Source organism: Schistocerca gregaria, chromosome 4 (genome assembly GCF_023897955.1).
Source record: "Schistocerca gregaria isolate iqSchGreg1 chromosome 4, iqSchGreg1.2, whole genome shotgun sequence".
Taxonomy (NCBI): domain Eukaryota; kingdom Metazoa; phylum Arthropoda; class Insecta; order Orthoptera; family Acrididae; genus Schistocerca; species Schistocerca gregaria.
In genome coordinates, this window is record NC_064923.1 from 532563932 (window position 1) to 533140647 (window position 576716).

General features: G+C 42.3%; 1 protein-coding gene across 3 annotated transcripts; it reads right to left on the reverse strand.

Moving 5' to 3' along the window:
* Window positions 1-11206: 11206 nt before the first annotated feature.
* Window positions 11207-480179, reverse strand: LOC126267676 (nephrin-like). 3 transcript variants are annotated; one of them, XM_049972976.1, is made up of 14 exons: window positions 479453-480179; window positions 213552-213684; window positions 190798-191006; window positions 180410-180523; window positions 176596-176799; window positions 158046-158197; window positions 141072-141216; window positions 104993-105123; window positions 95041-95200; window positions 73353-73649; window positions 66172-66468; window positions 49445-49759; window positions 25066-25211; window positions 11207-11770 (listed from the first exon to the last, which is right to left on the reverse strand). In XM_049972976.1, the coding sequence occupies exons 1-14, from the start codon at window positions 479574-479576 to the stop codon at window positions 11696-11698; spliced, it is 2502 nt and encodes an 833-aa protein (XP_049828933.1). In that variant the 5' UTR covers window positions 479577-480179; the 3' UTR covers window positions 11207-11695. The 3 variants fall into 3 exon arrangements, with proteins under 3 accessions (XP_049828933.1, XP_049828934.1, XP_049828935.1); XM_049972977.1 differs by having other exon boundaries at window positions 11358-11770; window positions 49445-49756; window positions 479453-480177; XM_049972978.1 differs by lacking the exon at window positions 25066-25211 and having other exon boundaries at window positions 11358-11770; window positions 479453-480175.
* Between the last annotated feature and the right edge of the window lie 96537 nt (window positions 480180-576716).

A 576716-nucleotide genomic window follows, 5' to 3' on the forward strand; every position in this document is an offset into this window, starting at 1 on the left:
CCTTGGTTGTGGACGACTTTGCTGTTTTCTGTTCCTCCTTCAGTGTTGCAAGCGCGAGCCGTCAATTGCAGCTAACAGTGCGGCGGTTAGAGGAGTGGGCTGCAAAGAAAGGTTTTCGGTTTTCTGCCGATAAGTGTGTTTGTGTTCATTTTAATCGGTCTCGTCGTCTTTTTACTGTGCCTGCCTTGCATGTTGGGGATACTGTCCTACATTTTGGAGACACAGTGCGGTTTCTGGGCCTAGTTTTTTACTCCAGGTTGTCATGGCTGCCACACCTGCGAGACTTGAAAGCCAGAACACTGAAGGCACTGAACATCCTCAAGTGCCTCAGCCACAGGTCTTGGGAGCGGACAGGGCGCGTCTCCTACAGTTTTATCGAGCTTTTGTGCGTTCACGGCTGGACTATGGGTGCACAGTATACGGGTCAGCGAGGCCATCTTATTTGCGGATCATTGACGCGGTTCACCATGCTGAGATTCGACTGGCTACGGGTGCTTATCGGACCAGTCCCGTACCCAACCTCTGTGCTGAGGCTGGCGAACCGCCACTTACCATCCGGCGGCAGCTCCTGCTGGTGCGCCAGGCTTGTAAGTTTCCTTCAGCTCTCAGCTCGCCTGCTCACCGTTTTGTTGCCCATCCACCTCTGGACCGCCTTTTTTCCCGCCGCCCCCGGACTACGTTGTCGTTTGGGATCCGTGTGCAACGTGTGCTAGAGTCACTTGGTGTGGAGTCTGTACAACCCCAAACCCAGGTTTTTAACCTCCTGCCACCCTGGTTACTGAAGAGGCCAGGAGTGATTTTAGATTTATTGCAGTACAAGAGAGATTGCACTCCTGCCACCGTTTCTAATGCAACATTTTCTGCCATTTTATCTGAGCACCACGACTATGTAGCTGTTTTTACGGATGGGTCGAAACAAGGGGATTCCGTTGGCTGCTCAGTTGTTTTTCCGGATCGTGTCCACAAGGTCCGATTGCCTCAGACTTTTACTGTCTTTGATGCAGAATTGTCTGCGAACTTGCTGGCACTGGAGCAGATGAGACTTTCTTCCTGTCCTAAATTTCTTGTCTGTTCCTATTCACTCAGTGCCCTTCACACATTGCAACGTTTGTATCCGGCAGACAAAACAGTCCAGACCATCCAGGATGCCCTCCTCCGATTACAGTGGCTGGTGAAGGTTGTAGCTTTCTGCTGGGTTCCGGGGCATGTCGGCATTGCTGGGAATGAAAAGGCTGATCTCGCCGCCAAGGAGGCGTTTCTCGATCCACATGTATCTCAGTGTGCTATCCCCCTGCACGCACTCACCTCGCTGTTGAGCTCACAAGTCATGCGTCGGTGGGAGGATGAGTGGCTGGAAGTGACTGACAATAAGCTCCGCATAGCCAAGCCCACAACGCGTGTGTGGTGTACTTCCTTTCAGCCCCATCGACGGGACGAGATACTCCTCACTCGGCTTCGAATAGTCCACAGCCCTATGATGCATGGCTTCCTGCTCCGGCGGGAGGACCCTCCAATTTCTGGTGCTTGTGGTGTTCAGGTCACTGTGCGCCACGTTTTATTGGATTGTGTTTTCTTTTCTGATCAGCGGGCCGCGGCTGACTTTCCAGCGGACCTGCCATCTCTTTTAGGCAACACTCGGACGAATGTGGTTACAGTTTTAAGGTTCTGTGCCATGTCAAATGTTTTTACAAAGATTTTAGGGAGAGGATTTTAATTTGCTCACTGTGTGACAAGCTCGCCCATATTTTATGTAAGTGGCCAGCCAATGACAATTTCCTGTGGCATTTTTTTTGCTTTGTTATCCCTTTCCTTCGGTTTTACTTTCTAATGTAGTATTTTCCTTCTTATCCTGCTTTCTTTGAGTGTGTTTTTCAGTTTTATTAGGTCTGTCCACATTCGTTCCTTTTAATGTGTGTCAATGCGCTGATAACCTCGATGTTGAGAGCCCCTAAGCCCCAACACACTCACACACACACACACACACACACACACACACACACACACACACACACACACTCCAATTTAAAATTCCATCAAAGTGGACCCCTAAAATATTAAAAATTTTAAATTTTTTTATTTTTTTATTTTTTCTTCACCATGTGTTACACTTATTAGTAATGTGGCACCTCTAAACGTGTGCAACTGAATATATTAGGTATTTTTAAAAGTGAGGTTGACATCACTCGCAGAAAACCAGTCAGTCTAAGGGCTTTGTTTATCATTTCTTTTGTTTTTGTATGTATGCTTGGCTTGATTACGATACTAGTGTAGTCAGCAAAAGAACTGATTCTGCTTGTTGTATATTTGACAGAAGGTCATTTATATATGTGATTTTTCCCTAGAGAGAATTATGACCCTGGTTATTACTTGAATTATTAAGTAGACCTATCTGCCATCTTTTTGTTAGCTATGACATTATCCACTGATTGGCTATACCATCACACTTATAAAATGTTAATTTATCTGGAAAATACTGTGAGACACTCTGTCAAAAGCATTATAGGGGTCGCAGAGAATACAAACCGCTTCTCTTTTGTTACATAATGCTTGTTAAATCTGGTAAGTGAACGTGTAAATGGCATTCTCAGTAAAGCAACAATTCTTAAATGTAAACTGTGATTTTAAGAGGGCTCAGGTAAGATACTACTTTAGAACACATCACCTTCTCCAAAATTTTCGAGAATGTCAGCTTTGAAACAGGTTGGTAATTATTGACATCTCTGTTATCACCTTTTTTAAAGACGGGTTCAACAACTGCACATTTGAGTCTCTCAGGAAAACCACTTTGAATCAGTGAAGCATTTCATATTTCAGATAAGACTGGGCTTATTACATTTTATGAATGTTACATTTTCAACATACTGCTGCGATTTTGCTCTTGAACTGTTTGTCCGTATCCTTCCTACTATATTTAAGAAATGATCATAAAATCCATTTGCCAATTGACTCATCATTTATAGCCTTCCATTCAGTTCAACAGGGCTGTTGTGCTGTTCTGTGGCTGGCTGTCCTGTCTCTCGCTTCAGTACATTTCACATTTCCTTACACCTGTTGTCGGAAGTGCTGATTTCTGACATTGTGTATATTCTTTTATAACCTCTCCTACAATTTTCAGTATTATTTGTAGTGTGCAACGTCTGCAGAACACCTACTTGTTCTTGCCATAACATACAATTTCATTTTACCTTTCTCAATGCACTTTAATCCCATTAGTGATGGATGGTTTTTTTACCTGGCTGTTTACGTTTTTTTCTGTCTAGCTTATGCGGAAAGCTATATCCAAATAACGATATGAATTTATCGTGGAGCAAATTCAATTTTTTGTTAGCATTTGGTTCATTATAAATTACATACCATGACATCACCGCTGAACTATTCTTAAAAAATATTTGCCCTTGACTCATTAACTATTGTAACTGATTTCTACTGCGGAGTATCCATACTGTGAAGATCTATGTTATTTATCCTACATGGTCACGCAGAGATTCTGGAACCAGATGTTGGTTCGTAAAGGGTATCCAGGGTCAGGTAAAGACTAAGATCACGCTTCGGTTATGATAAAAAAATAGGCTGAAGATCAAGAGATAATTGAGGAAGCATCAATGTCCAACGAAGTGGGATATGGAATACTAAGGAATGAAGACAAACGATAGAAGTTCTCGGAGCTTATAGATACTACGATAGTAAATAGCTCATCAGGGGCTTCAGTTGAAGACGAATGGATATCTCTAAAAAGTGCTATCACGGAAGCTGGAGAGAAAAGCGTAGGTACAAAGAAAGTAAATGCGAAGAAACCATGGGTAACTTTAGTTGATCGACGAAAGAAAGAAGTACAAAAATGTTCAAAGAAATTCAAGAATTCGTCATTTAGGACTGAAGTACGTAGGAAGTTAAGGAAAGCAAAGGCGAAGTGACTGCATGAAACATATGAAGGAATGAACTGAGAAATGATTGTCGGTAGGCGGATTCACAGTACAGAAAACTCAAAACAGCCTACAGTGGAGTTTAAATCAGGGGCATTAACATACAGAGAGCAAATGAAACTCTGCTATAGCCAGTTGAGGAAAAAGGAGTGAGAGGAGTAACACCTCTTTAAATAACCTTGGTTCACCTTGCGCAGATGATAGTACCTTAATGAGGGCCCCTTGCCAGGGATACAGTGAAGACCTCAATGACAGCGAACGTGGAGAAGACGTAATTGGGTCCAGTGGAGCTGTTAAAAGAGGCAGCCTCTTGTCCAAGGCCAAAATGGACATAGGGTACGACAGTTCCACATGTTAGTGGCAGCACCAGACAGCGTCTGTTACACATGTAAGTAGAGGTTCAGGCTAACTTCCTGGTCTTACTCTGGGAATTCAGGGATGACTTTGGCTTCCCTGCTCTATACACTTTACAGCTTCAAATTGCAAAACGGAAAGTTCGCACGAAGGATGCTCTACCCAAGGTGGTAACTATGATGGTGTATCAACCATTACAGCATGGGGTTAAGAGGAGATGCAATATATTTAAATGCCTTCCAAGTTTCAGTTCAAGTAGAGGTTATACAGTACTTGGGAATATTAAATGTAAATTCTCTTCTGAACATTGGGATACATAAAGGATTAGAATTATTTCTGCGGAAAACGATATACAAAATATAGCACTCCAGGAAACATATTTCTTTGCTGAGAATGTAGTTGATACACACAATTATAGAATTTATAAGGGAAAACCAGCAGTGAGTCTAATGAAAAACATGCCGATGTTTGGAACAGTATTGCATGTTAACATGAAATCGTAGACAGTGTTACAGAATTTAGATCGAATTCAGAAAGAACATCCATGTTACCAATAAAGTACAAGAATGAAAGTTACGCCTTCACAAACGTCATTCACCTATATGTGCTGGCAACAGGAGAATTCAGAAGGAAGTAAATCAATTCTGGGATCTTTTAGAATCTGAAATTTCTATCACACCTAAAAAAGAACGTTAAAAGACATCTTGGTGACTTCAATGCGCTCATCGGGAGGGAAAAGGAATTTAGGACTATTGTAGATGAATATCCAGCACACTGAAGAACAAACAGAAGTGGTGAAAGACTGATCAACATATGTAAAATGTTCCAGTTAAAACTCATGTCCCCACATTTTTGCAAACTACCAAGAAAAGCCAAAACTTGGAGTCATCAACATCCAAAGCTAGGAGAATTTCACTTGGATCACGTAGCCATATCTAAAACGTATAGCACGGAATAATGAATGTTAAAATACTCTAAATGAGGAATTCGATTCAGATCATTATCTCTCTCACATTAAAATAAAATTTCTACCATCTAAAACAAAAAAAGGTGACCGAGAAGGTGATCAGATACAACACCACTACAGCAAGTTTCACAAAAGAAAATATAGAAAAAAATTAGAGAAGAAAGTGAAACAAGTAAGGGATTGGCGTGATCTCCAGATGCAAATAGCTCGAACAGCAGGGAAAACTTCAGGACTGGCCAAGAATAAAAAGAAGACAAGGTGGAATGAGGAGTGTGAAGAAGCAATAATACTAAGTGCTCAAAAATGGAGAAAATAGAGATTTTCAAAAAAGAGGAAGACCTTGAACAATTCAGACAACATAGAAAAGAAACACCAAAATTAATCCAGAAAATCAAAAGAAACTTAGAAAATTCTCAGCTTATTGAAATAGAAAAAAATTTCACCAAAATTAATTCTAGAAATTATTACCAAACTTTTAAACAGATACTTAAAGGATACAGGCACCAAGTATTTGTTTCATAGATAAAAACGGCAAAATGGGACTAAATAACCAAGAACGTTGTCAAATGCTAGGAAAATTTTGTGAAAAAGTGTTAAACTGTCTAGTACAACAGATAAATTAAAAATTCCAGTGACATCTCAAAATCTAGAGGAAGATTTCCAACTAACAGAGTTAAAAATTCGGAAGCTATCAAAACACCCAAAAATGATAAAGCAAGAGGTGAAAACTCTATTACAGCCGAATTATTGAAGTTATCAGAATCAAAAATCACAAAGAATCTACAGCTGCTTTAAGATAATTCTTGGAAAACTGAAAAGATTCCAGCTGAATGGAAAACAGCATTAATCCACCCACTACATAAAAAGGGGGACAAACAAAATGTCAATAATTACAAAGGTGTGTCACCTCTGCCAGTGGCGTACAAAATATTATCGAAAATTCTCCTGAACAGAGTGGTAGACACCTTAGCCGAACCATTAGAAGAATATCAGGATGGTTTTCTAAAGCGAAGAATCTTTGCAGGACCAATTTTTAACTTAAAGTTAATAATTCTCCTTAGAATATTAAGCATGCAAACCAATAATAGTGTTATTTATTGATTTCAAAAAAGGATTTGATTGTATAGATAGAGAAAGACATAGATAAGGTCATCAGAAAATTTGGTGTTAAATCAAAATTAGCAAATATGATTTGTGAAACACTAACAGGCAGAATATCTAAAGTCTGATTTATGGAAGAAGTACCTCAGTCATTTGAAATAAAAACTGTTGTTACACAAGGTGATGGTTTATTACCTTTACTGTTTAATTGGGTTCTAAGAAAAACTGAAATAATCCGGAATTCATAGCTAGAAAGTCACAAAATTAAACCAATATCTCTGGGAAGGAAAACAATTGGCATTAAGGTAGACTGCTTGGCTTAAGTAGAAGATTTTGCAACACTTTCAGAAACCCTGACCGAAGCGTTATTCAAATAAGCCCTCTGGAAAAAAAAAAATACCAAAAGGAACTGGTCTCCAAATTACGGCCAAAAACAAAATTCATTACAAATATAAGAAAAGTGCCGAAATTCATAGAAACACAAATAGGTAAAGTAGAATGAATAAATAAATTTAAATATCTTGGAGAAAATAAACAACACAATGGACTAGAAAAATCTGCAGTAGATGTAAGAGTTCGCAAAATGGAAAGACCGTATGGTTAATCCAAAAATATTCACAACAAGAAATGTATATCTATAAAACAAAACTAAAACACTACACACCAGTGGTATGACCAGAATATTTATAGGGATATGAATGCCTAACGATGGACTATAAAATGGACAAACTAGAGGTACTGGAAAGAAGGATTATTAGAAAAATTATATGTGCAATAGAAACTACAGATGGTTCGAAAATTAGGAGTGATGAGATCTACAGAAATATAAAAAAAAGTATCTGAAACAATGGCAAAACGAAGATTAACCTTTTTTGCACATCTGTACGGAATGGATCGAAATAGACTGACATAGCAAATACTTCTATATTTCGGGAAGAAGAAATGGACAATTGAATGAATTACAGAAATAAGGAAAGATCTACAGAGAAACAGCACCAAAGGATCAGAAATAGCAGGAAGAAACTGTTTTAAAAATAAAATATAAAATTTGGAAGGCTTTAAAAGCATAAGAAATAAAAAAAATCAGGACGAACAGGTACAGAAGAAAGGAAGAGACTTTATGGGGAGAAAATGATGGCATACTGGAAAAATTGGAAACAACAACAAAGGAAAAAGAGGAACTGAAGTCGTTCAGTGATTCTAATTGGTCAATACGATTGGAAAAAAAATAGAGAGAGAAAGAGAGAGAGAGAGAGAGAGAGAGAGAGAGAGAGAGAGAGAGAGAAGAGAACAATGGGAGTGCCGCTGTTAGAGAGGAGACAGTAGCCGGACGACCTCAGAAGATATCTCAGGCAGATGGAGACGAAACGGTAGGTGGAAATCTTACACACCGACCACGGCCTCTCAGCCCCGATATTTCATCTGAAGACAGCGGGTATGTTGGAAGACTACACTGACGGCCTCTGGAAGGCGAGCACTTATCTGAAGAGGTGATAGAAGAAGAAACAGGAATCTATAGGGAAGAGATACTGAAGAAAGTATTACAATCACAATTTAAAGGAGCTTTCGAAGATTTAAAATTAAATAGGGCAGTAGGTTTAAATAATATTACAACAATATTCCAAAGTCATTGATCGAAGTGGCAACAAAACGATTATTCACGTTGACGTGTAGAATGTATGAGACTGGTGATACACCATGACTTTCGTAAAAAACATGACCCTCACGATTCCCAAGATTCCAAGAACCAACAAGAGCGAGAATTATCGCACAAACTGCTAAACAGCACATGCATCCCAGTTGTTGCCAAGAATAATATACGGAAGAATTGTAAAGAAACCCCAGAGTGTGTTAGATGAAGATGAAATTGGAAAGGTAAACGTACCAGATAGGCCGTTCTGACTTCACGGTTGATAATGAAAGCGAGACAGAAAACATAATCAAGACTCGTTCATACTATATGTCGACCTGGAAAAAGCGTTCGACATTGTTAAAGAACTCCAAATCCTGAGGAATGTAGCAGTAACCTAAAGGGAAAGACGGGTAATATAAAGTTTATTAAATAATGAAGAGGAAACAATAAGACTGGAAAACCAAGAACGAAGTGCTCGTATTAATTAGAAAGACTGTAAGACAAGGATGTAGTCTTTCGCCTCTACTCTTCAATCTATACATGGAAGAAGCAATTACGGAAATAAAAGTAGAAAGTTTCAGGAAATGAATTAAAATTCAAGATGAACGGATATCAATAAGATTCACAAATTTTTTGCCATCCTCAGTAAAACTACGGAAAAAGCACGGGTCAAAAGAGCACAGAATATGAATTGAGACTAACTCGAAGAAAGACGAAAGTAACTAGAGGTAGCAGAAATGAGAACAGTGAGTTCCTTAACATCCTTAACATGATAAATGGTGGTTACGATGCAAATGACGTTAACGATTTCTGCTACCTAAGCAGCAAAGTAATCCATGACGGACGGAGCAAGGAGGACGTAAAGAGCAGACTAGGATTTGCAAACAGGGCATTCCTGACTAACAGAAATCTACTATCATCAACTATAGGACTTACTTCGAGGAATAAATTTCTGAGAATGTAAGTTTGGAGCACAGTTTTGTGTGGTAGTGAAACGTGGACTTTGCGAAACTAGAACCGAAGAGAATCGAAACATTTGAGATGTGGTGGTATAGAAGAATGTTGAAAATTAGGTGAACTGATAAGGTAAGGAATGAGGAGGTTCTGTGCAGAAACGGAGAGGAAAGGAATATGTGGAAAACACTGATAAGGGAAGGGACAGAACGACAGGACATCTGTTAAGAGTTGAGGAAATGACTCCCATGGTACTAGAGGGAGCTGTAGAAGGCAAAAACTGTAAAGGAATACAGAGATTGGGATTTACCCAGCAGATCAGTAAGGACTTATGTTACAACAGTTTCTGCTCAGAGATGGAAAGTACAGCACAGGAATTAGCGGCAGGATGTGTCAAACCAGCCCGAAGATTGATGACTCATGAAGGTATAAAAATGAAAAAGAACTGACGAACCAGAAAGAAGGCTTCCGGAAAACATGGAGGGGAATAATGTTTATTAGTTATCAGTTGTCGTCAACCTCATCTATGAAGCTCGTTCACTTCTGTCACGTGTATCCTTCGTGATGCTATATTTCAAACAACTAATCTACTTTAAGGCTTAAATAATTCTACTGTCTGACTTACAGTTCCCGTTTCAAATATCCTGCTCCTTATATAATTATAAACGACTGATATCATTTTCCCGGAGTTAAATGCATTAATGCTAAAGGAAGCCATGTATAGTGCCCAAATAGAGTTTACAGATAACTGTTCCAGGTAACACTAAAATATGAAAAACCTTTCCCCTCACAATGAAATAGAAGATGGACGAAATCCACCCACTAGGACACCACGGCGGGATTACTTTGCATAGTAACAGGACATTAATGAAAATTTCGCCAATTGGTTATTTTAAGGGGAAAATTGACGTCAAAGAAAGGCAGTTTGGCAACTCTGTAAGCATATGTATGGTAAGTATCTTCGTTCAACACTACAGAGTTGCACTTACCATTTAGATCGTGTTTCGGTGTCTCGTCCCTTAAACGTTGTACAGCAATTACAGCAAGTCTTGTACAAAACACTTTCCGTTCTGTAATACTAAAGCAGAAACGAAACAACAATAGTTTTTATTGTTCCACTGCTAAAAACGATTTTAGCCTTTAAATGTTTGCTCCGTTCTCATAACACGATTCATATATTCCAGTCCGTGCTCACTATTTCTTCCTTTGCTTCATTTATACCCCTCACCCAAATCAGGAGAAAACCAACTGCTTCATTCATTCTTGGTGGTTCCCTTGCAAGCACGCAAACCACGTAGTCACAGTGTCTAAGTGTATGCATACCCACGTGTCATGTAATTTATTCCTGTTGCTTCGTGAATATACGTTATATGTCAGACCTAGAACTACTACATAGAACATTCAAATCAACTATGGCTATAAAATATCTTCCATTTAAGGAAGAGAGTGTCTTAAAGCTCTCATGGATACAACAAAATAAGAAAATAAAACTTAAACCTAGACCCTCATATCGAACTCTCGTCTTTTGTAATCGAAAGCAAAGCTCTGCCCTGTGCTATAACTAGGCAGTGCGAATTCACAGTAGAAATAAAGTTACTTACCGCATATAGTGTTCACAAACTGTCTTCCTACGACGGCGATTCTCTAAATTTCTTTGATTGTTTCGCAAATAATGCAGGACGTATGACAAGAATATGTAATATGTAAGGAATTTCCTCAGTATGGTAGACGTCTGGGTAAGTGCTAAATTTTTGTCTCAGTTTGACCTCGAAAGAACGTAATCGGGTAGAGAGATTTGCCGAGATATGGACATGAGATTTAGGTCACGCATCAACTTGGTACATAGCATATACGTACAAAACTAATTTTTGTTGCACACATTTCAGTGCTTTTAATACCCAAGAAAACCAGATATTCTCATTTGTGTAGTAAATACTACAAATTTGGAAAAACTCATATAATTGGAGTGATATTCAATGGTAAATGTATTCCAAGTTAAATCCTCTAGAGATTGATCAGACATGTCAATGACGCTTTAAAGGAAACCAGGTAACACAACTTGATTTTAAATTGTAATACAACTTTCAGCATTCTATTTGATGCTCGACTTGAAACTAAGGCTTCAAAATGATAAATATATTTCAAGCCAACAGAGAGTGACACATATTAGGGGAGAATCTCGAATCAGATTAATTAAATGTAAGACAATAACAAAATGATTTCGAGTTGTATGGCTTCAATGTATACGCGAATGTCGAATAAAATCTTAAGAACTGTGCTTTTTATTTTATTTCATCACTTAGAGCTTTAAAACCTATTATACGTAACGAGCAGAAGTTGTTGACGAAAGGTAAATTGTAGGATCAGAAGTATATCATTACAGACTAAATTAGTTACTTTCAGGGAACAGGATAAAGACAGCCAATAAAACAGTCGTAAATTTATTTAGATTTCACTCTTCGTAACAAAACTTTTTGAAATTTAGGCTTTTACCTGAGATTTTACGCAGCAGGACAATATAAACCATGGTTCTTATATTATACAAATTACTGCTTTCACAGAACACACTTTTTTCAGTACGGCACATCATAGCTACGTGCACTGAGAAATAACGCTTTCGATCACAGTCACTGATTTAGAAGGAGAAATTTAATCGTCCAAGTTTTCTCTGCTGCTAACGAGACGAATTCCATGTCGAACAAAGAAGTTCTTCAAACGCTGCTCTGGAAATTGTTTCCCAGCTGCTTCCCAAATTACATTTCTTCAAAATCTGGTGACAGAAACCCGTGGCGGGTTCGAAGTGTTGTCCTCACTGCAGCTTACGGAAATTATTGGTACCTAGCAGGAGAAACAGGTCATTAATTAATTTCGTTGATTATAACATTAACTAGACTCAGTTGATAGTAAATTGAAAAATTTAGATAACGTTATTTATTACAAGATTAAAAACATCAAAGACATTACCGCATACAGTCATTCAGCATTAAATATACAGAAACGGTAAAAGTAAGCAAATGTGAGCAAGAGTGTATTTCAGCCGTCTCAGCATTAGCTGTTGTTAGTATTTTCTGCTTCTGCCAATACAGTAGGTGTCAGACATGAGAATACAGCCTTTAATATGTCTTCTATCTCTGCTCCTTTAATGAATTTTCTTTCTTATACAGTCTAATTTCTTTCACCTTGTCAGAAGCAATGTATCATGTATGACAAAGACGTGTAATATTTCAGCAGCTTTCTAAGTACTCCCAAGTTAAGCCACGTTCTTAATTTTTGTCTTCACTGGAGCTCAAAAGAATGTAATCTACGTCTACATTCCTAATGTACACAGAAAACAACAACAGGACGCTGTCTATTCCAGCCAAAGCATCTGCAGTTCAGCCACGTAAAGAGTGGAAAATGTATAAGTACTACAACTCATGCATTCGACGAGAAACAGCGGAGAAGTAAAGTAATATTTAAAACAACGACACCTGTAAGATGTACAAATGCATAGAGACTAGTATACGCCTATCGTATATTAGAGAAACAAACATTTACCTAGTACATACCATGTTGTTTCATATATCGGAAGCTATGTTCATCTTACTCATTGTACAGCCTCGTAACTTAGGTAACGTACTCGTTAGATGTCACCAGAATACAGCAGTTGTCGATTTCTAACAAGAGATCACAGACGTTGCGGAAATATACGGTAATATACTTTTGCTGATCGCCTCCTGATCGTATTTGAATGTTTTAACTCATAAAAGCCACATGTAGAAACACTAGAATACTAAAAATTATTTATGTACATTACGCTTTGGTTGTGATCTAATCACGAAAGTTTTGCGAGGAGTTAGGAAGCAGTTGTTAGATGATTTCCGCAACAGAGACGGAGTATCCGTTCAATCAGTGTCGATGGAAAGAGGAACATAGACGGTGCCCAGTCTACCACAAATGCCACTGCTACTGTTTCTGCCAGCGATCAGTTTAGAAATGCCTTCGATATGAGTCTTGCCCCCCCCCCCCCCCATGAACCATGGACCTTGCCGTTGGTGGGGAGGCTTGCATGCCTCAGCGATACAGATAGCCGTACCGTAGGTGCAACCATAACGGAGGGGTATCTGTTGAGAGGCCAAACAAACGTGTGGTTCCTGAAGAGGGGCAGCAGACTTTTCAGTAGTTGCAGGGGCAACAGTCTGGATGATTCACTGATCTGACCTTGTAACAATAACCAAAACAGCCTTGCTTTTCTGGTACTGCGAACAGCTGAAAGCAAGGGGAAACTACACCGTAATTTCTCCCGAGGGCATGCAGCTTTACTGTATGGTTAAATGATGATGGCGTCCTCTTGGGTAAAATATTCCGGAGGTAAAATAGTGCCCCATTCGCATCTCCGGGCGGGGACTACTCAAGAGAATGTCATTATCAGGAGAAAGAAAACTGGCATTCCACGGATCGGAGCATGGAATGTCAGATCCCTTAATCGGGCACGTAGGTTAGAAAATTTAAAAAGGGAAATGGATAGGTGAAAGTTAGGTATAGTGGGAATTAGTGAATTTCGGTGGCAGGAGGAACAAGACTTCTGGTCAGGTGACTACAGGGTTATAAACACAAAATCAAATAGGGGTAACGCAGGAGTAGGTTTAATAATGAATAGGAAAATAGGAATGCGGGTAAGCTACTACAAACTGCATAGTGAACGCATTATTGTGGCCAAGATAGATACGAAGCCCACACCTACTACAGTAGTACAAGTTTATATGCCAACTAGCTCCGCAGATGACGAAGAAATTTAAGAAATGTATGATGAAATAAAAGAAATTATTCAGATAGTGAATGGTGACGAAAATTCAATAGTCGCGGGTGACTGGAATTCGGTAGTAGGAAAAGGGAAAGAAGGAAACGTAGTAGGTGAATATGGACTGGGGCAAAGAAATGATAGAGGAAGCCGCCTGGTAGAATTTTGCACAGAGAAAAACTTAATGATAGCTAACACTTGGTTCAAGAATCATAAAAGAAAGCTATATACATGGAAGAAGCCTGGAGATACTGACAGGTTTCAGATAGATTATATAATGATACGACAGAGATTTAGGAACCAGGTTTTAAATTGTAAGACATTTCCATGGAGAGATGTGTACTCTGGCCACAATCTATTAGTTGTAACCTATAGATTAAAACTGAAGAAACTGCCAAAAGGTGGGAATTTAAGGAGATGGGACCTGGCTAAACTAAAACAACCAGAGGTTGTACGGAGTTTCAAGGAGAGCATAAGGGAGCAATTGACAGGATTGGGCGAAAGAAATACAATAGAAGAAGAATGGGTAGCTTTGAGGGATGAAGTAGTGAAGGCAGCATAGAATCAAGTAGGTAAAATGACGAGGGCTAGTAGAAATCCTTGGGTAACAGAAGAAATATTGAATTTAATTGATGATAGGGAAAAATATAAAAATACAGTAAGTGAAGGAGGCAAAAAGGAATACACACGTCTCAAAAATGAGATCGACAGGAAGTGATAAATGGCTAAGCAGGGATGGCTAGAGGACAAATGTAAGGATGTTGAGGCTTATCTCACTACGGGTAAGATAGATACTGCCCACAGGAAAATTAAAGAGATCTTTGGAGAAAAGAGGACCACTTGTATGAATTTCAAGTGCTCAGATGGAAACCTAGTCCTAAGCAAAGAAGGGAAAGCAGAAAGGTGGAAGAAGTATATAGAGGCTCTATACAAGGACGATGTACTTGAGCACAATATTATGGAAATGGAACAGGATGTAGATGAAGATGAAATAGGAGATACGATACTGCGTGAAGAGTTTGAAAGAGCACTGAAAGACCTGAGTCGAAATAAGGCCCATGGAGTAGACAACATTCCATTGGAACTACTGATAGCCTTGATGAGCCAGTCCTGACAAAACTCTACCACCTGGTGAGCAAGATGTATGAGACAAGCGAAATACCCTCAGACTTCAAGAAGAATATAATAATTGCATTCTCAAAGAAAGCAGGTGCTGATAGATGTGAAAATTACCGAACTAACAGTTTAATAAGTCACAGCTGCAAAATACTAACGCGAATTCTTTACAGACGCATGGAAAAACTAGTAGAAGACGACCTCGGGGAAGATCAATTTGGATTCCGTAGAAATGTTGGAACACGTGAGGCAATACTGACCCTAAGACTAATCTTAGAAGCTAGATTAAGGAAAGGCAAACCTACGTTTCTAGCATTTGTAGACTTAGAGAAAGCTTTTGAGAATATTGACTGGAATACTCTCATTCAAATTCTGAAGGCGGCAGGGGTAAAATACAGGGAGCGAAAGGCTATTTACAATTTGTACAGCAACCAGATGGCAGTTACAAGAGTCGAGGGACATGAAAGGGAAGCAGTGGTTGGGAAGGGAGGGAGACAGGGCTGTAGTCTCTCCTCGATGTTATTCAATCTGTATATTGAGCAAGTCGTGTAGGAAACAAAAGAAAAATTCGGAGTAGATATTAAAGTCCATGGAGAAGAAATAAAAACTTTGAGGTTCGCCGATGACATTGTAATTCTGTCAGAGACAGCAAAGGACTTGGAAGAGCAGTTGAACGGAATGGATAGTGTCTTGAAAGGAAGATATAAGATGATCGTCAACAAAAGCAAAACGAGGGTAATGTAATGTAGTCGAATTAAGTCGGGTGATGCTGAAGGAATTAGATCAGGAAGTGAGACACTTAAAGTAGTAAGGGAGTTTTGCTATTTGGGGAGCAAAATAACTGATGATAGTCGAAGTAGAGAGGATATAAAATGTAGACTGGCAATGGGAAGGAAAGCGTTTCTGAAGAAGAGAAATTTGTTAACATCGAATATAGATTTAAGTGTCAGGAAGTCATTTCTGAAAGTATTTCTATGGGGTGTAGCCATATATAGAAGTGATTGATGGACGATAAATAGTTTGGACAAGAATAGAATAGAAGCTTTCGAAATGTGGTGCTACCGAAGAATGCTGAAGATTAGATGGGTACATCACATAACTAATGAGGAAGTATTGAATCGGATTGGGGAGAAGAGAAGTTTGTGGCACAACTTGACCAGAAGAGGGGATCGGTTGGTAGGACATGTTCTGAGGCATCAAGGGATCACCAATATCGTATTGGAGGGCAGCGTGGAGGGTAAAAATCGTAGAGGGAGAGCTAGAGGTCATTACACTAAGCAGATTCAGAAGGATGTAGGTTGCAGTGGGTACTGGGAGATGAAGAAGCTTGCACAGGATAAAATAGCATGGAGAGCTGCATCAAACCAGTCTCAGGACTGAAGACCACAACAACAACAACAACAACAACAACCACAACGTGAGTCTTGCGCAAAATATGGTGAAGAGAATTTCGAGACTGTGGGCGTGTTTGACACACATAATCGAAGAGGGACATCTATTGTCTAATGGAGTCTCTACGAACATTGTTATGGTAAAGGGTAGATTGATCATAGGCCTCAGTTAGTTACTGAGTTACTTCAAGGAACGCAGAGGAAAACGATGAAGATTTGATATTTTTCCAATTTGAGAGCTATATGGAGCACAATTAAATGAATTTATCAGAAATGTCAAGTACAGAATGAGTAGAACGTAAAGCTATTAACGCTAACGGAAAGGACAAAATGAACCCACTGTAATGCAAGAAGGCGAAATAATGGCAACACAAGTGGCGTCTCCTGAAACTCGATGTTTGTGGTCAACGCCACAGGCTGCTGTCGGAGAAACTCATGGTACCCATGGTTGTGATTACTCTCCAATACTGTAACGGTTCATTGATGAAAAAGTGGGGAGATTTCGTGGTCTCTCTTCTCAGCAAGCTTCTGACGGAGGAAGCGCAAAGATACTACCTGCATTCGTATTCGGAAGGCCATGCGGCGCAAATCCTAATCCAGCCATCTACGAATATATTTAGATTTTCTCTGGTCTCCCAGAATCACTGAAGGTGAATGTTGGGATGATCCTTTTGAGAGGGCACAGTTGATTTCCTCTCCTTTATTATCTGCTCTGAGCTGGTTTTTCGTCTCTAATGACCCCTCAGGCGATAGATATTGAAATTTTTGACACATATCTCATGGATAATGCTGTTGATGAGGTTAGGAAAGACGATGTGTAATTACGGGGCACTTTCGCCTAACGATAGTAAGACATCAGCTGAGATTACCGATTTGCGTTCACTCTGAGTGGATTGTGATACGTTATTTTACCCATAGACAAGAGAGAAGTGCGGTCGTGGGCAAGCGCGATTACATTCGAAACATATAGTACTTACTGTCTTATCCAGCGTAACACAGGCACAGTGCTGAAGCGCCAAAAAGCGTTGAGAAAAAGACTAACGGAGTACTGAAGAGTTATCACTTCTCGTATGAGGCTATTGGGATTTGTCGTTATAACCCCATGCTACCTTGCACAGATTAAACGGTCTTCCAAAGACCCACACGGAAGGGGTTCTTCTTAAGCCTATTTTATCTAACTTTGGTTCTCCGATATATTGAGTAGCAAAACTGTTTCTCTGTTGAGCGTATTAGCAAAACGGTGTATACATCACTTTAAGAACTCGGCGGACTTGTTATGCAGATTGGGAAAATTGCGTTTTAGTTACTCCGATATTTTAGTAAGTTTTCTAATTGTCTCTCACGTTCCTCTGTCTAATTCGTCTCAGTTACATAAGGTTTAGTTTAGAATCAGCAAACATTTGACAAAGGGTGACTTCTGATTAATTTTTATTCAATTAGCAGTTCTGTAAGTACACGGATTTACTATGAGGAGCCCTTTGCCACCTTTTATGGTCAATCTATGAAAGATTGTGAGGAACATGCTGTGGAGTCGGTGGTAATGATAATTGTGTGCTTTTTCAGTTATGTAGGCGGCAAACAGATGGGGTTATGATGGGCCACCCTTTGTCATTTTAACTCCATATCTGTTTACAGAATATTTCGAGGAACGTGCCCTGTTTGAGCGGTACTGAGATCTGCGTTTTTGTTCAGATATTTAGATGATACATTTGTTGCTTGCATTGATGAAACTGCGAATGTCAGGACTCAATCCATCTGAATATTCGTTTCATGATGGAGATGGAGAACGATAGCTGTTTTCTGTTTCTATAGGCATTAGACACGAGGAACAATGATGGATCATTGGGACACGACTTTTGTACCACCCAGCTCTCACTAACTTGTATATCGTGACTGATGGTTGCACCTATTCTGCTTAGCTTGAAGTTGTACTTCATGTCTTGGTTCATAAGGCCCACTTAATGTCCACCCTTGATAGATTGTCAGTTTAGTTCGACCTTGCTAAAGTCTCTTTTCACCAGAATTGTTGTAGTGAAAGGCCGACCAGTGAAAAATAAGTCGGTGGCAACTATGCTTGCAGCCTTTTTTCCTTAAGCATGTTGAATCGCCAAAAGAATTAGCTGTATTCTGGAGATGCAGGATGTGAGGTGTGTTTTTCGACCAATTAGGGCCCTTTTAGCGTCTACAAACGATAATCTAAATTTTCCTAAGACGGGTGGCTACTGAATATCTCTTGGAGCTGTTACTTGGTATATACTGGTCAGACGACGAGGATCGTGGAGGACCACCAAACTGAGCACAAGCTTACAACAGACGAGAGCAAATATGCGATTGCAGAACATTTCATTGGCACTAATCATCCTATGGCACAGAACGACACACAGTTTCTGGTTGCACTTCCTGATACAGGGACAGAATTTTTATGGACTGAGTTTAGATTAAACGAGCCACTTGCATTACAAACAGAGATGGACGTTTGTGCTTAGATTCTGCCTCAGATCATTCTCTCTCCTTTGTCATACAACAGAGGGACAGAGTTCACGCTACTTTCTCACGTTTAGATAGTTATTATTCGCTGCCGATCACTTCTGACGTTAATCTTCTGTAGCTGTGTGGTGGCGCTAGTTATTTACCGTGTATATATTTTATTTCGATATGCCCTCGTACTCAGGTTTTAAATTTCCTTGCACAGAGATCCCTCGCTGTATTAGTGCTTTGAAAATGACGGATTGTGCGAAAGTAAAAACATCGGAGGTTGTGGAAGGCGTTATATCGCTGCAATCCCGTGAGTCATCTGCTCCTTCACCCCTCTACCTTCCTCCACAAGCCTCTCCCTAATGACACCACGAAAGAGGACAAATGAGAGTACTGGCGACTCAAGCAGAGTGAGATGGCAGAGTATAATGACTATTCCCCCTTTTCTGTCAATTGGCGTGGAAAAGGTCATACCGAATGTTGGTAAACTTAAAAGCTAGAAGGCACCAGGTCAGGCTGACGTTTGCCCCAACGTTTTACAAATTGTAGCCCGCACTTCTTAACATTCATAAACAATGTGCCGTTACAATTCGGAAGGTTGCCGGTGGCCTCGAAAGAAGTTACGTCAGTAATCTTTAAGAAGGGATAAAGCTACATTCACGATAACCACACATACAGATCAATTGCTTTGATTTGGGCTTTGTGCCCAACAGCAAACACACAGTGAACTAATGGGTTCTAGTCAATGCGAATACCGGTTTCAGAAATGTAAATGAGTTGACGACAGTAATAACTTTGCTTTATGAACTATAGACGAAATGACTCGAGAATGACAGTGATATAGAGATCGCAGACGCCTTCAGTGATCTAAGCAGTCTGCGACGCTCACACTTCTGTAGGATTTACAGGTGCATAAATGATTACATGATAACTTTGAAGACAATTCCAAAGGGTGAACAGCTCAATGGTGAGCTGGGCTTTGTAAGGTAGGTAAGAAAAATACCAGGTTCTGTCCTGTGGTGTCAATACGCTGCACGTAATCTGAAGCATAACATTGTAACTAATAGTGAAATTATTAGACGGGAAGAATGCAGCAAAGAGAGCAGTTGGGTATATAGATGATATACTCGTTATGGTGCCTCCTGACCTTTACCTCAAGGATAAGTCCCCGTAATCAGGTGGCCCACTGATGGCTTGCATGACATTTCGGTAAAATAATTTTATGCGAGTGTCGTGGTATGCCTACTGATAAAGAAAATAATTTTCGTCATTCATATCAACAGTTTCGCAAAAAGAAGTTAAGTACGACAGCACGTTCGCTCCGTGCAATCGTATCATAATGTCATTGTCAATGGAATAGCTTTGTGACCCGTGGATAGGGATATCGACTGTGAATGAAGAGCTACTGTACCATGCTGATGGCATCTCCAGAGCTTTCGAGATTACACAGACAAAAGCCTAGTTTGTATTTCTCGGAGTGTGCTCAGGCGATGGAACTGTGAGATACACGGTTGCGTCGTAAATGTTACGGCAGCGAGACCTAAACATGAACTACGTACTTACAGGTACCGGAATCACTGTAAAGGGCTTACTAATACTCTCCAAAATAGAAGAGCGCCAGCGGAGTTAATCCCAGAACGATTGAAAACTGTCAAACGAGAAATTCGCGAGCTACCTCTTACTAACGGAATTACAATTCCCTAAGATTCCAGCAATTAATTCGGGAAGACGACGGTTCAATCCCGTGTCCGACCATCCTGATTTAGGTTTTCCGTGATTTCCCTAAATCGCTCCAGGCACATGCCGGCATGATCTCTTTGAAAGGGCACGGCCGACTTCCTTCCCCGTCCTTCCGTAATCCGATGAGACCGATGCCCTCGCTGTCTGGTCTCCTTCGACAAAACAACCCCAAGCCAACAATTAATTTTACCCCACCACCCTCTTTCACCTCCATTCCAAGAAAAAGTTCTACTTTTCTGCTGAAAACTCTGTCGATGGAATATTACTACATAACGTGCCTTCCTTTGTCGGAACAACATGTATCTCTTCGACAGCACAAATGTCCAGTTCGAAAATGTTTCCATACTTTTCGAAACTTGGCCGCGCCTCTATGGTGTGAAGAAGTTAGATGTTAAATACAAATCTTTGGTATACAAGTTGTGTCCATTGCATTATGTTACAAGAACCATATCCCATAGTTTCCACTGAATGAAGACTCTAGGACATACAGAAATCAAAGACCTTTATATTAAGAGCGGTACGCCATACTTTTGAATGGTTTGCCACTATAAAGTAGTGCAACACTAAAATGATGATATTAAATGTATGTTAATAAAAAATATTAATTTCCTGATCCACTCTCCTGTGTAATGAAAGGGAATGATTACCAAGGAGTTAATTATTTCATGTCTAAAATCACATCGTTCCTAGAGGACATCTGCCAGGTGCTGAGTACATGCTGCATATGTGACACCTCTCTGAAATATCGTCCGTCACAGTAGCTGAAAAAGAGGACAGCGCGCCGGCTTGTGATGCCACGGGTCCCGCGTTCAATTCCCGGATGGGTTGGAATTATCTCCGCTCAGGGGTCTGGGTTTTTGGCGACGTCGTCATCATCGTCATTTCATCCTCATCGACGCGCAACTATCCGAAGTGGCGCCACTGCAAAAGACTTGCACCAGGTGATCAGTTCTAGTCACCGGCAGGCCATCGCTACTCGACACGTTGTACTATTGTTAAATCATTAACGAATGTTGAGATCATACTTCAACCTAGCTCATCAGCGACTCTTCGCGCTATTTTTCAAAACAGTAGAAGTTGTTGAAGCACAAATGACATTAATAGGTACACAGTGTGCTACAGATCGATATTTTAAAAAAGATATGGAAGATTCCAAAGGATGAAATTCTGAACATTGTGCTAATAACTAAAATGACGTTTACAAAAACAGGAGATCTGCAGACGACGAAATTTGGAACATTTTGCTAATAAGTAACTGTAGCTAGAATATGAAATTATTTTCGTATCAACAGGAGAACCTGCCATTTCGATAGCTACAGTGTGAGATTCTCGGTAAACATTAGGGTTGGAATGGTTATAGATCTCCTTGTTGGAAAACGTATCATACTCCATGTTTGGATAATGCATGTTATTTGAACTTTCTGGAGAATGTCTTGCTTGAACGCATGGAGGATATGATCTTTCAATTGTGAGTTTGTTTGCGGTTTCCGCATGATGGTATTAAGGAGGTATGATAGCCAGGCCACGGCATAGTTCGAAGACAATTTCAAGCACAGAGTAATTGGAAGGATGAACCCAGTCCCTAGGTCAGGGCGCTTCTCTGACCTCTCCTGTACTGATATTTTCCTCTGCGGTTATGTAAAGTCCCTTGTGTGCTCAGACCAATTAGGAACAGTACCAGAATATTATGTGCGTATTTTTACAGCGTTTGATTCGACAAGAGAGCAGCGTATAATCTCACAGAACGTGAGAAAAAACACGATTCGTCGTTGCACGTCATGTAACGTAGTTGGCCGTCATCGCGTTGAATATTTACTCTAATAGTGTAAAGCTACAGATTCGGTTTATAGTATTCGAATGTAAGCTGATTATTTTTGGCAATAGCAGTTCTCCAGATTGCAGTATTCTGGTGTTTCATTTTGCCTACTGAATGCATAAGAATTACTTAGTGCTGCAGAAACTTTAACACCGGCTGTTTCGTTGTTGAAAATATTCCGAATTTCATGGTCCACAATCTCCTACATTCTTAAAACGTCATTCATCAACATCCTGTTTTTAAGATGAAACATTGACCAGAATGCCAGTCATTTTAAACAGGTGAATGGACGATGATCGTCAAGTAAATAGATAACATAATTTTTTTATCGCAAAATGTTATTTCTTTAGTCCGAAGTATCTCTGAATAAATGTGTTCCATAAGTGATTTGTGAACGAATACGCTTTCTTTCTTCATATTGATATCACCAGTAGCTGTAATGATACTGACAGCGATTGTAGTTGAACTGTTAATTTTGTGTAGAGCGTGGGTTCCAAATTGGGTTATGACGTATTTGATGCTCCCATACCTGAAAGATATCTCTTTTTGATTTCATTCCTTGAAAAGATTGCATTACAAGGTCTGCTGGTACTCGTACATGAGAAGAAATAGACTGCTATACGACTGAATCAATTCGAAATCCATCAGAGAATGAAGAATGTTTGTGGGACAACATGTCTGTTGAAAACCACTGTCGTGGAATTGTTCGCGAAGTTCTGTGCAGGACGCTATTTGACACAAGACGCCGGTCGATTTGCGAGCCCAGCCTCATCCATGGAGGGCAAGATCTAATCCCTCCCAATGCGGTTATCACACCTTCGGTCACCTAAAAAAGTCCTCGGAAGGTCGACGATTCCTATTTGGGAAGGATGTGCAGTAGGCAGTTACGATCTTTTTCACGCAGCATGAAACGGTGTTTTACCAAACTGCTTTCTCCAACCTGGTGCTACTGTGGCATGATTGCCGCAATGCTCACGAATTGGCACAAAGATTATGAGTATTATGGCCTTCGGAAGGAATCCTTCTGGTCACCACTGATACATACATTTAGTCTACATGCAGTTAACTATAGATATTTTCAAAAACACTTTTGATATCAGTGCTCTTGCTGCTTAGGGATACCAGCTGTGACTAAACAGTGGTGTGTACACGGTACTAATGCTTGTCCGTCTTTCACAGGAACACGACAAATATTATGCATCAAGATAGTTCAAAGTTTCCGCAGCTTCTGATACTGAACGACTAATTCTTCAAACACTCACTGTCAAGAGCTGTCGCAATGTCGAAAGCACACTCTCTCTGTTAAAACGCATCCACACACTCTTATGTAATGCGGGAGGCGGACCCACCAGTATAAAAGAAGGCATGGAGTGTTGTTTTGCTAGTAGAGAAGCAGTGACAGCACAATCGTTCGGCAGTAGAACTCATTGGTTTCGAGAATGGACTAACCAATGGATGTCATCCGAGTAACAAATCCATCAGATATATTTCAAAACTCCTAAAGCTGTTCAAGTCGACTGTTGGCGGTGTGATTTTGAGTCAGGAAGGTTAAGAAAAAATCACTGCAGAACCAAGACCAGGCGTATCTCATGTACTGACGGACAGAAACCGACGAGCATTACGTAGGTTGGTTGTAAAAATTTCAGCCGGTGGGATCACTTGTCAGACCCAAACTTCTGCCAGCAGTCCAGCTGGTACAATGCGTACAGAGTTAAAAGGAAACTGGTACAGTGGTCGAGCCACACATTTCTGAGGTCAGCGATCCTGAACTGGTAGACAGTGCATGAATAGAAACGAGAGAACTGGAGTGACGTATCACACTACACCCAATGGCAGTTCGATGGAAGATATGGGTTGGTGAATGCCTGGAGGAGTTTATCTGTCATCATGCGTAGTGCCAATAGCGTAGTACGTACGATCTGAGGTTACGGTATCAGGACGTTTTTTGGTTAGAGTGTTGTCTCCTTAGAGTACTTAACAATAAAGCACCATCTGTTAGGCAATGGTTTGTGGAAAATAAGATTCCTGAAATGAACGGGCCTACTCAGAGTCCCGTGCTGAACCACATGGAGCACCTTTTGGATGAGACATAATGAAGACTTTGCCCCTTATTCCATCGTCGAACATCACTACCTCCTATGGATTCGGATCTTGAGGATGAATTCCTCCACATACATTCAGACACCTCACTGATGGTGTGCCCAAGAGGCCTAAAGCTCTCAAAAAGGCGAAAGGTGGACACACCACATGTTGATATCACCAATCAGGTATCTGGATGCTTTTATCAGGGTACATTATCACACATTAGATCTGTTTCCATCTCGCATTAACTGCCTGATGATTCAGTATTCCTGGGACAGAGATAGGTGCTGGCTTCAAATATTGTAATACTCCATGAATGACCCACAACTGTGTTCTGGTTAGTTTGTTAAATATATATTTGATTATAGAGCCGGAAATTTTTATTTCTCATTTATTTGCATTCTACATTCCATATTCTTCTTTTCCCAATTTTTCCTTTTTTTAGGTATCCGCTGACCAGTACCTAGTTTCTATCATGTCATAAAACTGTGTTATGTACATACTCAGAATCACTACAGTAGAACGTTTGCGAATTTAGAAATATCTGTGTCTGCAGAAAATAGTAGGATCGCATCAGCATTACGTAGTATGTGGGAAATAAGTGACTGAAAATCCTCATACATCTGCTGCAATGGGCATTGTTATTCAGCGAAACCGAAGTACATTCGTTTTCTTTTGAGTGAGTGAGACCACTGGTAAAATCATCAACTGTAAATGGGAGAAGATACTTCACCTGTTTTCCTGAAATTACGTTACTCCTCTTTTCAAATGCTTCATTGCTTTGTGTGTGGCAGTCTGTCGTTTCATTCATGTATAAAGCTCGTGAAAGACTTTCTTTCTCCATGATCTTGTCTCTTTCGATCCGCCTGTAGTCGTTTTCTGTAAAGAAAAGATACGATATTTTATTTTTATCTGCAGTTTTGACCATTTCTATACACTTTTATTTTTGTTATAAGGCATATCATTCGCCTTAAATGTGACGGTGATAATAACACAACCAAATTGATTCTTGTTACATATTAGCGACCAAAAGTATGACAACAGCGTGCTCAGTTGTTAATACAATGTCTCAAGTCATTTGCGGGACTTTTTGTAGCGTATTAAAATTTTGTATGGTTTCAGTACAAAATATAATTCAAAGGGACTGTAAATTTCAAATTATATCAGTGTATTACATTTATCAATGTCATATGACGTCCAAAGGCTGTGCGCTGGGCAACATTGTTACTTTATCCAACATGAAAACAGTATTTTATGTAATAACCGGCACATCAGCGTATTGCTCTCCTAATCTATAGCTAGGCTACTGGGAAACAACTATGTTTGCAAGTTTTGTTGAGAAACAAAGACATCTACATCTACACCTACATGATGACTCTGCTGTTCACAATAAAGTGCCTGGCAAGGGGTTCAATGAACCACCTTCAAGCTGTCTCTCTACCGTTCCACTCTCGAACGGCGCTCGGGAAAAACGAGAACTTACACTTTTCTGTGCGAGCCCTGAGTTCTCATATTTTATCGTGATGATCATTTCTCCACATGTAGGTGGGTGCCAACAGAATGTTTTCGCAATAGAAAACTGGTGATTGAAATTTCATGAGAAGATCCCGTCGCAACAAAAAACGCCTTGGGTTAAATGATTGCCACTCCAATTCACGTATCACGTCTGTGGCACTATCTCCCCTATTTCGCTACAATACAAAACGAGCCCCCTTATTTGTACCTTTTCGATGTTCGTCAGTCCCACCTAACTAGGATCCCACACCGCACAGCAATAATCCAGAATATGTCGTACAAGCGTGGTGTAAGCAGTCTCTTTAGCGGACCTGTTGCACCTTCTAAGTGTTCTGCCAATGAAAAGAAGTCTTTGGTTTGCTGTACCCACAACATTATCTGTGTGATCGTTCCAATTTTGGTTATTTGTGTAGATGAACTTACAGCCTTCAGATTTTTGTAACTTATCGCGTAATCGAAAGTTAGTGTATTTCTTTTAGTAGCCATGTGAAAAACTTCACAATTTTCTTTATTCGGGGTCAATTGCCACTTTTCGCACCATATAGATATCTTATCTAAATTATTTTTCAACTTCTTTGGTCATCTGATGACTTTACAGAATGGTAAATGGCAGCATCATCTGCAGACAATCTAAGACCTTTACTAAGATTATTTCCTGTGTCGTTAATATCGATCAGGAACAATAGAGGGCCTGTAATACATCCATGGGAACGCCGGATATTGCTTCTGTTTTATCCGATGACTTTCTGTCTATTACTACGAACTGTGACCTTTCTGACTGGAAATCACGAATCCAGTTGCACAACTGAGACGACATTCCATAGGCACGCAGTTTGGTTAAAAGACGCCTGTGAGGAAGGGTGTCCAGAGCCGTATGGAAATGTAGAAAAATGGAATCAGTTTGACATCCCCTGTCTATAGCACTCGTTACTTCATGAGTATAAAGAGCTAGCTGTGTTTCGCAAGAACGCTGTTTTCTGAATCCTTGCTGATTATGTGTCAGTAAATAGTTTTCTTCGAGGTACTTCATAATGTTCGAATACAGTATATGTTCCGAAACCCTACTGCAAATCGACGTTTGTGATATGAGTCTGTAATTCAACGGACTACTCCTACTTGTCTGTTTGGGTATTGGTGTGACTGGAGCAAATTTACAGTCTCTATGTACCCATCTCTCTGTGAGCTAGTGGCTGTATATAGTTGCTAAATATGGAGCTACTGTATCAGCATACTCAGATAGGAACCTGACTGGTATACAATCTGGACCAGAAGCCTTGCCTTTATTAAGTGATTTAAGCTGTTTCGTGACACCCTGGATGAAAACTTATGTTCTCACTATAATTATTGGACACATATCTCGAAGTACCAATCTATGTTGTGCGTAGGTTAAGTTAAAGAGAATCGAATTCAAGAGGAGCTGTTCTGATTTCCTTGAGGTCATGGATATCCAGATTTTCTTCGTTTCTACCGTTCGGAACAAGAACAAAGTCGTTGGAATGCCGAGATTCAAACTACTTGATGAAGAGAAATAAAATTCACTTACTATAAATTCTTGGTGTGTTACCGGGATTTACTATTATTGTAAGTCGTTGTTAACGTCGATGTAAGAATGTATTGAATGAATGCGGGGTTATAAACTAAGCTGCACTCCAGTACTTCCTCTGCAAACAGCGATATGTACTCGTCTCTGGTTTACAAAAAATTCCTCTAGCGCTGACGCAATCGACTTTCTGATGCTCTAGGCTTAATAGGTATTATTTACTTCTTATCCCTAAAAAGAGGATGGGACAAAACTAATTTTAGACTGCTGAAATATTTGTACATAACTGACTGACAGGTGTTAAAACTGATGAAATATAAAACTCAGTGGAAAGTCCAATAGCCAGCAGTAGCTGTTTTTATTTAAGTCGATTAGAGACTCGAATCACAGTTTCCACAACTTTTAATTTGCATTTTCTGGTGCATATCTGTACAGAAGTTTTATCAATTAGTACTTTGATAAAGAGGAAGCGAAGTTTCCTCATATATTTCTTAAAATACTGCGTTAAAAGACATAAACAAGGAAAAAGCGGTTAGGTTTCTAGATAGGAAACTATGAGTCGATCACATACACCCCACAAAGATAGAGGCTACTCGTATGTAATAAATAAGATTGGCAATCTCATGACAAAAGATAGTTACTACAGTACTACGCCAATCGGCACACAGAGCTATTGCCGAATGCCGCAGAGTAGTAGTTGGTGAGGATAGACAAAGTTTTCAGCCCTCAGTTGGTAAAATCAGCATCAGAGATGAATGCCTATTGCATTTAGTTAACTCTCTTGTTACCCAGACGACAGCCACCACACTATCTCCAGTAACACACCGTGGACACCTCCTAGCTTGTGTTGTCAGCCGCTACAATTATTATTATGCTGGTGACAAAAACACGTAAGCATGCTGACTTACAGTAAGTTTGAATTTCAGAAGAGTCTTCTTCCTTTCGATCGTTCGTGGCTTCCAAAACTTGTTAAAGCAATTTTTAGGTATATTTCTGTACACTAGTTTTATTAATTTTCATCATTAATTTTTTTAATTCTTCAATCACTCCAGGTCCCACAATTTTCCTAGCATCGTCTGTTGCTTGAGATAAACAAACACGAACACATTTTAATGGCTAAAGTGATGACAGTTTGCCATTTTAAGACAGGGCACTCCCGTTTTCGGCAGTTGTTCCGCGTTACATGGGGACCGTCAACATCTCTTTTTGAATTTAATTACTGCTTTACTGTTTCTTTTTTTCAATTTTTTAACTCAAGGACCAGTTCCTGGTTCCTAATTCCATTCCATCTCTTTTACGGAGTGGACATTCATCATTGATGATGGTTTTACTCATTGAACGCTGAGATCTTTTCCTAGCCAACAAAACTATTACTCTGTGGCATTCTGACATAACGCACTATGTGAATTTTCATTCAGTTTTATATGTCAACGGTTTTAACACCTGTATATATACACCTGATATAGGAACTCACGAATTACTGATGTATAATGATTATGACATTATAGAGTTTTTGATTAAAATATTCATGATCGATAGCATCAGTGTACCATCTGCGCAGAATATTCTAGTCATAGTAACGTGAACCATAAAAGACAGATAACAGACAATTATCAACAACTCACGAAAACGGTTTCTCTGCCAAATCGCTGGTTGTCGTTTCGGGATGGAGAAAACCATGCTCTAATTCAGAACAGATGAGCGGCTTATATGCAATACTTGTCTGTCAGCCGGCCGCGGTGGTCTCGCGGTTCTAGGCGTGCAGTCCGGAGCCGTTCGACTGCTACGGTCGCAGGTTCGAATCCTGCATCGGGCATGGATGTGTGTGATGTCCTTAGTTAGTTAGGTTTAAGTAGTTCTAAGTTCTAGGGGACTAATGACCACAGCAGTTGAGTCCCATAGTGCCCAGAGCCATTTTTTGAACTTGTCTGTCGTTGTTTGTCAGCGGTGAAGGACGGCACAAAAAGCCCATTTTTCTTCTACCGGTGTTATATCTAATATTTTTATTCTGTGTGCTGATTAGGGAAGCACTCTGAAATCTCTGTAAACAAACAGTGGATAAATTTGTTCCAGCATTGGGTGCAGAACATACGCGTTTTCAACTGAATAAAAATTTGTAGGATTAAAGATATGTCCAAAGAAAGAAGGAAAATCTAGAGTTGATCGTATTGTCGATTGTGGTCTTATGGGTAGACCGTTAGATCTGATAGATATGCTTAAGAATATGATTCGCTCATGACCTAATTCGCTAATGCTTATCATGAAATTACAGAATTCGTTTCTGTAAACCACAAATTATGCTAGTGAAGGCCAAACAAGAAAACGATTTAGCAAGCAGAAGAAGACTGAGTTGAGCATTTTTCAATACAGTGAACAATTTAACATAAAGTTACCTTAATTTTTCTCTCTGTATAAGAACCTGCTGTCCAAAAACATTGTCAACCACATAGGCGAAAGCTCATAAATTACTGCGTTCGCCAAGAGCAACGAAAGGCGGACAGAAACTTACATCCCTATTCAAAAAGCTGTTTGTGGACCAAACAGTGAGGACATGCTATTGCAGATGGCTCTGTAAGCTGGATGACGGAAGTGTCTATGGCAACGGATGGGACAGAATATGTCAAAAATGAGAATGTGGAAAGCCTTCATTCACAAGTTTGTTGATAGTTGTAGTACTAGTAACTGTAGAAAAAGGAGAAAGTGAGTGTAAATATAGTGATAAGATCCAGCTTTGTAACGGCAGGCTTTTACAGTATAGAGACAGATCTTCAACCGATCTCTGCGATGTGGAAGTTTAAGCAATGGAGAAGAAAAACCTTTCCCACAGAAATATCTCTTTTTAAATTTTACCTATTTTTAGAGGTTCCCAACAAATGCAGTGTATTACATTTTGTTCGTAGTAAGTTCAATCATAATGCAAACAAACGGCCGCTCCGCACGTTCAGCGATAGCTCATTGGGAGCAGTTCACCTACTCCACATGCTATACGGCTACATACGTATCAGGTGTATCATTGTTAATCTATCGTGAGTGACACAATGAGGCACGCTAAAGAATTTAAAGTTTTGATTGGTTTTAGCTTATCACGTGTTCTAGACCTGGTTTCACATCTCATTGGACAGTCATTATCCTGTGATGAATTCGTCTCGCGTAATGAGCCGAGTGGTGGCGTCGTCTTATCGCAACGTTTCGATGGGTTTCGTACCCATCATCTTCTGGCGAAGTGTCGGAATGCTCACTCACTCTCATCTTATACTTTCCCCTCTTTGGGGAAGTGTGTGGGGGAGTTTGTAGGGTATCGGGTTTTACTCCTCTGTGTACTTGTGTGTGTCATTTTGTCTGTGATTTATTTGGTGTCTGTGAAATGTTATGAATGTCTTGTATGTGCCTTGTACTTGCCTGAGGTTAGTGGCATGATTGGTAGTATGTGGATGGGAGCTGGATTATGGACTGGGTACTAGGATTTTCTCTTCGACTTAGTCGTGGAAGATCTTCATTGAGCGTTTTTGCTTATCGCAGGACATGTCATAACGACCTCGGGAGTGGATGAGAACGTTACCTCATATGGAAGAGCCCTTAAAGAAGGCCCTTGCCAGATCTTGGAAAGGCTCTTTCAGCAGTGCAATTCCAGCTGCGGCATGCAGATTATCAATAGGAAATCCGAGTTGTAGATGCAGATCCCTCCTGAGGGCGCGGTTCTGCAGCCTCTGGAGTTTGTCCACGTGCTTCTTTGCCGCATATCCCCAGACAGGGCATGCACACTCCATTACTGGCCGGATCAGGGCCTGATGTACATTCACTCCTACAGAGCAGGGAACGGAGCTAGTTGAGGATTGGGTACAGGATGGACATTCTGGCACAGACTTTCCTGTGGACTAAGTTTCCACGTAAGACGAGAGTCCAAGGTTATGCCAAGGTACATGGCAGTTCTGCTTAGTGCGCCACGGGATTTGGGTTCCGTTTAGGTAAAGGTAAGGATGTGGGGAGGGGTGGGGGGGAGGGTAGCGTTGAGGAGGTTCGCACCTTCCGAGCCTCCGGATAATCAGCATAGCCTGCATCTTTTCAGTTGATGGTGATGCTCCAGCGACGAGCCCAAGTTCGTGTATCATCTAAAACCATTTGTAGCCTAGGGATGACCAGGTACTTGTCCGCATTTCGTGTGTAGAAGGCTGTGTCATCTGCGTACTGTGCGGTGTGCACCACAGAGGCCGTTGGTGTGTCCGCAGTTTACAGACTGTACAAAACGGGCCACAGGACATATCCCTGTGGCATCCCCGCACAAATTCGTCTTTTGGTGGGGCTGGCACTTTCTACTTTGACAGAGAAAGTTCTTTTCGTGAGATAGCTTTTGATCAGCGTAACTGTGCTCCCGGAGAAACCTTGTGTGTGTAACTTGTAGAGTTGACCCCTATGCCATCTGAGTCGAAAGCTTTGGCTACGTCTAGTAGCGCTATCCCGCAGCAGCCTCTGTGATTAAAGCCCTCTGTGGCTCCTTCAAACACTGTCATGATCTGTTGTGGGGCAGAGTGGTTCTGACGGAATCCGAATTGGAAATGCAGCAGAAGTTGTTCTCTGGTAAGATATTCCTGTATGAGTTTTAGCAGGAGGCGCACATAGATCGTTCTTGGAGCTGGCCAGAGGCTAAATCGGCCTGTAGTGCTGCGGGAATAGAGAGCTTTTCCCTGGTTTGTGTATCGCGACCGCTTCCGCGAGTTTCCAGCAAGCTCGTAACCCGCGGGAGCGAGTAATCTCGATGAGGACGTTCGTGAGATGAGTGGTAGCCGAGGGTGGGCCGTTTTACACTGAGTGATTGTTGACTCTATCATGTCCTGGCGCCATTTTTGCGCGGAGGGACCTAATTTCTTATGCCACGTCTTCAGGGGCAAAATGTGTGGGTTCGTCTTCTTAACAGCCAGTTGACGACAGACTACTACTTCATGCTCTTCATCCTGGGTTTCTACCACTTGAAACTGCTTTTCGAAGGAGTCGGCCAGTGCGTTGGCATTTTCAGCTTGGCTGTAGGTCAGTCCTCGCTCACCATGAAGTGGCGGCATCCTAGCGAGTCTTTTTGTGAGTTGTTTCGTTGCTTGCTATAGTGTGTGAACGTCTGCTTTGAGAGCTCTGAGGCGATTTTGCCATTGCTGGTTTCTGTGCTCATTTAGCGCTACCTACAGCTCTCTCTGTAGACAATAGAACAGCCTCCTGGTGAGCTGGTTTCTGGTGAACTTCCACTCTTTTGCCACCCTGTTCTTATGACTAATTTGGGCAAGCAGGTGTTCCGGGAGCTGTATTAGCGGCGGCGGGTCATCCCATTGTGGAGGGATGGCCTCTTCTGCTGCCTGCAAGATGGTACCTGTTAGGTCTTGTAGCGCTTGTTCTACTGTTTTGGCAGTAAGTGGCGGAGCGTGAGTGATATCAGAGGCGACAATTTTTTGGTATCGCTCTTACTCTGTACGTTTGTAAGACGTCTGGTACAGTGGCAGTGCTACCCATTCTCCCACATCGACCTCTGGAATCACTGGGTTAACGTTGGAGGACATTCTGTCTTTGCGGCACTGATCGTACGATCCTCTTAGTGAGAGCTATGTCTAACACCTGGGGCCTGCCTCCATTTTTTGGAAAATGTGTGGGCTCGACCGGACACCATGTTTCGAAGTGGAGGATGCGCGCTAGTTGTTGCAATTTGGCGCCTGGTCTGGAGGTTACTCTAGAATTGCAGTCAGGTTGTTTGGCACTTAAGTCGCCCCCTATTATGAGTTTGCATTCAATTTGCCCTATAGCAGCTATATCTACATCATCTATTTGGTCTTGTAGGGGTCGGTAAATTGCAATAACTGTTAGGGGTCCGATGGCAGTGGTTACTTCTACCGCCACTGCAAAGATTTTGTTGGTAGCTGGTACGAATAGCTGGTCGTGTGGGATCCCTCTTTTTATGTATGTGGCCACTCCTCCGCCTTGGGTTGGCCTGTCCTTACGGTAATTTACGTAATTGGGAACTGTCTCTTTAAATTCCGGTTTTAGTTGGGTTTCCCCCATCACGCATATTTCGATGGAGAGCTCCTTCATGAGTCCTCTGAACTCGACCTCTTGATTAACAATGCCGTCTGCGTTAAAGACGCACATTGTCAGGCGTTGGATATTTGGTCGTCTATCCATGCTGGGGTTTTGAAACTACTGAGGAAGTCGCAGGGGGGAGCGACTGCTAGACTGCTGCCTGAAGGGCAACGAGGATCTGAGTGTTTTGTGTCTCTAGGCCTCCCTGAATTCCTTCATCATTTCCATGACATGGTTCATAGTGTGCATCATAATGCCTAAGGCGATGTGTTCTGCATATTTATATAGCTGATTGGCCGTCATCCGCATCTTTAGGCCGGCCAATTACGTTCCTGCGAAACGGGGTACCGCGTCGGTTTTGGTGGGTGTCGAGATCCAACGGATATCCAATCTGTCTACGTACGACGCTGCCTTCAGATCGGAGCGTTCCAGACGTATTATGTCAATTGCGGGTTTACACGCTTCACTGAGCGGAAAACTGCTATGCCTGTTTACTAAAATGTTGTGCTGGGAGATACATAGTTGTGTCTGCCCGATATATTCCATCCGCCATTCACGGCATCTGCAACCGCAGCCTGTCTTTGGTTGAGCCAAGTATATCTTTAACTTGTTGCGGTACACGAAAGATGGTCGTTATATCATGCTACTTTAATATTCTTGCGATATTGGCTGTCGGCGGTCCAGCAAACGGCAGATATGCCCACGTTTTGCTTCTTCTTACGGTTTCTCTTCCCGCCTCTTGTCTGCATGCAAGGCGCGTCTTATTTGTGTCTCGGTGTAGCCCTTCTTTCAGAATGTTTCCGGCAGAACTGTAACTGACGCGGCAGACTCTCGCTCCCACAAATTGACCTGACTCTTTGTACTTAGGTGTTTAGCACTGAGTTACGTTGTGCTGGATGGTGGCAGCTCCAAGCATTGAGATAAATGTCAGTGTGCGTCTTCATTTTGTAGACCGTGTGTCCCAACGTACCGTCCGTATTTTTCTTGATCAAAATATGCAAGAAGGGAAGGCAGCCATTCTCTTCTACCTCCATGGTGAATCTGAAGCTGTCATGTATGCCACTGAGATGGCGTAGCAACTCGTGTAGTTTTTCCGCGGCATGGGGCCAAACTACAAAAGGGTCGTCTACGAATATGTAGACCACCTTTGGTCTATGGCGGGCGTTATTTAGTGCCACATCTTCAAAGTGCTCCATGTAGAAGTTGAAAATACCTGGAGCCAGGGGGGAACCCATGACATCAGCATCTGTTTGCTCATAGAAATTACCACCACATTTGAAACACGAGACGAAAGAGTCTTAGTGTGTCCTCACCGAAGAGGCCTGCAGTGGAGCTAAGGAATCAACCAGCGGCAGCCGGGTGAAAAGACAAGTGACATCAAAGCTGACCAGTAGATCTTTCTCGTCGAGGCGTAACCTTTTGGTACCTTAACAAATTCTGTCGAGTTCTTGACATGGTGAGGGCAGTGAACTACGAGTGGTTTTAACAGCTGTGCTAGGTGCTTGGCTACACCATACGTCGGAGAATTTGTGCTGTTCAATATGGGACATAGTGGGACATTCTTAGGATCTTCGGGAGGCCATACAGTCGCGGTATAGCCGGTGCCCGAGGTAAAGCTTCCTTATGGTGTTTCTGTCAAGTCCTGAGCTGTTTAGAGGATCGATAGTGTTGCGCGTGACAAAGCAGTCCCGTCTTTCCCCACTTATTTGTATGCTGGATCTTGTAGTAAGGTGTCGATCCTCTGCCAGTAATCTTCTGACTTCAGTAGGACTGTCGCCTACCCTTTGTCTTCTGCTAATACCACTATATCCTTGTAATCGCGAAGGTTCAACAGTGTCTTGTGCTCTTCTGCTGTAATATTGTTCTTCGGCATTCTTGCTTTTTCGAATACCCTGCTGGTCTCCCTTCTCACTTGCTCGACTTCTCCCGGCGGGAGTCCAAGTATACCTTGCCGGCGTTGCTGATGATGTCACGTTTTGATAGGGTTCTTAAAATCGGAGCAGAGTTCAGACCTTTCGACAGCACAGAGGTTGTTGTTTCATCCAGTGCTCTCGCTGTCAGTTTGATGACGGTCTTAATATTGTTGGCTTTTTCCTCCTGTTGACGTCCGCCCGGAATTCTGAGTAACTTCTCCCACTATTTGTAGGTGGCTTTCTTCTTGTAGAGCTCACTGCTGGCGTACGTGTTGTCGTCCAGCCACTCCCAGGTGTGTGTTGAGAGAGTGGAAGCTAGGTACAGATGGTGAGTGAGCAAAGTCTTGCCGTTCTTATCGAGTTCTATTCTGGTAAAGGGTATGTATTCCTGTACCAAGGCTGAACCAGCCCGTCGTCATATACGTTTTGTCCTCGCCTTGTTGACAGGATACCGCAAGTTTTAAAACTGTGGCATCACTTCCTTATCTCGACACCCTACCAAGAAGGCTAATTATCTCAGCAGCTATCCCTTCTTGATTCGTGGATTCTGCAGCATCTGGTTGCTGCTCTGGACATCCTCCACGTAGAGCTGTGATGTATGCGATTGCAGTCTTTCTCGGCGATGATGAATTCTTCTCGGGTTATCAGCCGAGTGGTGGCATTGCCTTGTCGCCACGGAGGTAGTGGGGATACGTCTGCGCAAAAATTTAGTGAACAGGGATAGTGGTTTTCAGTTCAGTGCAGCGTAGAATCCCGCAATCGACAAAATACGTCAAGAACGCTCCGATCTGAAGGTATCGCAGTCAGAAGGCAGAATGCATAGCCACCGGGTTTCGACGCAGGTACGCGCCGCGGCTCCCAACCCACGGAGAACTCATTTCCGTAGGAACGTGATTGGCCGGCCTACAGAAGCCGACGACGGCCATGCACCTATATACACTCCTGGAAATTGAAATAAGAACACCGTGAATTCATTGTCCCAGGAAGGGGAAACTTTATTGACACATTCCTGGGGTCAGATACATCACATGATCACACTGTCAGAACCACAGGCACATAGACACAGGCAACATAGCATGCACAATGTCGGCGCTAGTACAGTGTATATCCACCTTTCGCAGCAATGCAGGCTGCTATTCTCCCATGGAGACGATCGTAGAGATGCTGGATGTAGTCCTGTGGAACGGCTTGCCATGCCATTTCCACCTGGCGCCTCAGTTGGACCAGCGTTAGTGCTGGACGTGCAGACCGCGTGAGATGACGCTTCATCCAGTCCCAAACATGCTCAATGGGGGACAGATCCGGAGATCTTGTTGGCCAGGGTAGTTGACTTACACGTTCTAGAGCACGTTGGGTGGCACGGAATACATGCGGACGTGCATTGTCCTGTTGGAACAGCAAGTTCCCTTGCCGGTCTAGGAATGGTAGAACGATGGGTTCGATGACGGTTTGGATGTACCGTGCACTATTCAGTGTCCCCTCGACGATCACCAGAAGTGTACGGCCAGTGTAGGAGATCGCTCCCCACACCATGATGCCGGGTGTTGGCACTGTGTGCCTCGGTCGTATGCAGTCCTGATTGTGGCGCTCACCTGCACGGCGCCAAACACGCATACGACCATCATTGGCAACCAAGGCAGAAGCGACTCTCATCTCTGAAGACGACACGTCTCCATTCGTCCCTCCATTCACGCCTGTCGCGACACCACTGGAGGTGGGCTGCACGATGTTGGGGCGTGAGCGGAAGACGGCCTAACTGTGTGCGGGACCGTAGCCCAGCTTTATGGAGACGGTTGCGAATGGTCCTCGCCGATACCCCAGGAGCAACAGTGTCCCTAATTTGTTGGGAAGTGGCGGTGCGGTCCCCTACGGCACTGCGTAGGATCCTACGGTCTTGGCGTGCATCCGTGCGTCGCTGCGGTCCTGTCCCAGGTCGACGGGCACGTGCACCTTCCGCCGACCACTGGCGACAACATCGATGTACTGTGGAGACCTCACGCGCCACGTGTTGAGCAATTCGGCGGTACGTCCACCCGGCCTCCCGCATGCCCACTATACGCCCTCGCTCAAAGTCCGTCAACTGCACATACGGTTCACGTCCACGCTGTCGCGGCATGCTACCAGTGTTAAAGACTGCGATGGAGCTCCGTATGCCACGGCAAACTGGCTGACACTGACGGCGGCGGTGCACAAATGCTGCGCAGCTAGCGCCATTCGCCGGCCATCACCGCGGTTCCTGGTGTGTCCGCTGTGCCGTGTGTGATCATTGCTTGTACAGCCCTCTCGCAGTGTCCGGAGCAAGTATGGTGGGTCTGACACACCGGTGTCAATGTGTTCTTTTTTCCATTTCCAGGAGTGTAGGTATGCCGAACACAGCATGCCGACATGAACAAAAGACCCAAATCAATCCTCTCATAAACAGAGTGTAGGAAGGAAAACAAAAGAATAAAAAGTTAGGCCCTCAACAAAAGGTAGGAGCATGACACGCAAACGAACTTAATTGAAACGCACTCCTTCTGAAGGAAATGTCCATAGACAATCCCCTTCACAACAGACATAGTAAGGGATGGTTATAATATGCGACAAGCAAGCGAGCATCCCGACACTCGCTGAGTGGCAGTCAAGTGTCGAACATGTGTTCCGCTAACTCGCACACCTTTCAGCCGTAGGCCTCCCCCCTTCCCCCTTTTGTACGGGTGACAAATCAGGAGACTCATCCGGCTTTGCTTTTGTTAAAGAGTCGGCAGTAAGCAGTTATGGCGGGCAGGATACATTTCCTGGGCACCGCCCGACAGCAGAATTGTTGTGTTTCTTGTCATTGTGTCTGGATGTCGAGCTCATGTGGTGCCTTGGGGTTGCAGTGGTCTACCGCTGTTAACAGATGCTGCATCTTGTTGTTGCCGCGGGCCGCGTCACCGGCCGTTTCGAGTATCCCAGCTGCCCAGCTGGTCCCCCCATGGTTAGGGAAATTGTGGGCCAGGACCTGGAAGCCGGCAACGGAACTGACGAGAGGGTTTCCTCTGCCGCCGTCCAGACCTCCAGGTCCACCAGCGCAAAAGGGAAAGCAATGCAGCCAGGTAACCTAACTGTGAAAACGATGGCTGTAACTGGCACTTCCCTGGCAGCAGCCCCCTTTTCTGCTCCGGACATTGCGACAAACAAAACGCTGTAATACACAGAACAACATCAGTAGTCGGAGCTTGCGATTCCACCCCTCTTCCCCTTGTCCTACTTCCGCACCTGCTTGCCAATGCCACCAATAACCTCCCAAACCACATAGCTCCCCTGAATAAAGGCAAGCAGTCCCGTTAGCCGACCGAATCCTCCCCAAACCCACTGTCTCAACTCAGACATCCACCCGATCAAAATATCTAAAATCCCCACCACACAAGTCCACTTCATCCAAACAGCGGCCTACAAAGAAGGACCGCAAGGCCAAACACCCCAAGAGCAAGAAAAGCTCCAAAACCACTACCTCAACCACTCCCTCACACTCTGAGGAGAATGCGCCCCAGACAGAACCTGTAGTGGCCCTGGGAGGGAGGCAGGGCAGGATTCGGATGGTTTCGTTTTGGCGAAGAAAACCTTTCGTCAGCCGAGGCTTCCGGCGGCTTGTGTAGTAGAACCCACCCTGAATAGGATTCAGGCGGTGGATGATGAGCCAGAGACAATACAAAACAACAAAATACAAACACAAACACAAAAACACGTCACAAACCATCTCCCTCCGACTGTCGCTGAGTTTCCTCGGAATTACGAGGATCTCTTCGAGATGTTAAAATCAGAAATCGTGGGAGAATGTTTTAAGGCAAAACCTGCTGATGGTGACAAGATAAAAATAACACTTCACACATTGTAAGACTACAATACAGTCAAAACACTTTCTCAAACAAAAACATACCCCGCTACACGTTCCCTACAACAAAATCACGGATCAAAAACATAGTGATCAGGGACCTATCGAGATTACTGCCCTCCAGGCAATCAAAACAGACCTGACTGCCCAGGGGTACGCCGTCAAGGCTGTCGAGCAGATGGGCAAACTTGAAAGCAAGTGGCCCCTATTCCAGGTCACACTACCAGTTATCCCCCAAAACAAAGGGAGATAAACATGGTCCTGGCTGTTCCTTTCACCAGCAAGCCACTGAGCCGCAAAAACAAGACGGTGCAGTGCTTCAGGTGTGAGGGCCTAAACCAAATCGCCGCGCACTGCACCATGGCGCTAAGATGCAGGAAGTGCGCCGAGACCCATGACATGAGGTCTTGTACACTAATACATCTACATCTACATCTACATCTACATGACTACTCTGCAATTCACATTTAAGTGCTTGGCAGAGGGTTCATCGAACCACAATCATACTATCTCTCTACTATTCCACTCCCGAACAGCGAGCGGGAAAAACGAACACCTAAACCTTTCTGTTCGAGCTCTGATTTCTCTTATTTTATTTTGATGATCATTCCTACCTATGTAGGTTGGGCTCAACAAAATATTTTCGCATTCGGAAGAGAAAGTTGGTGACTGAAATTTCGTAAAAAGGTCTCGACGCGACGAAAAACGTCTATGCTGTAATGACTTCCATCCCAACTCGTGTATCATATCTGCCACACTCTCTCCCCTATAACGTGATATTACAAAACGAGCTGCCCTTTTTTGCACCCTTTCGATGTCCTCCGTCAATCCCACCTGGTAAGGATCCCACACCGCGCAGCAATATTCTAACAGAGGAAGAACGAGTGTAGTGTAAGCTGTCTCTTTAGTGGATTTGTTGCATCTTTTAAGTGTCCTGCCAATGAAACGCAACCTTTGGCTCGCCTTCCCGACAATATTATCTATGTGGTCCTTCCAACTGAAGTTGTTCGTAATTTTAACACCCAGGTACTTAGTTGAATTGACAGCCTTGAGAATTGTACTATTTATCGAGTGATCGAATTCCAACGGACCCATGGACCCGCAAATAAGGAGCACGCTGTGTCGCAAAAACCATACAGTGGGTTACCAGGGTTGTGAGGTCCACAAAAGATACTCATACTGGCAAAGGGCATAAACGCCCCCCCTCCCCCCCCCGCACATACACACAAACAAGGCAACAAGACACCACCACCTTATCCAGTCACACAAAGAAACATAACATGTCAACACAGACCACAGACGGATAAGACTTGGGTAGCCGGTAGCGGTGGTCTAGCGGTTCTAGGCGCTCAGTCCGGAGCCGCGCGACTGCTACGTTCGCAGGTTCGAATCCTGCTTCGGGCGTGGATGTGTGTGATGTCCTTAGGTTAGTTACATTTAAGTAGTTCTAAGTTGTAGGGGACTTATGACCTCAGCAGTTGAGTCCCATATTGCTCAGAGCCATTTTTGACTTGGGTAAAACCAAGACCGAACACATCAAGGGCAACATATGCACAAATGGTTTCTCCTTCGGGAAACCATGAAAACGTAGTCCTAGAATCACCGCAACAACAAACACAGTCACAAGAACAACACCGTGAAAGATACAACAGCAACGACCAGGTCCACCAAGACAGAGGAAGCTCTAGGGAACCTCACACTCAGTCCGCCACTCGGACCCTCTGCAACTTCCTCAGTAGTTCAAAATCCAGTCATGGATAGACGACCGAAGCTCTGACAAAGAGCGTCTTTAAAGCAGGTGGCACTGTTAACCAAGAGGGTGAGTTGAGAGAACTCATGAAGGAGTTCTCCATCGACATATGCATGTTGGGTGAAACCCACCTCGAACTGGGATAAAAGCGACAGTTCCCAACTACGTTAGCTACCATAAAAACAGGCCAACCCAGGGCGGAGGAATGGCCTTATACATAAAAAAGGGATCCCCACCACCAGATACTCTTGTTGTGGTTGTTGTGGTATTCAGTCCTGAGACTGGTTTGATGAAGCTCTCCATGATACCATATCCTGTGCAAGTTTCTTCATCTCCCCAGTACATACTGCAACCTACATACTTCTGAACCTGCTTAATGTATTCGTCTCTTGGTATCCCTCTACGATTTTTACCCTCCATGCTAACCTCCAATGCTAAATTTGTGATCCCTTGATGCCTCAGAACATGTCCTACCAACCGATCAATTCGTCTCGTCAAATTGTGCCACAAACTCCCCTTCTCCCCAATTCTATTCAATAACTCCTCATTGGTTATGTGATCTACCCATCTAAACTTCAGCATTCTTCTGTAGCACCACATTTCGAAAGCTTCTATTCTCTTCCTGTCCAAACTACACTCCTGGAAATTGAAATAAGAATACCGTGAATTCATTGACCCAAGAAGGGGAAACTTTATTGACACATTCCTGGGGTCAGATACGTCACATGATCACACTGACGGAACCACAGGCACATAGACACAGGCAACAGAGCATGCACAATGTCGGCACTAGTACAGTGTATATCCACTTTTCGCAGCAATGCAGGCTGCTATTCTCCCATGGAGACGATCGTAGAGATGCTGGATGTAGTCCAATGGAACGGCTTGCCATGCCATTTCCACCTGACACCTCAGTTGGACCAGCGTTCGTGCTGGACGTGCAGACGCGTGAGACGACGCTTCATCCAGTCCCAAACATGCTCAATGGGGGACAGATCCGGAGATCTTGCTGACCAGGGTAGTTGACTTACACCTTCTAGAGCACGTTGGGTGGCACGGGATACATGCGGACGTGCATTGGCCTGTTGGAACAGCAAGTTCCCTTGCCGGTCTAGGAATGGTAGAACGATGGGTTCGATGACGGTTTGGATGTACCGTGCACTATTCAGTGTCCCCTCGACGATCACCAGAAGTGTACGGCCAGTGTAGGAGATCGCTCCCCACACCATGATGCCGGGTGTTGGCACTGTGTGCCTCGGTCGTATGCAGTCCTGATTGTGGCGCTCACCTGCACGGCGCCAAACACGCATACGACCATCATTGGCACCAAGGCAGAAGCGACTCTCATCGCTGAAGACGACACGTCTCCATTCGTCCCTCCATTCACGCCTGTCGCGACACCACTGGAGGCGGGCTGCACGATGTTGGGGCGTGAGCGGAAGACGGCCTAACTGTGTGTGGGACCGTAGCCCAGCTTCATTGAGACGGTTGCGAATAGTCCTCGCCGATACCCCAGGGGCAACAGGGTCCCTAATTTGCTGGGAAGTGGCGGTGTGGTCCCCTACGGCACTGCGTAGGATCCTACGGTCTTGGCGTGCATCCGTGCGTCGCTGCGGTCCAGTCCCAGGTCGACGGGCACGTTCACCTTCCGCCGACCACTGGCGATAACATCGATGTACTGTGGAGACCTCATGCCCCACGTGTTGAGCAATTCGGCGGTACGTCCACCCGGCCTCCCGCATGCCCACTATACGCCCTCGCTCAAAGTCCGTCAACTGCACATACGGTTCACGTCCACGCTGTCGCGGCATGCTACCAGTGTTAAAGACTGCGATGGAGCTCCGTATGCCACGGCAAACTGGCTGACACTGACGGCGGCGGTGCACAAATGCTGCGCAGCTAGCGCCATTCGCCGGCCAACACCGCGGTTCCTGGTGTGTCCGCTGTGCCGTGCGTGTGATCATTGCTTGTACAGCCCTCTCTTCTTCAGAAACGCTTTACGTGCCATCGCCAGTCTACATTTTATATCATCGCTACTTCGACCATCATCAGTTATTTTTCTCCCCAAAATAGCAAAACTCCTTTACTACTTTGTCTCATTTCTTAATCAAATTCCCTGAGCATTGGCCGAATTAATTCGACTTTACTACATTATCCTCGTTTTGCTATTGTTGATGTTCATCTTATATCCTCCTTTCAAGACACTGTCCATTCCGTTCAACTGCTCTTCCAAGTCCTTTGCTGTCTCTGACAGAATTACAATGTCATCGGTGAATCTCAAAGTTTTTATTCCTTTTCCATGGACTTTAATACCTACTCCGAATTTTTCTTTTGTTTCCTTTATTGCTTGCTCAATATACAGATTGAATAACATTCGGGAGAGGCTACAAACCTGTCTCACTCCATTCCCAACCACTGCTTCATGCCCCTCGACTCTTATAACTGCTATTTGGTTTCTGTAGAAATTGTAAATGGTCTTTCGCTACCTGTATTTTACCCTTATCACCTTTAGAATTTGAAAGAGAGTAGTTCAGTCAACATTGTCAAAAGCTTTCTCTAAGTGTACAAATTCTAGAAACGTAGGTTTTCCTTTCCTTAATCTTTCTTCTAAGATAAGTCGTAAGGTCAGTATTGCCTCACGTGTTCCAACATTTCCACGGAATCCAAACTGATCCTACCTGAGGTCGGCTTCTACCAGTTTTTCCATTGGTCTGTAAAGAATTCGTGTTCGACATAGCACTCACTAGGAGGATCACGGGGTTTGTGGCCGCAAGGACAATTAACAGAATGACCTCCGACCACAACCCAGTGATCCTAGATGTGCGCTCCGCCACCTACTGCCGAAACTGTAGAACAAGCGCTACAAGACCTATCAGGTACCAACTTGCAGGCAGCGAACTTGGCTACCCCCCCCCACCCCCCCACCCCCCAAAAGGTCAGTCAGTTCCCGGAAATACAGTATGGCATAGAGAGCTACTTAGAAGTTGTACACACAAGAGTTCCCCTGGAGCATAGTTAAGCAAATCAAAAGCTATCTCATGGATAGGACTTTCTCTGTCAAAGCAGAAACCGCCACCTCCACCAAAAGGCGTATTCGTGGTGGGGTGCCACAGGGATCGGTCTTGGGTTCCGTTTTGTACAGTCTGTACACTGCGGACACACCAACTGCCCCCTTGGTGCACAACGCACAGTACGTAGATGACACAGCATTCTGCACAAGAAATGCGAACAAGGACCTGGTCATCCCTTGGCTACAAAGGGTTTCAGATGACACAGACACCTGGGCCCGTCGCTGGCGCATTACCATCAACTCTGAAAAGACACAGGCTACGCTGATCACCCGGAAGCTCAGAATGCGCAGACCTCCTCAACGCTTCCGCCGCTCCTTCTCCACCTTCACCTTAACGGAACCCAACTCCACTGGCACAGAACCGCCAAGTACCTTGGCGTAACTTTGGACTCTCGTCTTACGTGGAAACCCCACATAGACGAGGTCCACAGGAAGGTCTGTGCCATAATGTCCATCCTATACTCAGTCCTCATCTTTACCACCTCCCTTCCCTGTTCTGTGGGTGTGAATGTACATCAGGCCCTGATACGGCCAGTAATGGAATATGCATGCCCTATGTGGGGATACGCGGCGAAGCAGCACCTGGAGAGTCTCCAGAGGCTGCAGAACCGCGCCCTCAGGAGGGCACTGCTTCTACCCCTCAGATTCCCTACCGATGATCTGCACGCCACAGACGAAATCCCACTCCTGAAAGAGCGTTTCGAAGATCTGGCAAGGGCCTTCTACGAAGGCTCTTTCAGATCTGTTAGCGTCCTCATTCACTCCCTAGGGTGGTATGACATGTCCCGCGACAAACATAAACGCCCAATGACGATATTCGACGACTAAGTCGAAGAGAAACACCCTATGCCCAATCCCTAATCCTTAATCAACCTTCGTTTCCCATAATATCAGTCATCCCACCAACCTCAGGCAAGTACCAGACACACACAGAACATTCACCACATTAAGCAGACACCCAAAAATTACAGAAATAACCACACACGCAGGTAAACACGTGGAGTAAATGCCGAAAGGCTGCAAACCCCGGCACAAACTTCCCCAAAGAAGGGTAAGTATTAGATGAGAGTAAGCAGCATCCCGACACTTCATCAGAAGATGATGGGTACGAAACTCATCGAAACGTTGCGACAAGAAGGCGCCACCATTTCGCTGATAACACGAGAAGAATTCATAATTGGAATACGCCGAGAAAGACTGCAGTCCCATTATCCTGTCTCAGCAGTTCTGCTTTTGTGGTCTTGTCGGACGCAAGCGTTGTTAAAATGTGTGAAGTTGATTCGCTTGCTCCGCAGTGAAACACAGGTGAGAAGACCATTAACGCAGAGAGAACCATAGTGTGCTTAATATCTCTCAGCAATTTTCATAACTGAATTTCTTCGCAACCGGTACGACAGATTATTGATGAAAGTAACGACAGGTACCGCTGACTGTCTACTGGCGGACGACTTGCCTGCAGTAAAGGTAAAAAACTACACATAAGTATCTTCCTCGTGAATGAGTGCTGCTATTAGTTCAAACCTATGTAACTGCTAACTGTAGATCCTGAGACTAGCTTTCACATACAGACAGAAAATTGTGGCAGGGGACTTTAATTTAGAAAGTATTGTTTCTGAGCAACTCTACTGCTGTCTTAAGTTCACTTTTTTCCCAACAGACACCAACTTCTCTGTAGCTGACCCAACCTTAAATCCCATTATTGTCGCGAGGCGTCACGCCAAACGCGAATTACGTACAGAACGGGTTACGATATGTGTTTCACGAATTTATCACGACTTTGCTGAAAAGTAATATATTCAAACCTTCCTCATGAATCTATCTAATAGTGAAAAGTCACAAAATCTCTGCAGTAGTTCTTGAGTTTAGTTTCTATATATACCCAGAAAAATATTACATGGAGCTATGGTAATATGTATAGATTACCGTAGTTTGTATGAAAAGTGACCCAGGCGCGAAAACTGGATGCCTTCTGCTGACTACTGTTGACCATCTCCTGATCAGTGTAGGAGATGACGACTCCAGTTCTGAAGTGGACTTCTCTACTCAGGTACGGGATGAGTTGAGAAGGTACAATATGACTGACTGTAGTTATTACCTTCTGTGTGTTCGATATTTGCTTCGACTGTGAGATCTTGATAATAGCTTTTTTACGTGAAAATTAAAATTTTCCCTGCGAATTAAATGTTCGAAGAGATTTCGAGATTGCAGCCGCTCATCGTAAACTTCATCCCACGATATTTCAACTGGGCACCTGCCAGTCATCTTCAGATGAGCCATCGAAAACTGATGGCTCACCTGAAGATGACTGGCAGGTATCCAGGTGAAATATCGTGGAACGATGTTAACCACGACCGGCTGCATTCCCGAACGTTTTTTTTTACATTTCGCATACCTCAAGAAGATGAAAGATCCCATGGTTACGACAGGTTTTTCTGCAGCAATTTCTCTCTCGTAACTTTCGTCATCCACCTTGCTTATTGTTCATTATATCTACTAATCGCACATACAAGTAATCTGTCGTTTTGTCGGTTGAATGTTAACATACGTTAAGCGACAACCATACAGCTGTAGACTAACATGGGATCATTCATCTTTTGAGTTTGTAATATAGTCTTAATAGGGTAGACGTATTCCATTTTTATGTAAAGCACGTTCAGTGGCCGCTGTAACAATTGCAGTTTTGCTTACAACTTGGTTGGACGACACCATAAACGATTGCCATATTTGAAATCACATTTTCTACTCACCATTTTGGGCACTTACGCTGTTTTCAAGCGTTATTCTACACACAGGCGTACGATTATTACTATGTGGTAGTGTCTGCCATTCCTCTGTGTGTTCTATGTATCTACCACGCGTGTGTGTGTGTGTGTGTGTGTGTGTGTGAGTGTGTGTGTGTGTGTGTGTGGGTAGGGATGGGATAGGCGTTTGAAAGTGTTTGGGTGGTAGGGCTATGTATTGTAACTTCTTTGGGCTAGTTAGTGAGTGTAGAGAGCACATGGAAATAATGTGATAGTCTAAAACATGAATAACAAAACTAATGTCAAATGTTGGGACTCTTTACGATCTCGATAAACATATTACGGCGACCCCTAAATATGCTTTAATAAAAGTGAAACGCATCTAATCAAAATTGGACTTTATTACAGTCGCAAAAGACGAATTACTCCCATATTACTCTTTAAACTGCGACCGCACGAAGGAGGCCTCTATAGTAGGAACCGAAAGTACCGTACGCACGAGAATGACCTCGAGAGGGTTTGATTTAAATTCCACGAAAAGCAGAATCAAATAAGATCTCTGAGGAATACGAGAACTATTTTTTCCCAGGTCTAATCTGTCGCGAAGTGGAAACCATAGTAAAGATTAAAAATGTTTTTTGCAAAGCTTAACAATACCTTCTAGCTATTCTCTACACAGTCGCCGTTCAGTCTTAGACATTCGTCGTAGCATTGCACCAAATTTCAAATACGTTCTTCTTAGAAAGCAGCCACCTGTTAATTCCTGCAAATCTCGTTGTCTATGTCAAAATACTGTCCTCACAGATAGCGGTTCATATGAGCTAAACGATGAAAATGAGAAAGTACCTTGTTCGAACTGTATGGTGAGTGAGTAAACACTTCGTATCGAAATCGCTGCACAAGCATATTTGTTGCAACTGCAGTGTTTGGCGGAGCATTTTCATGGAGACGGTAACGACTAAATATAACATTCCTCTTCGCTTGCTGTGAATTGTCCTTCGCAGACGATATTTTCACATCGCCTGATCCACTTGCTGCACAAGATAATCAGTTGACACTCGCCTCCATGAATGATCGCCTGAATCACGACCGTCTATACGACTTGTAACAAAATTCCTGTACCATTGCCGCATCCTACTGTAAAGCATGACAGTTACACTATATGAGCTGCATGAAATCAGGCGGAACCATTTGGCGTGAAGACATCGAATGCCAGCGTCTACTTCATACTTGGCGGGAGACAGTATTGTTCAAGGCATCTTTTGGAGCTGACTGTGCACTCACATCTCGAAACTACGAATGGGCGCGATTGAGGGCATACTAGAGACCCTGTGCAACACAAATACGTGAAGCTTCATCGGGTTGAATTTGGCGTTCTATTGGACCTTCAAAACAAAATAGCTATAGTACATAGCACAATTTTTACTTGTGTGTGGTCCGGATTCGATTCCCGGCCAGAGCGAAGAATTCATCCTCTCAGGGACTGGTTTTGTATGTTTCTCATCATAATTTCATCATCATCGCCATGCAGGTCACAGAAGTGACGTCAAAGAAAAAGATTTGCTCTAGGTGGCCGGACAACAACCATATGGGGTCCAACAACCCAAAAATGCCATACGTTCATTCCAATAAAGTCACTATGAACAGTGTATAAATTTACGGACTTGTGAATAGAAATAATGTCTCATGTCATCTTGAATAACTAGCGCTTGACTGCTCTTGTAAATAATTTATTTAACTACCAGTTTCGTAGTCCGGGAGCCACATAATGGAATTAAGTATGGAAAATCAGAACATTAAATTTGCAACATGAATAGGACCGACATTCCTTGTCCGTGAATAAATGACGCAGTTCGTTTTTTTGTGTGACTAGAGCCTACCGTCGGGTAGTCCTTTCGCATGGTGCAAGTCTTTCGATTTGAAGCCACGTCAGCGACGTGGGGATGAAATTATGATGATTAGGACAACACAACACCCAGTCCCGAAGCGGAGAAAATCTCCGACCCAGCCGGGAATCGAACCCGGGCCCCTAGGATTGACAATCTGTCGCGCTGACCACGTTTCTTTTTTCTTTTAATCTCATTTTGTTTGTCTTCGCTCTTTGTACCGGTGCGAACGTCGCATGGTACCCGTTTCAGTTCGTCGTTGATCCATTAACTCTGTTTTTTTGTTACAGAGGATAGTTAACCCTCTGACTGAACACGCTGAGTTACCGTGCAGGCATTACTCAGCTACCACGGGCGGACATGACGCAGGTAGTGGATCGTGAAGTACGTGGAAAGCATTGATCCGCAATTCCTCAAGGGGTGCCATTAATCTCAACTGACGAGTTATCAAGCTATCCAAAAGCCATAAATACAGCAGACCACAATGCGTGGACGTGTAGGCGGGAAAGTGACCCGCTGTGGATTTGCTAATTTCCGCTTACTAGACGATCGCCTAATTGAGTCATTTATTCATAGACAGGGAAAGTTCGGTCCCATCCATTTTGCAACTTAAATGTCCTGATTCACTACATTTAACCTTCTAGGTTACGAAATCTGTTGTTAAATAAATTATTTGCAAGAGCAGCCAAGCAGTTCCTATTCAAGACGTTTACTTATGGCTGCGGTTGTCCTTCATGCAACATAGTGTGTACTGTGTGAAGTGTAGAGAAAGCCGTTCAGCGCTCACCACAGATGTGGGGAACGACGTCGGGGTTGTTCTCGTCGTGCGGCGCGGCGTCCGCCTTGGCCCGCTGCTTGTCCAGCGCACAGACGGCGACGGCGGTGACGGGCCCGTTGGCGGAGCCGCCGCCCCAGCCGCCCTCGTCGCTGTCCTTGGAGAGCGGCGTGGCCGGCGGCTGCTGCTGCTGCGCCGACGGCCTCTTGCGCCGGGCGCGGACCACCGCAACAGCCGCCCCCGCCCCCAGCAGCAGCGCCCCCAGCGCGCCGCCACCCGCCACCGCCCCCACCACCGGTGTCACACCCGGCAGAAGCGGCGTCTCTGCTAGAAGAACGAGCCTTCAGTCTTACACACTGAGGTGAAAGAAGTCATGGGACAGCGATATGCACAATTACAGATGGCGGTGGTGTCATGTCGACGACGTAAGAGACGTGTGCATTGGCGGAGATGTCATCGGTACTCAGTTGATTCACATAAAAACCTTTCCTACTTGATTATTGCGGCACAGACTTTGTACGAGTGGTGGTATATTGTAGTTGGAGCTGGACGCATGAGATAATCCATTTCGGAAATCGGTTTTCCGAGATCCACAGTGCCAAGAGTGTGACGAGAAACGCAAGTTTCTGGCATTGCCTCCAATACGAACAACGCGTTGGCTGAAGGCGTTATCGTAACGACCTAGAGCTGCGGAGTTTGCGTACAGTTTTCAATGCTAACAGATAAGCAACACGAGCGAATTAACCGCAGATATCATTGTGGGGGGTATGAAGAACATTCCTGTTAGGATAGTGCGGTGACATTAGGCGTTAATGGGCAATGTAAACGGAAAACCGACGCGCATGCCTCTGCCAATAGCACTACATCTCCTTCAGCGCCTCTCTCGGTCAGCGATCATATCAGTGGGATCGTAGACGACTTGGTAGCCGTCGCCTGATCAGATGACTCCATTTCAGATGACAAGAGCGGATGGTAGGCTTCGAGTGTGGCGCAGGCTCCACTCAGCCGTGAACTCTAGTTGTCAACAAGGCAATGTGATAACTGGCCATGGCTTCTTTATGATACATGCAACGGACAGGGTCCTCTAGACAACTGAACCGACTACTGACGGTAAATGGTTATGTTTGTCAACTTGTTCTCGAACAACGATTTTTTTTGGACGGGGGGATGACAGTTACCACAATCGTTCTCGATTGGTTTGAGTAACATTGTGGACAGTTCGATTAATAATGTGGTCACCCAAATCGCTCCTCGACATAAATGAATTTAACATTTATGATGAATGTTAGTCAGTTCGTGCACAAAATGCTGCGCAGGCAACACTTTCGCAGTTATGGACGGCTGTATAGGCAGCAATTTCAATATATCTGCAGGGGACTTCATAAGACTTTTTGAGTCAATGTCACGTCAGGCTGCTGCATTTCGCCGTGGAAAAGGAGGTCCGACATGGTATTAGAAGGTATCCCATGACTTTTGTCACGTCAGTGTGCAACTGCAGCTACAAGATGTGGTGAATAAACTTCCTTGCTTGAGTGGGCTGCCGTGAAGTGGACGTGGTGTAAAAACGGTGGGCATAGTCTTATTCGAAACGCTGGCCTCACTAGTGACAATGCCATTGGCTAACGGAGTAGAGAGCGTTTTCGTCGACACCTGACTTTCTAACGGCCAATCAACCGTTATCCCGCAGCGTGCATTTCGTGCACGACTAACCATTCCCGCAAAAGGGAAAGCGGAAATGGAAATTTTCATGATGATCTGTAACTGCATGAATGATATTACATAAACTATAATTTTTAAGGAACAAAATGCATCTAGAACAGAGTGTTCATGAACAGACAGTGTGTTTTTAATTAAGAATATTACAGAGCAATGCAAACAATTTAATATAGAAATCGGTACGATCTTTATTGACTTTGAGAAGGCTTTTGACCGTGTGAATCGTGACAGCCTATGCAAGATCATAAAACTAAACTAAATCTGCCCGAAAGTCCATGAATGTCCAACAGAAGCGACTGGTCGCCGTGTCATCCTCAGCCCACATTCGCCACTGGATGCTGGTATGGAGGGGCATGTGGTCAGCACACATCTCTCTCAGCTGTATGTCAATTTACGAGACCGGAGCCGCTACTTGTCAATCAAGTAGCTCCTCAATTTTCCTCATAAGGGATAAGTGCACCCCGTTTGCCAACAGCGATTGGCAGACCCGATGGTCACCCATGCAAGCGCTAACCCAGCCCGACAGCTGTTAACTTCGCTGATCTGACGGAAACCGGTACTACCACAGATACAAGGCAGTTGTCTCTATGGAAGATTACGAATGCGGATATCCTCATCACCTAAAAGGGATAGTGATAGTTACAGAACAAGACATATCGTAATAAACACAGTTATGAATCAATTAGAAGAAATAACTAACTATCCAGGTATAAGAAAAGGGTATGGACTATCACCTATGCTCTTTAGTATTTATATTGATTTCATTCTGTTAAACGGAGATGTAAAGTAACCAAAGGAATTACCATAATAGAACGAATGTGGGACACCTAAATATGGCACTGTTTACAGATGATAAAGTTATTAGTCAAAAGAATGAAGATACCTCCGCGGAGGTCAGAATGCCGGATAAACGAAATACACAAGAAACACGGCTTCTACATTTTTAGTAGTAAAACGAAAGTAAACGTATTCTGAGGAAAATACTCCTGTCAGGCCAAAAATTGTTTCGGATAATTCAGTTTTAGAACAAGTCTCATAAATTTCTTTTTTAAGCTGTGCGATAATGTTTGATTTGGGTGATAATGAAAGTAAAATAAAAAAAATTCGAAGTTGCAGAAACAGGAGCAGAATATTGGACTGTAAAGTAGAAAAAGAGACCATCATGAAATTGTATAGAGTGATGGCGCATCCTATTTAGTTATGCTATGGAAGCGACAGCGGAGGGTAACCATAAAAAGAAAATAATTTCTAAGGAAGACCAGGGGCTGAGCATAAAAGAGAGATGGTTAGAAATGAAGATATCAGAAGAGAATTCAATATATTCAGCATGAATAACTAAATTAGAAAGTATCGTGACGACGGGAGACAACACCTCATGAGAGAGTCACAGAAATCCCCTGAAGATCCTGAACTACCAATTTCAAGGGAAAGGAGATATTAGAAAACTTCAAAGAAGATAGAGATTATATTGTTTGAGAGTTCGGAAAATATAACGGCCTAATCTTTGAATGGATTATGAAATGATAATGATGATGATGATGACTACTACCTCGCAGAACATTGTTTCTGGTAGACAATCAACTGTTACGTTGGTTGATGCTTTTGGGGCAACTAGAATGTGCGAGGAAGAGGAAAGAGGTTGCCACCGCCCCTGAGATCACCATAAATCGCATTAGCAATATGACACTCCCTTTTGGGGTCTCCACGGCCCTCTGTACGCAATCATGTAGCAGCCCCACAATTTTCTGATGACCCAAGTTTCCATAATGGGCCTTTGTTGTATGATCACACGATTATAGAACTATAACTGAAAGCAGTTACTTCGAAAATATATCTAGGAGTGTGTGTACGAAGTGATTTGAAGTGGGATGACTTCCTAAAATTAACTTCGGGTAAGGCAGGTGCCAGACTGAGATTCGTTGGATGACTCTTTATGAAATGTAGTCCCTTAACAAAGGATGCAGATTATAAAACACACGTTCCACCAACACCGGTAATTGAAATTTGCTAATTACTCTGGGATCAATACCAAGTGGGATAGACAGACGAAACAGAGAGAAGCACTTTTCGTTACAGGTTCATTTATTAGGCGCGAAGGTATCACGAAAATGCTCAGCCAACTACAGCGGCAGGCGCAAGAGGCGAGGTGATATGCGTGACGCTGTGGTCTACTGTTAAAGCTCGGCTAGAGTATGTTCCTAGAAAAGCTAACCAGTATATTGGTTCTTCCTATGTACATCTCGTAAAGAGCCCACGAACATAAGATTAGTCAGATACGAGCCAGCAAGCAATCATTCAGCCCTCGAACCATAAACTGGAACAGAAGAAGGATGAAGGGATACTCGTACATACAAAGTACGCTCCGCCACACTCCAAAACGCGATTGCGGAGTAGAGGTGTAGATGCAGATGGCCTTTTGTACAAGAACTCGGTGAACGCGCATTTGCTGCTTCCCAGTGAATAATTGCTTCAAGTGTTGCTTCACGACGCCTTGGCGTTCCTTAGTAACATGTCGCAGTCTCATCAGAGTAAAACATGAATAAAACATGAGGTACTTGGGTAATAAAAATGCCGGAGAAGTACAAGAGAGGTTCCTTCATTTACAACAGTTACATGTCTTGTGTTCCGTCCTCAAGAGTAGACAACAAGATGAATATTTTTTAAGGAAACCACCGTATAATAACTGTGGATATTGAGCTGTTTCACAATATTATAATGACGTTTCTTTTCACACTCTTGAAGAAAGTTGTATTAAAGATATGTGGTTTCAGGAAGGCGTCATGAAGGAGAACAAAGCATGTAGTCCCTTTTTTAATGGAGAACTTCGGTTCCCTTGAGTGGTGACTTTCTGTGCCAGGGTCACTCGTCCAGCTGAATCCACGGCGTCCTCTTTATGGACATATCTGAGGTCTATTGTTTGCAGTACACATCCAAGGATAAGGATCGTTGCACATTTGCCAGAGAACATTCGCAACTATAGTCCGTATGCGCTGGGATATTGTCAGAATCTCAGCTGAAACTAGACAGTTCTTGTGGATTGACACTATGGATGTCTGGTACTAGCCATAATTTTTTTTGAAAATGTAATTTTAAATTTAAAATAAAGCACAAACCAAATTGTACTTCTAAATTACCACACTTCGACGTCGCGACCTTAATGTAAGGAAAAGCACTTAATGATAAATAGTCCATTGTGTACGACTACAATTTCCATCCTCGGCCAGATGCTCTTCTACTCCATTCACTAATAGTTCGTTGGCTGAATGAACGAATAAAATTCTGTGTAAGAGTGTCACCTCACACTTCCGAGTTGAATTATTTGTAATATCCACAGAAAATCATTACCTTAAGGCGACATTGTGCAGACTAAACTAACGCAATGCAACATGGAATCATGTGTTAATGTCATGGAGAAGACCGGAGGAAGAGTGAAACTTTCAACGACGATAACATATTACAAACTAGTACCACAGTTGTAATTTATAATCCTTTCGAGCGATTCTTGGTATGCACCGTTACCGATGAGATGCTTTTCCATGCGTATCATGCATTAACATGTTTCCTGACTGATGTTATGTTTTGCTCGTAGTTGGTACTTCAAGGAAAGGAGGAATACAAGTCTTTTCAGGAATGAATTATATCCTCCTTTCAAGACACTGTCCATTCCGTTCAACTGCTGTTACAGGTCTTTTGCTGTCACTGACAGAATAACAATGTCATCGGCGAACATCAAAGTTTTTATTTCTTATCCATGGATTTTAATTCCTACTCCCAATTTTTCTTCTGTTTCCTTTACTGCTTGCTCAATATACAGATTGAATAACATTGGGGAGACGCTACAAACCTGTCTCACTCCATTCCCAACCACTGCATCCCTTTCATGCCCCTCGACTCTTATAACTGCCATCTGGTTTCTGTACGAATTGTAAACAGCCTTTTGCTTCGTGTATTTTACCCCTGCCACCATCAGAATTTGAGAGAGAGTATTCCAGTCAACATTATCAAAAGCTTTCTCTAAGTCTACAAATGCTAGAAACGTAGGTTATCCTTTCGTTAACCTTTCTTCTAAGATAAGTCGTAGGGTCAGTATTGCCTCACGTGTTCGAATATGTCTACGGAATCCAAACTGATCTTCCCTGAGGTCGGCTTTGACCAGTTTTTCCATTGGTCTGTAAGGAATTCGTGTTAGTATTTTGCAGTTGTGACTTATTAAACAGATAGTTCGGTAATTTTCACATCTGTCAACACCTGCTTTCTTTGGGATTGGAATTATTATATTCTTCTTGAGATCTGAAGGTATTTATCTTGTCTTATACATCTTGCTCACTAGAAGGTAAAGTTTTGTTAGGCCTGGCTATCTCAAGGCTATCTGTAGTTCTAATAGAATGTTGTCTACTCGCGGGTCATTGTTTCGACTTAGGTCTTTTAGTGCTTTGTCAAGCTCTTCACGCAGTATCATATCTCCTATTTCCTCTTCATCTATATATTGTACTCAATAACATCGCCCTTGCATAGACCCAGCCATCCGTAATTGAAAAAGTGTTTTCGGTGCAGGAGGTCGTGCACCAACTGAGCTCTCGCTTATCTCCCATAAACGTTCGATGGGATTCATGTCGGGCTATCTTGGAGGTCAAACATTCGGTCCAATAGTTCAGAATATTCACCAAATCAATCGCCAATTTTTGAGACACGGTTACATGATGTTTTTCTTTAGGGGCATGAAATCCATGAATTCTACAAATGGCCTCCTAATAGCCAAACATAACCATTTCCAGTCAATGATCAGTTCAGTTGGACCAAAGGAACCAGTCCATTACATGTAAACACAGGACGCGCTGTTATTAAGCCACGACCAGTTTGCACAGTGTCTTGTTGACAACTTGTGTCAATGGCTTCGTGGAGCCTACACCACACTCGAACCCTACCATTCTCTCTTACTAACTGAAATCGGGACTCGTGTGATCAGGCCACGGTTTTGCAGTACCTATTGTTCAGCTGATATGGTCACGAGTCCAGCAGAGGCGCCGCAGGCGGTAATATGCTGTTAGCGACGATACTCGCACTGCTGCCGTAGCCCATTAATGCAACATTGCATTGCACTGTCCTAAAAGGTACGTTTGTCATACGTCCCATACTGATTTCTGGGGTATTTCAGTCATAGTTGCTTGTCTGTTAGCACTGACAAATCTACGTAATTGCCGCTGCTCTCGGTCGTTAAGAAAAGCCGTCGGTCGCTTCGTTGTCTTTAGTAAGAGGTAATAATGCCTGAGATGTACTGTTCTCGGCACACTGTTGATAATGTGAATCTCGGAATACTGAATTCCCTGACGATTTCCGAAACGGAATATCCCTTGCGTCTAGCTCCAACTACCACTCCGCGTTCAAAGTGTGTTAATTCCCGTAGTGTGGCCGTAACCATGTCGAAAACCTTTTCACGTGGATCACCTGATACAAACGACGTCTGCGCTTATGCACTACTGTTTTCGACTTTGTGCACACGCTGCTACCGCCATCTGTCAATGGGTATATTGCTGTCCCTTGACCTTGTCACTTTAAGGTATATCAACCTACTCGTTTTAGTATTTCTTTATTCTGTAATTCACCTGTCGTCTTACCAAGTTTCAAATGCTTGCAGTTCCTTCTTCATTCTATTTTCGATGAACTACGTTTCATATTCATCTAATGGTGTGCTTAAGACGCACATTTCCAGGAAGTGATTCTGCACTTCATTTCAGTATCTAATATAATGAGTGCTGTTACTGAAAGAAACAGGTCTCTCTTTTACAGATCTATTTCTTAATTATTCCTTAACTTAGCTGAAGGGAAAGGAGAATTCCTTCTCTCTTCTACAACTGTGCTATTTCCATTTTTTTAGCAGCAGCGCGGTTCACAGCCAAAACAAATGTTGTATTTGACAAGGGTGCCCATTACCGGTTGTCTTTAGCGGGAGTAAAATATCCTTTTATTTAGGATCCTACACTGTTGCACGATTTCGCTTGTGTAGCCATTTTATAGTGAGTCTGAGTACATACCACATGTAACATAGTTATGGAACAAATATAAAACTGCTATTGGTTGCTCAGGGAGAAGAGCGAGAAATTAAAAATTAATCGAGAGCTTGCATTCCGGAAGTCTCACAATCGACATATTTTGGTTATAGTCAAAGTGTTCGTCTGGCCATACAACGTTGTGAGTTGGTTTATTATGAAATAAAATTATAGGTATGTGTGATAAATTATTGATAAGAATACAGGAAAGGAGAATGTCAGATAATAAAGCGTGTTATCGCGTCAGTGGACTTAAAACGTGTAGACATAACATATTTCCTGGACGTCAGTGTCGGAAGTGGTGTATTGTGTCACGTATTTGTAATGCCAGCGTCTTGTGTCACGTTGTTGATTTTAACGTGTAGGGCGAATATGAATAAAAGTAATAGAGAATCGTTTTTCTCAAAGCAGCGCGTCCAAAGTATTTCGTAATGTTTTAGTAGTGCTAAAAAACAACTGTGTTTCGATACGACTCGGTTAATATTCGCAAATATATCAAATCATGTTGTTTTCCAGAAGTTTGACGACTAATGATCCAGTTAAAATCTGCCCAAAGCAACGTTATCACTGTAATATGAAGTAATGGATTAGCAGACTCTCCGACAGCTACACTATGCACTATGATTTCTCTGCCTCTATGTCGTACTCTGGGACGCTCTTTTGCCTACCAAGCTCGGTATCCCGGGCATATTGGTAACGGCAGGCGGTACGTTTCCGCGGAAACAACAATATACGAGATGGCTGTGGCAGCGCGTTATGCAAACCTCGCCCACCAAGTGGAGAGTAGTGGAACCTCAAGCGTTACGAGGCCGTTATGCCAGTGCGACCTATAACGCCTTCGCAGCTCCGCCCACAAACTGCAGACACTTTGGAAGCAAATGGCCCTGCTGACGGCTTTTCTGCGGTAGTCGAGGTGAGGGACGTCACCGAGAGCAGAGGTAAGGAAGGGAAAAAAAAGAGAGAGAAACGGGCTGTCGCTAGGTCGCATCCTGGAAACTGCGATTATCTTCCTGCCTCCTGGGAACATCTTGAAAGGTTTAGGGCTCATCTTGCCAACCGGAGCGCTCCAGAAAGAAAAGAAAGAGCGGAAGCGCTCCGACGTTTTTGCCGTTTGGTCTGTAGACAAAGGGCATCATTAAGCTTGAAATCACTTTCCGTTACCACTTTAGAGGTCAAGGATCTATTTTCCTAATTTCTTCCTATTATTATTGATTGAACTGAAATAGAACTGCTATTATTCCTAAGATTTACAGAATGGTCTATTTGAAAGTGTGAATGAAGTTTGAGAAAATGTGTTCCAAACGAGAAAGCGCTTAAACAAAATAAAAATTGCAATAATTAGTATGCTTAGGCTCCTCTGGAGGCGTTGAAGGGGCCCTGATGGGTTTCTTATGTAGATGGTGTCCAATGACCAGCCCACGTTCGAAGTTACTGAGCTCTTCTGACCATTGTGCTGTTGCTGCTCCTTTACTGACAACACTATACTTCCCTCCTTCTTCTACACTGGCGGTCGACCTCCTGTGTCTTGTAGTGGTCAACACTGCAATACATACGTGTGCCCCGATACTTTTCATCAGATGGTGTATATATTTTCTATATTCCAGTCAGCGTCTTCTTCTATGGTTCTGTCCCATGAGACCCCCTAAGGATAACACAGAAACTATTCCTGATGCCTCAACACATGTCTTATGAAGCTGTCATTTCTTCTACTTAGTGCATTCCGCATATTCATTTTCTCGCCGATTTTGTGGAGAATTTCCGAGTGTATTATTTTATAAGTGCACTTAAGTTTTTATATTTCTGACATACGTCTCAAACGCTTCTAATATCATCATCTTCGGTTTTCCATCAATTTTTAGAATTACTGGCGAGGTATGCTCTCCTTACTTAGAACAGTGTGCTTCTTATGACCTCTTTGCTTCGACCAGCAATTGCTATTTTGCTCCCAAGCTAGAAGAACTTGTCATTTTGTCTACTACGTTGCGCCCAAATTTTGTAACACTTTCCTATTACTCCTTATAACTTTAGTCTCTTGTTAGTGTAATCTCTGTGGTCAACAGACTGTACGATCCATCCATCAGGCCCTGCTGTTCTCCCTCGCATTTGCAGAGGGTAGCAACGCCATCAACAAATTTAATCATTTGTTTACTTCCACCCCCATCCATCCTACTTCACTATGTCTCCTTCATTGATTCACCCCGTTGATACATAATCGACCTGACAAACTAACTCTGTGTTAGGTATATCTTACAACCATGTATTTCGGAACTATTCTGAACACTATAGACCAGTTTTTCAGGTGTCACGAGAGATTAAGATCTTCTCCGAAGCACGTTATGGACTATATTCTTGCTTAGAATAATATTCAAGTCCTGATTAAGTACATTTGTAAGCCTACATTACTATTAAAACATGAGACTGCTCAGTGCCAACTTTATCTTGAAGTAACTTCATAGATTACTTATAGATTCGTGCATTCTGTACTTAAATTCGAAATATTCATTGTCTCGTATAATTTTCATGTCTCCTTAAGGGAATGCATCTAGTAGAGTGAGCCTGATCCTTGCTTGCTACGGGTACCACGTGCACAGATTCTGGAGACTGCCATATAATTGTTAAAGGCTACCGCCGAGATATGATCTGATTGGATTGGAACGGACGGACGGGATGTATGATATCACTTCATTCACCCTCGGACCAATGTCATACCAACAACAGCAGTAGTGCTTACTATTTAGTCATCACTTCAGCTTGTTGCAAAATAGTAATGGGGTCATTAAAATTATTGTCCACAGAGGACCTCGTAAATATACACTTGAATTACTTAATCTCCGTAGAACTTAACATTTCTGCTATAGTATGAGTCTACAAGGCAATAGACCAAATAACGCTGATATTCGTTTAATTAACGGATAACTACTGCTTCGTTTTGTAAACGACCTTTGGCACCCTGTGATGGCTTCGTCTCACCGAAGAAGGTTCCACATCTGGCTCCGATACGCCATTTAAAAATCTTTAAAATTCCTACGAGAGATGATCAGCATCGCATATTGATAACAAACTTACTTCCTTTGCTGTAGCATGTGAAAATGGAACTTTAACAAAGCTGACTGAGAAGCTTATACAGCGTCGAAAAAGACGGAATGGTCAATGTCCTATCCTACCCCGCTGGACGTGTAGCATTTGTCTCTTTTATGGACGTGTTGGGAGAAGCGGAACTGCCCTTACTCCATGGAAAACACCAACGTACAGTTTGGTAGAACCATGAACGTACTCGAGCTACGTTTTAAGAAGAAAAGCATTACTAGAGTTTCTATAAGTAATTCATGAAGTAATGCGAAAGTTTCGCTTGAAAGTCGTTCTGTGTATCGAGAAGGCAATGTACAAATTTGATGCAAATACTAATAGTAGCGAAAAATCAAGAGGTGTAGAATGAAAAAAATACAGCATGTCCTTTCATGCTGGGTAGAATACTTTACAGACAAAATTTCAGTTTTAATTGATTTAATTTAATCTCATTTCAAATGCATTCCCATTACAATGCGAGAGCCTTAAACTTCAACTGCTTATCAAGCAGAACTATAACAATGTCCCTGAAACCGTCAATGTTGTTACCTGTAGATGCCATCAAAGGCCTTACAACTTGAGCTACGTATTTTCCTTGAAATGCGTCGTACACTATCGTTTTGAGTGACGTGTCACACAATGTTCAATCAAGAAAAAAGAATCAGACCTTGCGAGATGCTATATCCCAATTGCGCTATGCTTAGTGCGTCACCGAATCTGTCAAATGGACACCTAAAACGCGGCTGATATGGTGGCCGGTACACAATTACTGCAAAGAACTAAAACTAACTTCAGAATAGGAACAGAAATATAAAAGATGCAAACAATATTACTGAGTGGCATTTTGGCCGCTTTCTTCCAGCGCAACTTCCTCACTGTCATCTTCCTCGATATCTCATCTGCATACGACACTGAAAAGCCACTACACGAACAAAGACTCGTGCGATTTTCGAATTCCATTCGTCTGTAGTGCAGGGCTTAACATTAGTTCCGAATGCAATAATAAGATAGTACTTCCAAGCATAACATCGCAGGGCCAACTCAGAACGATCGTTTCACTTTGGCCTTTTACGTTCACTTTACAAGACGGCAACTTTCAGCTAGTGAATATTTGCTACGTGGAACAGTTCTGCGAATGGAATGACCATCTTCGTCTCCTGATTGAAACCCCGAAATTTTTTGGACCTGCTTCCGGAAGGTGTGTATTGGTTCGACGTCCTCACCCAAAAGCCCTCACCAAACCAAAGGTAGTTTCAACAGAAAAATTACATTAAATTTCTGAACACTTCCTACATATCATGATTTTTATAAAAATTAGTACGATTAAAAATTCTCAGTATTCAAGCCACTACCGCTTTCCCAACTCAATAATTACTTTTTGTACATTTTAAATCTGTTGTTAGCTACAAAGTATATTTCTTTTTCTCATTTGAACTATATTTTCATGTTTCATTTGTGGCCTGTACCTCTGTTTGCACCTTCGCTAAGTAAAATCTCTAGCTGCTTTACTCTAATGTAATTGTTTTTTTCTCGAAAATTTTCTTTACTTTCAGTAGATACTGTGCGGGGTACATATTTGTGAAAAGTGCGTTCACAGTTGACAGATGAAGAGAGACGTATTACGCATCCCAGGTAATCCTGAGTAAACGTTTACCACACAATAAAACATCCACTAATCTTATTTTGGAAGCGAGATACATCGATGCACATAGCTTTCATAGTACACCAAGCGATACGTATATCTTGGTGTGTTTTACAGGACAAGAACTTAAATGCAAATACACTTCTCGGATTTTGCCACCACGTAACATAGTATCGGTATGTGTCCCAGAATATTTCATACAAGGAACTTATCTTCATCTTCAGTCGGTTGTTATTATGGCGCTTGTTGCTGTAAGGCGGGACAAGTGCACGTGTTAACTACCATAACCACTAGGAGAATCGAACAGTTACTGTGATGAAATACTGTAAGGCTCACACAAAGTTATCCAGGGACAAAACGAAGAAGTGTTTTGCAACTGATCCTGCGGGAAAAATTGAGAGAGCACAAAACTTATAATTCTTCGTGAATGGCAGGGTAGCGTCTTTAAACCCATGCTATACTCTATGCTCTTTGACTCAAGTGCATAGAGGTTAACTGGGTCATTGCTTTGGTGCTATTTAATATTACTAAACTGGCTGATGAACTGCTGTATTTCAGGGGGAATAACCACCGTACAGTTGGTGATGCCATCAAAAAGTTGATGCTTACAGCAGTTAACTGTAGTGTCGGTAGAAGCTTCCTTCTAAACAAGATACTCACAATAAATCTTTAACGTGATGACACTAAAAAGATTGAAACATATTTATTTACATTCATTTAATATAACAAGAATTGGAAAATGTAGAATCGTCTACCCACAGATATGAATTATAAGTAAACTATTAAAGGTAGAAACTATGTTCGTAATGAAAAGCTAAGAAATTTTATGTGTAAATCCATGTATAATATGTGTATCAAATATTGAAATTGAGATTATTGTATTTAAACTACATTAACTGTCTTACTTAACACAGTTAATAGGACACGACGTGCTTAAACTGACGACAGCCATCACTGATCAGGGCAGTGTGAACTCAGGTCTAGTTGAGGTAAGATATGTGTCGGATTGCGGCTCGGATATCGTAGTGCGCGTATGACTAAATTTTTCTACAATACTGCGTTTCGGGCTTACAGCTTAGTGCTCTCGATTTAGAATAGTTTTCGTGTCGTCCAGCGTCCGTTGACTTGGAATTTCTCGGCGACAGACGCTGCCAGTACGCTGGACTTGTAGAAATTTGCCGAGTTTGCTCCAAGACTTAGCATATTTCAGAGGCCGTTAGGACGTGGAACATTTTGTGTCGTTCTGCATGTGGATTTTACTGTTTCTATGGATATATTCAGACAGTGAGTTGAACAAGTGAAAATTGTGCTGAGTTTCGTCAGCTGAATCTTGAATAGTTTCCTGGTGAGAAGAAGTTGAACTAGTTTCCAGTTGAACCACACTCGCGGACTTTAATTTTAGTTCGTGGTGCTGGACCTACTAAGTCAACTAAATTTGTGATTTATTTGTGAGTGATGCAGTGGGGAGTTGTGTTTCGCTCGCATCCAAAGTTTCATAACGTCGCCCTACCGTCATTGATCTATTGGGAACATTAACTGAGCATTCACGATCACCACTGCGAAAGACAAGCACTTGGTTTCAAAATCTGATTTTGTTGGTACATGCCATTTCGTGTAAAAGATAAAAGCCAGCCGGAGTGGCCGAGCGGTTCTAGCGCTACAGTTTAGAACCGCGCTACCACTACGGTCGCAGGTTCGAATCCTGCCTCGAGCGTGGATGTGTTTGGTGTCCTTAGGTTAGTTAGGTTTAAGTAGTTCTAAGTTCTATGGGACTGATGACCACAGAAGTCCCATAGTGCTCAGAGCCATTTACCCCATTTGAAAGATAAAAATTAATTTATTTATTCAAGGAAACATTTTGTGTGAGTGTGTTGGTGTTTTATTAAGCAACCCCTGCCTGCACTTTATATAAATGCAACTCATATTTATTCACTACAAGCAGTGGGTTTACGCCAGAGCGTCGTGCTGGCCCCCACAGACGATGGCGAAGCCAGAATTACTAAGTCCCGCCATAGAGAGGTGAAGCACTCTCTTTAATGTGCTGGGTATAACAGTTATTTCATATCTTAATTTATTGTCTTGTATACCAAACATTCTTCATGCGGTACGCACGTGGAGGCCAGAGCTAAGTTACATCTTTCACAGACTGAATATGAAGTGAAAAAGAGAGAATTCGAGAAATCTAATGCTTTCTGTTTCTTTATCTGTACTGGTTTTAAGACTGTAATTTAGCACCGTTATGCACTGACCAGTCGCAGTTCCGAGGAAAAATACAGCCAACTTGTCCATTTTAGGGCCTTGGATCGTTTCTATACAGGCCCCGGTAGACAGATGCAGCAGTTGACGATCCTGCATATTTTCTTCGTCATTGCACAACAGCAAGTATGAGAACACCCTACGCCTCGAAACAGTGTCATCTGTTTCACTTACTTAATACATGGTCATCATAGGTAACGACACAATTTTTGGACTGTTCAAAGTCATCCCCAAAAGTCGAATACACTGAACATAACAGCAATGTTAAACAATACAACAAAATAAGCTATGTTAAAGTTAGAAACGGCCGTGAAGGCTATATAAGATACAGTAGACGAGACAGATGGAAAACGCATCACAGGGCCGACGAAAGAAGTTACCCATATCATCTCTTCGCAATTGTCATTCCACGCGTTCCACATACTTATGGAGCGACCACAACGAAGAGATGGAGACAGCTACAGATTTCACATCTAAATGGTGAAACCTGCTTTGTGTTCTATGCAGCTTCCTGATAGGTGATAGCAACCGACAGTTGCATGTGGAAATTGTCATACTGACATTGCATTTTTTACAATTATTTTCCGATGAAATCTGCTAAACCAGCGTGCAAAAAATGAATAAGAGGGATTCTCTTCTTCTCTAACCTCTAAGCCTTGAGCTCACGTTACAGTAATTTTATTACATTTAATGGACAGCACACAACCTACTGGGGTGCCATACTACACTGCGCAATAATCTTCATAAAAATACATACAAAGCTGGCAGGATATATGTATGTATGTTTATATGCATCCATCTTCTCTCAAACTCCCCAATGATTTCAAGCAAACCTGGAGCACAAGAATCAGCACTGTGATGTTTATAATCTCCTACCTCCTACTGCGCAGAGAGAGGGCAAAAACGTGTTTTACCTGTCTTTGTCATATGCTGCCGCGCATGACAAACATTTTGTGAGGAAATAGTAGAGACCTGCATTAGTGATCTCCTTTGCTGTGCAGCGTACACCCCTGCGGCGGGCAGGGCAGATTAAATCTTGGTGGCAAGAAACAATTTTTCAGCGTCAAACCTGTAGACAGGCAAGTCTGCTGCAATGGTATCAGACTACTTTATCGACCTTCTTTGGTTGGTGCCCTAAGCATCAGCGGTAAAGCTAGTTTTCAAGCAAATCGATAAAAAAAAGGCAGAGACTTTATAATAGTTTTGTAGTGTATCGCCTGTCTTTTTTCTGATCTACATGGCAACGTGAATGTCAAGGGCAAAAAGTGGTTTCCGAGCTAATACGTAGGTTGCAATGGACGAAAAGGATCATTATAAGAGTACTATCGGCCTGGAGTATCTATTTGTTTAGCAGGTGCTACACTTGCAGATGGAAGTATCTTGTGGAAAGTTGAACTAGGAGAGAATGGGCAAAGGGAGTGGGCAGAATGGGATGTATACGGAGAAGAGGGGCAGGAGGGAATGGAAAGAGAATGGGGAGGAGGAGATGGGTAGGAAGAGGGGGAAGGATGAGACTGGAAATGATGGGGTGAAAGGGAGGGAGGGGAGAAGCAGATGGAAAGATTGAGGGGGGAGAGAAGAAATGAATAAGAGAGAGGGGAGGAGAAAATTGACAGCGAGAGGTGAGGATGTAAATGGAGAAACAGGATATGGATAGGAAGAGGATGCAGGAGGAAATGGGAAAAGAAATGTGGAAGGTAGAAATGGAGAAAGGAGGATGAGGACGTCGACAGAGAGAAGGGGGAGGAAGAGATGGGCATTTCGATGGAGGAAGGATGTGTGTGTTGAACAAGTAGACGAGGAAAACGCTAGCATCAAACAAACGAAAGTTGTCAGAAATTGATTAATTCCCTCAGTGATCACTTTTGGTTTAGCTAAGACCAACGGCAGTATGCGCTATAATCAACATGGCATTCTTTCCAGGTTTTCACTGACGCTGCACCAGTCTTATAGGCTACTCAGTGGACAACAGGAGGCCAACTTCGTCACAAGCGGAAGCATAGCAAACGCACCTGCTCGCCGCTCTGCGGGCTGCAGCGTGTAGGCGTGCAGGGTGATGATGCGGCTGCGGCCTTTTGCGTTGGCAGCAAAGAGAACGACGTCGAAGCCGAGCCCCGGCTGCAGGCCGCTGACGGTGAAGGCGGGCGCGCGCGAGCTCACGTTGCCGACGAGCGCCTGCGACGCCGCGTCGTACACCTCCATCACGAACTCCTGCGGCAGCCCGCCGTCGAAGCCCTCCGTGCATTCCACGTGCAGCGAGTCCGCCGTCTGGTTCACGATGCTGCAGTTCCGCAGGTCGTCTGGTTTCCCTGCGAAGGACGTGATCGTGATGGAGAGACGTAAACACAGTGAAACACATGAGGTACGAGGCATAAAGTAATTTTAATCATCGCCTCGAGGCGGTGGTTCTGAGCTCTATAGGACTTTTAAGGTCATCAGTCCCCTAGAACTGAGAACTACTTAAACCTAACTAACCTAAGGACATCACACACATCCATGCCCGAGGCAGGTTCCAGACTGTAGCGCCTAGAACCGGTCGGCCACACTGGCCGGCAATGTAATTAATATTTTGTTTGATTTTAGTCTATGTTCTAATAATTATCGAAATCGGAGTGTCGACATACCATAACACTTCACGAGACGGGCCAAAACGAAATGGTTTAGTCCATTCGCTAAGCGGAATATTGAGTGGTAATTAGTTTTCTGTATTTGAAAGGAAACAGTGCTACAACCGTTCATGTGGGGTTGATCGAAGAGTGCGGCAAGAGTACACCATCATAAGAAAAATGGATAATTGGTGCAGATGCTTCCAGTGTGGTCAGACTAATGTCAATGACTAGCAACGAAGTGGTAGGCCATATCTCTGCTAAGACCTGGGAATAGGAACAGAAGATGTAATTCTTGTGCTCGACGATTAGCGTATGATGGATAAAGTGGAAAGCAGTCATGGATCAGTCGGAAACCAAAATTTATACTTAACTAAAGTCCCTCGTCGCAGGTTTCCATCCTACGATAGCGCTGAAACTCATTCTGTATCGGAAGATGCATAGCATGAAGTTTCTTGGAGACATTAAATCTAGCCCCCCAGCGTTCTTCTCACAGGGAGATGAGTGTCTTGTTCATCTTTCCTCAGATGATAATGGCACTGTGCATCAAAAATTAACATGAACAGCAAAAATGTAGACTTTCTACAATCGAGATCATTGTCATATAATACGTTTTTGGATAAACACATGATGGGTCTGAAAAGTTCAGTGAATGGTCTCAGAAAAGAAGAAAGCAACAATTATAAACAAGGTCTTGAACTGGCTTTGAAAATAATCGAACCATTAGCTACAACACATCTCTGACATAGGTTGTAAAGCTGATGAAAACTGTGAGAAAATTTTATGGGGGACCCACTCGCAGCATGGTGGTTACGCGTTGCTAGATATCCGCATCGCGACAGGAGATGACACCATATACTAACAGCACGGTCCGGAGACAAGCGACAGTGACTGACTTGGTGTTCATCGTTTGTCCCGCCTCCCAAAATAAAAAGCTGGCTGACAAAATCCAAGAGTAAGATGATGTTGATCGCCTTTCTCAACACCAACATCATGAATTTCTACAAGATGGAAGCAAGAAAGACGATGAACGCTATAGCACTTTCTGGTCTCGGGATCGTGTGGGTAGCACTTGGTCCCATCTCCTGTAATGACGCGGGTATCCAAGAATGAGTGACAACGGTGATTGAAGTAATTCTACAAGAAGCGTTTGCTGACGATTTCACAGTTTGTAACCGACGTCAGAAGTATGTTGTAGCTAATGGCGATTAGTTTCAGAGGCCAGTAAAGGTATGTTATTTGTCACTCTAGTTCCCTCTATTTTCTCAGACATTCACTGAAAGTTTCAGGCGCGCCTTGTATCTCGCACTGAAGGGCGATTATGCAGAGAAGGACAATACCGTTGTAACTTTCTTGATCGTAGCATAGTGTTTCTCACGTCGTCATCGAAACCTTACGACTACCGGTCATAGTGATCGAAGAGAGGCTCATCTGGAACACCGTCAATGACGTCTGCGAAATGAACTAAAAACCCGAATACTGAATGTTCCTATGAATAGGGTGAGCGGACAGGTTAGATTGACTCACCGATATCAATGATATGTAGTCTGCCTGCTGTAGTATAAAAAACCAGAGTTACTGCTTACTACGAAATTAGCATTTACTGCTCGACATATCGAGTGGAGAATTGGTTGAATGAGAACTTTCTTTATTACGCGAATCATCATTTCGTTGGGCGTTTGTCCACCATTGGCGCAAATTCGGCGCAGTCATTAAAGTTATGGCTAATCTGAGGGGAGACTGGATGTCATTCCTCTTGCCATCCTTTCCCTCCCCCCCCCCCCCCCCTCCACCTCTCTCCTCGCCACCAACCCCTGCAACAGAACATGTGTACCCCAACCGTCTGCGCGTTGTATTAGTAAAGTCAAACTGAACGAAAAATTTCTAAATGTTTGCAGTTCGTGTAACTGAGGCAGGAGTTGGGTACCACTGGGATATTCACCAAGTGAGAAGAGCAGAACCATCTAAAAACCTAATGGATACTGGATGGAACACAGTCCCTACTCATTAAGCCGCCCGATGGATTTGCTCCGGGGCAGGGGCACCATACAGTGTAGGAAGCAAAGATTCAACAAGCACTGCAACAAGGTGGTTCTAGGTGTGTGGTGAATATCGATTAGTATTTCCTCAGTGCAAGCTTGAAAGCGATCGCCCGAAATGGCTTGACTCCGAAGAGTGGCGGTTTATTATTTAAATCTTAAGATTTACTGACGGTGAGAAGCAGAAAAGGTCAAAAACACGTAGCATCAGCCGACGTTGAATAAATTTCTAGAAAAGGGTCACCTACTGATGGGTGTGTGATCGTTGCATGAACGTCAAGTTGTAGTGGCAGCTTCCCAACCCATCTGTCATTGACACTATTCATGTTTCCGTTTGAGAGAGTTGCTGAAGGGTACATGCTACTTGGCGCAACTTTGAAGTGGCTGTGTAACAACCAATGTGTAATGTGTAGATAAGGGACTCTTGTGTCTTTCGTGTATTAACGAAGTGCGTGCGCTAAATTTACCATATACTTCCAAACATGGAAAGCATGCTGTGATTCTGTTCTCGACTACTGAAGGACAAACACCCATAGAAATCCACAGGAGAATGAAGGATGTAAATTGTAAGTAGGCTGTTTAGGTTTTCATATTGGTAGCGCCGCCGTCTCGTAGCGCTCTGTATGAAAATCACTGGCTGTGCTGTGTGCAGTCTGTGGCTGGTTGGCATTGTTGCAATACTCGCCATTGTAGCGTTGGGCAGCGGCAGCTGGATGTGAACAGAGCGTAGCGTTGCGTAGTTGGAGGCGAGCCGCCAGCAGTGGTGGATGTGAGGAGAGAAATGGCGGAGTTTTAAAATTTGTTAGAATGGATGTCATGAACTGCTATATACATTATGACTTTTGAACACTGTTGAGGTAAATACATTGTTTGTTCTCTATCAAAATCTTTCAGTTACTTACTATGCCTATCAGTAGTTAGTGCCTTTCGTAGTTTGAATCTTTTAGTTAGCTAGGTATTGCAGTAGTTCGAGTAACGAAGATTTTTGTTAGGTAAGTGATCTGTGAAACGTATAGGTTAATGTTAGTCAGGGCCATTCTCTTGTAGGGATTACTGAAAGTCAGATTGCGTTGCGCTAAAAAAATATTGTGTGTCAGTTTAAGCACAGTCTTGTATAATTTTTCTAAGGGGACATTTCAAAGTAGGAGGCAGCATGTCTGTCGGAAACCACCGTTGTTGAATAGTGCGACAAGGGATACTGCTGCCTCGCGATATCGCAAATGCCGTAACCCAGAGATTACGCGAACTCAATTAGAAGATACTTGAGCATCCTCCCCCTCTGCCTCTGCCCTCTCCTAGTCATGATATAACCCTCGCGATTATAAGGGTGGACAATTCCTGTCGGACAAGTATTTGCAGTGGAGTTCTTCACGCAGTAGGACACAGTGTTTCACCAAACGGATATCATCAGCCCGGTGCGTCGGTAGTATCATTGCCTCAATGCTTACGGCGATTTTGCCTGATAGCCATTCCGGATCAGGGCGGCATTGCCTTCGAACGGAAATATATACAAATACAGCATGTAACAGGAACTAGTGAGTGATGTTGTAGGAACATTATTAATAGATTTTAATACACCTATGTTTGCCTAAAATTGAAGCAAGAGATTAGAAAGAGGCAAATATTTATTTAGATGAGTCGTAGGATCACAGACTGTAATTAGTAAATAACTTGTTTCATGGATTAGATGTACGAATAATATTATCGAATAAGGACAATAATATGGCTTTAGTTGTCGTTACATGTGAAAGAGCTCAATTTTAAATGGATCCAGACCTATCGCCGTTGTCGATTAAGACTCTCTTTGTCTCCAGAACGTAAAAACGACTATTCTTAAACATTGGCTGAGATTTTATTTCGGCTTTTCAGTAAGACCAATTAATTAGAAAGAACTCATAACTCTTAAATAAGACACTGATGTCAACTATATACATATAAGCAGAGAATTAATTATTGCTCAAAATCAAGTGTATTTGCTGTACCTCTAACAGCATGGATCGTGCTGTAACTACCTTAGACGTCCTGACTGTTCAGTCACAAGTGCAAGATTAGGTAAACAAAAATGCGGTCTGGAGGAGTACCGAACATATACGTTGTTGTGCTCAGTAATGTAATGCAAACGTAGAATTTCTTTCCTGCCTCGAGATGCCAGTGTTACGTGATGGTGTTTCAAAGGAAGTCCACACAACCAAATAGCAATTTGAAGGTAACATGCAAAATCCCTTGTGAGATCAAGGGGTGCTTCATTATTGTGCCACTGACTCCTAATGACGCACATTGTTACTGCAGCTCACCTGGAAACAACGTTGCTACACGCAAACGTATCGACTGGTAGAGGGGATGTCACAAAACAGGTACAATGATGCGTGCAAAACATTATGGCCATTGGCTTAGTAGAATACTGGTCGACATTTGGAGTGGAACACAGACACTATTCTGAATTACATGTATTCGGCAAGTCTTTCGTGACTTTCTACAGGCATGTAGTATCAAATATGTACGCGCAGCACCTACATTTGACGTAAATTAAGGGCAACCGGTTTGTTGGCGAGGAGCTAGCGTCAGATAGCGTCCCATAATTGCTCCATTTAGTCCATAATAGGCGAATGTTTTGGCTCAGAAATCAACCTGAGTTCACTATCGAAACCCTCAAAGCACACTAGTACGATTTGCCTTCTCACGCAGTTTTACTGCCGGAAGACACCATCGCTGTCGTGGAAAACATTAAGCTTGTAGGATGCCGATATTTTACAGCTGTCTTGGTATCTCGTATACAATTACTACAGGTCCCATTGAAACCCAGGTAAATGTCTCCTATAGATAATACATCCACCGGCTTACATTCGTGTCTCGGTTTTTGTTTCGGCAGCAGTTCGCATGGATGACGCTGTATACAAACACGAACGTCGACCTTGGCGTAACAAGAAAAAGTATTAATTAGATCACTTGGTACGTGTCCAGTCATTCACTGTCCAAGTTCGATCGTAACTTACGGTGTCGTTGGGTCAATATACGAACGCTTAGGCGTCGTCTTCATCAGTGTATGTATGTATGTATGTATGTATGTATGTATGTGTGCATGAATGTGTACAGCTAGTCACTCACGTATAGCACAACTTCGTTGATTAACTCTTACAGTCTCCTTCAGTTTATATACTACAAGGATGTTTGACTGTTGCGGTGTTTCCAGTAGTCGCCAGATCCATGTCAGATTTCTCTGTGAGCTTGTTGGTTGGAACTGTACAGCAACTAGTGGAATGTTATTTGTTGCCATTCACTTTGTATTGTGCCCATTACATGGTATAAGGAAGAAATGTACTATACAGTTGTTAGAGACCGCTCCAGTTGTTCGCGAGAGGATGGTTCTTTCTTTAAAAAGCGTCATACTGTTCTGATGCTATGACAAATTTATTTTAATTTTATTTTTATACCTGGATGCAATTTTACTAACCACAGTCCTTAATTAACCGAAGGAAAATTGGTGCACCATTTATGTGGCACATTTTCTGTTCGTGAAATATCTTATTCAACTGTCTGTTGGGTACCATACCAACTTTTGCTTAAAGGAGACTTTAAAATGAATAAAAACTACTCTGAGGCTGGAGAGAACTGTAGACGAACACTCGCTGATTTGATACGAATTTGCGTCACCTCCCACTCTCCCAAAATAGCGTGATACACTTTAAACGACAAGAGCAGGTGCAGGGGCGTACAATCCAGCTTCAATACAAATGTCCGTGACCATCTGACCAACCAGTACTCTTATAGTTGCACTGGAAGGCGACGGTCTATTATGTGATCAGTATCTGACAGCTTTAGTTGTTGAACTAAATTACAAGTTTGGTAAGATGTTTATAACAGTTCAAAATTAAATTTTCGCGCCCGTTCATTAATTTCTTACACCAATATACTAAGCTGAGGATACTCGACCATTTGTAAAAATTTCTGGTATGGATTTAGAATTCCTTTTATAAGGTCTGTTCTCTGTCACCTCCTCCCCTTAAACCAGCAACAACCCGCAGACGAACTGCTTGCTTTCAACATACTAATATCTATACCGTACGTGGAACTCGATCTTAGCGTTATTTGAAATACCTGAGATGAGGCCAGCTCCTGAAGAGCGTTTTCCGCAGTTGCAAGGATCTGGAAAGTTGAATGATCTAGTCTTGTAATGCTAGGCAATATACCCCTTCTCCGTTGTTAGTGCAAACGAAGTGATAGAGAAATTACTGCCATCATTTTACCCGAGGATGTGCTACCCTACTGAACAGAATTTATATAGCATGTATTGTCATCAAGCAACCGTCAGTTTGTTAATGGGTCAAGCGCGACGTGGAAGAAGACCAGGGCTTGACGAGCGCAAGCAGGTTCAATTTGATGTAGGTTACAGTGGCAATGCAGCGATGAAGAGGCTTACATAGCGTAGACCAGCGTGGAGAGTTCCATCAGACGAGTCCTCGGATTGAAGACACAAAACACAATGACTTTATTTGTTTGCGAAGGCTGTCGAAGCCCACATAGCGCTCGCAGGGAAGGCGAGAGACTGACCTGCGGGCACGATGTGGAAGACGCAGGGCACCTGCTGGTCGCCGACGTCGTTCTTGGCCCAGCAGAGCAGCGAGCCGTAGTCCAGCTCGCTGTGCGGCGTGTAGAGGGCGGCGCTGCGCACTCGCTCCACCGCCACCAGCGACGCCGGGATGTCCGCCGCCTCCACCGAGTTGTTGAAGCGCCAGCTGAAGCTCAGCCCGTCGCCGGGGTTCGACTCCACCTCGCAGGACACGCGCGCCGTCTCCTGGCGCGCCACGCCGTACGTCTGCGTCTGGCCGGGAGTGCACACGGGACGGACTGCGGACACACGCACACACGCACCGGTGCAGGACTAACTGCGAGGATGTGCCACGCACCAATAACAGTAGTCGGCCTTGCCAGGCCCGAGCGTCTGTGCCCGCCATGCTGCGGCGAGAGGGGACGCGCGACTGTGTTACAGCTACGCCACCTAGACTACAGGCCTGCACGCACACTTGTGACGTCACATATTGATGGCCGGGTATGTATCGGAACGCTCCTGTTCAGCACTCTGCAGCTATACGAACTTAACGATTTTTAGAGCTGAGACGGCATAGGTGTTCCCGTGCTTTCCTCTTGTGCATGGCCTTGCAATGAAAGTAAGGAAATTTATATCATTGCGTAAAGTAACTGAATAAAACTGCCGTATGTTATTTCGGATGTAAAATTATTTTGACGATTTGCCTTAAATACGTGTTTCTTGGCTTGAATACAAACTGTAATTTTAAATTCTTTCTTTTTACCTCAGGAGCTACGATTTCTTGTAGTAAAAAATCGTCAATATGAAACAACAAGCAGACGTTTTCGGTTTGAAATAAAGCAGCTGGAGCTCCTACAGAACTTAATAATTAGTTTCCCGGTTATTTTCGTAAATTTTCCTCTCCACTTCAAACTTTGCTGACCTCACACGAAACTCAGATCATTCGACGAAATGGAGCACCTCCTGAGATTATGTTTAATAAATCAAAAAACCCGATAAATTATTTTATTTCCCTGTTCCTCTATAACTTTAGAACCTTAAACATGAAAAGATTGTTTTTCCTATATCATTGACTGAAATTGGTGTCACAGAGTGCTGTTAATTTAATCAAAATGCACTTACCTCGAAATTCTGCTTTATATACTGCCTAATCTGCCGAACACTGAATTCATTAAAACAATTTTCTAAGGTAGTTTACTCAAATTGAAATTATTTCCGAATAGGTGTATATGTAAAACTGAACAAAATCATTCTGTAGCTCTTCCAAATAAAAATACTGGAAACTCAATAATCTGGTAGGAATGATAAGGAATAGTAATCATTTTCGAGCCACACTAATATAACTATTCTGTGTGACAATAGCTGCACATATGACAGAAATTTCACAGACAGCCTCGTATAAACCTCGCAGAAATGGTCCAGAATTAAGAAACAAATTATACTGGTACGTGATACGTAATTGCTTTTAAAAACAATTGGCAAATCTGGTGCAATGGAAACAAATAACACGCTATAAATTTTTACTTACCCTTGAATGATACATAGACACTACTTCCTGTCTGGGAATGGCTGCAATCTAGCGATTTCTCAACTTCACACATTTGGGATATCGAAACATGTGCACTTTTATGCCTTTTTGGGATTTATAATTCCCCTGGCAAAAGGGAACGCAGCACTTGTGTCCCATAATTCGAAGAACTGTATGCGAATACTGTATGAAATCTATATCACTTTCACGTGGCACACACTTTCAACACAACATACACGTCAACAGAAGTACCGAATATAGATAAGATGGCCAACAGTTTGTGACGTCACGTGCCAATATGGAAGCTGTGCATGCGCCTTGTACATAGAGGGCTTTGGTTAGAGCCGTGAGACCACGAGGCCTACGTAAAAGATAGGCCGTGAAAGTACGTCACAGCACGTGAGGACATGACTATTTCAGACGAGTTTAATAACTGTTGATTGCTCTTTTCAATACACGCAAGTTCCTAATACCACACGACAAAATTTAAGTCATTCAGTGCGAACCTTTACAATTAAATATTGATTTCCCGTGGGCCCTGTACACAGCCGGGCGTTCCCGAAGTGCGGTGGACAAGACAAGCCATGCGACGTGGACGCACGGTTAGAGGCGCCATGACAAGGGTTGCGCCGCCATTCCCGCCGGAGGCACGAGTCCTCCCTCGGGCACCGGTGTGTGTGCTTGTTGTTATTAACCTAAATTAGTTTAAGTAGTGTGTAAGTCTAGGGACAGATGACGTCAGCAGTTTGGTCCCTTAGTAATTCACACACATTTGAACATTTGACAAGACTACTAGAGTGACGTCACATGTTCGTTACAGGGCCGTCGTTGGCGCCGTTGCGACTATTAATGGCTTCACAGCGCGAACGTAGCTCAGTGTCACAGGCGCGACCTCTCTAGCAGATCAAGGCACCGTTTCCAGAATAAAATTTGGTAGGCACATGTAAACCGCCATGGACTGTGCATTTCATTTAGATTAAATTACACTGTAGAGCCAAAGCAAGGGAGAATAAACATTTTTTTCATTTTCGACTTCTGTGAAACGTACGCCCATGAACTTAATTTAGTGTCCAAAATGTAGCTTTTATGTCGCATACCGAGAGAGACAAAGGAGTGGAAAATACACTACTGCCCGTTAAAATTGCTACACTACGAAGATGACGTCCTACAGACGCGAAAATTAACCTATGCTGTGACATGCAAGTGATTAGCTTTTCAGAGCATTCACACAAGGTTGGCGCCGGTGGCGAAATCTACAACGTGCAGACGTGAGGAAAGTTTCCAACCGATTTCTCATACACAAACAGCAGTTGATCGGCATTGTCTCGTGAAACGTAGTTCTGATGCCTCGTGTAAGGACAAATGCGTATTATCACGTTTCTGACTTTGATTAAGGTCGGATTGTAGCCTACCGCGATTGCGGTTTATCGTGTCGCGACATTGCTAATCACGTTGGTCGAGATCCGAAGACTGTTAGCAGAATATGGAATCGGTGGACTCAGGAGGGTGTTACGGAACGCCGTGCTGGATCCCAACGGCCTCGTATCACTAGCACTCGAGATGATAGGCATCTTATCCGCATGGCTGTAACGGATCCCTGAGTCAATAGATGGGGACGTTTGCAAGACAACAGCCATCTGCACGTAAAGTTCGACGACGTTTGCAGCGGCATGGACTATCACCTCCGAGACTAGGGCTGCGGTAATCCTTGACGCTGCATCACAGACAGGAGCGCCTCCGATGGTGTACTCAACGACGATCCTGGGTGCACGAATGGCAAAACGTCATTTTTTCGGATGAATCCAGGTTCTGTTTACAGCATCATGATCGTCGCATTGGAAGCGTGTATTCGTCATCGCCATACTGGCGTATCACCCGGCGTAATGTAATGGGGTGCCGTTGGTTACACCTCTCGTTGACGGCACTTTGAACAGTGAACGTTACATTTCAGATGGGTTACGACCAGTGGCTCTACCCTTCATTCGATCCCTGCGAAACTCTACATTTCATCAGCATAATGCACGGCCGCATATTGCAGGTCCTGTACGGGGCTTTCTGGATACAGGAAATGTTTGACTGTTGCCCTGTCCAGCACAATCTCCAGATCTCTCACCAACTGAAAACGTATGGCCAATGGTGGCCGAGCAACTGGCACGTCACAATACGCCAAGCGCTACTCATGATGAACTGTGGTATCGTGTTGAAGCTGCATCGTCAGGTGTACCTGTACACGCCATCCAAGCTCTGTTTGACTCAATGCCCAGGCGTCTCAAGGCCGTTATTATGGCCAGAGGTGGTTGTTCTGGGTGCTCATTTCTCAGGATCTATGCACTCAAATTGCATGAAAATGTAATCGCATATCAGTCCTAGTATAATACATTTGTGCAATGAACACCCGTTTATGATCTGCATTTTTCGTGGTGTAGCAATTTTAATGGTCAGTGGTATAGTAACCCAAGAGCTGATTTTCTCAGAAGTTATACTCTAAATGCAATTTATTTCTGTACTTTTCTACAAGACAATTGTTTCTCACGTTCTCAACTGTGGAGAGATCCGGCGATATTCCTAACCGGCGCACATTTTGGCAGGCAGGAAGATAAGCAGACTTGACTTCGACCTGAAATCTCATTGCCTGGAATAGGTTTGTCTTGGAAGCGACCCTCTATGGCCAGAGACGACGTGTCAGGAGACGTCTCGGATACAGGTGGGACACCAGCCGGACTGTCGCCTGCCAGATGCCCTCATAACCATGAGTGATGGTCTGTATCAATAGCAGGTCCACTTTGCCAGTCGTCCGCGGTACTCTTACACCGAAGCGGTACGGCGACGATATTCTATGCCCAGTTTTGTTGCTCTTCATGGCAAGCAATCCAGAGCTTAAATTTCAGCAACACCAAGCCCGCAAGCCCTTGGTGGGAGTTTCTACTGCTGTCTTCGTGGTTGGCAAACACTATCCTGGAAAGGAAGGTCACCGGATCTTTCCCAAACTGATGACGATTATAATATTGTGGGCATAGCTCTCAAACCAGCTTGGGATTTTGATGACTAACACTCCAGCTGGGTAGAACTTGGCGCGGTAATCCTCAGGAGGACATCCAGAAACTCTGTCAATCAATGGCAAGCCGAATAACTGCCTTCATAAGGCGAGAGATGGACCAATGCATTACCGGCTTGCTCAGTGTGTGAAGTTGTTTCTCTTAATTGTTACATTTTTCCTGAAATTCTAATCATTTCTTTGTCATATCCACCGACATCAGTTCCATTCGGACAATTCCTTATTGGTGTGTCGTCTCTTTTTGTCTTAAAGCGTACGTGCGTCACAAATGGAAGTTTAGTCAACATTCAACTCCTAAAGCAATTCAAGTACTTCTCAAGGGTAAGCTATATTTCGGAACACTACTGGGAGTAAGTTTGTGAAAAATGTTAATCGTTTTTGCTCTTTTCTTCGGTGATTGCCTTTGCGTATAAAAACGCAGAGACAAAGAAGATAGTTATCTAGGAAACGAAGAAGATAGGCCACGTGTTACTTTCGAAACTATGGTATGAACTGCTAATACAGAACCATATATTCTCATTTTATTCAGTAACAATATACTTTTCGGAGAAATGGGTAGTTAAAACTGCACTGTGATTTCCAGGTGCGACATCTGCGTGATGAATTGGCTCGTAAACATTTGTTGTGAATGTTTTCATGTTTTCATAATGAAAACATTGAAACTTTTCTTTCCTTTTTCGTCCTGTATTTTACTCTAAAACCTGGTACACAACCGATACGCCCTATTTCAAATACCAAAAAATAAAAAAAAGACAGACCAATAAATCATTTCTGAAAGCAAGAAAGACCTGCTGCAGGTTATTAAACAAGGACTTCTTTATTTCAGAGAAAAAAAGGTTGTAAGTACCGGATGTTTCAGGGAGCTTGGACAGTTTTGTTACACGATGACTCACAAATCTAGAAACAAAGTGATCCTACAACAATCAAATGCGGCCAATGGTCTCTGCATAAATTGCTCACGGAGGGTTCTTCCTATCGTGGGACCGACTTCGTGACAACAAGCAGACTACTTGTAAGTTGTATCTCGTAGGTTATGGCTTGGGGCAATACGGTGCAGCGAGCTGCAGCTCGCGCTGCACTGAGCTCTTATCATAGCAAGTTCTTAATATGTATTTATTTCACAAAAAACTTTTCTAACAGAGTACAGTTCAGATGTTTTCTATCGTTATTATCTGTGGAAGAAGATAATGGCTGAGCGAGAGCTTCGAAATATTGCACAAAACATTAAATATAATTAGAAACATTCCCGAGTGTTGCACAATATATTACCATATTTGCGTTGGCGTTTGCACTTTCCAAGGTTAAACAGCTGTAATTTTCTGTTTACATCTTATTTGTACATTTTCTACTTTTCTCTGTTAGCGAAAGCGTAGAAGTGTTGGTTGAGATGACTGTGGCGATACTATTTCTTTCTTCTCTTTTCTGTCATTAGTCCTCTGGTTTGAGTCGGCCACCCTAGAGCTCTTAATCTCAGAGTAGCACTTGCAGCCTGCGTCCTCAGTTATCTGCAGGACACGCAAGTCGCCTAATGTGGTGTCACCTGAAATAAGTTGTGCACCAGGTGGCCGAACTTCCCCGTATTGAGCCTTCCGGCCAACAATGACATACGACAGTTTTTTTTTTTTTTACCATCTAGATCTTCTTCTAGTATCATGGAAGTTAATCCCTGATGATGTCATAACACATGTCTTATCGTTTTCCACATATTACTTCCTTTGTCGATTCTTTAGAGGACCTGCCTACCTCATCAGTCCACCTAGTTTTTAACTGCTTAGACATGACCGCGCGTACTCGGCAGACAAGCTGTGCTACAATGAGATGAGTGAGAATTGATCGTTTCTCTGCTATGATATCCAAGAGATTTAAGTGTTGATCTCGAGGACAGGAGAGGAGACATGACAGTTGAGCTTATATGTCACCTGTGAGGAGTCGAGTCTTGGTTTAAAAGCAGTATGCAGCAAACAACGGAAATTTTTCAGAACTATTTTATGGATTAATGGGAAGTTTATAACGGAGGGGAAAAGAATTGATTCCTACAAGGCTACTGTTATACTATTTATGAAGAGTAGATTACGGGAATGTTCAAGTTTATTTCATTTGTGGCAGCGGTTTGGTAAAGCGCCATTCTTGATTCGTCAAACTTTAAGATCAGGAATCTTCTTGCTTTTCAATTCTCTTGTTAGGATTTATCGAGCTCTGTGTAAGAAATGGATTTAAGAACTAGACTTTGAAATTTTTTTTGGCGATAGATGATAGATGTGAAGTTTAATTTTTGTAATTCTTAGATTATATTTACGTGACCTCAGGGAAAGATTAGCTGTTACTGAAGTTTCAGTAAATATTGTTAATTCAAGCGATATGAGGCTGCTATTGAGTTCATTTAATTCAGCGTCATTGTCCACGTCACAAGAGTCAATTAATTTTCAATTTAAAATTCTAAAAAATTCTAAAATTCCTAAAATTCAAAAAATTATGAACCAAATACGAACGAATCGCACCTTTGTGTATCTCAGTAATAGGATTTTACAGTTTTGTTATCGAGGCGCCCTGTAGGTAAGAGAGCAGATTGCACGGCGCTAGCCAGCGCGATCATCTAAGATAAATAGTGTATTACATTATTCTGTCTTTAATCAAATTTCACAGCGACGTGCTTTAGTTTCAGAACATTCAGGCAGAGCATGAGTTTCTTAGAATTATCGCTGTTGGATTCCTCTGTGCATTCTTGCAGATGAATTTTGTCACCAACTGTTGGCGTAAGTAAGCTATCAGCTGTAGGGTATGGTATGTGCACCATTCGAATCAGAAAACCCAAAGTTTAGCATCAAGCAGACAACGTAACATTAGAAACACAACTAATATTACAGATCCACGTTCACTAAATTAATTTAAACACATGACTTTCAAGGTACCACTATCACTGAATTTTACAGCCATGTCAGTAGGCCAAGGAAAACTGAAAGCCTATTATAAACAGATCAACATAGTCGATGAAGCACTGCGAATATGTAATGAAGGAGACCATTTTTATCAACCACCAGTCATTAGTATGTACTAATTTAACAAAGAGGAGGACACTCTCAGGAAGAAAACGACGGAAAAATGAGGAAGATGGCCCTTCGGTAAATGAGTCTTCGTTCATAATTTTGCAACATTTTTTAAAAGTAATTCTTGTAATTCAATAAAATTGTCAGTTGTATGACAATCCTCCGGTGTCAACTATGACTTCAAAAATACCCTGAAATATCTGTATGTATGGTACATGGCTAACTGATTTGTATCCCTAAGATAAAGATGTGTACACATAATAGAAAATGGGATATATCCGTAAACAGCTGTCTCTTGATACATCCTAATTTTGTATCGGGAAGTAAATGTGCCTGAGATAAGTGTATGATTTGTATTATCTTTATTGATCTAAAATATTTCAGGTTCATTTTCATAATTGTAAAATTACAGTGTCATGTGGAACGTTAAATAAAAAATAAATAATGCATCACCTTAGGAAGCTCATTACGAGAAGTGTTTTCTGTGCGATACAAAATGTATACACGATTTCCACCTAGAAAATTGCGTAGGTCGTTCAAGTATATTTTCTGTTCACGTTTGATTTCTCATCTCCATTTATCTTTCTTTGTATCTGCATTGCATTACATTTTCTGAATAACATGGAAAATGTCGATGGTGTGCAATGTGTGATACGTGCTACTGACAAAGGTAATGCCCACTTTATTTTTAGTCCTCAGGCTAGAATTCGGAACTTTCTGGTTCTATCTGTGGTTTGTTTTGCAAGCTATGTTAGTTGTTCGTTACAAATGACACACAGCAGCATGGACAAACTTACTGATGAAGAGCTGTCTGATATCTGCTCACGTGTGGGGTCATTAGACGCAATGAAATAGCTGTGTGAACATGCTATTCTGTGTTGTTGTATGAGGGATAGCAACCACATCTCGGTACGTAAGTATTTGAGGATGTATGTATGTATGTATCAAGCCGGGGAACTAGAAACGACGAATAGGCTTCGTCCCGACGTAGCCCTCTTTGGTTCACCATCCCATAGCAGTTCATCCACCCCAACGCCGCCCCACCCGAATCCAGGGTTATTGTGCGGTTAGGCCACCCGTGGATCGCCCCGGGAACGTCTCATATCGGATGAGTGTAACCGCAAATGTTTGCGTGGTAGAATAATTATGGTGTACGCGTACGAGGAAATGGTGTTTGCGCAGCAATCGCCGACACAGTGTAACTGAGGCGGAATAAGGGGAACCAGCCCGTATTCGCCGAGGTACATGGAAAACCGCCTTAAAAAACCATCGACAGGCTGGCTGGGGACCGTCGTGCCTTCCCCCGCAGGAAGCAGCGTGTTAGACCGCGCGGCTAACCGGGCGGCGTTATTTGAGGATTGTTGCTTTACTCTGCGTTTTGTACGCTCTGGCGTTTGTACACTGTGTCCTCTTTTGCGTGGCGTAGTGCAGGAACTATACGTGGCATGGACTCAACATTTCGTTGGGAGTTCGCTGCACAAATATTGAGTCGTGCTGCCTCTACAGCAGGCCTTAATGGCTGAAATTGGGCAATGCAGAATTTTGTGCAAAAACCGAACTCCGGATTATGTCCCATAAATGTTCGATGGGGTTCATGTCGGATGATTTGGGGGCTAAATCATTCGCTCGATCTATCCAGAAAGTTCTTCAAAACGTATAGCGAACAATTGTGGCCTGGTGAAACGTCATCTTTGTTTCGGAACATGAAGTCCCTGAATAGCTGCAGGTGGCCTCCAAGTTGCCGAACGTAACAATTTACTGCCAATGATCGGCTCAGTTGGGTTAGAGGACCCATTTCATTCCATGTAAATAAGCCCTCACGATACGGAGCCACACTCGAACCCTACCATCAATTCTTACGAACTGAATACGCGACTGATATGATTAGGCCAGTCGCCTAGGCTCCAACCGGTATGGTCACGAGCCCAGGAGAAGTTCCACATTGATGTTTGCGGTTATTTCATCCACTGTTGCTTCTGTGTTAACACTGATAACTCTAAGCAAACGCCGCTGCTCTCAGTCGTTTAGTGAAGGCCACTGGCCTCCGTGTGTTTCTTGATGACAGGTACTGTCTGGAATTTGGTATCTCGGCACACTCCGACGCTATGGGTTTCTGGAGACTGAAGTCTCTAACGATTTCGGTAGTGCAATGTCTTACACATCTATCATTTCGCATTGAAAGTCACTCGAATCAAGTGAGTGCAAATGACAGCTCCATTGCATTGTCATTTTACATTCATTTTATATTTCGTGTACCCGATCCTACTGCCATCAGTTTATGTGCATTTCGCTATTACACGACTTTTGGCACCTCAGTGTGATGTTAAAGTCTTTCCTATTCTGAAAATATTTTCGCAGAAACAAAGGTAACTGCGGCAACAAACCGCATGGTAATAATTACATTAGTACTTTCTAACGAGCTACTGGAGACCCCAGTATCCTTATACCAAACTACTCAGAAACTACGCCTGAACAGTCACCCAAATTTTGTCGTTGAAGTTCAGATTCACTCTGTATTTCGGAACAAGGAACGACACAAAGCCAATCATCATATGTCCTACAGCATTAACGCTACTCCATGCACCTTTATTGTTGCTTGTTGCAGGCCGTCTTTATTTTATTGAATATCAAAGAGCACCTGAAATCGCTTTTATCTAAATTTAAATATATTTTCTTTGACTGATCGCTGAGCTCCTGATGTTGCCTTTCTTGGTGATACAATATCGCAGGAATAAGGCTGAGATTAAATTTGAAGGCTGAAGCACTGTTTCCGTTACGAAAATAAGTAGCATTCGTTCACACGTCTAACGTAGCCAATGTGTAGTATTTGTTCACTACACCCACTGGCTCGTTGTAATCCTTCATTCATTTCTGTTTAAATTTTTTCCAAATTAGTTTCATCGAATATTTTCAAAGATGGTTAATTTCGGGTGTATGCCACGTAAAATACACACATAGACCTCTTTCGTCATGCCACATCAAGATCATCATAATGTCTGTTACTTCACTGTAGCTTTCTCTGACATTTTAGCATGTTTTTGATATTTGTGTTAACTGTACCTACTGTATTTGGTCTTGCAGTGCAACGTAAAAGGACTTGTATGCTATCTGTCATCATATAGAGTCTTTTTTGTTCACACGTATGATTCCAAAAATTACGAGCTAGTATTTTCTGTTTTTACCAAATGCTTTTTAGTTAACAGTAGTACGAACTCCGGAAAGTTTTTTATCTTGACAAACGAAGAACAGCAACAGCCGTTATATGATAAGTTACTGAAACGATAGATTTCGCAGTTTACGGCTCCGTCCTCAGGTATGCACCTCAGCAGAAACGTCGAAGATACAATAAACAATATTGTCTGTGCTCCAAGTTAGAAAGGGATACAGTACATAACCGATAGGAGTATTCACAATTATTTCACATAAAAACCAGAGTAAGGTAATCCGGAACAGATTCAATTGGCAGTAGTGTACTGTGGCATGGAGGCAGAAAAACAGCCCACATATAAAGCACGCTATTACAGGATGCCTAAAATAAAAATGGAACATTAATGGCCAATAATGACAAGTTTGGTGGAAAATAGATGCAGCGAAACAGACTAATCAAAAGACGTTGAAAAATATAATTAGGGCGATACTGAGTAATATACCAGAATGAGAAACTCAGTAGTCACGTAGCCGAAAGAAACACAGGCAGAGCCTGTGGAGCGCTGAGAGCAAGAGAGCAAGTAATCGACCGGAAATTCAAGTGTGCACAGGCTAATTAATAAGTGACACCACGCGACAGGAGCAATCAATGCTACGAATGAACGGGACAGAGAAAGTTGAGTGGCATGCTTACGTAGCTGGTTCCTACAAAGGGTGGCAAAATATAATCAATCTTGGAGCACGAAATAATTTTGACAGAAAATAAAAGTACTCTAATGCAGCAAATAGTCATTGGCTTAGAATAACAATGAAAAATTACTTTAGTTTTGGGTGTTTGAAAAAACACTCTCTTGTTTTAATGTGCCCCAGAATCTGTACAAAGTGACGTGCGCTATTATAGTTTGTGGTGTTTGATTCATCAACTCACCAAGTTTGGCACCCCTGCAATTGCCAGGTCCGCTTGACCTTGAGACGGAGCCAGTGGTGTTTTTCTCCTCTGTTCCCTCATTTTATTCCAGGAGTGAGTGAAGTGTGCATTGCTGAGCAACACAGAAACAATGTGTACTACACGACGCCCAGACTTAACGCCATTGGACTTTTTCTTTTGGTGCCACATAAAAAAATGTTGTGTGTATTGAGAACGTTATAGGTATAAGTCGTTTATGGGATAGAATCGTCGCGGCGGTTGGGACAGTTACACCTGAAATGTTGGCGAATACGTGGCGAGAAGTGGAATATCGTCTCGACGTGTGGAGGGCAACAAATGGATCTCACGTTGACGTCTATTAATATTAATCAAAACTTGAAGGAATTCTCTTTCACGATGTGTACTCATTGATGTAACTTTTCATTAATTTCCCAATTTCCCCATCAGATAACTATCTTGCCCACTCAAAATATCTCTGGGACAATAACAGCTATTGGAAAATGACTGTCACCGGTATCAATATATGGCTCCTATATTTTTTCTTCAGCAATCCATAGCATGACAAAGCACATACACAATGGCGTTGATTGCATCGCAATATTCCCATTACATCCCGAGATATTAAGGCGCGAAGTTGACGCTTGAAACACCCGACATGCGCTGCTAGAGCACGTCCTGAGGCTAAGGCGTGAACGCCATGCTGCCCGTAATCGCGATGTGATTGACATGCGTAATCACACTTCCATACTTATCAAGAGGTCCGAAACGAATAATACGGTCTGCTGCCATCCTGCATTAACGTCGTACATTCCAGCAGGTATTTATCCTATAGGATAGGGGTGATGCGGTTCTGTAACATATCTGTGTACCGCAACGTTAGTCACGAAGTTAACTTCGCTTATCGTTAATCCGTTACTAAAAAGGTAATGCCGTTCAACGTTGATACTTTACTTTACTGTAGATCTAGCGCAAGTGACAGTTAATCATTCACTAGTAATAGTAAAATTCATGTTGATGGCTTTAGTGAAACGAGCAAGTGGTCTAAAAGTTTTACCGTTGTTTAGGTAAAAATATTTTGATTTGGGAAGTTCAGATGAATGTAAACATGTTTAACCAATTAGTTTTATTATCACATAATTATCAATGTTATGTTTATCTAATGCGTTAAATGACAAAAATTGTTACAAACAAATGTTTCTTAACATCACTGGGTAAAATGGCCCTTTGTAGAAACTTCCACTGTGATACCAGCACTACATACTAAACATAGCGTTCACATCTCATGCTCAAAGAGATGCCCATTGGCTTGCATACATAGGATCACTCTGCGGGTGAAGGATGCCCTACTTCGTTCTACTGTTTCCTCTTTGATGGCTGTACAAGCACCAATAATGCGTTGCTCAATGTCCTCTGGTGTTGTTGGTTCATGTTGGTAAACAGCATCCTTCACTGCTCCCCAAAGAAAATAATCCAGCGGTGTAAGGTCCGGAGATCGGGCAGGCCACCTAACTGGGCCACGTCGTCCAGCCCACCTACAAGGGAACTTACGGTTCAGAAGTCGTTGTGCTCGTAAGGCGTTATGTGCAGGGCATCCGTCCTGCTGATACCACATCACCATTCTCCGGTTCAGAGGTACGGTGTCCAAGAGAACAGGAAGATTGTGTCGTATATATCTGGAGTATTGTCTGCCATTTTGGATGCCATTTATAAAGAAAGGTCCGATAATAGTATCTCCAATAGTCCCACAATAACATTAACTTTCCACGGACATTGATGCTCTACCTGACGGAAGCATTTTGGATTGTGTGCGGACCAATAATGCATATTCCTCATATTGACAATTCCTTTGTTGGAGAATGATGCCTCGTCGGTAAAGAGCTTCCCGTTTCACGTATACGAGATGTGAGACAAACAAATATCCGGCCCGAAGGCGACGGCTTGTCTGGGAATCGTCTTCTGTACAGTCGTTCTGCCTGAACAGCATTTCGTCCACCTACAACAGGGTACAGTACAGGTATGTAGAGAAGGGTAGAAAACAGACATATTAACTTAATAATCATAATGTTCGCTAACAGTACTATCAAAAAACAAGCAATCTCGTAACGTATTTCCCATCAACGTACATTCTCCCTAGATCAGCAGCATTTCTACCATATCTTCATGTGTGTACATTACACTGTACAGTGTAAGTTCCACAACACGAGGGAAACCGTTATGTGCTTATGAGAGTTGATGGCACCAGACCGTATTATTCGTTTCGGACCTCTTGAAAAGTATGGAGGTGTGATTACACATGTCAATCACATAGCGATTACGGGCAGTATGGTGTTCACGCCTGAGCCTCAGGGCGTGCACTAGCAGCGCATGTCGGGTGTTTGAAGCGTCAACTTCGCGTCTCAATATCTCGGGATGTAATGGAGATATTGCGATGCAATCAACGCGATTGTGTATGTGCTTTGTCATGCTATGGATTGCTGAAGAAAAAATATAGGAGGTCCATTTAAAAAACTTAAGTTTGTGTTAAAAAATACATATGCTTTCGTTTTAGAATGTTTCCAAATTATGTACATTCATGGGCCGCAGCCCTACATTGATACCGGTGAAAGTAGTTTTCCAATAGCTGTTATTGTTCCAGAGATATTTTGGGTGGACAAGATAGCTGGGACACCCTGTATATAGCTGTGGAGGCACATAAATTGTGATATGTAAGTTACTAATAATTAAGAGTTGATATGAATCCACTTTCCTGAGCTATTATGCGGCTGTTAAAATTATTATTCAATCTGGCAGGGACGAACGAAGATTAAAGTGTATTTATAAGACACTACGCAGAAATTTTTCTACTTTACGGAAAATAAAGGCCGACCTCATTCATGAGATTCCTCCTCCTTAGAGGGCCAAGATCATGCTCAGTTTTTGTAAAGAAATTTCCGCGATTTGATTATAAATTAGTATTCATTTACTTCCTACAGTCATGATTTCGGCTTATACCCGCACTCAACTGCAAGTGCGATATGAAACTTCACAAAAATTTATGACTACTGGTTTCTGAGCGGAATGTGCGATATATCGACGATAACATATCATTTATTCAGGTCGGACATTTTTGTGACATTTAGTCTTGCACTTGAGAATGGCTGTAAAGCCTGAATCGTCACTGTATTAAATAAATAACAATTTACAGTCAAAATGCGGAAATAACTGTTAAAATATTATACATGATATCTTTTTGGAAAAAGTGTCCTACGTCTTACCAGAAGTAACACTGATCAAAACAAGAAATAAATCTTATGTTCTACTAATTTGTAGCATGAGACCCGCTACTTCCCGCCATAGTTTCATTCCACGATTTCTCTGTTATTTTCAGGTGCCCCTCCCGTCGATGGAGGGGGTGGTGTGGGGAGGGGAAGAGGAAGAGTGACAGCCGTCCTTTAAAACATACATCGTAACTGGTAAGTGGCTTTCTCTGGCTGGGCATCATATTGTCCATTCTTCCTGCCCCCCCCCCCCCCTCCCCGCATTCAGTGCACCAGGCACAGCTACAGGCTTCATCCACTCGAAGAACAGCCCGAGACAGCAGTTTTCCATCAAACTGTTACAATATAGTTACCTTCCAGTTGTTTGTAGATCGTTGCCATCTCGTTATCTTGCTATGTCACTGGTACAATGTGCTTCAGAGATCAGTGTAGAAGCTATTAAGCATTTGGAACATAAGTCCTGAATCACCTCTACAACAAGACATCTTTCAGTACTCCTTTGTCCACTATTCAGCATGAACAAAGTAAACTCAGTAACATTGTGAAACTCAGTAACAATGTGGTGACACCAAGTTTCTGTAAACCAGACATTTATGTGCTCATCTTTTAAAACATATTTCCTACTTCACCAAAGTAAACGTATTTTCTTCATCCTTTCACAAACAAATATTTAATAACATACTGGTGTCAGTTACACTTCGTCTACAGTTACTTTTGTTTGATTTTTTTCCAGCCTCTGAAGTGAATATATGTAAGTCTGCAGGCTTTCGTGGCCGTTGTCACTGAAGTTAAAATCTTGTGGGTTATTCGGCCACGTCATGTTCCTTACAAAAAGATCGAAGTTTCGACCCCTCTGCTAGAACACTGCCAGGGACGAGTTTTCAGGCGTTAGTGCTGGAGAAGTCATAGTATTAGTTAAATCTATCACTTCTCCTGCACGGACTCCTGAAAACTCCACCTTTATGAGGACGCGACACTCGTCTCTGACAGTGTTCTAGGAGTAGTGGATACCAGAAGATCCTGAGGAAGATCCCAGAAGAGGGGTCGAAACGTCGATCATTTTAGAAGAAATATGATGCGGCCTGATAACCTAGAAGACTTTAATTTCACATTTTTTCTAATTCCCATTGACATGTGATTGTCTTTTGTGCATTAGGTGGGGAACATTGGATGATTCAATATATTTGCAAAGGAATTACGTAGATTTTCATCATTTACTGTGAGATTTTCTTTTAGCACTTATAGAAAGTGAAAAATGATTTTTTCTCAGCTCAAAAGGATCCTTCACATCTCTATAGTCTTTTTTAAAAGAAGTTGCTTGAACTTTTATAATTATCATATTCCCAGCGTAATCTAAAAGATAACATCACAAACATGTGTGGAAATGTCGCGTTCGTTTCGATCAATGGATCCCTGACTGGACATTTGTGGTCGCCAAATCACTGTCTTAGTGCTCTAAAATCAAAATCCTCGTCATCATCATTTTCATCAGTTGTCATTCTTAGAAAGACCACAGCTATACTCTGGACGGAATTGTACGCCCACTCTGAAATTTTCGTCGAGCTGTGCCGACAAAAGCATTTCCTCGGCGCGATGAAACACCAGTTGGGAACGGGAAAACAGCAAAATAAATCCTCCAGGTATTGAAGTGTTTCGCTTATTTAACAAAGAAACGATTTTCTGGACGTAAATTACAGTTGAAGTTCGGCTACAAACAGCATTGGATAGGAATGAGAGGTCAGCGACGCCCCTGGTTGTTTGCCGACGGTTGTTCAACCGTGTTTATTTTCAACGGGGCTCTCCGCTCCATTAGGGCGCCCTCGTTGCTTGCGTGCCGAACCTCTTTTTAGGGCTTAATGTTTGAAGGGTCTGACCACTTCGTGAAATAGTCACTGTGGCCGAGGACAGGCTGGCCACCGCAGCGTAATTTTAGATTCGTCGATAACAGGGAAAAATTAATGAGTCCTGCACTCAATACGCTTCCCGCAGATAGCTACAACAGAAAAGCTGTAGGAATATTAGTAAGTAGAAGGTATTTAATTTCATTTTTACAAAAAGTATGGAATACGTTGTGGGCAGACTTGTAAACGGAGTCGGTATTCTGATCCAGTACACTGAATGCGTTGTACGTGGTAATATACCGCATGTTGTAAGAATTGAATGTGACACCGAGGACAGAGGACATCATACGAAATGCGGTAGTATTTTACGTACCAATCAGAGATAACCGGTACCATAACTCAGAAATGGAAGTTTACAGAGACGGCATGCTAAGCAAATACAAATATTACTTTTAATTATGTCTTGTGTAATGGCACTCTGGTTCGTAAGGTAGTCATATTTGCATGTCGTGAGTAAAAGTGAAGATAATTCATCAACTAAGTTTAGAATACATATATTTCACGTGATGCTTGATACGATTTAGGGGTATCGAACCTACATTCAATGGTTTTCGCTCTCATTCCAGTTCCTCTGTTTTGTGTGTCTCACAAAACAAGAGACGAGATATGGTAGATGCCTTGATTCAATACCACATCATTTTATTTTCAATCGATTGAACTCGTTTGCAAGGCTCGACGTTTGCTACCCTTACCCAGAAACAACGTGATTTTCGTTTTGTAATAACTTTTCTTTGCGTGTATTAAATATTTGTCTACCACATTTCCACAGTTTAATTATCGACGTTTCGTTGAATGTCACTCTCAGTCATTTCTGGCATAATCACCTAGTCTACACTCGCTTCCGGCATGAATCCAAACAATGCTAATGTTTCGATTATTTGGGATATACATCGAGATCATTCTAATGTATCTTGAATATAGAAGTACATTATTGACTATAAATCACAGGAAAATGAAGCCCAATCAACCGTTCAATGTAATTCTTTTCCTGCTCAACTGCAAAACACATTAGATAAAAATAAATTCTCTTGCGTATATAGTTGTCTACAGAAATTCACTTCACTCACTTCATCCTCCTCCATGTCACATCTTTTACCTCGATTCTGAGAAATTCACAGACTCCAATGTGCAATACAATTGGCGGCAAAGTCTTCATTATAGACACATTTTACTATGGTGTGAAGCTCCTCTTGATGCTTTTACATTTTTGCAATTTAAAATTCAGTTGTTTTGAAAATTAACCTTATGCAAACACAATTAATTAATTATGTTTTTATATTTTTATATTTACCCAGACATGTTTCGACACCTGTGCGTCATCTTCCGTGGGAAACAGTTTTATTTCTGTAAAGTACAATATCAAATTTATAATACTTTAACTATTGTGAGCCTAGGAATTACAATATGTGCGTTTCGCTTTGTTTTGTTTATACGCTGACCTTAAGATTACATCGAGAAATGAACTGCATTATTACACGTAGGATTTTACGCCCTTCTTCATCGTGACATGTTGTCAAAAAAAAAAAAAAAAGATATAAAAAGCTATGTAATTTTAAGGTGACCGTCTAACCAAAACAAAGCGAAATGCACATATTGTAATTCTTTGGCCTACAATAGATATATTATTATAAATTTGATATTGTACTTCACAGAAATAAAAATTTCACCCACAGAAGATGACACATAGGTGTCTAAACATGTATGGATAAATATAACAATAAAAAAATTATTAATTGTGTGTGCATAACGCTGATTTTCAAAACAACCCAGTTCTTACTTACAGTGTTTGCAGCCGAATATCACAAATAGTAACTACAGACAGACGAATCAGTTTTAAAAAAATAGCTCGACTTTAAATGGTAGTGAACAGCCTGTAGCCATAGCACCGTAATCGACAGTACGAGGGCAAACCGAAGTGACGCCGATGGCAAGGTATGAGTACCTCGGAGACACGTTGAGGTGAAGCAACCTGCATGAAAACACGGCTCCACGTTCGTGGTGGAGGGAGACCTGTTCTTTTAGTAAGGCAACGCACAATCTAATCGCTCACTGATGGTAACAGAATGGTTAGAGTAACGCATCACCGTAATAGTATCAAAAACATTTCGGGCGCCATTTAGCATAATAGGCGAGCTTACTATACAGCAGCAGTCCATGACATGAGTGTCGGTTTCTTGCAGAGCTCATACAACGACACGCTATTCCATCCTCGGGATGCTATACGGTTATCCGTTTTTTTTTTTTTTTTTTTTTTTTTTTTTTTTCCATCCGTCTTCTCACTGGTTTGATGCGGTCCGCTTCGAATCCCTCTCCTTCTCTCTTCATGTCAGAGTAGCACTTGGAACCTACGTCCTCAATTATTTGCTGGATGTATTCAAATCTCTGTCTTCCTCTACAGTTTTTGCCCTCTACAGCTCCCTATAGTACCATTGAAGCCAATATCCCCATATCTAAACAGATGTCCTATCATCCTGTCCTTTCTCCCTATCAGTGTTTTCCACATGTTCCTTTCCTCTCCGATTCTGCGCTGGACCTCCTCGTCCCTTACCTTGTCAGTCCACCTAATTTTTAACATTCGTCTATAGCGCCACATCGCAAATACTTCGATTCTCTTCTGTTCAGGTGTTCCCAAAGTCCATGTTTCACTACAATAGAATGTTGTACTACAGCCGTATTGTTATCTCATCAGTTACCACGTCTAACTGTCAATGAAGAGGTTGCGTAAATCATGTAATTCACGAAACTTAAAGGTTAAACAGCCTTTTATTTATCGATTAATTAGACACTAGCGGTAACAGCTATTTACTATAAATAATTGGGAAGAGAAATAGATAGAAATATAAAGTTGTGTAAGCTCACCTACAGGTACAGCAAATGAAAAGGTTCGATTAATTATCAGGATATTGAGGAAAACCAGTGTTTGTAGTTGTTTGTGTACGATGAAAAACGAAATTGCGTATACCTGCAATCCACATTAAATAGGGTGAACCGGAATGTGGAGCTACAAAAACAAGTAATTGGCTTGTGGTAAAAGATGTTTACTATATTTTACTTGCAAAATATCACAGAGAATATGAAAAGATTTATCTTCAGAAATTACCCCTCAAAGATTGAGTTTCGTGGGTAGAAGCAAGGACGATCTTCAGCTTATGTTGTCTCATCTTTTCGATAGCACTGAAGGTGTGATTCCACCAATGACATCTTATAAAACTGTCAGTAATCATTATTCTGTCTTTGTAAATAAATAAATCTCAAAGAACGACACTGAAATAAAGTTCTTCGCAACTAATACAATTATTATTTGATTATGAAAGGTAATGTACAGTTAACGATTTTAATAAAAAATGTTTTTCGATGTTCGAATTATCATGTCACAGTAGTAAACGTTCACTCATGACTTGCAGTACTGGTAACAGAACTTCTAGATTGTTTGAGGAAATTTTAGTCCGCCCTCTGTAGTTGAGTGGTCAGCGCGACAGAATGCCAATTGTAAGGGCCCGGGTTCGATTCCAGGCTGGTTCGGAGATTTTCTCCGGTCACGGAACGGGTGTTGCGTTATCCTAATCATCATCATTTGATCCCCATTGCCGATCAAGCCGGCGTAGCGGCGTCAAATAGAAATACTTGTAACCGGGGAACTGTCTACCCGACTGGAGGCCCTAGTCACACACATTTAACGTAATTTAATGTTAACAGAGTAGCTATGTACAGATGTAAGCTGAGAGGACAAAATATTATCGACCACCTTAAATTAGCAGTTTGGCCGCTTAGGAGCACTTTAGATAGTGTAACATTGGTACAAGGGTTCGTCCTGCCACTGATGTGAGTCATGCCAGTGAAATAAGCGGTATGTGTAGGACGATTACATGCATTTGGCGCTGGGTAATGACTGACAAACAGGCCTTACGGAAAGACATGAACATGCCCAGGATGCAAAAATTGTGGTCGTAACTAAATTCCTTCCAACAGAGACCAGAAGAAGAAGGTCACAATTTGTCAATGATAGTCCGTTTCAAACACGACAAGGTATGCCCCTGTCAGTAAATGAAGTTCGTTCTCAGCCAGTTTCCGAGTGCGTACTTGGAATGTCATAGCGTTTAATGTAAATTTTAAGTCAGGTACCTTACAAAAATCCATTTGTCATAATGGTGCGTAAAGCTGCCCGTTTTCAATGGACGGGACAGCTTAAAAATTGAACAGAAGCAGAATGGATGCGGTCAGCGTCGTCTGATGAGTCACCATAACAGCTCTTAACCTCAAGTAGTGGAGGACGATTTCGTGCCAGAAGTTGTTCTGCGAAGTTTGGGGGTGTTGTTCGTGTCATTCAAGTTACCGTTACCATGAACCTGGATATTTATCACAACATTCTCGGTGACAAAGTATTTGCCTTTCTTCTGCATTTCCACTATGAATATGACGTAGACAACAGAAGAGTTCACATGGCCGCAGAGATAATTACCAGATTTTATGAACACTCAGCCACGCAGTCACACTTTATCGCTGTCGCTAAATTGCCCTCTCTTAATATCACTTTCCATCAGAAGCAGCGCACCAAACGCCGACACCAACATACCCGGAACATGGTAGCTGTACGAGACCTAAGCGCCAATGACTAACTTCGAATGGATTTAGCGTACCTGGAGAAACATGGGAACTTTCTTCATCGACGAACCGGAATCATCCTGAAGGTTAGAAATGGTATTACAGAGTAGCACTGTGATGTCCCAAGGCGGTGACTATCTTCTTTATGGGCTAATGATTATATCTATAACTTGAAGAACGGCAGGTACGTGGCGTCCTAGTACTCCCAGGTGACATAGAGGTACATACATTTGACGTCCAGGTAGACGGGGTTGCTCTCGCCGTCGCCCTCCTGGTTGCTAGCGACACACGTGTAGAAGCCGGTGCGCTCCCTCGTGACGGCCTGCAGCACCAGGCTCTGGTTGCTGACCAAGGTCCCGCCGCTAGCGTTGTTATACAGTAGCTGGCCCTGTGACAAGAAACAGCAGCACGGCGTTCAAATACGCTGTTAAAAGCATACATGTTATGCGCTCTACTGTTACATTATACAGATGGATAAGAACAAAGTCGAAATACACATATTAATTTCTTCAGGTGATTATCTAGAGCCGATAAATATTTGGAAAAAAAAATCTTTTTTATGCCAACAGCTGCAGAATTTTGTTATCATCTACCGGTTTCGGTACTGACTACCATCTTCATGGAAGAGAATAACTTACATCAGATGGTCAAAAGTACATCTGTGACAAATATGGCAAAATCTAGTATATACATGATAAATTATCACAATGTTTCTTTCATTGAAATTTCACTGTGGCAGATGCAGACAATCGAATTGTGGTAACACGAACGCATATTATCTTAAAATCAAACAGCTACCACAAACACTGTCGCAACGGGACCTATATTGTGTGCTACAGGTTTCACGCTCCGGGCTACATTCGATGTTTCACAATGCCAGAGGTGAAAGAAGGTGGGGCATTCTGTTCAAAAATGTCCACAGCCGCTTAGGCGATGGAATCAAAAAAATGCTCTGAGCGCAATGTGACTTAACTTTTGAGGTCATCAGTCGCCTAGAACTCAGAACTAATTAAACCTAACTAACCTAAGGACATCACACACATTCATGCCCGAGGCAGGATTCGAACCTGCGACCGTAGCGGTCGCTCGGCTCCAGACTGTAGCGCCTAGAACCGCATGGCCACTCCGGCCAGCACGATAGAATCAGCGTAGAACTCGCGCCCCCACGCTAAAAGGTACAGGGGGGGGGGGGGGGGGGTGACCAGTCTACAACGCTCCCAACAAGCTCAAGTAACGGACGTCCAAGGCGTTCACAACAAGGTTTCAAGTGAGTACCAGCACCAGGTGTTTATTTTGGACCAGTCTGCCGTGTTTGTCATTTCGTTTCTATTTTGAGTGTACTAAACGATTGTGGGGGTAGTTCTTGGCACAATGGCTGTCCCTGAACAAGCAACTATCCAGGAAACACGTCAGAATCTACTAAAGGACCTAACTAATGTTGGAGCTATACCCCACCCGAGAAGCCGCGCGGTCTAACGTGCTGCTTCCCGAGGGGGAGGGGCGGGCCGTTCCTCGTCACGAATCCGCCTGGTGGATTAGTGTCGAGGTGTGGAGTGCCGGCCAGCCTGTGGATGGTTTTTAAGGCGGTTTTCCATCTACCTCGGCGAATGCGGGCTAGTTCCCCTTATTTCGCTTCGGCGATTACTGCACATACACTGTCTCCACGTACGCTTACACCATAATAACTTTACCTCGCAACCATTTGGGGTTACACTCGGCTGGTATGAGGCGTTCCCGGAAGGGGAGGAGTGGGGGGGGGGGGGGGGGGGGTTCTGAACCGCATAACAACTATGGGTTCGGTGTGGCGCTGCGGTGAGGTGGGTGGACTGTTGTGACCTGTAATGTGTTTGTGAACCACTGAGAGCTACGGCGGGACGAAGCCTCTCCGTCGTTTCTAGGTCCCGGTTTAATATACAATACACAAGGTTGGAGCTGAAAACTGAGTTTCGTGTGGAGAAGTGAATCGTTTGAAGGGTAAAGGAAGGTAAAAGACGTTTTTGGGTAGGTCTTTGCTTATCCCTGATGCTGCTGTGTCCTCATTGGTTCCATCGTTCTCCAGAAAATCCGGGGAAGTTATTTTTGGAATCACGAATAATTCGCACACGACCGCGACATTGATAGGTCGTTTTCTGACTGAGCTTGGTGTAGTTATCTTTTGTTGAGATTATGTGTATATATGTTATGAAATTTCGAGTTTGTAAGTGTAGTACAAAGGAAATTCACTGAAACAACTATTGTCGCTATCCGTGACATTTTATAAGTGTCCTTGCCGTATTTAGTAGAGTTGTACTTTTGTCTAGTTGATGTATAATGTTATCTACTGTGAAGATGATAGCCAGTACTGAAACCGGCAGAGTCAAAAAAATTGTACAGATATCGGCACAAAAGATGATTTTTTTTTAAAGAGAAAGTAACGTAACGTAAGACATCGTCATCATAAAGCCGTGACCGGGAACTACGTTGTCAAGAATATGAAGACGAAGATTTATAGCATATTACACTCATTCAGACTGACTCATTCCCCTCCCACCTACACCTGGACAACATCTGGTCTGTTGGCTCCCTGATTCCACTTAATCAGCTTCAGCTAATCATGCGACTTACATCAGTTTGCTTACTCGAGCGGTATTTCTCTATGGAGGGCACATCCCTCCATCATCAATTCTCTACGCAATTTTGAGGACGCTTCCGCTGTACTATGTGTACTTCCATACGTATTCGTCATGAAAACACAGCTCTGTGCGCTGGATAAATAAACAAAACCTGAAACTTTTTGTCAGCAGTAAGCTCTGGGAACAGCAGCCCTCCTGGCCTGCTGGCATTGCTAGATTTACTCGCGCAGTAGTGGCAAAACTTGGTCGACCGCTCACCTACAATGAACGTTTTTTTGGCCTCGGGGGGGTCACCATTGTCTGAAAATAGTATCTCTCTTTTTGCGGGAACTGCGACCTGTGTTCAAATTGCCAAAGCATTTCGAAGATTCTACCGACACTAATGGCCATTAAAATTGTTACACCAAGAAGAAATGCAGATGATAAACGGGTATGCATGGACAAATATATTATACTAGAACTGACATGTGATTACATTTTCACGAATTTTGCGTGCATAGATCCTGAGAAATCAGTACCCAGAACAACCACCTCTGGCCATAATAACGGACTTGATGCGCCTGTTCATTGCGTCAAACACAGCTTGGATGGCGTGTACAGGTACAGCTGCCCATGCAGCTTCTACACGATACCACAGTTCTTCAAGAGTAGTGGCTGGCGTAGTGTAACGAGCCAGTTGCTCAGCCACCATTGACCAGACGTTTTCAGTTGGTGAGATATCTGAAGAATGTGCTGGCCAGCGCAGCAGCCGAACATTTCCTCTATCCAGAAAGGCTCGTACAGGACCTGTAACATGCGGTCGTTGATTATCCTGCTGAAATGTAGGGTATCACGGCATCGAATGAAGGGTAGAGCCACGGCTCGTAACCCATCTGAAAAGTAACGTCCACTGTTCAAAGTGCCGTCAATGTGAACAAAAGGTGAACTAGACGTGTAACCAATGGCACCCCATACCATCACGCCGGGTGATACGCCAGTATAGCAATGACGAATATACGCTTCGAATGTGACTTCACCGAGATGTCGCCAAACACGGATGCGACCATCATGATGCTGTAAACAGAACCTGGATTCATCCGAAAAAATGACGATTTGCCATTGCTGCCCCTAGGTTCGTCGTTGAGTACACCACCGCTGGCGCTCTTGTCTATGATAAAGCGTCAACGCAGCCATGGTCTCCGAGCTGATAGTTCATGCTGCTGCAAACGTCGTCGAACTGTTCGTGCAGATGGTTGTTGTCTTGTAGACGTCCCCATCTGTTGACTAAGGGATCGAAGCGTGGTTGCACGATCCGTTATAGCTACGCGGATAAGATGCCTGTCATTTTGACTGCTAGTGAAACGAGGCCGTTGGGAACCAGCAAGGCGTTCCCTATTACCCTCCTGAGCCCACCGATTCCATATTCTGCTAACAGTCTTTGGATATCGACCAACGTGATCAGCAATGTCGCGATACGATAAATCGCAATCGCGATAGGCTACAATCCGACCTTGATCAAAGTCGGAAACGTGATAGTACGCATTTGTCCTTACAGGAGGCATCACAACTACGTTTTACCAGGCAATGCTGGTTTGTGTATGAGAAATCGGTTGGAAACTTTCCTCATGTCAGCACGTTGTAGGTGTCGCCACCGGCACCAAACTTGTGTGAATGCTCTGAAAAGCTAATCATTTGCATATCACATCATCTTCTTCCTATAGATTAAATTTTGCATCTGTAGCACATCTTTGTTGTGTAGCAATTTTAATAGCCAGTAGTGTACTAAAAAGAACTCAAGTGACTTCCTTGTGGCATTTGAATGGAACCTGTGCTAAGATACATTCTGATCATAACGTAAGTGTGAACCCCGTGATTCTTGTGTCTGTTTGAAGAATTAGGAACTTCGCAGGTGTAATACGTAACTACGACTTACTTTATTAACTTAGCCCGAATATTAAGTCAAAGTTAACTACTGACATTAGACGCCTGACTGTGCCCATAGGACGAGGATGTACCCCTATCTTCTGCAGTGTACCGGAGTTAAGTGTAGAGTATTTGTTAGCTGCTGGCGTTTTGTCAATTGGTCGGCGACCTCCATGTAAGAACATTAAATCCCCAATGCCTTTGTGGAAGATCAAATACACCAAGCTGACGACAGTTAGAACATCTGTCTACTCTTCCGCTAGCGCTCGTACCAGAAATTGGGCGTTCTTCTGGCCGTGGTAGGTGGATCTGCGCAAGTACTACCAATGGCGTGAATGCCGTTGTCACTAGCACCTTATGCGAATTTTACTTTCTGCGGATGGCTTATTTTCTTTGATCCTTATTAGTCATCCCTCCTCTATCTCCTTTCATCAAGAAATAAAGCATATGCAATACGTTCGAAACGAAGACCGATATGTTTACAGGAAGGGGTACGAGCTGAACCCATGACAGCTGTGAAACGTAGTCACCAACTGAACCTCACATTTTAAGGAGAAAAAAGCACAAAAGCACAATCCCGCGCGAAATTTGGGCCATAAGTCGAACAGTGGGCAATTGTGACATTCTAAGAGCCCTCCTTCTACAGTATCTCGTGTAGCTGGTGCCTGTCTCTCCGTCCACCTCACTGCAGCCTCCTAATTTCCCGAGCGCCCAGTACTCACACTGAAGTGAGTGAGAGGTTTGTGAGCTATGATTTGTGACCTACTCTATCCACATTATTAACTTGCTTTGTTCATTGTGTCAATGTGCGCGATTTCTAAACTATGGCAAGTGCCAAAGATCTCTTGGCTTTGAACATTTTTTGTTGCGATCCACAAATGAGGTGTGAATAAATGAAAGATCTTAGTATGTCTTTGAAGAAGCTGTGTAGAGCTATTTAACTATTGACATCGTTGATTTTGATTATTTTCTTGGGTTTTTGAAGCTAGCACTGTTAAAAGTAAAATAAATTTGAAGGTGACGCGCTTTTCTTAAATGTGGTTGGCATAGTTAAATTCTAAATCGAAATTCATTAATTTTATTTAATAATAGTTTTCAGTATATTAGTTTTATATGTTTTCATTTTTAATCTTTTGTATAGCTGTAGAATATCAGTACGAGAATACTGCTAAAATAATACTGAACGTATATGTGTGCGAGGTTGGCGTATTACATCCATATAGTATTTACTATGTTTCACGTAGTGTATTTAGTTATCGAACAAAATTTCAAAATACATTGCGCAGATACACCCACCTCCTCTTCTCTACTCTTCAACATCCCGCGAATAAGATGGCCCTAGTTGTCACAACACTGCACAGTACTTCGCGCTGGGGCATTAGGTGGCTGTAATGCAGCGGAGCAAGTGACAAACTACTCTTAGAAGAACATAACTGTATACTATCACAACAATGGCCCTAGTTTTCGCGATCGATCGGTCACTGTGGCTGTTATCTTTGATGTATGTTTCGTGCTTTCTTCTCCTTGAAATATGACCCAAGTTGGTGACGTTTTCTCGTCGCGGTAAGCAGCCAGGTCATTTCATTCCGTACTCTGAGTGCTTGGATGTAGTTTGTTGGGCCTGTGGACGAAGAGGGCATTATGCCAGACATTGCCGGGAAAGTGCTTCGTTGAACTATGAAAGGTTATACAGACCGAAAAACTGTAAGTCAATGTAAATAACGTGGTTTTTATATTTTAAAGTGCATCTACGTAAAGAAGTGCAGTGTGGGTCACAATTATTGTATGGCAGCGGAACTTGGTAGATTTGCTAGTGCGTTTATGCGGAACCGATATACGCTGAAAAGAAAAAGTTAGATTCTGGCCAGCAGGTGCACATTCTAGTACTGTACACAATCTTATCGACGTTTCGTGTGATCATAATGAGCAAGTATAATAATAATGATAATAATAATAATAATAAATTATAATATTATATAATTAATAAATTAGTATTTTTTTATGTGTAATCAATTGATTCGTCAGGAGAAAAGCTAATCAATGGAAAGTAAAATGAATTTAAATATCTCATTCGCATACACAAACCACTTTCTTAATCTTTTTTACTTTTTTTGCTGTTTGAAGTTAAGATCAGTAGGCTCCTAACGTGCTGGAAAGACGTTTAGTTTGCGATCTGAAAATCTCAGGGGAATGGAGAATTGTCTTGTCACCTCGCGAGAAAATTCAGATCATTTCTAAATTAATTTCGTGGTTATCGCGTTGACAACGCAAGAAAAAATGTACTAAAGGAAAATCTGTAACAATTTATAAATTGGGGAATGAAATGAAAGCGGAAATGTCAAATTAAGCAATTACTATTTCACAAAATAATATTTTATACAGATATCTGACATCCCGAACACTAATCTCATAGTTTTTGAAAAAAATAAAGAATTGTGCCGTAATTCGTCGAAACGCGTAAGAAATTACAGTAATCTCGATTCTGGAATGAAAGAAAAATATTCATAGTAAAGTCGATTCGGTAATCGCAACTGCCGATAATAATGACACAAACTAAAGAAATTCCTAACAGGAATAATATTTCAGTTCATTTGAAACAAAATATAGGAGTCTGATAGGGTAAGATGCTGTCGAAAGGGCGCTCGACTAAAGAGAGAGAGAAGAAAGACGAGCGCGCATTATTATACAGGACAAAATACGGATGATAATGCTACACCATTCTCGTTATCCTGGTCGTACACATTCGCTGACTTGCAGCGCAGTTAATTGGCCCAAAGATTACATGATATCTATAACTTTTGATATTTCGATAGGAAGGGAAAGTAGTTCATCATTACGTCGCAGGCAGGACACAATATTAGACAAGATGTGCAAGCAGCGATTAATAATATAGCCAACATTAAGCCTTTCTCACTGTTGACCATTCTTGCCCACATCACATTCCCAATCCATTACGTATGAGAACCTTTCTATACGTCTTGTCACACTTGACGTTTTATGCCCACGTCCCATTCCATTACCTGTGGAAATGTTTCTCTTTCAGATTTGCAACTGGTGGCCAAATTGGAAGTAATTGTTTTCCAGCGTAAATCGACTCCGCAGTAACGCATTAGGATATCTACCAAGTTTCGCTACCACACGATAATTACATCTCACCCTGGACCTCTGTGACTAGCTCCACTTAAATTACAAGCATCCGCTAGTAAACGGGTGTGTATAGAGTAGTGGAGTGTACGTGTAATTTGGTTGAAGAGATGTTGTTATGAACGTTATAATTTTGAGACTCCTCCAGGAATATAAGATCGTAGATAGGTGGACTGACATCGAGAAAATGCGTGAGCCGTACGTAGAGGAATTGTCCTCTTTTTCCTTTGGTGCTGCACTCCTTCTGTAAATGTGTGTGTGATTCTTTCCTATAGTTAAGCAGGTGAAATCAGTGATACAACTCTAGTTGAGTCAAAATCAGAGCGGTATCGCAAAAGGTAACGTACAGTTGCAACGTGTCTTACGCTAAGATGTGTTTTCTATTCCTTAGACAACGTCTTAGGCGCTGCAATCATCGACTGTGCGGCTGATCCCGGCGGAGGTTCGAGTTCTCCGTCAGGCATGGGTGTGTGTGTTTGTCCTTGGGATAATTTAGGTTAGGTAGTGTGTAAGCTTAGGGACTGATGACCTTAGCAGTTAAGTCCCATAAGATTTCATACACAGACAACGTCTGACAAAAACGATGCGATATAGCGCTCAGAGAGAGCACAGATGCGAGATGAGTCCATAGTCAATGAGGCCATCGCTAAATCGCTCTCGGTACCGGAAACGCCAGCTTGCGTGACAGCAATGAATCTGCTGAGATAAGTGATGGAACCAGTACAGAGGACTATTGATAAAAGTTTAGTGTCTCATTATGGAAGAACTTAGAACGTTTTAAGAGATAAAACGTGACGATGAGAATATGATAATTGCGTAGTACAAGTTGAAATGAAGTACCACTGATTAGAGGTGGTACAGCGCCTACGGCTAATAATATACATCAGTGATTTCACAGAGCCCATGATGCACCATAAGTTTTACTCGCTGGGAGGAGAGGTCAAGCTGCAAGATTTTAGCGATAGTTTTCCATAAATTATGATCGGTAATACTGAACTTATGTTACCCTATGACGGATTCCTCGTTTAAATAGTTTACATTTATACCTTTTACCAGAATTCTTGTCTTTGTACTGCTAGTATTAGATTTTACGACATTACGGCTAATAGGATGATGTAATATTTGGGAATGTGCTAAATGTGTTAATGATGAGTCATAATGATCATGAAGGTGAATAGGCATAATTTTAAAGGGAACATTTCGCAGATATGAGGGAGTGTGTGTACAGCCGGGTAATTGTAGATAGGTAAAATACGAGTATTCCTGCGTAAATATTATATAACTGTACAAATGATCCTGAGTTCCAAAACTCCATTTGTTTAAGCTGTTGCAAAACAGAAGAAGAAAATTTGTAGACTTCAGCGTTGTATGTACTATCTTCATCTGGAGACTTTATGGGGCAGCTTGGGTAAGTATTGGGTTAAGCAACGGGTATGCTACGTAAAAACGTGGACATGAATGTGAAAAATGTGACAATGGGAATAGTGAATGTAATCCTGCAAAAACTGAGAAGGACATCGACAAAGACACACTGCTGCTACATTTTGCAGATGCGATAGTGGACATTGAAACCTCATGAACAGAGTTATAGCAATATTGTGTGCAGATATTTCTGTTCACAGTTCTAATGGAAATTCGGTAAATAAATTTTTCGAAAAAATGAGGATTCTTTCGGCGGAAAACTACTACAGTGACTACCGCACGTGTGGCTTCATAGCTGACGAAGTCAAAAGAGGAGCTCGACGTCAACGACACGATGACCTTGCAGCAGTTACACATGCACTCAAGTAGTCAACTTCGTCATGTGACACTACCACCAGTGGTAGCCAAGTAAACCGACAACGAGGCATTACGTATACGCTCCCATTAAGTCACCAAGCACGTTCGTGCCGGCGGTCGCAACCAGAGAACCGGCGTGCTGCTAGGTCCGCGAACATTTACCTGGAGCGCACTCAGTTCCTGGCTGTGTCTGCATCAACAAACAAGTAAACGGCCTCCCAAACGACACGCCTTAGTCCTGTCTCGCCTCGCGTGAACCAAAGTTATATGGGGCAGCATTTTGTGAGCGGCAGTGTATTTGGGGATTCTATGTTAAATAAAGAACATTCCACAACGGTAGGCGTCTTGATGGCTAGTTCCCGATCTCTGTAACACATTCCACAACGGTAGGCGTCTTGATAGATAGTTCCCGATCTCTATAACACATAAGACACACATATCTCGATTTGGAGACTAGTTACTACATCTTAACTATTGGAATGATGACTCACCACCCATCTGATAGCAGTTGTACCCGAACACGACAATAATAATGACAAAATTAAGCCTGAAAGCAAATAAATAACGCCAACATACGTTCACAGAATCGCGTGAAGTTGTAGAATAACACGAGATGTTACTTTCAGGATAACTGTGATCAGTTATTTTCGTGTAATTGGAATTGTTCAACAACAACGGCGTGTAAAGTGACTGTGTGGGTACTACCGGTAAAGTCATACTGTTGGCAAGCTCAGGACACTTACATTGTGCCTCCAGGTAACCCTGTAGATCCATGGATTGGATTTGATGTTGCACTCGAAGTAGACATCCGAGCCCTCTCGGACGTAGCTCGCGTTGACAGCTCCTCCCAGCTCCAGTGTTACTATAGGCACATCTGTAAAGATGACGGCACTATAAGCACTTGGAAACAACACACAAAGAACAGCGGAATAGTGAATATGATATTAACTCTTACACAGTTATATAGACAAAACTTAATCGTCTCTCTGAAAAGACTTGTGGATTACACATTACTTCCTTTATTAAATGCCGTGAAAGCACTTTAAAGGTTATCTCTGGTCACAGTCACCAGAGCAAGTGAACCTTAGGCTTTCGGTAATAGAACTCGAGGTACAGCTCGGAAAGACTGTATGTTTGTAGTCATTTAAAATTAAATCTGCTGATCATTTAAGAGTATTAAATGTTTCTGTCCAACATTTAGATGTATGTGTAAAGACCTTCGAAATTTCATTGATGTAACCTTAGTACAATCCCTTAGTTTGAGAAATCATACATAGCATCATTTTATTAGCAGGTTTATGGTTGCTACTTTAGGTCACTAGATTTCTGTCCCAGATCTACTTAGGTGAATTAAACAAGTGTTGAATAGAAAGTCAGGCGTACTCAGGAGGAGACATAGACTGATATTACAATTTAGTAATGAATTGGCAGTCAGGAAAAATCAGTGCACTAAGAAGTGGGATAATAAATTACAGGAAATTCTAAAATCACTGAGGGAAGTGGCAACAAAACGGCTATTCACGTTGATGTGTAGAATATATGAGACTGGTACCACTCATGAGACATTCTGGAGAACATCATCCACACAATTCTGAAGACTTCAAGAACCGGCAAGTGCGAGAATTATAACATAATCAGCTTAACAACCCTTGCTTCCAATCTACTGACAAGACAAATATGCAAAAGAATGGAAAAGAAAATTGTGGGTGTGTTATATGACAATCAGTTTGGGCTTAGGAAACGTAAAGGCACCAGAGTGGCAGTTAAGACTTTGGGATTCATAATGGAAGCAAGACTGAAGGTAAATCATGACTCTTTCTTAGAATTCGTCAACCTGGAGAAAGCGTTCAACAATGTAAAATGTTGCAAGATGTTAGAAATCTTGAGAAAAATAAAGGTAAACTCTAGAGAAATACGGGCAATGTACAATATGTGCAAGAGACGAGAGGTAACAAGAAGATTGGGAACCAACGAGAAAGTTCCCGAAATAAAAATGTTGTGAAACTGGGGTGTAGTGTTTCGCCCCTACTGTTCAATTTATACATCAAAGCAACAGTGACTGAAATGAAAGAAGAGTTCACGAGTGGGATTACAATTAAGGATAAAATGACATGAGCGATAAGATTCGCTGATGACATTGCCATCCTCCGTAAGAGAGAAGAAGAATTATAGGATGTGTTGTGTGGAGTGTACATTCTATGGAGTGCAGAATATGAGTTTAGAGCAAATGGAATAAACACGAAAATAATTAGAATTATCAGAAACGAGAAGAATAAGAAGATCAGGACTGGTGATAATGAAGTAAATGGGTGACAATGCGCGACCGCATCGAAGAGCGTTAAGTGAAGACGCTCTTGGGACGAGAGGATATTGGGCGTATGAACTTGCGTGTCCATTCCCTCGATTTAAAATCCAGCGAGCACGTGTGGGATGTTTTAGAAAAACGTATTGCAACAGCGACCGTCCAAGCAATTGACAGTCGCTCTGGTAGAGAAACAGAACGCCCTTACGAACCTTGTGGCCATCATCGGAGCCGTCCTTCTTGAACATAAATCCTATAAAGATTCTGGTCCAACGTTTTGCAATACCCAGACGACTCGAGGTATGTGCAGCAAACGATACAGGCCATTCTGATGGTAAAGCGCTATCGGTTACATCACGAAGCGGACAGCGGTGGCGCAGACTTCAGATCCCGCATACTGCGCGCGATCTTCTCGTTATTTACGCTCATACATGTAAAACTCGACCCGAAAAACACCAGTTATTTTTCTTATTATGTCTTAAACCTTATTTTTTTAATAACAAAGGTGTATTAAGTAATAGTAGGCAAACTGAAAATGCATGGCTTTACACTGTGTTTCGCTTGTTAATTACGAATGTTGTATGCTCGAGGAAACTATGTTTCCAAAATTACAGTTCGCAACTGCAAACTATATTCCATTACATAGACATTAGAAAACAAAAGGTAATGATGATATAACCCTTAGCTTACAACAGTCTTATCGCAAAAGTAATCTGTAATTGCTGATCGTGCTGCAGTCCTAAGCTGGTGCCTCTTCGCTATATTTTGTTTGCATTGTCTCTCGTTCAGATAGACTTTCCAGATATCTTATTTGTGTAAATGTCTTTGTGCTCACATACAACACGATAATTTTTCCGTCTATATTGGGAAACTTGGATTGTATTGTGGATACAACGTCTCAATTACCCTGCCCCCATACCTGAACAGATTTCAAAAAATGGTTTGAGCGTCTCTATCTCTACTTTCCAGACAGGGTCGATAAGCACTTCTCAGAAGTGTCTATTCTTCCTTCAAGAATCTCTAGTTTGTCACATCGAAAATATCAATTACTAATTTTATAAAATCCACTTCCAAATATTTCTTGAGGACAATCCTCACAGTTTGTGCAGTACGCCTTGAAAATGACAAACCGTCCATTGTGACATTTCGGCGAATGCGTCCAGTAACATGCACATCCACTTTCGATAATTTATGTGCAATTGCAAGATCACAAGCATCACGTTTCTAAAGATTTAGTATTAAATATTTATTAATAATTGTTACATCAGGCAGCGAAAATCCTTCGTCGAAAATTCGTTTAGAAGGAGCTTCAACAAGTATAGTACTTCATAGATCACCCACGTCTTTTGATGACTATCCACGGGACTTGAGAACACATGTTTTGTTTATTTTTATGTTTAGTTGTTAACATACGGTCAAATTATTGTCTTCCGTGTCGGAAGTACTGCCAACAATGTCCAGTCTATCTTCTGGAAGGTATTTGATTATTGCTATCAACTGCTCCTTTGCCATTGTGACGTGAAAATAGTAATATATAAATTGCTTCCATGTCGATACTAACGTAAGAACCATCACTGCCTGAACATTCTTGTAACAACCGAACATCACATCATCAGATGGTGCCTAAATACACTCCTGGAAATGGAAAAAAAAACACATTGACACCGGTGTGTCAGACCCACCATACTTGCTCCGGACACTGCGAGAGGGCTGTACAAGCAATGATCACACGCATGGCACAGCGGACACACCAGGAACCGCGGTGTTGGCCGTCGAATGGCGCTAGCTGCGCAGCATTTGTGCACCGCCGCCGTCAGTGTCAGCCAGTTTGCCGTGGCATACGGAGCTCCATTGCAGTCTTTAACACTGGTAGCATGCCGCGACAGCGTGGACGTGAACCGTATGTGCAGTTGACGGACTTTGAGCGAGGGCGTATAGTGGGCATGCGGGAGGCCGGGTGGACGTACCGCCGAATTGCTCAACACGTGGGGCGTGAGGTCTCCACAGTACATCGATGTTGTCGCCAGTGGTCGGCGGAAGGTGCACGTGCCCGTCGACCTGGTACCGGACCGCAGCGACGCACGGTTGCACGCCAAGACCGTAATATCCTACACAGTGCCGTACGGGACGGCACCGCCACTTCCCAGCAAATTAGGGACACTGTTGCTCCTGGGGTATCGGCGAGGACCATTCGCAACCGTCTCCATGAAGCTGGCCTACGGTCCCGCACACCGTTAGGCCGTCTTCCGCTCACGCCCCAACATCTTGCAGCCCGCCTCCAGTGGTGGCGTGACAGGCGTGAATGGAGGGACGAATGGAGACGTGTCGTCTTTAGCGATGAGAGTCGCTTCTGCCTTGGTGCCAATGATGGTCGTATGCGCGTTTGGCGCCGTGCAGGTGAGCGCCACAATCAGGACTGCACACGACCGAGGCACACAGGGCCAACACCCGGCATCATTGTGTGGGGAGCGATCTCCTACACTGGCCGTACACCTCTGGTGATCGTCGAGGGGACACTGAATATTGCACGGTACATCCAAACCGTCATCGAACCCATCGTTCTACCATTCCTAGACCGGCAAGGGAACTTGCTGTTCCAACAGGACAATGCACGTCCGCATGTATCCCGTGCCACCCAACGTGCTATAGAAGGTGTAAGTCAACTACCCTGGCCAGCAAGATCTCCGGATCTGTCCCCCATTGAGCATGTTTGGGACTGGATGAAGCGTCGTCTCACGCGGTCTGCACGTCCAGCACGAACGCTGGTCCAACTGAGGCGCCAGGTGGAAATGGCATGGCAAGCCGTTCCACATGACTACATCCAGCATCTCTACGATCGTCTCCATGGGAGAATAGCAGCCTGCATTGCTGCGAAAGGTGGATATACACTGTACTAGTGCCGACATTGTGCATGCTCTGTTGCCTGTGTCTATGTGCCTGTGGTTCTGTCAGTGTGATCATGTGATGTATCTGACCCCAGGAATGTGTCAATAAAGTTTCCCCTTCCTGGGACAATGAATTCACGGTGTTCTTATTTCAATTTCCAGGAGCGTAATTCGTCCACGAAAGCTCATTTGGTCGAAACTGAGAACAGTCATTGCTTGAGATGTTTTAAGCGTGAATGTTCTAGCTGTAATTAAATTTATTGCGTCATTTACTGTTCCTGGGTACACCTAACTGGTTTTTCGGTCTCTGCGTTGTTGAACGGTAAAATTAAGGGTATCCCCAAACTTTTCAAACAATGATACGATTTCCGAGAAACGATCTTAGCTCTATGTAGCACGCTTTCCTTGTCTTACCAAAAATGGAATTTATCGTGGAGTGAAATACTGTGACAAAATTTAAACCACTTCTCTTTTGACAAACACACGGCTGCTTGTCTTCATATTCGCATTTCCTTTTTCCAAGAGAGAATCCACTGCTATCAGAAAACAATTCGGTCTTCAGCTCGTTAATTTCATAATCTTTCCGTAATATATCTGGATGGACACTGGCTCTGTTTAGCGGGCCAGTCCTGTTTTCTCTTTTCCGGAGTAATCGAGTGTAATTACCTGCTTGGTGCTGTGTCAGCCGCGTGACTTCACTATGGCAGACATATACTACCAAGCAGCCAGAAAACTCTCTCCTCCAGAAAGCCATCACGAATCGGCGTGACTTCAATGTAATTATTGTCTTTGAATAAATGAGTCCTTTCTGTTCATCTCATTGCGTATTATTCCATTTACCTTCTGAAATATACTACAACAGTTCTTTCTGTGGTACAAGTTTCGTTGAACTCCGATGGCAATGATACATGAGCGAAAGTTACTTTCGTTCTTGCACAACAGTGGATATATCAGTCAGCAGAATTACCATTTTTCAATCGTCTGCTGCGTATAACAATAACGTAATTCGATCAAATTCTAATGATTTTAAAAATATATGGAATGAAAGCATATAAGCTCGATGAGGTAAGTACAGAATACAAAATTATGCAATTCTGTAAAATGCGGAACATAGGCATTGTAATCTGATACGACACGAATTGCATGTACTAAATGTTAGTAAATCATGATCTATTCGGTGAATAGGAAGGTACACAAATCCTTATAAAGGTAAACCGTTTGACTTGCAATGACAACCCATCATTTGGGAAAGAATTCTTTACTAAGGTAGGTAAAAAACTTCAGAATCTCATTTGAAATGGGAAAGAACTAACTGCACTAATTCTGTGATGAGAAAAGCACAGGTCAAGAAGTCCTAAAGGACATGAAACAAATATATCCAATTAGGGTATCAGCAAATGAGTGACTCAGTCTAGGAAAATAAGAGAAGACTGTCTGAGGGTAATGCCATACCTTATAATCAGCCTACTCGAAAACTCAGAATCGCAACATTTCGTTGACATTCCTACGAGTAACCTAAAAGCAGAGCAAAATGACAAGAAGTAATCGATGCCGGAGATGTCAGTTTAATTTTGCTCGTGGAAAGAATTGTTACACATCTATACCAAGTGGTAAGACAGTGAAACTAATAACGCTCATCAGATTATCTGTTTCGCCTCAGTAATGGAGGTTGGGTTTCAGATTCCATTGTGCCAAATGTATAGGCAGGTCAAAAAGGAAACTTACATTTGCTTCACTGACTGACGAAAGATATTCAGCAGCTTTTTATCAAAAATGGGTTAGAGGTCTGTAAAAGGGGTACTGTATTCAGATGTGTGAGTCAGTTGTGTGACAAGGTTGCAGACTTCTGTCCATTACGTTCGGTTTGTAATGAAAATAGTTTGCAATAAATGATTTACAAAATTATTGCTCCACGTTTTACAGTTGCTTGGGTTACTAACGATTCTTGACACTTAACGCTGCTCGAGACGAAAGAATTTAAAATATGTAACATTATCACACTTATGTTTTCAAGATTCGGTTCCTCACAGCTCGTAAATATTTGGAAAAGATATCATGTTACCGTCTTAGGCTGCTAATAAATTTCCTTGTTATTTAAACAACCACTTTTGGGCTATTGACCATCATTATGTTCATAAAAGAAATTACAGCATCATGTTACAGTCAAATCAAATGGTGACCCCTAGAGAAAAGTTTGGTAGCAGTTTTTTTGAAATGCTTTATGTACGTTTTAGAGGGTGGTGAAACCGAATTTTCATGGTAATATCAAACGTTCTACTCGGAAAAAATGGAAATAGAAATCATGAAGAAGGGGTATTTTTTGCATATAACTCGGAAACGGCGCATTTTTCGAAATGCTGACTATTTGTGAATATGAAGAAGATAAAACTTCCCACAAAAAAATCTGAATGGCCTTTCCGTCAGACGAGCGCTACGGCGCGTAGCGCATGTCGAATTTAGCGTAAATCGTGCGCCACCAGCAAAATCCTACTGCTCATTTCTTATTCTTTATTCAGACGGTAAAATTAAAGCTTTCATCACACCTGCTATCAAGAGGTGTTCAAATATATTATGTTAATTCCGTAATAATTATCTTTTGATTTACTTTTGTCGTCAATAATAATAATTGTCTTAATATATTATTATCAGTACAACATTGTTAAAGAAACTTGAGAGAAGTTCCCCCCTCTTCGAACTTGGTGTACCACTGCCTTCGTCTTTAATTATTTCACCTGCAATATGAGAATATATATGGATTTGATACAGCTAAGTAAAATATTATATTTTTCATTTGAGATGGTATCAGGTAGTAGGTAAATAATTACAGTTGAACCCAGTGTACAGTGTTTGTTATCATGATGAAATCATAAGATCTGACTGCGAGAAATTACATGGAAAGTGTTGCTCCGTCAAGAGTTTCGATGTCGCACTCTGTATTGTCGAAAAGAAATTAAAATGACGCGGATGGACCTAATTCCAAACCCTCTGCCACCATTGGTGGTACCTCAGAACGTAATGATTTTATGCAGAAGGTACTGAATCCTGAAGCAGAAAGTACATCCACCAATTTCTGAGAGCCTCACTTCTTATAGATGAATGCGGCCAGGCCTACTTGTCATGGTGACGAAGAAGAGTTGGGTCTGACAGATGTCAACATGGTGTGTCCTATGGCCATACATCGTGTCTTCCGTTTATTCAAGCTTCCTCGCTTCTGCTTCATCACTAGTCGATGTACGAAATTTTTCTGTAAGAAAATGGTCTTAGGGGGGAATATTTATTGATGCTGTAAACCTGCGATCCAGTATCTTCTACTGCTGTTTCAATCAGTCGTCGACGCTCTTCCTCTGGTGTTGACTTTCGACATATGTTAGCTTTATGTAAGAATTTTTTACCCAGTGTCTTTGAAGTAGACAACAGTTGATTTCTTCACAGATGAGGCAATCTTTATATCAGTTCCACACTTCGTCAACAGTTGAGCTTTCACAGTCTTAACATCAGGATGGTAGTCAGTGTGGGTCTGGTCTATTAAATGCCAAGGGGAAAACTGAAACTCCTCATTATTTTTACTGAAGTAATTCCAAATTTGCTCCACGGCATCATGAGTTTTAGTAGCATACAGTTCTCGCAGTTTGAGTGGTTTTCTTTTTCTACCTGCTTTGGAAAGCCCTGCAGAACCTTCATGCTTTTCATGTGGTACTTGGGATCTGCTCCAACTTTGTCAACATCTGGTCCAATCTGACGCATTACTGAGCGCCGTAGTTCATTGCTTTGTCTCTCAGCGCTGATGAGGTCTCTTGCAGTCCCAGCTTACGCAAGTAACTCAATAGATTTCATCGACTGCCAGGGAGCTTGTTTTCTTGAGCCGTAAATTCTGGCTCAATACACAAGTAACACAGAAAATATTGGTTTTGAAATCAAAATCTGCTTGAGTAGACCAAATTTCTTTTCGGCTGCAACCAACTGCAAACCTCTTGCTTCCAAAGCAGTTAATTTTGCGTTAGTGCACTTTGCTCGCCATGGTTCACGAACCTTAACCACAATTTGGCTCTTCAAGAGGGAAGCTATGCCGTCCTTCCTCTCCTCACTTGCTCCAAAGACACTCCTCAAGCGCACTTTTGCCCTATGTGATAACGCTTCTCACCCGTCATGCAGTACACCGTCATATGGAACACATCTCTCACTTAAATTTATTACGTGTGACTATTTTATTAAACTGAAAGCAACGGCTCATGCGTTCTAAGCAACCATTCGAGGGTGAACTCTTAATATACCGTACCTCTAGAGACCACGGCTAAGGACCGACTTTCTCCCTTGTCAGGAGTAGGCAGGTAACTGACGTCTCACAAGCAACGCAGACCTCCACCGCGACAAGTGTCAAGTACTAATCATTCCGACAGCACAGTGACACTACTGGTAGAAGGATTTCGGCAACGGTTGTGCAACAAAGTAAGGTTGGAGTGCGGCAGATGGGTCATGAAGTTGCGTCAGCTATGAAATCGCGCTGTATTCAACACGCAAAGCACGTCATAGGATTGGTCTGACGGAAAAGATCCCATATATCTGTTTTGTGGAAAATTTTACCCTATTTATTTTCATAAATTGGTAACTTTCCCAAAAATGGCACCTTCACGAGCTATAAGCCAAAAACTCAAAAAAAGTACAATTACTTTCTTGTTTTTATTTCGGTTTTCAACCAATTTCGGGCCATAAATTTTGTTGGAACTTAGAAAATTTGGATTCAGCAACCTCAAAAACATAAAGCAAGCTTGTCAAAAAACTTCTACTAAACTCTCCGATATTCTTCGTTTTGGAGCATCATTTGTCTGGGCTATTAGGCGAAATATAGAGTCATGGATGTCATATGAGGAAACCTAGAATTAGACACTGTTATCATATCGTAATATAAACTTCTTCTTCAGTCTGTAACAACTGTACTAGACAGTGAACAGTTTCTATGGACTGACGACGTAGTTTGTTCACACATCAAAAAATATTTTCCATCACTTCGTATTCGAGAGATCGGGAACCTGTACAGAAAATTGAAAAAGAAATCAACATAAATATCCGCCCTTATTATTTCTCATGAAAACCACACATTCCATGTTGTACAACCATACAGCGAGATTTTCAGAGGTGGTGGTCGAAGATTGCTGTGCACACCGGTACCTCTAATACCTAGTAGGACGTCCTCTTGCATTGATGCACGCCTGTATTCGTAATGGTATACTGTCCACAAGTTCATCAAGGCTCTTTTTGTCAAGATTGTGCCACTCCTCAACGGCGTTTCGGGGTAGATACCTCAGACTGGTTGGTGGGTCACATTGTCCATAAACAGCCCTTTCCAATCCATCCCACGCACATTGGATAGGCTTCATATCTGGAGAACATGATGGCCACTGTAGTCGAGCGATGCCGTTACCCTGAAGGAAGTCATTCAGAAGATGTGCACGATGGGGGAGCGAATTGACGTCAATGAAAACGAATGCCTTACCAATATGCTGACGATATGGTTGCACTATCGATCAGAGGCTGGCATTCATGTATCGTACAGCCGTTACGTCGCCTTCCATGACCACCAGCGGCATACGTCAGCCCCACATAATGCCACCTCAAAACAGCAGGAAACTTCCACCTTGCTGTACTCACTGGACAGTGTGTCTAAGGCGTTCAGCTTGACCGGATTGCATGCAAAGACGTCTCCCACGATTGTGTGGTTCAAGGCATATGCGACACTCATCGGTGAAAAGAATGTGATACCATGCCAGAGCGGTCTATTCGGCATGTTGTTGGGCCCATCTGTACTGCACTGCATGGTGTCGTGGTTGCAAAGATGGACCTGGCCATGGACGTCGCGAGTGAAATTGCACATCACGCAGCCTATTGTGGACAGTTTGAGTCGTAACACGAGGTGCTGTGGCTGTACGAAAATCATTATTCAATATGGTGGCGTTGCTTTCAGGGGTCCTCCGAGCCATAATCCGTAGGTAGCGGTCATCCACTGCAATAGTAGCCCTTGGGAGGGCTGAGCTAGGCATGTCGTCGACAGTTCCTGTCTCTCAGTATCTCCTGCATGTCCGTACAACATCGCTTTGGTTCACTCTGAGACTCGTGGACATTTCCCTTGTTGAGAGCCCTTCCTGACACAAAGTAACAATGCGGACGCTATCTAATTTCGGTATTGACCGTGTAGGAATGGCTGAACTGTAAACAAGACGAGCGTGTACCTCCTTCCTGGTGGAATGACTGGAACAGATCGGCTGTCGGACCACGTCCTCTAATAGGCGCTGCTCATGCAATGTTGTTTACATCTTTGGTCGGGTTTGGAGACACCTCTGAACAGTCAAAGGGGCTGTGTCTGCGATACAATATTCACAGTCAACGAATGTCTTCAGGAGTTCTGGGAAACGGGATGATGCAAGACGTTTTGTTGATGTGTATTTCTATACACTATTCGCATCTAATTCATAGTTTTATATGCTGACGTTAATATTTTTAAATTTCGCACGTGTTGTTGTGAATACTTTTATGAACCAGTCGACCAATACTGATTGAGTAAATAATGAATTTTAGCAACAGGTCAAGACGGTAACATGACATTTCTCAAATTGTCTCACGTCCTTTACGTCATATGGAAGAGAGTATATCGGTGTGTTCCTGATACATATTGATGGGGGAGATATGCATTATAGTTGTATAACTAGAGAGCTGTAGGTGATGTGAAAAATTTAGGTCTTTCCATACACTAGCATGGATCCGTAGAAGTATTTGCACTAAATGATCAAAGGTATCCGAACACCCCTACATAATACGAAAACAAGCACTAGATGATACGAGAGGAGTCGGAGGGGATTGTATTCTCAGTAAAATATTGACAACAGAATGCTGTGGTCAGAACACCTCAGTGATTTCTAAAATGAGGCAGGCTTCGGCTGTCAGTTGGGTACCAGATCCATTAGGTAAACTTGAACCCTTTTAAAGCTGCTGATGTCGACTGTCGTTGAAGTGACTGTGAAGTGGAGAACTGAAGGAACAACCACACTTAAACCAAGACGAGACAAACTCTTGTACCGTCGGACAGGGACCGTCGAATAACGTGGAGCTTGGTTGTAAAAGACCCTACGAAATCAGAGGAAGGAATCTCTCTTGAGTTCGGAACTGATACCAACAGTCGCTCTACCTCTTTGACTGTTTGTATAGGGTTACAAAGAATGGGGCACAGTTAATGAGCTACTCCTCTTGAGCCACACATCTGAGTAGTCAGTCACAGTTGACGGTTGAGGTGGTGTTAAGAGCGACGCCAGTGGACCGTGGAAGACTGGAAACGTGTGATTCGAAGAGATGAATCAGCCTACAACTTATGGGAATCATATAGAAAGGTTTTGGTTTGGCAAATGTCTGCAAAATGCCACCTACCCTCAAGCGTGATACCAACAGTGATCTACGAAGAAAGCAGTGTTACGGTACGTGGAAGATTTTCGTGACTGGGTGTTGTCCCCTTACTGCACCTAAGAAAATGCTAAATGCGTGAGGATGTTAAGATGTTTTTTAGATCATAGTGTACTACGTGTTGTAGAGTAAATGCCTTGAGACAATGCTTGTTTGTATCAGCTTCACTCATCTTCAAAATGCTCATAAAGCAGTAACTGTGGAACAGAGGCTTATGGACAGTAACAATCTTGAAATGCACTGTGCAGAGGCCGGCCCTGAACCGACCGGAACACGTTTTCGATAAATTAGAATGTCATCTTCGCTCCAAATTCCAGCGTCTAACATTATTAACTCCTGTATTTCGGCTCTTGAGGAAGGGCTGCCTTCCGCCACAGTCCTTCAGACACGTCATTGAAAGTGTACCCAGCAGAGTTCAAAGCGTCATAAGGACACAACACATATTAGTGTCCAGTCTCATTCTATATTTACGGACGTAACATTTGTAGAATTTACTTTACACACAAAAAAGAAATAAAAATAAATCAAATAGTCCTGAATATGAGCAGCGTACAGCGAAGATTTGATAGCGTAAGCTGTGTTCATTTGCCGCCGAATAAAGAAGCAAGAAGTGTTACAGACGTTCCGATGCCTTCAATTTATATACATATGATCTGAACAAATATAGTTTATTACCGTTGTTAACACAATGTTCTGACATGGCTGTTATCAACAGAGTTTTACAGATATAGTCGAGCATAAAATTGTGATCAGGAACAGTAACTGTACCATACTACTATTGGCTTTAATGATGGGGAACAGTCCTTTATACTTACCATCTTTTATAAAGACTGTTAGATGAACTAATTTGTTTAAAATGATACGGAACTGGTATCACATTCCTTTATTTTTTCCGAGAGGGGATTCCCCTTCTCCCACTGCCGTAGAACTAATTTAACTCAAGTCGAAGTCTATACGCAGAGTATGCCAAGCATAAGCAAGAAGTAAGTACATTTTACGGGCCTCGGTTGACGAAGTTCCGCGCTGCGTAAATTCCAAGTGATGCTTATGCGCGTCGAGGGCAGACTGAAGCAGCTGTGGGCGCTAACAAGAGAGGAAGTCATCAATAAGTTATGAAGACTGACGAGAATATCTGAGAAGTTCAGAATTTTCGTGAAAGAATGGAATGAAGAATAAAGATAGGCACAGGAGGAAAAGTGTACTGGGGTGAGAGAAGGAGATAAGGCCAGATATAAAATTGGCGCAGTGCTGCGGGCGCGTCGCAGTCTGCGATACTGAAGGGGTGGAAGAGAGCGCAAACTTTCGGCACCCACTTCCTGCTCGTCGCTCGCCAAAAACTCGAGCGGAAATACTGCGACGAAAGGAGAGGGCAAAAAAAAAGGTGATGTCTGGGGCGGGACGGTGCGAACGGGTTGGAACAAGAGCTCCGCTGGGAAGCAGCCGTTGGGGAAGCTGTGGGAAGGGTCGGGTTAGTAACAGTGAAAGCACTGCAAAGGGAAAAAAGGGGGGGGGGGGAGAAGAGGGGAAGGAATCCGGAGGGGGAGGCTGCGGGAGTGTCACGAACGGAAGAGGGGCGGAAAGGTGAAATTTATAGCGAAACTGCGACGCGGCCACACAAACCGTCACACCGTCTGAGGAGTGAAACAATGCCGGGTAGGAGACCGTTCCCTGAAGATATATCGCGAAATCTGTCGGCGAAATATCTCCGTAGATGTGGCAGCTAAAGAATTTATTGCGCAGTGCGCTACAGTTCTCAGTCTGGGAAGCCTGTCGGCAAGTTGCTGGCGACGCCGATTGTGTGTCGGTGCGGTACGAGAGGGGGGTGGGGGGTGGGTGGATGGGGGAGAGGGTGGTTACACGTGGGGAGGGGTCAGAAACGGTTGGGGAAAAAGGCGGCAGCTGTCAGTTCGGTAGGCTGGCAAGCTCATTTCACCCGATTCATAGAGCTTCGCCTGCAATAGTATTTCTGTCCGTAGTGATAAGTATCGAACAGGGCAAGACACTACAGACGATTCTTTTCGTAATTACATATGCGTTTAATAAATATGTTGGCTACATATGTATCTTATTCGTTTCTTATTCCTTTTTATTGGATCGAATATTGCCTTATACAAAATTTGCAGCAAACTGTAAATATGGTATTTCTGTAAATTGTTTTGATCCTTAGAGATTTCAGTTATGATTGTATGTTGCGTGTGATATAAAGAGATGTCATCTGTTTTTAATCTTGCTTGATGACCCAGTTATCAAAGGTCTAGTTATACAAATTACTGACGTCTGTAGGATTACTCTGAAGCGGGATATAAATTTGTTGAAACCAGAGACTGTGGATGGCCTAGGTGGTGCGTAAACTCGGAGTGAAATGACGAGCGCTAATTTCGGGAAGTTTAATCCCACTGCGCGGGAATTTGAAGTGACATTCAGAGCTGTGCTATAAAACAAAGGAATACACAAATGACTGATGATTACGATTACGGCTGCCGCAGACTGGCATCACAAATGAAATTCTAATGGTCCTTTGCACCATTTGTTCATAACGAATGACTGAATAAACGTGCCTGTAGCGAAAGAAATAAGCTGCGAGCATTCGTGTACACACTGTGTGGAGATAAACAGTGTTTCACTTGTATTTCAACCTTAAAACTCTCATTTGGATACATTCTGTATCTCAAAAAAACAGAGTCGTGACTGGAAGAATAAAATTAACGTTTTTACTCTATCTAAGGTGAAAGCTTGTAATTCATGCGTTATGAATTATAATATACGGAGAGTAAATACGCCATTATGGTCGACCGTCATATGTCGTGGACCAGCACAAGACGCAGAGCTTACAGCAGCATCTTGGCGCTGATTCCCAACTCAGATGTTGCATGAAGGTATCTATCTGCAGTTTCATTCCATCTGTGCAGAGGGTAATAACAACGGTCACACTGCATCTCACTAAGTAACAAACTTACGAAGTTTTCTCAGGTTTGAAACCGAGAAGATTTGCGCTAGAATAGTAAAAGGGACTTTGATCCATGTAGGAAACGAAATATTTATGTACGGGTAGGGATTTTCAATTGATTGCGTGGTAATGTGTTCTTTTTAACGCTGGCTATTTATTCACCACGTTATAACATGTTACAGCACTAAAAACGTATTATAACTGTTTGAACATTAGATGAAACTCTCCGATAAGACGTTTATTAATTGAGTAAATAGGTTGTTCACAGCAATTCAATTTCTTATGATACCATATGATCAACAGGGTGAGGGTGATAGAATTTTGTAAGACAGCAAAATTATCTGAAAACTGCATGGCTACTTTCGTTGGATATAGACGGATAATTATTCTGGCTGAAAACAAAACTATTCCATTACATGATCTTTGGTATTGATAACCACTTCTACTGTATTTGGTCTTTTATTAGCCTCTGTTGACCGGTTTCGTGGAGCTAAAAGACACACATTCTGGTGAACATATGTTTAAAACACTAATGCAGAAAATCTGTATAACAGAGCACGAGGTTGCGTCCCCAATACACCACTCCATGTAGATCAGAGAAGAATCACTATGATACGATTTGTTTTGGAGCCGTCCACTGTACTGGAATCTGGTAGTTTAACCCATGGCATACAGTCTTTTAATAGTGTTGTGTTTTGACGGTCAACGATTGTTGGGAAAAAAGATTCCGAGCTTTTCCGCTCTAATGTTTTAATCGTATGTTCACCAGAAGACTGGCTTTTAGCGGCACGAAACCGGTTGTGATACACTAATAAAGGACTAAATGCAGCTGAATACCCAAAGCCTTGGTTGCCCCATTTTCAGGGTTATGTATTATATGAATGTCTAGCTGGACAATGGATCCACCTTCTTCAGTGCGGATGCACAAATACGTAAGAGGTCCGGTGGGAATCTTAGAGAGGGTATGCGGAGGAAATGGACAGGGGGATTGCTGATAGGTGATGCTCGATGAGAATGTGGTTCGGCCACGAGGCGTCCCAAGATACTCCGTGCAGCTACGATAACTCTGTGTCCCGGATGGCGCAGTGGTTGCCGCATCGGCCTAGTAAGCAGAAGATCCCTGACTTGAACCCTGGTCAGGAAACACTTTTTCACTCGTCGCCGTAATGCCCCAGTCCAGCTGACAGCAGTGATCTCCTTCCTTTCGTTTTTTGCTCCTCTCCACTTTCAATTTACATACAAAACAATTATGTTCTGTAGCCGGCGCCTGACGGGCGACATCTCTCCGCACGCCACAATTCCACTACCTCCCTAACTCTCAGGCGTCGCCAAGCAAGGCAGAAACCGTTGGCAGCATCCAGTGGATACTCCAGACGGAGGAAGCCATCTTTCCACACCCTCCTCAGACACCAATCAAACGTCGAATGACATCAACGTGATCGTCGAACCAACTAGCGAACTACACTTCATCGCGACGGAGCCAATCAGCGAGATGAGGGGATCACTCCGCGTGGAACACTCCGAGCTGCTGCTTGCATATGCAAGTTTGTATAACCTACAGCACAGGCTATAGAGTTCTTCCTTCAGCTTTCTTTCAGCCTTTATCTGCATTATTATCGTACCATATGTTGTTCACACGTTATGTAATCCAGTTTCTGATACCACAGTATTCAAAAGTTTCTACTGGTCCTATATGATAGTCTTCAGTGGACCTACAGCCGCAGATATCATAAGCGTCACCGAAAGGATCTTCAGGACTTCTGCTCGGAAGTCTGTGCGGTAGCTACAGAATGGGACTATGTAACATTCCAGCCTGATAGAACTGAACTTAAAAGGGAACCCCGGAATGCGAGATCCCAAGTTCAGTCTTTAGTAAGCTTATTTGAAAGTGTTGTGTTAATGTCTGTCTACCTGAAATTGCCGGTAGAGGTATGCGACCATTATTGTTAATATAACTGACTGGAGTTTAGAAAAGCTGAGTTGTCGGAAACAAACAAACAATAATTATTTTTTGTGCATTTATTCGAAATGACATGTTTCGGATCCTAAACATCATCTGATTTCCATTTCATAACAAAAATGATTTTGACAGCTTGGTCGTTACTCATAGATTCACGAAACCAAATATATTACATATAATGTAAACTTGGAGAATGAAAATGTTGATTGTGAGAAGGTATTTCTTTTTTTTCTGGGTGGGAGGGAGCATTGGATTTGTGGTCCCCTATTCAACGAGGTTGATGAACTACGCGGCTCAACACCTGTTTCAATATCACTTTAACTTGCTAAGCACGTATCATCATCACTGCACTCCTCATCTGCACCGTCCAAACAGTTGAGCGTATACGACACCACACATTCCACCGGCTGATCATGCAGAAACTCTAATATTTCATCTCCCTCTTCTTTCTCATTCTGCATAATTTCCAGGATTCCTTTATGAAGAAGTGTCAACTTCGCCAACTTTGCTTCGTTTATTGTTGCCATTGCTCTGCTATACATCAACACGATTAGCACAGCCAGTCGACTAAGCATTTTCACTACGCTCCGTAGTCTCATGTTGTGCTCACCATTGGAGAGCTACAGACCCCCCCACCCTTCCCCCCCCCCCCCCCCCCTGTGGCCTCTACCAGCCAATATTGTGGATGCCTGGCAAAAAACTATGTGGGGTGTCGAATGCCGTAAACATCATTGGCCTTTTGGGACCTTGAACTCAAGGGATTCCCTGTTTGATGCAGGAAGCGTTCATTGTATTCTTTCTTACGAGAGTGTTGAGTGTTTGAATAAATACTTCTCGAAGTTGAAATACTTCTTTGTGAAGTTGCTCCTGACGCCATACTCGTGCGGTTATGTTGAGATGACATTCTACTAGATACATACTGATACGTAACAACAAATTCATATCGACAGTATTTAATATACTATTTTATGATACGTCATTTTATCGTTGTTATTGTCTTTCTGGTTTTAGTCGTCTAAGAAAAAGAGCGTGTCACTGATGATGGAGTATGTGTACGAGCCATGTTGTCTTTCAATAATGGTCTCAATGTAGTCTCAATGTATCAAAAGTAATTGGAGAATAGAATGAAAATTTTGTGTAGTTCATGTGTTTGATTTGTGGAATAAAATCATGTGAGAGGTTACTGGTGCACCATATCACACGCCCTTTATTGGAACTATCCCGCTTTAACGATAGAATAACGAACTATCTCATGCCGCTGTAGCCTTTTCTGTTCATGGTGAAATGAATCACTGTTTATATCACGATTAAAAGTGTTGATCCGTTTTTATCACAACGTATTTCTTCCTTTGCAAAACGCATGTGTGTAACTGAACAATCGGATACCCATATACGATTAACGTTTTAACTAAATAACTTTACTATAAAGGAACAGGAGAAGAAGGTATATTTTCTGAACAAAAAGTCGGAAGATTTATATTACAACGTAAGCCTCAATAACGAGACGTCTATGTTCAACAGAGTTCAACAAATATGTTTTGAAGACTACTCGGACCCAAGGTACATTGACACAGCATCTAGTAAAAGCGATGAAGGGCGAGTCTTCGCAACGAAACGTCATACATCTTCCACTGTTACTGAAGAGTTACTGAAGAACTCTACAGGTGGGACATTACAGTCATGTGTGCTGCTCAGATATGCCTAACTAGATTAAGTTTCACTGACGTCGATGGTCGGTTCACTCGATATTTTCATATGACAGGAATTCATCAGCCAGAGTAGTTATACGTGGACGGAAATCAAAGATCGTGAATATGAAGTCGGGTTGCGCTGCCACAAAGAACATTAGCTGTCGTTACAGTGTCTAATCACCGTAAAACTAGGCATTAATAAAATACATTCAGCGACCTTCGAAGGTTTGAAGTTGTATACACATACAGAATCATGCCATCTCATAACCAACGTCACACTGATATATTTACATTACATTCTTCTGAACATAACAGCAAAGATGACTATGTAAAAAAGAACGTAAACAAATTTAATCTAGATTCATCTCTGAAGACCACATTCCTCTAATCACTGAACGCCCAAAGTCGATTTTCCTGACTCCAGAATAAATTGCGACCCCATTGGCTGGATTAAGACTCACAAACCAAGCGCTCTGTACCTCCGATTAACAGCAACTCCACTGGCGGCTATCAGTCATTTTCTTAGTGCAATTAAAGCCAGATATGGTCAAGTTGAGAAATGCTTGTTTTGGCTCACACAGAATTGGCCTATCGTAAAAATCAACGCTAAAGTTGTGGAACGATATTTTATGGTACATTCAAGGCTGCAAAGAGATATATCTTTTTAATGAATGTCCCTGATGCAAGTACATTCTGCATAACGCAAGGTGCCAATGATTTTCGTGCACTGGATTATAAATTTACCGGGGAAATAATAACTCACGTCGAAAACACTACCTCACCTAAGACTTAGTATATGTAATACACTGCTTATAATTGTCTTCAAATCACATACATTGTACAAATAGTACGCAGTCTTTTACTACCCAGACAGTACAACCGCATTTTGTGGGAAGATTCTGACAAGTCAGTGGCAGTTGCTACTGACCTTCCGCCTTCCAGTGTATTTCTTATCGCGATGACATGTGATGCTTTAACATTAGTGTACTTCAGAGATGAATTTTAACTTTCCCGTCCATACGTTTTCGCGTAGGGCAGTCACTGATATTTTTTAGTGTTAATTTCGTCTGTAAATTATGTTTCCGAGCGTATTAATGAATTTAGCGTTCAGAAAATGGTTATCTGGCAGCCTGACCACAGAAATAGAATGAACTGTGCAAATGTCATCTGAAAAGAATCATATGTGCCAGTTGTTTAACAAAGACGATGGCCTAACTATAGACTGTGGTATCTCTCGTCGCGCCATTCAACAACGGTGGTTTCCGACAGACATGCTGCCTCTTACTTACATTCTTCATTCTCCTGTAGATTTCTACGGGTTTTTGTCTTTCACTACCGAGAAAAGAATCACAGCATGTTTCCCATGGCTCTAATGGCTCTAAGCACTATGGTACTTAACATATGAGGTCATCAGTCACCTAGACTTAGAACTACTTAAACCTAACTAACAAAAGGACATCACACACATCCATGCCCGAGGCAGGATGCGAACCTGCGACCGTAGCGGTCACGCGGTTCCAGACCTTAGCGCCTAGAACCACACGGCCACTCCGGCCGGCATATAGATGTAGCAGGATGTATAGAGTAACAACGGAAGTGAGAAGAAACCGTTGAGAACTAAGAGCCATTTGAAAATGATGTAATGCTGCTAAGCGCGAAATAATATAGCTTCTCTGGGTTGCAGGTATGTTTACAATTTACTTCATTTAAAAATATGTTCTTATAGTAACAGGTTTTTGGAAATACACCATAATTGACACTTGTAACTACCTATAGTTTATAACTTTCTGTAGTTTACACTGTTCGCGACATATCTTCTACAACGACTCTAGCGACATTGATCCTATCGTAAATTTGACGCTAAACAAGGCACTACACACTGCCAAGAAACAAGGCACTCTTCAAATCTAGAATGGGCTACGAACGGCAGAAATAATCATTAATTTTTCCTTGAACACCAACACTGAAACAGAAAATTCCTCAAATTACATAATACTACCTTCAGAATCTGCAAATGATTTGAAACATACGGTCATTCCATGATGATGATGATGATGATAATGATGATGATGGTGATAATGATAGAAGTGGTAGTGAAACACTCCAAGAAGGTTACTAAAACCAGAAACAAACAACTAGCACTTTTCGCAAATGTATGTTTTCCTGAAGGTTCTATAAGACAGTTTTGAGTAACGGGATACACATGGAATATAGCAAGTGCATTGGTGAAGGATGTAACGAATACTTCATGAGATTTTTGCAAATAATATATAAACTAAATGTTATCACTGCTTTTGCCGAGTCCGAAACGCTTTGGAAATGCATGCACAATTAATTTACATAATTTTAAAGGAATTTAAACATATGGGATAATGTTCCATATTTTTATCTATATTCCGTTGCCATAGATTATAAACGCGAGGGAAATGTTTCCTGTCTCTTCTGCCATTATTTGATGAGTTTGCATGGTATTTTGAAATTATCTTTTATTTGTATCACCCTTTCAGTAATGGACAGTCCGTTTCTCTTTACATAAAATAAAATCCAAAGTTTGGCATACCAATAAAATAACAAGTTCTAGACAAATTTTCGTAAAATACGACTTTCATATTGTGCCATTGGCGCCACGACGTTTGTTTTGGGAAAGTGGCTGTCACCTCTCTGTTACGTTTGGACTCTGTGCTGAAATGATATTTGCTCTCTCTGACAGAAACGGTGACGTAGTTCCGAGCGGTGACACGGGACTTCGCCGTGGGCCGTGCCGAGTATTGCTGACTGCGGATTGGGAACGGCAACCGACGTCAGTAGCGGAGGCGGCCCCTGTCCTAAATGTCGGGGTACAGACTTGTCGTTTGGAGACGTGTGGCTGGCTGCTGTTGTGCGGGCAGTTCTGGCTGTGGACTCTGACATGTGGGACAAGGCAACTTATTGAGATACCCGCCAGTAAATGTGATCAGCATGCGCCTAGAGAGGAGTGCATCGATCAGCTACTGTTAGCTGGTGTGCTGCTGAATCTGGTTCCATGACAACTGGTGTAGCTTATTTTTTGGTATACTGGGCAGGTTACACACAGCAGGCTGCCTTGCGTGTAAATAAGTGCAACACATCAGGCCGGCCGGATTGGCCGAGCGGTTCTAGGCGCTACAGTCTGGAACCGAGCGACCGCTACGGTCGCAGTTTCGAATCCTGCTTCGGGCATGGATGTGTGTGATGTCCTTAGGTTAGTTAGGTTTACGTAGTTCTAAGTTCTAGGGGACTGACGACCTCAGAAGATAAGTCCCATAGTGCTCAGAGCGATTTGAACCATTTTACAATACGTCAGAATCAATTACCATTTAAATCTATGTCAACTGTCGTTGTAATGTGTTCTTGTGTCTTTCGACTGATACTCAGTTGCTTAAGGCCAACTTTTTGTGGATTATTATGATGTTAGGTACACGTGTACATGACGAATGATTGTTAACCTCTCCGCATGTGTAAAGATCCAGGTTAATAAATCACAGCAGGCAGTTTTTGAGCAACATTTTCCAGCATCCAAACTCAGAACTACCAAACTTCATTACATAAGGGAAGCTTTTAAACGTATCATTTTTTAAATCGTGAAGTTCTCTAAAATGTTGGCTTTACTGCCATTAAGCTGTTCTTTTCTTTAACGATCTGTTAAACATAGTGTTCAGACGTAACTGTCGCTGCATACTTGAGATCGAGTGAATGGTGTTTATTATGATGATCTATCGAGTGATCTAAAGTGATCTTCGTGTATTTTTTCTTCCTGACTTAAAAAATGAAGAACATTCTTCACTGACAACTCTACTCAGTCGACCTTTCCCTACTCCCACTACCACCGCAACATGTTTCTTCAGTATTTGCTAGCTGTAGATCTGAAAACGTAATTGGCAGCAAATATCTGGAGTTTCTCGCCAAACGAAATGGTAATATTACACCTACAGTGATGTAAAAACAAAATTACATGCGGAACATAATACACTCAGGTGCCAAAAGTAATGGGATACCTCGTAATTTCATGCCGGACCTCCCTTTTCCCGGCGGAGTATAACAACTCGACCTAGCGCGGACTCAACAAGTCGCTGGAAGTGGAGCCCTTCTGTCTCTGTAGTCGCCCATAATTGCGAAGATGTCGCCAGTGCAAGATTTTGTGCACGAAATGAAGTCCATAGTTGTTTTGTTGTTGCAGTCTTCAGTTGCGTGAAATACAGAGAAAGGATGGTGTTTTCTGCAAATCATTTTTAAAAACTGTGCATCTAATGACATGCTTTTATTTAATATGAGCAAATTTGTAACATTAACAACTACACTTATTGGCTGTAGAAAGTGAAAAGCAGTTGGGCGTGAGGGGATCACAAAAGAAAATAAATCAAGACTTTGTCCAGAACCTGACGACACGGTGGCTGGATACAGCTTGTCACTCAGTTTGCCTTTTTGGGAGGGGACACAGCATCTCCGAGATAGTTACCATGTGGGGATTTTCCCGTATGACCATTTGACAAGTGTACCGTAAGTGTCACAAACCTGGTGAAACATCAAATCTCTGACATCGCTGCTGCCAGGTAAAGATCCTGCCACAACGGGGCAGACGACGACTGAAGAGAATTGTTCAACGTTACCGAAGAGTAATACCATCGCAAACTGCTGCATATGTCAATACCGGACCATCATCAAGTGACAGCGTGCGAACCATTCGACGAAACATCATCGATATGGGATTCAGGAGCCGAAGGTCCACTCGTGTACCCTTGGTGATTACACGACACAAAGCTTTATGCCCGTGAATACCGACATTGGACTGTTGATGACTGGAAACATTTTGCCTCGTCGGACGAGTCTCGTTTCAAATTGTATCGAGCGGATGATGTGTACGGGTATGGAGGCAACATCATGAACCCATGCACCCTGCATGTCAGCCGGGGACTTTTCAGGCTGGCGGAGGCTCTATAATGCAGTTATATGGAGTAATATGGGACTGCTGATACGTCTAGATACGAATCTGACAGGTCACACGTATGCAAACATTTTGTCCGATCACCTGCATCCATTCATGTCCTTTGTGCATTCCGACGGACTTGATCAATTCCAGTACAGGGCAATGCGACGCAGCACACGTTCAGAATTGCTACAGAGTTGTTCCAGGAACACTCTTTTGAGCTTAAACACTTCCACTGGCCACAAAACTCCCCAGACATGAACATTAATGAGCATACCTGGGATGCCTTGACACGTGCTATTCAGAAGAGTTCTCCACCCCACGATATTAGACAAGAGTACGAGTTTCGTGGGCTCTTTTGTTCTAAGCGAGGCTTTGTTCCCTGTTTCCACTTCCCCTGTCACAAGAATGCTGCAAAATCAGCTCACCTCGGTCGCACGACCTTCCTTCCGCTCATTCCTATCTGTTCCGATCTGTCCTACCGCATCCCATGCCCTTCCAGTACCTCCCTCGAGCCTTTTATTACCGTGGGAGGGGGTAGGGCGATTCACTCACACCTACAGCTGCATCCACATGTCGCATCTGTAAGCGATACCCTCGCTCCTTGTGCAATTAACAGACAATACTCCAACTCGCTCATGCAAATGTTCAGTCACTTTTAGATCATTTCGATGACCTCCGTCATATACATAAAAATATCGACATCCATACATTACTTCTAACGAAAATGGACACCTACTTCATGAAACGCACGCTCTCCAGTCCCGTAAACATAGACTTCATTGTCCTAAGAAACCACAGAAGCAACGGATGAGGAGGTACAGTAACGGTATACAAACACTTTTACTTATTACCGACAGTTCTACTCATATTGAACAGCAAGGTAGAGAAACAAGTGGATAATATGTTTGTAAATATCAAATCCCTTAACAAATATTGCCTAATTTGCTCTATAGACCTTCGAAGTAGGCGGGCTAGCCATTTTCAAAAGTGAGCTTTCAAAATTCGTTCGACACAGGAGCGTAATACACTCCTGGAAATTGAAATAAGAACACCGTGATTTCATTGTCCCAGGAAGGGGAAACTTTATTGACATATTCCTGGGGTCAGATACATCACATTATCACGCTGACAGAACCACAGGCAACAGAGCATACACAATGTCGGCACTAGTACAGTGTATATCCACCTTTCGCAGCAATGCAGGCTGCTCTTCTCCCATGGAGACGATCGTAGAGATGCTGCATGTAGTCCTGTGGAACGGCTTGCCATGCCATTTCCACCTGGCGCCTCAGTTGGACCAGCGTTCGTGCTGGACGTGCAGACCACGTGAGACGACGCTTCATCCAGTCCCAAACATGCTCAATGGGGGACAGATCCGGAGATCTTGCTGGCCAGGGTAGTTGACTTACATCTTCTACAGCACGTTGGGTGGCACGGGATACATGCGGACGTGCATTGTCCTGTTGGAACAGCAAGTTCCCTTGCCGGTCTAGGAATGGTAGAACGATGGGTTCGATCACGGTTTGGATGTACCGTGCACCATTCATTGTCCTCTCGACGATCACCAGAGGTGCACGGCCAGTGTAGGAGATCGGTCCCCACACCTTTATGCCGGGTGTTGGCCCTGTGTGCCTCGGTCGTATGCAGTCCTGCTTGTGGCGCTCACCTGCACGACGCCAAACACGCATACGACCATCATTGGCACCAAGGCAGAAGCGACTCTCATCGCTGAAGACGACACGTCTCCATTCGTCCCTCCATTCACGCCTGTCACGCCACCACTGGAGGCGGGCTGCAAGATGTTGGGGCGTGAGCGGAAGACGGCCTAACGGTGTGCGGGACCCTAGCCCAGCTTCATGGAGACGGTTGCGAATGGTCCTCGCCGATACCCCAGGAGCAATAGTGTCCCTAATTTGCTGGGAAGTGGCGGTGCGGTCCCCTACGGCACTGCGTAGGATCCTACGGTCTTGGCGTCGTGCGTCGCTGCGGTCCGGTCCCAGGTCGACGGGCACGTGCACCTTCCGCAGACCACTGGCGACAACATCGATGTACTGTGGAGACCTCACGCCCCACGTGTTGAGCAATTCGGCGGTACGTCCACCCGGCCTCCCGCATGCCCACTATACGCCCTCGCTCAAAGTCCGTCAGCTGCACATACGGTTCACGTCCACGCTGTCGCGGCATGCTACCAGTGTTAAAGACTGCGATGGAGCTCCGTATGCCACGGCAAACTGTCTGACACTGACGGCGGCGGTGCACAAAGTCTGCGCAGCTAGCGCCATTCGACGGCCAACACTGCGTTTCCTGGTGTGTCCGCTGTGCCGTGCGTGTGGTCATTGCTTGTACAGCCCTTTCGCAGTGTCCGGAGCAAGTATGGTGGGTCTGACACACCGGTGTCAATGTGTTCTTTTTTCCATTTCCAGGAGTGGAATAATGCTGGTAACACTAATATAAATATCCTGCGTCCTCACTGTCAAATTCAAGCGCGTACTTTCTTCTTCAAATGTCAAACTAATCTAGTTGTGCATTGGCTAGAATTGCGAATTAATAAAATGCTCGGAGATAGAAAGTAAATGTTAAATGAATAATTTAATAACAAGGGTCCTATTGTAAATTCTGTAATAAATGTAAAAGGCAAATAATTATGTTGGATGATGTTAATTCAAGAAATGAGGTCTCAAATAACCGGAAGGTGATCCTACAATATTCAGTTAAATTACAGATTGAAAGTACCTGCATCAAATGCAGCAAAGTTAAGTTGAGGGCATTACGAGAATCGTAGCGAATTCCCCAGACTAAATAGTCATCAACGATACGGGAAAAATTATTCCATTTCGCAATCACAATACACGAAATATTTATCAACTGAAGAAAATCAAACTTCAACAGTTTATTCACAGATTACCAAACGCGATAAAGAGAACAGTAATTCATGCTATGCCTCTCCTCAATTCCTTCATAAAAGCAGGAAAATTCGATTAACCCGAGGACCGAGTTAAATCCCTTAAAAATCGCATTGCTGAATTCTTTCGTCATTCTTAACAAGTACCATACACTGAGGTGACAAAAGTCACGAGAAAGCGATATGCAGATATACACGAGGTATAACAAAACACTGCTCTGGCGGAGTTGACATTTGCACTCAGGTGATTCATATGAAAAGGTTTCCGATGTGATTATGGCCGCATTAGGTTTTGAACGCAGAATGGTAGTTGGAGCTCCAAGCATTCCAAATCGGAAACAGCTAGGTGATTGATTATTCCGAGATCCACAGTGTCAAGAGTGCGCCGAGAATACCAAATTTCAGGAATTATCTCTCACCACGGATAACGGAGTAGCTGACGACCTTTACTTAAAGACGGGGAGCAGCGGTGCTTGGTTGGGTTTGTCAGTGCTACCTGACAAGCAACACTGAATCAGATAACCGCAGGAATCAATGTGGGACGTACGACGAATGTATACGTTAGGACAGTGCTAAGAAATTTGGCGTTAATGGGCTCGGACAGCAGACGACTGGCGCGAACGCCTTCGCTAACAGTACGAGATCGCTTGCAGCGGCTCACCTGGGGTCGTGATCATCTCGGTTGGACCGTAGACGGCTTGAAAACCATAGCCAGGTAATATGAGTTCCGTTTTCAGTTGGTAAAAGCTGATGGTAGGCTTGGAAATGTCACAGACACCACGAAGTCACGTACCCAAGTTGTCCACAAAGCACTGTGCAAGCCGGTGGTGTTATTGGCTGTGTTTACATGGAATTCTTCTAGATAATTCAGGCAAATGGTCTGGCCACTCAGATCGCCTGACATAAGTGACATCGAACATGTATGGGACACGAGTCATAGACGTACCCGTAGGTGGGGAGGCTTGCGTGCCTCAGCTATACAGATAGCCGTATCGTGGGTGCAACCACACCGGAGGGGTGTCTGTTGAGAGGCCCGACAAACGTGAGGTTCCTAAAGAAAGGCAGCAGCCTTTTCAATAGTTGCAGAGGTCACGGTCCGGATGACTGACTGATCTGGCAATGAAACATCAACCAAAACGACCTTGCTGTGCTGGTACTGCGAACGGCTGAAAGCAAGGGGAAACAACAGCGGTAATTTTTCCCCAGGACATGCAGCTTTAATGTAGAGTTAAACGATGATGGCATCCTCTTGTGTCAAATATTCAGGAGGTAATATAGTCCCCATTCGGATTTCCGGTTGGGGACTACCAGGAGGTAGGCGTTATCAGGAGAAACAAAACTGGCGTTCCTCAGATCGGAGCGTGGAATGTCAGATCCCTCAATCGAGCAGACAGGTTGCAAAATTTTAAAAAGAAAATGGACAGGTTAAAGTTAGATGTAGAGGGAGTAAGTGAAGTTCAGTCTCACGAGGAACAAGGCTTCTGGTCAGGTGAATGCAGGGTTATAAATACAAAATCAAATGTCTGTATTGCAGAAGTAGCTTTAGTAATGAATAAAAAAGAACGCAGATAAGCTACTACGAACAGCATAGTGAACTCATTACTGTAGCCTAGATATACACGAAGTCCAAGCCTTCCACAGTAGTACAACTTCATACTCCAACTAGCTCCGCAGGTGATTAAGAGATTGAAGAAATGTATGATGCGATAAAAGAAATTATTCAGATAGTTGAGAGACACGAAGATTTAATAGCCATCGGGACTTGAATTCGATTGTAGGAAAGGGAACTTAAGGAAGAGTAGCAGGTGAATATGGACTGGGGATAAGGAACGAAAGCGGAAGCCGCCTGGAGGAATTTTCCACCGAGCTTAACTTAATCACAGCTAAAACTTGGTTTAAGAATCATGAAAGAGGGTTGTATATGTGGAAAAGTCCCGGAAGGTTTCAGATACATTATATAACGGTAAGACAGAGAATTAGGAACCAGGTTTTAAATTGTGAGACGTTTCTAGGGGCTGATGTGCACTCTGACCACAATTCACTAAAGATTAAAACTAAAGAAACTGCCTAAATGTAGGAATGTAAGCAGATATGACCTGGATAAAGCGAAGGAACCAGAGGTTTTAGGAAGTTTCAGAGAAGAGATTAGGGAACGGTTGACAAGAGCAGGGGAAAGAAATACAGTAGTTAAAGAATGGGTAGGTTTTAGGGATGAAATAGAGAAGGCAGCAGAGAATCAAGTAGGTAAACAGACGAGGGCTATTAGAAATCCTTCGGTAACAGAAGAGGTATTGAATTTAATTGGTGGAAGAGAAAAATATATAAAAGTGCAATAAATAAAGCAGACGAAAAGAAATACAAACGTCTCAGAAATGAAGTCGACTGAAAGTGCAAATGGCTAAGCAAAGACGGCTAGAGGACAATTATAAAGATGGAAAAGCATAAATCACTAGTGGTAATTTTGATAATGCCTACAGGAAAATTAAAGAGACCTTTGGAAAGAGGGAACCACGTATATGAATATCAAGAGCTGACATTGAAAATCAGTCCTAAGCAAAGAAGGGAAAGCAGAAAAGTGGAAGGAGGATATTGAGGGTCTATGTAACGACAACGTACTTAAGGGCAATATTATGGAAATGGTAAAGGACTTAGATGAAGATCAAATGGGAGTTACGTGAAGAATTTGACAGAGTACTGAAAGACCTAAGTCGAAACAAGGCACCGGAAGTAGACATCATTAAAGTAGAACTACTGATAGCCTTGGAAGAGCCAGCCTTAACAAAACTCCTCCATCCAGTGAGCAAGATGCTTTAGACAGATGAAATGCCTTCAGACTTCATGGAGACTGTAATTAATCCAATTCCGAAGAAAACAGGTTTTGACAGGTGACAAAATTACCGACTATCAGTTTCATAAGTCATGGTTCCAAAATACTACCACTAATCCTTTACAAACGAATGGAAAAATTGGTAGAAGCCGACCTCGGGGAAGATTGCACATAAAAGTTGGAACACGCAAGACAACATTGACCCTACGACTTATCTTAGGAGATTGGTTAAGGAAAGGCAAACCTACGTTTCTAGCATTTGTAGCTTAGAAAAGCTTTTCATAATGTTGGCTGGAATACTCTCTTTCTAATTTGAGTGTGGCATGTGTAAAATACAGGTAACAGAAGGCTATTTATAATTTGTACATAAACCAGATGGCAGTTATGAGTCGAGGTGCATGGAAGGGAAGTAGCGATTGAGAAGGGAGTGAGACGGGGTTGTAGCCTATCCCCGATGTTATTCAGTCTGTATATTGAGCAAGCAGTAGAGGAAACCAAACAAAATTTAGAGCAGAAATTAAAATCTTTAGAGAAGAAGTAAAAATTTAGAGGTTTGCCGACAGCATTATGTCATTGTTTCAAAGACAGCACAGGACCTGAAAGGGAATCTGAACGAAATGGACAGTGACTTGAAATGAGAATGTAAGATGAACGCCAACTAAAGCAAAACAAGGATAACGAAATGTAGTCGTATTAAATCAGGTGATGATGAGTGAATTAGATTAGGAAATGAGACACTTGAAGTAGTAAATGAGTTTTGCTGTTTGGAGAGGAAATTAGCTGTAATGCTTATGAAATTTCGAAATATCCCATTTATTACTTATTTTTTTAAAGCTCGCTGTGGTCCCGCAATTCAGAAGTCCGTACAGAAAACCGTTTACGAGGCCAAAAGAGTCATCACAGTTTTTTAAAAAGTTACGTCTATCGAGAGGCCGGTCGAGATGGTCCTCACCGTTACGATAAACACTGCGTCGGATTGGAGCAGTGGTTAACGCAACTGTCTAGTAAGCAAGCAATATCGGCGTCTAATCCCTGTCCGACACTCATTTTCGCTTGTCGCTGCTGATTCCACGCAAAACCCCGATGCAGCTGATACCATTAGTCCCTTCAATTTCCTTCAATTTCGTTTCTCCCCCATCCACTTTCAATTTACATACTTGTGCAGTAATTGCAGTGTGAACGACCATCGAGGGGCAAGAAGCGTAGACTGTAGGCTATGGCTGTGCAGTGTACGAACAGCAGAAATCTTTTTAATAATTGTACGGGACGAGCAGATTCGGTGTTGAGAGCGTTATAAGAGAGTTTGGTCCGCATCAAAGCTATAACTGCGATTTAATGTCTATGAATTCATTGCAACGATTCGTACCAACAACAAGGTACAAAAGGAGAGTTGTCGTCAGGACACAGTTCGCTAGGATTCCCCACGTTACAGCATCAGTGTTTAATAGCAAGTATTTCTCTTCAAACTCCATACCCGGCACGGTGAAATATCAGTAGGAAGTATTTAAATAGCAGGAAATACCAATGTTACGGCCACTGCATCCAAACGCTAACGGGAGTTTGGTTAGCATCACACTGTCTAGTATCGGACAATATGGGCTCTATGCGTCTTCCATTGCCTTGTCACAGAGACTTTGAAGATAGATCATAGCCACCGGCCTTAACACGTCGACAATGTAGTCCCCCTTTTCCAGTTTACTAGCGATATGAAGCAGAGGTGATGGTGTGTATTCAGTGGGACGCCACACTAGCACAACAGGTGTTAATCTGAATGCAATACCACATTCGTTCTCCCGGAATCCTCTACATATGTGATGTGCTCATCGTCATGTTCGCGAAGCTGGCTCTCGCCTGAGAAGACGACGTAGCTCTAATTCTGTGCCTTGTGTTGCCGTTTGTGAAAATGTCGCAATGTTCATGTGATTATTTGTCTTTAATGTGCCTAGCTCTGACAAATAAGGGCAGGTTTCTTGGCAGACAATGGTGGAATATTTGATACGAATGAAGTGCTTGTTGGTAATGAAAAGCTACAAGTGTCCTTGGATGAACAGAAGAAAGAGACCAAGAGGTTTCCGAGAGTACAGATATCCTTACTACTTTCATTTATTTTTGCCATATTCATCTTATATTACATTTTCGTGGACAGGTTCTTAAACCGCTGGTTGTCAACCTACATCTTGTAGCCATGCAATCCGCCTTAACGTGAAACTGATTGAATGAATAGACTGTTCCGTCAGTTCTTGATAGAATGCTTTGTGTACAACGAATGAGAAAACACAGGACACTGGTGTAGTATTACACACTATAGATTATTTTGGCAAAACATCTAGCGTCTAGCAAATATCCTGCCTTTCATCCAGTGATACGTAGCCTAATACACATCCTCATGAATAAATGAATACAGTTACATGAATAGCATGTAGGAATGACTGTTCTCCTGCCTTGGTTGACTCTATGCTGCACAAAAAAAAGAACGTGTATCCCCCTTCTTACGCCTGTGCTCAACCCACCTCCTTAAGACCTTAAAAATGGTGGACGGTTATGTATCGTGTGATCAAAAACTCAGTATAAATTTGAAAAGTGAATTAATCACGGAATAATGTAGATAAAGAGGTACAAATTGACACACATGCTTGGAATGACATCGGGTTTTATTAGAACAAAAAAAAAAAAAAATACAAAACTTCAAAAAATGTCCGACAGATGGCGCTTCATCTGGTCAGAATAGCAATATTAGCATAAAAAAGTAAGACAAAGCAAACGTGATGTTCTTTACAGGAAATGCTCAATATTTCCACCACCATACCGCAACAATAGCTGTATTCGAGGAATAATGTTGTGAACAGTACTGTAAAGCATGTCCCTAGTGATGGTGAGGCACTGGCTTCGGATTTTGTCTTTAAGCATCCCTAGAATACATGGAAGAATCCTGGAGATACTAAAAGGTATCACATAGATTATATAATGGTAAGACAGAGATTTACGAATCAGGTTTTAAACTGTAGGACATTTCCAGGGGCAGATGTGGACTCTGCCCACAATCTGTTGGTTATGAATTGTAGATTAAAACTGAAGAAATTGCAAAAAGGTGGGAATTTAAGAAGATGGGACCTAGATAAACTGACTAAACCTGAGGTTTTACAGAGATTCAGGGACAACATAAGGGAACAATTGACAGGAATGGGGGAAAGAAGTACAGTAGAAGACGAATGGGTAGCTCTAAGGGATGAAGTAGTGAAGGCAGCAGAGGATCAAGTGGGTAAAAAGACGAGGACTAGTAGAAATCCTTGGGTAACAGAAGAAATATTGAATTTAATTGATGAAAGGAGAAAATATAAAAATGCAGTAAATAAAGCAGGCAAAACGGAATACAAACGTTTTAAACATGAGATCTACAGGAAGTGCAAAGTGGCTATGCAGGCATGGCTAGAGGACAAATGTAAGGATGTAGAGGCTTATCTCGCTAGGGGTAAAATAGATACAGGAAAAATAAAGAGGCCTTTGGAGAAAAGAGAGCCACTTCTATGAATATCAAGAGCTCAGATGGAAACCCAGTTCTAAGCAAAGAGGGGAAAGCAGAAAGGTGGAAGAAGGATATAGAGGGTCTATACAAGTACGATGTACTTGAGGACAATATTATGGAAATGGAAGAGGATGTAGATGAAGATGAAATGGGAGATACGATACTGCGTGAAGAGTTTGGTAGAGCACTGAAAGACCTGAGTCGAAACAAGGCCCCGGGAGTAGACAACATTCCCTTAGAACTACTAACAGCCTTGGGAGAACCAATCCTGACAAAACTCTTCCATCTGGCGAGCAAGATGTACGAGACAGACGAAATACCTTCAGACTTCAAGAAGAATATAATAATTCCTATCCCTAAGAATGCAGGTGTTGACAGATGTGAAAATTACCGAACTATTAGTTTAATAAGTCACAGATGCAAAATAATAACTCGAATTATTTACAGACGACTGGAAAAACTGGCAGAAGCCGACCTCGGGGAAGATCAGTTTGGATTCCGTAGAAACATTGCAACACGTGAGGCAATACTGACCTTACGACTTATCTTAGAAGAAAGATTAAGGAATGGCAAACCTACGTTTCTAGCATTTGTAGACTTAGAGAAAGCTTTTGACAATGTTGACTGGAATACTCTCTTTCAAATTCTAAAGGTGGCAGGGGTAAAACACAGAGAGCGAAAGGCTATTTACAGTTTGTACAGAAACCAGATGGCAGTTATAAGAGTCGAGAGTCATGAAAGGGAAGCAATGGTTGGGAAGGGGGTGACACAGGGTTGTGGCCTCTCGTTGATGTTATTCAATCTGTATATTGAGCAAGCAGTAAAGGAAACAAAAGAAAAATTTTGAGTAGGTATTAAAATCCATGGAGAAGAAATAAAAACTTTGAGGTTCGCCGATGACATTGTAATTCTGTCAGAATCAGCAAAGGACTTGGAAGAACAGTTGAACGGAATGGACAGTGTCTTGAAAGGAGGATATACGATGAACATCAAAAAAAGCAAAACGAGGTTAATGGAATGTAGTCGAATTAAGTTGGGTGAGGCTTAGGGAATTAGATTAGGAAATAAGACTCTTAAAGTAGTAAAGGAGTTTTGCTATTTGGGGAGCAAAATAACTTATGTTTTTTGAAGCAGAGAGGATATTAAATGTAGACTGGCAATGGGAAGGATAGCGTTTCTGAAGAAGAGAAATTTTTTAACATCGAGTATAGATTTAAGTGTCATGAAGTCGTTTCTGAATGTATTTGTATGGAGTGTAGCCATGTATGGAAGTGAAACATGGACAATATATAGTTTGGACAAGAAGAGAATAGAAGCTTTCGAAATGTGGTGCTACAGAAGAATGTTGAAGATTAGCTGGATAGATCACGTAACTAATGAGGAGGTATTGAATAGGATTGGGGAGAAGAGAAGTTTGTGGCACAACTTGACTAGAAGAAGGGATCGGTTGTTAGGACATGTCCTGTGGTATCAAGGGATCACAAATTTAGCATTGGAGTGCAATGTGGAGGGAAAAATCGTAGAGGAAGACCAAGAGATGAGTACACTAAGCAGATTCAGAAGGATGTAGGTTGCAGTAGGTACTTTGAGATGAAGGAGCTTGCACAGGATAGATAAGCATGGAGAGCTGGATCAAACCAGTCTGAGGACTGAAGACCACAACAACAACAACATCCCTAGAGATGTCGGTCGATCACGATACACTTGCGACTTCAGGTAACCCCAAAGCCAATAATAGCACGGACCTGGGGACCTGGGGACCTGGGAGGCCAAGCATGACGAAAGTGGCGGCTAAGCACACGATCATCACCAAACGACGCGCGCAAGAGATCTTTCACGCGTCTAGCAATATTGCGTAGAACGCCATCCTGCATAAACATCGTACGTTCCAGCAGGTGTTTATCAGCCAGGCTGGGGATGATGCAATTCTGTAACACATCGGCGTACCTCTCACCCGTCACTGACGTTTTGCTGTCCAGCGCCACCTGTCGAACATTTTGTGATTTTTTTTGTTCTAATAAAACCCAGCGCCACCTGTCGAACATTTTGTGATTTTTTTTGTTCTAATAAAACCCCATGTCATTCCAAGCATGTGTGTGAATTTTTACCTCTCTGTGTACATTACTCCGTGATTTATTAAGTTTTCAAATTTATACTGACTTTTTGATCACCTGGTATTTAGGAAACGTCTCGCTGAAGGTGGTCGAAAAGCTGAAATGCAGAAATTTTAAAAATTCATTATATGTGCACAATACCACTGAGCAAATTTTGTCCGATGATAAAGACAGCAGTTCAGCTCTAGAAAGTAGTAGAATATACAAAATCACTTGTAGTTGTTGCAAGTTCTGTATAGGCAAGTATGGCACGCACTATCCACCCATCTGATGGAACGTCATAGATGTTGGAGACTTTGAAAAGAAGACTGCTTTTTCGCAGACAGTCTGCTTAAAGGAGGCTACAGTTATAAGCTGCAATATGAAGTCTTACTTAACATCCAAGAAGGAAGGAAGTGTATTAACCTTGAAATAATGAGAATTTATAAGCATATGCCCACTTCCCAAACTTACTACTTAGCGATCAGACATAGTTCCCTTACTCGCCACCACTAACTGTAGATACGGGTGATAATCCAACCCAGACCATTTTGTAAATTACTCCTCCTGCTTACATGCCCCATTTTTCCGTCTATTTCAGTTACTATAAAAGTTTCGCTTGCCTTGCTAAAATTTTACTTCAGATAATTGTTTAATTTACTTGTTTAATCTCACTTGTTACACTGAACTTGACGGTAATAATGGATGTTTCAAGTCCAAGATAGTTTGTTCAGTCACGCCCATGGGACATGTCACCGAATTTTACTATGCACTGTTCAACTTATTTTATCTGTCAGAACTACCGTTGTAAATTGTCATGTAGTTAATTATATAACGGTAATATATTTTATGTAAAATCTCACTCTTACTAGAATAAGACTTCGCGCTTTAATTTTAAACATTAACATTTAACATCTTTGGAAATCAGCTGAGGTGCTCTATAGTTATCATATTTTGAATTCTTCGACCCCACATAAATTTCACAGTCTCACATATTTATCTTGATATCTGACGATGGCATAACTATCGAAAATCGGTTTGTAAAAATAAGAGGTGCTGGAGTATATTACAGCAGCATCATGCTTTTTTTCATTCATAATGAAACTAATTCTTCACAAATTTACTTCTTATCAGTCACATCTCTTGCAGATTTTCTGCAAGACTTTATACCATCTTCCACATGCCACTCGTTCATGGTTCTTGTAACACTCAGTGACTACCACTTACTGATATGAATATAGATCATTAAACACGGCGCTGTAGCACACACACTGAAAATTCAGTACAGCGTGCTTACTTACGGAAGATGTCGAGCTTCCAGGAGTCCTCCAGCGTGCTGTCCGGAATGAGCGGCGTCCCAGCGCGGCACGTGACCTTCTTGCCACTGTCTTCTACGATAGGAACGAAAGTCAACGTGCTGGTAGTGGTGTTCCCGTCTGCACTCGTCTGGAACAAACAACAAGCTGCAGGTACTTGGTGGAGACGTAAACCAAAAGATATTGTGGACTAATTTTGGTATCGTGTTTATTAACAATAGTGCAAAGACATAGCTCAAATGTAAGTGATCTAATTCTGGAAGAAAATACCTGAAGTGATTGATAACTGAATAGGGACAAAGTACTTAAAAATCACGGCATAATCCGAAGAGCAAGTCCATAAAACTTGCATTGAAACTTGTTAACGCATAAGGTCTGAGATAACGTTACGAGGGAAAGTCAAAACAATGACTCCTTGGAGTTGAGTCAGCGTAAGGTGATCCCCGCAGCTTCGCGAGCCGACCTCAATCACTCTTGCATCGTAATTTCGTGAACCTGCCTATGACAACAGCTCAGCGCCGCTATAGCTTAGAAGACGGGTACTGTTTTCTCTTGCAGCCGTTATCGCTTCGCAGTTGAAAGGCGGCAACAGCGACGCGATCCGTCTGGCACCTTCTTATGCCGGCCGTTTCGATTATGTTACCCTACAACATTTTCAGCCACTGTCCTCATTCAGAGTACAGAATGATCGAGCTGTCTCTCCCATCATCTTAGTCGTGTTCACCATTCAAAGTGGTTCATGAAACGGTTTATCTATATCTTCGATAACAGGCTAGAACATCAGACTAGTATGTGGTTCCACCAGTGAAATCAAGTCGCTCTTTAAACATCACTGGATGCACGAGATTCGTCCAAACATTCTCAGCCTGACATTCGCTATTCCTACATGTAATTTGTGCAATTATTGAGCTTTAAGAGGGTTAGTTAAGAAATAATAACTACCACTTCAAAAATAAATATATAAATAAATAAATAAACCTGTTCCAGTTTAGAGCTAATACCCGGTGGGCTGAGGCGTGGATGGGAATTTGGACTGAGAAGGGAATCCTGCTAGGCTAGCTCGTGAAATAGCTTACAGCAACTGTGCAAGGGTGGTGTAGTGGTTAGCGCGTCTGTATAGAGCGCAGGAGTCCCAGGTTTGAATCCCAGCCATAGTGCAAATTTTTAATCGTCGCTTAAGTCTGCACATAAACAACAAAAACATCTAGTTACGACCTTTGTACATAGTCATGGTGTTACTCTTTCTCTACACTTTAACCCAAGTAAGCGACACAATTTTCCCAGTGGTGGATGGCTTGTCGGGATGTAGACGTCCCGGACACTTATCACCTCGTGGTCATTCTGCCCGAAATTCCTGACGGAGTAGATGACTGGTAACTCGTCAGGAGAATACTCAGGGTTTGTTAAAGCCGTCTAACCCAGAGAGGCAGCAAGTGTGACCGTCCTATGCAGAAGGAGCTGCGTTGTTAATGTGTAACAAGATTACCCTCGCGACATTTCCCCAGCACAGCCTCCCGCAACATCGTCAAAAATTTCGATATTTGTCCTGCGACGGTCTATACGAAAACATGATCCGTTGCCACTGTACTCAGGCGGTCCCAAAAAGCACCAAATATCAACTTACCTGATTACATTGTGACATTCACGTTTTTAGGACGTGGTGAATTAACTACTTTACTCCATGTCCCCTGGTTAAGCGGTGTATCCATCATTCGGCCGTGGCAGTGAAGTCATCTTGATCGGCCTGATACAAATGCTGCATGTGCGCTGCTGTCTCCGTTCGGTGTGCTTTGCAACCCGGTGTGAACAGTCGCGGAACCAAACTGGTTCCGACCTTGGTCATGTTCAAAATGTTGTGAAAGAGCATGCAGCGTAATCCTCAATTACTTTCCATATTAGGATTTGCGTTTCTAATTTCATGTACCAAATTTTCAGCATCAGGGTCTGCACTTCTCTGACGGTTTCGAATTCGATTCAGAGAGATGATCTGCCATTGTGTTCAACGACAGACTTTTCCGATCATTCAGGAAGCATTCGCACCAGCTACCCACTGAGTCAAATGTTGGTGCATTTTTACTATCGACTCAGCATGGACTGTAGGTGCAAGGCCTTTCTCATCGAGTTACTAAACGATGGTTCACATCATTAACGGTGTAAGGGATATTTGCTCCTTGTGGTGACCGTTATTTAAATGCCTATGATGATTGCAAACATGTAACTGACAAAATAACCAAAATTATGTGCTTAATTTCTTTTTTTCTATGAAACAATACTTAACCCCCGGTAAATAGCTCCGAATTGTCGCTCCTAAGTATTTAAGCGTTTTTTCTGGTATCAAAGACGTATCGCTGGTAGTGTAAAGAACCATTAACAGATCTCTTCGCCTACTTACACGCTAGTTGTTACATTCATTTTTATGTTCGGGTACAAACGTCATTTCCTGTAGCAGTTTTGAAGCCTCTGAAGGGCTTCTTGGATTTCGCTACGGTTTCGGTGTTGCAGTCTTCCAATAGACAGGAGCACCGTCCTTCGTCCTTGAACAGCCTCTCCCTTTCCAACGTTGCTCAATGAATCGTTTATGTTTACAATAAACAGTAATTGCTCTATAACGTTTTCTTTCGGTGCTCCAGAAATTGCCTTCACATCTCTCTGCTTCGTTCTTCCACTAATAACGACATTTATTAAGTCCTGATTACACTCACATATCGAGTGCACTCGAATTTTTTCACTTAAAGGCTCTGGCACAGAGTCGAAAGTCTTACGCGAGATAAAGAACGTGACCGAAACCAATGTGCCGTTTTCTGCTGCGTTTTGGAGTTCATTAACGAACAAATAGAGCTAATTCGAGAATGAACATTGATATTGCAGCAGAGCTTGCTCTGATATGAAATATCCTGGAAGAAAATAAACTTTGTGCAGGACCGGAACTCGATCAAGGCACGTTAGCCTTTCCCTGTCGGGTGCTGTAAAGAATGTGCCGAGTTTATTTTGTTGAAACGTACATCCACCAACGACACAGCAGCCTTTTCATCAGTGTCGATGGGTACTATTGTCGACGTGGCTTTAGGGAGATAAAATCAAACTAATCTTCTGTTCCAACGGTACGAGATAACACTTATTTGACTTAATAAGCTCAATCCCTCCATATTATAAAATGGGTGCATGTATGTTCCACAATTCTTCCGAAAGGACTGCATCGACTTCAACTAAACTTTTTACACATATCGCTTGCTGTTTTGAAATCACGCTGTAGTTGTAAGAACGACCTTTCTATGAAAGGGTTTCAGGTGGCAGAGGAAAAGCAGTGTAGCCCACAATACGTGAATTCCCATATTTCAGTTATACAATATTTGAGAACGTGAGTTCTTAGACACTTGCAACAAACCATACACGTAATTTCAAATTACTACAAAACTTCTTCTCGTATAACACCCGACAAAATAGTGAAAGGAAAGAAAGGAAAAAAGCTTATCACTTACTACATTGTCACTGTTCACGCAGTAAAACTGTCGAATTATGAGTGACGTCTTAATTTATTACGTATTTGCTACTATCTATATTCGACACAGTTCTGAGATGGTATTCACATATACCGCTAAAGATACCTGCCGAATTATATCACTGTTGACCCATAGTTTAAGATATATGGTGTCACAAACAACGAGGTGCGTAAAAACTGCCACATGGTTTAAAGTTTTTATTTGTAACACTTTCGCAAACAGTATCATCATTTCCCGCTGACTGTATCTACAAAATACACTCCTGGAAATTGAAATAAGAACACCGTGAATTCATTGTCCCAGGAAGGGGAAACTTTATTGACACATTCCTGGGGTCAGATACATCACATGATCACACTGACAGAACTACAGGCACATAGACACAGGCAACAGAGCATGCACAATGTCGGCACTAGTACAGTGTATATCCACCTTTCGCAGCAATGCAGGCTGCTATTCTCCCATGGAGACGATCGTACAGATGCTGGATGTAGTCATGTGGAACGGCTTGCCATGCCATTTCCACCTGGCGCCTCAGTTGGACCAGCGTTCGTGCTGGACGTGCAGACCGCGTGAGACGACGCTTCATCCAGTCCCAAACATGCTCAATGGGGGACAGATCCGGAGATCTTGCTGGCCAGGGTAGTTGACTTACACCTTCTAGAGCACGTTGGGTGGCAGGGGATACATGCGGACATGCATTGTCCTGTTGGAACAGCAAGTTCCCTAGCCGGTCTAGGAATTGTAGAACGATGGGTTCAATGAGGGTTTGGATGTACCGTGCACTATTCAGTGTCCCCTCGACGATCACCAGAGGTGTACGGCCAGTGTAGGAGATCGCTCCCCACACCATGATGCCGGGTGTTGGCCCTGTGTGCCTCGGTCGTATGCAGTCCTGATTGTGGCACTCACCTGCACGGCGCCAAACACGCATACGACCATCATTGGCACCAAGGCAGAAGCGACTCTCATCGCTGAAGACAACACGTCTCCATTCGTCCCTCCATTCACGCCTGTCGCGACACCATTGCAGGCGGGCTGCACGATGTTGGGGCGTGAGCGGAAGACGGCCTAACGGTGTGCGGGACCGTAGCCCAGCTTCATGGAGACGGTTGCGAATGGTCCTCGCCGATACCCCAGGAGCAACCGTGTACCTAATTTGCTGGGAAGTGGCGGTGCGGTCCCCTACGGCACTGCGTAGGATCCTACGGTCTTGGCGTGCATCCGTGCGTCGTTGCGGTCCGGTCCCAGGTCGACGGGCACGTGCACCTTCCGGCGACCACTGGCGACAAACATCGATGTACTGTGGAGACCTCACGCCCCACGTGTTGAGCAATTCGGCGGTACGTCCACCCGGCCTCCCGCATGCCCACTATACGCCCTCGCTCAAAGTCCATCTACTGCACATACGGTTCACGTCCACGCTGTCGCGGCATGCTACCAGTGTTAAAGACTGCGATGGAGATCCGTATGCCACGGCAAACTGGCTGACACTGACGGTGGCGGTGCACAAATGCTGCGCAGCTAGCGCCATTCGACGGCCAACACCGCGGTTCCTGGTGTGTCCGCTGTGCCGTGCGTGTGATCATTGTTTGTACAGCCCTCTCGCAGTGTCCGGAGCAAGTATGGTGGGTCTGACCCACCGGTGTCAATGTGTTCTTTTTTCCATTTCCAGGAGTGTATTTCATTTGCGACACATTGTTTAAGGAATACGACGTCAAATATTGAGATGAGTGAAAAACTGTCACATCATGAATGCGCTTTATTTTATAATTTTTTTAAAAATATAGTCTCTATTCACAACCCATTTAACAGACAGTATCCACATTACCACTGGATGTACCTGCAAAATGTCATTGCACATCACGTAGTTCAGGAGATATGACAGCATAAATAATGAGCTGTGTTAAAATATATTTTATACACATCGAGGGAAGGAGAGAGGGAATGCGTAAATGGACACAGAGATAGGTGAGGAGGAGATGGAAAAAGAAAGCAAAGAGGAGATGGACAAACGCACGAGGAGGAAGAGATATCCAGAGAAACGTCGAAAAAGAAATGAACAGGTGGAGGAGGAGGACTATACTGACAGAGAGAGGAAGTGGAGGAGCTGGACTGATAGGGAGTGATGGACGAGGTGGACAGAGAAAGGGGGAGGAGGCGATGGACACAGAGAGGAGGACGGAGGAGCTGGACTAATAGACGATTGGGATAAATACAAACCAGCCAATATCTGGTACTCAGCTACTTTCTGAATCTGTGCAGTACTCCTATTGCTGTTTGAGTCACTGGTCTCACATACCAAATGCATAATGTAAGGGAACTAATAAAACACAAAATGTTAAGCCGTTAATTCTTCTCTGTAATAATGGTGGTAGGAGACTGTTTGTAGTGAATGGGATGGAGACGGAATTTGATTTGTCGTTGATTATAATGTGGATACTATAATGATTATTAATTTAACCAAGATAGATTTATATACCAAAGAATTGGACAGAAAATGAGAATGATGTAAAGTTCCAGACAGCCTGTTCTGTCGTCGCACTCGGTAGCAGAATCAAAGCTTGTGAAAAATCAAACATGTTCACAGACGTTTTAGATCTGTAAAAGGGTTTGACGATGTAAAATCCTGTAAGATGTCCCAAATTCTTGGAAGAAATAGGACTAAGCCCTGGGGAACGACGAGAAATGTAGATCATGTGCAATTAAATAGGAAAGGGAGAAGCTAAGATAGAAGACCAAGAACGAAGTGCTCGGACTACGTAGGGTGCGCTTAGACCCCTAATGTTGTACCTCTCCATGACAAAAGCAATGACGAAAACAAAGTTTTCAACAGTAGGATTAATATTCGGGGTTAAAGTCTCGGTGAGAGCACAGTGCTGTCGTCGTAGAAAGAGGAGAAGAATTGCAGGACGAGTTTACTAGACTTAACAGTCTAGTGAATACAGGTTATGGATCGAGTGTAAACAGAAGAAAGTAATGAGGAAAAGCTTAAATGATATTACCGGCAAAATTAAAATAAAAACGGGTGACACGGAGGTTGACGAAGTAATTCTGTTACCATTGAAGCGCAATAATAGATCACCGACAAAGCAAGACAGGCATAAAACGCAAATTGGTATAAGCAAGGAGGACACTGCTGCCCATGAAACATTTGCTAGCAATAAACATGATAGCGAATCATGGCAGTGAAGGAACTCGAAAAGGAGGTAATAGAAGCGTTTGAGATGTGTTGCTATAGAAGTATGTTGAAAATAATGTGGCTTAATAAGATAAAAAATCAGAACACTATTCGCTGATTTCGTTGAGAAAGAAACATATCGAATGACCGTAAAAAGGGGTAGAGTGGTAGCACATATGGAAAGGCAGCAGGGACTATTGGCCTTGGTACTGGAGGTAGGTTATAAGATATAAACTGTACGGGAGGACAGGGACTGGGATACATCCAACCAGTAAATGAAGACGTCGTGTGGAAGTGCTCCTCTGAGACGAAGAGGTTGTCACAAAACATGATGTCGTGGCCGCTGCATCAGGCCAGCCACAAAAAAGAGATTCATTACGTATGAATCATAAGGTGGAGCCTTAAGTCTTGTAAATCTGGACATGTATTCGGTAAGGCACAGTACACAACAGTGTCCTTCAAACCAAAGAATGCTGTAATGTTTGGCGGACGGGAAGAATTCACTGTCGGAGGGTAACAAATATGATGAGGTGACTGTGTGACAAGCCATCCTAGTAACGACAGCAATTTCCTTCATACCAGTTCGACATCTCTGTCTGGCCCCGACAGAAAAATTGCTGTTGGATGGTATCGGGAATTCGACACTGTTTGCAGACAATATACAGTGCAAGGTTGGCCCGGTTCAACTTTTTACCTGTGTTGGTGATCACTTCATATCTGGGTGTCAACCAAGGTAAGACGTTGCTCCATGCCCTGGCTAAGTGAGCTGTGTGAACTTGATTGCTATGTGTGCAGTGGAAGAGGACAAAGCATTTGTTGTGTGTGAATAATATGAAATTCTGAAGTACTCCCTCGCCCCTTTGTTTCAGAACTTTGCTGCAGACGCTACATAGTGTGATGCAAACATTAGTAAAAACATCTGAAGTCGCGATAGATCCACTTTATGCTAGAAAGATACGCAGAAGTTCTTAATTATGATGATGTTAGTATAACTGATGAGTTTGCGCTCTTCTTTGAGAAGAATTACGGCGCAGTCGATTTCTGGATTTTTAAGTCGTAGTCCCCCGTAACTATGAGGAGGGGTGGTGCTTCTGAAAGGTACTTTGAATGTACTGTGTTGAAAGACGTACCGGTTTTTGAGGCCAGGACTTGCTCTGCCAACACACTGGGCTGCAGCTGCGTTAGAATGTATTGATTAACGAAGAAGAATTTATGAAGGTCATCGAGGTACCGAATCATTACCGACCCGCGCGCGGTGGCCGGGTTGTCTAGGCGCTTTGGCACGGTCCGTGCGGCTCTCCCCGTCGGTGGTTCGAGTTCTCCCTCGGGAATGGGTGTGTCTTGTCCATAGCGTAAATTAGTTTAAGTTAGATTAAGTAGTGTGTAGGGTTAGAGACCGATGACCTCAGCAGTTTGGTCCCATAAGATCATACCACAAACGAAAATCAATACCGACATAAGACAGCTTAATGAGCCAGTTGATTAATGTCATATCGTTTGTGCAGGCAGTATAGATCATCTGCAGATATTTAGGGATTGTGCCGTACGATTGAGTGCAACTCTTCTGTTGTGCATCATGTTCAAAAAGGCTCTGAGCACTATGGGACTTAACTTCTGAGATCATCAGTCCCCTAGAACTTAGCACTACTTAAACCTAACTAACCTAACGACCTCACACATCCATGCCCGAGGCAGGATTCGAACTTGCGACCGTAGCGGTCGCGCGGTTCCAGACTGTAACGCCTAGAACCGCTCGGCTACCCTGGCCGGTGTGCATCTTGTGATTAGGGCACAAAGCACCGGTGGAAACTATGGCAGTGAGAATTTGAACTCGAATATTAGTTTTACGATGGAAGCAGAAAATGATGGCTGCCTTCCCTTGCTTGATGTGTTGGACTGGAGGAAGCTAAATGGTACGTTATGACATACCGTTTACAGAAAGTCTGCTCATACTGATTTGTATCAGCATTTGGCTCAATGTGAACGGTTACTTCATACCTTGGTTCACATGGCCCATATCGTATCGGACCGTGAGCGTTTTTCAGGTGAGTTTGCCTGTCTCGAAGTCACTTCTCTTGAGAATAGTTAAGGTGAAAGACAGATTAGACGTACGTTGCGCTATCGACCAACTGTGCATCGGGTGAGTGATGATAATACCGAGGTCGCCACTTTTGCCTTACGGACTGAGCATTTCGAACAGGATTGGTCATATTTTGAGGATATATCATGTGGAGTGTGTTTTTCGACCACCATCTAGGATCAGGATATTTTTAGGTTAGATGGTTTGTGTAAGACGGGTGACTATCGTGTTCCTTGAAGTTTTGGCATATTGGTCAGACTAACAGGACTGTGAAGGACCGGTGCACGGAACACTACGCTTACAACAGCCGAGCCAGTCGGCCATTGTAAATCATTGTCTTGTCACCGATCATCCTAGGAATATAAAAAACCAAAATTCTGACATGCAATTCCAGCTATTGTGATAGAGTTATTAAGGAAACTGTTGAAAATAATTGGGGAGTAACCACATAAAGTCTGGGTGGAATTTTTCTCTGGCACTTGTCAAAAACCACAGGGCTACAGTTTATGCGACGTGATCCATTGATCATTAATTTCACTATCGATAACTTCTGACGTCGATGATCTATGGTATGTGATAGCACTAGTGCTTACAGTGCGTGTGCACGAGCGTACACGTGAGAGAGAGAGAGAGAGAGAGAGAGAGAGAGAGAGAGAGTTATGTTTATAGAATTTCTCTGAGAACTGAAGTTTTAAATCCGCTTTCACAGCCATTACTTGCTGCAGTTATGTTTAGAGAATGGTAGGGCGTGCTCCCGTCGAAACGTCGGTGGCTGTCGGTGACTTCACCCGACTTCTTTCTCGTAAGTTATTTGTGCACTCAGTAGCAATAGAGATATAGTGGCATTGTTGTGTATAGTTTGAAAACCACTTTCGTGCGCTACTCGTTCTTGTATTGAAGGCTTCAAACCAATAATAAGCTTTTAATTATAAAGCATCAAAAATACGAGGGTAATCCCAAAAGTAAGGTCTCCTATTTTTTTGTAAGTACTGGACTCTGTTTGTGTGGCAGTTGGTCACACTGCTATGAAGAGTGCTTCAGGCGCTGAGTGTAAACATGCGCACGCTGGGCTGAGGCGCTCAGTCTTGGTTTGGCAGCCGTTGAGATTGGAGCTCTCGTTGAATGTTACTGCCAAGTGCGAATTGCGCGCAGTTATTAGGTTCTTGAACGCAACGGGCACTGCACCGATTGAAATCCATCGCCAATTGATGGAAATGTAAGGTAAGTCGTGCATGGATGTTAAAAATGTTCGTAAGTGTAGAGAGTTTGCAGCTGGTCGGACCGAAATTCACGACGAACAAAGGAGCGGGAGTTCGTTAATTTCGAAGAAGACAGTGCTAAAGGTTGATCAAAGCATGCGTGAAGATTACTGGATGACTCTGGATAATCTCTGCACGTTGGTTCCTGAGGTTTCCCGAAGCACCGCTCACAGAATTTTAACGGAAACATTGAACTACAGGAATGTGTGCGCAAGATGGGTGCCACTCATACTGACTGAGGACCACATGCCGCAACGAGTTGATGCTCCCCGCGCATTTCTTCACTGCCTTGCAGCAAAACAGGACAACTCCTGGACTCAGTTGTCACTGATGACGGAACCTGAGCATACCATATTGCATCTGAGACCAAGCAACAATAACGCCAGTAGCGGCATCTTTCTTCGCCAAAGCCGTGGAAATTCAAAGAAACACAGTCTGCCGGTAAAGTCATGACAACCATTATTTTGGGATCGGAAAACGTTACTGTTGGTCGACTTTATGCCCACTGGGGCGACAATTAACGCTGACAGGTACTGTGAGGCTCTGAAAATACTGAAACAGGCAATTCAGAACCGGAGAAGATGCATGTTCAGCAAAGGCGTACTATTCTCCATGACAACGCTCGTCCACACATAGCTCGGCAAACCGTTGATCTCCTGCAACAGTTTCAGTGTGACATAATCACCCACCAACCCTACAGTTCTGACTAAGCGCCCAGTGAGTATCACCTATTCCCTAGGTTAAAAGAACATTTGGGCCGAAAGTGATTCAGCTCCGATGAAGAGGTGCAAGAAGGGGTTCATAACTTTCTGAACAGCATGGCGGCGAGTTGGTATGACATGGGCATACAAAAATTGCCACAGTTTATACAAAAATTATCGACAGAAATGGTGACTATGACGAAAAATAGCTAAATGTTCAAGCTGTAAACTGATGTAAACCATTGTAGACATAAACATGTCTATGTAATTATGAAGGAATAGGAGACCTTACTTTTAGGATTACCCTCGTATAATCCATTTAAATGAAAATTTACTGATCGCTAGGTGTTGGCATAGGTACAGAGGCATTAGTGTTCTAGACTTAAAGACGTGTACAAGTTAAATAAAGTAGTGCAAGTAATCACTGAACTTTTTCCCTCTATCGTCGTATTTCTTATCGCTGCCAACAGTAGTCACCAACCTTTCGTTCAACGACACAACCTGAAAGCTACAGCTTTATTACATCAAACACAAATTTGATTGACGCTTACAGTGTCGAAGGGAATAAAACAACCAAATCGTGAGGCCCTGGCGGGAGAGACTGGCTGGACTCGCAGCAGCTAGCACCAACCGATACAGCCACCCCGCCGGTCTGCTGCTTCGTACTACGGACGCGAGGTGGGCGGAAAGCCAGCCACAGGTCCTAACGAGATAAAGGCTCTGCTATGCCGCCGGCCAGCCGCTGGTAATTGAACCATAAAAGCTAACGAGCTGATTAGACGCCGCTTGGATCGCCTCAGTATGCCGTCCAAGCGTTTACCCACTAGGACGCAAAAAGTGCGTCGCTGGAGCCAGATGCTGCAGGATTAGTGCCGTATGACCCGTCGCCAGAACAGTTGTCCTGACTGCAGCCTAACGTGGCGGATAATCACTGCAGAATTGTCGCCTACCAACACGAGCAACTTCCTGTGGCTTCCTTGCTCCGCAAGTCGCTCGGAGAGGATTTCTGAGATAAGCCCCATAGAATTTAAAATTACCCGTAGCTAATGAATTTGTTTCCAGTGAATTCACTGTAGCATTAACTTAGATCCGTTTCATAACTTAGTTACGTATAATTATCAAAGGTTATTTGTTGTTCTTAGCGTATATGTTGCAGGTATTCAATATACACTACTTAGCTAGACACCACTTTCTTTTCCTGACATTGGCATCCGTCCACAAATACACAGCTGGCCAGTGAAACAGCATCACCAAGAAGCATAGCAAATGAAATTTTGCTTACCTAAGTGTGTGTGCACAGCATAATAATAAGAACCAGAGTGACGAATATAGTCCTTATTAAAAGACTGACTGAAAAGTGGGGTAGCTGCTCGTTGATTCTGGCTTTCTCAGCAGTTTAAAATTTTTCCAAAAATTTTGGCATGCGAACTTATTCGACATCGCTTTTTAACATATAACTCACCTCTCAATCCCACAAGCTCCCCTAACTGTAACTCAGTCGCACCACTAGGTCCATCACTGTAAGTCGGTCATACCCATGCACACCCACTTGCCCATTTCCATTCACTCACTCAGCTACTTAGCTAGACACCACTTTCTTTTCCTGACATTGGCATCCGTCCACAAATACACAGCTGGCCAGTGAAACAGCATCACCAAGAAGCATAGCAAATGAAATTTTGCTTACCTAAGTGTGTGTGCACAGCATAATAATAAGAACCAGAGGGACGAATATAGTCCTTATTAAAAGACTGACTGAAAAGTGGGGTAGCTGCTCGTTGATTCTGGCTTTCTCAGCAGTTTAAAATTTTTCCAAAAATTTTGGCATGCGAACTTATTCGACATCGCTTTTTAACATATAACTCACCTCTCAATCCCACAAGCTCCCCTAACTGTAACTCAGTCGCACCACTAGGTCCATCACTGTAAGTCGGTCATACCCATGCACACCCACTTGCCCATTTCCATTCACTCACTCAGCTCAACTAATTTTCGTTATCTCTATGTGACTCAGTCATTGTGTCGTCCCACAGCCACAGTCGCCCTCGTTCTACTCTACTATTACTGTCTCTTCTCACTCTAACTGTCTTCCTTTTGCTCTCTCTTACTGCTGTTATCTATTCCTTCCCGCCGCTGCTGTATCTCCTCACTGTCACTGTCCTTATATTCCTCGTTTTCATAGACTCTGTCTCTCATTGTCAATGGCTCCTACTAAATACCACTTTCTAAATCTCTCTATTCCACTCCTACTGACAATATCTCATTCACTCTTTTCATAGCACTGTTCTGTCATTATCAACTAAGTTACACTGTCACTGTCCCTTTTTCCCTTTCACTGCCATAGATTGCGTTGCACTGTCTACATCATAGCCCCTGTCTACTGTCTTCTTTCATTTATTAATTTTCTGTCTCTTTCTCACTGCCACTCTCTCCTCCTCTATCTGCATAAAAGAGAGCAAATATGATCACATACCAGAATTTTCGGGATACATTTTGAAGGTGCTGAGGGAGGTGGAACGAGGCAGGTGGTACCCAACTTCCTAGTCAGAGTCTCTTAAACAGGACATTCTTCGCCGTATTGTGCTCTGATAGCGGAGTTTCTCCGCTGGTTCTTTTCTTTTACCTGCTGCAACGTCCATTCATACGAAAAGCATTTTAGGGACAGTAAAATATTGTTACTTTACTTACAAGAGATTGAAGTAACACAAAACCAATTTTTCTTCTGAGAAATTATTTTAAGATTACAAAAATTGTGATGTGAGTACTGCAATATGAAGTTCTCAGAACCCTTATGATGACAACGGAGACACTTTGCAGACGCTTTTACCTCACACCACATTTTAAGAGCGTAATCTACGTTTTCAACTAGGGTAGCTTTGAAACTCTTTATCACTCAAAGTAATAAATATTACAACACAATTTTCTGAGCTATTCGAGATCGGGATCTTACATATATGGTAAAATTTTCAGCCTTTTTTTGTGCAAAAATGTCTTGGAATTGGCGGTTCGGCTTTGGTATGAATGTATTCGTACATTGATTCTGTAATGTAGGTTAGTGACATTAGGATGACCCTTCTTTTCAGTACATAAGCGGTTCCTAACCCAAGGGCTATAAAAAACACTCGACTCTACCCTTTCAGCACCAATAGTTCAGGTGGTATGAATCCCGAGATAGTACCGTTTTAGGCGCGGTGAGAGCTATACCATTAGGTGACAAAAGTCATAGGACACCACTCAGTACTGTGTCCTACCTCCTTTTTGGCCTGCGTAATACTGCAGCTCGATGTGACATGGACTCAAAATCTCGTTGGAATTCCTCCGCAGAAATGTCGAGTCATTCTGCCGCTGTAGATCTCCATAATAGCGAAAGTGTTATCGGTTCAGGCATTATTTGACGAAATGACCTCTCGATTATGTCCCGTAAATGGTTTTGATGTAGGGTGATTTCGGTGACGAAATCGTACTCCCGAATTGTCAAGAATGTTCTTCAAACCACTCGTGTACAATTGTGGCCCGGTGACATGTTTCGTAACAGGAAGTTCACGAATGGCTGCAAATGGTCAACATTTAGCAGAACATTTCTGTTCACAGTGAATTATCGGGTCATTTGGACGAGAGAACCCAGTCCATTCCACGTCAACACAGCCCACAACATTCTAAAGCCAGCACCAGCTTGCCCAGTCCTTGCTGACATCTCACGGCTTCGTGAGGTCTGCGCCAAACTCATAGACTCTTACTAACTGAAATCAGGACTCAACTGGTGAAGCTACGGTTTCCAGTCGTATAGCCTCCAATCGGCATGGTGAGGAGTCCAGGAGAGACGCTGTTCGCAATGTCGTGCTTTTAGCAAAGACATTCGCCTCCGTCCTCTACTGCCATAGCCGATTAACGCCACACTGTCCTAACGGATACGACCGTCGTATTTCTGGGGGGTTTTCATGCAGTGTCACTTGTCGGTTAGCACTGAAAATCCTACGCCCTCGGTTGTTAAGTGAAGTCCGTCGGCCATTGCGTTGTCACCATGAGAAGTAATGCCTGTGGTTTGGTACTCTCGGTTCTCACTTTACACTGTGGATGTCTGACTACTGAATTCCCTAACGATTTCCGAAATAGAATGTATCATGTGTCTAGCTCCAACTACTGTCCTGGGATGGCCGGCCGTGTGGCCGAGCGATTCTAGGAGCTTCAGTATGGAACCGCGCGACCGCTACCATCGCAGGTTCGAGTCCTGCCTCGGGCACGGATGTGTGTGATGTCCTTAGGTTAGTTAGGTTTAAGTTCTAGGGGACTGATGTCCTCCGATGTTAAGTCCCATAGTGCTCAGAATCATTTGAACCATTTTGTTTGGCGTTCTAAGTGTGTTAGTTCCCATCGTGCGGCCATAATAGGTCTTGAACCTCCTCACATAGATCATCCGAGTATAAATGACAGCCTCACGAATGCACTACCCTTTTCTATAATATGTACGTGTTACTACCGCTATCTGTAAATTTGCGTACCGCTATTACATGTACAGGTACTGTGTACTAAATTTAGTATGTAGAGCTGCCACCTCTAGCGGCAATGGCTCATACTTGGCTGGATATGAATTCAAACTGAGCTTCTGAGCGAGATATGTGCAGGCATTGTATGCTGTGGGCAACAGTTGCACATCCTCTGAATCGAGGTAGAACAGAAGAGCACGAGTCCGTATGGTTTTGCGTTATACTGTTAAACATAACGTCGCGGAAACTTCAGAAATAGGCCACAGCCTCCGGATCTGAAATGTCCAAAATGTAAAGGTTACTGTTCGCTAAACGTAGGGAACGAGGTCCTATCGTGCTCTGAAAGACACCCAGTATCATCACGCCTGAATTCGTTTGCATCGAGCTACGCCACTATGGCGCAGGGATTTCAACGTGTCGCAGCAACGCACTTGTATACCAACTGTTTTACGTGATACAATCTTTATGAGTTCTCCTCGTAGATGCTGAGAAGCACGCAATATTGTATCGTGTTTGTTGTCGCGCTACACGTGTATAAACAGATAAATTGTGGATTCAGGGAGGAAAAGTGTATTTCTGCTCTTGAGGAACAATACAGGCTTTCCTCTCAGGTGGTTCAAGATAGCTGAAACTGGAATCTCCATTGGTTCATGGTACGAGTAAAGGCTTCTCTGTAGAGGTCAACTGCTCATTTTGGAAGGGTGGTGTTGCGTTAATGACACAGGTGGAATAGAGTTACCTACAATTTCGTTGAACGAACAGTTTAGGTGGAAATGTAAATCCGTGGGATTGTTTCTCGATAGTAAAATTAGACAGATAACAATATTAGACTTTTTTTTAAAATTATGTATATGTTTTGACAGGATGTAGTCTGTCGCTCTCCTGTTCAATCTATGCATCGAAGAATCAATAATAAAAATAAAAGGAAGGTTAAAAATATGGATTGAAAATCAAGGTGAAAGGATTCAATGATAAGATTTGCTGATAGCATTGCTGTCGTCAGTTAAAGTAAACATGTTTTACGGGATAGGTTCAATGAAATTAAGAGCCTAATCAATCCAGAATATGGATGGAGAGTAAACCGAAGAAAGACGAAAGTAACGAGAAGTAGCAGAAATGAGATGAGCGGGAAAGTTAACATCGAGATTGGTGATCACAAAGTAACTGAAGTTACGAAATACTCCAATCTAGGTAGCAAAATATCCGACGATGGGCGGAACATGAAACACATAGAAAGCACATTATTGCTGGCAAAAAGGGCATTACTGCAAAAGAGAATACTACTAATATCAAAAATATGTGTTCATTTGATGAAGAAATTTCTGGAAATGTATATTTGGAACAGATCATTGTTTCGTAGTGAGGTATGGACTTTGGGAAAACTGGAACGGAATAGAATCGAAGCATTTGAGACGTGGTACTAAAGAAGAATGCTGGAAATTAGATGGTCTGATAAGGTAAGGAATGATGAGGTTCTGTAAAGTCTTATCGAGAAAAGGAGGATGTGGAAAACTGTGACAAGAAGTAGGGACAGGATGACAGGACACGATTGAGACATAAGGTATTAACTTTCGTGCTAGCAGAGGGAGGTGTAAATGGTAAAAGTTGTAGAGGAAGACATCAAGCAAAAAATTTATGTAGGTTGACGGGCCGCACCACACTACAAAAAAGTATGTTAAGGAGATTTGAAAACTAAAATATATAATTAATATGTCCAGTAAAATCGAATCGCAGCTTGAGGAGAGGCGACTCACCGTCTCGCGCGAGTTGCGCAACTGGACGCCGGCCTTCCACCAGGAGAAGACTGGCTGCGGCCGCGTGCCCACCGCTTCGCACGACAGCTGGTACGTGTTGTCCGCAGACAGCGGCCGGTTCTCCCCCACCAGGCGCACCCAAAGAGGCCGCACTGTAACACACACCAAGCGCTGTTGCATCGTCTCTGAAGGCGTCTCCACAGGGTGAAGTCACGCGACTGGCTGGGGATTTCACAGTTAAGCAATCCTCCTTTAAAGCTGCATCATCTGATCACAAGTATCCAGAGACCAGTATCTAATGAGGAAATGACTTTTACGTGCCACGAGAGACGGACTCGCCAGTAAAACTGCAGACGGGGTGTATTATTGTATCCGTAGGGAAGCAGCAGGATCAGAATGGGTCTGTCAGAAGAACTCAGTGACTTTGAACGTGGGCTAGTCTTTGGGTATTACGAGAGTAATAGTGAAGTACAATACAGGAAACGGGAGCAATGACCACTGCTACATTACACCCGGCCGCTGTGGCCGAGCGGTTCTAGGCGCTTTACTCTGGAACCGAGCGACTGCTACGGTCACAGGTTCGAATCCTGCTTCTGGAATGGATGCGTGTGATGTCCTTATGTTAGTTAGGTTTAAGTAGTTTTAAGTCCTAGGCGACTGATGACCTCGAATGTTAAGTCCCGTAGCAATTTCAACCTTTTTTTTTTTTTTTTTTTTTTTTTTTTGAGCTACGCTGCATCTCATACTATGGTCTCGGAATCTGTCTGTACCTGTTATGACAACAGATTAGAAAAATAAAACTTGAACCTAATATTTGTCAGCTACAGAACTATTAAGTATTAGATCAGATTTTTAGTCTCACTTGTTATTGGCAGTAAGGCACACGTAATATTTTATTAGTTAAATTGACAGAAATCAGAAATAAATATAGGCAAATTTTTTTAATTCATACCGGAAATATAAACTGAAGAAAAACTAGAGTACTTTTATGTCATGAACGCCGTAATATCTAAGAGAAAAATACACAGAGGTGTCCGCCCCGAAAGTCGAATGGACAACGTGACGGAGTGCTGCCCTAAGGGGCCCGGCTTCGATTCCCGGCGAGGTCGGGAATTTTCTCCACTCAGGGACCGGGTGTTGTGTTATCTTCATTACCATTTCATCCCCATCCGGAGCGCAGGTCTCCCAATATGGCGACGAATGTAATAAGACCTACACCAAGGCGACTGGACCTGCCCTGGAAGCCTTCAAATAGCTTTCAATATAATCACATGTGTCCGAAATCAGTGTATCGTACAAGCCAAAACCGTGACTGACCAATGTTTCTACTGAATCCGTTGGAATTCTTGCTTGAGAAGTTCACCGCCACTTGGCAGGCACAAAACTCTTCCATTGTTGTTATGGTCATCAGTCCGAAGGCTGGTTTGATGTAAGAGGCAGCTCTCCATGCTACTGGATCCTGTGCAAGCCTCTTCATTTCCGAATAACTACTGCCAAATACGTCCGTATGAATCTGCTTACTGTATTCTTCTCTTGACCTCCGCCTACAACTTTTACCCCACACTTCCCACTAAAACTAGATTGGTGATCCCATGATGTCTCAGCATATGCCGATTAGCCGATCCCCTTCTTCTTGTCATGCTTTGTCACAAATTTCTTTTCTGTCCAGTCCTATTAGTACATCCCTATTAGTTATTTGCTCTACTCGCCTAATCTTCAGCATTCTTCTGTATCATCACATTTGAAAGGTTTCTATTCTCTTCATATGTAAACTGTTTCTCGTCCATGTTTCACTTCCATTCATGTCTACATTCCGTACAAATACTTTCATAAAAGACCCTCCTAAAACTTCAATCTTTATTCTACGTTAACAAATTTCTTTTCTTCAGAAACGCTTTTCTTCACATCGCAATCCTACATTTTATACACTCTCTACTTTGGCCATCATAAGTTTCTCTGGTGTCCAAATAACAAAAGTAATTTACTGCTTCAAGTGCACGTTTTCCTAATGTGATTCCTTCAGCATCAACTAATTTAATTCGACTACGTTCCATTATCCTTGCTTTGCATTTGTTGATGTTCATTTTATATTCTCCTTTCAAGGCACAGTCCATTACGTTCAAATACTCATCCAAACCTTTTCTTGTCTCAGAAAGAATTACATTGTCATCAGCTAACGTCAGTTTTTATTTCTCCTCCCTCAACTTTAATTCGTATTCCAAACTTTTCTTTTGATTCCTTTACTTCTAACCCAATGTACAGACTGAATAACACGGGCGACAGGTTACAAGCCTGCCTCACTACCTCCTCAACTACTGCTTCCCCCTCATGACGCTCGACACTTATAAGCGCAATGTGCTTTCTGTACAAGTTATAAATACCCTCCACTCCGAATATTATACCCCTGTTTCATTCAGAATTTCAAAAATAATATTCCAGCCAATATTCTCAAAACCTTTCTCTAAGTGTTCAAATGCTATGAACGTAGGTTTGTCTTCCCTTAACTTCTAAGATAAGACGTACGGCCAGTGTTGCCTAGCGTGTTCTACATTTCTCCATAATCCACGCTGATCTTCCGTGAGGTCGGCTTCTACCAGTTTTTCGATTCTTCTGTAAGGAATTTGTGGTATTTTGTAACCATGACTTATTAATCTGATAGTTCGGTAACAAAAACCGTCTGACAAATTCCGTCGTGAAGAGTAGCCAAATTAATTCCGTGGAGTCGGTTGCTAAATGTCCGCAATGACACACTCCTCGCACTGACCTCCAAAATGGCAGGTGCTGTTGTATTCTCTTCGAGGAACCAACGAGCCAAATTCTGTATACGCCCGTCATCTACATATGTAGTCGTCTGCGCCTAAAAGCGAGGCAGAAGTTCGATGATTTCTGTCACAAGACAGCGGCTGAATCTTTGGATAACGTCAGTGTGATGAACCATTCTATGCTGGTTATAGTACTTCCCATAAAATGCAGACTGAACAGTGTACTCAAAACGAATTGTTCCATTCGAGATGAGAAACAACGCTGTCTTCGTAACAGCACTGCGAATGCGTGTTTACTTCCAGTTCATTAAAAACGTCAACGTATAACAGGTTCCTGGAGATGGAAAGTTGCTCACTGCATTCGTTTGATCTAACAAACTTTGTTTACAATTATTCGTAAAGATCACGTGACGAAGAAGAGTATTAAGCTAAAACCATTCTAATTTGCAGTTGCTTGAATGGTAACCAGCAAAGCTTCGATCATAAAGCCTAATGACTTTTCTCTAAAGTTTTGTTTGGTCGAAGAAAACTAATATTTTCTGTTGCCCGTGGAATGAGGAATAGATGTCGAGTCCTTGATGGACAGCTTCAGCTTTCAATAATCATTAGTGTCAACTACAATTTGTGTTTCAAAATCAAGCACAAAACAAAAAAGCATATCGATGTGCGAATCTCTTGAATAACTGTGAAACTTTCCCCATACACAGTTTTTGGCATCGAGAAGTAAAACTGCAACTCACAAAGGAAGACAATTGTAGGAGGGGGAAGTTCTATATGCGATTTAGAGGACAATATATGCTCGTGGCTTATGGATTCTGTGTGTTTTCTGATAACAGGACATCCCAGTGGTTTGTGTGTTCATTGTTCCAGCAGAAAAATGCTGCTCGGTTTTTAAAGTGTATTGCTGCATTATAGACATATAATGGATGAGGAACGTTTCAGTGAAATTTGCTCTGAGTGACTCCCGCAACGAACGCTCCTACTCGAAACGCATTTCAAAGTTTTGGCAAGACTCCACGATACGGCCGCACACAATGCGGCAGTTTCGCAAATTGTTCCTCTGCAAACAATTCTTCGAATCTTTGTGTTTACTTGAAAAGCTGTTCCACAAAAATTCATATGCAGCACTCCAGGGACAACAGCTGCGTTTCATTTTAATGATAACCGGCCAGCAGACGTTTCAGGAAGTTCTAAGAGCGGACTACTGTTTGTGGCAGGGCTTTGTCCATATGGTTATTTGTTACAAAAAACAGTACAGTTTGTCGATTAATCCAGGCGCATATGCAAGCTGTATTTTCATACGCATTAGAGAAACATGACTTTTCTACGCAAATCATATCTTAGCTCTCCGCAAACGATAGTAATAACTAACAGTAGAGAATACCGTGGGCATAAGACTCGTGTGACTCTGGAATACATTCGTTTTCGGGTTTTGGAAAGAGTTTGTTCACGGAAAAACAGTGAAAAATAGAGGATGTGCGCACACGCACGCACGCACGCATGCACACACACACACACACACACACACACACACACACACACACACACACACATTCACAAACACAAACATGTGCGCGCATTGCTTCAGCAGACTACTTCAGGAATAGTACTGCAATAATGATGTGTACCAATAAAAAGCAACGTCTATGCGTCCTCTTCGCAAATATTCCCCTTCGTCTCTATCTTCGCCCTCTACTATCCTTTACTAAACGGTTTTGCGGGATGCTGAAGTTACAGCTTAGAGTATCAAAATTCTGACATAAGTTGAAAGTAGACTTCAAAATAGAATGATTCTTTGAACTCAATAAGTCATGAAGAAATATTTTAATGTGCTTGAACAAAGAGTAGACGAAGAAAGCACCCATGACTATAGCAAAATCGTAATATAGAATGAGTTTGAGGTGCAAGGTGCAATGAAATCAGTATGGATTGAACAGCCCTGATGTGTCACACTGCCGTTTATAATTATAGTGAAATGTGCTGTGTTTAAATCTGTTTTTAGTCTTTTCTAAAAACCAATCTATAATCAGTTATTAATCAACGAAGTTCACGCATCTGTCATATCATTCTGAACGTTATGGAACGTAGAGTGACATCGCAAACAACAGTGATATGTGAAAATATCTAGCCCAAGACTAGGGAGACCGATTGGCGAGTCTAGCACGGCTAACAGTGCGAAGGTATTAAAGCTGAGAAGTATCATAACCACAAATCCAGTCTGATTTCTAAACGTGCATCAAGAGTGTCAAAGTAATTCCACTGTTAAACATAGTTGATGTAGTGGATTGAAGACAAGGGAACATGGGGAACACGGACGACCTGTACGAGATGGCTGAAATCCTTCCTAATATGACAGAGGTGTATGAAGATATCAAAAAGACGGAATATCCGATGATAGTTTGACAAAGATTTGGGGGACAATCAAACAAAGCAGAAAAGCAGATACCATCCCCAGATAATTTTTGATATCATTGCGGGAAGAGGATGATTCCAGTTTATTTGTAGAATCTATGAGTCTCGTAATACCCACAGGCCTTATCTAATAATGTTAACCACACAATCACTTAGAAAAAAAGACAGAAAAAACAAAAACTAACGGACAATCAACTTGACAGAAAATGCATTCAGTTTCTGGAAAGAGTACAGACGAATAGAGTAGACAATCGAGAATTTGAGAGATGACAGACAGTTTGAATTTAGAAAAGGTAAGAGCACTTAGACTTCCGGCATAGGAAGTCAGCCTCATTCTGCCAACGGCCTAGTAAAAGAGGGCGGAGGAGCGGCTAGAGGTTCAGGGCACTCTCTTGTCCTAGGGTGCGAAATTGCCCCTAAAGGCGGAAGAATCAGCAATGATCAGCGACATGAGGATGCAGAAGGCAATGGAAACCACTTCATTAAAGACACGTAACGTGTATCCACAGGACATGCGGCCTGTAGTTGAAAAAGTGTCATGATCTCTCCATTGGCAAAAGATTCCGGAATAGTCCCCCATTCGGATCTCCGGGAGGGGACTGCCAAGGGTGAGGTTACCATGAGAAAAAGATTAAATAATCAACGAAAGGATAATGTTCTACGAGTCGGGGCGTGGAATGTCAGAAGCTTGAATGTGGTAGGGAAAATAGAAAATCTGAAAAGGGAAATGCAAAGGCTCAATCTAGATATAGTAGAGGTCAGTGAAGTGAAGTGGAAGGAAGACAAGGATTTCTGGTCAGATGAGTATCGGGTAATATCAACTGCAGCAGAAAATGGTATAACAGGTGTAGGATTCGTTATGAATAGGAAGGTAGGGCAGAGGTTGTGTTGCTGTGAACAGTTCAGTGACCGTGTTATTCTAATCAGAATCGACAGCAGACCAACACCGACAACGATAGTTTAGGTATACATGCCGACGTCACAAGCTGAAGATGAACAGATAGAGAAAGTGTTTGAGGATGTTGAAAGGGTAACGCAGTATGTAAAGGGGGACAAAAATCTAATAGTCATGGGCGACTGGAATGCAGTTGTAGGGGAGGGAGTAGAAGAAAAGGTTACAGAAGAATATGGGCTTGGAACAAGGAATGAAAGAGGAGAAAGACTAATTGAGTTCCGTAACAAGTTTCAGCTAATAATAGCGAATACCCTGTTCAAGAATCACAAGAGGAGGAGGTATACTTCGAAAAGGCCGGGAGGTGCGGGAAGATTTCAATTAGCTTATATCATTGTCAGACAGAGATTCCGAAATCAGATACTGGATTGTAAGGCGTACCCAGGAGCAGATATAGACTCAGATCACAATATAGTAGTGATGAAGAGTAGGCTGAAGTTCAATACATTACTCAGGAAGAATCAATACGCAAAGAAGTGGGATACGGAAGTTCTAAGGAATTACGAGATACGTTTGAAGTTCTCTAACGCTATAGATACAGCAATAAGGAATAGCGCAGTAGGCAACACAGTTGAAGAGGAATGGACATCTCTAAAAAGGGCCATAACAGAAGTGGGGAAGGAAAACATAGGTACAAAGAAGGTAGCTGCAAAGAAACCATGGGTAACAGAAGAAATACTTCAGTTGATTGGTGAAAAGAGGAAGTACAAACATGTTCCAGGAAAATCAGGAATACAGAAATACAAGTCGCTGAGGAATGAAATAAATAGGAAGTGCATGGAAGCTAAGACGAAATGGCTGCAGGAAAAATGTGAAGACATCGAAAAAGATATGATTGTCGGAAGGACAGACTCAGCATAGAGGAAAGTCAAAACAACCTTTGGTGACATTAAAAGCAATTGTGGTAACATTAAGAGTGCAACGGGAATTCCGCTGTTAAATGCAGATGAGAGAGTAGATAGGTGGAAAGAATACATTGAAAGCCTCTATGAGGGTGAAGATTTGTCTGATGTGATAGAAGAAGAAATAGGAGTCGATTTAGAAGAGATAGGGGATCCAGTATTAGAATCGGAATTTAAAAGAGCTTTGGAGGACTTGCGGTCAAATAAGGCAGAAGGGATAGATAACATTCCATCAGAATTTCTAAAATCATTAGGGGAAGTGGCAACAAAACGACTATTCAGGTTGGTGTGTAGAATATATGAGTCTGGCGACATACCATCTGACTTTCGGAAAAGCATCATCCACACAATTCCGAAGACGGCAAGAGCTGACAAGTGCGAGAATCATCGCACAATCAGCTTAACAGCTCATGCACCGAAGCTGCTTCCAAGAATAATATACAGAAGAATGGAAAAGAAAATTGATAATGCGCTAGGTGACGATCAGTTTGGCTTTAGGAAAAGTAAAGGCACGAGAGAGGCAATTCTGACGTTACGGCTAATAATGGAAGCAAGGCTAAAGAAAAATCAAGGCACGTTCATAGGATTTGTCTACCTGGAAAAAGCGTTCGACAATATAAAATGGTGCAAGCTGTTCGAGATATTGAAAAATGTAGGGGTAAGCTATAGGGAGAGCCGGGTTATATACGTACAATATGTACAACAACCAAGAGGGAATAATAAGAGTGGACGAACAAGAACGAAGTGCTCGTATTAAGAAGGGTGTAAGACAAGGCTGTAGCCTTTCGTCCCTACTCTTCAATCTGTACATCGGTGAAGCAATGACGGAAATAAAAGAAATGTTCAGGAGTGGAATTATAATACAAGGTGAAAGGATATCAATGATACGATTCACTGATGACATTGCTATCCTGAGTGAAAGTGAAGAAGAATTAAATGATCTGCTGAACGGAATGAACAGTCTAATGAGTACGCAGTATGGTTTGAGAGTAAATCGGAGAAAGACGAAGGTAATGATAAGTAGTAGAAATGAGAACAGCGAGAAACTTAACATCAGGATTGATGGTCACGAAGTCAATGAAGTTAAGGAATTCTGCTACCTAGGCAGTAAAATAACCAATGACGGACGGAGCAAGGAGGACATCAAAAGCAGACTCGCTATGGCAAAAAAGGCGTTTCTGGCCAAGAGAAGTCTACTAATATCAAATACCGGCCTTAATTTGAGGAAGAAATTTCTGAAGATGTACGTCTGGAGTAGAGCATTGTATGGTAGTGAAACATGGACTGTGGGAAAACCGGAACAGAAGAGAATGTAAACATTTGAGATGTGGTGTTATAGACGAATGTTGAAAATTAGGTGGAACGATAAGGTAAGGAATGAGGAGGTTCTACGCAGAATCGGAGAGGAAAGGAATATGTGGAAAACACTGATAAGGAGAAGGGACAGGATGATAGGAAATCTGCTAAGACATGAGGGAATGACTTCCATGGTACTAGAGGGAGCTGTAGAGGGGAAAAAGCTGTAGAGGAAGACAGTGATTAGAATACGTGAAGCAAATAATTGAGGACTCAGGTTGCAAATGCTACTCTGAGATGAAGAGGTTAGCACAGGAAAGGAATTCGTGGCGGGCCGCATCAAACCAATCAGTAGACTGATGACAAAAAAAAAGGCACCAAAGAGCTTTATACCGGAACCAACCCTTAAGAAAAATCATGAGTGTTTCGTAGGATTCGTCTACCAAGGATAATCATTCGACAGTATAATGTGAAAAGTATTTGAAACCTTACGAAAAATAAGTATATTCTATAAATAAAGACGATTAACAGACAATGTGTAGAAGAACCAAGAGCGAATAGTACGAATATAAGAATAAGGAAGAAGCGTTTGGAATTAAAAGGGAGCAAAGCAGACTTGTAGCCTTTGTCCTCCGTCCAACTTGTGTATCGAAAAAGCAACGAAGAAAAGATAAAAAGTTTAGACAGTGTGATTAGAAATTGAGAGTGAGGAAAAATTAGAGGAACTGCTCCATAAAATTAACAGTCTAGAGGGCTGCGTATGGTTCGAAAGTAAACTATAGAAAGGTGACTGCATGAGAAACAGTAGAAAGAAGAGTCGATAGAAGGAAATAGGAAAACTGAGAATAAGTATGAGACGTGGGACCTTTGAAGCAAAATTCATGAATAAGGATGAGACTCTTTGCTTCTCATATCTGACAGCAAGGCGGTTGTCAACGACGATGTCAATCAAATTTTTTGGTTTTACTGACTATTATCACCCTTAGGCCTGGCTACAAATTTTTCCTTTTGAAAAATTTTGGTTGAAATAACAGGGCACGTTTCAGAAATCTTGGCGATTTTAATGTCTCCTACATCAGAACCAAAAGACATGTTTTACACTGCAGCACATTTGTAGGTTTAACCTAAATACCTAAGGCTACGCCTGCTAAAATCTTAGGATGCCGGAAGTAAAAATGTTTTTGTACTAACTTAATTCAGTCACCATTGTGCTTCCAATTTCTGCTTAGTCACCTCACTGCAACTGTATATGTGCTCTTTGTCAGGCGCACTTATTTTTTCATTAATTAGCGTTTCGTACTCTTTGTAGACATTGGGGAACCGCCACAGCAAAGAACGCACGGATTCTAGCCGCAGCTGTGAGAGAAATTACAGAGGATGAGGCCAGGGAAACTTTAAAGTTATGTCCCTTAGAGGTCTGCTGCCAAAATATCGTATTTTGTGCTGTCACATCAAAACATGTGTGTTGGCCGTTTAATGGAAGTTTTCATACTTTCTTTCATAATCACATGGCAACGAAGTCTAATGACCCGCCGCAGATGAGACGGAGGTGTCTCTCATCGAGGGAATGCTGAGAAAAGACATTGATTGTGTCCTTTTCAAAGGAACTGTTGCGGCAGATTCTTCAGGCGATTTACTGGCATCTGGTCAACCTAAATTTGTACAGCCATCCTCCCGATTGCGAGTCCAATATTCTAACCACAGCGCAATCTCGCTTGGTTCTGCCACCATCAGCCCAGCTTTGTGGCGGAAGGAAAGCATACCCAAATTTTTCTATTCTCGTCTGTTCTACGTTCAGTGTAGATGATCAATTTTTTTTTTTGCTGGTTTTTCAGATTAAATGGCTCTCTGTGCAGTCCAGATAGCGATATCTATGGGAAGTGCAAAAGGATCAGTGGAGGATTCAAAGATACGCCACCACTCTCTCCCACATGTAAGAACATTAAAATCCCAGTTAACCAGGCTAAAACCTGAAGCTGTCAGCAGTGAGATTTTTGGAGAAAATTTAAGTGTATGGCTCTGAGCACTATGGGACTTAACATCTGTGGTCATCAGTCCCCTACAACTTAGAACTACTTAAACCTAACTAACCTAAGGACATCACACACATCCATACCCGAGGCAGGATTCGACCCTGTGACCGTAGCAGTCGCGCGGTTCCGGACTGAGCGCCTAGAACCGCTAGACCACCGCGGCCGGCATTTAAGTATATACCGAAAGAATAGGCTATGGGGCAATGGAGGTGTTGTAAACAGGAAACACAATCACGCCGACATAATTGGAACTGAACGTGACATTGTGGGAGCAAGACTTAAAATCGGGGACGGGAAGAAAATTACAATTGGAACCATCTAACAACCTCCAGAGTCAGCTCCTGAAGTAAACGAAAACTCATTTCGCTACTTCGTAAGTTCGCTGATCATCGAGAGTGTTCAGAAAGTAACTATGTAGTGCCATGTTGTGGTGTGCAAAGTAATGACTGATATGATTGTCAATTATTAATACAACATCTTCCATTGTATACTATATTTGAACCATATTTGCCCAGTGTGCTCAGGTATTTGTATTTCTTCGCAGGTCCGGTTTGAATGAAGACCAACTTTTTGTGTGACATCACTGTGATCCAGGTCATCACGCTGACTGCTGAACAAAGAGTGTTTCGTGGGGCATGTGTTCCGTAATGGAGACAAGTGTACCTCAGCAGTAGAAGCTGCATTTGCACCAAAGTTCCCATGAGTGAAGGTGCTGTACGGAACCAAATCACCAAGTTTCTAAAGACCGCAAGCGTTTATAACGCTCCAAAATCAGGCAGACCACCCACATTCATATCGGAGGAGAAGCTGCAAGACATGATGCTGCCAAGTCCAAAGAAATCGGTTGGACGACTAGCTCAGTAGCCGACGTGTCCTTGGGTTCCACCCGAAATGTTCTCCGGATGTCACTATGCATGAATCCGTACAAAATGTCCGTCGCTCATGAACTGAGAGACACCGATCGCCCGGTGCGTGTGAACTTTGGCTACTGGTTTCTGTCCTCCTTGCAGGACAATGGTGAGGCGATTCTTGACACAACGTTTATCTCGGATGACGCATGTTTCCACCCCTCCGGTTACGTGAATAGCCAGAATAGTCGTATGTGCACTACCGAGAACCCGCATGAATTTAAGGTGTCCCCAATGCATGATCAAAAGGTTGGTGGTTGGTGCCCCGTGACTCGTAAACGCATCATTGGGCCGAACTTCTTTCAGGACACCATAAAAGTAGAAAGGTGCTGCACATGCATTCTGGAGCCCTTCCTAGGTGAATTGAATGAGGATGAAAATTGAGAACTCCTGGTTCCAACAGAATGGGGCGACTGCACGTACTGCCCACAATGTTATGGACGTTTTAAAGGACATCTTCGATGACCACTTCATCTCTCGAGGACTCTGACCTCCACGTTCACCCGATTGGCTCCACCGGAGTACTTTCTGTGGGATACGTTGAAGGGAAAGTCCTATGAAGACAATCCGCACATCATACAAGAACTCCAAACTGCAGTGACACGTCGCATTCGGAACATCACTCCCGATGTTTAGCAGAACGTCTTCGAGAACATGCAGGTATCTGCATCTACATCTACATACATGCTCCACAATCCATCATACGGTGCGTGGCGGAGGGTACCTCGTACCACAACTAGCATCTTCTCTCCCTGTTCCACTCCCAAACAGAACGAGGGAACAATGGGTGCCTATATGCCTCTGTACGAGCCTTAACCTCTCTTATCTTACCTTTGTGGTCTTTCCGCGAAATGTAAGTTGGCGGCAATAAAATTGTACTGGAGTCAGCCTCAAATGATGCTTCTCTAAATTTCCTCAGTAGCGATTCACGAAAAGAACGTCTCCATTCCTCTAGAGACTCCCACCAGAGTTCCTGAAGCATTTCCGTAACACTACCGCAATGATCAAACCTACCAGATACGTGCGCAACTGTGTCTTCAAGTTCAAGGGGATCACTTCCAGCATCTCTCGATTTACGGCTGAGTTAGTCCTCCTGTAATCTGTCGTAGAGACCTTGAACAAAAATCAGTGCCCAGCAGTTAGGAGAAAGCACTGGTCACATCCGGTTACGAGAAGAGTCGCATAAGTGATCCACAAAACTACCATCAAATATCCTTGAGAAACATTGGTTGTAGAATCTTTGCACCATTTCCGATCTCAATGAGGTATCTCGAACGGAATGACCTCCTTCATGCCAACCAGCACCTGTTCTCAATACATCGCTAGTGCAAAACCCAACTTACACTTTTCTCGCGTGTCGTATTGAAAGCCACGGATCAAGGCACGCAGGTCGTGGGAGTATCTCTCACTTTCAGATAAGCATTTGATTAGTATTACAGAAAGGCACAGTATAAAAAGTACGATCGCATGGGGAATTAAGCAATGTTTTTGACTGTATTGAGGATCTTTTCGTGGAAGGACATAATAAGTTATTTTGGCTGGTGAGTTAACGACAGTAGTAGAAGTAAGTCCGGGTGTTCCCGTTAGTTTTCTTGATGTTAAGGTCGTATATTAATAATGTTGCAGACAATATTGGAAGTAAGCTCATGCTCGCCGCAGATGATGTGCTCTATATTAAAGTATTAGCTGAAATAATGGGTCAGCTCTTGATAAGATTTCAATATTGTCCAAATATTGACAACGTGCATTTCGTGTTCAGAAATGTAGAAGTATGGACGTCACAAAACGAAAAAGTTGCATCCTATATTTGTAACGTCAATAAGTCACAATTGGAACCTGTAAACTCATACAAATAAGTGTGTGCAACTCTTAGTATGTACATGTAATGGAACGATCACATTGGCTCAGTCGTGGTTGAAGCAGGTAGCAGCCCTGGTTTATTGGTTAAACAGTAGGGAAATGCAATCAGTGTACAAAGGTGACTGCTTAAAAGTCATTCTAGCGAACTGTCCTACAATATTGGCCAGGTGTTTGGAACAAAACTAAGGGACTAACAATGGATATTGAACGTAATCAGAGAAGGCCAGCAGGAATGGTCACAGTTTGTTTGACTCGCGGACCAGTTCCACGATCTTGAAACAACTGTATTGGAAGATTAAGGTGACGTAAACTATCTTCAGGAAGCCCACTTACAAAGCTTCAAGAGCCAACTTTGAATGATGACTCTATGAATGCACTATAACATACTGACTCTCGTGGGGATCATGAGGAGAAGATTATTTCAATTATAGCACGCGCAGAGGCATTCAAACGGCATTCTTCCCGCACTCCGTCCGTGAATGAAAGCGGAAGAAGTCCAGTAACTGGGACAATGGAAGACACTCTGTGTCATGAACTTCACAATGTTTTGCAGAGTATAGATTTGGATGTAGATGTAGGTGGGTAACAGAGTTAGAGAACGTCCCAACGAAGATAAAATCGAACACCCTCTGTTTCGAGGTGGGTCCTATGTTACGTTGTTGTAATATCACGAAGAATTCAAAGTTAGGGAACAGACAAAAGGCCCTATGCACTTCATAAATGTATGTGCTGCTGTCGAAACTACTGGTTATGTAAATCACAGGTGATCATGTTGTGCATCCAAGTCACCCCTCAGCATTAAACCAACTGCTGCACCTGTATGCCGATTTTAATTCTATGTTGCAACGTTCGTTCACGTCGGAACCTATGCACACTATTATGTCCATCGTTATTACGCAGAGCTGGGACTCTCCTGAGATGACGATCTGGGGCCCTTCCTGTGTCTAGTGTTATCGTTAGGAGAACCAGTTGTGTGGATACTCATTCTGTTGCAAACAAATGTGTTCCTCGCTCTAGGTATGTGGTATGGCTTTCCGATCCCGACTGTCCGAACAAACATGTCTGTCGTTTACAGCAATCGTCTCAGACTTTTTACGCCACGTTCCCCTTTTGAAACGTGAACTATTCCCCAACCCCAAACCCCAACTGCTATTTTTGTTTTCTTCGTCAGTATTTGTTCCACACAGCATAAAACATGCTCACGGTATCTATTCAACTCTGTCTATTTACTGCAACTATCAGTTACAACAATATCAGTAATAATAACTATTCGAACACATGACAATTAAGAAAATTTTAAATTATCACACATTTGCATTATTCAAAGGTGATGAAATTACACAATCACACCAACTTTATAAATAACCACGGCTGCGTATGCAGTTATTGGAACTCATCTAGTATGTGTATTTCACTACCTACGTAGTTCAGCAATTAGTTAAAGTTTAACTGTTTGCATCTATATTGCTTATAATTCATTCAGACGGCTTTAATATTCACAAGATCACGACATACCTACGACGACTGAACTAATTTAAACATTAATTTCAAAAATGTTATTTCCAATCCAATCGTCCAAGTGCTAAAAGGGTCATTTGTAAAGCAGGAAATTAAAGTTGGAGGAGCTTCCTTGGTTCATGGAAATGAGGAGTTTACGCTAGCGATATTTGTTCACACCAGTATTTCAATAAAAGCTGGCGGCCCCTCTATTATTCTCTGCTCCCACTCACATCTCACCCCCACCCCCACCCCCGCCCCACCCTCAAGAGGGCCACGCCCCCCCACTTTGAGGAAGTCTGCTGTAGAGTACTGATAGCGCAGAGCTACTGAGAAGCTGCATGGTGTTGGTTATGGCATTTCTGAACCCATAGATTCTTTATTCGCATGACAGTCATGGGTCTCAACCAATGAAGGCAACAATATTACCGAAAGATAAGCCGCAGTCTCAATAAGCCACAATGCAGACGCTATAGGATTCCGTCTGCTGTTGGTAGAGAACTCACCTTTTCAGATAACGCGCACAAGGAAGTTCATCCAACAATGAAATGCGACTTTGAATGAGAAACTCGCTCGGTAATCCTTACTTATAAGCGGAATTTACCCCTCATTACACCTACAGCCTGTATGGGGAAGTTTTGAAAAGCTAATGACTTGCAATGCTTAGGATATTTGATTATGTATGCTGCGTTCACTGTATTGTAATTTTAATGGTAAATAATGGTGAACATTCTACACCAAAAATGCCGCCTACGACTTTCATATGTCAGTAACGTAATAAACATATAATTTCAGACGTATCCAGATAACAAATCTCCTCCTCTTCTCTTTTTGTTCTTTCCCCCCCCCCCCCCCTGCCCCGACTCCCTCTCTCTCTCTCTCTCTCTCTCTCTCTCTCTCTCTCTCTCTCTCTCTCTCTGTCTCCGTCTCTTATCATGCTTTTCTCGTACAGTTTCTGTTGACGATTACCTGCACTATTACGAAATCAATGCAACTTGTCAGTAAGTGTCCAGCAGGACTACTAATACTTAAGCCATATGTGATACAAATTTAATCATAGGTCATTTGTCTACAGTTGGATAGTAATAAACGGTTTATTAAATTTGTTCCCGTTCACTTGGAAAGACGACATAGATAATATTGTAGGGAAAGCGAGCCAAAGGTTGCGTTTCATTGTCAGGACACACAGAAGATGCAACAAGTCCACTAAAGAGACAGCTTACACTACACTCATTCGTCCTCTGTTAGAATATTGCTGCGCGGTGTGGGATCCTTACCAGGTGGGATTGACGGAGGACATCGAAAGGGTGCAAAAGAGGACAGCTCGTTTTGTATTATCTAGTAGTAGGGGAGAGAGTATTGCAGGTGTGATACGCGAATTGGGATGGAAGTCATTACAGCAATGACGTTTTTCGTCGCGGCGAGATCTTTTTACGAAATTTCCGTCACCAACTTTCTCTTCCGAATGCGAAAATATTTTATTGAGCCCAACCTACATAGGTAGGAATGATCATGAAAATAAAATAAGAGAAATCAGTGCTCGAACAGAAAGGTTTTTCCCGCGCGCTGATAGGGAGTGGAATGGTAGAGAGATAGTGTGATTGTGGTTCGATGAACCCGCTGCCAAGCACTTAAATGTGAATTGCAGAGTAGGCATGTAGATGTAGATGTAAAAACGCATCTGATTCGCTTGAATGAGTTGTAAGAACTTGTCTTTGTGTTGACACAACTTAGAGAGCGATTGTATAGGCTATTCACATTAATGTGACTCTCTTGTCAAAAGCCTGGATGTGCAGGAGGACAGTCTTTGAGGTTCTGTAAGGTACCGACAGTGACGGATGTACCAACTCCGGTGCAGTGGCCAGCTCCACTAAGTTTTCGTTGTTGACGTCCGACAGATTCTCCGTTTGTTTTTAATCCTGGGGTGGTGGTGGGGGGAGGGAGGGGAGGTGTCGGTGGCCATGGGAATACGGTTAAGTCATTTTAGTGCTCTTCGAATCACGAGCGTACACTACGAGTGGTGTGACACTTTTTATTGTCCTGCTTATAGACGCCACCGTGCTAGGGAAAGGCAAACGACGTATGTGGGTGGACATTCTCCAGAAGGATAAATGCGCATTTATGTTGATCCATTATGGCTTCCAGAATTACGTCACCTAGCACATGGCCGACTACGTTGCCAAGATCATAATGCTCCGTCCTCCGCCCTTGACCCTTCCGATGTTTCTTTCCGGACCAACACACCAGTGGCCATATGTGCGATTGAAAATAAAACATGATTGTTCTGAAAAGGCTACCTGCTGACACACAGTTGATGTACGACCAGCAGCGTTACTGGCGTACAAATTCCGTTTTCATAGTCGGTATCAGCAGATTCGTGAACCTACAGCTGCTGCGGAGTCCCATTTGCTGTAACGCTTGGTGAAGGAGACCCTGTAGGTACCCACTCGGTTCAATTGGGAGATAAGTTGTTCGTCAGTTGCATGCCTATTCGCACGTACACATCTCCGTACCCGTCTTTCAGTCCCGTCACTTACGACACTTGGTGTTCCACAGCTCCCTCGAGGCCGGTTTTGGATAATGCCTTTTTGCCATGAACGTTGTACTTTAATTTCGAAAATGCTTCCACCTTCGGCCCAAAAACCAATATTCATGCCCTTTTGAATGTCAGATAAATCTCCTCGTTTCTGCATTCAGACAACTTATGCGTTGTGTCCTCCCCTCTTCTTCCTGACAAACTTTATACATCCTCATTGGTTATGTTGCTACCTGTGAGTGGTTACTGCACGTTGACGTGGAACATAGTCGGTTACATTAATGTGATTGGACGCAATGCAGCACAGTCAGTATCTATGAGAAGTGTCGCTGTTGTCTAGCTTATCACTATGACACGAAGAGTAATTTTTACTTCTAGGTTTAATCGCACTTCCTTCGGATTAGTGGCTGCACATTCTGATTAGTACTACTGGACAAAGTGTTGTGGAACATTAGTGGAGCACTATACTTGCGTCTTGGAGGTCGGCAGTTCAGAAACTATCCAGGTTAACGTTATGAGTGGTCTCCCAAAATCACTAAATTCCGGGATGATTCCATTGAAAATGGCACATCCCTTTCCCTTCCCTGACTTGCGCAAACCAGAACACGTAATCGACATGACACGGTCACAACGTCCTACCTTGATTTCTTATGAAAAAGCAACATTACATTCTACAGGAAAGCATGCGCTGTCTTGAAATTTCCTGGAAGATTACACGCTGTTTATCGGTCGGATCCTCGAACTCGGTAATTGCCTTCAGCATTCCTGCCGCCAAATTTTCGTGCTCATACTGGAAACAATCTTCTGGGTTGCGTCAGAGTCATTCCTCTGCAACATTCGTATTTCCAGGAGTGTCAGTCCAGCGGGAGGGCTTCATTGAAGTTTTGAAAATACGAGAATGCTTCTGGTCAATGTAGAGCTGTGTTGTTAGGTTGTGAGTCGTGCCAGTATAGCTCAGTTGGTAAGAACATTACTCCCGTAACGCAAGGCTCAGAAATCGAGTCTCGGCCAGGCACACAGTCCAAATAATGCTATCTAGTGTTTTATCTGCTAGTATTTGAGGTCCCTATAACTGTCGCAGTAGATATCAGGTCTGCTACTGTAATTATTTTTCGATTTATTTGCAAGCTCACTTGAGGATTGAAAACACCTGGGGCTAGTAGGTGGTTTGTCGTTAACACTACCTGCTGTCTCTCATTAGGCAGAAACTATCTACTGACAGTATCATTCGGAAAAAAAACATCTAAAGTTGAATATAAAGCTCTTACATTGGAAATAGATGACAGAGGAATGATATACCTGTTACTGGCACTGTTTTAGACGAAGTCTGTAACTAGGACGCGCAGTCATATCTCTTTACGCACACAGAAATGGTGCTCCTGAAGTACTCACGGTTGAGGTCGAGGGTGACCGCGCCGGAGAGCGGAGCGGCCAGCGGGCTGGAGGAGGCCTGGCAGGTGAGCACGGCGTGCAGCTGACGCCGCGACAGCTTCTCCAGGTGCAGCGTGTTGCGCACGCGCCGCCCGCCCAGGGACTCCCACGAGTCGTCCAGCAGCGCGTTGTCCTGCCACCACGTGACGCGCGGCGACGGGCGCCCTGCAACACACGGCGGCCTGCAGGTAGGTGCGGGTGCTCGGAGAAGTAGGGGTTAAAGTAGACCCTCAAAGTAAAGAAATTAAACGTATACGAACAGTAACTACTGTACGACTACACTGTTATAGAACAGTCCCTAGCAACAATAAAATCCGTTAAATATCAAGAAGTAGGTGTACCTAACGATTAAAATGGAATGATCGCATAAAACTAATCAAAGGGGTCAGATATCCGACTGAGGTTCAATGGAGTAGGTTGCTGCTGTTGTTGCTTTAAATCAGATGTAGTGAACCTGGTCCAGCTTTCATAGTGTATGGCAAAAAGTAGGATTATTTAAAACATCTTTAGGTTTTCATACAATTTTGACATAAAATCTTTCGAAAGTAGCTATTTTTGCATGGTTCAACTTGTTCTAACTCCGCTTTATAAATTTTATAAACTTACTTCTCAACTTTATATGTTACCATCACTGTGGAAATGGTGAGTAGTTAAAATTTTACCACTAACAGAGATAAAAAAAAGTTGGCGGCAGGCATATAAGGTTGACTACCCCTGCTTTAAATCATCAGGAGAACGATAAAATGTCAGATAACTAAGTTATTGACCACAGGATAAAAGACTAAGTTGAATCGTTCAACATGGTGAGGACCATCTAAACTAATCGAATACCTACGACATTCTACACAGTATGAGAAAGAACTCGGCCCTGTACGAACAGAAATATACCGTACGTCCCTGGACGACCAGAGGCATCATAGCGATTGCGAAAGAGTGCAGGTTTCCAAGAACGGTCATATTGGAGAAGCACCAGACTATAAGGCTATATCGCTGACGTAAAAATGTTTCTGTATTCTCAACAAATTTGATGCTCACCTATTACAATATTTCTGAATCCGGTCAATCTTCCTGTAGGACTCAACATAGGATAAGCAATAACGACGCTGTGTAATGTAGCTCGTCCTGTTCGTCCACGAACGCCAGCAAGTGGTAGATGTCGGCGCAATGATTAATGCCGTATCCATTGACTTGCGGCAGGTTTTCGACACGGTTCCGTACTACCGCCAAGTGAACAAAATACGTATCGTAATACCAGGCCAGTTGTGTGAGTGTACTGAAGAGCACCAAGAAAACTGAACACATCATGTCATTCCTAAAGGAGACCGACCTTCACACGTACAAGCAAGTTCCGGAGTACTCTACGGGATAGTTACAGTCGGTATATGAGTACATAAATGACCTACTAGATAACGTCGGAAGCTCCGTAAGTTCTTCCACTGATGATTCTGAGAAGCCACAGTGTTAGAAAATTTTAACGAAATCCAGGATGACAAACAGAGGACCGACGCTTGTTGGAGGGGTTGTTGGTTCATACACGCCGTAAATAAATGCTGCTGATTCACTATAACTATGCGAGAATACCCAGAATTGCATGATTACTCGATTGCCCCAACTATCACTCGGAGCAGTCAAATTTACTATCTGGAAGAAGGCAATTAGTAACAAAAGACTGCCGTTAATCTTCGACCGGGAACTTTTATGCAGAGGAGTTGAAGATAAACTAGAGCAGCGTAACTGGAAGTGCATAGATGGGCTGAGATTCCTACGAAACTGAAGTCATTTTGCAGGAAACTAAAACTACAATTAAAACATTTTGTCTCGAGTTCTTTTATGACTGACTGTCCATAGATTTCCAATTTGCATCACATCACTATTTGAACTTACGTTGGGTTTTCTGTCATACAACACAATATTATACAAATGCCTGTTTTCTAAAGTCACGTGAAGGGCACCTCCAATTAGCCAGATTTATAGAAACTTGTAATGCAACCACACTAGACAATCCAAAGAGGGCTCAACTGGTTTTGCTCTAATGGTGACACACTACACTGTAGCGGAAGACTGCGCATTTATTTTGTTACGTAAGACCCAAGCAATCATTATACGGGTTTGTAGCAAAGGAACGGCCAGCGAGCTTCAACGCACAGTTACATTATGCAAAAGTTAACTCTTCTCTTTAGAAATCAGCTTTGCTGCTGAAGCATCTTCAGATGAAGTGGTTGATTCCTTCTCCCTCCAAATTCGTGATACTTTTTGACAATACATTAGGTAGCACTGCTCGATATTCGCTATTGGCTCTGTGCACTCAACAGACGGTTTGTTGTGGATATGTAACTGATGCGTTGCTGTTGCAACCAGTTTATCTAATACAGCACAGAGGCTCAAGTTAAAGAGTACAGTGGGTTACCGAGCATTGTCACTGACGACATTTTATTTCAGTCTGCTCTCTGACGTCCTCTACAGTAGTGGAAGGGTGATCGCTGAGAGACAATGTGGGGCTCTGCGGAAACTATATCAGGCCATTGAGATGAAGGGCAATGAGAGGACCTATGAACTCGTATGATTCTCAACAATGCATTTTCACTTAGTAGAGGACTCATTACAATTGCAGGCAGTATACTGTGAATTTTTATGCTTACCCATCTGCTAGTATAACTGACCTTGTATCCATCGTTTACCAAATATTCATAAAGCTAAAGCGATTTCTGCAAGGCCTTTTAGCGAAGAAGAATTGTAGATGACATGGCTTGGTTGTAGACATTGATAAATACATGACACAGCAACAAGTTGGTCCATAGATATTACAACTGTTCTTCTTACTGCGCTGAAAATTTAGAGAACTATCTCATCTGCTATTGTATCTATTTCTATAAGTAGGCTATTTAGGTTTTTATATTGGTAACGTCATGTAGCACTCTGTATGAAAATGACTGACTGTGCTGTGGGCAGTCTGAGGCTGGTCGGCACTGTTGCAATATTCGCCATTGTAGTGTTTGGCAGTTGGCTGTTAACAGCGCGTAGCGTTGCGCAGTTGGAGGTGAGCCGCCAGCATTGGTGGATGTGGGGAAGTGAGATGGCGGATTTTTGAGAGCGGATGATCTGAACGTGTGTCCATCAGAGACAGTACATTTGTGAGAATGGATGTCATGAACTGGTATACATATTATAACTTTTGAACACTGTTAAGGTAAATACATTGTTTGTTCTCTATCAAAATCTTTCATTTGATAACTATGCCTATCAGTAGTTGGTGCCTTCAGTAGTTTGAATCTTTTATTTATCTGGCAGTAGTGGCGTTCGCTGTATTGCTGTAGTTCGAGTAACGAAGGTTTTTGTGAGGTAAGTGATTTGTGAAAGGTATAGGTCAGTGTTAGTCAGGGCCATTCTTTTGTAGGGATTGTTAAAAGTCAGATTGCGTTGCGCTAAAAATATTGTGTGTCAGTTTAAGCACAGTCATGTATAATTTTTTAAGGGGTCGTTTCATAAGGTTGCCAGCTAACTAGAAGTACATTTTAGATTTTCTTAACGTGAAGATAAGTTATTTTTTTTCACTGTAACCAGATTGTTAGCGTTACGTGTGTCATTTGTCGAACAGCGGTTACACTTTATTTGCTGAGTTAACCCCATTTATTAAATGTTTAAATATGCTAAGAGATGAGGCTGCCGCGCGCCTGCAAACCTATTAGAGGAGAGAGAGAAAAGTAAAAATAGAGGAGCTGCAATGTAAATGGAAATATTTCAGTGTATTTGCAGTGCTTGTATAAGATTAACGTACCTCCAGTGGCAATACAGGTGATGTCGACATCGGAGCCCTCGTTGTACGGACCAAGGATATAGTGCGGTATGTTTGATCCCTTGTCGTCCAGGATCATGAGCTGCTCTGGAGGGACTGCAAGGAGAAAAGCGAAGTACATAAAGAGATAATGTAGAACCACTTGAGATTCTAGTAGCTGCTGTTTATTTAACATCGATCGTGCGAAATAAATTGAATGAATTTAGGTTGTACAGTTTCATTTCAGTTTCTATACAGAACTTAACGTGCTAAGTTATATTAATAGCTAGTACTTTATTTGTGGAACAGTAATAAATAGAGGGGTTTGAATCTTATAATTTATTGTCGGAGTATAAATATCCGAAAAATATACGGGTTATCACTCAGATCGCTAACTCGCCTTTCTGTTTCAAACAGGGTGCAATTAATTTCGTGGAACTTGTAAGGGATCCGTGATCTCACGAACATAGATGCTAGTATCCGACGCCCAGGTCGATTGTAGACAGGAGTCGACTGTCAAGCGCTGCAGGAGGCAGTGAGACTAGTGTCGCGTGCGGAGTAGCACTGAAGTGTGTCGAGTGACGAGTGATGCGGGAAGACAGGCAAAGAATGGTGGTCGAGTGAGTTGTAAACGGAACATTCACCGGAGTATGACGAGTGAACACGTCCCTCTGATCGTCGTGGGGTTGACCCTCACTAATACCGATTCGCGAGTGATATTAAACAGAAAGTGGCAAGTGCCGAATTACGTGTTTCGCGTCAACCAGCAACAATCATGGATTGCAGTGAGGATTATTGTGAATGTTAACCATCAGCATTGCGTGTGACGAAGTACTGAAAATCAGAACTCAATAAAAAGATATAATCGTAATTAGACGTGTAAGGCGAAGATAGCAACTGCCTCAGACATTGTGTGTTAGTAGGAAATATATATCAGTTTGTACATCACAACGTTTATGATCGTTAATAATGGACAAACTTTGAATCATTCCACTATTCAGTCTCAGAACAGTCGCACTCGGTTGAAATACAACCGAAATCACAGCAGAAAAGCCGATAGCCTTTCATCCATTAAGCACACGGTCATATATCACAATTATTAACAGTTTGGCAGCTTCAGTAAATTACATAAAATCCAGTAAAGGAACTTAATCGGGGGTGTTTCAAACTATAGAAGGTTTTGAGTTTAAATTTAACTAGTTCTGTGAAAAAGTTTATGAGATACACAAACAAAACTGTTGTTGTAGCCTTCAGTCTGAAGGCTTGTTTCTCCAGCGAGAATCTCTGAATATCTATTCCAACGAACATGCGTTCTGCAATGCTTACTATAATCAGCCTCAATCTCCCTCTACTACTGACGACAAACTGACGATTCAGTGATGCCTTGATGCCTACGAAACGATACCTTCTTTAAGTCAAAGTACGCAATAAATTTCTTTTTTATAAATTCATTTCAGTACTCATTAGTTACTCGACCTAGTCGCCATACCTTTCTCATTCTTCTGTAGCGCGACTTTTCAAAAGAAGAAGAAAACTTTTCTGGAGACTAGAAATCTACTCTGTAGGAATCAGCATGGGTTTCGAAAAAGACGGTCGTGTGAAACCCAACTCGCGCTATTCGTCCACGAGACTCAGAGGGCCTTAGACACGGGTTCACAGGTAGATGTCGTGTTTCTTGACTTCCGCAAGGCGTTTGACACAGTTCCCCACAGTCGTTTAATGAACAAAGTAAGGTAATACGGACTATCAGATCAATTGTGTGATTGGATTGAGGAGTTCCTAGATAACAGAACGCAGCATGTCATTCTCAATGGAGAGAAGTCTTCCGAAGTAAGAGTGATTTCAGGTGTGCCGCAGGGGAGTGTCATGGGACCGTTGCTATTCACAATATACATAAATGACCTGGTGGATGATATCGGAAGTTCACTGAGGCTTTTTGCAGATGATGCTGTGGTGTATCGAGAGGTTGCAACAATGGAAAACTGTACTGAAATGCAGGAGGATCTGCAGCGAATTGACGCATGGTGCACGGAATGGCAATTGAATCTCAATGTAGACAAGTGTAATGTGATGCGAATACATAGAAAGATAGGTCCCTTATTATTTAGCTACAAAATAGCAGGTCAGCAACTGGAAGCAGTTAATTCCATAAATTATCTGGGAGTACGCATTAGGAGTGATTTAAAATGGAATGATCATATAAAGTTGATCGTCGGTAAAGCAGATGCCACACTGAGATTCATTGGAAGAATCCTAAGAAATTGCAATCCGACAACAAAGGAAGTAGGTTACAGTACGCTTGTTCGCCCATTGCTTGAACACTGTTCAGCAGTGTGGGATCCGCACCAGATAGGGTTGATAGAAGAGATAGAGAACATCCAACGGAGAGCAGCGCGCTTCGTTACAGGATCATTTAGTAATCGCGAAAGCGTTCCGGAGATGATAGATAAACTCCAGTGGAAGACTCTGCAGGAGAGACGCTCAGTAACACGGTACGGGCTTTTGTTAAAGTTTCGAGAACATACCTTCACCAAAGAGTCAAGCAGTATATTGCTCCCTTCTAGGTATATCTCGCGAAGAGACCATGAGGATAAATTCAGAGAGATTAGAGCTAACACAGAAGCATACCGACAATCCTTCTTTCCACGTACAATACGAGACTGGAATAGAAGGGAGAACCGATAGAGGTACTCAGGGTACCCTCCGCCACACACCGTCAGGTGGCTTGCGGAGTATGGATGTAGATGTAGATGTAGATGAAGTATCTTACTGACCGCAGACTGCTGTGTACGTGCTGCTTGCACACTAGGCATCTGGTTGACAGCCTGCTCTAACCCGGAAAACAGCTCCTTAACATCGATTAGTTGTGTACCTACGAAGAATCTGAAGATGGGACTGGAATTTCGAAATCCACAACAAAATAAAACAAATTATCAAAACAATCTTACAGCCTTAGATCATTTTGTTTATAACTGTAAATTAGTGAAGTCTTTTTCAAGTCAAAAGAGAGTGGTTCACCCAACCTGAATTTTAATAGCAATACACACAAACAAGAGATAATATTCTTGAGCGCTTAAGCGTCTTAACTTTTCGAGTTTCACATGTAACCCTCTTGCGTCAATCATTGGGTGAAGATCCCTCTCCTACGTTTTGTGTTGTTACCTCAGAATTTCACAAACTTCATGAGTTAGTTTCTTTTAGAGTACCTAAGCCTCGACATCGTATTTCAATGAATAAATTGCATCCTTCAACGGCGAGTCTGGAATTTCTGGATATTACACATGAACGACTCAACTAATTTCATCACTGAGCTGAGCCGTTGGGAACAGGCATCCAGCAAGCATACCACATCTAATCAAAGAGTAGTGCAGAAGTGACTTATAGATGTAACGAAAGACAACCCTACGTAGTCAGTGGAGGAGGATCTGTAGTGCCAAGCATTAACACAATAACTACGTAGTGTGTTTTATAAATGTTAGACTAACGTTAATGTGACCACAATATATGTTCGAGGTCAACGTGTAATAACCACTCACACGCGGCAGCACTAACAGTGGAGGGTATTTAAAAAGTGTCTCGTGAACTCAGGAAAAGCGCGGTCGTTGTCGTAATGCAAAAGCTGAGGGATTTATCTGACGTCCGGAAGGGCATGATCCTTGGCATTGGCTCCAGAGATGGAAGCATTTCCGAAACGGCTGATTTTGTAAACTTCCCGCGTACCGCCTGTGCAAATGTACCATGTGCGTGACAAAATGCCGCTATTCTAAACCGACGCCGAGGCGACTGTGGTGCATTATGGGCCACAGACGACACGCTGCGAACGAGGGCTGCGGAGCTAAAGGTGAACAGATCTGCAGCCACTGAGCAACTGACCGCCCAGACGAACCAAGTGACTGCGAACAGCGTCGCCTCAACGACAGTTCAATGAACGTTGCTGGGTATCGTTCTCAGCAGTTGGCACCTTGTTCCTGTACCCATAACGACTGCTGTTCATCGACGGTGAAAGTAGGAATCTGCACAGCAGCTTTGCAGCTGGGCATCCACTGAATGGCGACACTTGTCGTTTAGCCGGCCGGTGTGGCCGAGCGGTTTTAGCCGCTTCAGTCTAGAACCGCGCAACCACTACGGTCGCAGGTACGAATCCTGCCTCGGCCATGGATGTGTGTGATGTTCTTAGGTTAGTTAGGTTTAAGTAGTTCTAAGCTCTAGAGGACTGATGACCTCAGATGTTAAGCCTCATAGTGCTCAGAGCCATTTGAACTTGTCCTTCACATACTCCATCGGATAGATGGTAGACATACTAGAAGAACCAAGGGATGAGTCCAAGCCGGTTTGGGTTCAAAATGGCTCTGAGCACTACGGGACTTAATATCTGCGGTCATCAGTCCCCTAGAACGTAGATCTACTTAAACCTACCTAGCCGAAGGACATCACACACATCCATGCCCGAGGCAGGATTCGAACCGGCAACCATAACAGTCGCGCGGTTCCAGACTGAAGCGCCTAGAATCACTCGTCCACAGCGGCCGGCCGCCGGTTTGGCCAGGGTCTTAATCTCGGTAATGTTTCCGTGGCGTTCGCTGGTTGATATTGTCCCTTTTTGAATGAACAATGGATCAACAAGGTACGCATCTACCCTTTCGGAAAATGTCCATCCCTTCATGCAGGATGTTTCTTCTCAGCACGCAAACATCCATGCAACGTTTCACACAGTCCACAGTGTACGTGCGTGGTGACCGAACTAACCAGATTGAATTGATTGTCTGTGGGACAATGTCGATCGGGCTTCTCGAGTCATGAATTATCAAGCGACAAACACAGCGCAGCTATCCACGGTACTGGAGCCGGCGTCGTTACTCGTCCCTAGTGGTACCTTTCAGAACCTTACAAACTCTCTTCCTACACGTCTAACGATGGTCCGCGCTGCAAAACATGGTTACGTGGCTGTTCCGTAGTTTGACAGGCAATCATATTATTGTGAACCGACAGTGGAGACACTGGTTTTCTAAAAATGTTGAGGTTCAAATGTTTCAGTTTTAAGTCATTTGTGAATACATTAACCTCTGTAGTAAATACTAAATCACTTAATGATATAACTGAATTACATTTTGAATTTTATGTGATCTCCTAATCATTTCGGTCGCAGATCTGGCCTGTGTTTAAAATAAAATGTTTCATAATCTTGCATCAGATATTTCTGGTCCAAACTGGAAAAACGATTGCAAACCTACGTGTGGAAACAAATGCTTGATCAAATATGCGCTGCTTTTTATGAGGCAAGAACAGTCAGCTCCAAATAATGTAGGCTGCCTGCCCGTCATATCTCATTTCGCAATGGTTGTGTTTGTCTCTGCACTTTTGCCTGTGTCTACGATACCTTTAGCAGACACTGCAGTTACGTGCCACTCGGCCGGCGTCTGTCGTTTAGAGGATACACTGACTTTCGAAGAAAACAAAAACAAAAAGAAAAACAGCAATTCCGCGGAGTAAGAATGATGTAAACAGTGATATGATGTCCCACTGTCTAGAAATGGGGAACATTGAAGTTTTGCTATGACTTAACCAACGGCATTAGTCGGTAATCTCATGTCATGCATGTCAGCTTTCACCCACGATCGAATATTTTCATTAAAAAGTTCAGCAGCTTGCAGGGACAGATGTGGGAACATTCACAACAAGGATAAGAGATCGCAATATGCCACGAACACCTCACGTGTAGGAAAGTTTCTGACGAGTACGGGGGGAAAAAAGCAAAGAACTAAAGGCTACTCCTAAAGGCATAAACCAATGGATTGCGCTGTCATTTCAGCGAGAGCTGTTACATCATCGGTATCACTTACAGCCTGTGCAGGCTCTCATCCCACAAGATTCTAAGACTGAACTCTGAAGATTCGCAGCACAAAGATTGCTCTTTATTTATGGATGAGATGGTATTTACAGAGTGCGTAATAATAAACATGCGCTATACTAGCTTGTGGGTGGATGTAAATCCTCAAGACATAAAGGAAGTAGGGCATTAGTATTGTTTTAACAAAAATGCGTGAGCGTAAAATGTGGGAGACAAATTCAAAAGGCTATACACTTCATACGAGAAATTGACAGACGCTGTTTTTAACCAGAGTCTGCGCGACCGATTAACACTCTTATAGGACTACTCCAACGTCGCACTAAGGTAACAGACGTGGTTTATTCACGGCGAAGGAATACCAAGATACTTGGCTATGGCGATATTTACAGCCACTGCCATTTTTCTGTCGACATCGTGCACAGGATATGGAGCGTGTGGTAGATGAACGTGATCAAACCTGATGCTAGCCATGTGTTTGCACCAGGTTTCGTGATTCTCTGGGAAGAAACGAAGACCTATTTTAGCACACCAGACAAGAAATTACTCATTATGGGAGAAATCATTCCAGAAACTTGCAAAGGTGCCTCGAGCCTTGTTAAGAGCCCCTATTCGGTGGAGTAGAAAATCCATAAGTTTCTTTAGTGATGCTAGCTCCCACTGAAATAGATATATGAGTGGGTCCCAGAGCTTTATAAAAGCGGATACGTTTATGGTGACGTTTTATTTGCTGTTATACATAGCATCATACGTTTTCTACGTGACTAAGACCAGGAGATTTAGCCACCAATCAATGTGCGACAGAGCGTCCGCGTGCTCGTCTAACCAAGAACGTATGTGAACACGTTTTATGTCTACCTGTAAGACGGTTATGTCCACAGCATTCTCATTACGAAAATTCAGGAGAACGGGCAAGACTTGGTCACCGAGAATATTTAAATAAATATGAGGATCGTACTCAAATGGATGAGCGATGACCTATAAAGTTACCTAAGACCTCTATTCAACCTATCACATTTCCTTGTGTACCAGGAAGACAATCGTCGTTGAACAGTAACACATCAAGAAAATTCATTATGGGTGTGTCCACTGGCGCCTCTAAACACGATATCTCCTTTCCATCAACCTGTCACGTCTGCATGAAGATTCATCTCACAGCGTTGACTCCATAGAACCGATTCGTACACAACCACCATTTCACTGCTAGACTTTGCAGGGAGACTCATATGACCACCTTACATCAGCTCTTAGATGAATACTCCATAAAAATCAGTATTCTCTTAAGGTTGTGACCGTTATTCTTTTAGGCTAGCTTATGAGAACGAATGGTAGGCACATCGACCACTTCTTCTACGGTTAGGAAACAGATGAATCTTGTAGGACAGATTGGCACATGTCTCGAGGAACTGTTTCCGGACGTAGATAATAGGTTGTTTTTCGCTTTATGATCAGTACAGTCTACTGTAGAATGTGGGACTGCCTTTCTTCACACCTACTGAGAAGCCCCATATCCTCTGCAACAAACGAATTCTTTGCAAATATGGGTATCGGATTAGGACTTAAATTTTTTGATTAACGCCCTTGGGCAAGTACACCATGCAGCCTGAGTTGGTTTTTGGGTTGTTTCCTATGGTCTTGTAAACAAATAATGATCTAGACCCCAAACTCAGATTCAGAGAATACGATACACAAGCAGTTGAAATACTAGAACACACACAACTTTCAACGCTTAGACTACCTTGAAGACTACAGCATCAGGAAGCACATCAAGCCACAGATTACATCTAATATATGAAAATTATTACTTACTTACAGATTGTGACATAGCGATCCAGTAAATATTTTCTGTATTTTATGTCCATTCTTGGATTGGTCGGTAATGAGCAGCTTCAGACCTGAGTAGAAGCGTGTTGCATTACACAATTCACTCTATTACAAGTGATGGCGTAGTGAAAACCATTAACCATTTCGGCTTCACGGAACAAATAAAATTATAGTATATAAAGAGCATCCCTGAAGCGTACACAATACACATGAAGACAAACTCACTTACACTGATAACCTGATAAAAATAAACACTGAAATTATAATAAAGCTATTATTTGTTTGCCCGTCTTGCATGCATTCCTGTATCATTGGGTGGACACCGGCGAAGGTTTGTGAGGGTGGGGTGGGGGATGTGGGTAGGAACCTACCAGCTATTAAGGTGAGAGGTGAAAAAGGGGGAAGTGGAGATTAACTCAAGAGCTCAGGAGCAATTTAAATCAAATGTTGTCTATGCGTGACTCGGAGCAATTTAAATCAAATGTTGTCTATGCGTGACTCATTATCTGTACAAAAATATTAAGGGAATAATATATCCCAAGTACCTGTACGGGTTGGGGTGGGGTGAGATGAGTGACATTTAAAATTATTCGACAACGACTGATATTAGAGCGAATTTCTTAATTATCTTGATCCATGCATCTACTGTTGAGAGTCAGGATGACGCTTCACCTCTAGAGTTTGGGTATGGAGTGGACGGGGCAGGGTGCAAAGACAGTGAAATATCAGCATATCTGCCTAACGCCTGAAGTAATTCCCACTATAACAGGCACATACAGTATTTTCTGTCTGGTAAAATTCACACTTCTAGCACAGCTACTGTTGAGAGTTTGGGATGAAGAAGCCTACACAGAAGCGTAGCTCAGGAACAACTGGAGCGGTTTCAAATCAACGTCGAATATCCGTGACTCGTTATTTGTATACATGACTCATTGTTTGACATTAAAGACTGACATGTAGAAATAAGACCTGTTGCTACTCCGTACCTCTAATTAAGTGTTTTGGAATACTTGAAAAATATTAAGTATTCTTCAACGCATCGAACACATCGTGAATACTCACACTGCACTCAGTGAATAACTTTTCAAGCCTGTTTCGGAACCAAAGACCATGCCATACAGGTGAATACCACAGAGACATTTTGTGCCCTATCTAGAGTCGAATGACGGGAAACCTCGTATAAGTAGACACTTGACTGCGACAGCTCATTCTCGAAACGACAAACACCTTACTGGCAATTTCCTCGCAGTGCAGATGAAATTGCAGGACAAAACTCCTCGATACACGAAGAAATACGAAGGTTTCTCTTAAATCCGGTAAATTTCCATGAAATAATGGAACATTTGTTGACCCTTCGTAGTTGGTAAGCCCTTAGTATTCCAAGGATGGTTTACAGAATCTAAAAACGTGTAGCGTCCAGTTCATGACTGAAAGCCGTCTGAAGTGGTCAGTATTTTGTCTGCGATTGAGAATACAGAAAACCGACTCTTTTGTGGCTATTAAACATTTACATTTGAAGCGTTCGACTGACGCAGAAATCAAAACAGGATTGGTTGAAATTGACGCTGACTCTGAGCTTTAAGTGAAGACTATTACGTTTTGGATTAATGAATTTAAATGTGGCCAGACAAGTACCAAAGACGAAGTGCACTCCGGCCGTCGAAGTGAGGTCACCACAAAGGAAACCACTGCCAGAATTGATGGTGCGGTAATGCAAGACTGCTGAATAATAATTAGTGAGATTTGTGAGAGTGTAGGCATCTCAGCTGAGTGAATGCATAATATCCAGGACGGAGAACTGGCTATGAAGAAGCTGTGTACGACGTTGGTGCCGCGATTGCTTACAGTCGACTAAACGCGCATCCCTCTCAGATTTTCAGCGCAATGGCTGCCGATGTTTCATCGAATCTGCAAGATTTTTTCGCCAATCTGGGACGGTTTAGGAAATTATCATTATACACCAAAGTCGAAACGAAAGCTAAAACAATGGACGAAGACTGCTGGTAACGTGATAACTCTCGTTTCTTTAGGATTACCAAGGAGTATTCCTCATAAATCACATGGAAAGAGGCACAGTCGTAACTGGACCTGTTATACTTATTGGTGCATCGTCTGAATCTTACGTTGGCTGAAAGAAGGTCGAGGTTGGTAGGTAAAATGTGCTCTTTCACCACGATACTGCACCATCCCACACATCAGCGACAACTATAGCGAAAATACATGATTTAGGCTTTGATTTGGTTCCTTATCCACCCTTTTCACTAGACTTAGCCCCAGGTTGAACTTTTTTTTTACAAAACTTATCAGACAACTATCGTATGTCTGCAAATACGTGTGAAATATGTTATACGTATGTGTGTTATAGCTACATGTGACATTTGTGTAACATACGTGCACGTGAGTGTAGCTGCTGGCAGCGACCTTTATTTTTTGCAGAAGATATAGAGAGCAAAATATTGTATACTAAAGCACTTAAATTAACTTTCTGAAATTTAATTAATTGCACAAAAAGTCGTAGTCTTTGATTTATTTTGTCCATGTAAATGTGTCTAGTTATTATATGTGTAGCTAATTACATAGAAAATCGGTTCTGCAACGCATGCACTGCACAGCTTGTAGTAAAATAAAATTCGGAAAAGCAGCGAAAAGAAAGCTAGTTGGTATAACACGGTCAGGAAGTGAGTAGTAAATGATGCGGGCAGGTGCGGCAAGCGGTACGTACTGATGACGCTGAGGTTGACCTTGGAGTTGCGGGTGGGCGAGCGCCGGAAGTCGACGCGGCAGCGGTAGGCGCCGGAGTCGGCGTCGCGCACGCTCTCCAGCGTGAGGCGCGCCGGCCGCTCCTGGAAGCGGAAGTAGGCGCGCCCCGCCAGCGTCGCCTCCTCAGACCAGTGCTTCGCCTGCTCCACCGGCTTACCGCGCGCGTCCACGCTGCACATAAACAACCAGTCTCTAACAGCTATCTCTGCTCACTATTAATTGACTACTTTCATACTAAATCATTAGCTACACTGATTAGCCGAAAAATTACCAGCGGACAAATGTCCCTATCATAGCAGAAAAAAAGCCAATATATTTCTGTATCTTTAAAAGACTCTCACTGAAAAGTCGGGTACCAGCTACCTCATTCCACATTCCTCAGCACCTTTAAAAAGTTTCCAAAAATTTTGGCTTGCGAACATATCTATCCTTTTCTTAACCCAAAACTCACTTAAAACTCCCACGAGATCTTCCTAACTGTAACTCATTCACATCCGCTACTCCATCGCTGTAAGTCGCCCATACTCATCCATTCGAAGGTACCCTTTCTCACTCACTCATTCAGCCCAACTCACTGTAATTATCTGCTTGTGATTCACTGACATTGTCTCCTGCGTCGCAACCATCTCTCACTTCCACTGTTTCCCTTTTGCTTTGCAATAACATCTCATTCCTTCCTTCCTACTGCTGCTGTCTCTTCTCTCTGTCACGATCTCTCTGTCATCTGTTGTCAGTGCCATACAGTCTATCTCCCCTTATCACCATTTCTCGCCGAGCGTATCTTTAATCCTCAAACCTGGCAATGTCTCCTTCACAATTTTCCTAGCACTGTTGTAGCACTGTCAACTACATTCCATTGCCACGGTGTCCCTCTCTCTCTCTCTCACTGCCATTGACTTCTTTACTCTTTCAGTAATACAACTGCTGCCTAATTCCAGTATTGATCACTTTTCTGTCTCTTTCTTTGCCACTGAAACTGTCTTTTTCTCTCTGAACACAATAAAGTATGATTATATTCGATTACCATAATTTTACGAAAAAAATTTTAAGTTGCTGAGGAACGGCTAGCCGGCGGTTAGTGGCCGTGCGGTTCTAGGCGCTACAGTCTGGAGGCGAGCGACCGCTACGGTCGCAGGTTCGAATCCTGCTTCTGGCATGGATGTGTGTGATGTCCTTAGGTTGCTTAGGTTTAATTACTTCTAAGTTCTAGGCGGCTGATAACCTCAGAAGTTAAGTCACATAGTGCTCAGAGGCATTTTGACAACGGCTATCCCATTTTTTAGTCAGAGTGTTTTAAACAAGAGCATATTTCCCTTTCTTGGGCTCCGATAAGAACATTTTTTCGCTGGTTTCCTTATATTCCCTACTGCAACAGGGCATGTAACTCATATGAACCGAAATGTATTGGACACCCAAATTATGTCAGTTTAATTGTGTGAAACAGAAATAAAGCAAAATCTATTTTACACATCATACCGGATTTTACGTGCAAAAGAAAATTGCATGTGTTTCGATACTACAACAAGGAGTTCCTAGGTGATAAAGGTGAGACTTTACAGCATATTTCTGCAGGCTACGTCATTTTATAAACTAAGTTTTAGCCTCAGACCATATTTTAGTGTACAAGTAGGATAGATTTTAACCTCTATACCTCGGAAACGGATAAAGTTTTCAAGGTTATTCGAGGTCAGGATTTTAAGGCCATATCATACCAATTTCAACCTCTTCCTGTGCATAGCCGTCTTGGAATTCTCGGCTGGGTTTTGGTTCACTGGTGACGGAGAAAATATAGTAAAAACCTTTCTTGGGATATACTGCCAAACCACTAATGAACTAATGATGTCTCTTAGTCCCACCAAGTTCGCTGTAGTCCACATAAATTGTAAAAACAACCAACCGCTTTCCTCCATTTGTGTAAGCAGGAGGAACTGTACAATATACTAATGAGATGCTTCTGTTGCGTTTACAAATGGTCCGTAGCTCAAGGGCTATCCAAAACATTTCACCATACCTTATTATCAGCAATAGAACCCGAGATATGCCCACAGGATTATGACGCTTTTATGCGCGACGTTTTGTAACTTACTAGGTACGCATGCTGTCGCATGCATACCGATTACCAACTGATTAACAACGCATTGGTCTAAATTTGAAAAGCAACACAGCAGCAATTCTGCATGAGATACATTCGAAAACTCCTTGCAAAATTCCCGACGTACTACATGCGCAAACTAGTTGACACTTAACGCAATAGGTGGTGGGAGCGAATTTAATGGCATCCCCATTTACAGTCACTCACATCAGCCACCACGTAGTGTGTCAACTTAGTCTGGGCATACAGTATATGGCACTAGGTATCTACTAAGAGGTTACGCAGTTCCAGTATTTTTCAGGTCAGAGGCTTGTGAGTGCGGAGATGGCGCTCGATAGCGTCCCAGATACGCTCCAGTACGTTCAGATCAGGTGAATTTGGTGGTTAAAATATAAACGTGAGTTGATAGTCATGCTTTTCAAAGCATTGCAAAACTATTTTAACCTTCTTAAAATAGCTGTTCGTATCTTGCTGGAAGATTCCAACGTGATGAAGTAGGTACAGAGTTTCAATTATTCAACTATATGAAACAAAAGTAAATTAGTTACAAACTACGGCCTGCACAAACTTTATCACTATATAAACGTCACTACAGATATTCGGATTTAGGTTACAGCGCGTTCGATCATTGGCGATGATGTGGCGCTGTCGAATAGACAAATTCTACACGACCCGCTGAAGTGTCGGAACATCTATGCTGGCGATAACCTCCTTAACGGCTGGTTTGCGTTCGTCAATGGTTTAGGGTTTGTTGCTGTACACGTTGTCTTTAACATATCCCCACAAGAAGGAGTTGAGTATATTCAGATCCGGAGATTATGCGGCTCATCGAGACCCGTGCCAGTGCCTCTGGGTAGTCCAGGGCCAGAATGCGGTCCTCAAAGTGCCCCTCCAGGACATCAAACACTCGCCTGCTTCGAGAGGGTCGAGCTCCGTCTCGCATATTGCCGAAATCAGAGTCACTTTGGATATTGGACAAGTAGCGATTACTAGTCACCGTGCCATCAAGGAATATCGCACCGATTACTCCATGATTGGACAGTGCACACCACGTAGTCACCCGTCACTTCTCGAGGGCGAAATGCGGATTCACAGTCCTCCAAATGCACCATTTTTGCTTACTGAAGAACCCAACCGAATGAAAGTCGCAATCAAATCTTCATGCGGCTGTTGATTACATCATGCCACGCGCCCAACAGTGCAGATTGAAAGTCTTAAAGCAAACCGCCAGGAAGATATGACGAATTAATTCATATAGTTCAATAATTGTCACCCTGTATCGAACAAGAATGTATGGTCGTGGGTGGCAGTAAGGCTAGGGTAAATGGTAGGTGTCATGGTTCCCTTGACTACTACCACAGGTCTTACGGAAGCCAGGTCAACGTCCGCCAAAAGTACAATATAGCCGCTAACGGCCTGCCTCCATGCCGAGGTACAATTTTCGAGCAGCCGTTCGTGTATGATAACGCATGCTGACACGACCATGTTTCTCGTGTAACAAGAAACGTGGTTTATCACACGTGGCAACACAAATCTTGATGATCCTTTGCGCGTAGCAGTCGTAATTTAGGAGGTCTTTTGGTCACCATGAGAATATTAAGAGGTTGCCTGCTGCGGTACCACTTGCGTCCGCACCCGCTTTGTGCTTGATCTGCAGATCTGCGACAGATCGCCAGCTATGCTGCTATACAGAGCGGGAATGCCTCAGACCTCCACGTTCGTTAATGCGGCATGGCGGTCCAATAACGTCTCGCTTATTTTCAAATTTTACAATTTTTCAACCACTTTCCATATATGATCCCTACAGAACCACTCGAACAGTGGAGGAGTTTCACTACTTCCCAGATGACCGTTGCCAGATGCCGGTCACAACACTACACCCTTTCTCAAAGTAGTCGTTATTTGTGACTTCTCTATTTGTTGCCCTTGTTGTCACACAAAGACAGCCCCATTAGGCTCTGCTCCGATTGAAATGTTTTATTATAGCATAATAAGCCCTCATTCACGGCACTGATCGTTACGTTTTGCGTTTTGGCTCATTAGTGTATAAAATTGGATCTGTGACAGTGTGTAACTTTAGTAGCAAGTTAGACGAAAGAGGACAATATTTGAGTCTGTTAATATTATGAGATGCTAAGTCCGTCTACACTCTTACGGTTTCCCGGATTCAACTTATCACTTTGAAACTCTGTCTTCTACTTTCACACAATCTTTTTCTGTCTGTACATCAGATTACGATAACTACCACTGTGACTCTACTTGGTATGGGTATTTATAGCACAAAAATTATTCCAAAGTCATTTATGCGGCCACAAAAACTTTGTTCCACAATTTTTATATTCGTATAATGAATGGACGTAGGACAGCAGAACCACATTCAGAAGAATTTAACCTTGAAGTGGTTAGAGGAGTTCAGTCAGTATACATCTCACTGAACATTAGTAACACATCCATTGTTATGAAGAAACAAGCAGCCTTGGTTGCAATGTTAAGTATTTATTTTTGTTATATTCCAATGACGTATTTCATCTTTCTTTAGGTATCTTCGTAAACGTCTACAGAACAAATATAGAATTTCATAAAAGTGCCGTGATCCCATTTTTTGAAATTGGATTATCAAACATCAGTAGGTTCTTTTATATTGTCTTAGTAATCCAATCTCATTAAATGGGGTCAGGCCACTGTTATGAAATTTTGTATTTCTCTGTAGGCAAATCGGAAGATGCCTAAATAAAGATGAAACGCTTCTTTGGGAAATTTTAACGCTGCTACCAAGGCTGAGTGTTTCTTCATATCACACATACTGGTTGCTGTACCAACCCCAGAAAGAACAGGATAAGTGTTACATCCATTTGAGAGGAAGAAATGCCTCAGAACAAGCTGTTCACAGAACTCTCTAGAAGGGGATCTGTCTTGAGCTTATGGCGTGGAGCTATGCGAGTGCTAAGAGCGTGGAGTACGCGTTGGTGTTGAGTATAATGACGTCTCGGACGGAGATGTGGACCACATGCCGTTGTAGTTGTTGCGCAGTTCCTGACTGGATTATGTTGTGTCCCTGAGATCCCAAAGAGAGAAGCTCAGATACTGACGAATGTGAATGTGGCTGACTGAATACATACCGCCGACAGCCGGCACTTAACTGGGCAAGCGCATATAACTAATATACCCGACGGAGAGAGAACAAATGCTGGTAGGCCTCGGTTCAAATCCTGCTGTGGACTTGCTCTCCCACAACATGAGATCGATGACTGACCTACCTGAGTAAGTAAGACACCGCAACATCTTGCAAGAGACTGTGCAATTGACAGAGGTGGCACGGTCCTGACACCATTCAGGCGGAAAAAGTGGTGTAAACGCAAATCCTAAATATCGAGAGTACTCATTCTTTTGTTTTTTAAAACTCTTATTTCTTCTAATACAACGACATTGGCAACAGCTTTGCAACCACTGCTAACGCAACATTTGATGTGAAGAGTGCTGAAGTATATGCTGTACTATTTTGGAAAAAAAGGTTACGTAAGAAATTCAGGTTGGTGGATAAATTCTTAGAAATTTTGTTCGGCGTGTTGTCACGCAGGAAGTTTTCAGTACCTTTAATTATCGTCATTTGTATTTGAGATCGTCTAGTTGTTCTTGCAATGACGTAATGATTGTAGCATACTTGACTGATATGAGGAATACTCTTGAAGCGTGACATAGTAGCATGAAACGGAAAAGTTCAACAATGATGACCTTTTACTTTTTATGGATTTGATAGAGGAATGCAGGACGCGGATAGAGCTGGAAACATATGTGCAGTATATGGAGTGTGTGCATCGAAGAAATTATCTCTGAAAATACTATCCTTGTTTCATATAAGACGTACAAGTATTATTCGCCATAATCAAGAAGATCAGCAGGTTTAGGTGAACAACGTTTTATCTGTATAGCGCTATGGTCCGCGTACGTGATTGTTGGCAAATGTGATGAAATGTGACCGTTTAACCATAGTGAGGCAGGTACATTGAGTTGATAATATTGTGGAATAAAAGAATGGAAGCTAGATTATAATTAAAAATTCCATTGATGATGAGATTATTATAGACGAAAAACAATTGGTAAGGATGAAGAAGGAAATCAGCCGTGCTTTTCGAAAGGAAAGATTATGGAAATTTCTTTAATCAGTTTAAGAAGGTCACAGGAAATTTGAATCAAGATGTCATGACGGGGATTTGAAAAAAACTAAATGCTAAATTTATAAAATAATGATTGAGTCCTAATAAAACGCTCTGAAACAGAAGTCAGTGTGTAATGTTATGCATCGAGTAGCTCAAAGATGGTGTTTCGTGTTACTAACTCCATCCCACATGTGTGTCCACAGCAGCTGTCATCTGTTGCCAGAACTAAGAGCCCTTGCTTCCTTCTCTAGATTGTCGCACAGTTGACAAAATGGTAGATATCGAAGTAGACGACAGAGGGATAGAGAAACAATTAAAATCGCTCAAAAGAGGAAAGGCCGCTGGTCCTGATGGGATACCAGTTCGATTTTACACAGAGTACGCGAAGGAACTTGCCCCCCTTCTTGCAGCGGTGTACCGTAGGTCTCTAGAAGAGCGAAGCGTTCCAAAGGATTGGAAAAGGGCACAGGTCATCCCCGTTCTCAAGAAGGGACGTCGAACAGATGTGCAGAACTATAGACCTATATCTCTAACGTCGATCAGTTGTAGAATTTTGGAACACGTATTATGTTCGAGTATAATGTCTTTTCTGGAGACTAGAAATCTACTCTGTAGGAATCAGCATGGGTTTCGAAAAAGACGATCGTGTGAAAGCCAGCTCGCGCTATTCGTCCACGAGACTCAGAGGGCCTTAGACACGGGTTCACAGGTAGATGCCGTGTTTCTTGACTTCCGCAAGGCGTTTGACACAGTTCCCCACAGTCGTTTAATGAACAAAGTAAGAGCATACGGACTATCAGATCAATTGTGTGATTGGATTGAGGAGTTCCTAGATAACAGAACGCAGCACGTCATTCTCAATGGAGAGAAGTCTTCCGAAGTAAGAGTGATTTCAGGTGTGCCGCAGGGGAGTGTCATAGGACCGTTGCTATTCACAATATACATAAATGACCTGGTGGATGACATCGGAAGTTCACTGAGGCTTTTTGCAGATGATGCTGTGGTGTATCGAAAGGTTGCAACAATGGAAAATTGTACTGAAATGCAGGAGGATCTGCAGCGAATTGACGCATGGTGCACGGAATGGCAATTGAATCTCAATGTAGCGAAGTGTAATGTGATGCGAATACATAGAAAGATAGGTCCCTTATCATTTAGCTACAAAATAGCAGGTCAGCAACTGGAAGCAGTTAATTCCATAAATTATCTGGGAGTACGCATTAGGAGTGATTTAAAATGGAATGATCATATGAAGTTGATCGTCGGTAAAGCAGATGCCAGACTGAGATTCATTGGAAGAATCCTAAGGAAATGCAATCCGACAACAAAGGAAGTAGGTTACAGTACGCTTGTTCGCCCAATGCTTGAATACTGCTCAGCAGTGTGGGATCCGCACCAGGTAGGGTTGATAGAAGAGATAGAGAAGATCCAACGGACAGCAGCGCGCTTCGTTACAGGATCATTTAGTAATTGCGAAAGCGTTACGGAGATGATAGATAAACTCCAGTGGAAGACTCTGCAGGAGAGACGCTCAGTAGCTCGGTACGGGCTTTTGTTAAAGTTTCGACAACATACCTTCACCGAAGAGTCAAGCAGTATATTGCTCCCTCCTACGTATATCTCGCGAAGAGACCATGAGGATAAAATCAGAGAGATTAGAGCCCACACAGAAGCATACCGACAATCCTTCTTTCCACGTACAATACGAGACTGGAATAGAAGGGAGAACCGATAGAGGTACTCAGGGTACCCTCCGCCACACACCGTCAGGTGGCTTGCGGAGTACGGATGTAGATGTAGATGTAGAAAAGCAAACAAGAAATCTGAGCCAAGTAATCCTGCTATACGAGAACGCGCGCCGGCATTCTAATGACTTCCCAAAATAACTCCAGGCAAATGCTAGGATGGTTTCCTTGCAAGGGCAAGGCAGATTTCCTTCCCCATCCTTGAAATAAACCGACCCTGGACTCCGTCTCTGATCACCTCGTTTTCGATGGGACGGTAAACCCTAAACTTCCTTCTTTCTTCCTTTATGAGCCTCTCTGGGAATCCATCCCAACCGAACGTTTCCACTTTGTCGGTCTTTACAGATCAGCTACCACTATAATTTCTTTGTGGAAGAATATAAACATTAAACTTATATTGAAGACCGAATCAGTAGCTTTCGTCAGGCATGGAATTCAAAAACTACCGGAGCACGGTGTGACTGCTATAGATAATATGAGAGTATATATTGTTGATTAGTAATAACTTTGTTATCTTCATCTACTTTGTTCAGTTAACTAACTAAAAAATGAATTATCTTCAGATTAGTAGACCTACCAAAGGATCTTCTCTGAACTCGAAGTACACACCTTCTCTGGGCCAATAGCAAATTAACACTGGGATCACGAGTGTATTGTGAACAATACCGATGCTAAGTTATTTAAATTCTACAAATTTTGTGAATGAAGTTTTGAGGAAGCATTTTCTTAAGTAGCTCCTTCTGCAGCAGCAGCTAAGAACTATAACTGACCTGTTGGTCTTTGAAACACCTCCAAGGCGTACCTCTAATTTTTTTACAAAATCGGTACACTTATGCACTAAGCAGATTGCAAGCTCAGGAGTAATATAATGTACAGTAGACTGCTGCTTGTTGCCAAAAATCGCTGAATCGCAATATTATATACAGTATAGAAAACAAAAGCAAAGTACTGTTGGATGTTACATACACTATGTGATCAAAAGTATCTGGACACCTGGCTGAAAATGACACAAACTTGTGGCGTCCTCCATCGATAACACCGGATTTCAATTGGTCTTGCCCAACTCATAGTCTTGATGACAGCTTCCACTGTCGCAGGCACGCGTTCAGTCGAGTGCTGGGTGGTTCCTTGGGGAATGGCAGCCCATTGTCCACGTAGTGATGCACACCACCCCCTTCGAATTTTAATGTTGGCACTACACACGCTGGCAGATGGCATTCACCGTGAATTCGCCATTCCCACATCTTGCCGTAGAATCGCCACATTGTGTACCGCGATTCGGCACTACGCACAACGTTTTTCTACTGTTTAATCGTCCAATATTCACGCTCCTTACACTAAGCTGGGTGTCGTTCGGCATTTACTGGCGTGATGTGTGATTTATTAGCACCCACTCGACCATGAAATCCAAATTTTCTCACCTCCCGCCTAACTGTCATAGTAGTGTTAGCGGATCCTAATGCAGCATGTAATTCCTGTATGATGGTCTGGATAGATTTCTGCCTATTTTCAAGTGGTTCAAGTGGCTCTGAGCACTATGGGACTTAACGTTTGAAGTCATCAGTCCCCTAGATCTTACAACGACTTAAACATAACTAACCTAAGGATATCACACACATCCATGCCCGAGGGAGGATTCGAACCTGCGACCGTAGCGGTCGCGTGGTTCCAGACTGTAGCGCCTAGATCCGCTCGGCCAACCCGGCCGGCCCCCTGCCTATCACACATTACGACGCTCTTCAACTATCGGCGGTCTCTGACAGTCAACAGACGAGATTTGCCTATACGCTTTTGTGCTGTACGTGTCTCTTCACGTTTCAACTTCACTATCACATCGGAAACAGTGGTCCTAGGGATGTTTTCGAGTGTCGAAATCTTGCATACAGACGTTTGACCCTAGTGACACCCTATCTCCTGACCACGTTCGAAGTCCGTGAGCTCCGCGGTGCTCCCCATTCTGCCCTCTCATAATGTTTAATCACTACGGATGTCGCGTATTTGGAGTACCTGGTAGTTGGTGGCAGCACATTACACCTAATATGATGAAGGTACGGTTTTGGGTTGGTCCGGATACTTTTGATCACGTAGTGTAAGAAGAAACTAAAGTTGGGTACACTGAAAAATAACAGTCAATTTAAGGATGAGGGTAGAATGATAGAAAGTTCTCAGGGACTGTGGAGATTTGTAAATGGCTGTGTAGAAAAGAAGCTGTTACAAAATATTCTTAGAAAACCTGTGTCACCCTCACTGACTTACGGAGCGAGCACAGAGACGTTGCTCCCCGTGGAAGAGTTTGAAGTGAGAGAGACAAAAAGGAATCAAGTGAATAAGACGTCTGCAGGTATAAATTCTAGCCCATATTCTGAAGGCATACACAGAAAACATAGCAACGCCATTAACTAATAGAATAAATGTGTGCTTTAGATGAGGTGTTTTCCTAGAATGCCTAAAGCGCTTTCTACTTTCCAACTAAAGAAAAGTAGTGTGAGGTGCACTGTAGTCTACAGGCCACTTTTACCACTGTCAGCGTTCTGAAAGATAAGAATGAATGCAACCTTTTTAACGAAGTCCAGTTTGATTCATATTGTGGGAGAAGTGTAGTATGGACCGTTAGAGAGTTCACAACGTTGTACTTGAGGCTCTTAACGAAGATGACTATCTCAAAGACGTATTCTTTCATTTATGCATGGCTTTTTGACACTGCTGACCAAAAAATATTACCAAAGAGTATAAAAGCACTTGGTATAAGGGGTGTCGCAGACGAACGGTTTCAATCTTATGTAGAAGGAAGATGATACATTTTTAGTACACAATCGTCACACAAGATACATATAGTCCTTCAAATTGAAATAAGAACACCGTGAATTCATTGTTCCAGGAAGGGGAAACTTTATTGACACATTCCTGGGGTCAGATACATCACATGATCACACTGACAGAACCACAGGCACATAGACACAGGCAACCGAGCATGCACAATGTCGCCACTAGTACAGTGTATATCCACCTTTCGCAGCAATGCAGGCTGCTATTCTCCCATGGAGACGATCGTAGAGATGCTGGATGTAGTCCTGTGGAACGGCTTGCCATGCCATTTCCGCCTGGCGACTCAGTTGGACCAGCGTTCGTGCTGGACGTGCTGACCGCGTGAGACGACGCTTCATCCAGTCCCAAACATGCTCAATGGGGGACAGAACCGGAGATCTGGCTGGCCAGGTTAGTTGACTTACACCCTCTAGAGCACGTTGGGTGGCACGGGATACATGCGGACGTGCATTGTTCTGTTGGAACAGCAAGTTCCCTTGCCGGTCTAGGAATGGTAGAACGATGGGTTCGATGGCGGTTTGGATGTACCGTGCACTATTCAGTGTCCCCTCGACGATCACCAGAGGTGTACGACCAGTGTAGGAGATCGCTCCCCACACCATGATGCCGGGTGTTGGCCCTGTGTGCCTCGGTCGTATGCAGTCCTGATTGTGGCGCTCACCTGCACGGCGCCAAACACGCATACGACCATCATTGGCACCAAGGCAGAAGCGACTCTCATCGCTGAAGACGACACGTCTCCATTCGTCCCTCCATTCACGCCTGTCGCGACACCACTGGAGGCGGGCTGCACGATGTTGGGGCGTGAGCGGAAGACGGCCTAACGGTGTGCGGGACCGTAGCCCAGCTTCATGGAGACGGTTGCGAATGGTCCTCGCCGATACCCCAGGAGCAACAGTGTCCCTAATTTGCTGGGAAGTGGCGGTGCGGTCCCCTACGGCACTGCGTAGGATCCTACGGTCTTGGCGTGCATCTGTGCGTCGCTGCGGTCCGTATGCCACGGCAAACTGGCTGACACTGACGGCGGCGGTGCACAAATGCTGCGCAGCTAGAGCCATTCGACGGCCAACACCGCGGTTCCTGGTGTGTCCGCTGTGCCGTGCGTGTGATCATTGCATGTAAAGCCCTCTCGCAGTGTCCGTAGCAAGTATGGTGGGTCTGACACACCGGTGTCAATGTGTTCTTTTTTCCATTTCCAGGAGTGTATAAACACATGTTTCTAAGGTGAGAGTAAGGGTCTACTTCTGATCTTAAAAGTATGAATAACTGACCAGACAGTATGAGACGTGGAGGAGAAGTTCTCTTTTGCTAATGGAAGCAACATAATAGTAGCTGATAAAACAGAACTCTTATTAAAAAAAGGAAATGAAACTTTGAAGGATGTTTACGGTTGGGCAGTATGTAATAAATTTAATACTGAACATAAGAAAACAATCAGTATGCACTTCAGCATAATGGGAGAACACGACTCTGTCACGTTAAGCATAAGTGATTAATTCATAGACAGTGGAACAAGCACATGATTCTTAAGGACCGTTGTTGAATGTCAGTTAACTTGGAATGAACACACAAAGATGCTAGCAAAAAGAATGTCTCCTGCATGTTTTGCTCTTAGGGTTCTATCATTTGTATGTAACAGGCAATGTCTTCTGGTGACAGAGTAATCTTACATACATTTTATTCATAGTAATAGGATTTTTTCTATAATGCAAAACTTGAACAGAATTATTAAACTACAAAAAAGGCCACAAGAACGATAACTAGAAGTATAGTTAGCCTTACTGTAAAGAAACATTTAAGAAACTGGTGTCCTTACTGCGCCAACGGCGTATATCTACCAGTTTGTTGTGTATCGCAGGGAAAATATTACGAAGTATTTCACTAATAGTTCTACACGCAATCAGTTTGGACTTACATTAAAAACAGAGAAACAAATCAAAGCTGAGAAGAACATTTTCTATCACGGAAAATACTGAACAATAAATTGCCGAGAGAGATGAACATTATTTCTAAAATACGTCTGTCTAAAAAGGCCTCATATGCTCTTTATAAAAAATGCTACTAAACATCAAAGATTATATAGATGATTCATGTTAGTGATAATAATGAAAAGGGGATAACTACATAACCTTGCCACATTTCAATACAGTAATGCTTTTCTAAGAAAGTCATGTGCCAAGAACCCACAATACATGATATGTCCTGAGAAAAACATCTCATTCATGATGGGGAGCTCCTAAATCAGTGGTTCAGGTGCGCTGAACGGAGGACATGAAGAAGGGCATGGGAATAGTGACACGTTTACTGGCCGGGAGCCAGTTTTCCTAATGGAAAGGAGCTACGGCAAAAAATAAAAATGTACAACGGCAAGTTTACGCTTCCCGAATCATCCGTGGGGGCCTTTGATGTGTAGGTTGATGAAGAGTGAAACCGAGTCTATCAAAGGACATTGTAGTCTAGGGACCAACCGTATCGGGCTCTACAGTTATTAAGACTACGAAGTTAGCTTTTTTCAAGCCATCCTGTTTTGGGTTTTCAGTGAGTTTGCTAAGAGAATTCAGCAAATGGCAGGATGGTTCCTTCATTTAGGCCATGGCCAACTACCTTTGGTACCCTCTTAAAGCATACTCATGTATTTTCTGTATATATATACTTCTGTCCCACTTACTTTCAGTGCGCTATGGTGACAAATCATATATGACTGAAAGAAGATCCCTGGACGAATGAACAAATAAATTAAATACAGCGTATCATGATAACTTAAAGACGAGGCATAATGTATGTATAACACGAGCAAGTCCTAAACCTCACTTAGCTCTTGAGAACGTACACTTGTGTCCAGATAACAGTGCTAAACAACGTTTGTCTAACTGAAAAATATGGGGTGGAACAACTAAAGCAAAACGTGAACGACGAAGGTGATCTCACAGCTGACATCAGCATTAACGAACTTGAAGAAGCCACAAATACTTTGAAAGATGTTAAGGAAATAATCTCATATGACGTGGCAAAGAAACAAATGAAGTACTTCGCAGACAAATTGGAATTCATTGCCTTCACAATTTTATCTATTATTTTAGGGTTCCGTGCCTCAATCTGCAAAAACGGAACCGTTATAGTACTGCTTTGTGGTCCGTATTATGTCTGTCCGTCCCATTGTTAAGAATCACTTGTCTTAGGAACGTGCTCATCAATTCCGTTCAAATTCATGCCACATATTAAGGTCTAATGCACTGCAACCAAGCCTGCTTGTGTTTTCATATCATATATCCTGGTTGTTGTATCAACTGCAATATTTATACAAATTTATGCTACATAATAAGGTAAGAAGATATCGCTATTTGTGCCAAATATTTTTGATAGTCGAAATTTCACTTGTTAAAAACGATTGGGTACTTCTCTTTGAGCTTGAAACATGAAAATTGGAGAAGGGAAAATTTCTGAAAAATATTAATTTATAATTACGTAACACTAAGATATATTTTTTTCTGTTTGTCATGCGCCTCTCTGTTCGTTCGTCTTTCACGACCTCCTTCTCACTGGAAAAATATATATAATATGTGAAGGTACCTGTATGTTGTCCCTTGGAGGTATAAAGTTTTTAAGCTTCTAAGTCAATACAATCAAGAGGTACGGCCATTAATGTGACATGTATTGATATTCGGAAACGCACTCATCAAACCCTAAGGGGTACTTCCTAATGACCTACATTCAAGAAATTTGTCAAGACACAGTTTTACACTACAAAAAGGGAAATGAAAATCATTAATTTTTAGTTATATCACACGAAATGGACATTTTATTATCACTTTTAATCGATCAGTCTGTCTGTTTGTACGTCAGTTAAGAGCCCGTTTTCTCTGGAACAGGTGGCGTATCGAGTCAAAATTTGTGATACATAATAAAGTATATTATCCATTCGTATATTATCCATTCGTGGTATAAGACATTTAACCTTCAAATTCAGTTCAATCAAGTAATTCTGCCAATTATGACATATATTTTGAATCTTGGAAACTCAATCTTCAGAACCTCGCAGTACATCCCGTTAACCTGGAATCACAAAATTCGCCATGATAAAAGATTTCACTGAACATGTAAAGGAAAAAATTCGAAATTCGTTAATTTGCAATCATATAACACGAACAAATATTTTTTTGTAATTTTTTATCCGTCTGTCTGTTTAACTGTCCGTCTGCTGAGACGCCTTTATCTCGTGAACAGGTTGGCGTATCAAAGTCAAATGTATGTCACTTACTAAGGTCTACGATCCTCCAGCAGTGTAAAAACCTTAAGTTTGTAAGTCGATGCGATAAAAAGATTAGGAGATTTATGTGAGGTATTTTGATACTAGCAAACTCACTCATCAAAAGTCATAGCATATTTCCCCTTGATGTTAAATCATGAAATCTGGCAGGAAGCAAGATGTAATTAGAGCAAAAAATCGGAAAATTTTTAAATTTTAAGTACACAAGTGGCACATAATAAAAACTTTTGCTGTTACAACATACACTGCATCTATCATCCGTCGAAAGTATGAAAGACGACATTACCGGATGCAAACGCAAAATGAAAGTTGTCCCGGGACCAGTATCTTGCCAGAATCTATATCGAGAAAGGGAAAAACCGCTGCGATTCTCGATTTTCTGGGTGCATGAAATATATGTGAATATATGCTTAATTAACTTCGGTGAAATCTTCACTGTGCAAGTCCTATTCGCGCTAGACAATTCTGGTAATTGACAAACATAAAAATGATATAGCTGAATGACAGCCACTTACAAACTTTTTGGAGAGCTGCTTTGACAGATGGAAGTCACTCTCGTGAGCGTCGACGAAGGCCAAATGAGTTGGATTATATAGCCTCACTACAGCATTGTGTGGGGAGTATACAGGCGCAGCCTGTCCACGTTGTAAAACATCCACGATCTTTTGACAGTGCAGCATACTGATAGATCTCGGCAGCAGTTAGCTTTGAAATTGCGCTAGTATCGCAGCCTGCAATAACATAACCTATATCTGAAGAGCATGAATTTTGCATGCAAATAACGATTCTTTTATGGACCTTGCGTCTTGATTAATAAATTTGCATGACTAATGACACAGCCGAATATTGTCTGCACTGAGATTTTGATGTTGCTCCACTAACAGCAAAATACCACACAAGTTGAATTTTTAATCAACTACTCTTGAAGTTAGCATCGGACTGCGTGAGCTTATTTGACAAACGTACGTCTCAAGTTTTGGTCTGTAAATAAGACAAAAATAATCACAAAAAGTTTATTGATACAGCAGATAAGCTAAATCTGTTGATGTTTACAAAACATGTCGGATAGTCTTCTGTCAACAGATATGAAAGCCACTTTTCGGGTTCTATATGTCACTATTAGTGTACAGGTCAGCCCACTGCAGTCACTCTTCAGCTCTTCCGAGTTTTTCTGAGCAGTGGTTGTTCGAATGAACAGGCGTTGCAATCTGATTCATGTTCATTTTACATGGCTATGCGCTGTCATAAAACACTGACTCAGGACATGATGGTGTCGAATTCCTATTATACACATTTCATAAATAATATTGGCAAATCACTTACACTGTATCAAAGAAGAAATATTGGAGCTTGTTGGTGCACTACGGTTCCATCTCTCATTACTAAAATGAGGCGACATACCTCGGATGACTGTAACCAACTAACGAATAAACTGTACCAATAGATGGATTAAGATTATATCTCTTTTACTAAGGCTTGGCTACTACCATCTGCCATAATAACCTGTCAATGAATATGGTGTCCCATAATTTTTTAGTACCAACGTGTCTACAGCAACTGATACGTTTGTAGTTTAATTTAATCTTAGCTCATATATTGAAAGCTTTCCCAATGGTATAACGCAAATTTTCAGAGTCCTTTCCGTCTGTCCCTCTTATCAAAAAACTGTCGAAAGCCGCGATGCTGGCAGCCAAATGTCTGTTGGTAGCATACGAATGAGTCGCTCCTAAAACTTAAAGTAAGAGATTTCATCTTCACATGTTCTCGTAACGTAATTATATTTTAATTACAATATTACGCAAATAAAAATTTAATAAAAAACTTAATTTAATTAATGGTTATTTTACATATAGTTACATTGTTTCTATATTGTTATAGATATACAGATAGAAATAGTTACCAGTAAAAATTAATGTAAAGCTAAGTGGCAAGTACTATACGAGGATAGAATTAAGTCTATCATCAAAGATGATGTCCGGTAGCCCACAGGGGTAGCAAGCCGAAGGTAGCAGTAATCAGGTCTCGACAGACCTATAAATATATCTTTCTGCTACTGGAATGGAGGAGACTTGTAAACCTGCTTACATCAGTTATTCTTCTGACCTAATCAGATATTTCCTTCTAATTTTGGCTAAATATTCTGTACTGTTCTTGTAATGAGTTATAAAATTATATTTAAGCACACCAAGAACATAATTTTACTCTTAAATTTCTCACTTCGTGAGCATTTTATCATTATTTCTGCCTTAGCTGCTGCTACAATATTGAGAAAATATTTACAGCATCGGCGCCTCTCTGTCTGTATGATATTACTCTCGTTTGTAACGCGAATTCAACTTAATCCATAGAGGGGAAGATAGATGGAAAAAAAAATGTTTTTCCCCCTTCTCTAATGCGTCTGAAAACGACCAGAACGAGTTTCAGTAAGAGAGTTTTCAGAAAACGTTATTCGGTATTGCAGTTTTTGAAGAGAATCAACAAGTACCTTTTGATAATCGTCAAATGGTTTACGGAATGCACCTGACTGCATTAATTATTACTCAATCATTAATATTGCTATTGTTATTTATTCGCTGTTATTAGCTTTTTCGTCTTTTACTTTCACTATTTTACGAATGGTAGTATTGGAATGATAGAAGTATTGGAAATGCTTCACATTGGCTTAACTGTTCATTTTATTTTAAGAGTAATATGAGAACACCCAGTCATATAAGCTGATAGCTTTAAACCAGTAATGTACGATGAATCTTCAATTCTGGTTGATAATGTGTCATTGTGACAACAAAGCAGTTCACACAGAAACATTTACCAAACAACTAAGTGAGTAATATGTGCTACTACCGCCACGAAGAACGCTCGAGATGAGTGATGCGGACCACGAACCGTGGTGCCCTCAAAATTATCATATGTCAATCTGTCCGGTGACCATAGGGTTTGAAATCGTGGTCAGAGCCAATAACGGAAACTTTAAGAGCTCTACAGTGTTAAGATTTCACGACACTTACACAAGGGCACGTAGTCCGAGAAATCAATAAAATTACGGCTCCAGAGGCTTTGCCAATTGTTTGCGAACTACTCGTCGCTTAAAATGAAGTCTTGAATCACTCCAACTCGAGGCCTAGGAGAACTTATCGTCTGCAAAAGTTACATCTGGCAGGGATACCAAATACCTCTAACAGGCACATAGGGCTGAAAATACCCAGGCTTACACGAGAGTCTCCTTAACAAGTGTCGAGGAGTGACAGATGGTGGTGGTTAGTGTTTAACGTCCCGTCGACAACGAGGTCATCAGAGACGGAGCGCAAGCTCGGGTTAGGGAAGGATTGGGAAGGAAATCGGCCGTGCCCTTGCAAAGGAACCATCCGGGCATTTGCCTGAAACGATTTAGGGAAATCACGGAAAAACTAAATCAGGACGACCGGAGACGGGATTGAACCGTCGTCCTCCCGAATGCCAGTCCAGTGTAGGAGTGACAGAGATCCCTTCGAGCGGTTCGCCTGTGGGGCTCTGCAGTGGGATGTCATGGTCTTGGTCGACTATTGGGGAGGCTATATATAGCTCATGCTCCGTCATATACCGGTAGTCGTCACCCGATGAAGAATGCGGGGGGGGGGGGGGGGGGGGGGGAGGGGGGGCTGTGCTGGCTATGGTCATCAGAATCACTTGGTGGAGGGATTCTGTAGGTGAAGGCATACATTATTTAGCGACTGACGAACAGAAGTAGGGAACGTTTGCGGATGTCACTGGTACCTGGGAGCGATGGGTCGTTGGTCCCTCACGTATGTGTTCTTGTCTCCTGGTTGTAATGTGTAAGACCCACTGCTTAGTTTGTGTACTGGTTTATATCGTGTATCAGACATTGCTGACCTGTTGCCACTACACGGTGATTATAATCAAACTTTCAAACTGCAGTAGAGATAACACCAGTGGTCAGAGTGACGTCAAGTTGCAACGGAATATTATCGGAGAATGGGGGAAACGTATCGTAGACGAAAAATGAATAGTTACAAAGTGTAGCAATAGATGGCACTGTAAGCATAATAATTTAATAGTGGTCGACTACAAATGACAAATGAATCATAAAAAGATACCTAAGCTGTACTCTCCAGTGTGCGTGGCTATACAGGTGTCATACTGTTAGTTACGTAAGCCCATCCACCACGGGAACGTCATGTCACATTGGATGGGAAAAAACGGTTTTTTATTGTCCTAAGGCACATAAACCGTATAAAAAGCGTTAATCAAAATCAAATCAGATTATTAATTTCGGCGTGACTGGCGCTAAACATGTTCAATATGCTGTCCACCGTTTTCTGCAACAAGTTGATATCGAGAAACAGCATATTTCACAACTAATCGAAGTTTTTCCGGGGTCAAGTTCAGAATGTGTTGTGTAATGCGTGCCTTCAATGCACCTAAGTTTGCAGTCGGAAAGCTAAACACATATTTTAGAAAGCCCCACAGCCAGAAGTCACGAGGATTTAAATCAGGTGATCGGGAGGACCAAGCAGTAGCGAAATGGCGGCTGATAATTCTAGCATTTCCGAAATGGTGCTTCAGCAGCTGCTTATCTTAATTTGCAATGTGTGGCGGTGCGCTATGTTGCATAAAAATGAGCCCGTCCACACACCCACGCTGCTGTAGAGCTGGAATGACGTGTTTGTCTCTTCGAAAAAATATGGCCCTATGATAAATAATGCCGTAAAACTGCACACACAGTTACCTTTTCAGGATGAAGTGGTACTGGTTAATTTGTGCGTTTATTTTCCGTTGCCCGTATTCGACAATTCTGTGCATTGACATATTCTGTCAGATGGATGTGTGCGTCATCTGTCCACAAAATCTTCTACGGTCAATCATTTTTCACTTCAATGCAAGCATTAAATTCTGACGCAAAGTTTTCTCTTGCTGACAGATCAATGGGAAGAAAATCGAGCTCATGGGTAATTTTGAATGGATAGCAAAGGAGGAAGTTTCGTAGGATTTTACGTAGCGTGCTGACGGATATGTCCTGTGTTCGAGCAATTCTCCGTGCACTACACGTTTGCACACCATCACTCGTCTCCTTCTGCACTGCTGTGGCCACTGCCACTGACGTCTAATTAATTATTTTCCTTCCGATATCAGGTTACACACCAAAAGAACCACTCTTTTCGAATATGCGAATCATTTTCTCCAGACCCAAGGCAGTCATCGGACCAACTCCTTTTTTCAAACCCTTCAGTGACCAGAACTTCTGCTGAGCGCACAGTCATAATTCTTGTAATACAGCTTTACAAGCAGAACGCGATCCGCCATTTAAACAGTCATGGCCAACGTTGCAGACGCGAAAGGAGAAAAGACCATGTAACCGGCGTGTTTATATCAACTTCAATGGGTTGTGCGCATGACAGGTCTTTTCATTTACTTATTCTGACGCATACAGTGCCACATATTGATCGATTTTCACACTATTTTTTTCTTCTGCCGTACATTTTCTCCCTTCTCCGATAGTATTCCGTTGCAATTTGACCTCTTTCTGACAGTGATTTTGTTTCTACAGCGTTTTGAATGTTTAACTTTAATTATAATCACCCCGTATACGAATTTGATGCCCCTTGTAAGGGTTGCGTGCGTCATGGTGTCCGTTCGAACGTGAATGCCGAAACGGAGGATATTTTCTAATCCCATGGAATGACACACGTGACGGGGGAGCCGACACTAAGGCGAAGAGACAACATCGCTAATGGCCATGAAGCACCTAAGCCGGTGAACGTTCTCTCGTTCGAATTGCTAGGCAAGACGACAAAAATTAGACATGCAATCCTCTCTAGGAACTGGCGAGGCTTATGTAGGAGCATATGAATGTCCTGATCAACAGTTCACCACTGCGTTTGACGCAGAATGGAATGGTGTGGTGACCAGGTGATGAATTCAGATCCCTCTGACACAAACTGGCGACCTTTGTCTGGCACCTAAATGAGCGATAATCCCTCAGTAGCAAAAATGGCTAAGATCCTATTTCTAGAATGCAACATGAAGGAAGATAACCCTACCAATATATGGAAAATGAGACAAGGGATCTGTCACCATAGACACTCGACAAGAATGGACTGGCAAAGTGCGCCTGCGGCTAGTCTCAAGGCAACTCTGTCAAGACCGTGGAGAACTCGCCGAAGGTCAACACATGGCGGTTAATGCTGATGGTGGATGACGCTGGAGTTGTCGTCCAATGATATCTCATATGTGCTTGATTAGAGACAGATCTGTGATCAAGTAGGCCAGGGATGTCGACACTCTGTACAGAGTATTGTGTTACTGCAACGGTATGAAGGCGAACGGTATACCACTGGAAAACACCTCCTGGAGTGCTGTTCACGTATGGGAGCACGAAAGGTTGAATCACTGGATTGACTTACAAATTTGCAGTCAAGTGCGGGAGTCCTCTTGCTATAATACGAAACCGCATCCTAGATCATAACTTAAGGTGAAGATCCATCCAGCTTTCATTACCGAACACAACAGACCAACACCCTGTCATCTATTGGGCTCTTGCTTATACCAAAGTCGCAAATAGAATATTTGGGGTGCGTTTGGCTCGGAACTGTTACCCTCTGGGTAGAGCTACGTGGAAGACCGGGGCTCGGACTTCTCGCAACCGTACATTGTCGTGACCATCGCTACCAGCAATCATGTACAGTGGATACATCCCTGCCAAGTCTCTCCGCAGTATTGCACAAAGAGTATACAGATTCTCGTTACGCTGTTACACGACCTCGTCCAAAGTCAGTGAGGTGTTTATGATGGCGTCTTTGTTCCTTGAAAGGCATTGCTGACTAACATTAACCCACCACGTCCAGTCTCAAAGGCTACTAACGCTCACCACAGTCACAACATGCATTTACAGCAAACCTGATTTGCATTCTCATAGTGGCGGTATTAGCGCGAAATGTGAAATACACCATGATGCAGAAACACCCCTACCAACCTTTGTTTATGTCACACAACTCGTTCTTGCTGTTGTGATTTTTTTTAGTGTCAGTGTAGTTGGCGCGGCAGAGAATGTCTTTATAATTTGCCCAAGACTGCGTTTCTACTTTTCAAATTCTTTACTTTCATAGAGATATGAATCAACGCCTTTGTGTGCTTACTGTATCACTATTCAACGATGTATTGAAATTCTCCGGTATTTATATTTGTACCTGCAGTGTTTTGTTTTGTGCATTAATGTTTCTGCGGGTCCCCATATTAATTTCCATCGTGATCAGTCACATGACGTCCTCCCTAATGAACAGATCTCTGCTACAGTCTATTCTAATGCACTTGAAACTGAATTGCAGGTCTACACAGATTTACGAAATCCTTAGATTATGTTTCTGACATTCAGAATATATATTAAAGTTATGATAGTAGCGTTGAAGGCCATCCTTTCTGTGTTGCACATAACAGTTAATGAGCAGACACGTTTCGCTACATTCGCACGTTCGTCTTTTGCGGGTAAACAACTTTCGAACAGTACAGAAATACATGAACATCCTTTCGACGTTACGGATGCTTATGCTTATTTGTAGGGGTGTCCCCCATTCGCCGCATAATACATAACACGTTATGAAGAAAAACGGCAATTTGTATATGATACACGTCACTAACCTGTAAATGGGCGACGTGACACCCTCCTTGTACCATATGACGAGGTGCACCCTGTCCCCTGCGAGCGGCGGCACGACGTCACAGGGTAGTTTGGCAACACCGCCCTCCACAGCTTGGACATCCGAGGCCATCACTGTAGAGGAATACCACATCAACAATCAAGAAGACGACTTTCCTCGTCTGCCTTACTACTTTATGTGTACCATTAAAAATTGTGTTAATGTGCACCGAATGTGTTTCTCAATAAAATTATATGAATGAAGGTTAGGTAACATAGTCCAACAAATATATCACGAATAAATTCAGTGCATTATTAGTTTGATGATCTCTAGTGCACACACGAAGCACAGTCTCAATTTCGCTTTTCGATCATAGAGATCCTGCTAGACACGCCATAGAATAACAGCTGCATATATTTGTTTCACTAGTGTACGAACAAATGATTTCAGAGAAATTAAATCAGAATATAAAGTGTTTCAACTGATGCAGTGCAAAGTAAATTTTGCTTCTACAACGCATTCACCACTCATGCAAATTGTATGTTACAGCAACCACATACAGGAAAAAAATAACGGACCAAGTGTTGCTATTGAATTCATAAGTTGTCAAATCGCTTGTTGAAAAAAGTGTCAGCAGTCATAAAGTGATATATCTCTACATGAAATGTGTCCATTTTTAGTTGTTCGATCTGACGGAAGTATTACTTGAAACAACCATTTAATATAGGTTTGTGTGAGAGCAAATGAATTAGCTAAATACCTTATATTGTGACGTACATAGCTTGTGAAGTATATAGAGTGAAGACAAAGATGGAAGCGCCGAATGCGCTTATTCCAAGTTCATTACATTAAAGTTGCCGCTATCGTGTAAACACACATATCTCAACTATGATCGAGTTTATCAATTAAATATTCCTAGTGTTTTTCAAAACATATGTTAGTTCCTTTTATATTTTTTATTTAACATTAAATAGCATATAGAAACGAAGCCAATATAACTTCATAAACCGACATTTATTTGGAGAATATCAGATATGAATTTTAGTGGAGATACTTCGCTAGAGAGTGGTGAGGGTTCTACTAGCATTCATTACTTTAAAAATAGTGAAAACGCCTGCAAGATTCCTTCATTCGTTGCAACATGACCTCGGCAAAGTTACCAAGGGAATGTCAGATACAAGTTTTACAAGATTCTGTTACCATTTCAGGTAACGAGGTACACTTTGTAACCAGTACGTACGTACCTTTTTCTCTTCCCCAAAGTAGCCGAAATACATGTTCCACAATTTGAATCAAGAACAGCTGCCAATATCAGTAACTTAAAAGTATATATTTTCGGATCAGTGAAGCAAATCACTTAACTAAAGCAGATTGTATACCAGCTATGTTTCTTCACAGTATGCTGATGCAATAGCTTCATACTTAACATTCATATAAAGCCGTTCTCTCGATGAAAAATCATTACCCAAAGACTGGAAAGTTGCAAAGGTCACACCAGTATTCAAGAAAAGCAGCTGGAATAATCCAGTAAATTGGAGGCCCTTAGCATTAACGCCTGTAAATAGAAGTTTTTTGGAACACATCCTGAGCTCGAACATTATGAATTACCTCGAAGAGAACTGTTTATTGGGACACGGTCAACAGGGATGTAGAAAACATCGTTCTTGTGAAACACAAACAGCTCTTTACTCACACAAAGTACTGGGTGACACCGACAACAGATTTCAAATTGATTCCGTCTTTCTAAATTTTCAGAAGACTACTTCTAGATTTCCAGAAGTCCTTAGGCTTGTAATCAAATTGTGTAATTGTAGTATACCGGCTCAATTAGGCAACTGGATTGGTGGTTTCCTGTCAGAGAGGTCACTGTTCGTAGTAACTGACGGAAGACGGCGAACAGAACACAAGTCATTACTGGCCTTCCCGACAAGTCCTATCCTATATGGTGTCTTTATGTTAGCATCAGGAAAAGAAACGAATGGTTGAACCCAAACAAAACAGCAACTCCCCGTACAATGACCTGCGCTTGTCAGCAAAAGATCTACATCTTCACCTGGTTCAACAGTGATGATAGGGTGTTCTATGAATAGCTTCGGCGAGGTGTAACCATCACTGCTGACATTTGTTGCCAACAACTCAGAGTCTTGCAGAAGCAACCCAAGAACAAAGACCAGGAAGACTGCGTGAATTCATGACACTGCATGATGATGCCCGCCCACTTCCTGCTAGACTGACAAAAGTGCTGTATAGGAGCTGGTTTGGGAAGTTACACTCCCGGAAATTGAAATAAGAACACCCTGAATTCACTGTCCCAGGAAGGGGAAACTTTATTGACACATTCCAGGGGTCAGATACATCACATGATCACACTGACAAAACCACAGGCACATAGACACAGGCAACAGAGCATGCACAATATCGGCACTAGTACAGTGTATATCCACCTTTCGCAGCAATGCGGGCTGATATTCTCCCATGGAGATGATCGTAGAGATGCTGGATGTAGTCCTGTGGAACGGCTTGCCATGCCATTTCCACCTGGCGGCTCAGTTGGACCAGCGTTCGTGCTGGACGTGCAGACCGCGTGAGACGACGCTTCTTCCAGTCCCAAACATGCTCAATGGGGGACAGATCCGGAGATCTTGCTGGCCAGGGTAGTTGACTTACACCTTCTAGAGCACGTTGAGTGGCACGGGATACACGCGGACGTGCATTGTCCTGTTGGAACAGCAAGTTCCCTTGCCGGTCTAGGAATGGTAGAACGATGGGTTCGATGACGGTTTGGATGTACCGTGCACTATTCAGTGTCCCCTCGACGATCACCAGAGGTGTACAGCCAGTGTAGGAGATCGCTCCCCACACCATGATGCCGGGTGTTGGCCCTGTGTGCTTCGGTCGTATGCAGTCCTGATTGTGGCGCTCACCTGCACGGCGCCAAACACGCATACGACCATCATTGGCACCAGGCAGAAGCGACTCTCATCGCTGAAGACGACACGTCTCCATTCGTCCCTCCATTCACGCCTGTCGCGACACCACTGGAGGCGGGCTGCACGATGTTGGGGCGTGAGCGGAAGACGGCCTAACGGTGTGCGGGACCGTAGCCCAGCTTCATGGAGACGGTTGCGAATGGTCCTCGCCGATACCCCAGGAGCAACAGTGTCCCTAATTTGCTAGGAAGTGGCGGTGCGGTCCCCTACGGCACTGTGTAGGATCCTACGGTCTTGGCGTGCATCCGTGCGTCGCTGCGGTCCGGTCCCAGGTCGACGGGCACGTGCACCTACCGCCGACCACTGGCGACAACATCGATGTACTGTGGAGACCTCACGCCCCACGTGTTGAGCAATTCGGCGGTACGTCCACCCGCCCTCCCGCATGCCCACTATACGCCCTCGCTCAAAGTCCGTCAACTGCACATACGGTTCACGTCCACACTGTCGCGGCATGCTACCAGTGTTAAAGACTGCGATGGAGCTCCGTATGCCACGGCAAACTGTCTGACACTGACGGCGGCGGTGCACAAATGCTGCGCAGCTAGCGCCATTCGACGGCCAACACCGCGGTTCCTGGTGTGTCCGCTGTGCCGTGCGTGTGATCATTGCTTGTACAGCCCTCTCGCAGTGTCCGGAGCAAGTATGGTGGGTCTGACACACCAGTGTCAAAGTGTTCTTTTTTCCATTTCCAGGAGTGTATTTTGAATCCGCTTTATTCACCTCATCTTGCACCATCAGATTCCCAGCTTTTCCAATCCGTATCGGAGAACCTTCAAGGAATGTCATTACCGAATGCGGCTGGTTCCGGCGGAGGTTCGAGTCGTCCCTCGGGCATGGGTGTGTGTGTTTGTCCTTAGGATAATTTAGGTTAAATAGTGTGTAAGCTTAGGGACTGATGACCTTAGCAGTTAAGTCCCATAAGATTTCACACACATTTGAACCTTTTTTTTTCTTAACCGCATGAAAATTTGCTCAGAATAGGGCTCTGAAGTGCTTCACCTCAAAACCAAGTGATTTCAGCAGTCACGGAATCGAAAAGTTACCCCAGTGTTGTCAGACTGCTGTAAATATTGAAGGATGATATATTATTGATGACTTAAGTCTTTATTATATATGTCTGTTGTGTTTACTAATTTATGAAAAACGCTACGCGCAAATAAATATATGATTTGTGGACTGACTAATAAATGATAAATGCGGAAATAGTGGCCATAACTACAAGTTTTATCTGCGCTAAATAGCTGTAAATAGCGGTCGACGTCCTCCCACTCTTTCCCGCAGAATTATCGGATGTATGTGACTTTTACTGTTTAAAGCCAAGCCAAATACTGCAGCACGCCACAATGGACGATTGTCGTTACACAAGGTCTTTACAGCGTAAAGAAGGCGGAGTGCTTTACGCTTTATCACTAGAACAATGGACTACTATTCCTGTGTGTTCACTAAACAGGCTAGCGCGTAATATTCTGGCGCAGCCATTATCCTGAATTTAGTAGGGGTGCGCAGTTTGCGAAGCCTAAAAGCGGTGAGAAAGCGTTAGCTGCATATTTCCTTGCGGTTGTCGAATAAATCTCGCTCTCAGGTTAAGGTTCCATAAATCAGCGAAGAGTCTGACGCCAGGCTTAAGTGGCTGCTGCAGTATATATCTCCAGAGAGGATTTTGCGAAGCGAAAGGGCCAGACAGCACTCCCCATATTGAGGACACGGAAGCTGCGTTGTTACTCTGCGCTTGTAAGAGTGATAGGCGCTTACACATATCTGAATGTGTGGAGGCTGTAAACACACCAGCTACTCCCCAGGCCGCCTTTCAGAAGCCTTTTAAATTATCGTTTTTTATGTTTCATCGAGCCCTCGGGTGATTCTATGTGTATTCGTTGTAAATCCTCAATCAGAATATAGATATTATACATCTTTGTCACCGATATATTACAGAAAGTCTGCAACATATGTCATCCAAACAATACCCAGAAAAAATTAGTGATAACTCATGAAGGGATACCTCTACCTACATCCCAAGTTTGCGGTATACGTTAAGTTACTTCAGCAGTCAACCAGAATTAGATACGGTTACGTCTCTTCCCACAATGTGACTCTAATAGAAACACAACACTATTAGTAGCAACTGCCCACGCACAATTCTAGTCCAAAGTCTTTTGAACTCTAAGTGGAAGTAGTAGCGGAAATCTGTACAGGTAAATTAATGGAAGATTAAAAAGGATAAACTGGTTTACATCTCAAGCAATCGTAATAAAGAGAATATTGTGTACCCTTCACGCACCTTATAGCACGCTTTCATTCATATAAATATCCATCAAGAGGCGGAGAAAAATTCCTACACAAAGGTTCTACTCTAATACTCTATAGCATACACACCTGTATGTTTGCCTTTTGTTGGACAACTAGAAATTTTCATTTGTTGATTGTCACTCACTAATAGTTGTTAAAGGACCGAAGGTGTTTTTGTTTCATGCTTTAAGAGACTGAAACATTACATTTTCTAAACGAGAATTTGAGGTTGATTTGTGCAAAGTCATAGATATTTCGCACACTATCAAAAGATATGAGGAAAACAATAATAATGTTTACATTCTATAGGTATCTATTAAAAACGAATGAAATAATTTGCAGGAAAATTGAGATCAATTGAACACATATCGTAACAGGTATTCATCTGGAAATAAACTAATAGTTCGGTTATCAATCAACAGAACTGTATAATCAACAATAAGAAGCCACAGAACATCTTATTTAAGTACAGTTACAGATAAAATCCCGTTTCATTTATAGATTGCTTTGAGACGGTTTGGTATATAACTCAGAATTATGATACAGCTTCAATTTTGAAAAACCCAGTGCAAGAGAAAGAAGCAGAGTAGTAGCAGAGGAGTGTAGGTTAACATTTTTTTCCTGGCGTGTGGTAAGATTCCTCTCTAGAACACTGCTGACAGAAACTAAAGAGCTAAATTTCGAGACCCACACGTGGACATGACTCTACAGAGAAGATGCAGTAAGATTTGCTGCTTATGTGGGTAATGGGTAACATCCACAGAATTTGCGAGTACCTTGTGGTACATAAGTGTTTTATTTTGTGTAGCTCTACGTTATTGTGTTTGTGATATAAGTGTCCGGAAATGTATGAAGGGCACAAATGGGATGATGATGAGAATATACAGCCGCACTCTGCGTACCCTTAAGGTCAGACGAAGCTCTGACTGCTCAGTATTGGCAGTATAGCCATAACATAAAGTATGGAGGCAATACCGCAACACACTCACCCAGGTGAACTACGATCTGTGGCTGGTGAAGCTCAGAGATGACAGTCTCACCACCAGCATTACCTGTAGTTGCAAAGTGTCCAATTTAGGGACTCTTAAAATGTACTTGCAGAACTCAATGCAGCCATGGACACATGACAGATAATCGGTATACTACACACACAAGAAGTAGAAACAAACGAAAATGGTTTAACGAACTTTGTAATGTTGCAGTCTGGAGTGTTTCTGAAAACTGACCTTAAGGAAGTCGAATTATCCGAACATTTAAAAGAAAAGGAAACAGATTTAGCGGCAATTACAGAAACAAAGAAGAAAATATTTGGAACCAAATATGTAGTGAATTATGATCCACAGCGAAGTAAAGGTCTCGCCCTCTATACTCCCAGAATAATGGGAGATTAAAGACTGGACTATGAATATGTAAATGAACGCGTTGTTGTAATTGGGGGTCCAAGGGGGATGCAAAGTATAGCAGCAACTTACGGCCCAGAAGAAAGAAAAATTCTTGAGTTCAACCATAGGTAGAATAGATTTTCATCTTACTTAACATTCTGTATAACTAATTCAGTGTTCTCACTCATGTTCTTTATTTCTTCGTCTACTGCGTGTGATATCGGGATTCATATCTTAGCTACTATTGCTAGCATTAATTTTCTATCGCTTCTGACGGAAATATTACTGCATTAAACTGCATACATTTTATGTTCTTAACTTCCTATGCGTTACAAATCCTGATCATGCTGTACTATTTCTGCTGACGACGATATTATCTTGTATTCGACGTACCATAAATCCTTTTGATTTACCTTCTGACACTCCCGTCGACAACGAACTCATTAGTGACAAAGAACAAGTTCGGGTTAGGGAAGGATTGAGAAGGAAACAGACAATGCCCTTACGAAGGAACCATCCAGCATTTTACCTATGTGATTTAGGGAAATCACTTAAAACCTGTACCAGGCTGTCTGGACGCAGGTTTGAAACACTAGTTCAGTGTGCTAACCACTGCGGTACCACGCTCGGTCCTCTTTCAGAATTGTGTCATTCCTCGCTCATTCTCACTGGTAACACCCTCCATATTTTTTCAATGGAGTGTTCATTGTGGCACTTGTTCAGTTACAGACCACGTGTCATGTAGAGACTTTCTGTGCTTGTAACAGTAACAGTGCTGGTCTTGTACATAGCAGTCATTGTCTGTTGAATGGCTAAAAAAATGTGGTTTCTTGAAAGTTATAGCTCATGTGTAGAAATATTCAGTTAGAATTTGAAACGTTTTTAGGTTTACTGAATCATCTATTTTACACAAACATATTTGGGTATGGCTAGTGTTGAATATGAATCCACACATCGGACATCTATTATTAGTAATTATTACAGAATAAACTGAAAGGGAGTTCTGGTATTCAAACACATACTCCCGTAAACAAAGAAGTGATTTTTCTGTTTGAATTGTTTTTACAGTCCATTTGAATCCTAAGAAACATACAAAATGCAAGAAAAAAGCGAAATATTGCTTCCTTAGTGGAGTACAGTGCAATGCAATTTGAAACATGGAGACATATTTTATCGAACATTAAACTCGCTAGAATTATACGGTCGGACTGATTTCATTATTTACCGGCAGGAAAACCGTTAATAACAACACAATCTGCGAAAATAATAAGATAAACTTGTAGTCTTAATCTTAATCGAATATTTCGTTCTCATCATCTGCAGACTCGCCATCGACTTGGAAAATCATTTGTTCCAGGTGTTTTCCACTTCAATTCACATTTCGAACACAAAAGCACAACAAACTCACTAAACAGAACGCCATCTAACCCCTGCGAAACAAAGGACGATAGCAAAGGTTTCACAAGCGTCTAACATGAACTGCGAAGCTTGCAGACTCGTAAATATACATTTGACACCGCGGGAAACCATTGTAACTGCTTTAACGTAATATTACGTCCGCCGGACATCCCTATTTCCCCGAAGTGCTGAAATACTACGTCAACCTAATGCTGAATGATAATGCAGGTGTTCCATTGTCTTGTGCATCCTCATGATGTCGTAATGAATAGCTAGGGTGGAACCCAAGACTAAATTTTTTATTTTTATTTTTTTGCATCCACAAGAACATGATAATTTTCGTTCAAGCAAGTGAATTTAAGGAATGGATGGCACGGAATCCGGGACCCAATACGTATTGATTAAGAGTCATAGATGCTACCCCTAGGTTGTATTTATTTATTGACTGTATCCACAAGAACGTGATACGGTTTCTAGTAACTGATATAGTCTTTATGATACAGTTTTTTCATATCTGTTTTTTCTCACTGTTAAGAAAATAAATAAGCACGAACACTACAACGACGTATATTCAACTTTGGCTGTCACATTTGTAGATCCCTTCCATTTACTTTTTTGCCATATCAGATACACTGATCGGGGAATATGAAGCAATGAGTTGATCCTCTTTGTGACGGAATCCATCATTATGCTCCTACCGTACTTGGGTTCGTGAGGTAGATGTAGATGACAACGAAGCCACCGTTGTTGGCAACAGAAATGCGTTTTCCAGTGACAGCTACCATGGGTGTACTTTACCAACTTTTTTGAGTGCAAGAGTGATAGTTAGCAGATTGGGTTTAATGTTTTAAACACTTACTCACCTAATTTTTATTTTGTTACTTTATTCCGTCTATTGCAACAATTTAGTATTTTTCGTACCTCTAGGTTAACTCGTTGCCTATGTTCGAGTAAAGCCAAACTTTCTTTAAGTAGACGTTATTAATTAATGAAATTCGACATAACTTGAAAGGTCCATGAAATCCACAAAAGAACTATATTACACCGAAAAAGGTCTGGTGAACAAAATGTGTCAGGATTACACAGGAACATACACCAATGAGAGAAACTTACAGCCACCAACTTTACAGTACGTTGCTCAGCCTTCGAAATGCAGTCCAATAGCGATATTATGTGACTTGGATTCGGGAAGTTCTTTGTAGTAGGTTTCCGGAATTTTGTAATCAAACGATTCCAGTAAATTAAGGGCCGTTGGTACCTGGGTGCAGAACTGGCACTCATTAGCGTCCTGATCCTGTGCCAGTTTGGTGGCGAATTTGGTGGCAAGGACATGAGAGTGAAATATCTGTTGTGCCTCTTAAACCAATTTATCCTGACACTGGTACGGCGACACGGAGAATTATGCTGCTGGAAAACTCCGACCTGCGTCGGAGCGCTGCTCACCTTTCGAGCATCCGTTCTCCAGAAAGACGGTGTATCTTACTTAGCGTAAGACCAAGTGACATGGTTCCATTGATCCACGATTCAATTTGGACGATGATGTTTCCACTGTAGTCGTGACTAATGGTCTTGATTCGACATGGGAACACGTCTGTCCAGCGAAGTGTATTGAACGGTGTACCACTAAACCAGGGCTATCCTGTGCAACACCCACAGGCATCATGGTCTCCGTGATAAGTTCACCTATCGCCTTTCATAACTAAATTTCCATTCCGACAACTTCCAATAAACGAAATCAAATTTCAGAACGAAACACTCTTTTGTAAGTTAAAAATGAACTCCCAAACTGCGATTACGCTTACCAATCAGCTACAGAATATTTCAGAACAAGCCAGCTCAGCACAAATAGTAATCAGACAAAGGCGTAGTTCGATAAAACGTTTGCCAGTACCCAAGTGTACCGTTTGCAACAGGTACTTGGGATCTATTATAGCGGATATCTTTGTGAAGTCAATAAGAACTGTGAGTTGTTAGCACCATTTTGGTGAAGTCAATGAAGGAAAATTAGGGGAAAATATTCGCTTAAACGCAAATTATTGTTCAGGCCACATTGTCATGAATAAATTCTAAACTCGTGGAGTGTGAACGTCGGAGTGTAAGGTGGCTTTTAAAGGTCACATTCAGGTTTTCTGGAATATATCGTAACCCAAAGACTCTGGTGTAAGTGATTTCCTGTGCAAAATTAATCTACATTGACTGTCCTACAAAAACTGTCCAGCTGGCTGTGTGGGCGAGCGGTTCTAGGCGCTTGAGTCTGGAACCGCGCGACCGCTACGTTCGCAGGTTAGAATCCTGCCTCGGGCATGGATGTCCTTATGTTAGTTAGGTTTAAGTAGTTCTAAGTTCTAGGGGACTGATGCCCTCTGATGTTAAGTCCCATAGTGCTCAGAGCCATTTGACCTATTTTAGAACAAAAAATGTTCTATTTACTTTTTCCTTACGACTAATAGTTTCCAAGAAGCAGGAAATGGAAAAATCGCATACTATCAGAAATAGTTTTTGAATGTTGTAAAATTAATGTTTATTGTTAAATGATGTGAGTTAAGAACAAATATTAAATATGTGTACCACACCAACGGATAGAACCTTATAAGGGATAAACTGTGCTGTGATGGTGTAACACTGACGAGAGGAAAATCAGAAACGTGTAGGAGGGTGGTCTCTGGATTGTCGCCACATACCTCCTCCTTCAAAGGCCAGCAAACTGGAACACAGCGAGTTAACCATTCTCTCCACTGCACTAGGTAACAAAAGGCAACTACAGTTGACAAAGTTATAACGATCCTCCTGCAGCTCGCCTTATGCATCACCTGCAAAGCAGCGTGCACACGTGCCCGGTGGTATTTATTTCCCGCAAAGTGTGTTGGCACTTCATGGAGTTCAGACATGAATTACTAACAATACTAACGCAAGGAACACATATGGAGAGAAATTATGTCAATCTGTGCACACTGTTTTACAGTGCTAGCGGGGAAACTGATTCTTGCTCATCCGCTACGGCCGCTGTAGCTTTCTTCCGGGAAGGACTAATTCTCCCACCACAAACGCTGCTCTCTTTACAGTTTAGAGGCAGGCTATACCTCTCTAGCATTTCCTGTCAAGTTCACATGTGAGTAAACAAAATATTTAGGACCACGGTATTATTCCGCCTGGAAGTGAGGGCGATTTGGTCGGTGTATCATGGATTAGCAAGTAATCAGGATTGACAGCATATGCACCGCTGAGCTGAAAGCATTGACAGTCCGATGCATTTTACTTAGTCACCGTGGTGCTTGTTTACTGTAACATCACCGCGTGTTTGCGATGTCAGCCAAGTGCTATAATATCGTGGTTGTGCATTAGTTTCATTGATTTCGTGTTCACATAGCAAACTTATCTTCATTTTATTAAATACTTATTTTCAATCCATCATTTATGCAGCCTTATTGTACGCATTTACTTTACACTTTATGAGGGTATTTTTAATCCATGTATTTCTCACCAGTCTCAACTACCTTTATTGATGTAAAGCATCAGCAGTGGTCTGTAATTACAGATATTCACAATTTAGTTTTTTGGACTGAAAAACAGTTCGTTAACTAATTGTTGTTTTTTATGTGCTCTAATTTCTTCTTGTTTTTTGGCCTAAATTTGTAAATGTCGCGTACTTGCTCGTTTTAGTTCCTTTCTTAGTTAGTACTAATGATTGTGGTCTAATTCTACAATGTTTTGCACAGCGTTGCAGTTTTGACTTTTCAAATGGTTCAAATGGCTCTGAGCACTATGGGACTAAACATCTTAGTTCATGAGTCACCTAGAACTTAGAACTACTTAAATCTAACTAACCTAAGGACATGCCTGTGCAGTCGCGCGGTTCCAGACTCAAGCGCTTAGAACCGCTCGGCCACGAGCGGCCTGCGTTTATGACTTTAAACTTAACACAGTTTCGTACACTGTTCACTGTTTATTTGTAGACTTCTAAGTTTGTATCGTGTTTTGTAGTGTTGCTCACGTTCTTACCAGTTTTTCTTTGATCTAAATTTTCTCTCTCTTTCTCTCTGTCTCTCTCTCTCTGTAGCTCATTGCATGTGCGTTATTCATCTATGTGGGTTACAGTGTGGTGTATTGATGTACTGTCAAAGAGAAATTATGAAGATTAATTTCCTTGTCGTGAGATGGGGGGAGAGGGAAGAAGCAAAGGAAACTTCTTTGTACGAAAAGCATTAACAAAAAAACAAACAGTTGCTGGGTGACCAAATAAATATTGGAAATCAGACACCACGTAAGATAACTGAAGAAATCACTTAAAAAAGGGCGTTTTCGATTCCTGGTCCTCTCTCATTCAACCACTGCCACCCGCCCCACCTCCCCCACCACAGTTTCATTTCGTTTCTTGCCCCTCACCTCTTTCCTCAAACTAACTCTCTATCTCCTGTATGCTTTTGCTATCCATGCACTTTTGCTCCTCCACCCCTTCCACCGACTCACCATACAAAATTAGGATTCCATCGGTATCCTCTTCTCTTACAAAGTAAATAAATGCAAAATAACATAATTAAATAGAAAAAATCACATACATAGAGAGAAAATATATAGAAAAAAGAATAACTAGTTGCAATGTTAGCAATATTACAAACACGGTACGTACTTAGAAATATAGAAACAGTGAACAGTGGTGTACGATCTTTGCTGTGTTAAACGTTAAAAATACATAGTTCTGCGAAGCGTGATATAAGTAAACCACAATTATAAGTGCCTAAAGAAGAAAGGAATCAAAAACTTGTTAAGAGAAGAAATTTTCTTATGTAGGTAAAAAAGGCAAGCAGAAATTACCATAAATAAAAACCAATACTTTGTTAACGAACTGTGTTGTGATATAAAAAGCAAATGAAATCTCCAATTACAATCCAATGATAAAACTTTACTTCAATAAAACAACACGTGTTACTTAAGAAAAACACATATTTTCAAATAGTTGTAACGACGGAAGAAAAATACACTCACTTTTTTTTATTTGATAAATGAGTTATGATGTGAAAAAGCTTAACAGCTGCAGCTATCGACAGTCCACACCACTGAACAGGCTGTCCCAGGTGTAAAATTCTGTCAGTATATATTCGACAACGTCGATTTCGTTGTCTCCACTGTCACTGACCGGAATATTTTTGTCAGCATGAAGGGGTATTAAATGCAAAACAGTAGTTTCAGATCTAACTCTCAAGAGGAACAGAGCCTTAATTTGGCTCCCTTTGTAACAGAGGCAGGTCTCTTATGTGTTATGAAACTTAAAATGTCTCAACATAATTTATGACTCTCCAAACAGGAACAAGAAAAATAGACCCGCAATTTACTTTATTTAAACAATTACAGATTTGAACTTGATCAGCGCTGTTCCATCAGACATATTGATACCCACTCTGCAACATACACTGTGGATGTGGGGTGAGAGGCTACATTCACTGTAGCCCCCTCTACAAGTGCCAGCAGTTCCGGAATGCGAGAGATATATACAGTCTACCACTAACTCAGCCAACGGAAGGAGAAGTGCATGAACTTTCTGGTCATTCATTAACTCACCACCAAGTGTCTAAGGAACCGCTGCATATCTTTACAGTATGCTGTCAACGACAGACAGCAGCAAAATGCCACATGTACCAAACCAGTACTTTTCCCCGTACGTCGATATAGATGACTGTCAATACCACACACACAAATTAAGCATCATTCAACCATTTTTTTATCAGGCTTCGACAGTCTGTAGTGAACCGCGAACCTGATTAATATATATATTCAAGCTTGCGTGCCGTCTCAAAGCATGACTCTACATCAGCGTTTCTAACGCAAAACGTCGAAAGCACAGCATCCACTATGTTCATGACGTACCGCACCGATACTAATGAAACACGTTTCCCGACTTGACAGCCAACATATTGTGTCTCAAAACACTCGTTTTTGACAGTAAAGTCACTTCATGTCCCAACATCACCCCCACCCCACCCCCACCCCACCCACTCTTAATTACACTTATTCACTTACTTACCCATCGGGAAGATTGTATCTTTACTTACGACGTTTTACAACACCTGTCTTGAAAACTCTATGGCAAAATTCTGCAACACCGTTAGTAAAGAAACAATGTTCACAATATGTACATAAAGGTAAACATATGAAGCTGTGATATCAGGCATCTTCAAATGTGTTCATGCAAAAATAAACGTCCAGAAAACCGGTTGGTCACAGATAATTTATTGTAATGCACCTCTATTTCAACATTTTCAGTGTTATAATATTAACAATAGGCAAGAATTGTTTACTACCGTTAATACGAGAAAGAACAGGAACAAAATACAGCAATGAAATAGGCGACCCCAGTCGACAAACAATAGGAGTAACTAAGCGAATTGAAACAAACCAGGGGTCGGATGTAAACCGCGGCCCATCGGTTGCCCAGCAGTGGTTTATAGGAACACATTGTAGATAAAAGCTCACTTAACAACTGCATCGGGTAAAAGCCCTATAAAGTTGACTTTTCCGGAAGAATTGTACAGCAGTGTAGGACAGTGTGCTGGGAGTTACGTAGATTCTGTCCATGCACTTTTCGCGCCTTATTATTATTAGCAACTCGTACCTGATTAGAGTGCTGTGTTTACACAGAGGGAAAACAAACACCGCTCCTCCCCTCCCCCACCCCCTCTCCATAGAAGCGGAGCGACTGCACACTGTGTCGCCAGTGATTAGTAAGGAGAGCTGCGGAAGGTTCATTGTAACTGTGTGTAGTAGACTGTAGTGGCTTTTTGTGATGTAGTGGGCTAGCCTGCTCGCTCTTCAGTTTGCAGACCTACAAAGGTGCGATGTGCATGACCACAATTCGTCGACCTGTCTTCCTTCACGCGGCTAGCCTTCCACCGCCTCGCCTTCAACCCCAACCAGCCCATCATGCCAGCAAAACTCAGATTTCCCCTTAATAGTTTCTACTGCACTTAGATATGGTACACCCATTTAATCTTATATCTGTTCTTGACCCACTTCATTTCATTTAACAGTAAACATTAACTGTACACCACAAAACACTACTTTCATTATCCGCTATTTTTCAAAGGCTTGTAAGACGGAACTGTTCGTTTTAGAGAATGAAAAAGACCTTCTTAGCAGGAAACGTGATGCAATTCAAATCTGTAAGGGGAATTTTCGCTAGAAGCCGCAGCTTCCGAGATAGTCAATGAAAACGAAAACAATGACTTCACCCACTCCTACCTTCACACCCCTCAACTCAGGGTCTTTATTATGTTCTTTACGACACTTCCCCCAACCTCACTGTATAAAAATTAGCGACCAGATTAATTTTTTGACCCAGCCGATTTTTTTTTCTTCGTTGACTGAGCTATTGTCCGTAAGAGAGCAGAAAAATTACTTTAGGTCACACACGGCAATTATCACACTGCGACAGTGTGTGGAGCAGTGTTGTTAGGTCCCAGAAATTTCTGTACCACAGGGTCCAAGCATATGTCCACCTCTCTTTACTATTTTGAAGTCTGCGTTAAGGAAAGTGATATCTCACACTTTTTCAGCTACCTTCATGCTAAAAACAATGAGTCCTTCTTTGAATTCAAACGGCAAAGCATATTTATCCTACATTTCATTCGGTATCCCCGTCAAAGTGTCTATCAGACTGGGACAATAACTTTTATAGAACGTGACGCTAATTCCACCGGGCTTGGTGATACCCCTTTCGTTGCTTTGAAAGCTTCACTTCTCAATACCTCGTCAATAAATGGCATATCGAGAGGGCACGTTTTCTCTTCCTGAACCTAGGTATTTCGGTCGTTAAGCAAGCATATAGAAGTCTGGACTGTAATTGGCCCGGCTTACAAAGTTCGGTTACGTAGTCATCACTCCCTGCAATTCGATTGGCTTGCCCGTTACATCAGAAAGTTCCTTGAGCATCATCACTTTTGGACGTCACAGAAGAGGTAAAAATGGAGGAGTGTCATATGCTCGCTTGTGACCACGTCTCTTGGTTTGCAGGCAGTAGGAAGGCATTCAGTTGCATCCTGAAATTCTCAGTTATTTGCACTTCATAGCATTTTACTTTGGTGCTTGTTGCATTATCTGGAACGGTATTCCTTCGATATATATCTCTAAAGCTTTGATAATTATACTCTTCCATATGGTGACTCCAGAAACAGATATATATCGAATACCTATGAATATTTTCATTCGTGGTTTAGCATAATGAATCCGTCACTGCAGTGCACTGGAGTTTCGTCACTTGTAAATATTTCCGTACCACAAGCTGTGCCAGGGTAACGAATGTAACTGTTACCCGAAAATGTAGAGCAAATTTCTTTTGTTTCACGTCTGGATTTCAAACTTCTACGTCCTCAGACTTCCGGGTTCGGTCAGCAATGACAATCTTCATAACTGCAGCAAAATATAGGAAAAACACAAATGCAACTAGCGTATTGTCTACTGCTTAAAACAATAAAATAAGCCACGATGAAAAGTATTACTGACATACACGTGAATATTCTGCACTTTACACATGGCGAGGCATAGTTGTTTTATATAAAAAAAAAACATGTCCGAATATGCTGGGGCCATAGTAGGATCGTGAAATGCTCAATAAAAATTAAGCGGCAGCATCGTCACACACATATATAAATATAGTATATACAAGAGTCATCTTGTCATATGCGCTACGTCACATATATATATAATTACAATTTATACCAGAGTCATCTTGTCAGACGCACAACTGTTCATAACAAACTGCGTACAGTAGCCACTAAATGTTCGTGTCGCTAGCTCGCCAAGTGTCGTTACTGTAGGCGCACACATGTTCTTCAGTGATAATTGTACGATGTGACATAAAAATAAGGAAAGAATAAAGTTCGTAGTGGAGTTATAAGATGTAAAATTCATTACAGTAATAAAATGCAATAAATTAAAGTACAAGAATTAGATAATTAAAAAGGAAATAACTGAATGACAGTAACTGAGATATTCTCTAGTGGAGCTAATTTAGATAATGACGTAAATAATAAAGAGCTTTCAAAGTACACAGAATAACATAAAAACTACTACATAAATAACTAAAGAAGCCAAATAAATGAAAACAGACTGCAGCAAATAACCAGCGATCTCTGGTGGCACTACCGCAAGAACGTCTCATAGGAAAGAAGTGGTGAGAGGAACTCGACCGCCGTAGGGCTCCTCGTACCCTGCGGCACGCCGCTCCAAGAAAAGAATGATAAAACACCGTACCAGAGCATGAACAAGATTATCTATTTACTGAAGTATATTATATAAATAGAGAAGAGACACGAAAACAATAGAGTTATGAACAGCACATAGGAAAACGAGGTAAATACGTAAAGCACTGTACAATAGGTGAAGCCATAAGCAAGGTATATAAAACAGAGGCGGTCGGTCATTAAGTTTGTCATGCGTCTCTCGCATTTTATATTTTACTCGCAGTTCTAGGGCATTGTTAAATTGAAAGGCCCATGTAAGCTGAGGGAAACCAGCAGTCTGAAGCCCTACAAGTTTGTAACCATTGGCGCGAAGTATCCGTGTATGGTGTAGACGTAATTCTTCGGTTAGACACGATTCTACAAAATGCTGGCGTTTAGATTGCTGTATGCTCCTTCGTTTGTAGCATGTTGCGGTTGTAGGCTGACGCAGCAAGAATTTGGACAATATTCAGAGATATCCACCGGAACAATGTCACATTTGTTTACAAATGGCTCTGAACACTACGGGACTTAACATCTATAGTCATCAGCCCCCTAGAACTTAGAACTACTTAAACCTAACTAACTTAGGGACATCACACACATCCATGCCCGAGGCAGGATGCGAGCCTGCGACCGTAGTCGTCGCGCGGTTCCAGACTGTAGCGCATAGAACCGCTCGGCCACCCCGGCCGGCAGTTGTTTGCGTAAGTACTGATAGTATCGGAAACAAATACTAGAACTATATTGCAGGCAGTGCAGTGGGATGCGTCTTCGTTGGCGGCAGTATTTGCTTTCAGTAATTTTCACGTATCATGTGTCAGCAGCTCGTGCTCTAGTGGGTAGCGTTGCTACCTCTGGAACACGGGGTCTGCCCTGGGACCGGGTATTTGTGTTGTCCTCATCATGTCATCATCATCTTCATCATCCGTGACAGTCGCTGGACCGGACTGTGAAATAAATTTGACTGTGAAAAAATTGAGCGCCCCAAAAACCAAACATTGTCATCATCATGTGTCATGAAGTTGGAGACACGGTAGTACGGACATACAATCTGGGTGCGTACTGAAGATCGGGGTCTTGTCCTTGCCACCGAACGCGCAGTTTAAGTCCGCCACCAACAATCATAGTGCTAGTATTGTATCCCACTATCTTCAGGGTTTCATTATTGAAGAAGAGAGATCCTTCTTACCACATGGTGGAATCAGAGGGGGCCGGTAAATTTAATATTTGAACATTATTGGCTGTGGAAGAGATGGATGACCCAAAGAGTGTGCGGTAAACTTTGGTAAAGGTTATACCATCATCGATCAATTAGGGTGTACCAGCGAAAGTGTCTCTGTCAACGTGATAAAGAGTGATATCGAGGTCATCAGTGAGGAATTCTTGCAGAAGAGCTATATCAACTTGATTCTCTCACAATTAGTCAACTAAAGAAAGAATACTGAGGACTGTCCTATATGATTAATATTCAAGTAGAATACTGAGAACAGTTACACTCCTGGAAATTGAAATAAGAACACCGTGAATTCATTGTCCCAGGAAGGGGAAACTTTATTGACACATTCCTGGGGTGAGATGCATCACATGATCACACTGACAGGCGGAGGAGGAGGAGATTAGTGTTTAACGTCCCGTCGACAACGAGGTCATTAGAGACGGAGCGGAAGCTCGGGTGAGGGAAGGATGGGGAAGGAAATCGGCCGTGCCCTTTCAAAGGAACCATCCCGGCATTTGCCTGAAGCGATTTAGCACACTGACAGAACCACAGGCACATAGACACAGGCAACAGAGCATGCACAATGTCGGCACTAGTACAGTTTATATCCACCTTTCGCAGCAATGCAGGCTGCTATTCTCCCATGGAGACGATCGTAGAGATGCTGGATGTAGTCCTGTGGAACGGCTTGCCATGCCATTTCCACCTGGCGCCTCAGTTGAACCAGCGTTCGTGCTGGACGTGCAGACCGCGTGAGACGACGCTTCATCCAGTCCCAAACATGCTCGATGGGGGACAGATCCGGAGATCTTGCTGGCAGGGTAGTTGACTTACACCTTCTAGAGCACGTTGGGTGGCACGGGATACATGCGGACGTGCATTGTCCTGTTGGAACAGCAAGTTCCCTTGCCGGTCTAGGAATGGTAGAACGATGGATTCGATGACGGTTTGGATGTACCGTGCACTATTCAGTGTCCCCTCGACGATCACCAGAGGTGTACGGCCAGTGTAGGAGATCGCTCCCCACACCATGATGCCGGGTGTTGGCCCTGTGTGCCTCGATCGTATGCAGTCCTGATTGTGGCGCTCACCTGCACGGCGCCAAACACGCACACGACCATCATTGGCACCAAGGCAGAAGCGACTCTCATCGCTGAATCGCTGAAGACGACACGTCTCCATTCGTCCCTCCATTCACGCCTGTCGCGACACCACTGGAGGCGCTGCACGATGTTGGGGCGTGAGCGGAAGACGGCCTAACGGTGTGCGGGACCGTAGTCCAGCTTCATGGAGACGGTTGCGAATGGTCCTCGCCGATACCCCAGGAGCAACAGTGTCCCTAATTTGCTGGGAAGTGACGGTGCGGTCCCCTACGGCACTGCGTAGGATCCTACGGTCTTGGCGTGCATCCGTGCGTCGCTGCGGTCCGGTGCCAGGTCGACGGGCACGTGCACCTTCCGCCGACCACTGGCGACAACATCGATGTACTGTGGAGACCTCACGCCCCACGTGTTGAGCAATTCGGCGGTACGTCCACCCGGCCTCCCGCATGCCCACTATACGCCCTCGCTCAAAGTCCGTCAACTGCACATACGGTTCACGTCCACGCTGTCGCGGCATGCTCTCAGTGTTAAAGACTGCGATGGAGCTCCGTATGCCACGGCAAACTGGCTGACACTGACGGCGGCGGTGCCCAAATTCTGCGCAGCTAGCGCCATTCGACGGTCAACACCGCGGTTCCTGGTGTGTCCGCTGTGCCGTGCGTGTGAGCATTGCTTGTACAGCCCTCTCGCAGTGTCTGGAGCAAGTATGGTGGGTCTGACACACCGGTGTCAATGTGTTCTTTTTTCCATTTCCAAGAGTGTATAATGTGACTAATATTGGAACACGTTATGATATAAGTTTGTTGTTTGTTGAAGCTTCGTGTTTTCGTAGGCTTGCTTGACAGTCAGTATCAATCACCTACAGAACTGTCAGATCTGCGTCCCATTCCTGTCAACCTATGATGCAGGGATTAGTTACGCTCATGTGTCTCACCTTCTGTTTGTTCCATCACTTCTGCATGCATCCAACCATCCATGGATCGTCTTCAGTTTCTTCCGCCCAATTTTGTTGAGATATTGACCTTACGTCTCTTCTTGTTCGTACGTGTCGTTCAGGTTTTCTTCAGTGCGTCTGGCGATGTCGTCCAGCTCTCCATCGCGATTCTGCTGCATCTACGTACATATTCTGCAGGCCAACGTCCGGTGGGTGGCAGAATATATTCTGTACCACTATTGGACACTAATTTACCAGTTCCATTCGAAAATTCAGAGAGGAAAAGACGACTGTCTATATGCCTCCACAGAACTCTAAGTTCTAGTATCATATTTTCGTGGTCATTACGCGAAATGTATGTTGGTGGCAGCAGAATCGTTCTGCAATTAGCTTCAAATGCTGGTTCTCTAAATTTTATCAAGTGTGTTCCTTGAAAAGAACGTCCGCTTCCCTCTAGGGATTCCCATTTGAGTTTCCGATGAATGTCAGTAATACTTGCGCATTATTGAACTTACCGATAACAAATTTAGCAGCCCACTTCTGAGTTACTTCGTTGCTTTCCTTTAAGCCGACCTGGTCGGATCCCAATCACTCGATCAGTACCCAAGAATAGGTCACACTATCAAGTGTACGCGGTCTCCTTTACAGATGAACCGCACATTTCTGTAAATCTCCAGCAGTAAGACGTCGGAGCAAGAACGGCGGCGTGAAGGAAGCGGCCACAGAGCACTGTGGTGTTAGTTGGAGAAGCTTTGAGCCTGCTGGGGACGACCAGTGTTCTAGATAGCCAGCAGGCTTAGCTGCGTCCTCTGTTTGTGCCTGCCAGGTTGTGTCTCGGGAAGTAGTCTTGTGGGAGACAACTTGAAACGTGGATTTCCTGCCATCTGCTGCGATATGTAAAAGGCAGGTTCCTGATGAAAGAAAGGAATAAAATTGGAGACTGTTCTACGCTGTTGAGTGTTGTCTGAACCTTGCCTCATTGAATTAAAACATTGACCTTTTATTGGAACCTTGCGGTTATTAACAAGTGTGCATTACTGTGCGATGTGCATTAGATCGCAAGGCATTCTACCAGAACCGTTCAAAGGCTGTTCCCACTCCAAATTGTACTATTCCAGAGTGAATTCGTAAGTTTAAATTACTATTCTGCGAATCTAACTGATACTGCAGTACAGGGCGTAACGGAAGACTTAGTGTGTGTTATTAATCTTGAAGCTTAGAAATACGATGTGCATCAAAAAGAATCACCCGATTAAAAAAATCATAACAATCATATTATTTGAGATATGTGTGTGAATAACGTATTGCTGGAAAGAGCAAACTCCGAGGTTTTACAAGGTTCCCTCTAGGTAGCAGCAATGTCGAGATAACAGAAAGCGTTTTCGGTTTCCACGTTTTGCGCACTGTGACCCAGTAATAGCTGTTCAGCGTGCTAGGTTTGGTGTGGATCCTCCTACAGCACAGAGGATTAGACGATGGCATGAATACTTCAGAGAAGTAGATTGTTTGTGTAAAGGCATATGGCCGGGCTGCCCCCGAATGTCTTTGCCGTGCAGCTCGACAGCTCAAAGTGCCCCCCCCCCCCCCCCCCCCCTCCATGTCCGGCTGGCGTGTGTTGTGTCATCGTTTCTTTTTGTGCATTATCTTTGCCGAGAACACTGTTACATGAAGCACATATCCCCATATGCTTTAGAAGTCCTTTCCCCACAGTTCACAGTTTAAGACCGATTTTATCGACTTCATTTATCAAAAGGATGGGCACGGGCACGGGCACACTGCCATCTGGAAGAGCAGGAATTTTTAAATCGAATGATTACTCAACAGTGGATCGTTCGAACTGGACCAAACGATTCAGCCTTACGTTACTGGCCTCCAAGGTCACCGGACCTGTCTGTATGGATTATTTCTCTTGGCGTTTATAAAAGGTTCTCTTTATGTGCTTCCGTTAACAACAATGAATGAACTGATACATCGCATATCAGCGACTGTGGAAGCTGTAACTCAAGACATACTCGCTGCAGTGTGCGAACAATTTGAATATCGCATTGCCATATGCTATGCAGCTCAAAGGAGGCAACTTGAATACCAACTAAATGATATGAAAAAAACCCATTTGAGTTTCCCATTCATCAAGAGAGAAAATTCATTGTATATGTTAATTAGTTTCAGAGATATAGACGTGCTAAGTCGGATGATTCTCTTTGATACACCTTGTATTTTATTGTTAAATGTGCAAGCAATTTAAGTATGCATATTGACTAAGCTTCTGGCCGCTTGTTATATCTTTTGTTCTGGCTTGCTGTAGTTATACGTTTGATGATATTTAGCGATGTCTTTACGCTTCCTTTTTAAACTAATCATCTCTTGAATTTTTTGGTATTGACACAAAGGTAAATATTGTTGGTCTTAAAATACCTTCAGTTGGATTAGGCCTTGAGGGTGGCTATTATACAATCATTCCCATCTGTGAGCTTCCTTCGAACGATGTATTGCTTTGTATGCTCACTAGCCCTTATTTATGTAATCTATCTTCGGTTTCAGTTTTGTACTCTTTTCAATGTTACGCCCACATATTTGAATGACGTAATTGTGTCAAGAATGACACTACAAATTGTGCAGCCGAAAATTACGGGTTTGTTTTTCCTACTCATCCTGGTAGCGTAGATTTCTCTACATTTAGAACTAACTGCCTTTCATCGTACCAACCAGAATCTTTTTTAAGTAATCTTCTATCCTCCTGCAGTCACTGAACATCAAAATCTTCTCGAACATGATAACGTTATCACCCTATTCGCCGTATCATTTACGTTCATTGTAAATAACAGAGGTCCTGTCACACTTCACTGGGGGACTCCTGTCGATACACATGTCTTTGACGAACACTCGCTGTCGAAGACAGCGTGCTGGTTACAACAATTTAAGAAGTCTTCTGCCACTCACATTCTGGTAACATTTTCCATTTGGTCGCACCTTCGTTAAACAGTCTGCATAAGAGCACCGTGCCAAAATCTAGAAGTTAGGTTCTCGCCTGTATCCCTTTATCCCTAGTTCGCAGTGCGTCATGCGGGGGGAGACCTAACTAATTTTCACACTAGTAGGGCTTTCGCAAACCGCGCTGATTCGTGGAAACAGGCTTTTCGGTCGCTAAGAAATTAATTATATTCAAACTCACGATATGTTCTACAATTCTGCATGAAAGAGATATTTTGCGGATGCATTCTTTTACGCTTCTTATAGAAGGATATTGGTCTGTAATTTTGCGGTTACGTACTTTCACACTTCATATGAAAGGATTTTTGTCTGTAATTTTATGGGTCTGTTTTGTTTGACCCTTCCTACGTATGAGAGTCACCTGCGCTTTTCTCCAGTCGCTTGAGACTTTGTGCGGGCGTGATAGTCGCTATAAATACGAGCTAAGAGAGGGTTTAGCGCGATAAGGTACTCTTTGTGAAATTCCAAGGATGCTTATTCTATGTACTATGTAACGGTCTCTATACGATGGCCAGAGGACGATATGTTTGTAGGAGTCTGCTGTATCAATAGTTTCTTAAAATTGAGATATGCTGTCGTCTTCTGCCACACCAAGCTGGGTCAGTTAGTGATTGGAAGGAAGCCTTGGACCTCCTTAGCGATTTCTCCTGCTCTTGGCCATAACTTTTGGTAATGTGTGACAATGGTTGTTACTGTATACTTCGCGCATATATCTTTTCATATTTACATAAATCTCTCCTCACCTTTGCCTTCGTCATCTACGCGTTCTCTTTTTAACACAGAGTGCAACAGCCCTTTGGTTCCCCGGTAATTTCTAATTTCATTGTTAAACCAAAGTGGGTCTCTCTCGCTCTTAGTTCACTGTCATTGAATCTGGTGTGCTCTAGCACGATTTCGGTTAGTTTGCTGGCAGTAGCTTCGCATTTGTGGTTTCAGATGGTTTCTTCTTTATTCTGCTGCAGTGTTCAAATCAAATGGCTCTGAATACTGTGGGACTTAATTTCTGAGGCCATCAGGCCCCTAGAACTTAGAACCACTTAAAACTGACTAATCTAAGAACCACTTAAAACTAACCAATCTAAGGACGCCAAACAGATCGCCAGAATTCGAACCTGCGACCGTAGCGGTCGCGCCGTTACAGCGCCTAGAACCGCTCGGCCACTCCGGCCGCCTCCTGCAGTGTGTTTCACCTTCTCGCTTAAACTTTGTCTAAGCTGCCTTCAATCGTGATTGACTGACCTCAATTTCTTTTTCATTCTCTTTGCTAAGGATCCTGCGGGGAAAGCTGGCTGCTGTGGTATCTAAACCTTCAGTGATGTCCTGTTCGTTAACATCTGGAGCCTCTAAATAATCCTTATATTTTGCAGACACCTCTGCTGGAGCTTCTGAGGTAGAATCTGTCTTAGGATGTTCCTGTCGGCTTCCTCAATTGGACTGTTGACGTCCGTTAGTGTACCCTCATAATCTACTTTGACACAGTTACAAGTACGACGTCACAGCTTTATACCCACTATCAGCTACGTCATGAGCAGTGCTTTTTTTTCGACGGTTGCGTAGCTTTGTCCACAGATACCTACGACAGACAAAGGTTCAATCATTGGGCGAGAACCTCTCTGGTTGAGCTCATGCAGCGTCAAAGATAACTGCAGCACAGAAACCACAAATATTTTTTTCAGGTCGTCAACCATCAACTGTCGTACTCTCTTCAACACTTCTCCCGAAAATTACGAGTCTCCTGGTGTGCCTGCTGCACTGGGCAGTTCAGCTGTAGCTTCAAAGGGGAATTCACATATTTTGAAAGACCGACTACCAAAATGTGCATGTTTTATACTAACTTTGACCACATTACCATCACAATGAATGAACTTTTGTTTGCGACTACAAGAGTCAACAATTCATTTGATTAATTCTGCATTTTTCAGTGTAATTAATCAAAAGATGTACACCCAAGATATCTTGAAATGATATTTTTACAGTGTCCTGCAGCCACGTTTCTGTTTCAAAATATTTCTATCGAGAGAAATTCCGATCGAAGATAACTTCACGATTACCTTTCTATAACCGTTAATTCATTATTAGATTTTCATTCCGAAGTCTTGAGTACAGGTAAACACAATGATTAGACTGCCAAACGCCCCTACCACTCAGTTCGCGGCATCGATATATTGTGCAAAAGATTGAAACAATGCCTCTGCATACGAGAAAGCACACCATTTCTCAATCATGTCGAGAGAATCTGAAAAATCACGTGAACAATATACAGAAGAATGGAAGGTATCACTCAGTATCTGTTACATGACTATCAGTAGAGCATTAAGGAACGTCTGTTTCCACAGCAGCTTTTCTGACTCTGAACTTGATCATAGAAGCAAGCCTTTTTTAAAAACTACGAAAAATGCTACCTGCATAGGATTTCCCAGCATAGATAAAGTGTTCGGCACTAAACACGGCACACATGGACACATAATTGGCCTAAACTATAGAAATGGCGTCTGATACACGACTTCTACTAGAACCAACAGGGAGCGATAGGAGTAGAAGATTAAGAATGAAATGCTTGAATCAAATAGAATAGAAAACAATACTGCAGTCTTTAGCACTTAGTGTTGAATGTATACATCGAAGACGTAATGACGGAAACGCGATAGACTCAAAAGTGAGATTAAAATTTAGGGTGGAAGGTATGTTCATGTTAGTGCTGTTCTCACTGAATATGAGGAATAATAATAGATCTGTTGATTGGGATGAACAAACATGACATCAATATTGAGGACAATAAAGTAAATAAAGTGAATGAAAATTTTGTACGACATACCACGTAAGGAGGACCTAAAGTGTAGAAACGTGTGAGAGAACCGAGAAAGAAAATGCAATCATTTGAAATGTTGTGACATTAAATATATTGAAAGTTAGATTGACTGATATGAAGAGTGGAGTTCCTCCACAGAATCTGCAAAGAGAGAAATGTCAGGAAAATACTTACAATAAAAGAATGAAAGACATATATTAATACATCAGGGAATAACTCACATGCCACTGCAGTGACCTGTACAGACTAATAATAAAAAATGGCTCTGAGCACTATGGGACTTAATATCTATGATCATCAGTCCCCTAGAAATTAGAATTACTTAAACCTAATTAACCTAAGGACATCAGACAACACCCAGCCATCACGGGCAGAGAAAATCCCTGACCCCACCGGGAATCGAACCCGGGAACCCAAGCGTGGGAAGCGAGAACGCTACCGCACGACAACGAGCTGCGGAGCTCGTTGAATATATCAGAAAGGTAATTTAGGAGGTTGTGTGTGTTTTTAAGAGATGGAGACGCTGGAACAGTAGAGGAAAAGTGGTGGCCCGCATCAAAGAAGTCATTAGGCTGATGATCCAACAAAAATTGAAACGGAGTTTAAAAATCAATAAAACGAAAATAGTACTGGTGCCAGTATACCTGAGAAAAATTTTTAATCAAAGAAACGCTTTTATGCAATTGCGTTTTCTGAAACAGCACTCAGAGCAGTGATTTCGTTGATGTTCATTAAACGTCTCACAAAAGCGTTACCTGACAAGAAATGTAGGCACAAACCGTTAGGGGTCACACAGATATTCTTCTATGGTTTCTAAGGAGCCATGAAAAATGCATGAAGTGCACTGTAACGCACTTTTAATAGTGTTGCTTACCGTCATCATCTACAGTCGACCTATACGGTTGATACGTGAACCCACTAAATTAGCGACAATAACACCTGCTCGCAATCTCCCATTACCTCCGTGTGATTTGGAACTTCATGAAACCCTTTTCTTTTTATATATCCAGTCCTAATTCCTACGACTGCATTCTATGAAGTCAATGAATAAGCTGTCGTTTGTGAATTTTTATGAGGATATAGCACTGAATTGATTGACAGAGAAGTTTAAAGAATTTTGACAGAACCTATCAAGAGTTAGCAGAGGGGTACGTAGAAAATTGTATATTCGTTGACAGCATTATCAATTTCTGAACTGTATCATTTTTTGGTGTTTCCTACGCAATGAGTCCTTACACACGAGGCACATGTTATTTATTTTATGTAATACTGATTTAGCTTATCGAAATGTGGACTGGAGCACACTACTAGTTCTGAACGTACTGCCTCGATGCTGTTGTAGTGATACTGCTTTCAGTTTTGCTGCAGGCTTTGTTAGGAGTTATTGGATGAGACGATCTCGATATCTCTGGAATGGGAGGGTGCGTGCCTTCTCGATAACAAAGGATAATTGCCGCGCCCTTTGTCGGCGAGACGGCGGGTTATTGCAAAAAGGCGCCGGCAGGGGTTTGGGAGGAACGGAGAGCACACTACCTTCAGGAGGACAAGGAAGATGATCGGTCGATTATCGAGACTTGTCATTTTGCTTTCGACGGTTTTGTTCTATTCGAAAGAAACGTGGAAATTTGTTGTAAGTTACTATGGGACGATACTGCTGAAATCATCGGTTCCTAGGCTTGCACATTACTTAATCCAACATAAACTAACTTAAGCTAAGGACAACGCACACATCCATGCCCGAGGGAGAACACGAACCTCTGACAGGGACAGTCGCGCGAAATGTGGCAAGGCGCCCTAGACCACGCGGATACCCCAAGCGGCCCCTCCAGATGAAGAATGTTTTTATACAGAAAACGGCACTCTCATACTGAAAGCAAATACAGTATTAATTTCATATATCCGTGAGGAATGACGTTATTAATACAGTAAATTATCACGCCCGCTACCTGATTATTTCTGAAGTTGTTATTATGCCATTCTGACTCACAGGAAAGTATTCCTTAGTTTCAGCCAAATCTCATAGGCCATCCAAGTAAGAAAAATTAAGAAAACTTGGGCTCAAAGCTACCCGCAATACGGCCAAGTAACTAACAGAGTCGCATTTTCAACCTTAAAGAACAGTCACTTTCTCCAAATTGCAATACGTCAACAACTGGTGAAGAAGCAGATCATTCAAGGATTGCAGTCACCAAAATTCAGGTACCAGTTACGACTTAAAGTAAAAATCTTAATCAAAAATCAATCTCTCTCTCTCTCTCTCTCTCTCTCTCTCTCTCTCTCTCTCTCTCTCTCTTTCTCTCTCTCCAAACACATATATAAGTATTGATATTATTATTTAAAAAAGTTATTTTTATAAGCACAAGAGGGGAATCCGTAACAAGACACATCAAAATAGAAGGCGGCTAACTGAAAAAGAAAGTAGTGCTTAACATCTCCAAGTCATTGTCATCTGGGATCTGATCGCACATATTCCTTACTATTACTGTTGAACTTATCATCCATTTACTGCAATTGTTTGGAATAGAAGAGTTATTTTCACTGAAATGAAAGTGGTGGAAATGTTAGGTGATAACGTCCAATACTATGTCCCGTTCATTCAGTGCAAACGAAGATCAGAACCTGGTATTTCATGTCACTTGTCTTATTTTATGTAGGATAACTAGAATATTGCAGTGGTTATGACGTAAATTTGATGATAAATGTACTCATCTCGCATTCGTTGCAATTCTCCGAACTGACGTATCCGACAGATTAAGCTCCCCGTATCTTTTCTTGTGACTTGTGTATTAATCCAAGTTTACAAGCAATTTTAGAGGATATCTTGATGTGTGTTGAATAGTGGTAGGGAAAGCAAGCTTACACAAAACCCTAACAACGCGATGTTTCTGAACGTTAAACGTGAATTGTGTACTCGAAGCCGTTAGTTTCTCTATCTCGAAGTGTAACAATAGATTCTGTAGTCTCGGAAAACGTTACTCAAAATCTGCTTCATATTACAATAAGACAGTCCGATCAATATTAATAAGTGAACTGTTCGTATATGTCACCTGCAGATGTCAGAATAAAAACCACGAGTGCCAGTCTTAGTACTTAAAAATCTCCTACGAAACGTAAGTTCAAAGCTAACAAATTAGTGCACAGTGCGATTTATACACCAGTTCCCACGGAAAAAGTGGGCTGTAACATGGCTGCCGAATCACATGGTTTTTTTTAAATCAGGAATCGGCGAAATTAATTAATGAATATCCGTAGGCAGATTGCGTTGACTGAAGCTATAATTAAAAAACGAAATGAAGTATTCAGTGTATCTCTTGGGGGTTTGGTCAAACATTGAAATGAACTAACCTCAAATGCATTCTGTTCACTGTCTCACAACCACATTGTAATAAATAATGGTCCACATGGTATAAACCCCTCAATTAAGGTAACGTAAGTTAAGTGTAATTCACTTAAGATCTAGGGTACCTATCACTGGAACTGGTTTTGGTCCACACTTGCTGGAGAACAAGTGCTAAGATGGACAAAGAGAAAATTTAGCACATGATTTTATAAACAATTTAATCGAGTAAAGCTGACTTGGAAACGAAACTGGACGCAATGTGTGCATCTTAACATATTAATCTGAAGTATGCCTAAAAGCTTCCATCTTTTTCACTAGAGAAAGGTCTGAATAACCGCTAGATCGGGGCACTGTCAAACGGCGATGAGACAACAGTTCTATTCTATGCCGAATAGAAGACTTGTGTGATGCAATCCGCGTGGCCGGGGCTACCACCCCGCATTCTGATTGGTTAAGCTGGATTCCAGTGCCTCAGCGTCTCACAAGGGAAACTTCCCATCGCAATCCCCTCAGATTTTGTGGTAAGATGGCCCAGTGAATCATTGGATAGCCCGTCAAAAACTGAACTCTGATCAATCCTGAAATTCGCAACTGTGAATAAGGACTACCATCAGCTGTACAATGGAATGACGACACTGAAAATTTCTGCCGGACCGGGACTCGAACGCGAATTTTCCGCTTATCGTAAGCGGTCGCCTAAAATATCCTAGGAGGCTAGCGATCATTCTAGAATATATGTGTAGATCTTTAGTTAAGCTGACTAGGTCGCATAAAAAGACGTACAGCAAATGAAGAATGACTTTATTTTTCACAAAGTATGCACGAAGAAATCTGTCTTCCAATGTTACGTACACAACTGGTAAAGTTCTTGTCCTTGTGCTACTTTTGCACTTATATATCTGAAGATGGAAATAATTCTGAAACACGTCATACATGCATTGTGATCAAAAGTCATTCTTCGTCTGTTGTATGACTTTTTATGCGACCTAGTCAGCGTAACTGCATATCTACGGATATTTAAGTTAACTATTATTCGCTTGTCAAAGTAAATGGAAAGCAGAAATGTGGAAGGAGTACATAGAGGGTCAATATAAGGGTGATGTAGTTGAGGACAATATTATCTAAATGGAAGAGGATGTAGATGAAGATGAAATGGGAGATATGATATTGCGTGAAGAGTTTGGCAGAGCACTGAAAGACCTAAGTCGAAACAAGGCCCCAGGAGTAGACAACATTCCATTACAACTACTGACAGCCTTGGGAGAGCCAGTCCTGACAAAACTCTACCATCTGTTGAGCAAGATGAATGAGACAGGCGAAATACCCTCAGACTTCGAGAAGAATATACACTCCTGGAAATGGAAAAAAGAACACATTGACACCGGTGTGTCAGACCCACCATACTTGCTCCAGACACTGCGAGAGGGCTGTACAAGCAATGCTCACACGCACGGCACAGCGGACACACCAGGAACCGCGGTGTTGACCGTCGAATGGCGCTAGCTGCGCAGCATTTGTGCACCGCCGCCGTCAGTCTCAGCCAGTTTGCCGTGGCATACGGAGCTCCATCGCAGTCTTTAACACTGGTAGCATGCCGCGACAGCGTGGACGTGAACCGTATGTGCAGTTGACGGACTTTGAGCGAGGGCGTATAGTGGGCATGCGGGAGGCCGGGTGGACGTACCGCCGAATTGCTCAACACGTGGGGCGTGAGGTCTCCACAGTACATCGATGTTGTCGCCAGTGGTCGGCGGAAGGTGCACGTGCCCGTCGACCTGGCACCGGACCGCAGCGACGCACGGATGCACGCCAAGACCGTAGGATCCTACGCAGTGCCGTAGGGGACCGCACCGTCACTTCCCAGCAAATTAGGGACACTGTTGCTCCTGGGGTATCATCGAGCACCATTCGCAACCGTCTCCATGAAGCTGGGCTACGGTCCCGCACACCGTTAGGCCGTCTTCCGCTCACGCCCCAACATCGTGCAGCGCCTCCAGTGGTGTCGCGACAGGCGTGAATGGAGGGACGAATGGAGACGTGTCGTCTTCAGCGATTCAGCGATGAGAGTCGCTTCTGCCTTGGTGCCAATGATGGTCGTATGCGTGTTTGGCGCCGTGCAGGTGAGCGCCACAATCAGGACTGCATACGACCAAGGCACACAGGGCCAACACCCGGCATCATTGTGTGGGGAGCGATGTCCTACACTGGCCATACACCTCTGGTGATCGTCGAGGGGACATTGAATAGTGCACGGTACATCCAAACCGTCATCGAACCCATCGTTCTACCATTCCTAGACCGGCAAGGGAACTTGCTGTTCCAACAGGACAATGCACGGCCGCATGTATCCCGTGCCACCCAACGTGCTCTAGAAGGTGTAAGTCAACTACCCTGGCCAGCAAGATCTCCGGATCTCTCCCCCATTGAGCATGTTTGGGACTGGATGAAGCGTCGTCTCACGCGGTCTGCACGTCCAGCACGAACGCTTGTCCAACTGAGGCGCCAGGTGGAAATGGCATGGCAAGCCGTTCCACAGGACTACATCCAGGATCTCTACGATCGTCTCCATGGGAGAATAGCAGCCTGCATTGCTGCGAAAGGTGGATATACACTGTACTAGTGGCGACATTGTGCATGCTCTGTTGCCTGTGTCTATGAGCCTGTGGTTCTGTCAGTGTGATCATGTGATGTATCTGACCCAAGGAATGTGTCAATAAAGTTTCCCCTTCCTGGGACATAGAATTCACGGTGTTCTTATTTCAATTTCCAGGAGTGTAATAATTCCAATCCCAAAGAAAGCAGGTGTTGACAGATGTGAAAATTACCGAACTATCAGTTTAATAAGTCACAGCTGCAAAATACTAACACCAATTCTTTACCGACGAATGGAAAAACAAGTAGAAGCCGACCTCGGGGAAGATCAGTTTGGATTCCGTACAAATACTAGAACACTTGAGGCAATACTGACCTTACGACTAATCTTAGATGAAAGATTAAGGAAAGGCAAATCTACGTTCCTAGCATTTGTAGACTTAGAGAAAGCTTTGTACAATGTTGACTGGAATACTCTCTTTCAAATTCTAAAGGTGTCAGGGATAAAATACAGGGAGCGAAAAGCTACTTACAATTTGTACAGAAACCTGATGGCAGTTATAAGATTCGAGGGACATGAAAGAGAAGCAGTGGTTGGGAAGGGAGTAAGACAGGGTTGTAGCCTCTCCCCGATGTTATTCAATCCGTATATTGAGCAAGCGGTAAAGGAAACAAAAGAAAAATTCGGAGTAGGTATTAAAATCCATGGAGAAGAAATAAAAACTTTTAGGTTCGCCGATGACATTGTAATTCTGTCACAGACAGCAAAGGACTTGGAAGAGCAGTTGAACGGAATGGACAGTGTCTTGAAAGGAGGATATAACATGAACATCATCAAAAGCAAAACGTGGATAATGGAATGTAGTCGAATTAAGTCGGGTGATGCTGAGGGAATTATATTAGGAAATGAGACACTTAGATTAGTAAAGGAGTTTTGCTATTTGGGGAGCAAAATAGCTGATGATGGTCGAAGTTGAGAGGATATAAAATGTAGTCTGGCAATGGCAAGGAAAGCGTTTCTGAAGAAGAGAATTTTGTTAACATCGAGTATAGATTTAAGTGTCAGGAAGTCATTTCTGAAAGTATTTGTATGGAGTGTAGCCATGTATGGAAGTGAAACGTGGACGATAAATAGTTTAGACAAGAAGAGAATAGAAGCTTTCGAAATGTGGTGCTACAGAAGAATGCTGAAGATGAGATGGGTAGATCACATAACTAATGAGGAGGTATTGAATAGGTTTGGGGAGAAGAGAAGTTTGTGGCACTACTTGACCTGAAGAAGGGATCGGTCAGTAGGACATGTTCTGAGGCATCTAAGGATCACCGATTTAGTATTGGAGGGCAGTGTGGAGGGTAAACATCGTAGAGGGAGACCATGAGATGAATACACTAAGCATATTCAGAAGGATGTAGGTTGCAGTAGGTACTGGGAGACGAAGAAGCTTCCACAGGATAGAGTAGCATGGAGAGCTGCATCAAACCAGTCTCTGGACTGAAGACCACAACAACAACAACAAAGTAAAGCAAGTTAATACAGTAATTTTGGTTTTTCCATGGATGAGACTGTTTATCATTATGAATTATGAACGACCAACGTTCCTGTTTCGACTTCATTAAGGCAGCAACGGGGATGGTTTACATGGGAAGGTACCTGACGAAACTGTAGTCGTTCCCATAAAAAGTGCACGATTATGAAATCTGTTCCGAAACCTCGTCTGACGCTCTGGAGGCTAGCATCCATCAAAATCATATATGACCTTGTGTCTATGTCGCTTAGGAAACAATGTTTTAACTTAGTAGCGTAGACTTTTCTTGATTCATGTAACGACCTAGCCTGCAATGGAAGCTCGGTTCCGTCACTTTTAGACCCCAATAGCTCACTCTGGCTGCATTCCTTTCCAATTCTGATATTTTTATAAGACTCTTTTGCGGCAAGTTCCAACGTCAGTATTTGTCTTTCCAAGAGTTGTTGAATGTGCTAATGAAAAGTACGCCATCCAATAAGAAATACTTGTTTCAATATCTCTGTAGTTACCAGTGTTAACGAGAGTTTCCTTAATGGTCGGAATTATACTTTATCTCCTTTTTATTCTCAAAAATTAAGTCGGCTTATGGCCTGACATATTCTAATTTTACCTGCGCTGTTTGTGCTAGGTGTAGACAGTGTGGAAGGAAACAGAGAAGAGAGCAGAGTGGAGCAGTAATGGCATTGTAGATGGAAATGACGACGAGATTGAGTGTTGTAGAAAGGAATACAGGCGGTTAATTGCTGCAGAAATGCGTATGGATCAAAACTCATTGGCCATCCAACAGCATCCTACATGGAACGTACATGTGATGGCCTAACCAGAGCCTTCTGGTCGTACTGAGGTTCTCAGTATCGGAAGTTCGGAGACGGCAGTGTTGCTGTTGGCCAGTTACTGCAGCGCAGGCTGTGCTACTCACAGCTGGCCGAAGAAGAACGCCGGCCGCGGTAATCGAATTACGACGATTGGCATTCAAGCAGCACGCGCCTGCGACCTAGTTAGTGAGGCCAGCTTCAGTAACACCCGTCTGTTCGGCGTCGCCTCTGTGTAGTTTCACTTTGTAGCATTGGGCGAACGCAAGCGTATATATTCCGTCGTCCTCTAACGGAAATTGGAAGTGTCCCGGAACGAATATCTTCACAGTATGCACCAACTTGATACCCGAATATTGCGATGGCCGTATGAGGTTTGTTGAAAACCTGATCCTTACAGGAGCCTGTTTTCCGAACAGAAAGATTAATTTTTAAAGATATACTATAAGCTGAAAGGGGTGCCTAACGTTACTGGCACTTTTGAGGTAGATATCGAAACTCAGCACACCCAGATATCGTGCACGTGCAACTTATCAGTATCTCACGCATTTTGGAAAAGGTCTCATCTTTTCCGTGAGCGACACGGAAGCATCATATCGACAGACGCACTGACAGTTTGGAATGACTACAGATGGTTTGTTCGCATGATGGACTCAGCGCAATAGCGTGGCAAGAGTGGACATGGAACCTTGATGAAAGACTATACATCCCAAGATTGACTGATTCTGACGAACGGATGGATGACTCTAGACGAAATGCAGGCGGCAGTCTTAACGAAACGTCTCGACATATTTCTGGATATTGATTAGAAATATAGAGCTGTCATGCGGTATTTAGCAACGACGAAATTCCATACAAAGCAGAGACTTGAGTTGTTTAGAGACAGAGTCAGCTACGACACTGATTCGCGTGGTTTGATGCTCACTGTGAATCTGCTCATGTCTTGCTGGTCCGTCCCATAAGAACACTGATTGTCGTGACGAAGGACCCTTCAGCTCTTGGAATCATGCTATGAGGAGCTATTGTATATGACGACAGGACTAATTTGGTAATTGTTTATTCAAATCTGAATGATCATCCGTATCTGGCAAATACATTAACTCCTAGTACCTTATTCTGAACCCTCTCTAGCCTTACCCCTCATGACCAATGTACCAAATGGCAAAATCCAAGAGGGTTAAGCACTACCAACACCTTTACGAAAGTACCGATCCTTGAAGGCCTGCCAGATCCACTGATTTTCGGCCATTGAACATATCTGTGATGTGAAGGGAAGACATATATTGTTATTCCAGTCTGCAGACATAAGTCTTCATGAACTGACGCAGCAGGTGCTTCGGCTGTATGAGGAAATTCTTGAAGAAGAAAGCACAGGATGATAGGACACAAGTTGAGATGTTGGGAAATAGCTTGTATGGTGTTAGAGATATACTCCCACAACGAACACAGGCATCCCAATACCCCTACCTGAAGCTGAACTGAACGACAGAAGACACGAGAGGCGGACACGCCAGGACAAATAGGAGGCGTATGTAGTCGTAGTGAAAGAGTACCAGCAGAATGGGTCTGCCAGGAGAGCACGGTGACTTCGAACGAGGTCTAGTCACTGCATGTCACCTGAGTAACGAAAGCTTCAGGGATACTAAAACCCTTGTAAAGATTTTCAAATCGACTTGTGATGTTATGATTTTGAACTGAAAATATGAACGAACAACTACAACTAAACTAGGCAGAACACATGTACTGAGGGGGACCGCCGAGAATCACAGGGGTTGATAGTAAAAAATTTCATTAAAAGAGTGGATGGAATCATTCGGGAGTTGCACAGTGCTACCTGCAAACCCGCAAACACAATGACTGTGCGTAGGGAATTAAAAAGAATGGAGTACAGCAGTTGAGCAATTACTCATTAGCTACACATTTTTTGGTCAGTGTTAAATGGCGTTTGAGGTAATGTAATGACCGACAGTGGAGGTGGTGCTGCTATATGGGGAGGGGGGGGGGTGGTTCTTAAGGTGTGGTCCCCAGCAGAAGGATATGAACACATTTAACAGGACTGTGGTATAATATGTACAATAGAGGGAATGTTCGGAGACGATGATTCTATCAACACGATAATGCACCCTGTCATAAAGCATCATAAGTCAGGGTTGCGTTTACCGGACACCAACATTGCAGAAATAAACTGGTCTCAACAGTGTTCAGCCCTAAACCCAATGGAACACCTTTAGAGTGAATTAGAACAATTCACAGCGTTCAACATCAAAACCTTCTCCGGTTTAGACTCTTGAGGAAGAATGGCCTGCCATTACCCCACAGGAAGAGATAACGGATCTCGCATTATAATCACAATTTAAAAGACCTTTAGAAGACATCAAGTAAGACAGAAGGGATAGATAAGATACCATTAAAATTTATAAAACCAATAGGGGAAGTGGCAATTAAAGACTATTCAAATTTACCAAAGAAAAATAACCAAACTGCAATGTGTCTCCGGATGTTGTTATATTATTTTGAAAACCAGTTTCGGCACTCATGAACTAAGTCTTCCGGCCTCTAGGAAAAATAATCACATACATCCATGCGTGCAAGAGTGGAGCAGTAATTACGTGACGTTTGTAAATTCTTTGTGGAGTGTATAGTTCGAGGTCTTGATAACAACTGAACGCTCCCTCCCGCCGTTGGATAAGCAGCGGCAGCAGCAAGTCGTATACACCTAGGTTACTTATTTGTTACATAGTTTAATTCTGAATTTATTTGCGTGTTTTTGGGTACTTGCATTGTTTAATGCATAAATTTCGGCGTATTATAGTATTTGAGAGTTGTAGCATCGCGCTTTAGTGTTTACTTCGTAGATTATTACTTAAATGTGGAGGAGGCCCTACCGGCGGCGATAGAGAGCACTGGGTGCTCCCAACTGCAAATTGTTGCTCATTTCGGCACCAATGACTCCTGCCGTCTGGGTTCAGAGGTCATCCTCAGTTCGTACAGGCGGTTGGCGGAGTTGGTGAAGGCGGAAAGCCTCGCTCGCGGGCTGGAATCAGAGCTAACTATTTGTAGTATCGTTCCCAGAACCGATCGCGGTCCTCTGATTTGGAGCCGAGTGGAAGGCTTAAACCAGAGGCTCAGACGATTCTGCGGAGTGCTGGGGTGCAAATTTCTCGACCTCCGCTAACGGGTGGAGAAATGTAGGATCCCCCTGAATAGGTCAGGCGTGCACTACACGCCGAAAGCGGCTACGAGGGTAGCGGAGTACGTGTGGAGTGCACATGGGTTTTTTTTAGGTTAGAGAATTCCCTCCCTAGGCCCGACAAGACGCCTCCTGAGACGCGTCTAGGCAGGAGTAGGCAAAATGCAACAGGGAATAACAATATTAATGTGCTAATAGTAAACCGCAGAAACGTCTATAGAAAGGTCTCAGAACTGCTCTCATTAATAAACGGTCACAACGCCCATATAGTACTAGGGACAGAAAATTGGCTAAAACCACATGTAAACAGTAATGAAATCCTAAACTCAGATTGGAATGTATACCGAAGAGACAGGCTGGACAGTGAAGGGGGAGGCGTGTTTATAGCGATAAGAAGTGCAATAGTATCGAAGGAAATTGACGGAGATTCGAATTTTGAAATGATTTGGGTGAAGGGCACGGTTAAAAGCAGGCTCAGACATGGTAATTGGATGTCTCTATAGACCCCCGGGCTCAGCATCTGTTGTGGCTCAGCACCTGAAGAATAATTTGGAAAATATTTCGAGTAGATTTCCCGACCGTGTTATAGTTCTGGGTGGAGATTTTAATTTGCCTTATATAGACTGGGAGACTCAAACGTTCATAACGGGTGGCAGGGACAAAGAATCCAGTGAAATATTTTTAAGTGCTTTATCTGAAAACTACCTTGAGCAGTTAAACAGAGAACCGACTCGTGGCGATAACATATTAGACCTTCTGGTGACAAACAGACCAGAACTATTTGAATCAGTTAATGCAGAACAGGGAATCGGCGACATAAAGCGGTTACTGCATCGATGATTTCAGCCGTAAATAGAAATATTAAAAAAGGTAGGAAAATTTTTCTGTTTAGCAAAAGTGACAAAAAGCAGATTACAGAGTACCTGCCGGCTCAACACAAAAGTTTTATCTCAAGTACAGATAGTGTTGAGGATCAGTGGGCAAAGTTCAAAATCATCGTACAATATGCGTTAGATGAGTATGTGCCAAGCAAGATCGTAAGAGATGGAAAAGAGCAACCGTGGTACAACAACCGAGTTAGAAAACTGCTGCGGAAGCAAAGGGAACTTCACAGCAAACATAAACATAGCCAAAGCCTTGCAGACAAACAAAAATTACACGAAGCGAAATGTAGTGTGAGGACGGCTATGCGAGAGGCTTTCAATGAATTCGAAAGTAAAGTTCTATGTACTGACTTGGAAGAAAATCCTAAGAAATTTTGGTCCTATGTCAAAGCGGTAGGTGGATCAAAACAAAATGTCCAGACACTCTGTGACCAAAATGGTACTGAAACAGAGGATGACAGACTAAAGGCCGAAATACTAAATGTCTTCTTCCAAAGCTGTTTCACACAGGAAGACTGCACTGTGCTTCCTTCCCTAGATTGTCGCACAGTTGACAAAATGGTAGATATCGAAATAGACGACAGAGGGATAGAGAAGCAATTACAATCCCTGAAAAGAGGAAAGGCCGCTGGTCCTGATGGGATACCAGTTCGATTTTACACAGAGTACGCGAAGGAACTTGCCCCCCTTCTTGCAGCGGTGTACCGTAGGTCTCTAGAAGAGCGAAGCGTTGCAAAAGATTGGAAAAGGGCACAGGTCATCACCGTTTTCAAGAAGGGACGTCGAACAGATGTGCAGAACTGTAGACCTATATCTCTAACGTCGATAAGTTGTAGAATTTGGGAACACGTATTATGTTAGAGTATAATGTCTTTTCTGGAGACTAGAAATCTACTCTGTAGGAATCAGCATGGGTTTCGAAAAAGACGGTCGTGTGAAACCCAGCTCGCGCTATTCGTCCACGAGACTCAGAGGGCCTTAGACATGGGTTCACAGGTAGATGCCGTGTTTCTTGACTTCCGCAAGGCGTTTGACACAGTTACCCACAGTCGTTTAATGAACGAAGTAAGGTAATACGGACTATCAGATCAATTGTGTGATTGGATTGAGGAGTTCCTAGATAACAAAACGCAGCATGTCATTCTCAATGGAGAGAAGTCTTCCGAAGTGACTTGGTGGTCATTTATGTATATTGTGAATAGCAACGGTCCTATGACACTCCCCTGCGGCACACCTGAAAACACTCTTACTTCCGAAGACTTCTCTCCATTGACATGACATCGGAAGTTCACTGAGGCTTTTTGCAGATGATGCTGTGGTGTATCGAGAGGTTGCAACAATGGAAAATTGAACTGAAATGCAGGAGGATCTGCAGCGAATTGACGCATGGTGCACGGAATGGCAATTGAATCTCAATGTAGACATAGAAAGATAGGTGCCTTATCATTTAGCTACATAATAGCAGGTCCAACTGGAAGCAGTTAATTCCATAAATTATCTGGGAGTATGCATTAGGAATTATTTAAAATGGAATGATCATATAAAGTTGATCGTCGGTAAAGCAGATGCCAGACTGAGATTCATTGGAAGAATCCTAAGGAAATGCAATCCGAATGCAAAGGAAGTAGGCTACAGTACGCTTGTTCGCCCACTGCTTGAATACTGCTCAGCAGTGTGGGATCCGCACCACATAGGGTTGATAGAAGAGATAGAGAAGATCCAACGGAGAGCAGCGCGCTTCGTTACAGGATCATTTAGTAATCGCGAAAGCGTTACGGAGATGATAGATAAACTCCAGTGGAAGACTCTGCAGGAGAGACGCTCAGTAGCTCGGTACGGGCTTTTGTTAAAGTTCCGAGAACGTACCTTCACCGAAGAGTCAAGCAGTATATTGCTCCCTCCTACGTATATCTCGCGAAGAGACCATGAGGATAAAATCAGATAGATTAGAGCCCACACAGAATCATACCGACAATCCTTCTTTCCACGTACAATACGAAACTGGAATAGAAGGGAGAGCCGATAGAGGTACTCAGGGTACCCGCCGCCACACACCGACAGGTGGCTTGCGGAGTATGGATGTAGATGTAGATGTAGAATTGCGTGTGAGTTTCGTATAGGAGGTGTAATTTCGAGTTTTAGTTACTATAATCGTAAATTCAGGCAGCTTGAGGCTGTTGCCAATGGGCACCACTGTGGGGAGCCGGACTTGGGTATCACGGGGATGTCAACCTCGTCCCGTCTGTTCCCAGATCGGTTTGTCGCTGTGGTTGCCCCGGTTGCTGCTCGCAGTGGGACTCAGCCCTTGCCTGTGGTTGATTGGGAGGTCGTTCCAAGGTGTGGCGAAAGACGTCACCGGAGGCTGATCAGAAAGCCTTGCCGGTGCGTCTGAGAAACAGGTTTCAGGCACTGTCTCTGGCTGAGCCAGATGCAGCTGCCTGCCCTGTTTCAGAGGATGATTCTCAGCCTTCAAGGTCCGGGCAATCACAGAGGGTGGGCTTATTGGTAGTTAGGAACTCCAATGTTATGCGCGTAATGGGGCCCCTTAGGGATATGGTGGCTAAGGAAGGGAAGAAATCCAGTGTGCACTCCGTTTGCATTCCGGGTGGAGCCATTCCTGATGTGGAAAGGGTCCTTCCGGATGCCATGAAGAGCACAGGGTGCAGCCAGCTGCAGGTGGTGGCACATGTGGGCACTAATGACGTGTGTCGCTTTGGATCTGAGGAAATTCTCTCTGGATTCCAGCGGCTATCTGATTTGGTGAAGGCTGCCGGTCTTGCTTACGAGATGAAAGCAGAGCTCACCATCTGCAGCATCGTTGACAGAACCGACTGCGGACCTTGGTGCAGAGCCGAGTGGAGGGTCTGAATCAGAGGCTCAGATGGTTTTGCGACCGTGTTGGCTGCATATTCCTTGATTTGCGCCTTAGGGTGGTGGTGTTTCGGATTCCGCTGAATAGCTCAGGAGTTCACTACACTCAGCTGGCAGCTACACGGGTAGCGGAGGCTGTGTGGTGTGGACTTGGCGGTTTTTTAGGTTAGAATGCCTCGGGAAAGTACGGGGTGGGCTGCAATCTCCAAGGGTGATGGCAAATACAGGACCTGCTTGGATCAAGGAACAGTCGGAATTGCATTTGTAAATTGTTATAGTTGTGCTGGGAAAGTCCCTGAGCTTCCAGCGCTAATAGAAAGCACAGAAGCTGAAATCGTTATAGGTACAGAAAGCTGGCTAAAGCCTGAAATAAGTTGTGCAGAAACTTTTACGAAGTCTCAGACGGTGTTTAGGAATGATAGATTAGGCAGAATTGGTGGTGGAGTGTTTGTGTCTGTCAGTAGTGGTTTATCTTGTAGTGAAGTCGAAGTAGATACTCCGTGCGAATTGTTGTGGATGGAGGTTATACATTACAGCCGAACTAAGTTAATAATTGGCTCCTTCTACCGACCCCCAGACTCCGATGATATAGTTGCTGATCAGTTCAGAGAAAATGTGAGTCTCGTAACAAATAAATACGTAACACATGCGGTTATAGGTGGTGGGGACTTCAACCTTCCCTCGATATGTTGGCAAAAATACTTGTTCAAAACTGGTGGTAGGCAGAAAACATCTTCCGAGATTGTCCTAAATGCTTTCTCCGAAAATTATTTCGAGCAGTTAGTCGACAAACCCACGCGAATTGTAAATGGTTGCGAAAACACACTTGACTTCTTAGCCACAAACAATCCAGAGCTGATAGAGAGCATCATGACTGATACGGGGATTAGTGATCACAAGGTCGTTGTAGCTAGGCTCAAAACCGCTTCTTCCAAATCACTAGAATCCTTCCTAAGAGACAATCTCCATTCATTCCGAACTGACTGTGCAAATGTAGACGAGATGTGGCTCAAATTCAAAGATATAGTACCAACAGTAATTGAAAGATTCATACCTCATAAATTGGTAAGAGATGGAACTGATCCCCCGTGGTACACAAAACAGGTCCGAACGCTGTTGCAGAGGCAACGAAAAAAGCATGCCAAGTTCAGAAGAACGTCAGATCCCGAAAATTTGCTAAAATTTACAGACGCACGAAATTTATCACGGAGCTCAATGTGAGATGCCTTTAGTAGGTTCCACTACGAAACATTGTCTCGAAATTTGGTAGAAATTCCGAAGAAATTCTGGTCGTATGTAAAGTACACAAGAGGCATGACGCAGTCAATACCTTCGCTGCGCAGTGCCGATGGTACTGTTACCGACGACTGTGCCGGTAAAACGGAGTTATTGAACGCAGTTTTCCGAAATTCCATCACCAGGGAAGACGAATGGAATATTCCAGAATTTGAAACACGAACAGTTGCTAGCATGAGTTTCTTGGAAGTAGATACCTTAGGGGTTGCGAAACAACTCAAATCGCATGAAGGGTGCAAAAAAGGGCAGCTCGTTTTGTATTATCACGTAATAGGGGACAGAGTGTGTCAGATATGATATGTGAGTCGGGATGGGAGTCGTTAAAGTTAAGACGTTTTTCGTCGCGGAGAGATCTATTTACCAAATTTCAGTCACCAACTTTCTCTTCGGAATGCGAAAATATTTTGTTGAGCCCAACCTACATAGGTAGGAATGATCATCAAAATAAAATAAGAGAAATCAGAGCCCGAACAGAAAGGTTTATGTGTTCGTTTTTCCCGCGCGCTGTTCGGGAGTGGAATGGTAGAGAGACAGTATAATTGTTGTTCGATGAACCCTCTGCCAAGCACTTAAATGTGAATTGCAGTGTAGTCATGTAGATGTAGATGTCTTTGGTGTGTAGAAAATATGCCACTTACGGTATACCATCAGACTTTCAGAAAGAAATCATCATTCCAGATCCCAGAAGCACAAGAACATTCAAGTGTGAGAATTATCGCACAATCAGCGTAACAGCTTATACATCCCAGTTGCTGACAATGAATGAAAAGAAAGTTTATTTTAACTGGAGACACTAAAATTTCTCGAAAACTACACACCGTATCCAGTACAGTCACAATTCCTATTACTTTTTCTCGGAGGGGTCATCCAACGGTACAATTCCGTCTCCAGCGTGGGTGGCAGGGGCTATCTTTTAAATATTCAATGGGAACCTCTATTTTTCATGGTTCTTCGGGAAAATGTGTACACGTTTTGTCTGAAGCCGTTTCTTAGTTTCGCCACACATTGTCCTATAATCTGAGGAATATAAATGGGTACGACGTGCTACTCAGGGGCCTTTGAATATCCAACGGGACCCACCTCCATTCCACCAGGGAGGGGCAGGTCAGCGTTTTACAACTTCTAATTACAAAACCCCGTTAGCAACACAGTATTCTTCCGACACATGGATCAGGTGACTAGAAAAGGCAGTATTCTGCGACCGGAGCTCAGTTGTCAAGCATAGAACAGACAGGGGCTCTAAACGTTGCAATATTTGCTCAGTGTTAGAAACACCTGCACGTCAACCTGTCATGTGGAGGACAGACGTGCAAGTGAACGTTGAATGTTGAAAACACAGAACAAAAAAGTGAATTGTTCTGACCTAAGGAGAATGCAGGAGAAATGTTGAGGCTGCTGTTGCCTTGTATTATGGGTGTTTTCCAGAAAAAGCTCGTTCTTTTACAAGGTTGCGAACGCACGAAGGCAGCACAGAGACCAGGAAAAGGAAACGAAGCGAACGTGTTACAGGAGAAGCTATTGAAACGGCTGTACTAGCAGCTGTTCACCATAACTTAAGGAAAAGCTCCTTGCAGTTACACTGCGCTCCGGGTCTTTCCGTAGGTAGTACTGTCACAATACCGCATCTTCATGTCATCCATACCACGTGTCACGTTATCAGGAACTCCATGGAGCCGATCTTCATAACCGAGTAGTGTTTTGTGAATGGGCATGTCAACATATGCAAATGATCCCCACTTTCTTCGCCGAGGTAGTATTTTCCGAAGAATCTACATCTACTAACCATGGTACCGTTGACAGGCATAACGTGCATTACTGGCCACTGCTAAGTAACCATGAAAGCCTTTGGTCGATTAACGTGTGGTGAGGCATCATGGGGAAAATCTCACTGGTACCAATTTTATCGACGGTGCGTTCAAAGGGTGCAACAACTGAATGTTTTTTCAGCAGGAGCTACCAGTACTACTGCGAGATATTGGCCTGGACGTTCGGCAACGTATGCAGTTTCAGCATGACGGTACCCAGTGCAGTATGCAATCGAAGCATGCTAGATACTAAACCGTGTTTACACTGATCGGTGGACGACAAGGGTGTCCCTGTTAATTGGCTCACAAGGTCGCTCGTCTTGATGACGCCGGATTTCTTCCAGTAGGGATATTAAAAAGATAAGGCTTACGAGCAAGCTCCAACAGGCTGTGAAGTCATGGTCAACCGTATGAGAGACGCCTGCCTTGATATTCCCACAGATATGCTTCTGTCCTGTGTACTGCCATTAGTAAACCAGATCACTAAGTGTACTGATGTTGAACACTTACTCTAACTGGAATTGTAGAGTAGCGTTCGCCCCGATCCAAGGCTCCAGTGGCGTGTCGAGCAGTTCCCTGTCCGATATGTAGGAGGAATACAACCTAGCGGATGGGGTTTCCAAGTTATGGAATATTATCTGTTATCCTCGCATCATGGAGATGGGATCAAAGCTGACGTTGGATATTCAATGGGCCGCTTAGTAGCATTTCGTATATTACGACTGTTTACCCCTTGCTATTGCTCAGATTACACCTCTGTCTGTGTTGAAAGGAAAAAAAAAATTCCAGACAAAATATCCAGGTTTTGTCGTAGAATCGTTATCTGCAATAAAAACAGGTGGTTCCCATTGAAGACTTCAAATAATCCCCCGCCAACTACGCACGGGGTACGGTGGAGTGGGTCGACTGTGATACCATTGGATGTCTCCCTTCGAGACAAACAGATTGGCATTATAACTTTTCTGATCCGATGTGTAGGTTTCGAGGTATTTCAGAGCCTTCAGTTAAAGTGAACACTCTGTATATAAATGATGAGAAAAGAAAATTGATGATGTGTTAGATGACGAGCAGTTTGGCTTTTGGAGATATAAAACCACCAGCGAGGCTATCCTGATGATGCGGCTGGTAACGAAAATGGAAATCAAGACACGTTCACAGGATCTGTCGATGTGGGAAAAGCATTCGACACCGTGAAATTAACAAAGTCATTCGAAATTCTGACACAAATAAACTATAGTGAAAGACTGGTAGCGTGCTATATGCCCAAGAACCAATGGGGAAGAATACCGGTGAGAGATCATGAACGAAGCGCTGGGATTAAAAGGGGTGTTACATAAGGATGTAGTCTTTCCCACCTACTCTTCAGTCTATATATTGAATAAGCAATGACGGAAACAAAAGAGAGTTTCAAGAGTAGAATTAACAGCCTGGGTAAAAGGATATTAATCGTAAGATTCTCTGATGACATTATCATCTTCAAAGTGAACAGGAACAATGGTCTGTTGATTGGAATAAACAGAAAATGATTTGAGAGTATATCGAAAATAAACGAAAGTAACGAGAAATAACAGCATCCCGCGAAACTTGACACGAGAACTGGCGATCAAGTTAAGGTTTTCTGTTACCTAGGCAGCAAAATAACCAATGACGGACGTAGCAAGGATGATACAAAGAGAAGGCTTGCACATGCAAAAAGTGCATTTCTGGCCAAGAGAAGGCTACTGGTATCAAAAATAAGAATTATTCTGAGGAATAAATTTCTGAGAATATGTGTTTGGGGCACAGTATTGTATATACGTGAAACATTCACTGTGGGGAAACCGGAACAAAAGGGAACTGAAGCATTTCTGATGTTGTACTACGATAGAATTTTGAAAATTAGACTAATACGGTAAGGAATGTGGAGGTTCTCCACAGAATAGGCAAGGAAAGGAAAATATAGAAATACTGACAAGAAAAAGTGACAGGATGACAAGACATTTGTTTAGACATCACGGAATAACTTCAATGGTAGTAGAGGATAAACACTGTAGGGGATGACAGAGATTGCAATACATCCATCGAACCATTGAGACTGTCGATTGTAAGTGCAGCTCTAAGACGTAAAGGTTCGCACAGGAAAGCAATTCGTGGTGGGGCTCATCACACCAGTCAAGTGGCTAGTGACACATAGATATTCACACCTTTCACTGAAAATGTGTTCAGCAGAGTTCAAGCCATCACAGAGGTGAAGCGTGGAAACATCCATTTTAATATCCACAAACAGGAGTCTCTTTATGTTCATCAAATTTTCACACCTTGTACAAATCATGTAGGTGGATATCAATTTTTACTGAAATGAAATGTTAATCACGTGTTGTAGATAATAATTTAATTACTTAATGCATTATCTAAATCATAAAGTATTGCGACGACTACTGCGTCATGACTTTACAGTATAATAAAAGATTTACACAGATCAACACGAACATTTTGACTACCGACCTGCTATCGGTATAAACCTGCCCATGCGATAGCAGCGTCACTGACGAGGAACGACTGCTAGTTATACACATGCACGGTGTATGTAGTATCAGTGAGCGTGCTCTCCATGTTTAGAATGGGGAAAGTGCACAACGATTGACTGAGGACAGACCCTGGTGGCAATCGGAACAGGACGTCGGCGCAGTGGCAGAGCGTCGTATGGCCTGATGAATCCCGATAACTTCTTCTCCATGCCGATGGGAGGGTGCGAATACGTCGTCTTCCAGTGGACAAGCTCCTTGTCACATGTACGGCGGGAAAGAGACAAGATGGCGGCGGATCCATTACGCTCTGGGGGACATTCACATGAGCATCCGTGGATCCAGTAGAGCATGTGAAAGGTACCATGACGGTAGAAGAGTATCGTACATTGATAGCAGATACGCACACCCCTTCATAACGATCATGTTTTTCGGTGGCAGTGGCATTTTTAAATAAGACTATGTGCCACGTTACAAGGCCATTAGAGTGATGGAGTGGTTCCAATTCATATGCTCGCCCCCACCTAGCCAGATCTGAGCCCGATCGAACACATCTGGGATGTGATTGAACGTGGCGTCAGAGCTCAAAGTCCACCTCCCTGGAATTTACAGTAATATCTGACTTGCGTGTTCAGATGCGTTGCCAATTCCCCATAGCGACCTTCTAATGCATCATTGCTTCCATGCCATGACGCTTCGCTGCTATTATCCGTGCGCAGTGGCCGAGCGGTTCTAGGAGCTTCAGCCTGGAACCACACGACCGCTACGGACGCAGGTTCGGATCCTGTCTCGGGCACGGATGTGTGTGATGGCCTTAGGTTAGTTAGGTTTAATTAGTTTTACGTTTTAAGGGACTGATGACCCAAGATGTTAAGTCACATAGTGCTCAGAGCCATTTGAACTTTCTTTTTTTCCTGTTATCCGTGCCAAAGGTGGCCCTACGGGCTATTAGGTGAGCGGTCATAATATTCTGGCTGATCAATGTATACAGTCAAATTATAGATAAAATTGTTCAAATGGCGCTGAGCTCTTTGGAACTTAACATCTATGGTCATCAGTCCTCTAGAACTTACAACTACTTAAACCTAACTAACCTAAGGACATCACACAACACCCAGTCATCACGAGGCAGAGAAAATCCCTGACCCCGCCGGGAATCGAACCTAGGCGTGGGAACGAGAACGCTACCGCACGACCATATTTCACATAAAAAGTGCTACATAACTTTGGCCCCGAACCGTGATAAAATAATCCATGACCGTGTTTTCACATGAACAGAGACGAACGTGTTGCCAACAGTATCATTATTTATTTCATGTATGGTTAACATTGAACATGATTAGTTAAGTATCTCCACAGTCCCGGTACACTACACTGTCGGCACTGGTACTTCATGGTCCGATGGTTGCTCGGTAATAACTGGGGGAAGAGAACACGTGTGAGGCAATAAAAATTTGCTGTAGGAGTCAGTCTACGGGAAGCTGAAACTCAGTAATCACGTAGAGACGTGCACGGGAATAAACCCAAAGCGCAGTTGTCGCGGGCACAGCGCACGACTGAGCACTCGGCAACAATGTTCGGCTTCAAGCGCTAAATGACGTCCGCGGTGGCTCAACTCAGCGTAAGCACTGGCCCGCCGGGTTACTGCGTCCACCGGTACACGTTTTCGCCAGCGGCGCCATGCATATTGCTCGTCCCGTGCGGTCTCTGCGGCACATATCCTGACTATTCAGATGCGCTACCCACGTCACCTCATATCTGCTTCCATCGTGATTGCGCCGGGGTAGGAGGAGGTTAAATAAATAAAAGAAATATGAACTTTTCACTGTAAAACTGTATTGTGTTTAAATGTAAACTGTTGTCATTGAAGAAGTCTATGCGAAAATTCGTTTCAAAGGAAAATTCAATGCTGACAACTACTTAAATCTTTAAATTGGGAAGGCTCTATCTAAATGAAACATTTGAGACAGCTTTTTAGAACGATTACTTACTGAATTATCTTGTGTTTTGATCACGATATTCATATTAACATTTTCATACTTCATTGCAGATAAGGGGTCAAGTCACTTACGTGGCTGTGCTCGAACCACAGCTGAGGGGTGGCGACGACCTCTGACGCTACGTTCAATTGTATGCAGATGTGTACGATAGGGTTCAGATCTGGTAAGTTGGCCGCCAGCACATCAATTATGACTCGTCACAGTGTTCCTCGAACCACTTCTTCACTCTCCTGGCCTTGTGACATGGCGTATTATGTTGTTGAGAAACGCCGCTGCCATCCGGAAACAAGGTCGTTATGAGGGCGTGTACATGGTCTTTCACCACGACAGGATGCTTTCACGAGCTCCACTGGACTCTTGGATGCCCATGCGAATGTTCCCCAGACCGCAATGGAGCCGCCGACAGCTTATTTTCGTTCCGCAGTAGACGTTTAAGCAGCTGTTCCCCGGAAAACGACGGATTCTCGTCCTCCCATCGGCACAGTGAAGACGTTATCGGGATCCATCACACCAAGCAACGCTCTACCATGGCGCCAACGTCCAGTGCCTTATGGTCACGCGCCCATTTCACTCATAGTTGCCGATGTCGCAATGTTAGCATTGGAACTTGTGTTGTTCCCCGGCTGCATTGTGTGTTCAGACACGCCTATGCTCTGCTCCACATTAAAATCTGATGTAAGTTCCGCCGCAGTTCACCGTGTGTCCTGTTTTACCAGTCTTCCCAGCCTATGACGTCCGACATCTGAAATGAGGTATTGCCGCCAAGCCCCCGCCCGACCTCTGGACGTGATTTCGCCTTGGTTTCACATGTGAAATGGGGAGTTGCCACTCAACCCGCGGTCTCTCGACGTGGTTTCATCTTGGTTTCGCCACGCGTTGAAGACACTCACAGCACTCCTCGAACAGCCGGCATGATGTGCAATTTCCGAAATACCCATTGCCGAGCCTCGGAACTATCACATTCTGCCTTAAGACACATGGCGCCGCTTCCGCATTCTACAATCAGGAAGCACGCTACATACACTGTGCGCGTGTCTGACCAACCAGGTGATGCTGCTATCGCCTGGAGGATTTTATGTCGATAGGTGGTTGATGGTCATATTGTTCTGGCTGATCAGCGTATAAGGAAATGTTAGGAGGGGGGGGGGGCATACGAAGTAAAATCTGAAAATTGATTGTTGGTTAGAAGATCGCTTTATGCCTCGTGTAATGCACGCCATCTCGCCTTCTGGATACGCTTCCCATCCCCCAACGCGGATCCTCTATGACCCCCGTCAGCTCCTTTTCCTGAAGCATGTCCGTGTCCTCTACACCACTTGCCGACTTGATCCCCCTCATCCCCTGGTTGCTCCTCTACTCTACAACCCCAATTCGCTGCCGCCCCTTCACCGTTTTCTCCCCTCCTACCCTCCACCTCTACACCCAACACCTCCTTTCCCAAGGTGGATTAAGTCAACTCCTTCTCTCCCTCCATTTATCCCTCTTATCAATTATGTTCCTCGCCACCCCCTTCCTCCCTCTGTCTTTTTCCTAGGCTCACTATTCTCCCCTTCCATCCTGTTTTTTTCTCCACCTATCCACTCCTTGACTCAATTCTCACCCCCACGTCCTTTTTCTTTCCCCTTCACTGTCTTCCCCACTCCTTTGTCACGTCTGCCATGCTCCCTTCCTTTTTCTGCACCCTCTCTCTCCATTGCCCCCCCCCCCTTTCTTCTTGCTTTTGAGTTCTACCCCTCCCGTTTCCCCCCTCATCTGTCCTGGTCCTCCCCCTACAGCATATGCCTCATTATAGCGCAATGTTTCTGTGAGTGTTCAGTGTTGTGCATCCCCATTTTAGTGTTGCGAACAGCCACCATACTGTCACCAGGAGTGTTTTTATCTGTTGCTCACTGAAACCGGACTGTCGTCGTGTTTTTAATTATACCTGTCTATTTACTATGTGTTTTCATCAACATCACTGACCCTTTGTTTTCATAGTTTCTTCGCAACTCTTTCGCCATGTTTCCGTTTTTAACAGTAGCCGGTTTTATTGCCTGCTTTTATTGTTATGATATCTCCTCACTTCTGTTTTTAACTTTTCTGTAGGCTGCCGAGCGGCGCGTTGTGCTATTGACAGCCCCCCCCCCCCCGCTCTTGGGGGGGGTGGGGAGGGGAATCTAAGTGCAATAAAGAAAAAAAAAATGCGTCATGTAAGAAGGAGAAGCATGCAGCAACACGCGGCGCAATCAGACAGTGGCTGAATGGTGGCCCGTCGTGACTGTCATCTCCCTCTGAGTGTGCGTAATAGTCACAGCTATAATTCTGTGGAAAGATATCAATACAACAAGCTGTACATTAAATCTGCAGTTCACATGTTCGACTGGTTTCGATCGTTGCTAATTCTCAAGTATTTCTACAACAGATGTGGTTACATCATCCTCGTCAGAAGAAAAACGCTCGCCATGCTGAGTTGGGCATAGCAAAGCTGTGTATAGGGAGCTTTGTAGCCATTCAGCTTGAGAGAGTACAGTTTGACGTCCGTAGTATGTACAAACACCCAGCGTCTCGATATTTTTGTTTGACCAGGACACCCGCTCGTATTCGGGCATAATATTGAAGAAGTATGTAATGAGGCACCGTATGTGTCATTAAGGCTAATTTAGACCTTACGTCCAGCCTGATTAGAGCTATTGTCGCTCACAAAGCTGGAAGCGTTTTGCACTAAATTGGCCCCCTAAGTACCCCCGAATAAGGCAGGTCTTCAATTATACGCTGTTCCTACTATACAGGGTCATTTAGCTGCCATACCGATGTCGTTTTAGACAACCCGCAGTGTTATATGTGGCCTTCAAAAACTGTTTCATATTTTCTCTCTCGCTAGGCGCAAAGTATTAGTCCTCCAGAAATAATGAACAGAACCTTTTGGTAGTACATAAATGTAGTTAAATTTGGAACTGGGATCCAGTTTTGATAGAGGCCGTAATCTTCGATTTATCCAAGAGAAGTACAAATGTGACCTTCAAACGCACCTCCACTTACACACTCAGGCCCCACAGGTCAGGATTTCTAATTTATTATTCATGGCACTGCTTCCTACCACTTTAGGAAAATTTACGTCTCCACATTTCCCATATTCGACCTTTCGTGCTCCTTACACGCCGTGCTGTGGCCACAGGCTTAGTCTATAACTTAAAAAATGTATAATTGTCCTTAGTATAAATATTATCTAACTCTTTTGCGAATTGTAACAGAATAAAATAAACAATTACACAATAATTTCTTTTAATTTCTGCCAACGATTACAAAATTTTCGGTTCTTTGACTACCGATTTCGGTCAGCATTGACTAACCTCAGATCTCGGTTTTGATTTGCTGCCTGAACCTACAGACCCTTTGGACTCTATCGTAAGACTCGCATGACGCTAGTTTCACAGGGTGTGACATTGTCGCAGATTAAACATTGGTCCAGCAGGTGTAGAATAATTTTCTTTTTGTTTCCGCAAATGTTAACAAAGTACATCTTCGTAGTCGTCAGGCCTTCTGACTACGAAACAGCTATTTTTGTGAGGGTTAACTTTGAATCGAATTGTCACACGAATTAGTTTTAGCGTAACGTCTACATAAGTCACATTTCTTTCATCAACTTCAAAGAAACGTTTAAATTGATGATAGTATCGAAAAAGCCAAATACGCAGGTTGTCTAATGGCCCAATCAGTAGAAACCAAGAAAGGACAAAATATCGCAAGTAATTCGTGTAGTCGGAAATTTCAGTACGCTGGTAGGGAGTGAGTGCCACGAGCAACATATCAGCAATCCGTACAAGTAAGTGATGAGTGTGCTGGTGCACATACATTTGAAGGTCACTTTGTACTACTTTCTTGAATAACTCTAAAACCTCCAGCGAAAACTAACCCCAATACAAAATTTCTTGCAAGAAGATACTCTTAAGTTTTTCTGTAAAACTGTTTGCGCGTTGCGAGAGAAAGCATATGAAAATCTCGCACGTGGTTCTTGACGACCAGATATACATTTCTGACAAGATAAAACAACAAGGGAAGATGAATCACGTTTTATAGTACATCCACATTAGGAAAAAAATCATTAATTGCAGTGCTTTCTGGTGTTGTAATTTTAATGGCGAATGATGTGGTAGCGGAAGTGAATGAACGAAGTTGCCTTACAAGTAAAATAATACAAGGCAAACAAATTTAGGAGGACAGAAGAAGCACAGAGGTACAATTCTTCTCCAAAAATGGCCTGATGATGTAACACTATTGAGCAATAAAATACGGCCAGTGAGTGGTAATCTACAATTGACCGTTACAGGAGTCAAAGTAGAAGCATCAGCTAAGAGGGAGGGAGACAGGTTTATAGCCCATCCCCAATATTATTCAGGCTGTACTTTGCGTTTGCAGAGAGGGAAGATGAACGAAATTTGGAAGGAAATGATAGGAAATGAAAACGTTTACAAGTAACAATGTAATTCTGTCGGAGACACAAAGGGAATTGTACCGTAAAACGCAATGGATAGTGACTTAATAATACGTTTGACATGAATATCAATGAAAATAAATTAGTGATGGTTCAAATGGCTCTGAACACTATGGGACTTAACTGCTGTGGCCATCAGTCCCCTTGAACTTAGAACTAATGGAACCTGACTATCCTAAGGACATCACACATATCCATGCCTGAGGCAGGATTCGAACCTGCGACCGTAGAGGTCACGCGATTCCATACTAAGTTAGAGATAATGGGATGTAGTTGAACTATACTAAACGGCGGTGTGCTAAGAAGATTCTTCTAAGAGGCACTAAAGTTATCATTTGATTTTAGATTTCTGGCCAAAAAGCCACTGACGATAGTCAAAGTAGACAGGATGTAAAACGAAGCCTAGCAATAGCAATCGGTTAACTAATCAGGAGGTTCTGAATCGAACACTGCAGAGACAAGAAATTTAACGAAGGTTGGATACAGCTTGAGACACCAAGGAACAATCTGTTGTTCAGTGGAGGATTTTGTGTGTGTGTGTGTGTGTATGTGTGTGTGTGTGTGTGTGTGTGTGTGGGCAGAAGGGCGGGAATATTTACAAGTTCTGAAGCCAGGTAAAATGTTGTCAAAATTAAGCAGATTCAAATTGACGTACGTTGCTGTACATAGTTGTAGGTGATGAGGCTTGCATAGGGTACACTAGCATGGAAAGTTACGTCAGATAAGAAAGTTAATAGGTTGTTCCTCTCTCTCTCTTTCCGAATGTAACTGTGAAGCTTGGAAATGTATGTGGATGAATGACGAAAACCGGAAACAAAGAGAATCGAAGGGCATGAGAAGTGCTGTTCCACAAAAAAAGAAAGAGGCATTTTTCTTCTCAACAAACATAAATAAATTAAGAACTCGCTTCCCACTATCGGTAAAATCTCTGTTCAGAAGAACGGCGCAGTTCGCTAGGTGTCGTGCCAAGTATAACTGAAGTTTAAAACGAAAATTTAAATGTTCGTTTCTTTCTTGGTCCACAAATCGTGAAGAATTTTGCGAATTACTTTTATCGAAGTTAGTTAATATGACACATCCTCTTCAAAGGAAATGTAATCTGCGCTTGCGTAAATGGGAACTTCATATAAAGTGACAACGCGCAACGTTAATAGTGGCTAGAGTTTTTTGCGCACAAACTGTACGACCGACGTTGTCTATCGCACCGTGTAATCTGACTTCTTTTTGTTACTGAATGGCTGCTATGTTCTATGAAAGGAAATCGATTTTGGATTCCTACGTAATACTGCTTGATCGAAAAAATTTCGGCATGATAAATTAATATATAAGTCGTGTGTATATCGTTTTCCCCAACTATTATTGAATAACAGTTTAAACCCCTGAAAGTGAGTTTATCCATGTATACGGAATATTCGTTTTTACTGAAGGCATTGAAATATCTCGCGGAACTACACATTGACCAAAATTTGTAGCTTCAATTTCTTTGTCTCAGAGGAGGACATTCAGTAATACCACAGCGCCCCCCCCCCCCCCACCCTACCCCTAACCTCACGCCGTGCGTGGATGGCGGGTAGCATCTTCGAAATCTTCAATCTTAATCACCATTTTAATTATTATTATTATTATTATTATTATTATTATTATTAGTGATTTGCAGATTACGATTTTACTGTAAAATCTACATCCGTTTTGACTGAAGCATTTCATCAATTGCCGGCCGTGTTGGCCGAGCAGTTCTAGGCGCTACAGTCTGGAACCGCGCGACCGCTACGGTCACCGGTTCGAATTCATATCTCGGGCATGGATGTGTGTGATGTTCTTAAGTTAGTTAGGTTTAAGTAGTTCTAAATTATAGGGGACTGATGACCTCAGAAGTTAAGTCCCATAGTGCTCTGAGGCATTTGAACCACTTCATCGTTTCGTGACAGATGGCGCTGTAACCGGAGGCACAGAAATGGGAGGGCCATCCTAAGTTACGACGTGATACTCAATGGCTCCTGAATATCCAAAGGCACATGGGACCCCACATACCTGCTGCGAGGGTAGGACAGGGCAGGATTTCATAACTTCTAATAGAAAACGTCTTTCGCAACATCGCCTTTCTCCGACATGTCGAACACAGGGCTACTCGACGCGTCACCGTGGCGGCAGCTCGAGGCGAACGATACCCTACTTTTCCGATTAGAATAGAGGTTCTTAATGTAATAACACCAACTTCAACATACTTATGTACACTATGTGATCAAAAGTATCCAGACCCCCCCCCCAAAAAAAACATACGTTTTTTATATTAGGTGCATTGTGCTGCCACCTACTGCCAGTTACTCCATATCATCTACCTCAGTAGTCATTAGACCGCGTGAGAGAGCAAACTGGGGCGCTCCGCGGAACTGACGGACTTCGAACGTGGCCAGGTGATTGGGCGTCACTTGTGTCATACCTTTGTGCACGATATTTCCACACTCCTAAACTTCCCTAGGTCCACTGTTACCGAAGTGATAGTGAAGTGGAAACGCGAAGGGGCACGTACAGCACAAAAGCGTACAGCCGACCTCGTCTGTTGACTGACGGAGACCGCGGACAGTTGCAATGGGTCGTAATGTGTAATAGGCAGTGGTAGTAGCAATGACAGCCCAAGGCCCTGAGATGCTTCACACAGAGAGCTTCCCAGAGTGCTCCAGAGAGCTGCAACACCAAGAAGAATCTCTTCTCGGCTTTTGGCAAGATCAATGCGTAGTTTTTTTTCTAATAGATAAGGAGATAAGGATATGGAAAGGCAAATTATTTAATTTCTATAATAATGAGTTAGATCACCAACAACTTTAATCTTATAACAATTCAGTGCTCCTTTCACCCACACGCAGACAGACTTACACTCGTTTATTTTACGATTCTTCGTCTTAAGAACCAAAGACATACACTCCTGGAAATTGAAATAAGAACACCGTGAATTCATTGTCCCAGGAAGGGGAAACTTTATTGACACATTCCTTGGGTCAGATACATCACATGATCACACTGACAGAACCACAGGCACATAGACACAGGCAACAGAGCATGCACAATGTCGGCACTAGTACAGTGTATATCCACCTTTCGCAGCAATGCAGGCTGCTATTCTCCCATGGAGACGATCTTAGAGATGCTGGATGTAGTCCTGTGGAACGGCTTGCCATGCCATTTCCACCTGGCGCCTCAGTTGGACCAGCGTTCGTGCTGGACGTGCAGACCACGTGAGACGACGCTTCATCCAGTCCCAAACATGCTCAATGGGGGACAGATCTGGAGATCTTGCTGGCCAGGGTAGCTGACTTACACCTTCTAGAGCACGTTGTGTGGCACAGGATACATGCGAACGTGCATTGTCCTGTTGGAACAGCAAGTTCCCTTGCCGGTCTAGGAATGGTAGAACGATGGGCTCGATGACGGTTTGGATGTACCGTGCACTATTCAGTGTCCCCTCGACGATCACCAGAGGTGTACGGCCAGTGTAGGAGATCGCTCCCCACACCATGATGCCGGGTGTTGGCCCTGTGTGCCTCGGTCGTATGCAGTCCTGATTGTGGCGCTCACCTGCACGGCGCCAAACACGCATACGACCATCATTGGCACCAAGGCAGAAGCGACTCTCATCGCTGAAGACGACGCGTCTCCATTCGTCCCTCCATTCACGCCTGTCGCGACACCACTGGAGGCGGGCTGCACGATGTTGGGGCGTTAGCGGAAGACGGCCTAACGGTGTGCGGGACCGTAGCCCAGCTTCATGGAGACGGTTGCGAATGGTCTTCGCCGATACCCCAGGAGCAACAGTGTCCCTAATTTGCTGCGAAGTGGCGGTGAGGTCCCCTACGGCACTGCGTAGGAACCTACGGTCTTGGCGTCCATCCGTGCGTCGCTGCGGTCCGGTCCCAGGTCGACGGGCACGTGCACCTTCCGCCGACCACTGGCGACAACATCGATGTACTGTGGAGACCTCATGCCCCACGTGTTGAGCAATTCGGCGGAACGTCCACCCGGCCTCCCGCATGCCCACTATACGCCCTCGCTCAAAGTCCGTCAACTGCACATATGGTTCACGTCCACGCTGTCGTGCTACCAGTGTTAAAGACTGCGATGGAGCTCCGTATGCCACGGCAAACTGGCTGACACTGACGGCGGCGGTGCACAAATGCTGTGGAGCTAGCGCCATTCGACGGCCAACACCGCGGTTCCTGGTGTGTCCGCTGTGCCGTGCGTGTGATCATTGCTTGTACAGCCCTCTCGCAGTGTCCGGAGCAAGTATGGTGGGTCTGACACACCGGTGTCAATGTGTTCATTTTTCCATTTCCAGGAGTGTAGTAGACATATAATACGACCTTCCGATGTCTCTGTTGTACAATTCACCTACTTGAAAGGTGCGATACGCAATATGACTATCATTGAAACTCTCAAGTCCTCCTACTTTGGGCACTTTGTCTCCTTCAAGTCAGTGACAAATCACGGTACACTATATGGCGATCCGATGGCTGGGTGTGGGTATGGCGAATGTCCTGTGAACGTCATCTGCCAGCGTCGGTGGTGTTATGGTGTGGTCGTGTTTTTCATGGAGGGGGCTTGCACACCTTGTTTGTTTGCGCGGCACTACCACAGAACCGGCCTGCTCTGATGTTTTAAGCACCTTCTTGCTTCCCACTGTTGAAGAGCAATTCGGGGATGCCGACTGCGTCTTTCAACACTTTCGTGTACCTGTTCATAATGCACGGCCTATAGCGGAGTGGTTACACGACAGTAAAATTCCCGTAATGGAGTGGCCTGCACAGAGTCCTGGCATGAATCCTAAAGAACAGCTTTGGAATGTTTTGGAACGCTGACTTCGTGCCAGGCCACACCGACCGACATCGATAACTCTTCTCAGTGCAGCACTCCCAGAAGAATAGAATGCCACGCCCCAAGAAATCTTCCAGCACCTGATTGAACCTGCGAGAGTGGCAGCTGTCATCAAGGCTAAGGGTGGGCCAACACCACATTGAATTCCAGCATTACCGATGGAGGGTGCCACGAACTTGTAAGTCATTTTCAACCAGGTGTCCAGATACTTTTGATCACATAGTTCATGTATGTATGCCATGAGATACTCAAGGGCCATTGAGTAGCATGTCTTAAGTTGAGGGGGTAAACCCGTTTCTACTGTTACAATGACAGCACATCTTTGCCGTAGCGGAGAAAAAGCCCCAGACAAAATATATGTGAATTTTCCTGTAAAGTCCAGCAATAAAAACCGGGAATTCCCATTGAAGATTTCAAAGTTGCCTCCGCCTCACATGCACCACTTTGGGTGGTAGGTCGCCCGCATCTCGTGGTCGTGCGCTAGCGTTCTCGCTTCCCACGCCCGGGTTCCCGGGTTCGATCCCGGCGGAGTCAGGGATTTTCTCTGCCTCGTGATGGCTAGGTGTTGTGTGATGTCCTTAGGTTAGTTAGGTTTAAGTAGTTCTAAGTTCTAGAGGACTGATGACCATAGATGTTAATTCCCATAGTGCTCAGAGCCATTTGAACCTTTTTTTTTGTGTGGTAGGCCGAGTATGATGTCGTTGGGTGTTTCCCTCCGAGACGAAAAAACTGGAATAATTACATATTTTAATCCGATGTGTAGTTTTCGAGACATTTCAGTGTCTTCAGTTAAAATGAACACCGTGTGCATCCTCTAATCATCATTAATACACCTATATTTACAAAAATACTCTAAATCAGATTCTGCCATTGAATTAGTGCCGACACAATCGTCACGGGAAATTCAACAATATTGTAAGTATCCTTCCACTCTTTCTTACTTTTAGTACTGTAACGTTAATCTTAATTTACATAGCTTTCTCGCTTTATGATTTTAATGTAAGTGTCGCACTTTCACACAGGTTACATATTAATAGATTTATGCAATGCGGTTAATTCCTTTACACACATGTAACTCCTCCCACTCTTTCCTCCCCCTTTTCTGCTCTACTTTACTTAGCCTTGAATCACTCTTTACTTCTATCTCAGCCGGCCGCGGTGGTCTCGCGGTTCTAGGCGCGCAGTCCGGAACCGTGCGACTGCTACGGTCGCAGGTTCGAATCCTGCCTCGGGCATGGATGTGTGTGATGTCCTTAGGTTAGTTAGGTTTAAGTAGTTCTAAGTTCTAGGGGACTAATGACCACAGCAGTTGAGTCCCATAGTGCTCAGAGCCATTTGAACCATTTTTGAACTTCTATCTCAAATTTTTGCTCCCTCTCTCCACCAGGTCTCTTTTAGGTACTACAGTTGAAAATGCTAATTCTGATGTGTAGTTTCATACACTAGCTACGGCTAGTTTACACAACAACATAGGTAAATGCAAAATGTATCTTTTATACCTATCGCAAAGGCATAGGAAGTAGATATTTACTTTTTTACTTTGTTTTACTTGTAGATCTTATGAAAGCCATTCGAGCAAAGGTGTCACATGTGGCCTGTTAATTTATTCTAGTACTCGTGTAGTGTCTCTCATCTAGACGACATTGGATTCACTGTGGCAGTAAAGTAATAACGAGTAAAGATCAGAGAAGGAACAGGTTGATGAGGCACAATACTGAAAATAATCTCGAATAAGGATGACATCATATAAGGATGACTTTGTAATCCAGCTCGAATAAGGATGACATTGTAATCAGCATACTCCACAGACAAGGAGTTGCTGGAGTATTTGGTGTATAGCATTCGTTCAAGGGGTTTTTGATGAAACGTATCGGTTTTTTCGCACAGTGTTCCTACTGATAAATTCTCTGATTCCAAAGACATTAACAATATTCTCCTCCTAAGCAGTTTGTCTTACCTTCGTCTGAGTGCCGGCCGCTGTCGCTGAGCGTTTCTAGCCGCTTCAGTCCGGGACCGCGCTGCTGCTACGGTCGCAGGTTCGAATACTGCCTCTTTTATGGATGTGTGTGATGTCCTCAGGTTAGTTGCGTTTAAGTAGTTCTAAGTGTAGATGTTAAGTCCTATAGTACTTAGAGCCATTTGAACCATTTTATCTGAGTGTAGTCTAGCACATAGTATTTCTACCGTTCATGCCACGATTCAGTTGCTTCTGTACATGGGGCCTGCACTTCAGAAATTCGCAGCTGGCTACTTGCCTCAGCAGTATGTATCGAGAGCGATGGATATGTAATGCCACGCAAGTTAAAGAGACTGCAGAAAACATTAATGTTACAAATTCCTGTCTTTAACGCAGTAGAACCACATCAAGTTTCAGCTGTTTCCCATTGTTGCAGTGGTCCTAGTTTCACTGTTGTCCTCATCGAAGTGTTGAATAATGGGCACATCACGACATTACAGTGGGCAGGAATAACAACGTTTTTTTGCCGATAGTGTATCTGTATCTAACGGTACTGAAAGCTGTGGCGCCTTCAGTCCATCACAGGCGAGTACGTCTCTAGCAGATCGTTTTCCTATGTAACACAGGGCAGTCTGGATATAAAAAAAAGAAAAATCTGATTTTAATTAAAATCGTACGTATATTCCTCTCTTTGCGGCTTACCTTCAGTTACTTCCATAATACAGATGTGATTACCGAATTTTATTAGCTCTTGATGGCAGATCGCTAATTAAAAGCAATATCATGACCCACAAACACATTAATTTCTTTCAGAGGCTCCATTTGATATATTTCAAAAGCCTGCCATTTCCAGTAAAGAAATTGTATGACACCGAAGTTTTACTGAGTTATAGAACAAACCTTTGCGGTAATTAAGAGTTTTTTAAAGTTTGTTATAATTAATTTTTATCATAAATGCGTGAACAGCTTTAAAGTATATTTCATTAATCCTTACGATGACGCTGCTGTAAACATATGTCTTATAATATGACATAAATCACGACTAGCCTACGGCGTTAACACGAGCGCGCGAAGACAACTGTAATACTAAACGCAACTACACAGCTCAATTTTAGACTAGTTTCCATCTTAATACACCACTGACACTGCAAATGCAGAAAAAGTATTTGTAAACTTCCATTGTAAAATCATTTACCAGTAATTCCAGTAAGTTCTTTTCATAATTACAGCTAGGCACGGCCGTGAAGATAAACGCTGATATTTGGGACCTGTCTTCACCTCCCTACCATCGTTTCATAAAAGCAGATACTTGTAGAAACTCTTGACTATGGATCTCCTTAAGGAAAACAGAATATTCACCTGAATGTTGGTAACTTTTATATATGTGGCTTCTATGTCTCGCTAAGTGGACCTGCAATAGAGACAACATGCTTCCGATCAACTAACTTTCCATAGTTCATGCTCTTCGTATGGCTCATCAACTACAGCTGACCCACTCCGTGGTATCATAGTCCACTTTTCTACCGCTGTTGTTAGTGGAAGCGGCGACTAACCATTTTCTCTGAAAGAAGTCTTTGATCAAATACCTATGCGCCATAAGTTTAGTTTCCAAATAGCACACTACATGAAAAGGTACATAAGTCGCTTCATACGAAGACGTCTGTTTTAACTTCCTTCTTTACGCGTATATTAACACACATTTACTGAAGTTACTCACACAAATTTATCGTGAGGTCATAAATATAAAATCTGTAGGCCCCTACTCTTTTTGATCTATAAAACTGTGCTTATGGAGACATAGATAGCGGTACTCTGTAGCTAATATTTTAGCGTTTAAGTGATCTCATTCACCTAACATACTAGTTGGGCAGGCCAAGTGCCTATGTATACGCGGTAACACCTTGTGGAAGAAATACGTCACAAGTGGCAGAGATGTAAGCTATCGTGGAATCATGTTTACGAGTAATAAACTGCTGAGGTTCATATTCCGACACTACAACAATGACTTCGCCTCTCGTTTTTGCTTTCGATAGGTAGTTTTCAGCTAAATAAATGTTATACCTCCTCTATTTATACAAAATTTTTTGACTCTAGTCACTTTTTACTAATCTGTATTAACACCGCGTCTTTCGATAGTATGTTGCTATCGTCAAGTATTTTACAGCTTAGTGTATATTAATTTTTAATTATTCGTTGTTTTAGAGTATGAAGAAATTTATGTGTTGGATATGCCGTTGAAGTTGTGCAATGAAAATTTTCACTGTACAAGAAGATTTACTTATTACAGGGTGTACCTTAAGTGAGTTGTCTGTTTGAAACATCTCCCTGATTTTTTCACTTACATCTCTGCGTAATATGTACTTATCCATAACTCAAGACTGAACACACCGCCACCACTTAACACTTTCACATTCAGCCGTTCACATTCCAATGATTTGTTAAACGTTACAAATGTGAAATAGTTTCTATAAGCATATTTATGTCATCACACACACTCAAAAGTGTAATATTTTGTAATCATTGGTTATACAGTTTTTCTAAGGCTATTTTTTAATTCACTATATCTCTTCATATTAATGGAAGAAGCTATCAACATAGGAGGAATTTTTGACGAAATTTGTGTCATTACTTTCTAGCTTCTCGTTTAGCAACCTGTTAGCATGTCCTGCCGTGAATGAAGGTTCCATGTTCTCCACACGTCTAAGTGGTGGGCCTTTTTATTTTGTGTAATACCTGACGATCATTCGAAATATCGTGAAGTGGATGGAATATTTTGAAGTATTAGTAACAACAGACTGAAATAAAAGGATCATTTTCTAGATACAGATTCCAAACATTATGGATAAATATAAGTGCATCTTGTCTCGGTTTAAAGTTACCTTTATATGACTGTCAGCACTGACATGGTTAGCAAACATTCGTCACAAATCATTTACACGTCTACATCTATATGCCGCAAGCCACCTTAAGGTGGGTGGCGGAGGGTAATTGGTGTACCAATGTCATATCCCTCCTTTCCTCTTCCAGTCGCATATGGTTCGTAGGAAGAACAATTACTGGTAAGCCTCCGTGTAAGCCCTAATCTCTCTCACTCTGTCTTCATGATCTTTATCAATATATTGGTTGAATCTTCTATGAATTTACGCTCTCGTAACTCTAACAGTAGACTTAACGTGACGCGGAACGACTCTCTGCAACACTTGACATTAGAGATGGCTGAGCATCTCCGTGACTGAATGAACCAGTAACGATAAATGTGGCTCTTCTACGGACCTTCTCTAATTCCTCTTTAAGTTCCACCAAGTGTTTTGTAAATTACTTCCTTTGTTGATGGACTACATTTGCTGAGTGTTCTTCAGATTTGTTTATCACGGATTTCGATGAGGCTTAGCTACGTTGGAAAGGACTCTGCCCTGAGTATCTAGCTAACAGCTTTTCATGAGATGTCCCCATTTTCCAAGAAAATCTATGTTAATATTTTATCGAAATATCAATGGATGCAACGTTATTCATATTTCGACCACAGAGAATTAGCGCTGTAGGTAAGGATCAAGGCTATCGCAGTGGAAGTACAGATTCAAATCCTGGCAGTGTTTTCCTTTCTTTCAACTTCATCGCACAGAATACCATTAAATAGTAAATTTCATGCAATGTTATTCTAAAATCATCTTTTTCACCGGCGTTATTACTTTTGTAAGTGAAACATTAAAAAAACAAAACATTCTTCATTCGTGTATTCAGTTTCTGGTTCGTCGTTATAATTCCAAATATGAGAACTACGTTCGCTTTATTGGTGGGGATTGCCCATAACACAAACAAATCTTTGTCCATGATATAAGAGGTTCAGCCTACACCGTGAAGATTACCTCACCCAAACTTACTACACATTGCCAACCCAGCAGTTTTTAACTTTTACAAGCAGGCTAAAATTTTCAAGAAAAATTTCGAAATGCTCCCAACTTGCTTAAGACTAATAGAGAAAAGATTTCGAGAAAAGACTCCATTATACATCAGTTTAATGTACCTGTTAGCACACGAATGACCAAACATGCACGGTTAGTATCGAAAATAATGTAAGAAGGAACCATCTTCTTGAATTTCATGCCCTGTATTTTCCTGTATGGCATATGAAAAGTTTATGTGCATGTGTGTTTCGGTTGCACCTACGACAAATACCATCCAGAAATCTGACAGCACGGCAGGCTAAGTAAGTGGAAGCGAGAAAGTTGATTCTTTGAACTATTCTGTAACAAAAGGAATACACAATTCAAGAACGTTGGCTGTTGATTTATTAATGTAATTCCTGTACTGAAATTATAAACAGAAGAAATTACTGGGGCAGGATCTGAACCTGTACCGCCACTGTAATAGACGTGAACCTTAGACGTTACTCGAATTCCGCGTAGTAAAACAGTACTAGCGTTCCTGATGCAGGAGCTTCGCAGAAAATTTCAAAAGCGATCTTTTTTGAGAAACTAGGGGCCGTCGTAACTAGCACATACTCAGGGCAGGTCCCTCTACACGGTGCCTAAGACTCATCAGAATCCCTGGTTAACAGTCCTGATAGCTCCCTTGTCAGTCCCGCATCGGCACTACTTGCGACAAATTTGATCAGGTCGTTCCACTTACAATCGCTCGGAACGCATGCCACTAGACATTTTGTAAAAGTAATTGCTTCCACTGATTTTTCTGCAATTTTTCAATCATACAATAAGGGATCTTTCAGGCTACATATTCGCAATAAATTACACTTGTTTGTGTTGTGTATCAAGTCCCACTCCTGCACCAAGCTTCGATCTACTGCATGTCCACCAGTATTTGTGTAGACTTTCCTAGCGTACGGCCTTTGCATTTACATCTCCATCTTCCTGTACATCTACATGGATACTCAGCAAAATCACACTTAAGTGCCTGGCACAGTGTTCATGGGACCACTTTAACAATAATTCTCTATTATTCCAATTTTGAACAGCGCACGGGAGAAAATTAACACACATATCTTCCGTGCGAGCTCCGTTATCCCCTATTTTATTACCATGATCATTTCTCCTCTCGTAGGTGGGCATAAGGAAAGTATTTTTGCATTAGGAGGAGAATGTTGGTGATTTAAATTTCGTGAGAAGATTCCGCTGCTACGAAAAACCTCTTCGTTTTAATAAGTCCACACCAAATCCCGCAGCAGTGTCAGTGACGCTCTCTCCTATTTCGCGACAATACAAAACGTGCTGCTCTTCTTAAACTATCTCGAAGTACTCCGTTAATCCTCTCCGGTACGGATCCCACGTCGCGCAGCAGTATTCCAAAAGAGGACGGACAAACGTAGTGTAGGCAGTATCATTATAGATCTGTTACATTTTCTATGTGTTCTGCCAATAAAAGGCAGTCTATGGTTCGTCTTCCCCACAAAGTTTACTATGTGTTCTTTCAAATTTACGTTGTTCGTAATTGTAATTCCTAGGTATTTAGTTGAATTTACGGCCTTTATATTTGATTGATTTATCCTGTAACCGAAGTTTAGCGGATACCTTGTAGCGCTCATGTGGATGACCTCACATTTCTCACTATTATTTGCGGTCAATTGACAATTTTCACAGCAAATAGATACCTTTTCTAAATCGTTTTATAATTTGTTTTGATCTTCTGATATCCTTATTGAAATAAATGACAGCACATCGTTTATATAGATAAGGAAGCGCCTTGGAGAACGCAAAAAATCACTTCTATTTTAATCGGTGGGTCTCGATCACTTACTATGAATTGTGATCTCTCTGACAAGAAATCACGGATCCTGTCACATCACGAGACGATATTCCTGTAAGTGCGGTATTTCAGTACAGCACTTTTCTGTGGTACAGTGACAAAGTCTTTGGGAAATTTAGAATTACTGAATAAATTTGAAATTCCCTAGCAATAGCACGCAACACTTCGTGTGAGTAAAGAGTTAGTTTTGTTTCACAAGAACGATGTTTCCTAAATCCGTGTTGACTGTATGCCAATAGACCGTTCTCTTCGAGGTAACTGATAATGTTCGAACACAGTATGTTTTCCAAAACACTGATGCATATCGGCATCATCCGCGAAAAAGCCTCACGGAATTTCCGAGTTTATCTGTTTCGTCTTTTTAATCATTTTATTGCGAAAATTAGTGGTGCTATAACTCTCCCTTGGGACACGCCCTTAGTTAATTTTACATCCGAAGACATTTCTCCGTTGAGAATGACATGCTTTCTTAGGTTTTCTGGTAACTCTTCAGTCCGATCGTACAGCTGGTCTGATGGTCTGTACACTCGTATTATCTTCATTAGCCGGCAGTGCAAAGCTGTATCGAATGACTTTCGGAAGTCAAGGAACACGGAATCTACCGTGCCTGTATCTGCTGCTCTCTGTGCCTTTTGGAAAAAACGTGTAAGCTGGCTATCACACGATCGTAGTTTTTAGAACCCATTTTGGTGCCTACAGAGGTGATTTTCGGTCTCGAGAAAAATCACAATATGCGAGCACAAAATATTTTCCAAAATTTGCAACGGACCGATGCCAGAGAATGACTAGGCCTAGATTGTGCCTCAAGTCGACGACCCTTCTTGAATACTGGAATGACGTGTGCTTTTTTCTAGTCATTAGGAACGCTTCTTTCCTCGAGACATACGTTAAACTGCTTCTAGAAAAGGGGCCAGGGTCGTATAATCGAACTGCTTTACCGGCTGGTTCATTGGCATTTCCTCTGTTGAGCGATATCAGCAGCTTGTCTATCTCTTCCTCACTTATTTCGATATATGTCGTTTTCTTGTTAGCGCGACGGTTTAAATGAGGACCTACAATGTGATCTTCCACTGTAAAAGAGATTTGATAAAGGAATGTTGTAGGTAGGAAAAGGATAGCAAACACATGTTGAAATCAGCATATTTCGATTATCGGTTCGTAATCTGACTCACAAATTGAAATAATTCCCAGGAACAATAGCTACCAGCTTCCTTATACCAACAAATTTCCTAAGTGTATCAGCACGACAATAATTGGTTTGGAAGTTGGTAGTAAATTCGATGTTCTGTCTACTACTGGACTTGTCCGTGGATTTTTTATTTCCTATTGGCTCCGTCTGAGACGTGTCTCAGTCACAGCCCCCACGCTACTTTACCACTCTTTTCATAATTTAGTTCTACGGCTGATCGTTAATACAACGCCCCTTATTGTAAGAAGGCAGGTTCATTATTGAGACAAATAAAATACATTGCTATGCAGTCGTGAAGATCTGCTTGCTGCTACACGTATACAGTGATATTAAGTGACAGTAAGCTTCACACGGTTCCCAATATAGACTCAAGCCAGTTAACGATTTTGTTATATAGTTACTATCCGATGACCGAAAACAGTTTCACACGATAAAAATTTATACTGTAGTGTGTTCCGATGCTCATAGATCATTAGTTTAGCGAAGATGGTGCTATTCGTAATAACAAGTTCCCAGCCTGGTAGTGACTGTTGACATGATACCATGATGACATTGAGAATACTAAAATGGATATGAAATACACAGGATATTCGTGATGGAGCTGGTATTTCTAACTCTATAGGACGGCATGTAAATAGAAGTGTCATTCCTTTTATCAAGAGACTGAAACGTGGACTATGGGTCTAAGGAAACAAGTAATATTAATCACTCAAATTATTTTCCAATTATTCGGCTTTGAATGATGTATTTCCGTATGGAGGACACCGGGTGTTATACTGACCAGATATATGTTGTGACTGTTAATATTATAACGTTTTGTAGGTATCAGGACAGTCGGATCATGGGGTGGGTGCTATAGCAACGCTGAAATAAAAGGCCACTGACGACTTGTATAACGCCTTTTATGTGATTACGCATCTATTTTTCCCAGTAGAGGATTGCATTGTATTAAATGATATGGATTTTAGGATGTAAAGAACACATAAAATGTATTTTGGCTTTTATTGTTATAAAATACTGCAATCTGAAAGGGAAATAGGGCTCATTATCCACCTAAAGCACTTTTCAAGGTCTTACAACTGTTCCGTAGCAAAGCATACGTCTTTTATATACATCGATTGTGAGGAGAACGTCACCTCAATTAATATAATCATGTATAGTGTATGTTAGTAAACAGATATCACTGGAAGCATAGGTAAATAATTACACAAAGCATTTCTGTGGAAATTTGATGTTCATGTACTTTTGTACATAAATCTTTTAGTTCGTATGTACCATTTTTCAAACCGTAATAACTCGAGTAGCAGACAGGTTACTTGGACTCTTATAAAGGAAATGTGGTATTCTGATCTTCAGAAGTTATCCATTTTTAGATTTTTCTGGTCTCTGAAAGTCATTTCAGATGTATGTCGGATTACTCAGGGACGACTTGATCAAGAAGGATTTCTGCCCCACCTCTAACTCACCAATACTCATCTAGAATTCTGCTCCTTTGATATTTTCCGTTGTTTTGTAGACCGATGATGATGCCTGGCACGAATAAGAACAATCAACTAGGCTGAAAATAATAAATAAACATTCTACTACTAAAGATGGATGAAAGTTTTTCTTTATATTCTTGATAAACTTAACAGAATGCATCGGAGGAAGAGTGATTGCAACTATGTAGAATATCACTTTAATCATTTCCCCTCTACATACAACGGTGTGGAAGGTCTTTCGAAATCTCAAGCAATTACTTGTTATTTATTTAATTACTGTCAGTTCCAGAAGCACAATAACTTTTCTGGGTCTATCAGTCAAGTCAGTCCGTTCCAATTAACCGATCACGTACTTCAGTAATTGATTATAAAGCGGTTATATTTCCCCTTAGATCTCTGCACGTACATTTATATGATCACTTCTTTTTTAATTAAACTATGTTTCACAGCGCTTAGAATTCTTCCACTATTTATTTTACGACTTCCCAAAGTATTTAAATTAAACTTTTTTTGTAAGTGAACATTACCCACCCAACTTTTCATCAACAAAATGGACCATTACGCTTTATTACAATACTTGACATTACGTAAATGGCTGCAACTAAAAATATCATTTATTACAATGTAGTTACAACACAACCCCAGGGCCTGTATCCTACCGACAGCGGCCACCTGCAGTATCCTACGTGATTTAGTTGCAGTTAGGTGCAGGTAGCTTCTAAGACAAGAAACGAGCAGACATATAACAACAAATAAAATTATTTTAAAAGTCCACATCCCGCCTCTAGCCATGTTACAGAAATGGTTAAAAAAGCTATTTTCATGAATTAGAAGACGCTTTATGGAAACCAACTTCAAATAAAGATACGTTGCATCAACTAATGACGACACAAAATTACTCACAAGTTCATTTACTCCTAAGAAATGAAACTCTAGCAGTAGCCTTCTAGTAACGAAACAATAAGGGAACGATCAGTGCCATAAGGCAATAGGCAATTGATTGTGAATCAGAGTACATCAGTGAAAGTGTCTTGCAATCAGCTCATGATAGCTTAAAACAGCTCAGTAAAATCTAAGTAAAAAAAGAAAACCAACTGTAACACAACATATCATAATAAAACCCATAAAATCACATAAAACTAAAATAAGACTGTGCTGTTAATTATAGGACGAAACCTACTAAAGCCATTAAGCATGCTTAGGTTAAAATTAATAGTCGAGGGCGCAAGAACATTTTTATTGACCGGTTTCGGCTTATGTTAAAGCCATATTCAGAATTTTAGGGCCCCCTATGACTGTTGCTGGCGACTCCTAGGGTTTTCAAGTGTTACCATGATAGCACATTGAGCACAGTGTACGATCGTTGTAGTAGTATTAGAAGTAGCTTTATCCATCCGTAGATCTCTTTTTACGAGGATGTAGGACATGTCACAGTATTTACAAGTTTAGACCAATTTAAAATAACCTAATCCGTATACACATATATTTACAGACCTCTAATTAGAGACAATCATCAGATTTGCTCCTAGTACACAATAGTTTTTTTTAGAAATAACTTTTTATATAATGTAATACCACACTCTTTACTCACATATCACTATCAGACACTGCAAACACTATACACACATTGTTTCGTAACAATTCACTCACTCTACACACACACACATACACACACACACACACACACACACACACACACACACACACTGGTGGCCTCTGGGCCATTTTCTGTACTGCAGCTTCCCATTTGCTATACTCAGAAACTGAGTCAGCATCCCTCCATAATGAATGAGACGTTGAGCTCAGAAAGAGGAAGAGGTGTTAATATTCTGCTATGCATAGCTCTGGGGTAAGTATTTCTAGAAAGGAAAAAAAGGAGGAAAAACAATGTCTAGTTGTTATGTGGATTGTAGGATGTTTTATTGTCATTATTATTATAATTATTTATTTATTTGTATAACATTTTTTCTATCCCCTACACTGGTTTAAATAAGTACTCCTTCAAAGTATAATAATTATAACATAACAGGTAGTTTTAGCTGTCATTTTGTAAGTAGGCTGTTTAGGTTTTCTTGTTGGCAACGCCACGTAGCGCTCAGTATAAAAATCACTGGCTGTGCTGTGTGCAGTCTGTGGCTAGTTTGCATTGTGGTCTGCCTTTATAGTGTTGGGCTGTTGGCTGTTAACAGCGCGTAGCGTTTGGCAGTTGGAGGTGAGCCGCCAGCAGTGGTGGATGTGGGGAGAGAGATGGCGGAGTTCTGAAATTTGTAAGACGGGATGCCATGAACTGCTATATACATTATGACTTTTGAACACTATTGAGGTACATACAATGTTTGTTCTCTATCAAAATCTTTCATTTGCTAACTATGCCTATCAGTAGTTAGTGCCTTCAGTAGTTTGAATCTTTTATTTAGCTGGCAGTAGTGTCGCTCGCTGTATTGCAGTAGTTCGAGTAACGAGGATTTTTGTTAGGTAAGTGATTTGTGAAACGTATAGGTTAATTTAGTCAGGGCCATTGTCTTGTAGGGATTACTGAAAGTCTGATTGCGTTGCGCTAAGAAAAATAATGTGTGTCAGTTTAAACACAGTCTTGTATAATTTTTCTAAGGGGACGTTTCAATTATAAATAAGTGTATTTTTTCAATTTCTTCAATCTCTTTGGTAATTTATTGTATGGTTTTATTCCTTGGTAGAAAATACTGTTTTGAATTTTATGTTTATTTTTTCTTGGTAAATGTAAATGTATTCTATCTCTTGTTGCATGGTCATGGACAGAGCTGTTTGTGCAATGATTACCAATGTTATTTTTGATTAGTTAAATTGACTGGTAAATGTATTCACATGGAGCTGTTAAAATCCACAGTTTCCAACAGATTTTTACAATGAGCTCGACTAGTACTTTTGGATATTATTATGATGGTTCTTTCCTGGAGTTAGAAAATTCTTATTATATTTTGTAAGTTTGTTCTCCAAAAAAGAGCCATTGCTAAGAACTGAGTGATGACTGGTTTCTAACGGCATAACATACTGATGACATTCTGTTTGCAAGTACCTTTGTGTGTTCACGCCACTTCAACAGAGAATCAATATTCATTCCTAGAAATTTAGCATTTGTTACACAGTCTATAGAAGTGCCATGTACATTAAAATCACATTGTCATTTGTCCTCTTCAAACTGAAATTCATGGCATAAGTTTTCTTTATGTTCAAGGTGACTTTATTGCTTATTGACCAATCACAAACTTTCTTGAGAGTTTCATTTGATTTCTCAGCAAGGAGATCTCTTGTTTTCTCAGTGACTGTAATACTGCTGTCATCAGCGAAGACAATTTTTTCACTGTGAGTAACACTACTGGGAAGGTCATGATGTATATCAGGAATAGTATCGGTCCTAAGGTGATACATTGCGGAACCCCTATATTAATGTATTTTGGTGCTTATAAGTGATTTACTAAATGTTTAGATCTATTTGAAGGATGTGTTATCTCTGCATTTTCTTATCTTTGTACCCTCTCTGCTAGATCTGATGGAAACCAATCATTAGCCACCTGTCTTTTCTCTAATGCTTCTAATTTATTGAATAGAATCATGTAGTCGACTGTATCAAACGCCTTAGAAAGATCCAAAAACATGCCTGAGTCGCACTCATCTTTACCAAGAGCATCATGTATAACTTTTGTAGATTCTACTATGGCTGACTCCACATTTTTGCCACTTCATTAAACAAATTGTGATTCGCTTAAAATAATGTATTCATTCAAGTAATTCATTAATCTGTCTTCCATAACTGCTTCTATTATTTCCGAGAATGCTGACAGCAGGGAAATGGGCAGGTAATTTTCTATGCCTTCTGCAGCACCTTTCTTAACCGAAGGTACAAATGTTCCGTTTTTTAACTGCTCTGGAAATGTCCCTGATGTGAAGGATTCATTTAGTGTATTTGTTAAGGGGCCATGTATAATACCTGTGCATTGTTTCAGTACACACACTGGTACTTCATCTAAGCCTACTGACTATTTATTTTTTAGTTTTATGGACTTCATTCTCTGTGATTGGAAGTAACATCATTGTATTTAGTCCAATAGTATCTAAAGATGTTATATTTCATTTTGGGAATTTTTGCTGTATCTTATCTGCAATACTTGAAAAATGCTATTTTACACAGTTTGCTAAGTGGTGTGGCTTATTTATTAACTTATGCCCCTCCCTTAGCAGTATGTTTTTCTGCATTTGTTTGCCTTTACTCATTTCCTTTTTGTAACATCCCAGACTGCTTCGCTTTTATTCTCTGCATTATATATTATTTTGTCAATAAATGACTTTTTGCTGCAACCAGTGCTTCCTATAGATTTTTCTGTATCTGCAACAGAAATTTAAGTATACTGGATCATTGCGAATCTTCTTCATGGAACTGACGTGTTTAAGTGTGTGTTAATACCTACTGTTATCCATCTGTTTTTGTGAGATGTTGATACAGACACTGATACTTTTGGAAATGCCTTTTCAAAGTTCAATTTAAACAATGTGGAGAATTTCGTATTTACATTGGTAAGCGTATACACTTCATCCATGTATTATTTTCCTACATCTTTTGAAAAATCTTTTATTTTAATTTTTTGATAGATATCAGTTGTAGGCTTGTAGTTTAGGGAATGATTCGATGCCTGAGTTTATTGATGTTATTTGACAGAGGTGGTCTGAAGGTCCAAGATTTTTTACAGCTACATCACTTTTTTCGCTGCCCATATTTGTGGTCACATGGCCAATTACTGATGCAGTCACTGTTGTAAGCCTTGTTGCACTATTGGCCAATAGGGACCTGCCAAAACTTTGAAGGATGTTTATGAAGGTGTTGTGGATTCAATTATGATTTTAGCGCTGATGTTAATCTCCCCAAACAGAATTATTATGACCTTTGTACTTTAGACTTTATCTAGAATTTTTGATAATTTATTGAAAAAAGTGTCCAGACTACCTCTGGGAGATCTATACACACACAAAATGATAAATTTCTTGGTAATATCATGCACTGTTAATTCAATAGCGGATATTTCAAAGTGTTTTTCTTCACTTACAGTACTGAGGTCATGTCTTGATTTGACTGTGTTTCTTATCTGATATAAATTCATGATCCTCAACCCCTTGAAGTTGTTCTGCAGTAATAGTTTGCCCTTTCATCAGTGATATTACTACATGTTGGGTTTCTGTGTCTCTACACCAGTACCAGTGCTCATTAATACAAACTATTATGCATTTCAAAGACTGGCGCTCATCTTCTAATAGTTGTATTTTATTTTTTATTGATTGTATGTTTTGATGGAGGATTGTTAAGTCTGTGGAATGCCCCATGTTAGTATTTCCAATGGTTTGTTTTTCTTTTTGACATCTGATATGTGTGATATTTGAATCTGTCTTGTGAGTAACTGTTTCAGTATTTTTTAAACTGCTGGAGATACTCTTTAATAAGGGAACTTGTTGTCAGGATTTATCCTAAAAAACATCTACTTTTCCTACATATGAAAAAAGATATTTGACCATGTGTGGCGCGACATTCACCCCCTATGCTTTCATCGCGTTAGAAACAGAGGAGCCACCAGCACCAGCCATGGGGGCCCAAAAATTCTGACAGCTTTAACGTAAGCAGAAATCTGTCAATAAACAAATATTATTGCAATTTCGACTGTTGATTTTAATCTAAGAATAGCACCTCATCTCTGCGCTTGGCAATGCTGTCAAAATTTATCAATTTAAGCATGGACAACGAAAATGTTTACTAGACTTACAGATACTCACCCATGTGATACTGAAATGCAGTTCATCTTTATTCAACTTCATAGAATAACATACGACTAGCCAAAATGCCTTGCAATGTGACACCCACTAAAGACGTATACCATTTTTGGGAGCGACTGCCCTGTGCGGATACAACGGGCAGCTGAACTTGCTGAAATGTAAAGCTTCCTTCATACCGAGAGCCGTATCTCCTTTCAAGTCCGTATATGACTGGTTAATAACGATATTGTTCGATCTCCGCTGGTGTGTACCACAACAATTAAAGTAAACTTCGGCATCAAAACCTCGAAAGTGCCTGCTGTAAACTCAAATGCTAGCGGATCACAACAAGCAGCTTGGTGTGTATGGATCGTGACTTTCAACTGGCCGTGCCACGACCGTGAATTCATACTGATACTATGTTCACATGGAGATAAAATTTATACATGCCAATCTGATTAATTTCTTCCAGTTAACTGTAGGTTGTCAAATCCTTGTGTGTTTCACAATATTCTTGATGAAACAGTTTCCTATACAGAGTAACTGTAAAGTAATTAATAACAAAAGATTGGACAATACGGATCATTGCAAGAGAAAACTTAAAATAATACTATTGGTTGTCACTTCTTTTACTACTTCTAAATTCCATCACTTGTCATATAATTTTTTTGTGGATAGAATAAGGTCTTACTTTCTTGATGAGATAGGCAAAAATTTTGTATAGTTATTTTACTTGCTTATAAAAAGCAGAAAGGGAAAATATATAAAAATGAAAATAACAATGGAAAAGTAGTTTGTGCAAATCGCTTACCGTGTTGTTTCTTCGCGACACTTTGGGGTCGTCTGCATTACCATTTTAACGTAACTAATTAGCACATAGATTTAACAATGTAAGTGGAATGGGAAACGTAAAATAAATATTATTGGTTGTCACTTCTTACGCTGTTTCCAAAAAAATGGAATCTCAGGAGTGATATTGTGGCTATAAAGTATAATTCGACTGCTCTTCACACCTTTAAGCCAACTGGTATCAGATTGCTAAGATGTCTGTAAAACGCGCACAAAAAGTTTCACGGTACTTCTGAAGGCGACGTGTCTCTAGCAGCGAAGTGATAACATTCAAAAATACACTAAGCACTCTACGTGCTAAAAGGCACCGTCCCACAATCACGTGACTCGAACTTCAGCAGCTTTAGCTGTCAGAATTCTCGTTCTGCGCATCCTAATGCTCACTCCACAGATGTTTATACTCTATGGCGGAAAGGAACACTCTCTGGAATCGCCTGTGGACCGTCTGAAATAAAATAATCCTTAGAATATATTTTGAAGAGAACAAACGGAATTTTGCGCCTCTAGTGAGTGAGAAGTCTTGTTAATTAGACTCTAATTAGTTATCACATTAAAACAACTGAGGGGAGTAGTTTTTTCCATGTTACAGGAAAGAGAGAACAGGGTAAGGAAACCGCATGTGCCTGATACAGAATGGGTGTGGGATGTGGTGTACAGGTACGCCTGAATTTACGAACTGGTATTCATGTATGTTATGATCTGACAGTGCTGTAAGAACGTTTGTATTGACGAATGTGCTAACTCCTTTCCCTTTTATCAAATAAAGTGGGGATATCGGTAGCTGCTACGAATGAATCTCTGTGTTGCCTCCTTTGCATGTGAAAACAGAGTGTGGCGCATAAAGCGCAGCCATATTGACAATCGGATATAACGCAGCGGGCCACGGCGAACTGGGCTGAGTTATGGCCGCAGGCAACAAGTTGCAGGTCAAGAGCTCACTGGGCGCGGCCACGCAGCGGCAAACAGGTGCGCCAAGCTCGGTCCCTCCACACCGCGGTCTGAGCAGGTGGCGAACACGGCGGCAGAGGTCGGCCGAAGTAGCTGCGTACTTGCTCTACTGGCAAACATCCTGAATACCAGGCGAATAGTCTCACAAGTCGTGTCTGTAAACTGGCGACCAGCAGAAAAGAAAGAACAAAAACACTCAACTAGGATTAGTTTTAAGAAGGGAACAGGTACTAGGGATGTGAATCTGGCGGTGAGCTTTTCAAAGGCAGTCAGACTGAAGATAAATATAGATTAATTTCTAGGACATGGGAACCCAGCAAACACTATAGACATTGTTCAAAACCGTTAGAACACTGACAACAAAGTGTTGAAACATACGGAAAAAAATTATACCTAATCTTGATTAGATGCACCTGGTACCTCTCTTGACTGTCGTCAGGTGCATTTTCTCAGGAGTTCCGTCAGCTATTTGCATTTTCGCTTTTGCGTTGTAGCTGGAGTTAGCCCAAACAATTACTGCTCATCACGACTTCCAAGCGATGCGACGCCCACTGTCAACAGAAAGCGTCAGTTCTTTTTTAAAAATTAAAAAGATAAATAAATCGGTATTTTATGTGCGCATTCGATAAAGCGCTTCCAAATTAGTGTATTCCGACATTCATTTTATCGATATATATAACAGGGAGAATAAACAGCAACCCAGCAGAGGCTCTGTAACGCTGCAGGTTTAGTGGTAGCAATCAGAGCGGGCCAATGCAGTGCAGTCGCTGCTGTAGTGTTTGTTGCAGTGACACTGTCCCTTGTAATACATATCGATAAAACAAACATCGAACTTCACAGATCTGGGAAAGCTCTATCAGATGTGCACGTACAACTGTGCTTTAATTTTTCTCTTTTTACGTGAAATTAATGGATGCTTTCCGTCGACAATGGCCGCTTCAGGAAGGAAGTGAAGAGCTCTATTTGCTTCGGCTTACTCCAGCTACGCACTGCGAAAACTAATTGTTAATATCTGCTGAAATGCCAGAGACAGTGCGCGTGACGACATCCTGTATAAATATGTCGACATCCTGTATAAATGTCGTAGAATGAGAAACAGTTCAAAAATGTCAATTTGACATGAACTCTACAATCTATACCTTAACAGCTATGAGCATTTGTTCATCTTCGCAAATGTGAAGTGCAAATGGCCACGTGTGATAGACCGATTCCTCTCAGAACACCGAGCTTAAGAACTGTCGGTAGTGGCAACACTTGGATGGCTGACCATCTTGTAATTCCACTCGATGCTGACAATCTTCCCTTTGCGTTTACGGCAGAGGGGACAGGACGGGTGGTGGCATTATGTCTCTCATCGGTAGTCCTTATCAATGTGCTGGACTAAATTCCAAACCTTTACCCAATGTCTCACCAAGTGAGAGCATGCGAAACTGTTGATGGTGATCCATGCGTCGGATGGGGGCGGTAAGTTTGGAGGCCCCTTGGCGCTCTCCGTGAGGATTAGGCTCTGTGCCGGCACCAGGTTCATCGTTTTGTCATACCCAACAAAAATACGGCACCACGCTACATATGAGCCATTACAGTCATCTACACTTAACAGCTGCACTTACACACACAGCTCTCATACTTCGCGAAAGTAGATGCCTGCGGGCGCTAAAGATTTGAAAAATCTTTGCAGCTATGCGGCTGAACCTGCCTTTAGGGGTCTCAAACACATATCTTCTGCTCCAAAGTCGTTTTTGTTAGGGACGACCTATAGAATGCCGTGAACAAACCATGAGACACTAGTCTGTTATTGTCCTTAGATATAGCATGCAGGAAACATCTCTTCATTGTTTTTACTGTAAACTGTATACACAGTTCCAAGTATGTGCGGCGCATACTATATTTCTAATGGAGACCAGTCTGGAATTTAGTAACATAGTGAAGTACTTTTACATTATAGTTTTATTTGCACTTATCAGCATAACTGAAGGCTATTTTGCACACGAAAAGCACTTGATCTTCCGTTAAGGCCTGGCAAATTATTTATTTTCTGCTACAACTCGCTGGGATGCGGTTTTGTCTTTGGTGCTATGTTACACGTTTCAGGTTGTACTGCTGATCGTAATGTTGCGGTGCCGAGCCCGTATCTTGTATGCCGAAAACTATCCAGAACGCAAGGTATCATCTGTATAATTTTACAAACGTCTATTCCAGAGACCAGCAGACTATGGCACCTCAGCTACCACAGCGGCAGATCGTGTCAATTCCCTCACCATTTGTACTGCTGTTGTGAGTGAGTATTGCAAAAAGTGGAAAAAGATCCTGGAACTAACGTGCGTCGAAACACCAGCATCTATCGCGCAAGCCATCCTCTGGTCTGGGCGATCCGGCATCATTGGTACATCCGTATCACGTACAACGTTTCCAACGCTTTTTGCCACAAGATTAGTCTGCTAGAATGCAGTTCTACCAACGGCTGTTGCGCAGATATGGAGCAGAACACTTTTCAAAACGACGATTTTGTTCACAGACAAGTGTGGTTTTATCCGAGATTGCCAGTTCTCGTAACCAACATGTGTGAGCTGACGCACATCTACTGTTTAAGATGCAATGCATCAATTAATGCCTCGGTAGGAACTACTGGCGACGGACTAGTGGGACCTTACATACTACCAAACAGGTTGAATGGAACAAGATACCGTTGGTTTCTATAAAACAAGATACCTGTACTGCTACAGGGGATACCACTCCAGCAGAGGTTGGAGATGTGGTTCATTCATGATGGAGCAGCTGCCCATTTTCTCCCAAACGTCCGACAACACTTCACACAGGAAGTTAGTGGGCAACAGTCATGGAGATCCAGTAGGTTGGCCAGCTCGTTCCCACGACCATAATGCGTTGAAATTTTTATTATGTGGACAATTGAAATCTTTGGTGAATGCGAGTGCCATTAACGATATAGAAATACTGCAGGAACGCATAGTCAATGCCTGTCAACGTATCCGTGGTCAAACTGGAGCCTTTTAGGGTTTTCTAACATGTCGGACAAAAGCGTTCCTTGCTGTCAATGGACACCATATTGATAGCTCACATGTGCAGGACGCATGCGGTACCAAGCAAATTACATTAGAACATCAGACTAACAGAATAAGTTGTTCTCCTTTGTTTATCAATTTGCCTGCTGCATTTTGTAGGTCGTTCGTGATAGTAGAGTGTTTGCAGTAGAAGAGTAGTGTTTAATAGCGTGGTAGGCCAAAAAGTGCAACCATTTTTTTGTTATGGAACGCTTCTTTTAACGACCAGTATGTACAAGATAACAAGGTGAAGTGGGCCTCTTAGGTCAGAAATCAAAAATGCAATAGAGAAATGGGAGACCATCATCACAGCGAGAGGTTATTTCTATATTCAAGTCATCACGCGAATGCTTGTCTAAAATAAATTTAGATACGAGCTAATAGTTACTGGAATACCGAGTAACGAATGCTACGATTTGCTAATCTGTGGTAGGCAATGTAAACTTCGTGACTGCATATAGTCAGATTTTACATCAGAAGAAAAAGCGATTTCTTAAAAATAACGTAAAGAGATGCAGATGAAGTTGATATTTGTGTAACTATATTTTAGATACCAAGCTATTGAAAGAATAGACAAGTCAAATAATTTTCAAATCTTTTCTTGATGATGAAGTTACTGCTTACTGTAATTATGATGTTTCCACTGACAATTGGGGTTGTGAAGTTTTCATTGTCCATCATCGTAATGGCAGCTATAACATTTCATTTTTCTTACACAGTCATGGATTAACTCTAAATATATATTTTAGGCAGTCAATTTTGCATGTTGCCGATATAACTAAATTTCTTTCCAAAGTCTGCTCGCATCTCAGCTACAGTAATTTCCCACGATTTTGTTCTGATGTTGCTTTGATGTTCTTTAAATCGACGATAAAAATTCAAAGAAAGCGGTTATGAATATATGTGTGGACTCTATGTGAATTGGCATACAGTTTCCATAGCTATAGTTCTATTGATGTGATTTACTGAATGACATTCAACTACTTGAAATAAAATCGTCATAACTTCTGAACGATTTGCGATAGGACGTTCAAAATGCGTGTTTTTCCGCGGGGCATGATGGGAAGGAGCATGCGCGTGCATGGTTTGGCTTAGCGACGAAGTCCACTTTCATTTGGATGGGCTCCTCAATAAGCAAAATTGGCCGCTTTGGGGAACTGAGAATCCGCATTTCGCAATCGAGAATCTCTTCATCTTCAAATGTGACTGTGTGGTATGCAGTGGCCAGTCACCGAATAATCGAACGGTATATCAAGGTTTTAGAAGAGGATTTCATCCCCAATATCCAAAGTGACCCTGATGTCGACAATATGTTCTTCATGCAAAACTGAGCTCAACCCCATCGAAACAGAAGAGTAATTTCGTGGAAGAGAACTTTGGGGACCGTGTTCTGCTTCTTGGGTACCCAGAAGTGCCGGCCGGTGGTGCCGAGCTGTTCTAGGCGCTTCAGTCTGTAACCGCGCGACCGCTACGGTCGTAGGTTCGAATCCTGCCTTGGGCATGGATGTGTGTGATGTGCTTAGGTTTGTTAGGTTTAAGTAGTTCTAAGTTCTAGGCTACTGATGATCTCAGGGGTTAAGTCGCATAGTGCTCAGAGCCATTTTTGAACTACGAAGCCACTGGCAAGGGGCCGCGATAGGCCGCCATATTTTACGGATCTGAATATCTGCGACTAATTTTTGTGGGCTATATTACTGACAACGTGTGCAGCTACAACCCTAAACGAATGCTGAGCTGGAAACGGCCTTCCAGGAGGTCATCGACGGCATCGATGTTCCGACACTGCAGCGGGTCAAGCACGCCGTAGTTCGTAACTAATTTGTGTTTTTTTTTTCTCTATATAGTTCAATAGTTGTCACCCTGTAGATTCGCTTGTCTTAATAACCAATACGTCCTACATCGCTTTCCTGCAAACTGGGGAACGATTAATCTTCTTTTTCGTGTCAATAACATGGTATCAGCACTTGTGAGTAAAGGAAAAGTGGTAAGTAATATGAAAACTTCTTTCCCATAGACAAACGCCACAAAGTTCTAAAAAGACCAACAACAGTTTTCTAATTGTACACTTTTTGAACTAGCAACAAATATTCAACACCGAGGAAATTATTACTGAACTGAGGAGTAAACTTTTTGTAGATGAATAAAGCGGCTGTTTATTTCGACTTCTCTGTGTTTTATTACTGTCACAAAAAGTTTTACTGTTTGACAATAGCAATTTCTAAGGGACCACTCTGCTTATTAATCAGTCGTTCTCAAGAAAGTGTTAAAATCAGCCGCTGACAGATTGATTTTCTTGTTATATTTAGCATCTGTAATACAAAATTTTCAACAGTCTCTTGTTTTTTATTAACACTGTATACGTATTCTTATGCAAGAAGCATGTGAAAGCTGTAGCACTCCTGACGGTCTGAGGAATCCAACTGTTAATGTTCGCGATGTTAATTTATCCAACATTTCTGCAATCTACAGGCAGCTTATCCTAATTAAACAGTGTTAGTTCACCTGTTAGTTCTGTTCTTGATCGATTAACTACAAAACTGTAGTTCATTAAAAGAGAATCGATTTTCACACGCCGTTTGGAAGAGGATTATAAGGATGAAGGAGAGAGAGAGAGAGAGAGAGAGAGAGAGAGAGAGAGAGAGAGAGAGGAGAGGGTTTTAAGGGCGCACGACGGCAAGGTCTTCAACACCCGCTCAATAACAGATTGAGACGGGTGTCAAGAAAAGAGAACAATAAGATAAAACAGAACGTAAGACACAGCAAACTAGCTTGGAGAAATATGTGTCTACCCACACAGAAGCGTGGGACGAAGCATGCCGCCAACAGTAAAACATGAACAACCCAAGAAGAAAGTGGCAAAGGGAAGTAAAACAAAATAGCAGATGGTAGTGGCTGGCTTACCGCAAGGAAGAAGGGAGCCAGGTAGTTTGCAATACACTAAAACCTCCAACCTAAAAGTTTAGGCCAGAGTCCAGACACATCACTAAACTTTAAAACCCTAGACACACGACTCATAATTAGCTAAAGCACATGGCAGATCCCTATCAACCGTGTTTCTGGGACAGTCGTTCGTTGATGAACAGCGGTAAGGGATTGAAAGTATATTTTAACATACGCCATAATACTACTGAAAGTGACACTGATTCAGTCAGTCGAAAAGGTACATGACAACCCCAATTATATTCGAGTGAAATTGATTGTGATGAGTCCGGATAGCGAGGTCACGAAGGATGGGTTACCAAAGCCTCGGCACTAGTGCAGGATCGCTGAAGATTCCGAAACAGCACTTGCAAATGTATTTGTGGTGCATGATTTCCTAAATTTCAATGTTAGAGATTGCAATAAGTAGGCGTAGACTAAATTATTAGGAATCCGAAGCCAACTAAGTCGTTCGAAAAATTGAAGCGATTCATAAAAGATACACGTACCAGATATCGAAATTATATTAGCCAAAGTAAGCAAGGATCGGACTGAAAAGGCAAATATTAAGAGCTAGGTTTAATGACGTAATCCTTATTTTTCGCTAACGATTGCTAGAGTGGGCTCCATCTTGGTTGATTGGTACACCTAATATGCCGCATATTTTACTGTACAAGACTAAGCGGGGACTGGAACTCTACAACTTGATAACATGGATACAGGTTAAAAAAGTCTGAGTAGAAGTTGTAAATATTTTACGATGAATAGTTGACATAAGCATGCACAATCACAATTTCTACGTTTTATAAAATTCTCAATATCGTGACAGTCATCCATTTAAAAGATCAAATTCTGTATATTTGTCGTGTCCTCTGAGTGACTGCCTGCTGAGAATTTCTAACAGCTGAAAGAATTTGACAACTGCTAAACCTGAGAGCTGTTACAGTTTTAATGGCACATGTGTAATCAACCTCGACATACCCCTATGGAATTTCGAAATTTTATGACATTTTCCTTAGGGATCCGTGTCTCAAATCCATAGACTTCCTATCTAATTCACGGTTAGCTACGTTTTATAAGATTCGTCTGCTCTTCTTCTTCTCCCATCTGATTCTGGTCTCAAACAAAGCAAATATTAAAATACAATTTCGAAAATGAATAAAAAAATTTCATATCATTACAGCAGTCACAACAGTAAAAATTGGGAAATCATGAAAAACAGTAAGACGGTTTGGATTCCCATTGCCTCAAAACTTTTATCCGGGAAAGCGCTAAGTAACTTAAAATATCTGTCAGGATGCAGAACACTGACTAAAGCATGCGACGCTACGACCATGTCCCGTATTATATAAGAATTGGACATCTGAAGTCAACCTGACATGTGGCATTTTTCTTAAACACATTGGATGGGAAACGTGGCTTGCAAATTATGAATTTCTCTCTTTAATATCGAGTGTTGAAAAAGATGTGTCTTGTATACAGCTACGTGAATCAGACGGAATGTATATGACGACAACAATATCAAAATTTAAAAATTATGAATATTAAAGTTTGCTGCCAACAAACTTTGGATTATGAAGGAGACTACAGGTGTGTGGCGCTCCTCCATGCTAGCCTCTAGCAAGGACTACGTTGTTCTCTGCCGGCTACGCATTGGCCATTCCTGTCTGACGCACAGGCATTTATTTATTGCGCCGCGAGGACCCGCCTCTTTGTCGCTGTGGATCAGCGTTGACACTGGTCCACATTTTGGTGGACTGTCCGCTTTTATCTGCACTCAGGCAGCAGTTGGCGCTGCCTGATACGCTCCCTGCACTTTTAACAGACGACGCTGCCATGGCAGGCTTAGTTTTGAGTTTTATTCGCGCAAGGGGATTTTATCGCTGGATCTCAGGGTTTGTGTCTTTTTTTTGTATTGAGCCTGGCCTTTTCCCTACGGTTTTAGATTGGGATTTTTAGTGTGCCTCTTGGCTGTTGGCTTTCTCTTTTTTTTCTACCATGGTGGGCCAACCACTGTAACAGTCAGTGTGTTTTTTAATTTCTCTTTTCTGGTCTTTGTCTTTCTTGTTCTGTGTCGTCTCTTGTCGTCTGCGTTGCTTGTTCTTTTTATTCTTCGTGGGTATTTTGGTCGTGGAAAAAGGGACCGAAGACCTTAGTAGTCTGGTCCCTTCAATGCCCACAAACCAACCAACCAACCGAACAACGTTTGCTGGTAGAAATTGATGAGATTGTGGCTACTGAATGTAACCCCCGAAATAGTACCAAAGACCTTTAGTTCGAGGACTAGCGGAACAGGAATGGCGAAAATATTTCTTCGCAAAAATTCTGATTAAGGGAAAACGTACTAAAATTATTTGTTAGTTCCACTTTGTGGAAGTGGAATATGAACCATAGATGACTGAGGAAACATTTTATAACGGTAGACGAATAGTAATGGCGAAAATATTTTTTGGCAATCATCTCTAGTATTCAGATTAAGGGAAGACGTATTGTCATTATATGATGGTTTCACTTTATGGAAATGGTGTATGAACAAAGTAATTATGTAATCGTTTTATAATGGTAGCTGAATGTGATTTGTCATAAGAAATATGTTCTATGTAGGCATAAAGGAACAGCTGTACGTGTAGTGGTATCGTTTCATTGACTGATTGATGTGATCAGTAAGACGCAATTTTAGGTGAATTAATTTTCATTCTCAACCGGCTTACGTCATAAACGTTGGCCTTACGAGCAGTAAACCATTACGTTGTCTGTAATAATGAAGTAAATGCTATAGTTAACAAACGTAAATCATTAAGTAGAGCTTTGATACAGAGAGCATTCAAACGATTATGGAAAGTAGTCTCGAGACATATGGTATGTAAGCCATGTATATACTAAACCGGAGACCTAGAAACGACGGAGAGGCCCCGCATTGGCCGAGAGATAGGAAAAACCGCTTTAAAAATTATCCACAGGCTGGCCGGCACACAAGACCTCGATACAAATCCACCGGGCGGATTCATGAGGGGAACAGCCATGCCTTCCCGACCAGGAAGCACCGCGGTAGACAGTGCGGCTATCAGGGCGGGGGGGGGGGGGGGGGGGGGGGGGCAGACATAAGGCAACTATCAAACGAAATTCAAATGAACGAGTTAGACTGTGTTTCGACAGAAACTTGCGATGGCCAGAGATGTCTACGTGGAAAACGTGCACGATAGCTTTCAGAAAATGGATTATTTCACGAAGAAAGCAAAACATTTATTTTCCATGCATTCGAGAGGCATTGTATGGCAACTTACGTAATGGTCTTTCGTTATTATAACTCTTACATATCTGTAGATGTGACTATGTAGGTGGCAGACCCTGGCAGCTCTATCAAAGTCACGGCACACAGACTGGCGCGATTTCGTTCGGCTGCGTCGGCGAGGGCACTGCAGGCAACGGAAAGAGAAATGCCCCTGTCACCCTTAATGGACTCTACAGGTGTGCTGAACGAGTCGCAGCAGTCCCCGCGTTGCAAACTCCAGATTCTTCAGGATAACGCTTAATGCCCCACGGGAGTAGCCCGGTAGTGGGGAAAAACAGTTCTTTTCTGTTTTCTCACTTGACTTGATCACACCCCTAGAGAGAACACCCCTAGACAGCTGCCTCTCAGGGCCTGATGGGCTTCCAAGCGGCAGTGAGATAGCAAGGACTTACGTACGGGGACCGGAGACGGACTGCGCGCCCCACCCCTGGCGAGGTCTCATGCTAACGTCACGCTAGGGCTCCAATCTCGTTATTCCCTTTCCGTTTCTCTTTAAAGTCATCATTTATATCTCATATTTGATTATACTTTCCCGTTCATTTTATAATAAGGTAGTTTCTCATAATCTTATTTTACTCATTGCACTCCCAGCAAACTAAACCTGTCACTAACAGATAAAGTCTTTTTCCACGAGGTTCCACATATTTCTTAGCCTGTTCAGTCTGCTCCTCTTACTTTCGTACGTTCTATGTTCCCGTATTTCATCATTTTCAACATAAAAATGCCGTTTTACATTTAAAAAACTTTCAGTTTCTTCGTCATCGATAGCAACGCTTAACTTTTCTCTTCCGAAAAGGCTCCTTACCAGGAAGACATATTTATGTAGAAAAGTGTTGTTACAGTTCGTCGACCAATGTATCTTTCCTTAATGTTCGCTTCTAAAAACTCGCCATTCTGTTTACACTTTCTTTTTCACTTCCGTTTCAGCATAGACTATCATCATTACTATGGGTTCTCATATTTGCACTAAACAGATGACCAAAACATGTGTACACTCTTAGTGTGTAAAGAAATGGTAAGCAAAGATTTACTTACTATTTGATTATATGCGACTACACTTGCAAAAACTAGATGAAATCCTACACTCTTGTGTCTCTTTCCGTTGCCTGCAGTACCCTCGCTGACGCAACCGACGAAATCGCCCCAGTGTGTGTGCTGTGACTTTGATAGAGCTGCCAGGGACTGTCATCAGGATCACATACGGTGTTTCCACCTACGCAATCACATCTACAGAAATGTAAGGAGAGTTATAATAGCGAAAGACCATTAAGTAAGTTGCCATGACTCTAGAATGCATGGTAAATAAATGTTCCGCTATCTTAGCTACAAAGAAGGTGTCTGCGAAGAAACCCTAGGGAACAGAAAAAATACTTCATTTTATCGACGAAAGAAGGAAGTACAAAAATGTTCGTGGAAACCCAGCAAGACAGAAATACAAGTCGGCGAAGAATGAGATAAACACGAAGTGCTAGGAAGCTTGAGGAAATGGTTGCATGAAAAATGCGAAAAAATCTAAAAGGAAATGATTGTCGGAAGGAGTGACTCATCATAGAGGAAAATCAAAAAAAAATTCGGTGACACTAAAACAAATGTGTTAACATTAATAGCGCAACGGGAACACCAGTGGTAAGTGTAGAGGAGTAAGCGGACAGTTGGAAATAATATATTGAAAGCATCTGATGTGATTCAAGAAGAAACATGAGTCGATTTAGAAGGGATAGGGGATCCACTACTGAAAACACAATTTAAAACAGCTTTGGAGGACATAAAATCAAATAAGACAGTAGGAATAGATAACATTCCATCAGGATTTCTAAAATCTTTTTGGTACATCGCAAAAAAAAACGGCTATTCACTTTGCTGAACATGCCATCTGACTTTCGGGAAAAATATCATCCTCACAATTCCGAAGATGTCAAGAGCTGGTAAGTGCGAGAATTATCTCTCATTGAGCTTAACAGATCTGCTTCCAAGTTGCTGACAAGGGTAATAACCAGAAGAATAGGAAAGAAAATTGAGGTTGTTTTAGCTGACGATCCCTTCAACGTTAGAAAAGGTAGAGACACGAAAGAGGCAATTCTAATGTTACGGTTGAGAATGAACGCAAAACTAAAAAAAATCGAGACCCGTTCATAGGGTTCATCGACCTGGAGAAAGCATTCCATAGTGTAAAAAGGTGTAAGATTTTCGAAATTCTGAATAAAGTTGATGGAAGCATGGGAGAGAAGGGTACTATACAATATATACAAAAGGTAATACTTAATAATAAGAGTCAACGACCAGGAAAGAAGTGTTCGGCTTAAAAAAATGTAAGACCGGTATGTATTCTTTCAGCTCGAATGTTTAATCTGTACATCGAATCAGCATCCTGACTGAAAGTGAAAAAGACTTACGTCATGTTCTGAATGGAATAAACAGTCTAATGAGTATAGAATATGGACTGAGAGTAAGCAAAAGAAAAACCGGAGTAATGAGGTAGTAGCAGAAATGAGAACAGCGAGAACTTAACATCAGGATTAATGGCCACGTAGTAGGTGAAGTTACGAAATTCGACTACCTAGGCAGCAAAATAACCATCGACGGACAGAGCAAGAAGGACATCAAAAGCAGACTAGCGCTGGCAAAAAGGGCACTCGTGGCCAAGTGAAGTCTCCTCTATCAAATACAGGTCTTAATTTAAGAAAGATATTTCGGAGAATGTACGTGTGGACCACAGCATTGTGTGGTAGCGAAACATGACTGTCGGAAAACCAGAACAGAAGAGAAACGAAGGATCAGAGACGTGGTGTTACAAAAGGATGTTGAAAATTAGCTGCACTTGTAAGGTAAGGAATGAGTTGATTCTGCGCAGAATCGGAGAGGAAAGGAATATGAGGAAAACACTGACAAAGAGTAGGATCAGGATGATAGGACATGTTTTGAGACATCAGGGAAGGCTTCCATGGTACTGAAGGTTGCTGTAGAGGGCAAAAACTCTAGAGGAATGCAGAGATGGGAATACATTCATCAAATTAATTAAGGATGTAGGTTGCAAATGTTACTCTGAAACCAAGAGGTTGGCACAGGAGAGGAATTCGTGGCTGGCCGCACCAAACCAATCAGAAGACTGATGACTGAAACAAAAAAAGGGCGTGTAATCAGTGGGAAACAGTTTCATCTCGGTCGCGGTAACCTAGACAGAATTTTCATATCAAGCTTCAACTATCCTAACTTGAACCACTAGAAGAGGCATACATCTACACATTTACAGTGAACTTAAATTGCCTCAGCCAAATCCCATTTCATATATCACTGTCGTGCCAGAAACGTTTTTCTAATCTCCATACAACATTGTCGTTGGTTACGCGGGGGTGACCAACTTCATATACTCTCTTCGGTGGTTTTTGGGCAACAACAAGACACAGGAAAAATACAGTAGTTATACCGCCCTTTGACGAATCGTTCTATCTATCAGTGACCAGTATATTTTATTAACTATTAAACGTTTGCACAGTATGGTTTAATGTTACTTAACTTATTTAGTTCGTTAGCAGCTTTCCGTTCTGAAGTAGAAGGTACCTGAGGTAATACAATTACCTATCCTTTAACGTGTTCCATTCGGAATGATGCGTGGAAAAATCTGGCTATCGGTAGGGTTCCATGTGCACTTGAACTTCTAGGACGCTTCGATCATTAACATTTCGCCAGATAAATGTGGAAGAAAGTAACTTGTTGCCTCATTCATTTTATAACAAATACTCGCAGAATTTTAACTGTAATCTGCCGGTCTATGTGACCGAGCGGTTCTAGGCACTACAGTCCAGAACCGCGCTGCTGCTGCTGTCGCAGGTTCGAATCCCGCCTCGTACATCGATGTGTGTGAAGTCCTTAGGTGAGTTAGGTATAATTAGTTCTATGTATAGGGGACTGATGACTTCATATGTTTAGTCCCATAATGCTCAAAGCCATTTGAACTGTAATCAACCTATGCAACACACGCATCTCTCTTAAGTCTGGTTCCTGAGTTGCTTCTGCATGTCCGTGAGGACCTCACAATTACGACAAACGATCTCGTATTTTATACACTGAAGCACCAAAGAAACTAATATAGGCATGCGTATTCAAATACAGAGATGTAAACAGGCAGCGGTCGGCAACGCCTATTTAAGACAGCATGTGTCTAGCGCTGTTGTTAGATCGGTTACTTCTGGAACAATGGCCGTTTATCAAGATTTGAGTTTGAACGTGGTGTTATAGAAGGCTCTTGAGCGGTGGGACACAGTGTCTGCTAGGCAGCAATGAAGTGGGGATTTTCCCGTACGACCATTTCATGAGTGTACCATGAACACCAGGAATCCGGTAAAACATCAAATCTCCCAGATCTTCGGAAAAAGGTCCTGCAAGGACCTAACCAACAACGACTGAAGAGAATCGTTCAACATGACAGGAATGCAATATATCAGTGCTGAGCCATCAACAAGTGTCAGCGTCCGAACCATTCAATGGACCAGCATCGATATGGGCTATGCCCTTGATGACAGCATGATACAAAGACTTACGCCTCACCTGGCCCCTCAACACCTACAATGGAGCGTTGACGACTGGCCGCATGTTTCCTGGTCGGACGAGTCTCGTTTCAAATTGTAGCCAGCGAATGGACGTTTACTGGTATGGACACAACCTCATGACTCTATGGATCATGCATGTCATCAGGGGACTGTTCAAGGTGATGGAGGCTCTTGTACTCGTGTGGGGCGTGTGATTTTGGAGTGATATGGGACCCCTGATACGTCTAGATACGACTTTGACATTGACACGTACGTAAAGAAACTGATCACCTGCGTCCATTCGTGTCCAATGTACATTCCGACGGACTTGGGAAATTTTATCAGGACAAAGCGTCTCTCCACACGTCAAGAATTGCTACATATTTTCTCTAAGAACACTCTTCTGAGTTTAAACAATTCCACTGGTCACAAAACTCCCCAGACATGAATATTATTGACCGTGTATGAGATGCCTTGCAACGTGCTGTTCAGAGGAGATTTCGACTCCCTCGTACTCTCACGGATTTATGGCCACCCCTGCAGGGTTCATTATATCAGTTTCCTCGAGCACTACTTCAGACTTTAGTAAAGTACATTCAAGGTCGTGTCGTGGCATTTCTGCGTGGGCACAGAGCCCTACACGAGACTAAGCAAGTACAGCAGTTTCCTACGCTCTTCAATACATGGCGATGAAGTGGCGTTGTTCGTTCACTCACGCGTTGTTTTTGGTAATAAGAAAAAAAATTATCTTGACAGTTTTCTCCATTCAGTGTTAGCAATAAGAAGTCGACTTCATCCTTGTCCATTTATGCTATGCACATGGGCATATTAGTATGTATCTTTTATCACTTTTTATTTCTTCCCTGTGAAGAACATGCCGTTTCCCATGTAAAGGGTACAAAATAATTTCCTATGTGTCTTTTCGAGTCAAGCACGTTTTATGATATCTTATATAATTAAGAATAGCTTTTAATATAAGAGGCGATAATTCTCTTTCGTAGCACGTAGTGAAATTTACCTCTGTCGGTCGATAGAGTATAAGGGCGATGAAAGGGCGTAGTAGTCCGTTACGCAATTACCATATTTTGTACACGTAAACATTATTTGACCTATGCTGCTCAGTTGCTATTATATGGCGATGAAGAGGCTTTATTCTTTCACTCAAGCGTTATTTTTAGTAATAAGATAAAAATTCATCTTGAAAATATTCTTCACTCAGAGCGTGTCAGCAATAAGGAGTATATTTACATCAACTGATAGAAACACCTTCTCGACCATGTGCCTACAGGGTATCCGAAATTATTGCATTTTGACGTTTACATACCACAGTTTCGCCGTTTTATGTCATATTTCATTGTTCACGATGCTTGCGTTATACAACATTCGTCGTGAAATGGCCGATATACTCTAATAGTGTAAGTCAGCGTAGTGTGTTGGCACTCATATAAATCCATGCATGGTTTGTTACATTTTAGTCAAAACCTGGTGCAGAGGTGTTATGTTTCAGCGTTTCAATCATGCTTTACTTGATCTTCGACTGTCATGGTCTCAGCTAGACATGTGCAATATTCCCCGCCATGTCAATATGCAGCGCGTCATCCAGGTCTATTAAGTTTCACTTGAGCTCCCGAGGCCCACCGCAAGGCGTCCATTGAGACGAGACGGTCACCGGAGCTTACGTCCAGTTCGTACAGGCAGTTGGTGCATTGGTGAAGGCGGAAAGCCTCGCTCGAGGGGTGGAATCAGAGCTAACTTCCCAGAACCGATCGCGGTCCTCAGGTTTGGAGCAGAGTGGAAGGCTTAAACCAGAGGCTCAGACGATTCTGCGGAGATCTGGGGTGCAAATTTCTCGACCTCCGCTATCGGGTGGAGAAATGCAGGGTCCCCCTGAATAGGTCAAGCGTGCGCTACACGCCGGAAGCGGCTACAAGGGTAGCGGAGTACGTGTGGAGTGCGCATGGTTTTTTTTTTTTTTAAGTTAGAGAATTCCCTCCCTAGGCCCTACAAGACGCCTCCTGAGACGTGGCAAGGCAGGAGTAGGCAAAATGCAACAGGAAATAACAATATTAATGTGCTAATAGTAAACTGTAGGAGCGTCTATAGAAAGGTATCAGAACTGCACTCATTAATAAACGGTCACAACGCCCATATAGTACTAGGGACAGAAAGTTGGCTGAAACCAGACGTAAACAGTAATGAAATCTTAAACTCAGATTGGAATGTATACCGCAGAGACAGGTTGGACAGTGAAGGGGGAGGCGTTTTTATTGCGATAAGAAGTGCAATACTATCGAAGGAAATTGACGGAGTTCCGAAATGTGAAATAATTTGGAGGAAGGTCAGATGTTAAAGCAGGCTCAGACACTCGTGGCGATAACATATTAGACCTTCTGGTGACATACAGCCACAAACTATTTGGAACAGTTAACACAGAACAGGGAATCAGCGATCATAAAGCGGTTGCTGCATCCATGATTTCAGCCGTAAATAGAAATATTAAGAAAAGATAGGAAGACTTTTCTGTTTAGTAAAAGTGCCAAAAAGTAGATTACAGAGTACCTGACGGCTCAACACAAAAGTTTTGTCTCAAGTACAGATAGTGTTGATCAGTGGACAAAGTTCAAAACCATCGTATAATATGCGTTACATGAGTATGTGCCAAGCAAGATCGTAAGAGATGGAAAAGAGCCACCGTGCTACAACAGTCGTGTTAGAAAACTGCTGCGGAAGCAAAGAGAACTTCACAGTAATCATAAACATAGCCAAAGCCTTGCAGACAAACAAAAATTACGCGAAGCGAAATGTAGTGTGAGGAGGGCTATGCGAGAGGCGTTCAATGAATTCCAAAGTAAAGTTCTATGTACTGACGTGGCAAAAAATCCTAAGAAATTTTGGTCTTATGTCAAAGCGGTAGGTGGATCAAAACAAAATGTCCAGACACTGTGTGACCAAAATGGTACTGAAACAGAGGATAACAGACTAAAAGCCGAGATACTAAATGTCTTTTACCAAAGCTGTTTCACAGAGGAAGACTGCACTGCAGTTCCTTATCTAGATTGTCGCACAGATGACGAATTGGTAGATATCGAAATAGACGAGAGAGGGATAGAGAAACAATTACAATCCCTCAAAAGAGGAAAGAAAGGCCGCTGGACCTGATAGGATACCAGTTTGATTTAACATAGAGTACGCGAAGGAACTTGCTCCCCTTCTTGCAGCGGTGTATCGTAGGTCTATAGAAGAGCGTAGCGTTCCAAAGGATTGGAAAAGGGCACAGGTCATCACAGGTTTCAAGAAGGGACGTCGAAAAGATGTGCAGAACTATAAACCTATATCTCTAACGTCGATCAGTTGCAGAATTTTGGAACACGTATTATGTTCGAGTATAATGACTTATCTGGAGACTAGAAATCTACTCTGTGTGAATCAACAAGGGTTTCAAAAAAGACGATCGTGTGAAACCCAGCTCGCGCTATTCGTCGACGAGACACGGGTTTACAGGTAGATGCCGTGTTTCTTCACTTCGGCAAGGCGTTTGATACAGTTCCCCACAGCCGTTTAATGAGAAACGTAAGAGCATATTGACTATCAGACCAATTGTGTGGCTGGATTGAAGAGTTCCTAGATAACAGAACGCAGCATGTCATCCACAATGGATTGAAGTCTTCCGAAGTAAGAGTGATTTCAGGTGTGCTGCAGGGGAGTGTCATAGCACCGTTGCTATTCACAATATACATAAATGACCTGGTGGATGGCATCGGAAGTTCACTGAGGCTTTTTGCAGATGATTCGGTGGTGTATCGAGAGGTTGTAACAATGGAAAACTGTACTGAAATGCAGGAGGATCTGCAGCGAATTAACGCATGGAGCAGGGAATCTCAATGTAGAAAAGTGTAATACATAGAAATATAGATCCCTTATCATTTAGCTGCAAAATATCAGGTCAGCAACTTGAAGCAGTTAATTCCATAAATTATCTGGGAGTACGCATTAGGAGTGATTTAAAATGGAATGATCATGTAAAGTTGATCGTCGGTAAAGCAGATGCCAGACTGAGATTCATTGGAAGAATCCTAAGGAAATGCAATCCGAAAAGAATGGAAGTAGGTTACAGTACGCTTGTTCGCCCACTGCTCAGCAGTGTGGAATCCGTACCAGATAGGGTTGATAGAAAATATAGAGAGTATCCAACGGAGAGCAGCGCGCTTCGTTACAGGATCATTTAGTAATCGTGAAAGCGTTACGGAGATGATAGATAAACTCCAGTGGAAGACTCTGCAGGAGAGACGCTCCGTAGCTCGTTACGGGCTTTTGTTAAAGTTTCGAGTACATATCTTCACCGAAGAGTCAAGCAGTATATTCCTCCCTCCTACGTATATCTCACGAAGAGATCATGAGGATAAAATCAGAAAGATTACAGCCCACACAGAGGCATACCGACAATCCATCTTTCCACGAACAATACGAGTCTGGAATAGAAGGGAGAACCGATAGAGGTACTCAGGGTACCCTCCTCCACACACCGTCAGGTGGCTTGCGGGGTATGGATGTAGATGTAGAGTCCTGGTGGTGACTTAGTAGCTATGTACCGCATTTTTAAAATGTGACTACGCCTATTCAGGCTGTTGTAGTTTTTTTCTAGGCCATGTCCTCGTAGACATATTATATAATCAGGTTTATCTCCTGAAGAGCGCTCAATTACTTCGGCTGAAACATAGGTAAAAGTTTGTTTCATTACCGCAATCGAGGCTGATAGTTTCTTATATGTTAGTTAACTTTTCCACAGGTTTTACAATCACTCGAGCACTTCGTATTTCGTTTTTTTTGCTACATAGGCATATTATGAATGCAGTTATTTGCTCTTGAAAGTGTAACGAGATCACAAAAGCAGCTATTTTAATTCAGTATGCAGGAACATTTGGTATCACAATTTACGTAAATTCAGATTTCGTGAAATTTTATGTTCATGACTTATTAACTAACGCACAAATTCTCTTTTGATTTTTAGGTCATAGCTCTGTCGGCTGCTTTAAAAGTTTCATACATTTTCCCCATATTTTCACAATGTTTTTTTCCTATGTAACTATTAAATTCAACAGCCCATAAAGTCGTTTTTGTCTTCTTTAATGTTGTGCCGCCTCTATTATTTTTCCTCTCTGCAGCTCCGTCTTCTGCTTTGGGCCTTCAGTATACTCCTTTTCATATTTTATCTGGCCAATTACTTTTTAATATTCTTCGTTTTCACATTTAAAATGCTTCCAAATCCATCTTCTTCGGGTATCCGACGTTCCATGTGTAGCTTCGATACAATGGCGTGGCACAAATTATTACTCGGCACTGCGTAATCTGTGACTGATAGCAACAAAGCACTAATTTGGAAGAACACTAGCTTCACTTACGTAGCTGCTACTGATGTCGTTCTTACTTCGGCCATCCCGCATAGTATTACTACTTCATCAGAGAATCCATTTCTTCCTCTGTGGCGTCGTCAAACGTTTAATAAATATACAACTCGATGCTCTCACTTTCTCATCACCGCCGTTTTTGTTTTGCTCACCCATACGTCTTCTTCTGTCATACAACAGAGGTCAACTGGATACTCTCTGTTGTGTCCTCTTCTTGCTTCATTTAAATTTGTCCTTTTCTGAAGTCACTCCAGTACTCTTCCTAGCCCTTCCTCTCATTCCTTCCACTTCTTCCTCTGTAATCCTCGTTGTAGACAATTTCTAGGCAGTACATTTCCTAATCAATATTTTTTCCTCTTTCTGGTCGCTTACAACAATTGTCTTTCTTCACGTATTTTCCTCATTATTCCTTCATTACTAAGTCTGTCAGTAAACCTCACCTTATGCATTTGCTTTCATAGCCACATTTCAAAACTTTCTAAATATCTCTCGCCGTTCGTTTTAACTGTCCAAGTTTCGCTGCTCTATAACATTACACTCCAAGCAGAACAGTGAGCGAATCTTTTCGTCTGCTCCAATAGAATACCTCCAGATGGTAAGAACTACTTCACGTTTTTAAATGCTCTCTTTCCCGTAGATGTCATCCTGCATGTTTGTTCTGTAGAGCTTTCGTTCCATGTCATTAAACTTTCCAGGTACAGAAAATAATTCACTTTACATTTTTTTCCGTATAAGAATGAATTGAATAGACTGTCCATCTTGCTCTTTCTCATCCCTATTATTTTTTCTGTGTTTATCTTTATTCTATACTCTTTTCTCCTTCTTGCAGTAGTCATCAGTATCTGTTGTAGCTCCACTTCTGATTATGCCAGCAGTGCTTCATCATCTGCGCATTTATGTCTATCCTCTATCCTCCAATTACAATACCTTTTGCGCCCACTATGGCCTCATTTATCAGTTCTTCTTCCATGTATGGAAGACCTTCGTTGACAATGAAGATCCCTCTCTTACATGCCTTCCAATGTTCATCTTCCCCCATTCCTTCCTCTGAGTCATATTCTGCTACGTATGCTATCCATTTACATTCGACAGTTAGTATAAATCTTAATGACATCTTGAGAGAAGACATAAGGAATTTCAAAACCTTTGTAATGAAACATATTTCCAGTCCAGTTTTGTTGCTGTTTGGAAATTTTCATTCACTTCTTTCATCCGATTTTCGACGCAGAAGTTGAACACTAATGGTTATGAGTTCTTAACACAAACGCCTCTGTCTTTAACTACATTCCTTACTGCCACCTTTGTTTGAGGGATATGGCAGATTTAACGTTTGCCTCTGTACTTTTTCTTGATCTTCTAATGGTTATGAACATGTCATTCTACCTTAACTCGCCGATGCTTTCCTCAGGGTGCAATGATAATAGAAAGCTTTTTATACAATCTATGATCTACTGAAGGCAATTACAGAATAGTTTCCTCCTAAAACTTATATTTCTCCAGATCATCATCAAAGACAATTTTTATTGTTATGTATGTTATTATCAGAAGACTAGAAGTTTGAGTTATTAGCCTAGTCGTCCGACACTTTTCACAAACAGGAATATCCGCACCTGTCTTCTGTGGCAGACTGATAATACTGTTTCTCGGCAAATCTGATGATTGGCATGGTCTAATGAACGGTAGAAAACTATAGATACGTCATTTAGACGCTTGTAGGTTAGAGGGAGGTTCTGCTACGTACTTTGGAATACTGCCCCCTCTATATATACTGTTTGGTATGTTACTTAATTGTGGGGATTTCTGCACCATACTTAGATTGAAGAGGTACAATAAATGAAGGAATCGATGTTCAGACTGCTTTCCACCACACTTCTTCAGAGATACAACTGCAGGCTCCCTGAAGTGTTCTTCGCCTTTCTGGCTATCATGTGACAAACGGTGTCGCTCTCCTGGAACATCACTGGATTGTCCCAAGTCGAGAGGATGAATGACGTTGTAGATCCTACCCAGCTTCGCACAATAACAAAGCTTAACACCAAAAAAGTTTTTATGCAAACTGCAGATGAGTAATGGAATTCAGCTCTACAACTCTTGGCTCCACCCAAAACTGACTATCTGCAATTACTACGAACTTATTTTCAATTTACAAAAGAATCTTAATTGTTAACATTTTTTAGCATCGCCTGTTCTGACGATTCGCAAACAATTAGAGCAGGGCTATGGATAATATCAAATTTGATTAACGGGAAACATAGCACACACGTTCAACATTGTGTATTCTAATAAAGGCGAAAGGAATTATCGCGCTGGATTGGAAGTTATTTCCGTAGTAACTCTCAGAGTTAGTACTGTTATGTCCTAATTGGGTTTCGCTGCTCCTGGTCGCTGATGTCGCATAGCGGACACAGAAATTTAATTGCGAAAGTTCACACTGTTTGCACTACGGCACCACGTATAATATTAGTTTATACACTTTTGCTGAAGCTACGAACGCTGTGCCGATGGGCCAAATCTAATAGACAGTGTTCTAATAAACCAAATAGGCAAATTGTCGTACATTCTGTAACAGTGCTATGTTGCATACATAAATTTGATACCGCTTGGTCGATGGAATTTCCTACTCGATGTACACTGCGCTTAGTAATCCATGTTACGTGAAATCTATGCCACTTCATTTCGATTAAAATGCTTTTACACTCATGCTGTTATCTTTCAACCGATCGCATTTTAGTCCGCAGAGATAAAATTACATTTACATTAAGTAGAAATTGGCAGAAACTGCTGCGTGATTCATGGATACAACTTGCTGTTATCTGAAACATGAAAACATTCCTGGACAATATGGTACCTCATTTCGGACATAGTTACTGCAATGACCATTTTATTAAAGTATTAGATCAACGGAATGCATGCTTCCAATTATATAACCGGCTTAACGAGTTATAAAGAACTTTATGAAACGAATCTACATTTTTGTAAAACTATGGGATTTCCAAGACATATACGGAGATGAGTGTCCCTACAAATACTGACGAACCGAAAACAGTCTTTCATAAAGGCTCGAGATATACTAATGTGCTTTCTCCAAAGTAAAAATTTGTAGCTTAGCGGGGCATGGCAGTGACATTTATACATCGTAGCACCAAGAAATTTAAGGTACATTAAATATGGGGTTAAAGGAAAGTCAACAAAAGAAAGGTGGCAAACAGTGTAAAATTTGCAAAAAAAAAAAAAAAGAAAAAATAAAGTCTTACGAGAACATTGAATGTTCTGTTGATGACAGCTTGAAACGTAAGAAGGCACATTCAAGGTGAGTAAAATTTAAATGTTTTTCGGAAGACTGAAAAATACGCAGGAGCTAATACAGACTTTTATCACAATTTTTTAAAGATTAAGGTTGAGTTGAAGCGTCAGAGAATCGACAGGACAATTAAGTAGGAAGTGGGGTATCGAAGTACAGGTGGAAAATAATATTTGTCAGAAAATCTCTGAAGCTTTAGATACTTGAATAATGATTAGCACGGTTCACAATTCAGTTGAGTAATTTCAGAAACTTTGGAAACAGAGAAACTAAGCTAACAATGAAAATACTACGACTGATCCACCAAAGAATAAATTACAAAAATGTTCCGAAAAAACCACTGGGCCATGAAATCAAACGCTTATTCAAGGTAGTGAAAAGAATACATGATACAGGAAACATTCTATCGAACTTTCGGAAGTATATCATCCACGAGACTACGTCTGCAGTTAACTATCTTACAAGTAGCTCGACAGCTCATGTGTGTGTAAGTTATTGGCCATAATTATATAAAGAAGAACTTTAAATCAAGTAAAGGATCTGTTAGACCACGACCGATTTCGTTTTATCTGATGCGGATTTTGACTTTACACTGGATAACAAAGGCAAGACTTGAGAACAGTGAATATATTATCATAGGATATTTCACCTATGAACAGCGTTAGACGACGTGAAGTAGTTTGTGGTATTCAAACCACACTGACAATTGAGCACTGAAGGGACAGACGGATAATGTACAGTATGCACATTAACTAAGAGGTAATCATATGAATGGGAGGCCAGAGGAGAGGCATTCAAGGTAAAAAAAAAAGAGCAATATACGCATTCAGTCATTAATCTCTATTTTTCAACACATGTCTCGAAAAACCGTGAATTAAACAAAGAAAGATTGCGAAGTGGGATTGAAGTTTATAGGGAAAGATTATCGGTGATAACGTCCACTGACGGTTTAGGTGTCCTCTGCCAAAATGATGAAATGAAATTTCCATCTTGATTATAATTTCCACTGAGCACTATATGTGAATTGAAGATAAATCAAAGGACAACCAGATTCTGAAAGAGTAGCAGACATGATATCTGCGAGAAATGTAGGATCATAATTGCGGAGAGCGTAGTAGATATGAAGAAGGAGATCAGTAACATCGGAAGCAAATAAGGTATCATGGAGCAAGCGAACATAAGCAACAAGTTACAACTGGCAACGACAGCATTCCTCTAGTACCGCATATTCTCCGTAATTTGAGGACTATACTTCTGAACAGTACTAGTTGATATGAGAACTACCTCTTCAGATGATAGAGAGAATAAAGAAGTGTATTACGAGAAAAAAGAAATTATTCTGAAGATCAAATTTGACGTGAATTTAACTTTTATGCGAGACTGAAATACGAGAGAAAGAAAGGAACAGAAGGAAAAATAATAGATGAATCAGGACTGGGGGACATGAAAGAAAGAAGAAGCTGCCTGGTAGGATGTTGCACAGAACATAAATTAATCATCTCTAACAGCTCGTTTATGAATCATTAAAGAAGGGTACACAAAAACACACCTGGAGACACTGGAATTTTCAGATTGAGTATATAATGTTAAGCCAGAGACTTCGAAACCAGATATTAAATTGTACGACATTTCTAGTGGCATATATGGACAATATAGCTTAAAACTGAAGACACTGCGAAACGGTAGGAGTTTAAGGACTTGAGGTTATTGAGAGTGCCAGACGGAGCATTAGGCAACGATTCAATAAAACGGGGGAAAGGAATTCAGTAGGAGGAGAATAGACAGCCTTGACAGATGAAATGGTGAAGGCAGAAGAGAATCAAATAAGACAAAAGACAATGACTAGTAAAAATCCTAGGAAATCACAAGAAATACTGAATTTAGCTGATGAAAACACAACATGTAAAGAAGCCACAAATGAAGAGGACGAAATGGAATACAAATCTCTAAAATATGAGGAAGCGCAAAATGGCTAAGCAGGGATTGCTTAAGTACAAATGAAAGAACTTAGAAACCAATTTACTAGGTGAAAGGTAGATGCCACTTACAGGAAAATAAAAGAGGTCTTTGGAGAAAAGAGAAGCAATAGTCTGATAATCAAAAGTTTAGATGGGAAACAGGTTGTATGAAAAGAAGGGAACGTTGATAGAAGGGAGGATTATAGAGGGTTTGTATAAAGGAGATATAATAAAAGAGAAGATGACGTAGATGAAGATGACATGGAAGGTACGGTGCTGCTAGATGAATTTGATGTACCACTGAAGTAAACAAGTCGACACAACGTTCCTGGAGTAGACGACATTCCGTCAGAAGTACCTTGGGGGGTCCAGACAAGACAAAATTGTTCTATCTGTAATGCAAGATAATGAGAGAGGTGGATTACCATCAGACTTCAAGAATAATGCAATAATTCCAATTACAAAGAAAAGAGGTGATGACAGGTGTGAATACTACAGAGCTATCAGTTTAATATATCATGGTAGCAAAATATTACCACGAATTCTTTGCAGAAGAATAGGAAATTTGGTAGAAGTTGACCTCGGGGAAGATTGGTTTGGATTCCGGAGAACTGCAGAAACAAGCGAGGCGATACTAACACAAAGACGTCCGTTAGATAATAGTATCAGAAAAATGAAAGCCTACGTTTATAGCTTTTGGTGACTGAAGTGCTCTCTTTGAGCAGAGAAGGTAGTAACGCTAAAATACAGGGTGCGAGAGGCTATTTTAAACATATACAGTAACCAGACGGCAGTTGTAAGTGCCGAGGGACATGAAAGGGAAGCAGTGTTTGAGATGGGAATGATTAGTTTGTAGCCTATTCCCGATGCCATTCACATTGTAAGTAAGCAGTAAAGAAAACGAAAGAAAAATTTGTAATTCAATCGAATTAAAGTCCAGGGAGAAGAAATAAAATCTTAGATATTCGACGACGACATTGCAATTCAGTGAGAGACCGTGAAAGACTTGGAAGAGCAGCTCAATCGAATGGACAGTGTCTTGAATAGAGGAAACGAGACGAACCTAAAAAAGAAAACAACGATAAAGCAATGTAGTAGAATTAATTCAGGTGTTGCTGAGGGAATAAGATTATGAAACTAGGCAAAGTAGTAGATAAGTTTTGCTATTTGGGAAACGAAATAGCTGATGGCGGCCGAAGTAGACAGGATTTGGAAATGTAGGAAAGAGTTTGTGAAGAAAAGAAATTTGTTAACATCGAAAATAGAATGGAGTTTTCGGAAGCCTTTTCTGAAATTAATTTTGTGGAGTGTAGCCATGTATGGAAGTGACACATGGTCAATAAACAGTGTAGGCAAGAGCAGAATAGAAGATTTAGAATTGTAGCGTTACAGAAAAATGCTGAAGATCAGATGGGTAGATCTCATAACTAATGGCGACGTATTGCCCAGAATTGGAGAGATAAGAAATTTTTGTCACTACTTGACTGAAAGAAGGAATCGGTTGGTAGAACACATTCTGAGAATCCAAAGGATCACCAGTTTAGTACTGGAGGGAATTGTGAAAAGCAAAAGTCGTAGAGGGAGACCAAGGGATGAGTGCATTAAAAAGATGCAGAATGATGTCGGTTGCAGTAGTTACTCAGAGGTGAAGAGGCTTGCACAGAATAGAGTAAGTTGGAAGGCAGCATCAAATGCGTCTTCGGAATGAAGAACACAACAACAACAACAACAACAACTGAATATGTACCTCTAGAACACAAAATCGTTGATGAGCGAAACATGGACTTTCGTTAAAAATATGAAAAGCATTCTAAGATTTAGACTTGTGGACGCTGGTTATTAAATAGATTGGTAAAACAAGCGGAGGGTCTCGGTGTGGAAAACGCTAGTTATTTGAAGGGGCAAAATGACAGACTTTTTAAGACTTCAATCAATGGTTCCCGTTGTACTAGAGGGAGATGACAGGGGTGAAAACTGTAGCGGAAGAAAAAGACTCGAATATTCAAGGTGATTAAGAACATTGCTTATAAATTGAAGGAAGTGACAGAGGAGTCGAATTACAATAGCTTTGGAATAGGAACTTATGCTCTTGAATTTAATACTGCTTCAGTGAAAGCGTTGAAATGTCTAGGACGGTCAATTGGCACATTAATTTCAGCAATAAATATTGAATGTTTACGTAAAAATGCAGTATAATAGAGAAGTGGTCCAAAATTACATTATCTTAAATATAGTCAACACACCTTCGTAGGAAATTCTGGCGGACTCAACCAATTACTCCAGATATCGCAGGAACCTCATCAACTGAAGCAAGATTTTGATACACTTCTTTAAAAAAAAAGATGGTGAGAGAGAGGGTTAAGAAGACATTGCCCTCCAATAGGACAACAATTTCCTATTCCACGGCTGACGTATATATGATGAGGCTCCATTACGACTTTCTTTGACGATTCGCAATTCCCATAACAAGTTCAAGTTTTCTGTTCGCCCTCCCTCCTATTGTTTCAATATATTCGTTTCATTTTATATTACTCCACTGGTTTAAATAAGGAATTTAAACTAAAGAACTAACCGTGCTCCTCTTACTGTAATTTAATATTATTTTCTTTTTGTGTGCATTATTTTACGTTGTACCTCATTTTAGATTGGCACATTTTAATATATTTTATTATCTGGAAATTCTAAACCATCCATAACTCACAGAATCGCTAGCTTCCCACTAACAAATTCGTCTTTTGACTTTCTGAGTGAATAACGACCCCATCTAACAACTATTATATACTTATATCAAATGTTGGGCTCCATATGATGAAAACATTCAATAAATCTAGGTTAACCTTATTTCAGATGATCATTCGTCGTGACACGTAGAAACCGTGGGGTGGTTAATGGGCATCAAAAAGGAGGTTGCAAGTATCTGAGCCCATAATTTTTGTTGTTGCAGTCGATCTATATCTACAGAACATTTCATTGATAAATTGCTCCAGGAGAAGGAAATCTTGGAGAGCCATATCCACTCAGAGGAAAAACATGGTGATTATCATATTAATTTTGGAGTGGTTCCTTACAAGTATTTTTAGCGATTAAGCCCAATTACAGTTAACTTCGGAGGGTAAGTATTTCTTTCATTTATCCGTTCGTGGTCAGTAACAGAGTGCATTAATGCTCGTTTCTCTATCTGCCCTGTAGTCACTGTATTTTGAAAAGCTGTAGAGCTTACGCCGACGACGTTCTGCGCCTGTTTTTTTTTTTTTTTTTTTTTTTTTTGCAGTCCATGCAGGACTTATACTTCCACAAGATTATTAACGCCCGCCCAAAGTGAGAGTTTCTACTGATTGTCGTCATGCTTGCGAAACACTGCCGTGGCAGCAACGTCTTGGGTCTCTCGGAAATTTTTCATGCTCTTCTTCTTGAATAAATCATCCAAATTTTCTGAGGTTGTGGCAATTTGATGGTCTGTACATGTACATCACATCTACCGATTTCTCTCCTATTCAGATAATTTCTTTTGGTGCGTCTTTCTTTTTGTCTTGGAATATATAAATAGGTCTATTTTTTTAAACAGGATATTTCACCTTACAACTTACGCCTTGCTATGATTTTTTCGGGATATTGGAAACTGACTGTTTCCCTGAAGCGTTTATTGTTTTGTGTATTGATATCCTGCATGTTAAATAAATTATTACGAAAATTGAGGCCACTCAGCACAGCACACGACTCTAAAACCACTACATATAACTCTCACGCACTGTTAGTGTGTAAAGACGCATATTCAATGACCAAAAATGCAATACAATACCTCAAGGGCACAATTCGCTGACGTCATGACGCACAAATAACTGTAAAACCCTTTTACTTGATAGTTATTGACATGAACATTCTCGTCATACATGCCATTCATTGCGTCAACTGGAACACATCGATAAAATCTCGGATCTTATTTGAGAGCTATTATGTTAGTATTTTGATATGAAAAATCCATGGTCTCTCGTGCGTCGTTACAGGAAAGGAGTCTAGTAGCATTTCCTTTGATTTCTGAACTCGTTTCTTTTTTGTAATGCATCCACTGAAAGTATATGTAAAATCATATAAATTTCGACTGCGTGTGTTGTGTGTCTTGTTTGAAAGGAACTGGCCCAATTCAGTCGATAACCGAAATATCCGTTAAGTATTAAAATGTTCAAATGTGTGTGAAATCTTATGGGACTTAACTGATAAGGTCATCAGTCCCTAAGCTTCCACAATACTTAACCTAAACAGTCCTAAGGACAAACACACACACCCATGCCCGAGGGAGGACTCGAGCCTCCGTCGGGACCAGCCGCACCGTTATGTATTCTCCATAAACTGGCATTCAGTCGTGCTCGGTCATGTGTGGGGTATTTCTTAGCTGCTATTTTAACGGTACGTTAACAGTGATAAGCAGCGGTATCTACAGTTCTACTAAAAAAGCGTTCCTCTTTTATGTATTCAATTCGCTGTGCTGAGCTTTTTCTGAAGTGACAGCAAAAAATGTGTACGTGTTTCGTCTGAAGATTTCTGCATTACTCTGAGATACATGTTACTCATCGCTCATTACAATTATTTTCTCTGTTTTGAAGATAATACTGTAGCAAAGATAAATGGAATAACAAACTAAATAAATCGTAATTACATTATTATAAGGGGCGATCAAAACGTTTCCGTTCCAAGGCCGTAAAATACAGAATCGGTATTCCAAACAAGCACAATTTGTGTGAGAATTGAGACAACCATCCCTCCGACGCTCCAGGTGGAAAATACTCATCTGGTAAAACACTGTGTTCCGGTGGGTGTTAGAATATGTTACTGTCTACCGAGAGAAATCGTTGCCCTTCAAGGCCACGTTTAGGGGACCGAAGGAATGATAATCGCATGAGGAGACATGACGTCTATAGGGCGGGTGCTCGAATGTCTCCCACAAATGCTGGCGTAACTTGAGCGTTACCTTATCTGCGATGTGGAGACATGCGTTGAAATGAAATAGCTGCACCCTTGGCGCACCGTTCCACAACACTGGCTTTCGACGGAAATGCTTCCCCATACATATTGTTCATTCTCCTATAGATGTCTACTAGTGCCTGTCCTTCTGCAAACATGAAAAGGATAACACCATGCTGGTCCTGTTGTCACGGTTTTGCGAATAGTACACACACGTGTGAAACATGCAAAGGCCACCCTAATCCTTTGCCTATTCAACGGAGCTTACATTTCCGTTTTGGAGTCGAGCTACATTGAATACATGCTGCAGCATCGCGCTCAAACGGAATTTTTTTATCGCTCCTCTCTTCTGTAATGATCTACCAGTGGGTATGGTTTACTTATGCCAGAACACACCCATCATATTCTGAACAATCTCCGAAATTTTGTCAGTGAAGTCCGGTCTTATACCATGCGCAGTATGATGGGCGTACACAGATACGGAAGATCTCATCTTGACACTGGTCTTCCCGAGTCCATAAGAATGCAAATAACAACGAACCGGGCTATGTCCTCCATTTGCAAGCGAAGCACTACGCATGGATGTCTCGATGGCGAATTGAGACGAAAATCTTCGACTCTCTCCGCAGCTGCAAAGTGGTAAACTTATTCCAGGGTATCAGTGTGGGGGTCGACCGCAAGCAGAAGTTCGATTTTGTCACCGAATGGAGGCCTCTGAGCGGCGTGGGGGCCATAGAGAGAAAGCTGCCTGCCTGCGGACATCGATGCGGTGGCGTGGCGATGAGTTCCCTGATTCACTTGCAAATTCCAGACGAGTTTGGAGCGTGTGCCTGGCGCGCACAGCTGTATGCGGGGCGAGGGGTTAGCGCTGTGTGGTGGTGGAACTTATGCGGTAAGTTTAAAACGCGGGCGCTCAGCACCCGAGACACGTGTAAGCCGCCTTGTGGGGCGACTCTCTACTCTTCACACACACGCCTCCCCACCCCTTGCCCCACCCCGAAACACACACGCATATACAACGATACAGGGCGCCAGCCTCCTTTTCACCGGAGGGAGAGTCAATGGGGCACAGCTGGCTGAAATCTGCCGCTACCAGAGGCAGTCCATCTATGGCGAACGCTTTCCTTCGGCACGTGTCATTTCAAACAGGTAACTGTAAACGTAAAGAGTTGTCTTTCTTTGAAAATGGTTTAAACTACCCTAATTATACAATAATAATTTCAGTTTGCTCAACAGCAAGCGTTTACACGAAACACCATACCATCAGTGAGAAAAAACCGGTTAACATCCGATTTATTAAGGAATCAAAGTTCCATATGTAAAACAGCATCGAATTCAGATTACTTTAAAATTAAGGCAATGCGTTGAACGAGTAAGAGAGAGAGAAAGTGTTTAGAAAAGGTTTGAAATTATGTTTAAAGGTTGTTGGAAGTCACTAAATGCTCACTTATCGGATGAGTAAAATCTGGTAACAGGCCCTCCGTTTTAAGCAAAACCCTAGTTGACTGTACTTCACATCTTCTTGGTTGTTAGACCACGTCATAGTTCTGCAAACGATCGACTTTCCGATCTCTTTGCTAGAATTTACCTCAGGATCTTTTCGTGTCCACTGTGAACACAGTGTAATGGTGCAAGAAGGTTTTAACTTCTGTGACAGCAGTCACGAAAGCCTGCAGCCTTGCTTTTTCACTCATTTCAGTGCGTATGACGGCATATCTCCTGAACCATGTGTCGTACAGTGACGTGATTTTCCACGTGCACTGCTATACAGGTTGTCTCTACTAAGAGGCGTCCGGCGCATTTTTTCTAGTGTTTTGGCAGATATTCGTAGTTTCGTTTTCACAAAGTTAGTCGGAGAAGTGCCAAACAATTACTGCTCGTCAAGTCTTTCATGCGATGACCAGCGTCGATGGAAAACGTCCCATTAGAAGTAAAATGGTTCTAATGATAATTTTACGTCCCCTTTACATAGAGAGACGTCTGGCGTGGTATACGTCTTATTGATGCTTATTAACAGGGAAAATAAAACACGAAGAACAAGCAGCACTTCTGATGCGGCAGGAGCCCATGCCACACGATCAATCCCTGCTGAAGGACTGGTTGTTATTTGTGTTTTATTGTTCCTGTTAATAAGCATTGGTAAAACTGTACACTAACTTATGACCGCTAATCGAATGGAGCCGTAAAATTTATATTTAAAAATAATTTTCTTTTTACTGGGAAACAAACCGGCATTGTCTTTCGACTCTGGGCGTCGGGAGAGAGATATGATGAGCAGGATTTGTTTGGGCTGACTCCAGCTGCTTGTTTCAAAAACGAAACTACAAGTATCTGCCGAAACACCAGGAAAAATGGTCCTGACGAGCCAAGGGAGAGACACCCGGTATTTGGACACTATCTGTAAAGTGTATTGGGAACACAGTTAACAGGAAAGCACAAATAAATTTAAACATCGTGCCGCATGCGGTACTTTTACTGCACGTGCTGCAAAAATATCCTTGTATCGTATTGTATTGAACTGGGGAACTAGAAACGACGGAGAGGCTTCGTCACCACCGTAGCCCACAGTGGTACACAACCTCACAACAGGCTACAACAGTCCACTCACCCCACCGACGCCCCACACCGAACCCAGGGTTATTGCGCGGTTCGGCGCCCAGTTGACCCCCGATGCAACGTCTCACACCAGACGAGTGTAGCACCAATGTCTGCTTGGTAGAGTAATCATGGTGTACGCGTACGTGCAGACAGTGTTTGCACAGCCATCGCCGACATTGTTCAAAAATGGTTCAAATGGCTCTGAGCACTATGGGACTTAAAATCTGTGGTCATCAGTCCCCTATAACTTAGAAATACTTAAACCTAACTAACCTAAGGACATCACGCACATCCATGCCCAAGGCAGGATTCGAACCTGCGACCGTAGCGGTCACGTGGTTCCAGATTGAAGCGCCTAGAACACATGGCCACACCGGCCGGCACCGACGTAGTGTAGCTGAGGCGGAATAAGGGGAACCAGCCCGCATTCGCCGAGGAAGATGGAAAACCACCTTAAAAACTATCCATAGACTGGCCGGCACCCCGGACCTCGACACAAATCCGCGGGGCGGATTCGTGCCGGGACCGGCACGCCTTCCCGACGGAAAGCAGTGCGTTGGAAATGAAAAACGTATATTTTGGGGAGTGTCCGGTTACTTTTGATCGCATAGTGTATTTGCTTGAGGTCTTAGTAGTGTTAACTCTGAAATAAGGGGGTTTATGTTGCGTCCTTTGGTATGGTTGTCTGTCCTTTGTTTTTTATTTTTTTGATGGTACAGTGTACTACGAGCAGCAGGCACAATCATTTTTTAACTGACCAATTGACCAATACAGGGGGCGGCGCATTGACTGAAATATGTTACGACGCAGTAGCTCGGCCAGCTATGTTTTGGTGACGCTCGGTGCTACTTGGCTGTATCCTGTCAAGTATGTGTTCACCCCAGTAGTTGTCAGAAGTTGAGTATTCTCTCTTGTAATTATTTGGAGATTCCTCTCGTTAATTTGTTCGGGCTGTGCCGAGGTGCGTCCCCTGTTCCTAGGAGTTTGGTCACTCTAGTATTGGGTGGGTCATACGTTGGTGTGAGCCCTCTACTGCGTGGAACTTAAACTGGCTATTAAGACAACTGTCTTTTCTGCCGAAATATTGTTGTTATACTTGACAGGGATTTCACGAGTGAGTTCAGTGGAGTAAGCCAGAATATATGTGGTGGAATTTCGTTGTTCTATGATCTGTTTATTGGTCTTAGGTGCCCGTTGGTGAAATTGCTCTTTTACTTAAAATTTCTTATTTAATATTCTGCGCTGTTGCTTGTTTTACCCGTGGGTATTTAGTCTCGGTAAATTCCTGTTAAATTTGTGGGCGGTTGTGCTTGCCATCTATATTTATCTGAGACTATTTGTTATTTAGTTAACAGGAAGGATCTTTACTTAACTTCTTTCGTTCCATATACTCTTGTAAAGACAATATAAAGTTTTTAATTTTATTTGTTACTGGTGGCTGTTGGAAGGCCGGTTTTGTAAAAGATTTTGTAAAACTGTTTTTGGGGATGTGTCTAATAAAACTTTGTGAACTACAAGCCTGTGTTTGCGTTTTCTTTTGATTGCGCTTTGCGACTGTTACGTGGATTCTCAATTTCACGTCTCAGTGATAGGAGCTTAGTAACATAGTTACTGGGTATCAGACGTTTCCACTTCCCCCTCAGAATGACCAATTGTCAACACCTTACAATGAAAATGAACACGTGCAGAAGATCAACGACTGATGTAGTGGCTAGTGGCTCCCACATATATTAAAGTGAGCAACCATTTTGTTAAATCCTGCCTACTCGTCAAATATGGGGCGTCTAGGAAACATGCTTTCTTGGATCGCTAGACAGCAATTCGAGCAATTGTTATTAATGATTTTTATTACTAACAGTAAATGACTATACTTAACGTTGAAGATTACATATATGTGTCCAAGCAAATGGCGACATAGGCAATAAGGAAGTTTCTTCATTATAGACAATGCTACATAGTACAAGCGAAATGACTAGTCATGAAGCTGTCAGTCGACCGCGGTGCATATGTTCTCTTTTCATAGAGGCCGTTGCTGCCGAGTTGCCGTCCTGGGTAGGGGTCGGGCAGTGTGCAATTGGCTCACGTCTTCTTCACAGTCCTCTCTGCTCTCTCGATCCCGGCTGGCGTGCTGGCCGTAACTGATTTCTTTGTCGGTGAGATAACCGTTTTGTGAAAATCTATCCATTACCACCGACAGAGGCCTTTATTGAATAACTGCTGTGCGAAACCGAGATATATACAACGATTAATAACAAAGACCTTTGGCTAGGAATGCTTTTATATTTACATGGCAAATGAGACAGAGTCAGTTAGTGGTGTTGTGTCTTCAGTGAGAATACGGTGATGCATTTTCATATTGATCTCAAAAGGAAAACATTTCACCGTTACTGTCGTCCACTCTGACGGAATATTAAATCGAAAAGAATAATATGAAATATAAAGAGGCTAATTACTGGATATACTACGTTCTTGTGAGAATTAAAGCATTTTTAGCAGATCCATGATGTCAGAATTCGTCGCAGTTTTGACTAATGTTGAAGTTCTTTCTTCCATGCAATGAATAGCTTCCCTTTACAGCCAATGCCACAAATATTTGTATCTTTACCTTACTTTCCTAAACACACATCTTCTTTTAAGTTAGCAAAGATCGTGTGCATCATATCTACTGCTACGTGGCAAAATTACAATTGTGAAAACTTGTATAGATGTACATAGATAGGGTACCACATAGTGAGGTGATGCACACTGATCAAGAAACTGGTGTAGGCATTCGTATTCAGATATGGAAATATGTGATCAGGATGAACATGGCGCTGCGGTCGGCAACTCCTATATTAGACAACAATTGCCTGGCACAGCTGTTAGGTCGGTTACTGCTACTACAGTGGGAGGTTATCATGATGTTAGTGAGTCTGAATGTGGTGTTGTACTGCGGGAAACAGCAATGGGACACAGCATCTCTGAGGTAGCGATAAAGAGGAGGTTTTCCCTTACGACCATCTCACGAGTGTACAATGAATATCAGACCTCTGACACCGCTATGGCCGGAAAATATCGTTGCAAGAATTGGACCAATGACGACTGAAGAGAATTGTTCAACGTGAGAGACATGCAACCCTTCCGCAGATTGCTACAGGTTTCAGTGCTGAGCCATCAACAAGTGTCAGCGTGCGAACCATTCAACGAAACATGATCGAAATGGACTTTCGGAGCCGAAGGCCAACTCATGTACCCTTCATTACTGCACGACACAAAGATTTACGCCTCGCCTGGGCCCGTCAACACCTGGACTGTTGATGACTTGAAACATGTTACCTGGTCAGACGAATCTCGTTTCAAATTGTGTCGAGTGGATGGACGTGTACGGATATGGTGACAACCTCAGGAATGTATGGACCCTGCATGTCATCAGGAGACTGTTCAATATGGTGAAGGCTCTGTAATGGTGTCTGGAGTGCGCAGTTTGGTCATATGGGACCCCCGCTATTTCTAGATGCGACTATAACAGCTGACACGTACGTAAGCATCCAGTCTGAACAACTGCATCCATCCATGTTCACTGTGCATTCCTACGGACTTGGGCAATTCCAGCAGGACAATGAGACATCCCAGATGTCCAGAATTGCTACAGAGTGGCTCCAGGAAAACTCTTCTGAGCTCAAACACATAGCTGGCCACCATAGTACACAGACGTAAACATCATCTAGCATATCTGGGACGCCTTGCAACGTGCTATTCAGAAGAGATCTTCACCCTCTCGTACTCCTTCGGATTTATTGACAGCCCTGCAGGATTCTTTGTGTCACTTTCCTGCAACACTACCTCAGACATTGATAGTCCATGCCACAACGGGCTGCGGCACTTGTGCGTCCTCGCGGGGGACCTACACGACATTAGACAGGTGTACCAGCTTCTTTGGGCCTTCAGTATATATCTAGGCTGAGAACTTACTTGCATGTGAAAATCGTCCGCTCATACGAAAATGAATGCAGAGTCAAAAAAATCACACAGCATTTCAGTGAAGCATAATCACGAATGAAGAAAGAGGTCTAGCATAACACGTGTGTCACATGTGTGTATGTGTGACAAGTTATGGCTCTGCAGTTTTCTTACGTTACAGTTGCTTCTTCAGATTCTTTGAAGCAGAGAAGTTCTTAAGCTGAATTTTTCTAAAGATAGCCTTTTTAATGCACCCAACCTAGGCTCGGTCATTGTGATTTTAAAATTATGTTAATCCTCTTCAAAGCTGGAAAGCATCTGAATTTCTCCATTAGTCTTAGGAACTAAAGACAGAGTTTTCATATTTCTGAAAAGTTTGCTGGTATTTATGAATAGAAAAATAACGGACCTCTTAAATCGGAATTTTTCCATCTGTGGATAACAGTGAGTTCAGGTTGTAGACAATCTATCTCTAAAATTGTGAGCTCTCACACAATATTTCTTTAGCGGAACACAATCTGACTTTCAATAATCCCTACAAAAGAATGGCCCTGACTGACAATAACCTATACGTTTCATGAATCACTCACTTCACATAAATCTTCGTACTCAAACTACTGCAATATAGCGTTCGTCATTACTACCAGCTGAGTAAAAGATTCTAACTACAGAAGGCACTAACTACTGATAGGCATAGTTGGCAAATGAATGTTTTGATAGAGAACAAACAATGTATTTACCTTAATAATGTTCAAAAGTTCATGATATCCAGTATTACAAATTTATTCTTTCTGATGGAGACACGTCCAGATCGTCCGCTCTCAAAATTCTGCCATCTCTCTCTCCACATTCACCACTGTTGACGGCTTAGCTCCGACTGCGCAACGCTACGCGCTGTTCACATCCAACTGCCCAACACTACCATAGCGAATATTCCAACAATGCAAACCAGCCACAGACTTCACACAGCACAGGCAGTGATTTTCATATAGAGTGCTACGTGGCGTTACCGGCATAAAAACCTAAACAGCCTACTTACAACTGTTGTCAGTTATTGCAGCCAGTGGAATTAGCCTGCCAAAGGCGGATGAGTGGAATTTGTTTATTATCTGGCTGTGCTCAATAGTATTTCTATTAACGGAAGTGCTATTCAATATGTTTATTGGCTCTAAGCACTATGGGACATCTGATGTCGTCAATCCCCTAGATATAGAACTACTTAAACCTAAGTAACCTAAAGACATCACACACATCCATGCCCGAGGCAGGATTCGAACCTGCGACCGTAGCAGCAGCGCGGTTCCGGACTTAAGCACCTAGAACCGCTCGACCATATCGGCCGGCGCTATTTTTATTATGTGGTGGGAACAAAAAAAGTGTGTGAAATCTTATGGGACTTAACTGCTAAGGTAATCAGTCCCTAAGCTCACACACTACTTAACCCAAATTATCATAAAGACAAGTACACACACCCATGCCCGAGGCAGGACTGGAACCTCCGCCGGGACCAGCCACGCAGTCCATGACTGCAGCGCCTTACACCGCTTGGCTAACCCCAGGCGGTTGGTGGGAACATAAGAGGGGCGTTCATTGGGTAAGGAAATACGTTTTAATCCCCATCGAATTTCGGTTGACACAGGGGGAATTTGTTGTGGGACGTCGTGAAATATTCCCACTTGAATCCCTATGATTTCTTGGAACTCCGAAAGGTGAGTGCGCTATACATTGCCTGCAGAATGTTGTCTGTAACGGAGGTTCATACTAAGCAGGGAGCTTCACGTGGACTTCCTTTCGATGACAGGAGCGTCGCTGATATTCACAGGCTCTTGCGGAATATCATGACAGTGAAAAATGGCCGCACCCAGTTAAGAAATTGAAGAATAGACCTCAGCCCGTTGGTGGCTACAATACTGCTAACAAATTTCTCCTCCTTCATGAAAACGCAAGGCGTCACACGAATCTGTTCACCCGAGTGGAACTCAGAGAACTTCACTGGACTACTCTTCTTCAATTACTCTACAGCCTAGATCTCACTTTCTACGACTTCCAGCTATTTGGCCCACCGAAGAATGCACGTACGTGGATGACTGGAAACAGAAAGATTTTGGCTCCGATATCGACTGTTGGCCCCCCCATGAACCATGGACCTTGCCGTTGGTGGGGAGGCTTGCGTGCCTCAGCGATACAGATGGCCGTACCGTAGGTGCAACCACAACGGAGGGGTATCTGTTGAGAGGCCAGACAAACATGTGGTTCCTGAAGAGGGGCAGCAGCCTTTTCAGTAGTTGCAGGGGCAACAGTCTGGATGATTGACTGATCTGGCCTTGCTACATTAACCAAAACGGCCTAGCTGCGCTGGTACTGCGAACGGCTGAAAGCAAGGGGAAACTACAGCCGTAATTTATCCCGAGGACATGCAGCTTTCCTGTATGATTAAATGATGATGACGTCCTCTTGGGTAAAATATTCCGGAGGTAAAATAGTCCCCCATTCGGATCTCCGGGCGGGGACTACTCAGGAGGACGTCGCTATCAGGAGAAAGAAAACTGGCATTCTACGGATCGGAGCGTGGAATGTCAGATCCCTTAATCGGGCAGGTAGGTTAGAAAATTTAAAAAGGGAAATGAACAGGTTAAAGTTAGATATAGTGGGAATTAGTGAAGTCCGGTGGCAGGAGGAACAAGACTTTTGGTCAGGTGAATACAGGGTTATAAATACAAAATCAAATAGGGGTAATGCAGGAGTAGGTTTAATAATGAATAGGAAAATAGGAATGCAGGTAAGCTACTACAAACAGCATAGTGAACGCATTATTGTGGCCAAGATAGACACAAAGCCCATGCCTACGACAGTAGTACAAGTTTATATGCCAACTAGCTCTGCAGATGATGAAGAAATTGATGAAATGTATGATGAGATAAAAGAAATTATTCAGGTAGTGAAGGAAGACGAAAATTTAATAGTCATGGGTGACTGGAATTCGTCAGTAGGACAAGGGAGAGAAGGAAACATAGTAGGTGATTATGGATTGGGGCTAAGAAATGAAAGAGGAAGCCGTCTGGTAGAATTTTGCACAGAGCATAACTTAATCATAGCTAACACTTGGTTCAAGAATCATAAAAGAAGGTTGTATACATGGAAGAATCCTGGAGATACTAAAAGGTATCAGATAGATTATATAATGGTAAGACAGAGATTTAGGAATCAGGTTTTAAATTGTAGGACATTCCCAGGGGCAGATGTGGACTCTGACCACAATCTATTGGTTATGACCTGTAGGTTAAAACTGAAGAAACTGCAAAAAGGTGGGAATTTATGGACATGGGATGTGGATAAGCTGAAAGAACCAGAGGTTGTACAGAGTTTCAAGGAGAGCATAAGGGAACAATTGGCAGCAATGGGGGAAAGAAACATAGTTGAAGAAGAATGGGTAGCTCTGAGGGATGAAGTAGTGAAGGCAGCAGAGGATAAAGTAGGTAAAAAGACGAGGGTTGCTAGAAATCCTTGGGTAACAGAAGAAATATTGAATTTAATTGATGAAAGGAGAAAATATAAAATTGCAGTAAATGAAGCAGGCAAAAAGGAATACAAACATCTCAAAAATGAGATCGACAGGAAGTGCAAAATGGCTAAGCAGGGATGGCTGGAGGACAAATGTAAGGAAGTAGAAGCTTATCTCACTAGGGGTAAGATAGATACTGCCTACAGGAAAATTAAAGAGACCTTTGGAGAGAAGAGAACCACGTGTATGAATATCAAGAGCTCAGATGGCAATCCAGTTCTAAGCAAAGAAGGGAAGGCAGAAAGGTGGAAGGAGTATATAGAAGGTTTATACAAGGGCGATGTACTTGAGGACAATATTATGGAAATGGAAGAAGATGTAGATGAAGACGAAATGGGAGGTAAGATACTGCGTGAAGAGTTTGACAGAGCACTGAAAGACCTGAGTCGAAACAAGGCCCCCGGAGTAGACAACATTCCATTAGAACTACTGACGGCCTTGGGAGAGCCAGTCATGACAAAACTCTACCAGCTGGTGAGCAAGATGTATGAGACAGGTGAAATACCCTCAGACTTCAAGAAGAATATAATAATTCCAATCCCAAAGAAAGCAGGTGCTGACAGATGTGAAAATTACCGAACTATCAGTTTAATAAGTCACAGCTGCAAAATACTAACGCGAATTCTTTACAGACGAATGGAAAAACTGGTAGGTGCGGACCTCGGGGAGGATCAGTTTGGATTCCGTCGAAATGTTGGAACACGTGAGGCAATACTGACCTTACGACTTTTCTTAGAAGAAAGATTAAGAAAAGGCAAACCTACGTTTCTTGCATTTGTAGACTTAGAGAAAGCTTTTGACAATGTTGACTGGAATACTCTCTTTCAAATTCTGAAGGTGGCAGGGGTAAAATACAGGGAGCGAAAGGCTATTTACAATTTGTACAGAAGCCAGATGGCAGTCATAAGAGTCGAGGAGCATGAAAGGGAAGCAGTGGTTGGGAAAGGAGTGAGACAGGGTTGTAGCCTCTCCCCGATGTTATTCAATCTATATATTGAGCAAGTAGGAAAGGAAACAAAAGAAAAATTTGGAGTAGGTATTAAAATTCATGGAGAAGAAATAAAAACTTTGAGGTTCGCCGATGACATTGTAATTCTGTCAGAGACGGCAAAGGACTTGGAAGAGCAGTTGAACGGAATGGACAGTGTCTTGAAAGGAGGATATAAGATGAACATCAACAAAAGCAAAACGAGGATAATGGAATGTAGTCAGATTAAATCAGGTGATGCTGAGGGAATTAGATTAGGAAATGAGACACTTAAAGTAGTAAAGGAGTTTTGCTACTTAGGAAGTAAAATAACTGATGATGGTCGAAGTAGAGAGGATATAAAATGTAGACTGGCAATGGCAAGGAAAGCGTTTCTGAAGAAGAGAATTTTGTTAACATCGAATATAGATTTATGTATCAGGAAGTCGTTTATGAAAGTATTTGTTTGGAGTGTAGCCATGTATGGAAGTGAAACATGGACGATAACTAGTTTGGACAAGAAGAGAATAGAAGCTTTCGAAATGTGGTGCTACAGAAGAATGCTGAAGATTAGATGGGTAGATCACGTAACTAATGAGGAGGTATTGAATAGGATTGGGGAGAAGAGAAGTTTGTGGCACAACTTGACTAGAAGAAGGGATCGGTTGGTAGGACATGTTTTGAGGCATCAAGGGATCACAAATTTAGCATTGGAGGGCAGTGTGGAGGGTAAAAATCGTAGAGGGAGACCGAGAGATGAGTACACTAAGCAGATTCAGAAGGATGTAGGTTGTAGTAGGTACTGGGAGATGAAGCAGCTTGCACAGGATAGAGTAGCATGGAGAGCTGCATCAAACCAGTCTCAGGACTGAAGACAACAACAACATCGACTGTTGGAGTGGTACGATGCGGGCATACAGGCCCTCTCGGGAAAGTGGAGTAAGGTCTTTGCATTGAACGGAGATTATGTTGAAAAGCAGAGCTTTGTAGGGAAAAGATTGTAGAATAATAGGTATGTGGGTGGAATCCTGAATAAAAACAACCTGCTTTCAGAACCAAAACAGGTTACATAACTTATTCAGCTCTCCTCTTAGTAGTTTGACTGGAGCGTTATATTGACCAGCGTTTGGGCCCCATTGTTCTTGAAGAATTTGGTTTCTTCAAGGCTGATTTTCTTAAATGTGGCGCCTGCCAGGATAATATCATCTGTTGGTCAGGCATGGGACTGCTTCCTTCAAGCTGTGTTGTTTACTCTTTTTGTGTTTAGTATAAGCCAGAGGTTTTCTAGGTTTGTCTGAGAAGAATTGAGATTTCTGCCTCGTCCACCTTAATTGTGAATGAATTCGTATTAAAATTGGTCTATTGGTTTCTTCCTTTGTACAGTGTGCGTTGTAGGTAGCATTAAAAGAGTAAAGGAGTAAAATTTTACCAAAAACATTATTTATTTAAAGTGTTTTTAAATATTCAGCGAGCTTTGGGCTCCGTAATGAACGGTTTTTAAATATTTAGTGCTCTGTCGGTGCCAGGATTACATCAAAGCTGGCGGAAAACACATATACAGAGTGTAAACAAAAATATGAAAACACCAAAAATACAACACATTACCAAGCTTTATATGTTGTAGGGAACTGTTGACATTCAAATCGGCTTCCAGTCGTCTCAGAACTGATAAATACGGATCCTGTAACGATCTCAGAGGAATCGTATACCATTATGCCTTCCATTTGGAGGCAGTTTCAGGTAAGGATGACGGAGGTGGATAGCGATGAAGCACCTCTCTCTCTAAACCAGACCATAAAGACACCATAATATTGAGATCTGGTCACTGTCGTGGCCAAGGGAGATGACAAAATTCACCCTCGAGCTTGCAAAGCTAGCTATGGACAATGTGAAATGTGTGAAGAACGGTCCTGTCATCTTGGAACGCAGCATAATAAAAATAAATAATAACTATATAACAATGTACCATGGTATGGATATGTACAGCAGCTCTTCCTCGCATGGACGCTATCCAGTCTTAATTTCAAGTTCACGGGCGACATGGAGAGCGAAAGTACACTACTCACCATTAAAATTGCTACTCCACCTTGATGACATGCTACACAAATGAAATTTAACCGACAGGAAGAACATGCTGTGCTATGCAAATAATTAGCTTTTCAGAGCTTTCACAAAAGGTTGGCGCCAGTGGCGACACCTACAACTTGCTGATATGAGGAAAGTTTCCTACCGATTTCTCATACACAAACACCAGTTGAGCGGCGTTGCCTGGTGAAACGTTGTCGTGATGCCTCGTGTAAGGAGGAGAAAAGCGTACCATCATGTTTCCGCCTTTGATAAAGGTCGGATTGTAGCCTGTCGCGATTGCGGTTTATCGTATCGCGACATTGCTGCTCGCGTTGGTCGAGATCCAATGACTGTTATCAGAATATGTAATTTGTCTGTTCAGGATTGTAATATGGAACACCGTTCTGGATCCCAACGGCCTCGATTCACTCGCAGTCGAGATGAAAGGCATTACGGCCAGAGGTGATTCTTCGGGATACTGCTTCCTCAAGATTTATACACCCAAATTGCTTGAAAATGTAATCATATGTCAGGTCTAGTATATTTGTCCAATGAATACCCGTTATAATCTGCATTTCTTGTTGGTGTAGCAATTTTATTGGCCAGTAGTGCACATCGGTGGACAAAAATATGGAAACACGCGAACACAACACATCACCATCCCTAATATATATAGGACATCTACTGATATTCAAAACAGCTTCCAATCGTCTCTAAATGGGTAAGTGGGGGGGCCTGTATATTTTTCAAGATCATCTTGTACCACAGCTCCTGCGAGATAGTGGCAAGTTCTAGTAATGACGGTACAAGTAGACTCCAAGGGTTAGTTAATATTGAGATCTGAGATCTGGCGATTGTGGTGGCAAGGGAAGATGCAACAATTAATATTCGTTCTCACAAAGCCAGTCCTGGGTGAAGCAGCCTGAGTGAACAGGGCCCCAGCATCACCACTGGCCGGCCGGGGTGGCACAGCGGTTCTAGGCGCTTCAGTCTGGAACCGCGCTACCGCTACGGTCGCAGATTCGGGTCCTGCATCGGGCGTGGATGTGTGTGATGTCCTTAGGTTAGTTACGTTTAAGTAGTTCTAAGTTCTAGGGGACTGATGACCTTAGAAGATAAGTCCCGTAGTGCTCAGAGCCATTTGAACCATTAGCCATCACCACTGTTAATAAACATTATACCTGACATCTTGGATATTCGGGAATCCAGCCGGATGTTCGCGTCATTCTCGCACGATATTTCAACAGTGTGCCTCGCTGTCTTCTTCAGGTGCTTCCTGAGACTGGTCCTTGGGTCGATCAAGTCCCCTAGAGATATCCAGAAGGCACTTCAACCTGCCAACTGGCCAAAGGATCCAGAAGAAGAACCAGAAGAGGCAAAGATGATGGCATACCTGCCTTATGCCGGACCTATCTCTGCCAAGATCAGCAGGATTCTCCAGGAATATGACATCAAGAGCATATTTTGCTCACCCACCAAAATTGGGGCTATGCTGGGGAATGTAAAAGATAACATGGGGCTACGCAAGCCAGGTATCTACAATATACCATGCCAGTGTGGGATGTCATACATTGGTCAGACCACCAGAACTGTGGACATCAGGTGTAAAGAACACCAGAGACATACCAGACTCAGGCAGACAACTAAATCAGCCATAGCAGAGCATTGTCTGGAACTTTGTCATTCAATGGACTACAATGACACGAAGATTGTGATGCAGACCTCAAGATTTTGGGACAGTGTCATCAAAGAAGCCATTGAGATTAAGGTCACAGACAATCCAATCAACCGTGACTCAGGATACCAAATCGGCACTGCGTGGAATCCAGCGCTTGAGCTTGTGAAAACTCAACGCAGGACACTCCGGGATTCTGCAAGAAATAGAAGTGGAGACCGAGAGAACAGCCGCGAGACAAGGAGTCGAACATTAGAGACCAGATCTGACACAACCCCGATCATGTACTCGACTTCAGAAGACGGCCAGGCCGGGCGCGGACGGCGGAGGGAACACCGGCGACCAGAGACGGTCAATGTAGCCGCGTCTGGCGGGCGCGGACCACAGACGGAACACTCGACTCGGCGGGGACCGATTAGGGAACGCCCAGCTCTTCCCAGGCATAAATACGGGACTCGATCGACCCAAGGACCAGTCTCAGGAAGCACCTGAAGAAGACAGCGAGGCACGCTGTTGAAATATAGGGAGAGAACGACGCGAATATCCGGCTGGATTCCCGAATATCCAAGATGTCAACAGATCGCCGGGAAAGCATGGAGAATTACAAACATTATACCTGTTCAGTCAAAATAGTCATATAATCCTTGACAGTAACGCTGCCTTGCAGTGTAGCCATGGGTCCATGGAGTACCACGCTCCCCCACATTTCATTCTTGGTACGCAAATTCTGCCAGAAGTTAGAAACAGTGTGAAACGAGACTGATCCGACAAGGTGACATTCTCCCACACCTCCATAGCCCAGTTTTTTGGATGCAGCACGACGTTTCCCTGTAACAAGCATTTGACTCACTGATAAGTGGCTTTCGAATTTCACTGTTTTCGGAGTTACTTCCTCTTGTTTTATGGTGACAGAATTCACGTTTCCGACAAGCAATTTGCAGTGACTTTAGCTGCTTTCGTCCTCTTGTCCTTCGACACAATCCTTTTCAGTGACCATCCGTCAAGATCATGCCCCAGACACTTTCGTCTCCTTGATGCCAACAATTAAACAATGTTTTTACGCTCTCCTGGTATGCGGTATATATCTTCTACGCAGCTCCTCCTGAAATACCAAGAACTCTGGCAACGTTGGTTACGGAAGCAACCACCACATGAGCACCAACAATCGGCCCACATTCAGATGTGCTGAGCTCTGACATATGCACTGACAACTACACAGAACGCTGTTCTGCCCACGAATAGGACTTGCCACGTATTGAGAACATTCAACAGATGCAACATGCCGGATTTCTTACCATCTGCATTTTTGTACATGTATGTGTAACAGTATTTGGATATGCTTATAATTTATGGACTGGAGGAGTTACTTTTTAAGGTAGCTGGTAAAAATTTGAACTAATTACTCTTCGATTGTAAACACTATTTAGGACTTTTGAAGTTTGAGATTGTTAGTGTCACTAATTTTACCTCACTTCATCTGGCTCCTAATCAGTTGTTATTTTACGCTCTGTCAGAGACATTGTGGACTTAAAATTTTTAAATGGGCAATTTTTATTTGTAATTTCTTACGTCATATACTTCTGTTCCTCTTGAAGCTAAGCAGAAGAATAGTGCCATTCCAGTTCTGAAATTTTAAGTGTAGCACCGGAAGATAGAGACACTAGAAAAACTTTCAAAACCCAAGAATACTTAAAAGTATCAAAGACAAGTACGTTATTAAAGCAATGTTAACTCCCAAATCCCCTTCGCTATCATTTCCGTTTCGAAGTAAAAGACATTGATGTATCTATATTTAAATTAATTTGATAGTCAGAAGCAACAATATGAGAAAAATTTGTTCCCGGCATTTTGTTTTCCAAAGTGGGATGGTGTGGAACATATAAGATTTTATATAGGTCTTTCCGAGTTTCAGAAAACAGTACATACACAATGTAGGTACACATCAGGGGATAAAGTATGTATCGAATTCAAGACGGAACAAGTAGTAGACGGAATCTTTTCAAGATTTTATAACATACAACGAAAACGGCTGACATGCATTTCGAACAAATAGAAAACCGATTTTTACGGACGTGATTATGAGCGCCAATTACAAAAATCCTCTACTGCAGAAGCATGTATACGTTTACATGGAATAGTGCGGCTTCCCTGTGCCAAGTAGAAGTGAAACAAGAATATATATATTGGTAATTGGTCGCCTTTCTAAAAAAAATCACCGATACGTAGTAAACACCATGTACAAGAGTATTTAAAGAAAATAAAGAACAGAAATAAAAGGCATGTACAGACGGCACCCGATAAGCTCAACATGGACACCATGAAATAAATGGAGAAAACAAGATGCAAAGTTGAACACACACTCCGGAGAAAGGGGGGTAAAACTGCGTTCACGTCAGGAGATAACAGTACGCTAGTGCGTCATAACTTGTCAAGTAGGAGTAATTAGTATGGAAAGTCTGGAGTCCACAAAATATCATGCCGTGATTGTGATAAAGCTATATCGGCCAAACAGATCATTAAATGGACACTACGCCAGAAGCAAAACAGCATTAAGTTTACATATTCAAAAGGAGGGACATGATATTGGTAGCACTAACGGCATGCTATAAATTTTACCTTATGTTGGAAAAAGTAGACGGTTATACGGTTTTGAATAACTTGAGAGTTACGTCACGATACGCAAATAACAGGATAAACCCCCCCCCCCCCCCCCAAGATAAAATTTTTTGCTTGTAACTAATCCGTATTTTAATATTTATGAGGATTAGCTGGGCTGAAGTAGTCGCTGCTTCCTGCATACAAGCTCCAGCTAATTATGGGCCTTCCTGCGAACATGTTCCACCGTGTGCCGTTAGGGCTGCGTCTGCGCCTTCTAACATCTACCCAGCAAATGTTAAGACTTCGTAGCCGGAAGAAGAGTACCAGCGAGCTGAAACGAGAAACTTCCCAGGTCGTTCGTTCCGTATTGTCTCTCCTAAGCTTACGTACAGTGGCGTAAACACGTAGCAGCCAGCAGTATAGCGCCACTGGGCACCGAAAAGTATATGAGGGCGAGTCAAAGGGAAACCTTAAATATATTTTCAAATACTATTTATTGTGGAGAAGTGGTAGTATCACTTTTCAACATAATGTCCCCCAAGCTCAATGCAAGTCTTCTAGCTCTTACTAAGTGCATAAATTGCTTTAGAAAAAAATTCCTTCGGTAGTCCGCGCAACCACACATGCAGCGCGTGGCGTACCTGTTCATCAGCACGGGACTTCTTTCCTCCCTGAGCCGTGGTAAAATTTGCTGTTTTGAAGAGCGTGCCGCAGCGCGTAGTGTAAAACAGTCGCCCTTCGTTCCTGGCGGTGGCGCCGATGTGGCAATGCAGGTTTGGTGTCTCCCTCTTGCAGCCTCGAGAAGAGTGGACTCCGGACGGCTACATCGCACTATAGAGAGGGAAGACTGTCGTCTTCGGCGTATGGCCCTGGCGTATCGTACTCAATCTGAAGCAACAATTTAAGCAGCAGTTGGCACCACAGTATCACAACGGGCTGTTACAAATAGGTCTCTTCAAGGACAGCTCCAAGCCAAGTGTGCATTCCATTGACCCCAAATGGCCGCCATATGCGACTCCTGTAGCGTCAATACAGGGCTCAATGGAGGTGGGGTGGTGGTCCATTATGTTTTCAGATGGAAACTGGTTCTGCCTTGGTGCCAGTGATGACCGTATGTTGGTTAGGAGGAGGCCAGTTGAGAGCCTACAACCAACTTTTCTGCGTGCTAGTTGCACTGGACCTAAATTTGAGTTATGGTCTGGGATGCGAATTCACATGACCGTAGGAGCACTCTCGTGGCTATTCTCACACTGTGTAACACATTAAGGCTATCTTGATACTATTCCAAAATCTATTTTTCTACTTTAGGGCCAGCGCCATAATATATGTCTGATAACGAAATGATTATTATCAGAGTATAAGTCGAAGTAGCTGCTTATAATAAGTAAACTTTATTTACGGCAAAAATGTTTCGGCTTTATCTCCATTTTCAAGTACCTGCATTTACAAATTTGGTGAGGAGGTATGGATGAAAATTACACTTATATTAAAGTAACTGCATTGTAATCATGTCTAGATTGATGTGACGTCTATGTTACGGCGTTAGTGGATTTTATTATTACTGTTACTGCTTTAATAAGATGGCAAATGATGTCAATATGTTGAAAAACAAACGTTAATTAGGACGTGACATCAGTGTGACAGTTCCATTCTGTATGTTTACAAAGATTTTGCAGACGAACACCGATAACGAACACCGTAACTGATATTAGTTACGATTGTCTTTGTTTTCAGGTAGTACTTGCATCTAAATACCGTACACTCGTTTAATATTTCTTGTGGGTATTTGCTCGTATACATGCATATTTCTGATTCTTCTAGAATATTCATTCAAAACCTTTTGGTATTTTATGCAGAATCTGAAGGAATCTGAAGTGCATTTTCGATCGTATCAATTAGGAGATTGATTTTTCAAGTGTACAAAGAAGTTCGACTGATTATATTCGCTGTCTTTAATGTGTTCCTTACATCTCACGTTAACCTGTCCTCCTGTTTGGCTAATGTAAAAGCTATTACAGCTGACACATGTGATTTTACATATGTATGGGTTATCATATTTCGATTTTCTAGTGTTAGTGGAGAGTAATTTTATTGAAAGCTTGTTATTGGTTCGAAAGGCTAGTTAAATAATTGTGGCTTTAAAAAGTGCATTAATTCAGTTGGAGATTTTCCCCAGGTAGCTTGCTGGTACGTATCTTATTTTCTGTGTCGGGTTATGCATATCTCGCTATGTATTGTGTGCTGCTTTGGTGTTTTGCATTTGTAGTGTAATATTGTGATTTTTTGGCGTGAATATCAGTTATCTAGGCTATATAACGAAGAGTATTAATTTCTTTTTAAATTTCAGGCTTTTCTAACGGTAGTTTATGAGCCACTGGGTGACAGGAATTGGCATTTATAATATTGTCAGAAGTGGTATTGTTTCTGTAGATATCAACAGTGTGGAGATTATTATTTTTGCCAATTGTGAGGTCTAGATGGTTAATGGTATTCTCTTCCTCAATTTCCATAGTCAATTTAATCGTAGGGTCCAGTTGGTTGGTTTCTGGTGGATATTTTCTATATCCGCGCGGCTGCCATCTACGAACATGAGGATATCTTCTACATGCCTAAAACAGTAAACAATTTGGTTGTGAATAAAAAAAATTCTTTTCCAGAGAATTTAGAAAATATCGGCTAAAGGGCATGTCTACTCCACCAGCTTGGGTATTAATTTTGTAGTTGAATTCTAAATAATTTTGTGGTAGCCTGTCGAAAATAAAGTTTACTTATTACAAGTAGCTACTTGGTGCACCTACTCCAATACTAATTTCGTTATCAGACGTATCTTATGCTGCTGACCCTAAAGAAGAAAAATTGATTTTGGAATAATATCAAGACCTTGGCTGCGAAAAATGATAACGGACAGTTTGAGGGTTTTGAGAAAATGTGCAGATAAGTTAAAATACAATCTCATAAATGAGAAATTAGAAGCATTTCCATTTAATTTCTTGCCTGGTAAGTCCTTGTTACCGAATACTGCTAGAATAACGACATATTGTTAAAATGTTCTATCTAAAATTTTATTCTTAAAAAGTATGTCAGTGGTTACCTATCATTGTGTATGCACAAATTGAGTGGACTCAACATGTGTTAGCATTGACCTGTCACTGTTCACTCGTTGGGTGTGTTCACGAAACCTTAATGCGAAACCACCCAAAAATAAGATTTTAATTGGTCCAAAAAGTTCCAGTTTATGATACTAATATTTTCATTACCAGTTCTTGCAATCTATGTTCCACCACAACGGTCGCCTTAGTACAGCAAATAAACGACTTTAAAGATTTGTCTAAACCTTTCTACCATGTCCTGTCATGTAAATTCACGTAAGCAATGATAAACGACACAGGGTGACATCGTTTACTTCCTTGAACAACTTTTCATATTAGCTTGAATAGCAACATCTTTTCAGGCGTATTTTCTTTCTGGAACCATTCAGGATAATTATCTGAGTCGTACTTATCCACAACATACTCGTATTTAAACAAATAGTGACGGAAAAGCGTTTTCCTGGCAGGAGCACGACACCCGTTACTATCATTGACATCTATGGTTTACCTCTGTTTACATACACACATCAGTACGAGATTGTCGTTAGTGAGAATCTAGAATTAGAGAAAGAGTGATAAATTCTCGGTATATTGTGTAACTATCAATTAGTAAGGACAAAGAACTTCACGTCTCATGTATTACATGCTTCAAGTATTTCTCTCATTGACGGTCAGTAACCACCGTTTACAGCCCGAGGTCTCCATTCATACAAGTAGTCAGTTTGAATCTTCCCTGCGAGTTGGCACGTTCTTCACGATAAACACCTCTGTTTGAAGACCTATTTTGTACGTTAATGAATGGGTCCACAGAACTTTATCTTGCACTGAGGCTGATCACTCTACGATTGAAATCGATCTGCAATAACAATAAAAAAATTATACGACCGATGCTGGAGTTTGCTTCTTTGCAATATATGCAAGTGTTTTCGTCGAGTGACGTTTTTATCTGAATTTAGTGTCAACTCACAAATCCTGTAAATTATGCTAGTAAATTCACATATTCTCTCATTTCACCAATCTTAAATCTAACCTTACGGATGACTCAGAGTGTTTCAGTGGTGAATGAGTTGTAATGAATAGCGCAGATAATTTAGTGAGAGGTAGAGCAGCATGTAGGCAGGTCAAAGACAGTTCTGTTTGGTACAACGGAAAGGAGGAAAGGTCTCACTGCGTTGTACGAGCATGCTGAAAAACTGTTTTCTTGGCATCCTACGGACTGCGGAGCTACATAGGTAGACAGGAATTTAAAAAATAGCTTTAAATAATAAAAGTAACTACTGTTATAAAGCACAAAGGAGAATATGTTGTATGATAAAATTTTATGCTTCATTATGATCAATTACCGAAACTTGCCTGAAGTGATATATATAACCAAAATAAATAAAACTCCAGCCTTCATAATCCACACAGTCATTCACATCGTGGTGTCTTCTTCGTTAAAGGGTAATTGCTTTCGGCATGAAAGCAGTTAATGAATAAGCCCCATATGTTGAAAGCGACATACTTCTTATATAAAGTATCCATCGTGTTATGATTCTAAATAACATTACTGCTATTACTGCTCATACATCTCAAAAATCGAAGTCAGACCGGCCATTTTCATTGAATCCTGCGCGAGTAATTGATCTTGGTGTTCGGCCTGATTCAGCACTTTTTCATGATTTCCACTAGTAGACGGTTCAGTGCTTCCATTAAATTAGGGCGGTATAATAACTACGTCCCTCTCCAATTTACAGAAATATTGCCCGTTTCTGGACAACTTTAATAAATAAATTACACCCAATGGACTATGCTACAAAACAAATCAATCCATACAAACAGATCATTCATTGCCTGGAATGATTACTAAATCATCATTCGGCGACGATCTCTAACTTAAAGGAAAAGAAAATACTCTTACGTATATTACAATGGTACAAATTAAAGTGGTTTGAATCCTGCAGTGCCCTTCTATGAATAACTTTTGGTGTATGAGTACATGAGGGATGTGTAATATGAGTACAATACCTTTTACACGTATAAGAGGCAGGCACCTTTCAGCTGCAGGTAGTACCTAATTGGTTTCGAAGCAAACAAATTTCCCAATATTGTAATCAACGTATGAAATAATTTTCAAAGAATACCGAGGAAAGCTTAAGCTCAACTAAAATAGTGTGTTATGCTTAACAGTCTATCATGATTAATAACTTCAAATATAGTAATTTATTTCCAGGAGCTGACAATAACTGATAAGAAAATCTCTGTAGTTTTCTGGACATGCTTCATAAATTTGCATACAAATCGAGGTTTCACTCTAAAATGTTGTATTCATTCTATTTCCGTGTGTCGCACGAGAGCAGATTCGGTACCTGCCAAGAAACAGCAAGAACATGTTTTATTTGAAGTCCAGGGGATACAGCGGATATAGCCATATCTAGAAATATGTCATGACCAATATTTCCCTAACAAGTACATCACAGAAAGTTTCTTCTTGCTATTCGGAGCCAAACATTATTATGTATATAGATACTAATGTGTAATGAAGCGTATGACTAAAAGACAACAAATTCAAGTACAATAGGACTACCAAATGGGAAATCATTAGTTCCCCAAAAATGTAGATATCGTAAAAAAAACCTCTGTCGTTTTAGACATAAGTAATTTCGTGATTTCTGACGAAGAAAATTTGTCGTATAACGTGGCTGTATAGAGATACGGAAGTATCAGTAATCAGCACATCTAGCGGTGGCTGTTTGTAAATTGCAGGTGTCCTAGTTTCAGTCAGGCCTGACACAAGATTTACACAACTTAGATCCTCCTAAGAATGGAACAATTTTATCTAGTGATTTGTTAATTCGTATTTGTTTTAGCAACCGTCGTAAAAAATAAAGTAAACACGAGTAATAAGTGGAATTATCTCAACGAAGTCTTATATGAGCAGAAATTCCTTACTCTATCAGATATGATAAAATTTCTGCGTAGATGATTATCTTTCACTTTTAGGGATTTATATCAATTTTATAGTACTATATTGGGGATTATTTCTGAAATATTTTCAATTTATCTGCTGTAAAACATTCGGATGTTATTAGAAATTTAAGGTTTCTACTAAAAAGAATGATAAGGAGGAATGTAAAAATAGATTTAGGCCCTAACTCCATTCTTTTATAGTGGAAATGGGAAAATCTCACTCGCCACACTCCAAATAGAAACAGTTCTTCTAAGAATTCTAGTGTAAATGAAAGTGTTAATATGTTTAGAATGGAAAGATTCGACCAGTGCACGAGTATCTGAATTACTTCAGCTACAGAATGTTTAGTCAATATACACATTTTTATAAGTAAGGTTCACGCCTTGCTTAGAATTTCTGCGTCCCAAAAGCATGAACACACTAACAAACAAGATTCTTACTAACGAATGAAAGCTATTAGTAAATCTGATCTTATTGAAAAGCTGAAGTTGTATTGTAGACCAACTAGCACGTTTAATACATTTCATGTCTACCCACGCTCATATGTAAAAAATGGTGAATAGTTGAAACAGCAGAGCATAAATAATCTGTCAGATTTCTCTGTATTAAGCCACTGTTATACCGGTTTACGCGTATAGTCCCGATCTCATTCTAACTGACTTTTCCTTTTCAGTGACACTGTAGCACAACGGCCATCTGAGAGGAACATTTGCATCTTTTATATATGTATTATTATGTGAAAATAACGTGTGCCGCATAATACCACGCTGCTGAAAAGTTTCCTTAAGTTTTTCCCTTTGATGAGGTAAACGTATTTACTGGAGGTTATAACGAATCACCCCATGGTAAATATTAATTCAGTATGCGAGCGTACCGTCTCTTATTTTCAGCGTTGCTAAAGAAGGGTGGGAGAGCTATGCTGAAAGAGGGAAGGGATGCTGAATGCACTCTAAGTGCTGCGTTAACTTTATTCAGCAACGGAACACTGATGATGGCTTTGGAGAGAACCAAAAGTTGATAACCAACCCGTTTGTTAACCAACTCGACGTCCCAACTATTTTCTGCCCGCAGAGCACTGAAAAGTCCTTCTTCCGTTGACAAAGTTTATTGCTCTAGTAACGAGCTGAATCCTATAATTTTGACTTGGAGGATCTGACGTGAAGAGTAATTCACTGACCTTACAAATCGATTCTTGGTGATTAGGCATTTGCATGTCAGCGAATCAGGAAGCTTCTAGCAAACAGAATGTGTTCATTTGGTGGGGGATTGAATGTTTATCAGAGCCTAAAATAGGTGTATATACTAAGAAAGAAAGGAAAACAGTTAGGATGGGCTTTTAAACTCTAGCTAAGGGATCTGAGTGTTCATCACTTGCCGAAAATGACTGATCAAATTTTGCTTGTAATTTTGAAGCCATTCTCATCATAAATATCGAAGGAGGTCATGAGGAATATCCGATCTCATACTGGAATAATTTAGTCAACAGAAGAGTGTTAGATGGATTATTAGTAAGTAAATCATTCTAAGACGTACCTTCACGAACCTGTCTGAAAACTTATGAATGTAGTTTTCCACTAATATAAATACGTGAGAAATTTGTACCTAGACAGAGAGTACAGAAATGGACACAACAAAATATGGCGAACTTGAGGCGACAGTTAAACGGAAGAGGTCTTAGTATTTCTGAGGATGAACTTTGCAGCCTATTACGTTCTTGCGCGAGGACGAAGACGTGTGACAAGGGCCTCGAAAGAGGGTGGCTGGTGCACGGAGGTCGGCATGGGTGGGCAGCAGGTGGGAGGAGGGGAGGGGGTGCGTTCCGAAGCCGGGGACGAGTGGACCGGCAGGGGCTCCGCACTGCCGGGCCCGCCCTATCTGACAGCCATCTCCATTTGTGTCACATTTCCCACAGACGTCTCCCTGCGTCTCGTGGGGCTCTACTGCGCCAGCGAGAAGCAAACATTTATCTTATTTCCGTCATCCACTTGAAAGGTTTTCTGGAACGTTCCACCCCCCAGAGATCTCGGGTTCCGCAAATATATGAAATTCGCTCGTCATTGTATATTCTCTGCTCCGCAGCCGTTACCGTTATTTCGAGGCATCTAATCATGGACATGGATGGAATGATTTTGACGTTTGCAATCAACTGTATCATCGTGGAAGATTGAGCACTAGGCTTACACGAGAACGTTGGAGTACTAAGCAGATGCCAAGTTCTTGCGACTGTATATCCGTTGAGAGCTTAACAAAATCGCGTAACACGATTTCGCCCACATTATAGAAGTGTTACTTACTGAAAACTGCGCAGTTACACAACATGCAATTAAGTTAAGTTACCAAATATGTATTGCGGAAGACCTCTACAAATTAGTCCCTTTCGTTATTCTCAACTCTGACCCAGTTGAAAACATATTTAATTGCAATTCACTTTAAGCTCATGTTCAGGATGAACTGACGTGGGTTTCAATAAAATGGTCTACCTGAGTGATGCAACAAAATATATATACTATAATAATTTAACATACATCATGTGGCTCTCTTGTACTTTAATTTGTCTGGAAGAAATGGAATGAAAGGAAAAACACAGGAATAAAATAATTTGGGTGTTTCTAGAACAGGTACTGTGGAAGCAATAAAATTCCTGTGCATGCAGAAAGTTCGCCAAACCATTTAATGAGATGTTGAGAACGAAAACGTGGTAATCAATAAGATTCCATATCTCTTGAGTTACATGAACCAATTCATGATACAAATATAGCGAAGTGCTTCATGTTGATATGGTGTTTGCAGAAACGTACAATCATATAATACTACAATAATAAGAGACCTATACTGGATGGGTAAAGAGTAAACTATCGAAAATTAGAGTAATTGTGTACAAATTAAACCATAACTACCGAAATCATTATTTTCCTCCGTTCTAATTCTCTCTTCACGACGAGGTCTCACCACCCGAATTAAGAGACAGATCTAAAAACTAAACTTTTTTCTTTCTGGATAATACCTGAGAGTTTCGTAGTTTTCTTCAGTGGAAGTGGGAAGTTCGGAGAAGCGGTTCATATTGCTATACTCTCAAAAACTAGACATTACGTTAACGGGACAGTCTCTCTAATTACGTGGTTGTGTGCTACATGTCAGCATTTCCTGCACAGGAAAGGGTGATATACAAACTCGACACGGGAGCACGAGCTGTTACAATCTTCCACACCATTGAAGCTGGTCGGACAGCAAGACTCATGGCAGACAATAAAATAAAATAAAAACGGCTCTGAGCACTATGGGACTTAACATCTGAGGTCATCAGTCCCCTAGAACCTAGAACTACTTAAACCTAACTAACCTAAGGACATCACCCACATCCATGCCCGAGGCAGGATTCGAACATGCGACCATAGCGGTCGCGCGGTTCAAGACTGAAGCGCCTAGAACCGCACGGCCAAACCGGTCGGCAACAGACAATCGCTGTTTCTAAACGAACCCACTGTGAGTCACTCACATTTACGCGTAGTGACAAAAAATAACGTTTTGTGTTCAATGACTTAACGGAAAAGCCCATGCTGCAGGTTGTAATATTGACAAAGGTTTAATTAGAACTTCAATAACGACTGAGTAGTAATGGCAACAAACTAACGCACAGGTGTCACTGTAGAACTTGATCATAGTTTTTCATGTTAAATTCCAGTATTATTTGCTGTAGCATCCCAAAACGGGCAAAGCATGAGAAACTCTTCAATGTATTGTATGGACATATGACGGGTATAACTTTTCTTGCAAGTACGTTACACGGCCTTTCTTTGTGTGCGGAACTGTATCATCTTGAACGCAGCGGGCCCATTTTTCTTCGTACGACTGTCATTAACAATGCCGTTTGGTTGATGGAATATATCGTATGATCTATCCAAAATCCGATCCTCACAGCGCAACACAAGTTCTCATGATCATCCATTGAATGGTGACAGCCTGCTATCAATTTTGGCGTCACACAGTCTTCGTTTACGCAACATGAAAGGGTGTTCACTCACACCCAACTTCAACCATAAATAAGCACTCCGTATTCAGGCCACATGTGGCCCATCGGGATCATCCGACCGCCGTGTCATCCTCAGCTGAGAATCTGAATAGGAGGGCGTGTGGTCAGCACACCGCTCTCCCGGTAGTTAAAATGGTTTTCTTTCACCGGAGTCGCTCCTAGTCGGTCGAGTAGCTCCTCAATTGCCGTCACGAGGCTGAGTGCACCCTGAAAAATGTCAACAGCGCGTGGCACCCATCCAAGTGTAGGCCACGCCAGACAGCGCGTAACTTCGGTGATCTGACGGGAACTGGTGTATCCACTGCGGCAAGCCAGTTTCCAACCGTCAGTAAAATCTATACACAATGAGGTTCCATTTCAATAACGAAAAGCGATTCTCAGGATTACGTTAACTATTCCAAAATACGAGCAGACCCTGCATATACGAAAACGGAATACAGTCAGACAACTGAAAACGTGAGAGGTTTATTACTATGGAAAACAAGTACACTTAAGGATGAGAAAAAAAATATTACCAAATGAATGGTTTTACATGCGACGCGTTTATGATCTCTCATAAATCGCATGAGAGGTAGGCTAACATTCTGACGGGAATGTATCGGTTCGGAATACAGGGTTTGGAAGGGACGTATCATAATACAGCATTTTCTGATTTGAGAAGTTTGACTCTCTAAGCAAATAATTCGCTTTTTGCCAAATAATACTTCATGTGCATTCTTTTGAATCTGCTAGTTTTAACTGTCTGTTACACAGTACTTCTCTTCAGCGACTTGCTTTTCTGTCAGCCTTCAAACATTGATTGAACTCAAATCCAGAAATTTACTCATATCTGACGTCGGTGGTTGATAGAAGAGACACACTTCCCTATCCTAAGGTAACTTATTCGGTTTTAAATATTCTATGTGGGGTACGTCCCTTGTAACAGCAATCCCTTCAAATTCGAAAAAAATAAAGAAGGTAATGATATGTTTTAAGGAGCATTCGACTAAAATAACATCTGAGACGGGGCATAAGATCAGATTTTCAAAATCGTATGGAAGGCCATTTCAATCGTTCCATTATTCGCTTTTCGCGGCTTGGCGAAACGAAAGGAAACCTGCAATTTATACGATAAGAGTAAAGGGACCCTCACGAGCGTACCTTCTTCCTGTTTTATGCATTGGTTTAAATTCCGCGTAACGCCCCGGTCGGTGCCTGTACTCTGCTTTGAGGCAATATCGGCTCAGAAGGTCGTTATCACCAGCTTGAAGTGGAAGGCGTCAGCCTGTCTCAAGAACCGCGTAAGGAGCTAGACGGAGCTATACCGGAACGTGGAAGATAGTATTTTTTCTACAATGATTTTTTGCGTTTTGGTTCGAATGTTGTGAGGAATCTGACGACTTAATTTCTATAGAAGTGTATTAATTTCACTAAAAATTTGAAAGTGTTTTCGCTAGCACTGTCTTGAACACTTTCAGCTACGGTCTGTTGCACTGCATAGTGAGTTGTTGTCGAGAGGCGAACGACTACATTGAACTTCATTGTGTTCTGTTTGGACATTTGCGAACAAGAAAATGCATCACCCAAGTTTTATTGTGTAGTGCGCCATGTATGGTTTTAGACAGTACCGATATATCGTTAACTAGAAGATATACCTAGACCTTCTAATGTAAAACAGAGGGTACACCTGCTGGGTCAACGCATGCATCTCTTGAGGCGGCATTGTTAGTGTGTTCCATCAGTAACGAAACTGTTTAGGGTTGAGTTCGCCTGTTTAAAAGCGCGTTTGAATATTAACGGTCTTAAAGGGCTTTATCGTCAAAACTACTTCACCGTTCCTTCAGGGAGTTAAACGTTTAATTTTGAATATGAAACACGACATGTCGTAGCATTTCCTAAAAAATACTGGCACAGAACGGAGTCACATTAAATGTCAGATAAATATGCGGGTGACATAAACCATGGGGTACCTTCTAACAACGTGTCGGACCTCCTTTCGTCCTGCGTAGTGTAGCAACTCGATGTGCAATCGACTCAACAAATCGTCGGAAGTCCCCTGCAGAAATAATCTTCAGCCAAGTTTATCGCAGTACATAATTTAAGACCTCGGTGCAAAAAGGGTATAACTCCACATTGTCCCGTAAGATATACCAGAACATGTAAGCTTTAGACCCTTATCCTATTATCACTTCCTTGGGAGAAAGACATAAATACTGGCAATATCTCTATTTTACGCTGAACATACAAGGTTCAGTCACATTAATGATACCACCGTCAAAGTTCGACGTCGGATCTGTAAAATCTGAGTTATCCCCTTTTTGCACCGAGGTCATCAGTTGCGGAAGTGTTACCGGTGCGGACATTTGTCCATGAACTGACCTCTTAATGATGTCCTATAAATGGTCGATGGGTTTTATGCCGGGTGATCTGAGTGTCGAGAATATTCAATCAAATTGTCCAGAATGTTCTTCAAACCAATCGCGAGCAATTGTAGTTCGGTGAGATGGCGCAATGTCATCTACAAAAGGTCCGTCTGTTTTTGGGAACAAAAATTCCACGAATGACTGCAAAGTATCTAATCTAGACAATGATCGGTTCATTTGGAGCAGAAGACCGAGTCAGTTCCATGCAAACACAGATCACACCGTTATGGAGCTAACACCAGCTTGCACCTTGTTGACAACTTGGGTACAGAGTTTCGTGTGGTCGGCGCCACACTCGAACCCTACCTTCAGCTATTACGAACATATCGAGTCTCGTCAGCTCAGTCATTGTTTTCCAGTCGTCTAGGATTTAACCGATAAGGTCATGGGACCAGGAGAGGTGCTGCAGGCGTTGACATGCTGTTATCAATGGCACTCGCATCAGTTGTATGCCTCCATAGCCCATAACGCCAAATTCCGCCTCACTGTCGGATACGTTGATTTCTGTGGTTACTTCACATAGTGTAGCTTGTCTATTAGCACTGACAACTCGTGCAAAGGCCGCTGCTTTCGGTCATTAGGTGAAAGTCATCAACCAGAACATTGTTCATAGTGAGCTATAATGTCTGAAGTTTGGTGTTATTGGCACACTCTTGGCACTGTGGATCTCCGAATATTTAATGCCCTAACTATTTCCGAAATGGAATGCCCCATGCTTCTGTCTCCATCTACCATTCCGAGGTCGAAGTATTTTCATTCCGGTAGTGCGGCCATAATCACGTCGGGAACCTCTCCACTTCAATCAGCTGAGTAGACATGCACTGTAATTTCATATCTGGTGTACGCGATACTAGCTTCATCTGCATACGAGCATATCAGTAGCCCAAGACTTTAGTCATCTTTGTGTAGTTCGATCAACTCTACACCTAAACTTGAATGCTATGATATTCCAGAGGTCAAATAGTACTCCATTCGGATCTACGGGCGGGTACTACACAGGAGGACGTCTTTATCACGAGAAACAAGCCAGGTGTTCTACGGATCGGAGTGTGGAATGTCAAATCCGTTAATCGGGCCGGTAGGTTAGAAAATTTAAAAAGGGAAATTGATAGGTTAAAGCTAGATAAAGTGAGAATTAGTGAAGCTCGGTGGCAGAAGGTAGAAGACCATTGGTTAGGTGAATACAGAATTATAAATACAAAATGAAGTAGGGGTAATACAGGAGTAGGATTAATAATAAATGTTAAAAAAGGAGCCCGGGTAAGCTATTACAGGCAGCATAGCGAGCCAAGATAGACTCGAAGCCCATGCCTACCACAGTAATACATGTTTATGTGCCGAATAACTCCACAGATGACGAAGAGAGTGAAGTAACACATGCTAAGATAATAGAAATTATTCAGGTAGTGAAGAGAGACGAAAGTTTAATAGTCATGGCAAACGGGCATTCATCACTGAGGAAAGGAAAAGAAGAAAAATGGTCCGTGAATATGGACTGGAGTTAAGGAATGAAAGAGGAAGGCGCTTGGTAGAATTTTGGACAGAGTATAACTTAATCATAGCTATCACTTGGCTTAAGAATCATGAAAGAAAGTTATATACGTGGAAACGGCCTGGAGACACTGAACGGTTTCAGATATACTATATAATGGTAAAACAGAGATTTAGGAACCAAGTTTTAAACTATAAGACATTTCCATAGACGGATGTGGACTCTGACCTTCAATTTATTGGTTCTGAAAAGTAGAATAAAACTGAAGCAACAGCGAAAAGGCAGGAATTTAATTACATTGAACCTGCTTAAACTGAAAGAACCAGAGGCCCTAGAGAGATACAGAGAGAGCATTAGGGAAAAATTGAGAAGAACGGGGAAAGAAATACAATAGAAGACGGAGGGGTAGCTTTGTGAGAAAATAGTGAAGATAGCAGAGGATGAAGTAGGTAAAAAGGCGAGGGATAATAGAAATCCTTCAGTAACTAAGAGATATTGGATTTAATTGATGAAACGAGAGAATCCAAAAATGCAGTAAAGGAAGCAGGCAAAAAGGAATACAAACGTCGCAAAAATGAGATCGAGAGGAGGTGCAAAATGGCTAAGCAGGGATGGCTAGAAGACAAATGTATGGATGTAGAGGCGTATATCACTAGGAGTAATATCGATACTGCCTACAGGATAATTAAAGAGACCTTTGGAGAAAAGAGAACCAAATACATGAATATCAAAAGCTCAGTTGGAAAATCAGTTGTAAGTAAAGATGGGAAAGCAGGAAGGCTGAAGCAGTACATAAAGAGTCTATACAAGGGCGGTGTACTGCAGGGCAAGATTGTGGAAATGGAAATGAACTTAGGTGAAAATGAAATGGGAGATACGATATTGCATGACGAGTTTGATAGAGCACTGAAAGACCTGAATTGAAACAATGCCCCGGGAATAGACAACATTCAATTAGAACTACTGATAGCCTTGGGGGAGCCAGCCCTGACAAAACTTACCATCTGGTGAGAAAAATGTATGAGGCAGGTGAAATACCCTCAGACTTCGAGAAGGATATAGTAATTCCAATCCCAAAGAAAGCAGGTGTTAACAGCTGTGTAAATTATCGAACTATCAGTTTAATAAGTCACGGCTGCAAAATACAAATACGATTTTCTTACAGACGAATGGAAAACTGGAAGAAGCCGACCTTGTCGAAGATCAGTTTGGATTCATTAGGAATGTTGGAACACGTGAGGCAATACTGATCGTAATATACCTGAGAAGATCGATTAAGGAAAGGCAACAATACATTTCTAGCATTTGTAGACACAGAGAAAGCTTTTGAAGATGTTGACTAGAATATTTTCTTTCAAATTCTGAAGGTGGCAGGGGTGAAATACAGGGATCCACCGGCTATTTACAATTTGTGTAGCAACAAGATGGCAGTTACAGAGGCGAAGTGTAAGAATGGGAAGCAGTGGTCGGAAATCCGACAAGGTTTGTAGCCTATCGCCGAAGTTATTCAATTCGCATATTGTGCAAGCGGTAAAGGAAGCAAAAGAAAAAATTGGAGTAGGAATTAAAATCCTTGGAGAAGAAATTAAGGCTTTGCCGATGACACTGTAATTCTCGTAGGGGACCTGGAACGGAATGGACAGTGTCTTGAAAGGAGGATATAATATGAATATCAAGAAAAGCAAAACGAGGATAATGGAATGTAGTCAAATTAAGTCAGGTGATGCTGAGGTAATTGGATTAGGAAATGAGACACATAAAGTAGCAGATGAGATTTGCTATTTGGGAAGCAAAATAACTGATGATGATCGAAGTAGTAAGGATATAAAATGTAGACTGTCACTGGCATGGAAGAAGAGAAATTTTTTTATCATCGAGTTTAGATTTAAGTGTCAGGAAGTCTTTTCTGAAAGTATTTGTAAGGAGTCATGTATCTAAATGAGACACAGACGGTAAATAGTTTCGACAAGAAAAGGATAGAAGCTTTGGAGATGTGGTGCTACAGAAGAATTCTGAAGATTTAATGGAAAGATCACGTAACTAATGAGGAGGTACTGAATAGAATTGGCGAAAAGCGGAATTTGTGACACAACTTGACTAGAAGAAGGTATTGGTTGGTAGGACATATTCTGAGGCCTCAAGGGATCTCCAATTTAGTATTGGAGGGCAGCGTAGTGGGTAAAATTCGTAGAGGGAGACCAAGAGTTGAATACAGTAAGCCGATTCAGAAGGTTGTAGGTAGCGGTATATACCGGGAGATGAGGCAGCTTGCACAGAATAGGGCAGCACGGAGAGCTGCACGAAACCTATGTCTGGACTGAAGACCACATGAACACATGAGTCGTTGTTCAAGGCAGTGACGATTCACCTCGATCCACACTTATTACCAGCCTGTTCATCACTGCAACAAAAAAGTTTACTCCTCACGAACGAATATTGGTGCCGGTCGGTGCTGATGTTGGAGATCCTTCATTTCAGCTGACGATATGGTTTTCCGCACCCCACTCCAGCGACCGTGAGTGGGCTGTCAGATGAAAAGCCGATACGCTCCGTGGCCACCACAGGGCGCTGTGCGGGCACACGGGCAGTGCCTGCCAGCTCTGACAGCCGACAGCTCGCTCAAGGATACGGCAGCGCAGTGCACCGCCCGCAGAGTTCCGGCTGGCCACGCACTCCTGCGATAGGTATCTGACTAACGTCAGCGGTTCCGATAGACAGCGCGAGTAGATAACACAACTTGATCTCTTTCTAATCGACCTGTCTTCTGCATCACACGAAATTTCGGTTATTCGAATGAATTATCATAAACCCGTGTACCTCCTAAATTATCAAACAATGAGTATAGATTGATCACAGTAACAACCAATTATTTTGTGCAGAATCTCCATGAAAACAGAACATTGTATAATTTCATTAGGCTCTCATGTGTTAAATCTATTCACTTTTTCAATCAATATTGCTATTAATGGATCCTAAATGCGAAACTAAGTAAAAACTACCATGTAAATGTTTCAAGAAAGAAACTTGAAAGTGATCCGGATCAAAAGACCTTATTTCCAGTTTAATTAGACGAAGATGTTATTTATTTAATAAACTGCACATACACTGATGGAAAAAGTCGCAAGAAATATTTGTGAGACATAAACGAAAACTGGTAAGCGTTTACCTACGTAAGATTGTTGGTGTCTATTCAAATTTCGCACCAGTTTCATAAGAGTAGCATAAGTATTGTTTGTGTTAGTATCATCACCGTGATGACGCACATATGATTTGCTTTAAATACACACTGTAACGACCTTCAGCGTTAGTTATCTTTGAGACTGAACTGGACTTGATTTCATGTGACTATATGTTAGTGAAAAATTCCGTTTAAGCAAAAAAGACGCTATCATCAACTCCTCACTGAGTTTGAACGATGTCGGGTAATAGGTCTACATTAATCTGTATGTTCATTCTTTGATACTGCTGAAAAACTTGACAGGAATGTAGTCACTGTAGGTCACTGCTGGCAGCGATGGTGACGAGAAAGTGCACTCGCAAGAAAACTGATCGCCAGACACTACCGAGGGGGAAGACCATCGTGTTGAACTTATGGCCCTAGCGCTTCGTACCGCTTCTGCACGAACGAATATTGGTGCCGGTCGGTGCTGATGTTGGAGATCCTTCATTTCAGCTGACGATAGTGACACAGCGAACTGTTACTTCAGGGAAATCCGAGTCTGACGCCCTGTACCGTGCAATCCACCGACCCGAATCCAGCGCCTTTTGACGTTTAGTGGGGTGAAGCGAGAGCTCTATGGAGGGCGGAGTGGAGCTCTGTTGTGTTTCCTGACGAAAGCTGGTACTGTCTCGGTACCAATGATGGTTGCGTTTTGGTTAGAAGGAGGCTACCTGACTCGCAACGAAAGTCTGCGTGCTAGACACATTGGATCTGCACACAGTTTTCGGCCTGGGTGCGATTTCTTATGATAGCAGGAGCACTCTCTTCGCTATCCCATGCACCCTGACTGCAAATTTGTACGTCTGTCTGGTGATTCGACTTGTCGCGTTGCCATTCATGACCAGCAGTCCACGGGTTGTTTTCCAACAGGATAATGTTATCCCATATACCGCTGTTGTCACCCCTCACGCTCTACGGTGTGCTGACATGTCGCATGGGTCTCCTCGGTCACCAGATGCTCCCCAATCGAGCACACGTGGGACACCGTCGAACTATATCTCCATCATCTACAAAACGCCCTAACCGTCCCTGTACTGACCTACCACGTGCAACAAACATGGAACTCCATTCCACAAACTTACGTTCGGTACCTGTACATGACAATGCAAGCCCGACTGCATACAACATTCTGGCAACTACACTGATTACTAAAGTACGAGTGTTTCACATTTGCAATGGATTATCTCGCTCTCACACTAACCGTGATCTTGCAACGTTAATTGTTTTAAATAGATACCTAGCTAAACGCATTCCCAGAAATTCATTACGTTACATTAACTGTATTTTGGTACTGCGATTTTCTACCCTCAATGTTTAAACGAATTTTTTTTAGATGTCTTCATTTATTCATAATTCCTTTCACTCAGTATTTACACACTCTTGGAATGTGGACGACAATAACCGTTCTTACCATGGACGACTGCATTTTCTTCATTGCTGTGTGAAGATAAGGCAGAGTTGCCAGTTTCACCACAGTCCTCATAATCACTTTCATCACGAAAGTGACTTACGTCACTTTTACGATTTAGTTCCGTATAGCCCCTTATGTTAGTGAAATATTGTTTCTACTTGCCATTTTCAAATAAATAAACTTCACACTCTGCAACAGAATAATTATTCTTCTGGGTGACAGCAACCGTTCACAAATATTTCTGTGAAATTAATTAAATTAGAGTCTGACAACTTCGTACATACTTTCCCTCCTACGACTCACTTAACGCTAAATTTACAATGATGATAATGGGCTGTGTATGTGAAATTGTGCAGGCACTGAAAGAAACAAAAATAAAAAAAAGGGTCAGAGTGAACTTGGAGTACATGTCTAGGTTTAACGCTATCGTAAACTAATAGACCTCTTAATTGTTGTATTATTTTCTGGCAATGACAGGTCTGTGTATGAGATTGCAAGAACAGAGAGCAGATGGAGATTTACACAAATGTTCAAGCTGGAGGAGAAACGATAAACTTCACAATGCCCTGACAGTGTTTCACAACATTAATATTTTTTTGTTTCTAATGCCATTTCAAGTAAGGTTAGACTTTTGTCCTCTGAAATTTACCCTCGCTTTTGTCCGTGATGCTTATTAAGTGTTCACAAATGTGTGAAATCTTATTGGACTTAACTGCTAAGGTCATCAGTTCCTAAGCTTATACACTACTTAACCTAAATTACCCTAAGGACAAACACACACACCCATGCCCGAGGGAGGACTCGATCCTCCACCGGGACCAGCCGCACAGTACAGGACCGCACCGCCTTAGAGCGCTCGGCTAATCCTGCGCGGCTGTTAAGTGTTCCTTTGTGTTAGACTGGAAAGAGATTGTTATCATGTATGAAAATATCGGAACCAAGGTGTGTAGCAGTGGTCAGGACGAGTACAGGCAGGGGAGAACAGAATACGAAGTAAAATGGGACTCTCGCGATCGCAGTACGAAGTTAACTAACAACGTATTGTTTATTACAGAAACATGAAAGCTTATGCCGGACCAGGACTCGAACTCTGACTTCCCGCTTACCGCGTGCGGTCGCCTTAACCACTTCGGCTTTCCGTGCACGCCTTCCGGGCTGATCCACACTTCCACATGCCGTAGTGTCTGCGTCCCACAGTACACACACATAGTTCTTGTGACTCCTGCATAACCTTCTCGCCATTTTTTCTTGCTTTGCACTGAAATGCAGTTACTGCACAGACTTTGTTGTTCTATGCAAAAGTCCTCCAGTCTTTCATGCATGTCTGCAGTGTATTTGTATCCAACTACACGCACATTGTCAAATACAGATACTGCACTAACTCTATTTCGTGCCAAACCAGGGCAGACTGAAGAGAAAATCGTTCTCCCTCTCCAAGCGGGAATCTCACGAATGTTGTGACAGCACCATGGGACGAACACACTATGTTGTGGAAATTCGGATCGAGCCGGGAGCCGCTCACAGACAGTCGAAGTGTTTCTGATGCGCGTTCACCAAAAGTGGGAAACGTGGGTTCCAATCCTAATCTGGAAAATAGTGTCATATGTTTACAGTAAACCTTGCAAGGAATAATACTGCTGTGGACTATCAGGAGTGTGTGTTCTTTGAGACATGCATGCACGTCTGAGGGACATATGTACTGAATTGTGCGGACACTATCAACTACAAACACTGCACTAACTGCATCATTTTTCTGAACTGCCGAATCTTATTCCTCTACGCAGTTGCACGGAAACGCCGTTATATGGCCCTGTGTAACGTTTCCATGATTAGTAATATGCAAAATGTGAAGTGTACAGACTAACGTGTTTTTGCCTCTGACCGGCAGCAGTTACGGCAATTTATGGATAAAACATATAAATGAAGAAGCTAAAGTTTGTTATAACGTAAGAAAAAAGTGTAAATGTCACAATATTCGTGTAAATAGATAAGTAATTATTTTCCTGATTACCCTCAATGAACTTTTTTGTCGTGTACAAACATTTAAATCTGTTACTTTTTTTATGACTTCCAGAACGTTTTCGACATCGTACCTGACAAGCGGCTTGTAACCAAATTGATGCTTATGGGATATTGTGTTAGTTACGAAACTGGAATAATAATTCCCTGAGAGAGAGGCAACAATTCGTAGTAACTGACGGAAAATCATTGAGGGAAACAGAAGTGATTGCTGATGTTCCCCAAGGTAGTATTATAGCCTCTATGTTGTTCCTTAGCTATTTAGGAAACAATCTGAGTAGCCGTCTCAGGTTGTTTACAGATGACGCTGTGTTTTGCGGCTTATGAAAGTCATCAGAAGCTGAAAACAAATTGCAAAACGATTTAGGTAAGATACGCGTATGAGCGAAAATTGACAACTGTCCCTAAATAATGAAAAGCTTGAGGTCATCCTCAATCAGATATGAAGTGCGTAAAGTCAACAAAATACCTAGAAATTACAATTACGAACGATTTAAATGAAATGTTGTGGGGAATGCGAACAGAAGACAGCGTTTAACTGGCAGAACATTTAGAAAATGCAACGGATCTGATAGAGAAACTATCTACACTACGCTTATCCGTCGTCTTTTGGAGTACTGCTCCGCAGTGTGGGATCCTTACCAAATATAGTTAATGGGGGACATTGAAAAAGTTCAAAGAAGGGCAGCACGTTTAGTATTACCGAGAAATAGGAGAGAGAGTTTCGCAGACATGAGGGGGTGTGTATCATTAGAGCGGGATCTTCTCGTGCAGTTCAATCACCGACGTTAACCTCCGAATCCGAAAATATTTTATAGACCCGGACCTACATAGCGCGAAACATGACGCTAACCTACATAGGGAGAAAAGATCACCATAAAAAAAATTAATGAAATCAGAGCTCGCGCGGGAAGATATAGGCGTTGTTTATTTCCGCGCACTGTTCTAGAGTGGAATTATAATTATTGTGAAAATGATTCCATAAACCCTCTGCCAGGCACTTAAGTTTGATTTTCGGGTTATTGATATAGATGTAGATGTAGACAGATGTAGATGTACCGTCATAACCACTCTCTGAAAGTCGAGGAACTATTTTACAAATAATCGAGCAAACATGGTGATATTCTCATTAAATCTGTTTAGTAGTAAGTATTTGATAGAGGCACGTCCTCGGAGCTCAAGCACTATACGCTCTGCGAGGTTATATTTCCTGGGAATTATTAACACCCAAATATTTCATAGTAACTGTATTAATATCTTTCATCAAGGTATTATGCTGTTATCATTTTGTTGCAAGTATCTTCTGTGTTATGTTTTGCTCCGTTATTTCGGATTGTTAGGAAATCAATTGCTACTTTCTAATACTTCTACGATTCTCTTTTCCAGTGCACCTGTAATTTATCCATCACTTAAATGTACCTATAATTTCTTTCAGATATGAAAAGGACATATTAATAATAACAAGAAACAAAAATGAGCAGAAGTATTTTAGAGAAACGGTTGTCTTTCATCCGTGCAGTCTGTGACGAAACGGGTGAGAATATTTTCTTTATATTGCACACCACCTTGTGCGGTGGACAGAAACAGTGTTGAATACAGTCTGCTACAAATACACTCATGCAAATGGAAAAAAGAACACATTGACACCGGTGTGTCAGACCCACCATACTTGCTCCGGACACTGCGAGAGGGCTGTACAAGCAATGATCACACGCACGGCACGGCGGACACACCAGGAACCGCGGTGTTGGCCATCGAATGGCGCTAGCTGCGCAGCATTTGTGCCCCGCCGCCGTCAGTGTCAGCCAGTCTGCCGTGGCATACGGAGCTCCATCGCAGTCTTTAACACTGGTAGCCTGACAAACACCGTGGACGTGAACTGTATGTGCAATTGACGGACTTTGAGCGAGGGCGTATAGTGGGCATGCGGGAGGCCGGGTGGACGTACCACCGAACTGCTCAACACGTGGGGCGTGAGGTCTCCACAATACATCGATGTTGTCGGCAGTGGTCGGCGGAAGGTGTACGTGCCCGTCGACCTGGGACCGGACCGCAGCGACGCACGGATGCACGCCAAGACCGTAGGTTCCTACGCAGTGCCGTAGGGGACAGCACCGCCACTTCCCAGCAAATTAGGAACACTGTTGCTCCTGAGGTATCGGCGAGGACCATTCGCAACCGTCTCCATGAAGCTGGCTACGGTCCCGCACACCGTTAGGCCGTCTTCCGCTCACGCCCCAACATCGTGCAGCCCGCCTCCAGTGGTGTCGCGACAGGCGTGAATGGAGGGACGAATGGAGAGGTGTCGTCTTCAGCGATGAGAGTCGCTTCTGCTAGGTGCCAATGATGGTCGTATGCGTGTTTGGCGCCGTGCAGGTGAGCGCCACAATCAGGACTGCATACGACCGAGGCACACAGGGCCAACACCCGGCATCATGGTGTGCGGAGCGATCTCCTACACTGGCGTACACCTCTGGTGATCGTCGACGGGACACTGAATAGTGCACGGTACATCCAAACCATCATCGAACCCATCGTTCTACCATTCCTAGACCGGCAAGGGAACTTGCTGTTCCAACAGGACAATGCACGTCCGCATGTATCCCGTGCCACCCAACGTGCTCTAGAAGGTGTAAGTCAACTACCCTGGCCAGCAAGATCTCCGGATCCGTCCCCCATTGAGCATGTTTGGGACTGGATGAAGCCACGTCTCACGCTGTCTGCACGTCCAGCACGAACGCTGGTCCAACTGAGGCGCCAGGTGGAAATGGCACGGCAAGCCGTTCCACAGGACTACATCCAGTATCTCTACGATCGTCTCCATGGGAGAATAGCAGCCTGCACTGTACTAGTGCTGACATTGTGCATGCTCTGTTGCCTGTGTCTATGTGCCTGTGGTTCTGTCAGTGTGATCATGTGATGTATCTGACCCCAGGAAAGTGTCAATAAAGTTTCCCCTTCCTGGGACAATGAATTCACGGTGTTCTTATTTCAATTTCCAGGAGTGTAGATCATTTCCATTGATTGTTTCCAGGCTAAACTGTCACTCTCTGGAGCCACTTTCCGTTTTCCAGTTACACTACAGTCTCTCGGAAAGTCAAATTCGGTAGCAAGTCTTTGGTAGTCGTCATACTGCAGCTATTCTACGTCTACATGTACGTCTACATTGATATTCTGCAAATCACACGCAAGTGCCTGAGAAAGGGTCACTGAACCACCTTCGCAATAAATCTCTATTATTTCACTATTGAACAGCAGCGGGAAAACGTCGGTGTCGACAAGATATTTTTGCATTCGGAAGAGAAACTTGGTGATGGAAATTTTGTGAGTAGATTCCGCCGCAACGATAAACGACTCTGTTTTAATGGTGTACATTCTAAATCCTATATCATATCCGTAACACTCTCTCCCCTATTCTGCGATTTAAAAAAAAGTGCTGCTCTTCTATGATCTTACTGGATGTACAACGTTAATTCCATCTCGTTAGGTTCCCAGACCGCGCAGTCCTACTCCAAAAGAGGACGAATATGCGTAATGTACCAATAGATCTGTTGCGTCTCCTAAGTGTTCTGCCATTAAAACTCAGTCTTTGCTTTCCCCTCTCCATAACATTTTCTATATGTTCTTTCCGATTTAAACTGTTCGTAATTGTAGTTCCAATTTAGTTGAATTTACGGCCTTGAGAGTTATTTATCGTGAAACCGAAGCTTAAAGGAATCCTTTTAGCACTCATGTTCATGATCTTACACTTTTCACTATTTACGGTCAATTGCCAATTTTCACACCATACAGAGACCTTCCTTAATCGTTTTGCAATTTGTTTTGATCTTCTGATGAGTATACTAGATAATAAACGATAGATAATCTGCAAATAACCGAAAACGGTTGCTCAGATAGTCTCCTGTATCCTTTTTATAGGATAAGGAGCAACAAAAGACATGGAACACTACATTGGCGAACACCAGAAATTCTTTCTGTTTTGCTCGACGACTTCCTGTCAGTACTAGGAACAATCACCTCTCTGACAGGCAATCACCAGACTTGTCGGAGCTCAGAGTTAACAAACACAGCAAATGGTCCTAACTGGCATATTTGATGCGTCAGCCGAAATACTTGCAAATATCATTAGCGTGTCTAGAGAAATAATGTACGTCATCGTAACAGCGTACACTGCAAACCTTCGACTGCAGATCCCATTAGTAAATTAACTAGTTGAATGAGACAGATTTGTGTTGGTTCTATTTAGATAAATTGAAATAAAAAGAAAGATCCGCACAAAGCGAGTATACAACTTATTATTTGTCTAGAACACATACTGCAATGGATAACAGTGCAGAAATAAAATATTGTCTTTTAAGACTTGTATAGACATTAAACTGAGATTACTGACAATATAATACCCATGGAACATTGAAAACGGTATAAATTAGTGCATGTATTCTTGCCAACAATCTTATGACTGTTTTGATGCGGCCGCCTACGACCTTCTATCTTGTGCTGATCACTTCCCTTCACAGAATCACTTACACCATATGTTCTCATTTCTCTGTCTGATGAATTTCAAAATCTGTCATCAGCTACGGATTTTATTCTCTACGGGGTCTCCCTAGTATTGTGGAAGTTATTACTTATGTTCAATGTGCTAGTATTATATCCTTCCTAGGCAATGTTTTCTATATAATCCACAACACGTTGGTTGACCTTTTCCTATCAGACAACTAAATTTTCAACACCTTTGCGTAACACCATAACTCTATATAACGTTTCTGTTCTGTTCTTTTTCCGCTCTCATTACAGTCCATGCTTCAGTTTCACTCAGTACTGTCCTCTGGACGAACTCTTCGAATTGTATTTCCTCAAATTAAGTGTTATGAAAGTTGTGGTCTCTTTGCCTGTGCTTGACTCATATCCTTCTTGCTTACTCTGTCGCACCTCAATTGGCTTCCAAGGAGACAAAAATTCCTTCACTCCGTCTTCTGTGTGATACAGAAGCTCAAAGCAGCTACTAAAACCTAATTTTGTCATTCTTGATTTTTCTATATTCGATGCTCAGTGGGAAATCTCTTTTAATTCTTCCTCACTTTCACTGTGGCTATCCACGTTATCATCGAATCTTACCTGCAACCTAGGTCTTTTTAATATAAGCGCTATTATATTTATATCCTTTCATTCCGAAATTTAATCTCAGTCTCAGCACTTCTTAAGTACACAGATTCGCCAACCCAGAAGAAAAGACAGCAACCCATCTATTTTCAATCGGAGAAGTTCGTTTTTGATCTTTTATTCTTAACGTTCTCTGTTGAATTGTCTATCTTTTGTATGTAAGCCATCTCCCTTTCAGTATATACATATTTTCAGAGAATTCCAAGTATGTTGCACCATTTTACGCTACCGAGCGCTGTCCCTAGGCAGACATATTGTAAGTAGGCTGTTTAGGTTTTTATACTGGTAACGCCACGTAGCGCTCTGTATGAAATTCACTGGCTGTTCTGTGTGCAGTTGTGGCTGATTGACTTTGTTGTGATACTCGCTATTGTAGTGTTGGGCAGTTGGATATGAACAGCGCGTAGCGTTGCGCAGTTGGAGGTGAGCCGCCAGCAGTGATGGATGTGGGGAGAGAGATGGCGGAGTTTTGAGAGCGGATGATCTGGACGTGTGTCCATCACAGACAGTAAATTTGTAAGGCAGGATATCATGAACTGGTGTATATATATATATATGTGCTTAGGTTAGTTAGGTATAAGTAGTTCTAAGTTCTAGGGGACTGATGACATTAGATGTTAAGTTCCATAGTACTCAGAGCCATGTAGCCAACCATGCCCTAGGCAGGACTCAAACCTGCGACCGTAGCAGTCACGCAGTTCCAGACTGTAGCAATTAGAATTGCTCGGCCACTATTTCCGGCTTAATAGTGTTCTAAAGTCATTATATATATATATATATATATATATATATATATATATATATATATATATATATATATATATATATATATATATTCCGGCTTAATAGTGTTCAAAAGTTATTATATTGTGTTGTTGTTGTCTTCAGTCCTGAGACTGGTTTGATGCAGCTCTCCATGCTACTCTATCCTGTGCAAGCTGCTTCATCTCCCAGTACCTACTACAACCTACATCCTTCTGAATCTGCTTAGTGTACTCATCTCTCGGTCTCCCTCTACGATTTTTACCCTCCACACTGCCCTCCAATGCTAAATTTGTGATCCCTTGATGCCTCAAAACATGTCCTACCAACCGATCCCTTCTTCTAGTCAAGTTGTGCCACAAACTTCTCTTCTCCCCAATCCTATTCAATATCTCATCATTAGTTACGTGCTCTATCCACCTTATCTTCAGTATTCTTCTGTAGCACCACATTTCGAAAGCTTCTATTCTCTTCTTGTACAAACTAGTTATCGTCCATGTTTCACTTCCATACATGGCTACAGTCCAAACAAATATTTTCAGAAATGACTTCCTGACACTTAAATCTATATTCGATGTTAACAAATTTCTCTTCTTCAGAAACGCTTTCCTTGCCATTGCCAGTCTACATTTTATATCCTCTCTACTTCGACCATCATCAGTTATTTTACTTCCTAAATAGCAAAACTCCTTTACTACTTTAAGTGTCTCATTTCCTAATCTAATTCCCTCAGCATCACCCGATTTAATTTGACTACATTCCATTATCCTCGTTTTGCTTTTGTTGATGCTCATCTTATATCTTCCTTTCAAGACACTGTCCATTCCGTTCAACTGCTCTTCCAAGTCCTTTGCCGTCTCTGACGGAATTACAATGTCAAGTCATTATATATATCTAGTTAATATATATATAAAGTTAACAGTGTTCAAAAGTCATTATATATTATATATAATCAAACCTGCCACCGTAGCAGTTGCGCGCTTCCGGACTGAGCGCCTAGAACCGCGAAACCACCGCGGCTGGCGGCATGGTTGTGTGTGATGTCCTTAGCTTGGTTAGGTTTAAGTAGTTCTACGTTCTAGGGGACTGATGATCATAGATGTTAAGTCCCATAGTGCTCAGAGCCATTTGAACCATCTGAACACTGTTAACGTAAACACGTTGTTTGATTTTTCAAACTGATGAGCAAGCCTGAACGTACTCAGACATGTCTCTCTTTCCTTATTCTGACCATGACTAAACTGACACATAATATTTTTAGCGCAACGCAATCTGACTTTCAATAATCCCTACAAAAGAATGACCCTGACTAGCAATAAGCTATACCTTCCATGAATCACTTACCTCACAAAAATTTTCGTTAGCCGAACTACTGCAATACTGCGAGTGCCAGTACTGCCAGCTAAGTGAAACATTCTAACTACTGAAGACACTAACCACTGATAGGTATACTTAGCAAATGAAAGATTTTGACAGGGAAGAAACAATTTATTTACCTTAATAGTGTTAAAAAGGCATATATATATATATATATATATATATATATATATATATATATATATATATCAGTCCCCTAGATCTTAGAACTACTTAAACCTAACTAACCTAAGGACATCACACACAACCATGCCCGAGGCAGGACTCGAACCTGCGACCGTAGCAGTCACGCAGCTCCAGACTGTAGCGCTTAGAACCGCTCGGCCACTATGGCCGGCTTAATAGTGTTCAAAAGTCTTTATACCCAGTGTTACAAATTTACTGTCTGTGATGGACTCACGTCCAGATCATCCGCCCTCAAAACTCCGCCATCTCTCTCCCCACATCCACCACTGCTGGCGGCTCACCTCCAACTGTGCAACGCTACTCGCTGTTCACATCCAACTGCCCAACGACAATAGCGAATATTACAACATTGCCAATCATCCACAGACTGCACAGAGCACAGCCAGTGATTTTCATACAGAGTGCTACGTAGCGACTGGAATCGTCGATTTTGTTCAATCTGAACAAATGTTATCCTTTCTGCATTATTTCATTGCAAGTCTTGTGAAGCTTTGCGTAACTCTAATGTTGGATTCTCTACGTCTTCCGTATCGACATACACTTCCTCACCTATCTTATCTTGTAGAGGCTCTCAATATATTCATTCCATCTACAATTCTTTCCATCTATTGATACTTCTCTTTACACTGAAACTGTTTACAGTGTTAGTTAATGTACGTTCACAGGATACATTAAACGGAATCTTTAATCCAGACACCTTTTTTTACATTCACAAGATTTGGAGCAGCAAAGAGAAATAGTTTTAGCACCCATATGACCGCCCTCAGTGCCTATAATCCTCAGTCTCCAACAGAAAATACACGTTGAGGTTTACGCCAACATTTAAACTGTCTATGATCGTTACATTATGCAGCGCCAAACCGTATGATGAGCGAAACTGTTCTAAATCTACAGCTGCATCTACTTTGCTGTGCAAAACTTAAGGGTCAAAGTTACTTTCGCATTATGTGCCACTGCAAAGTAACATATCCTGATCAAACCTGTAACAGAGGTATAAAGAAGTGCTATATTGGTAGTACCGAAGGTAACTGAAAGGAATATACAATTAGACGAACAAAAGTGGCACTGTTATTCACATACATCAGCTACACGGAATTCACCAAGATTTATGATCGTCGCCTAGATAGTACTAAAGGCTGAGTATGGTTATTAATGGAGAGTGTAGACACAACTGACGACAGTGCATGCTCTGCAACGTATTCCACGAACATGCTCGAGAATGTTCCTGGGTGCGTTCCCACCTTGCGCTTGTGGGGGTACGTCCAGACTTTCAACTCCGACTGAATCTGCTCTCATCCGAGTAGAACAAGCAACAACACTCTTCACTGGCCCCGTCCGTATGCTGTAGGTACCACCTGAAATGGTGCTGCAGATTAGCGGGTGTCAACGGAAGACAACGTACTGGTCGTCAGGCAAACAGACCTACCCTGTAGCCGTCGTGCCGCTGTGGAGCGTGGGGTTACGTGCCTTGTACTCCAGTTAAATGTAGCTGCAATTGCAAGCCTGTTTGATGTGGATTCCATTTTGCCTGTTGCACAATGTAGCGGTCATCTGCCGCTGTAGGTGCCCCTAGCACAAGGGACAAAGGCAACACTGCCTAAATGAGGGACACAGTATCAAATTTGACGGAACTGTGATAATTGCCAACGCTTCCAGTTTTTGGAACAGTGTCTATAACGAGGCAATCGAAATTAGGCTGGCCGATGATTTAATTAGGAGGCGTAGAACCCTGTACTATCCCGTATCAAAAAAAAAGTTCTTCGGTGCGGCCAGTCCGAGTTTTGGAGAACCGTCTCTGAGTGCGATACATCGTGGCCGCCGGTGATCTACTAAGGGCGGCGCCACCTGCACAATCTTAGAGAACAGCAACCGTGATTGGCGGCGCATGTGCCGCGTACAGTACGGTGGCCTTACATAGGCCACCTTATATAAGACGTCGATCTGCAGCCTGGCTTCAGCAGAAGCAGCATTCTCCTGAAGATGGCGAACAGTTGGATCGCCGAAATATTGAATCGAATTGATTTTAGGAGCGGGCAGCAAACCCAAAACGACTTCCATAAGTACTCAGTGTTAGAGTTGTAAAACGACTGTAGGTTACCGTAGACTGCCGTAAGTAAGAGTAGGCTACAGCAGTTTTCCTGGTAGCTTTGGTCACTAAGGCTTGCATCTCCATTACCTGTACGTTAAGGCTGTTGCATATCTAACGAGCGTTACCTCAAAATGCTCTCTTTATTTACATATGCGATTAATGTCTTACTAGATTCCTCTAAAAACCAGAAGCGGTCAACCCTGTAGTAACTGACTAAGGCTATGTAAAGGGCCACGCAACCTACTGAACACTGTTGTCCCACAACGTTAACCTCCAACCTGCTTTATAAAAATGACCAGTATTTATAGTAAAACAGAAAATGTCAATGTTTAATTCAAGTTTTATTCGAAATTTGTTGATTTGTAACGTGAAACAGAGGAATGTTGCAGTAAAAATAAAGGAAACATTACGGACTTACCGTATCTCACTTAAAACGCAGTTTCCGCAACAGAAAGGTAAAATAAAAAAATACCACAGAACAACAATATATCAAACATAGCTTCAATACTTTATCAACATATATAAAAAAATTACCAAACATGCAGTAACAAGTCGCAAAATCATGTTTTATTTATTCACTTTTGCAAATCGATTTCAACTGATTAACAGCTATGATCGGTGCTTTCAACCAATATGTGCCCTGAGTAGTAAGACAGTATTACTACTCAGGGCACAAATAGGTTGAAAGCACCGATGATGGCTGTTAATCAGTTGAAATCGATTTGCAAAAGTGAATAAATAAAACATGATTTTGCGGCTGGATACTGCATGTTTAGCAATTTTATGGTTTACGGTCGCTGCACGAGTTGGGAACTACTTGGAGTCCACCATTCATATATAAAATACATTACCGTTATTCATAAATAAGTTTCTCATTTATCAATAGTAATAGAAAACTCACGCTATCGGTCCTCAAAAAGAACGTTGTATTGAACTCAAAATCTAAACTTTTATCAAATGTAATTGCTTTGGTTATCAAAAGAGCAGAAATTGCGATCAACTTATTCTTATTAAACATAAAATACAATTTTTTTTCGTAAGGCTGTAACATTCCAACGGCCTTGCCGCAGTAGTAACACCAGTCGCCGTCCTGTCGCCGACGTTCAGCGCTGTCGGGATGGGCAAGCACTTGGATGGGTAACCATCCGGTCTACCGAGCGCTGTTGGCAAGTGGGGTGCACTCAGCCATTGTGAGGCAAACTGAGGAGCTACTTGGTTGAGAAGTAGCGGCTCCGGTCTCCTAAACTGACATATGGCCGGGAGAGCGGTGCACTGACCACATGCTTCTCCATATCCGCAGCCAGCGACGACTGTGGGGTGAGGATGGCACGGCGGCCGTTCGGCGCCGTTGGGCTTTCCAAGGCCTGTTCTGACGGAGTTTAGTTTTTAAGGAGTAAAATGCACAGTGAACTAACACTAATGATGGGTGGTTCTAATTGTGTGCAAAACAAATACGCGAACAATGGAAAGTCATCAGATCTCAGTTTCTTTCTACATATTGATTTATATTTCTTTCCCTATCAATGCTACCAATACTATGGGTAAATCCCACTGTTTAATACGTCATTTATGTTGTATACTAAAACTACTGAGCCGAAGTTTTGGCGGAGCGCAACTCTGCTCTCAGTCAATGTTTCTGTTCAGCGAGCATACTTTCGGCGGCAGCTCCCTCGTTGATGTCACCTGTTGTAAGTAACCTGTTTGTATGTGGGTAGCTCTATAGATTTCATTTACATCACTAACAGTGCTGTACACGCTCACCAAGATACTCTGTGGCTCAGAGTTACAAGTTAATATTTAGCAATGTTAGAGGTTAGCAGTGTTGGCGAGAGCGGACGGTTTGGACTTGTGTCCGTCATGGAGATTTATCGTTTTTGGAAATTGATTGTAAAACGATGATTCATCTACACTCCTGGAAATTGAAATAAGAACGCCATGAATTCATTGTCCCAGGAAGGGGAAACTTTATTGACACATTCCTGGGGTCAGATACATCACATGATCACACTGACAGAACCACAGGCACATAGACACAGACAACAGAGCATGCACAATGTCGGCACTAGTACAGTGTATATCCACCTTTCGCAGCAATGCAGGCTGCTATTCTTCCATCGAGACGATCGTAGAGATGCTGGATGTAGTCCTGTGGAACGGCTTGCCGTGCCATTTCCACCTGGCGCCTCAGTTGGACCAGCGACCGTGCTGGACGTGCAGACCGCGTGAGACGACGCTTCATCCAGTCCCAAACATGCTCAATGGGGGACAGATCTGGAGGTCTTGCTGGCCAGGGTAGTTGACTTACATCTTCTAGAGCACGTTGGGTGGCACGGGATACATGCGGACGTGCATTGTCCTGTTGGAACAGCAAGTTCCCTTGCCGGTCTAGGAATGGTAGAACGATGGGTTCGATGATGGTTTGGATGTACCGTGCACTATTCGGTGTCCCCTCGACGATCACCAGAGGTGTACGGCCAGTGTAGGAGATCGCTCCCCACACCATGATGCCGGGTGTTGGCCCTGTGAGCCTCGGTCGTACGCAGTCCTGATTGTGGCGCTCACCTGCACGGCACCAAACACGCATACGACCATCATTGGCACCAAGGCAGAAGCGACTCTCATCGCTGAAGACGACATGTCTCCATTCGTCCCTCCATTCACGCCTATCGCGACACCACTGGAGGCGGGCTGCACGATGTTGGGGCGTGAGCGGAAGACGGCCTAACGGTGTGCGGGACCGTTGCCCAGCTTCATGGAGACGGTTGCGAATGGTCCTCGCCGATACCCCAGGAGCAACAGTGTCCCTAATTTGCTGGGAAGTGGCGGTGCTGTCACCTACGGCACTGCGTAGGATCCTACGGTCTTGGCGTGCATCGGTGCGTCGCTGCGGTCCGGTCCCAGGTCGCCGGCACGTGCACCTTCCGCCTATCACTGGCGACAACATCGATGTACTGTGGAGACCTCACGCCCCACGTGTTGAGCAATTCGACGGTACGTCCACCCGGCCTCCCGCATGCCCACTATACGCCCTCGCTCAAAGTCCGTTAACTGCACATACGGTTCACGTCCACGGTGTTTGTCATGCTACCAGTGTTAAAGACTGCGATGGAGCTCCGTATGCCACGGCAAACTGGCTGACACTGACGGCGGCGGTGCACAAATGCTGCGCAGCTAGCGCCATTCGACGGCGAACACCGCGGTTCCTGGTGTGTCCGCTGTGCCGTGCGTGTGATCGTTGCTTGTACAGCCCTCTCGCAGTGTCCGGAGCAAGTATGGTGGGTCTGACACACCGGTGTCAATGTGTTCTGTTTTCCATTTCCTGGAGTGTATTTTCTAATGTTTGGGAAATGGAATTATTGGTGATTATGTAAATTTTTGAAATGGATGTCACATCAATAAGGTAAAATCTGCGAAATACATTGTTTGCTCTGCAACAAAATCTTTCCTTTCTAAATAACATGCCTATTAGCAGTTAGAGCCTATAGTAGTTAGAATCTTTTTATTTAGGTGGCTGTAGTTACTGTTATTGCTGTGAACAGCTTCGAATGAGCGTCATGCAGTATATTCATAAGTTTCTAACATAACTGTTGCCTCAGTACCGCTCGCTGATACTTGGTGCATTCCTCTGTAGATTTTTTATTTCAGTGTCTGATCACAATACGCATTCTTTAGACGATGACCGGTTTCAGTCTGTAATGACCATCCTCAGATTTAAAATAAATAAATATATGCATCTAGTGAGCAGTGTGTCTCTTAACATAAAACAGCGGTCGACCCAACAGAGGGCGTTGTTCATTGATCTGTCTGTTTTTCAGCTGTCATATAGACATTTTATCTTTCATAAGAAACTCATAGGTTGCCAAGGGAACGTATTACGGTATATTAATTATTGACCGTAAATTCACCATAATAAAGGGTCGGACTTATACTCTTCATATATTTCCTTTTAATAATTTTACATGGGTAACTGCATTCATCTTTTAATGTATCACAATTTGTCAGTCATCAATCAATTTTAATGTGTCTTCGACATGCATTTTATCTAATGTGCTTTTATCAGATTATGTTTTTGCGTAAATGATGTCTACATATAAGTAAGCCCTCAGTAGCGACATCTAGGGAGGGTGTAGACAAAAAGGTTTCTAGTTGCTAAAGTACTTCAGTAGCTAGTTGGCAATAATCACTGTGTGGACGATGTGGCCTATTCTACATCATATCTTAAATCTATGTGATGATGCTTTGCTGATTATGTTTACATGTTTTGACGATGCCATTATGGCCGTATCACTTTAAGACATGGAGTAAAAAAAGGTACGTTATACCATATTTTATCTACATCTACATCTACGTCCATACTCCGCAAGCCACCTCAAGGTGTGTGGCGGAAGGTACATTGAGTACATCTGTCGGTTCTCCCTTCTATTCCAGTCTCGTATTGTTCGTGGAAAGAAGGATTGTGGGTATGCCTCTGTGTGGCCTCTAATCTCTCTGACTTTATCCTCAAGCTCTCTTCGCGAGATATGCGTGGGAGGGAGCAATATACTGCTTGACTCTTCGGTGAAGGTATGTTCTCGAAACTTCAACAAAAGCCCGTATCGAGCTACTGAGCGTCTCTCCAGCAGAGTCTGCCACTGGAGTTTATCTATCATCTCCGTAACGTTTTCGCGATTACTAAATGATCCTGTAACGAAGCGCGCTGCTCTCCGTTGGATCTTCTCTCTCTCTTCTATCAACCCTATCTGGTACGGAGCCCACACTGCTGAGCAGTATTCAAGCAGTGGGCTAACAAGCGTACTGTAGCCTACTTCCTTTGCATTCGGATTGCATTTCCTTAGGATTCTTCCAATGAATATCAGTCTAGCATTTGCTTTAGCTACGATCAACTTTATATGATCATTCAATTTTAAATCACTCCTAATGTCTACTCCCAGAAAATTTATGGAATTAACTACTTCCAGTTGCTGACCTGCTATTTTGTAGCTATATGATTAGCGATCTTTCTTTCTATGTATTCTCAGGACATTATACGGGTCTACATTGAGATTCAATTACCATTTCCTGCACCCTGTGTCAATTCGCTGCAGATCCTCCTGCATTTCAGTACAATTTTCCATTGTTACATCCTCTCGATATACCACATCATCATCCGCAAAAAGCCTCAGTGAACTTCCGATGTCATCCACAAGATCATTTATGTATATTGTGAATAGCAACAGTCCACCGACACTCTCCTGGAGCACATCTGAAATCAGTCTTACTTCGGAAGACTTCTCTCCATTGAGAATGATATGGTGCGTTCTGTTATCTAGGAACTCTTCAATCCAATAACAGAATTGGTCTCACAGTCCATATGCTCTTACTTTGTTCATTAAACGACTGTGGGGAACTGTACCGAACGCCTTGCGGACGTCAAGAAGCACGGCATCAACCTGGGAACCCGTGTCTATGGCTGTGAGTCTTGTGGACGAAAATCTGTACATTTCCCTGGTTGCATGACAGTATATTGTGATACACATTGCTGTTTTATGTTAAACGACACACTGCTCACTAGATGTATATATTTATTTATTTTAGATCTGAGGATGGTCATTATAGAGTAAAACTGCTCATCGTCTAAAGAACCCATATTGTGATCAGAGACCGAAATAAAAAAGCATTTTACAGGATTGGATCACTGTTTGTATAAGTGATTATGTCGCAGTTGGTGAAATTCCTCGATGGATGCTGTATTAGTCAGTGCAGCATCCGCCAGCTGGGCTAGTGCACGGTGCATCACGGACAGACTGTAATGTGCCGGCAGTAGACAATTAAAGAGAAACATCTTGGGAAGATATGCGAGGCATGTGGGCAAGAGGAGAGCCACTCAGGACGCCGCATTCCCACGTGGGAATGAGATGCGCGGGCCCCGGCGCTGGCGGGATGGCAGACAGGCAGCCGCTGCAGGCGCTGCCTCCATTACGCGGCAGACCGAAGAGCGAGCCGGCGCTGAATTATTGAAATGAATTCAATTAGCAGCGCGCGCCGCCGGCCGCATCCATCTGGGCCGGGCGCGCTGATCCGCGCTGTCGCCGCGCCGGCCGCAGCCTCAGAGTGCGGGACCGCCGGCCGACGTCGCCATCCGCCGCTGTCCAGCGAAACTTCCGCCTCTCGCTCGTCGTTCTCAGCTGTTTCCTTTGCGGGAGACTGCTGTGAAACGCACTAAACGTATTACACACTCTGCTAACAACGTTGCGCCCAGAACCAGAATTAGGTAAATCTACGGTCGTTTTCGAACATAAAAGCCAGTCTTGTGATTTCAGTCAATGAAATTAATTTTTGATTTTCATGCACGATATGTAGATTATTGAACCTCTTCAGGTGCTGCGAGCTATTTTGCCATATGTCCTCGCTGCCTGGACGCCGACCACGCTTTGGGAAAGTTATTTGCATATCTCTACGGTAAGGTTCGAAAGTTCTCTCACACCGCTCTTTTTCGCTCGTATATTTACACTCCAAATGTCTTTTCTGTCTTTCCGTTTTGGATGGAAAGATGACAGGTCGACCATCAATACGGTAGCAAACATGTCCACCAGTGCAACTTCCTGGCAGATTAAAACCGTGTGCCGGGCCGAGACTCGAACTCGGAAACATTGCCTATCGCGGGCAAAGTTGTTAGGACGGGGCGTGAATCGTGCTTTGGTGGCTCAATTGGTAGAGCACTTGCTCGCGAAAGGGAAAGGTCCCGAGTTCGAGTCTCGGCCTGGCACACAGTTTTAATATGCCAGGAATTTTCATACAACATTTGAAATAAATAAATAACTACACATACTCGTAATAACGAAAACAGAAGGCGATTGACAGGACTTTCGGACCACTTTCGTTTCGTCTGTCGACTACCGCTTTCGGTACCGAGCACTATCATCAGGCCATCCTACGACCAAACAATGCTAGTTCATAGATAAAAGTGTTCTATGTGATAGCAAACGTTTGGTATGAAATTCAACAAAAGACAGCCAATTTCTTACCCCTGGCACAGACTGTGAAACATTACCCCTAGTTTATTTTTTCCGGTCTTCCAGACGCGTCAAGTTATTAAAACGCTATGGGCTCTCGACCAAGTACTCTTTCGTCATTGTCATGTGGATTGCTGCTGGTGAATTGCTCTTACCTCCTTACAGACTCTAGCTGCCAGTTATTACGTCACCAGTGCTCACAGTCCGATTTCAGGGTATACATGTCCAGTCATATTATATGGAAACCTCTTAAAAGCCTGAGCAACCGCCTTTTACACCGCAGATCGCTGCGAGATGTGCAGGAAAATAGCCAGTTTTTGGAAGGTAGGGACGATGATGTAGACCCATGTCGAATTCAGTGCTGTAGCAAACAGTGCTATGATTCTCGGTTAAGGATTCATGGCCCAAACAGCCCGATGGAGGTGGTCCTGAAGATTGTCGATTGCGTGTAAATCCGAGGGGTTTGGTGGCTAGCGAAGTACGGTAACGTCACCATCCTGATGCTCTTCGAATCACACAGGTGAACTGCAAGGTGTGTGACACGTCGCAGTATCCTGCTCGTAGACGCAAGGCTACCAAAGAAATTCCAAACTGCATGTAGGGGTGTGGACATGATCCTCAAGTATTGATCCACACTTTTGATCATTCGTTGTGCCACCCTGAATGACGACATCACCCAGAGGAAACGGCTAAAGCATTCTTTAGACTATAACATCTCTCCTCGAGCCTGGATCCTCTGTTTTCCGGCTTTTTCTTCGCTCTTCCAGCAGCATCATGCGATTAAAAGGCCCTCGGCTTTCGTCCAGGTACTCTTTGGTGTTTTCCACGTAGAATGACTGGTGATGGTTTTCTGTAATAACTAACACCCACTCTCTGATCCAACGACCATACGTCCGATGATCATTAAATGTGCCTCACCTGAAAAGGCAACTTGTAACCTTTCAGTGGACGTCCACGAATGGCGTTGGGGTGCAAATTCCAGCATTTGTCACTGATGGACGCAAGTCACCATGGGTGCATGAACCAGGCACCTGTTACGGAAGGCCACAACCAACAACATTCGCTGAAGTGTCATTGAGGGGAAACTGCTACTAGCCTCTTGGTTTTTATAGGCGGACAGTTTCTCAACAGCTGCATCTCTATTAACCCTTAAATATCTCCGCATCCATCGTTCATCCCATCATCTATGGCCTGTGGTGACAACAGTTGCCTCAGCACCTGTTTTATAAAGCACCATTTCTCCATGCACAGCATAGCCGACTTTAACCGCGGCGAACAGTTAGCAAACTTAGACGTTTCGGAATTGCTTTCGTCCTTGGAACAAAAGCTAATGATGAAGCCCTTTAGGACGTCTCGGATGAATCACTACGATTACGCATCACTATTCCCGTACTCCCCTCCCGACACCCTTTACTCATCCAGGACTGATAGCGGTGCCATCTGCCCTCTGAGAGTGGTTATCGCACGCCAAAGTCGAACGTAAGTGATGGTCACATTAAAGTGACTGGAGCGTGTATAAGGCAGCTCGTTTCATCTGACAATGCCCAAGGAGAACTCGGCCAAAGATTTGTGGCATTTGACAGATATTCAATATTCTTTGAAATGTTAAAGGCGATACAAATTTTGGGGAGTCGGCTGCTCACCGCCTACCGTGAAGAGGTGACGTATGGTGCGTGCAACAGAGCACTAGAACTGTTGAGGAGAGGATGGAGATTTAGTTTAAAGAAGGCTCCGAATGTATCATTCAGTTAATTAAAATCTCACCAGCTATCTCATCCGTAAGACCGAGAAAACGGCGCGAGTATACGTGTTTCAGGAAAAAATTGTGCGCATTCTATCAGCGAGCTCTGTCAGTAGACATCGGAAATAAATTGCGCCACGACATCAGCAATCGTTCACAGGCTGACTGGAGCCCAGGCTGCGATTACGTATAAGAGTTCGCATAACCTTAGGAAGACCAGGTCGCACGTCGAAATATCGTAAATTAAAATGAGTTCATCTCTGATGAACCCCTCAAAGCACACGATGAACCAGTCACGCTGAAAACCTGTGAAAAACAATCCGTGGAGAGAAACAAACATACAGTACTTATTCCTTTCGTATTATATATTTATACTTCGCAAGTCAGCAAACTATTTTTGGGAGCGACTTAACTGTGTACCACTAACATCCCCTTTCTTCCCCCCCCCCCCCCCCCTACCTTCCACCTCACCCTTTTGTACCTATTTTCAGTTTAGTGTACAACACTGTCCGTGACCTTGAATTCCTCTGTTTTCACTGCCATGGTGAGATTCATGTTGGCGAAAGTAATATGTTACTTCAGTCTTTTCTAAAAATGAACTCTTCTTAAACATTTTCAATCTCACTCTTTGAAAGCGGTTTCTTTGTAGCGTTTTCCACAAAAATGTGATAAACCTTCCCTTGACAGTTTCAGACAGACAATAATCATATCTGAAACAAACCGAGCAGCTCTTTTTTTCATGCCCCATGTGGCATGTGCAAAAGAAGTACAAGATTATTCATGTAAGTTGATATCCATTACTTACAGAGGCAGGATGAAAGGAAGATTATGCTTCATTATATCATCGACGATGAAGTTAACAGGTACGGAATCCCGTCACAGGCAAGTTGTGGGCAAAGGCCGATTCGGATGAACCATTTCGGTAACAGCCTTTTCTAACTCAGGGAAACACAACTGAGTTGTCGGAGATTTGTAGACTGCGCCTCTTGATGGGAAATCAGAGACTTAATGTCTGAGTCATCTCGTCTGGTGTTTAGTAGTTACGATTCAGTCAAACGGTGTTTTTCTTAAGATCCCACCTACGACGCTGAGATGTTAATTCTTAGAAATATTTCAATAAATAGCAGATATCTGGCTTTACTATTTAAGTGATGAATTAGCATTAAATTTCAGCTGAGGTATGTTCCTACATATAGAACAGTTGCTTTTTCTTCCACTGATTGACCGTAATTGATGTAATGAATCAGTACTTGGTTTTGTAGCTACTTCTGAGCAATAATTCGATTAGATTACACTTCTCCAGTAATCGGCTCTCTACTAATATTATTCCACTATACATAAATTTACTGGCTTTGTTGCCTTAGTAACTGCAATATTGCCAACTGTGAACAACAGCTTGGAATTTTCGGTGTTAATCATGATACAGTTTAGATAAGCCTTTAGTACTCTATGTGGATACACACATTCACATATGATGGTTCCCCACATTTCGAGAATGACACGGAGAGTTCTATTTGCTAGAAAGCCATTAGTCGAGTCACAAAACGGTTCTCAAATTACTTCTTACTTGACAGTGTAGATCTGTATTAAAAATCTTCGTGTCAAGAAACACAAGTATCACTTTTGTAAACGCTATCTACACCTCTCGGATGGGTTTAAGCAGCAAATCCTCCTACAGCGCCACCTCATATCATGAACTAACGTAAGGATTAAAATTGTCTCTGAATACTTAAAGGCTGTCATCAGATTCATCAGTTTTACATCAAGACAGACCTGAACACAGGGAAAATCATTTTGCTTGATAAAGAATTAGCTAGCGCTTTCCTAAAAGCTGCCGAATGATCCCTCACTTATCGTTACCCCACATCCACTACGGAAGCCAAACATTTTGTTTGACTGGAAATGGTGTTTGTAAATTCGTGAGATATCTGCAAAATGAATATTTTTTCAGGATGAAAAAATCTTGGAAAGTGTGTAGTCGACAGGCAGGCATTAGACATCAATAAAAGTTGGTAATAAATGATTCGATTGATGAATTGAGAAAACTGAGCTGTCAGGTTTAATATAAGGACATGTAAAGCACTACATACTTATGTTATGTGTTTGAGCCAAGGTAGCCCCTGCGGGCCGCCAACCCATATACCACCACAGAGGACTAGGTTGTCTACGTCCAAGGCGTACCCAGAACCACCATGGTAAACAACGGCTATTTACAAGATAATGGAGAAAGAAATTCCGAGCACTACTTCCTGCAGGGGGAGCTTGAGCCACGGCCTACAGGAAGTATCACTACACAAAAACCTGATTGGCTAGAGACAGCTATTTAGGGGCTAGAACCAGGCCTGAAGTTCAATTCACGCAGGATACCGACCTTATGTGCTGCGACCGTTGAAGATTAGGTCTCCGTCTCGGAATTGGACTTATTAGTGTGTGAGTGTGTTACCACGAACCTTTGTGGAAAGTTGGAAGTGAACTTTTGTTTGCCTCAATTAGGAGACTTTTTTCGTTATTGTTACCTTGCGTTTATATGTTCAGTCATCAATCTTGTGAACTTACATCAATAAAAGTTGTTTTTGTGAGACATTGCGAATTGTCAGTCACAACACAAGTGGCGACGATTTGGTGTCTGCGAGTGTCGTCCTCACGGCGGACGTTGTACTTCAGCAGTTGGTCTAATGTGTGCATGACTTATTACAAGGTTTTTAACAGTTTTTCAAGAAATCTCACAATACACAGGAACGTTTATTTGATGAACTCTTGCAAAACCGCCAGGTTCCGCAGCGCACGCCGTTTCCCGCCTTCAACAAGGATGCTGAAGACTGGGAAACATACGAGAAGCGTCTCCAGCAGCATTTTCAAATCAGCCAGGTTTTCCAAAAGGCTGCTTGTCGTTCCTACATGTTGTCCTGAAACCAGTCCCAAGTGTATGTTCTCTTGACGGAACTCTAACATTGACCTCCGGATTCTTTGACCTTGTCCCAGATTTGTGAGGTTCTCGCAGCTTACTATCGACGACATTTCCTCGTTTTGCCTGCCTCTGTCGAATATTACCTGTGTTGCATGAACACTGGCCAATCCTATCGCCAGCGATCAGTGGAACTGCAAGGTCTCAGCCGGAAATGTCACTTTAAAACACGAGTATAAAGAATCCTACGTGGACGAGATGGTCCGCGACCGCCTCACTCAGGCCGTCTCTGAAGCGGATTTCCGGCGCAACGCCCTCAGACTCGACGATCCTACTTTGGACCAGATAATTGACCTAGCATTCAAGTATTCTACGGCGGCAGACAAGCGTTTGGAATCCTGGGCAGAAGTGGCGGCCCTCCACGACCACGACGCCTCGGAGCCCGTCGCATCACTGGCAGAGGTAGAAGACGTTGCCGCCATCAGTTCTGATGACCGGCGCAGGCCATCCTGTTCTTGGCAGCCGCCCTGTCCAGGAATTTGTGCCCTCGGACGGCTCCGCGGGTCCAGCGCAGACCACCAGTGCATGGAGGCCCCGGCGTCCTCACCTGCGCCACCAGCCCTCCGGCTGCTATCCTGACCAGGATGCTTTAAGAATCATGCACGGGACGACTGCTCTGATAGGTGGGCACATTATGCAGTGTGTACCCACAACAGATATGTCAGGTTGGTCTGCCGATCTTGGCAGCTCCCTCCTCTTACAGCCAATGGGGGCCTATACTCGTGGATGTCAGCCATGTGCATTCTTCGGGATCTTCCAAGCTGATGATCTACGTTCAGGTCAACTGTCAGCCACTACACAAGCAGGTTGATACTGGAGCAGCGGTTTCTCTGATCAACTGCCTCCCAGGTGCCAATACCTCAGCACCTCCTTACTTATACTAAGCAAGAGATCGCCCTGTTGGGTCAGTTCATGGCTTCTGTCTTGTATAAATCAGTTCGCTGGGAAGCTACCTTCCTTTCGGTAAACAATGCATCCATGGCGGAGCTCTTGGGGTGGGATGCGTTCCAGGTCTTTGGCCTCGCCATCGACGACAATGTTCATCTGGTGTCTCCCCAGGTTCCATTCCCAGCAGTCGATAGCTTGTGCACGAAATTCCAGGACCTCCTCTCGCCGGGAATTGGCTGTTTTTAATGTGTAGCTCCAGCTGCCTTTCCGAAGTACTTCCGGGCCTGGCAGGTTCCCCACATCCACCAGCAGCCTCTTCAAGAAGAAATGGACCGTCTCACCATGGAGGGAGTCGTCACTCCGGTACGTTACAGTTCGTGGGCGACAACCTTGGTCGTCCTCAAGAGACCTGATGGGCGTCTTCGAGTTTGTGGCTACTTCAAGGGTACGCTTAATCTTCAGCTACAGGTTGAAGACTATCCTCTGCCACTTCCTGAGGACCTGTTTTCCAAGCTCGCAGAGGGACAATTTTTTTCTGAGATCGGTCTTTCCAAGGTCTATCTCCAAACACCTTTAGGTGAGCCTTCTACTCCTTTGGCCGTCGTCAACACCCTGTTTGGGCTGTTCCTGTTGCACCGCCTTATGTATGGTATCGCTAGTGCACCGGCCATCTTTCAGAATTACTTGGAACAACTCTTGTTGGATGTGCCAGGTTGTATAAACTACCTCGACGACATCGTCGTCACTGGCCATACCGCAAATGAACATGTCAGTCATCTGCGACAATGGTTCTTGCGCCTGAGGGCTGCAGGCCTAAAATGCAACCTTGCTAAATGCTCCTTTTTTCAACCTGCTATCTCCTACCTGAGTCACATCATTTCCCGCGATGGTATATCACCTACCTCCTCCCACATCGCCGCTATAACGGCCCTCCCTCTTTCATGTGACGTCCATCAATTGTGGTTTTTCTAGGGTAAAATTGCTTTCTATCGAAAGCTCATTCCCTTCGCCGCCCACATTGCAGCGCCCCTCCATCACCTATGCCGAAGGAACGTGCCTTTTCATTGGCCCCCTGCTTGTGAATCGGCTATCCAAACCTTAAACCTCATGCCGTACAATCCTTCTCTTCCTCTCCTCAGGGCTACAGACGACTCAGACTATTGTCTTGGAGCTGTCCCTTAACACCGTCTACCCGGTGGATCAGAACGCCCTATGGTGTACATATCTGAATCCTGAGGCCCAATGCAAATATCCTCAAATTGAGAAGGAGGCCCTCATCACCGTATTTGCCTGTACCAAATACCTCCCATACCTTTATAGTAAGTCTTTCGATTAATCACTGACCCTAAGATCCTCGTGGCCTTATTTTCTTCGTCAGGCCAGTTACCCATGAAGACTTACCGCCGGCTGCAGGCCCTATTCCTTTCACGTTTTAGGTACACCATCCATTTCTGACCCACCTCCCTGCATGCCTATACCGATACCTTGTTTCAGCTCCCTTCCGGCCAGGATTAGGCATTAGGTTCGTCAGACCTCCTAATTTTTCAGGTCGATGACGACATACAGCATGCGATAGCTGAATTCCCTGTCACAGCTAAGGGGGTGGCCGCAGCGATGACCGCCGATCCGCTACTCCAACTGGCGTGCCATCATGTTCTCCGCAGCTGGCCGATGTTCCCGCCGCCTCGCGCTCAAGCTGAGCTACGATTCTTCTTCTCCATCCGCCATCAACTGTTGGCCATCAAAGGGGTGCTCCTCCATGGGGTAAATGACGCCACTCCATAAGTCATTGTAGAAAATTCCTTGCGGTCCTTGAATCTCCACATCTTACATCAAGGTCACTGGGATATTGCCCAGATGAAAACCCTTGCACGTCGCCATGTCTTTTGGGTAGGCATGACAGTGGACATGGAGCGCATGGTTCAGGGTTGTCAGCAGTGTACCCAGGCCCTTGCCACACGGCGCTGCTCCTTCCAATCATGGCCGGATGCTTCCCTCATATGGAATTTAGCGGGACCCTTCCTTGGCGCTTACTGGTTACTCATCACTCCCACGTCCCTTTCATTATCTGATGCTCGTTTATCACCACAGAGAATACCATCATGGCCCTCAAAAATATTTTACATTGAAGTCCTTCCCATCACCTTGGTATCAGACAATGGCCCGCAATTTTGCAGTCAAGAGTTCGCCAAATTCAGTCACAATGATGGTATCCACCACATATTTATCCCTCCTATCCATCTCCAAACCAATGGAGAGGCGGAGCATCTTGTCTGCACTTTTAAAACTCAGATGTAGACGTCCATGGTGGACTGTTCCCCGGAAGAAGCTCTTACACTATTTCTCAGTACCTACAGGGCCACGCCAGTGAGTCACAAGATTCCAGCTGAACTGATCCATGGTCTCCAGCCTCGGACCATACTCCATCTCCTCCAGCCGCAGGTCGGACCTCGCATCCTGCCAGGTGCGTCCCGATATTCATCAGGCTCCAAGGTGTGGGCTCGTGGTTTCAAGTCCCGGCCCATCTAGCTTCAAGGGGTCGTTATCTGGCAACGTGGTCGACAACTGTTCGAAGTACACCTAGACGACATGGTGGTTTCGCGTCACCACAAGCCAACTTCAACCTCTTTTCCTCGAGCAGCCGCAGCGCCAAACGCCGGCCTCTCTCTCTCTCTCTCTCTCTCTCTAGCTCTCTATCATCGGTCCCTCCCTTGGGGTCTATGTTGATGCACTTCCCTCAGTTGGTAGATGATATTTCTGGAGATAGCCACAGGACGCCGGTCGCTAGTCCCATGCTGCCTAACACTTTGGACCTGGGACTGTTCCTGGACCTTCCCCTGAACCCCAGTTCACGGCACGTCTTCGGCGCCGACTCGGTTGCATGATGCAGACGTCCCCATGCCGCTTGCCCAGCCCGACGTCGCTGCGCAGCCGCCACTGCTGCGGCGTTCCAGCCGCCTCGCGCGGAAGGCGACACCCTACTTACTCTCCAGTGGCCTGGTTCCATGCCTCCTTCAGGAGGACTTAGCTGTAAATAAGGCTACGGAACTGGGCTATATTGGTCATGTCTGCCACGCGGTCACCCGTGCCACACTAACTTTTTCAAAGGGGGAGGGGTGTTATACGGGAATCAAGTTAGCCCCTGCGGGCCGGCAACCCATATAACAATATAGAGGATGAGTATGTCCAAGGCGTACCCGAAAGCACGATAGTAAACACCACCTATTTATATACAAGATAACGGAGAAAGACATTCCAAGCACTACTTCCTGCAGAGTGAGCTTGAGCCACGGCCTGCTGGAAGTATCACTACGCCGAAACCTGATTGGCTGGAGACAGCTATTTAGGGGTTATAACCAGGCCCGAAGTTCAGTTCACGCAAGATGCCGACCTCGTGTGCTGCGACTGTTGAAGATTACGTCTCAGTCTCGGAATTGGACTTTTACTAGTGTGTGAGTGTGTTACCACGAAACTTTCTGGAAAACTAGAAGTGATCTTTGCTTTGCATCAATTAGGAGACTTTTTCGTTATAGTTACCTTTCGTTTGTATGTTCAGTCATCAGCCATGTGAACTTACATCAATAAAAGTTGTCTCTATGAAACATTGCGAATTGTCAGCCACAACAACTTTCACCCTGTAATGTAGGATATTGACAGTAAGACGATCCTTCCGTTGGGTGTACAACTGTTTCTTAGCCCAAGAGATATCCACAACACTTGCGAGGTGTTTTGGAATACACATACAGTCCCTTGAAGCCCGTGCTGTTGCATGCATACCTACTGCCGGTCTTTCCCCATAACTTCCTGATTTTTCTGAGAGTTTCAAACATTTTGCATCATATCAAGTAGATGAACTTTTTTTCTAGATTGAAGAATCTAATGAAAGTGCCTGTAATTTTCTTTATTGTCACTTCTATTAAAAGCGGACGTAAAACTACTTCTGGTGTCTTTACTTTTCCTAGGCGAAACTGTTTGTCAATCAACAGTTACACCGTTCCATTTTCCATTTTGTGTTTATTGTTTTTGTTAGCATCTTGATGAACAGGATATTAAGCTGATTATTCGACACTTCTTGCATTTATCTGACATTTCTAACTTTGGTATTGTGTGAATGATATCCTTCCGAAAGCCACCATAAGACTGAATGTAAAGTAAGCAGTAAAAGAAACAAAAGGGAAATTAAGAAAAGTACTTACTGTTTAATGATGTTTGTACCAAACACGGAAAAGAATATGGAAATTTATTTGAATGGAATGCAAACGTTTTAGAAGGCAGATTGAAAGACTAACATTAACAGAACGGTTACAAGAATGATCTGGAAATCAGTCACTGAAAGTAGTAAATTAGTTTTGCTATTTGTGAAGCAAAATAACAACCGTGTGGTACTTGACTCATCTATGTTAGGCATAGTGACCTACAAGTTTGTTACAGACACTGGGCGTCTATTACTATAGAATTGGATCTTCATCAGCGTGATGCAGTAATAAATAAAAAATGTACTAGTAGGTTATCAGTCGATTGGGATTAGCCACTCAAGCAGATCCAGAGGTTTAGGAGATTCAATGAGATTTTTATTTATAGGCTACCAGGAAAATGAAGCTGATTCTGGGATACACTCTTCCCCATGATTCATATAGGTAGTTGCTTGTTTCCCTTTTGATCCAACCGTGTTTCTCAGAAAAAAGGGACTATTTAAATGAGTAATCTAGGCATATTTGTGTTATTATAAAGTTATGATGCACGAATCCAAGTTTGTATTCCTGAATACTTCAATTACCGAAAACTTATGCCCAATTAGGCACAACTGCTTTCATAAGACTGCTCGTACCTGGAGGTAGAAGAGTTCCATGACTTTTTGTGAAAGTTTAATACAGTGGAAATTTCGTGGCAGATTAAAGCCCTTTATGGAATGTGAACCGATCATAGTACCCCTTTTTCCCTAGTGTATGTACTCAACCATTTCACATGGGAAGGTCACGGGGGATGTCGCGGAGAATAGAACAAAATTACCTTTGTTTTGTTACTGACTAGAAAGAAATACTCTTTATAAATTTTAGTTAGTACGATGAAACGATATTTACAAGAAAGGGAGGAAAATGTGAAGTAATATCTGGTTTTCCCTCTCTACTTATGACCTCAACTTTCGTATCGCTCTGCAAGCATTACAATGGTCACGGAACGTCAGGTGGGTTTGTATTTGCTGTTCAGTAGATGAGATTATCTTAAAGTGTTGACACGTGTTTACAGAGGTAGCAAGCGTTTCGCCCTGGACAGTGAGACAGGCAGTAATTTGAAACAGTTCGTGGAGTACTTTGGTACTGATGAAGTGAACATACAGGGCAATAGCGTGTCATTTATGAACAAGTAAACCAATAGTTGACAAAAGTTGGATGCTCTAACAGCGGAGATTACAACACTTAAAACAGATGAAAAATGATGAGATTAAGAAAATGATAGTGCCATGGCAGTGAAGGATGATGCAATGTCACCAGTGGCGGATTTCCAGCGAAGTAGCAATTCATCTTATCAGCCATCATCTCCAAGAAGAAGTACGAAGTTTCCAGGAGAATGTATGGCTGATGCGTACAAGTTACGGACAAAATAACAAAGGGAAAGAGCTGGAAATTTTGATCCTCCCCATCTGTGTCGTCTTGAATTAGCAAGTGACATGAAATCGGGCCAGAAAATTACAACTCTGTTACCACACGAAAGGAAAATAAAGACAAGGCTGTATTACAAAACACTGAAAGCAAGTGAAAACGAAATCATTCGTCAAATCCAATCACTCTACATGATATGACATATCGTGAACATGTGATTATTTTACACCCAGAGAGCGCACATTGAGACTTTGAGCACTGAAAATAGAGAAGAGAATGGACCCTCCCAATCCACTGATGCTCAAGGCTTCCAACGATTAGATAAAGAAATTTAGTGGTAAGTAAAAAACTGTGTGTCTCAAAAAAAAACACATAGTTAGCAACCGGTTGATTCAAGGAGCTGCCGAATTTCAACAAAATGCTCATCAGTTCGTGAGGGAAATCAGGTCTCTCATTGAGGAAAAACATCTGTCACTAGATCAAATAATTAATGCTGACCAATCAAGATCTGATAAAATATTGCAATCTGGATGGGCTCTCGCAGTGAAGAGAGATACGCGTGTCGTTGGCGAGGCCGGATGAGGCTGGATCCATAGCGGCAAACGCTCCTCTATGATAATGCCTGCTACTGTGATGGATGGTGCGCTGCTACCCCGTTTGTACGTCCATGTATCGGAGCCCACCGGCTATGTTCCTGCAAATATGAATATACACTTACCGAAAATCGAGGCATTTGTTAGTAAATCTGCTAACATGACGAACAGATGTTCAAAAATCTTCCCAGAACGAGTAACGTAGCCAGATATACAAGGAAAATGTAACGCCATTCTTTTGGTCGACTCTTGGAAATCTAATAACATGAACTCTAGAAATCTATAGCTCCTGAAGGCAGTGAATTCATCAAGAAACTGGTTCCAACAATGTGCACAGGCATTGTGCAAATTGCTGACGTTTTCTTCTTCGGCCGACACAAGTATTTTGAGAAAGTTTTTGTAGACAGAACGACGTTTTCTTCTGATAATGACATTAACATATAGCCTAGAGACCACTTCTTACGCCTTATAATTTTCACTTCTTAGAGGCACGATTCTACAACTTATTCAATCTACTTTTCTTCTATGCGGCTACAACAAATACTTTCCTGATGTATTTCAAACACCCTTGAAGTACCAATTCTAAGTAAGATGCCTAAGCACTTATCATACTGTTATTGCTAATTCTTATAATTTTTGCCTCCGATAGTGCAGTCAAATAAGTAAACTCTGTTATAAAGTGTTTCATGTAAAATTGTTGATGCTTTGTCTCAAACAATCCATTTGTGTAGTAAATCATTATCAGTATTCTCACCGCGGATGGGACGACTGATGAGTCCTTCTGTAATAATCCATAGCGGCTACAATTTTCTTTGTTTATACATACTTTGTTGCTGTGTTAACTGCCCTGTATATGAATGAATTTTGCATGAGAGCATATAATGACCTTTCCTTGTGAGCCGTCTAGCTGCAGTTCGTATTCTTTTCAGTAACTCAGGGTTCTGAAAGACTATTTTAAAATAGTATTTCCTTGCCAACGGCCTTGCCGCAGTGGTAACACCGGTTCTGGTGAGATCACCGAAGTTAAACGCGTTGGTCTGCGCTAGCACTCGGATGGGTGACCATCCGGTCTGCCGAGCACTGAAGGCTAGCGGAAAGCACTCAGCCCTTGTAAGGCAAACCATATCCGCATCCAGTGACCATTGTGGACTGAGGCTGACACGGCGGCGGGTCGGTACCGTTGGGCCCCCACGGCCTGTTTGTGATAACATTTTTAAATAGTATTTTATTATTATTGGCATATTTCTGAAACGATAATAATTTTCCAGCTTTATATTAGTAGCATAGGAGGAACGCGGCTAATCAAAGTTCTCTCTTATACTTGAATACGTTTTCTTCATATAACGAACATCTTTGATTTTTCTGTAAAATCATGTTTCGTGGTATCCGAATTCTTTATTTGCTTTTCTATGTTTGTTTGATACTCGATACAGTATATACAGCCTATAAAATAATGTATAAATCATAAACCATATTAAATTTAAAGACCAGTACTGGTCCACACTCCCGGTACAATTCAGATTTTACCCATTCTAATTTTAAGCACTTTTTGTTAAAATAGCTTCTATATACTACTACTACTCAGCCTCATTCTACCAACGGCCTTGTCAAAGAGGGCGGAGGAGCGGATAGAGGTTCAGGGCACTCTCTTGTCCTAGGGGTGGGAAATTGCCCTAAAGGCGGAAGAATCAGCAATGATCAACGACATGAGGATGCAGAAGGCAATGGAAACCACTGCATTAAAGACACGTAACGTGTATCCACAGGACATGTGGCTTGTAGCTGAAGAAGTGTCATGATGATCTCTCCATCGGCAAAAGATTCCAGAATAGTCCCCCATTCGGATCTCCGGGAGGGGACTGCCATGGGGGAGGTTACCATGAGAAAAAGATTGAATAATCAACGAAAGGATAATGTTCTATGAGTCGGGGCGTGGAATGTCTGAAGCTTGAACGTGGTAGGGAAACTAGAAACTCTGAAAAGGGAAATGCAAAGGCTCAATCTAGATATAGTAGGGGTCAGTGAAGTGAAGTGGGAGGAAGACAAGGATTTCTGGTCAGATGAGTGAGTATCGGGTAATATCAACAGCAGCAGAACGTGGTATAACAAGTGTAGGATTCGTTATGAGTAGGAAGTTAGGGCAGATGGTTTGTTACTGTGAACGGTTCAGTGACCGGGTTGTTCTAATCAGAATCGACAGCAGACCAACACCGACAACGATAGTTCAGGTATACATGCCGAAGTCGCAAGCTGAAGATGAACAGATAGAGAAAGTGTATGAGGATATTGAAAGGGTAATGCGGTATGTAAAGGGAGACGAAAATCTAATAGTCATGGGCGACTGGAATGCAGTTGTAGGGGAAGGACTAGAAGAAAAGGTTACAGGAGAATAAGGCCTTGGGACAAGAAATGAAAGAGAAGAAAGACTAATTGAGTTCTGTAACAAGTTTCACCTAATAATAGCGAATACCCTGTTCAAGAATCACAAGAGGAGGAGGTATACTTGGAAAAGGCCGGGAGATACAGGAAGATGTAAATTAGATTACATCATGGTCAGACAGGGATTCCGAAGTCAGATACTGGATTGTAAGGCGTACACAGGAGCAGATATAGACTCAGATCACAATATAGTAGTGATGAAGAGTAGGCTGAAGTTCAAGACATTAGTCAGGAAAAATCAATACGCTAAGAAGTGGGATACGGAAGTTCTAAGGAATGACGAGATACGTTTGAAGTTCTCTAACGCTATAGATACAGCAATAAGGAATAGCGCAGTAGGCAACACAGTTGAAGAGGAATGGACGTCTCTAAAATGGGCCATCACAGAGGTTGGGAAGGAAAACATAGGTACAAAGAAGGTAGCTGCGAAGAAACCATGGGTAACAGAAGAAATACTTCAGTTGTTTGATGAAAGGAGGAAGTACAAACATGTTCCGGGAAAATCAGGAATACAGAAATACAAGTCGCTGAGGAATGAAATAAATAGAAAGTGTGGGAAGCTAAGACGAAATGGCTGCAGGAAAAATGTGAAGACAACGAAAAAGATATGATTGTCAAAAGGACAGACTCAGCATACAGGAAAGTCAAAACAACCTTTGGTGACATTAAAAACAACGGTGGTAACATTAAGAGTGCAACGGGAATTCCACTGTAAAATGCAGAGGAGAGAGCAGATAGGTGGAAAGAATACATTGAAAGCCTCTATAAGGATGAAGGTTTGTCTGATATGATAGAAGAAGAAACGGGAGTCGATTTAGAAGAGATAGGGGATCCAGTATTAGAATCGGAATTTAAAAGAGCTTTGGAGGACTTACGGTCAAATAAGGAAGAAGGGATGGATAACATTCCATCAGAATTTCTAAAATCATTAGGGGAAGTGGCAACAAAACGATTATTCAGGTTGGTGTGTAGAATATATGAGTCTGGCGACATACCATCTGACTTTCGGAAAAGCATCATCCACACAATTCCGAAGACGGCAAGCGCTGACAAGTGCGAGAATTATCGCACAATCAGCTTAACAGCTCATGCATCGAAGCTGCTTACAAGAATAACATACAGAAGAATGGAAAAGAAAATTGAGAATGCGCTAGGTGACGATCTGTTTGGCTTCAGGAAAATTAAAGGCACGAGAGAGTCAATTCTGACGTTACGGCTAATAATGGAAGCAAGGCTAAAGAAAAATCAAGACATGCTAATAGGATTTGTTGACCTGGAAAAAGCGTTCGCAATATAAAATGGTGCAAGCTGTCAAGATTCTGAAAAAAGTAGGGGTAAGCTATAGGGAGAGACGGGTCATATACAATATGTACAAGAACCACGAGGGAATAATAAGAGTGGACGATCAAGAACGAAGTGCTCGTATTAAGAAGGGAGTAAGAGAAGGCTGTAGCCTTTCGCCCCTACTCTTCAATCTGTACATCGAAGAAGCAATGATGGAAACAAAAGAAAGGTTCAGGAGTGGAATTAAAATACAAGGTGAAAGGATATCAATGATACGATTCGCTGATGACACTGCTATCCTGAGTGAAAGTGAAGAAGAATTAACTGATCTGCTGAACGGAATGAACAGTCTAATGAGTACACAGTATGGTTTGAGAGTAAATTGGAGAAAGGCGAAGGTAATGAGAAGTAGTAGAAATGAGAACAGCGAGAAACTTAACATCAGGATTGATGGTCACGAAGTCAATGAAGTTAAGGAATTCTGCTACCTAGGCAGTAAAATAACCAATGACGGACGGAGCATGGAGGACATCAAAAGCAGACTCGGTATGGCAGAAAAGGCATTTCTGGCCAAGAGAAGTCCACAAATATCAAATACCGGCCTTAATTTTAGGAAGAATTTTCTGAGGATGTACATCTGGAGTACAGCATTGTATGGTAGTGAAACATGGGCTGTGGGACAACCGGAACAGAAGAGAATCGAAGCATTTGAGATGTGGTGCTATAGACGAATGTTGAAAATTAGGTGGACTGATAAGGTAAGGAATGAGGAGGTTCTACGCAGAATCGGAGAGGAAAGGAATATGTGGAAAACACTGATAAGGAGAAGGGACAGGACGATAGGATATCTGCTAAGATATGAGGGAATGACTTCCATGGTGCTAGAGGGAGCTGTAGAGGGCAAAAACTGTAGAGGAAGACAGAGATTGGAATACGTCAAGCAAATAATTGAGGACGTAGGTTGCAAGTGCTACTCTGAGATGAAGAGGTTAGCACAGGGGAGGAATTCGTGGCGGGCCGCTTCAAACCAGTCAGTAGACTGATGACCCCAAAATAAAAACCGTAACGCTTTCGCAATTACTAAATGATACTGTAACGAAGCGCGCTACTCTCCGTTAGATCTTCTCTATCTCTTCTATCAAACCTATCTGGTACGGATCCCACACCGCTGAGCAGTATTCAAGCAGTGGGCGAACAAGCGTACTGTTAACCTACTTCCTTTGCTATCGGATTGCATTTCCTTAGGATTCTTCCAATGAATCTGAATCTGGCATTTGCTTTAGCGACTATCAATTTTATATGATCATTCCATTTTAAATCACTCCTAATGACTACTCCCAGATAATTTATGGAATTAACTGCTTCAGTTGCTGACCTGCTATTTTTTAGCTAAATGATAAGCGATCTTTCTTTCTATGTATTCTCAGCACATTACACATGTCTACATTGAGATTCAATTACCATTTCCTGCACCATGCGTCAATTCGCTGCAGATCCTCCTGCATATCAGTACAATTTTCCATTGTTACATCCTCTCGATATACCACAGCATCATCCGCAAAAGCCTCAGTGAACTTCCGATTTCATCCACAAGGTCATTTATGTATATTGTGAACAGCAAGACTCCTACGACACTCCCCTGCGGCATATCTGAAATCACTCTTACTTCGGAGCACTTCTCTCCATTGAGAATGTCATGCTGCATTCTGTTATGTGGGAACTCCTCAATCCAATAACACAATTGGTCTGACAGTCCATATGCTCTTACTTTGTTCATTAAACGACTGTGGGGAACTGTACCGAACGCCTTGCGGACGTCAAGAAACACGGCATCAACCTGGGAACCCGTGTCTATGGCTGTGAGTCTTGTGGACGAATATCTGTAAATTTCCCTGGTTGCATGACAGTACATTGTGATACATATTGCTGTTTTATGTTAAAAGACACACTGCTCACTAGATGTATATATTTATTTATTTTAGATCTGAGGATGGTCATTATAGAGTAAAACCGCTCATCGTCTAAAGAACCCATATTGTGATCAGAGACCGAAATAAAAAAGCATATTACAGGATTGGATCACCGTTTGTATAAGCGATTAAGTCGCAGTTGGTGAAATTCCTCGATGGATGCTGTATCAGTCAGTGCAGCGTCCGCCAGCTGGGCTAGTGCACCGTGCATCACGGAGAGACTGTAATGTGCCGGCAGTAGACAATTAAAAGAGAAACATCTTAGGAAGACATGCGAGGCATGTGGGCAAGAGAAGAGCCACTCAGGACGCCGCATTCTACGCAGAGTCGGAGAGGAAAGGAATATGTGGAAAACACTGATAATGAGAAGGGACAGGATGATAGGACATCTGCTAAGACATGAGGAAATTACTTCCATGGTACTAGAGGGAGCTGTAGAGGCAAAAACTGTAGAGGAAGACCGAGATTGGAATATGTCAAGCAAATAATTGAGGACGTAGGTTGCAAGTGCTACTCTGAGATGAAGAGGTTAGCACAGGAAAGGAATTCGTGGCGGGCCGCATCAAACGAGTCAGTAGACTGATGACCAAAAAAGAAAACTACTACTATAGCATTTCATCTATAAATTAAACGCTATTCAGTATCAAATTTACCAAATTAGTTGTGTTATAACAAATGTTTACTTCATTAGCCAACATGTCATCCAATGAGAAGCATATGAAACAATTCCTTTAGGATAGAAACAAGGTGTTTAAATTTGAATAACTATCAAATTCAAAAAGCAAAACAGGATGAAATGTGAGCTGGTATTATCGAAATTTAGAACGAAATGGTCAAGACACAACAGCATATACGGTTGCGCAACGTCTCTCCCATGTCGCTCACACTGTCATACGCACTCTTCGTGCTTTTAGTTACGCAGTTATCAACCCAGTGTTGACTTACATGTGAAATAATGGTTGAATTGCGCTCATCTTCATGAAGTCTTATGTAGTATGCAGCCAGTAATGATAAAACATGATTGATTATCTTGTATCTTGCGGCGTCTTATACGATTAACTAAACCACTGAAATGTCTCGAACTGTTTCTCGATCGGAAACTAATATGGAACCACAGCTGTTAGCCATACTAAAAAACCAACATAATTTCTGAAACTATTAACTTTCCGCAAACGGTAATGAGCTTCCTCCACCATACTCCACTCGCACAGAGACTTACGCCAACAATACTATTTTACGGCAACATTATCCTCGCTCCAAATCCTCAAACGCATGCACTGTTTCTCGCCTTACGTAACCGTCTAGACTCACTCCACCCTTCCCTTCCTCCCTCTCTCCCTCCCACCCTCCCTTCCTCCCTTAACCCTCCTCCTTCCCACCTGTGTGAGCTTACTAATTCACTCTCTTATCCTGTTACCGAACACCTTCGGATTTCCTATTTCCCTCATATTTATCGTTATTCATCCTACCGTTTCGCCATTTGTCAACCCTTATACTCTGCAACCCGAAATAATTATTATTGTCTATATTCGCAATGAAGTTAGTACGGAACACTCAGAGCGCGGGTCCTACTCGCACTTTCCCGGTTTTTGAGTAAGCCTTCATAAAATGAAATTGGAAATCTAAGAAACATTTGCGTATTAGTTAGCAATGTTTGTCTAATGCTTATGGAAGTGCAATATCCACTTTATCGTCTTTCAAAGTGAAAGAGCGGCAGAACGAAATAGCGTCATTGTTTACGTTGAGGACTCATCTCGCGAAAGAGTTATAGTTCAGAGACAAACGAGGCACGAAACGTCCTTTCAAAGATGATGTCTTTGAAGCTCGGATTTCGGTAGGATGGGGAAGGAATTTGGTTGTGTCCTTTTCAGAGGAACTTTAACAATACGTTCATTAGGTGACACACGAGAACAACAGAAATCCTACAACTAGATAACTGGACTGTTATTTCAACAGCCATCCTCTTATAATGAGTGTCGACTGTCTTACACTGCGCCCCTTGTTTGGGTGTGATACTGCAAAAAGGAATGAAATCAATACGGTACTGATGGTGGATATTAATATTTATTTTTAGTATTAAATGTCTGATTGACGAGACCGAGACCATAGGCAGAAAATGATGGGAAAAGGTGTCTTCTTGAACGACTCTGAACATGAGCCGTATGTGTAACTAAATCTATTGTAGATAATATGACTTAGTGACTCATGGGACAAATATAGAAACATTGTGAAGTTTTAATATATGGTTATGTTACCCCAGTCTGAAGTTACAATGAAATCTTTGGCGGAAGACAACGATGTGAGGTATACGCGGATTCAGACTGTGTGTGGCGGCGCTGGTGACTTCGGCGCATCTCCACTTTTCTCACGTCTGCTGAGTCTGCGCGTAAAAGTGATGGAGCAACAGTTGAGATATGAATAACTACGACCTCAGCGTGTATTCCGGCAAGAGCCCGCATATTTCGTTGGCGCTTCGCACGCTGTTGGAGCAGCACTACGTGCTCGGAATCGTAACATGTCTGCCACACAGCGTTCTCAGCGGCTCAGTGACATCACAGCATCAATGTTTACACATCATTATGAGACGACAAGTAGTTTGAATTCTGAAACTTAATACTCTTGTAAAAAAATATTTCATTCCGAATTTTTATTTCCCTATACTGATTGGATACTTATTGCAATAATATGCTATTACTTTTGAAATTCGTAGAATAATTTTTACAGCAAGGTAAAATTATCTGTCTGGAAGTCGTACACGAAACTGCAATTAGCTGTTCTCAATTATGGAGCCTAAAAGCGCGAGATATATATAAAAAAAGATTCTGATCACTATGCGACTTAACTTCTGAGGTCATCAGTCGCCTAGAACCTAGAACTAATTAAACCTAACTAACCTAATGACATCACATACATCTATGCCCGAGACAGGATTCTAACCTGCGACCGTAGCGGTCGCTTGGCTCCAGACAGTACGCCTAGAACCGCACGGCCACTCCAGCCGGCCTGCGAGATATATCGCACATTCAGTTTAACAGCTCATCATCGAAGCTGCTCACAACAGAAGAAAGCGAGGATATGTTACATAGCAATCAGTTTGACTTCTGAAATGGTAAATTAACCAGAAAAGCAGTTCTGACGTTGCAGCTGTTAATGGAAAGAAGACTGAAGAAGAAGTCAAGATATGTTCAAAGTAACTGTCGACCTAGAAAAAACGTTGCTCAGTGTAAAATGGTGCAAGTCGTTCGAAATTTTGAGAAAAACAGGGTAAGCTATAGGGAAAGACGAGTAATGTACAATACTTCCTGAACTGACAGAGAAGAATAAGAATGGAGCCGCAAGGGATTAGTTGAGCGTTCTAAGGCATTGCAGTCATGGACTGTGCGGCTGCTCCCGGCGGAGGTTCGAGTACTCCCTCGGGCATGGGTGTGTGGGTGTGTGTGGTTAAGTAGTGTGTAAGCTTAGGGACTGATGACATTAACAGTTAAGTGACATAAGATTTCACACCCATCTGAACAGTTTTGAATTTGGAAGACCAAGAATAATAAAACCTATAGAGTAAGACGGCTAATATGCACACATCAGAAAAGGTTGTGCATCACCCCGGTTCCCAGACATCCTGGAGATAGACGTTGACTGTGGATATTTTATCCCAGACACAGTCCCTTTGACTGTACAGAGATGTCACTAAACCCGCCCAAAGATGTAAACAACCATTCATGAGCAGTGCCTATTAGACGGAGAGGTTGTGACAGCCGATCAAATCCAGTCATTCCACCAGGAAGAAGATACACGACTCGTGTTGTCTGTAGTTCAACCGTGCTTAGTCTGTCAATACCGCAGTTGGATGGCGTCCGCATTATTACTTCGTGCCAGAAAGGCGTCTGAACAAGGAAAGTGTCGAGTCGTCTCGGAGTGAACCAAAGCGATGTTGTTCGGAAACGGAGGAGATTCAGAAACACCAGGAACTGTGGATGACATGCCTCGCTCAGGCCGCCCAAGGGCTACTACTGCAGTGGATGACCGCTACCCGCGGATTATAACACGGAGTATCCCTGACAGCAATGCCACCATGTTGAATAATGCTTTCCGTGCAGCTACAGGACATCGTGTTACGATTCACACTGTGCGCAATAGGCAGCATGATGCGCAGCCTCACCCCCGACGGCCATGGTGACGTAAATCTTTGCAAGCATGACACCATGCAACGTGGTACAGATGCGCCCTATATCATGTCCAACGGACCGAACAGGATTGGCATCACGTTCTATTCGTCGATGAGTGTCGCATATGTCTTCGACCAGACAATCGTCGGAGACGTGTTTGGAGGCAACCCGGTCAGGCCGAACGCGTCAGATACACTGTCCAGCGAGCGCAGCAAGATGGAGGTTCCCTTCTGTTTTGGGGCAGCATTATGTGGAGCAGATGTACACCACTGGTGGTCATGGAGTGCGCCGTAACGGCTGTACGACACGTGAATGCCATCCTCCGACCGATAATGCACCAATATCGGCAGCATATTGGAGAGGCATTCGTCTTCATGGACGACAATTCGCGCCCCAATCGTGCAAATCTTGTGAATGACTTCCTTCAGGATAACGACATCGGCTCAACTTGTGTGGCCAGCATGCTCTCCTCGCATATCGAACATGCCTAGGATAATTGAAAAGAGCTGTTTGTGGACGACGCTGTTGAAGAGAGGGGCCAACTGGACCAACAGTGCCATGATGTATTTTTGGTTAGCATGCCACGACAATATAGCCATGCATTAATGCATGAGGACGTGGTACTGGGTATCAGATGTACCGGTGTCTACGGCAGTCTGGACCATCACCTGTGAAGGTCTCGCTGTATGGTGGCACAACATGCAATGTGCGGTTTTCATGAGCAATAAAAAGGGTTGAAGTGATGTTTATGTTGATGTCTATTCCAATTTTCGTTACAGGTTCCGGAACTCTCGGAACCGAGGTGATGCAAATTATTTTTTGATGTGTGTACAGGAAGTATCAGGACCGAGAGGTAACAGTAAGAATGGAAGAACAAGAACGAAATTCTCGGATTAAAATGGGTGTGAGACAGGAACGTAGCCTTGCATCCCTCCTGTTCACTCTATACATCGAAGAAACAATTGCGGAAATAAAATTAAGTCCCTACAGGTGGTTTAAAATGCAGGCTGGAAAGGTGCGAACGATTAGATTCCCTAATGTAACTACTATCTTCATGAAAGTGAAGAAGCATTACAGAATCTGCTGAATGGAATGAACAGTCCAATGAGAACAGAGTATTGAAGAAGAGTAAATAGGAGAAACGATATTAATGAAGAGTAGCAGAAATGTGAAGAGTGAGAAACTTAGCATCATAATTGGGGATCTCATGTTAGACAAAATTAAGAAAATCTGCTGCATAGGCAGGAAAATAGCCCATGATGGAGAGAGAAGGACAAAAAGGCACAACAGCATTGCAAAAAACAACATTCCTGGCCAAGAGAGGGCTACTAGGAGCCCTTAATGTGAGGAAGAAACGTCTGACTATGTACGTTTTGAGCAAGACACTGTATGATATTAAACATGGACTGTGGTAGAACTCGAAAAAATAGAATCGAAGTATTTGAGCGGTGGTGCTACAAAAACATTGAGAACTAGGTGGAATGATAAGATGAGAAATGAGGAGGATATTTGCTCCATGAACGAGAAGAGGAATATAAGTTAATCACTGACAAGAAAAAGGAACGGGGTGTTAGGTATCTGTCAAGATACCAGGGAATAACTTCTGTGATACTAGAGGGTGCTGCAGAGAGTAAAAATTGTAGAGGAAGACTGATACTGGAATACATTCAGCAAAGAATTAAAGACATATGTTGCAAGTGCTATTCTGAGACGAAGAGGCTGTCAAGGGAGAGGAAGTCGTGGAGGGCCACATCAAACAAGTCAGGAGACTAATGACTCGGGGAAAAAACCAAGGATACCGGTTTTCCTTCCGTTTACGCTGTTTGGACATTTTCTACGTTTCACAGTTTTGTTCGGTAACGTTAGTCTACATCAGTACTCTTATACCTCTTGCTAAGAGTTTCCGGTGTGTTTCTGAACTGGAAATGATAATTTGCCGCCCTTCAGACATTAGCAATATTGAAATATGCAAGCTTAAATTGTGACAAAGTTAAGTATATAGAATACGTGCGTTGTTGTTTAGAAATAATTAAAACAAGCTGTAGCACACACACGATGTCAAGTACAGTACAGTTGTCATTTTAAAATACAGTAAACTAATGAGTGTATTTACTTAACGTACAGGACCTGTAGTTGAGAGAGTGAAGGATGTAGTTAAAGATCGTTGGGGTTAGTTGTAGAGGGTGTAGGTGTAAGTTTGGGGACATGTGTTAATACAACCGTATCAACCTGCTGCAAGTTTTTCTGTTCTACTGGATGCCATTACGGCGACTTGCATGTCCCTGAACTACCCCATTTACCCCACCAGAGAAAGAGAACCTATATTTTAACATGTAATCCGAACGAAATATTGTTTCCGCCAGCTCTCCACATCGTAGAGAGGTGAATCCTAGGTTAAAGCAAAATCTGAAAAATCGCTGCTCCGTCCGAGATTCTATGACGCAATCTCTCGGCATCCAGACATGCGCATATAAAAATATGCGGTATTGCCTTACCTTTTGACTGCATTGAATTAGAAGATTGAATTATTTACATCGTCAAAGGGCAATAGACCTCAGTACTTGACATAAATTTCAATTTGGTATCTATAACCTATGAAAAAGGGGTTTTAACAGGTGGTCAGACAGACAGGCGGATAATATGTGGCAATAATGTAATGCAAAAATGTGGAATGTAAACACAAAATAACAATTGTCTAGTATTTTTCCGTTATTGTACTGTGCAACCTAGCTTTCACTATTCTAGGTCAACTGGAAGCACGCTACAGATTTTGGTAAGTGAGCTAGCGATTACCGAAATATGTTCCATAAATGGCCTGATCTTTTGTTTCAGGGACTTAGAGCGTTACATTTTTCACTCCGTCAAGGGACCGTACACATAAATTCGTCACATAGATTTCAACTTGATGGCTATATCCGTTCCTGATAAACAGGGCTCTTAACAGTCGGACAGAAAGACAGACGGACAGATACACACACCGGTTGAAGTGAGGAACCCTAAAAAGGAGCAAAGCCACAAAGCCACAAAAAACAAAAACACAGCTCCAACTCTTATATCCTTACCACAGTTGAGAGTTTAGTGTGGTTAACGCAGTAGTTCAATTCAAAGCCACAGTGTCGCTATTGCTCGTTAAAAAGAAAATGACGCACGACAGGAGTAACACTTTGTGTACTGGAATTAGCTAATGTACAACATGCATTTCGTCTACAATTTCGCGATGAGCCGCCTCGTCATAAGTAAATTTACGAGTGCCATAGAAAATTCATAAAAGGTCATTACATCGACGAACAGAAAATCACTAGTCGTCTATGCAGATCGCATGGAAATTTAGAGATTATCTCTGATACTTGTGAGAGGAAACAGAAAGCACAAGCATACAATGAAATTAAAAGCTCTCAAAGAATGGTACAGAGGGTTCTGGAAAGAGACTTGCCTAAGTTTAACGCATTTTGTGGCGTTTCTGTAAACAAAGTTTGTGGGTGATACTGTTTTATTGAGAACATTGTCACAGAAAACTCGTATCTAGAAGTCCTAGAAAACTGCTGTTTCAAACTTCAAAGTGATTCGCGTAACTTCATTTTCATGCATGAAGGCGTCTCACCTAACTTTTCCAACAACGTCCGACATTACCGAATAACACTATTCCACCATTCTGTAAGAGGAGGGGCCGGACATCAGTTCCATCGTTGGTGGACTCTAAGCTACTGCTCTAAGCTTTGTCATGTAACACGTAGTGCTCACGTTTGAATGCACAACCACTTGAAACTTAGAATCTAAAGCTGTCTCTGTCCACGAAAGTTGGAATTGAGCTTCTACCCTTTATAGTTATTTGAGAAGTGTACTGTTCAGGTCGGCTCCTTCCCTTAAATAACACTGTATTTTGGGTGAAGCTAAATGAAGTTCTCCAACTGCAGGGACTGCTGAAGTCATTTTGAACATCACAACCTCGCAACCTACAGGCGTGTTATAAAAAAAGGTTCCTGCAGCACAGCGAATTTTAACCTGTTTTACTCTTCTTGTGTACTTTATTTTAAACATTCGGATGCCTAGTGAAGTATTGCCCAAATGTGTTGAGCTTTCTTCTTAATTACAGTGTTAATGAATACTTACAATGACACGTCAACGGTGTGATGGTACATGGGTGAACCGTAGTTAATTCCTTTGTTTTAACGGTACAAAACTCTGTAAAGAAACCGTCAATTGTTTCACCTATTTTTCGTGCCCGTGCTGAATACACAGTCACGCCATGCCATATTTGCAGAAGTCTGCGACGGATTTTTGGGCCAGAAAAATCGAAGTTCAGGGGACTATAGTCGTTCAGCCACAATATAGTAATGAATAACTGCAAGGAAATGTTTTCCTGAGGTTCACGCAAGCCATTCTCCTGCAAGTTTAAAAACACTGGACTTGGTAATCTGAGAGATGAGATAATTGGACGCTAATAATTGCAGCGCAGATGTTTGCAATGCGACTTACCTGGTAAATTAATGAGGCCCCTTGTGTGAATTGAAAATATCCCATCAGTAAATGCTGTGACTTTCGGAAAATTGCAGACAGCATATACTGAGAGATATGACTCTCGGGTTTGCAGTATTTTTTTTAGAATATGGCTTTTGGGCAACTTGAAGATGTTGATGGTGGACTCATTGATGGATCTCACCTTACAGAATCCAACAAAAACTTTCGTGATTCCCAGTCACTGCGTGTTTGCAAGTTGCCTGTAAGAGAGTCCTTTTAGTTTTCAACTATTTAAGCAAATCAGTTATTGATAAAGCTGTACAAAGACTAGATACTATGGCAATGTTTCGCAATTGGTAAGTTATGTATAGGAATTGATTATACGTCCTAATCTCCTTATACCCTTCTCTCCATCCATCTTCTACTCCCTCCTCTCTTGTCAATATCCTCCCCCCTCCTTCTTATATCCTTCTCCCCACTCTGTCTTGCCATCTCCCCATTCCCCCTGTCCACGTCCTTTTACTCCACTACTCTCTCCTCTTGTCCATTTACTTCCCATCTCTCTTAACGCCTTCTCCCCCCTCTCTCTCTCTCACCATCTCCCCCCTTCCCCTACCTACGTCCATTTCCTCCACCCCTCTCTTCTTTTGTCCCACTCCTGCCCCCTCTGTTAACTCCTTCTCCCCCCCCCTCTTTCTCGGCATCTCCCCCCCCCCTTCTTTCTCGCCATCTTCCTCTTCCCTCTATCTACGACCATTTCCTCCACCCCTCTCTCACTCTCACTCTCACTCTCTGCCCATCTTTTCTTCTAACCTCTCTCTGACATTGAGCCTTTTTTCACTGTTACTGCAAATGATTCCTTAATTGGGATTTTAAGTTGTTTCAATGTGTGGGTAAATCGATTCGTATCACTGGTACTTGTCGCATGAGAGATATATCTTTTGCTACTGGACCTGTGGGAACAGCAGCTCCAATGACAGTATCTCCCACAGTTTTAATCTGCAAAAGGATAGGAATAAAACGTTTCGAACACTTCAGATTCTGTAGTAGTAGTTTTACCATAGATCAGTACGCCATAAATGCTACTTTCTGTTTACTGTTGAAAGCGACTGCCAGGCAGAAAACACAATATATTGCTGTGTATAGATTTTGTGTTTAAACCATAAACAGAAAAAATATGTATGGGAAAAACTAACTGTCCATAAAATAATATGTTGTTACAAAATAAGTATGCCTATGTCCATCCAAATGTTTAATAGAGCGTCGTTTAAAAATCTGAAGAAAATAAATGAAGACCTTCTGGATAATTTTGGTAACAAGGTTAAACAACGCATAGTCGGTATGTCGTTGCGAGTTCATTGTCTGACGAGGTTTACTGTCACGAACTAGGGTACAGACTGGTAATTAACTTAGTCGGAAAAACAGTTCAGTCTTCTTTTTCATTCTTGCATTCAGTTTTGACTATTAAACGTTTTATGAAGCGTATAAAACTTTTCTTTTATATTAGCATATGGCGTTTAGTTGCTACGTGGCTTTATGTTGCTAAGGAATTGTGTATTATTTCACTCATGGGCATTCTGAATCAGCCATACTGCGTGTAAATCATATACTTCCTTTAATTTAAAGCTTCCTGATCATTCTGCAGACGCTACATGGTAGTTTGTCACGAGGCCCTGCCTCTGTCTCACCTGACTCGTTCATTTGATAAATTTCGCCTACCATTTGTTATCACAAGTAATATTTCACATTTTTAACATAACGTATTTTCGTTCTGTGTGTGAATTTTACAGCTAATGAGGTAGGTTTTGACGCCTGTACTATTCGGTGAGACGCATTATGTGATTCTGTAGAAGTGTACGAGTCCAGTATTTCAAAAGCAATCGCAGACAAATGATTTTTAGTGCTGTTTTCTGACACATTTTGATAAACTTTGATAAACATCATCATTTAGTCGGCCTTATGTCGTGGTCAGCTTACTTGCACTGTGCCTCTCGTTTTTTTTTTTTGTTTTTTTTGTTTTTTTTTTTTTTTTTACATTACATTACATGGTGCATGTAAGTACGTTGTGCACAGTTAACCTTTATTTGTCTTGCTAAAATTTGACAGCGATCACTAATTTCCTATACGGGTCAAAGCTATACTCATAATACGGCCTAGTCTTTACAGTTCAGGTCATGTTGGGTTTACATTAAACTGGGGAAACTAACTTAAAAAAGAGCAGACCGATTAATATTTGTAACTGTGACTGTGTTGGAACTGATTGACACATTTTCCGTTAACGATTATTCAAACAGCAGAATCCATTTAATTCTTCTTGTACCTTCCCGATATCTATCATGTAAGATGATACTTTCACCTTTAGTGAAAATCGACTTTGGCGCAGCAAGTTTGTGAGGAAAGCGGATGTTTAGCTGTCTTCCAGCTCACGACGACGAACTGAACAATAATTACCCAAAGATTGTCCAAAACGGGCATGAAAGGCCGAATATTCTGTAAAAGCGTAAATGATCTTCAAGAAGACAACTTGCATTTAAATCACTTAACATGTGAAATTTTTTTATAGGGTTTACATGATTGTTATGATATAGAATGAAAAAAACTAGTTTACGGTAGCCACTCACTTTTTAGTTCTACAACGCATTTAGAAGGTTTAAATCTTCATCATAGATGGATTTATGTGTATTAATATGATGTCTACCTGTTACGTTAGTATCAAATTTAAGAATAGCCCTTTCATTTTGTTTCCAGGAATAACAGGCGCCTTTCCCTGTCACGTTACATCACATACTGTGTCACACTTCGTAAATGATGGTGATGGTATGTGATGTGACAAGACTGTGATCCTTGCAGAGTGTGTCACAGGTTGCTTCAATCTCGCACCACACAAAATGATATGCGCTATGGAAGTAAATACAGAGGGACTGGCAACAGTGAACTTGTTGTTTGATTGGGAACCACTTTCAAATAATCAGCAGCTACAAATGTTCATAGCCAAAACGAAGCACAATACGTTAGTTCTGGTGCTATTCGTCAAAGGAAGACATAGACCAGTCCGTTGTGAATACAATCTCCGACTCTAGACAATGAGCCGCCAGTGTTTATTCTAACACTAAGCCCTATATTGCAAGAACCAGAAGAATAAAACAAATATCCTCTGGTTGTTGGCGTAAAAATTTATCTCATCCATTATACGCAAGATCTAAAGGAAAAACAAATTTTTACAAGGGCCAAACCCCTACATTTTGCGTGATCGTTAGCATGATATACTTCTAAACATTCACATCAATTATCTACAGTTAAATATAAGACTTGTGTGAAATTCTAAAATCAATGGATAATCGAGTTTCGAAATCTGAAAGTGTGGAAATTTTAAACATTGTCATATAACTTTTGAAACCACTTGTATTTTCAGCTAACAATAATACGTCACCGGACATCGTCTAGTATGGAGACGGGCATAATTAAGTCCCGTTGATGGTTATGTAACAACTCCGCCACTAATATGATATCCAGTAGGAAGCATTACGAAAATGAAAACATTTTCTTTGTTTCATTTCCTCAAAATTCTCTTTAGCTATTCTGTTGTATTCTGCCCAGAATGTGTGATAAGAAATTTTTATCTTTCTTAATACTGTTATTTCGAACTGTGGTATTATTCTCGATCTAGCTCTTCATATTGCCAAAGTGTTCTTGGAATTTTTGGTCCAGTACAGAATATATACTCCTGGAAATTGAAATAAGAACACCGTGAATTCATTGTCCCAGGAAGGGGAAACTTTATTGACACATTCCTGGGGTCAGATACATCACATGATCACACTGACAGAACCACAGGCACATAGACACAAGCAACAGAGCATGCACAATGTCGGCACTAGTACAGTGTATATCCACCTTTCGCAGCAATGCAGGCTGCTATTCTGCCATGGAGACGATCGTACAGATGCTGGATGTAGTCCTGTGGAACGGCTTGCCATGCCATTTCCACCTGGCGCCTCAGTTGCTCCAGCGTTCGTGCTGGACATGCAGACCGCGTGAGACGACGCTTCATCCAGTCCCAAACATGCTCAATGGGGGACAGATCCGGAGATCTTGCTGGCCAGGGTAGTTGACTTACACCTTCTAGAGTACGTTGGGTGGCACGGGATACATGCGGACGTGCATTGTCCTGTTGGAAAAGCAAGTTCCCTTACCGGTCTAGGAATGGTAGAACGATGGGTTCGATGACGGTTTGGATGTGCCGTGCACTATTAAGTGTCCCCTCGACGATCACCAATGGTGTACGGCCAGTGTAGGAGATCGCTCCCCACACCATGATGCCGGGTGTTGGCCCTGTGTGCCTCGGTCGTATGCAGTCCTGATTGTGGCGCTCACCTGCACGGCGCCAAACACGCATACGACCATCATTGGCACCAAGGCATAAGCGACTCTCATCGCTGAAGACGACACGTCTCCATTCGTCCCTCCATTCACGCCTGTCGCGACGCCAATGGAGGCGGGCTGCACGATGTTGGGGCGTGAGCGGGAGACGGCCTAACGGTGTGCGGGACCGTAGCCCAGCTTCATGGAGACGGTTGCGAATGGTCCTCGCCGATACCCCAGCAGCAACAGTGTCCCTAATTTGCTGGGAAGTGGCGGTGCAGTCCCCTACGGCACTGCGTAGGATCCTACGGTCTTGGCGTGCATCCGTGCGTCGCTGCGGTCCGGTCCCAGGTCGACGGGCACGTGCACCTTCCGCCGACCACTGGTGACAACATCGATGTACTGTGGACACCTCACGCCCCACGTGTTGAGCAATTCGGCGGTACGTCCACCCGAACTCCCGCATGCCCACTATACGCCCTCGCTCAAAGTCCGTCAACTGCACATACGGTTCACGTCCACGCTGTCGCGGCATGCTACCAGTGTTAAAGAATGCGATGGAGCTCCGTATGCCACGGCAAACTGGCTGACACTGACGGCGGCTGTGCACAAATGCTGCGCAGCTAGCGCCATTCAACGGCCAACACCGCGGTTCCTGGTGTGTCCGCTGTGCCGTGCGTGTGATCATTGCTTGTACAGCCCTCTCGCAGTGTCCGGAGCAAGTATGGTGGGTCTGACACACCGGTGTCAATGTGTTCTTTTTTCCATTTCCAGGAGTGTATTACGTGTGAAAAAGTCTTACGAACGCAAGAGAGACAGTTGATGAGCGAGTTAGCTCAGAATTAGGCTCAGTAGTGTCATGAAGGGCGTTCATAGTCAGTCGAATTGTTGGAAGGAAAGAGAGTTACATTTTATCAAGAGAATTTCTTATGAATATTGTTTTTCAGCAGTCGAAGTTTGGAATCAGAGATCTTACAGTCTGGAAGAACTGTTCAAATCTAAATGGTGAAAGTGCTTTGTCGATCGCTCGCGATAAGTTTGGAAATCGGTGGAAAATTTCATTAATCTATGGTGAAACGAATCGTTTGAGCAGTGCTGAAAAAAGTTGAGGTTTGGAAGAAACTCGAAGTAAAAATTTTGAGACGCAGAACGTCTTCAATTACGAGGAAATACGAGTCAAACTTCAAACATCCTAGAACACAGCTGCTGCACTATTATTGCTACAATTTGTTAATAACATCAAGGTACGATGATTTACTTAGGAATTATTGCGGATGAAGGGTGCTAAAAATTAGAAGACACCAGGACAAGAAAGAATAAATTAGGTGCAAGAAGAATTAGGAGGTCATCTCAGGCGCCGGGGAGCAGACATTATAGAGTGATATTACCCTTTGGAACCAGCGGACAGCAAGTGTGCTGTTATATCATGAAGGATTAAAGTAATGAAACTAACGAATAACATGAACTTCAAGACGAACTAGAGAATGTGTATTTTACCCTACTACGGATTTTTGAGTGAAATTTGACATGTTGTGCCCTGTGCTCCGAACTGTGAATTGTTTCGTTCAGATCTGTGTTGAATAGTGTGTGACAACCAAGCTTCCGATATTAAGTTTGGAAACAGAAAAATAAAACATTGATTTGTTCAAATACACAAATTAGCATTTTTCATTTTTAGAAGTGCATTAGCATGACATACCACATACCATCCTGTAACAATTGGGAACAATTCAGAGCTTTTGCGAACTACAGGACGACGGGCGGGAGCAGTCGTGAAGTTAGGTTTCAAATTTTGCTAATTTATTTTCCACATCAGTGAAACAGCAATCGCCATTTTGCTGCAGCTCTACGATAATCACTAACAGCAAAAATTCGTCTCCAGACAACCAAGCTGCATTCTTCCCGAAATAGGCTACCACGACTTCAATCCGCTGCAATCTGTCTTGCTGTATCCTACAAAAACATTTCTAAATGAACGGTTTCTCAAAATGCAGCACGTATAAAGAACAGCAAATATTCCGTTAAGACGATAACTGAAACACAGTGTTTTAATTCCATACGCAATATTTACATTTCAGAGCTTCAGAAACGGTATACATAAAGTATCTGTGGTAGCATAGTACTCACTAAGTCGTATGCTTCACTCATCATTATAATTCCGCTTACGCGCGAAGATGGAGGCTACCGCCGTCGTGACGACCGAACCCCAACTGAGCCGAGTGGAGTCTCCCTGCGTATCAGTATGTCACTGTTTGCCTATAGAATGGGATGCCACCCGCTGTGATCTCTAAAGGTGTGGTATCCTGCTACAATTCAAGATTGCTAAGCTCGTCCGATCGCCGTCCAAATTTTACAGGAGATTCAAAGTGGATCACGAGTGTATTCAAATCTCAGCCTGTAGCATGGCATTAACTAACCTTAGCAGTGCCAACGCATTTTCGATAACGCGTGTTACAAGAAGGTGTTGACTTAATACCCATCTTTAAAAAAGTTAAGAATGAAACAAAAATCGTAATTTTTTTTAGAGAGGTAGTGATGTGTAAGTAAAGTCCAGAATCTGAAAATACTCAATAGCTTAGCGCCCGCTGCTTTACACTGTATTTTTTTCTTACTCCAATTTGTATGTTGTTCACAAATTCATAACTTTTCTAAACTTTTGGCACTAAGTAAGGTCATAGAAGCATGGTATTTGCGGATATACTTCTGACCAAAAAGTGATTGTGGTAACTGTAATCAAACGTTTTTGTTAAGCGTGCCTTTTAAACTCTTGTAGTGATATTTCCACAGAAACTTCATGTTTCTTTACAGGTAACTGCGAAGTGAAATATCAGTTTTCATACACTTACTTTCACAAAAATTTTAATGCAACGGAAAATTTTCTTGAATGTCCAAATATGCTGAAATACGTTCAGTTTTTTTTGTCCTTTTTTTCATTTCTGACTGAGAAGTCATTCACCAATTTCTGTAGTTCGAGATTGAAAACTGCATTAATAGCAACATTGTTACAAAAAGACTTTTATTCCCTGTTTCACTCCCTGAGGAGCGTTATTTCGAACAATCGCTTCTTAAACAATGCTCAAGGTATAAGATCCACACGATCTCCCAATTTCAAGTTCTTATCCTTAGCGGTTTCGGCTGGGTGACAGTGAGTCAGTGAACCAGTCAGGCCTTATTCCATCCACTTAGCGTTTTAATTTCCAAAAACTCTGAAATAAGTAATTTTTTATTTCTAACTGAGAAGTCAAATACTAATTTTTATAGATCTATCCTTAAAATAGTTTAGTAGCTTTCTAATAATTATTTATTTACAAAAAACTATCACCCACTATTTTACCCCTATAGGAGGAAATTTTTAAAAAAAGACGAGAAACGTATTTTTATTTATTTCTGATCGAGATACCAAATACCAATTTTCGTAAGTCTAGCTTTAAAATTAACAGACACATGTTTTCAGAACAAGCTTTCATCCCCTGTCTCAGACCCTTAGGGGTGGAATTTCGCAAAGTTCCTTCTTAAACGACGCCTACGCTGTAAAATCAACGCTCTCTGCAAATTCCAAGTTTCTAATCTTAGTGGTTTGGGCTGAGTGATGATGAGTTTTAATCCAGTGAGCCAGTCGGGACATTGCATTTTATATAAATTGAGATTCATTGTGGAAAGGGGCATCACTACTAAGTTTTTTGGTTCAGTTGCAGTAGTCATTCGTGTCTGTGTCGGTGTATTTGGCTACAAAATCTTCGATTATGAGCTGCCCTTAAGAAAAATATCTGGCTGTTACATTAAAAGGTTTATAATAACATTGAGTGTATAGCTCGTAAGAAATAAATTTCAATAGATGGAACGTTTTGCTTTGGCATCAGGTATTTGGATGTGGGGGAATAAAAAATGTGTTTTCACCGCCGATCTCATATAAGAAACGTAAGTGCAATCAAGATGGTATACAAACTGCGAAGACGCTATCAAGAGAAATGAACGATAAAAGAATTTTTCTATCAACTCGGTTCGGTTGCCGTATGTTAAGAGAATTTACAATCTGAGCGGACGTAAATGAGGCAGACGACGTCGAACGTTAACTTAGCTTTTTCTGCCAACTCGGTCTGAACGAGCTTAGGGTAAACTCCATTTTTTAAATGGGCTAACTTGGGTGGGATTATTATGATTCGAGTTGAAAGCGTTGCACGGCGGACGGCGATGAATTACGGTTTGTTTCGCCATAGTTCAGACCTCACCGCCGTTTTCGCACCCACAGAGCCCCAGTTCATCCATAACCATCGGTTGGGAAACCGCGAATCTCACGTTGGTTAACTGAAATGAACCGTAACCTGCTCAGTCGCTAAAGGAAAATGGCGTTGAGTGTTACCTCCGTTTTCTTTTAGTCCCAATTCGGTTAAACTCGCTTTGAATAGTGTTCATGCAAACTTTCAACTCGATTAACTCTGTCTGATGTAAACCTGAGTAGGTTAATGACTATTTAAGACTATATTAATTCACTGGAATTCATGTGCTGTTCCCTCTCCATTACAGCCCCGCACTACCTTTTAGGGGGATGTATTAATTTGCAAACAACATTAAATTATACATCAAATCATTGGAACTTATGAATTTAAAACAGTTAGTTCTAGAAAAGAACAATAGGTTGCACTGATATGACTGCTACCTTTAGCTGAGACTGCCTTCAGTAGTGTTACTACACTAAACACTACATTCAGGTAGTAGTCAGTCTTACACATCATGAAATTCCATTTATGGTTCACATTAATGTTTGCTAAGAGTCCAGTTAACATCTGGTGATTACGCTCGATCTGAACGTTTGCTATACTGATCTGTTACAACACGTCAGCAAGCTTATTCTGTTCACTTACTATATGCAGAATCACTTGTACTTGAGAAACAGGCCAACAAATTTAAGTTTGTACCTTACACTTAACCGTCAGTAACTATCAATACTGCACCACTTATAATATCTTGCGTATTTTCATCTATTTGCGTGTTTCATTGTATTTAGTGCTTAGTAAGTGACGGTGGGAGTGTGGGCGTGAATCACATTGGTCATTTCATTCGGTTGGAAGGAGAAAAGCTAGCCGGAAGATATTTGCTTAATTTCGTTAGTTCAGGTTGGAAGCTTTCTGCAATAGGTTGAATTTGACAGCACAGTCATGCCAGCTAAAGTTACGTTTAATCAGTAGGTTGTTGTGGTGGACACTTTGCATACGGTGTCATTAAGTATGCTGATGCACTTGGCCGGCCGCGGTGGTCTAGCGGTTCTAGGCGCTCAGTCCGGAACCGCGCGACCGCTACGGTCGCAGGTTCGAATCCTGCCTCCGGCATTGATGTGTGTGATGTCCTTATATTAGTTAGGTTTAAGTAGTTCTAAGATCTAGGGGACTTAAGACCACAGATGTTGAGTCCCATAGTGCTCAGAGCCATTTTTTTTTTTTTTTATGTACTTGCTCCATACTTAACAATCATACACAACCGTGCGCTCGACGAAAGATCCGTGCCCGAAGACTGGAAAGTTGCAAGAAAGGCAGTAGGAGTAATCCACTAAATTACAGGCCCATATCGTTAACGTCTATACGTAGCAGGATTTTAGAACATAGATTGTGTTCGAACATTATGAATTATCTCGAAGGAAACGATCTATTGACACACAGTCAACATGGGTTTAGAAAACATCGTTCCTGTGGAACACAACTAGCTCTTTATTCACATGAAATGCTGAGAGCTATTGACAAGGGATTTCAGATCGATTCCTTATTCCTGTATTTCCGGAAGGCTTTTGACACTGTACCACACATGCGGCTCGTAGTGACTCCATGCTTATGGAATATCGTCTCAGTTGTGTGACTGGATTTGCGATTTCCTGTCAGAGAGGTCACAGTTCGTAGTAAATGACGGAAAGTCATCGAGTAAAACAGAAGTGATTTCAGGCTTTCCCCAAGGTAGTGTTATAGGACCTTTGCTGTTCCTTATCTATATCAACGATTTGGGAGACAATCTGAGCAGCCGACTTACAATGTTTGCAGATGACGCTGTAGTTTATCGACTAATAAAACCATCAGAAGATGAAAACAGACTGCAAAAAGATTTAGAAAAGATATCTGAATGTTGCGAAAAGTGGCAGTTGACCCTAAATAACGAAAAGTGCGAGGTCATCCAGATGAGTGCTAAAAGAAATTTGTTAAACTTCGGTTACACGATAAATCAGTGTAATCTAAAATCCGGAAATTCAACTAAATACCTAGATATTACAATTAGGAACAACTTAAATTGCAAAGAACACATAGAAAATGTTGTGGGGAAGGCTAACCAAAGGCTGCGTTTTATTGGCAGGACTCTTAGAAAATGTAACAGACCTACTAAGGAGAATGCCTACACTACGCTTGTCCCTCCTCTTTTAGAATACTGCTGTGTCGTGTGGGATCCTTACCAGATAGGACTGACGGAGTACATCGAAAAAGTTCAAAGGAAGGCAGCGCCTTTTGTATTATCGCGAAATATGGGAGAGAGTGTCACAGAATGATACAGGATTTGGGTTGAAAATCATTAAAAGAAAGGCGGTTTTCGCTGCGACAGAATCTTCTCACTAAATTTAAATCACCAACTTTCTCCTCGGAATAGGAAAATATTTTGTTGACACCGACCTATATAGGACGGAACGATCACCTCGATAAAATAAGGGAAATCAGAGCTCGTACGGAAAGTTATAGGTGTTCATTCTTTCCGCGTGCTATACGAGATTGGAATAATAGAGAATTGTGTAGGTGGTTCGATGAACCCTCTACCACGCACCTAAATGTGATTTGCAGATTATCCATGTAGATGTAGATGTAGATGTAGATGTACGACAGCACAGAGTTTAAATATACAGCATGGGGAGGATACTGATTTTGCCCATACTTGTTAATTGTAGTTACTGGTCACTACGTCAGGTACTCACTACCTCCAACAAATATATTAACCTGTCTGCAAACAGTCGTGGTGGTTAATCAGTCAGTAGGCCGAGAAATTAGGATCGATGAACACGCACAACAGACTTTGAACATTATCGAAAGGAAACTGCCTCCAAAGTATCGTCATAACTATTGTCATACTGTCTTCATCAGAGAGTAACATCAGGAGTGCCGCGGGGAAAAGTTATAGGACCGTTTCTATCTTCCATATACATAAATGATGTGGCACGCAGGGTGAGCACGAATCTGCGGTTGTTCGCTAATGACGCTGACGGTGTACAGTACGGTGTCGAAGATAAGTTATTTTAGGTTGATGCAAGATAACCTACACAAAATTCCTAGTTGGTGTCATGGTTCTTAAGGTAACAAAATGTAAGTTTATGCGGATGACCAGGAAAAATAAACTGCTAACGTTGTGACACAGCATCAGTAGCGTCATATTTGACACAGTCACGTCTTTGAAAAATCTGGGCTTAACGTTACGAAGTGATATGAAATGGAACGAGCATATGCGGATTGTGGCAGAGAAGGAGAAGGGTCGACTTTGGTTTATTGGGAGAATTTTAAGAATGAGTAGTTCATCTGTAATGGAGACCGTATATAGGACAATAGTGCGGCCTATTCTGAAAACTGCTGGAGTGTTTGGATCGGCACTAGGCCGGACTGGAAAGATATATCCAAGATGTTCACAGGCGACCTGCTAGATATGCTACCACTAGGAACTATCAGCATGCATTGTTAGAGATATTCTTCGGGAGATTAATTGGGAAACCCTGGAAGGAAGAAAACATTCATTTCGAAGAACACTATTGAGAAAGTTTACAGAACCGACATCCTTCTACCGCCAACATACATTTCGCACAAGGACAACGAAGATAGGGTACAAGCAATTACGGCTCATACCGAGACATATGTTGTTTTTCCCTTGCTCTATCTGCGAGTGGAACAGTAAAGGAAACGACTAGCTGAAATACGGAGTACCCTCCACCACGCACCATACAGTGGCTTGCACAGTGTGTATGTATCTGTAGATCTAGATGTTAATCAGTAATGGCTGGTTATATTAAATACGGTTTTAGTGTCAGTAACGGCTGCATGTAGCAACTGACAGTCATCGTAGTCCTTTCATCGTTTGGAAAATATGGAAGTAACGAAATAGTAACCAAATACATTTGCGATGGCGTGTGATAAGTCACTCGCGTGTGGAAAATTATAGGTACGCCACACCCTAAGGCGTCACCAACACATTCGAATCATTTGTACTATACTTTTTCAGGCAAAGCTGAGCCCTTTCATACCCTAAAAATTCTTAAACCCGGGTATTGCTATAAGTTCAATAAGTTCCATTCTGTTTAGTGATATTGTAATTAAAGGGTACTAGATTTTTGAGTTTTCTAAAGTGCAAATATGTAACGTTTCTGAGGCCGGACGCTCTGGCTGAGCGGTTCTAGGCGCTTCAGAACGGAACCACGAGGCTGCTACGGTCGCAGGTTCGAATCCTGCCTCGGGCAAGGATGTGTGTGATGTCCTTAGATTGGTTAGGTTCAAGTAGTTCTAAGTCTAGGGGACTGACGACCTCAGATGTTACTCCCATAGTGCTTAGATCCATAATAGTAGTACACTTCTGAACTTTCAAAGCAAACAGCGAATCTTCCCACCACTTATTACGGACTGGTGACTTTAGTTCGAACTACTCGTCAAAAGATTTATTCAAGGCTTTGTGTTACATGAATGTCAAATTCTGTATGGTATCAGATGGAGATTCCATCCGGTGTATGTTCATACTGGCCAAAGAATGGGTAGTCAATTTCAAATGAATAATACGCAATTAGTCTTGGTGGAGTTATAGATATAATGCAGAACCTAACTGTTGAATACGAGACGGTGGTTGAGTTCTCCCACAGCAAACACGAGATCAATTCCTGAACCAGCCACTGTGCCGCCTCTCTTGCTAGCTTCACTGCTAATCCAGTGCAATGGGTCACCTTAATAGCTGTTATGAAAAACATCCATTTTTCCGAACATCTGTTTTAGTAGTTTCTCTACGTTACATATAATACCCTCGCAAATGCGATATATCTAGACCTAGTCCTCAGGCACATCGCTGAAAATATGCAGCCACATAATTGGTATCTTCTTGTAACCTGAGCAGAATACTCTACTGAAAGGCATTAAAAAACAAAACAAAAAAATGTTTCCCACAAATCTAAAGGTACAATCGTACTGAATATGGGTGTTCCAATGTATTCTATTCCACATTTTGTAGCAAAACACTTTCATGTTACGCAGATGGTAATTTGTTTCATTACTGCCGTATTAGCCTGTCAAAATTAGAGGATAGCGAATAAAATTTCTCGCCTGAATTACAATTAATTAACGACAAAACAGGATCGCGTTGCAGGCACCGGGTTTTAACATATTTATTATGGAGAATTAAACAGCACTGATTTGGGTCCGCGTAATAACTATGTGTATTGTAACAATTCTCCCGAATATTGGAACCAACCCCAGTGAAATACGGTCATTGTTCACATAGTTAAGCCTCGTCGCTCTTAAAAATTAAATCCCGGTATAAAGGTCCCTAATTTATTTATGTAATGTCACCAGAATATTAAAAGAAAGTTATCGGAGTTTTTGAAGCGTGTATAACACCAGATATTTTGGCAATGTGGCAGCAACAGGTGAACGACGCAAACTGATTATGCAACAGAAACTCAGTCGGAAACAATGATTGCATACTGTGCAACAAGTAAACCTAAAGTGCACGTAATAATGACAAATAACATTTCACTGACAAAATCAAGAGTTTTCATGTATTTTGCATTTCTAAATTACTTCGCCTATTGGGTATCAGATTTCAGCTTGAGACTTTCATCATAAATTTATGTGGCTCGTAGCTGCGATAAAGCAAAAATATTTACAGTGTGCACTGAGCAATACTTTAAAAAATCATCATCCTGAAATACACATTATGACTTGCATTTGAGTAGTTTATCTATTATTTCGGATGTTCGTGCAAAGACTGTTTTTTAGATCTTGTTGATGCTATCGTTTTATGTTGTAGCTTACTGATGACAAATAAGAATCACAGGAAAAGTACATATCACAACAAATAGGTGATCAGCTATCAAGATTACTGTCATGCTTCATCGAGGACAAAGGATCTCTGGAGCTTCAGGTGGAGAAAAGGGGTGAAATACAGACAAACTCTACCGTAAACTGTAAGGATTCTTTGTAATAAATAGTTCGCTGATTCTATCCCAATGGACCTTTCTACCTCTGACATTGCAGTAAGTTCAAGTAGACTGTTTTCCAATTTCCAGTTTATTTGGTACTGTTTGCTATAGTTCATTGCTTCTGCTCCATAATGTCAAGCACCAAATCTAAAAAGGAATCTGTTTAGTATGTGGGAAAAGTATTCTAAACACTACAGAAGTTTTTTTTTTTTTTTTTTTTTTTTTTTTTTTTTTTTTTTTTTTTTTGCAGAGAATTGCGTTAATTCCTTCACTTCTACGAGTCATAGTAGACAAATCACAACACGATTCAGGATCCTGATTTATTTCCCGAAGGGACTTTTTCTGTCCACAATTGAATACACATTCAATGGTGCTTACTGATATTTTTTCCCCGGATTGGTTAGGCTTTCCTTTGTAACTACACAAGCTGACAATACAATGCAGTATTAACTTTTAAGTAAATAATATTTCGGTTACAGGTAACACTTAGAAGTGTCTGTTACATTAAAGTTTGCCCATTGTTTCCTGTCCGTCTTTACATGTGATAATATTATTATTCAGCACGTCACTGTAGGAATTTACAGAGAAGTGGAAAACTGGCGTAAGCAGATCATGGACAAGAAAAGGTTGTGTTGCAGTGAAATGTAAGAACATGTAAGGCCCAATGACCATACGACTTATTTTAGAAGATAGACTGAAGAAAGGCCACCCTACATTTGCAACATTTGTAGATGTAGCGAAATCTTTTAATAATGTTGATTGGACCACTCTCTTTTAAATTATGTAGGTATCAGGAGTAACCTATCAGGGGCGTAAAGTTGTTTAGAACTTGTACAGCAACCAGACTCCAGTTACATGAGTCGAAAAGGGAAAAACTGGTCGAGAAGGGAGTCAACTTGACTAAAAGAAACAGAGTCCTCTGGTGGGATTCTTCATGAGACATCCCTGGATCATGAATTTCGTAATGGATGGAAGTATGTGGGGTAAATATTATAGAGGGAAATCAAAGCTTGAATGCAGCAAACTGATTCAAATGGATGTAGACTGCAGTAGTGTTGCAGTGATGAAGAGGTTTGCAGGACATGCAAGAGTGGAGGGTTGCAGGAAATCAGTCCTGGGACTGAAGATATCAACTCCAGTAACGTCTTTACTGTCCAACCATACTTTGAGGCGTGCCACAATAACAACAGTAAATGACTTAGGAATAAAAGATGAGCATGCTAAAGGAACGACAGCAGTTTAATTCGTGAATTACTTTGCGAATTTCGTACAATGTAGGCAGAATTAAAGATAGACTACCGAATGTATTACCAAAACATTTGACAGTCAATATTAACTAAGCATCATCTCATCAATTTTGTTCATGAGAGTGACAGCTTGAATACGTTTTACCACATAAGAGTATTCTCATCATCTTCCAGAAACTCGGTGATTCGTTGGCTGTCCGCCTATTTCCGTTCATCTTACAACTCGCTCTTATTATAGTGGTTGAACTACTAAATTGGTGGAGCTGTGAAACTGATGTAATATCACCCTGGTTTTAAAGAGAACTCCCATTACATAGAGGTTTTAGAAGCTTAAATGCAATATATTTGCCGAACTACAATTATTTATTGCGTGAGAGAACTGCTGAAAAACTATTTTCGTGTAACTTTTGCAAGTTTTCTACATTGTTCACCGGCATTTAGTTTTCTGGTTAATGGGTCCTTTATTCACGTATTTACTTTTCTTCAATTTTAGTGCTCATTTCTTTTCTTGAGGTAAATAAATATTTTTAAAAGTAATTACAGCTGAATAATGTTTCACGTTTAATTGCACCTCTGTTACCTCTAATAGTGTTTAGCGCACTTGTATGTCAATTTTCATTTCATTAACCCCTCTTAACTGGTTGTGTTAACGCGCATGTACTCGAATAAACATCCTCAGACATTTAAGTTGAGACATCCTTCCGGTATTTCCACAATGTTTACTGTCGTACAAAATTTGTGATTTGTTGTGCGCAGGAGCCATACAAAGCTTCTAGGTAAGACTTTGAAATATTTTGCGATTATCTGTAACCATCAGCTTAGCTAGCAACCGGGAAACGTACTGTAGTCATCTGTTTCCTGGTCTACTTACAGGTGGGTATACAAGTCATTTTTATAAATAACTTGAAAACTATATTATACCGGATTCACCAGAAGTCCACGGACAAACCTCCAGATTTTGTTTAGGGATACCTTCCGACTTTTTTGGTAAGGGACCCCCGTTGTAGAGTGATACTGTGCGTACGATTTGTGCCACTGTACCAGTAAGTTCAGTGAACCCATACGCGAGGTGCATAACGTCCAACTTTTGACTAGTAAACCTTTTTATACAGCTATGTATAACTATTAACATAAACTGATACTGCTCGGAAAACTAATCCGAGGCTGAACCAAGCATTACTTAATATGTTCCTGAAGGCGAGGAGTAAAATGGGTACTGGTGCTGCCAACAACAGTACCGTGATTTAATGGAAACAAGGCACACAGTGCATACCGTCGACATCTGCACTGCCATACACTATTTTCACTGCAATACAGGTATGAAATTAATTGGTGCAAAATATGAAACTTTCCTGGCAGTTTAAAACTGTGTGCCGGACTGTGAGTCGAACCCGCGACCTTTGCCTTTCACGGGCAAGTGCTCTATCAACTGAGCTACCCAAGCTCGACTCACGGCCCGTCCTCACAACTTTACTTCCGCCAGTACCTCGTCTCCTACTTTACAAACTTCACACAAGCTCTTGCACGAGCCATTCTGGAATTGGTGCAAAAACCAAGCGAAAAGCATAACTCTGTAACAAGCCGCATTAGAACAACCTCTGAGGATTTGTCGGTGAAGTTTCGACTGACCCGGTAAATTGCGCAGTGAACAGCTTATACTTAAAGGACGCAGTTATTGACGTCAGCCTTAACAATCACAATCTGCTGCAATGAGGTCGCTCACTAAGAATATCTACAGTCTAATGAAAAATTGGTGTCTGTACACCGATTTTCCGCTGTACACTTAGGGAGCTCCGTCTGAGCTTATTTGTGAAGTTTCATCACGTCCACATAAGCATTTACCGATAATGAGGTCGCCCGCCTTCAATGCTTAACCCTACTAGGCTCATGATATCCGCAGTGGCACGTGCAGACTGTATATGGGATCGTGTAGCGGTGATGAGGGATACCTGTACACAGGTGGTGTACAGGGCAGCTGCCCCCAGAGACCGCAGCCTGTTCGGAATAATTGAATCTGCGTAGCACTGCAATCCGGCCTCTCGGTGTCCATGCACTGGGACGTGCTGCCTATACTGACCTTCTGATTAACCCTCACGCTACGGCCTCGTAACACTGTTCGCGGCTAACTCTAGTATAGCATGCTGTTGGAATCCTAATCCAGTTGCTCCTTGGACATGTATAGCCAGAGATTACCTCCAGATGTTCTCTAACTGTTACCCTCGTCATTCTCATTCCCTTTGTCTCCACACAGATCGCAAGAAAATTAACGAGACTCATACTATGATGACTGACACATGCCATGATGTGAAAGCCTAGACACGGAATATGTTGACAGGGAATATGTTATCAGCGGTGGATGGGGCGCTACACTGCTAGCGATTACCTTTCGATCACACAGAGTAAACTATTGCTCGTTAGTCTCTCAGTACCAGGCAGAATTTTCATATATTGCTGAAGGCACAATCACTATCACGGTTAAAGTGTTTGCACAGAGACAGGACGTCTCCGGAGTTACCGGAGAGTGACTTGTGCTCCAAGAAGACAAAAGAATGGCTTTGAAGTGTTATAGTAGAACGTTTTTATTAACGGTGAAAAAACCGTTTGTTATTGTTAGTTCTCGGTTTTTGATGACAAGGAAAAGAGTGAAATATCCAAAAATTTACGTCTCAAAACTTATGTAAATATGACCATAAAAGATAAAATAAAACATTTTTATATGTTTATATAAAAATAATCCTACTAATTTTTTATATACCATATAAATCAAAATACTCTCCTCAACAAATTATGAAAATAGTACTCTCTTTTCTGCAGTGTTTCAAACTAATTACCACTTATTTTGAGATTGTCTTTGTGTGTGCGAAAAAACTCTAAATACAGTAAAAACGATAAAACAATATTTCTACTATTGCACACTACATGTTTAAAGTATTCCCAGGTAGTGAATACGTCCTGGCAATCTTCAGTTTCTGCAGAGTTGCACAGAGTCACAAGGTGCGTTTGGAGGTTTTGCATTTTCAAAGGACTAACGTTGTAACTGAGGATAGTTTTATAACTCTGAAAGCTCACACGATGCATCACATGACGTTAAAGGAATGTATTCGACGGTGGCGTTGTCACTGCAGGCTGACTCTTGTTTATTGTCTTCAGATATTGTGGCATTCCCAGAAAAACGATCACTAACTTTTCACGCTGTAGAATATCCAGGGATTCCACTGGAGAACGCTTCGCAATATCTCGTTAACATTGTCAGCCACGTGATCACGACCTCGACGTAACCCATTATCCACATGCTACACAGTATCCAGGGTGTCACACAGTTAAGTATCAGCCGCTTCCAGCAGTGTGGCGGCTTTCGATACCACTAAAAATTTGGCCTTGATGTATACCAAGTTTCCAGACAAGGTATCTGTAAAGACCTGTTTCGCAGTTTCGATAACTCTTGATTTATCGCTGTGAAGCACACAAAAGATTACTTTTGTTTTGATGTAGTTGGTGCAGTAATACTCAGGAGAATTAAGCCGATAACCTCAGAGTGTATTAACTGGCTGAGACGGGAGGGTAAGTGAAGCTTCAATTTATGCACGGAAGCCGAGCTTTCATAAAGACTTCTTGCCACGGTAAATTAATTTATCAACATCATGGTAATTTGATCGCACCTCTTTTGTAGCTCTGTGCAACGTATGTGCAATGCAAAGGACGTACGTCGTACTGGGATAGAGAATTTTGCCCCTTTTGGCTGCTATAGTTACGTATGAGCCACCATCTGTTACTAGCAGTAAAACGTCTCCTCTTTCACACTATCCGGCCACTTGTCAAGTTGCTTAATCTTTCGAGAGCCTCACTCCTTAGGAGCAACCTTTCTCCCGGACAGTCAACTTTTAGAACACCAGCAACAAAATTGCCACATGACACCCATCCACGTCGTTGGTTTTATCGATTGACACTCAGGCCTTCGGCTCTGCAACACTAACTCATATTTTGTTGAGTATCCCCTCGTAGCATACGGGTAAACAGTTCTTTCTTATAGCACAGTCATTTGGAACTGGAGGTGTTGTGTGCAACAATTGTCGCAAGGGCGGATTCTTCAGCTTCTTCAGTGGGATTTGGCATGAAACCCTAACCTCACACAAGTCATGGAAGAATGGCTACACAATTGAAGATGGACCTGTCTGCTCGAACAAAAGCATTCGTCTGCTATTACGTTCTGCACTTCTCTTCGCATAGCTACTCTGGCGATATTACAGTGTTGTTGTGCATAAAAGCCCTTTTCTGAGCTAATTTTAACTTCGTAACGTCCACAAAATAGCATTTTACAGTCAATGCCGATAAACATGTCTCCAAATTAACGAACAAAACGTCGCAACTTAATGCTGTTGGAGCACTTTACCTCTGGCGTTTTGAACCAGACTGAGTTTATATTGAAACTGACTACTGTGACCACGTGTGCTATGTTTAACACGTCGGAAATTTTGTATTACATGTTGTACTTCATTTTAACAAAATGCGGGCAACATTTTCATGTTTTTTATTCTTATGTTCTTAAGTATAAGATCGCACATTCGGTAGAAGCTGGCTGAAATATTACCTATTCTGGCAAAAGTTGACCAAAATAACAATTGCCTCTGAAAAAGGTGTAGATATGACTTGATACGCACAATCAAAATAAATTTTTCACTACTACAATAACTGGATTCATGCATTAATTGTTAAAAAATTCACCCTAATGGTGAGGAAAAAATTACTTGTTATTATGTCCATGCCCTAGCTTTTATAAAGTACGACTCAATCCCTCAGGAGAAGCGTCAAAGATGTTTACGACTTTGGGTATACTTGGTAATGTATTACAGAATCTAAGAATTGGAGATTGTGCCGAAAGGCGACACTTTCTGAATCACCAGTTGTTACGTTACGTTTGGCGGAGGAGGAGGACGGCTTATCTTGTGTTTACGTCCTAACGTGAGGGTTCGTCTTGCAAAGAAGGAACTCACTTCGGCAAGTGCTAACGTGTGTAAACACCAAGAGTACTACTGTAGTGTGACGGGAGAAGGGCAGCGTAATTAAGTGTCAGTGGTATCCTGGCGCATTAGTTCCGATTTTGCTTAGAACACGGCGTTTACCATGTGCAGTTCAATGTGCTGTGGGCGTACTGCACCAATCTGTGTTCGAAAAAACCTTGGTGCTTCTTTTAGACAGTAAATGAATTACCTCGAGACACCGTATATGAGGAGATATGCAGTTGACTGCAAATTGTAAGACTGAATTTTGTTGTCTTCTCTATTAAGCAATTGAGCTTGCGACTGTGCTGAAGCTACTAGAAAAGGATATTACACCATCTTGGCGCTGGAAACTCGACAGCGACGTTTTGTGGCATGTACTAAACAGTTTTATGAATTTCGTTTAACGATATCTCTATATACGCTTTATGGAAGAACCATGTGTCTCCTGACAGGGTTGTCTGGGATTGGGATCCTGACTGATTGAATTTACTTTTGCAAGTATTATCTTAGAACGAAGCTGTCTGGCGACACCGCAGTGTATGAATAAGATCCTCGACGAATGACCACATTTTGCTGTAAGGTTACCATACGGTAATTTAGCACACGCAATTGGGCGTCAGATTGCTGGTGCAACTCTTTGTCAGTGTATGTCACGTGCTGTGCATTGCTTACTTCTATGTAGCTCTGCTATATTGCATACGGATTACGCCTGCTAATAATTATGTTAAAATTAGTTAAGTGACTTACTTATAAGCGAGGGTAATGAACGTTAATAGGCTTCTCTGCAAGCTCTCCTTTTAACGAAGAATTTTGTTGTTGTTACACTGATTGTACATTAGATTTTACGGTCTCGGGTCTTCGATTTCTAAATCGTGCTGGCACGCTACTCCTTTCCATAATTTTATCATTTGAAACTTCTTGAGCATTTAGTATTTCTATTATAAATTAATTTTTTAAATGTCCCATTAAATTAATGACAAAGTTTAATCTGCACATCCTTCAGATGTTATATAAAGATTTTGCGATTTTCCTATGTTTACCCGATGATAATGAGGTCTACTTTCACCTACTTCTCTATTGTATTTAAGTTGGTGGTGAAGAAGCTCCATATCTAAATGATGGACTGTAAGCTGCGTTTGAGCACAGATCTATATTAACGAGGAGTAATGGTGACTGATACTGTTTAATGAAAACTATTGTATCAGGCTGTGTAACGTATGACTTAATGCTTTACTAATGTGTGAACTTGTCAAATGCTGTTTTTTCAGAATTTATAATAGTAAAATAATAAATGTTAACAAATATTTTTGCTGATTAATCACTCAGTTTTGTCCCCAGTTAACACTACGACAAAGCTTACTCCGTAAGGAAAGTGTATCATTCATGTTAAAAGCACTTCGAAGTTGGTAGAACGTTGTGCTGACAGAATTTTCAGATCCAACGTGTCGGCCTTTTTTGTGATAGCTTCGTCCAAGATTTAAATTCTGTCTTTAATTCCCGGAAGAAGGCCAAAACGTAGGATCTCTAGATTACACAAAAATAGCATGGCTATAATACCAAAATAGAGCCACCTAGAGCATTGGGACGATAATGGACCAGTTTTCGTCTGACAACGGTTCAAGTACTCTTATACGCACCCCGACTCACGTTTTGCGTTAGTTCCTTGACTCACTCAAGCTGAATGCTAGAATGGTTCCTTTGAAATGGCACAGCTAATTTCCTTCCCCTTTCTTATTCAAACTGCCATTGTGGCACTTCTCTAATGACCACTTATTCCACGGGAAGTTGAACCTTCCTTGTTGTCAACATTCAATAGTTGTTAACATCATCGAATATCTCTTTTAGATGCTGACAGCGTTGTTGAATCTCCCACATAAAGCCCTCGATTATATGCCAAGTATTTCCTATGGAGATTGTAACGCTTTCTCCTGTCGAGACTTACCACGCTCTTTTGGCGTACGCTGATTGGTTCAAATAGTTCAAATGGCTCTGAGAACTATGGGACTCAACATCTGAAGTCATCAGTCCCCTTGAACTTAGACCTACTTAAACCTAACAACGTAAGGACATCACACACATCCATGTCCGAGGCAGGATTCGAACCTGTGACCGTAGCGGTAGCGCGGTTCCAGACTGAAGCGCCTAGAACCGCTCAGCCACCGCGGCCGGCTACGCTGATTGACGCGTACCTTTTTCGCGGAAGTAAATTTCATGAAGTAGCTGACTGAAAAAAAAGTTCTTCTTTGCCTATAATTGTGACGACATATATCGACAAACATGTTTCTATGTTTCCCTTGTCCATAGTGCACCTCTCCTCATATTGACGACATGTGCATGGTCTGGACAGATCTCTACAATTTTTCTTTGTTCGTGTGAGCGCTATGCATTTTATCATTAAATTCAAAAGGGACAGAAAGATATTAAGTTTATGGGATAAACAAAAATATGGTAACCCCAAAACAAAACATCTTACGGTGTAGGAAAACTTCTGACATTGAATATTGCTTCGAGTGGTCTGAGTGGTTTTAAAGAGCATTTGGAAGTATTGTTCCAGCATAATAATGGCAAGTTAAGTGGATAGCGACCATGCATCCTTCTCTCCAAAGCAGATCACAAAGGCCGTTGACAGTTGTGGTTAAGGGAGATGCGATAATTCATCTTCGTATTCACAAATCCAGTCGTGGGGGATGCGAGCTGTGTGGACAGGGTCCCAGTCGACCAGGAATACATTCGCGAAAACACATTTTATCGTAGGATGGACCTGATGAGCGAAAACGGTTACATAATACTTGGTAGTAACGCGGCGTTGCAAAGTAACCAAGGGGCCGATGGGATGCTAGAATACGGCTATCCAGATCAGCATTCTTAGGACTTAAGTTCGGCCTCAAGTTAGAAACAGTGTGAAACAAGACTCATACGACGAAATGACGTTGTTCCATTGCTCCATAGTATAGGCTTTCATGCTTCAACACCACATTTTCCTGTTACGGGCATTGGGATAATTGATGAGTGATTTTGGAAATCCAGCTCGCGCTGCAGTTCCACGCTTCAGGCTTGGCTGCCATCTGCGTTCATATTCAAACATGCATGTTTCTCAATGCTTTCATATTTTTGGCGTACGCTGATTGGTTCAAGTGGTTCAAATGGCTCTGAGCACTATCGGACTCAACATCTGAAGTCATCAGTCCCCTAGAACTTAGAACTACTTAAACTTAACTAACCTAAGGACATCACACACATCCATGTCCGAGGCTGGATTCGAACCTGCGATCGTAGCGGTCGCGCGGTTCCAACGTAAAATATATGAGGTTGTTTTAGTTCAACGTAAAATATATGAGGTTGTCAGACACTCAGAATACCGGAAGTCCACGCATAAGGGATCATTTCCCAGAATGGAGAGCTTTCATCGTTCTGTCAAGAGGAGGGGGTAATACACGTCCAGAAAACTACAACAATTTCTTATTAGATAACCTGGACATTATATGAGATATCTGAAGAAGAGTTTTCGCAAGTGGTTTTTAATTACTAGAGTCCTGAAAACGTTAAATGGTTCTGTGTAATGTTCGTTTCGTTAGTTGCTGAGAGGGTAAAGCGATTCACACTGAGTCATTTAATTGCCAACCGTACCGTCGGAGTAACTTCCATCGCAGATATTGATAAAATCTCCAGCAAGATGTAATGTATGCACCACAGTTTCCGCGTAACTTCATTACGCCGAGCTTCGGGCAACAGATTTTTCAGATAGCGATTGTAAGCATACCAGCCAAGGAAGTTAACCTACCTCAGGCGAAATCACATTAACATCGTGCAACTTTACCTGTAGCCTTGAAAATGACGTCAGTTATGCGAGGAAGACAATGCTCAAGTTTCAGTAGGTATTCAGATGCAGCTGAAGTCTCTCATTAATCCCTCATAGGACCAGTTTGTGTAGATGTTGACTGATAGGACTCATTCGCTATTGCAAACGGACGAAAACAGTTCCTACGGGATTATGTTCGAGCGATTTAAAGTACCAGTCGTATTGAGTTTTAGTGTAGAAGTTTCGCTAAACCAGGACGGTGAGTGTGTAGTCTTGTGAACACGATTTTTGTCATTCTGGAAAACTGGAACTGTTGCAACAGATGTTCTGGGTCCCGTTCACTACAGCCTGAACGAATGTACCCAAGTCAAGGTTTGGAAAAAAAAACTCTTAAAACAGCAAAGAAGCATAATGCGTCTGCAATTTGAAGCTTAAACTCTTCTTTAGGTCGTTGGGGCACTACGCGTTTCATAAGAGGTACAATGACCAATCGCTGGTTCAAGCTACACATCTCCATTTTGCTACTGACCAGTTTCTGTATGGTTTGGGCCATTGAGGACGTGCAGTTATACGTTCCAAGTGAACAGCGGTCTTTTACGAGTACCGCTTTAAGCTCCTTGAATGGTTAGCTTTGATACACTAATAAATCGGCAAAACTTCATGGATGGCATGGTAACGAACTCGTCCAAACTCGCCAATCTATCACTTGCTATTATCAATTAATATTACTGCGTTGATTCCATGCAACCAATAGCCAAGTACACAAAACTTCATTACTATGAGTTGCGTCACCTGTGGAGTGTCATATGACCATGATGTAGTATGGTACGATTAAAATTACTTGATAATTCACACTTAACCCATTGGAGCTGGTTTCCTTCAATCAGAGCGCTTTTAGTCAGGTCCGACCGCTCGCCGTTGCCAAACAGCTTAAACAATCGGTCAGTTCATATCCAGTTTCTTGTCCGGATTCTACCTTGATGTGTTTGGTCCCGATTCTTCTTAGGTTGCATTTTATTTCGCATTTCATCAAACCTAAAACAACACACACACACACACACACACACACACACACACACACACACACACACAAAGGCGATAACGAAGTATGCGCATTTCGTACAAAACACTAATCTAACACTACTCGATCCTTCCGCACAACACGCAGTTCAGCATGATATATTCAGTTATCTAAACCACAGAGATCAGCTTACACTAGAAAAGCTCCAGACGATCTTGCGTGAAGCCGAATTTGTGATTAGATTAGGACATGGGTCTACATTCACAGCAATAAAGCGGATCATCTGCCGCAGTTCATTTACTGGTCATTTAAAATCAGCTGACAACAGAGGGTCTCGCATTTCTGTCACACCTCACGGCGGCCGCTTCCAACATGGCTCCGCGTTACATATTAACAGCTTATGTGAAGTTACCGCCCATGCTTGTGTATTAGCTCTCCAAAGCTACCAGTGCGCTCTTTTAAGGTGGTGATTAATCAGCTTATTAGATGCGGAATTAGTTCGTTGATAGCTTGACTTCTCCCTAAAACTCAGTGTAGCAAATTAAACTGGGGAATTTTATCCAATTACAGATTATTTTTTGTGGTATAAGGAGTGCGGATTATGTTGTATCATAACGTTGTACGAAATTTGGTCCCACGCGTTTCAAACCAGTTACCAAAATGTTAGCATTTTTTTCTGTAGTTTGCAAGATCTACAAAGCGTAAGCGCTATGACAGAAGGAAGAGAAAGACAACTGGTGTCTGTACACGGCCAGATGAATACTGTCGGGAAACACCAAAGTGGTCCCGCGGCATTCTCCTCATCCATCGGTGGAATGTTCACTAAGTGTGTCATACTTGTACATCCCGTCAACCGTTGCGGTGAGTTTTGATACTTTACATGTGACGTGGCTTTATATCTGGTAACAAGCAAATCTACAACAGTATCTCTGCACACGTTCACGATTAAACACTAGTTGTGAATTTTTTTGTTTAAACGATGATTGAGATCGATTACGAATGAGGAAAATTTCATTGCATAATCCTACTTTATTGCCATGCGTACAAAGATGGATAATGCTTTTCGTGTTATGTCAGACTGAAGCCAAAATTGTCACAACAAATATTTGACACTTTTTCCACTTCTATTCTTCTTGTATATTCATATCTATCGGCAGAAAGGTAAACCGTTTTTGTTTCTTTTCATGGTTACATTAGTGTGAATTTTATCAAAAGCAGTCCCCTGGTCACCAACACTGACACAGATCACAGCAAAAATTTTAGGTTAAATAAGATTTGGTGCACTGCACTCGACTGGATATAAAACGTAGACCCTGGAAGAACCATCCCAAAGCATCAAAAACTGACAACTAAAAGTAGTATCAAGTATTTGTATCAAACATATGTTAGTGTATTACAGTGGTTTAGAAAAGAAATCTATACAAAATCTCACCCTACAAAACGATTATTTTTTTCGTCCCATTACTCATCAACCTCACTTCTGTATGTAATACGAAGATCAACAGAAACATTCTGAATGACGTTCAGTAGTCAAGCCATGATCATGAAGTGGCTGTGCTTCTATATTCTGTATTAATTCCTCAGGTAGACACAGGGTTATTTCCATTTTTTACTAGGTTTTTCCCTGTTTTGTGAATGTATAAACTTCCGACTTTTGAAATAGGTAGTACGTGTAGTCAATTCTCATATAGCCCATTAATAATGGATCAGGTTTCGGAAAGAAAGACAGCGCCCATTATCATATTCTATCAAAGACAAGAATTACGTTCGAAGATCTGTCTGTTAATTTGTTTCACTTTCTTGTTGATGCATGAGAAACGTTTTGTTGTACATTCGGTAACAAGTAATCTTTGAAGTTTCCTAAGGAGGTGTTCAAAAGTAAAATTCTGAAAAGTTCCTCTCACCGAAAAGTTTCCGGCAAGACGCTCTGATATAAACTTTTACATCAGAACAAATGAGCACAATGGTCAGTAGGATAGAAACCCGTACAGCAAATCACTGGATGCTGACTTAATAAACCTGTGCCTTCGAAAACTGCCAGGACATAAAGCTTATTGGATATCTTACTGATTCTGTTTCTTTGTTATGCTGTATTCTAAATACGAAGATAATTATTAAAGAAATATCTAGCTAAACTGAAACACTATTCCCAAAACGACCGACAATTGGCAAATACCATCAGTAGGTCGATGTTCATATTTGTAAATTGTAGCTGTTGTGCCTTTGCTAGTGAGGAATATACGTTTTCTCCTTCCCGGAGCGCTGAATTACACCGTAAAGGGATTTTTAGGCGAATGTAATATGATTAAAGTATATATTATACGTTAACGATTAAATGGGAAAGGTCACTGGATGGTTCAAGAAGTTTCAGACTGAATACGATGTTTTTAATATTACAGGAAATGTTAGGCATATAGTCCTGATCCTGATCCTGATCCTAATCCTGGCGTCATCATCCATTTCCATCATTCCACTACCAACTCGTTTCTTATTTTAAAAGGTAAGCAACATTTCTCTTCCGTTTTCTTCCACAGCGAATTTAACACGTATCTTCACATTATTTTAAAATCACTTGAGGATCCCCCGCTTGATGAAATCGAAGCTAATGAGTTACAAACGAGGACGTGTAGTTGGACTGGGTTAACGCACTGATCCCAGATATACTGTCTGTCGCTATAAGTGTAGCCCCCAGAAGGGGAAAAGGAAACGAAATAAAACTTAATGCGTTGAAAGGGTATACGATGACATAAAATTTGGTCAGATTTTCAAAGTACTTGGTACTATGAGGTTACAAACCAGTGGCACGTTGTACCCACTCTGGTCTTGTTGTAAGCACTGATTCGGCCTGAAAGAGCATCATAAAATCGGTGTATCCCATCCCGAGTCGAGCTGAACGACAACTGTTGCCACAGGACCGAGTTGGCGTCCTAGCTAGTCCCTTACATATTCTTTTGGGGGACACATTAGCAGATTGTGGTTGCGAAATGAGTACCTCAAAATGACCGAGACTGTTCTTAGAGGTGCCGTGTGTGCAAGAGCATTGTCATGTTGAATAATGACACCATGATACTATCCTACAAGAGGCCACATGAGGATGCAAAATGTCCGTGGCGTGCTGTTGTGACGCTAGAATTCCCTCCAGTCACTGCCAGCCGTCACCTGCAGTCATATTCAATTTCTCCTCATACGTTGGCACCAGGAATACAATGGCCGTCTTTTCATTACACTGGAAGAATGTTGCCCTTTTCCAGGTCACCATCATAATCCCCAACACTGGTCATCCGACGTTGCGCGGAACCGTGATTCATCACCAAATGTAAAGCGACGCCAGTCTTCAGTTGTCTATGATTCCCACTCGCGGCACCTCTCCTAACGTGTGTTGTGTGGGTAACGGCGGCCTGCTCGTTATGCGTTAATTCCATTGTCCAGCCACTCTGTGACACGTGTTGAGGGATGACCCAGAATTTGCCAGGGTCCGTTACTCCTTCTCGGATGACAGTTGCAGATGTGAATGGTGACGATGTGTACGGTACACATTCTGGCGTTCCCCCTTTGTTGTGGTAGGACTTGGTCGAATGGGCCACTGTCATAACAGAATGCCCCACTAAAATGGGGTTTGTACAATCTGACCAATGAGCCAAATGTAGGCCAAAAATTAGACCCCTTGTAAACTCCCTACACTGTCTCACATGCAAACGCTGCTTCTTCTCCATGTCCTTCAGGTTGATCCCACTACATCTGACTCGGTTCACGCCACTAATATCTACAACACTAATGCGCTCTGGTGATGATCAACTCAAATCATTTATATGCCACCGAGCGAGGAAGCACACTGGATTCACATTCGGGAGGACGACCGTTCAAATCCACTTCCCGACATCCAGCTCTTGGTTTTCCGTGATTCCCCTAAATCACTTTAAACAATTTCCGGGATGGTTTCTAAGAAATGGCACGGCCTAGTTTCTTAGATCCTTCACCATCTTTCCTTGGGACTGATGACTTTGCTGTTTGGTCCTCTCCCATAAAACAACAAACTAAACACTTTACATCCCTCTCGATGCTGTGTATGTTTATATGTTTTATAGGAACTTATCTTGGTTTTCATTTTATTTTTTTGTATGGCGTTGTGATTAGCTCCGTCAGCGGTTGCAAACGATGATGCCATATCCGTCACCCACAGACGTACTAGTTGAGTGTACACTAAGGTAGCAAAAGTCATAGGATAGCAACATGCACATATACAAATGGTCGTAGTATCGCATACACGAGGCACACGAGGGTACTGCAATGGGAATTAAAAGACTTTGGACGCGAAATGGTGGTTGGTGATAGCCGCTTGGGACACTCTACTTCCGAGATCCTTAAGGAATTCAATATTCTGGGATCCACAGTGTCAAGAGTGTACCTAATATATCAAATTTTAGGTATCACCTCTCACCACCGACAACACAGTGGCGGACAGCTTTCGTGTTACGACCGACAGCAGTGGCGTATGCCTTGAGTTGTCAGAGCCAGGAGGCAAGCAACATTACGTGAAATAATCGCATAAAGGAAGATGTGACGTACAACACACGTATCCGGTAGGACATTGCAGCGTAATTTGACGTAAATGGGCTATGGCAGTAGACGACCAATTCGAGTTCCTTTCCTAACAGCACGATATCACCTGCAGCACCTCTCCTGGGTCCTGACCATATCGGTTGGACCCAAGACGACTTGAAAACCCTGCGATGCTCAGATATTTTATTTATTTATTTATTTATTGTTCCGTGGGATCAAATTAAGGAGAAGTCTCCATGGTCATGAAAAGAGTCAATACATGAAATTATAGCACGATATTAGAAACAGATTAAATGAAATATAAAGAAAAACATATTCAGGTGACAAGTAAGGTTAAATAAAGAAAATCAACAATGTAACACAGGAATTTGCCAAATTTTTTCCTCGACAGAATAGAAGGAGTGAGCCATAAGGAAACCCTTCAGTTTAGAGGTTGCTACTGCTAAGATTTTTGAGTTCTTGTGGTGGCTTATTGAAAATGGATGCAGCAGAATACTGCACTCCTATCTGCACAAGAGACAAGGAAGTGCATTCCACATGCAGATTGGATTTATGCTTAGTATTAAGTGAGTGAAAGCTGCTAACTCTTGAGAAGAGCCTAATATTGCTAACAACAAACGACATTAAAGAAAATATGTACTGTGAGGGTAATGTCAAAATTCCCAGACTATTGAATAGGGTCGACAAGAGGTTCTCGAGCTTACACCACATATGGCACGAACAGCCCGTTTTTGAGCCAAAAATATCCTTTTTGAATCAGAAGAATTACCCCAAAAAATAATACCATACGACATTAGCGTATGAAAATATGCGAAGTACACTACTTTTCGTGTTAAAGCGTCATTTATTTCAGATACTGTTCTAATGGTAAACAAAGCAGCATTTAGTTTCTGAAAAAGATCCTGGACATGGGCTTACCAGAACAGCTTACTATCTATCCGAACGCCTAGGAACTTGAACTGTTCCGTCTCGCTTATAATATGCCCATTCTGTCTGATCAAAACCTGAGACTGGTTTGATGCAGCTCTCCATGCTAATCTATCCTGCGCAAGCTCCTTCATCTCCCAGTACCTACTGCAACCTGCATCCTTCCGAATCTGCTCAGTGTATTCATCTCTTTGTATTTCTCTACGATTTTTACCCTCCACGCTGCCCTCCAGTGCTAACTTTGTGATCCCTTGGTGCCTCAGGACATGTCCTACTAACCAAACCCTTCTTCTAGTCAAGTTGTGCCACAAACTGCTCTTCTCCCAAGTCCTATTCAACATCTCCTCATCAGTTACGTGATCTACCCAACTATACTTCAACATTTTTCTGTAGGAGCACATTTCGAAAGATTCTATTCTCTTCTTGTCCAAACTAATTATTGTCCATGTTTCACTCCCATACATGGCTAAACTCCATACAAATACTTTCAGAAACGACTTCCTGACACTTAAATCTATACTCGATGTTAACAAATTTCTCTTCTACAGAAACGCTATCCTTGCCATTGCCAGTGTATATTTTATATCCTCTCTACTTCGAACATCATCAGTTATTTTGCTCCTTTACTACTTTAAGTGTCTCATTTCCCAATCTAATTCCCTCAGCATCACCTGACTTAATTAGACTACTTTCCATTATCCTCGTTTTACTTTTGTTGACGTTCATGTTATATCCCCCTTTCAAGACACTGTCCATTCCGTTCAACTGCTCTTCCAAGTCCTTTGCTGTCTCTGACAGAATTGCAATGTCATCGTTGAATCTTAAAGTTGTTATTTCTTCTCCCTGGATTTTAATACCAAATCTTACTGTGATTTAGCATGAAATTATTTTCCACAAGCCACAAACTTATCTCATGAACTACATTATTTGATACTCTTTCAATATTACACACAAGATCCTTCAATTCCAAGCTGATGTCATCAGCAAACAGAAATATTTTTGAATCACCTGTAATACTAGAAGGCATATCATTTATATAAACAAGAAACAGCAGTGGCCCAGGCACCGACCCTTGGAGAACGCCCCACTTAACAGTTCCCCATGGGGACTGAACATCACTACCACTCTCAATATTGCGGAGAATTACCTTCAGCTTTCTGTTCTTAAAGTAAGAGGCGAACCAATTGTAAGCTACTCCCCTTACTCCATAATGGTCCAAATTCTGCAGTAATATTTTGTGGTCAACACAGTCAAAGGTCTTCGTTAAATCAAAGGAAACAGAAAACACCTTGCGTTCGCAACCTTTTATTTAATCCGTCCAAAACCTCACATAGAAAAGAGAATATAGCATTATCAGATGTTAAACCATTTCTAAAACCAAACTGAACATTTGACAGCAAATTATGTGAATTTAAATGCTCCAGTAACCTTGTATATACAACCTTCTCGATAACTTTAGCAAACACCGATGGCATAGAAATAGGTCTATAATTGTCAATGTTATCCCTGTCTCCCATTTTATGAAGTAGCTTCACTACCGAGTACTTTAATCGGTCAGGAAACCGACCACTCCTAAAGGAAAACTTACAGATATGGCTAAGTACTGGGCTAACATACATAGAACAATACTTCAGTATTCTGCTAGAAACCCGTCATATCCATGAGAGTTCTTGGTCTTCAGTGATTTAATTATTAACTTAATCTCCGTCCTGTCAATATCATAGAGGAGCATTTCAGGTAACAGTCTCGGAACCCTTTCTTCTAAGATCGCTATATGATTCCCTGTTGGGACTAGGTTTCTATTTAGTTCACCCGCTATATTCAGAAAGTGATTATTAAATACTGTACATGTATGCGACTTATCAGTAACACAGGCATTCCCAATACGCACTGATTCTATATCCTCGACCTGTCTCTGCAGACCAGCCACTTCCTTTACGACTGACCATATGGTTTTCATTTTGTCCTGAGACTTAACTATTCTATTAGCGTGCCACATACTTTTTGTGTTCCTAATAACATTTTTAAGCACTTTACAATACTGTTTGTAATGGGCTGCAGCATATAGATTCTGACTGTTTCTACGTTTTGATATAATTGCCACTTTGTTTTACAAGATATTCTTATCCCTCTAGTCAGCCACCCAGGCTGCCTGTTTGTGCTGGTACTATGTTTTGAACGTTCTAACGGAGACCAACTTTCAATGAGCACGAGAAAAGTCTTGAGAAAAGCATTATATTTATCGTCAATTGTATCAGCACTATAAACATCTTGCCACTCTTCTTTCTTGATAAGGTTCACAAAGGTCTCTACAGCAACTGGATCAGTTTTCCTAAACTGTTGATGACTACATTTAACACGTGTTGCAGCACAAAAATCTTTTAGAGTTAAAATTTGTGCATCATGATCTGAAAAGCCATTCACCTTTTTGCTAACAGAATGCCCTTCTAGTAATGAGGAATGAACAAAAATGTTGTCTTTTGTTGTTCTACTGTTCCCTTGCACTCTCGTTGGAAAAAATACGGTTTGCATAAGAATATATGTATAAAGGAGGTCTACCAGCATCCTCGTCCTTGCACAATCACTTATACAACTAATATTGAAGTCATCACATATAACTAACCTTTTGCATTTCCTATAAAGTGAACCAAGAACCTCCTCTAGCTTTAGCAAAAATGTTGTGAAATCGGAGTCTGGCGATCTATAAATAACAACTGTTAGAAGCTTAGCTCCATTAAATTTAACCACATCTGCACAACATTCAAACACCTTTTCAGTGCAGTACTTTGAAACATCTATTGACTCAAACGGGATGCTGTTTTTCACATACATGGCTACTCTCCCACACCGCAAAGAGCCCCTGGAAAAGCTGCCAGCCAACCTGTATCCTGGTAAAGGAAGCCTCTGAATTATCTCCTTATTTAAGAAGTGTTCAGATATACCAATAATTTCAGAGTCAACATCTATAAGCAATTCGCTAACCTTATCTCTAATACCTAGTATATTTTGATGAAGTATACTAATTCCCTCATTAGTCGGATACCTAAGCTTTGTCAAAAGTGCTTCCTTTGTTAGAGAGACTTCCCTTAAGCAGGAATACCTATCAGCTGACTTCAATCTAAAAATGGTACAGCTCTAACACCCACTACTGCAGGAATCTTCCCATGAGTGATCCCACCAACCCCACCTATGCTGTCATCTATAAGCTTTGCTAACCTTCCCTTCCTATACCTTTTGAGGTGCAGGCCATCTCTAGTGAAACCTGTCCTGCTGATAGACTCCACCGACACTACTGAAATGTGACCAATGCTTTCTGTCATCAGCGCACCCGCAAGTCTCATGTTATTACGCCTGACGGCTGCATTAAGATGAGGCCGATTGTGACGCTGAAACAGTTCCACGAAATGCACATTCGTGTTGCCAGTCTGAGTGGCTATCTTTTCCAGGTCACCATCTATGTCGTACTCCCCATCCCTATCAATACTATTACCAGCCCCACCCACAATCACTCCCTGATCCTCTTTAGTAAAATCCCTACATAACCCCCCTATGTTAACAGTCACCTGAGCCAATCCTGCATTAAGCTTCACAATGCTGGTGACATCTTACTCACTCCCCAGCACTTCCTGCAACTGATGGCCTACACCTCAGCCATGAGAACCATCTAACAGCAGAACCTTCTTCTTCCTCTTCGACTTTGCAGTTGTTCTAGCCACTGTAACTACTGAGGTCTGCTGCATACTTCCTACATCTACAGCTACTAGAGATTCCTCTCCACTAGACTCTGACAGTTAGTCATATCTATTGTAAACACCAAAAGTAAAACTATCTGAAAATCATCTTCTTCTAGTAGATGTCTTGCCAACAGCCAGCTCCTATTCCCCAACCTCCTTCTCCCTCCTCATCCTATCTAGCTCCTCCTGTGCGTTTTTCAACTGCACATGAAGGGCACAGATCTAACGCTCCTACTCCTCCATCAACTTACTCTTGCTACATAACCTGCAGTTCCTGGAGAGGATCTCACCAGAATGCCCACTGGCTTCCACACTGCATTCCCCCCAATGAATATACTTCGAACAAGTCTCACACCGCAATCCACTACTCACGAACCTACGGCAAAAACCTACACTTCTCACCCATAGTAAATTTTTATTTTTTCTAAGTCCCTCTACTACAATAAGTAGATGTTAAAAACCTGAATACAATAATCACAAACCTACTCTACAAGGGAAGTAACTACTATTATTAACAGTATTAATAAACAACAAATGTGAATATAACAAAAAACTAATACAGAAAGAGAATGAAAGGTCTAATGACACAGTAACGAAGCTGAAAACAGTTCCCAAAAGGTTCTTCTGATATTATTTCACAGAAAATACAAAAAGCACCGGTTGAAGACTGATAAATTTCCTAAATAAACCACTATACACAAAAAATTATTTAGTACTTAGCTTTCGATGCGCCGCTACAGCTGCAACTCGTCAGCGCGGAATATAAACACAGGTAAGAGGTTACGTTGCTCGATACGAAACACTCACAAATGTCAGGTCACAACACAAGAAAGCAGAGGTGAATGAAAAAAACCGTTAAAATATGTATCTGAAACCTAAAAATATATAAAAACATAGAGAGCGATGTCACACGCAGTTACTCACTTATGACGTCACACCAAAGATGACTCCCGGTTAGGAAGAGCTAATGGTAGGGTTCAAATGTCGCACAGACCCCACGAAGCCATGGACCCAAGTTGTCAACAAGGCACTGTGCAAATTGGTGGTGGCCCCATAATGGTGAGTGCTGTGATTACACATCTACTGTTGCCGCGATTACACATCCTCTGGTGCTGTGATTACACATCCTCTGGTCCAACTGAACCGATAATTGGCTGTAAATGGTTATGTTCTGCTACTTGTTCCAGAACCACGACGCAGTTTTTTGGATAATAATAGGGAAAGTAGATAATTTGAAGGGCGTGACCGAATGGGTGTGTAGAACTTGATGTTCAGGTTTAGTTATCAGCAAGCCTGCTTATGCAGCATCACATACCCAGAGGGGATAGCACACCAGTTTGTAGGAACCTAAACCGAATAGCGAATCATCTACAAATATTGGTAGAAAATGTACTGAACAACAACTACGGGATGGGAACATAGGACCAAGTTATAGCCCATCGAGTGAAAATATTGTCATCGTGCCAAAAATGTCGGCGGACACAAATATCTAAACGCTCGAGCCATTTCGGATGTTTACCCAATAAATACATCACACGAACTTTGGATAATCGGGGTCAGTGTCGGTTCTTCACAACTATGGACCTCACAAACGGATGTCATCAATGGAAGGTGCGCCTTAAAATAGGCCGAACAGGTATTTGCCGTCACAGCAGGACATTTTCCTTACAAACACATGCCAATTTTACTAAAGAACGCACCAGGAACTTTTCAGCTGTTGTTAATGGGGTAGTGAGAGGATTAAAGCCAAAAACTTGTTTAGTCAATCTCAATAACTGTCTGTCCAGAGAACTACCATAGCATGTGAGACGTTTGGAGGATTTGAGCAGAGGACTGCGATCTGCCGTTTGACATTAACTGTGGACAAGTGCCATTTTGCACAGAGTCAACTAAAATATCTGGGGCACGTGATTAGTGAGCATGGCATACAGACTCATCCTCGTCTTACAGACACAGTTCAAAATTATCTGATACCACTAACAATTAAGCTGGTAAAGTCGTCCATTGACCTCTGTAATTATTACAGACAGTCCGTGAAAGACTTTGCGAAAATAGCTTCCCACTTAACTAGCTGCTGAAGAAGGGAGCGAAATTCCATTGGTCGCAGGTGTGTCAGGAAGCATTTGAAAATTCGAAAGAAATATGTGTTTCAGATACAGCGTTGGTTTTCGATATTTCGAGGAAGAATTTATGCTTTCGTGTAAAGCTTCAAATGAGCAGTTACAACAGCATCTAGTGACCTCTATGTAGGGGCCGAGCAGGCAGGGTAAAGCTGATGATGTAGTTTACAAAGACAACATCAGAGGTGTAGGGATGTAAGGTGGCAGCTTGGTTGAATGTTAATTTCTCACCTTTAATCAAGTTTTATGCAGTGTAACAAGTAGAGGACTATGTCATCTGACATACTTCAGTGATAGTAATCAGATTTGCCTATCAAAACGTACGGTATGTAATGCAGAGAGATGACACTCAAGTAGACGGTATTAACACACTGAAGCCAAATCCTACATGTCAATGAGCAAAAGGTGAAACAAGCTGCTGGAAGAAACGTTCCAGTTCTCTATGGAGAAATTCTTTAAAAAATGCATTGGGAAATTTCCAGAAGGATACAAACAAACCAGCGATGCAGTTGATCACATGAAATGCCTGTGGTTAGCTCGTGATGTACACGTGTGACTTTTAGGCGTTACGAGCGGGCACAAAATGTCCAATTGGCTGAAATAAACTAGGAAGGAGTAAGACAGGCAATATTTTATGCTGTTTTAAGGTAGGCCCTTTGTGATTGGCAGGAGTAGTTTCCACAAGATGAAAGGAATGCTCCCATTGGTCTGAAAAAGCTGTGAAGTGAAGCGCAGAAAGACACAATACTGAGAACTTTGGGAACTCTCTTCTTAACCAGCGTCAAGTGTAGAACAGGACGCATCTCGCTCTATACGACGCCAGAAAGAGGAATTTTTGTGAGAACTCTGCATTCATTTTGGCAGACATTCACCTACAAATTAGCTGAAGAGTCGTTGAGCTCTGATAATGGAGAAACGAAACAGTCATGTAGTTAATTGTTCTTGTGAGAACTGATAGGGCATTGAAGTATACATGCTGCTCCATCTATGCACGTGTATATCGCCAAATTTTCCAGACTAGGGGTGAGTGGGTGTGTTTTCACCTAGCGAGAAACATAAGACAATTTGAGCTGATGAAATCACTAAAGATTTTGATTAGCTTTTTATAGGATTTTCAGAGGGCGAGAGCAGCCATGCAGCTAATAGCACGTCGCAGCTAAATGTAAATAAGGCTGGCAGAAAGGTAAGATTGTTGGATCACCAGCTTGTGTTCATTGTGAAAATGACCAACATTCAGTAAGTCTTTGCTCATCTTGTCACAGAACTAGCCATCATCCATAGACTTGATTGGCATCCTAAAAAATACCGAACTTAGAACCGGAATCAGATGATCTGTCGTAATGTTGGCCAACTTCCCTGTACAGGAATAAGAAAAATCTTGTGGAGAACCTTCTATTTAAATTTGGTATTGTTGTGTTCAGTGTTATTCCTGCTTAATAGGGCATAATGAATTACCTTGAAAACTGTCCTGAATTTGTCATTTCTTAATCTATTTAAACCCATATGCTTCTTTAAGAGCAAAATAGGAACAAAACAAATTTAGTACAGCTAAACACCGTTGTCCTCTGTCATAGAATAAGGGTCCACTACTGACCCCAAAATGTTATTCTAGTGGTGCTAACGCACTCACAGGATAGTTTTGCTGATGTCTGGCAAATTTGAAAATGAGTAGGGTGTCAGATAATGTCGAGCCTGCCAGGACGGCAATTGGTCTGCCAGGATGGCAATTAGTGATATTAGAAAGAGTCATTTAAATTATCTATTAAGAAATGAATTTTTTTCTTTTTAGAGAATAGGAAGTGACAATGTTACTCAATGCATGCGTGTGCATTGTGGTCAGAGTACTGTAAATGCGTTATCCTCTGAGCAGAAGAGGTTGCATTAATGAGTAAAGAAAAATTTTTGTGTTTTGTGTAAAAGAATTTTGTGTGTGATCTTTCTGGCACACGTGAAGTTATTACAGGCGTTGTTGAGTTGGTTTGAGTAGCCAAAAACTGTGAACGGAGTTGATAATGATGTGTTAACGGTATAAAAAAGTTTCTACGATATTTTGGAGTCGTGTCAGGTCATATAACTTCATGTTCAAAAATGGCTCTGAGCACTATGGGGCTTAACATCTGAGGTCAACAGTCCCCTAGAACTTAGAACTACTTAAACCTAACTAACCTAAGGACATCATACACTTCCATGCCCGAGGCAGGAATCGAACCTGCGACCATACCAGACTGAAGCGCCTAGAATTGCTCGGCCACATAGGCCAGCCTAACTTCATATTGAATAGAACTCATTCTCGCTCTGATCGTGAAAGACAGAGGTCAGTTAGACGGTCTGAGATGGCGGACAGATGTAGATCAACACATACAGGGCAAACTGAATACAGAAAATGACGTACAAAAAGTGTATCGAAGGCGAATCACGAAACCGAATGAAGTGACCATGCAGAAGGAATGGTGGCAGTTTCGCGATCGGTTCACAGAGCCGAACAGATGACGGATGTAGTGGTTCAGAAGCAGAATCTGAGGACTTGCAACTTCGGTACGTTGAGCCAGATGTAATTCTGAATCAAACGGTACATTTTGCTACGGAAGGAATGTGTGCAAGCGCCTCAGCACTATGCACAGAAGTCGGTGAGACGTTACAAGAAAGACGCGAACGGCAAAATCTACATCAAATGGTGGCAGATGACGATAGCGAAGCATTTGAGAGTGTTCACAATGTTGAACCAACTCACTATTGTAGTCAAGCAAACAAGTGAAACGATGAGAGCAGAGTTAGCAAAATTCTAAAAAGAAATAAATGCAGATTTAGCAAACTTAAAAACAGAAACAAATGCTGGGTTGATGGCTTTCAAAACCGAAACGGCGAATTTTTAAACCGAAACATATGCTGCTTTAAACGGTATCAAATTTGAAAGCAATACTGAGTTCTAGAAAGTCCGCAATGATCAGCAAAATATGAGAACGGAACTTAATGAACAGTTTATTGAAATCCAGAAAGAAATGAGAGACTCGCGTGAACTAATGGAATCGCTTATGGACGATCAAAAAATTATGCGTACTGTCATTGACCAGGAGCAGGTTGCAGAGTCTAGTATCAGCCAAAGAGTTGATAATTTAACACGGCCTCTGGTAAGGGGGAACAAGGAAGGACTAAATGTCAGAAAATGCCTCACCCCAGCAGCGTTAAAGGATTACATACACGCATTGTAAATATACTCTCCAAAAATAAGCAGCAGAACGAACAGATTTGCACGTAATTGAAGCACTCAAGCGCTGTATTGAGAACTGTACAGAAAGCAGTAGCGATGCGACGGATTTGTGTTGTATTATCTAACATAGTGGTGGAAAAAAATTCAGAGGTAAAGATGTCCGTTATGAAATCTTCCGTGTCAGTTGCGGAAACGCAAATAGTCATGAGATTCCACTTATACGCCCAGAAGCTGTTCCGTCAGGATTTTCCTATCCGAAACAGAAGCAAATGGTAGGAGTACAGCTGAGACAGATGAGCGGAGCAGGTAATGAGACAATGGTGCGAAAAACGGTGACTGTGTGCTTACCAACAGTGCGGCAGCTGGCCTCCGAACGTACGCGAATGACGCGATAACGGAGCAGTTTACTGTGCCACACGTACCAAATTCTCAATTTACGAGTTATAGTACAACAGGCCATGTACTTCAGGTCAATATGAAGCAATACAAAGACCAAACACTGATCCAGTAATGGGAAATTTAAATGTACCTTCCAGTCCAGTACACGAGGAACGGTACGGTTTAGATAACTGCACACCACCGCGTACGTGCGATGCTACATGTGACTCAAATACGTCGACTCAGGAGCCAAATGTGATAGTACAAATAAAGTAAAACATGAAGAAATTGAAAGGAATGGAAAATGCTGTGGAAACACAAACCTCATATGGTGGAAAATAAAACGAGAATGGTTTACACCTCCGCACGTTTATACATCAATTCCAAATCGGTTTACCAGAACAATGGTCACTTAGCCATAAACTTGATTTCATTTGTGGCCATATGGAAGGCGCAATAGCAGAAACGATGCAAAGAGTTGCTGCAAACTGTCAATTGTATCAACAATTTACGTCAGCATTCCAGGAGCGCTACTGGTCCTCGGAAAACTAAAATTGGATAAAATATGAATTGTTACAGAAGGCGTCATTTGAAAATTAGGGGGAGAAGAAGACAGCTAGATATTTTGAAAAAATTACAAAAAAGAACCAGTGATGGCTCTGAGCACTATGGGACTTAACATCTGAGGTCATCAGTCCCCTAGAACTTAGAACTACTTAAACCTAACTAATCTAAAGACATCACACACATCCATGCCCGAGGCAGGATTCGAACCTGCGACCGTAGCAGTCTCGCGGTTCCGGACTGATGCGCCTAGAACCGCACGTCCACCGCGGCCGGCTTGAACCAGTGATGAGACGAGTCATACAGTGATCGGGAAAAATACTTATGTGCACAATGAAATTACCCTTGCTTTATCAACAATCCTTGCTTGGCAGAGCTGGAGGTAAAGTACAGGTATTTGAAGGGATGTTAAGAGAACTTGAATTCACCTTCAGTGAATAAGACGCAAAGAATCAACGTGCAGTAAGAGAAACCAGTAGTAGGGTGAATAATAGCAACAATTTGGCCTTTAATTATTCTTACAATGGCAATAATAATGCTGGAAAAAGTAATAGTTTTGGGAAGTATAGTAATCGCCCATGGGACAATAATCGCTATGGTATTGGCAACTCATAGGAGTCAAACAATATTATGGTTTGGTGAACCATGGAACTACAACAGTGGCATTGGTTTCAGAAATTATGGTGCTAACTGTAATTCGAATTAGGATTACCATGCAAATGAAGCTGGAAAGGTTAGAGATTTTCTACCACAAAACCCAAATAATTTAGGTGGAACTGGAATGAGCGGAACGTAGAAGGGTAGGGAGATTCGGACTTCAGCTCGACCACATATTCGACATGAACCGGTAGAGGAAATCGAGTTGAGGCCACCAAACACAGGTAAAAAAAAAGTTGACGAAATGAACAGTACGAAGACCAGTCAGAAGAGATACCAATGCCAGAGGAGTTTATTTCACTGTAGATGATTGTTGGATGAGGATGGACATTCTCAGGATGCACTGTATTAAAACTCGTCCAAGTTTCCCAAGTGAATTATTATTGCCAGCTACAGTGCCCCGTTAATCTCCGCCTGCAGCATGAGGTCCCGCAATGCTGAGGACACCACTTTGCAGTAAAAAAAATGGATTCGTGTGAAATGGTAGCCTCAGCGACCGGTGCAATGACCTGCTGTGTGTCGGCCTTGTACGTCCGAGAGGGTTGTGATGGTCAGGATGTGCTGGTAGTCGACTCAGTGGTATCTGCCCATGCCGACTCAGCGCTGCCCGCTGGGAACTGCAAGACGGCCGCCGTATACTTCCTCGACGGTGTGGCTAAGACGCAGCAACAACAAGCACCCGTGATCCAGCGTCTGAATCAGGGCTCTCGCCTTGGGATTCCTCCGGCATATGTTGGGGAGCCAACAGGACAGCCTGCAGTAACGAGCCATGGTGTGGCCCACTACTGGCCTGCGGTGGACCCTGCGTTGGCCTCAGTGGGTCGAACCACTCACCTGCTGTGGACTGTAATGCTGGTGCCCCAACTGCTGTCCAGGAGAGCTGTCACACTTGAACACTTCGTTTGTGAACCGCCGCCTATTTATACATGGCCCGGCGCCTCTGTTTTGCTAATGTGCCACTCTGAGTCATGTACTCATAACACCTGGTTGGGCCAGTGTGCCCCTTCTGCCTGTAACTTGCGCCATGCAACCTGCTGTAGGTCTATGCAGTAGGTCTATGGCACCAGGCTGTAGCTTGTGTGCTACAAAATATTGCACAGAAGGTAACATTTTCCCATCATAAACAGTGGTATTGCTACATGACTGCCCCCTTCGGAATGGCTCTGTCCCTGGGCCGATCTCTAACTACTCTTTAACTTATTTGGGTCGGCACGTACACATATTTATTGCTATTATTACAAGACTTAGATGTAGTCTAGTCCTCTATAAACACAAAACATGAGACAAAACGTAAATATTCCTTACTGGTTGACAACTCCAACTAATGCTCGATCAAACACTTACCTACCCGTTTTATGACCTGAGTATCTAATCCAATGGGATTTGGACATCTGTCGGTTCTCTCTTGGTACTGGCTCTCTGCCTGATCAGAATGGAAACAACACACCAGAAAGTTAAGACCGTTGTGGCACTTGGCACAGAGGTGGTCGAAACTATCGTTACTTGTTATTGCCTTTCCCTATATTGACCGACATGCTGCACAACTTTTCAGCTGATATGCGCCCCTCATGCTCTGAAATGAACTGGTTTATGGATCTCAACTGATATGACTCACAAGTTTGATTTAACAAGGTCAGATTATGCCTTCCCCAAAACTCTAAGGATGCTTATGGCCAGTGCAGCTGTGGCTGTGTAATATTTGATTGCATGACTCCTGAAATTGACACTGTCAGATGCAAGGTCGGTCCTATTATGTTACACGTAGTTCCACTGATTAAAATTCCGCTTCCCTGAGCTCTATATGTTTCACCTCGGCAAATACTCCCTGCACAAGACATCTTGCTACTACTATTACTTTCTCGTAGGTGGAGACGATCCAATGAATCCTGACTCACTGCAAGCTCAATTTTAGCTCCATGATGTTCCTTTGAAAGGCTATTGATTCCCTCCTGGCTATAAATAGCTGCACCTACCACGTGTCCAGATTGGGCCTATCACGCTGGCTGGACATACTGTTACAGTCCCCCTCTATGGCAGCTCCATAATTCCTCCCTTGCCATCTCGGATTACCAGCTGTTAAGTGCCGAGATCAGCAATACCTCCTCTGTTTTTACTTCTACCAACTTACTCAATGCCCCCCTTTTCAGTGACCTGAGGACAGGGTTCAGCATTACCCTTCCTCCCTCTTCAAAAAGACTGCTCTTCCTAGGGGGCTCACAATAGGCGAAAACATATACAACATATGAAAATACAATGCCTAATTAATCTACACACACCTGATGATACATAACAAGAAAACAAAAAAACTACACACTCCACCATTATCTCGATAGCAAAGCATACGGTACATCAGGCTGTACTCTATATTCCTGATTTTCTCTGAGCTGAACACCTCTCTTCACTCTCTCTTTCTTCCTCTTACCTTCCTGTAACACGCCTGGAATCACATCGGGTCAACTATTAAATGGCCACAACGGCCCAGTGAGTACTATCATTGTTCTAGTTAGAAGCTGAAGCTTAAGATTAGTGGGGGATGTGGTTTCAACTACTTGGTATGGCCCTTGATACAACATAACGAACTTATATGTTTTACTTTTTGGTGTATAGGGGCTGTATAGCATTACCCATTGCCCTACTAAATACTGGAGTAAACTTCCTTTCCTCTTCCTGTCTTTCCACAGCCTTCGTATGCACCTTTTGTACCTGTTTCCAAACATCCCGAATTGTCCTCGTGAATTGATGTAAACATTCACCGGTCCTTCCTTTCTACAGCTTCTCTATATCAAACGGTGATAACATTTTTCACCCGTACACAAAATGATACGGAGACAAACCGGTATTGGTATGGACCTTTGCTTTGTATGCGCATACAATATGCTTCAAATTCTTGTCCCACTAATGCTGATGAGAAACCACATAAAAACTCAGTATCTTCCCGATTGTTCTGTGTACCCATTTTGTCCTTCCATTAGCCTGTGGATGCAATGCGCTCGTCCTCTACTTCTTTACATTCAACAATTTACACAGTTCATTAATTAAATCCTACATTAAGTCGGTTTCTTGGTCATAAATTAATGTCTGGAGTACACCAAACTTCAAAATCCAGTTATTTACTAATGCTTGCATAACCACTGCTGCCTGTTGATTTGGCATAGCCACCATCTCCACATATGTCGAAAAATGATCTATTATTGTCGGAATGAATCTGTTCCATGATGGTGTTTGACTGAAAAGTCCTACGATATCAACTCCCAACATAGAAAATGGACATTTGCGTCTGGCAATCGTTTTAGCTGTATCTGTTTCGGACTCAAATTTGCTCCCTGTGCCACTCGGCACCACTCTGATATTCGTCGTCCTACTCTCACCATGACCATATAATACATGGTCATGTGCTTTTTTTAAAACCTCATCTCTCAGCTTCGCTTGCACTACTACCATTGGCCCTAACTTCGTATCCCTGCACAGAAGACCACCGTACATATTAATCTGTGGCTGTGTTTGATAAAATTTACAATCGTTTTCAGCATTCTGCAATTCTTGTTATTCTGCTAGGTCATAACCTATGAATTCTACTTTCGCCACCTTCTAACTTAGTGAATCCGCATTCCCATGCTTGGTTCAAATGGCTCTGAGCACTATGGGACTCAACATCTGAGATCATCAGTCCCCTAGAACGTCGAACTACTTAAACCTAACTAACCTAAGGACGTCACACACATCCATGCCCTAGGCAGGATTCGAACCTGCGACCGTAGCGGTCACGTGGTTCCAGACTGTAGAAGCCTAGAACCGCTCGGCCACCTCGGACGGCTTCCCATGCTTGTTCGTAGGCTTGTGCACCACCTCACAGTCGAATTTACGAACCCTCAGAGTCCAACTAGTGAATCTAGTGGACGGATCTTTCAACCGCAACAACCACTTCAACGCAGCATATTCTGTCACTACCCGAAATCTCCTCCCATGTAAATAACATTTAAAATATGTGATTCCATAGATTACGCTAAGCATCTCCCTCTCTGATGTTGAGTAATTCTCCTCTGGTGCATTCAGCTGCCTACATACGTAGGCTACAGGATGTTCTTTCCCATCAATTTCCTGACTAAGAACGTACCCTAATGCTTGATTAAATGCATGATATGCTAGAATAAACTCCTTTTCAAAATCCGGAAACACAAGAACCGTACTTAATGTCAACCCTTCTTTTCATCGTCATTTGGTACATCCAAATTCGCTACTAAAGCCCCATTTCGCAAAATGGCGTCTACAGCGCTAAATTTATCCATGTTCGTTGAGACAACACGCCCCTTGTTTCGCTCTTGTATGCGTACAATACTACATATCACAAAACAACCTAATGGATCAAGAAATTTATTATCCTCCAATGGTTCAATAACACATACTGTACCCACATGTAGAGTTGACTTTACAATTACCCAAAACGACTTCCCAGTGCCTCTAGACATACGCTCATGCGAATTCAGCCTTAATGCTAATACACGCGGTTCAGTTGGTTTGTTCATTGTATTGAATGCCTATCGGGACAGCTCTGCACGACAACAGTTTGCCCTAGCTGAAATGACAGACCACGAAGTTCCACAATTAAATTGTTCAAGGTCAATTTTAACATGATGTTGACACACGAAATCTACTCTTAGGATCATGCCGTAGCCCTCGCTTACCTGTGATACTACTTCCATGCATGCATCAAATCGCACTTTCCCTGTGTGAAAGTCAACTGTCCAAGACCCCAAACGTGTGACCTCCTAACCCGCCATAGCTTTTAGGCATCAGTAGCGGGCACAAAATGTCCTATTGCCTGAAATAAATTAGAAAGGAGAAAACGAAGCGATATTTCAACACAGATTAAAGATAGGCCCTTTGCGATTGGCAGGAGTAGTTTCGACAAGATGAAACGAACGTTTCCATTGGCCTGAAAAAAGCTGTGAAGTGAAGCACAAAAGGACACAGGTGGAGGACAGTTTGCTACAAAAGACAAAATACTGAAAACTTTGAGGAGTCTCCTCTTAACCAGCATCAAGTGTAGAACATTCTGCATCACGCTCTGTACGACGCCAAAAGAGGAATTTTTGTGTCAACACTGCATTCACTTTGGCTAACGAGAAACTGAGGACAGTTTCAGCTGATAAAGTCAGTAAAGATTTTGAATAGCTTTTTATAGGATTCTTAGACGGCGAGAGTAGCCACGCAGACGACAGCACGTCACAACTGAAGGTTAATGCCGCTGGCAGAATATTAAAATTGTTGAACAACCAGCTTGCGTTAATTCTGAAATTGAGCAACCTTGAGTAATCTTTTGCTCATCTTGTCACAAAAACAAATCATCCTCCGTAGACTTAATTGTCATCCTAAATAGTACGGAACGTGGAACCGGGATGGGATGATTTGTCGTAATATTGCCAGCATCTCGTGGTCGTGCTGTAGCGTTCTCGCTTCCCGCGCCCGGGTTCCCGGGTTCGATTCCCGGCTAGGTCAGGGATTTTCTCTGCCACGTGATGGCTGGGTGTTGTGTGTTGTCCTTCGGTTAGTTAGGTTTAAGTAGTTCTAAGTTCTATGGGACTGATGACAATAGATGGTAAGTCCCATAGAGCTCAGAGCCATGAGCCATGTCGTAATATTGGAGAACTTCACTGTATAAAAGCAAGAGAGACCGTGTAGAGAGCCTTATATTTAAATTTAATATTGTTGTGTTCAGTATTTTTCCTGCTAAACAGGATGTAATAAGTTATCTTGAGAATTGTCCTGAAGTTGTGATGTCACAATATATGCATTCCCATGTGCTTCTTCAACAACAAATTAGGAATAAAACACCGTTGTGCACTGTCATAGAATAATCGTCCATTCCTAACGCCGAAAAGGTATTCTAGTGACGCTAAAGCACTCACAGAGTGTTTTTGCTGATGTATGACAAAAGTGGAAAGGAGTAGAGTGTCAGACTTGACGTAAAAATAAGTAAGTCCGGAGGCTCAAAGCAGGCCTTCGTGTCGTCATTTTGTCTGCGCCTTGAACCGGAGAAAATGACGACTGTTTAAGTTGCAGGCCAACCGCGACGACCTTTTCGGATGAATATCGGTGTCGAGCTGGCAACCTGAAGCTACGTCCAGCCTCCGCTGCAGGGACTCGTCATTGCTGTGGTCGGCCACACCTCACCTTGAAGCTACACTGGCGCAAGGAGCGAGAGGGCTGCCAGCCTCCCATCTCTGGTGGGCATCGTCTGACGGACTGTAAACTGCTGTCCGGAGTGGCACGGCCGGGCCGCGAACTCGCTTCTTCCTGGTTGCCGAAGTATCTGCGGGTACTCAACGAGCTGCCCTCTGTGGATGGCCGGAGCTGCTAATGTTCACTACAATGAGAGCGGTCGGCTGCTTCCCTTCGGCGTTCCACATGGAGTCCACGAGCCGCGCTTGAGGGAGCAGTTAGCCGTGTTCCGGGCTATCGGGCGCAGCTAACGCACGCTGCGGACACTTAGGTGTGGCGCGAATGGACAGCTACGCCCACAAAAGCTGGGCAGCCGGACACCATTGCTGCAGATATCAGTATATCACTCTGGCGCTGACCCACGAAAGCTGCGTGGCGTCATCACCGAATTCTGTGAAAGTTGCACTGTGTACCTTTGATGTAATAAATACAATGACACATTTTCGGGTGTTTCTCTGCAAGTCTCGGCTCGAGTCATCCCTCTCTGCCAAACCATACCTTTCAGTCGGTCTAACATATTGCAACCCCTGCGCTCTGGGGGCTGTAACGGAATTTTGCACTTTTTCGTTTTCTCGTAGATTCTTATTGATAAAGCAAAGTCTCGCGAAATGTGATGATTTTAATCAGAAAAAATTTTCCTCGTTTTACGTTTCAATCACCATGCATCGCTATTCATGTTCAGAAATTAACTTGTGCGTGACAAACTTAACATTCGTTTCTTCAACATTGTCTGATAAATACACTCCTGGAAATTGAAATAAGAACACCGTGAATTCATTGTCCCAGGAAGGGGAAACTTTATTGACACATTCCTGGGGTCAGATACATCACATGATCACACTGACAGAACCACAGGCACATAGACACAGGCAACAGAGCATGCACAATGTCGGCACTAGTACAGTGTATATCCACCTTTCGCAGCAATGCAGGCTGCTATTCTCCCATGGAGACGATCGTAGAGAAGCTGGATGTAGTCCTGTGGAACGGCTTGCCATGCCATTTCCACCTGGCGCCTCAGTTGGACCAGCGTTCGTGCTGGACGTGCAGACCGCGTGAGACGACGCTTCATCCAGTCCCAAACATGCTCAATGGGGGACAGATCCGGAGATCTTGCTGGCCAGGGTAGTTGACTTACATCTTCTAGAGCACGTTGGGTGGCACGGGATACATGCGGACGTGCATTGTCCTGTTGGAATAGCAAGTTCCCTTGCCGGTCTAGAAATGGTAGAACGATGGGTTCAATGACGGTTTGGATGTACCGTGCACTATTCAGTGTCCCCTCGACGATCACCAGAGGTGTACGGCCAGTGTAAGAGATCGCTTCCCACACCATGATGCCGGGTGTTGGCCCTGTGTGCCTCGGTCGTATGCAGTCCTGATTGTGGCGCTCACCTGCACGGCGCCAAACACGCATACGACCATCATTGGCACCAAGGCAGAAGCGACTCTCATCGCTGAATCGCTGAAGACGACACGTCTCCATTCGTCCCTCCATTCACGCCTGTCGCGACACCACTGGAGGCGGGCTGCACGATGTTGGGGCGTGAGCGGAAGACGGCCTAACGGTGTGCGGGACCGTAGCCCATCTTCACGGAGACGGTTGCGAATGGTCCTCGCAGATACCCCAGGAGCAACAGTGTCCCTAATTTGCCGGGAAGTGGCGGTGCGGTCCCCTACGGCACTGCGTAGGATCCTACGGTCTTGGCGTGTATCCGTGCGTCGCTGCGGTCCGATCCCAGGTCGACGGGCACGTGCACCTTCCGCCGTCCACTGGCGACAACATCGATGTACTGTGGAGACCTCACGCCCCACGTGTTGAGCTATTCGGCGGTACGTCCACCCGGCCTCCCGCATGCCCACTATACGCCCTCGCTCAAAGTCCGTCAACTGCACATACGGTTCACGTCCACCCTGTCGCGGCATGCTACCAGTGTTAAAGACTGCGATGGAGCTCCGTATGCCACGGCAAACTGGCTGACACTGACGGCGGCGGTGCACAAATGCTGCGCAGCTAGCGCCATTCGACGGCCAACACCGCGGTTCCTGGTGTGTCCGCTGTGCCGTGCGTGAGAGCATTGCTTGTACAGCCCTCTCGCAGTGTCCGGAGCAAGTATGGTGGGTCTGACACACCGGTGTCAATGTGTTCTTTTTTCCATTTCCAGGAGTGTATATTCAACACTTGATTTGGAAATCCTGGTCCCTTGATTTTTGATACAATCTGACACACTACTTCTGCAGGTCCACTACTAATTTACTGTTGTTAGTTCAAGCTACTACCTTACTTGGGGCGTTGACACCACTTATATGGCAGGAACAAGATCAGAGTGGAAACGTTTTGCACGGAAAGTATGCAAGTGCTATTGATATAAATCTAATACTCCTGAAGTCAAAGAATATTCATTCTGCGAATTATTTTCAAATTATTTGTCACAGCTATAGATCGCCCACTGTGTCTGTTTTCTGAGACACATGTAAGTATTATGAGCGTAGCCGTACACACGGCGATAACAACATTGCTCTCGATTCCTCGTTGTCTTATTTTATTTGTTGCTGGGAACCCACAAATGTTACGAACATTGGTTCAAATGGTTCGAATGGCTCTGAGCACTATGGGACTTAACATCTGAGGTCATCAGTCCCCTGGAACATAGAACTACTTAACTAACCTAAGGAAATCACAGACATCCATGCCCGAGGCAGGATTCGAACCTGCGACCGTATCGGTCGCGCGGTTCCAGACTGAAGCGCCTAGAACCCCTCGGCCACAACGGCCGGCACGAACATTGGGTGGAGCAGTCAATGCACTACGATATAAGGACATAGACAGTGTTATACATGAATGTTTCTCTCGGTCAGGGGAGCGTGCACGGATAGCGGGACTGGTCAAGCGGCCGGCTTTTGATAAAGGGGAAATCCGGGTTGCAGTCCCAGTATTGTAGACGCTAACTTATATCAGTATTGAGTAGTAGATACCCAGTACTTTGGACATTTCTTTTCCATTTTTACACAGTACTCTAATAAACATTCAGGCGGACACAGATATATGCTTTTTGAATATGTACAATATATAAATACTAGCTTGATATCTAAGAAGATTGAACTTTGTTGCCGGCCTGAGTGGCCGAGCGGTTCTAGTCGCTACAGTCTGAAACCGCGCTACCGCTGTGGTCGCAGGTTCGAATCCTGGCTCGGGCATGGATGTGTGTGACTTCCTTCCAAAGGCCATAGTGCTCACAGCCATTTTGAGCCATTTTTTAACGTTGTTACCAATAATCTCGAAAAGTTCCTGAAAAGCTTTCTTCAAATTTAAAAACGATGCTCTAATTGATATTAGAATGAATATAGAGTATACGTTTTCAACATATATGTACTATCGACAAATTGTTAGCAAATATCTAGAAAAGTTCTGCCCATTTACCTCCAAATTTTTACATGACACTCTAATAAGCATTAGGACTGCCACACAGGCTGTACCCAAACACACACACACACACATCATATATACTGAAGAGACAAAGAAACTGTTACACGTACCTAATACCGTGTAGCTCCCCCCCCCCCCCCCCCCCCACTCCCTCCGTTAGCACGCAGAAGTGCCGCAACACGACATGGCACGGACTCGACTAATGTCAGAAGTAGTGCTGGAGAGAAGTGCCACCATGAATCCTGAATGGATATCCGTAAATCCGTATGAGTACGACGAGGTGGAGATCTCTTCTGAACAGCACGTTGCAAGGCATCCCTGATATGATCAATAATGTTGATGTCTGGGGAGTCTGGTCGCCAGCGGAAGTGTTTAAACTCAGAAGAGTGTTCCTGTGGCCACTCTGTATCAATTGTGACGTTTGAGGTGTCGCATTGTCCTGCTGGAATTGCTCAAGGTCAGAATCAACATTGGACATGAATGGATGCACGTGATCAGAAAGGATGCTTACGTACCACCTGTCAGAGTCATTTCTAGACTTATCAGGGGTCTCATATCACTCCAACTGCACACATCCCAAATCACGGCAGAACCTCCACCGCTGCTGTCATTCAGGGTCCATGGATGCATGGAGTTGTCTCCATATCAGCACACGTCCGTTCTCTCTATCCAATAAACAGTCCAATGTCGGTGTTGATTGGCCCACGCAAGGCGAAAGGCTTTGTGTCGTGCAGTCATCAACGGAACAGGAGTGGGCCTTCCTGTTACTGTAGCAGCCGTAACCGATCTAACAACTGCACCAGACACTTGTCGGCCTCTATAGTCGTGGGCGACTGCTGCGCCTTACTCTGTCTGTTTATATTGAAACGTCCCCTTAGAAAAATTGTACATGACTGTGCTTAAACCGACACACAATATTTTTAGCGCAACGCAATCTGACTTTCAAAAATCCCCACAGAATTATGGCTCTGACTAACACTAACCTATACGTTTCATACATCACTTACCTCACAAAAATCTTTGTTACTCGAACTACTGCAAGACAGCGAGCACCACTACTGCCAGCTAAATAAAAGATTCAAATTACGGAAGGCACTAACTACTGATAGGTATAGTTAGCAAATGAGAGATTTCAATAGAGAACAAACAATGTATTTACCTTAATAGTCATAATATATATAGCAGTTCCTGACATCTATTCTTATAAATTTCAAAACTCCGCCATCTCTCTCCCCACATCCATCACGGCTGGCGGCTCACCTCCAACTGCGCAACGCTACGTGCTGTTCACATCCAGCTGCCCAACACTACAATGGCGAGTATTACAACAATGCCAACCAGCTACTGACTGCACACAGCACAGCCAGTGATTTTCAGAGCGCTGCGTGGCGTTACCAATATGAGAAAACCTAAACAGCCTACTTACAATATATCTCTGTATTTTAATAGGCATTCCTATATCTGTTTCTTAGGAAACATTGTTAGGGAAAACCTTGACAACTGCTTTGTCGATTTACTTCAAATCCTTCCAGAATACCCTAAAAACAATTAGACAAACTGGACTGACATGGGCTGTATATGTTTTAAATATACATAATATATAGATACGTATGTAAAAGATAATGGGGAAATTTTGTTAGCGAAAATGTTGAGATGTTCCTAACAAATTTACATGTACAAAATGTCAAACAACTTTGTTTTCTTTCACGCCGAAGTTTTACAGAAAACAAGAGTATCATATTCATTGATTATCTGCTTATGACTAGAGTTTTACTACGGATTCTAAAATTTTCCGAAACTTTGCTGTACTGAACTAGGGGAAATGCTGTCATTGCAAGTACTCTCCTCTCAGATCCAGCAGGTTGACATGTCTCTCTCATACTCCATTCACCAGTGACCCCAACCAATTTGCCAATTCACATGAAGCGACTTCAGTTTCCAATCAAGCTTTCGTTTGCATTAGTAATAAATAAGGCTCAATTTCAGAGAGAGGGGTAAAAAGAGATAGATAGATAGATAGAGAGAGAGAGAGAGAGAGAGGAGGGGAAGAACTGAATATACAGAGGGGCAGGAGTAGATGGACGGAGGAGGTTAGGATGGAGAGAGAGGTGAGGATGGAGAGAGAGAGAGAGAGAGTGATGATAGAAGAGATGGAGAAATGTAGGAGTCTGACGTTATGTATTGACGTACTGCGAAAGGCGGGGGGGGGGGGGGGGGGGTTAGGGCAGGAGCAGGAAACGGAAAGAAGAGCGGCAGGACGAGGAGATGGACAGAGAGGGAAGAACTTTTGATTGTACATCCAACCACAATACCTTTAGGAATCGTGAAGCACTGCCGCTTTCACTGGTTTCAAGTAATTTCGTACAACTATGGATAGTCAACAATGAGTGTTCCTGCAGACTTGTATGCAAATACTTATTTTAATCCCATCATCATTGATGACGACGGCATATTGGAGGCATCCTGCAAGGGATGCACACACACGATGGAAATAGGGGGAGGGGGGGAGAGGGGTCGCCAACCGCCCACCCCCAACCCTACCTCTCAGTGAAAGGAAAATAAAGTTGTGTAATCAGGTGTCTTTTTGTCAAAAACTGACTTTAAAGTCAGTATGATGCAGGTTTTCAACATGGTCAGAACGTACTTTTGTACGGCTACTTACAGGTCGCCATTCACGTTGCTAAATATACTCCATAGCCTCAGGTCTGTCCTCTCCCCTATACACTATCATATGGGAGCACTGGCAGGCACCTGAATTGTATTTTACTATGTGAAAGAGTAAGGACATCTTTTTGCTGTACAATATGGATTAAGACTGTTCATACATAACGGATTTTGGAATACATACTTTATCTTGACACGCTCCTCACAAACCAGTCACGCTGTTATCTATTCAATGACATACTCCCTATCATCGATAGCGGATGGTCACCGATATCCTGTCATACAACTTTAGCAAGTAGGTAAAGCTGTGTAATGTTAATTAACAAACAGTCTTGATTGTAGAGAGCACTATGACAACAGGTCACTGTCTCTTACATTATGACATTATTGTTCGTTAGCAAAATACACTACTGGCCATTAAAATTGCTACACCACGTAGAAGACGTGCTACTGACGCGAAATGTAACCGACAGCAAGAAGATGCTGTGATATGCCAATGATTAGCTTTTTAGAACATTAACACAAGGTTGGCGCCGATGGCGACACCTACAATATGCTGACATGAGGAGAGTTTCCAATCGATTTCTCATATACAAAAAGCAGTTGACCGCTGGTGCTTGGGTAAACGTTGTAAGGAGCAGAAATGCGTACCATCACGTTTCCGACTTTGATAAAGGTCGGATTGTAGCCTATCGCGGTTGCCCTTTGTCGTATCGCAACATTGCTGCTTGCGTTGGTCGAGATCCATTGACTGTTAGCGAAATATGGAATCGGTGGGTTCAGTAGGGTAATAAAGAACGCCGGGCTGGATCCCAACGATCTCGAATCACGAGCAGTCGAAATGACAGGCATCTTATCCGCATGGTTGTAAGGGATCATGCAGCCACGTCTCGATCCCTGAGTCAGCAGATGGGGACGTTTGCAAGTCAACAACCATCTTCACGAACAGTTCAACGACGTTTGCTGCGGCATGGACTATCAGCTCGGAGACAATGGCTGCGGTTACCCTTGACGCTACATCATAGACAGGAGTACCTGCGATGGAGTACTCAATGACGAACCAGTGTGCACGAATGGCGAAACGTCAATTTTTCGGATAAATCCAGGTTCTGTTTACAGCATCATGATGCTCACATCCGTGTTTGACGACATCATGGAGAACGCACATTGGAAGCGTGTACTCGTCATCGCCATACTGGCGTATCACCTGGCGTGATGGACGGGGGTGCCATTGGTTACACGTTTCGGTCGCCTCTTGTTCGCATTGACGGCACTTTGAACAGTGGACGTTACATTTCCGATGTGTTTCGACCCGTGGCTCTACCCTTCATTAGATCCCTGCGAAACCTTGCATTTCAGCTGGGTAATGCACGACCGCATGTTGCATGTTCTGTACGGGCCTTTCTGGATACAGAAAATGTTCGACTGCTGCATTGGAAATCTCATTTTCTAGATCTCTCACCAATTGATAACGTCTGGTTAATGGTGGCCGAGCAACTGGCTCGTCACAATACGCCACTCTTGAGTAACTGTGGTATCGTGTTGAAGGTACATGTGCAGCTGCATCTGTACACGCCATCCAAGCTCTGTTCGACTCAATGCCCATGCGTATCAAGGCCGTTATTGCGGCCAGAGGTGGTTGTTCTGGGTACTGATTTCTCAGGATCTATGTACCCAAATTGCGTAAAAATGTAATCACGTGTGAGTTATAGTATAATGTAACTGTCCAATGAATACTCGTTTATCATCTGCATTTGTTTTTGGCGTAGCAATTTTAATGGCCAGTTGTGTATATCGTGATATCCCTAAATCGCTCCAGGAAAATGGCGGGATGGTTCTTTTGAAAGGGCACGGCCGACATCCTTCCCCGTCCTTCCCTAAACTGATGAGACCGATGAATTCGTAGTTTTGTCTCTTCCCCCATAACACCCCAACAAAATATGTCGATCTCAGCCCTCACTGACAGGAGGCAGCAACTGCACTCTACGTCCTCAATTACTGGTTGTACGTATTAGATGTATTCCAGCCTCTATCTTCCCCTACAGTTTCTACCTATTTCTGTAGTGCCATGAAAGTCACTCCTCGAGCTCTTAACACAAGTCATATCCCCTGACCCTAGCACCTGTCAGTCTTTTCGAAGTTTTTATCTTCGTCTAGTGTGCGGATATTCTCCCCATTCCTTGTTTTCTCAGTCCACCCAATTTACAAAACCCTTTTGTCCTACTACAAACGGAATGCTCCGACTCTCTTCTTTTACTTTCTTCCCAAATAGCATGATTCACTACATTCAGTTCTTTGCTTCAAATGTGCATTCTCATTAATTTCTGCCTCATATTAAGACCGATATTTGATAGTATCTGACACGTAATTATCGATTGCAGAGATTTTACTACTTGCCTGCGAGATCTGCCACGGCGTCATGTGGCGTGGGCAGCGCGCACAGGCTTCAGGAGAGCAGACACGGGCCGGTTCGTTGCAATCGGTGATCGCACGGGCATGTGAGATGGTGGAATTTTGCTGGCAGATCGATCAGACATTATGCAACTCCTTGTGTGATGAAATATGTTAGCCGTTCTGCTACGGAACTAGTGTTGACTAGGGCAGTGTAGTCTTCACAGCCCGTGTTCCCCTGCCAGCTTTCGTGTCTATGCTCGTGCGCTGCGCGGAAGTAACTAACCTATTCTGCCGAGTTAGCTCTGATGTGTCATCCAGCTGCTCTGTACCAGTTTCAGCCAGAAGATAGATGCGGCACCGGAGAGGCTAATCTTCTGTTTTGAGTTCAACACAGCTTTATGATGGGCGGAGAACAAAGTTTCTAGAGTCATGTAAGCTATACTTCGTGGCTCGAGTATTCATGGCGAGCATCTGACATTGCACTCTTCTAGAACTAAACGTGCTGTGTTTGCCCGTTGCAAGAACATTTTAGCGGCGTCTCTTGTGGTGGTTTTCCTTTTTTTTTTCTTAATAACAGCATACTGTGTTAACTTCAGTGAGATTAATTTTGTTTAAATGTTTTCGTCCCGTAATAGGTATTTTGTTAAATGTCTGTCTTCCTTTTTAATATCTAGTTCATAAAACAGATTCTTACTACTTAGACCAGCTTGAAGAATTTCGTGGTCTTGCGTTCGCTGGTTTCTACTGCACGGTTGGTCCTATAAAGGTTTAAACAATGTTGCTGCTATCATTCTTGTACCACTTTAGTTAAATCTTTTCAAATTATATTTAAGACCTCTCTCCAGGGTTTTATCTTTAAATTATTTCTTTTTAAGGGCTTTGTTCTGGATGTGTCATTTATAACGGCTTCTTTTGGCAATATGTGCGTATGGGGTCTGGTTGCGGCCTTTGGTCTGAAATCAAGCTGGGTCAGAATGTAATTCTGTCGTGTGCTTAAATGCGGCTTCATCATTACTTGTGATCTAGCATTTGTAATAAACTGTGAATTCGTTAAACTTAAGGCTATTGGTTTATGGTAATAGTGCTCGTGCTTTTGCACGTAAATGATCCTTCTCCTGTATTGACAACTTGATAAAATTCCTATTAACGGTGAGACTTTTGTTAGTTTATTTTCCTTTGGTTCTCAGAGAGAGTAGTTGTTCAAATACAAATTTCTCTTTAAAAGGAATGTCCTACTGACATGTGTTAATCTCCTTTTTATGTCCCCCGTCTTTAGAATCATCGTATGTTGTTTTGCTTCCAAAGTAAAAGCATTAAATTCGTCTACTTAATGGTTCCTAATTTTGATGGCAAGGTAATAGATGATTTCATTTTTGCTACTCCTCGTTACTTTCGCCTATTTTCCTCCATACGCTATACTCAATAAGTTGATCATTCCACACAACACGTCCTCCAATTTTTATTCACTTTCATTGAGAGTAGCTGCGTCTCCAGCGAGTCTTATCAGTGTTATTCCTTCACCTTGAATTCTGATCTACATTTTCTTTACTTTCCATTATCGCATCTTCTCTGCATGGATTGAATGTCTGGGGTGAAAGACTGCGTCGCTAATTTACATTCCTTTTTAATCAAAGCATTTCGTATGTGGTTTGCCTTTCTTATTGTTCCCTCTGGCCTTTTGAACATACTGCATAATAATTCTGTTCCCCACGGCTTCTAGTTTTCTCAGAATATCGAGCATCTTTCATTATTTTAGACTATTGACGATTCTTTCAGATCTAAATATCCTATGAGTCGGTGTTGATTCTTATTGTCTTTCTTCATTTATCAGTTGAAACACCGCAACTTCTTCTCTGGTGTACTTACCTGCCCGAAAACCAAACTGATCCTCATCTAATAGAGTCCCAATTTGATATTTAATTCTTGTGTATATTATTCTTTTCAGTAACTTGGTTTCATGAGCCCTCAGGCTGATTGTACGATAGGTCTCGCTCTTATCTGCCACTGATATCCTGTCGGAAGTGTGCCTGATATTTCTCCAAAAATCGAATGGTATGTTTCCCGACTCATCAACTTCAATAGTTGCATCGGTGAGGGAATGTTATAAAGGGTGGTCCATTGATCGTTACCGGGCCGAATATCTCACGAAATAAGCGTCAAACGAAGAAACTACAAAGAACAAAACTTGTCTAGCTTGAAGGTGAAAACCAGATGGTGCTAAGGTTGGCCCTCTAGATGGCGCTTCCATAGGTCAAACGGATATCAATTGCTTTTTTAAAAATAGGAACACTTTTTTGCTACGTATTCGTGTAGTACGTAAAGAAATATGAATATTCCTGTCCGACCACATTTTTTTGCTTTGTGATACGTGGAGCTGTAATAGTCACAAACATATGGCTCACAATTTTAGACGAACAGTTTGTAACAGGTAGGTTTTTTAGAATTAAAATACGGAACGTAGGTACGTTTCAACATTTTATTTCGGTTGTTCCAATGTGATTCATGTACTTTTGTGAACTTATCATTTCTGAGAACACATGCTGTTACAGCGTGATTACCTGTAAATACCGCATTAATGTAATAAATACTCAAAATTATGTCCGTTAACCTCAATGCATTTGGCAATACATGTAACAACATTTCTCTCAACAACGAGTGGTTCTCCTTCCATAATGTTCGCACATGCATCGACAATGCACTGACGCATATTGTCAGGCGTTATGGGTGGATCACGATAGCAAATATCCTTCAACATTCCCCACAGAAATCCAGGGACGTCAGATCAGGTGAACGTGCGGGCCATGGTATGGTGCTTCAACGACCAATCCACCTGTCATGCTATATGCTATTCAATACCGCTTCAACCGCACGTGAGCTATGTGCTGAACATCCATCATATTGGAAGTACATCGCCATTCTGTCATGCAGTAAAACATCTTGTAATGACATCGGTAGAACATTACGTAGGAAATCAGCGTACATTGCACCATTTAGATTGCCATCGATAAAATGGGGGCAAATTATCCTTCCTCCCATAATGCCGCACCATACATTAACCCGCCAAGGTCAATGATGTTCATTTGTCGCAACCTTCGTGGATTTTCCGTTGCCCAATTGTGCATACTATGCCGGTTTCCGTTACCGCTGTTGGTGAATGAGGCTTCGTTGCTAAATAGTTCGTGTCCAAAAAATGTGTCATCGTCCCATAATTTCACATGTGCACAGTGGCAGAACTGTACAAGACGTTCAGAGTCGTCGCCATGCAATTACTGGTGCATAGAAATATGGTACGGGTGTAATCGATGTTGATGTAGCATTCTCAACACCGACGTTTTTGGGATTCCCGTTTCTCGCTCTGTTTGTCTGCAACTGAGGTGCGGATTAGCCGCGACAGCAGCTGAAACACCTACTAGAGCATCATCACTTGTTGCAGGTCGTGGCTGTCGTTTCACATGTGGCTGAACACTTCCTGTTTCCTTAAATAACGTAACTATCCGGCGAACGGTCCGGACACTTGGATAATGTCGTCCAGGATAGCGAGCAGCTTACATAGCACACACCCATTTGGCATTTTGATCACAACAGCCATACATCAACACGATATCGACCTTTTCCGCAATTGATAAACGATCAATTTTAACACGGATAATGTATCACGAAGCAAATACCGTCTGCACTGGCGGAATGTTACGTGATACCACGTACTTATAAGTTTGTGACTGTTACAGCGCGATCCATCACAAAGCGAAAAAAGTGGTCCAACTAAAAAATTCTTATTTCATTACGTACTTCACGAATATGTCATAAAAATGGGGGTACCTCTACAAAAAAAAAGAAAACGCTGTAGAATTCCGTTTGACCAATGGCAGCTACATCTAGCGGGCCAACCATAGCGCCATCTGGTTTCCCCCTTCGAGCAAGACGAGTTTTGTTCTTTGTAGCTTTTCCGTTTGATGTTTATTTCGTGAGATATTTGGCCCGGTCTCTATCAATGTACCACCATGTATATCACTTCTGTCTTAAATGGTAGGAACACTGAACACTGAATCACCTATTTCAACTCCCATTCCTTCTTAACTCGCGTCATCAGGCAAATCGTCCGATCACCTGGGTCAAGTCCCATTTCCTCTTAACTCACGCCGTCAGACAAATCATCGCCCTCGTGGAGGTCTCCAACGTACTGATGCCACACATCCACTCTGTCCTCTGTGCTTAACAGTGGAATTTCCTAATCATATTGTTGAAACCATTGCTTTTCATCTCACTAAAAGTAGTTTTGACTTTCAGCATACAGAAATGTCAAAGATATGCTTGCATCTTTCCCGCAGTCGTGTCGTTTAGGTTTCCATATACCTCCTGTTGTCCAACGTATAGTTCCGTATTCATGAAGTTCCCTAAACACATTTGTACTTCCTTCTTTTATCGATTACATGACATATTTCATGTATTGTCCAAGGTTTCGTTGCCGTTACCTTTCTTTTACCTATATTTATATATTCGCTTATACCAGCTGACTTTTATTTCCTCCATGATTATTAATTCATCATCTCCTGGTAGAAACTAATATACTCTTTCATTATGTTGATGTACTTCCTCATTCTCTACATATTGTTCTTATGATATCGACATTTATACTTGAACTTCGTTGTTGGCTTGAGTTTGCTGTAGACCTTAATAGAAAACTGACGGAGTTACTCCACTCTCTGCCATACATTTTTGTTCATAAAGATTTATTTTTCCGTTATACAGATATCTACTATTGTCGATATTATCATATATTTATCTGAGCAGATTTTCTTGTTTTCTTCTCGTTTCAGTTCACTGACATCACTACATCTAGATTGAGCGACTGCGCTTCCCTTTTCAGATTTTCTAGCTTCACTACAGCGTTTAAACCTCCACCATTTGAAGCTGCGACTCGTGGTGCGTTACTCTTTCAACAATGTTATCTCTTGATTAGTTGTTGACTGTGCCGTTCTGCAGATCCGAATGGGGGACTAATACGAAATCTTTTGTCAATGAAGGGCTCTTCAAGGTGTTTTCTCATTTACGTGACACATATCCTGAGATGCACGTTGAGTGTTTGTATTTAAGTCGTTTTCATTTTCTTCTGCATCCTCATGCCACTGATCAATGCTGATTCGTCCGCTTTATAGGAGCTGTCCGCTCCTCCACCCTCCTCTACAATGCCGGTAGCAGAAAGTTGGTGACTCACTGTTCCTCTACTCCGGCAGTGTTGGGCTGCCATTGTTTACTATTTTCTTCAAAATTTCAGCAGTGACAAATGTCACTGGGTATTATCGTTATTCAACTGACTTGTGAATCTGAAAACAGACTCGGAAGAAATAAGCAAAGCTTCAGCGACTGACCTAGGCTTGAGATTGCGGACGATGCAAGCAAACAACTTACCATCCGAAAAATCTAATGAGGCCACACGACAGAGAAAATTGCAGAAGTAACCGCTTTTAAATGGGCGTAATAATGTGTACGGAGTTTGTAAAAATATTTAAACACGTTTCGTCCAATTTGAATCAAGAACACACAAGATCCTACAAATACATAAAGTCCTACACGAGGATAAATCGTGTCGCCTGCACGAATTAACTGGACGGAAAATCGTGCCGCTTGAATGTAGAAAGACTTGAAATTTGCTAATATTATCCGAAAGCAGCACAAAAGGAAAATGTTTGACATATAGAAACAAGAAAAAAACAGAATGTGCGTAGAACCCTTAAATAGTCGTCCATCACCTATGAAAGTCTTACAGGAGAACAGAAGAAAAGAGAGAGGCAACACAATGTCTGTTTACACAAGAAGCATAAGTTCACAGACTGTAGTATAGCCATGTGCTATAGAAGCGTAATATTATTCGACTTGCAAACAAACGCAAGTATTCTCCGTGTAAGAGATATGACAGTTCTTCACCAAGATACAGTGCGACACGGGAGTGAATCTGATCGAACTCACAAATGCAGTGCCTGGCGCACCTACGCATTATTTCACCAATCTTCTAACTCGTTTTATGCGGCCCTCCACGAATTCCTCTCCCGTGCTAACTTCTTCATCTCCAAGTAGCATTTGCAACCTACGTCCTCAACTATTCGCGGGATGTATTTCAATCTCTGTCTTCCTCTACAGCTTTTGCCTCTACAATTCCCTCTAGTACTGCGGAAGTCATTCCCCCATGGCTTAACAGGTGTCCTATCATCCGGTCCTTTCTCCTTATGTTTTCCACTGCGCATAACCTCCTCATTCCTTTATCTTATCAGACCTGGTAATTTTCAACATTTGTCTCTACCACCACATCTCAAATGCTTCGATTTTCCGGTTTTCCAACAGCCCAGGCTTCACTACCATAGTGTGGCTGGTCCCAGCGGAGGTTCGAGTCCTCCCTCGGGCATGGGTGTGTGTGTTTGTCGTTAGGATTATTTAGATTAAGTAGTGTGTAAGCTTAGGGACACACATTTGAACTTTTTTTTTCACTGCCATACAATGCTGTACACTATACGTACGTCCCCAGAAATTTCTTCCTCAAATTAAGGCCGATATTTGATATTAGTAGACCTCTCTTGACCAGGATTGGCGTTTTTGACATTACTAGTCTGCTTTTGATGTCTTCCTTGCTCCGTCCGTCACTGGTTGCAGAATTCCTTAACTTCATTTACTTCGCGACCATCAATCGTGATGTTAAGTTTCTCGCTGTTCTCATTTCTACTACTTCTCATTACTTCGTCTTTCTTCGATTTACTCTCAGTCCATACTGTTTACTCATTAGACTACTCATACCGATCAGCAGATCATGTAATTCTTCAATTTCATTCAGGATAGCAATGTCATCAGCGATACATATCATTGATATCGTTTCACCTTGAATTTCAATTCCACTCTTGAACATTTCTCTTATTTCCATGATTGCTTCCTCGACGTACACATTGAACAGTAGGGGCGAAAGGCTACAGCCTTGTCTTACACCCTTCTTAATACGAGCACTTCGTTCTTGATCGTCCACTCTTATTATTCCCTCTTGGTTGTTGTACATATTGTATATGACCCGTCTCTCCCTAAAGCTTACCCTATTTTTCGCAGAATTTCGAACATCTTACAGCATTTGACATTGTCGAACACTTTTTCCAGGTCAATAAATTATATGAACGTGTCTTGATTTTCCTTTAGTCTTGCTTCCATTATTAACAGCAACGCCAGAATTGTCTCTCTCGTGCCGTTACATTTCCTAAAGCCGAACCGATCGTCATGTAGGGCATCCTCAATTTTATTTTCCATTCTTCTGTATATTATTCTTGTAAGTAACTTAGATGCATGAGCTGTTAAGCTGATTGTGCGATAATTCTCACACTTGTCAACTCTTTCCGTCTTTGGCATTGTGTGGATAACGTTTTTCCGAAAGTCAGATGGTATGTCGCTAGACGCATACATTCTTCACACCAACATGAATAATCGTTTTGTTGCCACTTCCTCCAATCATTTAAGAAACTCTGATCGAATGTTATCGATCTCTTCTGCCTTATTTGATCATAAGTCCTCCAAAGCTCTTTTAAATTCAGATTCTACACCGACTCCTGTGACTTCTTGTATCACATCAGACACGTCTTCCACCTCATAGACACTTCAATGTATTCCTTCTACCTACTCGCTCTCTTCTCTGCATTTAACAGTGGAATTCCCGATGAACTCTTAATGTTATCACCCTCGCTTTTAATATGATTGAAGGTTGTTTTGACTTTCCTGTATGATGAGTCTGTCCTTCCGATAATCATTTCTTTTTCGATGTCTTCACATTTCTCCTGCAGCAATTTCTTCTTAGCTTCCCTGCACATCCTATTTATTTCATTCTTCAGCGGCATGTAATTCAGAATTCCCCAGTTACCTATGCACATTCTTGTACGTTCTTATTTCATCGATCACCTGAAGTATTTCTTCTGTTCCCCATGCTGTCTTCGTAGTTACCTTCTTTTTACCTATGTTTTTCTTCCGAACTTATGTGATTGCTGTTTTTAGAAATGTCCCTTCCTTTTCAACTGTACTACCTACTGCCCTATTCCTTATTGCTGTATCTATAGCCGTAGAGAACTTAGATCGTATCTCGTCATTCCTTATTGCATCCTTATCTGTCTTCGTAACTACTATATTCTGATGTGAGCCTATGTCTGCTCCTGGGTATGCTTTACAATCCAGTATCTCATTTCGGAATCTCTGTCTGACCAAGTTGTAATCTAACTGAAATCTTCCCGTTTCACCCGGCCTTTTCCCAGTATACCTCCTCCTCTTGAGAATCTTGAACAGAGTATTCGCTATTACTAGCTGTAACTTGTTACAGAACTCAATCATCATTTTTCCTCTCTCATTTCTGGCCTCAAACTCAAGTTCTCCCGTAACCTTTTCCTCTGCTCCTTCCCCTACAACTGCATTCCAGTCTCCAGTGACTATTAGATTTTCTAGTCCCTTTACATACAGAATTACCCATTCAGTACCGTCGTACACTTTCTCTATCTCCTGATCTTCAGCTTGCAGCGTTGGCATGTATACCTGAACTATCGTTGTCGGTGTTGGTTTGCTGTCGTTTCTGGTAAGAACAATTCTGTCACTATTCACAGTAACAGACCCTCTACCCACCTTTCTATTCATAACGAATCCTACTCCCGCCACATCATTTTCTGCAGCTTTGAGTATTACGCTATACTTATCTGACCAGAAATCCTTTTCCTTCAACTTCTCTTTACTGGCCCCTACTATATCTGGACAGAGCCTTCGCATTTCCCTTTTCAGATTTTCTAGTTTCCCTACGACGTTTATGCTCCTGACGTTAAATGGTCCGACTCGTAGAAGATTGTCCTTCGGTTGACTATTAGATCTTTTCCTCATCGTAACCTCCCCCTTGGCAGCCCCCTCGCGGAGATTGGGATGGAGGACTATTTCGGAATCTTTTGCCGATGGAAAGATCATCATGACACTTCTCCAATTACAGGTCACATGCAAAGGACTGGAGAAATACGCACATAATATCGTACAGGTACTATCGATAATTTTGAAATACACCCCAACAACGTCCGGGCACCAAACAGGAACCCTAGGCACCAATCAAGGTACAGAAGACACAGATCGCGAGCAAAAGTTATTACGCATCCAAATCGGAAAAACTATAATCAGTAAACAATTAAAATACAGTAGTGCAAAAGACGACATTCTTCACATTCAAAATGAAAAGCGATTATCCCTATGATGTCAATCTGGGGTATTCACAGTAACGCTGTATAAGGAAGGTCTACAGACACATGCGTTCGCCGGCCGCAGTAGCCGAGCGGTTCCAGGCGCTACAGTCTAGAATCGCGCGACCACTACGGTCGCAGGTTCGAATCCTGCCTCGGGCATGGATGTGTGTTATGTCTTTAGGTTAGTTAGGTTTAAGTCCCATAGTGCTCAGAACCATTTGAACCATTGTTTGAACACATGCGTTCGGTCGTGGAGTTGCCTTCAACGTTATGGCAACACAAACAATCAACTTACCACATCATATGGAATGGGAATTATTACACCGTTCCGAGAACCATAATGCACTAGATTCGCCTAGCACAAACAATAAACAATTATGATTTACCCACACGTACCTTCCACAGCGCCAAAAGGAATCAGAATTGTCGAGGGATGATTGATCCACTTAACTGACTGACGGACGGTACTTCTGGTATCAATAACTGATCAGATATTCCCAGCTCCACTCTCGAATAGCCCGTGGGAAGAATGATTCCCGGTTAGCCTCCGCATTATCTGTAATTGGCTCTGAGCACTATGGGACTTAACGTTTGAGGTCATCAGTCCCCTAGAACTTAGAACTAGTTAAACCTAACTAATCTAAGACTTCACACACATACATACCCGAGACATGATTAGAAACTGCAACCGCAGCGGTCGCGCGGTTCCAGACTGAAGTGCATAGAATCGCTTGGCCACCACGGCCGGCTTAACTGTAATTCCTTGTCTTTTGTCGTCGTGGTCATTTCGCGAGACGTATGTGGGAGAGGCTAAAGTGCTGTCTGGTTCTTCTTTATCTTCTTCTGCCTCGAAATTTCAGTACTAAATCTCCTGCAGATGGACAGTTTGGTAAAATCTCTGTAAAACTCTCGCACCGACTAAACAATCCCGTAATGAAAAACGTGTCTTTTCTTTCCATGTTATCTATCCCTTCTGTCAGTCACACCTGGTGAGGAACCGAGACTAATAAATAAATCACAAGAATTTACCGAACAAGTGGCTTGTAAGCTATTTCCTTCGTGCATGAGTTACATTTCCGTAAGATTCTTCCTATGATTCTATGTCTGGCATCTGCTTCTCTAGTTGTTTATTTTCTGTGGTTATTTCACTTGAGGCCGCTAGGATAATTACTCCAAGATATTCACAGGGCCATGTTACCAGGTCGACTTCCTGTAACATCTGCCTATCAGAAACCACATGAGAATATATCATGTCTCGTAGTACGCACACTGAGGCAGAAAAACAGACACCCACACAATACATTACGGAAATACCTTGTATCACCTGATAATGGCTTCAGTTCGGTCAAGAAACCACACGGTGTCCTATTTGCAGTGGAAACCTCTGGTAGATGATAAGACGCTGTACCTTTACCAAATAGCGCGAATGTTTATTGCCAAGTTTCCCCTTCTGGTTCAAGTACTCTTAGATACTTTCTGTGGGAATAAGATAGGATGATTTGAGGGGCGGTGGTCTGCATCAAACCGAGAACGTATAAGTGCAGCTGTGTTACCACTGCTATTCTACTCCTGGAAGACTGGAGTGTCCCCAGCGTAATCATCTACATCTACGTTACTACTCTGCTATTCACAATAAAGGGCCTGGCAGAGCGCCTGGCATCAGGGAAATGTAGAAGAAAGAGCTACGCTTGACCACCTATAGTAATTATCGTAGTTCACGGCCCAGAATTTATTTTTTTAACTTGCTAGTGGAGGCTTGCCCCCTCCCAACGGGCGTTTAGGTAGGACACCAAAAATTTTAAAAAAGGAAATTTTTCGAAAATGTTTCATTCTGTAGCTCAGATTTTTCTGAAGAGTTTGGCATGTAAAGCATATATGTTCGAGGACATATAAGATATGTTACTGGGTTTAAGTGAGCCAAAGTGCAGTACCACACGTCTTTCACAGCATTCTTCAATCGCATGTCACTGTATTTCTCTCTGTGGAATTCAAACGTGCGTGTTTTGTAATGAAAGCTTATATTGAGTACAGCGGAAATTAAAGCGTCCTATGGTGCCTCTCCCGCTCGCTATCGGCCTGTTTCTTATTCAACCCACCTTAAAAACCTCACAATTAATACTGGACACAGCAATTTGTGACCGGGTGAATAAGAAATCTTAAAAAAATTTGCACTCTATATTGCCTGTCAGCTAATAACTCTCTTTCGTGTGACATAAAATAACTAATAAAGACAAGAGACAAGCAGTACAATACACATTTCTTCAATCCTTAGTTCCCAGAATTTTTTTCTCTCTAATCATGCTACAGTTTTACACGGAGTGATTTACTTTCTGCTACAGAATCTATTACCTCATAATGTTCATCACACGTTTTGCTAAATGAAACATCGAAATGTTGTCCAATACCGAAGAAGCTGTTAACACGAATAGTACCCAAGACTGCTGTGTTTTCTCGATTTCATTACGACTGTTTTGTCACTGTCAGCTAGATAAAACGAATTAGGTCTTTCCAATCTTGCAGCAACTTCAATACGCGTCACTAAATATTACGACAGAATATCATTTACGAAGTATCAATATCAAAAGCCTATTAGACCTACTATAATCAAAGAATTGATGTTAGGAAATAGCTTCGCATATCATTCATATACTCCGGCTTCACAATCATGAGATCAGAAAGAAGTAGTATGAAACTTTTATATAAATTTTGATTCGTCATATTCTTCCGTATACACTCTGTGATCAAAAGCATCCGGACACCCCAAAAACATATTAGGTGTATTGTTCTGCGACCTACTGCAGGTACTCCATATCAGCGATCTCAGTTGACATTAGACATCTTGAGAGAGCAGAATGGGGCACTGCGAGGAACTCACGGACTTCGAACGTGGTCAGGTGGCTGGGTGTCACTTGCGTCATACGGCTGTAACCGAGGTTTTCACCCTCCTAAACATCCCTAGGTCCACCGTTTCCGATGTGATGGTGGAGTGGGAACGTGAAAGGATACGTACAGAAAAAAACGTATTGGGACCTCGTCTGTTGACTGACGAAGACAGCTGACAGTGGAAGAGGATCGTAATGTGTAATAGGCACGTATCTATGCATACCATCATACTGGAATTCCAAACTGCATCAGGATCCACTGCAAGTACTATGACATTTAGGAGAGACGTGAGAGAACTTGAATTTCATGGTCTAGTGGCTCTCATAAGCCACAAATCATGCCAGAAATGCCAAACAACGCCTCGTTTGGTGTAAGGAGCGTAAAAATTGGACGATTGAACATTGGAAAAACGTTGTGTACAATGACGAATGACGGTACACAATGTTGCGATCCGATGGCTGAGTGTGGGTTTGGGGAATGCCCGGTGAACGTCATCTACCTGCGTATGTATTACCAACCGTAAAATTCGGAGGCGGTGGTGTTCTTGTGTGGTTGTGGTTTTCATGGAAGGTGGGTGGCATCCCTTGTCGTTTTGCGTGGCACTGTCACAGCATAGGCCTACATTTAAGTTTTAAGCTCCTTCTTGCTCGCCACAGTTGAAGAGCTATTCGAGGACGACGATTTCATCGTTTAACACGATCGAGCACCTTTTCATAATGCACGACCTGTGGCGGAGAGGTTACACGACAATAAAATCCCTATAAAGGACCGGTCTGCACAAAGTCCTGAACTGAATCATATAGAACACTTTTGGGGTGTTTTCGAAGGCCAACTTCATACTATGCCTCACCGACTGACATCGATACCTCTCCTCAATACAGCACTACGTGAAGAATGGCCTACCATTCTCCAAGAAACCTTCCAGAACCAGATTGAACATCTGCCTGCGAGAGTGGAAGCTGTCATCAGAGCTAAGGGTGGGCCAACTCCATACTGAATTCCAGCAATACCGATGGAGGACGCCACGAACTTGTAAGTCATTTTCAGTCAGATGTCCGGACACTTTTCATCACGTAGTGCAATTTGTGGTCTCCCCGTTTCTTCTCCTTCCTTGTTGTAACAAACAATCTTGTCATCACCAATTCTGTAACTATTCTTGCCATTGTCGTCACTCATTCTCCAGTTAACTCCGCTGACTCTGCCAGAATCACCGGTTCACTTACCCTGTGTTTGTTCTCCGGTTAGGTATTATTACGTGTTCGTACAACGCGTTGTCCGAGCTATTCCGAGAACACATCTTAAAGTGGCTGCTAACCAGGGAGTGTGCAACTGGTCCTTAGTAATTCAGGGCTCCGGCCAAAGTTTTCTGTCAAAACTTCATTTCCTTGGATACACTGTGAAGATAATACCTCGTTTCTTTTTTTTTAAACTGTTGTTCCTGTTGGTTGTTTATCTCCAGTATGGTGGTCTCTGTCTATGGACTTCGCTAATAATTATAACAACGCTGCTCAGTGACACATCCAATCAACCACAAGAACAAACAGTGATTGGCATTCACCCGTTCGCGTTTATACTTCTCCGCTCTTATATCAACGCCTCCTTTTGTCTGCAGGAAAGTTTTTTTTATTTCTAGATGGGACAGGGATTCACCTAGCAGAGACATCGCACATACTTGCAGAAATCAGCTTAGAATGTATTCAAAAATGTTCAAAAACCCACTGGAATTTATTTCAAAATTATATAAATATTGATAGACCAAACTTCCTTGAATGGTGGGTGGTTTGTGAAACAAGGATTTTTTTATTCAAGAATACGAATTTGGTGCCACCTGAAATTGCCACCCTGAAGCGATACCACTGGTTTGCCGGTTTGACACCTACCCCCCCCCCCCTCCACCCCGCCACATCGCTCAATCCTGGCCTGCTAGTTCATGTTCATGGTATCGTGAATAAGTGGACCCAACTCATCGTAAAAATAAATCACCAAGGCTTCAATGAACCACTTATAACCCAAACTGTATTCTCCACACGTATCACTGTTTAGTCAACGCGCTTAACGCCTGGTATCATTCTAAAAGATGCAAAATCCGGTATAAACGACACTACACGGCTCCGGACAGCTCCTGTTCACTGACTGTGTTTAGTGACCAGTCGAAAATGATGGGGAGCAGTGATCAATGACCACATGAGAAGTGACAGACTCTAAATGTCTATTGTTCCATGGCATTGTGTTCCCTTCACAATATTCGGTCGAAACCTGGAAAAAAAAAATGGACCTGCATTCACTTACAGCACAAATTCCAGTCTAGTTTGAAATCGATTGTCAGTGAGAAGACGTGATACCCGCCTCTGGTCACTGTCTATTTGTAGGTTTTACGCCGGCTGCACTTCAGACGAGCCACTTGGCTGTGAATAAAACACCGTCCCTTGTGGACACGTTGGGCAGTCTACGTTGATGCACCAGCAGAGTGGTCAATTTGAGTGATGGTGTGGTCATGGGCGAGTCCGGATACGCTCAATTTTGCGATCTACATCTATGTATTGCAAACCACCGTCAAGTGCATACCAGAAGGCAACAGTTATCAGGGTTTCTTCTGGTTCCCTTCACGTGTGGAACGCAGGAAGAATGATTGTTTGAATGTCTTTGTGAGTACTATAATTATTTTAATCATCTTCTCACGACCCTCATTGGAGCTACACGTAAGAGGTTGTAGCGAGTTCCTAGACATCATTTAAAGCTGGTTATTGACTTTTTGTTAATAGACTTTCACAGAATAATTGGTGTTTATCTTCAAGAGCTTTTGCAGTTCAGTTCCTCCAGTATCTCTGCGATACTCTCCCACGCTTGAACAAACCAGTGACCATTGGTGCTGCCCTTCTCTGTATACATTCAATATCCCCTGTTAGCCCTATATGGTACGGGTCGCACACAGTTGAGCAGTATTCTAGAATTGGTCTCATGTGTGATTTGTAAGAAATGTCCTTCATAGACCGACTGCACTTTACGATTGTTCTACGAATACGCCGAAGTCTAGCACCTGCTGAATCCACGCCTAAATCTATGTGATCATTCCTATTCATATCCCTACAAATTGTTATATCCACGCATTTGTGAGCAGGCTGGTTCCAAAAGTGACTCACTGATATTAGAGTCACAGGATACTACGGATTTTTCGTTTTGTCAATCCCACAATTTTATAATTCTGAACATTTTAAGCACGTTGACAATCACTGTACCACTTAAAACGCTTATCGAGAACTAACTGAATATTTATACAGCTTCTTTCAGAGACAACTATATCATCTACAAAATGTTTGAGCTTACTATTAATATTATCTACAAAGTCATTAATATATAACATGAACAGCAAGTGTCCCAATACACTTCCCTGGGGCGAACCCATTTCATACTGCGCACATGCACACCACTCACAGCCATCACTTGCATCAGCGTTGGAGGGTACGTGACTGCCTGGAACCAGTCTGCATAGTGTACAGCGCTACAAAGTGGCCAGGATTTCTTTTTCTGATGTATGTGAGCTCAGTTAGTTAAAGAATTTGGTCTTAGAAGATAGTATAGAGCAACCAGGGCGTGAAAAGCTACAGTGAGAAGCACAATATCAAAAAATTATATGGAATGGTTTATCAAACACTGGAAATTCAGAACCATGTCATGTCTGAATGTAAATGCCACAGATGAAATCTGCGTTCGCAATGGCGTCATTTGTAAATAATTTTTGCAGTGATGTGCCAATTGCGCAATAATACATGAAGCCAGACTGAATACTGGGAACCATTAGGGCCTACAGCTCTCCGTAATGGATCTTGAAATTTTCGGACATGTGCGTGCTCCTGACATCTGTTGACATTAGGATGTACCAGTTTTTCTACAGAGTCGTATCCCCGTTCAATGCGAATTCACTGCTTCGCCTCCTAGAATAAGGAGGTACAGCAAAACCTGTTTTATTCAATAATGGATTATTAAAATTCTTATGTCATCATTTCAGCTTATTTCATCAGTCAAGTTAGACGTTTCTCTTTGCGATCTGCAAAATGACATTCTTGTTAAAAAAATTTAAATTATGGGAGTATATCTGAAAACAGTTTCGATTAAGGAAACTCGAGAATCTTTTGGGGTCATGTATCCGAATAGAGGTCTACCCAAAAGGAGAGCAATACTGAGTCTCCATAAAAATTGGCAGACCTTCGGATCTGTGCCAAATATAAAACAACGAAGAATTCCTTGAGTTCACACACCAGAACTTATTCCAGATATTCGCCAAGTAATTATTCACAGCCCAAAGAAGTCTGCATGAAAACTGGCCCAACAGGCTCATGTAAATACGAATTGTTGCCAGTGGATATTGATAAGTCTTAATCTCAAGTAATATCGTGAGACCGCTGTAGAGCAGTTGCGGGAGGATGAAGTGTGTGGATTACTGCAAGTCACTTGTGAATAATATAAACGATGATTTGTGAGATCCTTTCTATTACATCATGAGTGATGAAGCATATTTTAATATTTCACAGGCCACTAGGTACTTGGCAACGGAGAACCCCAACCTTGTGTTGGAACAACCACCCCCAGATGAAAACATCGGCGTGTGACGTGGTGAAAAACGAACACATGTAATTGGAGCGATGTTTATTGACCCTATCCTCAACAAGCTTGCATAAACGAAAATTTTCGACACATTTTGTCTCGACATCAAGCTACTGAGTAATGATAACAAGGACTAGGTAATGTTGGAAAAGGTCACAATTCTGTGCTGGTGCATTTAACATCTGTTCTTTACGTTCTGATTCTAGTTTTACATGAATTACAAACTTCATAGCTATTAAAAAACGCTATGTTACTAGTCGATACATCGATATTTTTTGAATGAACAAAAAGAATGAAAATAATCCTAAATACTAGTTAATATGTCATAAGAGAAAGTGGGTACCTTATTGTTCATAGGAAGTATAGAATGTTGAGACATTGTTAAAAAACAAGTCATAGCTATGAGACTGGTAGTTTGTCTACAAATTTGATTTTTTTCATCATCTGCTATTCGCGGAACCCTTTGTCTGTGTTTCGGTCACCTATGGTTCTCAGAGCCTCATTTTGTTTGTTCCGCTCATCAGAATAAAAATCGCAACATTATGATAAAAGCACAGCAGCATACATTACAGCGTACACTACCTGCGAAAACACATTAAAGCTAAGTTTAATTAAGTATTTTGTCATTTAACTCAATGTTGCCTTCATTTCATACACAGTAAATGGAAGTATGCAATCTGTGACTGAAAAATAAATTTCGAGGTAGTTGGAAACGACAGTTAAATTCGTCACGGACGATTACTTGAGTGTACAATACTCTTTTTATCTTTTCAAAAACATGGTTTGTGAAGCGTAACATTAACCGACATGCGATGAGTTAACTGCTGTGGACTATATGTGTGTCTCAAGCAGTCGTCGTGTGGATGACAAGATCTTCGCTGACACGTTGAAAGTTTGGGTTTTGGAAAAGAAATAGGAAAAGTGAGGCAGTCTTATCAGGTAAGATAGTTTACGTTTAGAAAGCATTTAACACAGATTAATAATTATTGAGCACATTCTAGACCACTCGGCTAATTCCGCTGGGTGACAACAATAATTCCCTCATGACAAAAACTTCGGTGATTAGTTGAACAGAAAATGGGCGTACGCATTTAAAGTTTTTCAGTGTTGGCTGCACTTGGCTTGAAACGTCTACTGGCTAGCCGTTGCAGAAGTGCTTTGTAACATAAAAAATAAATGTTTACTGTTGCTCAACTATTCTTTCATGGTATTCAGTTAAGAATTGCTTTTTGCTAGGATTTAATGTAATAGCGTGTTAACGTATACACTCTTCTCTGACATTTGCATTTTTCCAAAATTGCGATCAGTTAACAAACGAGAGCGGCGGGCCAGAACATTTGAAATCGCTCATCGCCTTTGAAGAATGTTCTGTAAGAGAAACGGAATAAAGTAAACCAAAGTCGAAGAGAAGGGAGACAAGGCAAACATTATCTTCTAGGAAACAAACATTTCGTTCGGCAGGTAGGAAATTGCTAAAAGCTCCTCAGAAACTGAATCCGCAAAATAATGTGTTGTACAATGGTGTGTATATGATTTTGATGATGTAGTGAACCTAAAGGATAGTGACTCGAGTACTGCGGACTATGAAGGAGTACGACGTCATCTCTGTGACAAATAAATGCTCAAGAATTTCACATTTATACTCTTGTCCGTCTCCTGCGTTCTATTGTCATAGTTTTTACTTGTTGCTCAGTATACATCCCCGAAGTTAAAAACTCTCTACTGAGGTATTAAAAAAGAGTTTTTAAAAAATAAAGGAAGTAAACAGAGAAAGTTATAAGCAAACCTGACAATCATAAAGGAAAGAGCACCAGTGTCGGTAATGTTGACAACACAATGGTGGTGCCCATGTAAAGAGTACGGAAAATAATTAGCGTACTATTTGGTGACTGGTATTAGCTGACAGTCGCGTGCTTAACAGCAGAGCTTAGACGTAGTAGTTTACAGTGCGAAGGACGCAGGAAGGAACTGCCAGATTCGAGGAAGATAACTAATTTTATTTCAGTACATTTAACTCCATTCATATAAAAAAAACGTTATGAAAAATGTAAGCTACAGTACTATACCGACACCGTTCGCCCTCGCTACTATTCCCACATGTTCCATGAGAGAACTTCTGGTTCCAGCGCTCAAAATTCATAGGTGCTAACATCAGAAACAAGGTTTGTGTCAGTTGGAGACATATTCAAATAGTCTACAGTTAAACGCTACTGCTTTTCTTTCGAAGAATAGGAATTCGAGGTTAGAAAGCTGGTGACGCGCCGGATTTACGCATGGTCCCTGTAGTCCGCTCCGTCCCTCCCCGCCCCCCCCCCCCTCTCTCGCTCTCTCTCTCTCTCTCTCTCTCTCTCTCTCTCTCTCTGACACACACACACACACACACACACACACACACACACACACACACAAATATACGCATTTCTGTTTGTTTCTACGATGAAGTCGGTTGGGGGACCATTCTAGATATAGCTGTGGAGTTAACGTTCAAATAATTCGCATAAAGGTTTACATCTTTTTGGTTGTCCCTCGTCTTCGTTGCCAGTGTTATTTACTTTCCTCTTTTAAACCGCTTTCTGTGTAACTCTATGGGTGGCTTGTAGAGGTAAGTTATGCACAAAATATGAAACGAGCGATTCAACGGAAAAAGGAAGATGACGTTGAACCTAAAAGATTTGGTGAATAGTTTTCTAAATATGAAATTGCTAATCTGTTTCACCCGATTAGTAGTAGTAGTATTAAAATCCAAGATAAAACTTTTAGACGATTTAGTGGGAACGTTGATAGCAGTGAAATGCTTGCTGACAGTGGAATAGAGTTTGAAGCGCAAATGAGACATTCCTTGGTGTTAATGCTGGAGAGGCCTTGGAAGTGGTATTTGTTTTAGGGTTGCAGAAATTTTAGGGCATGATAGACGGTTAGAAAATTAAAAACGTTGAAAGTCGATAGGAAACTGGAAGTGGACGGCAAAAATTCTCTGGTCTCGTCGTGAACCCGCCCTTCGATAGTATATGATTTTCACTTTCATGACCTTTTCGATAATAAATAGACCCTCCGAGTGATGGATGACTTCAGTACCACTATATATATTCACATATTTCACACCACGATGCATCGAATGGCACCACACGTGGTCATCACAACATATTCCCATTATGAACGCGATGGCTCGATGGAACAGGATCACGATGCCATTCAAATTACTTTTATCCTTGCTGCAGAAACAAGAGACGTGAGCTCATCGAGTACAGCCCGCACATTGATTAGGGAACGTTGTAAGTTCTCCACTGGATAGGAGCGTATCAGTGGCTACAGGAATACGTGCAATGTGATGCAGATCATGAATACGTTAGAGTGCAACTTGACTTGGAAAAGATCAATAATCAATTATCATCCATTGACAGCTTCGGTTTGTGGATTATGTAGTATCGAAATGGATGCCTAACGCAAGCAGCCCCTCATTCCACTTTGCATGGATCGGTGTGTGAAAAAGTTTGTAGTTGTGGTTCTAGTCCAAAGACAAGTCTTACGCGGATCATAACGCTAGTCTATCTTGTGCTACATCTCAATCCCTGCATAGGTACTGCAACCTATATTTTCACAGCGCCCCTCACCCTTCCAACCAACCTCCTCTCCATTGTCAACGATGCATCAGCATGTGTCCTATCAACCTGCAATTTCTTTCATTCAGGCTGTACCAAAATCTTCTTTTCTCTCCGATTCTATCCAAACTCTCTCATTAGGTACTCTATCTGTTACTCTATCTTCATTATTCCTTCAGCACACTTTTACAGTATCAGATTGCACTAGTTTATATTAACTTGTTATTTGTAGTGTTCATCGCCCATGTTTAACTTTCATGTAAGAAAAAGGGTCTTATTCCTATGGCCTGTTTGCATGTTATATCATCTTTAATTCTGACATCGTCAATTACTTTGGTGCAGAAATAGAAAAGCTCGTCTGTTCCGTTTGGTGTCTCTTTTCCTACTCTATTTCCCTCTCTATCACCTTATTAATTCGATTACACTCCATCACCTGTGATTTATATTTGTTGATGTTCCTCTTAAGGAAGGTTCGGGTAAGAGTACCAGTCACAGAGAAAATGTTGGTATCTATTCAATCTTTTATTGGAATGTAATACTGTAACAATATATCATTTAAGCTTCTACTTAATAATCATTGTAGGAATAAATGTATTGGTCTTAAAACAGTGACAGTAAGAACGATAGTAAAAAGGTGTTACCTCTTCTCCGCCAAATAAAAATTGCTATTTCAGGAGGTGTTACGTCTTATCGTCAAATGAAAATTGCAATTTCAGTAGCAAATACTTCCATTAAATATAAACAGATTGTGAGGGAAGACCATTCCAAGTGAATTCCGGCTGGATGTGACCACTTGTTATTGGGATATTCACTCACAATAGTAGACATTCACATTTTATGCGTACACTATTAATCCGTGCATTCTTTAAAGAAAATCGTTAACATAATAAAGTTTTTGAGGGTCGCCAGGAATATTCATAATCTACGACTAATCACAGAACTAGCTGGTAACACATACTATTAAGAACACAAAATATCGTAAATATTTCCTCTGTTTTGAAACATCCACAACAAAACTAGAATAGATACACTTGTTCAGGCACCTTATTATGGTTTACGGAAATAAACCTAATGTTATAAAGTTTACTTAAAGCAAATAGTGTCTGCGAAGCGATATATTTTCAGTAGTCAGATACAAGTAATTGCACATTTAAAGAGATCTCTTTCGTTTTTACTTAGTTTCCTGTTTACGGAATGATTGTTAGAATTGGATACATATCAAGTATAATTATTGGCGTGTCACGCACTGTCAACCAAGATACGACTGACGCAACATATTACATATATTATGTACCCAAGTAAACGAAATTTCAGAGATTTTATCCAGTTTGTAACAAAGAAGACCTTGATGAATAATTGTTATCATCTCATTTTAAGTTTGAGCAGCTCATGACGTGGAAGGCAGAATACGTAGCAAATAGGCAGTCAGTTCTGATTTTGCAGATAATAACTATGCCAGACCTACTACGTGAAATTCTTCCGTGTTTCATGAAACGATCTCCATTGAATGAACTGTTTTCGTAAAGCGCAGGAGAAAACACTGAACAAAAGAGGAACAAACATCAGTATTTTCTCTGGATACATGTTACGGTCGTCTCGGTCTCTGACACTTCGAGACGCTCACAACAGAGTACGACAGTACTTAATTTTTTTTAAATGATCATAACACAAATAACATAGCTCCCCATATGAATACAAAACTGAAGTCTGATGTAATTTTTCCGCAGATGTATTTATCTCGAAGACCAGTGACCTTTTGATAGTTACTGAAAGCTCAATAAACCACGTGACATGCTATGTTCAAGTGCATGAATGTAACCTCTATAATTGCCACTCAAACTGTAAATTAAATGTTCACGCCTGTATGCGACAATATAGACGCCGAAATGCCTTCTTTTACCTTTAAATTTCAGGCACAAGGGAAGACATCACTTTGCGTCAAACATTCTGTAAGTGACTGATGCGTCTCTTACGTGTTGTACACAGGGCAGGAAGAAAGATAGCCGTCACAGTTCATTTCCTCGTCCGGCTCACACGTTAGCGATCTGACACACGTAAACGACGCAAAATATGCTTCTGCAGATTAACAGTTTTAATCTCGCTGTGACTTCTACCTAATAATTCTTCGCATCCACAGTAAATTCGTTTAAATGGTTGAAAAATACCATGGCATGAATATAAACGAAAATTTTGCTACGCTGTTGAAATCATTTCTAATTACCTCCTCCAATACTTCTGCGATATGAATAAGTACATAAATATTTGATGTCGTAGAATCAGAAATGAGATGAATGATCGTCTGCATAATCGTACGCCACAGAGAAATAGTCCAGTTGAAAGTAAACAGATGCTTTCAATCTCCTTAGTACCCTGATGACAATCTTTATTATTAATATGTATTCACTAATGATGAACTCGTATCAGTGTTTACACGCGATAACTGTATTGTAGGTCATTGAAAGTGGGAAATTTGAAACATCATAGTTTACGAGGCTGTTGCAACTGCCGAAGCTCGAGAGTAAAATTATATGACATATTCATTTAGAAGTACAAATAACACAATAACATACCTGTTTCGTCGTCTAATATCTTTGAAGTGATACCGTTGGCAAGGATCACCAAAAGGACGTAAATTATTCTGTTGCAGAGACAACAGCAGTTCAGGAGAGAAGTATACTTCTTCCGTGGTCTCATTGTGATTTCATCCGTTCCACGCAAAATTTAGACGTAATTAATTAACAGATAAATCAGCACGTCGATCATTACGATTTAATTTCAATCAAGATCACTTGAAAACTTATGCTCCCTAATAAGACAGTTTTTGACTTTACGACGCTTTTGGTTAACTGTAGGTGTGATAGTGTTGGTGTTATGAAAGCCGAATGGTACTGGTTTCCTTCTCACGCGATCTTTGCGGTCCATCGGAGCAGCGCTTTACGCGATCGTTCCCGAATAATTCATGAGCGGAGACTACGCAGTTTGCTATCGATTCGCAGAACGCGGCGCAGGTTTTGTATGAGAGAGGGAACGGTATACATTTTAATTAAAAGTCTTGTTACACTAAGCTGGTGCACCCCGCGGCATCCCCCACGAGCTTAAGGGCGCTTCGACGACGAGAAGCCTTATAGCAAAAGCACCGAGGCTGTCTCAGGACAACAGCAACGTGCGCCGACCGCGGGCACGGCACGGAAGTGACGCCGCACAGCGAGGTAGTCTAGTCGCCAGGGGCTCGGCGGCGGCCTGTGGAGTTCTGCTGCACGAGCGACCGGCACCTAGCGCAGCTGCTGGGCCGACTGCGACACGCCGGCCGAGGGCGGAGCCGCCCCCACCGTACCATCCCGAATCTTGCCGGAAACTGCCGAACGACCGTCGCGAGGAACTGCTCCCCAAACCATGCAAGCGCGGTCCGCGCGCTCTCGCCGCTCGTTTTAATGTGGCGCAGTTAACAACGCGCGTCCTCCCTCCAGCAGCTATAATTAGTCGCTGCTCGTTCCGCAAGTCTGAAAGCTTTCCGGGTCACGCGTGACGACATGAGGCTGAAAACCAAGACAGGAGGGTGGCAGGATGTCGCCAAGTACCGGAACTGACAGCTGCGAGAGAGACTTCCCGTAAATTAGAAATTTTCCACCTACCGATTGTGGACCGAGGCTGCTGATATACTGCTGCGGGTAGTTATAAAATTTTAGTTGGATTGTAGTAGTTGTGTCGATTCACTACAGACACCCCGTGCTCAGCATTTCAAGCAGAATTTCGGCTCTTCGTTGTAGATAAATATTAGTTCATCTTTGTCAAAACAGAGAACCCAGTGCGGTGCACTTGTCAAGAGAGCGCAGTTACACGTTGCAGTCACAGTAATATGACCGCTGTCATTGAACGTCAACGTGCAATAACCACTCATAGATAGCCGTTGGCAGCACAACCAGTGGAGGTTCAAAAATGGTTCAAATGGCTCTGAGCATTGTGGGACTTAACATCTGAGGTCATCAGTTCCCTAGAACTTAGAACTACTTAAACCTAACTAACCTAAGGACGAAACACACATCCATGCCGGAGGCAGGAATTGAACGTGCGACCGTAACGGTCGCGCGTTTCCAGACTGAAGCGCCTAGAACCCCTCGGCTACTCGGTGGGCACCAATGAAGGACACGCGGTAAAAAGTGATGTCGTGATCTCAGACAATTTAAAAATTTAAATAACACTCAGATCAAAAAGAGAATTATCTAAAAATGGCATAAGTGCCTTGCCTTACAGGAGTACATGACAAATACGATAGCTAACACGATATTTGGAGAAGATGACGGCATTTTAAATTGGAGGCCAGCCAGCACACATACAGAAACCAAACGTTAAGCAGTCACAAATAGATGGAATTCTCCCAAGGAGAGAGTCCAACGCAGCTGATGGAAAAATTCTTAGAGGACAGAATTGAGGGAAAGCCGTGTGCAACGAGATCAGTTACGAAGGATGTAAAAGGAGCCGTTACCAGCGGAGATGGATTTCGCTAAATTAGTTGCAGTATGGAGTGCTCTGCGTGCGGAGTGGTGAAACCGCCGCAACAGCAGATGAAGACATAGTTCCTTCAGCCACGAGAAGCCGGTGGAAGGACTTTGGGGGCAAATAACAATTGCGAGATAAGTAGTCGTGGTTCTTTTCTTGGAATAGTTTTGAACAGAGAATGTTTGTCTCATTCTCAACGATTTTCAGTAACTACCCGTACTAAGGTGTAGCTGACGATTCGTCTCCTGTACTACAAAGCCAAATGGCCACATAGTACAGCGCTGTGTGCTGCTTAAGAGCGCAGCGCATCCACCGCGGCGCACGGGGATCAAATCACCATGTAACTACACCTAAGGATGGGCTTATATGAGCGATCCTGTGATAATAAAAGAAATTTACAACTGTAGTGGTATTTTCAAACTCTAATACCGGAACAGTCACAGGAGGCCAGTAGGTAGCAGTACGTGTGTAAGAAAGATCACTTAACTCACACTCTTTTGGATAACAGACTGACTGTGTACCTAAGGAAGGTTGATCTGACCTACTCTAATTCTCTATAATCTCACTGGCATCTAATACCTGAATCAAACTGTCACATCAGAGTAATTAAATTGCATCATCTGCAGAAACTATCTGCAACTCTACTCCTTTATAGTCGACAATACTGACATTACCAAAACATCAGTTGATCAAGGAGATTCTTTCTTCCTTTCATCTTCGTTATAAAGGTTGTGAAGAGTGAATTCTGTTTCAGAAAAGCATCCCTATGTCACCAATGTCCTGATTGCACAACGCAGTTAAAACCACCTCAAGGTTGGCGAAAGCTATTATCTGTGCCGGGATAAGTGTGACATACCTGGCTGTGGCAGCCAGTATTTTACTTTGCAAGAAGCTCAATTTTGATGCACCTTCAAACACGTGAAGTAGCACATGGTACCAAATTGGGAATGAGGTACAAGCGACAGATGGTACTGTTACGACTTCTGCACCACTTGTTAGCAGCAGACACAGTGGCTGCGCCAAATACTGAGACGGCGTGGAGTTTTACAATTGTTTATTGAACTTCGATTACAATTTCTCCCTTGTCGTTGCTGCCCAACCCTGCTGATCCCTCCGCCTGGCTGCTGCTGTGTACATTCCCCAACAATGCGAGAAACGCTGATCGCACCTGGGAGTCTCAGGCCACCCGTGTTTCGCTGAAGCCAGGATGCCCTGCGGTTGAGATGAACTCGTCGCCGATCGGCGCCCCGAGTACGGGCACGCCCACGGAGCCGCGTCGCCGTGAGGTCAGCTGCCGACGCCTGCTGCACCGGCGGCTGGGAAGCCGTGAGTCGCGACGTCCGCGAGGTCCCAGTCTCCAGTCTTCGCTAGGCACTTGGTCTGTGTGCGTCCTTGCATCAGTCTGTTGGTAGACTGCTGCTGTCAGCAAGGCTATCTGTGCCTGCCTACTTCACAAAGCCTCGGTCGCCGGCGTGCCACTGTTTTGCTATTCTCCACTGCGTGAAGCAATGATTACTACATGTGGCCGCAACAGTACAGTATACACCAGTTCCGTGGGGAGTCTACCAATGTACTAAATTTGCTTCTGAATGGTCGGCACGTTTGGGTACTAGGCACCCGAATGGTGTATATACTTTCCATTGTATTTAACCCAGTTTTTAGTATGACAACTTCTCATGGTTACCCTACAAGTCTGTCGTTTTTGTTTATTAAAGTTTAATAATTTTGAGAAATATAAGAGTAACAAAATTGCAACCAAAGTGCTTCAGACTCCTTCAGATAGCTTTCATGTACCTGTGAGATTAAGTAGTTCAGCTGCACTAGTCACTTTGTTTTGGGCGTCCTGGAGGGCTGGACACATATCTCAGTTTCAGGCGTTCTGTAGGGCCGGCCACATGTCTCAAATTCAGGCGTTCTGTAAGGTCAGACAAGTATCTCAGTATTGTGCGTTACTTAGATGTGAACATGTGATAGTCACTCTGTTTCAGGTGTACTTGGAACCAGAAATGCCGTACTCTATATCAGGCGTAACTTAGTTGTGTATATGTAATACTCATTCTGTCTAGTGCGTTCCATAAAACCGGACATGTGTATCATATTTCGGAAGATAGGTGGAAAAGTTACATACAATTAAGAAAGCTATGTCTAGCGTTGTAAAAGACAGTGTAAATATATCAATTTTTTAGTAATAACCAGAGAGGATACATTAATGAGAAGAGTCGCCTACCCTAATTGGCAGTAGTACAATTCCTGCCCTCTGCAGATACAGAGACTAACCTCGGCAAGTGGCAGCACCCCGAAAGAAGCATAATCACAGGTTCAAATTAACAGTGTAGCAGCCTCCGCCAGAGAACATCCCACGCCCGACGAGTTGTCTTCATCCCTGGGGTCACAATTTTAGAATATGGCAGGTTGGTGGAGAGAATGGTCAGAGATACTTATTCAATCTCTCCAGATCTCTCCAACTTCCAGATCTTACTTCCAAAGGGACACATAATTTATACAAGACAGTGCAGTCGTTGTCGTAAGGCGGAAACACAGCGAGTTATCTCACGTCTAAAATGGCACGATTATTGGCTTCCGGGCTAAGAATGGAAGCCGATTCGAAAGAGCTAAACTTCTAAATTGTTCGAATGCCGTCGTGGTAAAACTACATCTTGTTGGTCAAATGGCGCTATCCAAAACCACTGTCGAGTCAACCGTTAGATGACAGCAGAGTGCAATGGGTGTGGACCAGCTTAGTATCATCGAAAGCCATTGAGACAACGTTGCTGCGTTTTGGCCCCCGCAGCAAGTGCCCCCTTTCTGACTGCTGTTCATCGGCAGCAGGCGCTGGCATTTGCTGGCCAATATTGCAACTGGATGTCCACTGAGTGGAGAAAGGTATCGTTTACAGATGAAGTTAGTTTCATGCCACATCGGACAGATGGCAGTTGGTATGAACAGCGTACAACGTCAGAAAGCAAGCACCGTACAGCAATATTGCGGTCTGTGAAATGTTTTCGTGGCATTTCTTTGATGACCTCGTCATTCTGGAAGACACCATGAATCTACACAGGTATACATCTATCCCTCGGGACCATGTTCACCTCTAGATGGCAGCTACCAGCAGGAAAAGTTAACGTCTAGCACAGGTCGCAGTGTACGTCTGTGTTTCGAAGAGCACTAGCATGAGTTTATGGTTCTTCCCTGACCACCAAACTACCAGGATTTAAGCCATATCGAGAATTTGTGGGGTTAACTCGATGGAGTTGAACGCGCCAAGGATCTTGACCGAGAATCCTTCCAGAACCTCACAGACATTCTTCCTGCACGTCTCGCATTGCTACGCGCTGCAAAATGTGGTTATTCAGCCTTTTAACAGGTGGTCACATAAGTGCGACAGGACAGTATATAATCGTGTTTCCTCTTAGTCTTTCGACTCATCTGATGCTCGACGCGCCTTTCCACACATGGCGGTAACCTTTTAATCTTGCAACATGTCATCATCTTGTGGCGCCAGTGTGCTCTTGGTGACGACATGCAGGATTTCTTCTGCTTGGGATTGATGAGCTTGTCTTAGTCTAGCCCTCATAAATGAGTAGTGCTTTGGTCCAAAAGGTGATGCTCCCTACCTCTTTTGCAGAGTGATACAGATCCATATATCTCTGCAGGAAGAATCACCTTACAGAAATTCAATAAGTGGGAGTAAGAACTGGTGAACGAAAATGCCTAAATTCTCCTTCTGATTCTGTTTGGCAGAAAGGCTTGATGTTATATATTTTCTTGGAGCCGGCGTGCAGCCCTTGATGGCTGGAGATGTAGTGCGCCTTTTGGTTGGGCGGGAGATGGATCTCAGAAGTCGGAAGAAATTGATCCTTCGTGATCAGCTGAGTTACAACTTGCTGCGTAGAACACTACGAGATTTCGACAGAGAGTTCCGTTTCCAGTTTCATGAGCCACAATTTCCGTTTCGCCATTGTGCAGACCGTCATTAGGCAGACACTTAAAATTACGTTGTGGAACCAAATAGCTAAATGTATGATAAAGTTGATAAAGTTGTTGTATACATGGAAGAAGTCTGGAGGTATTGACAGATTTCAAATAGATTATATAATGGTAAGACAGAGTGTTAGGAAAAAGGTTTAAAATTGTAAGATATTTCCAGGGGCAGATGTGGACTCTGAACACAATCTATTGGTTAAGAACTGTAGATTAAAACTGAAGAAACTGCAAAAATGTGGGTATTTCAGGAGATAGGACCTGGATAAACTGACTGAACCAGAGGTTCTACAGAGTTTCAAGGAGAGCGTAAGGGAACAAATGGCAGGAATGGGGGAAAGAAATACAGTAGCAGAAGAATGGGTAGCTTTGAGGAATGGAATAGTGAAAGCAGCAGAGGATTAAGTAGGTAAAAATATGAGGGCTATTATAAATCCTTGGGTAACAGAAGAGATACTTAATTTAATTGACGAAAGAAGAAAATACAAAAATGCAGTAAGTGAAGCAGCCAAAAAGGTATACAAACGTCTCAAAAATGAGATCGACAGGAAGAGCAAAATGGCAGAGCAGGGATGGCTAGAGGATAAATGTAAGGATGTAGAGGCTTATCTCACTAGGGGTAAGATAGACACTGCCTACAGGATAATTAAAGAGACCTTTGGAGAAAAGAGAACCAATTGTATAAATATCAAGAGCTCAGATGGAAACCCAGTTCTAAGCAAAGAAGGGAAAGCAGAACGATGGAAGGAGTATATAGAGGGTCTATAAAAGGGCGATGCACTTGAGGACAATATTATGGAAATAGAACAGGATGTAGATGTAGATGAAATGGGAGATAAGATACTGCGTGAAGAGTTTGACAGAGCACTGAAAGACCTGAGTCGAAACAAGGCCCCGGGAGTAGACAACATTCCATTAGAAATACTGACGGCCTTCGGAGAGCCAGTCCTGACAAAACTCTACCATCTGGTGAGCAAGACGTATGAGACAGGTGCAATACCCTCAGACTTCACTAAGAATATAATAATTCCAATCCCAAAGAAAGCAGGTGTTGACAGATGTGAAAATTACCGAACTATCAGTTTAATAAGTCACGGCTCCAAAATACTAACGCGAATTGTTTACAGACGAATGGAAAAACTAGTAGAAGCCGACCTCGAGGAAAATCAGTTTGGATTCCGTAGAAATATTGGAACACGTGAGGCAATACTGACATTACGACTTATATTAGAAGAAAGATTAAGGAAAGGCAAACCTGCGGTTCTAGCATTTGTAGACTTAGAGAAAGCTTTTGACAATGTTGACTGCAATACTCTCTTTCAAATTCTGAAGATGGCAGGTGTAAAATACAGGGAGTGAAAGGCTATTTACAATTTGTACAGAAACCAAATGGCAGTTATAGGAGTTAATGGGCATGAAAGGGAAGCAATGATTGGGAAGGGTGTGAGACAGTGTTGTAGCCTCTCCCTGATGTTATTCAATCTGTATATTGAGCAAGTAGTAAAGGAAACAAAGGAAATATTCGGAGCAGGTATTAAAGTCCATGGAGAAGAAATAAAATCTTTGAGGTTCACCGGTGACATTGTAATTCTGTCAGAGACAGCAAAGGACTTGGAAGAGCAGTTGAAAGGAATGGATAGTGTCCTGAAGGGGGCATACAAGATGAACATCAACAAAAGCAAAACGAGGATAATGGAATGTAGTCGAATTAAGTCGGATGATGTTGAGGGCATTAGATTAGGAAACGAGACACTGAAAGTGGTAGAGGAGTTATGCTATTTGTGGAGCAAAATAACTGATGATGGTCGAAGTAGGGAGGATATAAAATGTAGACTGGCAATGGGAAAGAAAGGGTTTCTGAAGAAGAGAAATTTGTTAACATCGAGTATAGATTTAAGTGTCAGGAAGTCGTTTCTGAAAGTATTTGTATGGAGTGTAGCCATGTATGGAAGTCAAACATGGACGATAAATAGTTTAGACAAGAAGAGAATAGAAGCTTTCGAAATGTGGTGCTACAGAAGAATGCTGAAAATTTGATGGGTAGATCGCATAACTAATGAGAGGTATTGAAAATACTTGGGGAAAAGAGGAGTTTGTGGCACAACTTGACAAAAAGAAGGGATCGGTTGGTAGGACATGTTCTGCGGTATCAAGGGACCACCAATTTAGTATTGGAGGGCAGAGTGTAGGGTAAAAATCGTAGAGGGAGACCGAGAGACCAAGCAGATTCAGAAGGATGTAGGTTGCAGTAGGTACTGGGAGATGAAGAAGCTAGTACAGGACAGAGTAGCATGGAGAGCTGCATCAAACCAGTCTCAGGGCAGAAGACCACGACAACAATAACAACATGATTAAGTTTGGTGAACGAGGAGTATCTGGTTAGCTTTTGACTGAAAGTGTCGAATTACAGTGAAGCGGAAAAGAAATTGGTATAGGTATGCGTATTAAAATACAGAGATTTGTAAACAGGCGGTGTACGGCGCTGCGGTCGGCAACACATATATAAGCCAACAAGGATTTGGCGTAGTTGTTAGATCGGTTACTGATGTAACAGTGGCAGCTTGTGAAGACTTAAGTGAATTCGAAAGTTTTGTTGTGGCCAGCGCCTGAGCGATGGGACACAGCATCAACGAAGTAGGGATGATTGTCGATTTTCCCGTAAAATTACTTCAGGAGTGTACTCTGTGTATCAGGAATCCGGTAAAACATCACATCTCCGACATCGCTGCGGCCAGAGAAAAATTCTGCAAGAACAGGACCAACGACGACTAAATTGCTAAAATTTCAATGTTGGGCCACCAACAAGTGTCAGCTTAACAACCATTTAACGAGAAATCATCGATATGGGTTTTCGGAGCCGAAGGCCACTCATGTAGTCTTGTTGACTGCAGGACATAAAGCTTTACACCTCGCATCGGCCCGTCAACTCCGACATTAGATTGCTGACGGCTGGGTACATGTATGCTGGTCGGTCGAGTCTCGTTTAAAATTCTATTGAGACCATGCCGCGTCATTTTGTGGCACTTCTGCGTGCTCTCGGGGCCCTACACGATATTAGGCAGGTGTACCAGTTTCTTTGGCTCTTCAGTGTTTATTCGATTCGCTGGAAATTTGAGTATGGTGTTATTAAGTCCTTCCTTCCCTTTTTACTTTTAACTCTATTCCTGTTTTGTTGCAGTGGAGATTATCACCAGATGAAGCTTGGAGCCAGTTAGAGGCGGTGTATTGAACTGTTAACGGTGGCAATATTCACGTCCAGTGCTGTGGTCTCGGAATTTTTCATTTGATGGCCCTTACTTCGCATTTCCTAGGCAAGTACCAACGTGGTTCATCTGAGGAAAACTTCACCGATTGTGTATCAATCCATCATAAAGTCGATTTATTGTTCCGACTTTTATGTCGTAGATGAGTGTGTTTCAAACCCTAATATTCCCCTTTTCTGTCTGAAACCACTGAATAAGGGTCCATATGCTCAATTCTCATGGTTTCTCTTAGACCTCCTCCCTCCTCACAATGCCATAAGTGAATAGGTCAGTCAGACATTTCTAAATTGTAACTTTAGAAAATGTCCCACCTGAAGAAAGATCCGGTTGAGGTAGCTGCTCACCTTCCTTTTAGTTTTTGTCTGTAATAGATTTCGCATCCGTAGTATGTTTGTAGTTTGCTTGATGCGTGAGCAGTCTATAGCTATAGAGGTGTAACACTGTCGAACAATGATGGTCAGTAGTAGAAAAGAAAAGACGGAGACAAAAACCCACAGGTCGCAGTATCTCTTGCATGCGAAGGCTGCAGTTATTAACAAACGGAAAAATTAGGAGAATGTGAGATTTTCTAATGAGACGAGGAAGCAAAACCATGCAACGCATTAGCCTTTCTTGGGTTACTGTAGTGTTATAATGGTTGGTTATATATCTTTAAATTCTTCTTGATGAATGACTACTCCACAGTTTAAACTGATAAACCATTTCATCCAACGCTGCAATGTCCTTTCTTAGGATATCAGTTCTGGTGTCTGTGAGTTGCTGTGACTTCCATGAAACCATAAATTTGATCATGTGAACTGTAATAAAATGTGGAAAAAAATCTACTTTCTTGGCCAGTTTTTGTGAATTACGTAATGCTGTCACCATAGCTGCCTTGATACCTGGTGCCAACAAGATTGTGTCATTACTTCAGGTAGTATACTGAGTGATCCAGCATGACAGCCTTTAGAGAGCGAATCAAGCCTGTCTCTGGATTTGGAGAGCTTTTTCGACACTAGCAGCATGATGAATGTACAGGATTATTGGTAAGTACATGGAGGGATTCAGAAGGTAAATGCTTGAAAATTACAACCCTTACAGAATAACGACACCTATCAGAGGACAATGTATCTCTCCAAGATTTTAACTCACGTTAGACTTTCCAATGTGAGCTTACTTTTGCTGAACATCAAACAATAATATGAGCGGAAGAGAATTAATTCAAGTCGCTACTGCAGCTCCCTGGGAAGGAAAACTCTTCGTCGATTTTCTTAACAGCTGGCGCGAAATACTGCGATATAACACGCAACAGAGAATTTGAATCCATCTTCTCATGCGCCAGCTCCCTAATACGAGGCTCTGCAAGTACGCCACAGCGCTCGTAACAAATCGAATCTTGGAGGGAGCATCTGTCCAATGACAGTCTTCTAGTTTCTGTGCAATAGTCCTCTTAAACCTATGCATGTGTAGATACTTGTTAGACGTAGTAACTAGTCCTCTGTTGTGAATAAATGCACTAAATATGGTCATTCTCTTACAGTGCATTGTGTGTTTTAAGTGTTGATACTGTGTAAGCAACTTTAATCTTAGTTAAACCATAAGGGGAAACCCACATTTGAGTACACTACATCTAACACGAAAGTACCAAAGAATAAGCACAAAAACAACTTCAATTCACACGTGGCAGCTAGAAATTCTTCTGTGTTATTATTACGTGGAAAATAATTTTTAATGTACCAAGCACTGTACTGAATCAATTAAGTAAATCGGTTGATAATAATGATTGAAGCAACGCAACCCCTTAGTAACAGTTGTAGGCTCGGCCAGTGGCGAAACGTACCTAGGGGACTGAAAGGTTAGTCATTTATGTATCTATTAAATGGTCATGGTGGAAGGGAAAGACGGAAAACTGTACTGTTTATAAAGGTTTAACATCTACGGCTTTGGTTAATGCACGTGCTATGTTATAATACAAATATAATGGGGGTAGAATGTACAACACTACTTTTATCCCATATATGGGAAGCAGTTGACGTTTGCAGTCAAAATACGTGCTTCTTAAGCTAAATCAGATTAATACATTATGTTCACCGTTTACTTCCAAGCCACTGAAAGTGCGTGAAATTTGACTGGCAGAGTGTCATACAACATGACCAAGACAAAATCTACGATGTCCGTACGACATGCACACTATCTCAATTACCATTCAAACGCACATAAATTCATATGGTCGTTGTCTGTTCACAAAATCTAAATACGTAATTTGACGGGAATATGAGTTTCATGACTGTCGATATATCGCAAAATAGGCTAACATTATAGTAGAATTAGTGGTACCATAAGGCACGGAATAAATTTCCCACGTGTTCCGCGGAAAGTAACGTTTACTGAAAAATAATAGTTGCAAGATAATACGAAAAATAATTACGGAATTTATATTCTCGTCCTCTCAAACGAGGAACATGCCAAACTCTACTGATCCGTTCTCCTGATCCACTGATCACTAGATTCTGGTCCACATGGTGCTGTAGGTGGTATGGTGCTCTATATGACAAAGCGCGGCAGCTCTTTCGACTGCAGGCTTCGGCGGTGACTATGAGCTTACACATAACCGTATAAGTACGTTGCTGTCACAGGACACTGACATCACGTCAGTGGCCAATCTACAGAAAAGCCGATAAATAATGCGCAGATTTCTTGGACAAGGCTCAAAGAAATTCGTGCTTGGAAACTATCGATAGTGTATCAGTTATCCATACAAATGAGCTTTCCCTTTTCTCGCACAATATATTGGGAACCTCTCATTAAGCCGGCCGGTGTGGCCGAGCGATTCTAGGCGCAACAGTCTGGTCGCAGGTTCGAATCCTGCCTCGGGTATGGATGTGAGTGATGTCCTTAGGTTAGTTAGGTTTAAGTAGTTCTAAGTTCTAGGGGACTGATGACCTCAGAAGTTAAGTCCCATAGTCCTCAGAGCCCTCTCGTTAAGGGCAGCAGGCAGATTACTTATTCCTAGGTTTCCGGAATGCGTTTGTCAATGCCTTACTGCTAACTTCAATCTAGGGTCCCAACATACGGAAAATGTTTCAGATTTAGGTGAGTGACTTTAAGATTGTTCAAGTAACGTAACTGAGAACTTTAGCCTGGACGGCGAGTATTAAGACAAATGCTCTAAGCCAACAGTTTCCAGCAACTTTGGATGTTACAGATTATTTTTATCAGCCAACCGAAATGCAGCTCTTCTTAAGTGGAGTCCCTGCAGACCCAATCCTCACTGCCAGAATAAAGCAACTTCCATTTCAGAACTGAGTACCGTTAGATGACACATTCTGTTTGGTATAGTTGGAGGTATTCCACCTGGCTTTTCCTTTACAATTTGTACTTTACCATGCAGAGTACTGAAAGGAACATCGCATAATTCTGATGCAGATCTGAAGCTCAAATGTCCATCTATTGCAATTTTGATTGCCTCATGTAATTCAGATGGACTCACTGTAGGTTTCCTTTTCTGGTTGTTTTCGGTGCTTGTAAGAGAGAGAGATGGTTTGCTTTAAAAACTCGTGAAAGAAAATGGCTCTAAGCACTATGAGACTCAACATCCGAAGTCATCAGTCCTCTAGACTTATAACTACTTAAACCTAACTAACCTAAGGACATCACACACATCCATGCCCGAGGCAGCACACGAACCTGCGACCGTAGGAACAGCGCGGTTACAGACTGAAGCGCCTAGAACCGCTCTGCCACAACGGCCGGCCTCGCGAGAGAAAATATGTTTAAACATACAGAACTTATTTGCAGTAATTGCGTATAATATGTTTACAGGAGCCAGTCTTGACGGACTAAACTAAAGAACTACACTGATAGAAATTGTACTACACTACCGAAATTATACCTTCTTTCTGATCGGAAATGTACTATTGACGATAGAGAAATAAACGAGTATATAGTACGAAACTGTACCAAGAGATGGCAATACATATCACACAGTCTTTTTCTATAGATGTCTCAGAACTGGCCGGTATGGTAAAAAAAGCCTATAACCTCACTAATTCAAAATTTACGAAACTGTGGAAATTAGATATTTTGTAAGAGCGCATAAAACTAAGTAGTGTCACTTACCTCTCAACACGAAGAAATTCGTATCTCTGTAGCACAAACTGGTGTATTCAGTGAAAAGGCAGGAGGAGCTGCAGAAATCTTCGGCATTGCAATGCCACACAAAAACAAATGTTATCGGCACTACGAAACTGAAAAATATCTCGAAATTTTATCTTGATCGAAATTGTACCATCTTACCCTACAGGAAACCGCAGATGGAACACTTAAGTAGTTCATTATTGAGTGCTCTTCCACTTTTTGTGATTCCCATCATGTCCGAGTGATTATCATTAAATCATTGTCATTAAATCAATTCAGAATCGTGTTGCTATATGTGTTACTAGTAACTTCGATCAACGAGTACTATCGAAACGCGGCCTGAACTCAACCGGGATTCCGTGGACGAAAGATAACGTTCTTTCGCGAAGAAACCCTTAAGAATGTTTAGATAACCGCCATTTGCTATCGACTGCAGAACAGTCATGCTGCCTAAGACATACGTCTCACGCAAAAACAACGAAGAACAAAGAAGGGGTACGTACGGATGGGTATAAATTACATACATCGTTTACCCCTCGTTCCACTCAGAGTGGAACAGGAAAAGGAATAATTAGCAGTTTTCTGAAGGATCATCCACCATGATCCGCGAGGTCGCTTGCCGCGTGTACATCGTGTTCCAAAACTATTCGTTGTAAATAATATCGGAGGTAAAGAAAATCAAAATAGGTACGAGATGTGACTTTTCATGCTTTCCCGAAGGATCTACTGCAAACACACTTCTCGGTTTTGCCGCCGGATCGTATTGTGTAAATCGCACAATATATCTTCGATGAAATTGGTCGACGTCAGCATGTGGTGGTAGCTGCCGCTGTCACTAGCGGCGCCACCTGATGATGTCGAGCAGTTGCATCGAAGAAATATTGTGCGATTTACACAATACGATCCGGTGGCAAACCCGAGAAGCGTATTTACAAAACAGGTACGTTTTGTTATGATACATACGATTCCTGAAGGCGTTTCCTGATACAGAAGATACATCAGTAAATTAATTACAGCTGAGGCATTCACAGAAACTGATCGAATGCGCAACCGTTGGCCTGTACACAGTACATCGTCGAACCATTTACTGTGTTCCTGTTCAAAAATTCCTGCCATGTGCGCAATGGTACCATTAGCGATAAAAATTCTAACTACCGGGTTTTCTTCCGTTCCCATTACTGTTTCATAAACTAGCTGCACCGTATGCTCCCAGGTGACGAAACCCGGACACATGAGGTCAGATGCCCTGGGTAACCAGGACCTAGGTCCACGTGGTTCCGAAACATGGATTCCGTAAATTTCCTCTAAGATGAAATGGGCTGGCGCCCCGTCTTGCTAGATGTACATCCTTTGACGAACACTCATAGGAACATCCTCCAACAGATCTGGCAAAAGATGTTCCGTACAGAGATCGGTTTTGAATGTCACTACACATCCCCAGTCAGCGGTACCGACACAGCACCGTAGTCAGTACCGCCAACAAAATGTTCCCTTACATTACAAGTTGACCTCAGAGATCATATGTGCCTCATCGAAAGATATTTCTTATGATGTTTTCTACCATCTGTATTAATATGAACGTACAATTTGCGAACACCATATACATCTACAGGGTGTTCGGGAATTCCCGTTACACACCTCTAGGACTTGTAGAGAGGAGTGAGAACTTGATATTTTGAATAGGAACAGTTTCCGTTCCTCAGTTCAGATGTGTAACACATCCACGTGCTGGTATGCAGTGGGGTAGTTGGTATGACGTATATTACGTCAGACGTCCCTTAACGTTCGCCTTGCTGCGAGACGTATGTATAGACAGAGGAAGATTTGCTGGCACGAGTTCTGGCTGTTGCGCCAGAAATTGAAGAGACACAGGATGGGATGGAGAGTGTGAACCGGAACATACTTTGTAGGACCAAAATCTGTAACAACGTTGGTGGTCGCCACATCAAGCCGCTGCTAAAACGCATCAGTACTTTTCTGTGCTTGCAGTTTGCTGGATTATTTTTTGTTTTGGAATAAGGCAGATATGTAATGTTTAATTGTTAATACAAGCAATTGTCCTTAAGTGATGAATGGATGGACGTTTCGTTATGTATTCTTTCAAATTGGTCCCCAAAAATTGTCCTGCGCCATTTTTAATTCAGTTCAAAAAAAATGGTTCAAATGGCTCTGAGCACTATGGGACTCAACTGCTGTGGTCATAAGTCACCTAGAACTTAGAACTACTTAAACCTAACTAACCTAAGGACATCACACACATCCATGCCCGAGGCAGGATTCGAACCTGCGACCGTAGCAGTCGCACGGTTCCGGACTGCGCGCCTAGAACCGCGAGACCACCGCGGCCGGCTTTAATTCAGTTCCTCAAGGAGAAGTGGATGAGTTAAACATGTGAACTGAAGCTGTCGTAGAACGGAAACGGTACGCTTCCAGATATGTGTTCTTGTTCTAAATATTATGTACCCCCTCCCTTTTATAGGTTCTAGAACTTCGTAACGGGAGTTTCCGGACACGTAGACCTAGATGTAAATCCTGCCTTAAAAAAAAAAGGCAAATATAAGACTGGAGAGAGATTGCGAACATACAGCCACCCTTCATCTCACCGAAAACAGCATGTTTCAACGGTCACTTGTCAGTATAGAACACAAATCGTCGACATGGCATCCTCTTTGAAGTCAGGCTTCGGCGTTCCCAATAGGAGAGGCCGAGCCCACACGCAACGCCGAGCAATGCCTAGGAGCGCAATCAGTGCCCGACGTTGCACCCTCCTGACTCATTTGTCAAATTCCAAACGTCCATCGCACGGTCACGGCGGGCGCTGAAAATTGTTTGGCGCGGAAGCTATCGCCGCGCCGCAGCCGGTCCATCCCATTGTGCTGCTGGGGGCGGGGGCGGACGTCTGCCCATTACACGGGCGGCGCGAATTTTGGGGGCCCCGACGTCCCAGTTATTGTCGCAGCTCAGCGCAGCGCGGGCCACGCACCGCGTAACGAGCAGCGAGTCGCAGCGGCAGAGATATGGCGGCGGCCGCGCCGGCCCGGCGTATCGCCTGCCCAGCCGACCGTGCGGCGCAGATCAGCGGCTCCTGCGCATTCAGCCGCGATTTCTTTGTTCTTTTGTCCCGCTTCTGAGTGTAGCAGGACAGAAAGACCTGATACCTTCACGCTACTGGAAGGTCGATATTGTAGTTTTGTCGTTTTACGCTGAGATTCGCAATTACGTTGCCAATACGACGATGGCTGCAGCAGTACAATGTGATTCAAAAATAAAGAACCGATTTCAGTTGTATATTATTGAAAAGCCTTGAAATATAGAAGGACATTGCGCATGTCACGGGATAGAGGTAGGTGCAAAGTTTTATGTTCGCATAAGACTATACCACGCACTCAAATGAGCACCATGGTTTATTCGAGAAACATTGAACATTCTGCACACGAATTAACAGGTCCTGGTTTCTTGACGGCTTCAACGGCTTCAAAGAATCGATTTCTCAGCGCTTTAAGGGAGTAGGACGTCAAACGGGCCAACTTGTAGCAGGAGAGGCATCACGGGACATTTTAATTTCCCCTGTCTATACTTTTACAAATAAATTCATAAGACTTTGTCAGCATCACCAGGAAGGAGTCAGGATTCACACTCATTGCAGTAGAAGATCTAAAACACAGCAAAATAAACTTCATCATTCTTTCACTTACCAATGGCTGCATTTGTTGCTATAGGTACACTTTTCATCATAAGTTAGAGAGATACTTCGATGAATTTTGCAGAGCATACAAACCATACTTACAGGTGTATGAAACTCTAGAATTTATTTAATTTATGAAAAAATTAATGAGCTGCTATATTTTAAACTTCATGTCTAGAAAAAACATAAATTTTCTAGTTAATTACCAAAATTTTTACCCCATTTTTAATAGATTTGTAAAATTCTAGCGTTTCATACACCTTTGATTATGGTTTGTACTCTCTGCAAAATTCATCGAAGAATCTCTCTTACTTATGAAGTAAAGTGTACCTATAGCAACAAATGCTGCCATCAGCAAGTGAAAAAACTGATGAAATTTCACATGTAAAAAAAAATTATTTTGCTATGTTTTCGAACTTCCACTGCTGTGAGTGTAAATTCTGATTCCTTCCTGGTGATGCTGACAAAGTCTTATGAATTTATTTCTAAAAGTATAGAGAGTGGAAATTAAAATGTCCTGTATACTTACAAAAAAAAAATCGCAAGGTGTGACATATGGTTACCTAGCAGGCCAAAAGCAATGAAAAAGATTTTGCACTCTACCTCTTCCCATCCAGCAATGTCGGATGGTAGATAAGAGATAAGAAAAGAGGCAGGCCGTTGTCATGCACAAAAATGAAATAACTCGAACATTAGCAAGTTAAAAATCAACTACTTACGGGGTATGTTCAGGTCTGACGTTCTTGACACAGTTTCCTCGCCAAAATAGAAAGGTCCATAACATTTGAACAGAAACAACACAGAACACATTAATTCTCGGCAAGTCTCTTTCATGTTCAACAACGATTCAGGATTTTGTGATCTTTAAATTCTTACATTGTGGCGGTTTTACATTACCGCCACGCGGGACTAGCCGAGTAGTGTAGTGCGCTGCAGTCATGGACTGTGCGGCTGGTTGCGGCGGATGTTCGAGCCCTGCCTCGGGCCTGGGTGTGTGTGGTTGTCCTAGGTTAAGCAGTGTGTAAGCTTAGGGACTGATGATATTAGCAGTTAGGTCCCATAAGATTTCACACATATTAGATTTTCTTTTTTTTTTTACTTTACCGGTTGATTCGTGCGAGAAGTTGGGTCATTCGGAAAATGTGTCATCTGTCACATTATTGGGCGTCATGCGTTGCTCGAGATACGTCGAAACGGCTGTCCGTTTCACTCTACAAACGAATCAACAGACTTCTGCTGCGGTCGAATGGACACAACTGCTGTAGCAGCTGCAACTGAAGGCTTCGTATGCAGGCGTCGTTTCATAATGCGAAACACCATTGTTTGAGGGACTTAAAATTCGTGGTCTGCCCGTGTTGAGGACTTTCTATAGCTCCGTGTGAATGCAGCTCGGATATGCTCGACATTGTCATCATATGTGCGTGGCCGATCAGGACTCTTCCCTTTGCATATGCAATCAACTTCTTATATTTCTGTATGTCAGTCATAAATCTAATTGTGCAGAGGTGGCTTCTTTCTGAACCGACAGTGGAATGCACGTTGCTCTTGTACATTATATTGACTTCGAGCAAATTTCAGCACACACACATACTAAATCATTTGTCTTGTGGTGTAATCGCCATGTTGCTATAAACAAACGGCAGCGTAGCTGTGTCAAAACTCTGAACCGCCCTCTATAAAGCTACATGTGCAACGTGTTTCTCTCTTTCGTATTTTCTCTGTAACAGACAGCTGAAATTTGTTCTTTCTTTTCGAATCATCCGGTATTTTTAGGAACGGTACTAAGAGAGAGCTGGGAGTGATAAGGTGCTGTACCATTCCACGAAAAACGTAACAAGTCAATAAGAAAAGACAAGTTGAGGAAAGAGTGATTCTGAATTTTGTTACACATGAAATCTCACAGATGGAGATGAATTAAGCAGTTTATAACAACCCAAGAATATCGGCTAGTAACGTTTAGTATTTCAATTTTTAACAATATTAATTTGAGATTTCAAACTGTGACATCGCGTAGAACTTCACCTCACTCAGTTGTTTCTCTCTCAAAAGCACAGTAGGAATTCAGGTATTACTAAGATAGACAGAGATATATGTCAACTATCAAATGTTTCACAACAATATATGAAGCATGAATAAACATTTAGTTAACACATCATTTAATATGTGTGATGTCTGTTCCGTCGTACATGAGCAACGGAACAGACCACAGTGACCGTAGATATCAAATTTCGAAGAAGTGACAGACTCCACCCGCAATTGAGCATCGAAATAATTCGTTGGTGAAAGTTGAAGATTTGTGCCAAAGTGGGACTCGCCCCCAGATCTCCCGCTTAACGCCAGCGGTAGCGTCAACCTGCTCGGCTATCCGGGTATATTTCTTGTACGACGCAAATTCTCAACATGACACACACTAGCAGCGTCCACCGTCCATTCACCTACTAGCGGGCAGCGAGTCCAGTATTCTCGAAAGAGGTATAGACCCAGTTCAAAAAATGGTTCAAATGGCTGTGAGCACTATGGGACTCAACAGCTATGGTCATCAGTCCCCTAGAACGTAGAACTACTTAAACGTAACTAACCTAAGGACATCACACAACATCCAGTCATCACAGGGCGGAGAAAATCCCTGACCCCGCTGGGAATCGAACCCGGGAACCCGGGCGCGGGAAGCGAGGACTCTACCGCACGACCACGAGCTGCGGACTATATACCCAGTTGTGCATCTGCACTGAAGTTAGTAAAGTAGTCATACCAACAGATACCTGTGGTGCCTGTTTTGACTGACATGCAACAGAGACCGTAAATGTCCAATTGTGGAGAAGTGACTGACTACCACTGCAATTAACTGCCGAAATAATTCGATGGTGGAAGTTGAAAGTTTGAGCTCGAACGAGACTCCTACTCGAATCTCCCACTTAACGTGAACGGTTCTCTTAACCATCCTGCCCATTCGGACACACTTCGCAACTGGCTCAAATTCGCACTTGTCACACGCTGGTAACGTCCTCTATCAATTCACGTAAATGTTCGATTTGAGCAAGTCCGGTAAAACAGACACTACACCTATAAATAATACATCTACAGGTATGACTGTCTTTATAACTTCTGTGTGGATTCATAACAGGTATCGTTGTAAGTGGGCTGCTTCTTTGTTGGCAGCGCTGTGTAACGCTTTGCATTGTATCTCTGACTGCGTTTTCTTTGTAACAGACTCTGTGGCTGGTAGGACTCGCTGTTGGAAGTTAATCGCTAGTAGTGTTGTGCAGTTGAAAGTTAGTCGCCAGCAGTGATGGAAGTACTGTTGGGCAGTTGGAGGTGAACAACCAGCAGTGATGATGGGTGTTAAAGGTGAGAGGTTTGCATTGATGGAGCATACGGGTCTGAAGTGTAACCGACTCGGAGATTGAAAATTATTCATGATTGTATATCTTTGTAGTGGATATAAATGACGATTTGAATTCGCGTTTGAACCGGATGTCACATTATTAAGGTAGAAAATACATTATGTGGCTTGCAACAAAATCTTTCCTTTGCTAACCACATGCCTATTAGTAGGTTATTGTTAAGTGTTAAGATTTATTTTGAATTAATTATTTGAAATCTGTTTTTTTTTTTTTTTTCAGTCAGATTCCGTTGCGCTACAATATTGTTGGCCAATGTTGACATGATAAGAAAAAGTAAAGAGAAAGTAGACTCAGTACGTACAGTTTGACTCAACTGTTTCTGAATCAAATAACGTAGAATTTTAATTTTGTCATTCATTCACAAATTTCAGTACAGACATACTCATTTAAAAAAAAAACAAGTTTCACCGTACCTGTTGCGAAAATACAGGATTCGCTACGAACAAGTAGGTAAATGGACAGAGTAAAATCGTGACAACTAATGGCACATTTAATTAGTTCTCACGATTTAAAGAAATAACTTAACGTCAGTTGAAGAACGGCCTCAGTTTTCTTCTGCTTTAGGACAGAAACACACACATACACGTAGAATAAACTCAGAGAAATTACAACATATAGGCATTGAAAGGTATCTATAGAAAAAAATGATCGTGCAACCCCTAGACTTCTTTCGAAGTATAAATAATGTTTCTTCAAGTGCCTTAATGCCAAATTTTAGTAAGTGTGAGACAATTAACAGCTCAGCGAGATTAAATACCTGAAGTAAATATAAAACTTATCGTACACAACATTACTTTGAAAACAAAAACAATGGTGCTTTTCTGGAAACATCACATTTTTACATAGACACACGGCAAATTGAAACTTTCTTCGGTCCCTAAAATGCATCTAAATCATCACATTTTCAAGAAGTGCGTCAAAATCAGCGTATTGTATGCTACGTAAAAGAGAAAATATCTCGTGCACCACAAGGTATAGCCGTAGAACGAGACCTAATATTACTGCGAATACAGAAAATTTTCGTATTTTCTACAGTAGCAAGATAAAATTTCAGGTCACAGTCTTCTGAACAGACATAAGTATCTAACATAGTCAAAACCACGGTCTGAACTAAGTGAGCCACAGAGTGATCTAAAAACTAACGAACACTTTTTGAAACAAATTCACAGTAGATGTACAGCGATAAGGAACAACAGAAGTTTACGTACGTATATAAAAATTGTGACAAATGCCTCTAGGAGGAGTGTGGACAAACTCGAGTACAGAAATGATACTGGGTGCTTCTCCGGGAAGCCCCTGTCCTTAACACAGGAACGTCGTACGAGCAAGAATGTTAGTTTTTGATCGGATGATGGCTGTACTGGGCGGAAGCTTAGTCAGCTGTGTAGTCACAGACCTTCGAGGAGTCAGGCAAAGGTCTTCTGCCATTCTTTCCGTACCCTTTAGAGCCTCTGGTAGTACAACATTCCGTTACGTCTTGCCTTGTACGACAAAGAGCCTTTAGGTATATAACAAGATTGATGTTAGCTGGACTCTTGAGCTGGATCATATCTCGTTATTCACAACTCTGCGCCGAAATGAATCCATATAATTTTTCTATCGGTCTCTTATGATTTTCTTTCGTTCATATTTTTTCAATTTTTGACTTTGGTTCATAAGAAGTACAGCATTCTTTTAGAAGTTCTCATTTTTTCCCCAGTCCAATAAAAGGGTGGAAGGACTGGCGCAAAGGTGATCCCAGTTCGGAAAATTAGTGCGTAAACTTCAGTTCTTCACAGTGTCATATTAGACGTTTCTATTCTCTTTTAGCCGTTTTTTTACTAACTCGTACTGTATTTCTGTTTCATTACTCCTTCGTAATTTTGTAAATATTATAAATATATTTACTATGTGTTTCTGTATCTTATCCGAAACATTATCAAAATGTAGAACACAATAATTCCAGGTCCCCAACTGCTTGGAAGATATCTTGAAAATTTGATCTTCTTCCGTTGGGAAGCTGCAAATAATGATTTAATTTTTGATACCTTTACACAAACGTATGCCTCTCTGGATTGACTCTTAACAGTTTCTCATTAATTCACATTATCCTTTTGCGGTCACAAGTTTGTAACTTGTTTCTGCAATTCGGTGGGAATCACATAACAATTCCCACTGTTTCTAAGATCTGAGTTAATTTTTTTGCAATCACGTTATCTTTTCCTCACTTGTTTAAGGTTAATTAATCAATTTTGAGTAATTTTCTATACTCGTAACTTGACAACTGATTTATTTCAATGGACTGTTTCTCTTTCACAATGTATCTAGCATCTTAGCTAAAGATACTTCGAGAGCTACAAAATTTATAGTTTTTTTCAGTGCTATTTTGTGTGTAATTCGGTATCAGGAAACCAAGGAGACCGGTGAATCGTTTCACAATAATCATCTAATAACTATTCTACATCTACATCTACATCCGTACTCCGCAAGCCACCTGACGGTGTGTGGCGGAGGGTACCCTGAGTACCTCTATCGGTTCTCCCTTCTATTCCAGTCTCGTATTGTACGTGGAAAGAAGGATTGTCGGTATGCTTCTGTGTGGGCTCCAATCTCTCTGATTTTATCCTCATGGTCTCTTCGCGAGATATACGTAGGAGGGAGCAATATACTGCTTGACTCTTCGGTGAAGGTATGTTCTCGAAACTTCAACAAAAGCCCGTACCGAGCTACTGAGCGTCTCTCCTGCAGAGTCTTCCACTGGAGTTTATCTATCATCTCCGTAACGCTTTCGCAATTACTAAATGATCCTGTAACGAAGCGCGCTGCTCTCCGTTGGATCTTTTCTATCTCTTCTATCAACCCTACCTGGTGCGGATCCCACACTGCTGAGCAGTATTCAAGCATTGGGCGAACAAGCGTATTGTAACCTACTTCCTTTGTTGTCGGATTGCATTTCCTTAGGATTCTTCCAATGAATCTCAGTCTGGCATCTGCTTTACCGACGATCAACTTTATATGATCATTCCATTTTAAATCACTCCTAATGCGTACTCCCAGATAATTTATGGAATTAACTGCTTCCAGTTGCTGACCTGCTATTTTGTAGCTAAATGATAAGGGACCTATCTTTCTATGTATTCGCATCACATTACACTTCGCTACATTGAGATTCAATTGCCATTCCGTGCACCATGCGTCAATTCGCTGCAGATCCTCCTGCATTTCAGTACAATTTTCCATTGTTGCAACCTCTCGATACACCACAGCATCATCTGCAAAAAGCCTCAGTGAACTTCCGATGTCATCCACCAGGTCATTTATGTATATTGTGAATAGCAACGGTCCTATGACACTCCCCTGCGGCACACCTGAAATCACTCTTACTTCGGAAGACTTCTCTCCATTGAGAATGACGTGCTGCGTTCTGTTATCTAGGAACTCCTCAATCCAATCACACAATTGATCTGATAGTCCGTATGCTCTTACTTTGTTCATTAAACGACTATGGGGAACTGTGTCAAACGCCTTGCGGAAGTCAAGAAACACGGCATCTACCTGTGAACCCGTGTCTAAGGCCCTCTGAGTCTCGTGGACGAATAGCGCGAGCTGGGTTTCACACGATCGTCTTTTTCGAAACCCATGCTGATTCCTACAGAGTAGATTTCTAGTCTCCAGAAAAGACATTATACTCGAACATAATACGTGTTCCAAAATTCTACAACTGATCGACGTTAGAGATATAGGTCTATAGTTCTGCACATCTGTTCGACGTCCCTTCTTGAGAACGGGGATGACCTGTGCCCTTTTCCAATCCTTTGGAACGCTTCGCTCTTCTAGAGACCTACGGTACACCGCTGCAAGAAGGGGGGCAAGTTCCTTCGCGTACTCTGTGTAAAATCGAACTGGTATCCCATCAGGACCAGCGGCCTTTCCTCTTTTGAGCGATTTTAATTGTTTCTCTATCCCTCTGTCGTCTACTTCGATATCTACCATTTTGTCAACTGTGCGACAATCTAGAGAAGGAAGCACAGTGCAGTCTTCCTCTGTGAAACAGCTTTGGAAGAAGACATTTAGTAATTCGGCCTTTAGTCTGTCATCCTCTGTTTCAGTACCATTTTGGTCACAGAGTGTCTGGACATTTTGTTTTGATCCACCTACCGCTTTGACATAGGACCAAAATTTCTTAGGATTTTCTGCCAAGTCAGTACATAGAACGTTACTTTCGAATTCATTGAAAGCCTCTCGCATAGCCCTCCTCACACTACATTTCGCTTCGCGTAATTTTTGTTTGTCTGCAAGGCTTTGGCTATGTTTATGTTTGCTGTGAAGTTCCCTTTGCTTCCGCAGCAGTTTTCTAACTCGGTTGTTGTACCACGGTGGCTCTTTTCCATCTCTTACGATCTTGCTTGGCACATACTCATCTAACGCATATTGTACCATGGTTTTGAACTTTGTCCACTGATCCTCAACACTATCTGCACTTGAGACAAAACTTTTGTGTTGAGCCGTCAGGTACTCTGTAATCTGCTTTTTGTCACTTTTGCTAAATAGAAAAATCTTCCTACCTTTTTTAATATTTCTATTTACGGCTGAAATCATCGACGCAGTAACCGCTTTATGATCGCTGATTCCCTGTTCTGCATTAACTGATTCAAATAGTTCGGGTCTGTTTGTCACCAGAAGGTCTAATATATTATCGCCACGAGTCGGTTTTCTGTTTAACTGCTCAAGGTAGTTTTCAGATAAAGCACTTAAAAATATTTCACTGGATTCTTTGTCCCTGCCACCCGTTATGAACGTTTGAGTCTCCCAGTCTATATCCGGCAAATTAAAATCTCCACCCAGAACTATAACATGGTGGGGAAATCTACTCGAAATATTTTCCAAATTATTCTTCAGGTGCTGAGCCACAACAGCTGCTGAGCCCGGGGGCCTATAGAGACATCCAATTACCATGTCTGAGCCTGCTTTAACCGTGACCTTCACCCAAATCATTTCACAATTCGAATCTCCGTCAATTTCCTTCGATACTATTGCACTTCTTATCGCTATAAACACGCCTCCCCCTTCACTATCCAGCCTATCTCTGCGGTATACATTCCAATCAGAGTTTAGGATTTCATTACTGTTTACGTCTGGTTTCAGCCAACTTCCTGTTCCTAGTACTATATGGGCGTTGTGACCGTTTATTAATGAGAGCAGTTCTGGGACCTTTCTATAGACGCTTCTGCAGTTTACTATTAGCACATTAATATTGTTATTCCTTGTTGCATTTTGCCTACTCCTGCCTTGCCGCGTCTCAGGAGGCGTCTTGTCGGGCCTAGGGAGGGATTTCTCTAACCTAAAAAAAACCCATGTGCACTCCACACGTACTCCGCTACCCTCGTAGCCGCTTCCGGCGTGTAGTGCACGCCTGACCTATTCAGGGGGACCCTACATTTCTCCACCCGATAGCGGAGGTCGAGAAATTTGCACCCCAGCTCTCCGCAGAATCGTCTGAGCCTCTGGTTTAAGCCTTCCACTCGGCTCCAAACCAGAGGACCGCGATCGGTTCTCGGAACGATACTACAAATAGTTAGCTCTGATTCCACCCCGCGAGCGAGGCTTTCCACCTTCACCAACTCCGCCAACCGCCTGTACGAACTGAGGATGACCTCTGAACCCAGACGGCAAGAGTCATTGGTGCCGACATGAGCAACAATTTGCAGTCGGGTGCACCCAGTGCTCTCTATCGCCGCCGGTAGGGCCTCCTCCACATCTCGGATGAGACCCCCCGGCAAGCAGACAGAGTGAACACTGGCCTTCTTCCCCGACCTTTCCGCTATTTCCCTAAGGGGCTCCATCACCCGCCTAACGTTGGAGCTCCCAATAACTAATAAACCCCTCCCCCCGTGTGCCTGCTCGGACCTTGCTGAAGGAGCAGCCACATGTCCACTCACAGGCAGAGCGGGCGATGCCACACGGCCAGCCTCCACATTGACCCTCCGCCTCGTGCGCCGCGAACGCCGCTGAACCCGCCACTCCCCTTGGGGAGAGGGTGGCCCAACCGCGCCCGGTACCCACGAAGATGTCTCGACAGCAGGGACAGTGGGTGAAGCATCTAACACCTGGGGTGCACCATGCGACGCACCAGACTCCCCACTGCCGCTACACTCCGAGGCAGCAGCCTGAAGACGGCTGACCGCGGCCATCAACACATTCGATTTGAACCGCAATTAGCATTGTTTCTGTAAAAATATCGGTACAACAATCAAAATTCGAGTGCTAAATAGACACCAAAACTTACTACACAAAACGCAGAGTAATCGGACCAACAAATGGTTCAAATGGCTCTGAGCACCATGGGACTTAACGTCTGAGTTCATCATTCCCCTAGAAATTAGAACTACTTGAACCTAACTAACCTAAAGACATCACACAGATTCAAACTCCAGGCAGGATTTGAACGTGCGACCGTAACAGTCGCGTAGTTCCGGACTGAAGCAGCTAGAACCGCTCGGACACCGCGGCCGGCAATCGGACAAACCTCAAACGAAACAGTGCTGCGAGAACATCACAGGAAGTGACTTACTTACAGTGCTGATTGTTTCTTTCTGCTGCATAACTATGTCATCACCTCCGCCTGGTGTCGCCTGGGGCTGTGACAGCGGTAGATGAAGAATAAATTTAATTTGTTCCTCGTTTTCTACTTTTATACTCGGTGGCACAACACATGTTTGTCACAGTAACATTTGTGTCATCTGCAAAAAGAAAAGTTTTAGAGTGATCCATCAATTTTAGCGCCAGGTACTGATAATGTGGAAAATGATGCATAAAGATCTTTCAGAATGTTTAAGGGAGATAAAATAGAACAATTTTTCCTGTAACTAAAACTAACAAGTGTACCGTTTGCCCACTATACGACCGTGAGGGCTTTGATGCTAGCGATGTTTAATTATGATGTTGAAACAGTTGTGTGAATAATATTGTTTTAAAAATACTACAGGAAACACTGTCTGTTTAAAATAATGTATCACCGGCATCTCCTTGGTTTTGACTGCCTTGCATGCTCATAACCGCAACGTGTTTTACTAATAATGAGAGCAGTTTCATCCAAAATGCAACTAACTGTTCTAGAGAGTATGTCGGTGTCTCGAACACAAAACGTTTTCTCTGTCCTCGGAAAAAGAAATCCACAGGCGATCAGCAACATCTCTAAAAAATATTTATCACACTGTAGTTCTGAAAACCCAGAATATGATGGATGCCCAGCGGGGAAACGGTGCACCTGTGGCAGATAATTTTCAATATTATATTTTTCAACACTTATGTAAAGTGGTCTCAGTAACGAGTATTTCAAACTCTCAGGAAATTCACCCCTTCTGATGCTACTAGAAACTTCATGTTAACCAAAGGATTTCTTACTCTTTGATGATGCAAGTAAGTATTCAGTTTCATTTTTCAGTGTCTCCTGCAGCTGCATGTGATGTAGTTGTTTCGGAGCATTGTCTTCCAAGGGTTGTACATAATTACGTGCACCATTCAAATTTAGATTTTACTTGCCTACTTTTGAAAAGATGTGGTTAGTTACTATGTTGCACAATTCTCACGGTTCATTAACAGTTTCATTCTCACACAATAGAAGTGTGATATATTGAACTCCCGGGTTCTGCCACAATACCTCTAGCACGACTAACCATACAGCCTTAATTTAGTTGTGAGAACTTCCCATTCTCTTTTTGTAGTGCGCTGCTTCAGCCTGCATGATTACTTCCCTAAGCGCTTTACAGTATTCTGATAAAGCTCCCTTTTTCCCCTCTATTGTATTGTAATGCCATGAGTACTCCAAATCTGTTGCTTCTTAACACTGAATGGGTGCCTGTGCTTTTTTGACCAGAAAAGTTTGTTGCAGAAAGTGATAAAGATTTGGGAAAACATATTTGCTGTCCAAATCGTCTGTGTTTTAGATTCGTTTCCAAGTTGGCCCTTCTACATTAGCTAAATATTGCAGCGTTTCAATTTGGTTTATACCTCTAACTCTTTTGTTTCCTATTTCTTAATATGTCTCTGCTTTGATTCCTTTCTGTAATATTATTTGTGCATCATCTTCTGAAAGGCTGTGACTAATGTTTATTGCACTATGCTTGTCAACTACAGAACAATCACTGAGGGTATTGTCTTCATTCGTGTTACTGTTTCCCTGAAGTCTAATTGGAAATTATACTGTCTGTCCCGGGTTGCAAGAGTCAGTTAAATCCACTAATATTCTTTTCTCCTGAGCGTAAGTTATACAACTTACATTTAAAACCCAACAAAAAATCGTCATCCCTTTATTGACAACTGTGCTTTGGATGGCGTCAATTATGGAGAAGAATAACCTGCAGCCTGAACCGAGGATCTATAGAGGCGAGTGATGAAAAGATTTTTCCATCGAAAATTCGAACTATCTTGCACGATCTTCATACATTTCATCTTTAAAATATTTTGATTTGTCAAATCTTACTACATTTGTCACAAGTGGCCACTCCTACCTTCTGACGCCCTACATAGGAATCGAATAAGAGTACTACGGTCTTAGTATCCCATCGATACATAAATGATGTTCTAATACATGAATGTCAGAGATAATATAAATCCGTATTTGTTCTACTGCCCCTTCAATTTCTCTAACATTTTCAGGAATTATGGTTTCTGTGCCTCATAATCTGCATTCCCTATTTATTGCACTAATTTTTAGCATTAAAGAAACATTCCTCAAGCAAGGACACACCCTCTTTAATTTATGCTAAAAACTTGTAGCATGTCTACATGTTACCATTGGATTTTAGCCTTGAGTGGCCCTAAGTCCACCTACTGTTATGTCACTTGTAAGTTTCACCAACCGAACTTCTTGAATCCTTTCCAGATGTGGTCCGACCTATGGGTGACCTTACAGGAGACACCATCGAAAAGTGTGCCTGACCCGCATTCATAAGCGTGCTCGTAAGTCCTACTTTAACCCGCCTCGCAGCATTGTGAAGATTGAGTTTCTCGTAATAACGGAACCGCTGCATAGAGTGAACGTTAGTGGACCGAGTTTCACTAGGTCTCGTGTCCAGGTCACTGCCTATATCACAAGCCTAGTCCCTACCATGACTATTCCAACACTGTTTCTGCTATCAGTAGCGAATCTTATTTAATAATATTATCACACAAAGCTCCAAGCTCGTCATTTTATTGAACCTAGCTCCTGATATTCATTACCTAATGTCTCCTGCAACTGTGGACCTCCCCATGGCCATGATTACTATCTAGAAGCAGAACTCTCTTCTTAGTTACTCTACCTAACCTTAGCCTCCTGACATCGGCGGTAGTCTGATTGCCCTTACCCGCTGCTGCAACTACTGCAAGCTGTTTCTAAAGGTATTACTGACAACTGAGAGTTCCCTGCTTTCCACCCTTCTCTCCGTAGCCTCACCAGTTCTCGTCTAGCGTCCTAAACCGTGCCTGAAGCCAGCATACTTTCACTTCCTGCCGCACTATTAATGTGATACTGTTACATGTGCTGCAGCTCTAGTGTAGGGCCTTCTTAGGTCCTCCACTAGTTTCTCCACTACATTCAGCCCAGTGGAGGCAATGGATTCAAAATTCACCGCATATGGCACAACTCACTATGCTACGACAATTAGCGTACTTCTCACTAATGATCAAATTTTACAACTTCTTTGCACGGACACAATGAAATATAAGGAACGTCACAAGCCAAAAACTACGATATAAAATGCGAATAAACTGGATATCTTATCTTATGAAATGATAAGCGTATGAGTATGAAGGTAAGAGTTGCTTAGTAACAACACGAGAAAAGTAGACTACGTGAGCATGTCTGTCACAATTTCCACATTGTCTCGTCCTCCTCAGTTTACATCTTTCCATATACTATCTATTTCTTCATACATTTTAACTTACTGCCACACTTAAGGCTGAAACAAACTTTGACAAGAAGTATTTGTTTCCCACATTTTATGAGACTCTCTCTAATTATATAACGTACTTAATAACTTAATTAGTCTGTGTACAGTTACTGGGATGCTCGCGTGTTCAGGCATTTATAGCACTCCGATTACCCTTAACAATTTACTTACGTAGTAAATTACGGTCTTTCTACTTAATTAGATCAGTACTATTTTTTAGCCAAAGGGTCACTAGCTCTCATAATTTTCCCCATTACTTATTCTTCTTATTTTTTTCTGTTTCATTCTCGTATGTTTCTACATAAATCAGTTTATTTTAAACCGACGAGTGAAAGTTAAACCAAACATTATTGGTAAAGAGGTGATCATTCTTAAAGTTTTATGAGGCCCTCTCTAGTAATAAGAGATACATAAAATAATCTTTGCACAGTTTATGACTATAATTACATATTCAGACACATTCAAATTTAAACGAACGTATTCTTAAACGATTTTCCAACTCCGATGAGAAAGGCTGAAATGATAGACATATTTGGCTATATCATCCGCTGCCGGAGTTTCGCAGGCTGATGGAGAAACTGGATGGGGAAATTATGCGCGCCTGGTTCATGTAGATCACACTATCTTGTTTGGGATCTTCTCCATCATCTCGACAAACTTGTAGTCACTGCCGCTAGTCTATCTTCCTCCGTCATCACGCATGACAGATTATGGCATGTCCATCCGCCTTGACTGTTATGTACGACCCGACTACTCCCTGGCGTACTCACAAACACAACTCGTCGTCCAATTGCTATAAGTTTTTGCGTATATTTTCGATGCTTTGCTACATCTGTTTACAGAAATATGTACATTATAACACAGTAAACGTAAAATTCGAAACCATGAATACCATACTTTGCCAGCAGGAAGTGTCTCTTTCTCCTTATATTTATGCTTTTGTTTTCCCTTTTCATTCTACTTCACCTCTCTCTCAAATGTTCCTTCAGACTGAAGTTTACCTACGTAGAGGTATGGGTACACAAGAAATGTAAGATTGTAGAAATATGTATGATTTGGACACGGATAGGATAATTTGAAATACCTAACTCAAACAATTCTACTGGAGTAAATACCTCATCTAAGAACTACTAAGAACTTCGGGAGTGCGAGACATGACAAAACTCGTATGCGACACGTATCAGACAGCCAAAATATCCTCACACTTCAAGAATAATGTAACTATTCCTATTTTAATAAATCAGTTGCTGACAGGCGTAAACACTGGCCAATCATCGGTTTATTCATTTGAAAGCAATAACTCGAAACTTTACTGAAGGAAAAAATGTTAGTATAAGCCATCCTTGGGGAATGCGATTTCAGGAGAAGCGTACTAATATGCAAGGCCATAATATCTGTATGACGCTTCTCAGAAGGACTGAAAAATGAGAAACTTATTTTAATAGAAGATTTAGGTTTAGAGAAAAGTTTTGAAAATTCAGAACGGAAAACATTCTATTAAATATGTTTTGGACTTGAGGTCAAATAAGGCAGAAGGCATAGATAATATTCCATTGTAATTTCTAAAATCATTTAGAGAAGTGGCAACAGAACGACTGTTCACGTTGGAAGGTAGAATGCATGAAACTGGCAACAGCGCGCACGTGCATGAATTATCACACAATCAGGTTAACGGTTAGTGCATCCACGTTGCTAATAAGAATAATACACAGAAGAATGGAAAAGAAAACTGAGACTCTGTCAGGTTACTATCGGTTTGCTTTTAGGAAACGTAACGGCACCAGAGAGGCAGTGCTGACACTTTAGTTGATAAAGGACGCAAGACAAGAAAAAAGAGGTGTAAGGTATAGGGAAAGATGGGTAACATACAAGATGTATAAGAATTAAGAGAGAATAATAAGACTGGAAAACCAAGAAGGAAGTGATTATATTAAAAATGGTGTAGGATAGGAACATGGGCTGTTACCCCTGGTGTTCAATGTGTACGAAAAGGAGGCAGTGACGGAAACAAAAGAAAAAATCAAGAGTCGTATTAAAACTGAAGAGGAAAGGATATCGATGATAGTATTACTGTCCTCTGTTAAAGTGAAGAAGAATGATAGAGTATGTCGAATGGTAGGGCACTCTACTGAGTACAGGACATGGACTGGGAGTAAATCGAAGAAACCCGAAAGTAATGAGAAACAGGAAAAATGAGGCCAAAGAGAAACTTAATATTATAAATTGGGATCACGAGGTAGACAAAGTTAAGAAATACTATTACCTAGGCAACAAAGTGACCCGTGATCGAAGAAGCAAAGGGGACATAAGAAACCGACTAGTACTGAAGAAAATGGCATTCCTGGCCAAGAGAAGTCTACTAATATCAAATTTAGGCCATCGTATGAGGAAGAACTACTCGAGAATGTATGGTTGGACCACAGCATTGTATGATGGTGAATCTTGGACTGTGGGAAAATCGGAACAGAATAGACTCGAAGTCTTTGAGATGGGTGCTATAGAAGAATGTTAAAAATTACTGGCACTGATAAGATAAGGAGTGAAAGGTTCTAAATAGAATCGGTGGGAAATGGAATATATGGAGAACTCCTACAGGAAGAAGAGGCAGCATTTTGGGGTATCTGTTAAGACAACAACAGGAAATAACTTCCATGTTACTAGAGGGGTAGAGGATAAAAACCAAAGACAGAGATTGGAATGCATCAGCAAAGATTGAGCACTTAGATTGCAACTGCTAGTCTGAGATAAAAACGCTGGCACAGCAGACTGTAGTCATGTTACCTTTAGAATTTCAGACTTATTCTATCACGTCTGAAATTATAAAGATGACATGACTACAATACAGGTAGTGGAAAGTTTTCTACAGCTTGTACAGAAACCAGTTTACAGCTACAAACGCAATCCATAGTTGAAAGGGAATGAGACAGACTTTCAACTTGTTAACGTCTTCCTGATCTGGTTCAAAACCGACAGTGACCAAGGGAAGGTTAAATTCGGGAAAGGCATAAAAGTGACGATGACATTATAAAGCTGCCTGAGAAGCAAAAGAACTTATGAAAGGAATGACTAGTTTCTTGAGTTTATATAATGATTGGAACAAGTATAATTTAGGGTAATTTAGTTAAATACACTCAGATGATCCTCACAGAAACATATTAGGAAGTGGGACACTAAAATTAGTCACTGAGTGTTGCTATTTGGGCAGCAACATAAGTGACGATGAAGAGGCAGAGAGGATGCAAAATGCACGTTGGAACAGCAAGAAAAGAGTTTCTGAGAAAGATGTTTTGATATCGAATTTACATCTAATGGCCAGGAGGTATTTTCTGAAGGTATATATTTGTATAGCCTTCACGGGAAATATACGTAAATGATGAGCAGTTCAGACAAGACGGGAGTAGAAACTCTGGATATGAATTGATAGGACACATCATGTGGCATTAAAAAATCGTCAGTTTGGTAATGAAAGGAAGTGTGGGGGCTATTAATAGTAGAGGAAGCTCAAACACCATACACAGTATACAGGTTCAAATGAATGCAGGCTGCGATAGTCAAGCAGAGTTAACTTGAGAGCTGCATGAAACAATTCATTCGACTATGTAAATTTACTGTGTGTGTGTGTGTGTGTGTGCGTGTGTGTGTGTGTGTGTGTGTGTGTGTGTGTGTGTGTGTGTGTGTGTGTGTGTAGGTTGGTGAATGAGCAGGTTAAGCTAATCAATGAGCAGTTGAACGTTTTCCATTATCGTAGAAAAACTGCTATCGGTTTGTAATTAATGACTTTATCAAGATAGCAGCTATTTGTATCGCCACAAGAAATTTCTGTCCTGTTTTTGTTTTACCAGCTAAATAATTCATGACCGTTTGAAAGGTTAGAATTACAAAGCAAATTGACTAGAGATAGAGCCATATGCACTTATTCTGCAATGTAAGTTGCTTCGAAGAAAATTAGGAATAAGAACCTCTTTTTTCTAATCCATTACTTCCCAAGTTTTTAACTTGTAGCACATAACGACTAATTTCGTTTCATTTATAACAACGTCTCTCTGACAGTCTTCTTGAAATTCCATTTTCTTAAAAAATCCTTAAAAACAAACTGTAAAATAAACACATCCCACAAGTCGAAGTTTTTCAAATGCTTCAAGGGTTATTGGCTAGACTATTCATCAAGCCCATTTTTGTCAACCTTCAACATATTTTGAAAGTATTTCCTTTTCTATTAGATTTTATTTTTATTATCTTCAATCTTTTTGCAATAAATAAAAAGAAGTGATTGCCCTTTGTCAAGTCATTAAAGTTGATCTTTATTTTACAAGTATTCGCTATTTTCAGGACTGAAAACCATTCACAAATAGAACTCAGTCGATGCCTGAAATGTGTGTTAGATACGTAGTGCTGTGGACTGGCTCATCTCGCACTCGATAGTCAGGTAATTTGGAGAAACCGTTAAATACTGTAGAGTTTACTTACCACCACGTATGAAAGACGTTTGCTACCTAACAGTGTATAAAACACTTAATATCTGACACAAAATTAGTGATTTCTTCTTAATATATCATGTTTGTACGGTAACTTCAAATCTAAATATGAAAGGCTGTATATTTGAGGGAAAGATTCGTATCACGAAGTTGTAGAATTTATATTCTGCAGTAGCAATTTCTTTACTTCACCTTACTGGAAACCTCAGACGTTGGCCCTCTATTCATTACGCACTACTATGCACTTGCCCTTCTGCGGGCCGTGTGGTACGGCGGTGTGAAACGGAGCAGATGAAATACTGCATAGGGAATGGCATCGTAGCTTTCGCGCGCAGTTGGACGCAAAATGCGCTCTCCCACCAACGCCATCCTTCCGCACCGCCTATCCTCTCCCTCTCGGTGGATCGATTTCAAAATCGCCGACTGCGTTCGCGGGCGATGCGAACAGTGCCGGCGTGTCGCTGGCGGGTATTTGTCACCTTGTAGCATTGTCTGCCGCAAGCGCCAAGAAGCATCACGGGGCGACGGGGTGGGGGAGCCTGCGACGTCGTGAATGTGGGCGACCAAGGGCCGCTGTTCCCCACACTTGCGTCCCGGGATCATTGTCAACGGGCTAGACGTCACTGGCCATTAAATTTCACACTTCCTTACTGTTGTCGTCAACGTTCGTGTTATCACCGAGAAATAGTTTGAAATCGTCAGGGAGGAGTCCGCAGTCTTAAAGACGTTAAGTTAGTAAAAAAGAGAAAGTGAAAACTTGTAATGCCATAGAATAGAATTTTCCTTTTACAATTAAAGCTCAATGGCCACTTTCGGTTTCTATCTGTAAGCTCCTACAGATCGAAACGCAAAAAGAAAAGCATCGTTTACTGTAGTCCAGTAGTGACAAGCATTCGTATCCCTTCGCTGTCCAGGACGTCTCCAGACTCTTCATCGGCCTGGTAATCTTATTGAATGGAGTAGAACTGTCCTCATTGATTGGTGCCACTTCCAACTGACCAGCGAAGACGTGCTGGAGACGTCCTGGACAGAGGCGGGATACCAACCTAACTGTCGTCCGCCAAACGGCCTGACAGCCAGAATTGATGGTCTGCGATATAATTTCATTTCATAGCACGATCTCTTGGGTTGTCAATTGCGGCACCCCTGCATGACAGTAGTATCTCGACGATATTCTACCCCCCCCCCCCCCTCCCTCCCCTTTCGTTGAATTCATAGCAAGTCATCCTGACTTTAAATTTTAGCATCGTAATACCCTCCCGCACACGGTGAGAGACTCTACGGTTTGTCTTTGTGTTTGGCAAACCCTATCTTGGACAGCAAGGTCACGAAACATCTCTCCGGTGGAAAAAGTTTGTAGCATTAAGGGCAGGGCCCTCCAACTAGTTCGGGATATTGACGACATAACGCGTCAGATGGACAGAACTAAGCACGATTTCCCTCAGCAAGATTTCTAACAACTCTGTGAATCAATGGTAAGCGGAATAACTAGTTGCATAATGTTCAGAGCTAGACCAACGCGTTATTGACTCTCTTAATTTGTGAAGCTCTTTCTCTTGAATAAATTATCCAGTTTTTCTGAAGCTGTATTCATTTGTCTGTCTGTACATGAACATCAGATCTATCTATTTCCGTCCAATTTGGGCAATTCCTTCTTTTCTTAAAGTGTATAAACACCGTAAGTGCTTTTTAACACTCTTTGATCTGTGACAAGTGACTCTTCGCACAAATTTTACATGACGACTTACTACTTGTATTAAAACGTTACCACTGAGAGTAGAGTAAGGTCGGGTATGAGTACGCGTCTAGTAAGCGTTCCCAATGGGATTTTCTCTTCATTGACAACATTGGCCGCAAACGAAAAATTACAATTAGTTTTTCATTCCGTAGCGACGCCATTTCATGTGATCTTCACGAGCTCCGTCAGATTTTTTGGCTGTAGCATGTAAATATAGGTTTTAGTTTCCAATTATGTAGTCCTGAAGTTATGTATCACAAGCAATAAGCGGTATCTAGGTATGCACTAAATATAAAATTATTTTCTAAGAGAATCGCCGTTCTGTAAGGAACAAACCACGGCACGACTAACAGCAGAACCAAACAGTGACTGACATTTGTGATATTTTTCTGAATTGCGTGGAAAATCGCTGAAGAATACTCCGTAAGATAGCGTGAAAGACTACGTGCGTGGTCTTAACACCCACCCCTTCTCATCTTCGTTTCCAACGTTTACTAACCCAGGAAGATTCACTAGGAAGAAAGATGGGAGTTCCTTCTTTTGAAATGCATATTCTAGAGTAGCCACGATCCAAACAGCTGAGAAATCCTTCCAGTGAACGCGAATGTCTTCCCTGAAGAAGGCTTTTCTCCATCAGAAAGCACTGATAGAGTAGACTATCCAGCATCCGAAGAAGATAAAGGAGTTCAGCAGAAGCCCTCGGACAATACTGCTCTCCTCAGTAACACAAACGGATCCGTCTGTGCAGTCACTAGGAAATTCCAGGAATGTGACACAAATGAAGTTCAACGTGATGACTTACGATCTAACGTAAGAGTATCCAGCACTTACCCACTGCCAAAATATGATCGATTCACAACAATGAATAAAGTGGCAAAAAAATTTGAGGTTTTATCAGGATCTCTAAACAGAAATGCATGCTAGGAAAAGAAGACAAAATACCAGTAAAGATCAACGCGGAATCTCTAGGGTTAAAGTGGACTTAGCCGCACCATCATCATCAGGAAGAACCAGGACTAAATCCAATGGGGGATCTGTCGTTTAGAATAGCCCTGGACATGGTGAAAACTACAAAGAGCCTACTGTGGAAGACGAAATTGTGATAATTGCTCTCAGTGGTGGCATAAAGGACGTGGCGAATTTTCTTGTGAATTGCGTTAGTACGTATTCTATGACAACATGTCGTGTAGTCTTACCAGACGAGCAGTGTCTTACATATCTTGAAATTTAAGGTTCGTGCTAAAAGTTAAACATCTTGTAAATGCAAATGTTGTTCCTAAATATACCAGCAATAGTTTGTTGTAACAAAAGTTAGTTTTAACCTTCCCATCTACTAGATGTGAGCGGTTAAATACTAAGTGCGTACTCTTCCCTGAGTTTCCCCTATTGCATTTTTTTCTTAATTTTCCTTAAAGTACATCCACATCAGCTAACTTTCTTGCGAGCAAACCAAAGTATTAGCGACCCCAAGGATACAACACGTCAGTACCGCGTAAAGTTCCCCCTCCCCCCCCCCCCCCAATCTGGTCCTCGTAATGGTCTAAACTCGGCTACGGAGAAGGTCCACAAGTTTCATCAGGTATGTCGTACTTGGCAGAAACTTCATTCATCATTACGTATAGTACAGCTGTCATATTGCGCCCATGTCGAGTTCTTCCTACCGGCACGATACCTTGCTTTGTCGGTATGCCTGTAGGCTATTGTCAATGCCCGACCACCCGTCTTATCGTTCCTTTTTTGGCGCCTCTCTAGACCGTCAATACGGGTTGTATGTCTCTGCCCTGCTACCCCCTGGAGTTCGCTTTCGTCGCCTCCTTCAGTACCTTGATTTTTCACTCCCTGCAACCTTTAGAGGGGCGAGAGCCACACGCCACTTGGCTCCAGGCTCAGGTTTGCGTTCACCTTGACCTCAGCTCGCTCCCAAAGGAGGTTACCCCCGGTTCGGTAAACCGCTCCCGTTTTGTCGAACTTCGTTCGAAGTTCATTAATATGACCTTTGTTTATACAGGTGGCTCTAAGACCAATGATGGGGTCGGGTGTTCTTTTATTGTCGGGGCACAAAGTTTCAAATACCGGCTCCATGGCCATTGTTCGGTCTTCACAGCTGAGCTCTTTGCCCTCTACCAGGCTGTTCATTACATCTGCCGCCACCGACATTCTGATTATGTCATCTGCTCCGATTCCCTGAGCACCATCCAGAGCCTCAGTGAACCGTATCCGGTTCACCCTCTCGTGCACCGGATCCAACGCTCTCGTCAGCAGCTGGTGGACGACGGTTCTCCGGCTAGTTTTATGTGAGTTCCTGGCCATGTCGGTATCCCTGGGAACGAAGCTGCAGATGCCGCGGCCAAGGCTGCGGTCCTCCAGCCTCGGACAGCTTCTAGTTGTGTCCCTTCATCAGATTGTAGCAGTGTCATTAGTCGGCGCATTTTATCGCTGTGGCATCCCGATTGGGCTGCACCTACGGACAACAAGCTTCGGGCCTTGAAACCTCTTCCCGCGGCTTGGACGTCCTCCTCACGCCATTCTCGGCGGGAGGAGGTCGTTTTGGCCCGGTTACGAATTGGTCACTGCAGGTTCAGCCATCGCCATCTGCTGACGGCTGCGCCGGCGCCGTTCTGTCTATGTGGGCAATTACTGACGGTCCCCCACATTTTAACGTCCTGTCCGGATTTTAATACACTGCGTCTTGATCTTGGCCTGCCATGTACTCTGGATGCCATTTTAGCAGATGACCCATGAGCTGCTGCTCGTGTTCTCCATTTTATCAACTTGACAAACCTGTCTAAGGACGTTTGACTATGCTGTTTTTTTAATCCTAAGCCTGTTAATACGTCTTTTATAGTGTTGTCCCTTTTAGTTGCTGATTTAACTTTATGCCCCGCGGTGCATTCCTAAATTAGTCTGGTAGTTGTGCGCCCTAAAACCACAAAAAAATTGCGAGATCTATTTTTATCCTATCATCCCAAACAGTACGAGGTAATTTTTGGTGAGATTAAGATTGGGAAAATGAGCGGACTAGTCGAAATGTGATATGGTACCTTCGTCAAACTAACAACGTAGGCGTGCAGGCCTGTTAGAACACTATTGTTGTGCTGAAGAAGTGAGCGCTTACCTACGCTGTTCCCCTCTTGATAATGACCATTGCAAACAGTTTCCTGCGGAATGTACACACGGAAATTGGTTAAAACGAACCTACATTCTTTGACAGCAGCTAATCCCTCGGATTATGAAACCGACTGCCATTGATATAGCGTGACACTGGTCACTGGTTCTTGCCCAACAGGATCTATTTACGACCACTTTTCGTAATCGCGTTATAGGTCTGCTTGTAGCACACAATTCCTAGTAGACATATTGATGTACTGCCCTGAATAAAATACTAACTGACTGACGCAGACACACCACTTACGCCAGCGGTTGATGGTGTCACTTGGCCGGCAGGTACGAGTTCTCTGCAATGTTCAGCGGTAATTAGCCACCAGTGACTTTGTCGTATATAAATAATGATAACAATGCCTCCACTAGGCTTAGGTGTTTGATACTGATACTTATCCTGGTTTTTCAAGTTCCAAGCTTTTTTATATCTCATTATGAGACTAGTGAAATGTGGTAATTAATAACTAAATTTCATTAAGCGATCTAGACGGTCTTATACACAAAATATTGACAATGATCGTTGAGTCATACAGGATATTTATCAATACTGAATAAAAACTACTAAACCTAATCCTCTTCGGTTACTTTGGTAACTGAAGTCGTTCCTCACGAATATCGCTTCTAGCTAATAAGTGCCTAACGAATATTAGTTGATTGCTTCCCTTTTCTAGTTTTCCCATCTTAGTGTGCAAAACATGCTGAATGCAAACAAGCGAATAACCCAAAAGTAAACGTCCTAAGTATTGTAATTAACCGTGTAAGGCCTGGTCTCTTTCCACATGTTCCAGTCAGGTTACCCTGCGACATAAAGTGCACATTTTGAGAAACCATGACGCTAAAGCCTCTACAACAACAAGCAGGGATACTGCAGAGCTTGAAGAGCATCCTTTTATCCTCGGCCGGCCGGGATGGCCGTGCTGTTCTAGGCGCTACAGTCTGAAACCTCGCGATCGCTACAGCCGCAGGTTCGAATCCTGCCTCAGACATGGATGTATGTGATGTCCTTAGGTTAGTTAGGTTTAAGTAGTTCTAAGTTCTAGGGCACTGATGACCTCAGAATTTAAGTCCGATAGTGCTCAGAGCCATTTGAACTATTTTTTTTTTTTTTTTGTTTTTATCCTCGTCAGATCGCTCCCTCTGTTCCTGTGACTCACCAGCAGTTAGTTTAAGTCAGATGTGGTCAAGTAATACGGATTTGTCTGCATGACAAAAATTACTTGCATTTACAAATTATGCGTAAACGGCAGTGTCAAGGTATACCTTGCATCGTTAAAACCAAAGACGGACTCTGCGCCGTCTGCTCCTCGTGCTGGAGGTCAAGTGCTCAAAGATGAGCGACGTAGCACCAAGGATGGAGATATTTCCGATGTTTATTCCCTGTGTATCCCCCCCACCCCCCCCCCCCCCCCACCCCACCGAGCGAGGTGGCGCAGTGGTTAGCACACTGGACTCGCATTCGGGAGGACGACGGTTCAATCCCGTCTCCGGCCATCGTGATTTAGGTTTTCCGTGATTTCCCTAAATTGTTTCAGGCAAATGCCGGGATGGTTCCTTTGAAAGGGCACGGCCGATTTCCTTCCCAATCCTTCCCTAACCCGAGCTTGCGCTCCGTCTCTAATGACCTCGTTGTCGACGGGATGTTAAACACTACCCACCACCACCACCACCACCACAACCTCCCCCCCTCCCCCACCTTCCCCACCGCGTCAAGTGTTTTTCTAGGTAATACAAATTGTTTAGTAACCTCCTGTCCTCCTGTGCAGGCCGTGGTGGCGGCAGCTTCGGGCGTTCGTTTGCCCTGTGATGTGAATCTTATGCAGTCGCATCAGTGGTCGTGTGTGTGTCTGATATGTCCCACTCGCTGACTACATCCCCCACCCAGAAATCTCCCTCTGTGTCGACCGTCATCTACGGCGCTTCAGATACACAACCTTCGAAGCTTCCACCGTTGAACCTTGTAGTGCAGGATTCGCCCCAAGTTTGTTTCTGACCTGTCACCTGCTATGTCTCTCGTTCCATCTCGGTCTGTCAGGCCGGATGATCCTCCTGTGGAGCTGGATGCTTTCCCTGGTGAAGCGCGGGAAGTTTCAGATCGTGTCCTGGTCCTCCTACTCTCGCGGTTGCTGCGGCGATTTTGCAGTACGGCCGTCGTACACATTGTGTCCAAACTGATGGCTCTGTCTCGATCCAGAAACGATGCTGTAAGGATTTTGTATGGCATGGGACTTATCCTCCAACCTCGGACTCGTCCATGGACTAGACAATGTATTAATGTTGTGAATGTGAATAGGTGAACTTTATTTTGGTCTCACTTTGGAAGATGACTCAGGCCCACACCCTTGTTACTTTTAATCTCTATCGCATTGAATCTGTTTTACATCTCGCTGCTTTCCGTCAGTTTATTCACGCTTCTACAGCAGATGTTATATACTTGATAGTTTCCCCTTTTTCCTCCCAGGGTTTCAGACCTTTTTTAATGTAGTACCTGAAGATTCGACGGGTATTGCTCTGTTTGATCCGGAAGGTATCCATTGGAGTTCTCGATTCTAGCCTCGGGATTGGTTGATGTCTTTTATGACCAGACCTTGTTTGTGCTTTATATACAATCTGGCACGGATCAAACGGTGCTAAGCACGATATTTTACAGATAAGAGCTCCCTTACCTCTTGCTTAAGAATTCTCGGAACCTTCTCCTGGGTGGTGGCTTCAAATGCGTATTGCGTCACGCTGGTTAGTCCCCTCATCTTAATTTCTGTCACAGTCTCCATAAATTGGTTCGTACGATGAGTTTGACGGATGCTTGAATTCAAATTTCTGACATTTGTGAAATCCAAATGTTTTACTGCGATGTCTTCTAGCAGACTTCCCTGGTTTTCTTTTCGTCCCCGTTTTTCGTCATTAGATTTCAAAAATTGGTTTATTCCTGCGCCTTTCGTTGATAATTGTGCTGTAGCGGCGACTATTGACCTCGCCAAACAATTCATGAAATACTGTCGTGCTCAGAGGGTGCTCAACGTTTCCCATCTAGCTGATGGGTCTCTTCATGCCGGGATTGGTGATGAGTGGGTGTTTTGACTCTGTTCGGTAGAGGGTTACGTATCGTTGTTGGGATGGCGGTCTGAGTACACAAAGCCGAGAATCCGTAAAACGCTGATATGCTACTGTTCTGCAGGGGCGAGGCACTTTCGGAACATCTAAGAGTTTCATTAAAACGTTCTCACTCAATTTATTCACGAACAGATCAAGCTGACATTCGGCGGATCAAGGCTAAGTTGCTGCTGATTAAGAAGTAGCGGGGTTGAGGGTGAAGGATAAGCTACCTACTCTCGTTAGCTAGGAACTGACGTCCTCGTACCGCTTGCTTCACCATCACACTCGTCGTCGTCGTATTCTTCTTACCTTTCTCAACACACATGATGATCATCAGCTGACTGTTCAAGGTGAGTTGACTCAAGTTCCACATCAGTACTATGTGGAGCTGTATGTAGCGGGTGTCATCCGGGCCAACCCTTCCTATGCTAGTTTTGCGACTATCGGTGAATGATTATGCCTGCCCAGAAAATTAAGTATTTTGTCAGTTTTCAGGAGGATGAAGTGTTCGATTTTACTGCTAATCTCTCCCTCAAAATCCCCTAACCCGGATGGGTACTCGAAAAATTTTTATTTACGTTTTTTGAATTTCTTGGCTTCTGCTTTTACTTCCGTTTTTAACCAGATTTTTTGGGGTGAACTGTGCCTGGGAGCCTCCAATTTCGGGAAAACTGTTCTCACTCCGAAGCATCATGGCCGATTCGCAACTGATGTTTTTTGTCCCCTCACGCTACTTAGTTTTGACTAGAAAACTGGTGCACTGGCTGTGAGCCAAAGTGTCCTTATTGCTAAGTCATGTTACCGATAAACTTCAGTGTGGCTTCCCTGGCCGTACAATTATGACTCCAACGGCAGAACATAGGGATGGAATATCGGTGGCGCCTATTACGTCTATTCATTGTGCGTTTTGCCTTCTTAGATCTTTCTAAGAATCTTGATCGCGTTAGTGACGCGTATCTCGTATGTGTGCTGGATAGTGTTGGCTTTGCCGCTTCTGCACGTGTCGTTCTTTCCAACTTGTACAAGAACATTACAACGTCAGTAGTAGTGAATGGACGGCTGACGCCGCCAATTTTTCTCTGTTCTAAGGGCAGTCCGCTCTCTGTGTCTTTCTCCTTTTTCTTGAACAATTGTTGCGGCAAGTTCCAGGTCAGCTGTCAAGTTCAAAGCTCTCAGGGGCGGATCTCACAGTTAGGGTGTATGTTGCTAATATAGTCGTCCTCCTTCGTTAAAGTGAAGAGGTCCTCATGTTGCAAGAGATAACAACTGACTGTCTTTGTAGTACTTCTGCCACGCGCTTACTTGAAGGCAAATGAAAACTCATCAACTCACGTGGGTTCAAGAATGCTGTACTTTCTTTGGCACGTTTTGTAGATTGGTATACATCTTTTGGCTGCTGTCGTTGATTGTAACCCACTGAAAATGGCGTTTTTGAATTGGAAATCTTTCACTGATAAAATTCAGAGTGGTGTACGGGAATATGAACAGTGATCTCTTACATTTTACAGAAAATACGGATACTGGATACCTATATTTCGTGAAAGGCATATTATATGGCGCAATTGTAGCAAAAAAAAAAAAAATGCGGCAACTTCTGGCCGATTTATATGGAAAGGACATATACATTCAGACAAAAACGCTAACGGAAGGTCTCTCTCAGATATTAACGCAAGGCGACTAAATTAAATGTCTGACGCATGATACCGAGCGTTATCCTGAACTGCATAGTATCACATCACGACTCTACTCTCTGGTACTGTCAATGAGTCTTGCTTCGCCCGTTGACGTAAAATTGCGTCACGTTTGAGAATCCTATACTGCGGTACCTTATATGCGGTACATCTTGAGTCGATAACTGGCCACTACACAGTTCCTGCATATACGCTCGGACGAGGTGGTCTGCCCAAATCCCGTTGAACTGTTACCAATGCGTGTTCGTTGGAAGGTTGAATAGAAATCAGTCGGTCCATTCACACGATCAAAGCGGCTGCCTCTTTTTACAGAGCCACTAATTAAGGTTTCAGTGAATTGGACTTTGTGAAACGACTGCGTGTTGCCGATGTGGTTTCTTGGACACGCTTCTGCACAGATTTACCTTCAGTGGTCACCTGGCGAACTGGCTTTGACTTTGGAGTCAAACTGCTTTCCTTATCGTCATTGCTTACACCACCGACATAATCCTGCGGTCAGATTCCCCCTTTTCATGCTGGAAGAGTAATACCATGATGCGTTTAATCGCTCATTTTGTTGTTGCTAACGTGAGGGGAAGGGATCACTTTGAGACGTTTCAGCTGAACTTGCCTACTGCGAATTGGGACGTCTGGCAATTGCTCCGATAACAGGACAATTTTGCTAACATGCTAAATCTCCCGTTTACCAGCCAAGATGTTGATTAAGATGGTCAGTGGTCAGAGATGTTGAGGGGTCCAGTCGACGTGTATGACCCTTATCATCTCTGGCTTCTACATTTGTCAAGCGCTTTGTCTCATAAGCACGTAGTCTGTGGTTCGAATCTGGCTGCCCGTAAGGTTTTCCTTTAATTCCTATATAACCTATCTAGGACGGAGTTAGTCTGTCAGTGAGTGGTATTAAAGTGATACCTAAAAAATTTACTCCGCTGGTGTGGATGTTAATTTTCACAAGCAGGCGAATAACCAAACAAAACGACAAAAAAATTGCATGTACATTATCGACCAAAATAGACAGATGGCTTCTAGAGAAGACTGTTGAAAGTTCTACCAATCTTACGACAGCAGTTATCTGCAATAATATTTGTTGATAGGCTACCATATGAGCAGTATGTCATGATATTGTGTGATGACTGAAAAGTGTTCATGGAAGTAAAACAAATTCTTTCAATGCATATGCAAAAATTTGGCGTTAATTAGATGCACTGTACCTCGCAATTATTATTTTTGTCCATGTTTTAATCGTCAGTATCTCCTTGATGCCTGCAGTACTCTGTAGGTTACACATTGTACTTGTCACATCACTGTAGGTACAATAATAAAAATAAAGGAATATACTGATTTGATTAAAAGTTATCATGTATCCTTTCTTATGAACAGTCTGCGTTCTACTTAGATTATCTTGTTGGTTTTGAAGATTAGACATTATGAAAAAATTGTAAATACACTCCTGGAAATGAAAAAAAAAGAACACATTGACACCGGTGTGTCAGACCCACCATACTTGCTCCGGACACTGCGAGAGGGCTGTACTAGCAATGATCACACGCATGGCACACCGGACATACCAGGAACCGCGGTGTTGGCCGTCGAATGGCGCTAGCTGCGCAGCATTTGTGCACCGCCGCCGTCAGTATCAGCCAGTTTGCCGTGGCATACGGAGCTCCATCGCAGTCTTTAACACGGGTAGCATGCCGCGACAGCGTGGACGTGAACCGTATGTGCAGTTGACGGACTTTGAGCGAGGGCGTATAGTGGGCATGCGGGAGGCCGGGTGGACGTACCGCCGAATTGCTCAACACGTGGGGCGTGAGGTCTCCACAGTACATCGATGTTGTCGCCAGTGGTCGGCGGAAGGTGCACGTGCCCGTCGACCTGGGACCGGACCGCAGCGACGCACGGATGCACGCCAAGACTGTAGGATCCTACACAGTGCCGTATGGGACCGCACCGCCACTTCCCAGCAAATTAGGGACACTGTTGCTCCTGGAGTATCGGCGAGGACCATTCGCAACCGTCTGCATGAAGCTGGGCTACGGTCCCGCACACCGTTAGGACGTCTTCCGCTCACGCCCCAACATCGTGCAGCCCGCCTCCAGTGGTGTCGCGACAGGCGTGAATGGAGGGACGAATGGAGACGTGTCGTCTTGAGCGATAAGAGTCGCTTCTGCCTTGGTGCCAATGATGGTCGTATGCGTGTTTGGCGCCATGCAGGTGAGCGCCACAATCAGGACTGCAAACCGTCATCGACCCATCGTTCTACCATTCCTAGAACGGCAAGGGAACTTGCTGTTCCAACAGGACAATGCACGTCAGCATATATCCCGTGCCACCCAACGTGCTCTAGAAGGTGTAAGTCAACTACCCTAGCCAGCAAGATCTCCGGATCTGTCCCCCATTGAGCATGTTTGGGACTGGATGAAGCCTCTTCACACGCGGTCTGCACGTCCAGCACGAACGCTGGTCCAACTGAGGCGCCAGGTGGAAATGGCATGGCAAGCCGTTCCACAGGACTACATCCATCATCTCTACGATCGTCTCCATGGGAGAATAGCAGCCTGCATTGCTGCGAAAGGTGGATATACACTGTACTAGTGCCGACATTGTGCATGCTCTGTTGCCTGTGTCTATGTGCCTGTGGTTCTGTCAGTGTGATCATGTGATGTACCTGACCCCAGGAATGAGTCAATAAAGTTTCCCCTCCTGGGACAATGAATTCACGGTGTTCTTATTTCAATTTCCAGGAGTGTAATTTATTAGGTATTGATAAGGTCTAAAGTCACAGTAAGTCTGTTGTTTGATGTACCTGGGAACAAAAAACAAAAAACTTTATCAGCAACGATGTTTGACCCATTTAGTAGTGTTTGCTGCTGATACCATGAATACAAGGAAGCAAAGACAGTATATAAACAAGCCTATAGTTTTCGAACACTATTTTCTGGAAAATTTTCGAGAGTTACGTATTCCCGTTTACATGTGTATAAGTACTAGTCGTGCCCTTTATAGCCTTCGACATGAATAAAATAAGTGAGGGGAAGATTGAGAGGTTGCAGAGAACTCTCACTTCTGATTCGGTGTTTTGCCCATTCATGTTCTTAGCAAAGGTGGTCTTTATTGCGATTTGACTTGATACATCATGATGAAATGGTGGACAGTAGTCAATACTCTTGCTTGCGTGCTCTGAGGGAGGAATAAATGCAAGCTTTACATGCACCGAGAAGTCGCTCCTTCAATGTACAGTGCATTGTTGATCGGCAATAAAGCTGAGGATAGGCCCTTGTTAGGCAGGAAGCCGACGAGACAACTGTGAGCGTACTGCGAATTTCCGTGAGACAGGTCACTGGCGCCCAGACGTTACAAAATGTATTAGTGAAAGCACGAGTCTTTTAGCGAGTTTATGGCCGTTATTTGGAAACTTCGAAATGGATGCAATAGGGGCGAAAACAAGAATTTTATGGAGGGTGTGGTTCCATCCTGGTCATGTTGTTAATGAAAGACATTGTGAAAACGAGTGGGGAAGAAGCCACGAAGCTGAATCTTACTACCTTTTCTCCCAATTGACTTTAAAGTCTCTGATTGGTCAAATCGGTGTATGTAGAGTAAGGGGTTCTCCCCGAGATTTGAATTCCATGCTCCAGCTAGTGAGTGCCTCGTGCTGAAGTGGGGGAAGTCTAAGATTTAATGGACTTTTGCCACCGAGCTGAGGAGGAAAGCAGACAGAAAGAGATAATCACTCTTGTACTGGCGTTTCACTAGTATAGAACTGCAGGTCTCTACCTAAACGGTGAGACTTGTGTCCTTTGCGACTGTGCCACTTAGAGCCTGTGCTAGTCACCTTTGGAACCGTTGGAGGTACTGCTTCCAGTATCAAGCACACAATGAGTGATGCATGGGTGTACTTACTTGTCCTGAGTCGGCTGTCCAAACATTTGACGTATTCCATAACGCAGAGTCGTGGCACGTAGTAAAATTGGTTTGGCAAACCAGAAAACGGGTCCGCCGGCACACAGGAATCCACCAGTATTTCAGAGGTTCATAGGGATGTACCAGCGTTACGAATTAACTGAACGCGAGACCGCGTACTTGCATTTATCTGGCGTGCAGCATTAATGACAAACTGCGGCCGTCCATGACTTCAATCGCCGAAAGCATCGTGGTGTGCCGCGCTGACGATCAAGAGGGTAAAATATTCGCTGCTTCAGCGTAGGGATCCAATAAATATTCGCTGCATCAGCGTAGGGATCGAATATATGTTTCTCTGCATCCTGTTCTTTCGAACTATATTTTTCTTTTTTCTGGGGGGCGGGGGGAATAGTAGATCATAGATGCTTGATGGTGATGTAGTTTTTGTGCTATAACCTGGATTCACGTATATGAAGTTAGATAAAGCTATTAGCATTCCGGTTACTATCGTGTGTCGATCCCCAGCTGATCACTTTGTCCACCAGAGACCCCATGTTGGCCGGCCGCGGTGGTCTCGCGGTTCTAGGCGCGCATTCCGGAACCGGGCGACTGCTACGGTCGCAGGTTCGAATCCTGCCTTGGGCATGGATGTGTGTGATGTCCTTAGGTTAGTTAGGTTTACGTAGTTATAAGTTCTAGGGGACTGATGACCACAGCTGTTAAGTCCCATAGTGCTCAGAGCCATTTGAACCATTTTGAACCAGAAAGCGTTTTTGGAATAAAAATGTTTATGTGACGTTTCTTTAGTCATTTTTGTTGTCATGTGATGTTAAGGATCAATAAATCTATTGACATTTAGATCACAACTTCTCCCTGTGTTCTGATTAACAGTAGCTTGTCATTTTTATTAAAGTCCAGATTCTAAAAGAGAGTAGCAAGCCTGCAATTGGCGAACCGCTGTCAGGATCTTTGTCCTTGGCACTTCTGTGATGTTGTCAGTTTCCGTACTTGCTGAGCAGATCCACATTATTATAAAACAAAGAGAATAATGCGGTTCATTAGTACATTGTACATACTTAAACTTTATGTTTATGTTCGTTATGAGTTTATTTATTTTATTTATAGTGCATTTGTGTCAGTGACTTCTGTGTCATTTGTCGACCGATTTCCCGTCGTTGCTAACGGTGTTGACGTATTATTTTTGTGATTTTTACTATTGTATTTGCATTGTATTTGGTTGTTTTTCATTCTAACTCTCGTGTACTATTGTCGTAGATTCGGGCTACATACTGCTGTGCTAATTTTTTGACAACATGCTATTGTATTTCGTATACATTGTGAGTTAGATATTGTTGTTGTCCACTTGCTGCACGGATATTAAAGTTCGTTGTTGATAGAGAGTTTGAATGATAACGAGAAGTCCGACTACACAAGTAGACTGGGAGCAGGATCATGAGGCATGCGTCGTGGAGGAAGAGCGCAATGAAACGTTTGGGGCGGACTTTCTTAACGTAGTCAGGCGTTGCTGTTGTACGTTGTTAGCAGCAACAATGAGGTTCCACAAGGAAATCGGATGGCTTTTCTTGAGAGGACAGACTGTCTGAGATTGGGTGTGATAGAAGAAGTGTGCGTTCCACAACATATCGATGTAGATGTGCTTATTAGAAATCCGTACAGAGAAGACAGGGCGGTATCAGAACGCAATGGTGCGGATACAACACCACAGAAATCGTGGTTGTGTTCAGTCGATCACGACACTGAGGAAAATAAAGAGGACTTCCACCTGGTGGCATTTTTAATGGGAATGGATAAGAAATTTGATAGACTAAAGGTAATGGAGGCATCGCTAAAAGGAAGAGAGGAAATAATTATTTGACTAAAAGGAATGGAGGAGAAAGTTAATGAGACGACGACGGACATAAAAGACATCGGTGCTCAGGTAAATCACTTGCGAGAGGAACACATGTCATGGACCAATAAACTTCAGTACAACCTACGGAAAGTAAACACAAAAGCAATGAAAAGTTTAAAGATTGCACATAATTCTAAGCAGACGGCAGAGAGAGCCAAAACAGTAGCAAGTTTCGCAATACGAGTAGCAGATGAAGCATCGAAAGCGAGTAAATGAATAGGATTGCAAGGACGAGAGGCGGTGATTATTTTAAAGAAGAAGGATGAAAGCGTGGAAAAGCGACAGAATGACGCGGAGCAGCGCTTAGACATAAAAACATGTGCAGCCACAGAATTTCATGCGATAGCGGCCAAGGACAAATCAGAATCTGAGCTGCCCAAATTAGGGACTGGTGCGGAGGTAACAACTGCAACTCCAGTGAGCGAGAATGAGGAGATCCGGACTCTCCTTTCGTTCAAATAACAGCAGGAAGCGGTCAACACGCGTATGGAAAAGAAATAGGAGGTGGCTTTAAGGAAACAATTTCAAATGCGATCAAAAAATGGTTCAAATGGCTCTGAGCACTATGGGACTTAACATCTAAGGTCTATCAGTCCCCTAGAACTTAGAACTAATTAAACCTAACTGACCTAAGGACATTACACACAACCATGCCGGAAGCAGGATTAGAACCTGCAACCGTCGTGGTCACGCGGTTCCAGACTGTAGCACCTAGAACCGCTCAGCCGCCTCGGGCGGCAAATGTGGCCAAGCGCGAACGCATGAGAAACACAGACAAATTCAGGAGGGACGGATAACTGCATACCGATAGCAGCGAGCTGAGGACATGGTACAATGAAAGTTGCATTTCAAAGCAGAGGGGAGTACAAGTATGTGGACGTCGAACGAGGACATCCAAAGGTCTGATATTTTCCGTAGGACGGAAGTTGTCGATGAAACGCCATTTGATTTTCAACACTTCATACAATTACGAAAATTCGAAATTTTCCGAGATGAGGTTAATTTTACGCACCTACGTACTTGGATATCACAATCTGACCTTTCCTTTCTTCCAAGTTGGCCTTTAAAATACAAATTGGATTTCACTTGCGTACAGTTTCCAGGGTCAGTTGCGGAGAAAATGCGCGGAATATCAGCAACTTGTAGAAGTTGCCAGGAGTTCAAGGACAGATTCCTAAATATCTACTCGTCCAAGGAGATGCAAGAGCGCATAAAATACGAGATGATTGTTGGCAAAGATTTCGAGAGTTCAGGCTACAAAAGCCCAGCCAAGTTCCTTGATGCAATAATTGACAAGAACCAGTATCTTGACGTACCATGCTCTACGAGTGAAATCATTCGTTACTGTTACACCAAACTTCCGTCAGCATAGCAACAAGTATTAGTTGGCAGGTGTAATGTGGAGCTCAGTTCTTTCCGTAACACACTTTACGAATTAGAGTACACGTTACGAGTAGAAAATATCAGAGAACCACAGAGGAAATTCTGACAGGCCGCATGTCGCGTCCGCAACACAACCATTACAATAATAGGCATGGAAATGCGCAGAATAAAACGCATTACGGAAACCATTCACGATCGAGAAATTTCGGGAGTAGTGACGTTGAACAACGAAGAGAGTGGAATGGGAACCGCAATAATTATATACTACGCAACAGAGGCTGGAATGGAAGGAGAAATGAAGGCTACGGACCACAAAACAACGGATGGCGATATCATGGATCCGGTTTCTACGACAATTGAAGAAGGGTGCAATTGAACAACGAAGGAAACGGAAATGAGCTCACATGGAGGAAATTGAGATTCAATGATGACCCCGGTCGAGGGACGCAAGAAAATTATTACCGTCAAAAACCGGTAAAGTGTGCAGAAGAGACACAAAACGCATCTGCAACAGAATTCGGACCCAGTCTCATCAATGTTATTAGATACGACGACAGTGAAGAAACGTTGCTGGAAGATGGAGTTGAGTTCACTCAAAATAACGTGCATCCAATTGTTATGGTAATCTTAGGAGGGAGGGAAGTTAGAGAAATCCTAGATAGTGGTAGCGAGATTTCGGCCATCGTGGAAGAGACTAATAGACAATGTAAGGGACTGCAAGACTGGGAAGAACTAACGGTGAAGAGACTAAGAATAAAAGGAGCAATAGTGGGGAAGGAACTGAAGTAAACATACAGGCCAGATTAGAGCTACTTTGCCAAGGTCACCTCCTGGTTGGAAACTTCCTGATCGCACCAAAACTGTGAAGTGAGCTGACTATCGGAACCGATTTTCTAAGCGAGTACAATGCAACTAGGACAAGGTAGAGTACCATTAAATAAGGATTAAAGTATCATGCTTCCTATCATTGCTCAGGCGATGCGGCACAAGTCCCAGAGAGGTGCTGGTTCAGAAGACGGGAATTTACTGAAGTCGAAATCAGTGTCGAGAGATGAAGGGGATTGCCACTATGACCCAGAGGACACCGAGGACGAGATCCGCCACGCGATACAAGAGAGGGTTTCTGGTATTGACACTATCACCGAAGAGAAGAGGGAAGAATTACAAACCGTGCTACCTAAGACAGCAGACAGCAATAATTTCCAGTATGCGCTCCGTGTCAAACAACATCAGAAGTTCTTCGTCCCACCTTATCCCATCCACCTCGCATACAGAGAGAAAGTCCAGAAAGAAGCATCCAGAAAGAAGCACGGAGGATGCTGCAAGAAGGGATCATTTAAACTGGTGTCTCCAGATACACTAACCCATTGCGGGTAGTTGAAAAGAAAGACGGGTCGATACGTCTGGTGCTTCATTTGTGGCAAATTAACACGATAATCTTACCGGAAACATACAGTCTGGAGAAGCTAGAATACCTCTTGCAAGATAATAATCTGAAATATTTTGGGTGGCAGTTTCAGGCATGCAACACCAGGAAGTTGTAATTATCACCTCGAAAAAACAAACTTCGGTATGAACCGTGATTTATTTTCAAAGAACATTCTGAAGAATTTATTTTATTTACTAGCAATTCATCAAGAACATTAACATATCTGGTCACACTATTTAAGCATGGCAGGAGTTGCCAGGGAGTAACCAAATTCCTTTTAACAAATGGAAATTTTATTCACTTTAATATTGCCTAAAAGCAATTTTTAGAAGAAATTGATTTAAAATTGAACCTTACCGCTCCCTTTTGACATGGCCGTAGTTACAACCGCTCACAACGGCCTCTGAGAGACTACACTGGTGCAAATCAGCATCACACCAGATAACTTTAAAATAAGAGTTTTAACAATTTACACAAGCACACAAACTATGCACCCCCCGTAGGAGGGATGGAAATGGTACAAAACACTAACAGTTAAAATATTAACCTTTCCACCGAAGGGGCAACTTGATTATAACTTCTAAGGAAAGTTTTACGGTGAAAGGGTGACAACTTTATATACTAAAATGATCATTTAAATAAAAGCCCATGGAATGCAATCTTACATAAAATTCTGCAAGGTTGGCCAAAGAATAGTTGAGATGCTCTAGAGTACACAGATACCGCCTCTCAAGATCATAGGCAATAATACCAAGGTTTCCAAAGATGAAAATATATATCAGGTATTAGGCCGTTTCACTCTACATCTACATCTACATCTACATCCATACTCCGCAAGCCACCTGACGGTGTGTGGCGGAGGGTACCCTGAGTACCTCTATCGGTTCTCCCTTCTATTCCAGTCTCGTATTGTACGTGGAAAGAAGGATTGTAGGTATGCTACTGTGTGGGCTCCAATCTCTCTGATTTTATCCTCATGGTCTCTTCGCGAGATATACGTAGGAGGGAGCAATATACTGCTTGACTCTTCGGTGAAGGTATGTTCTCGAAACCTTAACAATAGCCCGTACCGAGCTACTGAGCGTCTCTCCTGCAGAGTCTTCCACTGGAGTTTATCTGTAATCTCCGTAACGCTTTCGCAATTACTAAATGATCCTGTAACGAAGCGCGCTGCTCTCCGTTGGATCTTCTCTATCTCTTCTATCAACCCTACCTGGTGCGGATCCCACACTGGTGAGCAGTATTCAAGCATTGGGTTAACAAGCGTACTGTAATCTACTTCCTTTGTTGTCGGATTGCATTTCCATAGGATTCTTCCAATGAATCTCAGTCTGGCATCTGCTTTACCGACGATCAACTTTATATGATCATTCCATTTTAAATCACTCCTAATGCGTACTCCCAGATAATTTATGGAATTAACTGCTTCCCGTTGCTGACCTGCTATTTTGTAGCTAAATGATAAGGGACCTATCTTTCTATGTATTCGCATCACATTACACTTGTCTACATTGAGATTCAATTGCCATTCCGTGCACCATGAGTCAATTCGCTGCAGATCCTCCTGCATTTCAGTACAATTTTCCATTGTTGCAACCTCTCGATACACCACAGCATGATCTGCAAAAAGCCTCAGTGAACTTCCGATGTCATCCACCAGGTCATTTACGTATACTATGAATAGCAACGGTCCTATGACACTCCCCTGCGGCACACCTGAAATCACTCTTACTTCGGAAGACTTCTCTCCATTGAGAATGACATGCTGCGTTCTGTTATCTAGGAACTCCTCAATCCAATCACACAATTGATCTGTTAGTCCGTATTACCTTACTTTGTTCATTAAACGACTGTGGGGAACTGTGTCAAACGCCTTGCGGAAGTCAAGAAACACGGCATCTACCTGTGAACCCGTGTCTAAGGCCCTCTGAGTCACGTGGACGAATAGCGCGAGCTGGGTTTCACACGACCGTCTTTTTCGAAACCCATGCTGATTCCTACAGAGTAGATTTCTAGTCTCCAGAAAAGACATTATACTCGAACATAATACGTGTTCCAAAATTCTACAACTGATCGACGTTAGAGATATAGGTCTATAGTTCTGCACATCTGTTCGACGTCCCTTCTTGAAAACACACCAAATCCGACAAACATGACAGAGGTAGCTACTAACGTACGGTAGATTGATAGGGAGATTACCGAACAACCCGAACCGCAGATTGCTCTAACCCGCCCCTACTAAATAAGAGAGAAACGGACCACCCAATTTATAAACAACCACATTCCCGCGGTTGGGCAAACGGAGAAGAACGGTGGGATGACCTCAAAGCAAACGGCTGGTGACCTCACCACGAGCCGGCCAGGGTGGCGAGTGGTTCCAAGTGCTTCAATATGGAACCGCGCTACCTCTACGGTCGCAGGTTCGTATCCTGCCTCGGGCACTGATGTATGTGATGTCCTTAGGTTAGTTAGGTTTAAATAGTTCTAAGTTCTAGGGGACTGATGACGTCAGAAATTAAGTCCCATAGCGCTCAGAGCCTCACCAAGAAAACAAGTAGAATTTAACAAGAGTAAATCAAATAACATATCACCAATCTCTTAACTTCTAATTAAATGCGATCTCTCTAGAAGACCTGGCGCAGCACCCCCAAATCGCTCACCCAAACCGTCAGCTGCCAGCCGCTTCATCGGACGCAGGAAGGCGAACAATCTCCCGTCTCACGGCGTCGCAGCTCGCACCGGCCAGACTGAGGTCGTGGGTTAAATCCTGTTGCTGTCGTGTCGACCGCAAAGTAACTACCGCTCGCTATACGTCTCGGACCACTGGACTCACCTGGTGACTTCACATGCGCCAACGCTCAAGACGGACAAGTCATCCTGTGTCTCAGTGGGCGACCGACCAGCCGATCGATTCAATCCCTAATGACCATTGCCTGAGCAAACTCGAGCAGACTGGCGGCCTAACGCGCAGTCTCAGATGCAGGAACTAAGCCCCGACGTGCGACCACTCGCTGAGTTCTCTTACTGGTGATGCGGAAAGACTCTCATATTGGTGGCTTTAAAGGTTGATCAGAACGACAAACATACTAGCACCCCGAACGAGAGACAGACACTAACTGCCTCACAAATGCGGGCGAGAGACAGACTAGCGAGCTGGGGACGAGAGACAGACCGAGACTGACCCTCTGGCGAGCTCATATCGCCCCTTAAATGCACGTGAACAGGCTACCTTTCCCCTTTCCCTCCAGAGGGAGACACCAAAGCTGCGACTGCCACAGCGGCAACACCGCCAGAAACGGAGAGCGAATACTTCACACTACCCGCTGCGCCACGCTCTTCAAAACAGCAATTTTTACCACGGCTCACAGTATTTAATATTCTATTAATTAAAGGTATTTGTCAGTAACCCTGGTACACAGGGTGACGATTAATAAAACCGACAAACAGCAGCAACGGATTCCTGACTGGAAATGGGGAAATACGTCCTATGAACATGTGTCCGGAAGTGGATGGCGTGCGTACAAGAGATCGTCACGGAACACAGTACGGAGCTGCGTCACGTCCACAACAGGTGTTAAAAGCAGTGTTCATGGTAGCGGTAGTACGCAGGAGACTCATAATTGTACTTTCGCATACGTCATATTGACAGGCCACCTACCTGGAGCTTATACCACGGTTCGTCTCAATATCCTGATGAACCCGGTCCTCGAAATCTGGTGCACGTACAGCCCGCCGCCTCCCTGCCAGTTCGTCTTTTTGAAACGACCCGTGAACACGGAAACGCTCGAAAAAGGCTTGAAACGTTTGTGAGGTGTGTTTGGTGTCTGTGAGGGTACTCTCGACCGTTTCCATCCGCAAACCGCATACAAAACCACCGTCTCGGCTTGTTCCTGACATGAGTACCGGACCATTCCGCTGCTTTCGGTACCGTGCATCAACTACACTGCCTCCAGAAAAAATAAGTTCAAATGGCTCTGAGCACTATGGGACTTAACTGCTGTGGTCATGAGTCGCCTAGAACTTAGAACTACTTAAACTTAACTAACCTAAGGACATCACACACATACATGCCCGAAGCAGGATTCCAACCTGCGACCGTAGCGTTCGCGCGGTTCCAAACTGTAGCGCCTAGAACCGCTCGGTCATTCCGGTCGGCTCTGCAACACACAAGGAACACACATCAAGCGGTCAGAGAAACATACACTCCTCGAAACGGAAAAAAGAACACATTGACATCGGTTTGTCAGACCCACCATACTTGCTCCGGACACTGCGAGAGGGCTGTACAAGCAATGATCACACGCACGGCACACCGGACACACCAGGAAACGCGGTGTTGGCCGTCGAATGGCGCTAGCTGCGCAGCATTTGTGCACCGCCGCCGTCAGTTTGAGCGAGGGCGTATAGTGGGCATGCGGGAGGCCGGGTGGACGTACCGCCGAATTGCTCAACACGTGGGGCGTGAGGTCTCCACATTACATCGATGTTGTCGCCAGTGGTCGGCGGAAGGTGCACGTGCCCGTCGACCTGGGACCGGACCGCAGCGACGCACGGATGCACGCCAAGACCGTAGGATCCTACGCAGTGCCGTAGCGGACCGCACCGCCACTTCCCAGCAAATTAGGGACACTGTTGCTCCTGGGGTATCGGCGAGGACCATTCGCAACCGTCTCCATGAAGCTGGGCTACGGTCCCGCACACCGTTAGGCCGTCTTCCGCTCACGCCCCAACATCGTGCACCTCGCCTCCAGTGGTTTCGCGACAGCCGTGAATAGAGGGACGAATGGAGACGTGTCGTCTTCAGCGATGACAGTCGCTTCTACCTTGGTGCCAATGATGGTCGTATGCGTGTTTGGCGCCGTACAGGCGAGCGCCACAATCAGGTCTGCATACGACCGAGGCACACAGAGCCAACACCCGGCATCATGGTGTGGGTAGCGATCTCCTACAGTGGCCGTACACCTCTGGTGATCGTCAAGGGGACACGGAATAATGCACGGTACATCCAAACCGTCATCGAACCCATCGTTCTACCATTCCTAGACGGGCAAGGGAACTTGTTGTTTCAACAGGACAATGCACTTCCGCATGTATCCCGTGCCACCCAACGTGATCTAGATGGTGTAAGTCAACTACCCTGGCCAGAAAGATCTCCGGATCTGTCCCCCATTGAGCATGTTTGGGACTGGATGAAGCGTCGTCTCACGCGGTCTGCACGTCCAGCACGAACGCTGGTCCAACTGAGGCGGCAGGTGGAATTGGCATGGCAAGCCGTTCCACAGGACTACATCCAGCATCTCTACGATCGTCTCCATGGGAGAATAGCAGCCTGCATTGCTGCGAAGGTGGATATACACTGTACTAGTGCCGACATTGTGCATGCTCTGTTGCCTGTGTCTATGTGCCTGTGGTTCTGTCAGTGTGATCATGTGATGTATCCGACCCCAGGAATGTGTCAATAAAGTTTCCCCTTCCTGGGACAATGAATTCGCGGTGTTCTTATTTCAATTTCCAGGAGTGTATATTAGTCAGCGCCATATGCAGCGCAACGATGGATTCCCGGAAACATGTTCGTAGGACCTTTCCTCCTGCATTTGCAGTCAGGAATCGGTCCCTCCAATTTTATTCGTTTCATTAATTTTCACCATGTATAAAGATCCGCTGCACTGCTGTACTGCAGCATGCTGCTAGGCGATCAAAAACTAAACTGCGCAGCTCCCCTATAAACTGGCAGTATACCATAGTATTCTGGGGCATTGACTTCAGTATATACCAGGACTGACGACATATGTCTACATACAAAAGTTTAATTGCCTACTTTAATTTTTCCATGGGATAATTGGTACTTTACGACAGATCGTTATACAAGAATCGAATCGTAAGTCGGTAAATTAGTCTAAACTAATTAGTTTTTTAACTTTGCTGTTAGCTTTCTGTCGCACGAATATGGCCATTGGCCCTACGATTGCAAGGTATAGAATAATTCAAATATTCGTACGTTTACCTATGATGATGAAACTATCTGTGTGGTGTACGGGACATTTCGATGCAGAATATTCCGTACTAGCCGAATTTATGTAGAAAAAAAGATAGTACTGTAATTAGTACTTTTCTGATTACAAAGATTCAACTCTTACGATTTCTACATTCTGTGGGCCATAAAACGGTTATAATACTACAGTGACCAGCCGATTTATATATCTGGTAGCAACAGATCGCCGCTACTGGAAGAAAACATATAAAACATTTCATTTCGTAGACTGCTGTTATTATCTTTTATCCTACCAAAATAAGAAGCAGCTCACTTGTGCACTCAGATAATACATAACTGATGGAGATAGCATATATTCTTTATCCAGGGGAATTCGTTTACACGTTCAAAATTTTTCCAAAAAAATCATTTTTGTGTCCGATATCATCATCAGTTATCTGCTCTATTAGTAGGTCCTTTGCCTCTCCATTTTCTACGATCCGTTGCTGCCTTCTTAAGGCTGCTGTATGTTGTACCGTCCATCATGTCATCCAGTATCTTGAATCTCTTCCTTCCTCGCTTCCTTTCCCTTCTACATAACACCCTAAAACTGTTTTTATCAGTCCGTCATTATTTCATGATACATGCCCAATCAAATTTCTTTTTCTTCTCTTTATTACATCTAGTAACTGTATTTTCTATCCCACTCTTCTCAGTACCTCTTGATATATGTGAATTGTAATTCTTGTATATCTCAATACTGGTGTCGTACTTGAAACAGAGCGATTACGAGTAATTTATAGCTGTTAACTGATATTTCTATACGCAGAATGTATTCCCATTCGCCTTTTCATTGAAGAAATAGCTGTTCAAGACTGTCTGTCGAGATGAAAGTTTCTTCCGGAGGCAGCACGAGCTGAATGTAAGAAAATGACCGTCAAAACTCTATCACAAGAAGTTCGAAAGTTTTAATGCATTTTGTAATATAGTGGACTGATTTTATCGATATCGGTTCAGACACTTCTGTGCCTGAAGAGCCTACTTGTCCCCTGGAAATGAAATTTTCTCCGCGTGTTAGATACAAAGGAAATCATAAAACTGACGAAGCCTTTGGCCCAATTTTTGTTTTACTTTTTCGCTGCCTTGCCACTCGGCCCAGCAGCACTTTGGAAACACACAATCTTGTTAGAGTCCTTTTCAGAGTCGCAGATTCAATTACGCCGTCATCCTTGGGGCTCTTCTGGCTGTCGAACTGGCGGCCACGCAATAGCCCGTGAAACCTTTCGTGTGTCCGCCTCAATACGTACACCCTGCCGCAATTGCCGTCCTAACTGGGATTCTTCATAATTCTCTTGGAAAACGTAAACAAGGCACTGAAAGAAAATTTATATTGCCTCGTGCAAAGCGACTTTTTTTTGTAAAAGAACTCCTTTACAAGGTGTACAAGTCCGCTCGGTAGCGCTTTCTTGTTGAGTAAGCGGCGATCTTTCCTACACGTGCATTTTCCTACAAATACATTGCCATTAAACAGCGTCTCGAAAGGCATACAACAAACCCAAAATCAATACAAATCCTCGCCATTGAGCTCCTAACTTCCATTGTGGTCACTGGGGTCGTGTGATTAGCTGATGTGTACTCATCAGACTAACTATACGAGAGAAAAAAAAACGCAAAAAATTGCTCTGAGCTCTGACTTAACATCTTAGGTCATCAGTCCCCTAGAACTTATAACTACTTAAACCTAACTAACCTAAGGACATCACACACATCCATGCCCGAGGTAGGATTCGAACCTACGACCATAGCAGTCCCGCGGTTCCGGACTGCAGCGCCTAGAACCGCACGGCCACCGACGCCGGCAAAAAAACGCAGCGTGAGCTGTATATATTTTAGTAGCCCCTAAATTACAGCCCATTGCTCTTCTGTTTTCACTTTTAAGTTCACTTTTAAGATCCACATGATCTTTCAAGTACGAGTAACAAATCTTAGATATTATTTCATGGCTTTTTCGAGACACATACTCTTCAAGCTGATTTTTCAGGAAACGGGTGACAGTAAACTTCTCTCTAGCGCTTTTTTTGTGAGCATACACGAAACGTTTACTTCAGACAAGAATCCCAGTCTTTTCGATATCCTCTGCCCCTTCTTTTAATACTAACTGGGGAGATGAATTAACTGTAACATGGAGCCAAAAGTGGTACTATTGTCAGGCAGTTTTAAATATACCTGTAGAATACTTTAACTTGACTGTGAGTTGAAAATATTTAGGTATTATTTTATTTGTGAAAATAATCACAGTTGTAGCCTCCATTGTTATAAGGTGGGACAACCCAGCGAGGCTACTACACTTCTTGACAACCGCTATGGAACAACTGACTCTTACTAAGAACAACTGACAATTGCTACGGAACAACCGACGACTGCTGCGAACCACTCAACCAATGGAAGTAAAAGGAAATGTGGAGGGCAGGACGTGTTAACTGCAGCTTACGTTGTGCACGAACGCTCTGTATGTGCAGGACAGTTCATGCAGTACGATGTTAGACGAATTTTGTTAGGAACAGATTAGTGCGAGAAATCGGTTAAGTGTTTATTATCGTGGACGATCAGTAGGATGTCCCGAACGTGGTAAAATTGTCTGTGTTATGGTGACAATAGTGGATGTGTTCAAAAGTGTCATATCGCTATCAAAAAATAGGGCGCTGAAGATAAAATGCAACGAGAAGGCAATGCGGTGATCGCAGACGGACCACCACATCGCAAAAGTATCGGTATGTAGCCCTAATGGTGAAAAGGGATAGACATCCCATTCCTAGGCAAATCACTGCAGACCCTGCAGCCGCTACCCGTACACGCGTCTATAGCAGAATCATTTCGCGACTATTACAGCAGGCTGGTTTGTATGCTCCGAAGCCAGTTAAATGCAACGCTATCGTCGAGAAAGTGTTCATTGGTGTAGGGAGCGTATTGGTTGGTTTGGGGAAAGGAAGGAAACACCCCTGGGAAGGCATCACCCCAGGGAGGGCGTCACTCCATGTGCAGCGTCACCCCAAAGAACCATTATCCAATATGGTGGACATGAGGCAAGTACGCGACGTCACGGGACGTAAGCTGATGATACAAGTACCATTATCCAAAGTGGCGTCTTTTGACGGGAAGATAGGTCAATTGGGCTTCCTCTGCTAACGTAAGAAAATGGCGGGAAAGAAATGGCACTTGGGCTACCTCCACTAACCTAAGTCACATCTTCCTAGGAATTGTACATAAGTCTATGCTTAAAGAATTAGAACCAGTCGCACTATCAAGTGTGTTAGCCATCCTTCTCGAAAATGGGCGTGAATATTCCTCTAAGAGCTTACTCCTGCAGCTGAGGCGAGGTGGTATGGTGTCGCCACCACTATAGACTGCTCATTCAATTTGAATACTATTTGTAAAAAATTTTGTAACTTTGTATTAATTTTTTTAAATTTGTTTAAATGTTTATGAATTTGTTTACATTTCTATAAATTTGTTTAAATTTATTATCTTCCTACAGAATTAGTTTCGTATTACTGGTAAAAAGAGGCTCAGATATAGGTGGTTCGTGTTTTAATAGCTCTATTACATGCACTCATTCAGCTCTGGACGTAAGTCTTTATACAAACAACATTAAAGGCAGTACCACCATTAAGTGTTTTCGCCATCCTCTTGGGAGATGGATGTTAATTTGCTCTAAGAGCTTACTCCTGCAGCTGAGGGGACTCAGTATTGCGTTTAGTTCACAAGCCGCTGCCCATTCAATTCTAATATAATCTGTTTAAATTTTTATCTGTCTACAGAATTAGACCGAAGAACTAACCTAGTTCGCCGCTGCTACAGCGCTTTGTGATATGTCACGTTGTCGTCTGGCTGTATGTGTGTTGCAGCCCCATCCCGGACGACACAGCACGTTGTTATCCATTAATAATAAGAACGACAACGGACTAGCCTAAATTCAAACTGTCTGTCGATTTTTTAAGCACATTCATGTAGATAAGCAAAGGGGTTCGCTACGGTTTCACCTAAGTAGTTTCAACAACTTTTTAAATGTCATCCAATAACATTTCCTATATACATCGAGGGACGGATGTCACCTTGTTCTATTTATTACGCCGATACAAAAAAAACCACCCTGCTAGAAATCTGCAGGGGGATATTGGTGTGAAAAATGAAGCAGCCTGTTCTGGGTTGCTGGAGAAAGGAAGGATTGTACTTTATTTACTTGTTTGAAAAATTTATTTAGACACATGGTTCACCTAATTTATTTATTTATTACACTGATGCAAAATACACACCTTGACGTGCTTACAGTCACAATATACAGATTTCAGGCCTGGAAACCACTCGTAAGTAACTAATTGCGGATTTTGCATCTGTTTAAATTTCGCATGATTGCTTCGTTGTTTCTGCAACAGGGCTCTAACCCTATTTGTGTACCAAGGAGGATCAGCTCCGTCGTTTGTTAATTTCTTTGGTATAAATCTTTCAATTGCTGCCGATAACATTTCTTTGAATTAAAGCCACATCTGGACTACACTTAAGTTTTTAATTTGGAATGAGCGGAGACTGTCTGTCAGGATGGAGTCAAGTGAATTTTTATCTGATTTTCGGTACATTTTTCGCTTATTTTTGGAGGATTGGGGGATTACAATATTCAATCTCGCTACGACAACCCTGTGTTCACTAATCCTTATATCGGATTTGATGCTGGTTATTAACTCAAGACTATTTGTTGCTAAGAGGTCAAGTGTGTTTTCACAACCGTTTAATATTCGCGTGGGCTCATGTACTATACGCTCGAAATTATTTTCAGAGAATGCGTTTAGCACAATTTCGGATGACATTTTATGCCTATTCCGGAATTGAACATGTATTTTCGCCGACATATCGAAGGTAAATTAAAGTCACCGCCAACTTTTATCGTATGAGTCGGGTACGTGTTTGAAACCAAACTCAAGTTTTCTTTGAACCTTTCAACAACTTTATCATCTGAATTGGGAGATCGGTTGAAGTGCCCTATTTTTTTCGGTTTCCAACAATGACCTCTGACCATACTAACTCGCTGGAAGTATCTACTTGAATTTCGGGACAAGTTAAACTACTTTTAACAGCAACAAACACGCCGCCTCCAACTACGTGAGCAACCACCAGCAGTTGGCAGTACCCTGTGCGCTTTTAAAATTGGTTTAGCCAATGTTACCTTTAACTTCCCCTGGATGAACAAACTAAAACATTTATGTTGGTCAATACATACGTCAGCTTGTATTAGTGTAAGTGCTGATCAAGAAATTTCCATTTCAGGATTGGCTGTAGCTTACACGCCGCCCAGAGCTGCTCCGATGCGGCTCTATGAACGTGCTATTCGGGCTACACGTCAGGGTAAACTGCGACAGGGACGCTGCTGCCTCATGATAATGCACGTGCCCACATGGCAACTGTCGGAACGGAAAAGTTTGGTCTACGAAAGTGGGAGGCGAGCAAACGCTCCGTAGGCCTGATCTCTCGCTATACAATTATCACGCCTTCGGTCTCTTCAAAAATGAGGCCTTGTATGGCCAACGATTCTTGTCGGACGACCACGTGCAGTACACAATTACGGACTTCCTTATACAGCTGCACAATGCATTTCACTAAACGCGTACTATCTGCTGTATTGGTGGGATGACTGCTCAATGCTCACGGAGATTTTGCCTGACAGGAAAACCAATTCTGAATTGCGTTTTGATTGCCCCTTATATCAATACCAATGCCTTCCTTTCGGATATGCATCGAATTATTTGGATCACATCAATATGTTCGTACATTCATAGGAAGAGAATCTCAAAAATTTGGAATCACGTTTCAAGCATTACCCAGACCAGCGCTTAAGTGTAATTTACAGAAGCGTTCCTTTTTAGTAGTGAAACTGCGGAAACTGGGTATCTGGGACATCGTGCATCGACTAAGCATATAGAGGCCATTCGTAGAGTACCATACCCTAAAAATTTGTGTGTTCTACAGGTAGATCTGAGCAAATTGACCTTCTATAACAAAATTTATTCCGATCGCCGTACGAAATACTGTTCCTTTGCAATGACTCCTGCACAAAAAGGTCCTTTTCCAATGGACTGCAGCTTTCGAGAAGTTATTTCGAACTTTGAAACATGCATTGCTTGGTCACAGATCCAGCAGTGATTCCAGTTGTTGCGTCATCAAATGGACTAGGGGCAGTTCTATCTCACAAGGTTGAAAACATTGAAAATTCCACAGCATTCTTGTTTACGCCATTGAGCACGCCCCACGTCCACTGGAGTCCACTGCAAAAGGAAGCCTTAGCCATTGTCTACAGTGTCAAGAAATTTCATTACTATCACAATAGCAGAAAACTTTTTCTCGTGGAAAGTCATTCACTGCTCTGCTTCATTCAGTGAAAGATATGGCTGACGATACAGCACAGAAGCTGCAGCATGGTCACTACATCTTTCAGATTATCAGTATGAAAATCTCTGTCATCTTACGGCACAATATGCAAACGATAACACTTTGTCTCGCTCATTTATGAGAAATGACCAGGAATTCGATGAACCAGAAGCTTCTTATGTAACTCTTCTTGCTTTCCCGGCGACATCTTCACATGTGGAACTATCGGGTCTACTGCCGGATGTTTGTGTCGCTCTGGCACAATATTTCGGCCACGTAACTCGTTGCCTTCTTCAGGTGCTACCTGAGACTGCCGTGTTGGAGGATCTTGCTCAATACGAGGCGTACACAGCTTCGCCCTCATCTGATGTTAATGTATTTCTACACTGAATAGGTTTATTTCTGAAAACGGCACCTACAAATATAGTAGGATTCTAATGCCTGACATGTGCTGAAGAAAAATCTTTTATCCAAATGCCAAAATCCCAGCTGTGAAATAAATAATTTGTACAATTATCGGTGAAAATTATGTCCTTTAAAAAGTTCTGTGTGACTACAGGAAGTTAATCATTGCTCTAAACTGTTCATCCTCCTCATTACAACGACAGACACGATCATGTATCAGGTGTCGGCAAGGTTATTCTTCTTTTTGTGGGGAATGATCAGAAAGTTTCCGTTTGAGTATCTTGTTTCACGACTGCGATACAATGCATTAACATATAAACAACGGATCAGTGTGATGTTGGTGTCTTTCGCGTTTGGAAAATGCGGAATCGTGACTGTGGTGACAAAACTGCCAAATGTGTCCAAACAGGACCAACGTGCCGGCTGCCGGAGGACAAACACCGACAAACATCCATCGGAGGATGAAGATTATGTAGCGCGCACGGAGTCTATCGAAAACCAACGTTGTGGGGTGGAGCTGCCGCTTCACGATAAGTCATGGCTCCAAACCGCAAATGTTGTGCAGCAGAAGGAACGCTAAGTCGAGTGTGCATCAGGCAGTTACGAACTTCTACACACTGTAGGAGACGGCGTTTTACCAAGCGGGTATCCTCAGAAAATGGTTCAAATGGCTCTAAGCACTATTGGACTTAACATCTGAGGTCATCAGTCCCCTAGACTTTAAAACTACTTAAACCTAATTTACACATCCATGCCCGAGGCAGGATTCGAACCTTCGACCGTAGCGGACGCTCGCTTCAAGATTAAGGCACAGTCGTGTATGTTCTCTGTAAACAGACTTCTCCCGTCGAACAATACTTTAACTATACAAACGTATTGTGGCCTGTGACTGCAATGATCGCAACTTACCTAGAGGTCACACTGTGCACCGATTTACCGGGCGTTTCGCTTGATGTTTCCACACGGCGTGTTTGTGAGGACAACTGTAATGATCCGTTACGAATATCACAGCCACGACAATGAGATTCAACCCCCCGACAATCGATATCGCATTACTAGCCAGAGAATCCGATTATCCATGCCGCCGGGCGCTGCTACTGCTGCGTTACGCACCACAGCGACGAGATCGCAAGCACCCGTCGCTGTGAACGGCAGAACAGACGGCGAGTCAGCATCGGCCTCTGGATTAGTGGACGACTTTTGCCGCCAGGGGGCTGCGGAGGAGAGGGGCCGCCCTTAATGTAACGCCGGCTCTTGCCAGATTACGACTCACAGAGGCGGATGATTGCTAATGTAATTGCTACATACGGACGCGGCCCTTCCCGAAGCGACGCAGACACCATTTCAGTGTGCGCTTTCAAGCCTTTGCGTTGGCACAAACTACACACGCTTCTCCCCAACCCCTCTTCCTACCAGCCGGTGTTAACTTTGTAGTAATCGCCTGTCTTTGTAAGAGAGCACAATCGCCCGGGTAGGTGCATTAGTCTCACCCTTACCCAAATGAAACCTAGGAAGAACTTCAGAGATTTGAGCTTGGTGAACTGAGGAAAGTTGTTGCTTCTCCCAAGTTACAGATAAATGAACATACTGTAAATTGCATTGCAGTAAAGCATATGTTTCGTTGAAGTTCCACGCAACAGTACTTTGCCATCACTTATGCTACCAGCTAGGAATGTTCAAGTTCGCAAGGTCACCACAACAAATGGCAGATAGGCAGAGACCCTACAGATACAACATTTACCTCGAACTAATGCTTCAATTTTTTTTGTTGATCTTGAATGTCCGTGCCTGAATATGCTGCTTTGGTAATAATCTTGAATATTTCTGGTACTGTAGGATATAGTGTCGTATCTGGAGGTTATTCTAGCGGGGAGCACCTGATGTTTCCTGGTAAGTGCTTCACTCTATAGACCGATTTTCGAATCACATCGAGGAATGCGCTCTACATACTGCAATAAGCAATTCCAGCATTTTTCACAGTTTTTATTGTTCTGAGACATCAGGTTGATTTTGTAGCATTTGTAAATATTAAGATTTCTAGGTACTTAAATACTGCATAATTCATGAAAGCTCGTTGAAGAGCACTATTAATTCTTCTGTTACAGGGTCTTACGGTGAATAAATTTCTGTAAATTTTCTAATTTAGTTAGTTAACATTTCGACAGTTAAACGATACATCGTTAGTAATACAGCACCTTCCACTCTGAAACGGAAGGAAACGTGATATTAGAAATCGAACTGAATTTTCTTAATAACAACAGTTCTCACTTTCTTAAGAATAGAAATATGTGGTAGTTGCCAATTGTTTCTACTTCAAAATATTTCTAACTTGTTACTGGTTCTTGGAAAAACTTCTTCTTAAGGTGAAATCACTACCGATTATTGATGTGGGCCATTAAATGCAGTATTGACAACATCTTGTTGATCCCAGGACTTGAGTATTTGTTCCTAGATACATGACTATGTTGTAACCTATCATATATTATTTTTGATGTAAGAAAATCTAATTTTCCGGAGTAATTTTTCAATTAAAGAAAACGACTGCAAGCACAATATGTTAATGCTATCATTCCAAAGTGGCAAAAATCAAAATAAAGTAAAAAATAAAATTTCTATTTGAGAGTTGGCTAGAGGCGAAAGTCTGAAAGCATTCTGAAGTTAAATGTGTCCCCTACTGTTGATTCCGTTTTTATGCGGCATATAGCAGCTTCAGCGCCAGACCTTCAAAATGGTCTCCAACACCGAAGTGAGTACAAAAAAAAGATGTGTCAATGAATTTATCACTTTTGAACAAACTGCTCCACCTAAAATGCGTTGGCGCTTGTTACAGTTGTAACGAGGAGTAACAGAACCAGTAGGCGTATTGAGCAACCTCGCGATAAAATCACCCGTGATCATCGGCTGATTACAGCTGGATAAAATGCTACCCAGCGTTCATTATTGGGAAATTTCTGTGAGATGTATCCCGGTTGCTGATGCAAGATCAAAAGAACTGTCCAAAAGAAATTTTATCGGACTTCCAGGATCAATATGAAGCTGAATTATCCGAACACCTTTAGTCACCTGAGATGAGGCGTAACAGCGGTAGGCTTCAATTCGAAAAGGCAATGCAGGAAATAACGACGTAAGCGTTCTCCAACAGAGAAGAGGTCACAATTAGATGCAGGCAAAAGGATGTTTCGACGGCTCTGATGTATACAGGATATGGTCGTTTTGGATGCCTTGGGTCAGAACGCAACCGTCATTTCAGAACGCTGCAGGATGACAAAACTCTGAATTTCCCATTTTCGAGAGTTACTCTAGAGGAGGAAAGAAACATTCGTTTGCAACACGGTAACGTCAGTATTTACAACAGTTCTCCAACAGTGGAGCGTATGGCCGAGTTAGGTTGGACAGTACTTCAAATTCACCACACTATCCCGTTTCAGCACTTTTGCAGTTTAGTCCCTATAATCCAACGAAAGGTGGACTATATGGCCAGCATCTGTCAAACGAGGGTGCTGGCGTCATATCTGCAACACAGCGGTTGCCACATTCAGGCATGTAAGCTATTGTTCATCATTCGCACATGTGTATAATGCTGACACCGACAACGTGAAAATACGACACTAAGTAGCTGAAATCTTGCTGTATATCATTGTTATTGTGTTGTCTATATCAATTGTAGTTTACACGAAAGTAACTAACACATATTACTTCCGAATGATAGTTGTAGTTTCACTGAATGATCCTGGTAGGTAAAGCATGGAGTTGCCACAAATTAACTCAAACCTTTGATATATATTATTCCAAAGCATCTTTCTTTATCACCTTATAAGTATAGAAACATTTTCCTTTGTTCTTTCCCTTTGGTACGGCCACTGTACTGGTTTTCTGAACCACAGATATTCAGATGGTAAGTAAGGTTTAATATTGCTCTATAATCACGTCGAATCCCCCACATTCCTAATAAGGACTGCTTGTTGGCAACTATTTTGCAGAAACAGCTGTCACAGCAGTCGTAAGTTTTATTGCAGTGCTTTGAGAAACTACTATATTTAATGTCATGAGGGAGTAGTGAAACGATTCATACCCTCATGAGTAGGTGAACACTGGCAAAGGCACTGCTGTATTCAAGACCATACGTCGGAATATACAAAGATATTCATCGTAGACCCATTATTGTTAAATTTATAGCAAAAACAAATGAACTACAAAGTAGTTTTCTTTGATACAAAGAATGAATGTTCCGAGAAGCTTTCTTAAATTACTCCCCACTGAATAATGTTTATGCATGTGTGTCTGTTAGGTGGATAATGTATATATTCATCACAAGAGGACTTCTACTCGTAACATGTCAGCCAAACCATGAAGATACCAACTGGAATTCATCAAGGCGGGACAGACTTGTCGAAATCATACACTCCTGGAAATGGAAAAAAGAACACATTGACACCGGTGTGTGAGACCCACCATACTTGCTCCTGACACTGCGAGAGGGCTGTACAAGCAATGATCACACGCGCGGCACACCGGACACACCAGGAACCGCGGTGTGGGCCGTCGAATGGCGCTAGCTGCGCAGAATTTCTGCACCGCCACCGTCAGTTTCAGCCAGTTTGCCGTGGCATACGAAGCTCCATCGCAGTCTTTAACACTGGTAGCATGCCGCGACAGCGTGGACGTGAACCGTATGTGCAGTTGACGGACTTTGAGCGAGGGCGTATAGTGGGCATGCGGGAGGCCGGGTGGACGTACCGCCGAATTGCTCAACACGTGGGGCGTGAGGTCTCCACAGTACATCGATGTTGTCGCCAGTGGTCAGCGGAAGGTGCACGTGCCCGTCGACCTGGGACCGGACCGCAGCGACGCACGGATGCACGCCACGACCGCAGGATCCTACGCAGTGCCGTAGGGGACCGCACCGCCACTTCCCAGCAAATTAGGGACACTGTTGCTCCTGGGGTATCGGCGAGGACCATTCGCACACCGTTAGGCCGTCTTCCGCTCACGCCCCAACATCGTGCAGCCCGCCTCCAGTAGTGTCGCGACAGCCGTGAATGGAGGGACGAATGGAGACGTGTCGTCTTCAGCGATGAGAGTCGCATCTGCCTTGGTGCCAATGATGGTCGTATTCGTGTTTGGCGCCGTGCAGGTGAGCGCCACAATCAGGACTGCATACGACCGAGGCACACAGGGCCAACACCCGGCATCATAGTGTGGGGAGCGATCTCCTACACTGGCCGTACACCTCTGGTGATTGTCGAGGGGACACTGAATAGTGCACTGTACATCCAAACCGTCATCGAAACCATCGTTCTACCATTCCTAGACCGGCAAGGGAACTTGCTGTTCCAACAGGACAATGCACGTCCGCATGTATCCCGTGCCACCCAACGTCCTGTAGAAGGTGTAAGTCAACTACCCTGGCCAGAAAGATCTCCGGATCTGTCCCCCATTGAGTATGTTTGGGGCTGTATCAAGCGTCGTCTCACGCGGTCTGCACGTCCAGCACGAACGCTGGACCAACTGAGGCGGCAGGTGGAAATGGCATGGCAAGCCGTTCCACAGGACTACATCCAGCATCCCTACGATCGTCTCCATGGGAGCAAAGCAGCCTGCATTGCTGCGAAAGGTGGATATACACTGTACTAGTGCCGACATTGTGCATGCTCTGTTGCCTGTGTCTATGTGCCTGTGGTTCTGTCAGTGTGATCATGTGATGTATCTGACCCCAGGAATGTGTCAATAAAGTTTCCCCTTCCTGGTACAATGAATTCGCGGTGTTCTTATTTCAATTTCCAGGAGTGTATATTGGATTGTAGTGCGTACTTGCAATTTAAGTTTAAAGAGAAGGTCCAAATTGAGGTATTGACATGTGACGACTTGTCTTCGAATTTACTTCTGCTATAGTATTAAATACCTCATTAGACTGTTTGGTTGAGGAATAGTCATCTCTAAACGTGCTATCACAAGAGAAAAACACTGAAGAAACTGGTCGTAACAGATGGAATATCGTTATTTGCCTGTCTTCGGACTGATCCAGCGGCCAAATTCTTCGCTGTACCTGAACTGCGTTAGAATTGAATCAGAAGGATGCAATCACAGACGTCACTTAGTTGATAAACCACATCGACCATCGGAGCACAATTATTTTGCACCGCCTTGAGCCTCGCTGTCAGCTATAGCTTTCCATCATACTCGGCAGTGAATTGAAACTCTCTCTATTATCAATTTCAGCGAACAGTTTCGCCTGATATTTGAAACGACAAGGTCGCATCTACAGACTCATTCGTGGATTTTTGGGCTGGTTACGGACGACGTTTACGACCGAACGACATAGAGTGGTTTTGCGAGTTACTAATTTTGTGACATGTAAAGATTAACTACGAGTCGGGGCGTGGAATGTCAGAAGATTGAACGTGGTAAGGAAACTAGAAAATCTGAAAACGGAAATGCAAAGGCTCAATCTAGATATAGTAGGGGTCAGTGAAGTGAAGTAAAAGGAAGGCAAGGACTTCTGGTCAGATGAGTATCGGGTAATATCAACAGCAGCAGAAAATGGTATAACAGGTGTAGGATTAGTTATGAATAGGAAGGTAGGGCAGAGGGTGTGTTACTGTGAACAGTTCAGTGACCGGGTTGTTCTAATCAGAATCGACAGCAGACCAACACCGACAACGATAGTTAAGGTATACATGCCGACGTCGCAAGCTGAAGATGAACAGATAGAGAAAGTGTATGAGGATATTGAAAGGGTAATGCAGTATGTAAAGGGAGACGAAAATCTAATAGTCATGGGCGAATGGAATGCAGTTGAAGGGGAAGGAGTAGAAGAAAAGGTTACAGCAAAATATGGGCTTGGGACAAGGAATGAAAGAGGAGAAAGGCTAATTGATTTCTGTAACAAGTTTCAGCTAGTAATAGCGAATACCCAGTTCAAGAACCACAAGAGGAGGATGTATACTTGGAAAAGGCCGGGAGATACGGGAAGATTTTAATTAGATTACATCATGATCAGACAGAGATTCCGAAATCAGATACTGGATTGTAAGGCGTACACAGGAGAAGATATAGACTCAGATCACAATATAGTAGTGATGAAGAGTAGGCTGAAGTTCAAGACATTAGTCAGGAAGAATCATTACGCTAAGAAGTGGGATACGGAAGTTCTAAGGAATGACGAGATACGTTTGAAGTTCTCTAACGCTATAGATACAGCAATAAAGAATAGCGCAGTAGGCAACACAGTTGAAGAGGAATGGACGTCTCTAAAAAGAGCCATCACAGAAGTTGGGAAGGAAAACATAGGTACAAAGAAGGTAGCTGCGAAGAAACCATTCGTAACAGAAGAAATAATTCAGTTGATTGATGAAAGGAGGAAGTACAAACATGTTGCGGGAAAATCACGATACAGAAATACAAGTCACTGAGGAATAAAATTAGTACGAAGTGCAGGGAAGCTAAGACGAAATGGCTGCAGGAGAAATGTGAAGACATCGAAAAAGATATGATTGTCGGAGGGACAGACTCAGCATACAGGAAAGTCAAAACAACCTTTGGTGACATTAAAAGCAACGGAGGTAACATTAAGAGTGCAACGGGAATTCCACTGTTAAATGCAGAGGAGAGAGCAGATAGGTGGAAAGAATACATTGAAAGCCTCTATGAGGGGGAAGATTTGTCTGATGTGATAGAAGAAGAAACAGGAGTCGATTTAGAAGAGATAGGGGATCCAGTATTAGAATCTGAATTTAAAAGAGCTTTGGAGGACTTACGGTCAAATAAGGCAGAAGGGATAGATAACAGTCCATCAGAATTTCTAAAATCATAAGGGGAAGTGGCAACAAAACGACAATTCACGTTGGTGTGTAGAATATATGAGTCTGGCGACATACCACCTGACTTTCGGAGAAGCATCATCCACACAATTCCGGAGACGGCAAGAGCTGACAAGTGCGAGAATTATCGCACAATCAGCTTAACAGCTTAACAGCTGCTTACAAGAATAATATACAGATGAATGGAAAAGAAAATTGAGAATGCGCTAGGTGACGATCAGTTTGGCTTTAGGAAAAGTAAAGGCACGAGAGAGGCAATTCTGACGTTACGGCTAATAATGGAAGCAAGGCTAAAGAAAAATCAAGACACATTCATAGGATTTGCCGACCTGGAAAAAGCGTTCGACAATATATAATGGTGCAAGCTGTTCAAGATTCTGAAAAACGTAGGGGTAAGCTATAGGGAGAGACGGGTCATATACAATATGTACAACAACCAAGAGGGAATAATAAGTATGGACGATCAAGAACGAAGTGCTCGTATTAAGAAGGGAGTAAGACAAGGCTGTAGCCTTTCGTCCCTACTCTTCAATCTGTACATCGAGGAAGCAATGATGGAAATAAAAGAAAGGTTCAGGAGTGGAATTAGAATACAAGGTGAAAGGATATCAATGATACGATTCGCTGATGACTTTGCTATCCTGAGTGGAAGTGAAGAAGAATTAAATGATCTGCTGAACGGTATGAACAGTCTAATGAGTACACAGTATGGTTTGAGAGTAAATCGGAGAAAGACGAAGTTAATGAGAAGTAATAGAAATGAGAACAGCGGGAAACTTAACATCAGGATTGATGGTCACGAAGTCGAAGTCTGCTACCTAGGCAGTAAAATAACCAATGACGGACGGAGCAAGGAGGACACCAAAAGCAGACTCGCTATGGCAAAAAAGGCATTTCTATCCAAGAGAAGTCTACTAATATCAAAAACTGGCCTTAATTTGAGGAAGAAATTTCTGAGAATGTACGTCTGGAGTACAGCATTGTATGGTAGTGAAACATGGACTGTGGGAAAACCGGAACAGAAGAGAATCGAAGCATTTGAGATGTGGTGCTATAGACGAATGTTGAAAATTAGGTGGACTGATAAGGTAAGGGATGAGGAGGTTCTACGCAGAATCGGAGAGGAAAGGAATATGTGGAAAATACTGATAAGGAGAAGGGACAGGATGATAGGACATCTGCTGAGACATGAGAGAATGACTTCCATGGTACTAGAGGGAGCTGTAGAGGGCAAAAACTGTAGAGGAAGACAGAGGTTGGAATACGTCAAGCAAATAATTGAGGACGTAGGTTGCAAGTGCTACTCTGAGATGAAGAGGTTAGCACAGGAAAGGAATTCGTGGCGGGCCGCATCAAACCAGTCAGTAGACTGATGAACAAAAAAAAAAAAAACCATTTTCAACCACAATTTAATGTTTCACCTGATCAACCAAAAAACCAAAATAGGAAAATCAGAAAGTTGAAGAAATGTAGCGAATACAGTAAAGGTGTCCACTCACAAATGAAATCAGTAATGTATTGCAAGAAAGCTAAGACTTAAGGATACGAAAATAAATGTGGAAAAATCGAGAAAGTCGTTGAATTGATTAATTCAGTACGTATAAAAGATAAAAAGCACTTCAGGAGGATAAAAGCGAAGGGATCACCGTTAAGGGTGGAAAAGGATTTCCACTGCTATCCTTAACGAAGAGGCGGGACGAGTTCAGTGACTACCTTGAGGGAGACTACGAGTGCTAACGCGATAGTATAACAAATGCATCACCAGTCGGATTAGAAAACTGACAGAAGTTAAACGATTCGTAGTCTGACACACCAGAAGTGATTCAGCACATTTCTCAGTGAAATACAAACTTATTCTTGCGGTGTCGTGAGTGTCTACAGTAGAGTTTCGTAGCGTATGTCAACAGATGTTTGTTTGTCTGTGTAGTGTAGGTTTACAATGTTTTTAGTATGGACAGGGACTGTGATTGCTCTCTACCGAGGCGAGCTGAGTTAGTGATACTTCTCTCTCAGCTCCAGGCTGTGTTGACCTTCGGTTACACAGCCTCGTGGATGGGCATCATGTTCTCTCACGATCATGGGGATCCAACAGGCGACATCTCAGCACTGGTAAGAGCCCAGCTACTGCTCGCATTGAGGTTGACATCCCACCCGTGGTCCAGTTGGAGGTCGCCTCGGGGTGTGACTGGCTGTGAGAGACTTCCTAGGAGCGTAGTGCAAACAGCCTCCCAGTAGTGTGACAAACAGGTTCGAGACACAAGTGCTATCTGTTCTGTAGCTGACACTGTCCATCGGGCAGTTGCAGTCCCTTGTCCTGTTTCAGATAAAAGCTCTCAGTCGGCAAGATCTGGGCAATCACATAGTGGCATGTTTATTGGTAACTGGGAGTTCCAAAGTTCCGCGCTTTATGGTATTCCCTTAATGACATGACTGCTCATATCAGAGGGGGAAGGGACGGGGGGGGGGGGGGGTGAAGAAGGGCAATGTGCACTTCGTGTCCATTACTGGGTGGAGTCATTCCAGAACTGGAACGGATTCCATGAAGAGCACAGGGTTTAGACAACTACAGCCGGTGGTTCATGTCAGTACCAGTGATGTGTGTCACTTTGGATTGGAAGAGATTCTCTGTGGTTTCGAGCGGTTGTCAGATATAAAAAAGGCTGTCCGTTTGCTTGCGAGATGCGAGCAGAGCTTAGCATTTGCAGCATTTACGACAGGACGGATTCCAATTCTTTGGTACAGAGCCGAGTAAAGGGTCTGAATCAGAGACGGGTCATTGCCGTGTAGGCTGAAGATTCCGCGACTTGCGCCGTAGGATGACGGCGTTTTGGGTTCCGCTAAAAAGGTGATGAGTTCATGACACACCTGCGGCGGCTCCATGGGTAGAGTCGCTGCAAGCTGGGCGGTTTTAAGTTATAGGGCCTCTGGGAAATACAGAAAACGCTTGAAAGGGTGCAGGAAGAACACAGAAAGAATGTACATCTAGGAGCCATTCTTGTAATAGTTTTAAATTGTCGTAGCTGTGTTCAGAAAGTAACAGAGCTCCAAACGCTAACAAAAAGCACTGATTCTCAAATAGTTATAGGGACTGAAAGGTGTTAAAAGCCGGAGATGGGCTTAACAGAAATATTTTCGAAGTACCTAACGCTGTTCAGGAAAGTTAGTCTAAATACAGTTGACTGTGGCTTGTTTGTTGCTGTTTGAAGCAGTTTATCTTGTAGCAAAATTGAAGGAGATAGCTCCTGTGATTTTGTATGGGTAGACAAAATTCTTGCAATGGGAATAATATAACTACTGGATCCTTTTACCGACCTATATACTCAGATGATACAAATGCTGAATGGTTCAAAGAAAACTCGAGTCTAATTTCAAACACGTATCCCACTCATGCGATTATAGCTGGTGGTGACTTCAATTTGCCCTGGATCTGTTCGCGGAAGTACATTTTTAATTTCTGAGGTACGCGTAAAACATTATCCGAAATTGTATGAAACGAATTCTCTGAAAACTATTTGGAGCAATTTGTTCTTGAGCCCACTTTAATAGTAAACGGCTGTGAAAACACAATTTACCTCTTAGGAACAAATCATCCTTAGCTAATAACGAAAATCATAAAGGATTAGTGAACACAGGGTTGTGGTAGCAAGACTGAATTCCGTAAACTCCCAAATCAACCAAAAATAAATGAAAAATATGCCTGTTCAAAAATTAGATAAAATTTCGCTCGACGGCTTTCTCACAATCTCCACTCATTGTAAATAAACAATGTAAGTGTAGAGCAGATGTTTCTTGAACTCAGAGGAATAGTATCGACAGCAATTGAGAGATTTGTACCAAATAAATTAACAAATGACGGAGCTGATCCCCCATGGTAAACAAAACAGGTCAAAACACGGTTGCAGAATCATCACATAAAGTATGTCAAATTTAAGCGACAGCAAAACTCCCAAGATTGGTGTTCTTTTACAGAAGCTAGAAATTTAGCGCTGACTTTTGTGCCAGATACGTATAATAGTTTCAATAACGAAACTTTGTCTTGAAACATGGCAGAAAATTCAACCAGATTCTGGCAGTACGTAAAATATCAAAACGGCAAAACACAATCTATGCCTTCTCTACATGACAGCAATGAAAACACTATCAATAACAGGGCCATTAAGGCAGTTATTGAACACAATTTTCTTAAATTTCTTGACCAAAGAAGATGAAGTCATAAATCCAGAATTCGAGTAAAAGCAACTGCCCATATGAGTAACTTGGAAGTGTATATCGTCGTAGCAGTGAATAATACTTAACAATCATATACAACCGATCGCTCGACGAAAGATCCAGACCCAAAAGACTGGAAAGCTCCACAGCTCGCATTAACACATAAACTAAGGTAATAGGAGTAATCCACTAAAATACAGGCCAAATTTATTAACGGCTACATACACCAGTATTTTGGAACATATATTTTGTTCGAACATTATCAATTACTTCGAAGAGAAGGATCTATTAACACATAGTCAACACGGATTTTGAAAACCTTTCTTGTGAAGCACGACTAGCTCTTTACTCATACAAAGTGTTGAGTGATATCGACAAAGAATTTCTAATTGATTTGGTATTACTTGCTTTTCAGAAGGCTTTTGACACCGTATCTCACAAGCGGTTGTAAGCAAAATGCTATTACATTCGTGATTTCCTGTTAGAGAGGTTACAGTTCGTAGTAACTGACGGAAAGTCAACGTTTAACATAGAAGTGATTTCTGGTGTCCCGATGTTAGTGTTATAGGCTCTCTCTGTCGTTAATTACCTATAAAAACGATTTAAGAGACAATTTGAGCAGCCATATTAGGTTGTTTGCTGATAATACTGGCGTTTATCTCAAGTAAAGACACCAGAAAATCAAAAACGATTACAAACAAGTCAGATAAGTTATCTACATTGTTTCGAAATTTGGAAATTGACCCAGCATTATGAAACGTATGAGGTCGTCCATATGAGTGCTATAAGGAATACGTTAAACTTCGGTTTTATAGTAAATAAGGCCTAGATAAACTAAATAATTAGAAATTACAACTAGAAACAATTTAATTTGGAAATAACGGATAGATAATGTTGCGCCTACTACGTAGAAAACTTAGAGGAACTAACACATCTGCTGAAGAGACTGCGTACACGACGCCCGTCCATTCTCCTTTGGAGTAGTGCTGCGCGATCTGGGATGCTTACTAGATAGGATGAATGGAATACATCGACAAATTCAGAAAAGGTCAGAGCGTTTCGTACTACCGAAAAACAGGGAAGAAAGTGTCACGGACATGATACAGCGTGTGGGGTGGAATTCACTAAAACAAAGGCATTTTTATTTATGGCGGGATCCCAAGACGAAATTTCAATCACCAACTTTCTCCTCCGAGTGTTAAGATACATTATTGACACCGACCTACACATCGGGAAACGATCATTATAATAAAATAAAGGAAATCAGAACTCGCACGGAAAGATTAAGGTCTTCTTTTTTCCCACGCGTTGTTAGAGGGTGGAATAACAGGAATTTATTGCGGAGGTGTTTCGATGAACCCTCTCCCGGGCGCTTAAGTGTGATTTGCAGAGAAGCCGTGTAGATGTAGATGTAGACTGGGAGACGTGGTAAACATAATGATTACTCAAATTGGTAAGTAGAATTTATGAGAGCAGAGGTAAGCCAACGACCTTGCGTAACAGTATAACAAAACTGTTCCCGAAAATAGTCAGACCAAATCTGCATCTACATCTACATTCAGTTTAAATGTCTCGTAGAGGATTCATCGAACCACATTAAGCTATTTCTCTACCATTCCGCTTTCGTAAAATTTCCACGGAAAATGAACACTCAAATATTTCCATCCGAGTTGTGATGCTGCCCATGTACGTGGGTGCCTACAAAATATTTTCGCACACTGAGCATAAAGTTGATGATTGAAATATCATGAGGATATCCTACCACAAGGAAAAAAGGATTTTCTTTTAGTGATTGCCTATCCAATTCTCGTATCATATGCTTGGATCTGTCCTTCCCATAGTACAAAACGTGCTGACATTATTTCAACGTTTTCGATTATCTTCATTGATTCAGTCTGATGCGGATTCCACACAGCACAAAAATACTCCAGAAGAGGACGGACAAGTCAAGCGTAAGCAGTCTCTTCAGTAGCCCTGCTGTATGTCCTATGTCTTGTGTTTGTTTCACCAAGCACATTATCTCTATCATCGTTCCAGTTGAAGTTATTCATAATCGTAGTCCCCAGGTATTTGATTGAATTTACAGTCTATAGAGGGTTGGGTTGTTTGGGGAAGAGACCAAACTGCGAGGTCATCGGTCTCATCGGATTAGCGAAGGACAGAAAAGGAAGTCGGTCGTGCCCTTTCAAAGGAACCGTCCCGGCATTTGCCTCGAGTGATTTAGGGAAATCACGGAAAACGTTAGTCAGGATGTCCGGAAGCGGGATTGAACTGTCGTTCTCCCGAATGCGAGTCCAGCATTTAAATTTGTGTAATTAATGGTGTACGGGAAACTTAGCAAATTCCTTTTAGTACTCATGTGGATGACTCCATTGTTTCCAATATTTAGAGTCATTTGCAATTTTCGCACGAGGCACATATATTACCCAAATCGTTTCGCAAATTTATTGGATGATCTGATGATATTATAAGACTTTAAATGAAAGCATAACCTGCAAACAATCTAAGAGGATTACTCAGATTTTCTCCTAAATCATTTACGTTGAGCAGGACCAGCACAGGGCCTATAACACTTCCTTGATGAACACCATATATTACTTCTGCTTTACTCGTCGCCTTTTCATCAATTACTACGAACTGTCACCTCTCTGAGATGAAATCACGAATACAGTCACACAACTGAGGCGATATTCAATAGACACCCATCTCGATTAGACTTTGTAGTGTGCGGTGCCAAAAGCCTTCTGAAAATCTAATAATGTGGAATGAACTTGACATTCTCTGTCAACAGCCTTCATTATATTATGACAGTAAAGAGCTAGTTGTGTTTCACAATATTTGCTGAATCCGCTTTGGCTATTTGTCAACTGATCGTTTGCGTCGATATAACACGTAATGTTCGAATGCAGTGTATGTTCCAAAATTCTACTGAAGAACGACGTTAGTGATACGGGTCTGTAATTCTGTGGATTACTCCTTTCTTAGGTATTGGTGTGGCTTGCGCAACTTTCCAGTCTTTAGATAAAGATCTTTTGACGAGCAAATGGTTGTGTACTATTCATAACTATAGAGTTAGTCTATCAGCGTACTCTGATACACAGTCTGGACCGGAGGTCTTACCTTTTTTAAGTGATTTAAGATACTTCGCTACACGGAGGGTACCCCATGGCGGTAGGTGGTCATGATTCCAATTCTGGAGTATTTACTTCGTCTTCTTTGGTGAAGGAAGTTCGGAAAACTACGTTTAACAACTTTGCATTAGTTGTGCTGTAAGTGGTCAATCACACAATGAAGGTATTCATTCTGGCTTTCCTCTTGTACACTTTACAAACATCAGGAATCTTCTACGATGTTATACCAGATTTAGAAGCAGTGTTTCGTTGTGATAACTATTAAAGCTTTCTCACACTAAATGCTAAATAGGCATAACATGTCATGAATCTAAGTTATTCACTTGAATAACTGTTAGCATCTGAGAGGCGTTTCTGCCATTGCACTTAATAACAGAAGTATGGCACATGCATGGCAACTGTTAATAGAGAAAGAACGTTCGACAATGTAAATAGTTACAAGATGTTTGAAATCCACATAAAGGTAACAATAGCACAGCGTGGAGTAAGAATGGAAAATACAGGAAGACTCGATTTACAAAGGGAGCAAAGGGCTGCAGTCATTTTCTACTAATCAGTCTCCATATTGGAGAAGCAATGAAGGTAAAAGCTGTAGCTCTTAGTTAATAAAACCAGCCTGAAGTAACAGAAGACCAGCGAGAGAAATGGTCGTATTTCTCACAAAATAATAATTAAAATTTCCTAGTATTTGGCGGCTTAACGCCAACTCAATGAAGTGAAAAGATTGGGTGTAAAATAGATTATATTCGTTTATAAAGTGTCGCCTAACCAAGGCAACTTGTCGGAAAAGTTACAGATTGTAGAAATCTGAGTCAGTGCTGGGATTAACAATCATTTATTTGCTTCAATGATTTACATAAACCACAATGAAATCAACAAATAACGAAGTTGTGAACAACTGAAATCAAATTACAAACCGGCGCCACGATAGTGGTGTGGTAACAAAAACTTTATGGCACTGTGTCGAATAATTACAACAAGAGTTGCTTATTTGGCAGCTCGCGAAAACGAAGTTATCATTAGAACTCCAAGCCACAAATTACAATCAAACTTAGGAACACGAGCTGCATGGAAAAGTAAGCAAGTTATGAGCAACACAGAATTAGGATCACGCTAACGCAGCTGCAACACACATTACGCTTAACAGTTAGCACATGCCGACCGGCACCAAGTGACGTCCCTCGTGATGGACCAAAACACAATGCTCACAATCCATCTTCACAGCCCTCAACTCTCTGCTTTAAAAAGATTCTACAATCTGTAGCCTCCTCCTGTTTCCAGTGTGATGGCCGAGGATTATAGCTAAATAACTGCCAAAGCAGGGGAAAGCAGAAGTTGCTTTCCTCCAATTGTGTACAGCATGCATATTTGAAACAAGAATTTTTAGTAAGTGTCCTTATATACCAGGGGACACAATACTACAGACCGAACCAAATTTATAGAGAGAACGCAATTTACTTTTCCACGCTGGACGGATGATGCCACAGTGTCTGACTCTTCGAATTACGCATAAACAGACAAAATCTTCGTGCCTAGTAATTGTATGGGAGCTGTGGAGGGCACCAGCAGCGTTCACTGAACACAAGATGTGCAGGTGTCTGCCTGGTGTTCAATAGCTGCAGCGTGGTTTGCTTCCCCATATCAGCGAAACATACCTAATCCCCGGTGGTGGTTCTTTCGGCCTAATGAGATATGCATACTAACTTCAGCAGATTAAAAAGCTATAGACACCTTTACGGCGTCACAACACTCCAGCGTGGTGAGTGAAAGGCTGTATTTCCAAACACACCGCTTCTAATATAACCGCGGAATAGCAGCAGTAATGAAGCAAAGGAGATTAAAATAAAATAAGCGCTCAGCAGTGTGGTTAAAGTTCGGAGTACAAGAATATCAATCAAAGCTTTCACGTTAATACTTGATGTGTTAAGGGGGGTAGGACGTCAAACTGGCCGACTGGCAGCTGGAGAGGCATCACAGGACATTTTAATTTCCACTGTGTATGCTTTTACAATTTAAATCATAAAACTTTGTATGCATTACCAGGAAGGATTCAGAATTTACACTCACAGCACTGGAAGTTCTAAAACATAACAATATAAATTTTTTACATGTGAAATTTTATCATTTCTTCACTTACTAATTACAGCATTTGTTGCTATAGGTACACTTTTCTTCAAAAGTAAGAGAGATTCTTCGATGAATTTTGCACGGCATACAAACCATACTCAAAGATGTATGAAACTCTAGAACTTTACAAATCTATTAAAAACTCTGGTAAAAATTGAGGTAATTAACTAGAAAATTTATGTTTTTTCTAGACATGAAGTTTAATATAACAGCTCATTCGTTTTTTCATAAATTAAGTAAGTTCTAGAGTTTCATACACTAGTAAGTATGGTTTGTATGCTATGCAAAATTCATTGAAGAATCTCTCTAACTTATGAAGAAAAGTGTACCTATAGCAACAAATGCAGCCATTAGTAAGTGAAAAAATGATGAAATTTCGCACGTACAAAATTTAGTTTGTTATGTTTTCGAACTTCCACTGCAATAGGTGTGAATCCTGAATCCTTCCTGGTGATGCTGAGCATGTTTTATGAATTTATTTGTAAAAGTGTTGTCACTGGAAATTAAAATGCACTGAGATGCCTCTCCTGCTCCAAGTCGGCCCGTTTGATGTCCTAACTCCCTTAAACGGAATAGACATTCTATTGAGCTCGGGAGATAAATGTCAACTGAAATAAGGAAAGACTATGAGTTAATATTAAATAGTAACGACTGCCGTGGTTTTACGTAGAAAAGTGTGTACGCAGTATTACCTACATTCCCTGTAGTTATCTAAATCGAAATAAAACTAAGTACATTTGTGGGCTCATTTAAAAAAGTTTATTACCTTTTGTTGTAGTCACTGTGTATTTACACTGATATATCACACATGCAGTGATACTTCAAGAAAATCTACGGTTACTTCAGAAATGGCAACGGTTTTGCAGACCCTGGTGCCAGTCAACACCTGCGATTCGCCAGGCTGTCCAGCAAGCAGACAGATGCCTGGCAAGCCCTCTGTGCGCCCCTGTGCCTGCCACCCGCTGTTCCAAGCAGTGCCCTGCGAACGGTAGAGGACAAACACCCCCCCCCCCCCCCCCCCCCCTGTTGGTAGACCAAACAGCTAGCAATAACATTAGCAGTTCCTCCTACGGCCATGCAGGACAAGATATCTATCACTTGTCCTCACACCACAAATAAAAGTTCACCTATTGTGACATACCATTCTCTACACCCTTCAAAACTCAATGAACTGGCACTGAAACTAACTGTTCCTCCAAAAGAAAACTTCTCTATCTCATCATATAACGTATGGACTAGAGATTAAGAAACAAAACAACAAGGTAAGGCGCGGTAACAGAAAAAAAAGATTTAGAGAAAAATATTACAATTCGTTACCTTTTTTTTCCTCGTACTTATGAAAGAAAACTAAATTTTTTTAGTCTGAATTCACCGATAATTCTCACTGATTGTGAGTAGACTGCAGTCTGAAAGACCTGCGGAACAAGACCTATGCTTTTGCAGTAAGAAATTATCAAACCATGCGACTTTGAAAGGAGCACACGTGGCCTACAATAAATTTTAATAATAAAATAATCTAAGAAGCTGCATGTAACTTTGACGCCCTACACATTTAGATATACATTGGGGCTGAACTAAAGAAAGACGAAAGAACTACGCAATAAAAGAAATGAGATTAGTCACATATTTCACATAAACTCTGAGGGCGAAATAGTAGACGAGGTGGTTGAATTGTACCTCCATGGAGGAAAAGTAACTTGCGATCATGATCACAAGTTCTTTAGCTTGTAAGAAGTCAAAGAAATAATGCCTGTCGAAAGACGTCCACTAATAACAAACACAGACATTAACAGCTGAAAACAGACTTCTGAGAATGTTCCTTTCGAATACTTCAGTATACGGAAGTGTTTCTTAGACTTTCCGAAAATCTAGGAAAAATAAAATTGATGAGTTTGGACATGACGTTAGAGAACCATGAAAAAATCACACAGAATGGTAATGGGGAAGAAAAAAATGGTTCAAATGTCTCTGAGCACTATGGGGCTTAAGATTTTAGGTTATCAGTCCTCTAGAACTTAGAAATCCTTAAACTTAACTAACCTAAGGACATCACACACATCCATGCCCGAGGTAGGATTCGAACCTGCGACCGTAGCGGTCGCGAGGTTCCAGACAGAAGCGCCTAGAACCACTCGGCCACTTCGGCCGGCGTAATAGGGAAGAAATTTCCCGTAAAAAGGGGAGGGAAGTTACATAGGAAATACACTAACAGAAGAAATAGGGAAACTAAATGCGTCTAAGGTAGTTTACTTGATCTTGTGGGAGATATAAACGGGAAACCGGAGGTAACACAGAAATTGTAGAATTTCCAACTAATGGTTGAACACGTTGAGTACAAGAGCTACTCTATGATGAATATATCGGCCAAGGAGAGGAATTCGCATCACTCACTAGACTACACCTACACATCTGTGGAGAGTTTGATGAAATACCAATGAGGTTCTTCAGTTAATGTTAATACCCATAACGTTCCTGGCAAAACACTACAATCAAATTAAAAAAATATAACATTCATTAACTGGGAGATAAGTGGAACTGTCGGTTTGATAGCTACAGTCGCAGGTTCGAATCCTGCCTCAGGCATGGATGTGTGCGATGTCCTTAGGTTAGTTAGGTTTAAGTAGTTCTAAGTTCTAGGGGACTACTGACCACAGATGTTAAGTCCCTTAGTCCTCAGAGCCATTTTTTTGTCGGTTTGATATGAGATATTTACAAACTAACAAATAAATAATACATAGAAGAATATAAAGATGGATTTAATAGGAACTAGAAGACATTCAAACGAAGAAAACCAAAAACGTATTAGAGATATGTCCAGTAAAAGAAAGAAGAAAGTTAGGAAAGATTTCTGACTCTTGTAAAATTGTATGAAGTCTTCGTCTATGTGAGATGGAACGTGATATTCACAATGCTGAGGAGATCAGGAGAGAACCCTCCAAAACCAAGGCAAGTTAGTATAGCTCATCGTAAAAGAAAACAGGTTAATGGTAAGGAAGAGCATACGGCAGTATAATAGTTTAGTAAGAGATTTTTCTTAATTATAAGTACAAAAAGCAATGAAGGAACAGGAACGAAAATTTTTAACTGGTATAAAGGTGTAAGAGAATAGTGTTTTTTTTAATACACGCCTCAGATCCTTTCTATAATATGTGAGCATGTAGAGTATTTGAATTAAGAACCGATACGTGCTAAATTTAGGTAATACCCCAACATTCTAATATGATAGAAAATCCTTTGGTCGGTAATAGAATTGAAGAGGGTGGATAAATGAAGGGAGAAATAGCTTCATTAAAGGGGGCTCTGTTGAAGCCACATTTTAAGACTGAACTAGTAAGCAGGTTCAATAATGAGTTAAGATATGAGGTAGGTGGCGTTTTAAATCTTGTTATATTCAATAACACTGAATATTACGTGGGCACAAAGTGTTATTAAAAACAGAAAACGTAAAAATCAGTCTCTGGGAAGCTCTTTGCTAAAAACGCAGAATGTTACTGAAAGATCTGCTATGGTTTCCAGATTAAACTTGTCAAGGGAAAGACTAATGCATAGAAAACGTTGCATAGGCCAACAAAATCGGAAAATTGAAACAGGTTGTGTAATATATTCGACTGTTACCTACAAGAGAAAATATGAATAACTTGCCTACTAAACTGTAGGCAAGAGGTCTTTTCATTTAATTTCGGAATAAACAGTGTTTGTTGTGTAGTCAGTTACTGTCAGTGACATATTTCTCCTTTTGGGGGCACCGTAAGATTATATATAAGTAGCTGGACACGTAACCCAACCCTCATAAAGCAATTAAAAATGGATAATCCATCCATCATATGACTTATTGATGGCTGTATTACACACCCAATTACTGTTTCGTCCATTTCCAGTTTTATATGACTTCAAGATGGATGGGTTACATGTGCAGCTACTTTAAAACAATCTGATGATGCCCCAAAAGGGCGAAACCAGTCATTGATATTACATAATTTCGCAATAAAGACTGTTTTCATTCTGAAATAGTTCAATACTGGTCTGCCGTAGCACCCTGTCACACTGGAAAGGAACAATCCTTTCATTTAAATTTTTAATTTCTTCCCCTTTTTGTGTTGAACGTTTGAATGTTTCGTTTTTGACGTGAAAAAGAAAACTGACTGAAATGCTTGCATATTGTATCCTCATGTGAATACTATATTAGCTGCAGTTGTCTCATAATTCCATCCACATCAACTTATATAGGCACTGATGAGAAACGTTTGTAAAAAGCCATCAGTATTTCCATCTAATTGCGGAATTAAGTTATCATACAATTGTAAATATGTAAGAATTTTATTTCGTAAAAGGCGGAATATTCTACTGAGCTTACGTAGAGGATATAATTTATGTAAAGCTGCCAATCTTCCCTTTAGGTATATAATGCATTTACTGCGTCTTCAGTAGCCTGGGCCAAGTAACGTGCACTCTGTTGGAGTTCATTCGACTTAGGCTCAGAACCTTTTTCAAGTTAAAAGTTCGGTGAGTACTTTCCCCAAACTCTGCAAAGCAATTTGTCGGGAATATTAACGGCAATTTTGTTCTCGAGCTTAATGAAAAAGGGAAGATATCATGCGCGCGTGCCATTTCCGCGAAAATGACTTTCTGGGATGTAAGGGTACAGTCATTAAGGGAAATGCTTAGGTATTTTAGAAATGATTTCCCCACGGGCAGAGCAGGTGTCTTCAGTTCCGGCTTATCGTTACGAGCACACTAGAGTATAAATTGCTTTACTGCCCTTCCATTTCAATTTTAATTTCCTCTTAAAAATTTTGCTGTCGGCTTCGCTAATGTTAAAATATTTCCAACGCATTCCATAGCTGCACATTTCTACACCTTGGCAAAGAATAATATTGCGTGCGACGTTTAGCAGTCTTCACTGAATGGTGTAGAGGGCATCCATTTAAAGTCTCAGTCTCTAAAATATCATGTGAACTTTACCCAACTGAATAGTGGTCTCCGAAGTGAAATTTTTGTACTTGGAAAATTGAGCGAGATAGCGTTGTCTGTGATTCTTATTTATTACAACTGGTATCGGCCAATGACCATCCTCGCTGTACTTTACAATCGACGAAACATAAGAAAAATTTAATATAACTCCAAATCATACCACAGTCAATTTCAAATACTTACGAGAAATGACAGTCACAATACAACATGTCATACATGTCTTCTGATATGAAGAACAACTTGATCATGGTCGAAATAGGTAAAATGGTGAAACGTTTCCAGTACCAAAGCAATACAGCTTCATCAGTGGCAAGCAGAACACTGGCTAATGAATACACAAGCACGATCTAAGAAGTCAACAAGATAAGAAGCCATAGATCATACAGGCAAAGACGTGCACAACCCAAACATGAGGTATAAAGAGCCAACTGACTCCAAGTAACCTAGCCATATCATACACGAGAAAATATGTTACAATGCAACTGCAAGAGAAGTATTGTAGAATCTCTCAAGACATTATGTCAGTTCATTAAATAACGAATACCTGAATAGAAGAAGTGTAATGGAATTAATTACAGAATTCCTTGTTCATTCTTGTAATGAAGTGTAAGACGTCAAGTCCAACGAAAATGAATTAAGAAATTAAATACACTAGCCCTCATATGCACGTGTACTAAAATAAATGAAGTCCTAAACCAAGCTTCTAGACAGTGAAAGTAAACATCACGCCTACATATTTTAAGGCTCTCAAAGCTGAAACTGTTAATTACATGAAGAAATTATATTAAGGAATACAGCAACACATATGTGTACATTATGTCTTTATTCCATTCTCATGTCATGTAAATAAACAATCAAATGTATATGTAAAATCATAATAAAGTGAAAGAGAAAACCTGAATACAATGTTAGGTGCTTCATAGTGTAATCATTCATTAGCAGAGTAATAGTTTACTTAACACAGGGAGAAAAGGGGGAGGGGTAACTATAAACAGGTAACCAATATCTGAGGTAATACAGAGAATAAGTGTGATTGCCACATGTAAAGATATATTTTCATCCGAACCACGCAGTACTGTATACAAAAATACGTTTAGTGTAAATTGTACTGTGTAAAACCCATAGACTTGTGACATATGCACTCCTACATAAGAAAGCGGTAAGGGTTAAGAGGAACAAGATTAATACTATATTTTATGTATGTACACATGAAGTTGAGATCACGCTGAAAATATGGTTAAATTTCATAATAGAAGACTATTCTAAATTGTTATATCTTGTACTTAACTGAAACCTATTACCTAATATGACTATAGAAAAGGAATCCTATAACATTATATTATGAATGTGCAAATTAATATGATTTATATTAAAGCCAAAGTTAATGAGAAGGCTAAAAGACGTGAAAGCAGAAATGTGGGATGTTTATATAGCTCCACATTAAATACAGTTTAGCCCAGGTTAATATTTTGCGTACAAATCTGTGAGCAGAATCTCCCTATGTAAAATGTATAAGCGATCAAACACTTGCGTGTGCCAATCAAGGGATGTCGCAACACATGAGTCCACTCTCATGGCAAAATGCGTTACTGAAGTAACAAAAATCTGTGCTTGGACCTAGTTAATGGGTAAAGGGAGAAGGGGGAGAATTAAATATCTGAAAAATGCAGTTCATTTACCTTTCAGATATGAATTAAAATATTTATCAGTAACCACTTTGTATTATAACACATCGTTTGATAAAGATGCGATGGTGAACTTCTGAGCCTGATTTAATGGCACTTAAGGGGCATGAAAATAATAATGCCAATTGATATTCAGCTTATTTCTGTTAAAAAGGTTTTGATACTACACCAATTCCATTATGTACATGGAAACGCTGTTTCTTTTCGCTGTCCTGGTGAAAAAGCAAAGTCTTAAAAAAATTATTTGTAGCGATGTGTTACCAGTCTTTCTTCTTCTGGAGCTGCATTTTTTCTGTCTGAGAAAAGTGCGAAACTGGAGTGTTTTCTCTTCTTTTGTCGGAATCGTAACGATGCAAATATAAGTGTACTTGACATAATCATTAATTTGCAATTAATAACTGGGGCATTGAATTTGAAAGTTGTTTCATTTTGTTAGACGACAAACCTCTAAGTGATTGTGTCTTAACTGGAATATGCATTAAATTTCTGGCTGTTTCAATTAAGATGAAAGCATTTGCTTCATGACACAACTATAGTGCCATAAGTGTTCTGTTGTTCGTTGTTTTATCCTTAAAATGTCAAATCTTCATTTTAATTCTAATTCCGGTAAAACGTTTACAAAAGATTTCTTTACCGTGAACGTTAACTTCACGGACAGTCATTCATCACAAAGCACGCCATTAACCATCAGCGACTTTCTGGCTTGTATCTTATTTCTATCCGCTATATTAAGGTCAATGAATACAGTTACATTACAAGTAAAAATATGTACAATGTACAACCACTTCCGTTAGATATTTGAATAAGTGCACTTCCTCTTTTTAACGCCTTTGGAATGAATCCTTTTGTCTGAGATTTTATGATACTTCTAACCAGGCATGTTAATCAATTTATACGAAAGGAATCATTTCAGGTGACGACAATTTATCAGACTTAACTGTAATTTTGTTCAGTTTACAGTAGATATGCAGTTTGTCACCACATAACTGGCACTAGTATGTTTTCTTTGTCCTGTTTAACATAGACTGATAAGCGAAAACTTTATGACCACTGCCCACGGTGGATGCTATCTGGTGGCGTTAAAAGCACGTGATGCGGTAACTAATGTATGTAAGAGGAACAGACACCGTCAGGGGATAACCCTAGTGAAGATATGCGCTGCAGATAGGGAAATCCATTGAGATAAGACATTTTGACAAAGGGCAGATTATTAATACGCAGAGCCTGTGATCGAATATTACGGTAACTCGAACAAGGCAAAGATGGTCGAATGTTTACCTGCTACTGCCATGAGCATCTATGGAAAGAGGTAGAAGGACGGTGAAACTACCACTTTGGCGCTAAATTGTTGGATGTCCACGACTCTTCACAAACGTGTGGTTCAGAGACAGATGTACCGATATCCATAATGTACCAAACGCATAATGTAATTATATCGTTATTTATTCCTCTGACTACGTGTCTTACAAAATTTCAGCTAAGAACGCTTTTCATGAAAAGTGTGTCAACAAGATGGCTGACTTTTTAGCGCATCGTGTAGAGTACGTAAAAGCTATACTATCTTTCTTGTTCGGCCCGATAATTTCTTGTTGAAAATTTGTGTTTTCAGTCAGTATTACTTACTTATCGTTGTTTAAAGCGGTCATACCAAATTTACTTACACAGTTTCATCCATGTGTCACATTCTCAAAATAGGTAAAATTATAAATATATAATCTATAGAAAATAGTAATAAAGAGTACGTGCCAACGACAGCGAATCTCCTGATCCAGAAGTTGCTAATGTGAAGCCTTCAACTGGCGAGAGGGAGTCACATGCAGGTGATGAGGAATTTATTCCACACTTTATCTGCACTGTGGCCCCTAAGATCCGACATTTCAGAATTAAGGTGTTCTTACCTCGGTATCTACATCTACATCCATACTCCGCAAGCCGCCTGAAGGAGTGTTCTATCAGTTCTCCCTTCCATTCCAGTCTCATATTGTTTGTGGAAAGAAAGATTGTCGGTATGCCTCTGTGACCTCTGTGTGGGCTCCAGTCTCTCTGAGTTTATCCTCATGGTCTCTTCGCGAGATATAAGTACGAGGGAGCAACATATTGCTTGACTCTTCGGTAAACATATGTTCTCAAAACTTCAACAAAAGTCCGTACCGAGCTACTGAGCGTCTCTCTTCCAGAGTCTTCCACTGGAGTTTATCTATCATCTCCGTAACGCTTTCACAATTACTAAATGATCCTCTAACGAAGCGCGCTGCTATCCGTTCGATCTTCTCTATCTCTTGTATCAACCCTATCTGGTAAGGATCCCACACCGGTGAGCAGTATTCGAGCAGTGGGTGAACAATTGTACTGTAACCTACTTCCTTTGTTTTTGGACTGCTTTTCCTTAGGATTCTTCCAATGAATCTCAGTGTGGCATTTGCTTTACCAACAATTAATTTTATATGGTCATTCCGTTTTAAATCACTCCTAATGCCTAGTCCCAGATAACTTATGGAATTAACTGCTTCCAGCTGCTAACCTGCTATATTGTAGCAAAATGATACATGATCTTTCTTTCTACATATTCGCTTCACATTACACTTGTCTACATTGAGATTCAATTGCCATTCCCTGCACCATGCGTCAATCGTTGCAGATCCTCCCGCATTTCAGTACAATTTTCCATTGTTACAACCTCTCGATATACTACATCATCATCCGCAAAAAGCCTCAGTGAACTTCCGATGTTACCCACGAGGTCATTTATATATATTATGAATAGCAACGGTCCTACGACACTCCTCTGCGGAACACCTGAAATCACTTTTACTTCGGAACGCTTCTCTCCATTAACAATGACATGCTGCTTTCTGCCATTAGTTTTATATAAAAAGAAGTGACCCATGAGCCACAAGAGTAGTAAGATGAAAAGAGCCAATCAGGAACGTGAGAGTGACACTCATAAGTCTGCATTATTGTGTAGCTGAAGCTGTTTGTGCGAGTCTCTTTTGGAGGCTGTGTTATGAGAAATGTATCGGTCATAATACATAATAAGAAAAGTTATATACTCTGTGTTTTATGTAAAAATAAGCACATTATCAAAATCAAATGCTGGGACTTTCTGAAGCAATAACTCCCGAGGATATCAAAGTTGAGTATCTCATCATATGGAGCAGCTAAGTGGTTATGTGAACATTTATTAACTGTGATTGAAACTTTCTAGTTTTCACTCACCTACATACTTGTGAATTGTAGAGACCCAAACTTTTAAGTCGTACCAATGGTATTGTTGAGAATTTACTGTTTCCGTTGTCCAATTACAGATAAAATACAAAAACTGAATATTTTATTCTTACCCAACATCAGTGACAATCAAAATGCATTTAAGGGTGGCATTTGAAAGCACACTTCATGCACACAACTGCTTCCACCAGAAGCTCCGACTGCAATGCAACTCCCCAGGTGAATAGCAATCTGGAGTGGGGTGCGGAAGGAGGAGGTATATCAGGGTATGGGTGGAGGGGGGATAGAAGAGCGCAGTCTAGAGGAGCATGCAGGGACCAGACAGCAACCTGATCAGACTGCAATTCCTAATGTGATAAAAATCTTAACAGAGAAAGTACATATTGGTCCTATTCCAAAAGATACATTACGAATGAATAATGTGAAAGGCACTAGGCAGTCCCCTCCGCCTTGTAACCATTGCATTAAACACAGTAGTGCAAACGATTGCAGCAACAGCTGTGTAACAGTGCCGGTAGTGTGATGAATAACAGTGTGCGAGGAACTCAGAGTCTGACAAACCCAAATAAAAAAGAAAACATAACAGTGGAGACAATCCTGGATACTTAGTTAATGGGGAAACGAATAGCATAATTCTTATCACTATCGCTTAGATCCTAATTTAAGAAGTCGTGATGTCAAATGTAAATGATACTCAGCAGGGAAATATTCAGGTACAAAACTGCACTGCTGAAAGGAACTGGCACTGTAAGAATCCAACTGTTAGTGTCTTTGAGGTGGCAGACAAGGCCACTTCCTTATACAAAATTCAAGAAGCAAAAAGTAACATCATTATGGCCTCAAAAATTAGTCACAGGATGAAGTGACGGCAATGACGGCAGATTTGTTCACCTGATGTGGTACAGTGATGGGAAAATATTAGACACAAGTGGTGTAATAATGTTAATAGATGTAATGAACAACATGAATACGTAGTTGTATCTGCTGTTAACACAGTAGTGGGAAACATACCAGCTACGATTGTGTTAGATACTGGAGCTACTGCCAACGTGACATCCTCTAATTTATTCAACAAAATTAATGGAATTACTAAAGTGCCTATCTCGCCTGTTCATAATTGCAAAATCATTACTGCCGTCTGCACTAGGTCGTTCAATGTGAAGGTACAAACAAAAGTAACTGTAAAGCTGTGAAACAGATTCATTAGATGCAATTTCCTAATTATAGAAAGTTTAACCGTGAATTACATTCTTAATACTCAATTTGTACGAGGCAGGACTAAATGCTAAATATGTATTGATGGAAAGAGCATTATTATTGATTTATTGAAAACAAAAGCCAAGTGCCGTAAATATGGTCAGGGTGTAAAGATGAAATTTATTACAACAAAAGTGCTGTACGTCAGCAGTCAGCAATCTCATTGCGTGGATGAGAACTCCAGTCACGATCATATTTGGGAGAAAGTGTATGAATTGAAGTACTGTGGCCAAAGCGAGAGACTGCCACTAAAGTAAAAAATTATTAAAATGGCATCAATGTATTCAGGTCCATTTAAAATTGTTAGAAAACCTTATGAAGGGACCTACCTATTAGTCTACCTTCAGTGAAACAGTATCAAAGTATTACATCCTCATCAGTACTTAAAGTAATAAATACATTAATTTTAAGTCTTATACACATGCAGGTTTGTGTAAGTGTGTAGAAGCTCTGAGTTATACAAAAGTTAGTTGCTTTATGGTAATTAAAAATGACTTAAGCACATGGTTTATGCAAAGGAACATGGGTACAAATACGCTTTACTGATTATTATGATCTGCATTCATGTACAATTTGTAGTATAATATATCTCTATATTCCCCAGTTATTTAGTATGTAGTTCAAATAATGTTCAGGAACAGAAATTGCTTTCTATTAATTCAACGACCGATACATAAATGTTGTTAAACTATGAGACAATGTAGGTGTATTTGCATATCGGTACATAGTTGTGAATAAGGATCTAGAATAAAATTATTTTCAAAGTATGTCAGGTAGGAACAGGACTATCCTATTAAAGACCACTTCCACTGCTATTGATAAATATGTCCGTATTGATAATTATCACTAATTCATTGAACTATCGTCATTTATAGTATTACGAAGGGATTATCAGTGGAATGCCAATATTAATCACATGTTTCTGCATTCACTTAGAAAAATGTAGATGAATGCTGAAGCAAAGGACAGTATATTTTACTTTGCAAATATCCTTGTAGCTTCTGGACTCAAACGTGTTTTGTGTCAGGTAGCGGTTGACACCCTCACAGGTATCAGTGCAGTGGAATTAGGAAACTCGCCATATATAGTGCTGCATGAGCGACTGTTGGTACAGAGTTAAAGAAATATTTTTACTGTCAAAAAGGACATAACTGGTGCAAAAGAATACATAAGATTAATGTAGAAGAAGAACACTCTTCAACGTTGTTCATAATTGTATATTTACATATGTATGGTAATTCGAGATGGCAGTCTAGATACAGTGTATATGGCCGTACGTGTGGATGTTAATACACTTAGAGCGAATGATATTAAGTCCACTATGCAACTGACACCAGTTTATAACTAAGAAAAGTCAATTTCAGTCATTTTTGAGCCTACAGTTGCTTTTCCTTTCATGCTAAATGAAGTATACATCCTATTTTCTGATATGTATGCGGAGTGACTTATATTTTTGAAAATATATATCTGATCATTCAATAAACATGATACGTTTGTGATGCTGAACAAAACTGTACAGCCCAGGACAAGATGTCACACACTATTTCCTATGAAATGTGTAAACTTAATGTAACTATTTTGTTTACAGTTCCTATTTTGAGAAGATATAATCCATGGGTAAAATAATAAAATGTCCAGTCATGTAATAGGTGTACTATAGCACTGTCGTACTACCAGCTCCATGTAGAAATCACTGTATTTAAATTTTACAAATTGAATGATAAAGACATGAAGAGTGATGCTACCGACTGCTGACATGGACAACAAGACTATTGCATAAATAAATAATCGCTGAATTCTCAACCATATTATTCAATTTTGTAGTAAAACGTATGCCACTATTGATCCAACAACGACCTCTACTCCATCCCTCTGATGAACTGTTTTTGGCACCAAATGTGCAAGACTTCACTGTGAGAGAACGGTACATGGCCACTGCATCTGAGCTTGCTGTAAGGAACAGTACTCTCTGTGCTGTACCTGACTATCATAGTGGAGCCTAGGTTCATAACCGTTATTGTTTAAAACTGTGCAGTCCCAATGTTAAAATGTAACCCCTCAAAGACACTCTTCCAGTGCATGTAGTGGACATTGACACTTATAAAACTAATGTATGAAATGTACTACTTGTCATGAGTAATAGACAATAATTTAGATCAATGTACAAAATAAACAGGCCAATAGACATTAAAGAGAACATGAAGCCTGAAAGAAACACAAAAACAAGTCACCAATGAAACTACAGAACTACTTCAATTATTGAAGTAATTAAATTGGTTTATACACTTAAGTAAATTTTATGTCTGTGTTAACCGGAGGAAAAATGCTCCTATCAGAGCACAAAAGGCGAATCTGCTCTTGTTTAAAGGACGCTGACTGAAACGTTGGGTAACAGTTGCCTCGTTCTACCTTCTTCAACATATCTTTCTCATCACCTTTAAAAACTGTGCTCAAAATTTTCGACATTCGAGAATATTCGCGATTTTATTTTGCAGAAAGGTGAGTGGACAGTTACAGTGCAAAAGAGATGGAACAGTAAGAAATATTGGAATATTGTAGACAGGAGTTGGGGTATATATTGAATTATTTTCTTGCTACACATGCACATGAAAATAGTGTGTATCTTTGCATATGTGCTGACTAATTAGTCTAATGTAGCTTGAAGTTTGTGATAAGTGCTTGAAAATGACTAACAGTCGAAATTAGTAACTACCATAAGCAATAAAACTATAACAGCCTGTCTGGACCTTGTTTTCCTTCTCTTTTAGGGGCCTTTAGATTGTAATGTTTATTATTCTCCAGCAGGGTTACCTCCTCCTCATCCTCATACACAATAATTACTTCAATGTGTACTTACAGATGTTTCTAACATCAGTAAACTATTTTCCAAGAGTTAAAATTTATGTATACCTAGATATCTGGTTGGTGTGTGTAACTAATGTATCGTCCTACACATTGGAATTAAATGAAATGATATTAATC

Excerpts from the sequence above, each read along its gene's own strand:
- LOC126267676 (XM_049972976.1), bottom strand. The coding sequence starts at position 479,576 with ATGAGACCACGGAAGAAGTATACTTCTCTCCTGAACTGCTGTTGTCTC. Across the intron at positions 180,524-190,797 it reads GGTCAACCTCAGCGTCATCA|TCCCTCCAGAGCAGCTCATG; the intron begins GTACGTACCGCT and ends TTCTCCTTGCAG. Across the intron at positions 49,760-66,171 it reads GCCCGCAGAGCGGCGAGCAG|CAGAGACGCCGCTTCTGCCG; the intron begins GTGCGTTTGCTA and ends TCGTTCTTCTAG.